This window comes from Apteryx mantelli, chromosome 1 (assembly GCF_036417845.1).
Source record: "Apteryx mantelli isolate bAptMan1 chromosome 1, bAptMan1.hap1, whole genome shotgun sequence".
Classification (NCBI taxonomy): domain Eukaryota; kingdom Metazoa; phylum Chordata; class Aves; order Apterygiformes; family Apterygidae; genus Apteryx; species Apteryx mantelli.
In genome coordinates, this window is record NC_089978.1 from 222,254,202 (window position 1) to 222,704,420 (window position 450,219).

The 450,219-nt window shown below is 50.7% G+C and overlaps 7 protein-coding genes across 18 annotated transcripts; 2 read left to right on the plus strand and 5 right to left on the minus strand.

Moving 5' to 3' along the window:
- Positions 1-4,216: 4,216 nt before the first annotated feature.
- On the minus strand, positions 4,217-5,918 carry LOC106487154 (struthiocalcin-2). The gene is made up of 5 exons (XM_013945852.2): positions 5,852-5,918; positions 5,652-5,746; positions 4,803-4,970; positions 4,564-4,669; positions 4,217-4,284 (listed from the first exon to the last, which is right to left on the minus strand). Exons 1-5 carry the CDS (start codon positions 5,916-5,918, stop codon positions 4,217-4,219), a joined length of 504 nt encoding a protein of 167 aa, XP_013801306.2.
- Positions 5,919-10,106: 4,188 nt separating this feature from the next.
- Positions 10,107-12,299, plus strand: LOC136992513 (C-type lectin Cal-like). Its single transcript, XM_067300485.1, has 5 exons — positions 10,107-10,173; positions 10,537-10,631; positions 10,859-10,996; positions 11,538-11,649; positions 12,232-12,299. Exons 1-5 carry the CDS (start codon positions 10,107-10,109, stop codon positions 12,297-12,299), a joined length of 480 nt encoding a protein of 159 aa, XP_067156586.1.
- Positions 12,300-14,577: 2,278 nt separating this feature from the next.
- On the minus strand, positions 14,578-16,232 carry LOC106487155 (rheacalcin-1-like). The gene is made up of 5 exons (XM_067317645.1): positions 16,166-16,232; positions 15,841-15,935; positions 15,527-15,673; positions 15,076-15,181; positions 14,578-14,645 (listed from the first exon to the last, which is right to left on the minus strand). The coding sequence occupies exons 1-5, from the start codon at positions 16,230-16,232 to the stop codon at positions 14,578-14,580; spliced, it is 483 nt and encodes a 160-aa protein (XP_067173746.1).
- A 4,030-nt stretch (positions 16,233-20,262) lies between these two features.
- On the minus strand, positions 20,263-32,397 carry CPT1B (carnitine palmitoyltransferase 1B). Its single transcript, XM_067317646.1, is given in 23 exon segments — positions 20,263-20,495; positions 20,740-20,832; positions 21,358-21,471; positions 21,911-22,063; positions 23,249-23,383; positions 23,472-23,636; positions 24,360-24,395; positions 24,397-24,477; positions 25,445-25,550; positions 25,646-25,683; positions 25,685-25,759; positions 25,761-25,833; positions 25,976-26,060; positions 26,063-26,170; positions 26,293-26,377; positions 27,248-27,355; positions 27,441-27,518; positions 28,367-28,504; positions 28,595-28,696; positions 28,815-28,986; positions 29,766-29,905; positions 30,007-30,166; positions 32,292-32,397. Coding segments are annotated over 22 exon segments (2,316 nt in total). The 5' UTR covers positions 30,148-30,166; positions 32,292-32,397; the 3' UTR covers positions 20,263-20,405.
- A 5,411-nt stretch (positions 32,398-37,808) lies between these two features.
- On the minus strand, positions 37,809-43,265 carry CHKB (choline kinase beta). The gene is made up of 11 exons (XM_067300578.1): positions 43,102-43,265; positions 42,272-42,380; positions 41,784-41,897; positions 41,403-41,536; positions 41,092-41,196; positions 40,599-40,657; positions 40,205-40,292; positions 39,965-40,073; positions 39,578-39,684; positions 39,278-39,359; positions 37,809-38,968 (listed from the first exon to the last, which is right to left on the minus strand). Exons 1-11 carry the CDS (start codon positions 43,263-43,265, stop codon positions 38,912-38,914), a joined length of 1,128 nt encoding a protein of 375 aa, XP_067156679.1. The 3' UTR covers positions 37,809-38,911.
- A 7,383-nt stretch (positions 43,266-50,648) lies between these two features.
- On the plus strand, positions 50,649-63,265 carry MAPK8IP2 (mitogen-activated protein kinase 8 interacting protein 2). Its single transcript, XM_067317637.1, has 12 exons — positions 50,649-50,773; positions 55,964-56,069; positions 56,326-56,583; positions 58,141-58,249; positions 58,336-60,753; positions 60,930-61,005; positions 61,110-61,282; positions 61,437-61,546; positions 61,689-61,808; positions 61,892-61,962; positions 62,264-62,362; positions 62,468-63,265. The coding sequence occupies exons 1-12, from the start codon at positions 50,709-50,711 to the stop codon at positions 62,538-62,540; spliced, it is 3,678 nt and encodes a 1,225-aa protein (XP_067173738.1). The 5' UTR covers positions 50,649-50,708; the 3' UTR covers positions 62,541-63,265.
- Positions 63,266-66,200: 2,935 nt separating this feature from the next.
- On the minus strand, positions 66,201-442,211 carry SHANK3 (SH3 and multiple ankyrin repeat domains 3). 12 transcript variants are annotated; one of them, XR_010887770.1, is made up of 23 exons: positions 441,963-442,211; positions 403,839-404,042; positions 400,598-400,669; positions 386,265-386,373; positions 371,147-371,298; positions 370,584-370,751; positions 370,176-370,292; positions 368,755-368,832; positions 345,623-345,689; positions 329,037-329,364; positions 281,986-282,179; positions 232,022-232,135; positions 198,941-199,016; positions 164,134-164,216; positions 152,250-152,374; positions 126,304-126,439; positions 122,456-122,536; positions 114,873-115,000; positions 113,751-113,856; positions 101,460-103,785; positions 97,597-97,948; positions 96,272-96,324; positions 66,336-66,380 (listed from the first exon to the last, which is right to left on the minus strand). XR_010887770.1 is itself a non-coding variant. In XM_067317631.1 (22 exons), the coding sequence occupies exons 1-22, from the start codon at positions 442,209-442,211 to the stop codon at positions 74,222-74,224; spliced, it is 4,965 nt and encodes a 1,654-aa protein (XP_067173732.1). In that variant the 3' UTR covers positions 74,139-74,221. The 12 variants fall into 12 exon arrangements, 9 of the variants coding, with proteins under 9 accessions (XP_067173729.1, XP_067173728.1, XP_067173732.1 ...); XR_010887771.1 differs by lacking the exon at positions 66,336-66,380 and adding an exon at positions 74,156-74,238; XR_010887772.1 differs by lacking the exon at positions 66,336-66,380 and adding an exon at positions 89,827-89,850.
- Positions 442,212-450,219: the final 8,008 nt, after the last annotated feature.

The window sequence follows — 450,219 nt, forward strand, 5'->3', positions numbered from 1 at the left end:
GGAGCGCTGATAACCAGAACGTACACCCCAAACCTGTCTCTAACAGCTTCTGCCTTTGCACAGTGCCCGCGGGACAACTCGGGCGTTGAAGATCGGTCACAACCCATCTTTGGAAGTACAGCTGCAGGGGGAATACCATCCGTAATAGCACGAGGTCAAGGACCGGTAGGAGGCAACACTGTCACGCCAACCCTAGCAGATAAACTATCGGTATTGGGAGAAACCGAAGCCGGTGTAACCAGAATGACCGCGAGCCGGCTGTCAACAGCTTTACCAACTTCAGTACGAACTCAGCAAGGTACCTGGTGCCTCTGGCGACACACTAACGTATCGCTGTGGTCCCGGTTACCAACCACCAAAGATACATCACGAGAAGTCGGCTCTGCTTTGTCTTGTGTTTCGGTTAACGAGTATGTACCAAATCGATCAGATTTGGGTAGCCTTTGGAAAGAGTCAAGGACAAACACTGGAACGATTGTTCCCTGAGCTACTGAAAGACAAATTCAGAGGAGGATGGCTTAAAACTATCGAAGGCCCTTATTATAATGCAGGTACAGAAGAACCAATATTCCTGGGATTGGACAGATTAGGCTCACTCATACGCAAATAATACCTTTGTGCTGATTTGCTGTCAATCCTAAAGTCTTTAATGAAAATATGCGGGTACCTACGGTGGCAGGAGATCGTTTGCATTGTAACACTAATGACACTTATGAAATTAGTAGACATGGCACCTACTGGGTCTGCAGTCGAGGCTGGCCCTGCCCTACCATGCCTAGAGTGCCAGAATTATGCAGCATGAAACGCTCCTCTGCTACCTGCGTCTTCCAGCGTACCTATGGGAATGAGAGACGAGCACACGACAGTGGTTTTGGACGTGTGTGTGTATCCACTGCCAATGCTGCTCACGTCGAAGATGACGTTAATTTTGGACCTGGCAACCTGTGCTGTTGTAATGTGACGTACGTTTTTGACCAAATCACTGAGCAGACTTAGTGGTTAATTGCTCATATGACTGAACAAAAGATGTCTTGTTTTGCACCATTTAATACATCAGCAACGCTCGGAGTAACCTTCCATGAGGCAGACGACTTTCTCAAACAAAACACCAAGGTTAGGCAACATCTGTCGGAAGCTGGAAAATGCTTAGAAGAAAGAGAAGTGAAAGTGATATATGTTAATAATGAACTGATTCAATTAGTAAAAACAGAAACCAGCCTTACAGAACATCATTGGTACGACATCTTTAAAGGATGGCTGCCAAAAGCCACCAATGTGCCGCAGCTGATGTTCCCCCTTATGCTCATACTGTTAATAGTCACTATTGTTATTCATTGTAACCCGGATTTTGATCTGTTATCTTAAAATCGAATAGTGCCCGTGAATGAAATGTTAACTCAAGTTAAATCACATACTAACCTATTGTAAATTACAGGTTTCATATATATATATATATATATATAAGGGCCTCAGCTCAACAGTGAGTATAAAACCGGAGCAACGAACAGACGGATTTTGAAGGGCTCAAGGGGCTTGAGCTGCCTGCAACCCACGTAGCCCTTCCCGGCCGCTGGGGATGGCGAGCGTGTTATAGAGCCCGGTGATGGGAACCGCGCTGGTTCCGCGATGGACCTGTATCTTGCCACTGCTGTGGTTTGCTAAGTGCAACTCACCCTTGGGCTGTGACTTCAGCATGTTGCTGTACCGCCCTGCTAAATCAGAAATCCCACGCACCATCACACACCTTCCAAGAAAACTTTTGTATTAAACATTAAACCCTCCGTGTGCGGAATATCTAGAAGAACGGGGTCAGAGAGCGCTGGACTGACACCAGGACGCTCCCCGGACATGTGCAGGGATGCACGTCCCATCCTGAGCCCTGCCTGCCCCCACACCACGGCCCTGACCCCCAGGCTGGGTCGTGCCGTGGGTGGTGCGGGCAGGGGACGGGGACACGCTGGGGACGCAGGCAGCAGCGGGCTTGGGGCTGCAGGGGCCAGCGGGGCTGCCCTGCTGCACAGACCCTGCCCCACGGGGCCTGAAGCAACCACAGGAGAGGTGGGTCCTCTGGGGGCCATGAGGTCCCACGGCAATATGCTGGGGCCATGGGGGTCCCCTGGGGGCTATGGGGTCTGCTGGGGCCATGGGGGTCCCCTGGGGGCTATGGGGTCTGCCGGGGCTATGGGGGTCTCCTGGGGGCTATGGGGTCTGCTGGGGTCATGGGGGTCCCATGGGGGCTATGGGGTCTGCTGGGGCTATGAGGGTCTCCTGGGGACTATGGGGTCTGCTGGGGCCATGGGGGTCCCCTGGGTGCTATGGGGTCTGCTGGGGCCATGGGGGTCCCATGGGGGCTATGGGGTCTGCTGGGGTCATGGAGGTCCCCTGGGTGCTATGGGGTCTGCTGGGGTCATGGGGGTCCCCTGGGTGCTATGGGGTCTGCTGGGGCTGTGGGGATCCATGGGATCCTGCTGGGACCACGGGGTTCCTGCTGGGACCATGGAGGTCCTGCTGGAGCCATGAGAGTCCTGCTGGGGCCAAGGGGGCACTTGCCCCTTGGGCCATGGAGGTTCCCATGTGTGCTATGGGGTCCCACTGGGACCATGAGGATCTTGATGGGGCAATGAGGGTCTGTTGGAGCCATGGGGGGGGGGTCCCCTGGGGCCATGCAGGTCTGTTGGGGCAATGGGGGTGCCATGGGAGCCACAGGGACTGTTGGGGCAATGGGCGTCTGTTGGAGCCATGGGGGTCCCACGGGGGCCATGGGATCCTGCTGGGGCAATGGGGGCCCACAGGGGCCATGGAGATTCCCTGGGGCCGTGGGGATGCCATGGGAGTCATGGGGTCTGCTGGGGCCATGGGGGTCTGGGGCAATGGGGGTGCCATGGGGTCTGCTGGGGCCATGGGGGTCAGCTGGGACCATGGGGGTCCCACAGGACATAGGGCAGGTCTCGCTCGGCTGCCCCCCGGCCACCCGCACTGCAGGATCTGGCCGGATTCCTGTGGCCCACGGCCAGGGATGTGCCGGCACAGCCGTGCCGCCTCGCTGCCCGTCCCTGCGCCCAGCAGCTCCCTTCCTTCGCTGCCGGCTGGGGTGAGGGGGGCAATAAGCACCCTGGCTGCACCCCCGGCACCTGGGGACTGGCCGAGACCTTGCAGCAGGAGCAGAGGAGAAAGCCTGCAAGAGGATGCCGGGAGCACCCGGCGAAGGGCAGGCGCCCTGCTCTGCACCTTGCTCTGCTCCTTGCTCTGTGCCCTGCTTTGTGCACAGCTCTGCACCTTGCTCTGTGCATGGCTCTGTGCCCTGCTTTGTGCATGGCTCTGCGCCTTGCTCTGTGCATGGCTCTGTGCCCTGCTTTGTGCCCTGCTCTGCACCTTGCTCTGCGCCCTGCTTTGCGCCCTGCTCTGCACCTTGCTCTGCGCCCTGCTTTGTGCACAGCTCTGCACCTTGCTCTGCACCCTGCTCTGTGCCCTGCTTTGTGCATGGCTCTGCACCTTGCTCTGTGCATGGCTCTGTGCCCTGCTTTGTGCCCTGCTCTGCACCTTGCTCTGTGCATGGCTCTGTGCCCTGCTTTGTGCCCTGCTCTGCACCTTGCTCTGCGCCCTGCTTTGTGCCCTGCTCTGCACCTTGCTCTGCGCCCTGCTTTGTGCACAGCTCTGCACCTTGCTCTGCACCCTGCTTTGTGCACAGCTCTGCACCTTGCTCTGCACCTTGCTCTGCACCTTGCTCTGTGCCCTGCTTTGTGCACGGCTCTGCACCTTGCTTTGTGCACGGCTCTGCACCCTGCTCTGCATTCCTGCATGGCTGTGCCGGGGCCACGGCTGCATTTCCTGGGGGTTCAGGGAGAGGGAAGTCCCTCTTTGGGAGAAGGGCTTGGTGCATGGAGCAGAGCCTGGAGCACCTCACGCACGTGAGCCCCTGCATGCAGGTCTGGCTCTTCCCCGTGCTGCCGCGTTAGCAGCTTCGCAGCGCTACGGGTTTGACAGGGACCAACACAGGTTTCCCTGGACCGGGGGGGACGAGGCCCCCGTGTCCCCAACAGGCCATGGGGAGGAACGACGGCGCTCGCGGGACAAGGGAGGAGCAGACGAGGCTGAGTACTGGGAGACGTTTACTGCCGGCCACCGGCCGCGAGGCTTTGCACGGGACGCAGAGAGGGCCGGCGGGCCGGGGGCGCGCGGGGCCGCAGCACGGGCCCGGGTGCCGGCGGCAGCTGCCCTAGATGCGGTACTCGCAGATGAAGGGCTTCCTGTCGCTGCAGAGCTCGATGTCCCAGGTGGCAAAGTCTGGAAAGGAGAAGGGCCCTGAGCCTCCAGCCGGCCAGGCGCGGACCCTCTGCCCAGCCGGGCTCCCGCGTGTGCACGGGGTGTGTGTGTGTGCAGGCGCACACATGTGTGCGTGCATATGTGCATGCATGTGTGTGCGTGTGCATGCATGCACGTGTATGTGTGCATGCACATGTGTGTGCATGCATGTGTGTGCACATGCACATGCATATATGTGTGTGCATGCACGTGTGCACGTGCATGTGTGTGTGCATGCACATGTGTGTGCCCTTCGCTCACCCGTGGTGTCCTCCAGCGCCGCACAGGCTCTCCGCCGCGAGAAGCCCTCCCTGTACCAGGAGCCGTAATCCATCTTGGTGCCGTCCGACCATTCCCAGTTTCGCCTCTGCGGGGGCAGGAGGGCATGAGGCGCTGGTGCCGAGGAGCTGGCCCGGCTCGGGGGCGCGGAGAGCCCAGGAAGGTGCCGCGGCAGCCTGGCTCTCCGTGTCTGGGGACGCGGGGCGCCGGCAGGCACTCACCCCCAGGGGACGGTGGAGGCCGATCCAGACCTCGTCGTCGGCCTCCTCCTCCTCCTCGCTGTCGCTGTAGGGCTGGGAGGAGGCCAGCATGCTGATGATGGCCTGGTGCTCCTCCTCGCTGTGGATGGAGGCCAGGTGGGTCCTGGCGCCCAGCCTCTGGCAGAAGCCCTGCGGCACGAAGGGCAGCGTGACACCGGTGTTGCATCCGCCGGGTGCGGGTGGCTTGGGAGTCCCCGGGGACCGGCACTGGCACTGGCTTCGGCCTCACCCTGCTCCTCCTCACAGCCCGGCACCATGCAGGGTACCCGGGACCCGCGGGACCAGGAGCATGCAGTGCAGTCCCCATCGTGGGGAACTCTATCCCGGAGCACTTGGGACCCGGGTGGAAGCCCAGGGGCCACCAGGAGACCCCAGCTCCTGGCCCTGCTGCCTCTCTGCAAAGTCTGGTGTCCCACCACGCTCCCGCAGGTGCTCGCTGCACCAAAGTCAGGCCTGGTTTTGCATGCACACACACACACGTGCATGCACATACATGCACACACATGCATGCAAATACATGCACACACACACATGTGCATGCACATACATGCAGACACGCACATGTGCATGCACACGCACATGCACATGCATGCACACGTATGGCATGGTTGGCCATGCATTTCCCCAGGGCACGCTGGGCTGTTCCAGGGTGCTGATCCAAGCCGGGGACACGCGGAGCCAAAGTCATCCCTCCCAAGGGGACACCGGGATGGGGGGAACGCCCAGAGGGGGCTGCCCACCTTGGCACCGCTCGGAGACGGTCCCGGCCCCGCGCCATGTCTGGCTTCCCGGGCCCCGCCAGCCCCTTACCTCGGCCCTCCTCCAGCTCAGCTCCTGGGGGAAGAAGCCGTAGCATCGGCCGTCGAAGGGGAACCAGCCCTTGGCGCAGCCGGCCCGCTCCTCTCCTGCAGGGGGGCAGCGCAGGGGACGCTGTGAGGCCAGCGGGCAGCGGCAGGGCTGCCCCGTCCCCGCCGAAACCCGGGGCTGGCGGCGCCGGGGCGGGCACTCACCTTGCAGCGAGGGCGCGAGCAGCAAGCCGCCGAGGAGGCAGAGCCCCCAGTACGACCTCCAATCCATTTCCCGCTTCCCTGGGGAGACAGCGCAGGCAGCGGCCGGCTAGGCGGCTGCTCCTTCCCGCATCCCGCGCCCGCCGGCGGGTGTTTCCCGGGGGGCTGCGGCCGCTGCCCGTGCAGACCCCAGGGCTTCCCCTCGTGCCGGGGCGGGAGCGGACTGTGTCCCCCCAGAGCCCAGCGGCACGAGCGATGGGCAGGAGGCTCGGGTGCATGGGGGCACCCAGCCCCGTAAGGGGGGTGTTGGGGCTGTGGCGCTGGGTGCAGGGAGGGCCCGGGGTGCTCTGACAACGTGCGCAGGAGCAGAGGTGAGATGCCGAGGCGAATCCCAGCCATCGGGTGGGAGGTGGCTGGAGGCGACAGCATCCTCGTGCAGGGGGAATGGGAAGCGCAGGTGTCCCTTTCTGGGGAGCAGGGTGCAGGGATGCAGGGTGCAGGGATGCAGTCTGAAGGGTGCAGGGGTGCAGTGCATGGGGTGCAGGACACAAGGTGCAGGGTGCATGGGTGCAGGGTGTGGGGTGCAGGGATGCATGATGCAAGGGTGCAAGGTGTATGAATACAGAATGAGGGATACAAGGTGCAGGGTGCATAGTGCAGGGGTGTGGGATGTGGGGTGCAGGATGCCGGGTACAGAATACTGGGATACAAGGATGTGGGATGCGAGGTACACAGTGCAGGGGTGCAGGATGTGGGATACAAGGGTATGAGGTGCACAGTGCAGGGGTCTAGGGTGCAGGGTTTGGGATACAAGGGTTTGGAGTGCAAGGTGCAAAGTGCAGGGTGAAAGATGCAGGGTGCAAAGGTGCAGGGTGCAGCGGTGCAGGGGGGCAGGATGCAGGGTGTAGGGTGCTGGGTGCACAGTGCAGGGGTGCAGGGTGCAGGGCATGAGGTGCACAGTGCAGGGGTGTAGGGTGTGGGGTGCAGGGTGTAAAAGTGTGGGGTGCAGGGTGCAAAGGTGCAGGGTGCAGGGTGCATGGTGCAGGGGGGCAGGTTGCAGGGTGTGGGGTGCAGGGTGCAAAGGTGCAGGGCACAGGGGTGCAGGGTGTGGGGTGCAGGGTGCAAAGGTGCAGGGCACAGGGGTGCAGGGTGTGGGGTGCAGGGTGCAGGGTGCATGGTGCAGGGGGGCAGGGTGTGGGGTGCATGGTGCAGGGGGCAGGGGGCAGGGTGCAGGGTGCACGGTGCAGGGGGGGGCAGGATGCATGGTGCAGGGGGCAGGGTGCAGGGTGCAGGGTGCAGGGTGCAGGGGGGCAGGATGCAGGGTGCAGGGGTGCAGGGGGCAGGGTGCGGGGTGCCGGGGGCAGGGGATCCCGGGCTGCTGCGGGTGCAGGGCCGGGGCAGGGAGGCCCTCGGGCAGGAGCCCTGGCGCAGCGGCGCGGCCCGCGTGTCCCGCGTGTCCCGCGTGTCCCGCGACGGCGCTCACCTGCGGTCCCTCGGCAGGCCGGCACAGCACGGGGCGCCGGGTGCGACGGTCCGGGGAGCTCGGCGCCACGCCGGGGGTTTTTATGGCGGCGCGGACGGGGAGGGGTGGGCAACGAGGCGCCGTCCGAAATGTCACCGCTTCCCCAAAGCAAACAGGGCTCGCGCACCCGCGCCCCGTCGACGCACTCGCGGGAGCCGCCGGCGCGGTTCCAGCCCCGCCGCCCTTTGATGGGGCGCCTCCGGCAGCCCGAGCCCTGGCTCCACCAGGCAGCCGCTCGGCGTGCCAAGGAGGCAGCCGGCTCCGGGAGCCGGGAAGAGCTTTCCCGGGAAGCGGCGGAGGCCTCCCCTGCGGCGGGGCCGGGCTGGCCGGCGGCTCGGTCCCGCGCCAGGCTCCGTGCGTCAGGCGCCTGCGAGCCCGGCCAAGCGCGTCCCGCTGATCCGCACCAGCGCCCGGAGCCGCCCCGTGTCACCCGCCTCCCTGGCGCCACCAGCACGGCCCTGGCGCTCCGGCTCCGTGTCCTGGGCGGCCGGAGTGGGGGCTGCACTGGGCGTCAGGCTTGGGGGGACCCATCCCGGCACCGACGAGGGTTTCCCGCGGTGCAAAGGGACCAGCGGGATCCTGCGCCGGAGCAGGGTGTGAGCATCCGCATCCCGCATCCTGCGTCCCCCGCAGCTCCTAGCTATCACCCACATGCCGGAGGGTTTTCCAGCTCCTGGCAGTGCTCGGTGCAGGGCTGAGACACATTCCCGGCACCGCTGCAGCTCCCAGCTATTATCCAAACGGCGGCAGGTTTCCCAGCTCCTGGCACCACTCGGTGCAGGGCCGAGACACATTCCCGACACTGCCGCGGCTCCCAGCTATTATCCACATGGCGGCACATTTCCCAGCTCCCGGCACCACTCAGTGCAGGGCCAAGACATGCTCCCGGCACCACCACGGCTCCCGGCTATCACCTGCGTGCTGGCAGGTTTCCCGGCTCCCGGCACCACTCGCTGCAGGGCCGAGACACGTTCCCAGCACCGCCACGGCTCCCAGCTGTTATCCGCATGGCAGCAGGTTTCCCGGCTCCTGGCACCACTTGGTGCAGGGCTGAGACACATTCCCAGCACTGCTGCAGCTCCCGGCTATTATCCGCATGCCGGTGGGTTTCCCGGCTCCTGGCACCACTTGGTGCAGGACTGAGACACATTCCCAGCACTGCTGCAGCTCCCAGCTGTTATCCGCATGCCGGTGGGTTTCCCGGCTCCCGGCACCACTTGGTGCAGGGCTGAGACACGTTCCCAGCACTGCTGCAGCTCCCAGCTGTTATCCGCATGCCGGTGGGTTTCCCGGCTCCTGGCACCGCTCAGCTCCCGGCAGAGCCACACTCCCAGCACCACCATGGGTCGCTGCGAGCCGGGACCGGGGCAGGGACAGCCGGGCTCGGTGGTGCCGCCGCTGCCCGTCCTCCCGGAGCGCTCGGCGTGGGACAGGAACACCGGCAGCGACGCCTGCCCCACGGTCCGCGGGTCCGCGGTGGCCGGGTCCGTCCCGTCCCTGCAGGACGGAGGGGAGCAGCCTTTCCCGCAAAGCGGCTTCCCGGCCGGTCCTTCCCGGCCTGCCTCTCCCGGCAAGCAGGGTCGGCTGATCATTCCAGCGTGGTGCAGGCCAGCAAGATGTTTGCTCGCTTCGCGGTGGCCGCACGTGGCCCCGCGGCGGGAGGCTGTTTCGGAGCGGGGGGGGGGGGGGGGGCAGCTCTGTTTGCCCCCAGCAGGAACTGCCGTAGTCATCGAAGAGGCGTGTGTTTGCTCAAGGAAGGATTTCCCAGGACGTGCCGCAACTGCTTTGCATCTTTTACGCCGTCTTATCTTCCTCTCGGCTCTGGCGGAGTTACAGAGAGGGGGGGAAAGTCTTTCGGGGGTCTGAAATCTCCAAAAACGAGCGGATGAATGGGATTAGCCTGGAAACGGGTGGCCGAAGTCAGAGGCTGGCGTGAATTTTGGGAGGGAAATGGCAAATGCAGGCGGCTCCCCGCACATCCCGCCTGCAGGGTGCCGGGGTCCCGCGCGGCCTCGGCTCCCGCGAGCGCCAGGCGATGCTGATCCCGGCCGGACGCTGCTCGGAGCAGGGGAATCCGTGCAAGGAGCAAACCCCTTCCCTCCTGCCTCTCACCCCGCCAGGGCTTTTGCCCCGCCAGAGCGCTGCCAGCAGGCAAAGGGGGGCTGATGATAGGGAGAGCGCCGGAAAAGGCTCCTCCGGCTGCTGCGGGCAGCAGGTGCGGAGCCGGGAGGCGACGCGCCGGGAAAGGGGATAGCGGGGAGGAGGGCAGCCGGCTGCCGCGACCGGGGCACCCGCAGCCCTCGGGGCGTCGGCGACGCTCTTGCCCGGCGCGTGTCCTGCGGCACGGCGTTGAGTAAACACCGCCCGGCTCACCCCTGCTTCCAGGGAACCCAGGATGCTTCCACCTTTATTTGCTTTTCCTATCGGGTTCAGACAGCGACGTTTACAATCTGGATTCCTTATCTGCCCAGCGGTCACCCCCCGAAACCCTGCCAGTCGCCTGGGCTATAAATGGACCCCAGGGAAGCCGACGCGATGCAATCGCCGACAGCCCGTTCCCGGCCTTCCCACCTGCCTGCGGAGCGGCCGCCCCAGGTGAGTCCTTCCCGGGGAGGCTCTCCCTCATCCTGCCGGGAGGAGCCCCGCACGCTGCTCCGTGCATCCTGCCGCCGCGCTCGGCATCCCCCCGTGTCCTCACAGCCCTCGCCGTCCTTTCTCCGCAGAGGATTCGGGACCATGAGCGCAGGCAGCACCTTCCTCCGCTGCCTCCTCGGCTGCCTGCTCTTCGCTGCCTTCGTGGGAGGTGATTCCCGGCCTGGGAGCTGCCGAACTCCGTGGGACTTGGGTGCATTTTCCACCCTCCCCCCCATGCCGGGGGCTGCACGTCCCGTCCCAGCCCGTGTCCCAGTGCCTGTCCCACGCTGTCCCCCGCGCCGGGCCATGGGGGGGGGGGGGCCTGCCCGGGGGTGTCGCGGGAGGGGGTCGGTCCCCATCCCAGCCCTGCAGCCTGGGAGCAGCCCGGCTCCTTTCCTTGCTCCCCGCGCGGGGGGGGACGGGAGCCCTGCCGGAGGCGGGAGCGCGGCCCCGCACCCCCATCCCGGGGAGCCCCGCTCCGTCTCGATTTTGAAAGGTGCCTTCCCCCCCCCCCCACCCCTTTTCCGAGCAGAGACGTGGGCCTCGTCCTGCCCCCCGCAGTGGCTCTACTACCGGGGATACTGCTACGGGTATTTCACCCACCGGAAGACCTGGGACGAGGCGGAGGTGAGCACGGAGAGGGGCGCGCGCCGGAGGGATGCAAAGCGGGTGCCGAGTCCCGGGGCATCGCCCGGCCCCCGGCAGCCCGGTCCCTCCTGCTCCGGTCCAAGCCTCCGGCATCGGTGGCCCCCGTGGAGCAACCGGTTCCCGGTCGATGGCCTCTCCGCCGGGGCCGGAGCGGAGCCGTGCCGGGCTGCCGCAGCCCCCTGAGCCGCCCTCGGCTCTCTCCGCAGCGGGAGTGCGAGAGATACGGACCCCGGGGCCGCCTTGCCTCCATCCACACCCTCCAGGAAAGGAAAGCGCTCTCCAAGTACATCTCCCAGCACATGGACCACGAGAACACCTGGATCGGGCTCCACGACGAGGATCACGTGTGTGCCCCCCCCTGCGCGCGCCCTGCTCCTCCGCTCCCCGACGGGCCCCTCCGAAAGGCCCCGTCGTCCCTCCGCCGGGCTCCCGTCTCCGGGTGGCTGGGGGGGAGCTGCAGGGAGCGCGTCGCCATCCCCTCGGCCCGCTCTCCTGTCCCATCCCGTCCTGTCCCATCCCATCCCGTCCCATCCTGTCCTGTCCCATCCCGTCCCGTCCCGTCCTGTCCCATCCCATCCCATCCCATCCCATCCCGTCCCGTCCCATCCCATCCCATCCCATCCCATCCCATCCCGTCCCAACCCGTCCCATTCCGTCCCATCCTGTCCCATCCCATCCCATCCTGTCCTGCCCTGTCCCATCCCGTCCCATCCTGTCCTGTCCCGTCCCATCCTGTCCTATCCCATCCCATCCCATCCCATCCTGTCCCGTCCCTGCCAGCCAGGGTTTCGGTGCCCGGGACGCGGCAGGCGTGCGCCTCCCAGGAGGCCCCGCACACCCCCCGCTCCGGGCGCCTCTCCCTGAGCCGCTGCGCTCTCCCCCCAGGACAGATCCTGGAAGTGGTCGGATAACTCGATCCTGAATGTCATGGTTTGGGCCCAAGGGCAGCCCGATGACGACAACAACGAGAACTGCGTGGTGATGGAGAGCTCCTCCGGTGCGCGCCGCGCCGAGCCCCGGGGGGGGGAGAAGGGCGCAATCCGGGTGGGGGGGATGGACACGGAGGGGCGTCATGGGTACGGAGGGGTGTGATGGATACGGAGGGGTGTGATGGGTACGGAGGGGTGTGATGGATACGGAGGGGTGTGATGGGTACGGAGGGGTGTGATGGGTACGGAGGGGTGTGATGGATACGGAGGGGTGTGATGGGTACGGAGGGGCGTGATGGATACGGAGGGGTGTGATGGATACGGAGGGGCGTGATGGATACGGAGGGGTGTGATGGATACGGAGGGGTGTGATGGATACGGAGGGGCGTGATGGATACGGAGGGGGTGTGATGGATACGGAGGGGCGTGATGGATACGGAGGGGGCGTGATGGATACGGAGGGGTGTGATGGATACGGAGGGGTGTGATGGATACGGAGGGGGCGTGATGGATACGGAGGGGTGTGATGGGATGTGATGGGGTGTGACAGGGGCTCCCTGCCGCAGGCACCGCCAGAGCGGGCCGAGGGGGTGGTGGGTCGCCCCAGGGGGACGCCCCGGCCCCCCGGTGCCTTACGCTCCCCTCCGCAGGTTTCCAGGAATGGCACAACTATCCCTGCGACTCCCCCTTCCCCTTCCTCTGCAAGTTCCGGTTGTAGGCGCGGGGCCCACGCGGCTGAGCCCATCCTGCCCCACGGCACCGCCGACACCGACCCCACGGCACCGCCGACACCGACCCCACCGGCCCCGCGAGCTCCCGCGCGCCCGGCCGGCAATAAACCTCAGCTAGTGCATGCAGCCCCCGCTGCCGTCCTTCCCCCCGCGCCGCCGGAGCCCGGCCCCACGGAGCCCCATCCCGGCCCCACGGAGCCCGGCCCCCACGGAGCTGGTGGCACCGGGCAGAACGGACAGTCCCGGGAGTACAAAATTCCCTCGCCTCCCTCCGTGCCTGCCCTTGAATCCGCCCCCGCGCTCCCTCTCCCGCGCTCCTTGGCCCCCTCTCGCTCCATCCACGCCCTCCGTGCTCCCGGGCGGGCGCAGCGGCCGGTGCCCGGCTCGTCCCGGCCGCGCTCCCCGCGCTATCGAGGCGGCCCGAGCAGGTCCCGCCGCCTCCCGGCGCCTTTGCACCTTGGTTTTGAAGGTTTTCCAGCGCGTGAGAATTCACCGCTGAGGACGAGCTTTGCGCCGGCGCTGCTTGTAGAGCGCTCGTCGCCCCTGCGCCCGCAGCTATTTCGGGCGTCGGGATCTCGACAGCCTCGGTCCGTATTTCCGACACGCTCCAAGCCCTCTTTCCGGGGCATTTCTGCTCCGTTCCCCGTTCGCCGCCAGCGCGGGACCCTCTGCCAGCAGCCGCGGTGCTGCGGCAGCTCCCGGCTCCCTTATCACCGGCGCCGAGCCGCGGGCAAATCCTGGAGCCGCTGACCGCGGCCGAGGCAAACACGGGAGCGCTTCAGCGGAGAGGCGGGATGGCTTCTCAGAGGGGGCCGCGATGGCCCGCGGCAGGCAGCAACCCCTGCCCGGCCCCACTGGTGTGGGGTGCCAGCAGTGCGAAGCGGATTCCCAGGCAAGGGGGACCCGCGGAGCACGGATGCACGGTGCACGGATCCATGGTGCATGGAATGGTGGCGCACGGACCCGTCGTGCGTGGACCCGTCATGCACGGAGCCCCGGTGCACAGACCCCCGGTGCATGGACCCGCAGTGCACGGACCTGCGGTGGAACCGGCCAATTTTTAGCAAGCCCTTTTCAGTCGCTGGCCCTGACGCCCGTTTAAACACCCCCACGGCTGCTGACGAGCCGGCTGCTGCATCATTTTTGCACGGAGCATGGAGGTTTTGCAGCAAGGGGGAGGGAGGTGGCGGTGGGACCCTGGGCACAGCAGTCCCCCGGGGGCAGAAACGTCCCGTCTCTGTTACGAGGGTGCAGCAGCAAACACGGCCGTCCCCAGCCCCACCGCTGGGTGCCAGCAGGTCACTGGGGCTGATGGGGCCGGCAGCGTGGGGGCAGAAGCGACTCCGGGATTTCTCCAGGGTCCCCTTTCCCAGCTCCCCATGCAAACGGCTGCAGCTCCTCCTTGTTTTGCCCCAGTTTCCCCGGCCAGGGCGCAGCGAGCTGCTGGGGTCTGCGCATCCCTGCCAGCCCGCTCCCCTCCCCGGGCTGCTGGGGCTGTTTGTCCAACGGGTTTTACAGTTGCACCTCTCCCCTGCCCACTACGTAAAATCCCACCTCTCTGCATCAATCACTGATCAAATCACTCCAATTTTCCCTTTCCTCTTCCAAGATTTGGTGCAAGTTCTCTTCCAAATGAACATCCTCATGCTGCATGCAAAATATGGTAAAATTTCCCTGTATGTATTTTTTTTCCAAGCTATCATAAATTCTCTTCAGCATTGGGAGTTTTCCGCCTCTTTTAGCCAAGACAAACTCTGCCTGGCCATAGAGACCCCTTGCTGTTTACCCCCAGCATTGCACATTACGGACCAAACGCGACCCCCCAGCACAACGCAGCCTTGCGGGATCCCTGCCGCCCGCTTCAGCGGGATGTGCTCCCGCGGGACCCCTCCAGCTCCCCCGCTGCCACCGGCGAGGCCGTGGGGACCCCCGTGCTGGGGCAGACCCCCATCGCTGGGGGGGCAGCGTCCTCGGGGGGAGGGGGGTCCTCCCATGCCCTGCCGCGGCCGGGCGAGGACGAGGAGAGATGGGGGCGGTGGGACACAGCCCGGAGGAAGACACGGGGCCACGGCGTGCTTCGGAGGAGTTTATTGCCAGTTCGCTGGGCCGCCGTCGGGGAGAGGCGGCAGGGGCTGCCCGCGGCGGCAGCGGTGCTGCCAGGGGTCCGGGAGCACACGGCACGGCGTGCGGGGACACGGGGGCAAGGCGGTGGGGTGCAGGGACACGACGTCCAGGCAGAGGGCAGCTCCCTGGGGGCCCCGCTCCCTAGGCCGCGTATTTGCAGATGAAAGCCTTCCTCTCGCCGCAGGAGTCGTTCTCCCAGGACAGGAAACCTGCAAAGAGAAAGGGGAGCGAGCGCTGCTGCGGGACCCTTCCCGGCGAGCGCGTCCCCGTGCGTGGCCGTGGCCGGGGACGAGGCCCGGGGGGTGCAGGGATGGGGTGTCCCGGCGGGGACAGTCGCGTGCTGGGGTTGGCTCCATCCTCGCAGGTTTTCAGGACCCGACTGGATAAAGCCCTCGGCAACCCACTCTGAGGCCGGAGCTGAGCCTGCCGGAGCAGGAGGCAGGACGAGACACCCCGCTGCTCCCGCACGTGGCCGTGGGAGCATCCCTGCCGCACGGGGACGGTCCTGCAGCAAACCACCCCCACGATCTGCCCTTTTCGCCCTGGCGAAGGCTGCCCGGGGGACGTGGAGGGGCAGGGAGTCCCCGAGGGCTGCCGACGTCCCTTCCCGGGGCGTGTGGCTCTGTGCCCCCCGCTCACCCGAGGAGTCCTCCAGCGCCGCACAGTATTTTCCCTTTGGGACATCATCGTCGTCCCAGGCAGAGTAGCGCATCTTGGATCCGTCTATCCATGCCCACGCTTTGGTCTGGAGGCAGCGGAGACAGGCAAGAAACGAGACGCGTGTTGGGCAGGAAACAAGAGGAAGCGGAGAAGGGCCCAGGGCCGGGATGGGGGCAGGGGGCCGGTGGGGAATCGGCAACCTGCAGACAGCGCAGGAGACGCGTGAGGCTACCGGCAGCAGGGCAGAGAGGAACCGAGGCAGGCAGGGCAGCAGAGGTGCAGCAGGTGGGTACGCACGGACGCGGCCAGGGTGGCAGGGCACGCGAGGGGGGGGGTCAATCCGAGCAGGGGCCGTGCACGGGGCTCCCGGCAGCGGGAGCGAGTGCAGCCGTGCTGCCAGGGCCGCCCTGGCTGGGATGGGACACGGGGCGCTCACCCGATGGTAGAGGCCCATCCAGACGTCGTCTTCCTCCTCGCCGCGCTGACACTGGGAGATGAACTTGGCCATCGCTTTGTGCTCCTCGGAGGTGTGGATGGAGGCGAGGTGGCAGCCGGCTCTGACGACCCTGCACCATGCCTGCGGCGGGAGAAGGGGCAGGCGCGTTCCTGCCTCGGTTACCCGGCCTTTCCCCGGTGCCGCGGGGAGCCCCGGGCTTGCGGCCACCCGGTCTCCCACGGTCTCCGGGCCGGCGGCACCGACGGCCGCTGTCATCCGCGGGACGGGGCGCAGTGGGGGGGCCTTACCTCCGCCTTCCTCCAGGGCAGCTCCTGGCGGAAATACCCGTAGCAATTCCCCCTGAAGTCCAGCCAGCCCTTGAGGCACTTGTTCGCTCGCACCCCTGTTCGGGGAGAGGCAGCAGGGCCGGGCGGGGGGGGGGGGAATGGGGGGTGTCTCAGCGGCGGGGTCCCCGCGCATCCCGGCCCCGCGGGGACAGCGCGGCCCTTCCCCGGCTCCCCGGGAAGCCGCTGCCATGCCCGGGGGTTAACGGGGGGTGCAGCCGGGGGGTGCACGGCGCTGCACGGCTGCCGGCGGCGGAGCGGGGGGCGAGGGGCCGCGGGCAGGGCTCACCTCGCAGCGAGGGGTGCAAGGCCAGGCAGCCGAGGAGGCAGAGGCTGAGCAAGGCGCGCGGTCTCATCCTCCGCCTGCGTGCGGGCAGCGAGCGGGCACCTCGCACCGCAGCCGCCCGCCGCCTTTATAGCCGCCGCGGCGCCGGGCCGGGGCGGAGGCTGCGCCGCTGCCGGCGGCATCAAAGCGGAGCGGCGGCCGCGGCGGGTCGGGCTCGGCAGCGGGAGCCCCGCGGTGCCCGCTCTGCCCTGGCTCCCTGCCCGGCCCGGCACCCTGCGCCCGCACGGGACGCGGGGCCGCATCCGGCCGCCAGCGCCTCTCGCACCGGCCGGCTGAAGCAGCTGCGCTCCCGGAGCCCCGAGCGCTGCGCTTGCCCCCCACAGCCCCCCCCCCCGCCACCCCCTCGATTTTACTCGGAGCAAATGGTTAAGCTCGGCTTTGGCTGCTGTGCGTCGTGCAAAGCTCTGCCAGCCGGGCGGGCAGACCGCAGCGAACCCCCCCCCCCCGCGGCTGGGAGCACTTGTAGCAGGCGGTGTCTCGGGGGGCTGCGAGGGGGTGCCTGCCCCAACCCCCCCCCCCCCGGCCAGCCTGAATTCCCAAGGGACCCGTGTTTGGCTTCACCTGGGAAGTTGGCCACCTCCCCGGCTCTTGGGAAACAACAGCCCTGCTCACACGCCAGCCCCCCCGTGCCATCGCGGAGGTTGCCTGCAGCAGCTCTCTGCCCTCCGTCAGCGCCCTTTGCGCAGCTTTTGATGTTCCCCCGCAAGGCGCTCGGCTCCCCGTCGTGACCCAGCCTGGCAGCGGCCGATCTGCATCACGCGCGCTTATCGTCTCGTCTCTCCACGGTGCATTTGTGCGGCCCCAGCCGCGCTGTCTCCTGCCGTGTTTACCGCTCGTGCGTGAACACCAGGCAGTCTGGAGGCTCGGGTCACTGCCCCAAGGAGCAGGGGGATGGCGGGAGCCGTCCCTGGTCCCACCACGCCGGCTCGAGCTGCACACCGGGACCACACTGAAAAACGGGCCAAATGACCAGCCCCGGGGGCAGCTCCGTCCCCAGCAGGTGCGATACCTCAGCAGCGATCAGCTTCTGAAGCTTTTAATGAAAAAATCGGAAAGGAAAATACTGGCTGATCGAGCCTAGAAGCAACACAAAGCGAAGAGGAATAGCAAATATTCCCCCGCTGCTCTGGGTCCCTGGGGAGACGTGGGCGACGGCTGGGGGCAGCGCAGGGTGCGGGAGCTCGGGGGGCGTCAGGAGCGAGGGCCGGGGAGCTGCGCTGCCGTGCCGGCCCCAGGCCCCGCGCAGCGCCGTCGCCCCGTGGGGTTCGCACCCGGCTGCCCCACCGGAGCCCCGGGCAGGTGAGGGCCTGCGCTGCACCCGATGCCCCGGGCCAGGTGCCACCAACTCATGCACAGACCCAGGGACAGACCTGGGGACAGACCTAGGGTAGACCAGGACAGACCTGGGGACAGACCTGGGCACAGACCCAGGACAGACCCAGGGACAGACCTGTGCACAGACCTGGAATAGACCTGACACAGACCTGGGACAGACCTGGGGATAGACATGGGCACAGACATGGGCACAGACCTGAGCACAGACCCAGGCACAGACCTGGGACAGACCCAGGACAGACCTGGTGATAGACCTGGACACAGACCTGGGACAGACCTAGGGACAGACCTGGGCACAGACCCAGGACAGACCCGAGCACAGACCTGGGCACAGATCTAGGGATAGACCTAGGGATAGACCTGGGCACAGACCTGGGACAGACCTAGGGATAGACCTGGGCACAGACCCAGGACAGACCCGAGCACAGACCTGGCACAGACCTGGGCACAGATCTAGGGACAGACCTGGGGATAGACTTGGGCACAGACCTGGGCACAGACCGGGGTGCTGGGGGTGGGGGGACCACCCCGTTGCTCTGGTGCAGGCACTTTGTGCATGCAGCTCCCCCTCCAAAAGCAGGGCTGCCGCTGGGGAGCGGAGGGTTAACGCTCCGCAACGCCCCCCCGGGGAAACCTGCCAGCGCTTGGGGCCTCATTGTTACGGGAATCAGATAAGGGAGCCGAGCTTGTGGGGCTAAGGACCATGAGGCTCCAGACATGGATCAGCAACTCCTTCTGCCTCGCCCAGGAGATGGGAGGCTCCACCCGCGGCGGCCCAGCCTGGCAGAGGCTCCAGACCCGACCAGGAGACCCTGCCGGGCCTTGGGGCTGAGCTGGCCTTTGGGGCTGGCCTTGCTGAGCCCTGCACCCCGCACAGCACCCAGGTCCCCAGGGAAGAGCTGGCTCCCCGCAGTCTCTGCTCCTGGGCTGGAAAGCCCCGAGCAGGGAAGGGTGGCCCAGGGCCGGAGATGCAGGACTCAGCTGAAATGCAGGGCCCCGTGGGGTGGGATGCAGCCAAATGTGGGTCCCTGTGGCGCAGGAGGCAGCCCAAGTGTGAGCCCCCTTGGTGTGGGATGCATCCCGAACATGGACCCATGGTGCAGGATGCAGCCCAAGTGCGAGCCCCCGTGGTGCAGGATGCATCCGAAACACGGACCCGTGGTGCAGGATACAGCCCAAGTGCGAGCCCCCATGGTGCACGATGCATCCCAAACATGGACCCATGGTGCAGGATGCAGCCCAAGTGTGAGACCCCGTGGTGCATGATGCATCCCGAACATGGACCCATGGTGCAGGATGCAGCCCAAGTGTGAGACCCCGTGGTGCAGGATGCATCCCAAACATGGACCCATGGTGCAGGATGCAGCCCAAGTGTGAGACCCCGTGGTGCATGATGCATCCCGAACATGGACCCATGGTGCAGGATGCAGCCCAAGTGCGAGCCCCCGTGGTGCACGATGCATCCCGAACATGGACCCATGGTGCAGGATGCAGCCCAAGTGCGAGCCCCCGTGGTGCTCCCGGGACGAGGGCCCGGGGTGACGGCCGCTGTGTCTGTGCCCGCTCGGTGCCTGCTCTGGGGGAACTCACTGCACGCTGCGGTGCCACCTCCAAGTCACCTGCCCACAAACCTCCCTCTTCATGGGGCAAACGATGCCCTCTCTGGAAGCGGAGGCAGGGAAGCAGAGAGGAGCGCTGGGATGGGGGGGGCTGCTCCTGCCCGGAGGGCGCAGCGGCTGGGACACACTCAGCCTCGCACCGGAGCCGGCTGAGCCTGGTGCTGCCCAGGCGCTGGGTGGGACGAGGTGGCAGCTGGGCTGGGGTCCCTTAATGCAGGGGCTTGCAGGTGATTTATTGGGGTTGCGGGGAAGGTGGCAAATTAACCTTGTTTTCAAAAGGTTGCTGCAGAGGCGAGAGCTTTCGCGGTGCCTGGGGTTAGACCCGCGTCCTGCAGGTGCCGATGCCTGGGCTGCGCCGGCGGCCTCTGCTCGCGCACACGCGGGACGGCGGCACCTGCACGAGGTGGCGGGCGCCCGGCTGCAGCCCGCTGGGCCGCTGCTGGATGTGTGCAAATCCGCCGGGAAATCCGCAGCCATGCGCCGGGCTGGCCGGAGCGTCCCCACGTCCCACCGAGACCCCCATCCCCTTGCTCGTCCCCCACGGCTCGCGACCGTCCTCGGTCCGTCCCAGCAATGCCGCAGGGTGCAAGCGCCCCCCGGAAGGGCCGTGATCCGCGAGGAGCGCGCTGGACGGACGCGCTGTGCTCGGGGGGGGGGGGGGCAGCTCCCCGCTCCGCGGCGCCCGCTGGACGAATTGCATTAAAGCAAGGTGCCGCTGAGCCTGCAAAGCTCCGTGTCCGGAGGAGACGAGGTGCCGGGCACCCGCCGCGCTGGACACGGCCGGCGGGCTCCGTGCGGCTCCGCTCCCGACCGCCGTGCCCCGGTGCACCGCTGCCCGTCACAGCGACGCACGCCGCGCGGCAAACACGGCCCGGCGCTCCCGGCGCTCCTTTCATCCCGGCCCTGGCAGCTTGCCGCCGCGCCTGGTGCCGCCGGAGCCGGGCGGGAGCCGGGGCTGTGCAGGGGGGCTTCCCGGGGAAAGAGCCAGGGCGGCGGGACAGGACGGCGCTGAGATGGGAAAACGCAAGCTGGAGCCTCGGCGCCTTTATGGGGAGCGTTTACAGGTACAGGCGGCCCCGGCCCCCCCCCCCCCGTGCCGGGCTCGCTGCAGGTGTCACCGCGCAGCGCGGGGTCCCCGCGGCGCCGTCCCCGTGCTGGTGGCCGGTGGCCGGTGACCAGCCCTGCCGCGCGGTGCCCGGGTGCCGCGGGGAGCCGGGACGCCCGCGGCCTCACTTGCCCGCTGCCCGGGGCGGCACGTCGAAGAGCTCGGCGATGTCCAGCATGGCCCGGCGGATGTTCCCGGCAAAGCGCCTGGAGTCCTGCGGAGCAGCGCCCGCCCGTGGAGCCCCGGCACGGACAACAACCCCTGGCAGCCCCACGGCAGCCCTGGCACGGACCCGGACCCTGACCCTGCCCCATGGCAGCCCCCAGCACAGCCCCCCGCCCCATGGCAGCCCCAGCACGGACCCTGCCCCACAGGGACCCCCTGGCATGGACGCCGCCCCCGTCCCTTCCCCACGGGAGCCCCCGCGCAGCCCCGTCCCCCTGCCTCGAGGTCCTCACCGTCTCGGCGCTGGAGAGCTTGCTGGACACGTGGAAGGTGATGAGGTTCTCGCCAGCAATGATGTAGGAGACGCCGTAGCCATCGTCGGCGACCTGCCGGCCGCGGAGCTCAGCGGGGACGGGGTGCCGGCCCATGCACACCCCCATGCCTGCCCCCCCATGCAGACCCCCATGCCTGCCCCCCCATGCACACCCCCATGCCTGCCCCCCGTGCACACCTGCATGCCCGCCCCCCCCATGCAGACCCCCATGCCTGCCCCCCCATGCACACCCCCATGCCTGCCCCCCGTGCACACCTGCATGCCCGCCCCCCCCGTGCAGACCCCCATGCCTGCCCCCCATGCACACCCCCATGCCTGCCCCCCCGTGCAGACCCCCATGCCTGCCCCCCCGTGCACACCCCCATGTCTGCCCCCCGTGCACACCTACCACCAACCCCTTGCGCTCCTGCACACTTGTCCTGTTTGCACACCCGCTTGCCTGCCCCTTGCACGCCTGCCCCCTGCACGCCTGCCCCCCACACCTGCCCTCCCTGCCCCACGGGCCCTGCCTGTCTCCCCCGTGGGGCCCCGTGGGCCCCTCCACCCCCACAGCAGCCCGGGGCCGGGCGACGCTCACCGGGCCGAAGCCGCCGCCGTTGGAGACGTGGTCGGGGTACTTGTCCAGGTCGAACATCTTGAGCTGCTGCTGGGGGGTCTGGCTGGTGGAGAGGCGCCAGGGCTCGGACAGCACCTGCGGCGCCGGGCCGTGAGCGCCCCGCTGCGCCCCGCTGCCCACGGGCGCCCGCGCGCCCGCGTCCCCCGCGCACACAGCACGGCCGCCGCGCGTGTTTTACTGCCCCAGGCGTCGGGCGCAGTCGGCACATCCGCGCGTGCCGGTGTCGCGCCGCTGCTGCGTGTGGGCACCCACGTCGTGGGTCCGCGCGCGCAGCGTATTGCACGTGCTGATGTCGCGTGAGCGCACGCTGGGGGCTGCAGGCGTCGGTGCCAGCGCGTGCTGCTGCACGTGGGCTGGTGTCACACGCACGTGCGCTGTGTCAGCGTGCAACGCGTGCCTCGGTGCCCGTGCGTGCTGCTGCCGGTGTCGCGGGTGGTGTGTGTCGCTGCGCCCCTGCACCGTCCACGCTCCGTGCGCACCGGGCGCCCGGAGGGGCCAGGCCCCGGGGGCTCACCTGCGCCAGGAAGGGCGACTGCACACCCAGGTAGCGGGACACCACGTAGAGGCAGAAGAGGTGCCGGTCGATGCCGGCCCCGGTCATGGCCATGCGGTACATGTGCTGGTGCTTGTCGGCCGCCAGCTTGAAGAGCCGCTGGCGCTCGGCCCGCTGCGGAGAGCCGCGCTCAGGGGCCGGCGGGAGGGCTGGGGCCGGCGCGGCCCAAACCAACCCCCCCCCCCCGGGATGCCCTGGGTGTGGAGAACCGCCCTGGTCCTGCCTGGGCAGGGCACCCGCTCCAGCGGGGGGGACTCCCCGAGGGATGGGGACCTCCCCAATGGATAGGGACCTCCTCCAGAAATGGGGACAACCCCAAGGGACAGGGATCTCCTCAAGGGATGGGGACTTCCCCAAGTGATAGGGACCTTCTCCAGAGACTGGGATGTCCCCAAGGGAATGGGACCACCCTGAGCAATGGAGACCTCCTCTAGAGACAGGGATCTCCTCAAGGAACAGGGACCTCCCCAAGGAATGGGGCACTCCTCCAGAGATGGGGACATCCCCAAGGGAAGGGGACTTCTCCCAGAGATGGAGCTGTCCAAGGTGACAGGGGCATCCCCAAGGGATGGGGACCTGTCCCAGATACAGGGATATCTCCAAGGGATGGGGACCTCCCCAAGCAACAGGGACCTCCTCCAGAGACCAGGATGTCCCCAAGGGACAGGGACCTCCCTGAGGGATGGGGGTGTCCTCCAATGAGGGGAATGTCCCCAAGGGATGGGCACCTCCCCGAGGGATGGGCACCTCCCCGAGGGGTGGGGACCTCCCCAATGGACAGGGACCTCCTCCAGAGACAGAGACATGCCCAAGCGATGGGGAGCTCCTCCAACGAGGGGGACTCCCCAAAGGATGAGGACCTCCCCAAGCGATAGGGACCTCCTCCAGAGACAGCGATGTCCCCGAGGGATGGGGACTACCCTGAGCAACGGAGACCTCCTCCAGAGATGAGAATCTCCCCAAAGAACAGGGGCATCCCCAAGGGGTGGGGACCTCTTCCACAGGTGGAGCTGTCCAAGGTGACAGGGGCATCCCCAAGGGGATGGGGACCTGTCCCAGATACAGGGACATCTCCAAGGAACGTCCCAAGGGACCACAGGAGATGGGGCCACTGGGGACCAGGAAGGTCCTGCATGAGGCCAGGCTGTGTGGGGACAGCCCAGACCCATCCGGGGCCAACAGGACACAGCCAGAGGGCTAGGAGGGAGGATGGACCACAGGGGCCAGGGAGCAGGGAGGGCTGGAGACCCATCTCGAGCACGTGAGGGACGGGATGGACCCCGGCGGCGCCTCGCTCACGCTCTGCGTGGTGTCCCCCATGCTCCGCACGAAGGCCGTCGACTCGGCGGTGCAGGACCTCACCGTCTCCGTGCGGCCCTCCCGGAAGAGCCGCGTCATGGACGCCTCGTAGGTGAGGCAGAAGCAGCCCTTGTCCTGGGGGGAAGAGGCTGGGATGAGGCTGGCGCACGGGGGGGGGGGGACGCGTCCCCGTGTCCCCGTGGCCGGCGCGGCGGGCTCTCACGCGGAAGTGGGCCAGCTGCAGGGAGATCTGGATGAAGGCGTCGGGGCTGGTCCGGCACCGCTTGATCAGGCCCTTCCCGAACTGGGAGAACTGGAAGCAGCAGAAGTCCACGTCGTCCGCCAGCGCCTTGGCCACGCGGTAGGACCTCTCGATGGCGTCCTGGCACTGCGGGGACAGGCGCAGCGTGGCGGCGAGCCGGCACGGCACCCGCCGAGGCCGTGCCGCGCGCGTGACACCGGTGGTCGCTCCGGCATGGATGCGCCGGCATCGCGCTGGCTCACTGGCAGGCTGGGAGCCCCTGCCCCTAGCCCAGCCTTGCAGCCCGGCTGCACCCGCGCAGCTCCCACCCGGCCCCAGGATGCACCGGCGGTGAGCCTGGATCGGGGTCGGGGGGGCTGGATGGGACATGGAGCCTGCACGGATGCCGTGGGGTCGGGGGCTGGATGGGACGTGGAGCCCACGCCGATGCCGTGGAGTTGGGGGCTGGATGGGACGTGGAGCCTGCACGGATGCCGTGGGGTCGGGGGCTGGATGGGACGTGGAGCCTGCACGGATGCCGTGGGGTCGGGGGCTGGATGGGACGTGGAGCCTGCACGGATGCCGTGGGGTCGGGGGGGCTGGATGGGACGTGGAGCCTGCACCGATGCTGTGGGGTCAGGGGCTGGATGGGACGTGGAGCCCACATGGATGCCGTGGGGTCAGGGGCTGGATGGGACGTGGAGCCGGCGCTGACGCCGTGGGGTTGGGGGGCTGGACGGGACATGGAGCCCGCGCTGGCACCGTGGGGTCGGGGGCTGGATGGGGCACGGAGACCCCCGGATGCGCAGACGTGGGGCCAGGGCTGGGGGCTTGGCGGGCTCAGCGGGGGGCCCGTGGGGCAGGACCCACCTCCGGGGGAAGGTCCCACTGGAGGCGCTGGGGGGGGCGCGAGCTGCGTGTTGGCCTCGCCGCGGCAGTGGCCCCCCTCGTCGTAACCCAGCTGGAATCGGTCCGTCCCCAGCATGAACTGGGAGCAGAGGCAGGGCCTGAGCAGGGGGGGGGGGGGGGGGGGGGGGGGGGGGGACGCCGGCCCCACGGCCCCCCCCCCCCCAGGCACCCTCTGGGGCAGCCCCATCCACCGCCCAACCTGCCCCCCCAGGGCAGCCCTGTCACCCCCCCCTCAGTCACCCCTAAAACAGCCCCATGCACCCCCCAGTGTGCCCCAATTCCCCCCCCCCCCCCCGGCAGCCCCATCTGCCCCCAGGGTTGGCCACAACCCCCCCCCCCAGCAGGGCAGGCCCCATCCAGGTGCTCCCAGGGTGGCCCAGGCACCTCCACAGCAGCCCCCTAGGGCCCCTCCTTGCCACCCAGCCGGGGATTGCACATCTGGGCAGGGGGGGCAGTCTGGAAATGCACATCTGGAAGAGCCCAGCCTGGGGTGCACACCTGGGGGCACTGTGCAGAGGTGCGACCCTGCACAGCTGGTGCACATCTGGGCCAGCTTGGGGCTGCCTAGCTTGGGGGTGCCCAGTCCGGGGAGGCACACCCGAGGGCACTGCACAAAGGCACAACCCCACACATCTGGTGCACATCTGGGCCACCTTGGGAGTGCCAGTCTGGGGATGCACATCTGGGGGCACTGCACAAAGGTGTGACCACACACAGCTGGTGCACATCTGGGCCAGCTCGGGAGTGCCCAGCCTGGGGATGCACACCTGGAGGCACTGTGCAGAGGTGCGACCCCACACAGCTGGTGCACATCTGGGTCAGCTTGGGGCTGCCTAGCTTGGGGGTGCCCAGTCCGGGGAGGCACACCTGGGGGCACTGTGCAGAGGCGTGACCCTGCACATCTGGTGCACATCTGGGCCAGCCTGGGGGAGTCCAGCCCGGGGATGCACACCTGGGGGCACTGCACAAAGGTGCAACCCCGCACATCTGGTGCACATCTGGGCCAGCCCCAGGAGCCCTGCCCGGCCAGGGCGCCCGCGCGTTACCTCCCAGAGGTGCCCGACGATGGGCGCGTCGGCCCACGAGTGCTCGGCGTTGGCGCCCAGCTTGCCGTTCTTGTAGACGACCAGGGTGAAGGACTTGTCGAACCAGCTGCGGGGAGGCGCGGGGGGGGGTGAGCGGCGCGGCGCGGGGCGGGCAGGGGTGTGTGGGGCCGCTGTGCGGCACCCGCCGCCGCCGCCGCTCACCGGTCGTAGCACTTCCCGTGCAGCAGGGACTTGGCGTAAGGCGTCCATGCAGTCGTCCCGGTCCGGCGTGTAGCCGTGCGCCTCCTCGTCCAGCGTCAGGAAGAAGGCCGCCCGCCTCGACGGCGTCTAGGGACGCCTTGTTCCTGCCGTAGCTGAAGAACCTGGCCCGAGCTTCGGCCCAGGGCGCCCTGCGCGGCACCGGCGAGGGGTGAGGGCCGGCGATGCCCCTCGCCCCTGCCCAGCCCCATGGGGCAGGGGGCACGCTCGGGTGCCCGTGCAGAGCATCTCCCAGCATCTGCCCGTCTCCCATCCCGGGGGGGGGGGGGGCACCTTTCGCCGGCGGTGAGGGCGGCCAGGCGCTGCTCGCCGGGCTGCGGGGGCGAGGGGTCGTCGAGGATGCGCTGGAACTGTCTCCAGGTCGCGGGGCCGCCAGCAGCGAGCCGCCGTGGAAGAGCCAGAGCTTGTAGAAGCGGCCCTTGTGGTACACGGCCAGGTGCTTGCTGCTCAGCAAGTGCAGCAGCGTGTCTGCAACCGGGGGGGGGGGGACGAACCGCGGTGCCCGTCACGGCCCCGTCGCGGGGGGGCGGCAGCAGGGCCCGAGCCCCGTTTGTGGTTGGTTTTTTGGGGGGGGGGGGGTGGGCGCGGACCTCTCTCCTTGCCCGGGATGCGGGTGGTGTTGAACATCCGCTCCATCTGGTAGGAGCACATGGGCACCATGCCCAGGGCCATCACCTGCATGTGGGGCAGGGCTGAGCGGGGCGGGCGGGCGGCCGGCGTGGGACACGCGCCCGCCCCCACCCCAGACTGCTGCCCCCCCCTGCCCCTCTGACACCCCCAGCGCTGACCCCCTGCCCCACTAACACCCCCAGCGCTGACCCCCTGCCCTGACCCCCAGCCCCACTCCCACCCCCAGCCATGACCCTCAGCCCTGACCCCTAGTCCTGACCCCCAGCCCTGACCCCCAGCCCCACTCCCACCCCCAGCCATGACCCTCAGCCCTGACCCCTAGTCCTGACCCCCAGCCCTGACCCCCAGCCCCACTCCCACCCCCAGCCATGACCCTCAGCCCTGACCCCTAGTCCTGACCCCCTGCCCTGACCCCCAGCCCCACTCCCACCCCCAGCCATGACCCTCAGCCCTGACCCCTAGCCCTGACCCCCAGCCCCACTGGCACCCCCAGCACTCACCCCCAGCCCTGATCCCCAGCCCCAGCCCTGACCTCCAGCACTGACCCCCTGCTCCACTCCCACCCCCGGTCTTGACCTTCAGCCCTGACCCCCAGCCCTGACCCTCCAGCCCTAGTCCTGACCCCCCGCCCTGATTCCCAGCCCCACTTCCACCCCCAGCCCTGACCCCAGCCCCCCTCCGACCCCCATCCCTGACCCCCAGCTCCACCCTGACCCTCATCCCTGACCCCCGCCCCATTGCCGCCTCCAGCCCCGCTCCAGCCCAGGGACCCCGTGCCTGCCCCACGGCGCCCTGCCCCCAGCCCTGCCCCTCCTCTCCCCCCACCCCTCCCAGCCCTTCCCCATGGCCACCGCCGCCCCGGAGCCCCCAGACCCCCCCCCGGAGCCCCTCGGCCCCGCGGCGCGGGCTGCTGACGGGGGGCAGCTCGCCGCGGTCCAGCTTGCGGCGGTACAGCAGCATCGCGTGCACCGCGTTGCCCGCCCGGGCGGCCTGCAGGCGGCTCGGCGTCACGTAGAGGAAGTCCTGGGGGCGAGGGGGGGCCGGTGAGCGCGCGGGGGTCAGCCGCGACGTCCCCGCACCCCGCGTGCCCCGCGTGCCCGGCCCTCACCATGGCGTAGTAGTTGCTGTTGACCATGAGCGGGCTGCGGCCCCGCAGGTAGATGTACTCCTCCCACCAGTCGCTCACCTGCGGAGACAGCGCTGGGCACTGCGCGGCCACGGCGAGGGGGACGGGGACGGGATGGGGACAGCAATGGGATGGGGACAGCGATGGGGCAGGGGACAGCGACGGGATGGGGACAGTGATGGGGCAGGGGATGGGGGATATGGGGTAGCGGAAAGGGATGGGACAGGAGATGGGAGACAGCGATGGTGCAGGGGACAGGGCATGGTGATGGGGCACAGGGGAGAAAGACATGGGGCAGTGGACAGGGATGGGGCAGGGGACAGGATGGCAATGGGCAGGGGACAGGGGATAGGGGACAGGGATGGGATGGGGAGAAGGACATGGGGCAACGGACAGGGATGGGGCAGAGGACAGGGGACAGGGATGGGGCAGAGGACACGGCAAGGGCTGGGACAGAGACAGGGGGCAGAGGCAGCGACAGGGGAGAGGGACAGAAGCAGGGTACAGGGGCAGGGGGCAGGGATGGTCACCGGCAGAGGGGGCAGGGGACAGGGCAAGGGATGGGGACAGGGACAGGGAATGCGACGGGGTAGGGATGGGGACAGGGACAGGGCACAGGGGCAGGGATGGTGACAGGGACAGGGGACAGGATGCTGATAGGAATAGGGGACAGGGACGGGGACGGGGCAGGGGACAGGGCAAGGGATGGTGACAATGACAGGGAACACGCTGGTGACAGGGCTAGGGGCAGGGATGGGGGCAGGGGCGGGGGGGAGCCCCCTGCTCTCCCCACGGCCAGGCTGAGGCAGCCGCCAGGGTGCCAAACCGCAGGGCGGCGGGGAGGGACGGTGCCGGATCACGCGAGCTCGGTGGCACGGGGGTGGCCGCAGCAGGGGCCGAGTGCTCACGTAGTTGGTCGTCCACCAGGACTTGAGGACCAGGTACTTCTGCAGCCGGGGCGCCGTCTTCTCCTTGAACTCCTCGGCCAGGGCCTCCATGCGGCGGTACTTCTCCTCGTCCATCAGCGGGCGCACGGACTCCAGGTACTGCGGGGACGGGCGGCGCGTGGCGTGACCGCCGGGCAGGACCGCGGCGGCGGCGGCGGCGGCGGTGGCAGCCCCTCGCCGCCCCCTTACCCTGGCGACGGTGGCCTCCACGGCGGGGACGGGGAGCTTGGGCAGGGAGGTCTGGAAGCTGTAGAGCAGGGGCTTGCGGCCGGAGAGCACCTTCACCAGCGCCTGCGGGGCCGGCAGAGAGGTTTGCAGGGGAGGACGAGCACGGCGTGACACCCCCCCCCCCCCCCCCGGAGCCCCCGGCTGCTGCCACCGCCGCCACCGGGACGCCCGCGCCGCTCACCGCCCAGATCCTGGTGCCGCGGCTCATCTTGCCGTGGGGCTCAAACATCCAGCCGTGGTAGGAGAGCAGCAGCTTCAGGGCGCGCCGGAAGAGCAGCACCGCCGAGAGCCAGACGCCGGTGGAGAAGAGCGCGGCGCTCACGACGGTGCGGCTCTGGAAGCTCAGGAAGCGGCTGCCGGCGACGGGACCGTGGGGAACGGGACCGTGGGAATGTGTCCCAGGAAGGGGGAGGCACCATGGGGGTCTGGGCACGGGGCTCGGCCAACCCGCCCAGGGCAGTGGAGGGGACGGGGAACACGCCGGGCGCCTGTTCCCTGCCAGCCCCAGCGGGAATGAGGGGACGTGTGGGGTGGGATCCCCTTGGGGATGTCCCCAGGCCAGGACCGTGCTGCATGGCTGGGGGATGTGTGGGGCAGGACATCCTCGGGGACGTCCCAGGCCAGGACTGTGCCATGGGTCTGGAGGACGTGTGGGGTGGGACCCCCTCGGGGACATCCCCATGCTGGGACCATGCTGCATGGCTGGGGGACATGTGGGGTGGGACCCCCTTGGGGACATCCCCAGGCTGGGACCATGCTGTGGGGCTGGGGACGTGTGGGGCAGGACCCCCTCGGGGATGTCCCTGGGCCAGGACTGTGCCATGGGGCTGGGGGACGTGTGGGGCAGGACCCCCCCAGGGACGTCCCCAGGCTGGGACCATGCTGTGGGGTTGGGGGACATGTGGGGTGGGATCCCCTTGGGGACGTCCCCAGGCCAGGACCGTGCTGTGGGGCTGGGGGATGTGTGGGGCAGGACCCCCTTGGGGACATCCCCAGGCCAGGACCATGCTGCATGGCTGGGGGACATGCAGGATGGGACCTCCTCGAGGATGTCCCCAGGCCAGGAGCGTGCCGTGGGGCTGGGGGACGTGTGGGGCAGGACCCCCCCCCCGGGGACGTGCCGGGCGCTCACCTGTCGGGCAGGCAGCAGCGGATGCGGGCGATCATCCCCATGGAGGGGTCGATCCGGCAGTAGAAGGAGCCGGCGGTGGCCATGACCACCAGCATCCAGCTGGAGGGCGACGCCGGGTAGACCCCGCTCAGGAAGCTGTTCTGTGGGCACAGCGCGGGGTGAGGGCGGCCCCCCGGCACCCCCCCGGCACCCCCCGGCACCCCCCAGCACCCGCCAGCCCGGGCAGCCCGGCCGGGCGCACCTTGGCGCAGACGAAGCGCTTCTTCCACGAGTAGACGCCCGAGAGGTAGAGCTGCTTGATGGCCTCGCGCCCGAGGTGGAAGTCGAAGCCCTCGGGGGTGACGGTGAACTGGAAGGCCACGGCTTGGTGAGCCTCCGCCATCCTGCGGGTCCGCCGGCGCCTGCGGGAGCGCGCGGGCACGGTGAGGCGGTGCACGGGAACGGCCCCAGGGTCCCGGGTGCTGCGTCCCGGCACCGGCCCCGCGGCTCACGCCGAGCACTGCGGTGGCCCCGGACGCCGCGTGCCAGCAGCCGCACCAGGACAGCCGGTTCCCCCGGCCCTGGGCGCGTGCCGCGTCCCCGCAGGCCGGGAAAGCTCCCAGGCCCTTCCCATCACGTGTCCCTGGCCGGGCGCCCAGTGAGGGAAGGGTGAGATGCCGTCGGCCTCCCCGGGCGGCCGAACGCCGCGGCGGGCGGACGGACGCGCAGCCCCCTGAGCCCAGGACGCCCGTCCCCGCGGCTCCCGGCGGACGGACGCGCAGACACGTCCCCGCTCACGGACGCCCGGGCCAGGCCCCGCACCGACCCGCCTGCATGGGGGGAGGCAGAGCGGCCAGCGCCTCCCCGCTCGGGCCGCGTCACCCCCCCGGTGGCACGCAAGCCATGCGCGGCACCTGCCCCTGCCAGCCCCGCCGCGGCACACAGCATCCCCGCGCCTGCTCCGGGAATGCCTCCAGCCGAGCCGGGAGCATGGAGCCGCTCCGGGGCCGCGGGGCGGGCAGGGACCCAGCGCTGCATCCCCTCTCCGGGCACAGCCGGGCTCCCTGGGGGGATCCCCAGGGCATCCCTTTCCTCAGGGATCCCCTCCCTGCCGGCTGCAGGCAAAGCAGGCGCTGCTCCGAGGAGTCGGGGCTCCCACTAGTGTCGGTGTAGCTGCTGCCCTGTCCGCGTTCAGATCCTGGGCTGCTCGGCACGCGGGAACGCTGCTCAGCCCAGCACCTTGGGGCTCGCCGGTAGCACGGAAGGGGATGGGGAGGCACCTGGAGATGCCCCCTGGCGTGGCTCTGCCAACGGTGCCCTTCCATAGGCAGCAGCTCAACGAGAGCCAAGAGTCACACCAGCTAGCACTGCACTGCACTGCACTGCATCATGCTGCACTGCACCAAACTGCGTTGTCACTACACTGCACTGGACTGCATTACACCACACTGCACAGCACCAAACGGCATTGCACAACACTGCACTGAACTGCATTACACTGCACCGCACTGCACAGCACCAAACGGCATTGCACAACACTGCACTGAACTGCATTACACTGCACCGCACTGCACAGCACCAAACAGCATTGCACAACACTGCACTGAACTGCATTACACTGCACCGCACTGCACAGCACCAAACAGCATTGCACTACACTGCACTGAACTGCATTACACCACATCGCACTGCACCACACTGCATGGCACCGAACTGCATTGCACTACACTGCACGGCACTGAGCTCCATCCCACCGCGCTGCGCAGCACCTCGGGCTCCAAGCAAGCCTGTGCGGCCCACGCCAGGAGCGGGATGGAGACCGCTCCTCGGGCCCCTGGCTCACATCCTGGCCACGTCTCCCCTCCTGCCGCTCCGCAGCCGGGGGCAGCCGGCCCGCGGGGGCAGACAAGCTTCGCAAGGTCACCGGGGTGGTGCAGCGCTGGGACAGGCCTCGATGGGACGCGGAGCACCGTCAAGGGACGTCTCCCCGAGGAGGGAGCCTATTGCCACGTCCACCGGTGTCTCTCCGCGAGGACTCAGCCCAGGAGGGTCTGCTCCCGGGGGGGCGGGCTGCGCGGCTCGAGGCTTGCCGTGGTGAGCCCGGGCGGAAAGCGGTGCTGCCGCAGCATCCCCGGACTCCGCGGGCAGCGACGCGGCGCTGAGACGGAGCAGAGCGCTCTGGGCACCCGCTGCCGGAGCCGAGGCGGGGACCCCGCCAGGATGGTTTGTGGGGAGCGGAAAGGGCAGCTCGACCCCTGCCAGAGCAGGTCCCGGGGATCCCTTGCGGGCACAGCCCTGGGATCACCCACGGTCCTGCGGGTGCCCGCTGCTGGGGCGCAGGCACCTGAGCGCTGGGGGATCTGCCGACCACGGGGGGGGGGACCCGGAGGAGCCGGGGGAGCACCGGGAGCGGGAGCGGGGCACACGGGCAGGCAGGGCGGTGCGGGCGGGCAGGGAGGGGAGGCTGCCGCGGGCAGAGCTCAGCAGCGGCTTTGCTCCCCCGGCTTTGCTACCCGAGCCGCCGCCCCCCCCCCCGCCGCCCGGTACCTGCTCGGGGGGTGCGAACGGCGGCGGGCAGCGGCCCGGGCCCGGCGGCTCCTGCAGCCCGGCGCGCCCCGAGCACGGAGGCGGCTGCTGCTGCTGCGCCCGGCGCGGCTCCCCCGCCGCTGTAACCGGACACCGGGCCCGGGCCGCCCCGCCGCATGGCCCGAAAAGGCCGCGGCGGCCGCGCCGCTCCGCCCCCGCCCCCGCGCCGCCCCCGCCCCTCCGAGCCGCGCATCGCCGGGGGGCTGCAACAACCGGGGGCTGCACCAGCCGGGACAAGGGTCCCGCATCACCCGGGGAAGAACCGCACTGCCCGGGGGGGGACCGCACACCGCCGGGACAGGGACCTTGCATTGCCCGGGGGGGACCCCGCACCGCCGGGACAGGGACCTTGCATTGCCCGGGGGAGACCGCGCACCGCCTGGGAAGGGACCGCGCTGCCGGGCGAGGACTGCACTGCCCGGGAAGGGACCTCGCACTGCCCGGGAAGGGACCTCGCACTGCCTGGAAAGGGAACTCGCACCGCCGGGCAGGCACTGCATCGCCCAGGGAGGGACCGCACCGCCGGGACAGGCGCCTTGCACCGGTGGGACAGGGACCACAACAGCAGGCAGGGACTCGGCACGACCCAGGCGCAGACCCTGCACCCCCGGGCACAACCTGCACCCCTGGGCAGGGACCCCGCACTGCCCGGGAAGGGACCGCGTCGCCCGGACGGGGTGGTTCGGCGGCGCACGTGCGCTGCTTGCACCGAGCCGCGTGAATCCCGGCACATCGCGGGCGTCTGTGCGTGGGACGGAGCCGAGCGCCGCCTGCCCTGCTCCCTGCGCCCCCTCTGCCGATGCCTCCGGACCGGCACCGGGAGCGGGGCACCAACCTGGCACAGGAGCTGGGCCGTGCCAGGCCCCGCCGGCGCGGGCCGGGACGAGGGCAGCAGAGGGGCCGTGCCGGAGCCAGGCAGGCAGAGGAGCCCTGGCTGCCGGGGCTGTGCCCAGGTGTCCTGGGTGCTCTCCTTTCCTGGCGCCCGGCCCTCCCTGCTCCCGCTGGGCCAGACCAGATCCAGCCACCCGCACCAGCCCGGCTGCATCCCAAAGGGCGCCTGGAGGAGACGCAGCCCTGGCACGTGGCACCGGCACGGCTTTCCCAGTGGATGTCGTGCCGGCACAGGAAGGGGGGCTCACCCCCCACCCCTGCTCCGTGGCCTGGCTGCGAGCTGGGATGCCTCCACCACATTCCCCAGTGCAGGGGGCTGCCAGGAAGAGCCGCGGCATTGGTGGGAGCCTCCCCGGGAGCCGGGCAGGTCTCCGCGCTCCCGGTGCCCACGGGCCAGCGGGGCAGGGGAGCGGGAGCCGGGGGACACGCGTGCGCCGTGCCCGTGCTGGCCCAGGCGCTGCAGTGGGGACGCTTGCAGCACGCGTGCGTGGCATGGGCCTGCCGCCTGCCCCGGCTCCCACCTGCAGAGCTGGTGCTTCCCTGCATCCGCCCTGCTCCACCGCAGGGATGGGGAGCTGGGGGCCTGGCGGCAGCAGCAGCAAAGGGCCGAGCCACGCGCAGCGGGAGGCGGGAGGACGCAGCGGGAAGGGGGGCCCGGGCGCAGCACGCGCTCCCGGCGGCGGGGTTATAAATAACCTGGTATGTGGGTGAAAGAGGAGCTGGGCGAGCGCCAAGGGCAGGCGACGGGCCTGCCCCGGCCCCCCGCGCCCCCCCGGGCTCCGCTGCGGGCGAGCAAAGCGGGAGCTGGGAAAGCCGGGGCAGGAGCCGGGGCGGCACAGCCCGGCTGCAGCGCTCCCCTCCAGCAGCGACGGGGCTGCCCCGGCATGGGGGCCCGGCACGGCCGCACGCCCCCGCGGACCCCTGGCGCCAGCACAGCATCCTCCGGGTCTCCTGCCCCTTGGACCATCCCCTTGGCACCGGTCCCGACGCTCCCCGGGGTTGTCCATCCTGCAGCCCCGGCTTGGGGTGGGGGCAGCCCTGGTGCCCTCCCGCCCGGGGAGCTCCCCAGCCCCCCGGGGGTCTCCGTCCTCCGGCTCCAGCACGGCGCCCCGGTTCGGGCTGCCCTCGGGCAGGCTCCGGGGGGGCTGAAGGAGGCCACCACGTTCCCCCGGCTGCTGCCCCCCAGCACGCAGAGGGGCTCGGAGCCCCCCAGGAGGTGCAGCCCGGGCAGGTCGGTGCGCGGCAGCAGCTCCTGCCACGTGTCTGCACGGAGAACGACGGGCAGGGCGACCGTCCCACGGTCCTCCACCCCCTGCACATTGCTCCTCGCCGCATGCCCACGGTGCCACCAGTGTCCCGGCAAAACCCTGGCCGGGGGCAGTGGGACCCGCGATGCCGAGCTGCCCTGAGCTGCCTGGAGCCACCCGCCACCGGAGCATGGGAGCACGGCCGCTCACCTGCGCGGGCATCCTAGCGGAGCAGCGGCTTCTCGCCAGCGTGCTGTGCGGTGCCCGGGGCACAGATGCTGCTGCCGTGGGCCGTGCAAAGTGGCACCTCGTGGGAGAGCGGGATGGCGAAGGTGAAGTCGGTGAGGGGCAGGGAGGAGACGAAGGCCCAGGAATCGCTCCAGGGGTCACAGCGCTCCACGGACGTGTGCAGCACCGTGCTGGCGTCCGGCGGCAGCAGCACATCCAGGTACCAGCCCCCGACTGCGTAGATGTGCTGCTCTGCCACCACCATGCTGAAGTGCCACCAGCACTGGGGAATGGGGCGCGGTGAGCCCGGGGCTCGGGGCTTCCCTTGCCCCCAGGCAGCGGCCACGGGAGCCCCTCACCATGGTGTCGAGCCAGGACGTGCCAACACAGCCCCATCCGCGGGTGCTCAGCCGTGGCCCCGGGCTGAGCTGTGCTGGGGAGGGCCCCAAGCCGAGGGCCGGGCGTCCCATGTCCTCTCTCTCCAAGGAGGTGCAGCCCCCATGTCCTCTCCCTCCGGGGAGGTGCAGCCTGGGAGCTGGGGCCATGCAGGTGATGGGGAGCCAGGGATCTCCAGGAGCTGGGGTGTCCTATGGGGGCCAGGGCCCTCTGAGACCTGGGGCATCCCATGGGAACCAGGGACCTCCAGGAGCAGGGCAGGGGGGTCCTATGGGGGCCAGGGCCCTGCAGGAGCTGGGTCATCCCATGGGAACCAGGGATCTCCAGGAGCCAGGGAGTCCTATGGGGTCCAGGGCCCTGCAGGAGCTGGGTCATCCCATGGGAACCAGGGATCTCCAGGAGCCGGGGAGTCCTATAGGGTCCAGGGCCCTGCAGGAGCTGGGTTATCCCATGGGAACCAGGGATCTCCAGGAGCCGGGGAATCCTATGGGGTCCAGGGCCCTGCAGGAGCTGGGTCATCCCATGGGAACCAGGGATCTCCAGGAGCCGGGGAGTCCTATAGGGTCCAGGGCCCTGCAGGAGCTGGGGCATCCCTTGGCCGGTGGGGTGGTGGAAAGCGGCGGCGCGGCAGGCAAGGCCGCAGCTCCACCGCTGCCAGCAGCCATTGAGGAAGAAGGAGGAGGAGGAGGAGGAGGAGGAGGAGGAGGAGGAGGAGGAGGGCACCGAGCCCCACGGCAGAGCTCGGCGGCCCCTTCATCCGCGGCGGTGAGGGCGGTGGGGCGGCTCAGCCGGCAGCAGCTCCGCGAGGCCGAGGGAGCGAGGGCCGGGCAGAGCAGGCGGCACGGGACGGGGGGGCCGGGCTGCAGCAAGGCCAGGCTATTTTAAGCCTGTTTATTGCTGAGAGCCGAGTCCCCAGCCCGGCTCCCCGGCGGAGAGCTGAGCCGCTGGCCTGGCTCCAGGACAGGGCGATCGGGAGCGGGGGCAGCGCTTGCACATGGGGGCTGGGGCAGCACCGGGGTTCCGGGGGCTGGGTGCGGGTCGGGACCAGCAGTGGGGCTGGGCAGCCGAGATGTGGGGTGGGCTCCTGTTCCCCCCCTCTTCCTGTGCCATCTGCTCTCCTCCATGGGGTCTGGATGCTCCTGAGCATCCGAGAGCAGGGACAGGGTGTGCGGAGGGCTGGATGCTGGAAAAGAGCACGGGCTGCATCCTTGGAGCCAGGCTCTGCTAACGGCACCACGACACACGGGAAAGGAGGCGCCAGGGCAGGCTGCCGGCAAGAAGAGAGAGAAAAGAGGCCCCAACAGGGGACTGGCGCTTCGGAGAAGCGAGTATCGAGCCGTGTCCATCACGTGCCCCCAGGAGGGCTGCGGGCCGGAGGTACGGGGTGGTCACGGCACAAGGCACGGGGAGAAACACAGCTGCGGGCGCGCAGCCTTCTGCTGACACACACACACAGTCATGCACACACACACAGTCATGCACACACCAACATGTGCACATGCACACACACATGCACATGTGTGTGTACAGTCATGCACACACCAATGCATATGCATGTGTGCGCACACGTGCACATGCATGTATATGCAGTCATGCACACACATGCACACACCAATGCACGTGCACATGTGCACATACAGGCATGGGCAGACACACACACAGAGGCAGTCAGGGCTGGGGCAGGCCCCAGCGGACATCGCGCCCCTGGGGTCCCCCCTGCTTGCAGAGCCCCGGGCTGGGTGGGGGGCAGAGCAGGCAGCCCCCCGACCGGGGGCCTTGCTGGGGGGAGTCGGAGCGGGAAGCCCTCGTGCCCATTCGCAGCCTCTGAGCCACCCCGGCCAAGCAGAGCCAAGCGCCCGCAGACACGGCCCAGTCTGCGGCCTGTCCTGCTGCTGGGCTGCAGCCCCCTTGCGCCGCTATCAGTGGGGCAGCCCCCCCCCCCCGGGCAGCCCACAGCCCACCTTGCCCCACCGAGACTCCCTCCGTCAGCCCGGCCCATCGCAAGGGGAGGCCGCAGCTGCAGCAGCCCTCAACACTGCAAATAGGAGCTGCCAAGGTGGGCAAGAGCCTCCTCTCCCTGTCCACCAGCAGCTGGCGAAGCACCAGCGGCTGCAGGATTTGGGCTGGATACGGGGAACGCAGCCACAGGCGCAAAGAGAGCGATGCCCTGGAAGGGACGGGGCAAGGGACAGCACGCACAGGAGCAGGGCTGAGCCCGTGCTGGGGAGCCGGAAGGTGGTGCTGCCTTGGCTCTTCCCAGCCTCTGCTCCCTGGCCTGGTTCGCGCTCCCTGTCGCTCCTCGGGCTTCCCTGGGCTCAAGAACTTTGGTAGTTGCATCTTCAACACCACGTGCCCTGGCCCCCCAGGCCTGAATAGAGAAGCCCTGCCTGCCCTGCCCTGCGCAGAGGCCACCTGGGGCACCCACCCCCTGCCCCAGACTCTCCCCGGGAAGGGACGCATGGCACCGGCTGCTCGTTTTGGGGAGGGGGCAACACGCACGCTGCTGCGAACGAGCCCTGCCGTGACGTGACAGCCCAGAAGCCCAGGGCCGCGTCAAGCGGAGTGGTGCCGTCATGCTGCTGCCCAGCTCCCGCAGCCCCCGCACGCTGCCATCGCCTCCCTCGCTGCGGCAGGCTCACGGGACAACACGGCATCCCTGGCACGGTGCACGAGCGCGCAGGGCCCGAGGGGCAGGACAGACTGCGAGCAGATGCCGTGGAGCGGCCGCAGCGTTTATTGGTCTGAGTACAGTTTACATTCTGCTGTCAGGGGGAGGGGAGGGCCCAGCCCCGGCCGGGAGAGCAGCGACACCGTGCAGCAAGCACGGCTAGCGCAGAGCGCAGGCAGCCCCAGCCCGGAGGCAGCGCAGGGGCCTGCAGTACAGCCGCCCGTCGTGCCTCAGCCCCAGCAGGGCTGCGGAGGGGGTGCGGGGTGGGGAATGAGACGCAGCCGTAGATCCCCCACCAGCTCCGCTCGGCTCCGCGCAGCGCTCCAAGCCACCGCAGCAGAAGGCAGCAGCAGGTCCAGGCAGGATCATGCAAGGGGCAGCCGGGAGAGGCACGGAGCCACCCACTCACCCCTCCTGGTCCAGGCTGCACCAGCCTCCCGGCTGCTGGGGGAGAGGAACAGAGGGATCCCTTCAGCAAAGGGGGGACCAAGGCGCCTGCCAGCAGCTCAGGACCCTCAGCTCAAACCCACACTTGGTGCCAGGAGCGGGGAGCTCTGGGCATGGGACCTGGCGCTGCAGGGAGAGCATGCCATAGGGTAACGGTGGGTTAGCCACAGGCAGTGCTGCCGGGACAGGCAGGGAAATAGGGCAGCCGCCCTCTGCCAGGGCCCTCCCTGCAGGAGCAGCTCCAAAGGAAACTGAACCCACGGGTGACGAGGCACCGCATGGGCCGTTCCCCCGCAGCACCTCTCCAGGGCAGGGTGCGTCTCCTCTTTTCATGAGGTAAATGCTTGGGCAGACCCACCTCTCTCCCAACGCAGTTGAGGACTGAGCCACCGCACCTCCTCGTCCCCCTTGCCCCTTCTACATACACAGTGGGGCAGCCGGGGCAAGTACTAGCCCCCTGCTTGCCCCCCGAACCGTTGCGGCATTGACCCCCCAGGCACCCAGAACGCGGGGCAGCCCCTCTCGCAGCAAGCAGGGAGCCGGCCCGCCCGCAGAACCGTGTACCCCGTCTCGGGCCTGCCCGCGGGGCCGTGGCTGGGCACAGACGTCGGCCAGCACACGTCTGCGCCAGGCCGGGCAGAGGCTGCAGAGCGGAAGGGCGGCGCGGGCAGGGCTGGGCAGGGCAGGCAGCGGCGCCAGGCCGCTCACAGGCACCGTGCCTTCTGCTGGAAGTAGGCCTCGAAGCGGCTCTGCGCGTAGTCCTGGGAGGGGAAAACAGCATCAGGAGAACTGCCCTCGCCCTCTCCCCACCCACATCCCCAGCTCAGGGCACAGGCGATGTAAGACCGCTTCTCCCCCTGGGAATTATCCTCAAAAGCCTGCCCCGTCCCTCCTGGCTGCCAGGTCTGGGGAGTCCAGCCTGTCCCCCAGCTGTCCAGGCAGGAGGATCCCTCCCCACCCCGACACCCTGTGTCAGGGTAAGGGTGACACGCAAGCGAGTTCCAGCACAGCTCCTACATCCAGGCTTGGCCCATTCCACCACCCCTTGCGGCACTGCAGGCAGCACTCACCAGGTACCCAAACTTGATGGTGGAGATCTTCGCCTGGAGAATGGACCACAGGCCCCAGAAGAAGTGAGAGGCCAAAGCAAACCTGAGGGAAGAGCACCCACCAGCAGTCAGCACCCCCTCCTACAGCCCCTCCGGGTCTCCCTTCTTTGCCCTACAATAACAGTGTGCAGCCAGGAGAGGAATAAAGAGGATTTGGGGGACGCTGCCTTGTCCGCGCACTGCGATCAGAGAGCGCACCCCCGGGTACTGCTCTCACATGGTCGCAGCGATGCCCCTTCCACCCACAGGCGTGCTCCTCACCGGTTGATCTCAGTGAGCATCTCCTCCTCAATGCGAGCCTGCTCTTCGTGCGTCGTGTCCCCGCGTCGCCCTGAGTCCTCTGAGAGGTAGTGTCGAATGAAATGCAGCTGCAAGAGCAACAGAGCAGGCAGGCTCGGACACCGCCAGCCACAGGGCAGGGAAGCAGCGGGTGGCCGGACCGTCCTCTGCAGCTAGGGCGCTTGCCCCAGCGCAAGTTCACCGGCCGCTGCGCCCAGCTGCGCTCCCCCAGCCCAGCAGGACACATCCTGCCGGCCTCCAGGAAGCCCCAACACCTTGTCTCGACCCCCGCGGACCCCCGTGCCGCAGCTCCACGCTCCAGCCTGGCAGCGTCCCCTCCCCACTGCTGAGGGGCGGGACGGCTCTTACCTGCTGCTGCCGATTTGGATAGTTCTCTGGGGAAGCCTTGTAGAAGGGCCAGGAATCGTGGGTGTAGTTGTAAACCCACTCGCAGAAATGGTTGCCGATGTCAAAGCCCCTGGGGAAAGGAGGGAATGAGCAAGGACCCGGCTTCTCGCGAGGAGGGGGCCTGCCCCCGCGGCGGCTGCAGCGCAGACCCCAGCGCAAGGCTGAGCCCAGCCCCAGCGCCCCGCGGCCCCTCGCACCCACCGGTAGTTGTAGCTGCTGTATTCAAAGTCGATGAGCATGAGCTTGTCGGAGGAGGAAGCTTCGTGCCCGGCCAGCAGAAGGATGTTCCCTGCGCAGAGATAGGGCTGCATCAGAGCGGCTCCGGAGAAGGGCAGGACGGGAGGACCCACAAGCTCTCCCCGGAGCTGGGGAGCAGCTGCTGCAAGCAGGGGCAGGAGGACAAGCCTGCGCCCGGGGGCAGGACACACCGGGGGGTAGCAGGCTCCAGCAGGGCAATTGAGGGAGAGAGACTGGCTGCAGGATGAGGCCTCCAGGAGGGGAAGCACTGGGGGAGGAAGCTCCGCCGCAGGGTAGCTCCAGCCCAGGCTGCAGAGCCACCTGCCATGAGGAAAACCACCCGCTCGCCCGCACTCACCTTCCTGGACGTCGTTGTGGCAGAAGACCACAGGCGAGGGTGTGGACTCCAGCAGCTCCCTGCCGTTCGGGGGAGAGAGACGCCTCAGCAGAGGCAGGGGCTGCCCTCGCCCATCCCCTCTGCTTCTGCTAGCGCCCCGGCAGGAAAAACCCGGCTCCGCAGACTGTGCCTGTGCTGCATCGTGCCCAGCAGCGCTCCCAGCCACCAGCAGCCAGCGGCAGCCAGAGCAACAGCAGACACAGGCACAACCCCCGAGCGCGAGCATCTCCCAGGGGTGCAGGGAGACCCTGCCAAGCGCCAGCCATCTGCCAGCAACAGCAGAGGCCTGTGCAGGACCCTCGGGTGGAGGATTCCCTCAGAGGAAGGAGGGACCTGTTTCCGGACAGACGGACGCCCACCAACCTCCCCGCAAGCTAGGCTGGCTCTGGGATGGGTGGGAGAAACAGCCCAAACCCCTGCCCCAAGTGGAGACCGCACGCAGGGCCAGGCTCACCTGAGGCTCTTCATCTCTTCCTGCAGGTTATAAGCCTTGAGGCGGTTGAACTTCTTCAGCTGGGCTTCCTCAGGGAAGGTGAGCTCTGAAATCTGCTTCAGGTACCTGGAACGCAGAAGACAGTCATCTCTGCGGAACAGACACGCCTGGAAGCTGCGACCGCTGCAACAACATCCCTTCTCTCCATCCCAGCGCAGGCCTGGAGGCTGCCAGGCCACCGACCTCTCTGTACCATAAACCCCACGGGATTTCAGAGGCTCAGGTGACAGTGTGGAAGCCTGCGCCCCTCGCAGAAATGGAGCTGGCCTTACCCTTCCATGGTCCCAAACAACCACTTGGGCTCCTTGTTGAAGGGCATCACCATGCCATGGAACCGAGACATCTTCACTGCAATCTCCTTGGAGATGTCGGGGTCCTGCAGGTCCTCAGTCCGGAGGCGCCGGCTCTGAGGACACAAAGCAACATGAGCCAACCCAACCACAGGGCAGATGTGACCACCCCTGCCCTGCCCTGCCCCAGGGGATCTGACTCTGCCCTCGATGGCACAAGAAGTCATCGCTAGGTGCCTCCAAAGGGAGGAGAGCACTTGCCAGCTGGAGCCGGGCAGAGGGCACGCAGCCAGGGAAGAGAAGCCCTCGGACACGTGGCCTCCAGCAGGACCCAGGCGGCCTGGGGGAGAGCTTGACCCCTACCGGAATGTACTGCTCCAGTCGTCCCTGGGGAAAGACCCCGTAGAGCCGGGGCCCCAGCGCCCGCTCCGCCAGGATGGCGAACATCACGCTCTCCAGGACCAGCGAGTCCACGCCCTGCAGGCACAGAGACAGTGAGCAGCAACGGCCGTCCTGCCCGGGCCACCCGGAGGAGGCCCCGGCCCCGGAGCACGCGTGGAGGTCCTGGGGGTGGCGGGGGAGACAGCACCTGCCCCCGGGGTAAAACCAGGCCTCGGCACTGATAGGTGCAGCCCCTCGGCTGGCCCCGCAGGGCTCAGCAGGGATGAGGACGTCACCGTTGGGTGCGCTGGGACGCGGGTGACAGGTCGGGCCCGCGAGGCAGCCGGGGCCAGGACGGCAGTCAGGCCGCAGGGCAGGACTGCGGGGGCCGGCGGAGCGGGACAGCCCCCATGGTGCCGGCGCCCGCGTGCGGAGCGGGGGGACGGGCGCGGGGCCGTGCCCGCACTCACCTGCAGGATGGCCCCGTAGACGCGCAGCAGCACCTGCCGGGGCTCGTCCCCCACGCTCAGGATGTGCTCCGGCAGCGCGCACTTGAACAGCAGGTTGCTGAGCCCCCCGCTGCGAGGAGAGGCCGGGTCAGGGCCAGCGCGGCTGGGTGCTGCTGGGGGCACCAGGGCTGGGCCGGCACCAGGGAGGGGGCCAGAGGGTGGAGGGCTGGGCGGCGCTGGGGCCACCCTGAGTGGGACCGGGGACACTGGGCAGGGGACACCGGGTAGGCACCAGGGACACCAGGCAGGGCTGTACCGGGGCCACCCCGAGCAGGACCGGGGACACGGGGCAGGGGACACTGGGCAGGGACCAGGGACACCGGCAGGGCTGTACCGGGGCTGCCCTGAGCAGGACCAGGGACCCCGGACAGGGGACCCCAGGCAGGAACCGGGAACACGGGGCAGGGACACCCTAGGGAGGCCCCGAGGGGGACTGGGGACACCAGGCAGGGCTGTGCTAGGGCCAGCCCAAGTGGGACCGGAGACATCAGGCAGGGATTGGGGACACCAGGCAGGGTGGCACTGGAATAGGACTGGGGACACTGGACAGGGCTGTGCCGGGGTGGCCCTGGGCAGGAACCGAGGACACCGGGCTGGGACACCCTAGGGCGGCCCCGAGGGGGACTGGGGACACTGGGCGGGGCTGTGCGGTGCCGGGACCGGGGACACCGGGCCGGGCTGTGCCGGGACGGCCCCGAGCGGGAGCGGGGAGAGCGGGGGGGGGGGCGGGAGATGGCGGCGCCGGGCGGCGCCGGCAGGCCGGAAGCGGGGCGGGGCGGGGCGGCGGGTACCTGACGGGCCCGATGCCGAACTCGTCGGGGCCGATGAGCTTCCAGGAGCCGGCGAGGAACTCGCGGCACCAGGCGTAGGCCTGCAGGCGGGTGGCGGCGGGCACGGCGCCGCGGGGAGCCCCGCGCCCCGGCCCCGGCCCGCACCCCGCCGCCGCCGCCGCCATGGCCGCCCAGACCGCCCCGCGCGCCGCCGCCCGGCGCCGGCCGGCCCCGCCCCCCGCACCGCTCATTGGGCCCCGCGCTAGACTGTCCCGCCCCCCGCCCCGCTCATTGGACTACACGCCGGACTCTCCCGCCCCCCCCGCCCCGCTCACTGGGCTACACGCCGGACTCTCCCGCCCCCCCCGCCCCGCTCATTGGGCTACACGCCGGACTCTCCCGCCCCCCCGCCCCGCTCAATGGACCCCGCGCTGGCCAACCGCCGCCGCGCTCGGGGAGGTGGGAGGGGGCTCTCCCGGGACGGCGGCGCTGATTGGCCGGCGGAGGGAGGGGGAGAGCCCCGCGGGAGCCAGTCGCTGCGGAGCGGGCGTGAGGCGGGGCCCAATGAGGAGGCGCACCTCGCGGCGGACACGTTGGCGGCGGTGACGTAGCAGTGACGCGGCGCGGGCGGCCAATGGGCGCGGGGCGGGCGGACGGGCGCGCGCGATGGGGCGCAACGTGGAGGTGAAGGCGCGGCTGCGCGCGGCGGCGGCGGTGGCGGCGGCGCGGCGCGCGGCGGAGCGGCTCAGCGGCGGCCCGGGCTGCGCGCGGCGGCAGCACGACACCTTCTTCGGGGCGCCGCGGGGCCGCCTCAAGCTGCGCCGGTGCTCGGTAGCGACGGGGGTGCGGGGCGCGGTGCATGGGGCTAGTGCAGCGCGTGATGGGGCTGGTGCAGTGCAATGCAATGCAGTGCAGTGCAGTGCGTGGGGTCGGTGCAGTGTCCCGGGTAGGGGTGCAGTCTCCGGGGGTGGAGGGCAGGTGCAGTGCATGGCGCGGGGAGTGCAGTGCGTGGGGTCGGTGCAGTGCCTAGGGGCAGGGGTGCTCTCTCTGGGGGCGGAGGGGAGGTGCAGTGCCCGAGGAGGCAGTGCGGTGTCTGCAGTGGGGGACGTAGTGCCCAGAGGCTTGCAGTGCCCGGAGGGGGGAGGAGAGGTGCAGTGCCCGGAGTTGGGGGGAGGGGGGAATTGCCCGGGGAATGGAGGGGAGGGTGTGCAGTGCCTACGGGGAGGGGTGGATGCAGTGCATGGGAGGAGATTGTGGTGCCCACGGGCAGGTGCGGGTGCAGTGCACGGGAGAGCACAGTTATCGCAGGGGGGAGGATGCAGTGCACGGGAGAGTACAGTGCATGTTGGGGGAGGATGCAGTGCACAGGAGAGTGCAATGCACATGGGGGGGATGCAGTGCACGGGAGAGCGCAGTGCATGCGGGGAGGGGGAGCATGCAGTGCATGGGAGAGCACAGCGGCCGCTCAGGGTGCTTGTGGGGCGCTGCAGCGTGGGGCAGAGGCCCCGGGGCAGCAGATGCCCTCTGCCAGGGCCGGTCCCTGCCGTGTGGGGGACTCGGGGTGCTGGGGATGCCCGGTGCCGCGGGGGGAGCCCCGTGCCCCATCCCAGGGGGGCTCCCCCTGCCTGACCCGGCGCCTTCGCAGGAGGGACCAGCCGAGCTCATCTTCTACGAGCGCCCGGATGCCACCGGCCCCAAGCTCTCCCAGTACAGCATCTCCCGCACGGATGATCCCGAGGGCCTGGAGGTGAGTGCCAGGGGCTGGGGCGCCGGGGGGGGCGCCGAGGTCCCGCGAGCCGGCGCTCTGTGTGCAGCGGGGCCGGGTGCTCCCCGCTGCCCGGAGCGGGGCCGCCGGCGGCGCTCGCCTCCCGCTCGCCCTTCTCCCGGGAGCTCGTTAGCAGGCGGCAGATGCCTCCCGGCTTAACGCCGCGCCGCCTCGCTCTCGGGTCCCGCCTGGCCCCTGCCGTGCCCTCCGGCTGCCTGGCGCCGCATCTGCACCCCCCCTGCTCCCCACGCTCCGGGCGGCTCGCGGTACCGAGGGGAAGGGGGTGCAAGGTGCCGCGCTTCCGGGGCCGGCACGGTTCCCGCGTGCCCCCAGGGCGGCCGGGGGGCTCCTGCCCCGTGCCAGGGCCGGGGCTGCCTGCTCCCCTCCCGGGGGTCCTGGCGGCAGGGCCGTGCGTGCCGTGCGCGGGGCCGTGAGCTGCTGCCGGCGTGCGCAGGCGGTGCTGGCGCGGGCGCTGGGCGTGCTGGGCGTGGTGAAGAAGGAGCGTCTCCTCTACCTGGTGGGGCAGACCCGCGTGCACCTGGACAGCGTGGAGGGGCTGGGCGACTTCCTGGAGCTGGAGGTGAGTGTGGCCGCGCTGTGCCGTGTCGTGCCGCGGTGCCGCCGGCGGTGCCGCCTGGCCTCACGCCGCCCCGGTGCCCGCAGGTGGTGCTGAGCGAGGACCAGAGCCCGGAGCAGGGAGAGCTCGTTGCCCACGAGCTGATGAAGGAGCTGGGCGTCGAGGACGGGGACCTGCTCACCGGGGCCTACCTGGACCTGCTGCTGGCCCGAGGGCAGCCCGGATCGTGAGGGGCGATGGAGCCGCCCTCGCCCCGGCAGCCACAAGGCGCGAGGATGAGGACGGCCCCGTGCCATGCCGAATAAAGCTCTGGATGGATGGATGGACTGGCTTCTCCGGTGCTGCCGTCGGGTGCCTGCTCCGCTGCGGCAGGGAGAGGGGGCACCCTGGGGTCCGTAACACCTTTCGCCACCGCTGCGGAGCAGCCCCGGGAGAGGACCGCGCTCCATCTCCGGAGTTCACTCCATGGTGCCTGGCACTGCGCTGGGAACAAAGAGGGGCGGCCGGCCGGTCCCTCGGCCCCGCTCGCGAGGGCGGCCAGGGCGCAGCACCGGTGCAGCTGGCTCCGCTTAGCTGGCAGCGGCATCGCCTGGGGCCCATCCGCAGAGCCGGCTGCGGCGTCCAAGAAGGAGGCTCTGGGCTGGGGCCGGAGCAGATGGGCAGCTGGGGTGGGCTGCGCCGGGATGGAGTGGGGAGATGCCGGGGACAGCTGTGCTGCGCTGCCATCTGTTTGCCCTGCTGCCCGTCGGCGGGGAGATCCCGTAATCCGGTGTCGTTGCTGCTGCCTGATCCCCCCTCGGGAAGAGGCAGGGCTGGGCGGCAGGGATGGATGGGATCTCCGGAGGGGTCCCCTCACCATGGCACAGCGGGAGCAGCCGAGCCGCGGTCCTGTGACGCATGGATAACGTGCAGTGGCTGCAGGATGCGGATCCGGGGCCAAGGGGCTGCGGCAGGCCCCGGTGCTCCCCTTTCCCTGCCATCCCAGCATCCGGCAGCGGAGCTGGGCAGTGGTGGGGGGCAGGCGGAGGCAGGCTGCGATCCCGGGGTGCCCGGTGGAGACGGGGCTTCAGCCCACCCACCCTGGCCCTGCAGCATGGCAGCAGCTGCTCGCGCCAAGACGGGGCGAGAGCCCGGTGCGAGGGGCTGCCGGGAGGGAAACGGCTCGCGGGGAGCTCGGGGGCAGCACGGACGCCCCACGCTGCTGCGCCCGCCAGCCCGGGGGAGCAGCCGGCGCCAGCCCGGCCCCTGGTGAGCCAGGGCCACCTCCGCGCTCCCGTCCCCTGCTAGCAGGGCGCCGCTGCACGTGCGGAGCTTGGAGCGTTTGCCACTGCCGCCTTTCCCAGGGGTGCGTGCGAGCCCTGGGGGAGAGCAGTCTCCTATAACAACCTGTTTCCCAGAAACCGGGAAACCCAGAAGCTCGGTGTGCTGGCAGGGCTCTTCCCCCGCCCGGCTGGGCGACAGGGGGGTGCCGGGGGCCAGCACGTTCCCTGTTCCCCGCGGGGGCCGGGCAGCCCGGCGGCTCTGCTGGTGGCCAGCCCTGCACCCGCCTGCCGTTGCCCCGTCCGCGTCCCGGGGGAGCCGCTTCCCTGCCTGGAGAACAGGGAAGCTGCAGGCCTGGCGCAGGGTCTCCGGGCTCCCAGCCTCCGTCTGCAGGACGCAGCTCTGGCGCTGTCTCTGGCATCCTGAAGCTTCCCTGCTCCTCGGCCCTGAGCCCTGGAGTGGGGAAGCAGAGCCGGCCCGTGGCCAGGGACCCGTGCGGAGCCAGGCGGCCAAAGAGCACGGATGCATGTGCCCAGCTAATGCTGCTGCCCTGCGGGAGGCTGGTGGGACGGGAGTCTGCAGGGTCCGACCGGGCCTGGGGGCAGCAGGCAGAGCAGGGTCCAAGCCCTCTGCCCTGGGCTCCGGAGCTGCCAGAGCCTGCAGTGAGCAGCCGGAGAGGGGAATCCGCACAACAGGTCCCTGGGGCCCAGCGCAGTGCCGCGGCCAGGCCGGCCCAGCTGTCCTTTGGGAGCACGGCCCAATCCTGCTGCGGGCTGGCTCCCAAGCACAGGCTGAGCCGCTGTGGAGAGGGGCTGGTGCACCCAGGCCCAGCACCCCTGGTCCCCGCTGCCTGAGGACCCCCAGTGCAACCTGCCCACCGGTGCACAGACTCCCACGCTGCCTCCTGAACCCCTCCTGCTTCCAGATCCCCCCCCACTGCATCCTGCTCCCCCACTGCCTCCGGATCCTGTGTGGCTCCTTGCAGCCCCCTTGGCCCCTCACTGCCTCCTGCTCCGCATCCCCGGACTCCCCCACCCGTCTTGGTCCCTGCAAGGCGGACTGACCCCCGGGCCCAGCTCGCCCAGACGCTCCCGCCTCGCGGTGGGTCCGCAGCTCTGGGCAGCCCCTGGGATCAGCCCTGGGATCAGCCCTGGTGTCAGCCCCGGGCCGGGCAGGGATCAGCCCTGGGATCAACCCCGGGATCAGCCCCGGGATCAGCCCCGGGCCGGGCGGCAGCGGCGGCGCCGGGACAGCTCCGGGCTTCAGCACCGGGGCCGGGACAGCTCCGCGCGGTCCCTCCGCCGCCTGCCGCCCCGCGCGGGCCGCGCAGCCCTGCGCCTCCCTATACGGCCCTGCACCTCCCTGTACGGCCCTGCGCCTCCCTATACGGCCCTGCACCTCCCTGTACGGCCCTGCGCCTCCCTATACGGCCCTGCACCTCCCTATACGGCCCCCTGCATGGCCCTGTGCAGCCCTGCGCCTCCCTATACGGCCCTGCACCTCCCTGTACGGCCCTGCGCCTCCCTATACGGCCCTGCACCTCCCTATACGGCCCTGCGCCTCCCTATACGGCCCTGCGCCTCCCTATACAGCCCCCTGCATGGCCCTGTGCAGCCCTGCACCTCCCTGTACGGCCCTGCACCTCCCTGTACGGCCCCCTGCATGGCCCTGTGCGGCCCTGCACCTCCCTGTACGGCCCTGTGCCTCCTTATACAGCCCTGCACCTCCCTGTACGGCCCCCGCATGGCCCTGTGCAGCCCTGTGCTTCCCTATACGGCCCTGCGCCTCCTTATACAGCCCCCTGCATGGCCCTGTGCAGCCCTGCGCCTCCCTATACGGCCCTGCACCTCCCTGTACGGCCCTGCGCCTCCCTATACGGCCCTGCACCTCCCTGTACGGCCCTGCGCCTCCCTATACGGCCCTGCACCTCCCTATACGGCCCCCTGCATGGCCCTGTGCAGCCCTGCGCCTCCCTATACGGCCCTGCACCTCCCTGTACGGCCCTGCGCCTCCCTATACGGCCCTGCACCTCCCTATACGGCCCTGCGCCTCCCTATACGGCCCTGCGCCTCCCTATACAGCCCCCTGCATGGCCCTGTGCAGCCCTGCACCTCCCTGTACGGCCCTGCACCTCCCTGTACGGCCCCCTGCATGGCCCTGTGCGGCCCTGCACCTCCCTGTACGGCCCTGTGCCTCCTTATACAGCCCTGCACCTCCCTGTACGGCCCCCGCATGGCCCTGTGCAGCCCTGTGCTTCCCTATACGGCCCTGCGCCTCCTTATACAGCCCCCTGCATGGCCCTGTGCATCCCTGCGCCTCCCTGTACAGCCCTGCGCCTCCCTATATGGCTCTGTGCCTCCCTATACAGCTCTGTGCCTCCCTGTACAGCTCTGTGCCTCCCTATACGGCCTCCTGCATGGCCCTGTGCAGCCCTGTGCTTCCCTGTACGGACCTGCACCTCCCTGTACAGTCCTGCACCTCCCTGTAAAGCCCTGCGCCTCCCTGTACAGCCCTGCGCCTCCCTATACGGCTCTGTGCCTCCCTGTAGAGCCCTGTGCCTCCCTATATGGCCCTGTGCCTCCCTATACAGCCCCCTGCATGGCCCTGTGCATCCCTGCACCTCCCTATACGGCCCTGTGTCTCCCTATACATCCCCCTGCATGGCTCTGTGCAGCCCTGCGCCTCCCTATATGGCTCTGCACCTCCCTATACAGCCCTGCGCCTCCCTGTATGGCCCTGCACCTCCCTGTATAGCCCTGCGCCTCCCTATACAGCCCTGCACCTCCCTGTATGGCCCTGCATGGCCCTATACAGCCCTATACAGCCCCCTGTATGGCTCTGTGCAGCCCTGCACCTCACTGTGCAGCCCTGCACCTCACCATACAGCCCTATACATGCCTCTGCATGGCCTTGTGCAGCCCTGCACCTTGCTGTACAGCCCTGCGCCTCCCTATAGAGCCCTGTAGAGCCCCCTGCATGGCCTTAAACAACCCTGCACCTCCCTATACAGCCCTATACAGCCCACTGTACAGACTTGCATGGTTCTGCACAGCCCTGCAACTCCCTATACAGCCCTGCACAGCTCCATGCAGCCCTGCACCCTCTTATACAGCTCTGCATTACCCTATACAGCCCCCCTGGCACAGCCCCTTCACAGCCCTACACTGCCCTATACAACCCTTCACCTCCTTATACAGTCCTGCACAATCCTGCACCTCCCTATGGGGCCAGCTCCATAGTCCCCTGTACAGCTCTGCACCTCCCCTATGCAGGCCCCTGCGGAGCCCTGCGCATCCCCTATGCAGCCCTGCACAGCCTCCTTATACAGCCCCTGCGCCCCTGAACACACCCTTATTTTCCTATACTGCCTCCTGCTCCCCTCCCTAGAGAGTGCCTAGCACCCCTGCTCCCCTCCCTATACATCCCCCTCTCCTCTCCCTATACATCCCCCTCTCCCTTCCCTACATATCTCTCTCCCCTCCCTATACATCCCCTTCTCCCCTAAACAGCCCCCTCTCCCCTCCCTATACAGGCCCCTTTTCCCTCCCTATACATCTCTCTCTCCCCTCTCCCTATACAGGCCCCTCTCCCCTTCCTATACATCTCTCTCCCCTCTCCCTATACAGGCCCCTTTTCCCTCCCTATACATCCCCCTCTGCCCTCCCTATACATCTCCCTCTCCCCTTCCTATACATCTCTCTCCCCTCTCCCTATACAGCCCCCTCTGCCCTCCCCATACCTCCCCCCTCTGCCCTCCCCATACGGCCCCGCTCCCCCCAGCAGCCCTCCCCCCCCCCGAGGCGGCCCCCGCCCCTCCCCGCACCGCCCCTGCTCCTCCCTCGCTATAAGGCTCCCGCGCGGCGCCCGGCCCCGGCCCCCCGCGCACCCCGCTCCGCGCCGCGGCCCCCGCCGCCTCCCGCCGCCGCCGCCGCCGCCGCCCCGGTGCCCGCGCGGCCCCGCCCGCCCGCGCGGCCCCGCGCAGCCCCGCGCAGCTCCGCAGTCCGGCGCAGCCCCGGCCGGGAGAAGATGGCGGATCGCGCCGAGATGTTCTCGCTCTCCACCTTCCACTCGCTCTCGCCGCCGGGATGCAGGTGAGCGCGGCGCCCCACCGCCACCGCCTCCGCCTCCGCCACCCGTTCCGGCCCGCTCCGCTCCGCTCCGGGGCGGCGGGGCCGGTGCTGCGGGCCGGTGCGGGTGCGGGTGCGGGTGCGGCCGGGCGCGGTGCGGTGCGGTGCGGTGCTGTGCGGTGCCGCCCGGGGCGCTGGGGCCCGCTGCGGGCGCGGCGCTGCGGGCTCGGCTCGGCTCGGCTCGGTGCTGCCCTGCCCGACGCGCCGCCCTTGGCGCCGGCTGCGGGCCGGGACCGGGCCGGGCCGCGGAGAGGAGAGGAGGGGAGGGGGCGGCCGGGCCCGGGGGGGCCGCAGCGAGGCGAGTCGGACCCCGCGGTCCCGCAGCGCGGAGCGGGGCCCCGCGTCCTGCGGGAAGTTTCGCCGCTCCGCGTCTCCCCGTTCACCTTGCGGCTCCCGGCTGCGCGGAGCCGCCGCCGCCGCCGCCCGGGCCCGGCGAGCCGCCCCGCGGATGCTGCTGCTGCCGCCGCCCCCCCGGGCCGGGCCGGGCCGGGCCACCCCCGCGCGGGCGCAGCTCCCGTTTGGGCGATCGGCGCTTGCACCAGCCTCCGCCGCATCGCCCGAGCCGCCGGGGCCTCGCGGGGGGCCGCAGCCTGCGCCCCGCCGCCCCCAGCCCGCCCGCTCCCCGCCGCGACGCCCGGCCGGGGGGCAGAGCCGCTGCGGGCGGGGGCCCGGCTGCGCCGTGGGGCCACGCCGGTCCCCGTGGGTCGGGGCGCGCGGTGCCGGCGGGTCTGACCCCTGCCCCGCGCGTCCCCGGGAGCCGCGGGGAAGCGGCACCGGCTGGCGTCTCTTTGTCTCTCCCGGCTCGCGCTGTGCCTCGATTCCTCCCGCAGCGCTGCCGCGGGCTCTGCGCGTTCCTCGCACCAGAAACCAGGCCCGACCAGGCCAGGCCGCTCTGTGGCGTCGGGGGGGGGAGTGGGGGCTGGCGGTTCAGCGCGCTCTGGCGCGAGAGGAGAAGGGATTTGCCGCCCAGGTTTGGCCTGCCGTGGAAAACCCTGTCGTTGGTGCGTGGAGAAGGAGCTTCCGCTCGGTTTGCTCTCGGCAAACGCCCCAGAGACCTGCCCGAGCTGCTCCATCCGAGCAGGCTCAGTGCTTCCGAGGTCGAGCTGGGGGGAAACGCGGTGCTTGCTGAAAGCAGTCGCTCCCAGGCCTCTCTCCGCCGCGGGAGGAGTGTCCGGGCCCGGGTGCAGCCTGACGCAGGTCACCTTTCCAGCAGGTCCCGTGGGAGCTGGAGGCGGCAGGGCCGAGCTGCCAACTGGCCTCGCATGGAGCGAGGAGGGCAGATGCTGCAGGGCTCTCACCCACCGGCCCCACTGGTGGCCTTGGCAGGGGCTGGGGTGCAGCCCAGGCTGGGGGCTGTGGGCCAGCATGTGGGGCTGGATGGGAGCTGTGCCCGTGGGGTGGAAAGGCCAGGAGGTGGCCAAGCCAGGCTGGCTCAGCGTGGATGGTGGGGTCTCGGCAGCTGGTTGGAAGGTGGGAGGTGGTGGTGGTGGTGGGCACCTGGAGAGGCCCCGGGGGGCCTGAGGACCAGGGGAGCTGAGGTGTAGTCCGGATGCTGGACATCTTTGTTGGCTGGTTCTGACCCACATTGGGCAGGTCTCGTGGCTGCTTCCCGGGTCATCCCTTTCCCCAGGTCATGGTGGGACCCCAGGAACGTCCCCGCTTGCGGTGGTGTTGCGGGGAGCGTGGTGGGGAGGACACAGCCTCTGTCTCTGGCTGTTCTGCTCGTTCCTGCCTCCTGCTTGGGATCTGGGCCCCGAGAGCAATTCCCTGGGGGAGTCTTGGCTGCGTTTTCCAGGCGGTCGTGTCCTCCTCGCAGGGCTCCCCTGCCCAGCTCTCCCCATGCAGCCCCCCGGAGCTCCAACCCTGCCGCGTGTTACGTGGGGGGTCAGAGCTGGCCCGCTAGCAGGTCACCGCAGAGGTCGCGGTGTCAGGCCTGGGCCGGGGACGCGTCCCCGCAGACTCCACAGCGGGGCCGCACGAGGCAGCGAGGCCGGAGCCCTCAGCTCCCAGCCAGCCCTCGGGGGCGTGGGGAAGCTCCGGGCCGAGGAAGGGGCTGGCTCCTGCCCCCCCGGGGAGTTCGAGCCCGCGGAGGGCGTTGCAAACCCCGCAACCGTGCTCTTGGCCGTAGCCACGTCGGATGCGCCTCCGCCTCCAAACGCTCCTGCTCCTGCGGCAGCGAGTTCCACGGGCTGGGCCCCCGCAGCGAAGCCCTCTCCTCCCGTCCCGTAGCGATACGCTGCTTTTCCGCATCTCCCTCTGTCCTTGTGCTCCAGAGGGACACGCAGCAGCAGCCTGGCTCCTGTTCTAGTCACATCCGTTATTCTCTTGGCCACAGACGATCCATCTTCCCCTTGGCTCGTGCAGGAGCGTTCGGCGTTTAAGGCCCCTGACACCGGCTTTGAGCAGAGCCGGAGGGCGGTGGGGAAGCCCGGAGGCAGGGGCGGAGGCCGAAGGAGCAGCGACTGCGTCGCGCTGGCTGCTGGGACCCGCTCCGCTCCTCGCCAGGAGGAGGGCGCAGCGTGCGGGGTGCGGGAGCTGCACCCCTGCGCCGGGAAACTGGGTCAAATCCCTGGGAGCTTGCACCAAAGGCTCCGGGTCCGCACCGTGCCGGGAAGCAGGGGGTCTGCGGGCTCCTCTCCGCTGAGCGGCGCCGCGGGGTGCCCTGCCGCTCCTGCCGGCGGGAGAGGGCCTGGAGCCCGGCGTGGCGGCAGCAGCACGGTGCTGCGCGCGCTGCGTCTTTGCTGGGCTTCTCGCACCCGCCTGCCGGAACGGGCTTGAGTCGGCGCCAGCCCCCGAGGCCTCGGCCGGAGCCGGAGGGCCCCGTGCACCCAGCGCCTTGCCGTGCCGTCCTGCAAGGCGCAGCGCCCGCCGCTGTGCTTGAGGTCTCCCTGCTTGCCAGCGAGACCCTCCCCGAGGCGCGCGAGTCGCCCCGTTGCCCGGAAGGGTCTCCGTCTGCGGAAGGATAAAGCCCATGGAGATGTTGCCACCACAAGGGGAGCAGTTTGTGATGCTCCTAACAGCAATATTTGTGATGCTCCTAATGGAGACAGGTGGATAATTCCTGGCTTCAGCCAGGCCTCGCAAGGCCTGAATCCAAACTGTGCCTCTTTCCAGCCAGGCCCTTGGGAAGGTCGTTCCCGTCCCGGGGCTTCGTGGGGTGGGTGTTGCTGTGATGGGTGGCAATGGCGAGAGATGCAAAAGGAGATGCGGCAGGGAGGAATCGCTGCGAAATGCCTGGGCTGCGCACGTGGCTGGTCCGAGACAGGTCCTTGGTCTTGGGGACCGGCTGCGGTGGGGACAGCCGCAGGGTGCTCCTGCGCTGCCGTGAGTGGCGGGCATAGAGCCGGGCTCGGCATTGGTGCTCCGGGGCTCCCCGGAGTGCTCCTTGCCGGCCTTGCCGCCCCCGCGGGCACGGAGCCGGGGGCACCCCGCCGCCTGCAGCGCTTGGTCGCCGTCCCCGGCCCTTTCCCATGCAAGCAGCCCTTGCAATGTGACCACTTCCAGGGGAGAACTGTCCAGGGAGCTGATCTGAAAATAATTAGGAGAATTCAATCTTCCCGTGGCCTCGTTGTCTGTCGCTCCCTGTCGGAAAGCCAGGCCCGCGGCAGCTCGCCGTGCGCACGCGCGCCGGGCTCCTCTCCCCCCGCAGCAAGGTGCGCGCGCGTGCGCCCGTCCCCGGCGTCGCCGTCGCAGCTCCTGCTCCGCGGCGCTCGTCACCCATCCGCCTGGGAACGGCGCGGAGGTGCCCCGCTCTCCCGGGGCTGCAGCGGGGCCACGGATGGCAGGTCGGGGCATCCCGGCTGGGCCGACGGAGCAGTTATCCCGCCCCGGGCTGGGAGCGCGGGAAGAAGAGTGCATCCAGGGACCGGCCTCGGGCACATCTCCGAGGATCCCGGCCCCTCCGAGCCCCTTTCTGCCAGGCCGCGGGACTCGGAGCGGCTGCACGGAGCGAAGCCCCAGCGTCCGCCGGCCCCACGCCGAGGCCCCAGCACCCGCCGCCCGCGCTGGGGGCTTCGCCGTGGATCGCAGTGTTTGACGCTGCCTTGATGGCCTACTTTCTGGAATTATGCGATTAGGGGAAAATCTGTAAAATCAGAGTGAGCTCCCGGCATCCGTATCTGCGCGAGGAGCTCGAAAATGGGAGTTAGGGGTAAAAATAGAAAGCAAAGGAAGGAGAAGCAACCCGGACTCGTTTCTAACCAAGGCGGGGTGCGATGCGGGGCGGCAGTGCCGGCCGCCGGCTCTCGACGGCTGAGCTCCCCGCTGCCGGCACGCGTCCCCATGCGGGGCCGGAGCCGGGAGCCAGGCGCATCCCGGCGGGAGCGCTGCCGGAGCGCTGCGGGCTCCGTGCCCTCTCCTCCTGCCGGGGCGGCGCAGGGTCCCCAGCCGCGGCCCCGGGCACGGCGGCGCCTCGCAGACTAGATATTGGCCAGAAACGTTTAGTTTCCGTTTTCCTGATGGAAAATTCTGCCAAGAGTAATCTTTTCCTTTTCTTCTTCTTCTTTTTTTTTTTTTCCCCTGCAGAAAATTTTGGTTTCCATGACACCCTCCTTCCTGACAGGGAAATGGCTTGTTTTAATTTTTTTGACCAGCTTTACCCCGGTATTTTTCTTAGGCAGTAGGGCAGCCCTGGGCTTGCTTGTCGGACCGCGAACGTCATGCCGGCAGGTAGGCGAACCGAAAAATGCCAGGGATCTCGGGGCAAAGCCCCCGCCGGAGCATCCCCGCCGCGGGGCCGTGGAGGCGAAGCCCGGGGAGGCGAGCGCGGTGCCGAGCTACGAGGAAACCTGCACAAAGGCGCGACGCTCCGGCCCAGGCTGAGCTCGAAATAAATCCCCAAAGCCGAGCGAGCGGCAAAGCACCGAAAACCCAGCGGCGCCAGTTCCCCCGTCCGTTCCCTGTGCCGGCTCTGCGGCGTGCGCCGGTCCTGGGTTGAGGGTTTTGCCGGCCGGCCGGGAGACGGGCAGCGCGCCGGCATCGGGCTTTCCCTGCCGCGGCGCACGGGCAGGCGGTGAATCCGGGTCGTTCCATGGAAATCTCGGCAAGGCGAGACGGAGTGAAGCCGGCGGCTGGGGCTGCTCCGCTGGAGCCGGCGGCGTTCCCCGCTCCGCTCCCGCTGCCCCCGTCCCTGACGCCGCCGGCCCCTCTCCCCAGGCCCCCCCAGGACATCAGCCTGGAGGAGTTCGACGACGAGGACCTGTCGGAGATCACGGACGACTGCGGCATCGGACTCAACTACGACTCGGACCACTACGAGAAGGTGAGGGCCGCGGTGCCGGGCGCCGTGCCGGGGCGAGCACCCTGTATCCCAAGCGGAGCCGCCGCGGCACGGCCGGGGGGTGCAGGTGGCTCCGCAGCTGGCGCGGTGCCCGTCCCGCCTGGCTCCAGCTTGCTCGGCTCTTCCCGGCACCGCCGGAGAGCGCAGCCAGGCCGGAGCGTGCCGCCCTCTGCTCGGAGACCCCCGGTGCCGGGGCGGCGTGTCCCTGCCCGCTAACCCGGTGCCGCGTCGCCTGCAGGACTGCCTGGTGCTGGAGCGCAGCGAGCAGCCGCACCCCGTGTGCACCTTCCAGGATGACTTCCAGGAGTTCGAGATGATCGACGACAACGAGGAAGAGGAGGAGGAAGAGGAGGAGGAGGAGGAGGAGGAGGAGGAGGAGGGCAACGAGCTGGAAGCTCCACCGTCGCCTTCGGCCTCGCCCATCCCCTCGCCCGCCGTGGAGGAGACGCAGAAGCACCGGCCCACCACCCTCAACCTGACAGCGCCGGGCACCCAGGTGAGCCGTGACTCGGCTCCGCTCGGCTCCGCTCGTCGGGGCGGCCGCCGGAGGTGTCCCCCTTGCACCCGGGGGTCTCTGCGCCCGGGGCTCCGTGCGGGCAGAGAGGGGTCGGGGGTCTCTGTGGGGAGGGCAGATGGGGCAGTGGGCCGAGGTCCGTGTGCCCGGCACCGCAGGGTTTCGGGGCCCTGGCACGCTCCCTGCCAGCCCGTGGCCAGAGGGTCCCTGCGGCGGGGGGGCCCTGTCCCCACGCGCGGGGCTCCGGGGTGCGCTCAGGGCCCGGGAGGTCTCTGCGTGGGGAGAGGTGCGAGGCGCTGAGCACTGCCCGCTCGATGCATGGCGCAGCAGGGCGTCGTGTGGAAGGAGCTTTGCACGGCATCGAGGGTCGCGTGTGCATGCGTGTGCATGTGCGTGCACCTGCTGCCGTGTTCCTCTTCCACCCCCAGCACGGGGGACCGGGGGCTCCCGTGGGCTCTCGCGCACGTGGTGCTGCAGGGCGTCCCCGGGCGCCGGCCGTGCCGTGGGCGATGTGCCAGCGGGGTCCGCACGCACGCGTGTCTCGGTGCGTGGCCCGGCGGGCGGCTGCGCGGCGGCGGTGGCGACGTGCGTGGGCAGCCGCGTGCGATGCTGCCAGCATCCGGTGCCGTTGCCATGGCGCCGGGGGTGTTTCGGGCTCCGCCGCCTCCGTCCGCGGGCGGCAGCGCCGTCCCGTCCCATCCCACGCCGCGCCGGGCTCGGGGTGCCCAGGCTGCCGGCGGCGCGGGGGCGGGCGAAGCCCGGGGCTCCCCCGTGCTGGCACGCCGGCGAGGGAGATGGCGGAGTCCCGCCGGGCGCGAGGAGGTGGCTGGCTCCGGCTCCAGCTCCCGCTGCCGCCCGGCTCGTGGGGATGCCCGGCCCTTTGCTCGCTCCCGTCCCCGTCCCCATCCCGCGCGGCTGGAGGCGCTGCCCGGCCACGCGTGCTCCGTGCCCTGCTGCACGTCGCGCCGGCCCCCGGCACTAATCCCCGCCGCCCCGCGGGATTATCACTGCCTGCCGCTTCCCACCCGGCCGCTCGCGGGACTAATCCGCTCGGCTGGACGGGCGGCTGTGGCCGAGGCCCCCGCTGGGCCAGGGCGCGGATGCGGGATGCACAGTGCTGCGGCGGTGCCAGACCCATCCTGAGCTTCCCCCCGCGGCCCCGTCGCTCCGTGTCCGCCGGCTGACGGGCAGGGGAGCTGGGGGCGTCTCGGCTTTAATCCGGATGAGCCCCTGGGCACGTGGCCCCGGTGCTGCCAAGCCGGCGGGGAACCCTGCGGAGGAGTCATGGGGCGGCCCCAGGTCGGGACGTGAACATGGGACGGTGCCGCGGTGGTGGCTGGTCCCAGGCGAGGTGGCACCGCGGTGGGGTGGCCCCGGGTCACGCTGCCCGTGTTGGCAACGCGTGGGCCAGTGCACAGCCATGCCGGTGCCTCCGCACGGTCTTCCTCCCCTCCCCTGGCACTTCCCAAACGCCGGCTGCCCCCGCCGGCTCCGTGCCCGAAGCGTGTCCCTGCAGCCCCCGGCTCTTCCCTTCCGCAGGACTCCCTGAACAACAACGGCAGCTACCCGCCTCCCGCTCCCGCGCATCGGACCACGTGGCAGGACGCCCTTCTCCACTGCTCCTCCTCCTCCTCTTCCTCGCACGCTGGTGAGCGCCGCCGGCCGTGCGGGACGGGGCAGCGCCGCGAGGGGACGGCTCCCCGGGGCTGACGGCGCTCCGCTCTTCCTCCGCAGGGCACGCGTCTCCGCACCCCTGCATCCAGGACGGACCCTGCCTGGAAAGCCGGAGGGGCCCGGGGCCGAGCCCAGGGGAGGCCGCGCCGACCCCGACCCCGACCCCGCGGCCGCCCTCCCGCTACGACGCGGAAGGCAACAGCCGCGGGCCGCCGGCGTGCGGGAACCCGCCGCCCGCCAGCGCCGCCGGGGAGGATTACAACATGAACATCATCGCCTCGGCGCCCCGGCCGCCGCTCTCCCCGCCGCGCCGCCGCCCGTCGCCCCCCGCGCCGCCTCTCTCGCCCGCCGCCTCGGAGCCCCGGAGCCCCGCGGCGCCCGACGCCCGCGGTGCCGAGCCGGAGCCGGAGCCGGCGGTGGCCGGCGGCGGGGGGAGCCCGGCGGCAGGCGTCGTCCCTCCGGCCCCCGCCGAGCGGTGCGGCACCCCGCTGTCCGAGGAGGAGCCGGGCGCCGGAGCCCCCGCCGGCCGGGGAGCGGGACGGGGGTCCCGGCCGCTGGGCGCCTACGCCTGCCTGGCGGGGCTGGCGGAGCCGCTGAGCTCCGACGGCGAGGGCCCCCACCGCAGCCGGGCGGCCAGCGTGCGCGGGCGCCCCTCGGGCTCCTCGGAGACCACCTCGCCCTCCTCGGACCCCGGCATCGAGGCCGACCTCACCAGCAGGAACTCCAAGCCCTTCCTGCCCTGCAGCCGGCACAGCGAAGACCTCAGCTCGCCCGGCTCCGACTCGGACGTGGAGGGGGAGATCGAGGCGGCTTTCGCCTCCGGGCGCCTGGTCAGCAACATGATCTCCTCCATCTCGGAGACGGAGCTCGACCTGAGCAGCGACAGCAGCAGCGGCAGGTCCTCCCACCTCACCAACTCCATCGAGGAGGCCAGCTCCCCCACCTCGGAGGCCGAGCTGGAGACGGAGCTGGAGGCGCCGGGCGTCATGGGCATCAAGGACTCCCTGCTGCTGGACAAGGGCAAGGAGGAGGAGGAGGAGACCCTGGAGACGGAGCTCCCGGAGAGCGGCGTGGTGAGGAGGGAGAGCCTGGCGGAGCTCAAGATGGAGGGTTACTATGACAGCCTGAACCCGGAGGACTCCTCCGTGCCCGTGGACCAGACGGAGGTGTCTGCGTCCAGCCCCCTGGACCTGAAGATTGACCCGGACCACAGCTTGGAGAGCATCCGGCGCTCCTTCTACCTGCCCGTGGGGCCCAAGCTCATGCCTGAGGCAGACGACGAGGACAACAGCGAGTACGACTCCGACTCGGAGTCGGAGCCCGACCTCAGCGAGGACTCGGACTCGCCTTGGCTGCTCAGCAACCTCGTCAACAAGATGATCTCGGAGGGCTCCTACCCCATCAAGTGCCCGGACGAGTGCTTCCAGCAGACCCACTCGCTCTGCGACACCATCTCGCCGGCCTCCGACCTGGAGCCCGAGCTGCTGAGCGAGGCGCTGGACGGGGAGCCCGGCTTGCGGGACTCCCCGGTGAGCGAGGCAGAGCCGGCCGCGCTCTCCTGCTCCCAGCGCAGCATCGAGCTGGTGGACATGGAGACGCTGCGCAGCTCCCTGCAGCGCGCCGAGGACGAGCGGTCCCTGAGCACCGGCACCGGGACGGAGCCGGCGCCGGAGCCGCCCGCGGACGACCCCGGTCCCTACCTCTTCCTGAGCAACCCGACCAACGACACCATCGCGCCCGTGTTCCCGGGGCGCCCCGTCACCATCGACCGGCTGGGCGGCTCCGAGGTCCTGGCCACCTTCGGCTGCTGCACGGGGCCACCCCGCGCCGTCCCGCGCGGCTCCCCCGGCGGCACGGCCGGGACGGACGCCGCCTCCGCCGAGGGAGAGCCCGCGGGCAGCCCGAAGGACTGGGCCATCGACAAGGACCTGGACTCGGGCATCCTGGAGGACAACGACATGATCGACGACGTCCGGTTAGAGCCCCTGGGGCAGGACCCCGACGCCTTCCCGCCTGCCCTGGACGTCTCCACGGCCAAGACCAACCGCTGCTTCACCATGGCCTACTCCACGGACGAGGACGAGGCGCCCTACCTCGGCAGCCTGAAGGGCTCCCCCTTCCCCGAGGACCCGCGGGGCTTCGCCGGCGACCTGCCGCCGTCGCCGGCCCCCGAGGCGCTGGAGCCGCGGGCGCTGGACGAGTCCCTGGCCTACGACTCGATGAAGTACACGCTGGTGGTGGACGAGCACACGCAGCTGGAGCTGGTGAGCCTGCGGCGCTGCACCTCGGTGCTGAGCGACGACAGCGACCTGCTGCGCGCCTGCGACCACTGCGACCTGGAGGACGAGGCGGCCTTTGGGGACGCGCTGGCGGCGCCCGACGCCCGCAGCTCCTCCGAGGACTCGTCCCCCGAGGCCGACCTCCAGTTCTCCAAGAAGTTCCTCAACGTCTTCGTCAACAGCACGTCCCGCTCCTCCAGTAAGTGCCCCGCGGCGCGGCGGTGAGGCTGGCTGTGCGCCGCCGTCCTGGGGACGGGGACGGGATGGCAGCGGGGACGGTCCTTCAGGGGGCCCAGCGTCTCGCAGCGTGGAGGGGCCGTGGGGGCCGCCAGCCCCCCCCCCCCCCACCCCGCCACAGCCGCCGTCTGCCCGCAGGCACCGAGTCCTTCGGGCTGTTCTCCTGCATGGTGAACGGGGAGGAACGGGAGCAAACCCACCGGGCCGTCTTCAGGTGAGCAACGCGCCCCGGCACCGGCCCGCGTGGCGTGGTGGTGGGGGGGGGGTGGGGGGCCGGCTGCCGGGCGAGCGCCCTCCTTCCGCCCTCCCTGCCCGCAGGTTCATCCCGCGCCACGAGGACGAGCTGGAGCTGGACGTGGACGACCCCATCCTGGTGGAGCTGGAGGAGGACGACTACTGGTACCGGGGCTACAACATGCGGACGGGCGAGAGGGGCATCTTCCCCGCCTTCTACGCCCACGAGGTCGTCGGCCAAGCCCGCGACGTTATAGGTAGGGGCAAGGTCCGGCCGGGACACGGAGGGCGGCGGGAGGCCACGGAGCAAAGGCAGGTCGGCCGAGGCGATGCACGTCTCCATGGCTCCTCCGTCCCGTCCCGGGTCTCTCGTGGGGCGGCCGTCCCCAGGGCTGGCTTCTCCCCTTGCAGGCCTCAAGAGGAACCCGTGCTGGGTGGAGCGCTTCAACGTGCAGTTCCTGGGCTCCGTGGAGGTGCCCTACCATCAGGGCAACGGCATCCTCTGCGCCGCCATGCAGAAGGTGGGTTTCCTTGGGCCGGCGCACGTCTTGCCGGGGGCGACCGGAGCCCTTGGCCGGCATCTGGGCCGGGGGGGGGGGACACCTCCGCAGACCTGCCCGGAGCTCCCCCCCCCCCGCCTGACGCCCCGTCCGGCATCCCCAGATTGCCACCACCAGGAAGCTGACGGTGCACTTGCGCCCGCCGGCCAGCTGCGACCTGGAGATCACGCTGCAAGGCATCAAGCTCATCCTGACGGTGAACGAGTACAGCCGGGACGAGGAGGTGAGGGGCGCCGGGGCGGGCGGCGGCGGCGGCGGGGTCTTCCCGCGGGCTCTGGCGCGCTCCAGCGGGGTTTTCTCTTCCAGTTTGAGCGGTGCAGCCACTTCTTCCAGATGAAGAACATCTCCTTCTGCGGGTGCCACCCCAGGAACAGCTGGTGAGACCCCGTCCTGCCCGCGCGGGGGCTGCCGCTCGGCGCTGGGGTGCTCCCGGCTCCGCGGCTGGGCCTGGGGTCTCAGCCCCGGGGACCCCCGCTCCATCCCTCGCCCCGGGGCCGGTCCTGCTGGCCGCGCTCCTCCTCCTCCGGTGCTGGTCTCCCCGGTGGGTCCCCGTCGCAGCGTGGGTCACCGGGGCTGCGGGCTCCCGGGGGGGGGGTTTCCCCGTGGCTGTGGGGCTGCCCATGGGGCAGGGCCGGGGGGGGGGCGGTCCGCGGCCCTCACCCTGCCCTCCCGCCGCAGCTACTTCGGGTTCATCACCAAGCACCCGGTGCTGAGCCGCTTCGCCTGCCACGTCTTCGTCTCCCAGGAATCCATGCGGCACGTCGCCGAGTGTGTCGGGTAAGCCGGGGCGGCCGGGATGGGGGGCCGTGCCGGGGTCGGCACCGGGAGCCGGCGCCGCGTTCCCGGCCCTGAGCTGCCTCTCGCCCGGCGCTTGCCTTGCAGACGAGCGTTTCAGGAATATTACCAGGAGCACCTGGAATACGCCTGCCCCACAGAGGACATTTACCTGGAGTAAGGGGGCGAGTCACTGTGGCTCCCGCTTCCGCGCCCCCCCCTCCAGCCCCGCAGCTGGCCAGAGACTCTGTCCGACCCCACGACCAGCCGGCTTGGCCCCTCCTGCACACGCTCCGGCCCCTGCCCCACGGACTCACCGCGCACCCTCGCCGCTTCTCCGGGGCCGGGGCACCGCGGGGCGCAGCCGCCCCCCCTGCATGAGCAAAGCCCGGCGGGGCCGGGGCGGCCCCCGGGGGCTGCAGCGGGGCCGGGGCCACGGCGGGCGCGCGGGGCCACGGGGCAGGGAAAAGCGGTGCCGGGGTTGAGCATCTCCGGCTGCACGCGGTCGTCGTCCCCCCCCCGCCCGCCCCGGCCCATCGCCGCCGGCGCCAGCCCCCCGCGCGGCTGAATGTATCTGCCCCACGCGAGGAAAGCCTGCCCCGGCCGGGGGCCGTGCCGGCGGGGGGCCGCGGTGGGAGCCGGCCCGCGGCACCGGGCCCGCGGCCGCCCCCGCTCCTCACTGCTGTGCCTGGTGGTTTCTTTTGCTTGCCGGCCCCCTATATCCGATCAGTGCTAGTTTAGTGACGATAACTCCACTCCGCTCTATGTACCAATATTTATCTCGTAACTCGAAACAACAAGAGGAGTCCTGAGCAACTGTAACTTGTACAAAACCCTGGTTAAAGGTTCTCCCCTCACTGCCTTGTCATCCAGTTGGTCTTTCAATAAAATATATGCTTGGTGTGACCGTGAGGGCTGGGCCGCTCTGTCGGAGCCTTGCCGGTGGCGGGCAGCTCCACGGGCCGTTGGTGTGCGGACACGTGTCCACGGGTTCCTGCTTCATGGGGGTGCAGGGTGGGTGCACAGCACGGAGGAGAGCAGGGTGCGCCGAGGAGAGCTGGGTGCACCAACATGGGAGCAGGAGGAGCAGGGTGTGCAAGGTGCAACGAGGCGTGCGGGGTGCACCGACACAGATGCAGAAGCAGCAGGGTGCAACGAGGCGTGCGGGATGCACTGACATGGATGCAGAAGCAGCAGGGTGCAGAGTGCGGGAGGCGCAGGTGGGCCGTGCAGGGCCGGGTGTGCCACACCGGGGTGCGAGGGTGCTGTGCTGAGCACCTCGCAGCTCTGTGAAATCCTGCTGCCTCCAGGCCTGCCCACCTCTGCCCAGCTGCGCCGCAGCGGAGCCGGGGCCCAGGCACTGCTCCCACTGCCCTGCTCACCTCCTCACCTGGCACCGGCACTGGCATGGGGGGGGCACCGTGCAAGAACAGGCCCACGGGGAGGCTCGGGGCTCTTCTGGGGATGTTGATGCACCACAAGGTCTGCACTACGGGGTCCCACTTCTGGGGATGCTGGAGCAACCTGAGGGGCAGCAGGCAAGTTACGCTAGCGGAGGAAAACCCCGGGGTGCACCGTGGCAGGCGAGCCACAGCCCTGCTCCCTCCCCGCACCCCAGGGCGCTGCAACGTGGGGTGCGGAGCACGGGCACCTGTGCCAGCGTGAGTGCTGGGCTGCACGGGCACGGCCAGACCCCGCGTGGAGCAGGGCTTCGCGGCTATTGCCATCACCTGCAGCACACGGGGCCACCGGCAACGCGGCACCAAGTCCCGTGGAAAGCAGGTTGGTTTGCGTTGGCACAGGCAGGTTGATTTACTTCTTTAGGCCTGGGGAAAGGAGCGTTGCTATAAAACACCCATCAGATGTTTGCGTTGGTCTGGAGAGGCTCCTGGCTCATGCCCAGGGCTACGAGGAGAGAAGCCATGAGGGGCGGCGTGATGGACGTGGATGACGGCGCAGGACAGGGATGGCTGGGCAAGTGGACGGGTGGGCATGGGGTTGGCTGGGCAAGGGAATGGCTGGACACGGGGACGACTAGGCAAGGGGACAAGCGGACATGGGGACGAGTGGGCATGGGGACAGGTGGGCTAGTGGACGGCTGGGCATGGGGACGGCTAGGCAGGGGGTGGCTGCACACTGGCGGGGGTGGCTGGACTCTGTTGGCAGGGCAGAGGGGAGGGTGGTGGTGGGACATGAGCCCCTGTGGTGGGACAGGCAGGACGGGTTGGGGGGGGGACACGTGCCAGTCCCTCTGATCCCTGAGGGTGAGAGCCAGACCTGCCCCAGGGCTGCCCAGGCCTCCCGCCCCCTCCATGGCCACCAGCTCCTGTGCCCTGCTGGCCCCGTGCCGGCACGAGCGGCAACCGTGGGGCCAGCTCTGGGGCTGCTGCCCAGGCCCAGCACCCTGTCCGTTGTGGCCCAGCTCTGCCATGGTGCTGGGCAAGGGCCATCGGGGCCGGGGTTTTGGGGGGGGGGGGGGGGGCGCCGGTCTTGCCAGCACCCATGTGCTGCTGCGTGGTCCAGACCCAGCTTGGGGCCAGTCCAGTGCAGAGGAGGAGGGAGGTGCATCGTTCTCCCCCAACACATCCCGGTGGAGCAGGAAGGCCCCGAGCAGAAGTCCTTCGCCAGCTCGGGGACGTCCTTGGGGACCACCTCGTCTCCTCGGATGGCGGTGCCGCGGCTCCCCGCCTGTGGCCGGCGGTGCTGTCAGACACAGCACAAGGACCCTGTGGATAAACCAGCCCCTGGTGAGTGCGGTTATTCTGGAAACGAGGGTGTTTCTCCTCCTGTGGCGGGAGAGCCTGGTGCAGCTGGTGCTTCCTCCTGCGTCCGTCCCACCGCCGACCAGGCTCAGCCTCTGGCCAGACCCGTCACGCTGCCGGATTGAGGTCCCAGGTCCCGGCCAGGTGCTGGGGGGCCAGAGCGGAGCTACAGCCCCAGGACACGAGCTCTGCTGGTCCTCAGCATGGTCGCGCCAGGGACCTGGCTGCGCCGCTGCCCTTGACCTCATCCGTGGTGCGGCTCTGCCTGTGTTGCACAAAGTGCTTTGACTCATGTATTGCTAAGGGTTTCACGTTTGCAGTTTTAACCTGCATTTTCATGCCTGAGCTTCACCTGCGCATGCTGAGGCTGCTGGGGTAGCGCTTCAGTGCTCGTATCCCTGTGGCATCGCACAGGCACAGTTTGAACCATTGCTGTGTGTTCCTAGGAGAAATGATCATTTTCAATATCTAAATTGCCCTCTTTCTTCTCCGTTTCCTCTCCTTGGTGCCTTGTAGTGACACTTGCAGCTCTGTACTAAGGGCCCCCTGTCCACCTACTAGCTCCTATGCTGTCAAGTCCATGTTAGGGTGGACAAGGTAGATAAGTGAATAATAGTCATTTTAATATCCAATAAATATTGCCCAGTAACAGGTGGGCAAAGTTCAGCAGCCAGTTAGTGTGCAATGCTTGTACCTCATTAAGTGCATTCCAGTGAGTACCACTGGTGCTGTCAAACTGGGACCACCACCATGGAGCTGGAGTACGTGTCCATGAAGGGTGTAGCTGTCCTGGGGAAAACCAGCCATAGTCATCGAGGCGACTGTGACTCCCTGTGGGTGGGAGAAGGTGCCCGGGGAGGATGGTCATCTGGGGACCTGTCTGGGGACCCCCCTGGGGACCCACCTAGGGACTTGCCTGGGGACCCCCTGGAGACCTGTCTGGGGACCCACCTAGGGACCCCAGCTGCGGTGCATCCCGTCCAGCCCCGCAGGGCCGTGCCGGTGGCAGCGGAAGCCCCTCGGTGGGACGGCTCGCAGGCGGCGCCGGAGCGGAGAGACAACATGGAACATAGCACGGCTTTCTTATAAATTTATTACATAATAATAATAATAATATAATATAAGAAACATAGATCTCTGTGGGGTATGTGTATCACAACGTCAAGGGCGGGAGGCGAATGGCCACACCTCCATGACTCTGGAGAAGGAGAAATCTCCTCAGAAAATCCATACAAAATAAGGGTGAAGTCAAACTGACCCTGTAAAATTAAAAACAGAACAAAAACCCACAGGTGAGTTCGTCTGGGTAAGAAACAAGAGTGCGGATGTCAGACACGTGTGCGTGCGTGTCTGTGTGTGTGTGTGCGTGTGTGTGTGTGTGCACGTGTGTTCACACACATGTGTGCGAGGGTGTGGGCCTGTATATGCACATGCAGAATCGGTGTGAGTGTGCACGTGCCCGGGGGCCGTGTGCGTGCGTGTGTGCATGCGTGTGCGTGTGTGTGCACATGTATACATGCATGCCGGTAACGAAGGGTTTGTGCACATGTGCCTGAAAAAGTAATCAAGCCGCACTTTGTTGCTGTTTTGAAATGGTTGTAGCTGGAAAAGCTTCTAACCATCAGGAACAAAGTGCTTTGGGTTTTGTTTTCTCTTCTTTTAAAGTCAGAATTACAGACAGAAGTTTATGAAGAACAAGAATTAATGAATTTAGTCTGGACAAAGGAAAATATCAACAACTTTTAAAAAAAAAAGATTTCAAAGCAAAAAAAAGTGTATCCTTTTTTTTTTACAGAAAATAACCAAAGTCATTGAGAAGCCATGAGAATCACAGTAACCTCAGCACGCAGCAGATCCTGACGCGATCAGGATTTCCTGACAGATGGGGTGTGGTTGTTCTCTAATGAACCTCGCAGCAAGGTCTTGTGGTTGGGTTCCTTTCCCTGTATTACTCTGCCTTCTCCTGAATGGCTTTTCAAAATGAAATGTCTCACTTTTTGTCTGGAGATGTTTGGAACGGAGATGCCAATGCAATTAGAATAGATATAAAGTCAGAAAAGAGCTATCTACATATGGGAAAAAAAAAGTCCCCTTTGCTTCAGCTGAGAAAAAAAAAAAAAAAGTTAAGTAGCAGCAGCTGCATTAGCTGGAAAGTTATATTTCTGTCAAGGTGAGACTAGAAATGATCATGGGACAAGACCACCGTTGGCCTTCAAGATGTTGTGCAATCTGATTGCTTCTGGTTACGCGACCACCTCGGAACTGAGCTTCTACGGGTGTGAACAATGCAGGAGACATTCTTCACAGCCAAGCGCGGATGGGATCGCAAGACCTAAGCCCTAGGCGTGCGCTGCTGAAGCGTGGGAGGTGACTCCCCCAGAAGTCGACGTGACCACAAAGCAGGGGCTCTGCGCAGAGCAGGGCCACCCGCGCCGCTTGCCAGCCAGACCAGACCAGACGCGGCGGCAGAGCCTTCCTTCGCTGTCTCACTCTTCCCCCCCCCCCCCCCCCAAAAATGAGTGGACGTGGGGGTGTCTCAAACGGACACGAAATGAAATTCTGTTGTCTGAAGCTAGGAAGAAACAAGCAGATCTGTTGCACTTGCCTTAGCCATTCATCTCCTTAGACTGGCATGACCAGCAGCGGTTTCCGCCGGATGGACGTGCAAGCACGTCCCCGGGGCACGGAGCGGCGGCTCAGGCTGCAGCCTCCCCTGCCCACGCCAACCTTCCCACCGCCTCCGAGCGCCCGGAGCGGGAACACGCCGCAGCGCCAGAGGAGCACCTTCGCCTGGTGAGCACCCGGTGCTGCCCGGGGCGGTGCTGTCTCCAAAGCTCCGAGCCAACGCTCATCCAGCTCTGCCGCACGCATGCATCCAGGAGGGACGCGGGCAGGGACACAGACCTGTCTCGGGAGGAGCAGGGTGGGAAGAAAGAGTCTCCCGGATGACCCTGTCACTGCTGCTCTGCATTTGGGAGGGGAAGGAAAGGGGAGCGAGGGTTTTCTGTCAGACCCGAGCAGCCACGGAGACTACAGGGCGTGATGGTATGACAGTGTGGTTGGAAGTCGCCTTCTTTCGTGTTATACCTGACTGGGACGAGCCGTGGTGTCCCTGGGGGCTGACGGCCCAGACGCCGCAGCCCAGTGCGGAGGGATCACGCAGTGTTTGCCAACACAGGTACGGCTGCAGCTGCTTATCGTCGTGGAAGCTGAGATGCACTCAAGGGCAGCGCGCGGCCGCCTGGCTCTGCTAGCAGCAGAGCTGGTGCACCTACCATTTCCAGCCCTCCCGAGGAGGAACAGTGCACCGGGGAGGGAAGGAAAGGGGAGAGGAGGGCTCTCGAGAAATGGCAAGAAGGCGTCCAGCTTTCCATGTCCCAGACTGAACTTTCTGCAGAAAAGTTATGATCTGCAGTCTTCTGGCCTCCTAAAGCAAGAGGCGGGTGCAGGCAGGGTCTCCATCAGTTGCCCCAGAAACAGCTGCAGAAGGGGCAGAGACCCGGAGTTCACATGGGAGGAACTCAGAGAGCAGCCTGCACTCAGGATAACACACCTAGTAATACCAACCAACACAGCCCACAGGCCTCCCCCTGCCCAGAGGGCCAGGAGGAGACCTGCGAGGAAGTGCTAGGGGAGAAACACTCCAGAGAGTAACCCTGGCTTTTCTGGAGCAGCATTCAGCAGAGCTGCACGTGGCTCCAAAACGGAGGAGAGGGGCAGCTCTGCAGGCCCCTTGGAAAAGCAGAGCTATTGTGGAGCATGAGGGGCTACGGGACCGTGTGGGCTGCTGGGGTCTGCATCATTTGCGGGTGAGATGGAGAACAAGCTAGGAGTGAAATGGAAATGTTGTGAAACTGGAAGAGATGAAATCCATGGTAGGTATGAAGTGCTGGCCAGAAAGACAGGCCAGAAGGTGGGAACATTGCTAGATGTTGGACTGTGGGAGAGTGCAGAGCATGGGGTGGCTGGAGACGGGAGCAGCGCAGGGTGTAGAGCAACAGTGACGGGGCAGGAAGGACCCGCAGCCTGACCATCGGCGCAGAGAGGGCTCGCACCGGAGGGCAGGGCTGGGGAGAGGAGGACACCAAGGGCGCTGGGGAGGGATTGCAGCATGCTGGTAGTGCCAAGCTGGGGGGGAGAGGGGCAGCCGGGCAGCGTGGGTGCCAAGACAACCCACCAGCGGCGCAGAGGTTTGGCAGAGGAGAAGAGCCACGGCGTGCAGAAACAAAGCATGCTCTCGCTGATGACGCCCCGAGGGGCCACGTCTGTCTGCCAGTGCCCACGGAGGCCAGGCACGATGCTGGGAACGGCCCGCGGGGGTGGTGCTAAAATGGAGAACTGGAGTCCAGGGATGGAGCATGAGAGACGGAGCAATGGGATGACCGGGAAAGCTCAGGTGCGCAGGCACAGCTCTACAAGCGCACAGGCCAGTAGCAGGTGTAAATGCCAGACAGACCCAGTGAAGGACATTACTGGCCTACAAACAAACGGGCACAGGATTCCCATGGCGCAATGTAGGCTGAAAAATGAGCATTTCTACATCAGTGTGAGGCTCTAGAGCAACTTCCTAAAAGAAGCATTAGGAACAAACAGCCAAACTAACTTTTAAGAGACCTTAATGCTTACAAGGTTTATGAAAGAGACTGTATGACATGAATCCTGGGACATGACCTGATGGTGCAGCGGGGCCCTTCCAGGCCCGCTCTCCTTGGTAGGCTGCAAGCTACATTGCAGGCATGGACTAAGCTGCAGCCGAATTAGTATATGGCATCGCAACAGAGAATCTGCATGCTCATGGGCTTCTGCAGGACATGGCAGTGCTACCTCGTCAGGCATGGAGCTGAAGAAGCAGACTCAGCCTGAAGAGAGACACGACGCACAAGCAGCGAGCCTGGGTTTGCGGCAGTGTGTGGCAGGGTTGTGCATCCAGGTGCTAGGAAGCACATGGGAGGTGAGAACGGGGGCAAGGCGAGGGGCCCACACGGAGCAGGTGGGTCTCTGGAGAGCGGATGAAGAAGCGCGCATGGTGCGCAGGGATACAAGCGCAGCAGAGGCAGCATTTGCGTGCATGCCCTCGCTGTGCTGGCAGGGCACTGCGACACTGCCGGGGCACAGGAGGTATCTCTGGCGCAGGACTGTCCTCTCTGTGGGTGATTAGCATGCCAGAAAGCTTTTGCAACCAGAGATCACCAATTCATGCCAGTGTGGGCGAAGGAGCTGGAACCTGGGCAATGGAGAATGAGGTGAGCTGTGAGAAAGGGAGCGTGGTGGAGCAGGGAATAGTTTGGCATGTGTCTTCCAATGCTGTTGGCTTTGGGAGACAGCACGTAGAAGCCGTAAGGGCAGATGTGTGGGGCTATGGCTGAGGTATGAAGGGTGCCTGGGGACAGGGATCAGTGGGGCAAATGCAGACGGAGCTGGGGTACAAGGCGGAGGGGTGAGGGGAATGACTGGTTACGGGTGTCGGGTCAGGCACAGGGACAGGGGCTAGGATATGGCTTGTGGTGTCCAGCTCCAGGTGTAGGGTCGTGCAATGACACAGCAATTGCGTTGGCACATACAGGAGGGGGTGTGGAGGAGCCTGCTGATGGGAAGGGATGGCAAACCTGGTGAATGAGGAGGTGGTTTCGGCAGATGCAATGGTTGCTATTACAATTAGGATGCCCCTTGGCTCACTGGGTTATTGGATGTGAGGCCTGGAGTACCCTAAGGTATCTACAGCAGGATTTTTGCTTGCAGAATAAGAAGGTACAGGTTGAAACCCCCTCTTACCTTCCCCATGCGACTGTCCCAGCTGCGAGCACTGGGGTGTAGCCTGGGGAGGGGAAGAAGTGCAGTGAATGCACAGAATTCAGCGGTTTCCAGAGAGCTCTGGATAGAGCTATTTTGGGCACAGGGCGGGATTGCCTCTCTGTGCCCAGCAAGAGAGCTCAGGGAAAAGGAGACAGCACCACAGCTTGTCAGGATCTGTCCCAAAGAGGGCCTGAGCCTGGTGCTCACGTGCAGGAGAAGGGGCTGCAGCCCCAACCCTTGGCCTGTGCCTTTTCACTGGCTGAAAGTTGTAAAGGTTCGGAGATGTGTGAGGGTCAGAAGGAACCTCCTTGTCCTTCCCTCTAGCACCAGAAGAGATAATGCCTTCACGGGGGACTCAGCTTTTTGGGAACACCAGTCACCAAGCCATCCCCTCCTGAGCTGGCCGGGGCTGCGCCCCTGGCCACCCCTGAGCCTGGGCACGGTGATGCTATGGGGACAACGCGGCAAGGAGAGGAGCACACGAGGGCACCGAGGGGGTGAAGGGACCACGCGGGGGGGGGGGGGGTGGTGGGGTGGGGAAGCTGCCTCCTGCAGCCACAGCCCTGCTGGGGCTGGCCTGGGGTGCTCCGACTTTTCCAAAGCTGTCGGGCAATCGTGTCGCATCTCCGCAAGCCTTGCTGCGCCCTGGTGGCCCCCGCGGCCAGCCTACTGCAGCAGCGCCTTCCCGGCCCTTGGCCGCCAGGGATCCTCAGAAAGGTGGATCAGGAAAACACCCCAGGCCAGGCCCAGGATCTGGAGCAAGGGCGCGATGCCACCTTCGCTGCCTCCTCCCCGGCTCCCCCACGCGCCGCTCCGCTGGGCGCAGGCCAAGCAGAGCCTTCGCGCCGGGCGGCTGGGTGCGAGCCCGGCCGTCCCGTGCTCAAGTCTGCACAGCACTTCGCCAGCCACAGCGCAGCGTAAGTGCTAAGTATGACGATGATTTATTACTCCCCAGGACCGGAGGCAGGAGAAAGACCTGATGCCATGGGAGCCCCACGCCTGCCAGAGGCGCGGGGTGTCTGCAGTGTAGTGGAAGCTCTCCAGCTCCATGAGTCTCTGCCTGGTGGGGATGGAAGACTTGGTGTGTCCCAAAAACCAAGTTTTATTTTGTGTTTCTAAATCTTTAAAATCCAGAGTGTCTGAAAGGAGCTGTTGGTTTTTAAAAAGACTTTAACATTCATTCAGTCAGTCACTAAAAACTCCCATGAGTCATGAGCGTCCCAGGGAAGCGGTGCAGGCACCACCTCATCAGCATCTCAACAAGTCTAGAGATATATAGATTTAGTAAAATTATAACAAAATCAGGTGGCTATAGCTATAGATATAGATATATAGATATTTGCTCTCTCTTTTCAAATATATAGCTGATTAAAAAGATGCAAAATAAGGATGACTAGGACGGAGTGGGAATCCTGTAGTTCAGTATCATCTCTTGTAGATCATCAGCTGCTCTCTATATAAATGCACGGAGATTATATATTATCCATCAATGTGTCCCCCTTGGAAACAAGACCCCAAACCAAGAGGAAATAAAACACCTCCCCCATCCCCCCCACCCCTTTGAACGTTGGCAAAGCATTTTCTGCTGGATTCCCCACCAGCCTCCCTCTGACATCCCCCAAACATGCTTCTATCCATGCGGTTTCAGTCCCTCTCTCATCAGGGCAAACCAAGGGCAACAGGGCAGAGGAGCACAGAGTCCAAAGGCTAGTCTCCTGCAAGGTCAGCACAGTCTTCTCGCTTTCATGGCAATGGCCTTGCTCCTCTCCGGGGCGGATCTGCCGGAGGAGCCTAAGGAGAAGGTCTGCCCGGGGACGAGCGGCTATTGCAGGAGGGAGCAGGTCTAGCGTCACTGCGGGTGTCACTCTCAGCCCCTTATCTGAGAACGGTCCTTGCAAGGAGACCTCCGAGCTGGAGCCCTTCCCTGTCTGAGTGCCCAGGGGAACCACCGGGCTCTCCGGTAGCCACCCCTGGTCCCAGCAGCGACAGCCCATGGGCTGGGCAGCCCGAGTGACGGCCCTGCTCTGCCTCCTGCAGCAGCCCTTGCCACCAGGTCCTGCCTCCGCTGCACCTCACCGCGCGCCTCTGCGGAGCTGCCTGAGCCGCTCGGGACTCCTCGCCGCGGCCACCCGGACCTGCCCGGGATGTGGCCTTGCAGCACACGCTCGGCCTGCTACGCTTCCTGCCTCGGCACGCAAACCAGCACGTCACTGCCTTTCGAACAAGCCCTCTTCGAGGACCTGCGAAACGTGATCAGTATCGGCTCACCGACAAACCAAAGCGGAGCCCCTGCGCTAAGAAACCCTTCCCTACACCGGGCTCGGTTCCTCGTCTGCACCAGCGACACTGCCCCGTTCCCCGCCCCAGTCTGAGCACAGGCAAACCGGGTGTTACCCTTCAACACAGGTCCTGCAATGGGGAGCACGGGCCCACCAGGACGTGGCTCCTTGGCCCCTCCTGCCGCCAGCGACGCCCCTAGGGAAGAGCACATCAAGCGATATACAGGCCAGACTCTCTGGGAGAAACAGAAAAGAGGATGTATTTCATGCAACATTCCTTTTCCCGAAGGCGTCGTCGGTCTGGTAGAGGCTGAGCGGGGTCTGCGTGTGCACGGCACACCGGGGCTGTGTGTCAAAGAGCGGGAGCCCCTCGGCTCCTCGCCCTTCAGTGCAGTGCTCAGAGTAGAAAGAGAATCAAATTGGGTTTTATTAGTCTAGTAGAAACGCCCCCCCCCTCCCCCATGTGGTGGCTCTGGAAGAGGCCAGCGCTGCCTAGGACGGTCAGCTGTCTACCAGCTGTTTGAGTGCCCGCTCAATGTTCATACGGTGCCCGACCCGTGTTACCCCCAACTCCACAAAGTCTTCCTTGGTGAGGGCAGGCAGGTGCGTGCCCTCTATTTCATGGTCCTCAAACTTGTCTCGGTGCTCCACCAAATTGATGCTTTCCAGCCAGTCCCCGACGTCATACTTGTTCCACAGGTGGAGGGGTTTCTGCATGAAGGGCCTTGGCGGATGGAGGGTGTGCAGGGGTGGCCCTGGAGAAGGGGAAGGGGATGGGGAGCGGCTCCGGGCACTCACACTCCTCACCACAAAGCGCACCTCCTTGGGCTCATGTGGGATGGAGAGACTGGAAGATTTGAGGATGGTGGGAGGGGTCAAACCATAGGGCCGCACGGTGCTGAGAGGCTCTGTCCGATCCAGAGCAGGCTTCACGGGACTGGGGGTACGCCGGGTTACAGGGTAGCGACTGCCAGGTCGAACTGTGTAGGTGGTTCCGGAGCTCCGCTGGGAAATGGTGCTGAGTTCTCCTAAACTACTGAAAAGTCTGCAGAAAGAACGATACAGCGAGAAAGAGAGAGAGAGAGAAAGAGAGAGAGAGAGAGAGAGCAAAGGGCAGGGGTGAGGTGGAGATCCCCAGACACGAGAACACACAGATACAATATACAACGGGGGGTGGCCGCTGGAGGGCCAGGCCAGCCTGAGACAGGAGGGGTGGCTCGATAGCAGTCGGGGGGGACACTGCCTTGGAGAACTTTAGCCAAGACTTCCTTGCAAGCCCTGCTCCAGAGGAGGTAGAAAAGGGTTGAGCAAGTATCTCCGGTATCTCCGCATCCTGGCCAAACCTGTCCTAGGTACAGCAGCTCTGAAGCCCATTGAGACCTACCAGGGAGGACTCTGGCCCTGAAGCCCTCTGCACACAAAGACTTGCTGCAGCTGAAGACCCTGCACCTCAGTCTGCCTTTTGGCTCTTTAGTAAGAAGCTGCAGCAGAACTGCACTAAGCCACACCAGCCCCACCTCCCACCAGGGCCCGCTCCAGTTTCCTCTTGCTAATGTCACTAACTTCGCTTTGCAATCAGGTCCCATGACAGACAGAACAAAACATAAAACTCCAGAGCACATCTGCCACTCAGGGGCAAAGCCCCTTTCCGGGACAAGAGGGAACTTTCTGGCATCTCTCCAAGTAATGGTGTGTAGATGGGAGGACCATTATGCCACTCCAAAGGTGGAGACAGAGGGTCTGACTGTCACCAGCGCGGTGGTGAGCTAGTTAGTGCAGGGTGCACAATGGGTCAAGGCACCAAAAAGGTGTCTGGACTGGTTTTCATCTTGCACTATGTGATGTCTACCTCTCTGGTAATTTCAAGCCTCGGTCTGCAGGCTTGTGAGTGTGTTTGGTGGGGACACAGACAGGGAAGGCTGAGCAGTGGCCAGTCCTTCCCAGAGCAGTGAGTTTTACTTATTGAAGAGGATTGTACTATATGCCTACGCACTGGTCAAAGTGTTCTCCACTGGAAGAGGATCTGATGGGAGACAAGACACATGCCAGGAATCCTGTCCTTCTGCGATCACCTGCTTTTCTTTATTCCCTCTCTTGTTATAAACAAGTATTCTTGGTACTCGAAAAGAAATGGACCTAAAAACTGATAGGACAAATTCACGGAGGATAAGTCTTTCGAGCATAATGATCTAAATGATTCCTTCAGCCTGAGAAGTCTCAAGAAGGCACACTGCTGGACTGGCCTCTCTGTTCATGCCCTGTTTTGAGTACTTTCTCCAGAAGCGCCCACTGTCAATTGCTGTTGGGGACAGGCTCCTGACCTAGAGAGACTTTGGGTCTGCCCCATGTGGTGTGTCTGTGTTCTGGCAGTGAAAGCTAACGTAGCACAGTGAACCCACCCCCAGGCTTTGATTGCTGCTCCGTGGTAATTTCCGATTACCTTGATTACTGCTCTTTGATTTGGCCGCACTTTGGTAACACGCACACAACAGAACTTGTTGGCCCTGGTGGGTGAACTATCCTGCCGTTACTGTGAACACAAGCACAGCTCATTACTGGAGAGCAGCTGGTGCGTGGTAACCTGTTATCCCTCAGTAACTTCTTTGCACGTCACAGTCTCACAGCTCTCAGGAGAGCAGCAAAGATCAGGTCTGAATAGGGGCCCATGTCCCACAGCAGGCTGGGGCCTGAACATCCCTATAGCACCAGTGCTGCAGGTTCAGTCAAGCGTGAGTACTCTTGAAGGCAAGCAAGGCTCTGCTGGTTTGGGTCTGCATATCCCTGTGCCAAGGGATAATGCCAAGAAGTATGGCATTATCAGTGTTGTTCTGGCTATTGTTTTGCTAAATAGTCTGTGTCCACTAATTTGGCTCAATATTGATTTGCTTCCTCTCTGAACTGATGAAATCCAAGAGAACTGCAGCTCTTTAATGCTTCTAGGCTGGAAAGCAAACATAGTGTGGCTTAGCAAACTACCTCTTTAACCCAGCTAGACCACCACCCAAAGAAGAGAAGACAGTTCAGGTTCCTGCTAATCCAGTGAAGTCAGAGCTTGAAGTTCAGTGCTCGAAGGTGTCAAACTTGGGGCTTCCTTGCCAGCGTGAGCAGATGGCCAGTCATGGTGCTCCTTCCAGGTCCACAGTAAGCAGGGCTCTCCCACTCCTGATGATACAGTTCTGAGTTAGGTTGTGAAAAGAAAGCACCTGTGTGTGTGTGTGTGTGTGTGTGGTCCTCAGGGCTGTCTCTACATGACACCTCCACAGAGAGCTCTGAATACTCAGTATGACACATGTGCTTCCCTACTACTCTCCAAGCACTGCCTTTGCCTCTCAGGTCATTCCACCTGGAACTTATACTCTGAAAAAGCTGTTGATGGCAACAGGAATCCAAGGTTAAAGTTAGCTGTATAAGCCTGCAGTTACTAATGCACACATGCCACACAAGATCCACACTCCTGGGAGGTTAATAAGTACTAATGATTTCTTGGAGTGATGGCTCTGAGAAGATTAGCTTAAAAAAACAGAGGCAGAATGATTCTCCCTGAGAATAAGGGAGGGGGAATAATGGGCAAAGCAAAAACGCTGTGCAAATATCTGCACTGAATTCCATCAGGCCAACAGTTTCAAAACATGCTGCAGAGACTGGGCATAAAGACATCACCGGGACCAAAACACCTACTGACTGCTAACATGTCTGAATATGAAGTTCTGTCCATGGTCTGTGGGCTTAGACACATTTCCTCTTGTTCTTATTTTCTTGGTACCTTGGCACAAAAAGCAAGAGAGTTATAAAGAAGTGTGATGATGAATCAAATTTGGGATGCTCCATCAATATAAAGGAGGAAGAACTGAATGACCTTGAGGACTGCAGTAAAAGAAACAGAATGAAAAGTGACAGTACAAAATACAAGGTCCTACTCGCAGGGCTGGCAAAGGATCTCTGCTCTCAGCTAGTGCTCATCTACTAGAGATGATGAAGGAAGAGAAAGTTCTGGGTCTACTGAAACACCCCAGAATGACTGGGAGGCACCAACGTAGCACGGCCATGAAAAAGACAAAAGAAACCCTACAGTATCTGAAGTGTGAATTTCTCACAAACACAAGAATACATTAATACCACCATAAAAGACACTGTTAAAAATCTCATTTGAAATTCTGAGTACAGTTCTGGTTATTCATGTTCAAGAAAGATAAATTCAAACAGGAATGGATGCAGACTGTGGCAGCTGGTGTGCCAATGTCTAGTCTAAGCTGGCAAAGGTGAGAAAGAGAGGGCAATTATTGTCAGGGTCTGTGAAAGGAGGAGAGATACTTGTACTAGAAGGTAATGAGGACTCCAGGTCACAAACGCATGCTCACTGGATAGTAAAAGATGACATCTAGTTGTCAAATTGATAGCTTTGTTCAGAGGAAGCTGGTAGTCCATGAGGCAGGCATTTTACATGAGACTGTAGAATCAGTACGGTTATGGCATATGTGCAGCAGTCTGAGACAAAGCCATGTGGCTGGCTTTTAAAGCATGCAATTAGCAACACAAAGTTACTGTTTGAAGATTCCTATTCTGCATGTTTTGGAAAACAAATCAAAGTCTGTGTCCAAGCATGAATTAATCCATGGTTCCTAGTAATGCAGGATGAATGAAGGCTGCTGCCTCCCCACTGACAATTTCAGAGGGCAGCAATGCACTATGTGTTCATGACTCTGGACATCTTCCCCACTGTCATATACTGGGCAGTCATTCAATTTCTGCTTGTATGGGGGGGGGTGATGAAAGCTTTCATGCAAGGCTCTGTGTGGTCTGTGAATGATATTTTATGTACCATGGAGCAACCAGGAGATTTAGGATGTGAACTCGGACAGTGGAGCTTTGCCCCTCTGTATTCCCACAAGTGCTGCAATTTGTCCTGAGTATTTTTGAATTTAGTCTGCAATAGAAAGGGTTCATGAAGTGAGGCATCCCTCAGGAAGATTTGGAAAGCTCCATAAATGGGTAAATTGGGCCGTTATTGTCTGGTTGTGTTATGGTGTTATTGCTGTCTCTTTTTCAACAGAGGGTGCTAAGACCAGCATGAAGATGTGCCAGACAATAGTAACCTCAGCACTGCTGTCACTACACTTGTACTAGTTTTGACCTGCATGTTGACAGGTGATCAGCCATTAGCTGCTGAGATGCTGGGGGCATCGTGGCTGTCTGGTCTCACAGATTACATTGCCCCAAACCTTTACCTGGACAAATCTATCAGCTGCTGGATTCTTCAGAAACTGATTGAGACCATGTAGGTATTCCAGGTTGTCCTCCCTCATCCACCAGTACCACAGAGGAGATGCACAGAGGCAGCAGGGCCAAACATAGAGCAGTCTTGTGTGCATTTCCCATGGGAAGTGGTGGCTACCTGATGGCTGTCCAGCAGCACAGGCCTTGCAAACAGTGAAGATGAAGGTCTCACATTAGACCCGCATCACGTGGCAGGCTGCGGTGCAAGGCCTCCACTGCTTTCAGCATGTGATTTCTTCTTTTGTTATGTGGCCTACAGGCTGTGAAAGGTTGGCTCTTCCTGCTCTCAGGGCAAGGGCTTGCTGGAACAGCATGTGAGAAATCAGCTGGATACCCAAGCTTCTATGGCTGGCATATCCTTGAAATAATGAGACAGTGGTGCCAAGACAGAGCCTTCTGGGCACGGCTGGTCAGCAGATGTAGTCTGCAGCTCTGCTCCCTCTGCTTTCTGCAGAGCACTGACTTAGCGCAATGCTCTGTCTGCGATACGCTGTTGGCTCTCAACGCTTCCAGGAGCACTGCTCTGCCAACCACGCATTATGTTGCAGACAGTGCGCAAGGGTCTCTGATGTCCTGTCCAGCACCAGTAGCTCACTTCATTGGGGGTTATTAGCACAATTATTTGCTCACAGGTACTTCATTCTGGTTTGAAGCCAGGTAAGTATCTGTGGATGTGTTCCTTTACAAGCGGCATCTCAGAGCAGTATCTTTTCGGAGGACTTGCACTTATGCATAGCAATAATACCAGCTGAGAGGGTTTTCCCTGGATCATTGTTTGTTCTTCTTCACTTCAGACTGGAGATGATTTTTGCATGTTGGCAGATCATGTCTTTTGCCAGAGGAATACACATTGACAAAGATGTGCACCAGCCAGCTGCAGCCAAGCTGAGCCCATGTTGTATTTTAGGAGGATGCTATCTAGGCCTTTAGCTTTGCGAAGTTTAATGAATACCTAGGTATTGTCCACTTCTCCTTTAGGCAGCATCAAGTCGATGCAACTCTGGAGCTCTGTAAGAAAAATGAATATCTTTCTTTCTTCGCTTTCCGTTTATGGTAGTGCTTCATCTGGGCCTCAGAGACCAGTAGCAAAAAAAGGATGACTTTGATGTGTCCTAGGCTTCACTGTGAGTTGGGGAGTGGTAGCCCTAACCACTGCTACAGGGCTGCCTTCAAGCTTTTCTTTTCTGAACAGGTGAAATGCAGGACCTGGCAGCTCTTTACTCATGTCTTGTGGAGTTCAGTGGCTGCAATGTGTTAGTAACAGTAGGATTGCTGGTTGTCTGGATTACTGCCGCTTTGGTGTAGACAAAAAAAATTAGTCCTTTGAGACATGGAATGGAAGGCCTGACTCTTACACCACAGCATATGAGTGGTGCTGACTGAATTCAGTAAAAAGAGGAGAACAGGTCTCATGGGAAGTAACCTCCTAATACATGCAAAGAAACATCAGCTTACTGAAAATTGAAGTTATATCCAAAGAAAGAGGAACTATGTATTTGTAGGACAGCTAATTAAGCCTTCTGGGAATATTTTTACTGAAGGTATTAAAAAGCAGATTTCTTGAATGAGTCACTAATGGATGAGTATTCTTTTGGTGATCTCTGTATCTCAGTCCAAATTTCTTCAAGAACAACAAAGGCGAGGACAGATTCAGCAGCTGAAGTAACGCATTTCTCATCATTCCAAAGAGAAATGTATCTCTTGCTTAGCAAGACTTTCTTGTTACTGTTTTGGGCTCCCTAGGTGTTTTCATACTGACCTTAAAAAAAAAAAATCCCCTGGCTTTTCATTAGCACTGCATTAACTGTGCTATGGGAAGAATTCACCTCCTGTGATGAACAAACTTCACCAACTGATCAGTGAGACACAAACCGCCCACGTGATTCTCCATCAGCGCATGGTGCACCGAAGGCTCCTGTGTAGATCTCTGTGTGATAAAGAGGTCAGTGCTGCCTGTGACCAGGACCAGCCTGTGCTTTAAGGTCAGGGTTAGAGACTATTCCTATCTTTCTGTGCTTGAAATACAGATGGACTCTTTGGGTCTTCCTGCCTAGAACGGTACATGTACAGATGACACCACACCTCTACAGCTCCCATTTCAAAAGGATCTTGATTTTGTCTTCCAGAATTTTCTCATAAAAATTGTCTCTGAAGAGGGAGGGCAAGAAGGAAGGGTATAGAAAGGAAAGAGAATCTCTGGATAACCTCCAAAACAAAAGTCAGAAGCACTTCTGCTTCATGCCACCATGAGGACAACACACCTGCCAAACAGGATATAAACTCACTGGCACTAGCTGGATGCTCTCTAATACACTGTTTTGTAAGTAAGTGGAAAGGATATAGAAGGGCAAGCAGTATTTTCCATCTTCCATCTGCAATTTAGATCCTGCTGACAGATACAGTTCAGAAAAAAATATTTTTTGGTGGACTGCTGGTGAAGGAGTATGGGACTGTTTCAAAAGCTAGAAAGAAATATGCTTCTTCACAAAGCCTTGATATAGTCCCTGAGATCGGAGGGCCAAGCAAAGCCTAATCATGAAGGAGCTATGAAAGCCCTTCTCTCTCAAAAGCTGTAAGCTTTATCTAGACAGCAAACCCACAAGAAAAAGATAATACCGCAGCCATACTGCTTTTCACATAGTAACTGCAGTGGTAGCACACAGAGCTGCATTAATGGAATATTTATGAACTGTTCTCAGGGACCATTTTCCCGCCCACTGCTCTTCCTTAACTGCTGAGTTGCAGCATGAAATTTGTTACTGGCTTTCAGCAAAAGAATCCAAAGAGAGGATAATCTTATTCCCATAAAGAAATGTTGCTCAGAAAGGGGTGCACAACAGTGCATGATGTTTATCTGAAAAACTGCTAAGAACAAGGTTCTAATTTTCTGGTATCCTTTTCTCAGGCCTCTACGACTACAGCCAGAACCTTCATTAGAAAAGATAAATCTGGTACTCCTAAATTATCCTCTTTCACTGTAGAAAAACAAAGGGATGCTGAGAGAGAACACCTACAAAACTGATACAAACAAGTGGGGTTAATTGTACTGTCCTCCAGAAGGCAACGAAGTAACTGCCAGGATCTGCAGGGACTGATGATGCTGAAGAAGCACTGGAAGAGGAGTTCCTTTTCAGACGAACAGAAGAATGAGCAAAGAAGGGAGCAGGAAAGCAGCTCTTCAATTTTGTAACTATAAGGGTTGCTATACTTAAGTTTGGAGTCTCCTGCACTGAAAGAAATGCAGAACCTATAGGCAGCGCTTGTGGAGGAAGTCCCATGAATCAGGGCAGCTTGGTCCTGTGGAGCAAGGTCTGCAAAGATAGACTAGTATGAGCACAAGATCTTGGGGTCTTGGCAGATGTCAGACTTAAAATGCATAGACAGATCAGCAGTGCTGAACATTTGCAACTGGTCTAATATTTCCAGAAAGCGTCAGACCCACGTGGTGTCTAGAGCTCAGCTGTGTACGCAGTATGTCCATATGAAGCTTTCAGAGGGGTCAAGCACTTTATGAAGAGGCACAACTGCATTGTGCATGCGAAATAAAGCTGATGCTTTTTGAAAGCAACTGATTTATTGCACAAGCACAGTATAATCAATTTGTGCAAATGCAGTGGCCATATACAGTATTTCCACAAATGCCAGGATGCCATCTGCCCAGAAATCTCAGGTAAACACGCAAAATCCTCAAATTTTGCTCAAACTTTCCAGTGGAAAGGCATGCTCTATACCCCTTTTCCAAGAACAATAACTTCTAGGAAAAAAAGCCTTGCACGCATGCTGTGGTGTGCTGGGGAAGCAAAGGGGGCTAACGGGGTATCCGCAGTGGGTTCACCTCATGCAGCATTGGCTGTCTAACAAAGCAGGCATCTCATCTATGCCGTGGTTTAGCTCCCTCAATAGTCAATGGAGAGGAAGTGCAGCCTCCAGACAGCAATCCATCTTCTTTTCCTTCCACTGGCTATAGAGTTGTCATGGCAACATGCTTAGCCTAAGTACCTAATGTTTAAACAGCTAATGTTTGGCAAGTGTCAGCCCACTCTTGCTGCCTACTCTTGGTTTACAGTCGTTGTCCAGGTACACAGCAGAGCAATCGCTGTAACATCACAGGAACTCCTATTGCTCCTATCTTCAAGAAAAGCACGAAGGAAGATCTGGAGAACTGCAGGCCAGTCAGCCTCACCTTGATCCCTGGGAAGGTGAGAGCACAAATAATCCTGGAAATCATTTCCAAACGTATTAAGGACAAGAAGGTGACTGGGAGTATTCAGCATGGCTTTGCAAAGAGGAAGTCCTGCCTGACCAACCTAATAGCCTTCTATGATGAAGTCAATAGCTTGGTGGATGAGGGGAGAGCAGTTGATACTGTTTATCTTGATTTTGGTAAGGCTTTCAGTCAACACCATCTCCCATAACATCCTCATTCACAAACTGATGAAGTATGGACTAGATAAGTGGACAGTGAGGTAGACTGGAAACTGGCTGAACTGCCAGGCTCAGAGGGTTGTGATCAGCAGCATGAAGTCCAGCTGGAGGTCAGTCACTAGTGGTGCCCTCAGGGATTGATCTGGTGCCAGTACTAGTTGAATATCTTCATTAATGACCTGATGATGAGACAGCATGTGCCCTCAGAAAGTTTGCAGACCATACAAAACTGGGAGGAATGGTTGATAAACCAGATGGTTGTGCTGTCATTCAAAGGGACCTTGCCAGGCTGGAGAAAAAGGCCAATGGAAATTTCATGAAGCTCAAAGAGAAATGCCAACTCCTGCACTAGGGGAGGAACAAACCCATGTGCCAATACATGCTGGGGGCCAATGGGCTGGAAAGCAACTTTGCAGAGAAGGACGTGGGGGTCCTGGTGGACAATAAGTTGACCATGAGCCAGCAATGTGCCCTTGTGGCAAAGAAGGCCAACAGCCTCCTGAACTGCATTAGGCAGAGCATTGCCAGCAGGTCGGGGGAGGTGATCCTTCCCCTTTACTCAGCACTGGTGAGGCCACATCTGGAGTTCTGGGTCCAGTGCTGGGCTTCCCAGTACAAGAGAGACATAGAGCTACGGGAGAGACTCCAGAGAAGGGCCACAAAGATGATTAAGGGACTGGAGCATCTCTTATATGAGGAGAGGCAGAGAAAGATGGGATTCTTTAGCCTGGAGAAGAGAAGGCTCAGGAGGTCTTAGCAATATGTATAAATACCTGTTTGGGAGGGAGTAAAGAAGATGGAGCCTGACTGTTCTCAGTGGTGCCCAGTGACAGGACGAGAGGCAACGGGCACAAACTGGAATACACAAAATTCCACTCAAACATAAGAAAAAGCTTCTTACTGTCAGGATGATCAAACACTGGAACAGGTTGCCCTGAGAGGTAGTCGAGTCTCTGTCCTTGGAGATATTCAAAACCTGACTGCGCATGGCCCTGAGCAACCTGCTCTATTTGACCCTGCTTTGAGCAGGAGGGTTGCTGGACGGGACAATCTCCAGGGGCGTCTGCCAACCTCAGCGATTCTGTGATTCTTTGATTCTGTAAACTCAGGCTGTGGGGGTCCAGCGCAGACCTGTAATCAGCCAGCAGTGCATGTCCAGATGAGAAAGCAATGTTTCACATTAGCCTGTTATTATGAGTCACTGCTTTTTGGCTGAAGCTACCCAGTGGCAGAGCCCTCTGCGAAGCTTTATGCAGAGAGTGCTTGTGCTGATATCATCTATACTGACCTTCCAGCCACTGTTCTCAACTTTCGCTGGCCCACGTGAAGCAAGTGAATAGCAACACATTCCTGCAGCACAATCAAAGCCTTGCCCTCCCTGCCAGCCTGCACCATTTCAGTATCAGCTTTAACTTCTCACCGCCTATGGCTGTGGAGAACACTGGAAGGCCTTGTGAGCATCAGGTGCCGACAATTCATGGTTGGGGAATATGCTTTTTGGCCTACAGGTTTTAGCTTTTGCCCTCTGCCGTCCATCTCTTCACATTTATTAACACTGACCTTTCTTTGTTGTCGTGCAGTTTATTCCTCTAGCTTGGCTAGTTTCCCCTCTAGTTCGCCACTGTTCTCTGTAAGTTCAATGACCCAAGTAACTTCATGTCTTCCGCAAATCATGATATCCCATTAATCACTGCGGTTTTCAGACAATTAATAAATCTACTAAATGAAATGGGACCCTAGTACAAAATAACTGAGTCTCTGCTATTAACCCTTTTCCACAATGAAAACTGACAACTGCTCTTACTCTTCATTTCTGCCATTTTTTCTCTGTAAAACATGTCAATATCAAAATCTTTTATTTCTTACTATGAAAGAATTCCTCCATATTAAGAACTCCTCTCCTATGCCTCAGATGCCCAGTTCTTGAACTACAGTCTGGAACAAGGACTGCTGTGCCTAGCTTTGCTCCTTACATACGGTGCAGCTCGCATGAGAACACAAGCTTGACTGCCCAAGAGAGTGGCCTTCCTTAGGAGCTACGTGTGCGGAACAAACATAATTCCCTTGAGCCACGCTTCTTTCCAGAGTCAAAGCATACTGCTTTTAGCTCATGTCTCATCATAGTATCTAGCAACTGATAAAACAACAAAACACAAACAATCCACAGTCTACAGTGAACAAACCTCCCTGCATCAAGGCATTTATACCACTGGCACTTCTCTGCATTGAGGCACTGTTTAGAGACACTGTCTCCTGGATCTATCATCAGTTGGGTGGATGTCACACAACTGTGCAGTACAAGGTTTTTCTTCTTGCAGAGAAGGGAGAGGAGAAACACTAGTTTTTAAATCTAAGAAATTTCTGAATTTAAGAAGTAAATTTCTTCTGGATTTCCTCAGTCTGCTCAGAATCCGATTTAATTCTGCTTATGTCAAGAGTGGACATGGAAAGAAGTCCTAGAACTAGCCTAGATTCAGCATCTTCCTTGAGACTGGGGATGAAGAAGAGATGAGAAAGCTGATTCTTACAGCCTAAGCAGCATGCAGTGAACATGCAGCAATCACCTGTTTGAATCAGGTGAGCTCTACACTGCTATTCGGATGATCAGAAAGAGACCCTCATTTGAACAATGAAAGTGTTTAATACACCCTAATGTAGGACCAGCAAAGCTTGTAGATCACACTTATGACTACAGGGCAGTAGTGCAGTGATGTGGACAGAAGCTCTGTGCTACATGAGCATAGGAGCTGGCAGGGGAGGAAAGGTTTACAGTATGCGGTTGTATACAACCACTTTCAAAAAGATGCAGTAACATATACAGAAAGTCACTTAACCTATGATTTCATACACGTTATAGCAGGGGGCAGCAATTCCTAAACTACTGCCATACTGAGCTGCTATGGCTACACAGCACGGCCAGTGCCAGGCAGAGACTCAAGCTGGGGCGCTGGAAGCAGCTTGCGTGTATTTAGCCCGCGGTCGGGGTAACACCCGCCACGCCACAACAGCACTAGACTGCGTGTTTCCAGCCCGGAGTCTGCGCTGCTGCATCCGCACAGCCAGCTCAACCAGGGTGGCACGTCAGGGAAAAAGATTAGGAAGTGACTTGCCTGTGGTCAGGAAATACCATCGTGTACAGAAAACACCTTGTATGAAACACTCTACTCAGTCTAACAGGGAAAAGAAAATGAATATATCAGTGGAAGCCAAAGGCAAGCAAACATGAATGGAAACTAAGGCACGTGTGTAAGGTTTGAAGATGAAGCAGCCCTGAATGAAGCAACAGGGGAAGACCTGTCCCTTACAACTCTGGGTGTCTTCAAAGCACAGCAGTCACGTCTGGGTGTATTTCTGGGGAGTAAGCATTAGTAAAAGAGAAAGCGTGGGAGCTTGAAGCTCTTATCACTGGAAGATAATCTAAGACTGATCTGGAGGAAGCTGCACTAGGTGTAAACAAATGATTTGTTGGCCTTGCTGTGGTAAGGATGGATTCTAATCACTGGCTGATCACTTTAAGAAGAGTATGAAAATGTACTCCAGAAAGCTATTGCCAGTGTCACTATTTTAGGCCATCACCTCATTAAGGGAGCACAAAGCAGAAAATGTAAGCAATGTGATGGTATCACTGATGAAGCAGTTACTTCTACTACTGTTCATTTGCTATTTTATAATGAATAAAAGGTTTTCTCTTCTTCAGTCTATGATGTAAATTGTTTCACATGGGAATAGGACACCACTGCAGGTGTACTACTGATGGAAAAGGAGCCGAGAACTTGCGATCTTTCCTTGAACTGATGCTGAGAAGCAATGGAAGGAGGAGGGAGGACATGGTGGGCCACCCCAATTGATGCCTGAATAACAGGAGAATGAAGTCACTGTACTGAGACTTTGGGCTTTGGGGCAGCGCGAAGTGCAACCTAAGACTGAGTCCTGAATGGACGCTCTGCTCAAAGGGCAATATGGATTTATGATGGTGGAGATGAATTGTCCACTGGCAGGTCCTTTTACAAATGCATCGCCTTTCTTTACAGATAGTTCCTGTATCAGCCTCGCGCATGGTCAGATGACAGCAAATTCCATTTTTGTTGTGTTTTGTTGTTGTTGTTGTTGTTGTTCTCCCAAACTGTTTATGAGACATTATCCCAGTAAAATACAGAGGCTGGATTTTGTGAAAAGCCAGCCAGCCATGAAAACCCTTGAGGTCTACTCCCTCTTATGGATTCTCAACGCAACGTCTCCTTTGTGTTTCAAAACTTTCTTTTTCTCTCTCACTCTCCATAATTTCCAGCATTTCCCTCTTCTTCTGCCTGATCAAACCTCTGCAGCCAGAACAATAATTATTCCTGCTGTTCGCTGTTAGCTAATGCATTTTCATGCGACCCCCAAAAGACTAACTAACTGACCTTCCTTTACTTGTTCCTCCTAGTTCATCACACTGTCCGACAAATTTCAGTAGGACTTGTCTTTGGCGTCAGAACAGTCTGTCCTATCTTTTCCTGTGTTCCTGGGTTACAGTCACAGTCATAAGAGTCTAACTTTGATCAGTGCATCCGTGGGCCCAGCAGCCCCTGCACACAGGCCACTGGCACAGCTGTGGCATTTGATGCACATCTGTAATTTAATGGGCCTCTTGTAGCACCTAGTGGCTCAGAAGGGAGGTTCTTGTCTAAAACGTGACTGGAAAAGAAGGACTCGGGAGTCTTCCTATTATCGTTCCTTGCTGGCTTCGGCTCAGCTGGGGGAGGGGATGTTTGTATTTGTTTTTCTCCTCCTAATTCCCAGAGAGGAGCTCTGAGAGCCAAGACAGATCATTCCTTTCTCCCATCATCACCAGCATTAAGTACTGCGCAGGTCAAATTAAACCCTCGAGACGCTGACATATTCCCCCGCTCTTTTCACACACGTGTCCAATGTGTTTGTCCTGTGGTCAGCAACTAGCCCCTAGTTACTAGTTCTGCTGGTAAGGCACAAAGAAAAAGCAGATCCAGTGCTCCCTTTCAGCGTGTGCCACTTCTGCAGGGATAGGATGAGTCAAAGATTATATCAGAGCTGCTAACAGCAGCTCCAGGTCTGATGTAAGAGGACGATCTGACCACGGGAAAAAAAATCCTCGTTTTAGTTCAGTCACTTTTCATTGCACATTACAGCAGCTCCTGTTCTCATCTTTCCCTCTGCTAAGAGCCTTCTGAGACATCTGTCCTTTGGGCTAGGAATGCCAATGTTTATTGTATGCCTGAGGGGGAATTTGTACAGGGAATGAGTAAAACCCCTCTGTGAGTGTTTGGTTATGAGCAGGAAGCGCCGTATGTTTGTTCCCTGAGACACTCCAGGCACACCTTGTGGCGTGCTGAAAGCCCCAGAGCTGCACCACGGGGCTCGGTCCCCGAGCAGCGCACGGGCACGTCAGCCGGCTGGAAACGAACGGTTTAAGCAGCAGCGTTTGGAAGGGGGTGCTGGCAAAGGGGCTCGCTACACAGGGAGGTGCACGCATGGCGCCAAGGCAGTGCAGAACACGGATGCAGCTCAAAATGGGAGGTACAGGAGCAACCGCTTTACCTGCTTCATGCCAGCAACAGCCGAGCTATTTAAGTCCTTTCATTCAGACTCAGCTTGTTTTGTAAATCTCGCTGACAAATAAAACCTAAGCCTGGGTTACACAATCTTTTTTCTGCCAGATACTGCAAATTGTCAGTGCCAGCTCCAGGCTCTGCGTGGGGCCAGACACCACTTCGAGGTGCCTTGCGCACTGATAGCGCTGTGTACGCCACAGACCCTCACCTAAGTCACGTATGAAGAAAAGCAGGTCTGAAATTTTAAATTTCAGGGGTCGAATTTTGTTATAGGGTAAAACAATTAAAGTTCGGAGAAAATGACTAAGGTCAAAGACCCATTATGTGACTAATGAGAAAGGAAGTTGGCCTATGAATGTTTTAACTTTGATGACACAGAAGGTTAACTTACAGGGTCATAAGACAGGTAGTTATGTACACAGAGCTAAACACAGGCCTCCAGCCAGCAGCAAGCACTCGTGAAACTTTACTGATCGGTGCCTGTTGGTTATAGAGTTGAGTCTCCTCACTTATGCACCCTAAAAATATCCTGGTTTTACACCACCTCTCCTTTCCAGGAAATTAAATGCAAAAATCTGTACTAAGATAATACTAAAAGTGCTCATCTAAGCAGATGCGAAGTGAAAATAAGTATGGACTGAAGATCCAGTTTGGTCACCGACACTTTTGGACACAGACGCTACCTAACTTTTTCACACTATGAACAGGAATTACTTGCCCTTAAGCGTTTTGTGCACAAGGAAGGGCTGCCTTCTACCTTTCCTGTTTGCGGTCAGGTCCCCTTTACACAGGCCCTGTTCACATGCTGCACAGAGCTGCCGGCAAAGGGTCCCTTGCTGGTGTCGGACAGTACAGAAATGGTGTGCGGTAAGGTGGATGGGAGAGTGGGACAGACGCAGCTGGTACGAAGCTCGAGAGCATTGATGCAGGGGCTGCAGCGCTGAGGAAAGCATCAGCCAAAGCTCCTGCTCGCCCTAACGGTGCTGAGCCAAAGCACTGTCTGCAGCTTCTGTCCCCTAGACAGGACGGTGGGGAACTGACGCTGTTCAGAGCTCAATGGGGCTGAGACAGGATCGCTGAAGCTTATGTTCACAGTCAGGCAGGGATGCTGGGCTCGGATGAAACAATGTCCAAAGCTTTCACACAAACAGGGCTGTGCACAGAGAGGCAACATCAGCTGACAATCACGTTCAGTCAAATGGTGCTGGGATGAGAGAAGGCACTGGCTGATTCCCCTGTACGGATGGATGCAGGCACAGTGACCATTGTCTGAAATTTCTATTCAGCTGAATGAGGATGGAATCAGCTCCCATTCATTTCAAACACGGATGATCATGTTGACGCTTTCTGATGAGCTGGTGCTGCCACTAGGACTGCTGGGCAGTGTCCTAGGAAAGTGAGGGGTCAGAAGAAAGGTCTAAGCAGACTCTGAATTCACATTACCCTGCTCTATGCAGCACGAAGCTGAGGCATTAACTTAAGTGCTTGTAGCACTAATACGGGAAGCAAATTTCCCCTGCGTACCAACACTCTAAATACTCAGACACTGTACGACATCAGCAACAGGACTGAATGCATGAAGACATGGGAATATGCAATGACATGAGAAGGACCCTCCCAACCCTGACCACAGGCAAATGAAACAAGATCTGCTGTGCCAAACCTGAGGCATGAATGCTCTTCACCTAGCTCTAGCCAGGACAGTGCTCCATCTCCAGGCAAACCTAAGGGCTCTACAACTTGGCTTTGTCTACCAGAAGGACTAAAGTGAGCCTGATGGTTTCCGAGTTTCCCACATTTAAACCAGCTGTGTGTTGCAGCCTGGGAATGGAGCAGACCTGGTCCTTGTGGAAGGCATCCATGTGGCTGTCTGGAAAGCTATACAGGAGAAACCAAATAGCCCAGTAGCACTGTGCGGCATCTGGCAAGAGGCGTTTCCTAGAGTGCTGCCATTCTGTTCTCCCTGGGGGTTGGCCCTGTCCAGCTGGTCACCGGAATAGGGATGCAGACTCGGAAATTCAGCAATTGGTAGAAAATGACAAGTAAAATTAAACATGAGACTGCCCAGAGCTCTCTGTATGCTCTGGATTTGCTTTCACACATGGAAGCAACATACATGTAGGTAGCTAGTTTCACACACACTACGGCTAAAAAAAACAAGTTGGACAGACAGACAAACACAGAAGCAGCACAACCAAGACCACACAGCTAGCCATGCACACTGGGGAAATTCATGTGGTGGGCACCCTGGATTAGGAGCACATGCCGCAGGTTCAAACCTGCCAGTGCCTTCTCAAGCCTGCGGATCACCTTCTGGGGGAGAAGGGAGGGAGAGGGGATTCCTGCCATTCAGGTTTAACATCGTTTAAAGCCTGTCTCAGGGTCCCACTGCCTAGTCCTGTCTGCTGAATGTACGCAGCCGCTGGTTTGCCAAGGAATTCCAGCAGCGCTCATAGCAGCCGAGACTCGCTGGGGATACGGGCCAAGGAGGTGTGCAAGCAAGGGTTTCTCTAGCGGTGGTCGTTAACCAGTTTGGTGTGTGTGTGTGGGGGGGAGTCAGGTGAAAGGAGGGGGTGGTTTTCTGAACTGTCCCGGCAGCTGTCTCAGGTAAACAGTTATCCAAGCTGAAGTATGCGTCAGACAGTCTGAGTCTTCTCTGGAGGCACAATAAGCCACCTGGAGTCAGTCACCAGGCTGGAGCTCCTGCAGCGCTAAGGGTGCCTCACAGAAGACAGCACTGTCCTGCGGGTCTCTTCCAGACATACCCTTCACGGCTGGTCATGTGAACCCAAGTCACAGACTGTTATATGATTTCAGATGTAGAAAGAACATAAAATGCTGCTTTCTCTGTCTCATAACACTTATACCCCAGGAGATGACCTATTGACATCCCATGACTGAGAAGACATGAACCCAAAGGGACTGTGGAGCTTTGTGCACCTCCAAGCAATTGCATGGTGGGCAGCTGCTGGGGGAGCTAGGAAAAGAAATGTTGTCTCCTGGGTGGGAGGTAGCTAACTCAGCCCCGCTTTTGCCAGAGGACCTACTTACATGGTCATGAGAGTTAAACTAAAGGTGGTCCTGGCCCTGCGCATGCCTTGCTGGATGTCCCCTGGGCAGCAGTGACTGGGGCACATGGTCTCCTTCAGGCCACGTTATGAATCACATCAAAGCCAGAGGGAATTTCCTCAGTTCTCGCCTACAAGGCAGCAGCACAAACCACCACAACACAGGGACACGGACATGCTACCGGGGCACAAGAGGACAGGCGGGGTTGACATTCACAGGCCACAGCAAGCTCCGCTCCCTCGCCTCACCCAGCCCAGGGCTGCAGGAGACCGGGGAGCGTGACTGGCACGTGGCACACGGAGCAGCACAGGGGAGACGACGTGAGTTTGCTATGAGATGAGAACATGCTCACTTACACAACTCGCCCACCCTCCTGAGGCCTGAGGCGGTTCTAGACAGAGCAGCGCGGACATGCAGATGTGAGAGCAAGAAGAGAGGCAATGAGAGAGAATGTTAGCATCAGTCCAGGGTGTAATAACAACACGGAGAATGAACAGACTTTATCACAAACCATTCTGGAACCACTGCAACTCCCAGAAATCAGCACAGGGCCAAAGGGCTGGCTCCTCATAACACCGTCCGTCCCCTGCTGGGGCCACAGCTGGATGGAGGAGGCTGAGGAGAAAGGCCGACCCAAAACCAGCCAGAGGGCTCGCGCAGTATTCCAAGGGCACGCAGGAAACTGCATACGAGGAGTCGTACTGCAGCAACCCCTGCCCGGCTGTGTACTACAGCAGGTCCTTACTGAACCTGTATCTGATCAGCGCTGCAGAACCTGGAGGGGCTCCCAACAGTCCTGCGCCCATGCAGCGACGTGCACTGCGCAGCGGCGTGCGTTTGCTCTCCTTTGCCTCGGCTGGTGGAACAGATTAAACCCTTCAGGGCCAAGCACAGTGCAGCACAGAAAGTCTTTGACATCTGGGAGTGGCGTGACTGAAATTCAGACAGCTCTAAGGTAGCTGTGATTCTTGGGAGACAGTAAAGGGACCCAGGAAATTGCCACCAAGGGGCTTTTGGGAGCCAGTTAAGTTCAGGTCAGTTCCACAGTCACTGAGTTTACATTCATGTGCTTACTACAGGAAATGGGACATTCATAACTGCATGAGTTCAACAGCCAAAGCCTGAACAATTCAACAGTGGTATTTATAATAGCTAAGAAAAGAAGAAGGGAGGAGGGGAAAGAGAAAGAAGGAAAGGGATATAATAGAAATTTGGGGAAGAGCAGAAGAGAGGGGAAAAGGAGAGGAGGGAAAGAACATATGCATGAGAAAAAATGCTCCACAGCAAGAACAAGAGAATGAGAGTGGCAAATACAGTTCAACATCTTTTCTGACTTTACCAAATATCTGTGTTAAGTGTTTTGTTTTTATGATTGTGAGACTAACAGCTACAGCTAAAGGTCAATGCAATATTATTAGGGGCTTGCAAGTGAGTTAATATTTCCCAAAGGGGATAATCACAGTTTCTCTGGTATGGAAGTTTACTTTAATCCTTTGCTTAGAGTCCATACTATGCCAAAGCACTTCCCCTGGGCTGAAAGCATTCAGGAAATGCTTTGGAGGAAAAAGCCCAACATTTGATATCCAGTAAGTAGATGCACCACATCATAGCATCTTATTGGTAGGGGAAAGAAAGACCTTGCACCCCCTGCCCGGGTGCTAAACTGCTATGCTGAACTTTCTAACCTTTTCTCTTGTGCATTGCAAAATCCCTCACCAGTGGCTATCAGAGGGATGGAGAGGCCTCATTTCAGATGACACTGCCCACCTCTTCCAAACAGAAACTCTTCATCTTCCTGAACTGCAATTCCAGGGCCCTTCCTAGTCCCTGAAATTCCTCGCTCTGTATCAGAGGCTTTCATCAGTGTTTCAGTTGGTATTGTGGCTACAAACCTAAAGGATCATCACTGGTTTCATTTAGAGTTTTGTTTTTTGTTTTTTTGGGGGTTTTTTTTGCAGGCAAGGAGGTTGCAATAAGAATGAAAACAAATTCACAGGAGCAGTGTACAAGAGCACTGCCACCTCTTGCCTGCACCAGACTCCGAAAGAAAAGCAAGAAGCAATATAATCAGTCAGTTACACTCTTTCAGTTTTCACTTTTTTTCATTCATTCGTTTGGCCAAACAAGGGACTGCAGGTGGAAAGTACTGGCTAGTAACTGGTACGGAACACAAATACCAGGATCAGGGGAAGACTGCACTGTTTCAGATAGAGGACCTAGCTTAACACTGAGCAACTCCAAGTGAACACACACAGCCACCCCCACAGAGGTATGGCCTGGCTTAGAAAGGAGCATGGTTATCCCCTGGGGAATGCCAGTGGCTCTCTAGGGAAGGCGCCGTCCCAGCTGTGTCATGGTAACAAATCTGCTAGGCTTGATGAGTGATGTAGAAGAGCAAGAGGACTTCTAAACTCACTTTGAATGGTGTCCCTCTCACGCTTTTCAATACAAGAGGGACTGGGCCTGTAGCCGCTTTTCTCCGTGAGCAATTTTGCAGATGGTGATATAAACGGAGCACAAGTCATTAAGACATATGTGCTTCTTGCCTGCCTGTGCTGCTTTTTGGAATAGGGAGAATCAGGAGCAAAAACCTGGGTGTCAATAAAGAACATTTACAACAATGGCAAGGCCAGAGCATTACGGACTTAAAATCTGCCTATGCCTTAAGTAAACATTAAACTCTTGTTGCAGTATGCTTCCTTTGCCCTCCTCTGATCTCCTCTTTTTGGGAAAAGGAAATTTAGGGCTAATATCTATTGACTGCTTTGATGTTGCAATTCTGCAACAACCCACTTCATGCTCTTTCAAAATTCCCATACGCTCCAGATGGGAAGAGGAACTTCCAGTCTCCGTGTGTTGCCTCTGGGCATCTTCAAGCCAATCTCTTAGTAAGCCTTCACTTGAGAGTTTGAATAAACATGACAGACTTACAGCAAAATTGCTCTAAGCTAGCATACAGGGATCTTTCGATATGGTTGCTTTGCTTGCTGTTCATTGACAAAATAATTACAATTTGCAATCGTCTCATTGGATTTCTGCATAAGAAAGGAAAAGTCCCTTCTCTGTGACCTCCACTTTTTGTCTGTTACAGCCCTGAAAGGAATACTCCCCCCACAACTGTTCTCCTGTGCTTGGGTGATAAAATAATTGCAACATGGGATTTTCCCAGGGCTATAATCAGCAATGAAGTGAAACTTTCAGGCTTTAATTCTTCGCTCTTTTGGGCCATTTCAGCAATGACATAATCTTGGTGGGACACAGAGTTCTTCTTACCAATGTCTAGGCAACACCTGCGCTGTTCTTCCTAAATCACAGTCTGGCAGGGAAGTATGAGCTGAAGTCAAGGTTTGCTCTTCTACTCACTCTGTGGAATAATGGGTGCATGAGCCGTGATTAGTACATGTTAGTGATCAGATGAGGTGAAGCCAGCTGTGCTTGCTGTGATATGGACACATGCTGAGACTTGTCACCCACAATGCCCCTGTCTCCTTGTAGGCAGCGCACATCAACATCAAAAACAAAGCCTACCCATCCACCAGTGGCAGGAAGCATTGAACTGGTTTCAGATTTTTGTGTGTCGCCTCTGAATCAAAGCACTAGTTTCCATGCAGTCGGTGCTGTCTGAATTATTAATCTTCCCAGCATCCCCTAGAAACTCCCACCATGTTTTCCAAATACTCAGCCTCCATCAGCTTGTCTCTAAAATGGTTTGTTCTTTCCCCTTCTATTACCGTCTGCGGTGCCATGTCTAAATGGAAAAGCCACAGAGGCAGACCGAGCTCAGGAACGCCACGTTCTCAGCTTCTCTGACATCCTGTAGCGAATGCGGGAAAAATGACATGGCAACCTCTCCCATCACCTGGGAGCGCTCTTAGCACTGCTGGTGGTCACACTGCAGCATGTCTGCATGAACAGAAGCTTCTTCACACTGCGTGTAGAAGGGGATTCCACGAAGTGAAGGATGCATTTTCATAGCTGTTTATAAAGATGCCTTAAGCATCTTTAAGTACAACTGCTGCAGGAAAAGAGAATTAGGGCTCACCCTGCTTCCATTACTCGACTGCAGTTTTGTCTTATTCTTCAATGGTTGCAGGTTCCAGCCTGATGTATCAGGAAAGGTGGGGTATTCTTTGCTGCTCATGTGCTCACAGAACAGCATACTGCTGTGAGCATGATCCGGGGACTCAATCTCTCTAGGAAATCACAGGCTTTGTGATCATTAACAGTGAGACTGTTTTAGAAAGGAATACAGATATTCCCTGTTTTACCTCATCAAAAGACACTGTTCTTAGTCCGGTGAGACCATCTCCCTGTGGTGTCAGAGGGGAGGAGTTCAGTCTACCAACACACCTATGCCTGGCATTGCTGCCTGTACACTTGCCCGGGATTCTGTTCCTCAGCTGAAAGGCTGCCATCTCTCAAAACATGAATACAGTGCAAATAACTTCCTGTATGCCACTGACTCCCTTTAGGAAAGGTGCTGAGAAGCACAGAACTCAGCTGGCTTGATAAATACCAATCTTCAGCTTTTCATCAGCTCTCCATGGACAATTCCCTTGACTGCGGAAAGAAAATTCAGATCTGTTTCATGCGTGAGTTTAGACACCATGAAGAGACAAAAAGCCTACAAGGAAACAGGGGGTTGTATCTGCAGTGGCTGAAAGCTTGCACCAGAAATGTTACACCATTTAACTGAAACAGAATTAATTGATGAGTTTATATAGAAAGAGGTAGCTTTACCCTAGGAGCTAAATGCCTAAAGGGCTTATTTTTCTTCTCTCTCTCTTTCAGATCTGTAGAAATACAAAGCAGTTGTGGGTTTCCAGAACAGCACCTGAAAAACTCAGTTTTGCATCTAAAATTCTGCTTCACATGATACATTTGGCATGTTCGTTTTTTGCTTTAAGATAAACAAACAAACAAACAAACAAACAAAAACCCTTTACAAAACACCCTCTAACCCACAGTCTTGGCTGAATTAGCTGGATCCCAAAATTGGAAATGTGTTGACACTTCAAATGCTTCTGGCTCGAGTCAACATCTGCTCACATTTAGCTTTAAGGTCTGGCTGAGCAGCATCATATCCAAGCTGATCAGCAGAGGTGGGAGGCTTAGGTCTGAGTTTGACTATGCACAATGAGAAATGACACAACCCTGATGAGGCTGGATGGCCATGCCAGTCACATGACACAACGACATTAAACAAGAATGCCATCTTAACATATGCTTTAATGCTGCACATTTAACATGTGAATCACCCTGAAGTGCATGATTTCAGCCTTTGGTACTAAGATGCAGTTTTTCAGCTGGCATTTTCATAGCTAGCTATGACTCACTAGGATCACCGATCAGAAATGTGCACCTCCCATTAGTTAACTTCAGAGTTTTATTGTGATAATGGATGTCACAAAATGAATACATTTCAGTGTTCAGCAGTAGCTCTGAGCTGCAAGTTCCTTGAACTGCTTCTGAACAGTGAAGGGTTATAACACCAGTGGTACAACTGTGGGGCACATATTGTTGCATTAGCTCTGTCCCAGGGTAGCTCAGTAGTTCATATCACAGGAAATACCATGACATCTGGTCATCTTCCTGCTGCTCATGTTAACAAAGAATATTGCATGTTGGGACACACAGTCTTCACAGATCACATTCATATTAAATACAAAGATAGCTGCTGCTGACTTCATATCATAACAGACATGCTAAGTTAAAATAATTGTCAGAGTAGCTCCCAGCTGAGCAAAGTTTGTGTCCCCCTGATTCAAAGGTCATCATATATTCCCATGAGACCGTATGACTGGAAGTTGTCACACCGCTCTGCTGTCATTGTCTCTGCCAAACGATGGCGTCCCTGCGAGCACTGTGCAGAAGGCAGTGTGCTGAATCAGAGCAAGTAGGCACACTACTGCTTCAGTAGCAAAACCTTCCTCTGAAAACACTCATGCAGTGCATCGGCCCAGCACAGCTTCCCTCACCAAGCTCAGCCCTGGCCATTCCCACAGGGCTTGAGGAACAGGGAGGATGGAATAAATAGTCTCTCTATTGATTGCCTTAACTCTGACCTTATGTTCTCATTCTCAGTATTTCTTGACCTCTTTTTCAGTCACTCTTGTCAAACATCCTCCTGTGGAAGACTGTCTTGGAAGGAGATATAGTCAGAGTTATTTTGGAGAAAGCAGTTTCTGTCTTCTGTTCCTGGAGGTCCCCAGCCAGGAACCTTACAGACCTCTGGAAGAGAAATGCACCAGGGCCTGTGCTACAGACAACACTTACAAACAGAAGTTACCTGCTCTTAGATGTAAGTACTGTAAATTCAGAATTTAATGTGCTTAGGAACAAATTTCAGTAAGGAAACCTGAAACTTTATGCAAGCTGTTGACCTGTTCTCAGCAGTTCTTGTAGCTGATGCAGCTCCTGTGAATGACAGTAATAGCGACAGCAGCAATTACTTGTGGATGGTTTCTGTAAGCAGCACCTCACTGTCCCTAAAAGTCCTGTGGAACTCCAGGAAATGTTCTGGCTTTAGAGAAGAGCTTCAGCTTTGGCTCATGACCTGTTCTGGAGCAGTGTTAAACATAAGAATGGCAGGAAGAGTTGCAGCACAAGTAAGGACACAGCCCTTTAGTTCTCCAAACGCCTCACCGAGGGGCTGCAACACAGGCTGTGGCTGCAGCATCGCCCGGGATTTCATGCTGCCTGACCAGAGGAATGCACCATCCTTCAGCCCCAGAAGACATGCTCAAGGGCCATCCCTTCTGGCAGCAGCAGTTAGTCCAGCATGGTCAAACCTCACTCCCTCCTTAGCAGCACTGCTGTATTTTGGGGTGTCTGTGGTAGGACCTTTTGGTAACAGTGCTACTCTTAGGACAGCCCCAGAATTGGAAAATGTGTCCTGAAATGGGTCATCTAAGCTTATCTAACTGCTCTTTACATTATTTTCTGAATTTACAGTAATTTCATAAAAGAGAGGAATTTTCACAATGAAAGAGAGTGACTGACATCATTAAATACTCTATTTACAGCTAACTTCCTGGGAAATACTTCTAGTCTTTGACACAACCAAGAGTATAAAAATTTCAGAGATGAAAGGCCATGACTTTCAGAAAAAGAAATGCGAAACATTTAACTTTACAGGACTCAGAAATGCCAAACACCCAGGGGCAGGGGGAATAAAGGAGGGGAGGATGAACTGCATTTCCCCGCAACAGTGCTAGGCAGCAGGGTGCTGGTAAGGAGGACAGGGTCTGTACACAGAAGAGCACAACGCTGCAGTTGTACGTCGCAGGGCAGGAGTTTAGGTGGAGGGTCTGCTGCCTCTGAGACAGATGGGGACCTGGGAAACATATTGCTTAGTGGGAACATGGGAATCAAAGGGAGGCGGTGGTAGTCCTCGAGGTGTGAAGGACAGGAAGGGTTAAAGAGAGAAAGAGGATGGAGAACTGGTGTCCCCTGGAAACTGTGGGGCATACTTGCACATATATGCTGGGAGGCTGCATGGGGAACAGAGGACCAGCGGACACAGGAGGCTAGGGGTCTCTGGCAGGAAGGAGAGGGTGTTTCTCAGAAACAAAAGATATATAAAGGGGTTACTGAGTTCTGACATCATGTGAGAGGCAGGGGGAGTCACAGATGCTTTTCACTGGTATCTCTAGGAGACCAAATGGGGTGGAAGACATATGACCCAGTAGCCCCTCTACCAACACCAGGTGAGGGAGAGCCAGCTGGGCCCCAAAAGAGGTCTCTGCAAAGGGCCAGTGCCTTGTACAAGTAAGCTGTTTAACATGCCATGCCTGGCCTCTATTAAAAGCTGAGAACATTCGAGTTTAGCTTCACAGAAGATATGTGCAGTCAGCACTTTTTAGAAATACGAGGCATAGCATGCCTGATTTCAGAAGGGTCCCAAAATGCAATTTAACTAACTGCACTCAGCATAGGACCCAATGGTTGCCAACTGAGCAGTGCAGGGAGGAGGGACCATGTGTGAGACACCGGTCTCTAGTGGAAGGTCATAATGTGCATTTAGGGGCTGAATACAGCAGAGAGATAAAAATGTGCAGTAGGGTGAGATCCAGAGACTTTATTCCCCACAGTGGTAATAACTACAAGTTTGGTACCCACTGAAGGTGGCTCATCGGTTCAGCTAGGCTGGCTCTGCCAACATAGGCATTAGTAGGGGGACAAGAGACAAGTTAAGGATGTAGCCACAGGAACACCCCTAGGGGTATGTCGGTTTGAGACGTTTGCTCCCCCATGCTACAGTTTGAAACACCATCAGCTGTGTTAGCACCACACGGAATTGTAACCCGTTGTTGCGATCATCTGGTTAGAAAAACCTTCTCCAGGAGAAGGGTTCCTTTTACCTCAGAGCACCCTGCTGAACTGGCGCCTTGCTGACCCCCACCAATGGTCCACATCATCGTGGATGGCCTGTAAATTGTAATGCCTGCTATGATCAGGAAGCTGCCAGTCAGATCAGCTTACCGTGGCTTCGCTACCCTCGAAAGTGTTTGCGTGGCTACCTCCTGAAACAGCAGCGTGAGCCTGGAGTTTTGGAGTTGCTTCCTGTGCAACTTTTCATATCAAAGTTCATATCAAACATTGCAAGTGTTCGCTCTCAAATCTCAGTCTCTAATTTAGAGGTGGTTTTGTTTTGTTTTGTTTTACAGTTAGATCTGTGGGCAAATAGGGGTGAAACCAAGGGCGAAAGGGGCCACTGTCTCCAAGAAAGCAACAGGTCGGAATAAAATTATGTGTGCAGGCACTCCAATGGGATTGGCACCTGCAGACATGCGGAGAGAACCTGGCAGGTGGCTGGGGCCATGCTGGATCCCGCCGAGGCCAAGAGGGCCACGGAGAGGATTATGGTGCTCAGAGAGCATGAAGGTCACAGCTACAGCGTGGGGGAAGGAAACTGGTGTCCCCTACATGTTTTGAGGGATGAAGGAATCCTAGCACAATTTTGTAAGAGAAAGAGCCTTCTGCATATCCTGGGGATTCATATCATAATCTTCTGGACTGTGATCTTTTCAGATCTCATAGGCTGACCAGGCTCTGAGCAGGTCTGCATTTGGAGAAGAGAACTAAAGCGGTGAGAGGATCTGGCATGATGGGGCAGCCAGTAGACACCTCTGAGGCAAGAGTGGACTCAAAGGCCCACTGGTGAGAGGAGGTGCTGCACGGGGATGTGTGTGTAATTCAGTGCTGGTGCTAAGAAGAATACAGTTGATGTGAGTGCCAAAAGGGGAGCAAATCTGAGGCCTGACTGCATGTCACTGTTAAGGGCTGCATGTAATTTCTCCTAATTACATGCTGCCAAAAAACCTCTTTGCAGTTCAGTCAGAACTGATTCATCCCAGAAATTGAATTGATTTGTATCTCAGCTAATAAAGGTCATGTGTAGTGTTGCTGTGGCCTTTTTAAAGACTATCACATTCCACCCTAGTGATGGCTCTCTTTCAGCTGTGACTGAGCAGAGTTCCAAATACATAGTCTGACAACATTTGGAGATCCTTTGAAATGAAAAGCACTAGAAAAACATACATTGTTATTAATTGTTCAGGAGAAAACATTTAGAAGTGAAACCCACAACTAAATACAGCAATTTAACAATAGAATCAAGACAGAGAAGGAACATGAAACAACAGGAAGGCAATTTAAAGGGAAAAAGCAACAGTGAAAAGGCTCTGTTTGTGGTGCATATTAGAGAGGAGCCATGACCAAACAATGCCAACTTCCAGAAAGTATGTCTCAGCATTTTCTCTGACCTGTGCAGCTCAGAAGTCCTGACATCTCTGAAATACCCCTCAAAATGCACCCTGAATTATGCAGCACATTTACAGGCCACTTTTGCTTATGCACGTCCCTGCCCTTTTGGGTACCTAAACTCTGCACAATCCCCTCCCCTGACCAGCGACCAGCATCTTACCGTGCTGCGACCACAGGTGACTTCTTCCCGGGATCTAACGTGGACCCGGCCGGTTCCTCCCCCAGTGATCGTGTATCTTTATTCAGCTGCTGTAGTCGGGAACTTAGCTCACTGATCACAGTTGGCTTGTCATCATCAGCCCCATGGATTGGCCTGCTCTCCATGGGGTCCCCCCATAGCTTGGACCTTCTCTGAAAGAGGTAGCGTGGCCGGCCAATGCTGGCTGATGCCAGAGTGGCCGCATGTTGCTGGGAGATGAGCTCGCTGTCCGAAGACTGCTTCAAAAGTGGGTCCCTGAAAGTAACTGGCCCCTTGCTGAGCTGGGACTTGAGTTTTGGCTTTGGAGGCACTGGTGGCTTCTCGAGTATAAAAGTTTGTCCATCCGCAAAGGAAGTGTATGTGTCAGTAGGCTCCCCGCTTTCTGAGGACAACGTAGACATGCTGGAGACTGTAGAGATGGTGCTTGTGGTCTCCAAGTGATGGTCACTTGAACTTCTGGTGTCCACCTCTTCCACTCCCGAGTCTGCAGCAGACTCTGGGGCTACGGGGGCATCAGAGGGCTTCCCTGAGGGTGTTCCGCCAGTGGTAGAAGGTGCTACTGCTGCCGCTGGTATGGATGGCGTGCTAGGCGTAGCCAGGTGGCTGACTGGTGTGCCAGGGGTGGTGACTAGTACCCCATTTGCAAACTCATCTGGTGGAGGCACCAGCCCTATCTTGGCCAGCTCCTCCCTAGTCTCTTCATCACTTGAAGACAACTGAGCTGGTGGGAGGGTAACTGTGTAGGGCTCCACTTCTTCCTCCGAACTCCCTTGTCCCAACGTCTTGTCAGAGGCTGGACTGACTGGAGGCTTTCCCACAGGACTGGGCTGAGTCTCTGCTTTGGGGGACTCTGCTGGCTCCGTGCGTGTTTCAGGGACAGCTGGTTTCTCCTCTGTCACCTCAAGTCCTATCTCGTCTTGGCCATTACTTGTGGCATGAACCATGATGAGGCCAGCGGTCTTCTGCTGTGATGTATCCACTATACTAATGATCATGGACTTCTTGTCTTCTTGTTTTTTCTCCTCTTTTCCAGGTGTTTCTGCTCTTGCTTCAGTTTCTTTTCTCAGTGTGGATGGAGTCCCCCACTGGCTCTTTGCAGGGGCCAAAGTCCCAGACTCTGTTCCAATTGCCCCTTTGCCTCCAGGTGAATACGCAGGTGACACTAAACTCTCCAACTCCCCCCTTTCTGGTTCTTTGGTTTGGATGTCCACAAACAGAGGTGCTGCTCTTTCTGAGTCTGGGCTGTGAATCGGGGTGGTCGACCGGGATGGGACTTGACTTGAGAGGGCCCGTTCCCTTGCGGCCAGCGCAAGCGCCAATGGTGAGTTCGGATCCAGGGGCTTTCCTGTTAGGGGGTGGATGAACGTTGATGATGAGCTGCTAATTAATGGCTTTAAAGCTGAGACAGGTGAAGGCAGTAGTACATCTCGGCTTCCTAACAACCGCTCATCAATAGACCTGGACTGCTGCAAGGATGGCATGTCGCTGCTGGGGGCGCCTCCTTCAACGGCCCCAACCGAGAGGAAGACAGTGGATTTCCGCCTCTCATCCAGACGACGATCTCTGTCCTTCATGACTCCAGCAATGGCAGTGGCGAAGGGGATGCTTGTGGCTTCAACCTGAGCAATGCCAGTGTGGTGTTGATACTCCACTCCACTCAGGCGATGGCTCCTGCGGGTGGGAGATGGCTCCCGTGTAAAGCCTCCAGTGATAGACAGTGCTGCTCTTTCCTGTGCATCCTCTACTTGCAGCTGCTTCACAAGAGGGCTCTTCTTTCTCTGTGGCTTGGTGGGAGCAAACAGGCTGACATTGAACTGACCCATGTTGGCATAAGGGTTGTCAATCACTCTCCCTTTCCTTTTCAGCTTCTCTGGAGGGGTTGCAGATGGGCCAGGCCGGGGGATCTCTGTTGGCTCCACGGGAAGATGAGAGGAATCCTGTAGGATTATCATGGATCGGGCCCTCTTCTGCCTTTCAGGATAAGGCATGGAAGTCCTCGCCTGATCATACATCTCAGCTGCGCTAATGACCTGTGGGAGTCCATGAAGTTTGGCCTCCAGGCTTGGCTTAAAGCTTGATCTTATGGTATCATAAGCTCTTCCTGGAGGTGGAGGTGGAGAGAAGGACGGAGGGGGGGCTGTGTCAAAGTAATATGGAGAAGGAGGTGGGGGTGGGGCTGTTTGAGGTGGTGGTGGAATCCCGTGTCCTTCCCTAACAGTGTCTTGCATCGATGTGCTCCGGGGAAACTTCCCATCTAGCAAAGAAGCAGCAAGTTTCTCGTCTTCACCTAGAAAACCAGAAGAACAGTGAAATCAGAGAGGATTTCTCCACAGCATCCAGAGTGGCAGTACCACAAATTGCATACAAGACATCCCTTTCTTCTCCCGATTCCACTTTCTTTCTGAAGTGACTTTCCAGTTCATCTTTTCTTTCTTTGGTGTGAGCAATTGTAGTCCGGCCCTTTGTTCACGTATTTAGACACTTGGCACAGAAGGGCAGTCACAGATTCTTACAATGTCTTATATTGTTTTAAATCCATCAGACAGTCCTGCCTAACACTCCCCAGACCAATGCAGTGACACAGTCGAACACTTGCTCTATCAAACCTCCTGACACCCAACTGCCAATGTGTGAGACAGTTGAGTGCAACCAGGTTGTGTAACTCACAGCAAGCACTGCCATCTTTCATGTGCAGATTCTCACACTCTCCAGCTAACCGTTCTCATGTTACGCTCCCCCCTTCTTCCCTGTGAGGGGTTACATATGTTTAAATGTGCTAGACTGAATTCAGAAGCAGGGTCTAGTAGAAATTTAAGTTATGTATTGTAAGAATTTGAAGTACCCAAGAAAGCCAAATTCTGCCATTCTTACTACTAACTTACCACCTGGGTACACAGTGAGAGCTTTCTCAGATACCAGTAATACTCAGTGAAAGAATATCAGAATCTTACTATGTAAAGCAGTATAAAGGAAAATACATTAATACAGCAAGTACAGTGACAGAGAGGACAGAGGATGCAAGTTAACCAGTTTTGCTCGCTCTAGCCTTCTCTAAGAGCCTGCCCTTCTTTATGTAGTCCTGCCTTGCTATTCTAATCACTTATTTGACATACCTAGTTCTTTTTAATCACAGTTCAGCTGTTTTCAAGGTTTAAAGCTGGTCTTTAGAGAGACTGCTCAAGACAGCTTAAAGCCACATCTTGGCACAGCAGTGCAATGACCACCTTTTTTTATCTCTAATGCTTTTTCTTTAATGCCCACAAGCATTCAAAGTGCTTTGGCAACTGTGTACTGCATTACATTAGCAATTTCACCAAATGCCTGTGCATATAGAGTCTGCTGGGAGGAAAAGGGAATATTTTTGCCAATGAGCATTGAATTTTACATCTCATCACATTTTTCTTCTTCAAAGCCATGCTATTTTTACTGCACACTTTATAGGGATTTTTAATACCAGGCAGCATAATGAGCTGGAAGCATGAAACCAGTTTAAAGAGACTGGACAAAGCCATGGAGGACAATTTTTTTGTGGGCTACTACGTGCATAGAAACCACTGTGCTGAAAATAGTAGCTGCCTGCGTAGGCATTCAGAAGAAATATCATATCCTTGCCCTGTTTTCACTCTTCCCTGGGCATCTGCTTATGGGCAATGCTTAAGACAGGATCTTGTGCTAGATAGAGCCATAGTTTGATTCAGTATAGACATTCTCATGTACTTAACAGCATGAGGATCCAAAAAGAAAGTCATGCCTTTATGCTTCGTTCTACTTCTCATTTGGGAATGGTCAGGTGTTGAAACAGGGTAACTTACACAGCGCTAAGCTCTGTGTTTGTTATCATGACCGGACTGTTACAGTACCTGGTCTAGCACCATTAAAGATTGTCTTTGCGATGTGCTGCCCATCTTGCAGACAGACACTGCTATGCCTCAAGTGCAGAGATATTTCAGGATATAAAATGGGAGAGCTGGTTCATCTATGTCTTTCCTAAATTTCCTGATCTGCAAAGAGCAGACTTGCAAAGTGGCTGCTGGGCCAACAGAGAGCCTTATGAACAGCCACTGGCTGCTGATGATGCAAATTCTTGGCTGTTGACTATGAACAGCTCTGGCTGAATTGCACCTTTAGCAAACACAAGTTCAAGCTCACAGTCCCTGCTGTGGATATCTTTTAGTACGTTAAAAACAAAGTTTTTCAAGTGAGGAAGGGTGAAGGGGACAGTAAGATAATCTAAGTGTATTCATTTCATTGGTATTAGTTTTGTTGTATTTTAAATAGCTGTTTTTCCACTTTTTCATTTTACTCTCTGCTTCCCACTTGTCATTTCTCTGTACTGTAAGCATTTCTCCTGCATTTTTTTTTTAAAATGAGGTGGTGAAGTGCTGCTCTGAACACTTCAGAAAATGATACCTGAAGGACTATTGAGTTCAATGACTAGCTAGACAGGCCAGGAGGACCTAGACAGGCTAGAGAAACAGGCCTGCAGGAACCTCATGAATTTCAACAAGGACAAATGCAAAGTCCTACACCTGGGAAGGAAGAGCACCTTGCAACAAGACAGGCTGGGGACTGACTGGCTGGGCAGCAACTCTGTGGAAAAGAACTTGGGGCTCTTGGTAGACAGCAAGCTGAACATGAGCCAGCTATGTGCCATGACAGCAAATGAGACCAAGAGCACCCAGGGCTATATGAACAGGACCAAAGACAGCAGGGAGAAGGAAGAGATTGTCCCCCTCACTAACCCCTCATGAGACCACACCTACAACACTGCATCCAGTTTTTGCCCCCCCAATACAAGGAAGACATCAACAAATTGGGGAAAGTTCAGTGGAGGGCCACCAAGATGGTCAGGTCTGGAGCACTTGCCCTGTTTGGAGAGGCTGAGGGAGCTGGACTTGTTCAGCCAGCAGAAGGAATGGCTTTGGGGGGACCTAATAGCAGGCTTCCCATGCCTATGGGGAGGCTATCAATGAGATGAAGCCAGGCTTTTCACAGTAGTGCATGGCGGGAGGACAAGAGGCAATGGGCGAAATTGAAATAAGAGGTTCAGAACAAATAAAAGGAGAAACTTCATGATGAGGACAGTCAAGTGGTGGAACAGGCTGCCCAAAGAGGTTGTGCAGTCTCCATCCTTGGAAGTTTTCAAGATCAGACTGGAAAAAGCCCTGAGCAATATAGTCTGATCCCATAGTTGACTCTGCTTTGAGCAGGAGGTTGGACTAGAGACCTCCTGAAGTCCCTTCCAACTTGAATTATTCTTTAATCCTATGATAGAAGAGAGGTTTCATTCCAGTTCTGGTTCCCAAGCTAACCATCTCTGCAACACTGCTCCTAGGAATACCAGGAATAATGTCTGTTTCCTGTAAAAAAGAACATCTCCTATTGCTCCTCAGCAAGAAAATCAACACTCAAGAGAGATCACTGATGGAAGAGGTAGGAGGAAAGCAGATTCTTGGCAGGCTCTTTCCTCACTACCTGCAACATTCACCATTCTGACACAGCTCCTCTGCTCACTTTATCTGTGTGCTTGCTATCCAAGTCCTGCATACACAACTATATCCATTTACTCATCTGCCTTTCCTCCTCTCTGCACAGTTTTCTCACTCTCTTATGTTCTGTTGATGATACTGCCTCAGTGCTCCACTTGTTCATCTCTCCTCCAGTCCTGCAGAGTGTAAGGGTAATGACTCTGAGTCGGATCAAAGGCACATCTAGCCCAGTATCCTGCCTGAGAGTGACCAATAATAATTGCATGAGGAAGAACAGAAGAACATGGCAAGCATACAGTGCTATTTTGCCCCTTTCAAATACTCTGCCAGCTACCAGCAATTTGCTGATCAAGAACTGCCTGAGTCAGAGTGCCTTTGTATTTAACCCTTGGTGGACTTTTTTCTTCTATATATTTGTCCAGTGGTCTTTGAATTCATGCAAATTTCTAGCATTCACAATACCCTGCAGCAAAGAGCTCTGCAGCTTGCCATCACTATGTACTGAATTACCTCCTTTTCCTTCTTTTGAACCTCCCTCTGTCGGTTTAATTTGATACCAGTCTGGTTTGTAAAGACCTTTTACAAGGCTTTCTTTGAATTGTGTTGCTGTGTTATTATGTTCTCTTAGTTTAATCTTTCATTACCCATTCCTACTGTGATAGCAAAATAAGGAAGTAAATCAAAAATTTTTTTTAATGCCTCCCACTTATATGTATATAGTATATTGCAAATACAGTTGTACTGAGTAAATTCCAGCTATCTCTCTAAAACCTGACTTACAGGATATTCACTCTATAGCTAGTATCATCCCATGCTATCTGGACTCCAATGTGTTTAATCTTGACCAAGAATTATTAATAAAGTACAAGCATTATTCTATCTATAATTTAATGTTGATTGAATTGTGATCACCAAATCACCTACTTATATTTTGCAAAATACAGTCTTCAGTGTGTAAAGAAACCACTCAATGATGTTTAAATGTGATCACACAGGTCAGACAAAACCTCTCCCTTAACATGAAGAATCACCTGTTTATAGTTAAGCATGGGGCTAATCGTTATTGAGTTTTATTTACTGTCTACACAGGATACGGTTCTGCTCAGAGTGTCTCTGAAGTTAAAACATGGGCAAACAAAAATCTCTTGGGAGCCGGCTTAAAACCTGATGTCTTGATTAAGTATTGAATTTATGAGTGCCATTTAATCCTTGGAGAGAAGGTGGGCTCTGCATAAACCCCTTCAGAGATAACAAGCACACAGCCATATAGAAATCCCTTCGGTGAAAGCAATGCTGAGGACAAGGGTTTTGATAAAAGGTTAGGTGCCAGCCACATGATTTGTGAAAGCAGCCTAGCTGTTTTTAACCTGATGAAATGGATTGAGAGTGATTCTATTAGAGTTTATTTAAAATACTGGTAGCTAAAAGCATGGCTTTCTTTTTCCTATCTCCACTCCTACTGACTGAAATGTTAACAGTTAACTATTTGTAGTAAATATGTTCATTTTTTTAACTTTAATCTTAACATTTGCCTGTTGCTAAATGCTGTTTCATGTTAATGGGGAAATCACAGCCCAAGGGAATGGCAGTCTGTATGACAAGGAATCTGACCGACCCTTGCAGCATTTGGAACCTTCCACAAGACTCAAAGGTACCGAAAAAACAGCAGAGCAGCTCTTTACTAATTTGAGCACTGATAAAACAGGGTATCAGCTGAGAAGAAATGTTTCCCAATGTTAAGTGTAAGTCAGAGTCTCACCAACACACAGCACAACAGTGGGGAAAGTTCCTGTAAGTTTTTAACTCCTGAACTAGATAATCTGTTCTGTCAGATCTCAACCCAGCAAATATCAGCGTGCCATCTGATATTCTCCTTGGGTCATAGGAACATACGTGACTGCTGAGCTCTTTGCTTCCAGGCACATTTCACTGCTAGAGACTGAGTGCTCCTACCTCCTCCAGACCTTGTCCCTATACCACAAACCAATGTTCTACCAGGTGAATACGAAATTTTGAAAGCTATTCCAAGTTCTCATGATGGATGGTGGAGGTGAGGCTGATCACCGAGAAAAGAAAATATTCGTCTATCACAAATGGCATGGCACTTTGCACTGCCAGTGACCTTCCTTTCTGCCTGGCTCAGATAGTTCATCCTCCATGTTCGTAACTGGAAGATTAAGTGTCAGTGAGAAATAAACAACTGTGTCCTTTTGCTAACTGCATTTGAGATTTTGTTACAGCTATCTTCAAACAGCCTACTCAGTATCTCCATAGTAGTGGTGTATATATGCTTCCCATAAAGAGCAGCAAGACATCATCAGGATCACCTATGAGTTACAGAGGCTGGGGTATGCAGGAATAAAGAGCTTGAGTCAAAACGGATAGCTCTCCAGCGACCAGGAGGGACCGGTGAAGAACACTGTCTTTGAACACCCCAGAATAACTGGTCTCAAATGAGAATCACGCTCCTGTGTGCATGCCCCAAACACAGCTCGGCATTACCACAAGCCTCACGGTAACCCTCTCCCTACATTTTACAATATGCTCAGTGCATCGTTAATTTCTAAAGCAAATGTAAAACCTCTCCATAATGCCTTCAGGACTGTTGCCCTAACAGCCTAAATCCCTGTGAGAATGTAACTGTGCATTAATTTGGGATGGCTAATGAGGTTACTCTCTCCAGATCACACCCCACCATTTCCAACTTTGCCTTCCCCATGCAGGGATGGCTGAGCAGGTCACAAAGCTGCCCCTGAGCTTTTCTGGTTTACAACTCAGAGTATTAGGGTGCTAAGCGCCAGGGCTCTGCTCATTTTCAAAAGTGGGAAGTGGGTGGGCATTACAGTTCTTGGGTTTGTTAGGCCGACATCAGTTCAAGGCACCAACGGCACACTGACAGGAGGAGGACAAGGAAAGTCAACAGCACTTCAGAGAAGTGAAAAATAACATACTGTGGTGGCCGATGCTGCACAAAGTTTAAATCACAACTCCTGTGAACCTGAAAACCTACTTAGAAAAGGGGAAGGCATTGGGAGTTCATCCAGTATCTTTACAGAGAAGGACGGTCCTGAAACGAATCCACTGAGAGGGGCGCCAGTACTGACGGCAAAGCCTGTTCCTCCTGTGCCAGATGCTTCGTACCAGTGCAGCCAGATAAGGAGGCACGCTCACCGAGCTCCCGAGCTGGCGGGCAGAGCAGGAGGAGCCTGGCACTCTCAACACCTTTTTTGAATACCAAGTCACCCCTTATTTCCTCAGCAGCACGTTAGTCAATAAGATACATCCGCCACCTACAGCCAGTCTTTTTAGCCCATGGTGTTTTTAATTGACAAGGGGACATGAACTATTGCAGTCCTTGCAAAAACACTATCTACATCATTTTGATGCTCAAAGGAGGGACTCAGCAGGTACCATGACCATTCTGCAGACTTTCAAGTGTTTTTAACGTCTGACGTTGGAGCAGATGGCATGGTAGTTATGTTGGAAGTCTGACAGAAATTCTCTTTTCTATCAGGCTCCACACTGCAATAAGTTCCTTTTTTTCAAATTTTTGTCATTGTATTTCTTCTGGTTTACTTTCTTTGTAACAAGTCAAGGGTTAATTACCTTTGTCTCAAGAAATTTCTAGATGCAAACATGAAATGTTTTGACCTCTTTGCCACAAGTCCCTGGGAATCTTAATCAGCCGTACTTGTGGGGGATGCTGCAATATTCAAATAATTTGGTGCATTTCTGCACCAAGAAAAAAAAAATCAAACCAAAACAACCAACCCCTGCTTATTTTTCATCAAGTTCTTTGCTGTTAGTAGTGGTTTTTATGATGAAGTCAACTGTGTATGAGCCTGTCATGGTGGGTGTAAAATGACAGCTCAAGAAGGACTACTAAAACAAGTCAATTGCAACCCAATTTCTACTCCTTGGCTGTTTTCTATTTTAGCTTATCTGGAATTCCAAACAAATTAACTGGTTTCTAAGATGCACTGCTTTTGGTGTGCACTGTAAAGGGAAATTGAGAAAAGAAGTTGCTGTCCCCTACTCACCAGGAATTGTTCTCATTCAGTTCAAACAGATGTGGGCCACTCTGGGACTGAGCATAATTAACAGTTACTTGTGATTTTTTCCTGTTCCTTGTATTTACTGTAGGGTCACGTTTGGATGCTGTATTTGTGACAGCTGCAACCATTCTTGCTCAGCACAGGGAATCTCCAGGTCTGTTTTTAATCTTCCCCGATAAGGTTAAATTTTGTGTTTCTAATCCCCTTGTTGAATGGTAGGTGTATAGCTGCAATGGCTGGGAATCCAGTGCAATGGTCAGGTCCCAGTGTCTTAGGTGCTGAACAAAAAAGACATCCCAGAGACATTATGCTCTATGCTCATGAAAGGGGCAGAACTGTATAAACCCTACAGACTTCAAATCCCTCTTCTCACAGTTCTCTACACAGAGCTATCCTTGAAAGTGTACCTGTGCAAAGAATGTTCGGTAGAGGCTCAGAGAGACTTCCAGAATCACTGACTCTGCTTTAGTTGACTCTGCTTTAGAGCTGACTCAGGCAAAAAGGAGCTCCTTACAGGCAAGTATTTCATATTTAATGCACACTTTTGCAGTTTTATGATCTCTTGTTGAGTTTAGATGCTAGTTCATTCAATAGCTCCCCTTTAATATGATTTCCAGCTGTATGTGGCTGGATTATACCTTGAATAACTTCTGCTTAGAAACGTTTTCACAAACATGGTATCTTATCTCACAGATAAAATAAACGTCTAGGATTTAGTAGGTACTTCAGCTATCACTGGCCATGGTATGCTTGTCTACTACCTCAGCAGTCATTAGATACTCCTTACAGTCAATGGGCACTCGTGCAAGATTCATCTCTTCCTAAGACTGAGTCTAAAACACATCAGGTAAATCACATGTTGAAAGTGTCTTTCTCTGTGTTCACTATAGAGAGATCCTGGGCACCTTGCTCAGATGAAGATTTCTGTAGTGTTGACATATAAAGCTGGATGAGATGAATCCCATCCCCCATGTACTACTGATAATTTTTACCTTAATGAGAAAATCCATTTGTTACTTTTATTCTAGCCAGACATAAGTCCGTGGGTAAGTGCTGTGGTGATCCCAGGTAACAAGGCAGTCAGCTCTTCTCCCTTTTAACCATGTACATTAACTGTATTGCAATATATGAACAACAAATTAATGCCCACATTTGCTTCCAATATTGCATCTTATCATCTGTCCAAGTTGAGCTTTTATCTCAGCTTTTCAGAGTTACATGGATTTTATGCCTGTGTATTTCAAAGTATGACAGAAGCTTTATCAATATGGTATATAAGTACACACTATGGCAGTCCATTAAACACCTGCTCCTTTTTTTTAAGACTATCTCTTAGTTTGTTTTTCAAACTAATCATACACATATTTGATTATCTCTAGCTTTCTAATACTCTTGGCCCAAGCTCACATGGGACTACAGGCAGCAGTTGATCTCATACAAATGTGAATGTGAGGGACGTATGCACAGTAATTCTGTGCACCAAAAAGTGCATTCTGAATACTAACGCTTGCCTTTTTCAACTTACTTTTTATATTCTTGCTGGGATTATGCTGCTCTCTGATGTGGTTCTAAGCAGAAGTTTACTTTATTCTGTGTGCTAAATACACAATCTGTTTTGGCATTACCATCGCTTTCAAATTACGCCTTGGGGTTAGTTAAAATCAATACTTGATCACACAACACACTACTTTCTTTTTTGCCCCCTTTCTTCTTGCCCCTTCTCTAGGGGCTTCTCTACTTAAATAATAACTTACTCTCCCCAGCTCCAAGCTACATAGCCCTCAAACATTGCTAAAGCTAGGGCTTTGTCATAAAAATGAATCAAATATATAAATAATTATGCGGAGCAGTGACTCCCAAGCTGTTCTTTGTGAAGAATACCCCAGCAAGGCTTAATGTGAGGGTGTGGTGCTGCAGTGTGGGGCGAGGGTCTGTCTCCTAGTGGCACCGTGTACGTGAATGCCCCAGTGAGATCTGAGGACTGCTCACTGTGGCCTTATGGACCACCAGTGGCCTGTGAACCTCTGGCTAAAACCCACTGATACAGAAAATCAAGAAGATGATTAAATGAGACCAACATACTGTCACTGTGCCACCACCCCTCATTCACTCTGTCCTCTCCTCAAATCTTCCTCCTCAAGCATATTTTTGGTTGTAGTTGTACTGTAAGTCTTTGGGGACAGGGTCTAAAGCTCCTGATACAGTCTGTAGATGAGTGCCTGTTACAAGCCCCTATCCTGTTTGTTCTTAGAAAATGTCAGTTGTTACCTGCTCCAGTGGCTCAGTCTGTTACAGTTCATGGTCTTAAGCTCAACCACCCATGTATTTAGCACACTGTGCTCCCAGCCCAGCTGCAACACGGGCAGACAGAAAATCATCCATCAATCTCAGTTTGCAAGAATGGAGAGTGGGAGAAATTTCCCTACCCCTGGCAGTCCCACAAACAGAATCACAGAAGAAGGGACCTCTGGAGGTCTCTAGTCCAACCTTCTGCTCAAAGCAGACCTAATGTCAATGTTAGATCAGGTTTTTCAGGACACATGCAACTTTCATTTAGAAATCACATTACACATCCACTCTTAATAGATTTCAGTTATAAGATAGTTAAGGAGGGCTGAGTCTTTTCTGTAGGCTCAGGCGCTGGCATGAACGCTTCACAAGGACTACCTCTCCTCTTTAGGAACTGATTTCCCCACAGTTTGTCTTACCTACAGATTTTGTTCGTGGAATTCCTTTGCGCAGTGAAACGTGGGGTTTCTCAGCTCCTGAAAGGACCCCTGAATGTGCTGCCATACCCTGGCGTTCAAAGAGTGACTGTGAAAGGAAAAAAAAGGAAATTTCCATTCTTGACATCTGTGAAAATCAGCTGAAAGGAAACAATACTTCATCTTAGTCCATCTGATTCTTCTAACTCTGGATGAAGTTGGAGCTATAACACCAAGTTAGTTTGCACATCAGACCCTGTCCCTGTAGTGCAGCACCTGCAAGCAGGCTCTCAGACAGCCTAACAGAGGGAAGGCTTCCTTGGAAACAAGTACTGACTCCACAGTTTACCATAATCCCCTTCCTCGCTCCTACCTTCAAAAATCTGTCTTCAATGTTTCTCCATCCAGAATGTCTCCAGAATTTGTGCCATTAGCCCTTTAAAGGATAAATCCTTCCTTCTTCTCTCCTACTTGCCTGCTTCCCCTTGCTGGTTCTTGAGCACTTTGTGACCATGGTGTGATAATACATAGGACCTCCCTGGATTTCAGACTGCTCCCTCAAGGATTGGTGGCAGTGAATCTAGACACAGCAGCCTTCTTTGTGTGTGAAGGTTTCAGACAGACCAATCTCTGTTCAGAATCATCTTGTCCCATTTTATCTCCTGTTCCAGAAGCTGCCTCCCACTGCCTGCAGTGTGCTTTCAGAACTCAGACTAACCTGGAGCTTGCATCCTCACTCCTACTCCATCCCTCTTTCCCCTCACAGACTACATTTTTCTCTTTTATGATGTTTCCTAATATCCAGGTTCACATCTTGAAAATCTCAGCCAGACTAAGCTCTCCGACTAAGCTCTCTACCTTTTCTTCAGATATATTCTTATATCCTTCCTGTCATCAACCTCATATTTGTGAAGAAGTGCTCAAAAGCCTGGGTCAGCTCTTCTACCACCTGTCTGGACCCCTGCTCTCTCTGCACCTCTATCTTCACCCAGACTCTGTTTTCCACTCCACCCTGTGAAACCACTTCCTAATCCAAGTCTGCTGCCCACATTCAGCACATGACCCAGTACTTTGTGCCCTTGCACCAGTCCCTTCCCTCTCCCACCATAAGCCCTCCTGTCTCACACTGATTTCTGCTGGCGTGATGCGCCGGCTTGTTGGTCGCTGCTTCACAGTGGCTGCCCTAGAATCTGCTTCGACAATGTCTGCTCTCAGCGAGGGCTCAGCTGCTGCCAAAATCTCATCCAGTTTCTCTGAAAATCCAAACATAAAGGCAAACCAGTTAGCAAGGGCCATTGTATCAAGACAGATCCCCTAGGACAAGCCCATCCTCTTTTGTGTGGTTGAGAGCAAATTTCCACTTTTGGAGAATGGTTCATAGGCCTGTTGAAAACAGAGTTTGAGAAAGCTGCCATTCAGTCTTCTCCTCCCCAACCAGCCCTGCAAACAAAGATTTCTTAAGCATCCATAGAACAGCCCACCCATCCACTATGAGAAACCAAGCACCGACCTCACACAGATGAGGGAACTCCAGCTGTCAGCACAGCACAGCATAAGCAGTGCTGTACGGCTGTACTACTGCACTCTCCCATCCCTACTGCATCTGTGCAGCTGAGGGAACTTTTAACGTTTTATCTAATGTTTGAGTATTGACTTGCCAACGCTCAAGTTTGGGAATCTGCTTCTAGCTGCAGGGTTTTGAGGAAGCCTATTTGTTTAGCTTAAAAGAGCAAATTTTTGCCCATATATATATTTTTTTGATATTCGGATTGAGATCAAATCCCCCCTAACTGGGTTAATAGGGGGAGGGGGGCCAGGGTGACTCCAGGTAATGGGAAAACCCAGATGTCACAGGGAACATAAGCTATGTAGAACATCGCAGAAAAGAATTGCCCAAGCAACTCCATGGGAGTCAGTCAGGGTTCAGCAGCAGTTAGCAGCAAACTGGGATGTTTTCTTCCTGATTGCATTAACAGGCCTTAATGGCCCTGACCAGACTCACTTGGGGCCTCCCTGCACATCCCCTGCCCAAGGGCCCAGGAGCTGCATTTACGCTCAGGGCTGGGGCTTTGGTCCCTGGCTGAGCTATGTTGCAGGAGTACCTGTCTGTGGCGCTATCACAGCTATGCCTGTGCCTGGCCATGGACCCCGCTGATCTGCACCCCAACCCATGGACCAACTTCCTAGCTTGACCTTGGCCTTGCCTTGTCGTTATGGACCTGCCTGGCAATCACTGGGCTGTATCTGACCCTGATTACCCTCACCAGACCAGGTCCTGACCTGATTTCACGGCCTGACCTCAGACCTCTTCAATACAAACTTGTCTGATGATCTCGACTCTTGGTTGAACCTGACTACCATCCCCAAGTCTGCCCTGCTCAACTTGCACAGACACTGTGGGGCTGGGCACCGACTGGTGCAGCCCCTGGCCTGTTGGCCGTATCATGCTTGGTCCTGGCTCCCCATCCTTTAAGAGCAGCTGGCTCTTGCTGCTCCCTAATACCTGCAGAGCAACTGTTCTGCATTTCTTTCATACCACTCAGCGCCAGGAGGGCTTACTCACTCGGACAGAGCTGCTGGCTGCTATGGGGATTTCCTGTCTGGGGTAGTAAATCTTCCTGAAACTCAGGACATTGGAAAGCGCAGTGCTGAGACACTGGCTACCATAACCACTGAGCCTTCTTGAGCTCCCTCTGCATGGAGCTAGACAGGGTCCAGCACAGAGCCAAGCTAATAGAGCTTGCTGGGGTGGTGCTCAGCTTATGTAGGGTCTGTTGGGGTATGGCTGCCCCTGCTCCTATGGGAGCCACGTGCAGCGTTAGTCTTGTAAGGCTGAAAAGCTCTGCCTGAGTTCAGGTAGAGCCTTCTAAACTTCTGGTCTCCATCCAGCCTGGCTGTTGAACTTGGGACTGTGAAATGTCACCAGTGTGGTGCGGTGAACTGCTGATCCTAGTGACCCAAGTGACCTGTAGAGCTCTGAGCATCAGATATGTAATCCTATGAAACCCTACTTGGGACTGATATAACTCATTGGTCAGCTTCTGCACCTGTGTGCATTCTGGTCACAGGAGCTGTCTACTTTTAGTATTTGTAAGACAGCATTTCTGAGTTATAAAAATTAAAGCCAAGTCCCAAACATTTCAAAACACCTCAAAAGTCCAGTCTGAGGAGGAGTGAGCCCAGTGCAAACAACAACTGGCAAATGGTCTTTGCCAAGGGGATTGTGCATGACCTCTGAAGCCAACACCATTGGTGAGACTAGGGACCTGTGCATATTCCAAGCAAACAGCTCAGGTCAGCTCCTGAATTTTATTGGCACAGAAACCTTCAGGCCTTCATAGCAGACCTCCTGATGCGGTCACGCACCACGTTTTCTCTGGGAGATTTCACAATTCTTTGCCCTCACCGCCAGGTGGGACTTGCACGGTGCAGTTACCACACCAGTCTCAGGATCGCTCAGCTTGCACAAATGGGAGCTGGCTCAGCCCTTATTGCTAAACACAGCTAAACAAGCCTGTGAACCTGTAACAGCAACTGGCCATAGGCTGATTTTTAAAAAGGAGCATTTACTGGAAATGTGCCTGACAAGTGTTCCTGAAAGTTGCTCTGGGCAGCGCTGTAGTTACATTCAGTTTCAGGACCCCTGTGCTGTGAGAGAAGTAACAGTAAAGTCTTAGCCCTCTCACTCTACCTCAGTTTCTGGTTTTATTCTACCTTCAATCTCCTAGTGCCACTAGAATGCAGGGAAACAAATCGTCACTAACTGTACTTTGAGTCTGTCATGCCTTTGCAGGAGACAGAAAAGCATTCTTGAGTGTATCCTGTCTGCCTTCAGGCTGCTGGCGGTGGGAGATGAGGCTGTGCTGGACGTGCCCTGAAAACCAGGGCCTCTCCAAGGACGGTCCATCCTAGTTCTGACTGTCCAAAGTCACAAGCGCTCTCCACCACACACTTGCAGTCAGCCATCTTCAATGTCAAGACATTCCTAGTGATCTTCTGCTGATCACTCTGATGCAGGTGGCTTCTGCATTACCTCTGTGTCTGAGAGTACTGAACGATCTGCTCTTTATAGAGGTGGTCTGGGGAGGTCATTCATAGACCTTCTGTTTCTAAGCCCTGCTGGGCTTCTTCACTACTTTATCATCCTTACGGTGAAAGAGTTAGTCCCTCATATTTCCTAAGGCAGAAATAGAGTTCTGCTTCTGAAAAGATGAGAGTTGGGGTCACAGCTCCAGGCTCCCTCCCCTCTACACTGTTTCCACGTTAGAGAAATGCAGTGCAATGTGTTGGGATGGGATGAGCCTTCCTGTTCTATTTAGGATTTTCCATTACTGGCTCTCAGCCCTGGCAAGAACATCCTGTCTTTGTAATGTCCCTTACTCACTGTCCCCACTGACCCTGCATGGTGCAGTTGTATACAGTCATACTCGATCCAGCTTTACCCCAGCTTGCTTGGGCACTGATAACGGGGCCTTCATGGTGGTTGGCCCTCTTCACCTGGAGCCAGAACAACTGGTAGTCAAACTAGCTCTTCTCCAGGTTACTCAGGTATGCCCTCGGAGCTGCTATCAAACCCTGACTGAAGAGCAGGTATGTCCTCAGGTTCTTCCTCAGTGTAGGACCGCTGGGAGAAGCAGGACATCCTGCACAAAGGCAGAAGCAGAGGCAGCGCTTGCATTTCTGAATACAGCAGAGCATGTGGCTGCTATTTTATCTGATGGAATTCCAAAGTCTTGATCCAGGGGCTGAAGGAGACTGTACTTTAAGATCCTATAGAACATTCCTGTACAAGGTATATATTCACTGAGGAGCAAACACAAAGCAAGCGTGGGGAAATCAGACCTTGAGCTTCATTGTGCCTGGGCTGACAAACAGAAATTCCTGTCGGTGCACAATGTGACCCCACAGTGTTTTGCCTTTTTGCTGGCCTCTACTAGAGATGTATATGGTGACTGCTCCCTGCTGTTGCTGCACTGGGAGGGGAGGTTAGCTCTGCAGACCTCTGCCATTACTCAGGACTTTCTTTAGACTAAGCTTGCTCATGACAGCCAGGGGATGGCAACCTGGGGCCAACTTCTTGTGATGCATCATGACCTTTCTACAGTGAGGACTGGGATGCTTTTCTGGGTGTTTGACAGGGAAAGGATGAGTCCCAGGATGTGCAGTTTCACTCACCCCCTTTTCTTCTCCGCATGGAGGCTTGGAATCAAGAAACAAAACACAAAACATGAATGGCATGCACAGTTCCTGCTTTCATTCCCAGCCTTATCCTTGCTATCTGCTTCTTTGCTTCTTCCCCACACTCTCTCCTGCCTCCCAGCATGCTGACATGATCAGGCTCTGACAGTATAGTGCATGTCTCTCCCTGCAGGTGCCTCACAGTGCAGCTCTCCAGATCAAGGTTCGGGCAGTGCTTGGTCCTGGCCTCAGGCCTACTTCTCAAATGTGACTGGGCAGCATCATGTGCAACCTCCTTAGCTTTACTGCCCTTCCGTGGGAATACAAACGCATGTTCTGGCGCTGTGCTCTGGCATGAAGTGACACAGGCCAGGCCGATTCCCCTCTGTGCCCTGCGATTAGGCTGCACGGTTGGAACTAGATCTGAGCTGACTCCAACACTTCTTTTTACTCCGACTAGCAAAAGAGAATGATGGTCAGGAAAGGTGTGACATCAGAAGGAAGTAAGATTGTGAAGAGGCCTGGATGGCATTTAATGCTTGAATTGTGGAGAAATCCTTTTAAAAGCTTTTAATCCCTCACTGCTCACTGAGAAGAGTCAGCAGTCTCGCATACAAGTCTCCCAAAGACAGTCTCCAGTCAAAAGTCAGGACTGGGGAACAGGAGTACTTTGTTAGCAACTTACTAGGAATCTGCTTTTCCAGGAGCACTGGTACAACACACAGCCTAGAAAATTTTAAGATAGTACCATGGGCACATGAGATGTACTACAAGCTGCAAGAGAGGGACAGGCTGACACCTCTCTTCAAGGAGAAAGAGGCAGGGATCAGCCAATAAAACCCCTTTTATGGTGTTGCAGGCAGAAATGCCCTTTCACTAATATCATCTTCCCCTCAGAAAAGCAGATGGGAGGCAGGCTGGGCTCTAAATTTGCATACCACTGAGCTGCAAGGATGCTGACCTGCACTAAAACCCTCCCTTTGCAGTAAAAGCAGGAAAGGATCAACCACTAAGAGACAAAGTGAAAGAAGAACAGTCCTCCATTTTCCCTACACCCTCTCCCTGGAGATGCGTGATGGGACTGGCTATAAAACACTCCCTGTTCCACAAGATATGAACTAGGTACTACTCTAAAACTTCCTGGAAAACATGGGGACTCAGAGCAATTACTATCTATAAATCCCCCTCCTGGGAGATATGGGGCAGATGCTTGCTCCTAGTCCCTCTCAAGGTAGAAGGGAGGCAGAATCTAGATACAAAATTCTCAGGGAGACCTGGAGGACTCATCTTTAATATATTCTCCGGCAGAGATATTTCTTTGCTTTTCGTGACTTCCCTTTCCACGAGTTTGCACCCTTCCCCGTCATGCCCAACAGCTGTGCTTGTCAAAACACATGCAAATTGTGCACCATTCCTGCACACCTGTGCAGGTTACAGTTTCCAAGGTGCAGCCTGTCCCGTGGTGATGTCCCATGTTCCACTTGCACATTTATGCACAGTTACTTGCAAGGCAAAGTGCCACGGTTTGTGCGTCTGTCTCTCTGCAAAGGCATGCATATGAAGTGTGCCAGTCTTTGACTTGGGCCTGGCATTCTGTGAAGATGGGCACATGCAGCTAAGGAAAATGTTCTCACAGAAAGCAACATGCTGCCTATCAATGCAAGCAGACACTTATCACACCGATTAGAAACTGCTTTCAGTACCAGTAACTGGGAGTAAAAATATGAACCGTGGTGCCTGCGCAGTATCTGCGCAAAGGGAAGAACAAGAAAGTGGAAGAAACTGGCTATTCTAAATCCTCTCCTAATGGCTACCACTAAACATAGTACTTTTTCAGGCTTAGCGACAAAGGGTCTGGAAAAATGGGGAACAGACTAGGGTGAAAAACAGGGCAGTGCACTTAGCATAAAATACATCACTTGATACAAACCCTTAAATACTGATTTCTTTCTTCAAGCCCATGTTTGAGAGCATGAGCCTTAAACCTCAAGGTCTATTTCTTTCAGGAGAACCTTGCAGGGTTGTTGTAAAGCCTGGACATGCATGTATTATGGTGATGGAAACACTGACTAAAAACAAAGAGCGCAAGGGTCAAGCCAAAGCCCAAGCAGGGCAGAGTGGAGTGAGAAAGGTCACGGACTTTATTTTAATGCCCTAAAAAAGAGGATAGTGGTGGGGTCAGCTGCCTAGACTTCTGTCTCTCAGGTGGTCTCCTCTCAGGCAGGACAGGAGTCTGCCACACACAGTGTTTCTGCCATGGCGAGCAAGCACATCTGTACGCATTACCACATTTTCACACAGCAAAGATATAAATACAAATAGTACAAGCAAGAGCCAGGACAGTAGGCAGTGCTGAGAAAGGTTCCTTCTTTAGCTCTACCGATGCTCTAATTCTAGTCTTCTGGCATATCTGATTCCAGCCATGTGTCAGCCCTGAACAACCCATCTCAGCAGAGCCAAATACATACGCATCAGAATTGCAAGCCAGAGTTTGACTGTCCTAAGAGGGTGCTCGAAAATCAAAGGGCAAGGAGGTTCCTCGTGCACCTTCCGGTGCCAGAACTTTAGATGACCACCACGCGGGCGTTCAGCTAAGCAGCCTCCCTGAACCACGCAGCTGAGCTGGCATGTTACGCCTCCGCAGAGGCACCTTGTCAGCTGCCCTATGGCCTTGGTAGCGCATAGGACACAACGTGCTTCAAAACGTGCCGTTAATTCGATGCGCAAGAAACAAACTGCAGTCAGAAGGCTGTGGGAACGCTGACACCCATATGGCCCTGAGCAGGTCTGAGGCTATCCAGGAGCTCTGCGGGGAGACCAGAGCACTGGGAAGTGTGTGGGCTCAACAAGGTTGCTAGAATACGTGGAAGAGTGAGGGGCTTCTTCATGGGATATCTGAAAGTGAGAACAGAGGGAGGGGGTGGAGAGGCTTTGAGAGAATACAGGAACATGTAGATGCAAGCTGGGATACCAAAGCATCTGGAAACGTGGGTAGGCTCTGTAGTGACAGCAGAATGTGTGAGCATGTGTGCATATGCATGTGTGTGTGTAAGGGGGGAGGGGAGGGGGTGTCCATGGGGATGCCAGCTTATCTGGCAGCATGTGGTATCTGCCTAAAGGTAGAGGAAAATAAAAACAACGGGCTGATAAGACTGTGAGAGGGGCAGGGCGCCTGGAAGAACACAGGCACGAGGGACACCAGCCTTTCCGCAAGCAGACGCAGAGGCACCCAATTTCCCTTTCCCCAGTCTGTCTCTCTGAGGAGGTGGCAACGAAAAGGTGGATTGACTCTACCATGAGCTGCTCCCCGAGTCTGTGCTGCTGACAGTGACTCTCAGTCCCCTGCACCCCACACACAGCTAAGCACAGCAGAAACTTCAGTGCGGAAGGTACAAACACCACCTGGAGCTCACATTCATGCACACCTTAGGAAAACGAACGCTGAGGGTGCTGCTTGCTCTCGCCACAGCCCACGCATGCTCATCATGCACCTCTGCATGCACGCACGTGCCCCCATGTTGCTTGCTTACCTAGTTCTTCCAGCTCAGCTGTCATGGACTTGGAACGCAGAGTCAGGGTGGTACTGGGAGCTCTCTTGGGAGGTGGCGGAGCTGAAAGGAAGAGAGACGGCATTTTGCATTTCTTGTCCAGGAACTTACGAGGAGTGGCCAGATGTAGATGCCACTTCTTCTCCACAGCCTGGATCTCCTCGTACTCGCGGGATGAGGAGTCGCACTGCTGCAGAATCTTATTGAGGCTGCGTGTAGAAGCGAACTTCTTCATCGTCTCGGTAGCTTAGTCCCGAAGGCATGGGGCAGGCCCCCGGCGCAGAAGGGCTGGTGGCTCCTACAAGGAAGTGAACACTGCCCAGGGTCCCACGGCCCTCAGCAAAGGAGAGTCCGAGTCATGTCCCTGCGCTGCTCATGCCCCCCTGCAGCTACAGTAGATGCTACGGCTATGAAAGCCGCTTTCTCAAATTAAATCTCTCAGGCAGCTGGCTGCCTGCCTGTGGGACTCAGCAAACAGCTCTGATGGCTGCTTCCCCTCCACACACGCCATGGGTGGAGGGTAGGAGGGAGAAACAAGTCCAGGAGGCCTGATTTTCAGTCTCTCATTCCCGCCTCATAGCGGAGCGCATCGCTCAGCGAAACAGCCACCCACCCTCGTCTCTCTCTCGATTCAGTCTGTATCCAGGACTGGATGAGGCTCCCCAGGCCCTAGCGAAGCTCTGGAGCTGGAAGTCTCTGAGGCAGGCGGATCAGACACATGGCTCACCACGCGGCAAGCCCCGCAAGACGGGGGCGCAGCGCTACGGGGCAGCGCTGGCCGGAGGAGCTCCCTCGCCAGGCCTGCCGCGGGCTCTGCCGGAGAGACAGAGACGGTCCATGCCATGAGCCCTCCGGAGCGGAGACGAGTTGAAGGCTTTTCCTCTTCACTTCGGGTGCCTCCTCCTCCTCCTCGCCCGCTCCGCTGTAACAATACGGGATTCAACGCTCTCGGGCGTTGCCATGGGAACCAGCGCTTCAGGCTTGTGCTGGAGCCGCCTGCATCAGAGACCCCAACAGGGGCGGATTTCAGGCAGAAAGCGCTAGTCCCACACAGGCCTCCATTACCGGCAGCGAAAAAAAGGCAAGCCCCGGGCTCGGGAAGGAAGGGGGCCCGGCGCCTGCCCGCAGCGCTGGTGTGCCCCGCGGCCGCCCCGCGGCAGCGGCAGCAGCGGTCCCGGCCGGCTCTCGGCTCGCTCTCTCGGCACCCAGGGCGGAGGGCTTGGCTCCGCGCTCGGCCTCCGCGCTGGGAAGAGCAGCCGTCCGGGTCCTCGGGCCGAGCGGCCGCGGCCAGAGGCAGGAGCTCCGCCGCGGGCAGCTGCTCGCCGCAGGGAGATCGAGGGCCGAAAGCACCGGGAGAAGCGGAGAGCGGCACCCACAGCGATCCCAGCAGCGCTTCCTGAGCCTCAGCCTTTCCCACGACTCGTGCTTTTGTGCAGCGACAATATAATTACAGCTCTTCGTGTCAGCACGCAGCGCTGCCTCCCTCCCCCACTCCTCGCGTGTTGCCTTTGGAGCGCCTCAACCTCCATCCCCGAGCGCCTGGCTCCCAGCCACGCTCCTCGGGAAAACGCTCCTGCCCCACCGGCTCCCTCCCGCCACAGCTGGAGCAGGCGCAGGCAGGGTGCCCCTGCCCCTGCCCTGCGCAGCCGGCTGCCCCCAGATGTGCCCCTGCTCTCCACAGCTGGATATGCTTGGGATGTCCCCTTACCCACCACAGCTGCTGCCCTCAGATGTGTCCCTGCCCTGCACAGCTAGCTATGCTTGGGATGTGCCTTTACCCTCCACAGCTGGCTGCACCCAGATGTGCCCTGGCCTGCACAGCTGGCTATGCTTGGGATGTGACCCTGCCCCGCACAGCTGGCTGCCCCCAGATTTGCCTCCACCCCGCACAGCTGGCTACCACTGAGATGTGCTCTTGCCCTCCACAGCTGGCTGCCCCCAGATGTGCCCCTGCCCTCCACAGCTGGCTTCCCTCAGGTGTGCCACCACCCCGCACAGCTGCCTACCCTTGGGATATGCCCTTCTGCTCCTCAGCTGGCTGCCCCCAGATGTGCCTCTACTGTGCTCAGCTGGCTGCCCTTGGATGTGTCCCTGCCGTGCACAGCTGGCTACTCCCCATGCCAAGGGCTGCCCTGTCCCCGCTGGCCACGAGCACAGCAGCCCATGACCAGACTGTCCCTCCGGCCCAGCCTCTAGCCGAGGTTCTCGGCTCTGCTCCAGGACGCAGGGAACCATGGGGCATAGGCCAAAAAGCCTTCTAGAGGCTCCACAGAACTTTCCGCATGAGCAGTCCCAGGTTGGGCCATGCCCCCAGGACCCCCCAGCCCATGGGGCAGCTCCCATCCATGGCAACACCCCAGGTAGGGACAGGCTCCACCCTGAAACCCCCCACGTCCCTATGAGGGCTGTTCTCCATCCTGACACCTCCCACAACACCTAACACCCCCACGGGGACTACTCTTCACCCCCAGAGTCCCCCTGGGGATCATTCACCACCCTGTCACCCCTACAGTCTCATGGAGCCAATTCTCCACTATGACACCCCCCCAAACCTCTGTGGGTGCCGTTCTCCACCATGACACTCCCCACATCCCCATGGGGGTAGTTTTCCACCACAATACCTCCTGCACCCCTGTGGGACAGCTCTCCATCATGACACCTCCTGCACCAGCAGGGACATTCTCCATCATGACATCCCCTGCATCCCTGCAGGGCAGTTCTCCACCATGACACCCCCCAGACTCCATCATAACCCTCCCCCTACCCCCAACAGGAGCAATTTTCCACCAATGACAACCCCCCCACCGCCAGCAGGAGCAGTTCTCCACCATGACACCCCCCATACATGCAGCAGGAGCAGTCCTCCATCATGACACTCCCCCTACTCCCAACAACAGCAATTTTCCACCAATGACAACCCCTCACCCCCAGCAGGGACAGTTCTCCACCATGACATCCCCCATATGTACAGCAGGAGCAGTTCTCCATCACGATGCCCCCCTACTCCCAACAATAGCAATTTTCCACCATGACAACTACTCAAGCCCAGCAGGGGCAGTTCTCCACTATGACACCCTGCAGACTCCCAGCAGAAGCAGTTCTCCATCATGACTCCTCTTACCCCCCCAAAACAGCAATTTTCACCAATGACAACCCCTCACCCCCAGCAGGGGCAGTTCTCCACCATGACATCCCCCAAAGCAGAGGGAGTCTCTGCTCCCTGAAGCCCATCTGCCCCCCAGGGCAGACTGCCTGCCGGCCGTATGGGTCACCACCTAGGCTGTAGGTGCCAGAAGCAACTCTGCTCCTGAGGAGGAGCCAACTCTGAGCTTCACTGAGAGCAAACAACACCAGAGTGAGAACAGAGCTGTCGGCGTCCTGTGGCCTGGTGCCGAAAGGGACTTTCAGGAGGCTTGGCAGGCAGCCCTTGACTGTGCCCAGCTTCCCCGGCAGCAGCTGCAATGCTCTGACTCAGCCTCCCCACCTAAAGACCATCCTGACTGCATCACTGCCTAGTTACATCCCCGCTACAACGCACATCCTGGTTTCAGCACAGTTCATCGGTGCTACGCGCTCAGGAGTTTTCATGGCCTCGGTAAAGGGTGGCTCCACTTTAAGGGGCGAGTGCCAGACTGGTGTGGGCAGGTATTCTGCACACAGTGTCCTCCTTTCTCAGCAGCCACAGCTCAGCAGCCTTGTCAGCTGTCCTCACTATACATCTTGCACGCTGCGCAGACTTATCCCGATAGGCCCCCATGCTTCTGCATGTCTGCTTACATTTAAGCCATGCAAACCCCACTATTCAGAATACCAGGAAACTCTACACCTACCCTTTTTCCGAACAACTTCTTCTGATTCTGGCTTGCGGCTGACGGAAACAACCTTCATCACCAGGTGATTCCCCCCTTGCCGGATCAATGAGACCACCTGCTTGTGCCCCACCTTCACCACGTTCACACCATTCACCTAGGACACAAACAGAAACAGACCAGTATAAAAACTGCCTATGACACAGAAAACAGGCAGAGAGCAATACTGCCCGATGACAAGACCCGAACCAGGTGATTTTGCATCTCTGCAAATCTGTTTATGCTCCATCATAGCACATTGTCATATTTAAACTATCCCTGTGGGATGTCACCTATTTGTGACCTCAACCTTCTGAAGAAGCTGCAGCTGGGAGAGCTGCAACAGGCCAGTAGAAACCAGCATGCACCAGGGCTACCGCCAGGTAGCAAGAATTGAACTTCCACCTTTCTACTGGGCTGTCAAGACAGATCACTAAAAATTGGGCATTTCCAAGTTCTGTCTGCGTATTTGGCAATTGTATCGAAGGTTCCTGGATTTGCAAGCCTTGGGCTGTGTTCCAGGCCTACGAGACACACTGGAAATGCACTTGCATCAGCGTAGAACAGGAGATGGAGTACAGGGCCTCTCACATGGAACAGTTCAGCTGCCCTGACTTCAACAGTAACAATCCACATTTCGCAGATGGAGAAACTTATCTGGGCAACCCAAAAATACAGCCCCTCTAGCTGTCAGCAAGTCGATCAAATCTTTCCAGCAGCCTACAGGAGACGTACTGGAAGCTCACTCATGTCACTGTTTTTAGTGCAAGTATAATATATCAGCTTCTTAGATAATAAGCACTTGGTTGTGACACGACACTAGGTAATAAGACTAAGACAGGAAAACAAGAAATAAATAAAAATGAAGTCTCACTACTTAGACATTTAACAAGCAGCAATGAACACAGGGTTCGCCACTGCATTAACAGAATGGAGCCTCACTCTGGAAACCGAGGCTTAGGTATAACGGGGATGAGAATGCCATGGTTTAGACTGTCCACAGCCGGAAAAACCGGCTTCAATTTTTGTGACTCAGTTACCCACTTTCTAAAAAAAAAAAAGACTGGCCTGCACACTTTGGCATTCGCTTTTTACATCCCTTGTATATTCCAGGGCTGCTGTTACTGTAGACATTAGATAATTAATGGTGGCAAATAAGAAATGTGATTATCTACGGGCAATACTACTAATGGGACTACTATGGGCAATATAAATGTTTATGCTAAGAGAACATATGCTTCCAGAAGTGAAGCACTCAAAAGCTAGGTAATGACAGATTTAGGTTGTCCATGCAACATTAATTTTGTCACCCTAAATTTAAAGACCAGAAGCATTCTGTTCTCTCTTGCATACCACAGGCTTTTGAATTTCACTCAGTTATGCCTCTCATCAGCCCCACGAAAACGTTTTCAAGTCTCTGCTCCAAGATACCAGGAGATGGAGAATCCAGCCCTTCCCTGAATGTTTGTTCCAAATGTGTAGCAATTCCCACTGCTTAAAAAAAGTCTCTTCCTATTTTAAACTAGCAAGAAATCGATTTTCTGTCACTGGTTCTTGTCATACCCTTCTTTACTGCACAGTCCCACCCTCCTTACTAATAGTATCATCCTCTGCATTATAGAGCACATATACTGTGATCAAATGCACAACAGATTAAAATGCAGAATGTCCAGGATGTTGGAAACTTTGACATTTCAAGAATGCTTTTTTTCTATTTGTTTCAAATACAGCTGGAGATGTTCTGTCTTAAAGTAAATAAAGTCTAAGGTGTATTAATTAATACTAATTCAGGGTAGATTGAACTGTTGTTGTTTAAATAATTAAAAATATGTAGGTTATTATAACATTTGCAATTTGTAAGCAGTAGTGCTGTTTCCTACGAAACAGCATAAAAATATAAAAATGAAAAAAGGCATTGAACTAAATTCTGAAATGGAACATCAACATTTTCTAAGATATAATGCTTTTAAAATTATTGTTTTATTTCAAATATTTCCCCCATTCAGTTTTCATGAAAACATACATTTTCCTCAGAACATTTGATTGTGATGAAATTACCAGTGTACTCTAGTTAAATGACCTCTTAATCTTCTTTTTGGATGAACTGGATTGAATGATTGAATTCTGGAGCAGCGTTATCCTGTATTTTCTCCTGATCCCAAAACACTTCAGTGGTTATTCTTTGCAAGCTCTTTAATTTTTTAAAATACATTTAAACAGCAGACATCAGGGCTGCATGGAGTATTCCAGTACTGATCCCACTTTTTTGTCTAGCTTCTTTCATCTAAGGATCTTATTTGTACTTTTGCCACAGCACTCAGTGAGTACTCGCAGCATTCATGATCCTACAGTCATTTCCAGAGTCACCATTTTCCTGGTTCCTGCCTCCCATCCTGTGGCTTTGCCTTGCAGTGCTTTTTCCTAGATGCAGAACTACATGTGGCTGTATCAATCTTGTTTTATGAAGTTCGCCTTTGCTAAGTGGTTCAGCTCACTCTGCAGATCTGCTCCACTCCCTTGTTACCAAACACTTTAGACCTTAGGTCATCTGTAAATTTAATTAGCAGTGATTTCAGGTTTACTTCAGAACATTTATGAAAATACTAAATAGTACCAGTTCTTGAACTAAATCCTAGACAGACCATCTAGAAACAGCTAGCAAGTGATGCTTCCTCACTGACAATTACTTATGAAGATCTGTCATTTAGCAAATTTGTGAACCATTTAACATGTGCTCCACTGATTCTGTTAACCACTAATTTTGTAATGAAAACGTTATACAGCAGTAAACAACGGCCTTACAAAAATCTATTACGTCTGAACAGTTACCTGTCACCTCAAAGAATGAAATTAATTTTGTTTTATGAGACTTTCTGGTCTACCCTTTAATTCTTTATCAGCTGACTACAGTACCTGCTTGTCCATTTTTTGCCAGCAACTGATACCAGCCTCACAGGTTTATAATTAACTGGATCATCCTTCTTGCCCCTTCTGAACATTAGCACTCTGCTAGTCTTTTGGCATTTCCCCAGCATTATAAAATTTAAAAAATGAAAAAACATAAAAAATTACCACCTGGAAGATGCTGACAGCTTCAGTTACTAATGGATTGAAAAGTATTTCATCATCTGCATGTGATACATGCACATCACCCTGCTCCTTTCCAAATAAAGAACAGAAATATTGATAGAACACGCCTATGCTTTCTGTTTCATTTTTAATCATCTGAACATGTCCACCCAAATGGGCAGCAGTTTGGATTTTTTAGGTTACTAGAATACAGACAGAAGCAAGAATGAGAAGTTTTGATCCTGAGGGCTGAAAAGGTGAGGTTTTCTCCCCCTTCTCCATCCTGTTGCAGCACTTCTGGCAAAAGCCAGAGTGTGTGGTCTCGAGGGGAGCATTAGCTGCTGGCATTGCTTGGCAGAAGCGGTTTGGTTTAGACCTGAGCATTCATATTCTATTAGTATTTTGGCAGGCTGTTGAAGTTTTTGCTGACAGCTCAAGTGACAGATGGAAAATGTTGATTTTCAATTGTTTATAACTTAGTAAGATCTGGGATGAAGAAAAGGTATCAATGTGGTTAGAGAGCTTTTTGCCCAATGTGTCTTGAATGTGACAATACGTGAACAACTCCTAGAAAAAGCCGTAAGAAACAAAATCATAGACAGCATTAGGCAATTTTATTCTGCTGTTGGGCATTCCTTGACTGTCCAAAGCATGAAAAAGCAGCAGCAGAAGAGATCAACACTAGCTTTATTAAGCATGCTAAGGAACCAGCTGTGAAAGACAAGGAAAAATATGACATTTGGCAATAAGTGCAGAGATTCTCAGTGCCAGGCTTACCTGGGGAAGCTGAAAACCTGACTTGACTGTGACTCTCCCAAACACCCTTGGCCAGAAGAATGTCAGCCCAAAGCTACAACCAAACTGGCCAGAAATGTGCCAGAGCTGGGTTAGGTTACAAGATCTGCAAAGAAAATCTTGATCATTGGGGTCTGGAATGTGACAACAACTTGGCCTATGGAAAAAAATAACATGACTGCTGCTGACCAAAACAGAGGGAACAGCACTCTAAAGGTCTTCCAGACGACAACCTTGAAGTATTTGTCACATTTTGCCAAGCCATATGTGAAAGATGGAATAAAAACAAGCAGGTGCTCAAAAATCAGGAAACTGCAACTCAGCCTGACGAGCAACAATCATGTCTTGCAGAAAGCAGGTGAGAAAGCAGTCAAGAAGCCAAAATAAAATAGAAGGTCAATGATGAATGTTATAGAGCAAAGCTAATCACAGAGGAAATTGGTCAGACAGTTGCATGTACGATGCAGTAACGTCTGAAAAGAAGAAAATATTCCTAAACAATATGAAGTCCTGATTCACACCTGATTGTTGGTGATACCCAAGAAGATGAACTACCAGACTCTGCAACTGTGAAGTTTTTTGGTTAAACACTCATCTGAAAAAAGTTCCTCTAATGGTTCATCTTGAAAATTTCAAAATACAAAGGGAAGAACATGTTGGAGAAACAGGTTAGCTCACAGTTGGACACAGCTGCTTGGTGAGGATGCCCAGGTGTTAGAGATCATGATTATGGCCTGGAGGAAGGCAACAGATCAAGAATCAAATCATGCAGAAAGCGGCTGCAAAGCATAAAAGAGCATACACAGGAATCTGAAGATACTATGTCAAAGTTTGTGGTTGATATAAACTCTTCTGAATAACCAAATGATGTATCAGTGCTGATGAAATCCAGGAGGACTCCTCAGACTGAGTTCATGGGCAAAGGTGGCAAATGAGCATCCATGTAAATAAATGCAAAGTAATGTTTCAAGGGAAAAGTCGTCTGAACCCTGCTACACGATACTGAATATGCAACTGGTGGTTACAATTCCAGAAAGGTCTTGGAGTCAGTACTGACAGCTCTCAAAATTATGGTCCCAGTGTGCAGCAGCGGTCAGAAAAGCCAACAAAATACATCACCAGCAAGGAGACGGAGAGCAAAGTGGACAATGTCATTTGGGATTATGTCAATCCTGTATGCACACACCTTCAGTGCTGTGTGCGGGTCTGGTCTCAGCATCTCAGGGAGGAAGCCACGGAGTTAGAGAAGGTCCAGAGAAGGACAACTAACATGATTGGGGGCATGGAGCATCTGCCCTACGAGGAGAGACTGAGAAGGCTGGGACTCTCCAGTTTGGAGAGAAGAAGGCTCAGGGAGAGACACAGTCAAGTACTAGGAGGAGGGGGCACTCGATGAACTACTAGTGGCAGGTCAGATCAAAACAGACAAAAGCAAGTACTTCTTTATGCAGCAGGCAGTGAACTTCTGCAGCCTGCTGTCATGGGAGGCTGTGGAGGCGGACAGTACTGGCAGATTCAAAAAGAGACTAGATGCATTCTTGGACAGTAGGTCCACACACAGATACTAACAGGACTCAGCAGGGTCATTCCTGCTAATGTCCCCAGCACTGTGACTCTGGATGCTGGAGGTTACAAGGAGAATGGACCACCCAGAGTGGCCAGGCACATGCACTCTCCTTAAATAACATCTCCTAATGCTGCTGTCAGAGACAGGGAACTGGGCGAATGGACCATCAGTCTGGCCCAGTGGGGCACTTTGTACGTGTCTGATCCCTCCCAGCAGCTGATAGGGATATGAGCCTTTAGCAGTCTGTCATAGGAGATAATGTCTCCATTCTCCTGACTGTCTCAGTAGCTTTTCTCTGCTCCTGTTCCTGCCTGAATTCATCTTCCTTGAACACAGGTGTCCCGGGTGGGATATCACTCCAGATGAACTCTTACGCGCCTAGTGTAATAGTACTAATCCCTCCTTGTGACCAACCAATGAACACCTACAATGGAAGAAGGCTCAGAAGAGACAGGCAAAGGCTATGCGCTCATGAAGCTCAGGGAAGAATCAACGGAGTGACTAACCACAGCTGTTGCAAAGAAAGCTGAACTTATATCTCAGTGCAAAGGGGACTGGAGGGTGGCCTTCGTTCTACATAAAAGACTATATCAGCTGAGTGGGTGAGCCGGCTGTATCAGTTGAGTGAATCAACTGACTGCATCAGTTGAGTGGATCAACCAGCTGTGTAACTGTGCATCCCGAAGTTAATGAAAAGAGTGCAAATGTCTTCCTGAGTGAGCCAGACCAGCATGGGTGGGGCAGAGTGTATGTGTCGATCAGAAAAACTGCACAGATTTCACAGTTATTTGCAGATGACCTCAGTGTTGCTGTGCTCCAGATTCCTTCCCTTCCTGAAAATTCTGAAGATCTGGAGATCAGATTATTTTTCTGCAGATGGAATTCATCATATATTTTAAAAGAAACTGTTCTTATTTGTCCATGTTTCCTGTCTTTCGCCATTTAGTTACTTCTCTGTTCTTTTATATATTAATTTTGCTGATGTCCTGAATGCTTATAACTCAGATAATGTATGGAACAGCTAAACTGATTTCTGCCTACCATGGTCTTCCACTCTGGCTCTCCCCTTGTGCTCCTTACACTGCTGTTGGCTGCCCAAGAACACACTTCTAACAGTGATCTCTTTTCCTTACTTTAGTTTTTGCTCCTAATCTAGATGCATGGAAGCCTTTTCCCTCTTTCAGCAAATTATCTCCTCTGATGAGGATAACAGGCTTGCTAATTCTGTAAACTTAGGTGTATCTATTTGTCAGCAGGAGGAGAGACTGGTACCTTTGCCACTACTACAAAGAAGGAATAAAAGAAAGGAAAAATTAAAAGGCCACATCTCCAGAAGTACTTTTGGGACCATAACAAAACCTGTACCCACCTTCCTTGAAAGCTACTGCCTGCTCATGTGGTGGTCTCAGTCCCCACAATTTCTTGAAATATAAATCCGGGTTCAGCACAGCTAGCTACTTTAAAGCATTTGAGGAATCTTCCGCTTCAAGGAAATGTCACCTATGTGGAGATCAACATTACATTCAGCAATCCCTAGCATGGTGCAAATACCGCTGGGACAAACTAAATGTTCCTAGTTAAGGTTAGACTATGGGAAAAAGATATAAAGAACAGCTTTCTCTATGCCCTTGCAATCAGTTAATGGCTACTGATATCCAAAGTTATGATAATGTAACATTTGATTGACGAAGGATGACAAAGATGCTATCCTTGTAGCCTCAGCAAGCATGCTGCAGTCCCATTCCAGGCACTTCATTACCCAAATGATGTTAACCAATGAGCAGTTTAGAGAAATGCACAGTATTATCAGAAAATTAGGACTGAGTTCTGAAGAAAGACAGAAAGAACCAAATTTATTCATTATGTGGTATCTGTCTGTACCTTCACAAAGCAGAACCTAAGAAGAAGCCTGACCTGACTGTGAATACCAACACTCAGCTGAACAATGCAAATTCCAAGGAGTAAGAAGAATTACTTAAAGGAGTGTGAACTCTGAAGCCAGAAGTAAGTTCGTTCTGTTCCAGAGCTTAGTTACAGCCATCTACCAGGACAACAATGAGTTCACGAACCAGGACATACCCAGACCAGCAGACAAAACCCAGGGTGTTTGGGGGGAAAATCTTCACCAACAGGAAAAAACTCATATATCACTCCAGAGAACAGAGTGCTCTGAACTTCTGACTGCCAATTTCAGCCTTTCAAAGAATTCAAATCTGAGAAAGGTTCCAAAATTCTTTAGATTGTGATTTATGTCACAAGCTGCTCCTTGTGAGATCTTGACTGTCTTTCCTACCTCTCCCACAATCTCATTCTCTGGACATAGCACGTATTGGTGCAGAAATACTTTGAAATGGGATTTCACTAAAATTCATGACTGCAGTATCCAGGGGAACTTCTGTAAATACATTGAGATCTGCTGTGATCTGTCTCCCTTCAAACCAGGCAATGGAATTAAACACCTACACACCAGAGTTATTGCCCCTCATCACCCTTTGTTCAATACACTGAACAAGCTGAATTCCTCAAGTCTCACAAGCCTTTTTTCATCTCCTGAAGCATTTTGAGGGCCTTTTTTGAACGCTACTCAGTAATTCCAGATTTATCCTGAGGTGTGAATATCTGACTTGCACAAAGTAATTTTTGGTGGTTTTCCAACACTGCAGCTAGATATGCAAGTTCACATCCCTCTTGAAGTTAATGTCCTTTACATATACAAACAAAGTATCTCTGTCATATCCTACACAAGCAGATAATTTTAACACAGTTATCTTGGAGATACTCATGTCCTTTGCTGAGTTATTTTTTCCAAGGTAATCTCACACCCTGTAATCTGTATTCTCTGCTTGCAGATATGTTACCTTGCATGGTCACTGTAACTCTGCTGGAATGTGACTATTTAAGGGGGAAAGCCAGATCACCCTGTAACAGAAACTTGTCTTTATTGTTAGCTATTCCACCAGTGTTTGTGGTACTTCCAATCCTTATAGATACAGGGTTTTTGTCATTATTTTGAACATGGATAGAAGTGTTCAGCTGCTGCAAACAAAAAATTTAAGGAAACCTTTTGAGGAATGGACCCACAGACTGGTACATTCTCCTTAGCAGAGGTGTTCTGAAATTTGTCATTGAATGACTTTCTAATGCATCTAAGACATACTCTCTCTGTTAACTCCATTTAATTTATTTATACATATCATATGGTTATTAAGGAGAAGTCAAAACACACTGTACAAACAGAGTCCTCATTTTAACCAGGCCTATAAAGCTGTCAAGAAATACAACAGGTCTACTTCCATCTTCCATGGAACCACACTGTATGATATTAACTGTATTTTCATTGTCTAATTCTTTGTTGATTGAGTTCCAAATTAAATTCTTCATTATTATATCCAGCACTGATGCTAATCTAAACAAACTATACTTTCCTGAATCACCTGGAATAGAAACAACGCTCTACCAATCCTTTGGAAATTCACAGATTATCAAGAGTTTTTAAGTATTAACATCAGTGGTTCAGGCAACTCCTCAGCTAGGCTCTTTTAGACACTTGGGTATATGTTATTCAAGTCTGTTAATTTGAGTATGTTTATTTTTAGCAAATACTATCTCACTTTCTCCTTGGTTACAGCTGGGAAACTTTCTGTTCCAAGCACATCATATGGGATGGATACATCCTCCTGATTTGTTTCAAAGTCAGAACAGAACATTTCTGCCTTTTTTTTTACACCAGAATATGCAATTTTATCATTTACATGTAGAAATGGATCTCTACCAGATTTTTTTTTGCTTCTAATGCTCTAAAATTTCTTATTATCTTTACATATTGGCCTTTGATATTTTCTTTGGCTTCCTTTATCAACCTCCTACACATTCTAGCTCAAATTAACTGCATTTCCTTCTCCTTTACTCACTAACCTTTCCAATAAGCAGGGGTATACATGTGTCAGTGAGTAATATTTAGCTGCTTCTTCATTATCTCACTAAAGTGGGTGATGTCTTGCCCAGCATTTTTTCCCTGACTTTTGGGCTGCATTTAGCAGTGTGTCCTCAAATAACACTTAGATTTTGTTAATTATGTAAAATTTATATTCCCAAACACCAAAAACTCTGAGGTTCATAAAAATGACACCCTTTCATCCTCAGGAGATACTTATGGGTTGATGACATACTCTGCACATGATAAGCATAGCCAAATCCTGACTATCAGAGTAAGAACTACACCTGTAAATTTTCATTTGAGCCATCCAATTTTTTTAATCTGTCAAATGAAATCAATATTAAATTACATTATCTGACAGCAACAATATTTAACTAGTAGCAAAAGAGATAACAAGAAAATGTTCTCCTGTTGAACTAACCTCTTACACAACAGGTTTTCTGCTTACCCATAAAGAAAGATAACTGATGAGGTCTCTTCAGTACCAACATAGACTATTAACAAAGAATCCTCTCCTACCGGCCTAAGAACATCCCTGTGATATCCTGGGTCAATTATTAATTTCAATCTTCTTTTCTTCTAATGATGCTTTTGTATGACTATATAATATATATCTAAATAATGAAGACATATAGGTATAAATTTATATCCATATTTGTATTTAATATCCATAAGTTCTGTGTGTACATATGCACATGTGCAATGCATGTATAAAATGAAAGTGTACTTAAGAAGGTGGTTTTCTACATCACTAGGTATACGATCTTCAAGGGAAAAATTCAAGTATCTAAAAACAGGCTCAGAGGAAGATACAAGGCTAGATTCTATAGACAGCGTTCTTGAATTCTGGTCAGATAAGGGAAGATTTTCAAATCCTACTAGGAAACACTAACTACTAGTCCTATAACTGTTGCACTTTCACAGATAGATGTTATTCCACTGACTCCAGCTAGCCAGGTGAACATAAATTGCATAATAAAGTAATTGTTTGCATGGATTTCATTCTGGTACTGGGCATAGAGAGGCAGTCATCTGGGTACTCTGTGCAGTAATTAGCAGATTCAAATTCCTCTTTATCCAAAGGTATTCCCCCCCCCCCCAAAAAAAAACAAAAAAACCCATTGCTCTGCATGACCATCTGAATCTTTGGAGTTTGAAACCTTCCTTCCAGAAACACAGCATCTTTGTGCAGAACTCCATTTCCTGTTGAATTTCATCCAGCTATATGATATAACAATCACATTCATTCCCTTAAAGATTTTAAAGATTATCTACTAGTAACTAGAGGTTCTTCAAGATGCATTGTCCACAAGCACTTTCACACCCTGGTTGGGTGTACTTCCAAAGACTCAAGCCCAGATACTTTTTGCCTTAGTAGTACCTGTAGGATTTACTGACCCAGGCTGTCTAAATATAGTATAAAAGAATAAAGCACATCCCACTCCTATTGTTCATCTCAATCTTTTAATTCCAAGTGAAAGAGCCTAGAAGGCATGTTGTGGCTGCACACTGGATACCATACTCTGAAAAACATGCAGTTCTAGTCAATAACCTTCCTTCTCCTTCAATCCTATGTTCATCTTTACTTAATGGTTAATGCTATGCAGTAACACCAAAGTGAAGAGGTCACAGTAGGAGACTGGGTTCCTGGACAAAGAGGTTACAGCACTGCTTTCCTCAATCCTGCATCTCACCTGAAGGTTCCACCACTGGTAATGATGTTAAATGCAGTATGCATCGAACTTCAAAATGGAGATGCTTCTCAAAGACAACCTGGAGGTCACAAGAGCCCTACTGAAATATGCCTGGAGAGTCGCTAGCATTTCCACCTTAGCTACCACACAAAGTCTTGCCCTATGCTGCTATCCACTAAGACAGTCTCTGCACCGAGATACAGCCTTTTCAGACCTCTCTGCTGTAGGATGTGAGATATGAAGGGGTCTTCCCAAAAGATTTTGTCAAATTAATAAAGAAAAATGCATTTCAAAAACAGAGTGAGAGCTCTACTTTAACTGGTCTCTTGAAAGAAAACAGCCAGATACAATTCAGAAGCCAACTTGGGTAAAAACTTTCAGCAGTTCTGCAGGGTCATCTTGTCCTGCAAAAATTGGGGAACCTTATTTAGGGCTTTTGCTCCTTACCCTACCAGAGGTTATTCTCATGGGGAAGACTGTCAGCCATGAGAGATACGTAGGACAGAGACACCATGTGCAAGTCACATCTATTGTCCTGGAAAGTTTGCTGCTTGCCCAAAGCCTGGATTGGTGGTGGTTTGGGAAGATTATGGGGCTCATCTGCCCTTCTGATTACTACCCCTTGCTGATCATCCAGGTTGGTACCAGTGACACAGCCAGAAAAATCATAAGCTGCTCAAAGGTGACTATATGGATTTGGGGTCAAAGGTGGTAGAGACATAGCAAGAGTGGTGTTCTCAATTCTTTTGGCTGAAGGAAAGGCCTAGTGAGGAGCACACACTTCTGGCAGATCGATGCCTGGCTGTGCAGATGGTGTTGCCAGCTATGATTCAGCTTCCTTGATCCTGGCATCTCACTGGAGGATGATGAAGGACTGCCAGGAAGAGCTTGACCCTATACAGCCAGGACAGGGAAGAACACCTTTGTGACCATGCTTGCTGACATGGAGAGAAGGACTTAAAACTGGGTTCATCAGAGAATGGGGACCTAAGCCCAGAGATAATAGAGGAAGAGCTACAGATGGAGGAGATATGCCAGTAAAGGGACCATAATAGGGACATTCATATTCCTGCTCAGAGGATGCAGTGTTCAGAGCCTTTCCTCAGGTGCACCAAGCTTGGGCAACAAACACGAAGAACTGCAAGTCCTGCAGTGGTCGCAGGGCTACGATGTGGTCAAAGACTTGAGATAGCATGCGCTGATCGGAACATGGCCACAGCTGTGAGCAAGCTGCTCAGGAAAGACAGGCAGGAATGGGAGTGCACTGCATGTTATGGAGCTCCTTCCTGCAAAGAGCTGCAGCATGAAATCAGAGACATGCCTTCAGAGAGTCTCTGGATCAAGTCTGGAAGGGGAAGGAACACTGGGTCTGTTACAGACACCTAAGACATTGGATGAGACTTTATACAAACAACCGGTGAAAATCTTGCAAGCCCTTACCCTCTCAGGGATTTCAGCTATCCAGATATCTGCTGGGAAGGCACCGTATCATTGGCCAGGGAATCCAGGAGGGTCCCAGGCTGCTGGTGACAATTTCCTAACACAAACAACAGAGGGGCCAGCTAGAACTAATGCTCTGCTTGACTTGCTGCTTACAAACAGGAAAGAATTGGTGGTGAATGCGATCACAGAGGGCAGCCTGGACTGCAGCAATCATGAGGTGACTGAGTTCAGCATCTTGAGTAAGGCTGGGAAGGTGACTAGGAGAGCTAGGACCCTGGGGTTTAGGACAGAAGGCTTCAGCTTATTTAGGGAACTTCTTGGAAGCAATTTCTGGGAAGCAGCCACAAAGGGAAGGAGGTGCTGATTTTTAAAGAAAACTTATTGAGTCAAGAAGAACTTGCCCTGTTGTGGGTGCATATACCCAGAAAGACTGTGTAATTTTGCAGGTTTCCTTAATAAGGTATCAAACTTCTCAATGGACTAAAATGCAAAGAGAGCATACAAGAAGTAGAAACAGTGATAGGCACCAAAACAATAAAAGCTTTTCCCAAGCACATAGGGACAGTATCAGGAAGGCCAAAGCCCAGCTGGAGCTAGGACTATCAAAGGGCATTAAGCATAACATGGACAGCTTCTACAGGTACACTAGAAGTAAAAGAAACTTCAGGGAAAATGTGAGTCTGTTGATGAAAGCTCAGTCATGGATGATGCAGATATAACTGATGTACCTGACTGTATTTCAGTGTTCGCAGGCAAAGCCTGCTTCTAGACATCTGTGTATACCTGGACGGGTGTAAGAAGACAGGCAGCCAGTAGCGGGGAAGCAACAGGTTAGGGGCTTCTTAGAAGAACTGCATTCAGTTCCACAAGGCTAGGTGGGATTCACTAGAGAGTGCTGAGGGAGTTGCTGAAGTGATTGGGAAGCCAGTGTCTATTCTCTGAGAAATCATGGTGATTTGGAAGGTCCCTGACAACTGGGAAAGGTTAACATGACACTTATCTTTGAGAAAGGTAGTCAGCCCCTCTTCAGCCTTGGAGAGGCCAAGAAGCACGTCCTCTTTGTGCCCAAGGAAGCGAAGGACAAGAAGGCAACCAGGAACAGTCAACATGGATTTACCAACAGCAAATTGTGCTTGACCAATATGGCTGTTTTCTGTGACAAAACAACTGGTTCTGTGGACAAGGGGAGAATGGTGGATGTGATATACCATGACTCTAGTAAGACTGCTAGCACCAACTCCCACAGCATTCTCATTTGAAGACTGGGGAACCATGGACGGGGTGAATGGACAGTTAGGTGAGCTGAGAACTGACTGGATTGCTAGGCAAAAAGGGCCCAAAAAGTGATCAATAGCTAGACAGCTGGCAATGAGCAGAGTACCAGTCCTGGGGCCCATCCTGGTCAACACCTTCATCAGCAACACAGACGGTGACATAGAGTTCACCCTCAGAAAAAGTGCAGATAATATTAAACTAGGGGGAGTCTCTAACATGGTGAAAGGCAGAGCTTCAAATCAGAGGGACCTTGAGAAATCAAGACTGGGCTAACAGAAACCTCATGAAGTTCAACAAGGGGAAGAGCAATGATGTGCATCTGGGGTGGAATAACCCAACGAGGCTCAGAGGAGACTGCCCAAGCAGCAGTTCTATTGTAGAGGCTGAAAAGGGATTTATGGTGACTGCCAGGCTGAGTATCAGCCAGCAGTGCACTCTCAAAGAGAATAAGGCAAGCTGCATATTAGGCTACATAAAGAGCAGCATGACCAGCAGACTGAAGGAAGTTACTACCCCTTTTGCTCATCACTGCTAAGGCTGCACCTGGAAAACTGTGTTCAGCTTTTGGCTACCAAGTTCAAGAGAACTGGGGAAAAGCTGAAGAAGGTCCAGGCCTAGATCACATGACCTATGAGGAGAAGCTGAAGGAGCTAGGCTGGTATAGTCTGAAGCAGAGGAGGCTAAGGGGTCATCTAAAAGCAGCCTATAACTGTTTGAAGGGCACTTACAAAGATGGCTGAGCCAAACTCTCCTTGGAAGTAGCAGATGGTGTAACAAAAGCTGGAATTGTGTATTCCTGTATTCCTCAGGTCGGACTTTAGGAAAACTTTTTTTCCAGGAGGGTGGTACAGCCCCAGAATAGATCACCCAGAAAGGCTGTGACAGCACCTTCACTGGAGGTTTCTAAGGCTTGGCTAGGCAAAGCCACAGCTGACCTAATGTAGTCCCCTCTAAGCACGATCTCCAGAGGCTACAGTTAGGTAGGCTGAGAATTCACTGTACTGCTCTGTAAAAAGGCAGTGACCAATGGTCCACTCAACGCTTCTGTGATTCTACGGAGAAGAGAATATACAGCTGTGCATTCAAAACCTGGTCAAGGAGGAAGATCAGCACAAAGTTATGTTTTTACTGTGAAACAAAGTAACTCGCTAATGAAAACAAACCCTTAAAAATCCCCTGAGAGCTCTGACAGGGAATGATGGGAGAATATTCTCTCCACTTTACTACTGAGAGATGTTTGGTGACCGTACTAAGATACACGCTCAAGGAACTAACAGAAATTCCCTCCACTTTAGGATGTCAGAAAGACTAACATGTAACTGGAGCACAAGTTTCTATAACAGATAAGGATTTGATCATATCTCAGGCTGAAGAGCCACAAAGGTGCATCTGCTAAATGTCTTTCTATTATTAAAAAGAATATTTCTCACTGGAAATGAACAGTCTTCAGAGCCACCTGACATGCAGGCCACTGAGTGAAAAGCTGTCCAGTTTCCAGAGATAGCTAAGAAAAATGTCAAAATGTCTGGGAGATTGGAGACCCTGTGGAAGTGCACTCAGCAGCCAAAGAGAACCAGTCGCAGTGCTAGGGAAAGTACAAAAAAAAAAAAAAAAAAAGGCATATCCCTGGCAGAAACTGGTCAAATCCTGCCACTACTTAAGAGAAAGTACAGTTGATGGGGGCATCTATCGCAACACAGTCACAGTGTGGCTTTCAGGGCTATACACAGAATGAAGTCAGGCCTGAATGCACAGCACAAGATGTCTGGGGTATGGTATAACATTCTTGCTTACTGCCATATGGCTCAACACACCTAGACATGCGGGTCTCTGCAGTGATGACCTTGAGGAAAGGGTTCTGCTACTAAAGTTCTTGGCCCACCATGAGCTGGAGATGACTTCTCTGAGACAGATGGACTGTGCTGAGAAAGTAAGCACCCTGGAGACCAGGAAAACGAACCAGCCTTCTTGAGACAATGAAATTATCGTGCTCAAAATCACCCTCCAAAGACTGAAACTCCAAATAAAAGCATTATGCCCTGGATGGGTTTCCTTTTTCCATTCCTTGCGGACTGCAGATAAGACAAACTCACAGCAATCTCAGTGTTACTTCTGAGTCTCCAGAGAAGTCAGTACTTCAAAGCATACGGACACCATAAAATTCTCTGCCTTCACATGGGAGAGGCACTGCCAACTCATTGTCAAAACTCTGCTGCCCATAAACCTGAGAAGTACCAGGGGCAATTGCACATACAGCTATACCCACAATACAGAGAACATTCAGATGCCAGCAGTCCCTCTGAGAGAGAACCCCAACCCCACGAGCGCAAAGAACAAAAACTAAATGCTCCAAGGAGTTGCTCTATGTTTAGTATTTCTCACCTGCAGTGCTACAGAATAATGTGCTTTTTGACGAGAGACTGCAGTGCAGGGACTTGCTGACAATGCACTGCCTACAAAATGGGCACCTATCTTGGAAAAAGTTGCCCTGGGATCCCTATCCAGTAAATACAGAGCTGGTCAGTGAAGCCACCAGATCCTGAGTACAATTTGTCACATCCTAAAGTAGACCCTTGGTTAGATCATATGAATTACTCCCTGAATTCTATCCCCAGATTTATTACCAAATAAATCTGGGGATAGAATTCAGGGAGTAATTCCTATGATCCACGGACTGTATTGGCAGCCTAGACGATGCACTCAGATGTAGGCACCCAGCTAACTGAAGCCTGAAGTGAGGTGAGATGAATTGCAGCATGCATGTCTACCAAAGGCAGTGTCTTGAGATCATTTCCCTCTCTGTGGTGGCACAGCAGCACTGCGGGATGTAGGACCACAGCTGTATTTAGGAAGTTATAGAGTGCCCCACGGAAAACTGGCACCTGGACTTTGAAAAGTGAACAAGAACATCGACAAGCCAATGTTAGCCAAACTAACCAGAAAAGTTAACCCCATGCTTTCATGTTACAGCTGCTTCCAACCACTCTACTTGGAGCATATGTGATGGAAGCACAGCTGAAATAGACCCTAAGTAAACACTGAGGTTACTTATTTAGGTATTTATATACCTAGAGAGATTGTGGGAGAGCTGGTGAGAGGTAGCACATCTCAGCACTGGAAGAACAAGGGCAGAGCTTAATGCCTCTGACTGGTCTGTCCTAAGAAAGCAGAAGCCCTGAGATTTTTCTTTTCCTTTGCGTTCCTGGAACACCTCATATTAACCAACACAAAAGGCAGGACTACCCATGGCTGATCTCAGTCACGCTCACCACAGATGGTGAAGGTCACTAAGAAGACAGGGCAGCCTTGTTATTTGTGGTGAACTGATGATCTTTCTTGAAAAGACTTGATGATAAAAAATACTTTGTTTTAGTGTAAGTATCTGCAAAATAGGATCCTTTGATTCTTGGATCAGCAGATAACAAAGGCGCGGAGCAGGCTCTGCTGGAGTTTCACCTGGACTGCTTTTCCTAAAACCTGGGCAGATGAACATTTTGGAGGTGTCTGGGCCTTTGCCAGGTAAATGAACAAAGCAGTGAGTACGTCCATCTGAAAGCACAACCAGAGGCACAGTTTTAAGCTCAACAGAGATGCCACGGCAGGATCAGGGAATGGAAAGGGAAAGACAGGGATTGTGAAGTAAATGAAAAACTAAAGCCAAGAGTGAGAAAAGGTTCATGAGGAAAACGCTGATAGATAGTAAGACAAATGAAACTCTGACTCAGCTGGATCACTTGGCAGACTTGGGGGGCAGGCAATGCTCTGCCCATTTTCTGCATTCAGACCGCTTGAAGTGTAGCAGTGAGGCAGGAAGTCTCTGGCCAGACTCATAATGTGGACGGGCACTCAAAGGAAAACAAAGCATGATGCATTTCTCTGTTCTACTTGTGTGATACACAAAATGATCTGCGCATCCAACCTGTCTTGCAAGCTTTATTTTTCTCAAGGCAGAATTTTCTCCCTTTGAGCATATCACTAAATAGGCCAATCACACACCAGGTATTTTACAGTTCCCTCGACAGCTTACAAAAATCTTAAATAATGCTAAAATTAGTGGGTAAAATCTTAAGTAATGGTAAAATTGGGATCAGAACCCCACACAAAACACACTGCAGAAAGCAGGGGCTGAGTCAACACAAGAAGGAAGAGATTTAGCACTTGTGATCACTCCACATGTTTTTGGTGGGATTTAAAAAAAATCTGCTCACTCCAACATGAAGAGAAGGCTTAGGTTTTTAGACCTCTTGAGAGATAGGATTTGACGCATGAAAAAGGAGAGCAGAAAAAGCAATAAGCCTAGAAAGCTAGGGAAAAAAAAGAGAGAGTGTCCCTCTGTGGAAGGAGAGTAAGAGTCATATGTTGAAGTCTATTAAGGTATTTTACAGCTGCAAATACTTCCTGTGTCTCCCTGCAGGGGACTCCGCCAGTTTAAGGGTCTCAGCATAAGCTGTGAGGGCAAAATTTTAAATACACTTCTGATGCTTGAATTTCTGTTGATAGTTGGCCTTGTAGGACTGAGGTTATTTCTTTCCACAGCTCCAGGTTCCCTCTACCAGAGCTCAGAGGTAGAAGAGAATCAGAGGTGAAGATTCATGAGAGCCATGCAGCCTAGCACAACAGACTCTTCTGTTAAAATTGTGGTATCAGCAGGAGTTAAATTCCAATGGAGATGAAAAAGCAGGTGAAGGACATGACTATGTAAAGGCTACAGACATGACGATGGGTAGTTACTGTTAGATTATGTGATTAAAGGCTAATTACCATAAACACAAAGGAGCAGAGGAACAATGACAGGTAGAGGAACCCCAATAACCTAATCAGTGTCAGCAGAGCACCCTGACTCCACAGGAGGATGGTCAGCCCATGGTCTGCATGTGACACTCATCAGACAAGTCACCGGGAGAGGCTCTCTGCAGATCACCTTGCAGACTGAGGGAACTACTGTCTTCAGGGGTAAAGGACTCATTACGAGATGCCAGGAAGAGCATTCTGGGATTGTGCAAGACTTATGAGCTGTTTAGAGGAAGGACGAAAGGCAGGGAAAGGAAGGGATCAAAATAGGTCAGTGAAGAACAAGCATGGAAAAGTAGAGGGAGAAGAGGATAGAAGGGGCCAGTTGAGTGTAAACAGATTGCTGGCCAGTATGCACACCTGGCCATGCCCTGCACTTGATCCACAGTCTGTCCTGTCTTATTATTACACTCTGTTTCTAACCATTTTCCTGGGTGAGGATATTCTCTGTTTTCTGAGTGTGTGTGTGTGAGAAGGCCTAAGTGCCAGCAGCTGGGGAATGGGCCATGGGTGGTAGGGGCCTGTAAGTCTGGGGTGCCAGCAACTCAAGAGACTGGATGGCATGCATATTGTATGTCAATGCATATGTAGGTGCATGCAATTTGCTAGCAGTTTCAAGCCAGACTAGCCAGCAAATAGAATAAGAGGCTTGGGGCCAGGTATCGAAGAGGCCATAGGTCTGGGCCAGATACTAGAGAGACCAGGGGGTCTGTGAGTCAGCTATTGGTAAGGCCATATGTCTGGATCAGCTAACAGGAAGACTGGTTTGTATGTATGTGTGTCTGTGCATGAGGCATCTGGGGAGACCAGGAGATCTGGGACCAGCTGCTGCACAGGCTAAGCGTCTAAGGCCAGTTACTGGGGATATCCAATGTGTGGGTCTGTGGGTGTGCGTGTGTGCACGTGAGGAGGTCTGAGTACCAGCAACTGGAGCAGGGCTGTAAGTCTCAGGGGTTCATGTGCCCAGATGCCAGCAACTGGGGAAACCAGGGGCCCTAGAGGCCAGCTACCGGAGACTGAATGTCTAAGGCCAGCTACTAGCAGGATCCATATTGTATATATGCATATATATGTATATATTCTCCACTAATGGGCTTTCATTCTGATCAGCCAGAGAGGGAAGGAGGATCAGGTCATTCGCGCTGTTTGTGTTTGCATGAGTGCTGTGTGTTCTCCATCGGTGCTGAACTGTGTGGCTGGCTGTGTATATATATATATATATATATATATAAAATGTGTATATGTGCTTGTGTTCCTACTGGGGATACGTGCTCAATCTTGCTATTGACCGGACATGGGAACTTGGACCTGCAGCAGGCCCACATCTATTGGGCAACTAGATTCAGAAGCTCCTGACAGTTACTATGGAGTTGTCGCTTTCTTCTTCAAGATTATCTTTGTTTATTCCTTGTGGAAGGGTCTGGTGAAATTTTCCACCTTCACAAAATTAGGCAGAGATGTTCTTAAACATGGACAAAGACCAGTCTTGCTAAAGAAAGCATGAGGTGAAGACACCAGTGCTCTCCAAATGCGTATACTGAACTCCATGCAGCCATCCCATGGATCTCACTCATAAAACTAGTATCAATGTACCCCAACCTGCTGACCAAACAGGCTTATGCCCTTGAAGGCTTAAGTCCTTCAAGACTGTCACTTTGGCACAGTCTAGTCAAGGCCTTCCATTCACATGGAAGGTGCTGGCGAGAAACAAAAGGCTAAAAGGACTGCGGAAGCAGTTGGCACATCAGGTTTGACCAAGGAGCTAGGACATTACAGTTTAAACATATTACAGGTAAGTCAGGTTTTGTATTACAGTTGCTATGAGATGGTTGCTATTAATCCATCCAACAGTCTCAGTACTAAACACTGAATTTGCTGGAACTTTTGCTCACATTTAAGCAGCAGTTTCCCCTCTGCAGGCCTCCTTCAGTAGGATGGTATTTGCTACCTTGTCTAATTCACCATCAGTTGGACCCCCAAGCATACTTTTAGAGGGCAGCTCTGCTGTCTTTGTTCAGTCGGAGCTCCTCATGCCAGCAACCCAAAGAAATACATTTCACTAGTTTCCCCAAAAGGGAACATGCAGACATACCTCATGGAGGAAAGAGAACTGCCTTACCAGCCACCAGAATTCTTCAAGCCTTTACCTTCAAACATTCATGCTCAGTCACCCTTCTCTCAGCTTCAGAGGCTTATTTAATTTCTGAATTAGAGTGAAGAAGACTACAATAGTCCAGGGCTTGCTTGGAGCTGTAAGCAGTGTCCCTGTCACCTGTTTCTCATATGAAAGAGCTGTTTTGTGCTTATCAGGGCAATTGTTTCCCACCACTGGGCAATCCCAGCTCTCATGTCAGGGAACACTTTGCAGCCCTTAAATGCATCTCAGGTCTTTCCACATGCACTTCTTTACTTGGATTTGCTAATTCTACCATGAAAGTATCTTACATGTGCCTGTTTATCTAGGACTAATCTCCAAAACTAAGAAAGGTTTAAAGCTAAAAGAGTAAGGATTAATTTCAGCAAGAGATGGGCTCAGGTTATGAGTTACAAGGCTGGAAACAAAGTCACAGATTTAAAATGCCCATGCAATTTTGATCTAAATTTAACTGCTAAACACACCTCTAATCTATAAACTTGGACAGAAGAATGAAGATGTGTCCCAGAGACCTATACAAAGCTTCAAGCAACATCTCCTTTTCTGAATGTTGCTCCCAGTATGTGGCTTTACATTACAGCAAAACCGATGTGCTCATTCTAAACCCAGTTCAAATTTCCCTTCCAAATGAAACCACACATTCTTATTGCTCCTCTTGCAATAGATCTAATGATCACATAGCCACAGTGGAAGTCAGTCCAGCCAGCTGATCCAATGGAAAATTAATCCTGCTGAGGGCAGGTTACCAGCTACCCACACTCCTTCTGCAGCTGAACATTCAAATTGGGAAGGAGTGGAGAGAAACTGCAAACCTCAGCCAGAGCAAGGCTGCTGTATTGCAGCTCTAACCTGCTCATTGCGCCCCATGTGGCTTTATTCATGTTTAAAATTCTGTCTTGCTTTACAATGCTTCTAATTCTACACATCAGAAAAAGTATCAGCTCTGTAATGATTCTGTCAGGTTTATGATAATTGGTACTTTAACAGCTTTCATTAGAGGCTATGGAAGACATATTAACAATGCAGATGACGGAATTGGAACCATGACATTTGGGTCAAGCAGACTTGCCAGCATCCTCTTGTTCATAGCTTTCAGGTGACTTTCAAGCTGTTACAATTCTGCCCATGCATAGGATGGAAAGAGCCAATGGCCCTACTGGGAGCTGCTCATTAGAAGGTTCAGCACAAATATGGGAGAGGAATAAGCAGATCTGAGGAGAACTGGCCTAACGCTAACTGTAACACTGCTCAGATATCCTCAAGCCTGGCTCCATTTGCCCCTTCTTGCTGCAGTCTACGAGCCGCCGCAGTGGAGCAAGCAGGATTCCATGCGTTCCAGAGGGCACGCAGCTCCACTTCTTGTCACTGAAACTTGTTTTTAGTGCTCCTGACTACACTACAGCAATCTCATAAACATGGGCATGGCATCAGCCATGGGAGTTTCCATTTTCCCCAGAAAGCTACAGCACATGTCTGTGGCACCTTGCCATAGACACAGAATCACAGAATGGTTGAAGTTGGAAGGGACCTCTGGAGAGTATCTAGTCCAACACCCCTGCTCAAGCAGGGTCACCCAGAGCACGTTGCACAGGACCCTGTCTGGATGGCTTTTGAAATATCTCCAAGGATGGAGACTCCACAACCTCTCTGGGCAACCTGTGCCAGGGCTCTGTCACCCTCACAGGGAAGACGTTTTTCCTCATGTTCAGACAGAACTTCCTGTGTTTCAGTTTGTGCCCATTGCCTCGCGTCCTATCGCTGGGCACCACTGAAAAGAGTCTGGCTCCATCCTCTTTACACCCTCCCTTCAGATACTTATACACATTGACAAGATTCCCCCATGAGCCTTCTCTTCTCCAGGCTGAACAGGCCCAGCTCTCTCAGCCTTTCCTCACATGAGAGATGCTCCAGTCCCTTCATCATCTTAGTAGCCCTTCACTGGACTTGCTCCAGTAGCTCCACATCTCTCTTGCACTGGGGAGCCCAGAACTGGACACAGTACTCCAGATGCGACCTCACCAGGGCTGAGGAGAGGGACAGGATCACCTCCCTCCACCTGCTGGCAACACTCTTCCTGATGCACCCCAGGATGCCACTGGCCTTCTTGGCCACAAGGGCACATTGCTGCCTCATGCTTAACTTGGTGTCCACCAGCACTCCCAGGTCCTTCTCCGCAGAGCTGTTTTCCAGCAGGTCAGCCCTGTCCTGGTGCATGGGGTTATTCCTCCCTAGGTGCAGGACTCTGCACTTCCCTGTGCTTAACTCCATGAGGTTCCCCTCTGCCCATCTCTCCAGCCTGTGAAGGTCCCTCCAGTTTGGTATCATCAGCAAACTTGCTGAGGGTGCACTCTGTCCCTTCATCCATGTCATTGATGGATAAGTTGAACAGTATTGGACCCAGTATTGACCCCTGGGGGACACCGCTAGCTACAGGCCTCCAACTAGACTTTGCGCCACTGATCACAAACCTCTGAGCTCTGCCTTTCAGCCAGTTCTCAGCCCACCTCACTGTCTGCTCATCTCACCTGCACTTCCTGAGGTTGTCTATGAGGATGTTATGGGAGACAGTGTCAAAAGCCTTCCTGAAGTCAAGGCAGACAACATCCACTGCTCTCCCCTCATCTATCCAGCCAGTCATTCCATCATAGAAGACTATCAGGTTGGTTAAACATGATTTCCCCTTGGTGAGTCCATGCTGACTACTCCTGATCACCTTATCCTTCATATGCTTGGAGAAGGCATCCAGGATGAGCTGCTCCATCGCCTTTCCAGGGATTCAGGTGAGGCTGACTGGCCTGTAGTTTCCTGGGTCCTCCTTCTTGACCTTTTTGAAGACTGCAGTCACATTTGCTTTCTTCCAGTCTTCAGGCACCTCTCCTGATCTCCATGACTTTTCAAAGATAATTGAGAGCGGCTTAGCAATGACATCCACCAGCTCCCTCAGCACTCCTGGGTGCATCCCATCAGGGCCCATGGACTTGGCCCATGGATGTCAAGTTTGCTTAAATGATCTCCACCCCGATCCTCCTCCACCAAGGGAAAGTGTTCTTTTCTCCAGACTTTCTCCCTGGTCTCCAGGGTGTGGGATTCCTGAGGGAATCTTAGGAGTAAAGACCGAGGTAAAGGAGGCATTCAGTACCTCAGCTCTTTCTGTATCATTTGTCACAGGGGCCCCGTCCCATTCAGCAGCAGCACAACCCATCCCCAGCTTTCTACACAGGCTTTCCATCAACTACTGATTCAAGTTCAAAGTCTCATCATTGTATCTCAGGCTCTTGGTCTGGAAAAAGCATTACTAAAAAGATCCCACAGAGTACTGAAAGGAGATCTGTGGTACATCATCATTACAGAAGTGATGGGCACATCTGGAAAGACAGTGTTTTCCCAGTGTAACCTTTAGGCTGTGGAATGAATCACACAGCAGCTGAGCTTGAGCAAAGCCTCACCCCCACCTTCTCCAGGCCCCAGAAGCACTTCCGCAACTAGTAAAATTTCACATTCATGTGCTTGAAACATGCAGTTCTGCTTACCTTACACCTCACACAACCGCAACTGACACCATCACCATCACCACATTGACCAACGTAAATATATACTGCATTACTGGTTTGAAAGCCTCATGATGAAAAACAAAAGCAAGCAAAATCACATGACATGCCTGTACACTGACATATCTGTTCAGTGAGCTTTACTCAGTATTTGCTGTGAGAAGACTCACAGTGCAACTTGACTACAATTCACCTTATAATCTTTCACATGAAGCTCCCTTTCCCAATCCCACTTAACACATGCAATCATTTCACAGACTCAGTATCAGTTAGGTATTACTCCACCTCTTCCACCACCGTTGCTCCCTTGGTAGAGGTAGGATTCATCTCACATCATTTCCTGCATCTACAGGGTAAACATCTCCATTTGAAATAAACTCCCTGGAATCCCTTTACAGTCAAGGCACAGAAACAGACACCTTGACTGGGTGATTCACAAACACTTTAATCTTTCGTCAACTGGCTTATTGTAACAGCCTTTTCTCTGGCTTCAAGAATGCAGACTTTGCCTATTCATACTATATCCATTTGGCACAAATTCTGAACATAATTTCAATTTCAACACCATAGTAATTTCTCCTACATTTTCCTCATATAGTGATGAAAATCTCTATAAATATTCACAAATTAATATTATTGTTCTCTTTTAAATCACTCCTTAAAAGTATCCTCTGTTGTGTTCGCTAGAAGATTAAGCAGCTGATATGCAAAGACTCTTCCCTGCCACGCTGGCCAATATTATCTCATTATCTCTGGCATTCCAGTGTGTACCGAAGCACAACCATGATCTCTTGTAACGCTCAGATGCAATGTACTCATAAAGCACCTAGCACAATATTGTCCTGATCTACCACTGAGGTTCTAGTCATACATTAATACAAACAACAACAAAATAATAATAATGCCAAACTACAGGAACAAGTAGGTGCTGTCATTGCTGGAGACTTGCCAGCCAACTTCAGAACCCTGTCCAAATTTTCAGTTATGTCTCTTTGTCTGTGTTCCAGGGAGAAAGCATACTAGAGTTTAATCTCTCTATACCTTGTTGAACCCTCTAGTTACTTTTTTTTACACAAAGTTGCCAATGACTCCAATCTTTGCTCTTTTTTGTTTTAAATATAACATGTAAAATCCAGACAGTTGTGACCTTAAAGAAGAGCAAAGACAGTACACAGCCTTTACCAAGACTTTCTCAAGAAAGGGAAAGCGCTAATAGAGAGATACAAGAACAGCAGAGCATTATGTATCTGCTAAATCTAGTTCTTCTCTATAGGCCCCAATTCTTATACCACAGACTACACTGGACAAAGCTCTCATTAATACCAGTATGAAATGATCCTGAATTGGCCTCCAGGAAAGGCATCTAATGAGTCTTTTCACTGACTTACAGTCTCCCTGTAATTCCAGTTAGCAGAAGGGGACATACCAGGTTGTCTTCTGGCATGGAAAGCATATATCTGCCTGAATCATTGTATCTGAAGAACATTTGTTCATGAAGACATCCAGGCAGCAGGTATTTTAATAAAAATTATTACCCAGCTCTTAAACCACCTTATGAAGGAAAATAATTTTGTGCAAGATGTAGGCCCCTGTACTGCAGAGGAAGATACTACTGGCAGTCATCAGTCATTCTCCTTGCCGTGTCTGGGCTTACCTCAATCAGAAAGTCTCCTGTGCGAAGTCCTGCCCTCCAAGCAACACCTTCCACATCCACTGATTCCAGATACTGCAGTGCAGGGAAGGCTGGGGTTGGGGTGAACTCCTCAATTGGGGTTTCAGCTGCAAAAGACAGAGAGAGACTGAGATATTCTACCTAAAACCAAGTAGGAGGTGGACAATAGTGTCCAGAAGCCTAGAAAAAACTCTATAAATTGGATTAGAAAGAACATGCATACAAGGCTCAGCTTGACTTTAGTGCAGGAACCAGAGCTAGTACTACATGTCTAGTGTTCATCAGCTTAGGACCTGAGATGGCCCCAGACCCATGCTTATCTACCGCAGAGCCTCCCAAAAGTCATGTACGTTCCCATAAGGTCCCTAAAGCCTCATTCATCTCCCAGTATCACAGACAAAATTAGAACAACATCTATAAATAATGCCAGAAGTGTTGGAACTCATCTATTCTGACTTGTGACTACAGAAGAGTTTTCTGTAGCTGAGTCAGGAGCTCTAGGTCTCTTTCATAATCAACAGAGAGAAATAGCTGCTAACCACAGAATCACAGAATAGTTGGGGTTGGTAGGGACCTCTGGAGAGCATCTAGTCCAACCTCCCTGCTCAAGCAGGGTCACCCAGAGCATGTTGCACAGGACCCTGTCTAGATGGCTTCTGAATATCTCCAAGGATGGAGACTCCACAACCTCTCTGGGCAATCTGCTCCAGTGTTCTGGCACCCTCACAATGAAGAAGGTTTTTCTTATATTCAGCTGGAATTTCCTGTGTTTCATTGCCTCTTGTCCACCACTGCTATTTTAGAAACCTGCTTTTGGTACCCTAGAGTGCTGCCTCTCTCACTACTGGTCCTACATGATTAGCTCAGGGACAGACAGCCTCTTGTTGATGGATGTCTACATTAGTCATATGAATCCCATTCTTTATCACTTAGGTTTTAAATGCATTCCTGATTGGAAAAGCTGCTCCTGCCCCCAACCTTTCCAGGGAAGGAAGTTTCTCAGACAGACCCAGGCAGTGCACGTATATTATCCAGCCCCATCCCATCTTGCTTCACTGCCCATCCACAATGAAGTAATTTTGCATGGGAGATGCCCAACTCACAGCAGAGGAGCATGGGGGACTCCTGCCTTGTGTGATGTGATGAAGAAACAAGCTTTCTTTGCCTGTTTTTCATGAAGACTGTTGCAGATGTTCAGAAACATCAGATCCAGGAAGGAAATGATGCAGATAGGCCACAGGTACTCTTTACATACCTGGCTAGATTTTGGTCACCTGAAACAGTAGCAGGGGTACCCAGATGGGTTGCTTTCCTTGACACTGGGTATACCAACTCTGTTTCGGGGGCTAGTTATAATTCTCAGAAAAGATTTTACTTTCCTCTTTGCATACTGTGAACAGAACTGCTGACTGTGTACCTGCTTTTGTGCAGAGGGGATTAATGTGTTACTACATAAGACCATATGATTGGATCAGTGAGGTCTTATATGGCTAGAAACATAAAAAGTGGATCCCGGAGAAGCTTGAGATGCCCCTTTTCTAACGGCATGCTGTCTCATTACTGGCTCTTATGTGTTACCAGAAACATGGGCTTTCTTGATAATCAACTCCACAGAAAAGGGAAAGATGATAGAGAAGTAACCTTTCCAAGGAAAGTACTTCCTCCTGGCACTATGACAACTGGCCACATGTTTCCACAACCTTCTAGAGAGCAGTATCTATAGGGTCATTCCCAATCCTATCTCCACTTAGTGATAGTGCCAAGATTAGAGAAGGGATTGTGCCACCTCCAGTGAACTGCACTGTAATGATTTTGGAGCTGTTCTCATCTGGTAGCAGTCTCAAAGATGAAGTTCAAGATGGGTTATGGGTTACAATGCTCAGCAAGTTTTTTTGAGGGGAGGGGGATGGATGACACAATCCTGAAATCAAATATGCCAATTATTCTTCTTTCTCTGCCTGCACAAACAAAAGAAAGTGCCAGGTCACCTGGCTCTGTCATGGTCAAATAAAATTACCAACATATTAGGAATAAGATGTGGCTAAAAAAAATAGACACGCTTTGACAGATCTGCACTCTCCTGAAAAAGAGTGATACATACTGGTGTGTCAGCTAGTGGGTTTCATTCATCTCTACCTACCTGGGTAGGTAGATTGTGCACTGGACTGGATAGTTTCCCTAACACTGGGATACTCACTTTGCTCAAGGTTAGTTGTCAAATAACAGATCACAGCTGTACAGCTAAGGTGCTTTCCTATAACAGCAGTATAGTAGTCCTTCTGCTGAGAAGCTCTTGAACATATATAAATCACCAGTAGGAGATGAAGCTAACAAGCCAATTGTTTTGCCTAATGACCCAGTATGTCATGCACTAAAAGATGTTAGTGCCTAAAAAATAAACATTTTAGATACTGACCAATGGCTGTTTGAGAGCATGACACTACAACTTGCACAGGCTAAGTTTCAAAGTGCATGATGTACAGCTTCTGGCAGTGATGACAAAATTTTGTTTTGATCACAAAATCACAGAATAGTTGGGGTTGGAAGGGACCTCTGGAGAGCATCTAGTCCAACACCCATGCTCAACCATGGTCACCCAGAGCGCGTTGCACAGGACCCTGTCTGGATGGCTTTGGAATATCTCCAAGGATGGAGATTCCACAACCTCTCTGGGCAACCTGTGCCAGGGCTCTGTCACCCTCACAGGGAAGACGTTTTTCCTCATGTTCAGACAGAACTTCCTGTGTTTCAGTTTGTGCCCATTGCCTCGCGTCCTATCGCTGGGCACCACTGAAAAGAGTCTGGCTCCATCCTCTTTACACCCTCCCTTCAGGTATTTATACACATTGACAAGATTCCCCCATGAGCCTTCTCTTCTCCAGGCTGAACAGGCCCAGCTCTCTCAGCCTTTCCTCACATGAGAGATGCTCCAGTCCCCTAATCATCTCTGTAGCCCTTCACTGGACTTGCTCCAGTAGCTCCACATCTCTCTTGCACTGGGGAGCCCAGAACTGGACACAGTACTCCAGATGCGACCTCACCAGGGCTGAGGAGAGGGACAGGACCACCTCCCTCCACCTGCTGGCAACACTCTTCCTGATGCACCCCAGGATGCCACTGGCTTTCTTGGCCACAAGGGCACATTGCTGCCTCATGCTTAACTTGGTGTCCACCAGCACTCCCAGGTCCTTCTCTGCAGAGCTGTTTTCCAGCAGGTCAGCCCTGTCCTGGTGCATGGGGTTATTCCTCCCTAGGTGCAGGACTCTGCACTTCCCTGTGCTTAACTCCATGAGGTTCCCCTCTGCCCATCTCTCCAGCCTGTGAAGGTCCCTCCAGTTTGGTATCATCAGCAGACTTGCTGAGGGTGCACTCTGTCCCTTCATCCACGTCATTGATGGATAAGTTGAACAGTATTGGACCTAGTATTGACCCCTGAGGGACACCGCTAGCTGCAGGCCTCCAACTAGACTTTGCGCCACTGATCACAACCCTGTAGGAGAGTGTCTCAGTTCACTGCTCTACACAAGCAGTAAGTTTGGAGCACAGGCAGATTCCTAGCATCTGCTGTATTTGACGTGGTAAGCATTACTTTGCATTACCTTCTTTGAAGGGCCAGGTAACACAGGAGTTTGCAAAGGGGCTTGCATCAGGTTCTCCAAATATCAAGTAAAGAATTTATATTATGATAATGAGACATATGGTCTCTGTGGAATATCAGCAATGTACTTCACAAGATGGAAGCATCAACATGACATATCAGTACTGCTTTCTTAATACATGCATCGTAATTAAGTCATGAAAAGGTTAAGTGCCAAGTCCTTCTCCCTGGGAAGAACAGAATTGGACAGATGAGAATTTAATTGGTTTCCTAGGCAGAAGAGGGAGCCTGATGTGAGAAAAGTGTCTCACAAAACCTCTAGATATGCCAGTCTGAAAAAAGATTATAGTCTTCCAGTTGCATTCTCACAAACATCCAGCACGATTCAGAAGTGCTAATACTGTATTTCACTAGGTTGACTAAGAGGAAGGAAAAGCATGTGCACATTGGCAAGGGAATGAGGAATGGCTTTTACAATTCAGTATTCTTCTATGTGCTCTTCTGCCCCACAAACATAAACACAGTAAAAGACCAGGACCAAAACCAGCACTGAGGGGAGCAACATCAGGTAGCATGTCGTGGAGCTTACCAACAGCCCACTGGCGTCAGAGAATAAACTATAATAAATATAAATAAATGAATATAAATATAAATAAATTATAATAAATTATAGCTTAGGGAAGAGTCTCTTGAGGTGCAGTTCAAGTCTGTGTTTTTCTTATCAATAATCAAATTGTAAACTGATAGGGAATACAGGTAAAATTCATCTAGCAAAAACAGTCTTAAAGCCAATTTTATCATCTGTATGACTTAGGTGTTATATTAGGACTCCATGCACACCATTTTCTGTGGGCTGAAAGCTATATCTGCAGTAACTGCATGTCATGATACATGATTTATAAAGTTTCACTAGAGCCTTAAAGATTCACTAAACAAGAAAATGCACCCTGAAGTCAGGAACGTATCTTGACAAAAGTAAACACTGGAAAACATAATTTAATAAAGGAAGGGAAAAGTGTAGAAGAAGGAAGTAACCAGCTCTCTCACGTTACTGCTTGTAGTCCTAGTGCTTAGTTACAGGGACCAAGAAAGAAGCTTTAATAAGGTACAAGCAAACAAGAATTAAACCATCCCATCTCCACACAGAGAATGAGAAGGTCTGTAAGAGTGACTGCTCCAGGTGTCTCCAGCAGCAACATCAGGCAGTAGATGGAGAGGAGTTGGAAGCTCCAGGAGCAGGTGCAAACCAGCACTGGATTTCCCAGCTGCATCAATTAACTCAGCCACTAAAGCAATGAAGGAGAAACCAACTGTTTAGTAGGATCTTGAACTGTGTTTTCTTGCTTCATACTTCTCCTTTGCAGTCGCTTTTAGCTATTCAATCAAATATATCAGTGCTGTGCTTGTACCTAGTCAGTACAGAGTCTACTCTATACTTTTCTGCAGAGGACTTGCTATAGCTGTACCTGTGGAGATAATTTTCCTGCAGCATACAGTAATTAAAAATTCTTGGGTAAGCATCAGAAAAACTATAAAACCAGGTTACCACCCGAAAACCCAGCACTGTCATACTTGCCAAGCTGATAGGTACCAGGCACATTGTTTTCTCAAAAGAAACAGAACTAAATAAAAAGTATGTTGCTAGCAACCCTATGGAACACCTATAAACCAAGTCGAGTTTAGGAAACCTTGGTGGCAGGCATATTTTCTTCCAAACCACAAGAGGTAGCCGAGAGGGAGAGAATACCTCCAGAGGATACTGGTCTGGCAAAGGGTAAATGGTGAACAGAAAATCCATTACTATGGAAGAAACCCGGACTGTCACACCTCTGCCCTAAGGCACTCTGTCCCGCTCAGGAGTCTGATGCCAGGAAAAACTGTGCTCCTCTGGGGCTATGGGAGATGGAGCCCCTGTATAAAACACGTTGCTCCAGACACTACCCTAAGCACTGTAATACACAAGCATCCAAGCAATGGCTGCACACAGTATACTTTTTAAGACACTCTGGAGTCAGCACCAGCCATGATTAAGTGACAAGAGCGCCAATGGCTCAGAGTAAAATCTCAGGAGCATGCTCTGCCGGATCTGTCCTAAATGCCGCTGCCGGGGAGCGGTGGGTAGATGTCAATGTTGTCGGGGCTGGGACAGACACCAGCACGGCACCGAGAGGCTCAGTCCGTCTGTACGGGTGTTCTGCTGTTAGCCGGGGAAGGCATTCTGCCTTCCCCCGTCTGACCGACCAAAGAGCAGATGTGACTCATGTCCATCACGGTTGGTTTATTGTCCTGTTTGGGCTGTGGTGATCAAGCACATGGCTGCTCAGCAGCTGCCCCTGCCAAACAGCCCCGATCACATGATATATATACCTTATTGTCCTTTTTCCCATTTCCTGATGCTCCTTTTCACTTTGCCCAGTTTCCTCTCAAATGTACAATTTGTTTATAGCTACTTTTTCCCCATTTGCCCCAGTTTTGATACATCCGTATCCAAATTCGGCATTTCCAATACCATTTCCTCAGTAACCTCGGCGTCATCTGGTATTACTGAAATGATTACCTACTCTGCTCTCCAAGAGGTCCCCAGTGTTCCCTTTCAGTTTTCTGAGGAGATTGGCCATTTTCCACATCACTCCCCCTCAAGCACTTATGAAATCCAGTTATACCTCACAGCGCTATCGGTAACTTTGTCACTTCTTACATTGTCATCCGTCATGTCCAGCAACTTCTCATGTCATGTGTGGTAGTTCTCCACCTCTTCTCCAATTAGCCTAACCTCAGGTCAGGGCCTAGTCAGCAGCCTAGTCATTCGCCTATAGCCCTAACACCAACAAAACAAGAAATATTAGCCAGAACAATGCACGATGCTCACAGCTGATTGCAGACTCGGTGATGAAGTATGCAGACTGTCATGTATACTGCCTAGGAAACCTGACCTCAGATGTCTTGTGAAGGTCCAAGTGAAGCCTTAGGGTGGCAATCCAGTCATTACAAAAGTCAGCTTGGAACTAGACTTTCCAAAATACCTTTTCCAGATTAGAGTCTGACAGAAAATCTTTAGGTCAGAAGTAGGTAATATGGCGACAATTTATCTGTAAGTACCTACGCAGGAAGAAAATATAATTTAAGGAGGTTCTTTTATCCAATTGACAAAGGTAAAACTAAATAATAAAGGTCTGGAATTAAATTATGAAAATTCATACTGGTAATAAGGTAAAATTTCCTAACAAGGAGAACCACTGTTCATTGCAAAAGCTCACAAGACTTTAAATCATAGAAAGGATAATTCTTACCACTAAGGAAATTATCATGTTAATACTACAGCTTTTATTGTGCCTGATGATCACTGTGGCCATTTCCTGATCTTAAAAATCTATTAATCTGGGCTCCCTTCCTTCAGAGACTTTAACTTCAGCTGCATCCAGAGAAGTCAGAAGTCCTGGAAGAGCCAAGTAAAGTCAGAAGAGGCTTTGAAACCCCCCTTCAACGCTACAGCCATCAGGTTACAGCCCCACAGCACCGAAGTCTAGCCCTTTCCAAAAGCAGCTCTGGCAGTACTCCAGAAGTAAAGGGAAAGGATCTCGGTGAGAGAGGTCGACTCTCTCTCCGCCGTATAGCCGGTGCCAGAGGAGAACTACTGCTAGCTTTCCAAGTCTGCTTGTGGCTCTCATCAGCCATCTAAGATTTAAACCAATATGTCACAAAGCTATTTCACTGGTATCTACCATGACTGGAAGATTGCCCAGACCTGAGAGCTGTCTATTCCTGTGGGCTGCGAAGTTTTGCTAGGAGTTGCTCCCTGGTACCGTGTATTGTAAATCCCAGACCTGATTTTGACTCTTGCAGCATCGCAGTCACACAAACTCATTTCAAGATACAGGCTTCTAAGGACTCTCTGCAAATACTGCTTTACTTGAACAAGTGACTTTTTATTAGACAAGCTTAAATGAATAATATTACAAGTTAATTCTAGCAGAGCAAATTGTTAAGATCTCAGTTACTTCATTGGAAACACATTTATAGGGTGAAAAATGAAACAATAAAATATGATTCTTTATTATATTTACTGCAATATATCTTCTTATCTGCCTTGGTACTTCTCACCTAAAATCCTGAAGGCACGTCTCAGTTTAGAGGCTAGGGTAACAACCCACACACCATTGTTTGTTTAACTTTCCTGAAAAGAAAATACGGCAAAAGACAAGTGGGAGTTTGTGAAGCGGAAAAAACCTAAAATGACATCCATCTACAGAACTTTCATAACCTGAGCACTGTATTCTCTGAACATCTTAGACAGCATTTACCTCCACAAAGTCCTGTGAGATCAGGAACTGGGTCATGACCTCAGAACTGAATCACTGGCAAATTATGAGTGCGTTTATACGACTGGAGAAGGACTCCTGAGATGGCTATGCACAGGCTGATCCGATGACTAGGAACAGGCACAGGGACGTTTGAGATAGCTGCACGAGCTTCCAAGCTCAGGACTGGAAGCCGTGCAGTTACAACGGCCAATTTTCCTGTGATACTAAACATAAAATGTTCGCAGGGAGCACTCCAGAGAGATTGCAGTGGCTGAAGACGACACCAGCTCCCATGGTGTCCTGCTGTGCCCTAGCAGGAGGGGACTGGGCTGAATTACAGACTGACCCTTCACACGGACCCTGCCTGGTATCTCACAGTTGGCACTGGATTATCTGGCAGCCCCCACACCAACAGGACCCAGCTGCCAGCCATGCGAGATAGATAGTCCCCGGCAGGAAATTCACGCTTGAACAGCTTGAGACCATACGTGGAGCAAGAGACCCTGTCCCCAAAGCACAGCTATACTCCCGTACTGCTGTGCCCAAGCTAATAAGCTTTGACAGCTTCATCATGTGACTTACTGGTTTACATGGTGACTTTACTGCCCCCCCAGGGGTTTTTGCATTAACCCCCCTGGACCTCGCAGTTCCCCCCAAGTGAACTTCCTAGGATCGCAGAGGTGGCCAGGGATGTGCACACAACTGCACGACAGGCAAGCACCTCCCAAGGCAGCACCCAGCCTCGGCAACGTCCTCCACCTCCAGAGGCTGCCTCAGGCGACGTGGCGAGTCCCACAGATAGGTACTGCTTTTTACGATCTGTGATCTACTGACTTTTCAAACCCTCCTTAATAGTCTAGCTCAAATGTGTGGACTGCCACTGAATATTAAACCGGGGGGGGATGGTTTATAAACCTGGAAAGGGGAGCTCTCCTGAGTCAGGGCAGGTATGCTTTGTGAAGCACGTGAAATGTCTGCTATACAGGGGAACTGGCAAAGAAATAAGAGTTTAGCAACGTTATGGAAAGAAGTAGGAGCAAAACAAGCCCCATACTGAATCAACGCAGCATCTTCTCTTCAGTAGCGTACAGGATCAGCTCCTTCAGAAAGTATGAAAATTACAGGAAGTAACAGTCTCAGGAAACCTCTTGAATAATCTGTCCAGCCTGGAAGTTTCTCCCCAAATTAAGTAGTCAATAGAAAGCTCATGCCCTGAAGCAAGGACTTAGAGCCACTTCCTGCTCTTTTTTAACAACTCAAATTATTAGTAATATTTTTGCCATTCAAAAAATTACATACTCCTTACTTAGAGTTAGGGATTTGGTGTCCTTCTTACACCTCTGCAGAACCCATCATAATCCGATGTCAAACAAATATTAACCAACTTAGTAATAACAGTCCTCTGTTTAAGGTACTGCTGGCATGGATTTGGTGGGACCTTATGTGAGATGCAGTCACTGTATCGACTGTGACAACCTCACTTTGTAGGGATGACCCTGGTGAATTCAGGATTTATAAGGCAAGAAATATCATTTCTCAGCATTTTGAGCACAGGTCTATCGTCTGTGCCTGTGAAAGGCAGGGATGGTCCCTCTGGACAAAGAAATGAGTAAGTAAATCCACCTGCTCATCACTTTCCTTCATGGGTGTTGAGTGAAGGGCTGCTACACTGCTTCCCATCTGCTCCATATAATTCTCTAAGGCTGCAAGCAAATCCCATGTCAGAAAGCTGCAGATCGTCTCCTGCAGGGATCAGAAAATCATCTTTGCCCAAATGCTCAGTTGATTTGACCGGGACATTACATCCTCTGAGGTACTGGACAGAGATGGGGATAGGACAGGGGCTAGAATGGACTGGCTCTCTGAAATGGTAGACAGCATCCTCTCTGCTAGCGGTGCAGCTGATGGAGCAGCATCATGTGAACAGGAAAATTTGAGGTTGGGAAGGAACCAACCCCCAGCAAGATCAGCAAAAATTGTACAAGGTTTTCACCATTCTCCGCAGCCCAAGGTGCTGTTTACTTTGAGGATCACCCAGGCATACCTCACTTAACCAACTCCTTCCCTCTGCAGAGACCCTGCTGACACTTTAGTTCCTCCTATTCCTAGACACTCTCTCCAGTTCACCTCAAGAGGACTAGAGGGTTTGGGTTTTGCTGATGTCCCTCGACTCAGCGCAAGAGTAACTAAATGAAGTGTGAGCAGTGGTGACACAGACCAGGCCAGGCCAGGGAATCCAAACACTCTTTCCAGCCTAAACCCCACGACAGCACTCAGCACCACGCAGGCTGGGAGCCATGGGGCTGCTTCAAAACAGCCGCCTCCACCTCTCAGTCCAAGGATGCTGCTTCCCCAAGGGGCCTCAGCCGACTCACCAATACCCCTGCCCCAGGAGGCAACACCGCTGACCGTGTCCACCCTCTGAGGGCTTTCAAGCCATCACCTCTGCAGCCAAACTCTTCTCAGTAACCCCCTGCAGCAGTGTCAGGCTGTGAATCTGTAAGCCATGCCTAAGTCCCACACAGCCTCACACCCACCGTTCAATCTGCTCAAGGTCCTCTCTTTCAGCCTCAGCAGACAAAGGAAAATGCAGAGCCTACAAACGTTGGGAGGGAAAATAGAGGACAAAAACCCTGAAATAGGACAAAATTTATCCCATTTTGTCCTAACGTAATATCTACAAGTCTGATCTTGCAAAAAAATGGATGCCATTTTGAGCCCTGAAGTTTCACTTCACAATATACAGACTGATGTGAGCAGTACACAGAAGAACATACATGTCACATATACAGGAAAGAGGAGGGAGAGGGAAGGAGAAAGACAGCAACCATATTCTGACAGAAACACAAACACACCCACTTGCACACAGAACCCTTTCGTGATACATGCAGAACAAAGACAATTCAGGAATCCTTACAGAAAATCACACCCAAGATTCAAGTCCAAATTAAAAAGATCTTCAAGCACACTGAGGTCTAGGAAAGGAGCAGCTCCACAAAAGGAGCTGGCAGCCACTCGTTTAAGCTTTCCCTCTTGCAGCCTGTATCCTACATGAAAGGAAGGGACAGAAGCATGCACCATTATGCCTTTGCTTTCGTTAGCTATATTTTTGAGAAGCCTATAGCCTCTCCCTAGCCTCCAGTCTGGAATTGCTGGAGAGATGACCCCCCTAGCCTCAGGTGGATCTGCCTCCAGATACACCCAAGCACAGGGGAGGAAGCTCATTTCCTATGTGAATATGAACACATTCATTACCGCTCCCGGAGAGACTCTCTTTTTGGCAGCATAAAGATCAGTTCCCAGGTAATAGGAGCCACGGTAACAACATGGTCAAATGTACCGGCTGCATGAGCACAGGTATTCCAGGGCGTGCAGGTAAAGTGCGCCCCAGACACAAGCAGAGGCTTTCTCACAGAACAGGGTCAAAGGTGTGGTGACAGCTGCAGAATAGGCGTCTACCAGCTTGCCCTCATGTTGGGGCTAAACCCCAGCACCGCTAGAGCTGGCAGAAGAAGGACCCCCAACTCTATATAGTCAAAGTATATGGAAAAACTGAAGCATATATATATATTAAAAAAAAAGACCCATAGAGGGGCTTGCATCTGTACCTAACACAGAGCAGATGCACTTTATGGGGCCAATAAATAGGTAGAAGTGGAAACTCTTACAAATGCAAGGCTAAGAATACCAGCACCTGTACCAGAAAAATACCCCAGAATGTGCAACAGATGCACCCTTACAGCGAACGGCATTTTCTTACAACACACACAATCAGAATTAAACTGTGCTCACACTGCCTAGCTGAGAGAGAAGGAGAGAAGGGAGTCCCTTAAGAGACCCTGAGGTACAGGGGCTCTAGGGCTGCTACGTGCAGCCAGAGCAAACAGGGTCCTGAGCACTAACAAAAAGTGAAGAGAAGGAGCTTCCCCTCCCAGCCCCAGGACCGAGTGAAAGAAGCAGCCCTTACCTTTGGCCCCTCGCAACACAAACCCGAATCCCTCATGCTCCCTCTTCTGCAGCACGGCCGTCTTCTCCTCAATGATGTAGTCACTGGGCAGGAAAGAGCACAAGAGAATGATGCTAGGGTTAGATTTCAGCACCATGCTGCCAGGCGGAGGTGGCCTTTGTGACTGTGACAAGGAGACCTCTTCTGAGCGACCATCTCATCTCAGCAAGGAGTTGGGCACAATCTGCTTCCCTCCCTCCCTCGCCCAAAGTCAGAGCAAAAAGACGAGAAAGCTACTTTCCCTCCATATGTAGGTGAGGGTAAGCCCTGGCTGCCTGGATCACCCGTCTGCCCACCGATCCCCTTCTCAGTCACCTGCATACGCATGCAGGGAGCTTACTGATCCCACTTTGGGCTTCCCTTTAAATGATGCCCTTAGCATATAACTGAAGAGTGAAGCGCCTGAGCAGAGGAGGTGCGGGGGGAGGCAGCCAGCCATCCATCAGGGAAGATTCTCTCTGAGACTTTCCAGTTGCCTCTTGTATGGAAAAATCAGAAGCCTGACAAAAGGAAAGGTGCCTCTTTGGTAAGTTCCCTGGGAGAGAGGAGAGCAGAGTTTATATCCTCATCCTGATGCTCTGATCTTCCGTTAAAATCCCCCCCCTCGTCGCTAGGTAACGGTCTGTCATTAGAAGAGGGGGGACGCGTTTCATTGTCCTATTTTAACAAAGCTGCTCTCCCTGCCCTCAACGGCAGCTAGATGAGGAGAAGGGGGAAAAAAAAAAAATCCCGTGGTAAAGGGAGAGACGAACGCGAAGCTCCGAGCAGACCCCAAGCGTTAGCGACCCTTTCAACAAAAAAACCCGTCTGCACATTTCAGAAGAGGCAGGGAGGGGGGCACGGGGAGGGGGAAGGGAGGGAGGGAAGAGACGGAGAAAGGGATTCTCTCAGCAAACGAGCGCTCAAATGCAGCCCTGCAAATCCCTCCCAGCAGAGCCGCATGTCTGACATCAGAGTGGAATTAATCAGAGACCTCGGTCCTTTTCGGCGGCACAGGGAAGGAGTTTTACACACCACGCCAAGGACGGGAGAGGCAGAGAGGGAGAGGGGAAGCGTGCCAGCCCCCAGAGACACACACACACACACACACACACCACACACACACGTGTGCAGCCGGTCGCAGCGGCGTGCCTGGAGCGCGGCAGCGCAACGAGGAGCCAAAGCGCCGCTGCACCGCACAGAAACACGCCGCCAGGGAACAGGTAGCAGCGGCACAGGCGCACGGGCGCGCACACGCGCGCCGGGAGGGGAGGAGACCGCCGTAGGCAGGCCGGAGGCAGAACAGGCTGAGCTGACACACTGCAGTATGAGGTGCCCCAACATGCGCCGCGCTGCTGCTGCTGCTGCTGCTGCTGCTGCTGCATGCAGACACACGCCCCGGCAGCACGCGCGCGCGTCCCAGCAGTGTCACGCGCTGCGCGCCGAGCCGGCCTGCCCTGCCCCGGCTGCAGGGAAAGGGGCTCGCCGCTGCACCCCCCGTTCGCCCGCGCCATCCCGCCTGCACCAGGCCCTGGCTGGGCTCCCTGCACCACAGGCACGCCATGCACCAGAGGCACGCGTTTCTGCATGAAGGATGATGGACTCAAAAAGTGCTGCGCTTTGCTGCTGCACCGACTTAGTCGGCAACCCACCTTCTTGCCTTCCTTTAAAAGCCAAGGACTGACACGGATTAGCATCCGAACAGGATGCAGCTCCTCGTATCCTGTGCTGCCTGTGGCTTTATCGGCCAGCGACTTGCGTTTAGAGGCATCAAATCCCTTTTTAGGTAATTACTTCTATGATTCTGCCATTAACACCACGCAATAATATCTGCCTCTCCTATCACGACAGACAGATTCCTTCGTTTTCCAAACCATAGAAGGTAATCACAAAAGACAACACACGCAATGTTATCCAAGCGCTCTAAGAGATTTAAGACAAATGTCTTCCACTGGAAGTTTTCCACTGAAATCAAAAGACACAACTCTAAATTTCTTGGACTTCCCTGATATTTCACTTTGACTTTGCACTGTAATTTTGGATATCCTTATGCACAATCCACAGAAAAACTAGGGTATCTATAAAACCAATAACTTCATGCAATAAAATACCCAGACGTGGAAAAATTTGAAAAAAGCTACATGACTGCTTTAAAGGAGGTGGCTGCTGTCATGCAGTCATCCGTTTGTGTGGTATTTTCAACACATTGCATATCTTTCCAAAGCAGAGCTGGCTACGCATATGTTCCTCAATATGCATAGAACTCTCCCCTCTACAGTGAAATCCTCTCGTACAAGTGTAGGATGCCCTACTGGAGACAGATTCGTAACTACTGCACCCAGAAGAGGTCATTACGATAACATAATCCTCCTTCCACACCACAAATCCAGGCAACCTCACACTGAGACTCCTGTATCAAGCTTTTATCTTGTATTTGAGCTATGACGTAACTATTTAGGAAGAGAGCTAGACCCGAGCAAGACATTCCAAGAGACAAAGAATACACCACATCCACAGGTATATCCCTTTTCCATACCACATTTCAATCGCTTGTAGATGATTTGTGTCAGATCTTAATCTTATTCCAACAGCAAATTCTGCCACCTGTACAAGCGTGCATGTGTGTGCGCATGTGTATGTGTAAGAGAAAGAGAGAGAAGGGGAAACAAACGTTACTTCAAAAAATTATGATTTTTATTTCACCTGATGGTGGGCTAAAGTGCCCAATTAGTCCTTCTGTGATTAGTTTGTCAATGAGAAAGTTAGGAATCCATGATAAAAGACTAACTGTAATTCTTCCCATAGGACCTATGGTGTTGTTTCATCCAGATGACAACCCGAAGAAACTCTTGACAAAACTGCTTATATTCTCGTTCTCTCTTTCTCTCTCTATATATAATTTCACCCACCAATCCTCACCTGCCAAGATTTCCTGCAATAATGTAGACCTTTAAATAAGTACAGCCTACTGCTGCTCTTACCAAAAATTATTCTGCAAAAAGAATACTTGATTCTTTCCATCACCACTGAATTATTCCTCCTACAAAATAAACTGGCAAGAAGTACTTCAATTCAAAATTCTAAGCTAGTCAGAAACAATAGGAAAATTCTCCAACGTACTTGTTTCTGTCTCTGGAAGCTCCAGAAGTAGATACATAGAGCCACACGTGGGATTTTTTGAAATAATGGATATATATTTGTTTTAGCTCCCTCCCTTCCTTTCTGAGATTTATGGAGTCAGATTTGCAAGAGGGATCTTGTAAGACCACTTCCAGTTTACGTTCCTCTGGAACCTGAAATTCCTTTTCTTATTGCCATCTAAATCTGTAGGCACCTAAAAATTTTCAGATTCGTAACTGGCCAAAGTTAAATTCATTGGACATCTTCACTTTTTTAATATGCAAAATCCCTGACTTGACACCAGCAAATCAGTCTCTTTCTCATGTGTAAGTACTAAAAGTGTTCCTCCTCTGTACCACCTGAAGGACTCTGGTAGGAGTGTTATTAATGTAATTAGCCTATACACATGACAGAGGAAACATGACTTCCGTATGCTTAATATCCCAGTTATGAGAGCGCTCACTGCAGAGGTTCAGATACTTCTCTGCCTGAGTGGAGGTCCAATTCTGGTAAACGTGTGCTAATCACTGGGCTCTCATCCAACCCCGGGCTCAATCCTTCAACCGAAGATGCACCACATTTTATAAAAATACTTGAGCACTGTTTGGAAAAGGCGACTTTTGTCTTCCAGGTGAGCGCCGTGAGCGTCAGGCTACAGAACCGAGCTGTGCCCTGCTAGCAGGTGCACAACCAGTATTTAACCTTTTAAGTAGAGTAAGGAGCAGCTTTGCAAGAGAGGATGAAACAGGCCCACTTTAGATTAACCCCGGGGGCCCAGAGTTTAATGCACTACCCCAGGGCTGGCACACGTGCAGGCTCATGGCCCTACTCTTAGCCAGGAACTGTCACAACCTACAGCAGCGCTTTATTGATACGGCATAAAGGCATCATCTCCCGGATGAGCGCTGTCCGGCTCAGATGCTACTCAGAAACAAGTCTGCAGCAATGACTTCTGAGCAAGGGGAAACATCTCCTCTAGTCCAGAAACAGAAGCCTAGCACTTTGAAGAAGAAGTCTTAAGCCTTGACTGTCTCCTTGGTGTACGCAACTCTTGGATCAGGCTGCTGGTTTCTGTATCACTCTTTGCAAACTGGCATATCCTGGGCTCACTTTCTGGGACTGACCTCCACAAGGCAGTAGGTGCAATGCAGAACAGACACAGGATCTAACCTACAGTAACCACCTTCATTTAGTTAGTTCTATAGGTAGATGCATATAAAAAGTGAAATAAAAAGTTCCCAAATTTTTGTGCAGTAGAAGTATGGGGAAGTAGAGTGACACCTGAGATGCTGCTGATTAACACTGCTGGAGCTCCAAGGGCTATAAAAGAAACAGTAAAAACCAGTCTGGGGAAAAAGATGGAGTGTAATCAAATAATAAATAACTCATTATTTTTGTCTAAATAAAAATAGGAACTTTCAAAAGACAAGAGGTAGTAAGGAGTTAGTTATTTTAGTTTTAAAATATCAGAGTAAGATTAAGCAAAATAATGACTTAATATTACTGTGATATGCTAATGAAGTTACGATGACCAATGGAAAATAGTACCTTAAATTCATTATCAGATTATTGTTCCATACATACAACTGGTAAATGAATATACAAATTACTTGACATAATGATACAGGTAATACAAAGGTAGAGAATGGCTTTTCAAACCTATTCTTCAAGATGATATAAGGCTACTGGTTCATCTTGTTTCTAATACACCAGGGTTGTGAGTGTCAGATCTCCTCCTTTTGTTTGTTTGTCTTTTGTTGGAACTAAATTAAAGATAGTAAACTCAAATTATGCTTCACTAGGGCAAATTATTATTTTAATAACTTTTTGATTGTTCAGAAGGCCAGACCTAATAAACCTATCAAATTAGCAATTAAAAAAACATGGTTAAAGACTGAACTAAATAGCTATAGTTAACTTTAATCATCCTGGTAACACCATAACAACAAAGATCAGCTCTGATTCTAGAGTAAAAAAACAGGTTTTCAGATTGTCTTGGCTTGATGAAATTCACCAAAAGTAATTAGGCAACCAGGTCAAAAAATCTGGGAGCCATGATGGATTGTCTTTGAGAACTTCCATAGGGTGTGTGACACTCCAGAAGATTTGGAAAAAAAAAAAAGCAAATATAATGCTCATCTTTAAAAAAAGGAGGGAAGAAAGATCCAAGGAATTATTAAATGAGGTAACTGACCTTTAATTCCCATGAAAATCCTGGAACTAACAAAACAACAGTTTATTAAAACATCCAGAAGAAAAGAAAGTGATAAATACTAGGCAGCATGGGTTAGAAAGAACTAACTGTGCTAAGTCAACCTAATTTCTATTTCAACATAATAAGTCTCATGGATATAGGAAAGGCAGTTCTGTGATATATATCCTGACATCAGTTAAATATTTTGAACGGTCTCACATGACATTCTTGTAAGAAGCAAGGGGAACATAAAGTACTGTAGGGTGAGTAAATAACTGGTTTGACATACTTTTCAGTGTCAGACTGGAAGGATGTATCAAGTGGGATTTCATAGGGGTCTGTTTTGGGACAAGCTGAATGTTTCACCAATGACTAGGTTGCAATAGGGAGTAAACAAATTTGCAGAAGATACCAACTGAGAGGACAACAGCATGTTGAAACGGTAGATGTGGATTCAGGTCGTACTGTCACTGAAGAAATGGTCTGAAAAATACTGGAGGAAAAGGGAAAATGCAAGGCACTACAGCTAGGAACTATGAAAAGCAAGAACAGAAGATGGAGAACGACTGGCTCAATAGACAGTTTGCAGAAAAGGTTATCGATATCACTGCAGATTCCTAAGCATCAGCAGCAGTGTCAGACTCCTGCGGAAAAAGGATGGACAAACCGATTTGGCATACATAAAGAAGAGGGCTGTCCCGAGACTCGAAACGATCCTTCTGTCCTACTCCGCGCTGCAGGAGCCTTGGAACTCATCTAGTTGAATTGGGGTGTGTACAAAACAAGCACCTACACCGAGCAAGCGGCTCTGGGCTCCTTTTAGACTCAATGGAGAGCTATGCAGTGAAGTCAATGGAGCTGTGATTCATCCCATGCTGAAATGAACGCCTACGCTTTGTCAAATGAATGGCACCCCTGGCTCCACTGACTGCACACATCTGCATTGACTCCAAGGGTAGGCCAGGGTGATTAGCTCAGACACCCACACGGGAGACACCTACAACAAAGTGGTATGAATCACATTCCTGAAGTTAGATAAAATGAATCCCACTCTAGTTGTCCAGTCCCTAGCGCCACACTTCAAGAAAGATGGGGGTCAAGAGGAGAGAGTCCAGAGAAAGAACTTGGAAGGTAAAAGACTCAGCAAATATGGTTCTGAGCAAAGCCTTGAGGAGTTGGTCTGACTGTTCCCGAGAGGAAATGTTTAAGGGGTGGCACACAACTTTTCTGAGGTAACGATACCGAAGGTCCGGAATGGGCATGGTGGTGAGGGTCAGTTCCTGGGAATTTTTAGTTAAATCTCTCTCAAGAATACTTCAAGTTTAGCTAAAGCTAATGTTGGTAGAGATATGAACCAAATGATCTATTTTAGGCCTCTTCTAATAAAAAGCACACTCACATATTGTAGCGCTCTAGATTCACAGCTAGACAGTGTGAGTAGAGTTGAATTCTGTTTAGGTATATTTTGCAGAAAACGTCTGATACAACAGAAGGATGATTTATAATAACAGCAAATATGTGGGCCACAGACTGTGCTCCCCAAAAGCAAGTGGCACAGTCCAGGTCTTTATGGATGCCCTTTTTCTTCTCTCTCCCTGGAAAAGTGAAAACAAAACACAGGGTAGTTCTATCCGAACTGCATTTTGGAAGCGGTCTCGGCTAGGACTGGCCTTGAACATTGCTGGGCTCGTCGGAGAGTGTGCAAGTAGGTCTGGATCAAGTTTATCCCACGGAGCAAGCTAACAACCAAGCAGCACAGATGGCTGTGAGATGGTGCCTACTCCCCAGCCCTGCTTCATTTACCAGTTTAGATCGAGCTTTAGGGAGAGAGATCACAGATCACACCCAGATTTATCCACCAAACACTTCAGCTTCTTGCAGGAATCAGCAGGGAACAGATGCGTGTCCTGCAGGCTTGGGCTCAAGTCGTTATTAAACCGTTTACACCATCTCACGCAGCAACGGTGCCTCCGATCTGCTCAGCGCTGAGTGCCATGCGGGGGCCTGTATCAGACAGTCCTGCTCATCCGCACCATGGACGCTAGCCAGAGCGTAGCGCGGCTGCATTCTTTGACTTTATCCAAACAGGTCGGAAAAAGAATGGCCGCAGCAGGTCAAAGTGTCTCGTCTCTAACGTTCACCAGCAGCAGAAGTCCAGAGAAGAACGAAGAAACAGATCTAAAGGGTACTAACGCTCCCCCAGAGCAGTCTCTCATCCTCCACATACGGGTAGCAAGGGGATCTCAGCAATCACTCAGGAGAAAACATAACATCAGAAGTGAAACTGGGAAAACAACTGTCCTGAATGAAAAAATAAACCAGTTAAAAAACCCTTGTAGAGCAGGAGAGCTCTGGAAGTGCAGGTGACGGGGGGGCTTCTGCAACGAAAGCAAAGGATACCAGGAAACGGAAAGGGAGCTAGAAAGGAGCTGTCTTTATGTTTGCAACCAATCCTGAAGCACTAGATATCATCAGTAACATTTTCTGTTTAATTCAGTCAGGAGGTAGGTAATCAAGACACTGATTATAAACCAGGTCAAAAGCAAACTGACATCAAAACGAACTCTTCCTCCTGAAGAAACCACCTTCCAGTCACAAAAGAAAGATCAAAAAGTGGAATAAAAAAATCCTAGGAAGGATATAATGTTTGAAATCACATTCCCTTCAACACTGGTTGAATGCGTTTCAGTCATCAGCTAAAAAACCCAAACCAACGCTGTTCAGCCTTAGAAGAAATATGGGTTGTGACTGCCAGAAAGTTCTGAAAATGAGATATTGCAGAAAGTGATGAAGATGATTAGCGCAAGGAATCAAAAAGCAATATCTTAGTTCCTACTATCAGCAGTTTTCACTGTTGGATATCCTCAGTACTGGATTTATTTTATTTAAACATACCACACTGATAACTTTTAAGGAGTTAACAAAAACATTAAAAAATAAGACAGCTCATTAAGGGAATGAGAAGTGTAAGAAAGTCTCAGATACCTTCTGCCTTGTCTTTAATCTAACAGTGATACTGAGAAAGCCATTAAGATTTTGCTGCATATCCCCAAATGTAGTAGAGTGAAGCAAAAGATCCCATCATAGAAATGAGGAAAGATAAGTCCCCAGGATAATCAGCCTTGTATTTTTACCGGCATAGGAAATATTTGTCCTGGATTTTTATCCTCACTTGCCAGAAAAGGCTTTGTAGCTCAATAGGTTTTGCTATCAAAGTCACTCTCACTAGACACGCTATTCACTTGACACGCTATACCTGACACACTGAAGAGCGACAACAGACCGCAGATTAGTGAACATGATTTCAGTCTGCAGAGAGATACAAGTTCAGATTCATCATCCACAGGCTTCCATTATCATTTGTTCAGCAAGCAGTGGAAGACGGTGTCTACCAAAAAAGGAGGCAAAGGCAGACTCTGATCCATGGTTAACACTGTTAAATTACAGAATGTCACCTGCGGGAATTTTGCTCAACAGAAACAGCATTGTTCAGAGCTGACGTCAGAGCCATTTGGTTGTGCAGATGCACTGGGAGACAGATGAAGTAAAACACAATGCCGTTTCAAATCTTAGGATATATCACTAACTCACAAAATTTACACTGTACATATTTAAGGGGAAAAATGGTCACAAACAGAGGAATGTTACAGAAGTTAGTCCCACCGTTGCCTTCAGTTGTCACATGTATTGGGAAAGAATAGATGATACCTGCTAAAATCTCCCTTTGCTTGAATGAAAGGAGATTAAAGAACATTATGTCTGTTTCTTGCCCAATATGCGCTCAGGAAAGAACAATGCATATTTCTATAAATAATAAAAACAAGACCTAGAAAATCTGAATTCTACAATGTGGATTTATTCCATCCTCACCAAGTGAGACAGATGGAGACCATTTAAGGACACTGTGCTGGAGACACAGTGCAAATACATGCCACATACTGAGAAAGAACATAAAGATGCTGGCATGGCTAAACAGCAGGGAAATGGAGGTTATTAAAACCAAGAAGACAACTTTCACAAAGCTGAAACCATGTCTAAATGAGGAACAGAAGAAGAATCATAATCTCTAGCAGGTTTAATGTAAAAGCACAATAAGACAGGCCAAAAATGAATCTGTGGAACAATATGCAACAGCCATCAAAAGTAATAATAAAGCAGTTTTCAAGCACATATGGAGAAGACAATCTTGGGGGTCAGATGATCACAGTATTAAAGTAGCACTCAGAGAAGGAAAGGCCATAACAGAAAAACTAAATACATTTTTTGCTTTCATATTGTAGAGATGTTTCCACGTCAGAACCCTTCTTTATAGAGACACATAGAAAAATACATCTGAAAATGAAGTGTCTTTAGAAGAGATTACGGAGCAAAAAAGGACAGGCACAAATCACCAGAACCAGATGGTATACAGTTAAGTTCTTAATGTATCTCGTAGGTGAAACAGTTGTACTACTAATGTTAGAAGCCCTTTGGCACCTGAGGCCTGCATTGTGGAAGCACACCACCAATTTTTATAAAGGATTCCAGGAGACAGTCAAGGAGCTGCAGGCCTATGGGCCTGATACTTTACTGGGAAAGTTTCTAGTAACTACAGTAAAGCACAGAACTAGAAAATACATGGACAAATATTACGCTTGGGAAAAGTCAGCATGGCATTTTAAGGGAAAGTATTGCCTCACACAGTTACCGGATTTCTCTGAAGAAGTACACATGAATATAACAGATAAGGGAGATTTGTAGATAATGATGATAAGCTGAATCTACAGGCTACAGTCAACCACTTCAGGAAGTGAGCCGTGGTCCCCAAAGCTAATCAAAGCAGAATGGCTGTATCTAATCGTTCAGGGCCGATCCGCTCTAGAGTACACTGCCTGTGCCCATGCTGCTTGGCCTGGGTTTCCTCTGGAACCTAACACACAGTCATATTTTTTAATACGTTTTGGTTCAAAAACGCTGAAGTAATCCGAAGACTGTGCAGCACCTGATAAAGCAGTGTTTTACAGCATGGTGCTAAGGGGGTGTATCACAGGGAGCAAGGCATGAGGACAGGCCATAGTGTTTGAGGGTACAAGGCCTGCGAGGATTATACTGGAGGACCACACAGGGTAGGGAGAGCCAAACTCAAGTCTCATCAATGGCATCTATAGGAGTGGTCACTGGAATTAAATGTCCCTAGAACCACGACTAGGTTTTGTTCCAGAGGTCCAATGAGCTCACATCAGAAAAGAGCATGGGGTGAACTGACACACATGCAGTGAGAATGACCAAAGACCAGGACCTGGGAAAAAAAAAGAGATCCGAGTTATCTGACAACAGAAACTTAAATGTAGTCTAGATTTCCAAAAGTATTTGGCAAGATCCTTCACCAGACTCTCCTGAGGAAACTAGGAAGCCATGCAATAAAAAGGAAGGTTCTTGCACACTGAACAGGTTAAAGGTAGAAAACAGAAATAAATGATTGGATTTCATAGCAGAGGAAAGGTCAGCAGTGGAGACTCACACGGATCGGTGACGGGGCTTAAACTACCCAGCTCCTACTCCTAGATCATTTATGAAAAAGGAATGAAAGTGAGGTAAACATACGATAATGCTAAATTTTTCAGGATAATAAAGATGAGGAAAACAGTGAGGAACTGTAGAAAGATCTTATAAGCCTGGGGTTAAGGGGTAAGATGAAAAGTAGCGTGGAGAAAAACTGATGCACATGGGAAAAAACAATTCTCTATTCATCCATAAAATGACAGGCCCTGAGCTGACCATTACCATTCAGGATTAAGAATTTAGGGATATGGTGGATAGTTTCATGAAAAAGTCAGCTCAATGTCCTGCAATGGCCACAAAAAGAAAATAAAGTTAGAAATTATTAGCAAAGAAAAATGCATCAGACAGAGAACCATTATTCCACTGGCATACACAAAGCAGCCACCCATCTTAAATACTTGGAGCAGTTCTGGTCCTCCCCTTTCAGAAAAGAATATAGTAGAACTGGAAGAAAAGAAAGGTGACAGACTATCGAAAGTATGGATGATTTTCTGTACGTGGAATGATGCAGCTTAGTATTCCTTAACCTGGAAAAAAGACAGCTCAGGGGAAATGGATCTACAAAATCATGAGTGCCATGGTGGGGACTAACAGTGGTGGCCCTCTTATTTTCTCCTCTAGCACAAGGACTAGAAGATAAGAGTTTCAAACCAAACAGTATCTTTCACGCAACGTGGAATAAAGCTTCTTCTTGCCACAAGATATTGTAGATGCCAAAAATGTACATAGAATCATGGAGAGACTGTACAAGTTCCTGGAAGAGAAATACATTAATGATTATTACATACAAGGCACCACTCTGGATGCAGAATCTCTGATCCACAAGCTGTTGGATGCTGGGAGAGTATGCTGAGGAAGCATCACTACATACATGCTCCATTCTTATACTCCTCCCTGGTCATCCAGGATTGGTCTGTGTCAGAAAAAGGACAGATAGACTTTTTGTCTGATCTGGTATGGCCATTCTTATGAAAGCCTTTCTCAGCTTGTAAACTACACACCCGTGCTGAAAAGGCCCAGGTCTGCAGTATGCACACATCATGCTTCTCAAAGTCTTTTCTTCTAGAAAACCAGCTTATGAGTTTGAAAAGAAATACGGCTCTGTGGAGTCCAAATTGTCACACCTAAGCCACTTCTGAAAGCTTGTTGGTAGAAAGTGCAAGAGCAGCAGGCTTGTATAGGGAAGATATATTTGAAGTCTTCATTCAGCTGGAGTCACACTCACTGTACTCTCTTGCGGCTGTGACGTTGGCATGTGAGTTTCTATACAACAGAGCAGAAGGAAACTCCACAACACATACAACACTCAAGACTGTCTTTCCATGATCCATTCAGGAACATGTATCAGTGACCCAGAATGACTAGCCTACTCAGTGTTCTGGAAGCACTAATGTTTTAAGTGATTCACATTGATAGCCCTGTTCGTGCAGATCCTGTCTGGGAACACTGGAAAAATCTTCCACATAAGACAAAAGATCCAACTTTATTTGATTTTTCTTAGTAAGTTGACTGTATTGACTCACATTCTCATATCCACATACTCAGGAGTGCCAAAACGTGAGTTACCAAGTAATCTGACTAAAATCACCTGTGTGACGCAGAGTACAAGAGACGCTAGCTGTTAAGTTCTCACTGTCTCCTGGTTTCCTCTTCTTTGGAAAAAGCAAACTGTATTTTGGACAGATATTTTAGACTCTTTAGGTGTCAATGGTTATGATGACATGATCCTTGTCCTGAATCTTTCTTACTTCATCCTCTGTACATCTTAGCAAGGTTGCCACCAACTATTTTTTCTTTCTTCACTTTGGGTGTGTGGTAACCTTGTCACCGTCCTCCTGTTATCAGAGTGCAGATCTGCTGATGAGTCACCTCTGCTGTGGCATTATCAGAGCACAGGCCTTCTATCTAACGTAGCATCAGCACTGCGGTCAGTGCAGGTCAGCAACGCAGCCCTCTGTGCTTACCAGTTTTATTGCTGCTGACTGTGGTTTTGTTTATCAATATAGGCTATTCCTTTACTCCTTGATCTACTGTTTCTCTTGGTGCTTTCTCATACAGACATTTCCATTGATGTTCCAATCATACCAGCCTTAGTATTTCTCTTACACAGCTAAGGACTCACCCAATATCCGATTCATCCAATATCTGGAAGTCCTGTCTTCCTGGCAGAGTGACTCTGGCAGGTGTCACTGTCCATTAGTGGTTATGCTGACCAACTCCATTTGTTGTTTGCAATAAATTCATAGCTCATACATGTGCTGACATTTCTTTAGGCTTTTCTTGGTTGCCAATCTCAGGCACTCAGCTTCTTGATAGTGCATCTGCTATGATACAGCTTCTACCAGAAGTAAGATCCTATGAATTTCTGCTCTTTGCAGGCAGAGAGAATGGACAAATCAAGATGTTTTAACATGGGCTGGGTTCTCAAGATTTGTGGTCATCTTCAAGAGACGCAGCAAGATTTGTGATGAAATCTTGAAAGCAATCATACACGCGGGCAAGAGAGCTTCCTCTTTTACTTATATGCACCTCTTCTCCACGCCAACCAGGCATGTGCTATCATTCTTCCCTCACTATTGATCTGTTTCTGACACAGAAGAACTCACAATCTGTAAGATGATGCATCAGTGGACATAATGGTTGGTCTCTTCAGACAGAAAATGGCCACATTGGAACTTAGCACAAGATTGGCAACATCTTGTCAAATGCTTTCACTGGTCCCCATGCTCGTTTTGATGAAATACACAGTGCTGGAATGGAGCAATTCATTCAAGGTCACCAGATACCAGGCTTTCTTGACAGAGACTCGTCTAATGAGCTGATCATGCTCAGGCAGTGCTTCGTCTCTGTACTGGAAGCTGCTGTACTCTGTGGATAGTCTCCAGCCTTGCCCTTTGAGTTATCTAATGGTGCTGATGGTTATGTGGCCCAAGACATGGCAACTGTTTCTTCCAAGTCACACCTGTTTGCATTAAAGATAAATCCAGCTCCTTAGTCATAGTCACAATACCTTCTGCAATGATCCTCATGAAGCTCAAAGGTAGAGCCCACAAATCACTAAGAACAACTGTCTTATCATCTTTTGAAAGATCTTAGACTCACAGGATATTCAAAACAGCAGGAACAGGAGCCTGCATCCCCTAAATGGAGTAATGAACGCAGTGAGAACATATTTTTGCTGGAACAATGCACTGGCATGCAGTTTGCTGACTGGTTCAGTACCTTACAGCCTGCAGAGGGAGTACCTGTGTTTCACACGCTTGCTGGCATGGAGTGGTATTCGAGTCTTCCATTCCTGCCGAAGTATCAGTGCATAAGCACACAACCTCAGAGGGCTTTGTAATGGGGTCCATGAGCGCACACCAAAAACTCGTTAACTGATGCATTAACTTGCTTGGGGGCCATATGTTGGAATTGATTTTCAACAGTCTCCATCAGTGGAGGTGGATCTCAGTGAGGCATTGTGAAAAAGAAGGATTGAGTAACCTTCTCAACAGGGCTCTTGTAGTATTGTTTCAGTTTTTCCAAGCTGCTTTACAGACAAAGGATTTTATGGTATCAGGTGTACTCCTGCAATTCGATATTTGACCAGTTTAGTCCTAATTCTCTGACAGCCCAAGAACAATTATTTGATTTCTCTAAGAATACAAGCGTCGCATATGCAAGCATCTAACACTACAGCTGCTCCCTTGCTGTTCTGGCAATCTGCAGGGATGACTTCTAGTGCAAGCAGATTCTCGTCATCAGGTGGTTCATGAGATGAGTCAGAAGAGACCTTTAAATTTCTTGGTGATATCATTAATTGCTGTGCCCACTTTGAAGCAGCCTGGTATGTGTCAGAATAGAAAAACCCCACAGCTCAGCTCCAGTCACCAGATCATGCACCTGGACAGCACTACCACCGTTATCATCAGCCGCTAGCTCTGAGGCAAGGCATTTCCCCTGACTGTACACATGCACATACTGATCCCTTGTATAACATCTGCAGCAAGAAATGCCCTTAGCATCTGGGCATGTCCAGACTGGGCGTACACTGAGATTCAGCTGTTTCAAACTCAGCATAAGCAGTGTAGTCACTAGTGATCAAGACATCCATTATGGACTTAACTGACAGTCTGACAGTACCTGTCTCTTTAATGAACGACTTATCACCTATAGAATGAGGAAAAAAAAACCTCGACTGTTGTTTTTTGGTTTTATGCTTTCAGTTGTCTAGATACCACAACTGCTTTCCCAGGAATCTAACCACGGAGGAGCTGCAATGTCTCTGACCCGTGATGATCTCTCTGCAGTAAACAGCATAACTTTGCTTCCATACTAGGGCTGCACATAGAGCTCTGATTAAATCTTCACCTGTCACTCTGCTTTGCTCTCGGAGACCACTGACACTGCATACAGTCCTCCCTTGGCTTCCTGGCTCATTTTAAGGCGCAACATCATGCAAAGATCATTCCACAGACTTACTCACAAGATGAAAAGAACTTAGCTCACAGTACTGGATGGGTCCACTTCTCAAAACTGCTTTGCAGTGTTAGGCGACAGGAAAAAGCCACGAGGAAAATCCTCCTGTGTGATCATCACACAGCAGCCTCCCTCACCGTACTCTCTATTTTCTTCCTGGACTCACATTTCCATGTCTTCTTCATGATATCCCATAATTTGCATGATGATTCTCCTTCTAATACAGCAGTTGTTTTCCATAGGTTTGACAAATTTCCTTTGTAATAATTATTATCATTAACTTTTTTAGGGTAATTAAGAATAACCTTGTGCTTACACCCTCTGGATCTCTCGATTATATTTTGTCATTTCTGTTTAGAACACAAACACCCAGAAACAACTCTTCTTTAATACCTTACATGCTGATTTCACATCCAGTGCTTATAGCAGGTTTCTGCCTAGAAATCATGTGAAAAACAACTACTTCACTAAGCTGCCTCCTGTGTTTATCAGTTATTTCTACTGACGTTAGTGACAGAGATATATATTTCACTACCTTTTTATTCCCTTAGCACTGCAAAGCTAAAACAGGCAAAAGAAGTGTTAGCTAAACTGTATTTGCATAATCCTAATGACAGCAATATCCAAAACAAAAAGTGCTCCTTTACTCTAAATCCAGATAGATGTAGAAAGTATCTTTTCAAACTTTCAAGCAGAGCAATTTAGACTTGAATCATCAAGAGATTGTCGCTGTCTGGCATGAGCCACTTTTCAGTATATTACCGAATTTTAGCAAACAATTAATCACCTTCCCTTTCCTTCCCCCTCCTCCGTTGCTACTGTCACATACACATAAAAAGGACTACAGACACAAAACAAATCTCTCTTACAGGAAGCTCTTCCAGAAATGTATTTATTTAATTTAATTTTGTATTGATAATAACACATGCTGGTTGTCCAGAGACTCAAGTATACTTTCATCCATGAAAAAGCACCTAGAAATGACACATACGACCATGAAAAATCATTCTAGATCCACCTCCGAACAGTAACATGACAACAGCAGAACAGCCCATCTGAAAAAGCAACCAAGGATCATTTCCCCACCGAAGGACTAGTTCCAAAGGACGAGTTCCTTGGAGCACCAGACCTCCACACACCACAAACGAGATCCAGGACCTGTCAGCCAAAAAGCCTCAGCTGATTTTTACTCCAGGAGAGTTCACACTAATTTTTAAGAGAGCCCAGTTCACAGCTGATGTTTTGAATTGGCAGTCAGTACTACACACATGTAATGTGCTCAGTCCAGCTTTCCTTGATGCTAAGCAAGCTGTCTGTCACAACATGAAACTTCCAAGTAGTCTTCAAAAGATGAGAGGAACAATATGACCATGACATAAGCAGATAATACCATGATAAGGACTGTTTGGGAGAGAGAAAGTAACAATCTGCTGAAAAAACAAATACGGAATATAGCTTTCAGCCATATTTGCTACTCGAGTAGGCAGAACATATGGATCTGAAATTCTGCATTTCTTCGACTGCCTGAAATAAAGGAAAGCATACCACCTACCTGGGCAGCAGATACAACATTAAACAGTCCACCAGAAGCTCTGCAAACACCAAACCATCACCTCTGTATTGGTGATTCTAAGTTTCACTTTACTCTCATTCAAACTCATAAGTCTGCACAACTCCACAGGCCACAGAAAAACAAGGGCAAAGTCAGGTATCACAAGCACAGAAGTAACATGCCAGAGGCTTCTCCTAACACCAGAGGATGATGAACCAGAAAAAATGACCATATTTATTATAGACAGCCTTACGATGCTTATGAGTTCATAATGAAGTTATACAAGGAATAAATTTGTCCACATCAGTTTAAACAAGGAAGTGAAAAAATATTCGTAAAGGCAGTCCTTTATAAAAACAACAAGAAAAAACCCAAGATAGTAACAGGAATGGAAATACTTTGATAATTGGTACTTGCACCATGTGGATAAGTGTATACATATCTTTCATGAGGCAGCAAATGTGTAGCAACCCTAACAACTATTCCTGAAAAGCCAGGAAAAAACTTAAATGTAGCAGAAACTTAAGGAATAGAATATTAGGGGGGGGTTTGTTTTTCTGTTTTTTTTTAAGATAAGTAATCCAGGTAAACACCAGCCTGAAAGAATAATTAGAATTCCTAACAAAACAAACATTAAAATAAAATCACCCTCACAAAACATTCACGAGCTGCAGTAGCATATCAGCAACCTTGATTGCTTTGAAGCTACCACTGCACAATCAGTGAATGAAGGAAAAGGGACAGATTTATGGTTTGATTTTCTTCTGCCCTGCAGCTTGAGTTGTAATTTACACCCCCACAAAATAATTATAAAACCTATCATGATTTGTTAGTATGTTATTCCTACTGTGCACATGACTTAGTATTCATACATGCAAATATATGCATCCAACATATGGGTAGCTCTACACAATCTTTTCTGGGCAGATGTGAGCGTTCTTTGTCCTAAAAGGCTGAGATCCAGCACTCAGCTGGAAGATGAGTAGCTGCATCAGCTCTAACAAGCATACTAAGTTATTATTCAGGCTTAGTGCCACACAAACGATATTTGGAGGCAACTCAGGTTCAGCCAGGAAGCTATGGGGAAAGCTTTCTCCCATATGCCTTAGAAGTGCCATGTAAAGATGCTCTTTACAAACATGGCAGGAGAGACTGCAGGGCAACTTGGCAAAGGCTTTTTGCCCCTGTAGCATCAGTTACAAATCTGGAGCTGGTAATTATACTAGGAGATGATTAGCATTCAGGCCTCCTGCTGACAGATTTAGCTCATTATTTATAGACGGGAACGTATGACACGGCAAGTGCAATCCTGGAGATGGAAAGGTGGGTGGAAAGGAAGTTTTATGACTGTTTGTTGATTTTTCTTGTTCAAACCACATTTATGTTGTATTAATACCATACATCAGGGCTTCTGTTGCTTTCTGCCATTACCTTTATGCCTAGATTGCATTCTGCAGTTCTTCTGTGCCTTTTTCCGAAGCACTGGAGGGCCACCCTTCCCAGAGATGGGCTGTTGGCTGAGCATGCTGTTGCTCCTAGTGGTATTGAAAAATGTCTCAAATAGGCGGTTGGTTAGTGCATCTCACTCACATGCTCAGAGCTAAACTAATTAATATGCAGTCAAGAAATTTTTCTTTAGACTGCTAAGTAGTGCGGGTTAGACTGTCATGCACTCTTTGTTTCTTTTGCCTTCCTCAGTAACATGAAGCTTTGTCCACCACCCAGGATTATTTCAGTAGTTCAACTTTATGTACAATTAGGAAACTGCTCAAGAGGCAGCACCTTCATTTCCCAACTGAGCTGCCTCCAAGCTTTTAGGTTCAACCTTCTTTTGCCACAAGTTCTATGAAAGTTGCTAGAGAAAGCATGATATTTAACCTCATGAGGATGAAACCAATTCTTCTAGAATACCAGTAGGACCCATTATTAAATAACGTCTCTGACTGAAGCTTCCAGTTTCCCATTTGGTGATTGAATTTTCCCTTATCCTCCTGAGGTCCTATTTGGCCTTCACTAGAGAAACCTTTACGTGGAACGCCATAACCAGCTATAATCATTACTCTGGAATGAATCTTCTCCTCCTCAGCATCTCCTAGAGAAGATGGGCCAAGAAGCTACTTTCAAATCCCTGCAGCTGATGTCAGCATATTAAATTTTGTATTAACTGGATTCAGTTCAATTCAAATCACAGAACAAAGATACCATTATTGCTGTTGTTTGAACTCCAAGAGTACCTACATACTGAGCAGGTCATGGCCTTTGGCAGAAGACCCCTGCCCAGGACACTCACGACTGTCTCGAAGCAGCTGGAGCTGAGGCATGTCTGGGAGTCAGGCCACTCCTCTGCCCAGCTCCAGCCCACTGGTAGCCTCCATAGGCTGCCTTTGCAACAGCTTCCTTCTCTGCTCTGCTCCATCAGCTGGGCATCGAGTCCAAGCTCTGCTCTGACCTGCTCCCTCCTTCCCAGCTGGGGCATGTTTCACTTGGATCTCCTCAGTGGGCTTTGCAGTGAACGATACATGTGGTAGTGCTAGGCTGAGTGGGGGTTTCTCTACAGGTAGGCTAGGGACTGGGGACCAGGTGGCCTGTTCTTGGTACTCCTCACGCTCTGGGAGATGATGATGGAGCTCAGGCACTGGGGAAGGAACCAGCCACCTGCTCAGCACACACCATGGTATCAGCTTCCAAGCTCCTTTGGAGCCTGTCCCCAGCCCCAGTGCTTGGTTGTCTCCAGGGCCTCATTTCAGGGGTCTAATCAGCTCCGAGCATAGAGCCAGTGTAGCAGGTGCTGGACAACCTCAGATACTGCTGCCCCAGCTAGCTTACAGTCTGAAAGAGCATACACATGGTGCGAGAGGACTGATGCACTGAAGCAATGACTTGAGGCTGGGTCACCTCAGCTGGGTCAGCTGAGGCTGGGTCACCTCAGGCCTCTGCACCTCACTTGCAAAGCCTTTGCACTGCTCACGCGTCATCCAATGTGCTCTCCATGGGAACCACAATGCCAACCACTGGAGATTAGCAGCAGTGATGAATTTGCCCTTGCTACCAATCAGAGGAGGGAAAAACATGTTTCCATCTTCAGCTGCTGCAGTATCTGAGACAACTAACAAAGAACGATCACTGCCAACTAAGGAAGCCCAAGGGATGGCATGCAAGAGATCTGAACTTCCCTGCTGGGATCTGCTCAAAGAACAGTGACGAGAATTTGCCTCTTTTTCGCCATGCTCTGCTGTTTGTGGTCCTCCTTCTGCTCTGTCCTCAGGGACCGAAATTTTTGAACTGTCCTTATTCAGTCAGGTATTACATCAACAACTGAGGCATGAGGTCTAGAGACCAGCATAGACACTTATTTTGACAGTCCGGGTGGCTAGTCTGTCACAGATTCCCGTGCGAAGGAAGGAGACTGTTTTCATCAGACAATACAATCTCCTGCACAAAAGAGGACACAGGTTTGCACCACCTGTGTCCTGCTCAGATGCACGTCTGCTCAATGCTGACTGATTATCTCAAAGAGGGGACTCTATCACATTCTTCCATCATTTAACAATAAATTACCCTCACTGATAAAAGTGTCTGTGTTATTGCCAACCTACCATGCATGCATGACCTACCATGTCACGATCAGACCAAACTTGCACAGGTAAGAAGGTCTTAGCAGTAAAACAGTGATCACAGTATTTTAGACTAGATGATCTGCAACAGACTTTTAGTCCTTTTTCTTATGATGTGTTTTTCTAACAGATGTACCAAAAGGATTTGAATTAACCCTCTCTGTAATCTCAGCATAAGTCATAAGTTACTTCCGCGGAAGAATTATAGTCAGCCAAATTCCAGGAATGCAGTCTGAATAGAAGTGACACCACAAACCAAAAGCATGTGTTACATTTAATTCCTTATGATGCTACCAGCACAAAAAAAATCTTGGCAAACATTTGCCAAAAGATAGTTTAAAACACAAAAAAACTAATCCATAGTAGAATTATCTCTTATCTTAATTGAGTACAAGGGATGCTATAGATCCTACTTTGGTTGGAAAGTTAAAATAAGTCCAGCTGAAGTGATCTGATTTCACAAAACTCTCTAGTGTTTGAAGCATCATAGGTTATGTGGGGCAAAAGATACTTTGTGCACTTGCTAAGTGTGTAAGATATATGACTCTTCTTGAAGTATCTGACTCCTTCAAGAGCATTTACAATGTGTATTATACACCAAACACTGTTTCAGCAGGTATTTTTAATAGTCTGTAAGTTAGACCTAGCTTGAGGATGAGATCAGCATTGTGGCAGACGGTAAAATATAAACTGTAATGTAGAAAAGAGAAATGACCACTTACTGTTCTGGTTCTGAATCTGGAACAAAGAAGGCCAGTGTAACCATCTACTAAAATGATGTGCATAGAATAGAAAATCTGTCACACCTAAGGAGAACACAAGGTAGCATCTGTTGAAATAAAGCATTTTAAAATCCAAAAGCCAGAATGCTTTACACTGAAGAGCCTTAGAGAAAACAGCTAAGGTGCTATCTCAGTAACAAATGCCTGTATTTAAGATATTCTGGAAATTTGGAAAATTCCAAAGCCTGGAAGGACTGCCAGAAATGAAACAAGAACTACAAACTAATCAGCCTGACACCAATCCCAAATAAATTAACAGAATGCTTTATTTGGAAGATAAAGTAAGAAAACTTTTTAGTGTGGTTAATGAAAGGTAGATCACATCAAACTTCTTGTCAAGATACTAAATATAATTAATAAAGGAAACAACAGAAAACCATTTACTGTAGTTTAGAGGTTTGGTATCATTACATACGAATTAATTGCACACAGTGCAACCTTTTAATAGGGCTTACTAGATTACATTTTGTGAACTGTTAGTGAGCCCACTTTTATTAACCATAAGCACACAGACATCAGTGTAGGGAGTTTTCTCTAGCTAGTCCCATAAGGATGAATCCTAATCTGCAATAAGTGAGCTATCTCAGCACTGTCCGATTTTTGCACCTTTATAGTTGTGTCACGCTTTCTGCAGACTCACACCTTAGAGCATGGCAGCAGTCCCAGGGCTGACTGCACAGATATCAGGAGGCATCCCCAATAATTCTGCAGATTAGATAGAATCCTACAATAAATCATATCCAGTTTGTGGATAACGATGAAAAACCATGATTTAGAAATATGGGACCTTTGTGTTTAAAGTTTGCAGAAGGCACATAGAATCCTGTCATAGCAGAAGAGGGGGAGCGATTGCTAGAGTGATCTGAATTGTGCCATTAAACAATCAGAACAACCAAAAAAAAGTTTGATACAGGTAAATGCAAGATATCAAAAATATAGGTTCTACTTTCAGTATAAGAGACATCCTTTGAAAGCAACAACTCAAGAAAGGGCACAACACGAGCTCTCACTGCAGTCAAGTGAAGAAAGGAAACCTCTGGACTTATAAAAACGATACAGTAGAAACAGAAAGAGCTCCTCCCTCTGAACACATGGGAATGGTCCAGCCACTGTCTTCAAGAATGATGTGAAAACATTTGAGAGTACAAAGCAATGAAAAAAGAGGCCCAGGAGCAGGAAAAGAAGTCTTACAATGTGAAACTTGATCTTGATTTATTCCTATCAAAGAGGAGGTCAAGAGGCATCTGCATCATTATACACGGGTACTTACAGAAGGAAAAAATACTTTCAATATTTTAGAATTTTCAAACAACGTTGAGGAAAAAAAAAAGTCAGATCTCAAGATGTGACTCAAGAGCCTTGAAATAAGATTTAAATTCCCACCAGAGAGAGCAATTAAGCATTGAACACTGTGTCAAGGATGCGGTGAACTCTTGCTTGGGGTTCTTCAGGACAGCTCAGAGATCGTTTTCATTAAACTTCTACAATTATGTATGAGAGAGGAGTAGGCTGTTTGGAAGCTGTGACTCCTTCTGATCTTGAAGTTTGTAATGCTGATAGTCCCTCCCATACACACACACTTTCCCCTTTCGCTCCCTCCCTTCATGGGTGCTGCTTCAGGGAAAGGTGAAACACAAGAAAGTAGTCAGAATAGGATACAACACACGGGGCAAGCCAGCTCTCTAAAATAGTAAAAGGATGCTTGCGTGCTCATAGTCAAACCAATTACCATATCTGAAGAGGGAAAGAAACAATCTCTCAAATTACACTGTTAAAAAAATCCAGGAGTTTTCACCTTCCTTTGCACTATATGATGCTAGTCATCTTCTGGAAATCTTTATCTATTAATTTCTCCCAAAAGTAGAAGGGTTTTGGAGGCAAACAGCCGTTTAGTCTTGTGAATATGCTAATGCCCTAGTCTAGCAAAAGTCTTTGTATTCAAACTTGATATCTAGGTAAAATTTAATGGGCTGTTATATACAGGAAGTCAAATTAAATGTAATTGCCCCTTCTCACTCACATCCTATCAAAACAGAAAACACTTTGGGGAAATTCTTACCTATTTAATTTAACTACTCTGAGCTGAAGAGGTGCTGGAGAAAAGAATATTTGATACTGCTTTTCAGTTTCAATTGTTTATAATGACCTGATTACCTTCTGTCTGGAAGAGCAAGAACCAGCAGTTTCTAATCAAAAGAAAAATCCACCAAAATACATTAAGAAGACACTGTAAGAATCTGCAGTCTTACTTGGATAACAGTATCTTTTATAATTCTAGTTTCTGCAGAGAAATATGATAAGCTCCTGTAATACCTGTGTTTAATGCCTTCCTGGAAATAATTACAAATAACTTAAAGTTCTTCCATGTTGAAGAAATATTTTTGCTTCCTTTTTCTCATGACGTGCAAAGAATAGCTACCAAAGGTTGCAGCCACATGTTACCCGAAGCCCTGTTGATCAGCAGTGGAATATCTGGTAAAGTTCTGTAGAGACTTAGTACATGCATGATCAGAAAAACCACAGAAACCAGTCCGTGATTTTGAGAGGGCCCACGACAGAATCAATTATTTGAAAACATTCCTAACAGATGTTTGTCTAAAATGCTCTTTGATTGTCCACTGAGAGACCTTTAAATAACTATCTAGACAATCTTTTCTAACACTAAGCTACCCTTATAATTAGAAATTTTCTCCTACTGTCTAGTCTAAATTTTGTTTGCTGTGATTGTTGCTGATTACTTGTCCTGTTCAAAGAGGACACCGTGCACCATTTATTCTGAAGTCTGCAGTTTAGCTTATGTATTTTAAGAATGCTACCAGGCATTCACTCAGAGCTCCTCCTCCAGACTAAAACTAGCCAGGCTTGTTCAAACCGTCCTCACACATAATGTTTTCCAGGCACCTTGTCACACTTGCCTTTCCCCCTATGGAATTTTCTCCGTTAGATGCATCTCTTGACATTTGGTGGCAACATGGGACACAGCACCTCAGTTCATACTTTACCAGTGCTAAGCTGGGGAAAACATTTATTTCCCATGTTTATTGGACTTCTGTTTGAATACCCCAATACCTTTGCTTTTTTACAGCAGTTTGATATTGCTTATTGATGTTCTGTTTAGGATTCACTATAACTTCTGAATCTTTTAGGTAGAACCATTACCTAACCAATCGTTCTCCATCCTGCATTTGTGCAGTTGATTATTTCATAAGTGTGATAATTTGTATTCCCCTTACTGAATTGCATCTAAGCATTTTTAGATGATATTTTCTATCTGCCAAGATCATTCTGAATTCTTATCCTGTCTACAAATAGATTTGCAGTGACTCACTGAGGGCTTTTACTATGTCTTCTGTCCCTCATCAAGTGAGCATTCTTGTGCAGGAAAGGGGAGGATGATGCTTGTCTCAATGCCCAACCCCTTGGGGGAGCTGAAGTTAATAGAGGTACTGTGGGTTTTTCTTCTGCTTCTTCAGGACTCCAAGTCAGCAAACAATACTGATGACACTGAATGCATTCGCAATATGTGGGAAAGAACCACAGCAGTAGCCAGTCTTAGTGCAAAAAGGGGGGGAAATGCACTGATTGTAGGGAATGCGCCATTTCATTTTAAGCAATGTATCTGAAGTCAGACAAATCTTGCTTGGAAGACCCTGTTTTTCTGCATCAACTCACTGGGCAGTTAAATGAGGAGTTGTACATTGCAGACACCTAGGGTAGGATGCATCTTGCCTACGTTTTGACACCTATAATGTACATTTCTCCACATGAACTAGACCCCCTGGGCTTCCCTCTTAACCTATGGAGGGAAAGATGTGCTACAAAGGCATGAATGCTTGGTTTAGATGAAAATGAACTGCACCCTGGAAGTCCCCTTTTCCCACTGCATATTATAAAGAGAACCTTGGTGATAAGGTCAGGTAGAGAGGTACTGAACTGTCTAAGACGAATTTAATCCCAAAAGTCAGATGATAAAAGTCTGTCTTCTCCCCCATTCAATAGATAGAAAACACCCACACCCTGCTCAAAGACACCAAATTGTTGATATGAAGATACGGTTTTCAAAAACCAATCGAAGAACTGCAGTGAGGAAAAAAACATAAAGGAGTTCCATAGCTGTGAAATGCTCGAAGAGACAAGTCCTTCATCTCTAAAGGTGGCTGAGAAAAAAAGGAAAAGTCTTCAACATGTTCCAACTTATTTCATTCTTCCACCTAGCACAAAGGAACAAGAACATAACCCCTATACAATCTGTGAACTTCTTTTTGTTAAAAATTAGTCTTGGGGGATAAAATGCATCCACAATGTTAATGTGCACAGAGATAGGCTGATTCCTTTCACCTAATGTCTTTCTGCAATCCAGAGTGTAAGAACAATGATACTGCATAAGACTCACTGACATGAGGTCCTTTCTCCAGTAACAGTCAGTAACAATCAGTAAAGGAAAGAGTATAAGAAACAGAATAAAAGTACAGTGATCCACTCACATTATACCTTCTCTGCTTCTAAAAGCCCATAATTGAATTCTTCATCTCAAGCCTGTAAACAGATCATTATGTTTCTTGGTCACAAACACATTTACTCTCCACTAATTTTGTATTCCCTTTTTGAATCCATTTATATTTTTGGCCTCCACAACATGCAGTGGGAATAAATTCTACAATTTAATCGCTTGCTGTGTGACAAAGTACTTTGTTTTATTTTAATCTTGCTGCTTGATAATTCCACAGAGTGCCACCTCATTCTTTTGTACTGAGAAATAACTATTGTTCCATATTCACATTCTCCTTGCCTACTCATGATTTTATAAAACTCTATCAAACCCTTCTCAGTTACCTCTTCTCCAAGTTGAAGAGTTCCAGCCTATTTAATCTCTCCTCATATAAGAGATGGTCCATACTTTGGATAAACCTTGTTATTTTCCTCTGAACCTTTTCTAGTTCATTTTTTTTCAGATGGCTAAACTACAACTGAAGTATTTTTCAAGAGATGGACAAGCCATGGAGTTATACAGAAGTACAACACTATTTTTAATGAACTTTCTATTTCTTTCCTACTTCCTAACATCCTATCTGTGTTATCAGCTGCTGCCCCAGCTGATATTTTCTGAAAACTACCCACGTGACTCAAAAATCTGAGTAAAGTATTTTACACAGAATCTTTCATTAAGTAGGTATATACTTTAAAGACTTTCAATCTGAAAAAATGCAGGAACCAATAGGACTTTAGTCTCATCTTTCACTTGTAGAAAGTTGAGTGATCAACAGCTCTACCAGTTGTCACCTCTTTCAAGTTTTATTCATATTACCTGACCAAAACCTATTGCAAATACACTACAGAAAAGAGGACTCCTTTAATCAGGTCTCTTGACAAAAAATGAGGTTGTTGTATGCCCCTTCTCCCCCCGCCACACACACACCATCAATCCTTTGCCCTTCAGCATTTGCCTATAGTGACATTCCCCACAGCGACATTAGGCATGGCATCCTTCACTCAGCTAAAAAAAAAAGGAAAGAAAAAGCTAGCGGAAATCCTTACTAACTCTTCTGCACCTGGCAGATTTCACTGTTGTTCAGACAGAATGTTTGTATATTTTCCCAGGACCTGCTTTTCAAACTCCTAACCTGTTTTCCTGAATATATTTTTAAAGAGAAAAAGAGAGAACAGGGTTTAGTAATGCTCCTTTAATCAGTAATGCTCCTTTAATCAGTAATGAACAGTTCTAAAAGCTGTAGCTGTTTAGCTTGGGTACCTTTCTTAACAGACCCCATTGACTGGCTGCAATCTCCTTTCATCATTTCATTATATTATTTATTATTCATCTGGTCCTACCTCTTGTATAAAACAGGCCACAAAACCTTATGCTTACCATCAATTCTGACTGTGCCAGAGCCTAAATTTCAGAGGCAGCTGACCAGTCTACTCTAGGATTCCAAGTACAAGGAATGATTAGGAAAAAGCAAGGGGTTGGGAATTCACCTTTTACCATTTCGTGTTCCTAAAACTCTCTGTGAAAGAGGCAAGTGGTCCCAAAAGATAATGTTCACCAAAAGATCTTAAAACACTATTCTGAAGGCACTTTAATATGACAAGTGGGATTATACAAAGCCTTTTCAAGAAGAGATTTAATTTTCTCCCTCTACTCTTTTGTTGCTATAGAAATAAAGGTTGCACTAGCCCAGTGCAAATTACCTTCTCCCAACTAGATGGGCTTGCCATTACAAAAATCCATTTCTTGTAATATACCAAAAGCGGGCATCCTTCCAGACCAGCCAAGGCTGACTGATCAGCACTTAGAGTCACAAAGTAGATTTGTCAAAGATTCACTTACCCTCTTAGTTTCTAAGCATTAAACTCCTTTTGCAGGGATATTTTCTATGAACTGTTCTGTAAAGCCATTACCTAGGCTTCTTTCAAATTCCTCATTGATTCCTGCTTGTAACACAGCTTCCCTCAGAACCTGATAATTAGTCACAACCAGACAGAGCACCAGAAAAGCTGATACAGCTTCCAATTCCCTGTCTGTTGCTTGCCTTCTAGATAAGCTTGCAGGAGCAGAAATCCAGGAGGGTTCCACTTGCACAACGCTCAGCACACTTTAATGACCATCCTATACAAACAGCGCACCAGGGACTGATGAGGCAGAAACAACCAATAAATAAGCTTCACAATGGAAAAGAATAAAGAAAGCTGTCTCAGAGCCACACACAGCCAAGAAATAGCTTGATGAAATTCAGAATGACTCCTTTTACTTAGACTGATCTGGAAACCAGCTCTTTGCTTAAACATTACTACCACCTTCAGGGTACTGGCCATGCTGGAGGAAGACTCTTTACAAAATGAGTGTGCAGAGGTAGTGCAAAGGAGATAGCAGGTTACAGTGACTGACGTAAGCAAAAGTGCTTAGTATCAACAGAGGAGTGAGAGCTGTGACCGTCATTGCCAAGAAAGATGAATCTTGAATAGGATCTAGAGAAAAGAAAGGAGTGGAAGCCATTAGACTGAATCTATATAGGGAAAACACTGGTACTATTCTTTTGCTTGACAGGGAAAAGAGAAATTGCAAGTTATTGGTGCAGTCCCAATGATTTCTAAGTGACTCTACCAATCACTTATATTACTGATCTCCTCATTCAATCCACCAAGATAGTCAGGGGCTGGAGCACATGATTAATAGGGGAGGCTGAGAGAACTGGGCTTGTTCAGCCTCGAGAAGAGAAGGTGAAGGGGAGGCCTTATTGCTGTCTGCAACTGCCTAATGGGAGACTGCAGAGAAGGGAGAGCAAGACTCTTCTTGGAGGTGCACAGCGATGGGACAAGAGGCAATGGACACAAACTGCAACACGAGAAATTGCAATCAGATATACAGAAAACTTTTTCACTCTGAGGGTGGTCTAACAGTGGAATATGGGCCCAGAGAGGCTGCGGACTCTCCAATTTTGGAGATATGCAAAACAACCTGATCTAAGTTGGCCCTGCTCTGAGCAGTACATTGAACTAGAAACCTCCAGACAACCCTTCTAACCTAAATTATTCTATGATCCTGTGTATCCACCTATTTGGCCAGTCACTGCAGTGGAAGGGCGCAGAAATTCCTGTGTGGAAAGGGACTGCTTTGTGCTTCCCCTCTCTTTTAAAGGGAGGCCCTTCCAGATGGCTTGTGAATACTCACCATTATAATCTCTCTCCCTGATCAACTAATCCCTGTGATTGAATAAAAAACAATCCTGAATTATCCATTGCTACCAATTCTTCTACTTCCCAGCTGTGCCATGTAGAATGTGGTTGCTTAATTTTATATTGAGTTAATTTCAAACCACTTTAATCTCTTTCCTTAACAGAGTTCATCAGATAAGTCAATTCCCTTTGTGGTTGCCTCTTTCTGACAGGAACAAGCTCAGATTCCTCTCCCAATTCGCTTATTCATTTGCCGAGTTCTGTCCTGCACTCCTCATTCTCAGAGGTCTGGGGGAAGGTTCTCACTGCAAGCTGGGCGACCTTGGATGCCCACTACACCTGCACTCTGGAGAGGACTTGTGCTTTCTTCTTTAACTGCAGTTATGCTTCAGAATGATTTCAAATGAGAGGTGGATAACTCACCCCAGAACAATCTCTTACTCTATGCCAAAGCAAACTGAATACCTACTTTTTGTAACTGGCAGTGTATTGGTGAAGTTTAAAACTCTGAAATAGTGCTTCCCCAGGAGGCTGATTCCACTAAAGAAAAGATTTTTATTCAAAATACAGTCTAGAATCTTCTCATATTCTCACATATATCCCTATATAGAGGCATAACTTTCTTTTCACCTTTTAAGGTAAAAAAAAAAAAAAAAAAAAGAAAGGAGTAAATCATTTACCCCACCCAAATCTGCTATTCAACCATGTGAATACTGTTCCCTGCTCCATTTCACAGGACATCTGTTCAAACCTGCAACTATTTCAAAGGCTTTCCCTGAAAGTTAAAGTCACTTGTGTGTAATTTTCTCAAGTACTTTTAAGTTATTCCTCAAACACTGTCATTATGTTAATCTCCTCCCACATTTGAGACCTCCAGTGAAGTGAGAGATAATGGAATAAGCGCTCTCCTGCAAATCATTTTAATTTAGCTGCTGTACTGATCTTACAGCACCTTAGTAACTTCTTCGTCTCTGCTCTAAAGGTATCTGTTAGCCCAAATGCTTATTTTTTTAAAGAATGGAAAGAAACATCCATGCAGTTCATGCTATTTATTAAGGCAATCCTAACACTACCAACTAAACACCCATACCATATTCCTGACTACCTCCTCATATTCACATTCTGCCTGTGTATCAACTCCAAACTCCATTTCCAGGCCCAGAACGCTGGCAGAACACGTCCTCATGTTGATGGTGCCACTCCTCTGTTCTCAGCATTCAGCTGCATGCTGGAACCCCAGTTACCCACGCAAGCTACCCGCTTTAGCAGTAATCACATTCTGAACTCCACGAAACAGAGCTGATAAGCTTCCACCGAAATGGAAAGACAGTGCTCCTGTCTCAGGGTGTCTACTGGTGAGAGGATGGCTGATAGTTACAGCAATGCTTTTCATGTCATTCACCTCCAGGCCTTTAGAGAAGGACAGCCAGCGCTGCCTGAGCTTTAGGACAGCCAACGTGTGGTCTCAAGAAAGAAGGGGAACAACTACAGTTCCTTGTTTTACCTTGAGCTGGTTTTACCTAACTGAATGGTGAGGCTCCGTTTCAGTTTTGCACTCAAAGCAACCTAGGAATGAATGACAAGTTTTTATGTTTTATGAAACTTCTGAGTATTTTGACACAACAGGAAAAGAAGATTACAAACATCGCACTATTCAGCACCATCACTGTCTCTCACTGTCTCCTCCAATGCCAATCCTAGCTCTTTCTCCATTTCAGGAGAGTGAAAGCACTTGAGTTACATGTCACTGGGCAAATTAATGGAACAAAGATCCATTAAAGGCTATTAAATACAAAGACATTGCCTCTGGCTCAGGAAGACTGAGCAGTGAATTGCTGTAGGCAGGAATAATATTTTGGGGAGGTACTGAAACATGCTTATTCTGTTCTCATAATTGTACTCAGTACCTGCCACTGGCCACTGTGTGACACACAACACTGGCCTAAAGGATCCTTAGCGTGCCCTAGAATGGCCATTCTTATGCTCTTACGCCGCATGCCTACACACCATGTTATGGACCTGTAGCTAATATCCTTTAGTTTGCTCAAATTCAACTCACCAAAATTTGTCAGAATGCACAGTGTTCACAGCCAGTGTTGGCACTGTTATTGTGATCCCAGGACATCCCAACCATACTTCTGCAAAGCAGTTCAGTTCATCAGGCACTGCTTTGCATGTATGGACTGCCTGGGAATGTCAAGACCATTTAAACTTAGCTTCCGTATCTGATGGGCCACTAATAAATGCTCCTGGAGAAGACGTAAAAAGCCATCTATGATCGTGGGGAGGTCCAGAAGAGGCTTTATATCCTCCTGACACATAGTCCTGTGGGACTTCAAGAAGGAAAGATCTCCCCTTCCTCTTTGGTAAGTGGTATGGTTAAAGACATGCATGTAAACATAGCTGCCTGACCTCTTCCCTCTCCTTTCCCAGCTGACTCTGCGGAAACGGGGCTGCTATGACCAAAACTGTCATCACTAGCACGATTTGTGTAGTTTGCTCCCAGCTGCCCTCTTTTATGAGGGCCCCTGGAGACCAAGTTATGGGACAGATGGGACAGCTACTTATTCACCTGTGGGAGACCACTCCTGCCTGCCATCCTTCCCAGGGACTCCACCACCCTCCTCCACTACACAGCCTCCTCATACAGAGGAATACGTATGTGGCATACATATGGCAGTGGAGGGGTCTCAGGTATGAGGGAGAACAGGAGCAAGCCACAGCCCAGATGGACTGGTCTGCAGCAACACACAACCCACAGACTGTATGAAGCGCACTCTTCTCTAAGGAGAGTTTTTGTTTTGCCTTACACAGCAAATATTCAGACCCTTACTTTAAGGCCAGTTTAAGAGGCCTGAGTTGGTAAGGCATTCTGAAAGCATGCCTCATGTAATGTGCAATTCTAGAAAATCTACTCAAACAACAGGTTTATGCCCATTTAGAAGGAGTTCAACAGGGCTTAAATGTTGCCTCAATCTACATCTGTCATTTGGGAAATTCAAGACAACCAGCTCAGATTCCCAGGTTTCCTCTGTCTTGGAGCGAAGAGTTCAGAGCCCAGGAACAGGACCAGGTAGCTGACCGCAGGGCCACCTTCAGCAGCCATATAGGATACCAAGGAAAAGGCCAGGCCTTGAAATCTGCTCTCTGTAGGGCTGGGGAACCTCACTTTAGGCTTCAGAGAAAAGCCTCGTTCACCCACAGTTCATAAGAAGAGCTGTACAGGGTCAGGCCAGTAGCCCTTCTGACTTCCTACCAACAGCTAATAGTGCAAAAATGACGGAGGAAGTAGGAACTGCCCAAGAATACAGTGGTGCTTCCCCACAACGCGCTCCTAACCTCCAGTGCGTTATGACTAAGCGAATTCCTGAGTCAGAGCTAGTCTCTTTGTGTTCAGAAGCCCACAATGGATTTTTCTTTCTTCAGTTTGTCCCGCTGCTTTCTGAACCCCTGTCAGTTTTTAGCACACAGAATGCTACTTAGCAAGGAGTTGCACAGTTTAATTGCACGTTACATGGAGAACTCCTCCTTCGTTCACTTTCAACATTCCACATGCTTGTTTCATTCAGAACCTGGTGGTTGTTGCACCGGAAGAGACAGAAACCAACTATTCTCTGTTCACCTTTTCATATCACTCATTTGTGGACTTCTACCAAACCCCTTAGCATTCAACATCATTTTCCAAGCTAGAGAGTTCCAGTCTGTTTAGTTTTACTTCTTACGGAAGATCTTTCATAATTTTGAGCACCTTTGTTGGTTTTCTCTGCAATTTTCCAAGTACTACTTTTTAAGTCTGAATGACCAAAACAGCATCCAGTTTTCAAGATGTGGGCACAGTATAGATTTATACAAAGAAAGACCTTAACGATGTTTTCTCTTTTGTTTTTTCCCTTCCTAATAATTCCCAAAATTCAATTTACTTTTGCAGCTTTGGGCTGGAAATTTGATGGAACTATCTGTCTACCCCCAGATCTTGTTCCGGAGCAGAAGAAATCAGTCCAATGCCTACACTGAACGTGAAATACTACTACGGCCTCTTCCCGTGTGCATTATTTTTTATTTGTCTGTGTTGGAGTTCAGCTGCTGTTTTATCATCCAGTACCCAGTGTCACAACATTCAGAACTGCATGGTTCTTTTGCAGCGTTCTGCAGTTGGCCTCCATTTTTCTACCCTGACAAACTTAGAACTGTTGACAAATTTTGTTACTCAGCGCTCATAAATGATTTGGAAAAGGGATTGAACGCATTCATCAGCACAGCTCTCCCTGGAACTCCAGTGGTGAGCTTCTTCCACTAATCCTGCTTCACAAAAGCTTTAGTTGTATTTTCAGTCATACTCTTGTTTGTTTTTGAAACACCTCAGTGCAAAACATGATATTTTCACTGTGATATCACAGTGACACAAGGTCTTTATTCCTAAGCAATTATGAAGAGTTTAAAACTCTTTAACGGGCAAGAGTACCTCAGAGTGTTCCTTCTGATGTGTGTTACCTCACGTTTACCAAAATAAATTTATTTTACTATCACACTGTTTATTTCCGCAGCTCGACGCAATCCCACCATCTACTCTTGACTTGCCTATGGAATGTAATTTTGAGTCATCTGCAAATTTTGACCTTTTTCCTGCCCTTTTCAAGATTAAGAACAACCAGTGACCCTAGCACAGGCCCTTTGTGAATTCCTTGTAGCATTCTGCCATGATGGAAATTGACTGTTTTTCCCCTTCGTTTTTCTTCTTTACTGTTTTCTGATTCATAGTAGCGTTTTCTCTTTCATCCCATAATCAGTTAAGAATATAAGCAGCCTTTGAAGAAGCACCTCACAGCTTTTTGAAAACTTAAATAAGTTATATCCATCAGTTTGAGTAAAAAGTGCTCAGACCCACCAAGACAGATTTGCAATAAGAAGCACAGTAAAAACAGAACGCGTTGATTATTTTGTCGATATGCTGAAAGAGTTCAGGATAACTAAGGAAATTTAGTTTTTGTAAAATGAGTTGTCACAGTTTGCTCCTGTCATGTCATAAGCAATAATGCCCCTTTAATTACTCGAATGATCAATAATTGTTACGAGTACTGAAGTCTGACAGCAAACAGAGATGATATTCCACAGAATAACCCTATATTTATCCCTCAAACATGCCACATAGAAACCCAGTTCCAAAAGTGCATCCCTGTATCCAAACGGTAGGCCTATTCCTGCAACCCGTTCTTCTATGAACATGTCCACCAGCCTGATGTGTTCATGACCCAGCACAAAATAGCAGCATCACCCCTGCTCCCATTAATGATTCCAAACTTAATACTGTATTGACTTTAATCATCTTCCAAAAGGTCAGTCTTCACGCTCAAGTGAGCACATTCAAATGTCATGCAGCAGAACACCAGTGGTGATCCCACAGTCAAGACAGCACATTCAGTACAACCGACAGGCTAGAGTGACAGCGGTTTTCACGCTGTCCCATGCACAGCAGAATCCTCTCTGCCCCTTCACAGCAAAGCTGCAACTCTACATCTGCATCCAACACAAGCTCTTCTACTCCCAGAGTACCCCAAAAAATCCCCGAGTCTTAACAAAACATCGTTTTCATGATCCCAGCCTCTCCCATGCCAAAATATTTATTCCTAAACTAAGACGTGAGCCAGACTGCCCTGTTCCGCTTCAACATTTTATTCAAGTAACTCTCACCTAGGACTTATAGTTCAGACTATAACTGAATTGACCAAAACAACCAGGAAAGTTTCCTTCCCACGAAATTAATGCAACATATACTGCGCAGCCAGGAAAAGGAGATATTACTCCATGGAACAAAAACATCTTGTAGTCACAAAGAAAACATGTGGATGCTTACCTGTGAGAGGTGAAATTGTCATAAGAGCCCACAGTATAATGTCTGAAGAGACGCTTTGTCCTGTCTTCTCTGGTTTCTGCAAGAAAAAAGAGACATCACAAAGCTGAGAGCTAAAAGAACATTTGACATTGTCTCTGCTTCCCCTACATGTAAGAAACAGAGTGAACCCTACTTTCACACAAGCATTATATAATAAACAAGTACTAATCCGTGTGCAGGCATGTATTGATATGATCATTCCCATGCATATTCGTATACAGACCCAAACGTGCACAAATCATTCTGTGAATATCTCTTCTCTAGAACTTTTAAACCCACAGAGCTTAACCTACAATGCAAAGGCCTCAAATTTCACCAACACATCAAAAAAAGCCAATGAGGAGAATCAATCCCAGGTAAGGCAAAAACACACTCCTTGTCCCAAGGCAGCAGTCTGATTCCTTTTCCTTATTCTCTTTGGCCTCACGAATCTTACATGTCTCAAGACACCACGATGCAGTTCCAACAGAAGAGACGGCAACAGTCCCAGTTAGATCTGCGTCTCTTCCGGCAGTCAGTGAGCTCCACAGGTGTATGGGAGTTACGAGGAAGGAAAGTCAAGAACCTAGACAGACTTCTGTTATCACTCACCTATTAATCACTGGCGGCATCCCCAACTCAGTGCACAGACCATACTCATTGGAGCAAATGTCCCCTTTTGGATGTAATAAGTCAAGCGTCTACTTGCCTGCCTTGGAACTGAAAAAGCATGAGAACCTATCAGCCTGATCCGACACACCAGCCTGATCCAACCAGCCTGATCCAACCAGCCTGAGCAAATGCAGGAGCCCACATTTCTGCACCCAGAGGAACTCTGAAGCTGACAACAAGAGACACGCTAGGTGCCTTCAGGTTGCTGGATGATGAAGAACGGCAGCTTGAATTATGGCTAAGGGGAGATAGGTGCTACTGTAGACAGCTGTAACAGGGTTTGCACCTAATGTGCTTAAGAAGAGGCATCTCAAGGAGATGTAAAGGAACTTAAGCCAGACATTCCTAGTTACCACTTTCCTAACACAGAAGGAATTTGCATGACATTACCAAAATGAATTTATTTGCGTGACCCAGGATTAATACCTGAGACTTACCCTGCAGAAAATAATTGAGGCCACGCACTACATAGGACTGAATGTGTTACATTGAGCAAACTCATCCATAGCTACAGTGGGGTGATAGGACTACTAGGGTTGGTAAGGTACCCCGCTCCAAACAACCACGTAAATCCACTTATCTACTCTGTCACCACTTCCTCACTTCCTTTTGAAACACTTGGCGCTGCTCACTGTATTCCTGGCTACAACATCAGACAGGTTGTTGCTTTGATTTAAGTTCAGCCATTCTTTAAGCGTGCTCAATAAGGCAGTCAGAAGGAAAGAACAAATGTGGAGAGAGAGGAAATGAAGAGTAAAAGCACAGATGAGACTCACGCTTTTCACTTCATAAGGGACACAAACTGTTTGCACCCGAAGCCAAAACAATCCAAAAGAAACATTTGCTTTTCTCTGTGCTGAAACTCAAAATAACCACAGCCAACACCACGGGGCTGTCGGCAATAGTACAGGGGACAGGAGTCTCTGCTGTTGTCTATGACAACGTGGTAATAGATTAGTTCCATTCTAAGGAACTTTTTTTAAAGTTCAGGATAGCACACGCTTTCAAACCTTTCACTCTGGTCTCACGATCACATGAAACCACCTCTGCTGTTACAAACAGGAACGCTAATACCATGGTCTGCTGCCTCGGGGACAGGCGGCAGCGCTGGACGTGCCACGGGGCGGCCGCGTCGCACAACCGGCACGTCGCTCCGCGTCCCTCGTCGCTCGCTAATGGCACCAGCTATCCTCTGCTACGGGTGCTGTTTCCAGAGGTTTGGCTGCAGCCGCTCTGCCCCAAAGGGGCCTTTGCCGTGCGTGCGAGGTCCGTGCTTCAACGAGGATCTCCTGCTCTTTGGGAACCAGGTCCCCAGCGAGCGCTTCCACTTCGCACATAGAACGCGCTTACTACGAGCAAGGTTAAAAGAGCAACGCTACCAAAATTTAGGAGTGAAATCAGCAGATATGGCATTTATTTGTACTATTGAAACCACAGCCCTGTGGTTTTTCTAGGTTTTTGCTCGTGGGCTCTCCCCGAAGCAGTGAGGAGAGGCCTCGTTTTGCTGCGCTTACTCTGCCGGGACGCTGTGGCTCCGCGTGCCCCTCCTGCCTCGCCAGATGGACGGACGGACGCCTCCGGGGCGGCGGGCCCTGCTGCTCGGAGGAGCGGGGGAGCCCCGGCAGGCGCTGGCCCCTCTCATTGCCTCAGCGCGCCAGGACGCCACGGGAGCCGCTTGCCCCGCGCGCTCGAGGAAAGGAGGCCGCAGAGAGGAACCTGCGTCTCAGGAGCCCCCTCGGGGAGAGCAGGGACGGGCTGCGGCCAGGCTGGACGGCTGCTGAAACCCCGGGGTCGCTCCCCAGTCCCGGTGGCGCCAGGCGAGGCCGAAGCTGCCCCGAACCCGGGCAGGAAGGCGGCGGCGGCGGCGGCGGCACCCGGCCCTGCCCGCCCCGGCCCCGGCCCCGGCCCCGGCCCCCGCGCACGGGCAGCCGCAGCCGCAGCGCCAGCCGCAGCCGCGCCGCGCTGCCAGCAGAGGGCGCCCGCGCTCCACGGCCGCCGGCGCCGCTCGGCGCGCGGAGCCGCCTCAGGCGGGCGCCCGTCAGCCCGGCCCCGTCAGCCCGGCCCGGCCCCACCGAGCCCCGTCAGCCCGGCCCACACACAGTGCTGGAGGCTCCCCGGGGAGGGAAGGCCGCCGGCCAGCCGGCGCAGAGGAAGGACGGACAACACCGACTTACAACCAGCGGCCTAAGACTACACCCGGAACACGTAATTTCCCGTTCCAGGCTGCCCTTCAGTTGAGACAGGGAAGAAAAAGGTGTTACGCGAACGCGTTCCCGCCTTCCTCGCCGCTCCCCTCGGGCTCTTCCGCTGCGCTCAGCGCTGTCAAGGCGTAATTTGTCAGAAATCTAGGCACCGACATCATTTTGATCGCGGTAATATTTAACCGCCCGTGCCGAGGCCCTCAGCGACGCCAGCTCGGTGGCCAGCGCTCCGCATCGCCAAAACGGGGCAAGGCAGGAGGAGCGAGGGGAGCACCCCACGTGCACCAGCAGCCCAGGCGCGCGTTCGGCCAGGACGCAGCCCCAGCCACAAGGATGAAGCGTAGGGCTGAGACCGCCGACAGGGCTGTGTGAATACTAGGTACAACCAGTGCCCAGCGGTCCCGTACGTTACGAGCGTTCACTGCACAACGTCACCACGCACAGGAAACTTGGGCACAGAACAGCCCCTTCATCCTTGCCAGCGTGATCCAGCTTGCCGTTCCGGCTTCCTTTGGGCCTTGCTGTTGTGCGTCACTGGCCCAGGTGCGTTAACGGAAGAAGTTTACCTAATCCAGAGTGAGATTTCTTGGAGATTGATATGGGAGCGATGGGGGTTGACGGCTCCCCACGAATCTTCCGATTAGCTGATCTTCCACTGAGTTCCATCCCTGTTGTCCTGGGAAAAACTGCCTCAAAGAACCAAGGAATTTATTTTACTGACAAGAAGTCGTATTATGCCAAGAAATGGAGATGTTAAGGACTGATCAGCACAGCAAAACCATGCAAAGCATTACCAGACAGCTACAAAAGGAGATAACCCCTTCACCTGAATTTTAAAATCATCTGCACCAGCTTCTCCTCTTGCTCATAGCCCTCCTTAGAAGCAGAAGATTCTCAACTCCTAATTCCAAATGGGGATGCCTGAATTCTACCACCAGTAGCACAATAAAAGCACATTGCAGCCATAAAAAAAAGGAAGTGTCACATGTTCTCAAAAGGGGGTTGATATGCTGTCAGAAAAGTATCTGCACCACGCACCAGCTCTTTCCCTGCTGCTGTGGAAGTGTTCAGACAACAACAGCAGGGAACAACTCCCAGCTTCAGCTGTGTCAGCACATTATAAGCACAGCTGGGCAGTGGGGATTCTGCAACACGTTTCATTGAGGGAATGGGGTAATTGCAGCAGAGGCCTAAAATAGGCCTGAAACATCCGGTCAAAACTTGTATTTCTAAGAAGCACTTAGGGCCAACAAGCCTGTGAAAAAGTTAGCACCCACAACTCTTTACAGCTTCACATGGACATGCTGAAAGTGGGAGGGGGGTAGCGAGAAGAAAAGGCAAAGAAGGTGGTGTCTCTTTTGGAGATACTCGAATGCATAAGCTAAGGAAGTCATGATAGTTAAGGTGAGCACATTCACCCTTTTCTGTCTCGTTACGTGAGGACGCTCTTCTGGTGAGAGATATCCGTAATCCCCTTCGATCCCTGCGAGGGAGGGAACACGTTGCTGCAGCAGGCACAATAAACCCTGTTCCAGACACGCACCTTTTCTCCTGCCATTCTCTTTTCCACTCATTCTTGCAGGCCTCTACAAAGTCCCAGCCCCCCCATCCCTTGCTTAATCCCTTCTCCTTCCCTTTTCTCTACCGTCCTGTCTCCTCTTTCTTCATCTCCTGCCTCCCTCCCACAGACATTTATACCTCATCTGCAAACACCTCTATCGATCTCATTCCAGACAAAAGGATGGTGATTTCATGAAGGGAGCTGGATTTATGGGCTGTCCGCAGCCCAAAGGCTCGTTCTCTTCCTGACTTCTAAATATAGCTGCTGCAGAGTGTGTGTTTAATGGAGCCGTCAAGGAGGCATCGGGGACTGAGGCTGATGGATGGAGAGGAGCGAATGATTTGGAGATAGGTGTGGAGAGGGAGGCTCTATATTTAGAGAAGACGGAGCAAGAGGACACTAAGGTGCCGGCTCGCGGATCAGCTCAGAGAAATGCCAGGGGCAGCCCTGTGGGAGGAGCTGTGCACACAGGGAGGCAGGAACTCGTTGATATGCATGCGGCAGCACACGGCAGCTTGCAAAGGACAAGCACAAACAGGGAAACAGGAACGGGGAATACAAAGAGCTGGAAAGCTGTGGCTGGAAACCAAAAAGAGCATGTGGATGGATGCAGGCTGTACTCGAGCAACTCTGCATACTACCTGTAAAGTACTTTTGTAAAGTTCTTAAAAGACAATTCTTTCCAGGTAAATCTGCCCAGCACATTAGATAAAAATATAGGAATATTAGCATCCCATGGCTGACCAAGAGAAGCCAGGACATGCCAAAGAAAATGTCATGGGAGATAAGCAACTTCCATGCAAACTGACTGGATATAGAGCCCTGCTGGGCCACGGCTGATTGACAAGAAGCTTGAATGCCATTCCCACGCATCCTCCAGTACCTAGATTATCCCAATCCCCTCTCATATCAGACAAGAGAAAATAGGTTGTAAATAGAGAAATAAATCTTTTGGAATGTGAAAATATTCCTTTTTATTTCTACAGAATGTTGAATTTACATTTCTAAATATTACGCTTAATCTTATCATATGCAAGATTTATGCATCTCTAATTATTCAACTGCTCAACTGCTCCTGTATCACAACAGACATTTTAACCTCTCAGAACGCCTGCTATTAATAGGCTAATAGTGCTGATAGGCAGAAATATACCATGCCAGTCAAACACGGGGTTGTACCTTGCAGCCAGCATGCCCCAGCATGTACTTTCCCTGACAGTTCAGAGGCTGAACGCACTTTGGGCCAGCGTGACATAGATACCGGCACAGGAACACTGGATGAAGCATGAAAAGTCAATTGGAAACAGATCTTTTTAATCATGTGATGCAGCAGCAGGGACATCACAGTTATCACCAAAGAGCTACATAAAACCACCTGAGAGGTCAAAGTCACAGCAAACCATACAGCCATCAAACAGATAAGGAGTTGAGGATGGGAAATAACATTAAACGCTGTCCTTTTCAAGAAAAAGGGTTTAAAATAGATACTGCCTGCTAAAGCTGAAGTTCTACAGTAAAAGCAGTAACATGCGAGTCAGAGGAGATGTGATCTCAGGAACAGGGAAGGCTGGGGTCCGTATCTGTACCTTCTCCAATACATGGACACTTCTTGTGCCAACAGAGCCCTGGCAGGCTTACACACACTCTGTTTCAGTTTCAGCAATCCCTCATGGGAATACTGATTCCTTGCTTTCTGAACCATCTCATCCACCCTGGTGGACGCTCCTTCCCTTGACCCTGGAAGAGATGCATATTCAGATGATGCTCCTGGTCAAGAGAAACGGTGGATGGTCTCACCTTCTTGCAGCATGCCAGACCATGAGTCTCTCAGATACTGTTCTCAGTACCAAGGGAGAGCTGCACGGTTCTGTCGGCACAGCTCGTGCTAACCAAAGAGACTGTTAGGGGCAGAACCCCAGAGGAGGATTTCAGAGCTGAGGAGGGGGATTTAGCAGGGGGGGAGCTTTGGTGCCACGGTAAGTTTGAGAAGCAGTCCTCAGCCCTGCTAGCGAGCGAAGCCCTGCAGCCTCTGTTGCAGCTAAGTGAGTTCCCAGTCTTGGCTTTCCAACCTCGTGCGCTTCATGTGCAGCGCTGACAGACTGAGCGCTGCAGCCCATTGTGCATTTCACCCACGCGTCCCAAACAGTGCACTCGAGCACCTGACTCAGAGTAGGTTGATGAGCAGATGCCACCACAATTAAAGCCTCTTCCAGGCTCTGTGCCAGTCAGCCAATCTGGCTGGGGCTGCCTTAGAGTTCTTGTGCTGAAGAGGAGAAAAAGGAATTATTTCAAAAGAAATGCTGAGCAACGCTGAGATGGGGGAAGGGCAGGCAGTATCTGAGATTGGGGAGGTTCCTAATGCTCCTCATTACCGAAGAGGAGCTTTTGAGGCAGGTAAAGCTCTGGAGCGCATCACCTCTGTCACCAGCTGTGGCTGTCACTGGGAAGTGGTCCTTTAGTAGTAGCGGGTTCAATTTAGACAGGGGCTTTGCACGCTGACATCAGGGAACCTGATTTCAAATGCATGAAAGCATGGAAGCCCTTGAAGGAAGACTCTTCCCTTTCTTACAAGACTGTCAGGAGAATAAATTAATTCATATCCCTAGGGCACCTTGGTCTGTTGACTGAAAACAGAGAAAAGCCCAAGAATGTATTTGCTTAGTGATTCATGGTGTTACTAAATCTTATGCAGAATGGTAACTAATTTACGTTTTCCCCATGACTGATCTTTACTCTGTGAAATTCAAATACAACTTTCCTCTGAAAGTGAATACTTTCAGAAGCATTGCTGTATCATTCTTAGTTTCATACAGGAATTTACGTGCAAGATAATGATACATTTGGTGAAACTTCGGCCTGTGTTACACAAATGGTATGAGAAGATAATTGTATTTGTCCCTCTGGCCCTTAAATTATGACTTCTACTTGCAATAAAATTATGCTTGTTAGAGTTTTCTGTTTACTTATAACTGAAAAAGGTGCAAAGAAAATGAAAGTCTGCTGTCAAGTGGCCATGAGTCGGTGAGCAGCATCTGTGCGTTACCTCTCACGATGACTTAAGCGATCCAGCTGTCAGTTTAAGAGGAATGGGAGATCAGAGAGCAAAACCGGTAACGCTGCACTGCCAAATGTAGCAGCAGGGTTCTAGAAAGTAATGCTCAGCAGAAGGTCTCTAGAGCTATTTGATCTAGTTTTATACAAATTTCTGCAACAGAAATATTTCCAGGAAGGGTCATCGAGGCAGCTGTAGTCTTATCTGAATGAGCCCTAAACCCTCTGAGAGAGAACTCTAAACTTTATCTTGCTTTAGTTTAAGGCTTAGGTACTTAGCTGGTGAATAAACAAGGCAGTCGGTCCTCTTGCACAGTCTCCTCAAAGGCTACGAAAAGTCCAGGAAAAGCACCCAGCTATAATCCCTGAGCCTATGGCTCATGCTGAAGAGACTATCCCCATGAACCCATCAGCAGGACATATCCTTCAGGAGAGGCCTGAAATTTCTCTGCAGCACAACAGAGGAGAAGAAAACCCTAATACTGACCTTCTCTTCTAGCTTTTCTTGACAAAACAAGCCTCTGAGGATCAGGAACTCCCATGAACTGCTAGCTACCTCCAGGAAAGACCAGCTGGGCTAATGGCTTCCACAGTCAAATTCTAGCTTAAATCCTGGCACTCTTACACCAGTCATTCTGCATTAGGACAAACAGGGAATCTGAGCAAAGGCTCCTCCTTGCTGTCCAACAACTCCAGCACCATGCAGGTCACACAGACATGATCTATCAGGAGTCAATTTGGTTCTCCAAACCCAAGACCTAGGACATGCACAGAAAATGGGGAACTCGGAAAGCCAGGAACTATAGAGAGTGAAGACTGGTACAAATACTTTCCGTATTGACAATCAAATTTGCTTTGCCATGTCTCCAGTTACTGCCTGGTATACATCACCTCTCTCTAGACAGCTCTCCTCCCCTCCGGGGAAGAAAAGCCCATCTTTGTTGCACAGGAATCCCCCTGAGCCAGACTTCCCCAATTTAAATGAACCACAGGGCAGGTCAGGAGCAGCTCTGCTGACACAACAGGGCACTGACTTCCGCAGCAAAGTACAAGACAGCTATTTTCACTCAGAGCTCTTGCACAACAAATTGCTATCCCACCATTATAGAGAACCCCAAACCTGCAACCAAGTGCTGAGAAAATACAGGGTAAGCCTATATTCACAGCTCCAGAGAAAAGAGGCAGTTCAGAAGTACGTCAGGTAGTGTGGGTGTCAATCAAAGGGGGGACGAAGACAGCAGGGGAGAACACAGCAAGAGAGAAATGGATCGGAGTTTCTCATGTCCACCTGTGAGGTACGTGGTTAGGTCAAGTACATCTCTGTGAAGCAGATGGTGTCCACATTGAGCATAGTTAAGAAATGCCAGAATGAGGTTACCTGAATGTTATTTAGACCCCTTTATGTTAGACTGACTCCCCACTTCCTATTTCTTTTCTTTGGAAAAGAATCTCCCCCTGCTTCTATTGTATCCCCCAATCTGCACTTACTTATCTACGCTTACAGGGGTATAAAAGCAGCAGGGAACATTAAAAACTTTCACCTTTCTCATCACGCTTTCAGAAAGTGCAGATGAGTCATGTACAAACATAACTGATCCCAAACATAGTATTCAGGTGTTATACAGATGAATCAGCAGTTTTGGTTTTGTAACTTAGGCTCCAAAGTACTGTTTCACAAGTGGTTTGAGCACCCAAGAATAAGATAGTTGTAGTGCAGGTAACACAAGAGACACAAAAGGGCAACACAGGTGAAATTTTTCCCACTCCCAGTCACTGTGCTGGTTTAACCGGTCCCAGTTCAGAGTCCTCATACCTACCTGGCTGCCCCCAAAACCTCAAACTCCTTCTAGAACTTCATGTTTCCTCGCTAGAGCTTCCCCAATCAATTTCCCCTCCAGCAATACCTACCTTCACTGATCCCAACCACTCTTTGACAGCTCTGCTCTCTCTTCCTTACTACCAGAGCCTTTTTCATCAAAGAACTCATCCTTCTATCCCACACGTTCTACCCACATTTCCCACCCTAGAACAGGGGCTTCTTCACAGAAAATGTTTAAACTAAACAACCCATTTCCATCATACTAGATTTATATGTACGCACATGCATCTCCTTGCTCCAAATTCTTTCCCCCTTGAATCCCCTATCCACGCTTGGCAGAACTGGGTGCAAAGGTGCCTAATTTGTGCATTGTTGCATTAACACAAACAGTTATCCCAACAGCTAGAACTCTAGATCTGTAAGTGTTTTTGTGGCAGAAATGCAGGCATCTACTTGGCTAGGCGGATTTTTCTGTTAGTGGTGGACACCTAAATCCCATTTGGAATGCAATGTAAATAATCAAGTCTCTTTCCAAATTAGGGCCAGAGTGCAGAGCTTAGCTGCTGCCAGCATGTTGACAGAGACTTGTTTCCCATCTTACCCAAGCTTTACCCAACCCAGCTCTAGTTAGGCTAAAACCTCCTACTCATTTATCTTCTCTATCATTTCTGTATGCCTTGCATCACTCACACACTTTCCTTCCCATCACTAACATTCCCTCCCTCCCAACCCTTTCTCTGAACTGCTCTTTTTTTCACTCCAAGTTTTGTTCCTTTAGTGCTCACTCTTCTCCCATATGTAACACACACCCTTTTGCAATTCCTTCTGTCTCTCTTCTCCCTGAACTTTCTGGGCCTTGTGGGAAGGACACAGCATGGATAAGCTTTAGCAGGAGAACAGGTAGAAGTGCGAGGCAGCCAGCTGACGGTGAGAAGATAAACGCAACCATTTCCAGTCTCTCCCTCAGCCTCTGCCATTACCATCAACTATGGTCCAATAAGGGGTACCAAAGCCTCTGCACTGAACAACTGTCTTATGACTCCTGAGGCCCAAAAAAGCAGGATACACAGCAAGGACCTACTCGGTGATGAGCCAGAAGGGTCTAAGCACAATGATGAAGAGAACGAAGCCAAAGCAGATGTGGTGCTCTTAAACAGGGCATAATACCAGCAGTACGCAGGTTATCTTCCAAACTCAAAGGCTCTTTAGGCCAATTTCCCCACTCTTTCTCATTTCAGCAGCAGACTCGAATCTCAGAGGTGCACAGACCACCACCTATACTCAATACTCCTCAAACTAGTACCTTTTATCCAGGCTGTCTCATCTCCAGACTTTTTCTGGAATTCTCCATTAAGAAATCCTACAGCTGCTCCCTTGCATATTCCTTACCCATCAAAGCCTCTTACATACATAAGCCCCAGAAGTTCTAACAGCTCATGGGAGGATTCATGACTGATTGGAGAGAGCTGTTTAATACCACCATCTTCTGACAGCAAAACCTGTCACGGATCCCCTTAAGTCTGTGAAATTTTCCAGGCTAGAAATTTCCCTCAGGTAACTCTTTCACATGCATCTGGGGTATCCAGTGAAAAGAATTTATGGCCAAGAGCTAGGAGATAGTTACCTGCTCTGCAGCTAGCTGTATTTTCGCTTGTATAGTCTAAGGTATCTAAGGTCTGCATGTCAAAAATACCCTTCCCTCCCCCCCACCAATACCCCAAAAGCCTAATGGAGCAGCAATGTATAAACATATATAATGTTTGTTGTATAATGTATAAGCATATATATATGAGAGAATGTATATTAAGACAACCTAACTGCAGGGTCCCCTTCACTTTCTCAGTAACTCTTCTGTCCATACTCCCTTACAACTTTCATCTTTTCTACTAGTCTTCTCTCCCTTCTCCTTCTGACTCTACACCTCAACGCTGATTTCATGGAGGTTATTTTCAAGTACCTTTAAAAAAGTCCAAGTTGTCTGAGGTGCCAGTTCTGCACAAGGAATGCTGATCCCACATCATTCTCCCATAGAACTTTTCAGCCTTTCCATGTAATGAAAGGCAAGAAAAAGCATTCTTTCCCATCAGACAACAAAGATGTGACATCATGTGCATCTGAACAGATGCACCAGTACATGCTGGGGCTGCAGAGAAGGACCTGGGAGTCCTGGTGGACAACAAGTTGACCATAAGCCAGCAATGCGCTCTCGTGACAAAGGTGACCGGTGGCTCCCGGGCTGCATTAGGCAGAGCGTTGCCAGCAGGTCGAGGGAGGTGATCCTTCCCCTCTGCTCAGCACTGGTGAGGCCACACCAGGAGTGCTAGGTCCAGTCCTGGGCTCCCCAGGACAAGAGAGACATGGACATACTGGAGCAAGTCCAGCAAAGGACTACTAAGATGTTTAAGGGGCATCTGTCAAATGAGGAAAGGCTGAGAGAGCTGGGAATGTTTAGCCTGGAGATGTCCTACCTGGAGAAGAGAAGGCTCAGGGGGACTTTATCAATGTGTATAAATATCTGAAGGGAGGGTGTAAAGAGGATGAGGCCAGACTCTTCTCAGTGGTGCCCAGAGACAGGACGAAAGGCAATGGGCACAAATGGAATCACAGGAAGTTCTGTCTGAACTTAAGGAAAAAATTCTTTACTGTGAGGGTGACTGAGCACTTCAACAGGTTGCCCAGAGAGGTAGTAGAGTCTCCATCCTTGGAGATATTCAAAAGCCATCCGGAGCCCTAATATAGGTTATTATCCTTGCTGTACAATTTGCTAAAAACTAACTGTTAAAATCTCATACATATTTGTCTTGGAAGTCTTTGGTCTTTTTTCTTCCAGTGGCATTTTTGGGTCCTTTTTAATATTCATGTTAGTTGTATAAAAATACAGATAGATTACATACACTTATCAAAAATTCTCATTCACTGTCTTTTGCAAGAAGTCTTTGTCATCTGTTACTTCCAATTTCAGATAAAATATGCAAAGTTTTTGTAACCATGAGAAGATTCTGAGAAAGATTCATTTTTCCATTCCTTTCCAGTTTAAAAATTGCTCTTAAGACAAAATATTGGTACTTTTCTAGCTAAACAGTATAGTAAGGTACAACTGGAGAATATGTGCAGTACATTGGTTTCATTAACTTTTGAAGTATTAGGTATGGACTTCTGCAGAACGCAGCCTATCAAGCTATGTAGAGAAAGAACTGGTTGCATACTCTGTCCAAATGGGACATTGACATAAATGGCTTTCTCTTTAGCTTGCGGAACACAGTCATATTCTTTGTTACAACACAGAACAAACTTATTTTATAGAACAACGTTGGCACGAGATCATGAATAGATGCAGACTGGAAAATCAGAAATATCACTGATCAACAGCACAGTGAGATCCTGGAGCAGACTTCTGGTCTGAGCAGAGGACACACACACACACACACACACACACACACAACAGTGTGAGAACAAAGCAGGACAAACGCTGAGGCTGTCTTCAGTAATAGAGCCCCTCCAGAGGAAGTAAGACCTCCGTTTTACAGCGCTGAATCTTCACTGAAACCTTTTATGCCAAATGTACATGGCCATCCCAATGCTTGCCAGCTGTTTCACTCTTATGGGTAATAGCACTTTGGTCATATTTATGCTTCTCAATCTTGCCCTCTGCAGATAGAGCCAATGTGCCCTTGCCTTCAAGGAAAGCTGCCTGCAGAAACCTTTCACGCAGATGATCCAGCTCCCCGAAGCACACCCAATGCTGACTTGAAACTCACTGGAAAGATTTCAGGGTCTCAAGTCAGCCCTGCAGTGCTTGGATGAATGCAGTTTTGCATCTATCCTTGGCATGAAGATGACACAACAGAGAGTAACCGTCCCACTGAAAATTGCATATGCTAGTAGGGTCAGAGCTCCGGAGTCAAAAGGATCCCACAGAAGATATGATAATGGCCAGGCCTGTGGCCTTAGTGGCCAAAATACTCAGGGCAGCCTGCACAAAAGTTCTGGCTGTGAACTGAACCTTAACCAAAGTCTGTAATGTCCTTTCTAGTGTTCACAGAATACGCAAATGCAGACATAGCTAGGCTATCTGGGGGTGGCATACATTATAAACGAAGAGTGTCTGGTCATCTGGCAGAATGAAAAACATCAGAACACATCAAAAGCATGTTCTTTTGCCCAAAGCATCTAATTTTCCTGGGTCCAGACCTCAGGGCCCAGCTTAACTAGGCCATGGTAGTCAGGACCATCTGAGATAGAAAGGAAGGTATGTGATGGAAAATTCAAGTCCTTTTTCAGAATCTGGTACTATGTCTATTTTTAGAGCTGCAGGTTTTAGCAGGGGTAGGAAAATAGCAGATGGCCTTAGCAGGGTCCATGATGACCTCACTGACAAACTGGGTCACTTTAACAGAAGCTATATAGCAACAGACATCCAATACCACATATGTTCCCACTGCTCAGAGTGTGCAAAAGATGCAGGAAATTTGATGTGCCACTGAAGAGGCCCCGAAATGATATTCAATAAAGCCCACAGAGAATGCTGGGCAGTCTTCCCATGAGGGTCATGCCTCAGTGAGAAGCCCTCTCTTCGATGAAGAGTGCTATACCAACACCCAGTCAAGAGATGAGATCAGGAAGAGTAAAGAGGGGAAGCTGACAAGTGAGATTTGTCCCTCCTGTAAAAGCTATTGCCAAGCTAAGACCCACTGTCAGCCCAATCAAGCTGGAACTTGGTACCAGCTATGGAGAATGGAGATTCTGGTGATGTGGGCACCCACTGGGCCATTGAGGATGGTGGCACTGCCAGTAGTGCAGGAATTAGAACTACAGCAAGTCTGGAGAGTCATTCACATTTCTGTCTGGTGATCCTCAAACATTATACTCCTTCCACCGCAGAAGGAGGATACCTGCATCACACTGACTCTGCAAGAGGAGCTGTGGAGAGCAATGGACAGAGACAGGTCCTTGAGTTATAAGTGTAAGCATGACAGCTGAGGATTCAAAAGGGTACTGTTATGGTCACTTCCAGCTCGGGCTTAGCAAAAGACCGGCCATTACTTTAAGATTCAGCAGCAAGAAGCAAAGTACTGATACGGCAGCCTCCAACTTGGCCAGTAACATGAAGAGTGGGCGGGGAAAGAGCCTCAAGCCTGATAATGATAAATAATGTGTTGCTGATTCATTGTGCGTTTGGTGCCAAAAACATGGTACACCTGCAGAGGGGAGTCCGTGGAGAGCTTTCATCAGGTCTCCTCACTCAGGGTGCTGATATGGACCTGAAATAGTTATGGCCCTTGTTCTTTGGCTTAGTTTGTGGTACCAAACCCACTGTATCAGGACTGGCATCAAAGAGTGGAGCTCTCTCACACCCCATGGTGACTTACAAGACTGCCCAGAGAGAGAGAAGCTGGCATCTGGGAGGCTTTGCATGTTGACAAACAGCAGTGGTCAGTGCAGAGGCCAGGGCAGATGGTCTGAACAGAGGGGAACAGTGTTCTAGCAAAGACTTCATTTTTTCCCCTCAGCAAAGAGAGAGAGTATCAAAGTCACTATTTTATTAAACCTAACAAACGCAGCCTCCATGAATTTATCTAACCTCCTTTTGGAGCCCTTAAACTCCACAACTTATTGTGGCAACGAGTTCCATAACTATGAGATGCGTGGAAGTAGTACTTCATTTTGTTGGGTTAAGCTTGCTGCCTCACTTCATTGACCATTCCTTAATGCTCATGTTAAGAGAAACAAGAAATGACCATTCAACTTCTGCATACCCCAGGTATTTCAGACTTCCATTATATTCTCCTGACAATCTCCCCACACTTTCCTCTGTTTATGCCGTCTCTCTTCATCTGGAAAACATCCTGTAGCCCACCACTGGCAATGTCCATCTGCTGTAGAACCTGCCTGTTTACTTCTATCCTCTTTCAGTTAATTAAAGGTAGCCTTTGAGAAAGCCTATTTAACAGCTTTTTGAAAGCCCAAGTACAATATATCAACCTTCATCCCAATGCTTATCGACTCCTTCAAAGACTTGTAGGCCATCTAGTGCACTTCCCTCACAAAGGTTTGAAAATGAGGAAAAGTCAATAAAATGATGCATCGTTCTTTTCTTAATTCTAGTGTCCACTAATCTGCATGATAAAAACAAATAAATCAGATTTGCTGGTCTTTATATCCTGGCAGTGGTACTGGTCTATTATACTAATGCAGAAATAATCCAGCTAAAGCCAAGCTTATTAAACAATATTTGTTCTTCTCCTTGTACATAGAAAAGATGATGCATACTGATTATGTAGCTTTTATTCTAGTAGTAATTACAGAAGATGCTAAACAACAACTACTGCAGGTGAGTACCTTAAAATTAGAGGTTCCGGGTAAGAGTTCTTAGCTACACTCTTAACTGATGTTCTCTCTAAACATACAATTTTCAGTAAGCCTTGGAACATTGAGGAAGTAACCGAAGACAGGAAGAAAGCTAAGTGAGTGCAAAGTTTTTAAAGCATGTACAGGGAAAAAATCTTGTAGTTAAGGCACGTAAGATTGACACTGAGCTTCAGGAACATGTAAAAGCCTATAAGAACTTGATTAATTAATAACTTAATTATACTTACTCAAATGGGTCAGCTGGAAAATAACAGCATTGCTGTATCACGTTTTACCTCCTGAGTACACGTCACAAACCAGTTACGAAGTTAGAGCACATCCAGATTGCCTAAAGAGACACCTAACTTTAATCAGTGCTCCACACTTAACAGCGAGATTCCTGGCCCCAGCAGAGCCATCGGTATCACCCAAGTTCTCCATGGGGTTAGTGGAGAGACAAGCCCTGCTGGAGGCCTCCAGAGGATGGCTCACACCCCTGAAAGGAGGGCTTGAGCTGCCCTGCATGAAAGAGCTTCCTGGAGCAAACTTCTAGGACATTTTCGCATACACCCATTTGGGATTCAGACTGTCCAGCCATCTCTGAGGATAGGCACCTAATTAAGAGCAAGGCCTCTACCCTCAAGTGTGTGAGCAACTCTGCACAGCGGGCAAGAGAAGCTGCCCATGAACTAGAAATGTTGTAGCTAGCCCCTCTTCGGCTGGAGAGAGAGAGATGGACAGACAGACAGATGGAAGGTGCAGCTCTGCCATCCTAAAAGCAAATCCCCACAGAACAGTCTTGTGGAGATATCGAGTAAAGGCCCCCGAAGCCCTGCTACTGAAGCTGAGCGCTGCGCTGCCAGGAGCGAGGGCCAAAGGGGATGCAGATAGCACATGCGGAGCCTGGCTCCACTGCAGCAACGGCGTCACTCGGCAGAGGCAGAAGCAGGAGTGCGATGCAACCTCCTACAGCCGATGCCACATCCTTATCCAAAGCCTAAGGTAAATGTAGTTAGATACTCTTGGAAATGGGGAAAAGAATCCTAAGAATTCCCCTCAGCCCTTCCCAGCTGAACGCTCCAGTCCTTACACTGGAAGTGCTGTCACACCCATGAGTCTTGTGGGACAGTGCTCGCACCTACCTAACCCAAGATTTATTTAAAAGTTGATTAGGACTCGATTCTGTTCTTAGTGCGACAGAGGCTGCTGTGAAAACCTAGGCCCAAAAGCTTGGTGCAATGATAATTATAAACTAGTTACAAACCTTCATTAAAAGGTGTTCTGTTGTACTTCTGGTATATAAAAATCTTATATTCATAAACTAGACAGACATTTGTTGCAAACTCTAAAAGATAAGAAAGTTAACTGAAAAAATAGAACTATACACAAAGGATTTCTATTAGTTTAAGATTGTTGAGATACAGATAGAAAATAGTACAGAATACAGATAGAAATAATGGGAAGTGCACAGTACAAAAGAAGTTGGAAGATATTAGCAACTAATAAAGATAGCTTCAAAATACTAAAGGAAATTGCTTAAAAAGGCAGAAATTCTAACATCATCTGAGCTAATATCAAATATAGTTCTTTAAATGAACAATACACAAAACAGCCTGAACCGAAAGTGAACAGAAGATGCTAACTACTATAACTTATATCGTATCAACAGACATAACAAAACTTACAAAGCTGAAAATCAATGAGATGGTGGTCAAGCTCCAAATGACAACAAAAAGGACTGACTTCTTTCAAAAATTCTAGAATAAGGAATAGATAAATCTAAGTCCACCATGTAGAAACTGGCACTTTGTTGAAACAAAATATGCAGAATTCAGAATTATTATTGCCCTTTGGACTGTCTATAGACAAAATTTCCTTTCCTCACAGGCTACAAGGCACAAGCCGTAACAGTGATAAAGTCTTCATTCCAGAGATTCTCTTGCTCTTTATGTTCTGTAATGTCAATGAAATAACACTGTTAAGTCCAAATTCTTTCTGTGGGAGGCCAAATAGCTATGTTTTAACTACGTAATGCTACAGAAATTTTTCTTTTATAAGCCTGAACAAATCAGCCCAAGAGAAGCCATTGCAAGAAGTTGCTTTTTTATATTTCAAATTCCTTTGCAGTCTGAACAATTCAAATACCAGCCCAAGAGTGCTTTAAGACATCTACATCCGCACTCCTTGGAGACATACTGCAAGTGCGATAAAGGGTGCTAAAGCATTGATAAGAAGCTTATAAGTAACTGTGAAAGGAAATCTTGGTACCAGATGTTCTCTAAAGGTCCCTTCCAACCTCAACCATTCTGTGATTCTGTGTATTGTTCCTTGGTATACCAGCTTGACCTCAATCCTGTCTATAACTATCACTTTAAGGAATATATTTGAATATTCAGTTCATGACTAGACCATTTGTTAGTACCTAAATGTTATTACTAAACTACTCATTATACATACACATTTTTGTTGGCGAGTGGTCAAATCAGTATGATGTCTACTGATTTGAGATGTGTTAAGGTAAAAGCGGATCTGAAAAAAATCTAGTGTCAAAATAGTAAGTTCCAACTCTGAGATGGAGGGAAACAGTAAAAATGGGTTATAACAATACTGGCAGATCTATCAGATCTTCCCTTTAAAAATCTAAGCTGCATGTCAGGATATTCATAACATTGACCTTTATTCTTGACTGCAAGAGGAGGCCCCCAGCAGAGTTGCAGACTAATTAAAGAGAAGAACAAAGTTCAGAGTAGCAAAGGGAATCAAGGTTAAAGGCAGCACAGCCAGATAGGAAGCTCAACCTAAGCAGCAAGACGGTGGAGGCAGGATCGGGCTTGGAAGAAAGTCAGAAAAGGGAAAAGGAAATTAAGAATTTTCAAGTGCTGGATGAAGCAGCCCAAGGTCTCATTCCCATGTTGTGTAACGCACGCAGCGCGTGCTGCGGGGGAGAACAGCCCTGCTTGGAATTCTGGATGGTGCATCGGGCCTGCAGGGAGATGGGAGGTTATCTGAGCTGTTAGAAGATGGTTTTAATTTGCACACTTTTCCAGCAGCAGCTGGCTGGCCTTGTCAATCAGCGCTCCACAATCTACAGCTCCTATTGTTAGCAGGTCTTCAGCCTTTTCTGCACATGCTCCTGCATGTTCATGTGCTGCATGCACAACGCCAGCCGAGACACCAGACAGCTACAAAAAGCTGAACACAAGCTTCCTAGCTATACACGAGGAAATTCTGATTTGCCATCCTATCAGGGAAATGGTTGGTCACCTTATGAACAGGCCAAATGAGAAGTCTCATCTCTCTCCAGCCTAGAGACCATGGTAAGAGCAGATATATTTCTTTTATCATTAACAAGGAAACAATTTCAAGGTGCAGATCTATTCCCACCACCACTCCTCCTGTAAAGTTTACCCAGGGCACCCCTGTTCTAGCCTCCACAACTTCTGCACTTCTAACAGTCTACAAGACAGCTGGATCACAGAATCACAGAATCACAGAATCACTGAGGTTGGAAGGGACCTCTGGAGATCATCTAGTCCAACCCCCCTGCTCAAGCAGGGTCACCTAGAGCACATTGCACAGGATTGCATCCAGGCGCATTTTGAATATCTCCAGAGAAGGAGACTCCACCACCTCTCGGGGCAACCTGTTCCAGTGCTCTGTCACCCTCACAGTGAAAAAGTTTTTCCTCATGTTAAGATGGAAGTGTCTGTGTTTCAGTTTGTGCCCATTGCCTCGCGTCCTGTCGCTCGTCACCACTGAAAAGAGTCTGGTCCCATCCTCTCGACACCCTCCCTTCAGATACTTGTACACATTGATAAGATCTCCTCTCAGCCTTCTCTTCTCCAGGCTGAACAGGCCCAGCTCTCTCAGCCTTTCCTCATAAGAGAGATGCTCCAGTCCCCTAATCATCTTTGTGGCCCTTCGCTGGACTTGCTCCAGTAGTGCCACATCCCTCTTGTACTGGGGAGCCCAGAACTGGACGCAGTACTCCAGATGTGGCCTCACCAGGGCTGAGTAGAGGGGGAGAATCACCTCCCTCGACCTGCTGGCAACACTCTTTCTGATGCAGCCCAGGATACCATTGGCCTTCTTGGCCACAAGGGCACATTGCTGCCTCATACTTAACTTGGTGTCCACCAGCACTCCCAGGTCCTTCTCAGCAGAGCTGCTTTCCAGCAGGTCAACCCCCAACCTGTACTGCTGCATGGGGTTATTCCTCCCCAGGTGCAGGACCCTGCACTTGCCCTTGTTGAACTTCATGAGGTTCCTCTCTGCCCACCTCTCCAGCCTGTCCAAGTCTCTCTGAATGGCAGCACAGCCCTCTGGCGTATCAGCCACTCCTCCCAGTTTTGTATCGTCAGCAAACTTGCTGAGGGTGCACTCTGTGCCTTCATCCAGGTCATTGATGAAGAAGTTGAACAAGACTGGACCCAGGACTGACCCCTGGGGGACACCGCTAGCTACAGGCCTCCAACTAGACTCTGTGCCACTGAGCACAACTCTCTGAGCTCTGCCATTCAGCCAGTTCTCAATCCACCTCACTGTCCACTCATCTAACCCACACTTCCTGAGCTTGTCTATGAGGATGCTATGGGAGACAGTGTCAAAAGCCTTGCTGAAGTCTAGGTAGACAACATCCACTGCTCTCCCCTCATCTACCCAGCCAGTCATTCCATCATAGAAGGATCCCGATGTCCCCTGCATCCTTGAAAACTACATTGGTCTGTGCACGTCTCACTATTGCAGTTCACCACTTCCTGCCACTTCTCCTGAGCAGAGATTAGAATTTAATTAAAAATGTGTTTTTATTCACTTGAGTGTGAAGTATCAGGTTATTAAACTTCTCTAACTTGTCACTGAGGAAAAAAAAAAAGAGAGAGAGAAAGAGAGAGAAAACTTTGACCTAAAGAACTGATGGTAGTCCCCTCTGCTTGAAAACGTTTTATCCTGAAGTAATTGAGTCTAAGCATTTTAAGTTACACCTAGTACTTTCCAAATCCCTTAAAAGACACATTCCTGGACCCAACAAGATCCCAGTTGCAGATGAGGGCGTTAGGGAAGGGTAAGACATGAGTGCAAAGCAGTCAATATGACTAGCAATAACGTTACTTTAATTGAAATAAATGAGCAGTCTGCACATAGAAACAAGTTTTGAAGGCAGCCAGATGAGAACACACATTTCCTATAAACATGCATCTTCTGTCCTACTAATTCCAGTCTTCCCATCCCATTACCTCATACCTCAACAATATTACCAGTTACCCCACGTGCATCTTCAAGCTCCTTCTCCTGCACTTTAGCCCTTGCTCCCAGGACCTTTCCATACAATCACAGGATGACACAGGTTGGAACGGACCTCTCTGGGGATTTCTAGTCCTACCGCTTGCTCAGAGTAGGGCCAATTAAATCAATTCAGAACAGGGCCAATTAAATGCTCAGGGTCATGTCCAGTCAACTGCTAAAACCTCAAAGGATGGAGATCCCACAGACTCTCTGGGACCATATTCCAATGTTTGACCATCCTCAGGGTAAAAAAGTTTTTCCTTATTTTGAGTCAGAATGTCCCTTGTTGCGCCTCGTGAGGGTTGCCTCTCGTCCCATTATATGCACCTCCAAGAAGAGTCTGGCTCCACCGTCTCTCCCCGCTCCCACGAGGTGGCTGTAGACAGCGTTAAGGTCTCCCCTTCACCGTCCCTCCTCCAGGCTGAACCAACCCCACTCTCGCAGCTTCTCCTCACTCTCACTCCAGCCTCAACAACCTTGGCAGCCTCCCGGGACCAGCCCCACGACTGCAATGCCCGTCGGGGCCTGAGGACCCCCAAACTGGACCAGTGTCCAGATGGGTCTCAGCAGTGCCAGACGGAGGGGAGCAGTCCCTGCCCTTGTTCTGCTGGCTGCACTTGTGCCATCGCAGCCCAGGATGTGGTCAGCCTTTGCTCCAAGGGCACGCTGCCGATGCCGGGGCTAACGGGGTCCCCCAGGACCCTCCAGCCTTTCCTGCAAAGCAGCTTTCTGGCTGGTCTTTCCCAGCCTGTCCTGCTGCACAGGGTTATTCCAGCCCAGGGACAGGACTTGGCATTTTCCTTTGCTGAACTCCATGAGGCTCCTGTTGGCCCATTTCTCCAGCTTGCGGAGGTCCCTCCGAATAGCAGCCCTGCCTTCCTGTATATCAAGAGCTCCCCGAGTTTGGTATCACCTGCAAACTTGCTGACAGTGAACTCCATTTCATCATTCAAATCATTAATAAAGACATTAAGTGGTACTGGTCCCAGTATCGATCCCTGAGGGACACCACTGGTGACTGGCTGCCAGTTGGACTCTGATCACCAGCCTTTGAGCCCAGCAGTCCAGACAATTTTCCACCCACCCTATCATCCACCTACCCAAACCAGGTCTTACTAATGTGGCTGTAAGAATACTATGGGAGGCTGTGTCAAAAGCCCCGATAAAAATCAAGGTATATGACATCCACTGGTCTCTCCTTGTTCACAGAGACGGCCACCTCAATGTAGAAGGCAATCAGGTATGTGAGGCATGATTTGCCCATGGTAAATCCACAAAGGTTGTTCCATGCTTCTGCTGCCCTGCTTCCCTCGCTTCTCCTACGTGAAGCCCTGCATTTTGTGTTGCCTATTTACCCTCTAGCAAGGACCGAGTCCTGAGCGCGTGCCGAGTGGCTGCTGGTGCCTGCACGACGCTGAGGCAGCCAGCGGGCCAAGCAGAAAAGGTTCACGCAGAAGTCTTCTCCCAGGCACCACTAACTGTACAGACTAAAGGAGAAGATGGCTTAACTCAAAGCCTGAAGGTGAAACACAGAAAAGTTGGAGCAGGGCAATTTACAGCTGTGCAACCTGTGTGCCAGCTGTCACGTGGTAACCCTCACGAGTAAGCCACCTTTCAGCTCCTCACCCAGCACACGCAGGCACTTGTCACGCAGTGCTGAGGCGAAAATTCACTCCCAGCTTGACTGCAGCAAAGCATTTGCATGCCCGTCTTTTCGGGAATCGTTATGCAACTTCACACCAAAGAGCTGGAAAAGTAAAACAAGCATCTTCCCACGGAGCCTCACGGATGGACTGCTCTCTAATTCTTGAGGCTGTGCTCGCACCACTTTGAGACTGCCAGCACATCGCTCCGAGGCAGGTACTTCTCTAGGAGTTCATTCCCTCAGACAGACACTCTCACCAAAAAACAAAACAAACAAACAAAGAACCCAAAACCCCACACCCAGAACCCAAAAAACCCACACTCAGAAAACACACCGTGCATAGACTAAGCACTCGATATTCATCCAGGGCTTTTCATTTTAAGCCTCAATGATGGAAGTTTAGCTAAGACAAACTTTTTCATTTCCCTTTCTGCTCTCCATACTTCCTCCCAGTGCGGCCCTTCTTAAAAAAGGTATCCGTTAAAAGTATGTGCCGCTATCCGCATGACTGATAAATCAGGCTGTCTGTTACAACGAGCCATGCGGGTGCTATCTGGGAATCACTACAACCAAATCCATGAGATCCAACCCATACAAATGGCCCCAGGCGACACCAATGGCAACAGCATCTCAGCTGCAGGACTACAAGTCGGTATCATTCACTCTAAACACTATCCACATTTTCACTGTGGGCGAGTTGTATCTCAGAGATAGGTTCGGTACTACCCCAACTTCACTTCAGCATAAAGATCTCCAGAAGAGGATGTCCATGAGTCAAGCCAGACTCCATAATGTACCAAAAAAGACCCCCAAACCCCCCAAAAAACAAAAAAACCCAAAACAAAAAAACAAAAAACAAAAAAACAAAAACAAAAAACAACAAAAAACAAACAAAAAAACCCAACCCCCTAAAACCAAAAACCAAAACAAAAAAACCAAAAACCTGAAAACTAAAAACCAAACCAAAACAAAAATAACTCCCCCCCCCAAAAAAAAACAGAGAAGGTGGAATAGATATCTTGTCCCTTCCCATGCAGGATGCACTGAAATAAAGTTATGAAATGGAAAGCAAAACAGAAAAGCAGACCTCCCCAAAGGCTGGTGCAGACATCCAGGAGGGAGCCAATCACTTCACCGAAGGAAATCAAAGAGCTGTATTTCATTAAGGTACCAAAATCCTCCACAGTCCTCCTCCTCCTCCTCCGAAACCTACGCATTGCATCACCTGAGGCTGATGTCAAACACGCAGTGAAGAACAACAGTGCCCTCTACCAAAAGAAACAGCCAACCACTCCTGCAACTTGCCATCCGGAGCCCAAACAGCACGGAAGAAACACCGGCGCTCTCCGATGCAACGCGGACTCGGACCGCGCTCTGGAGAACACGCAGCCCGGGTTCAGACCGAGTCACAGCACAGAACTGCTCTTTGCGCTGAGGGCCAAACGGGCGTACAAACGCTTCACGCTCTTTAGCGATGACTTGCTCTGCTGTCTTGGATGTACCAGGCTGAAAAATACTTCTGACTCTCTTAAAAAAACGCAGCAGGAACGGATGACTCAGGAGTACAGTGACTCTAACCGTTCTCTTAATCCCCTTATTATATCTTCTGCTCTTCTAATATCTGTCCTGACCACCAGGAGAGACAGTGAGGGGACAGGCTCAGCTGACAAGATATTCTCACCATCTAACTTGTAAATGATTTTTGAGGGATGCAACGATCATTATTACAATTTTAAAACATTTTCTACATAAGAAAAGAAAATCAATTCTTGACCAAAAAGTTGGTTGAAGTTCTTTCTTCAAAAAAGTCTTTCCACAATAGGAAGAAGCCATCACAGTTCTACCACCTCCACTGCTACCCCCAAATACCAAGTAAGTAACCAAAAACATTCCCCTCCATTCGAGGGGAACAAAAATCAAAACACCCTCTCCACCCTTAATTTTTTTTCTTTTCTTAGAAAAACAAGAAGTGTTAACGACTCTATTAACCGTACTAGGAACTTAGAAACACAGTTTCATGTAATAGTAGGTGAAATGCTATGATGATGGTAAACAACAGAAAATCTTACAAATAATCAGGCAAACAACCACCGGTAAGAATAAAGGTTTCCGTCATCCTAGGCCATGCATAACACAACTGGTTCACTGGACATTACTGGCTAGTCACATCCTTCTAAAGGAATCAGAGAGAGATAAAAACCGAACAATCTGATAATGGAGATACTCACGCTATGGTTATTGCATACCCAGGATTAGTCATAGCTCTTAGTCACTGCCCTGCTTAGCATGCGCTTCATTTGCGACCTAAACCACAGCCCCTGCTCAGCAGCAGAAGACTTCTGAGCTCTCCAGGTCTACATAGCCATGTCTCTGCTTCTCCCGACACTGAAGGCCTGCTCGTTCTTAGAGGACATCTATCCTGAAGAGCAGCGTATTCTGCAGCACACCCACCTCCTGTCCCCTAACTGTCCGAACCAAGGCATCCTCAGAGCACCTCAAGTCTCCCATCTGCTTTATCTCCCCTTTAATCCAAGGGCAACAGAGGGAGGAGACAGATATATGTCCACGAAGGGTCAGGAAGCTGCCACAGAGAAAAAAAAACAGATCCAGTAGGTTTGTAAGTGCCCTGCAGCCCACCAGTTCAGATACAGCCTAGTTAAGTGCGTGCAGGGAAGCGTACAGAAGGCTCTTTGCAAAGCCAGATTTGCGCACAGAAATTGATAATTAGTAGGGAATGTTTCCTAAAAGGGATGGAGGTTACAACCCCTCCCCCAAAACAAACAAAACCTGAGAGGCAAATAGTAGCAAGGTGATACCAAACAGCCTTGGATTTCTACCAAGGCCGGGTTCCAGGCTTGCAGGAGATGGGGAGCTTACGCTCAGCTATCACACCTTCTCTCAACCCGTGTACACGTTACTGTGATGACAGGCTGCTTGCACATACGCATCTCAAGTATTTGGCACATTCTGTTTCACAAAACCAAACTTGCCCTTCAATTTCTTGAGCATCGTTTCCTGAAAGATCAGTGAGCTCAATATAGTAGGTGAGTTACGTTTCACTGCTGAAATTAGGTGGAAAGGCAGAGTCAGGATTTACCACAAAAGGTGCAAGAATGTGTTCATTTTGAAAAATGCAAAGGGGTGGGTGGCAGGGGAGAGAGAGAGAGAGAGATGATAGCTCAGGGTCAAATGATCCCAAATCGGACACACGCTCCGATGGGCCTGGCACATTTCGAGGCAGTATCCGTAAATGCACATTTTACAGTGCCTGCAACCTGTCCCAAACAGACAGCTGTTTTGCCTTAACTACAGTTAGTAAATGTTCCTAAGCTATTTTATTCAGAACTGCAGGTCCTTCTTCCATCATTTCCCCAGACCACAGATTCAGGACTATTCTATAATTAACCCAAAGTGAAATGAGCTGTGTTCAAAGCTGAGGCAGGGACAGTCCAGTGTCAACTTCAGCAGAAAGCTTTCCAACATCTAACAAGTTACGTCCTGAAAAATTAACACTCATATTTAATTTCATATATTGTGAATAGCCCCTAAGGCTATTACTGTAAATTCAGCATGTACAGAGCCCAAGCCCTAAAAGCTGTTACTCAGTTCCCTTCCCACAAGGGATCCCGCGCTCAAGGCTTTGGTCCCTTTCTGATCCCACCAAGGTTGTCTAGATTCTCAGTTCCTCTCACCAGAACAGCACAATTCCAGCCAGCAAGTGTGTGTATGCGAGGCAGAACGAGACCAGTGTGAACTGAACTTCCTGAAGACAGTGATCAGAGCGACGCTGCGGTTCAGATTAAATATTAATAGTTCCTTGTGCAACAGCATTGCTGTTTTCCTACGTACAGGACATGTCTTGCATGATGCACCCTAGACTCATGTCTGTCTTGTTCACAGACATATTATACAAGTTACAGTCACCTTCCGAACCACTAATATACCTAACCATTTTTTGTTTCAGCATGTAAAATGCTAGCTTGCAGCAGAAAGTCTTCTCAGTAGTTAAGTGCAAGATGCTGCATTTTATCCTGCTGAATTTCTTCCCATTTCTATTACACCAGCTCACCTAGCTCTTCCAGTAAAATATTCTCATCTTATACTACCTCACAAGGAAACATCAGCAGCACACTTCGGTGTTCTCATTGTCACAGCTATTAGTGAAAACAACTAATAAGGGAAAATTTGGTTTTGAGATTCAATCACTCATCCAACTTCCTCCTTTTAATGTCAACCTGTGTCCCTCCAAACCCACCAATACTGTCTCTCATTTATCAACTAGTGACACATGACAAATTTCTAGTGCTCTCCCACGTTTCCTCCAACTTTACTAATAATTTCTCACCTGATACTCCATTAAGTACTGTCCTGAAATCCAAATAAGCTGTAATAATCACATTTCCTTAGTCAGTGCAATCCATCATCTTAGCACAAAAACACAGCAAGTCTGGCACAATCCATATCTGGATAAACAATGTTCTATTTTACCCCTTTTCCCATCTTCCTTCATATCTTTCTTCCCTTCCTTCAAAATCTGTTTTAAAGACTTTTGTACCAGTGAAGTCAGAGTGACATATCTTGTGGTTGCCCAGAGTGCTTTTCCTTGCCTTAGACATAAGATTTATTGTTACCTCATTTGAAATCTTTGCTAATGTATCAGTGGTTTCCCATATTTTTTGAGAATTTTGATATCATTTGTTCTTTTTAACTAAAGCACAAATTCCAGCGTTGATACTGCCTTTGCCTATCCCTCCAACATCACCCATTTTGACACTCAGGCAAGCGCTCAGGTAGATTTAAAGCTATAGCTAGTTAGCTTTGATCTTATCTCACTCTCACTGCTTAGCAGCCCTGCGCCTTCTTTCCGTATTCTTTTACTCACACAGCTGAAGAGTCTATTATTATTCCTTTTAAAACTCTCCAAGGTTTAACTCAGCTGAGTTTTGGGCAAATCTCATTTTATCTTTATGATTTCAGATCCCCCAACATAGATATCCTTGCAGATGAATCCTAGTCTCTGTTCTTTACAAGAACTTTGCTTATTCCCAGTAGCCTCTTTTGGATGATCACATCTGGATTCCCTACTGCAAGTTCTCTCTGCTGCCTGGAATTCAAGTTCGAGATAGCTTTTGTAGCTTTGATTTAAAATATTGACTTAAAATGCCAACCCTATTTTAACTCACTGAAGACAGTCAATTCCATTTACTTCACTACATTTTTCTTCTTAATCAAAAATAAAAACCTAGACTTTACTCATATTAACAAAATATCTTATACCATCCTTTTTCAAAGCAATTTAAAGGTGTGTGTTTTAGTGCTGTCTTTGTTTATTTACAGTCTGTGCATCACACCCAGTTCCAGCCCTCAGCTTTATCCTTTACTTCTATCCTTCCTTAGAGCACACATCTACTCTGCCATGTTCTCACTCGTAACAGCTACTACACTTACTGAATCACTTGGGTTAGCTTCTTCCCCTCTATGCTCGAGAGCCTCGCATTTGTATTCTGAATAGCTCAATTTTATCTTACTGCCCACCATCAACTTCACAGACAGAGAAGACACAGTCTCTTCTTAAAATATGCTGTCTATTTTACCGTTGCTTTCATCTGTCCACTTGCCTGCTTTCCTGTGTTCCTTCAGGCAAAGATATGCCAACATCTATCTGATTTTCCTCTTCCTATACTAAAACTAGCAACGAGGATTACTTAGCCTGTCCAAATCATCACCCCTCATTTCTTAGTTTAAAGCCACCTTGATCTGAGAAACCAGGCGTTTGGGTAGATCCCTTCGCACGGCACTCCTTCTCTGAGCGTTTTCAGCGACCGAATAAAAGGCTGCTTGCCAGAACCTATAACCCTCCGAGAACGACTGTACGGATGTGCCTGGGGCACTGCCTCCGCAGGCAAAGGGCTTGCTCGCGCTAGCAGGAACCGCAGGGACCACGTCTCCTTCCCTCGCTTCTGGGCACATCAGGCAGCTCACACTCAGCGACCCTTGTGCCCTCTAAATCCCAAACTACAGGGTCCTTGGGGATGCTCTGAGGACGAGAGAAGGAGAATAGGAGGTGGACATGTACATGGGCTGGACATGTTCAAAACCAGTCACTGACCAGCAACTTCTTTTTTTGTTTCAGTCGCAGGGCCACGCGCATTCACACTACGTCACCTGGCGATAACCTGCAGTCCCAGGTACTTGTACAGGTGCTGCCCACCTGCGGTGCAGGCCCCATCCTCAGGGACCCTCTGCAGCTTCTCTGAGAGCATGAGCGAAGCGCCAAGGGCCGTGCCACAAGCAGCAGTGGGAGCGCAGTCGCCCAGGCCCCAAGCTCTGCCAGCAGCTCTGCTACGGGAGACCAAGATGTGCCTCCGCAGAATCGTTGATGCAGCTTGGGATCTGAGGGAACCGACTGCCTAAGGCAGGTCTACCTGGTGGTCTCATAACAGGTCCAGGAACAGCCAGTCTTGAATGGGTAGTGCTTGCATGAAGACTCTTAAATCTATGGATCTCAAAGAGACTAACATAAACAGCTGTGCGGAACATCTGATGGGCTTGATCCTGCGCTGACAGAGAGACAAGGCCTGTTTCAACCACGCAGAAGGCACAAAAGAATCAATTCCCTGGATTCAATAGAAATGTCACACCACTTACAGGAAACTACAGCATATAATCTTCGAGGAGGTGCTGCTAAGGAATCAAAATGTATAATGAAGTGATGGGACTGTTCTCTAGCACCTGGATCTCTTCCTGGGATGTCAGGATGCCACAAGAAATGCCATCTTTATAGGAAGGTGGACAAAGGCAGAGATCTCTGACTGAGCAGGGCCAGAAGAAATAAATCCAGATACTACAGAAAAATGGTGTTTTTCACAGGGAAAGCTCTGTTCAGGCCCAAAGGAATTTCAGTTTCACAGGCTGGACATAGCTAAGGAGACTCCCCCCCACCTCCCACTGGGAAGTGAGAAGCTTAAATTTCTGCCATGGGGCCTCTGACAGAGGTGGGGGACAGTACATCCTCCTCCTGAATCAACAAGCATTGCAGTGTCTCTAGAATTGGGGTCTCAGAGGAAAGCTGTGACCTAGAGGCACCCTTAGAGAAGAAGTCGGCTCATTTAAGTAGGCCAATATGTAGGTACTCAAGCTCTTTGCATAGGCCTGTCCACGCAGCATCCAGGATGGAATCTAGGGAAGATCCTGTTACAGGTAGTCTAGGGAACAAACAGAGGTCAAGACCTGGGACGGCAATGTCCACATTGCTATTTAAACAAGTCAGGGACTGTTTTTTGGTTCTGTGGATGTAAGTCATGATGAGCCACTTGGCTTCATGGCTAAACTCATTTCCCCCTCAAAACCAGCTGCCAGGAGTGGCCCCAGACACATGCTCTCCTCCAATCCATACATGGGCATTGTTCGGAGAAGGCTAGTGACAGCCCAGAACTGTGCTGGAAAGCAGGCTAAGAATGCTGTGCAGATGGTCATGAGCCACTATGCATCACCAAGACGTCGTCCCATTTTATTTACTAGTATAGGAATGTATTAGTAACTGCTTGGAGTGCTCATCTTTGATCTCTGGACCAGATGACATTACAAGGACTCTTCCAACCTAAATTAACCCTACAAACACTCTACAAACATTAGTTCATTTGAATGTGAACTGGCTATTAAAGCCTTCTCAGCCAGACAGTGATCAGGATCAACATTTGTATTTGGCTTTACCCTGCAGAAGCCCTCCTGAAGACTGAAGTTAAGGGATAAGCATACACCATCCTCCCAGACTGGAAGCACTCTGCACACTAGATGAGGAGTTCAGACACAGGCCAGCCTAGGGCCAAGAACCTTGCATTTCTTATTAGGATCCGTGACAAAGAAACTGATCTACGGATGTAAAAGAGGTGGTCTTTGTGATGGATTACCTGGCAGATCTTTCAACCTATTCTCACAATCTATCAAAGTAAGATGAGGACACTGTGAATGAAAGAAAATTTTGAGCAACTTGCACAACCAAACATCTTCAAAACACTAACCCTGGAACTTGCTTTCTCTGAATTCCATCGAAGATCACATGAATTTCCTGATTTGCTCTCATACTTATCACAGTCATCTTCAACCTGTTCCAAGATGAGTCTAGTCAAGATAACTGCCATGCTACCCTACTACTCTCATGAATCTATAAATACAGTTGGAGGCGATTAGGAAGTCTGATATGGCTGACTTTGTTCCCCAGCAAAGCACAGTCAGGCCAAAACCTTTCCATCAGCACACAGCCCAGTCAGCTGCTAGGCTATACCTAAACTCATAAAATACATGCTTCCCATTCTCTGGCCTTGAGGGCAAGTGGCAGAGCAACATCATGTCCATACAGCTAAACTTTCATCTGTGCACAAACATCATGGACTTATCCAAACTACCTACTGGAAACAACCTCTAGCTCAAAACCGTGTCCAGGCTTTGTCTGGAAAAGTGAAATTTGGCACAAGTGAAAACCATGCCAGGGAATAAGCTAACAATTCAACAGTATGGACAACTGGATGAAAGCATTCACGCCTATGCTCCGGCTGTAGTGTCTAAGCACCATCTATTTTTCACTGAGGTTAACTACACATAGCTTCAGTTTAACTCAAATACATATCATCCTCCAAGGACAGCACACAGCAAGTATGAACGCCTAGATACAGGAAGGGCTGCTTAGTTCTTGATTTAGCATCACAAAAGGACAGAGCAAATGGCCACTGCATATTGAAAAGACTCCAGAATACAGCTCCAAAGCCAGCATGAGAGGGAAGAAGCTGGAATCTCCTCAATGAAAGTTCCAACTCATCAGCCCTAACCACCCCTCAAAAAGGACGAATATCCCATTCGCGTCTCCACTGACATCAACAGTTTCTCATCAGCACAGCAGAAGCACTTATGCTTCATTTCTCCAGGGCCCAGAGTACAGCCAGATACCCAAGTTCATAACACCAAGCTCAGTCAGGAGCCTTCTCTGGAAGGCAGAGGTGACCAGTGAAACCAGCTGAAGCATACAGAGAGACACTTTGGTCAAAGAGTATGAATGAGCATCGGGAACACAAGCTAGAAGTGCAGGTGGGCGAGCTAACAGCTGAACTAATTCAGAGACAGAGGGAAGAAAAGCTCTGCTGAATAGACCCTGCTATGTGCATGTTCCAGAGCGCTACCGATGGGGCAGCGCTCCTGCTACACCTTCCACAGCCACAAGACCAGGTCCCAAACACGCATACTACTTTATCCACAGTGACCGATGTGCAAGTGTCCTGGAGCATAACCTGCCACATACCCATCGCAGCACGCACAGACCTAGCAGCTCACTTATGGAATCCAAACATCCTGCGTAAGGAGATGCCTGATGGTGTATACATTTACATCTAAAACTCTCAGGAAGGACTAGAGCAAAGAAAAGGCTTTGTAAGTGCAGACAGGCTTCCAGAAACTAATTAAAACTCGCTGGAGAGTATAACTGAGAACTGCATTTTATTGATTTTGTTTCTTCTTCTACAACTTTTTTTCCAACTTTATAATCAAAGTCTAACTTTCACATACCAGAATTCACCTGTGTGAATATAATCTAATATGCAAATATTAGAATGCAAACATGCTCATTTATGCAAAGTGTACTCCACTAAATCTGTCAAATCAGGGCCACTTCTTCCCTCTCCTAAATCATAGATTAAAAAAAACAAAAAACAAAAAAACAACAAAAACAGCAAAAAAGATGTCCTCTTCAGTTGCTTTAGACCTGGACAAATCCAGGAATCCCAGAAGTGTGTTTCCCACCCAGTTCTTTCAGTCTGAGAGGGGAAATCTGCCCAGGCAGCTGTCATTGACAAGAGGCAAGCTGTGGTGACGCAACCCACAGCTGCAGGAATCCCCATGAAGTCATGGTGACTTCTGAGAACACCGCACGCTTGGCACTTGCCATCAGCGGCTCCTCCTGACACGGTTGTCTGAGGGCTGCTGTCCTTCAGGAACAGCAAATACTTGTTATGGTTTTGCTGGCACTGGAGATCGTGAGAGTCAGGGCTGCCAGGGCTGAATCACAGTCATTTTTAATATTTTATGTTGAACTAGAACAAATACAGGCAAATTACTCAGGATCCAGCTCCTATTCTCTTTTGAAGGCTCCTATAATGTTTGATTAAGATCAACAGTCACACTCTCTTGCCCCACCACCCATTGCCACCTGCTAAAGACCCATGCCACCGCAACAACATCTCAAGAGGGTCTAATGATCACTCTTCTCGTGACAAGACCACACACTTACCATGTCTACTGCTGGACATTAATGCACACAGTAAAATAAACATATTGAGCAAACATCAGATGTACCCACCACTCAATGCAAAAAATGGGCAAACTCAGAGACTGCTATAAATTTAAAATCAGTACTTCTGAATTTCTGGGGATGGACGCAGCTGTTCAGTGCATCTGCTGAGAGACACTTGGATCCAAGAAAAAAAAAGAAACTTACCTTGCCGTGGATCGTACTGTCGCATCTGCACCTCCTCAACACATTCTGCCGGGAACCAGCCAGTCCTGCCTTTCACAGTTCCTTCCCAAAAGCCACCTTCGCCAATACTCAGCACTGTGGAAAGAAAGAAACAGGTATTTTAGAATGAAGAGGACTCCTAGAAAAAGGGAAGGCCAGAATGCCCATCACAAAGTGTTAAGTCAGTGGAAACACGAAAGAGCGGAGTACAGAAATTCTGTCTGGGATCAGGCATGGTCTGAAGGAAGAAAATACCTCAAGAAGCCTTTGAAGGATTCTTTCCTTTCACCCATGTCACGGAGGGAGAAAGTACAGTGGCCTTCATGTGCTTTCAGTGGGCCTTCCAGTGGCCTTCAGGCCACCACATGTTGGGAACACAAAACAGTGAATCGATAGCATTCGGAAAGAATGGAAAGGAAGAATTTGGCCAAGGCCTCAAAACAAGTCACTGTGAGAACGGCCCATGTTCAAACAGAAAGAAAGAGCTGTTTCACTCTAAATGACACACCAAACATGAAGGTATTTCAACGTCATAGCAAAGTTCTCCCAACCCATTAAGCCTTGCTTTTACTTGCTCACAGCTTGGAAAAACAGACAGGAAGGTTTGAAAAGTGTTCTGAAAATAAAACGAATTCAGAGTCGAGGAAATTTTAGCTGAGAATCACATCATGAGTATCTTCATTAAACCAGGGAACTATCAGCTTGAACTCTTCACCAACTGCTGACTGAAAAAGGACACCTTTCAGGTAGCCAGGATCCAAACCGTTGAAGAGCTGCAGACAAAAATCAGCACCTCTTATTACACCTGAACATGAATATGGGGTCCAATGCAGATTAGCAACACACGAAATCTGCTATAAGAACCATCACCAGCCAATACATGTTTGGTGTCAGCTGCCATTTCCTACTTCCCTGCAACTGGATCCCACACACCTTATGCTAGCAGGCTCGGTAAGAAAGATCTGGACCGTTTGGGAACATTTAAAAATGCATCAGACATGACCACTACATTGCCAATAACCACCGACAAAAGGGCCATCATTCCCAGAGCATCCAAGTGAACAAAAGCATGTGCAACGCAAGAGGTGAACAAAGCGAGCTGAGAATCACCACCAACTTTTGTGGATGCCCCCCATTCATATATTGTATCCAGAGTATGCAGATATTACCCCTATTCTGTGCAGAAACTGGCTGATGTGCACCTTTCACTTGAATTCAAACAGTTACAAGGACAATTATCTGCACCATCCTCTTCCAAGGAAATGGAGAAGGAGAGCAACTACATATGTTTTCAGGTTATCCTGGCTCACAACACTTTCCTAACTCTTTGTAACACAGTGGTCTCTGGAACAGATTGCGAATTAATGTGTTATATGTAGTCTATAAAATGCTATTAGATCAAGAGAAACTGCTGCACATCACCCAAAAGTGATAAGCTTTTGATACATCGTTTGGAAAACATTACAGTGTAACGTTCAGAATTGCAATTCGCTTGACATCCAGACAGAAGAAAATAAACAGAAGAGTCAGCATCCCGGGGTCCCTGCTGTCAGAGCGAAAGCCCAGATGATATCAGAAGTATTCCCTTAGCATTATCTAGACAGCAAGTTCTTAAAAACAAGTCCATCACATAAAGAGATCCCCTTAATTAGGGGAGAGACGCGGGGTTTCTTGGGACTTGCTTTGAAATTTCAAGAGCAGCTATAAAACCCTCTAGTACAAATAGGAGACATATACCCAGGGATAACCTCCCACTCAGCAAGACATACCTTACTGGCAAGGTTCCACCGAACTGAATTCTTAATCTCCTTAACAAATCCCTGAATAACAGCTAAAGTAAAAGGTTGATGTCAGGTCTATTTTAAATTTGCATTAGCTTATGCTTTTCCTTTATAGCTGTGTTTCCAGCTTTGTAATCATAACTTAACCTCGTGGCTTTGATAGAATAAAATTCATCTTCATTTGAAGCTTGTCCATGATCTGAAATGTACTCAAATGAATTTGACAGATAAAAAGAGAGCAGCTTCTCCCAGAGGTAGAGACTGCAGGTTTGCAGACAAGTCTTGGGATCTGTCCCAGGACAAATGCGGCAAACTTGGAGGCTGCTGCATATTCTGTCCAACCATCAGGCAGGCCCCAACGAAAAGATGAGGAAACTCCTTTGGCAGGTTACCAAAAAGGTCTTTTGGCAATGGGATGACAGTGATGCGGCAACCAGCAATCGCAGGGGAAATCCTTATTGTCTCACTTTCCTAACACTGCATTGCAAACAGGCAGAATGAAGAGAGATGATCAATAGAGTTACTCAGGTCTAACCGCAAGAGGAAACCAAGCAAACAAGACCATTGGTAGAACACAATGCCCAATAAACAGATCTTTAGCCCTCAGTAGGAATAGCTCTTGAGATAAAGTCCATGACAATAAAAAAATTTGTATTACAAAGCTATGCAAGTATCCTAGGAATGTGTGCGCTGTCAGAGCCACACCGACAGCAACTATTGCTCGTCTTCTCCATAACACAAGAACTCCGCACAATGATTTGGTATTTTGAGTATCCTATTACTCCTTACTTTTTTACTTAAGGCTTAAGAACAGGCAGGGCACTCTGTAGAACACACAAAAATGCTCTGTTTGAAAGAGTCCCAAAAGTCAAAAAGAGGTCCTTTCAGTTCATCTTAAGCACACTAAGCCCCTACGAGGAGACTTCCACCCCTAGCTAGAGTAACGTGAGGCATTTTACTCTCGACCTCACAAGGGGGAGAGGGAGTTAGCGCGCTTGACTCAGCTCGCCTGCATGTCCTTGCTTCACGGTGGCACTGGGTGGCAGGGCTGAGGCAGGAGCACTGTGCTTAAAGGATGGCATCGCTGCCTGTCGCCTCTGAATCATCCCGCTGGCCTCCTCCCTCCCCGGGGTCTCTCCTTGCACACCTTATCTTCAGCATTTAGGCTTCACGTGACTTAGCCGCACTGTTTTCTGCCTTTGCTGTCAACCTCTACACGAGTCGCTGCATAACTATCTCTTGTCGTTAGTGCAATGGTGCCTCCCTAGCCAAAGGCCTCCGAGAAAAACAGTTCCCCTTCTGTTTTCCTGTCCTGACCCAAAACAGCAGCCTGGACAGACAGCTCAGGTGCCACATGTGTCCGTACTCTCAGTCCGTCGGAGCCATTACCTCCAGGAACTCACTATTGCTACTCCCGGGTATTCATCGTCCTCCCTGAGGAGCTGGTCGGACCGAGGACAACCAGCGCTGCTAGGTACGGAAACAGGTGCTGGTGATGTCAACCCAACATGAGGCTCAGCTCCCTGTCGGCAGAGTTAAGATACTTTCGGCTCAGGAAAAAGTGTGCAATTACACACAGAGCAGCACACCTTACGGGGGGACCCGATCTCCCAGCACGGGCTGGAGTACCACTGCCAGATTGGGACTTCTGCTGCTGGCAACCAAGTGCCAGAGGACCATCTCCGCCCCTCTCTCTCTCTCTTTTTTTTTAAATAAGGTAGCAAATAAGCACCATTCTGAAAACTCACACCTGAATTACTACGGTACTTGGCATCCTGACTGGCAGACGGCACAGACCCACCCACACTCTACCGAGTGCTGCTACCTTTCTAACTCAGCTCCTTTCCAACGCTTCACAAACAACACTATCAATCATAATTATTTCTGCAGCTATCACCGTAGTGCATACGTGTCATTCACAAATAAATGCAAATACCAAAGTTATTTATAAATTAACAACACACCACAGAAAATAAACTTCATAGTTTCCCATATCTAGGCATTAGTCTTATAGGAAGCAGGAGGGGGGGGAAAAAAAAAAACAAACCTGATTTACAAGCCAAAAAGGAGATTCACTTTAGTCCCTTCTCTAGACCCTTTCCTGAGATGCAAGTGCTCCTGCTCTCCAAAGGTTATGATGTTGTCACAGTTTGGAAGAGACCCAAATCCCAGACCTGATTTCCCATTGCTCCTGTCCATGCTATAAAAGCTCTGCTAACACTTGCCAAAGGAAAATTTCCCTTGGCTAGTACTTTGTATTTCCAGCTTCCAAACCAGGCCTTGGTGGAGGAGAGCTCCTCCAGTTCTTCAGAGCCTCCTGTTCTTGTATTGTTAGGTTTGGCACTTTAATCACAAAACAGTTCTCCTGCTTTAAAATTTGCTACTTCTTGAGAACTGGAATGACTGAGATTTCAGCCTGTCTGGCATCATGTTGAACACAGATTTTAATGTAAGAGCAAACTGAGTCTATTTAATGAGATGCAAATCTTAAAGAATCAGATTTAATACTCAGAGACAAAAAGAAATGAAATTAACTTGAAATGTCTTCAATCTATTTTTTCTGTTTTGACTTGAAGATGGGTTCTCTGTTCCATTCAGCCAGCACACTTGAGCTGAGCTAACTCAAGACAGATCCAAACAGTGCTAAGATTTGGTTCTGGAAGGAAAGCCATTTCTCTACACACTGATGCATCGAAAATGGATACTGAAACAGGACAGAAATCCCCTTCACATATCTCCTCTCCCTTCTCCATGTGCACGTTTGCACGAAGGGCTTCTTATCACTCTTGCTATGCCAATTAGTTGACTTCACTTCGCTCATTTGAGTTGGACTCAGACCACGGAGACTAACAGAAACAGCCTCTGGGGGGGTTTCACTGTGAACTTACTGCCAAAAAATGCTTTGAAGTGATGAAAGCTTCACAACAGCACTGGACCACAACTTTGCTACTGAGGCAGCATCTAAAATGACTGAGGACCCAGTCTGAGTTTTTATAGAGTCTAAGCATTTAATACGTGCATTTTTAAACTTTTCAGCCATAGCGAATAGCCCCAGAACCTGAGCAAATACCCCAAAAATTGTTTCTAATCCTCAAATAAACATAGGAGAAGATGACCTCCAAGTGAACAGATCTACAATTTAATGGAGCGCAAGTGCAACCTGAAGTTGTAGCTTCAAAAGTTGTTCATCTTAATGTGTTAGTTCTGAAGTCTAGAAACTATAGTGCAAAAACAATTACCTAAGTCAGCAGCTACAATATCAACATTTTTAACAGAAACTGCTAGATAACATGCTTATTGCTTGATCACCAAAATGTCCCAAGCTTCCACAGGAACCAGCCAGTTCAGGTGCTCTCCATGGTGCAGTCAAATACCCCCATTACTCAAGCCAACAACATAGTTTAACATCTGAGAACACAAAGTACAAGACAAACCGCATCCTAAGACTCAGCTGCAGTCAGGTGAAAAGACGGGATGTTTATACAGAGCTTTTCCCTCATATTTAATCACATAAATCTCATGTTTTAAAGGCACCTGAGGTCATGACAAGATTTCTCAGCAGTCTCCAAGTAGCTAGGACCACAAAATTGTTTAGCTTTTTTTCCTACTATCTCTGTTCCTTCCTGAAGCTCCTATTTTCCATTGTTTCAGAGGGTTCCAAGACAAAAGAAAAAAAAGAAAACAAAAAAGAAAACAAACAACCCACAAATTGTGGCTGTAGGTGTTCCCTTTTCTGATTCCCCTACAGACTGATCTGTGACTCCTCTCCAGGGTAATCCCAAAAGTTGCTTTCTTAAAGAGTCTCTCAGATACAAATTTGTCTTGCTTTGATTTGTTACTGTTTCTTCTTTACTAGAAAGGTCACTTCTAGCATCCAAATTGCTCATTTACTCAAGGCTGCGCTCAGGCCAACCCTAATCTCATTCACTGCTCAAACAGAATCCTCTTTTTTGTTCCATCTCCCAAGACGATGCTTTTCCGACATTTCCATCTCCTGCTATATTAGCTCAGGGATCCCTCTGGAATGCGCTAGGGATGCAGCAGTTACTAGCCCAGTTCCCATACTGTTTCCTTATGAGACATGTTCCCTACCCCGCTCAGAGAAACATGGGATCATCCTTCAGCAGAGATTTTCTTTTTTTTTTTTTTTTTTTTTTAAATAAGAAGGATGCACTGCTATATTCCTTCTCCTAACTTCTCCTTGGTGTGTCCTGAGGATGGTACCATGCCTGGCAGCACAGCCCGCAAAGCGCTCTAATTCCAGGTCTTGCTTGAGAAGCAGCACAACCCAGCCAGGCTACTTCTCTACGGACTCAGCTTGAACGTGGACTGCCTACAGACTCCTCTGGCCTTTGCAGCAAGTAGCAGCAGGGATCTTTCAGGAAATGCTTTAGCTGTCATTCTCGCCTAAAGCCATTACTGCAGGGAGAGATGAGAGCATGAAGACTAAGATCCACCCACACTGCAGAGAACATGCCCTGGCAAAGTTTCCCCCAAGGAATACCTGTGGAGTCACCCATGAGCCATACCTGAAGGACTCCTCCTGGCAAGCAGCGTAGAGCGGCAGCTGTTTGAGACTCAAGTCCACCCTGGGGGCCTCGCTACACTTACAACACTGGTGCCATAGCGGTTGCTCCAACGCACTCGATCTGTTACCTCTATTCCTAGGCAGGACGTAAGACGGGTGGGTAGCAGAGCTTCTAACCAGCTCGGTGCACCTGCCAGCTCTCATGTTGGGAGGTCCCATTTGCATCCTTCCCGCTTGCCACTCCCATGGCTAATGGCACTGAATCAGTTCATAATACACCTTGTCCATCATCTAGTCCAGCACACACACACACACACACAAAAAAAATAATCCATCAAACACCGATTTCACTGCTAACTGCAACTCAACACTGCCCTCACACACAAAGTCCCTGAAGGGGGAAGAAGCTGAAGGAACACCTGCTACAACAGGACAGTTGTTGCAGTATGCAAACACGACCTTCAGCTCAGGTTCTGCTGTGCTATGGACAAGTTAATGCATGAATAAATACGGAGCAACTCAGAGGCCAAGGAAACAGCTCTACAAGCCCCGCTTCCTAATCTGCAACACCCTTAACTTCATTTTTGATAGATTTACTCATATCAACAACTCCAACCCATAAGTCTGCTAATCTACCCTTTGGACTCCCATATTCAGCTCTGCTGAGGTCCCTCATTCGTAACTCAGCACCAGGGCTTCCCACACCTTGCTTTAAGGATGTCTTCAAATCCTGATTCCTCACCAATTCTGAGAGGGGTCTTGCTCTTCCCAGCACTTAACTGCAAAGTGGCACAGGCTGCATTTGAGGACAGTCCTCTGGTCTTCTCTAATGCTCTGATACTAACCTTCTCATTACAAGTTTCCCTAGGCCATTCCAGTACAGCTTAGACTTGCCATTTCCTTTGCTGATCCTGGAATTGCAAGACACAGGACCCTGGTGAATTCCCTTTGATCCTCATGCCCCTACAGCTTCCTGTCAGCTTCTCACAGACATTGCAGCTGGGATATTACCCACTGCATTATTTGTTTGTGGGTTTTTTTGTGTCCTTCGCAGCTGTCATGGACAAATTCTTAGATAACAGGTTAATTTAGTCTCAGATCCGGGCAGGGGGAGACATCAGTATTCACATCTCATATACTGAGTTACAAACAAAGGAGAAAAGTATTCTGTTTGTTTTATCTACTAAATGACTGTCTAGAAGCCATCTGGGGGAGAGACATAGAATCTGAGTCCGGAGACTTTCAAGAACTGTGATAAGGCATGCTTCAAAAACCCAGAGGCATCCTACTGGGCCTTTGCAACAGGCAACACAGAGACGTGGGCTGAGGCCCAGAGAGGAAAGACTTTTTGCTCTAATAAGGCATGACTTTGAGACCTTCCCTGACCACCGTGGTGCAAAGGCCATTCAGAAATAAAGGTTCATTCTCGAAGCCATCTTGTCCAGATGAGATGCACTCAATGGTGAGGCAGAAGAGTTGACACAATGCTCAAGCTGTTTCAAACCAGATACCTGACTTCAAGCGGCATGCCTGCAGCGCTAGTTAATTCATGAAGATAACTACTGGGGACCCTAGTGGTATCAGCACTAGTGCCGTCAATGTGCCACAGGGCTTCCTACAGTCCCTGACCTGCAGGTATATTTGCAGTTCCAGATTAACTGCTTTACACAGCTGTCCCATGCGCTCACTTTGGATGAAGCCCTAAACTTGACTGCATTGCTAATATATTGTTCCAGTCCAGGCCCAATGCAACCCTAGCACAGCTGGTCCCTGAAAGACACATTACAAGCCAAAGCAAACTCCAGAAAGCACCAAAAAGAAGAAAAAGTGGAACAGGTACCCTGATCTCTCTCCAAGCCTAGATGCATATCGTACCACTAAACACCACCATTACATTACATTCTTATAATCCAAGATAAAGTCTAGAGGAAATCGGTGCTTCTGCAGTACACAGGTCTCTAGACAGTTTTAGTCCAAAATAATTTCTCAGTGAACAGGCAAACACTGCCTCAAATTACACAAGTACTCCATGCCCAGGACAATCTCCCAGCTAACCTGGATATTATACAAAGCACCCAAATCTCTTTGAGGGACTAACAGGGAGACTGCATGGCCTGCCTCTCTCCCACACTCTTCCCCCTTACATTTTCACACTCCTGAGCTTCTGCTGTACGAGGGACCCAGAAAAATGGAAGCTGCCAGAACCATGCCGACAGCACAGTTTTGCTCAATGTCAGCTGTAAATTACTGATGCTAAGCTTTGAAAAATCATCAGCAACTGACCCATTTTTGGTCCAGTCCCTCATCTGAACAGCAGTATTATGCTCTGACCTTCAGTTAGTTCCAGAGCTTACCAAGCTCCGAGTTTTTTGCTGTTACTGCTTTCGCACACTAGCAAAGTTTCTCCTTTCCATTTAATTTGCCTATGACTATACTGAGACACAGTCAAAACTGGAAGTCAAGCAACTTACACGGCAAGTTTCATGTTGCTTTAGATCCTTTGCCCTGAGCCCTGTTAACTCCCAGCTCAGCTTGAACACTCAAGCACCTTGCTCAAGGGTACGCACCCAGTCAGATGAGCCTGAATACACTCACGTGCATAGACTACATATTCTTAAGTGCACAGTTACTTGCACTCTTGATACCCAAAACCCAGGATCTGTGTTTGTGAACTGCTGTTAGCCGTATCCTCTTTCAGAGGAAGCCCAGAGACTGTACCAGATATGCAGGTCTTGGGAGCGATAGTCCAGGGAAGATGCAGTCTCTAGCGCCTGCACACCTAAGCTATAGTCTTCCTAAATCCCAGAACCTGGGAACTCTCAAAACTTGCTCTCTGAAGGAGGAAGTTCACAGATCACTGATGAGTCAAACTGTAAAATCCAAGATGTTTTTAGAGTCAGTGAGTCCCCATCATGTGACACAACAGCCCAAGTTTTTACTCTGCACAGCTGCTTTACTTGTTATAAAATTAAAATGTAGTTGTAAAAGCTAATTTTAAAACTCCCCATCAAATTGACAAGCTGCCTGCATACAATCCCTCTGGCAGGTCTTGCAGGGTCCTTTCATCACAATAACAGAAACAAGGGAGAGAACTTGGCAGTTAAAAAGATCATGGAAAGCAGGAAAGATTCGCATGGGAACCACCCAGATAGAGAGGAAGAACAGCATGTCACCTGCCTCATAACCCTCCAGTGAAAAGCCCCAGGGAGGCTCTTCGACCTGGCTACGCTGAGCAGCCTTCATTAGATACCACTCACTCCTATACTGGTGACAACGGCTGAGAAGCCAGAGGCCGCACACAACATGAAAATGGAGTTCTCCTGTTGTTCAGGCATGGATATAGACATCTTCCACTTCAGCGATGCATCCGCCATCCCACTGAACACATCTGTGTTCATGCAGACTCCAAAACACAACAACAGCTACGCGCGGACAATGAGCCATTCCCACGTGACCCATGAACAGAAGTATATCCAACTGCAATTTGGGCTCATCAAAATCAAAATTACAATCAAAATTGCAATTTTGGTTCATCAAGGAAAGCATTGTGCATCTCTCCAGTGGGAAGTTCTACAGATACTTTGAGGCTGGACTCTCTCTCAGTCTTCCGTACGTGCACAATTCTCTCTAACAAAGGCATCCACATGTCTCCCTGCAGTCTAGCAAGCAGAAGAACTTCTCCCTAGCAAGTCTGCAGCAGAAGAGTTGTGCCTTAGGGGTTGTATACCACAAGGGCAAGAACTTTTACAAAGATATTTGCCTCAGTATAACATGCTTTTTAAGCATGACTCATCCTCAGCACATCCCTTCAGGTTAATCCCACACTCAGCATTCAGTGCTGTTTACCACATCGGCAACTTAGTTTAAATGCAGAAGTGCCATGTACCTGGTTAGCTGTGCCACTGTTAGGTTATGCCAGGACATAAGTGTGCATGAAGCTTCCTACATCAGTCTCCAGTCATTCCGGTCCAAACTTCACATGACTGCCCCTCCATAAGGGCCCTCTGACACCTTTCAAGCACAACTATTTCCTAGCTATATTACTTCATGACAAAAAAAAGTCTCAGAGCAAAATAAGTGGATTTTCCTCACTCAAAGATCACACATTTTCTTTAAAATATTAGAAAAAAAATTACTGTGGAAAGAATTCCAACACAGAAAGTGTTATCTCAAGAGAAAGGCAGACATTCTGCCACCAAAATGGCAGTCTCCAACATTGGCAGCTAATAAAAGGTAAAAAGATTAGGGTAATAAAGGTAAAAAGAAAGCTCATGGAATCTCTAGTCACTTGCTCATCTCAGCTGAGTTAGCAGACACTCTCTGCAATCAGAGACTGATTAATCTTGGCGGTTGTTGGAGATCTTGACCCAAAATCCATCCATGAAAAAGAGCAGAGTGAAAGGAAAGCTTCAGAGTCCACTGCAAAAAACTTACTCTTGCAGAAGAATAATGTTTCTGCCCAAATAAAGAAGAAAGAGCTGGAAACTACCCTCATACCAGAGCAGGTTTTAAGATCCTTTAGTTCTCAGCGCAGAAAGTCTCTCAAGCAACATAGTTTATTAGACGTGTAACAGCTTAGGGCCTTTGCCTTGGGTTGCTTGAACTGGAACCTCCAGTGACCCCATGAAATTGTTGGTATGATTTATAGTCATCCGATGGAGAAACAAAACGAATACTGCAGCTGCACGTGCTGGCGTGAGTCCGGGGTGAGACATGCCATGCAGACCCGAACAAGCAGAGAAAACTGCCTGGTTTCCTAATAGTGTTCGATGCACGACTCCTGAGGAGAAAGTGAGCTCTTGATGCATCCGCAGAATAACAAAGCCAGCAGAACTGGTGTTAAAGGCAAGCAATTTGGTCAACAGCTCAGCGTGTCAGACCATAGACTTCCAACTTAGGCATAAAATACAAATCATTCGAAGAGATCAGGGGAGAAGAAGGAACCCCAAACTAAAGCTAGCTCTAAGGACCTGGTTCTTTGATCTGCTTCCTATACAGAAGGAATCCAAGATGATGGACACAGCATTTGGTGTCCTACTAATTTGTAGTCGTAATACTTCATGTCTAAATGAGTTCTAAAACAGAGGAAGGGGAGCAGGAAGGAAAACCCTCATTGCTATACTAGAGATAACAGAAGGCAGGGCGGAGCGTGTTTCTTCACTGGTACTGAGGAAATCCTGGAAAAAATTCAAATTTACAGAGGTGCACACGTGCTGGTTCCCTGAACTCTCACATCAGGCAGGCACCATGGGCACAGGTCTGTGCTGGCAGCTCTGCACCTCCCCTGCCGCGGAGACCACGCAAGGGACATGCCTAAGCCGACCAACTGTGCAGTCTTGTGGTCTCCCCCGAGCAGCGGGGAAGCACAGCAGCAGCACTGCTGAGACTGACTCAGTGAGGTGGTCCAGCCTCTCCTCTCCACTCTTCCCAACAGGCACAACCTGTCCTTAAAGGCTTCCAACCACGGAGACTCGGTGCGTCTCCTCTATAGCCGCTAGAGCATCGTTTGCTACTAACACACAACTTACATTTGTGGTGCATGTAATCTATTTGCAGAGATGCATAGTTTTATACCTTCAAAACAAAACAATTTCTCTCAACGTGAATTCCTATCATTCCTTCAGCACTGTACGTTAAAATAGCTTGCAACGTTTTCAAAACCGCCCTTTAAAATCACATGCAGTGTTTATGCTTTATTAAGCTTATAAATTCCAGCTCTTCACAGGCACAGCACAAATAAAAGTCTGAGGCAAAAGGCACTTTCTAAATTGCCTCTTCCATCTCTGGTTAAATTTGGGGCCCCAGCTACCTCAGAGAACAGAGGCACTGCTGGGTCCAAACAAGATCTGAGGTAACACAGAACTCATACAACAACGAAGGAAATTAGATCATTATGGGATGAATGGGGACATGACCTAAAAAATGGGAACAAAGAGGGAATTGGCATGGGAAGAGAGAAAGCAGAGACCCCCCTCTCCCACACCATCTGCCACTGACTCTATTGCAACTTTCCTGGCACCTTCAGATGCAGGCAGGTAAAAGCAATTAAGCTCAAGGTCTGGGTATCTGAAAAGCCTCCAGGAGCAGATGGAAACCACCTGAGAGTCACTGGAGGGGCTAGGGCAGAAATCTGTACATACAAGTGGTAGGAACCAGAAAACACAGTCTTTGGCCCTGCACGTCCTGCCACACAACACATTTGGTCCAACAGAACACACGCCGCAAGCTCTGCAGGGGGCCGTCAGGCTTCCTCTCCTGGGTCATTTCTGCGCTATTCGCGTTTCATATCAAGCTCATCAATGCTTTAAGGACACACCTGAGAAAGGTTGGCCACTGCCTCACCAACGTTTCGTGCCCACCACTCCTTCTGAGGGACTGGATCTGCACGAGCAGCGAGCGAGAGGGGCTGGTGGCCAGAGAAAGACCTGTTTTTCGTTATTCTTTAACTACATGTGCATACTAGCAAAGGTGGCTCAGAGAGGAGCAGCAGCGCCTGGAGCAGGAGGCAGCAAGGCCAGGAAGTGAGTCTGGGAGCTCTCAGAAAGCTCTGTCCCTGCGCTGACACGTTTTGCCCTTGCAGGGGACAGTGCTGCGGTGCCTTGGGAGCTCAGCTGCCCACCACTGCCTCCGCCCAGAGCCTCGGGCTCTCCGCGCTGGGCAAAGGACCAAGACCTCGACCTTGACTCGGTAGTCTGTGGGACTTGGAGGCTGTTGCCGATGCAGAAATACATTACGTTTTGTAGCTTTCTTCATGCCACAGCTCTATTCCTCGTTTGCAGTAATCCAAGTTGTAAGCAACAATGACGCATCTGCTGTTAGGGACACTGCCTTTCCCCCACCTATTGCCTGTTTAGGCAGAAATTCCTTAAGACAGAAGTTATTTCTTCAATGAATCTCTGTGCAGCACTCAGCACAACAGGGTCCTGGACTCAGGGTCTGAGAGTGCAACGGTAGCAGAAATACTGAATATAATCAACTTCCGAGCACAGATTCCACAGCACTGCTGCGGATTTCTACGCTGAGCTATTCTAGCCCCTCAGCCTCCAGCTGCTAAGCTGATTTTTATAATCATCTTGCTTTTAATACAATCATTATACAGTCATTATGCCTTTAATTAAGCATTTATTGTAAAAAATAGTGCCAATCAAAGTCAGCAGGTTGGAATAGAGAAGGGAAGGAATTAATGTATTCCCAAAATGTTAATGAGGACTTTTCAGCCTAAGCGAGCTTCAGGATCTGGTATCCAATGAGCACATTCAAAACATGATGTATGTGAAGCTTGAGCAGGGTGGCCCTGACCCAGAAGACCAGAGCTGAAAGGAGACTAATGCAGTTTCTTCCTGCTGTCTATGCTCATCCTCCTCCTCTCCCAGCACTGGCTGATCTTTCTCCTTTCCCTTCCCTACTGCCCAGAGACATTAATTCCTTCCAGGGCCACTTACAGCAGAAGTACTTCCATAGAGAGATTTCATTCCCCAGGCAACCAGACCCTGAACACACCTTTCTCCTTCTGGGGTCAGCTACAGACAAAACAGAGCACGCATTAAGTCCATTGGACTTCAACACTGAAGAGCCCCGACGCCAGAAACTCGCCCAGACGTTAACTGTCTGCCTGATGAGTCGTCTTTAGGGAGACATCCCAGGACACTGGGCCAGTCAAACCTTTCCTAAAGCCAAGCCTACACTGGAAAATTCAGATGAACTATTGCACAAGTTACCATGCCTGATACCCGAGTGTAGACATCAACAGCATCTTCTCTTACAACAGTTTTCTCCATCTCAGGGAAATGAAGTCTCCTTATACCTGCGGCACCTCGACTGCCCAGAGAGCCCCAGGGGCCAGCCCTGCAGGGCAGCATGCCATGAGAGCTGTGGGCGAGGACCCTTCCCGAAGGCCTCGGCACATTCCTGCCGGCCAGCACACGCACACCACCAGGACTCCGGCTGCTCTCCTGCTTCAGAAAACCAGCAACGTAGCTCAGTGCCCGAATCATCCGTTCACAGTTATCAGGATAAACCCAAGGTTTTCCCCCCCGTTCCAACTCCTTCTGCAGATATGATGTAGAAAAAATCTCAGGCAAGACATATGCCCATGCCCTTTCCTCCTAGGCCTCACAAAAGCAGGTATGGGAGGAACAAAGTGGCGTGAAGGCAGAACAAAGCCAACCTGCAGCCACCCTTCAGCCCAGCGATGACGACAGGAGCGTTAGCAGGCGTTCCGAGATGTCCTTTCCACGTGCGGGTTCACACAGTGAATACTCACAACCCCCCACCGGCTGCGCTACCAGTGCTGAAGCTAGAGCCAAGGGGTATTAATAAACATTTCTCATGTCTGCAGTAATGCAGGTTGACACCTCCAGCCCCTACATGGTCCTTGTAGGGGCACCTGTAGCAGAACCCCCTGCACTTTCAGATTTCCCCCTCAGGCTCAGAAAGCCTCCCTATAGGCACCCAGTGCTTGGTGTTAATGCTACGTGCTGTTATGAAAAAGCAACAGCTTTCACAAAAGCTGCTATAAGACCTAGCTGGGCCCACAACCCTCTTACGGATGCTGGCAGCCACTTCCAGGATGCCAGCTGATGTGAAACATCCGGGAGCACCAGGAGGATCCCATTTGCTCCTGCAATAGGACACATGTGATGGGCTCCAGCCTCTCAAAAAGGTCTGGAAACATTTGTGCTCATCGTCCTGTCTGGCAGGGCTCCAGCCCTGGTAGGGAGATGGAAGAAGGAGCCCCAGGGAAAGCATGACAGAGAAGCAGGAAAGTGAGACCACTGAAATTATTCCTAACACATTGTGCAACACCAAGCAACTGGATGATAAAGTGGCAGATTAAATTCAATACAGGTAAACGCGCAGCGGATATATATGAGAAAAAATAACTAACATTACATATATGATACTGAGCTCTGGCCTATTGCCTCTCAGGAATGAGATCTGATTTAGATTTTTCTGTGAAAACAGTTCAATGATTGATATCAGTAAAAAACTAACCAAATGTTAGGAATGGTTAGGAAAAGTATACCGAATGCTACACGCAGTTCAGTTCCCTCAGCTCAAAGAGGACATAACACAACTGGAAAAGAAACAGAGAAGGGTAACGGGGATGATGAAAGGTCTGGAACGGCTCCCATAGAACAAGCAGCCTCTAGTCTGGAAAAGAAAAAGGGGCTATGATAAAAATGTATAAAGTCATGAGTAGCACAGATAGGGCGAAGAGGGAACCACTGTCCACTGCTTCTTTCAGCAAACAAATTAGGTGTCATCAAGCAAAACTAGCAGGCAGTAGACCAAAAAAAAAAAAATCCAAAAGAAAAGGCTTTTCACACAATGCACAGATAAGCTGTCGTGGGTACTAAGAATTTGAATGGGTTAAAACAGCAAATAGACAAGTTCACTATAAAAAAAACACTCTACTATTAGTGGCTCTAAACACAGCGATGCTGCTCACAGGTCAAGAATTCCCCGAGTTTCATATGCTCACTCTCTTCCCCAGGCACCTAGCACTGGTCACTGCTGAAGACGGGCTAATGGGACCTTTAATCTGTCCCAGTATGGCCATTCTCATGCCTGCTCCCAGCAAGAAGGTCACACCACCAGGAGTCAAAGGAGTAACAAGCTTCTACAGATATTCTGCAGCTTCTAGCCCCTGACTTTGTGCATCTGTGTCTTGTAGCTATAGTATAGTATAATATCAAATATTCATTCAGAATAGGCACTTTCCCCGGCACCAAAGGAACCGACTGTGAGCACTGGTGAATGGAAACAGCACAAGCCAAATTGAGCGTTGATTGTCCGTCTCTCCAAAAACCACAGACAGCAGCCCAGCTGAGGGGACATTTTAGAAAGTATTCCAAGTTGCCAACGAAGTAAGAGAATACTGAGCTGCCAGAAGAGCGGTCGTGAAACAGTGCTTCTCCTCTCCGCAGCTGGGAGGAACCGCAACAGCACCGGGCCTACAGCGCCTTGCAGGCACAGGCGGGGAATGAGCAATCCTCCATCCACACTTCATCAAGGCATCCTGATATGCATGCTCACGGGAGAACACAGTAACCCCACAGAAGAAGACGGCAAACTTCGGATAAAAGCACGTCGGAGAGGATCGGTGTTAGGAAGCACTGCCAGCAACAACAAACTCCCTCACAATCTCCACTCTCGCTAGTGCCAACTCGCTCCGCTCCTCTCTCCAAAGAGCACCGACACATCCAGCCTTTCCAGTTTGTCCATACCCATCCTTTCCTTTCCTAGGTCTTCAGAGGAATTCCTCCAAGCTTCCACCTCCTTGAGAGGAGCCATCAGGACAGACCTAAGACTCCCACAGAGCTGCTGCTGCTCCTTGAATGCTGCTGGCCCCCTCACCACAAGCCTGAAAGCTTCTTGTTTGTACGTGTTCAGCCTCCTTTCATTTTAACTTGGCATAGCAGACTGATGGGAAATCCTTTGGGAGTTCTCCTGGTGTTGCATACTTTAATCATATTCATCACAGCTCCTCATCCGTTCTCTGCATGACTAATCTCAGCCAGGCAGAGAAAGGAGGGGAGAAGCCCAGACTCTACTCCTTGTGGCATTCTGAAAATGTCACGGAGAAACTCTGCTCCGAACTGCAAACCAGCTCCCTCCACGCTCTTCACCTCACGCACGAGAAATATTCACAGTTTTGCCAAAGCAAGCAACACTTCCACTGAATCTGCTCCTCCCCTTTGCTCATCAATATCTGCCTCACGAAACAGAAAGATTTTGGGGAAAGCATGTGCGGACACCTCAGATGCATTTAATCCCAGGTGCAGGTCACGGGTACAGTGGGACTATCCTGTGCAAACAAGCGTGGCGGTGAGTAGTGAGCACAGCTGGGCAGCTCTGGTGTAGTAGAGAGCTGTTGGACATGGGCAGGGGGCTCACACGTACAGGCAAACGAAGGTACAGGCAAACAACAGGCTAACTGGCACTTTCTGTACCCAAAAGGGTAGGTACGAGCACAAGGTACTAAAGAGATCGACTTTAAGGGGCCCTGATTAGAACACAAAGTTGGTAATTAGGCAGCCATAGATCCATTCCCATAATGACTAACTGTCCACCAGCCAGAGAGCAGCTGAGATAGCGGCCTGCAAGTAGGTGGGCTCGGAGATCAGGAAGGAGGGAAAAAAACGGCATCTGGGGATTTCCCGAGTCACAGCGAGGACAACGCCGGGAGTGATGCTGCAGCAGGGAGACAGTTCTGCTTGTAACGCTTCTCCTTCTTTTCCCCTCTCCCTCCCCTCCCTTTTTTTTTTTTAATTACAGGGGAATGACTACTGTGGCATTCCAGGTAAATAAAAGGGGGGGGAAAGGGCACAGTTCTGTGCACTTTACATAACATGCATACACAGAGGTATATAAAACACATCACTCACTCATTTCCTGTTCTTCCCATCTGACAGCAACATATGATAACCCAACAGCAGTCATACCTGACAGTCTCTGGATCTGGAACAGCCCAACCAAAAAAAGCTGAGGCCTGAGGATGAGCTGAAAGCTAAAGAAATATCAATCTCAGAAAGATGAAATGGAAACTACTCAGTAATCACAGGTCAGAACACTAAAAGCAGCAAACATAAAACACAGAAAACAGTCTATTTTCACCTCTGCTGGTGATTAGGTATGAATGTGGCAACCTGCAGTTCCTAAGCCTCAGAAATTCCTGCTGCTGTGAACATAACCTCACCAAGAGTATAGGGCAGTACTGGCCCTATAACAATTCACCTTGTTCCAAATTCTCAATTTTCTGCCCATCATGTAGGTCACAAAAAGGCCAGCTCAACCAGCTTAAAGCCTTTTAGCTAACTCAGGTAGCTAACCAAAGCATCCACTGGAGGAGGCATTAGGTGATGAGTCTAAGAGGGAGCCCCAGGTGCCAGGGCAGCCCATGGAGGGAGACAGAGGGCAGCTTAACCCCCATGAGATCAAACGCTTCGGCAGCTGCCGTCTCCCCCCAGCTTCTGGGAGCCTGGTCAGCTTGAGGCAATTCAGCCGGTGCCCGAAGTAATGCAAGGTGCGCCCGATCCCCAGTCCTGACCAGTGCCATCGCAGGCAGTCCGCGCGGAGGGCCACGGTACACCTCCAGCAGCCCACAGCTCCCAGCGGCAAACAGACACGCCAACGGCAGGAGGGAACAGGCAGAGGAGCAGATGAAGCGTCCCCAGGAGCGAGCCAGAACTTTCATGGTCCAAATCCTTCATGCAAAAGTAGGGCCACCTGCAAGCAGAGGTCACCGCTCACAGTTGTTATAGCAGCACAACACACACTGCACAGGAGACTGGCAAATAAGGAGCAACACAGAAGGTGTCACGTAGCTACCTGAGCAAGGTTTCATCTAACCCATTCTCCTGTCTGCGAAAGGAGAAAGAGCCAGATGTTTCAGAGGAAAGAGCGAGAAGCTTTATGATGGATAAGAACAGAATCACTTGCCTTTGCAGGGGGAGTGTGTGGGGGGGTGTCCTTCCCAAATTTGTCAGAAAAGCTGGTTTGTATCTGAAGCAGAAGGTTTTATATGCATCTGACTTCTGCCATATACGTGTGGTTGCAGGTATGCCCTCGTTCACACACATGCCCAGGAGATGGCTCGGGTATCTTGGGGCAGCACCCGTCTCAGACAGATTTCTCACCCACAACTTTTGATAGAGGGGACAGTTTACCCCCAGGAGCGCAAACACGTTCCACATCATCGCTGGTAGCTCACTCAGAGAGAAACAAGAAGAGATGCAACACTAAGGACCATGGAAGCTTCTCCACTTCAAAACCATCCCCTTTCCACAAACCAGAAGCAACCCCTAAACAGCCAGTACTGTCCACTGCAGATGGACAGGCAGAGTCCGTGGCTTCATTATCCACGAAGTCTCTGACGACTTCTGAAGGGGGATCAGCAGTATAACTCCTGCTATCGCATCCTGGTTGCCTTTGCTCACCACGGTATACAGTCCCTCCCTGACCCACAAACGAGGCAGAAACACAGATCAACTATTTCAACATCTACACCAACCTCAATCCGGACAAGACAAGCCCCTTGTCAGCAACAAATCAGAGCCAAGACTTGATATCATTTTGCGCTTTCCAAAACTTTCACAGCTCAGAGAGGGTTTGCGAGAAGCTCTCTCATAGCTGCTGTGGCACTCCAGGCTCGTTGTCCTGGGACGTCACCATTTGGATCACAGAAATGTCAGCTGCAAAATCCAAACGCTTGCCACTTCTTTCATCTCCCTCAGATGTCTGCTGATGGCTTCAGGACACGTGCAGGCCTGGTTTTCAAGGTGCATGTCCAACTAGGGACTTTATAACCAGCTACTGCCTTGAAGAGTCTCATGTTTCATCCAGGCAACTCTCCCCCAAAAATTCCCATAGCCACAGGCACTCTGCTCACACAGATCATGGAGCAAGTCAAATTCCAACACGCTCAAGGATACAGGGCTTTGTGAGTTCACATTTTTCAAGGATGAAGGAAACTGCTGTGTTAATCTTACTTTTCCAGTTGCTAGGATCTCTGCATCCTGCCCATTATTCTGTCTGAATTAGAACAACTGTTTTAGAATGAAACAAACACACAAAAAAAATCTTCATTTAACTTCAGGAGATTATGAATCTACCACATCCCGGGTTCAGTGTCCTAACGATTCACTGACTCTAAGACCTGAGTGGGTCCCTAAGGTGGGGAATCCACTTCAGCCCTTGATAAGTTACTCCAGTGGTTAAATAACATCAACATTAAAAAACAAAACTAGTCTTAAGTTCTCATTGCAGCTTCTACCATTATGTTTCATTCTGTGTTTGTCCCTACACTAAAGGGCCCCTTCTGTAAACTGTCTCCTGTGTAGGTGCCATGTAAATTTTCCAGTTATTGGATCATTTTCCTAGGTTGTCCTCTACATTTTTCCTAATTTGCAGATGGCAGGACACCAGAGAACTTGTAAAAACAGAAGAAAATTTTTAAAAGACATACCCAAAGAGAGCAACAGGCAACTATATTCCTGCTGCCTGATCCCTCACATGTCGAGCTTTTTAAGGATCACATTTTTCTGGTACTATTAACACCTGCAGGCAACCAGAAGGTGAAAACACTGAATGACAGAAATGGAACTAAGAACTACGTGCAACTAACAGCAGCTCTACTCATCTTCCACCGTGTCCATCCACATAGCCCACCACTTGGCAAAACACTCATGGAGAGCAGTTAGGCAAAGCTAAACATGAGAAAGACAGGATTTTGAAGACCTGGTGCTGACCTTTTTGGATAGAATTACATAGACAAAACTAACTCAAGGTTTGAGAGGTTCCTGAATTCCTCATGATCTTGAGCACTGCAGAGCAGTATATATGAAAAACACCTGCAGGATGCCTCGTCACCTACAGACTCTATATCATCTGAAGGACAATAACCTGGTCTTTATTTCACATGCTATATTATTAGATACAGGAGAAAACAAACCTAGCAATATCATCATGAAAATTGAAGAACTCCAGTCACCCCGAGCATACATGCCTCTCCAGCCACACACAAGAGAACAGCTTCTGCCCTCTGCTTTCTACATCAGTTTCTCGCAGAACACTTAAAAGGACCAAAAGGTCAGTGAGGAAGACCGCAGAATAAAGTATTCTCTGCTCCTCAGATGTCAAAACATTTCTCACTGCAAGAAAGGCAATGGAAAAGCCTGGTTTCTTTTCTATCCGTTAGCCTTTTTTTAATCACTAATATACACACAGAGCACAGAACAAGTGTAATATATTCAATAAAAATGATATACAATCCCTGCTTGATTTCCCAGTGCAGAGAACGAAGGAGAACTGAACGCATCTAGTGCTAGTCATAGCACAGAAGGCATTCAGCTGTTCTAGAGAGAAAGATCTGAAGAACAAGATAAACAGAAATCAGCACTTTCCTTCTCCAGTAGAGAGAGCAGAGGGAAAAGAATAAGCTGCCCAGCACAGAGCACCCCAATCAGCAGGTATTGTTGGCATTTATTGCCTTCCCTGGCCAGGTGATACCCATTAACTCATTCGGCTAGGCCAGAGCATGCCCTTGGGGAGGGCACGCTCCGCTCCCAACACAACGCAACCTACTCGAGAACCAGCCTGTGCTCTGTGTTTCTTCCACACTGGCTGGCAGGTTTGATCCCAATAGCCCCACTACAAGGTGGCTTTGTGGAAACAGAGATCACAGCTCAGAAGCCCTTGAATGGGGGTTTCTGTAGTTATCACCCATGTCCTCTACACAAAGGAGTGATGCACAGAGAGATCTCGCGCCTTCGCCCACTCTCCTAGTGGCCCGTCTCAGTTTTCTCCCCTCAGCACAAGACATTTCATTTCGTTTGTCTCATTACCATTTCACATGCCCTTGCCCATCTCATTTCCAACCCTCTGGTGGGCAATCAAAGAGAAGAGTGGGGCTGTAGCAGCACTTACCGCAGAGCCCAGCACTGCCACTGTCCTGCTGTGCATATCAGTGTCTTGCCACGCCAGCTATGTTCATTAGTACCGCACAGCGGGATGTGCGCAGCTTTGGTTTGCAGGGGTCACAGGCTTTCAGTGGCACTAGCAGCTTTGCTGGTGCAAAAGAAGCAGCAGAGCACGCTTCCTTAGCTCTTGCAGAGGGAAAAGCAGCCAGAGACTGAACTCTCAGTAGAAGACTCATACTGATAACTATTGCCCACAGAGAACAAACTTATAGCCACAAACTAGCCCCAGGTTGCCTGGAAGAAGAGAAACGTAGGAGACATTCAAATACTTTGCTAATCTGCATCCTACTACTCATTCATTTTTCCCCCTGCTCCCAGCCGACAAGCTGTTTTCCTGGAAGAGGAGCCCAGTCAAAGTCCTACAGTTCAAGAAATCCCTTTGTCTGTTGCCTGAATCCTCTTTCCGTTTAAGTGCTGTGACATGCTTTGCTGTATTAACTCCACTCAAGCAGCTAAAATGCCTCGTCACAGAAAGGCAAGAAAGCATCTTGGAGGTTATTACAGGCTGATGCGATTTTCTAAACCCTTGCTGAATGAGCCTTGCTAAGGAGCATTTCCGGATCATACGCTTACAAGGCGACTGGCAATTGCAATTCTAATTTACAGCTGCAGCTGAGAAAGCTTGTCCTTAAAGAGAGAAGGATTAGGAATCCCCCCCAGAACCACTAAAAAGCAATATAGAGAGTAAATCCAGAACCATAGGGGAGTCAGTGGCCTCTTGGGAAGGAAACCCAACTATGACACACTGCTCTCTCAAAAAGCAGATGGAAAAGCAGACAGATTCCACCTCTGACTAGTACAGGCTTGCCATTGATGCTTTAATAGCTGTCCATCAGCTCTGAGAACTCTGGAGCAAAAGCTGCTATCCAAAATGCTCTTTACAGGACCACCAGAGCCAAATGAAATTCAGCAGTTCAGGAGCCCAGACAACACAGACAAGGTTTGCGAACACACACGAGCTCTACTTTTTCCTGCACGATGCTAATTCTCTCTCTCTTCCCGTTGTACATCAAGTGCAGCACAAAGGACAGAACTGTTCTTGTTCCTCTCACGTTCCGGTCTCGGATCGAAAACAAGTCATACAAGTCATGCAAATTCAAGCGGCCGGCAACCTCCAAGAGAAACAGAAAACCTGGCTCCACATCCAAAAGAGGAGATGGGGGCATGGTCAGATCAGCCATACTGAATCCAACCAAAGGCTTATGTATCCGCTACCCTGTCTCCAGCACTCTTGTACAAGAGCGGCTGCTTAGAGAAAGGCCATAAGAAACACAGGACATACTGAACGATCCTCCTTTTGGTATCTCTCAGCTTCCGGGAGGTGGCAGTTCACGGGATTTTCCTGAGCTGGAGACTGCAGGAGTCATAACATCTAACAGACATTGACGAATGTCTTCCATAAATTTATCTACTCCGTTTTTAAAATCCATGCACATTTTTGGCCTCCACAGTGTCCTGCGGCAATAAATTCTGCAGTTTAATAACACATTGCACAAAAAGAGTACTATCCTCTATCTTAAGATTGGAGCCAATAATTTCCTCAGTCACCTTGGGGCTCCTGTATTACAAGGATTAGTAGGTAGCCTTTTTCCAAACTATCCATGAAACTACAGACTGCTGCTGCACCATCCTCAACCATTTCTTTTCCAAACTGGTAAGTCCCAAACTGGATGAGGGCATCTTCCTGTGCAGAGGCCTCTGAACACTTCTGATCACCCTCCTTACCCTCTCCGTACTTTGCTGATACGGCACTATGCCTTAGTGAGGAGGATTTAAGCCATCTGTCATACAGATGAGGGCACATCATGGATTTACACCATGCATATTAATGTTCTCTGTTTTGGTATTAAGAGCCTTTCTAATAATTCCTAACTTTCTGTTAGCTGGGGGAGTTGACCAGCTACTGACCACTGTACTGATTTTACTGACTGTGTTTCCGGTTGTCTTTTTATTTTTAAGTATTATTGACAATACTGCTGAGAAACTGCTACTCCAAGATCTACTATCTGAATGATAATAACTACTTTACTCCCGTTGCTGTGCATGTATCATCTGGGCTACCCTTACCTATACGCATTATTTTATTTACTAATCCTGAACTTTAACATTTTATTGCTCAGTCATTCTGTATCATATTATCCCTCTTCAGCTCTCAGTAGTCAGCTTTAGAGTCAGCCATCCTAGGTGAAGATAGATGCTGTACTGTCTGTGGACTAGTTAGAGAAAGGGAGCGAGATAGATCATTCTCTACCAGAACCTGCAGACAGCTTGGAGCAGGTATTAAGTAGTATGCAAGACTCATTTTCCTTTAACACTGGTAGCCACATCACTACTGCCTCCCCTCCCCAAATTGCCGGATCACGTACTTCTGAAGAGCCAGCCCATCGAAACCTCCGCAATCGCAAGTGCCGGGAGCCTCGCTGTTCTCTAATCAGCAACACAGACCTCTCCTTCTGTCCAAGGCATTTTGCAGCATGACTTTGCACTTCTTAGAAAGAGAAGCGAAGCACTTTGAAAATCAAACATCTTCTGTGATATTAAACAAACTGTTTTTGATACAAATGTACAAAGCACAAAACTGGAGCACCGTCAGGGCTGCTCAGCTCATCACTTCAACCGCGGCAGGGATATGGCCCTGGCTTTTCCGTTTCTCGTGTCGGCTGAGCACAAATTGACCAGGAGGACAAACGACCCACCGGGATATGGTACCACAAGGCCCTGAGAAGCCCGAACACTAGCCAGATCCCAGGAAAGGGACAGGGAAAGTTACCATGTTTTCCCGAGTTTATGCCTTGTGCCACTCGGTTTTTACAGTCCAACTAAAGGAAACGTTTAGGGTCATCTCCTATGGAGGTACTATCAAAAGACTTTACCGTTGACCTCGACACCTTAAAGCTATGTAGGAAATAACCACAGCCAGGCGAGAGGTGAAAAGATGGGGAAGTTCTTTACTTGGAACCAGCACGGGGAGGAAGGAACCACGTGCCTACAGGCCGAGGTCCAATTTACCATGGAAACGAGAACAATTACACACAGTCATCAGTAAAATTTCTTGCGAAAAATACAGCTCAGTCCTTGCGGAAACTTCAAATTCATTAATGCTGCATTTAATGCCCTCTTCCAAACTCCATTATGGAAAAACAGGCAAACAAACGACACTACCAGAACGGCTACAGGGCTGGATTTGGACAAGTCGCAGGGAGGTCCGGCGCTGGAAGGCTCCCCGAGGCCAGCGATTGCCCTGCAACACCCGACTGCTGCACCAGCCCCCTTCCTGCGGTCCGGGCTCCTCCGGGCAACACGGCTCCCGGAGCAGGAGCTGCCGCAAGCATCCGTGCTCCTGGCCAAGCACAGCTCCGCTTGCTAGACACCTGCCTGAGCACTCGCCATATTTCCCGCAGGCTCTGCTTCATCAGCCCGCAGTCCAGCTTCCCCAAGACAGAAACACCCACGCAAAAGCGAATGAGGGAACGGAGCAGATGAAAGGAAGGATTCGTTTCTGATCAGCAGCCGCCCCCGCAGACTTTCCTGCGGAGGCCACGGAGGGACGGAGAGACCCCGGCCGGGGCAGAGAGAAACGCGCTCCTGCGGCAGCGGCAACGTTCGGGGCTGGTGCGCGGCGCTCCGACAGCGCCGAGCCGAGCGGAGCGACCCGACGGCTGCGGCCTCGCAGCTCGCCCATCTGCAATGCAACTGCACGGATTTTCTTGCTCATCCACACCTTTTCCTTTCCTGCTTTCTTTTCCTAGCATTTACCACTTTATCCCCCCATTACTACTTTATTCCTTCTCTTTATTTTTTTTGTCCAAAGCTTGGGTCAGCTTATGAGGAATATAATGCCACTTTGAACATACGACTGAAAGCTGCTGAAAACAATACCCTGACAAACTCATATCATATTGAGGCTCATCAGGTCTTTGAGCAGCTGATATTTCACACTTTTCTAGTGTTTTTAGAGCAGCAGATCTGAAAATGAGAATATATTTATGATGCACAAGGCAGTTCAATGCATGGACACCCAAGGTAGCGTTAGCAATGGAAGCTATGTTTATTTTGTCTTAAAAGGACCAGATTTCACCCAGCAGCTCTAGACCGCCACAGTTAACTTTCACTTTTCCTCCCCAAAAAGCAGATACTATAATAAAAATAAATTTAAAAAAAAGGGGGGGGGGGGTCAAGCACAGGGCTTTCAAATAGAGCTCCCTTCTGGTACTTTGAGAAGAAGTGTTAAAATGAAAGTCTTATTTACTCCTTTAACTTTTAATGTTTTATTTTTTTAAATTTCCATATTTAATACAAGGCTAAATGGCTTTTAAAGACAGCTTCTGTAAGAAGAATAAGCTGGTAATAACCTGATGTAAACCATTCTTTAGCCATGCTATTAAACAGTGAAAAATAGCATCTTTTTTCTTGCTAGACCTGAGATAGTTCCCTGGCACTACCTCTCTTCAGGTTAGGAGAGGCTCTAATATTTTTGTTCTGCCACTTCACCAGGTTAAGTAAAACCAGGCACGAGCAAAACTATCGCTAAGCCACTATATAGCCCCAAACGTGCCCACCTATTTAAGACCACACACATTTCCAGTCTCCTCGTTTCAAAAATGACACTGGAGAACGGGAAGAAGTTCCAGAGAAGGGCAACAAGAACGACCAAAGGTCTGGAATAGCTTCTGTACAAGAGTACGCAGACCAGGACTCTTCAGCTTGTAAGACATCAGGGGAGCGGGACGGTCAAAGGATTATAAGGACCATGCACGTCCTGGAGAGGATCAGCATGCACCCACTGTTCGCTGCTTCTCACAACACAAGTGCGATGCATCAACTGAAACTCTGGACAGCAGGTCAAAGACAAAATGAAGGGGATAATTCTTCATACAACACTTACTCAGCTACGGAACGTTTCGCCACAGGATGTTATTGGCACTACAAGCCATTATGGGTTCAAAACGCCACTAGAGAAATGAATGAATGAAAAAAAAAAAATCCACCAATAGCTATAAATTAAGCCTTGAGTCATTATGAGGATAACTTCCCAGCCTCCGGCAAAGTATCACTATGCACCTTCCTCTCTTTATATTCCCTAGCCCTCTGCTTTGGGCCACTATCCAAGATAGGAAGCGGAACCTGATGGTCCTTTTTCTGCTCAGACACGACCATTTTTACATTCTTGCACTGAGCTGACATCACACAAAATTACAGTTGCTAATTGGAACAAAGTGATTATGTGAAGAATATAAAAAATACATATAGCCTAGCTGGGCAAATGGGTCATACAATCACAGACAGCATTTAGTATTTCCATCCGAACATGAGGAAAAACTTCTTCACTGTGAGGGTGACAGAGCACTGGAGCAGGTTGCTCAGAGAGGTTGTGAAGTCTCCATCCTTGGAGATATTCAAAACCTGCCAGGACGTGATCCTGTGCAACGTGCTCTTGGTGACCCTGCTCAAGCAGGGGGTTGGACTAGCTGATCTCCAGAGGTCCCTGCCAACCTTGACCACGCTGTGATTCTGTGATTAGTATGATGTGCACTATGCAGTGCACTTTGGAAGAGAAGTCTGAGGAGCTCACACTTCACTGCATTCAAAACTAAGCACATTCCCAGACCAAGGAGACCCCAGGAATCACTACGAGCAGGTGGTAAGACGTCTGGGTAGGAGCCATTGCTACACAAAAAAAAAAAAAAAAAAAAAAAAAAAAAAAAAAAAAAAAAAAAAAAATCAGAAGGAAAAAATGAATTGTGTTACACAATAAATGGGACACCTCATTGTGACCGACCAATAAACCCCTAAAGGGGAAGGCGGCGTTGGACTTTTGACACTCATCTATGTACCAAACAATACTGGTCACTTCATCGAGAGTATTTCACAGCTACAGAAAAGTTCGAGTCCAACAGCTAGATCAGAAGGGTGAAAGGCCTTTTGTGATCAAACACTGAAAATCCTGGGATCTTCTGACACAGAACCAAATTAAGAGGGCTCACGATGAAGAAATAAAATAATGAAACAATATCAAAACTAACAAGCATGTGTAGGACAGTACTTAAGAAAGAAGAGTTTATTGCTAAGTCTGTCATTGGTAATCCTGATGTTACAGGGGATCTAGGGAGAGACTAGAAGTTAGTGGCCCAGTAAGACGTATGTGCAATAAATACTTGGTATGGTGTGTGATTTATAACATATGCTATCCATAAGTGTTACAAAGTGAAGAAAAACCTTTAAAGGGAGAAGAAATATGCTAATTAATGAAGCTGCTAGGGAAACAAGAAACACGCATCTAGAAAATAGAGATGGGAAGGAATTATGAATCCTTCACAGCCACAGTCCATGCAACTGCTAAAGCAGCATCCCTGGCATGAAACAACCAGAGAGGAGAGAAAGAAAAAAAAAAAAAATCAAAGAAAATGATGAGGAAGGAAGAAAAAAATATTCCATCTTTGAGAGAATTCATCAAGGAGTGGTTATGAAGTAGCCCAAGGAAGGCAAGGGTAAAGAGCAAGTAGCTAGTAGACAGTTAAAGGAGTTGCTCCGTTTCTTAACTGAGAGCCAAGGGCTTCTGAAAGTTACCAGTTCCAGAAATGAATACTCAAAGGATGGAGTGTTGTTGGAACCTTCCCAGTAAGAACGGCTGGAGAGAGACCTGAGCAGCAGCTGAAACACTGCTAAATTTGAAGCAGATCTTGATAACACTTTTTCCTTAGCAGTGCTTCCACTCTCCAGCAGAGTACCTCTTTTTATACTTTACCAGGCTAATCTGGTATTTTTTACCTTCATCGTGTCTGGCAACGAGAGCAGCTTCAAGGTACACTGGCAAGCACTGCCATACCCCAAAGAACAGCGAATCCCTTTACAGTAAAGCTCAAATTCACTGTTGCACTTCCCATACAAGGCCAGGCTTGGGGTGCTAAAGAACTGGGGTATGCCTCACCGAGCAACCCGCAAGGCACGATTTATAGACCGATGACATCAGCTTTCTGTTGTCACGTATCTGCATTTACGCTGGGCTTGGCTGGCACAGTGGTATTGATTGGAGAGAGTGATTTCGCTTCACGATCCCGGCCAAGAAGGCTAAGCAGACAGCTCCAACACAGATTTGGGCTTGTGAGTCAGCAGAACCCCAGGAAACGTTCCCAAGCAGAATCAGCACTTGCAAATCTAATAGCGTTTCAGGGAAACATTGGCAACGCTTTACAACAGGATAAATTACAGTGGAGCTGCCATTACATTATGATGACTGAAAGTTTTTTCCACTAAGACATCCTGGTTTCAGTGGCCTTTAATGTGCCAGAATTTATCTGTTTAGGATGTTTTCCCAAACCAAGTATTTGTCTCAGAATAGTCTTAAAAAGAAAAAAAATATATATATATACAGCTAAAATTCAGACTGAACTGGAGTTCAGTTGCTGTTCATAACTAAAATTGAAAGAAAATATTTTCACAATGCCTAAAACAAACAAAAACTCTTACAAATATTCTGACAAGAAGCTGTGACTTGTACGCTCTGGATGAGGGATTTAAATTTGGCAGAAAAGATTGTGTCAGGTGTTTTTTGCCACCCACACAAGAAAAAAAAAAAAATCACATTTGGGAACAGTTTAAGTTTCAGAAAAATCACAACTCAACACATGCTTGGTATACTTTTTTCAAGTCCACAGGTAAGTTTTTGGATTCTACTCACGCTGAGAATGCTGCATTCCTCATTTGTCTGAAAGGCCAACAGGACCAATTTCATTCCAGGAATGAGAAACACTTCCAAACCTGCTGCTGGACTTCTGCCCTCTCTCATTTTCTGTGTTTGCTGGTGCATCCTACCCTGAAGGTATTTCCCTACCTGTCCACAGCATTCCAGTGAAATTGCACCCTCCTCTTCCTGGTTTCCGGTGTGGGAGGCTGGCTTCCCACGCCTGAGGCCACAGTAGATACTGTGGATGGGAGAAGCAAGCCTGGGAAAGCACAGGAAGCGCACGGCAATTTCAACTGCCAGCTGTGCCTGTAATTATAAATTACAACAATGTTTAAGGGCAGAAGTCAGCCATTACTCAATGTGAATTAGGAAGACAATTTCATTTTTCATACAGAGCTTCCTCTATCAGTCCTGCATCAACTACAGGTTAGCATTACCAGGAGCAGCAGCCCAGAGAAGGCAGAGTCCCAGGTTTCAAGCAGTCTGCTCATTCCTTGTTGAAACAAGGGGTGAAACTGTTTGCCAGTCTGTGGACATCCATCCAGGTTTAGCTGGGCTTCCTCAGCAGACACAGGAGAGAGATGGGTGTTTTGAGTGTGACTCAGCTTAGCCTCTCCCCACAGAACAGTGAGACAGGAGCAGACGGGGATGCTGGTGGTGCACACACCCTGCCCAGAGTGCCTCCTGGAGCCAGTTCTGCTTGATCAGATGCCCCCAGCTCACATCCTCACAGATCTCAGGATCAAGTCTCCAGCCTGGGGAGAACAGCATCGCAAAGGACGGTATCCATGCCCCCTTACAAAGTTCATAAACACTTACACCCTAGCATCAAAAATCCAAGCAACCTACCCCAAGACCACCTGAATTGGGTGCAAACTTCCACATTCTTTTTCTTAGACAACATAGTAAGAAGCAGGGTCTGGTACTGTCCTTTCCCCGCTGTCGTGCACGTCCTCAGCAGCAAGTAGCGGGAAGATAGCTAGCATTTTTTGCAGAGACTTTCCTGGGATCTCCCAGGTCATTCATTTCCACAGACACCATAGGAGCATCTTCTTGGGAAGCATGAGCACCTCCCCGGCTGGTATTTCTGAGTACTTCACAAGAGACATTCAAGAAAAGAGAAACTTCAGGGACTGTAGGAAAAACAGGTGGATGGGAAAGGGAAGCCCCGCTCCTTGTGCTTTGCCACCTAACCCAACCCAGACTAGACAGCAGGAATCAAGGAAAGACCACAAAAGGCCAGTCTCTGAAAGTCCTGATAAGCTCCCACACATGAAGGACAAGCAAGGAGAAAAGTGGAAAAAAAGAAGTGGAAAAGGATGAGTGGAGGGAAAAAAAAGCAAAAAAAAAATATCATAGTTACCTAGTCCACGAGGCTGCTCATCTATTGTGAAGCATGAATGAAAGTGAAAAAGAAAAGCAATGGGACACATGCACCAGTTGAGGACAAAGCAGAAGACAAAAACAGAAGCGGAGCACAAGGGCTGTCCCCAGCTCAGTCACTGGGGCACACTGAGGCCATGGTGTAGTGACAGGGCGCTGACAACGTGGCTTCCTACAGCCCCACAGCTTCTCTCAATACCCAGATTACCAAAGCCCAAAGGCCTACGTGCTTTCTAAAAAGACGGGCTTTAGTAGGCAATGCTTCTTGACTCCTCTACCCCATGGCCTCCCATCCATGACAGAAACCCATTCTGCAAGGCCTTTCAGTTCAAACATAATAGAAAATGGAATTTAGTTTATAAAGTAGTCTATAAAAAAATCCTTTTGCCCTCCTGCCTAAGACCAAAAAAAAAAAATCAACAAAAACTCATTTTACTCTACATCATTTCCTGTTCAAATCTGGACAGCTTGCTGTGTTCTTCCTCTATACAGCCTGGCCACCTACAGATCCACCTCTCTCTCATACCTGATGTACTGTGTACAACAGCAATTGTGCATAAATTGACATGCTGTTTATACAGCCAGAAGCTCTAAGAAACACAACATATGTCTTGCTTAAGTTGTGCTAGAAGCCAATGAGATTCTGGGTTCCTGAAAACTCTACCCAGACAGTTGTCTATCTCTGGCTCATCCAATAAAGTCCTCAAGAAGATCCAAGTGATTCCAGATCTGAACGAGTGGTCCCACTACCAAGGAACATACCAACATCTTTTTTTCCAACCACTGTTTCCTAAATTATCTTTTTTTGCTGGTTTCCCCCACTGCTGAGTCCTTGCCCTTCCTCTTGTCTACATTCAGATGTTGACCAATACCTAATGAATCCCCACATACTGCTAAATAAAGACACACCTTACTCCTCTCAAACGAACACTGAACCCCTTTCACTTCACCACCATAATTTTAGTGCTGAAATGCCAATTCCTGTATCACCCAGTCTGGGATGTGGTGGTGAACCGTGTAGAGAGAGCATATTCCCTTCCAACCCAGCAACAGGATGCCCACGCCATGCTGCACTATGTAGAAGCTGGCAGGTGTTCCAGCAGTTCACAGACCGCTAATGTCAGACTGGCTCCACACTCTTCAGGCTCAACCCCTCCCAGGCTGATTCTTCACTCAGTCTTGGGCTTAGGGCACTGTCAGAGAGGCACTTACAGGGAAAATTGCTACTATAATGCTGTAAAAGACGGTCAGGGAACGTTACTCTAGACGAACATAAGTAAGCAAGAGGAGAAGAAAGGAGCGGGTGTGTAGTCTAGCAGCTTCTTGAACAAAAGGTCCTAAAGAAGACATGGGCACACACAAAATGCCCTGCAATGGCAGGGGAAGACAGCCTTGCATGCTTTTCTACTTCTTGATGCTGTGCAGAGGAGATGCGAATAGTTCTATGCTTTCAACCAACACAATCCTCAGGACAGTCCCTGTGTAAACTCTGAGGAGGCAAAACATGCACTCATCTCATGAGTGTGGATTTGGAAGCAGCCGACCAGCAAAGTCCACCAAGACTGCACACACTTCTTCTGACTGTCCCAACAGCCCCTGCCCTCAAGGTGTTTCGGGCTCACTCATTCCCAGGTTCAGTCCCGAGCCCTCAGACTCGGCCGCAGGAAGGATGCTGGGTCTGCTCAAACACCATGCTGCATGCAGACAGTCAGCATCCTCAGCACAGCTCCCCAGGCAGAACGATGAATAAACAATACCCTGTTTCTGGAACAGCTTGAATACCAACAAAGTGAGACTTGCACAGCCTTTTCAAACCTGCTGCCACCGTCAGATTGACAGGCGCAGAGAATACAGAGCAGTAGAGAGAGAAGCCAGGGGTTCGTGGGGCAGCTTTCTGGATGTCTAAGACCTTGGCTACATAAGCAGGATCTTGAAGAATACAGAAGCATGCAAATATCCAGCTAGTGCTTCAGCTACTCTGCAAAGCCGCCCATATACGCAAACCTACCTTCCTGTGAACACAGCACACGCAAGGTAGTTTATCCCTCCTCCAGTGATGAAAAAAAGCTAAGTTATCCTAGTGCACATCAATCCAATAAAGCTGTGATGGTGCAACTGATGCCAGACAAGTTCATACCCAAGTTTTCCCTGTAGTAATATGTCTGTGTGCCCCAATAGTCCAAAACTGGGACACTACTAAGGTCAAGCTGAGGCACGCAGAAGATGCTGACTTGAATTAATGAAGCATTTTCTAATTCTGGAAGGTAAATAGGGACAGCTGCCAGCTCAGTGCACACCTGAATATATTTGACTTGAATGGCTTACTAATTTAAGTAGCCTCCAAAGAAAGACTATGTATTGCTGAAATGGCATCCCCCAATTCCAAAAGGTCATGTTTAGAGGTCATTTACAAAACATTTTATCCTCAGACTTGTTTGCCACTGCGCCCGGCAGGAAGACACATCTGTGCTGTGTTATCAGGTCTGTCTGCAGACGCGACAAGAGGCAAGTCTATCTTGTATTCCTAAGACAGTCTGACCTAACAATTACCCCCCCCCCCCAAAAAAAAGCCCCCAAACCCCAGACAGCGTTCCATTACCAAGGAAGAATAAAGGTACTACCTTGTTCACATGCACGTGTGGGAATGCCCCACAGCTCTCTGTGACAACTTATTTATAGCCTACAGGAATCTCAGTGAGGAAAGCGGACTATGAGGAAAATCTTTTCCCAGGGACAGAGTTCCCTTTAAGGAAAAACAATGCCCAAGAATCATGAATCAGACCAGGAGGTTATAGATATAGTAAGCAGCAAGTGCCAGGAAACACAAAAAGATCCTAAGTAAACCTTAAAGGAAAGAGAGGGGGCTTGCTTGTTTAATTTTTAAATACACAGTTAGTTCGCTACTGGGCAGGTTTGAAAGTTTGTAAATACCAGCGCTGACAAAAGTTGTGTCTACATCTTGACCCCGCAGGCCAAAGGCATGCCACCAGGTGCGCTCCCTTCCTTGTCTGCCACCGATTCAGAATCTATTACCGCGTCAAGGCTGTGATGTGCGAAAAGATTAGTTAATTTATATCAATGATCTGAACGGAAATGGATTAGTCACAGCAGATTGTATTTATAAGTGGATTCTCTTATTCAGAATTAAAGTGAATAAATTTCTTTTATCATAATTATCACTTTGGGAGTGAACTGAACTCAACCAAATTAACTATTTTAGTCCCAGATCAGAGGCCTCAACTGTTTTAAGCACATGAACCGGTCTATTGCAAAGGCTAGCACAGATTGGCTCTTCTGGGTACCCTATATAGTTAAGCCCTAAATGAAAAAAAAAGAATTGTGGGGGTCCAGCAACTAAAATCTAAGGACCCTATTGCTGACAAACAGGTGTTCATCATTCAGCACTCTCTGCGCAGATCCTCACTACAGCCAGCCAATTAGCATGCAATCCCTGGGTTCAAGAACGATGATGAACTAAAGTTTTAGCTAAACAGTTACCAAAAAATCCAGCAACAGGTCTAGAGGTTAGGGCCATAGAATAAAGCTGAATATAAGTGCAAAGAGAACCGCAGATTAAGTTAAAGACCAGCAGGAACAATTACAGCTAGTCTGATTTCTTTTGCCATACACACTAGAGTCTCACCCAGCAACTTCTGAAGCAGTAATTTCTGGCAGACTAGAACAGGGCTGGGAACTGTCCTGACAACCAAAAGCCACCTATGAAAAATCTTTATATGATTAAGCACACATCTTCTGGTTCCACGTCAGGCTGAAGTCCCTCCCCACAGACCTTCTGTATCCTGGCTAAGAACTGCCAGTGAAGGATTCTTCTTCCTCTGCCTCCAAAAGACCCCATGAAGTTCACTGGAAGAGATCCTTGCTACCTTCCAGGTGCATATGAAATTTGTACAGGAGCAGTGGACATCAAAAGTTACCCACTACATCTGCCTTAAGCAACTAACTGCTGTAAGCATCCTATCATACTTGCCCTTCTAATTAACTGCAATTATTCTTACAATTAAATTCAACTAAACAGTATCTAGAGGTAATATACAGAAATAACAGCAAATCACACTTATTACCTGTATTTTAGACATAGGTAGCGTAGATTCTCTCTTTGTCAGTCTGCTAAAATCTGCTGGGACATCTATGCTGCCCATGGATGGGAATTTGAGGTCTGTGCCCTGGGTTTAGCTTTTACAGAGGGGAATCCGAATCTGAGGACATGCATATCATCATATACCCAAGCTCCTCCCAAGGTTCAGTTCAGAGTCTAGCTTTCCTCCCCTAAGGTTTCCCAGCACTGACGTGCTGGATAAGTTACAGCACCGATCCTAAGGAATTACTAATTCCTCACACATCGCTTCAGAAAAGCTGATGCTCTCAGGCACACAGTGGTAGCATCATCCTTTGCCCAGTCTATAAGACGACCACGTTAACAACTGTCCCAAAATTTTTCTCAACTACATCAGTCACGAGCCCACTGAGAAGGAAACGCTTCTTCTGACAGGCAGCAGGGGATCAAATGAAAATGATAATACGCCCAAATGATTTGACAGCAAGCTCTACACAAAGAGCAGAGTATGTGCATCATTACTAACTCTTGATCAAGACAAGAAACACACACTCTGAGGATGATGCTTCTTGCCCATCAGCTATTCCCAGGTGGTGCGAGAGCAAAGCCCCTAATTCTAAGAGGCTGTGACGCATAATTTGGCAAGCTGTAGAGAGGCAGTCCCTGCTGTGTCTTACAGGTGTTAGACCCAAGGCCCATATTTAATCCACAAATATGCGGCTGGATCCAAAGCAAGCTGTTACTGTCAGACACGGAGATTTCTGCTGGCATGCTTCTTCCCAAAGCTGAAGATGCAGATTATCTAGCAAGTGTCTGTGCCAGCAGAGTCCCAGGCAGTCACACAACAGAACTCTACCTTGGGAGGGAGCTGCTAAAGTGTCAGTCTCGCCTCTCCTGAGCTGGAGAGCCTCAAATAGAAACACATCTGATCTCTATGCAAAAGACACCCACTGGTAGGTTTGTGCAGTGGTTAATTAACTCCACCATTAAAACATTAAGGATATGAACTCATTTTTTTTAATGAAGCAGCGTAAGCTGAGACAGCCATGAACATCTGTGTCTCGCTGCCTTGGCAAAGCAACGCTTCGGCCACATGGAAAGCAGCCTTTTTACTATGAAAGTATGAGGATTCATTAGGGAACGTTTCGCTGGTTCCCAGAGAAGACCAGTAACTTTGGTTGATACCCACTTGGTACAGGTGAAGGCCATCAGACTGATGACTGCCCTTCTCATTAACTGCAATAATAGGATGCTAAAGAAAACAGCAGAGCACACTTGCTGGACAGAAAGTAGATGCTGAAGTCAAGCAAACCCTTGCTAAGGCTTGCAAGAGCCACTGCTAATGGTCAAGACAGATGAAAGACAGTTAAAAGGTCGTCTATATCTGAGCTAGTCAACAGAGAAATAGGCTATTTCAGAGTGTGATTCATCAGACTTATTTTAAATGTCAAACTCAGGATAAACTAAATTGCACTTTGGAAGAGCTATTTCTTAACACTGACTACAGGGAGTCTAGACAACTATCTCAGGTGTAGCTGTGTGCATTACACATCCACATACAGACAGATGAATCACACCCTCTCGTCTCCGACAGCCTTTAAAACTCCCTTCCGGACTCGCCGAGTGGGAGCTTCACGCAGTGACAGCTTTGCTGGTGGTGGGGTTACCCCAATCCCATGGAAGAGCCTCTGAATGAGAGCTGCTGTAGCCAAGGACATTGGCAGTGCACACCTGCACCCCTAGGGACTCTCCAGGAACAGCCTAGCTGTAGCCACCAACTTTTTCTGTATTTTAATGTTACCTACTTCTTGCCTGTAAGGATATGCTTCAGTCAAAGGTGTCTTGGCTATGACAGTCTCTAAATAGGAGCTTTTAAAAAGCTCAGACTGTGTAAGAATACATCTTTTACTTCTGCTGCTCCTTTCTAAGGCTACCAGACCAGCCAGAGAAATCCTACAAAAAGCCGTCTGGAAAAAAAAAGAAAGGAAAAAAAAAAAGGAAAAAAAAAAACCAGACTTTTTGCCCTTCACAGAAACAGCTCGGGACAATGGACAAAAACACTTCAGAAGAAAAACTTCCAGGGGTGGGAAAGTAGCTGGGGGACAAGGGTGAAATCATCTTGCATCAGGAAACTGCTCAGCAAACAGCAATCCCAGAAACTACCTATCTGGTTGCGACCACCCTAGCTTTTGCTGGAAGGGTATGCGGACTGTGAAAACATCTGATTCATTAAGTTATCTGGTTAAGAACCATTCAGTATAAAAGTAGCAGCAAATAACAAAGAAGTGATCAATTAAACACACAGGCACACAAACATTAATTAGCAGGCAACAACGGAGAAAAGGAGACCGAAACTCTGTGGGTCACTGACCGACGGGCCATTAAAGGACTGCTCAGGCACAGCCTGGAAGAGGGTCAGCCCAAACTCTGCAGCTGGTAAGAAGGGGAAACAGGGTAATCACAAGTATTAGGGGGTATAGGCGGGGGGCTGTGAAACTTATTATGGGATCTCTGAAGGGGTTTGTAGCATCGGGTAAAACTTATTACGGGATGTTTAGGGGAAGGGCCAAAGATGGAGAAGGGGAAGGATCGGGGTGGATCAGGGAGAAACAAACATGGGAAAATGGATGGGAGGAAGGTTAAAAGGGGCCGGTCACCTGTAAGCAGCTGTTGGTCAGCACGCTTCTCTGAGCCCTGCGCCTGACCACCGCAGTCGATCCTATCTTCTAATTAAATCTTTCTCGTAACGATTTTTTCCTGGGTAATCTCACTCTGTCCTTCATGTGAGCACTGCAAGGTCTGTGTGTCAGCAACTGGAGGAGAGACCACAGGTCCCAGGGCCCATAGGTCTACGCATCAGCGACTGGAGAGGCCACGGTGTAGGTGCTTGTGCGAAAGGTCTCAACGCCAGCATCTGGAAAGACCTAGGTGCCTTTATACGATCTATATGAAACTAGTTCTTATGTCAAAATTGTATCTGTTACGTAAGACAGGTAAAAGCACAAGTCCAGGAGCTTGAGAGAGAGAGAGAGAGAGAGTGTCTCGAGATCTCCAGGAAAAGAAAAATTATGAACTGGCCAAAGAACATCAAAGGTTGGACAGGTTACTGGAAGCTTCTGAAACCACATATATACATATAGTTATACACACACACACATATATATCCATATATATGAATATGACACTGTCATAACCTTACTCATATCAAAATATTACTTGGCTAAAAGAAAAAAAAAAGTCACAGGCAAGTTATAGCAAAGAACAGGACTGTTCAGCTAGGGAGTGACAGTGGCTCAGAAATTATCAGGGGAGCGTAACTTGGTTAAAGCAATTGAAGTTAGTGTCTCAGGATTGCACCTAGAAAAGGCGTAAGTCAGGACTGCATTAAAAGAAAGAACTGCTTAATTTATCAGCAGCGGTCCAAGACTGGAATGGGTTGTGCTCACAAGAAGATGGCTTGGTACTATCAAATACCATCTGTCAGGAATTTGACTAAAGACATTTGGCAGATAAAGCAAACCTCACTATAATTTGATTTAAGGCAGAAAGGCAATGCTAGCTGTCAGTACCTGATTGTCCTGAAAGCGCATCTGACAGATGCGAGAAGTAGAGGAGCATGTGGTGGATGAGATGAGACATTTGTATTTGTCCTGCACTTGCTATGTCAACAAGCAGAAAATGTCATTGAGTTAAGGAGAACTCTACCTTGCTAGAAGAAACTTTGAGAAGCAAACAACCATGAATATCATTTTGGTAAGTAGCTTGGTTCAGAAGCCACTCAGGAGAATGCTTTTTAAATTCTGTAAACTTTCAAACATACCATTTAGCAGTGCATGGTTAAGAAACAAGTTGCTCTTTGCTATAGAATTCAGATGTAGCCAAAGTGTAAGACATTCAGAAAGGCCTTCAGAAGGAGTTCAGGAGCATAAATCCCTAAAAAACACCTTTTGGAAATCTCCCTCAATGTTATTTTAAGATGATTGATTTTACATTTTTCCCCACGAATTTGCATTTGTAAGCACTGCAATCCTAGAAGAGCAGCCAGTGGATGAAGGACAGATTGGATCATAGGTTTGATTAGAACAAATTAAAAAAAAAAAAAAGTCTTCAGGATAATTTTTTTTTTTTCCTAAGAAGGAAAAAGTCCAGCCAAAAGCAAGGTGCTGTAAGGAAGAGATGCAGACATAAAACAATGCTGAATAACCTGTTGGGAATAAGACTAATAAAATAAAGCACATCTTCTGTGCTAGTCAAGCGTATACGTTCTCTCTGTCCTCTGAAAAGAGCATAGATTTCGGTTCAGCTATTGAACTGGCATATACGAGCCAACAGCCCCAGTAAAATTTGCAAGGAATGTTCTATTTCTCCACTATGCAATAGGGCTTAAGAAACAGCTGTACGTACTAGGCATCTGAAGAGAACAAAGTAAGGGATGGAGAATTTCTCTTAGGGAAGTAAGAGTTTTAATGGAATCTTGTTCTTTTGACTTGAACAAAGTTTCCTCTCCTACAGTGACAAGTTGATAAGAATTCTCAATGTGTTATCTCGGATGCCAAATAAAAATACTATCAATTTTATGGCAAAATGTAATGATACAACCTCATCCTGGGTACCTATATGACTTTCAAGTAGCACTCGATCTACACACTGAAGAATTTCATTTTAATGCATCTCAGAGACACGCTGAGGCAATATCACTCATTGCAGATTATACAAACACAAAGTTGTTGACGTAGGAAATGCTTAGTGCCATTCTCTTTTAATAAAAGGAGAGAAGAAATTCCATTACAAAAAAAGCAGGTCGAGAAAAAGCGTAAAATTCGGGACACAGCAGAAAAGAATCATCTCGACCCACAGGTTTTTAAGGGCACCTTAAAGTTTCAGTGTAAACGCACAAAGGCGGCAGAGCTGAGACCTGGGTGGGAAACAGGCACAATAGGACAGACTGTATAATTGTGCGATTTCCATCAATACAAACTCTGTATGTGATACGGTTATCCTCTTTCAGTATCTAGTTCTCTCATCAGTATGGTGTTACGTCTGTGATGAACAGCATCTTTGTAGAAAGCTGGTACTGAAAATATCTGAAAAGTTCATGTAAGTTCTGATGAAAGATTAGAATTCCCTGACAGAGGAATTTAAGTTGAAGGGAAATAAAAAAGTACAAAAAAGTTTGAGATTTGTTTATCAATGAGCAAAATCTCTTCACCCTTGTATCTGAACAGAAAGTAAAGTTGGGGCAAGTGGACTACAACAGTTCAGGCCAGTTTTGTGTCCCCCAGGTGCAGCAGAGAAACGAAGATCCCTAGATTCTGTTCTTCTGTCTGACATTCTCAATATGAAGGAAGAATTTAGGGACAGTTTTCCCCTCCAAATTGTTAAGCAGAGAATTTCTAGTCAACAACACCTTGATTTCCAGATTGATTATTTGGCCTCGACAGAACATCTTCAATTTAGTAGTCCCAACAAGCCAAAAGCCACGCTGTTGAACTGCAAAACTTAATATCTCAGTGGAAAAATCCTGCTCTAACCTCAGGTAAAGAAATTTATCAGAGAAGGAAGCAGGACTTATGACCGAGAGCAATCCCAAGAGGTTGTATAATTCTGATACCGGGCTACAGCAACCAGCCGCATCTTGGCTTCTTCCCATCTCTTTCAAAATGACCTTCCCAGTAGACAAAACAGGAAGGAGCAGAGATTTTCCTGACCCCAGTACGAGGAAAAGCTTCACCAGCAATTCTAGTTCCCTTACGGTCCTGAGGTAGATATGGAGACACTCGGTAATATACTCATGCACAGAAATATTGCTGGAAAAGGGAAAGCAGGATCAATTTTGATAACTTTTGTTGCTAATGATCATAAAAACTCAGCTTAAGCATCTACCAAGACACTATCTTCTACATGCAAAAAACAACCACTAGAGTCTGATCCAAACAACTAAAGAGCCGTCAGCAGTGATACAGACGTTGATATCCCACACCGTCTTCAAATACGACAACTCTGGAGCTTAACCACTGATACCAGGATGCAGAGTTTATCTATTTTTCTATGTGTATATTACTTATTTCATGCAGGGGTGGGTTGGTATTGCCTTTTCTAGCATCAGTTCTGTGCCCTCCCAAAGCACGTCATGTTCTGAATCCCAAGGTGTTACCACAATACACAGAAGTATTTCCTTTAGCAGGAAACACACTTATTTCTTCAGATCACACTGAAAAAGCTTGAATGTGTGCAGCCTGATCTGTGGCAAAAATTAAAGTTTAAACAGAGTGAGAAAATTTTAGGCCAGACCAATTTTTCTAGCCATAGTTTAGGAATACTAAAAATAGAGTTTATAATGCCAACTGGTGGCAGCTTTAATAACCGTAGAGGGATTACTTGTTCTGCATGTCCTCGGGGAATTGCCATTTCTTCTTTGCACTGAAGTAGATTTTGACACTTCTTCCCATCGCACTGTGCTTGTTAGATCCTCCCCCCCAGCCTTTTTTCTTAATTGATATTAGACCATAAACAGCATTTAGGAAATCTCACAGAAATCTAAGAAGCTGCTTGCCTCTCCTTCTCGCTGGTCGACGTGCCTCCCCGGCTGATGGGATTTGCTTGTCATTTGTTGCCAACGCTCAGAGCACAAACATCTGGATATATCCCTGTTTGCTGGAGGCCGTCCAGGTAGCAGCAAGTAACAAGCATATTTCTTATCGCCTGCATTTATCAGGAAGGCCAGGTCCTCGGAGCTGAAACCCCCTCACACTCCTACCCATGCTTTTTTAAATGTTTGTTTCTAGATTGTACTGCTGTGGTGGGAATAACTCAAAATCGTTCCAAACCTGCAGCCAGCTCTGAGCAGAACAGACTGCTTATTAAATACCACTTCCCTCCAAAAAGCACATTCCTCCCCGTAGTCTAGATCTGTTCCAAACACCAAAAAACTAGCAAGTAATACTGCAGGTATCGGGGCCCAAATCAATGCTAGCTGCCCCAAACCAGCCTCCTGCTCTCGCAGAGAAAACCAGCACAACTGCGCTGCCTGTAAGGGAGCAACACCACTTCCTAACAGGGGCTCTGGGCAGTCCGACGCTGTGACTTCCCAGCGTACTCCAGTTAACCAGCCCCCCCTCTGCAATAAATGGGAGGACACAGATATAGGATGATATTGGAACAACTGGAGCAATTGCATAAACTACAATCCAAGATGTAAAATTCTGGAGAAACGCCAAAGATAAAGCACAATCATCTTTACTTGTACCTTAAATGTTGATAGCATGCTCAATTCATGCAACCAGTGAATGAACACGTAAAAACAAGAGGAAAGGCAGGCATGATTCATAGCGTAAAGCTTAAAAAAAAAAAGCCTTAATTTGATATTCCTGAACTCTGGAAGGTTGATGTTCTTAGAAGGGTAAAACAGTGAATGTAAATTCTATGTTCTCTTTACTTTAAATCATTTAACCGTAGCAATGCAAGATCCATCAGGTTACCACCTAAGATTGCAATCACCAGAAACCCAAGTGGTTCAGAGAAGAGCAACGCAGTTGATCAGAGGCATAAAAAATTAACTGCAGGAAAAGATTAAAAGGATGGGGCACACTAATTGCAAAGCAATCTGTATTCAAGCAGACGCAAAACAGGCATACAAAATGGTGAGTGGGCTCTCAAAAAAACAGAACTTCCAGGGAACATCTGAACAAGAGAATACCTAACTAAACTGAAGAGTAACGTATTTATAAACCAATAAAACTACGTAGTTTTCTACATCAGGTATTATTAGCCTGTCTTATGACACAACCGGCATAAAAAGCACAGCAGGGATCAGAAAGAGGTCAGATATTTATATAGGAAACAAGAGCAGCCAGCGTTATGCTAGGCGAGATATAACAGAGTTTTATGACTTTGCAGCCCGTAGTTGAGCCGCAAAACCATTTCCTATAAAACCCTTCGGCACTATATTCACAGCTCCCCAAGCAATGGCAGCTGCCCGCAGCGGTTCTCCCCGATGCGACACCATCTGCTTCCCACGCAGCCCCAGCACCTCTCGCCACCGCAGTACTCCCAGCTCTGCCCTCGCTCTCGTCTGGCCGCAGAACAGGTCGCGTGTGCTCGGCGGCCAGTCGCACCCGACACCACGGTAAGCGCTTCACAGCCCCACGCTTCCCACACTCGCTTTTATCCACGGGTGAGGAGGAAAAAAGAAAAAAAAAAAAGAAGAAAGCGGGGGGCGGCAGACAGTCCCCAGTGACGACCCCGACCTATTGTAGGAACTTGGCCTTGAAACCTCCGCACATTTGACGAGTTTGGTTGAAACCGTTTAAGCGGCTTGAAAGTTAATAGGAAGCATAAACAGAAGAAAACGGAAACGACAATTGTTTACGTCCAACTGCCTTAAAAGAACAACCTAAAAACAGGGCCCACAGGCCGTCCTGCTTTGGGTCAGACAAGGACCAGCAGGCCCTCCCGAGGGCTGGTTCTCCTGCAGGTCGGCGCGTGTCAGCACCCTTTCCAGGAGCCCCCGGCGTCAACTGACGGAGACAAGCTTCCACACAGATCTGAGCAGCATCCTGTGCCTCTCAGAGCGATTACACAAGTTTACGGTGGAAAAGTGTTGCCCGTACATCCCGCTGCCCTGAGAGAGAACGGGATTACACTCCGTCACCTAGTCGCTGCAGGCTGGCCACTAGTTTTACATATCATAAGCAATAAAATTCCTACTTCTTCAACTTTTTTTTTCCCCCCTTCAGATCTCACTCTTAAGATATTTTCTTGTTTAATTCATTTTATTTCATCTTTTACATGCAATTCTTACTTTCTTTTCTCCTGCATGACTCATTTTTCAAAATTTCTATCAACCACAAAAGGGAATAATTTATCTCGGTCTCAAGAAGCCCTCATTATTCCTGAGAAATCTTTTTATTTCCAAACACTGACCACTGGCCAAACAGCACAGGAGCAGAAGCCTCCAAGCTTCCACAACACAACAGTCCCTCAGCCCCCGCTCAGGATGTCTCATACTCGGCTCCAAAGCAAGGTATCATCGCTCTGTTCCTACCACAAGGTGCGTTCAAGATTGCCACAACCGTAGCAGAGCCACGGCGCGGGAGACGCGCTGGAAGGTAAGGCAGAGGTTGGGGAGAGCTCGGCGCTGCAGTGGCTGCAGTCGTTCCTCTCCAGTGCGCAGAGCAAAAGTTGAAAGATAACTACCGCTGCTCTCCAAAGGCCTGATGGGATCCACACTGGTGCCCAGTTATCTCCACAGCACTTAGAGCCGGAAAGGTCCTGAAGAGCATTCATCCATTTTCCTAGTCCAATTCTCAACAGTTTTCCAGCGTTAAACTCAAAGGCCTAGTTTCTAAACGCATTTCAGTCCGCAGGACAGCAAACGGTTCCTCAGACAGAAAGCAAGGATGGTCAACGTCCAAGGGCTACCACCAGGCAGCAGAGCGAAGCGCTCCGAGCTCGGACAGCAAGAAGGTCTCAATGACACGCAGCTTTGCTTCTGCGAAGAACACGCTGCGAGTCAGGGCGCTGACAGGACGGAGGGATGGCTCGGGCTGGAGACGCAACCAGCACAAGGAAACGCTCTGCAGAGCGAGGTGGGATACTGCTTTCATATGCCACCGAGGCCACACACAAACCCTGGGAGTCCTATTCGGTTGCTCACTAAACTAGGGTAAGCCAGTAATACTCATGACTAAAAGTCATTCCATCTGCTAAGAAAAGAAAAAAAAAAAAATCAGCCTCCTTTTTCCAGAAAAGGACTTGGTCTTAGTGCCTTTGACGGCTGGATTACAGCAGTTTGTTGTGTCTGGAGCACACCAAATGGCTCTAAAATGGCCACGAATGCTTTTATTCCAGAAATTAGAAGAGACTGAAGTATGAAACCTGGAAGGTTCTAGAGCAGCCTCCCAACCAAAATAGCAGGAGGAAAACTTCAGTAGTTTTAAAGGTGGAACATGAGCAGTTTACCAGCAATTGCATAGTAAAGCCATAGGGCCAAGGACTCGGCTCACCGCCCCACAAGATCCCTTCTCCATCTATGTTCATCCAACACCAAGAGCAAGAAAAATGCAGAAGCAGCAGTCTGGTACGGAAACAGCTGCTTGTCACCCCTCTGATGTGGATCACCATGGACACAAGTTGTTTAAGGGAGCAGTTTAAAGCTTTGGCTTAATCTTCCAAGTTATTAATGGTTCATTCTCTAACCGCTTGCATCCAAATGCCAGAACAGCTGCCTTCCTGCAGGGTAGCGCAGATCCTACAGCCCAGAATGAAACGTGCATGAGCAACCTCTCCTCAACGTTCTGGCTGAATAAAGAAAGGCCAGAAGAAACCTGCTGGCTGACCATCAGAGAAAAACTGCATAACCTTCATAACAAAATCATCTTCGCTGTGCAACAACTTCATTCACAACTAAACTAATCCTCTCTATCTAAAAAACGTCAAGCACAACTAGGAACTACCACCACAATAATAATTCAACAGAGCCGTAACGCACAACCAACAGAACTTTGAATTGCCATTTATTTCACAGAGTGTTAGCTTAGATACTCCAGGAGCAAATGTCCATAAGGAACCACACCGCAGAGAAAAACTTACTGTTAGAAGCATACAGCAACAATTTCTCAAGAATAACTCCTTCTAATCAAAAAGTATAAAGAAATGAGATTCCAAAACCAACAGGTTCATAATGTTCCTAAATTTTCCCTAGTTTCTAGGCTGGAGATTGAATACCCTTGTTCTGCCCCATCTGTGAACTGTTTCTCCCTGTGACCTTGCGATGCTAAATTTCAGTGCTGGTGACTACTGGTTCTCCCTTTGCTTGGGACTCTCACATCTCATTTCATTTCTCATTATCAGTAACAAGCCGATCAAGGACAGAGTCTCCTCTGCTTGCATTCTCTAGCTATCTTACAAATGGCATATCTATATTGATTATTGTCTTTTGTCATCCAATAGCTACCAGAACAGTTACAGTACACAGCCAGGATATATACCCTAACTCTCAAAAACCCCTTGAAACCAAACTGCCCCTTACCCCCTACTGGAAGCCCCTGAGGAAATCCATTACACAATGCAAGATCCAATGAGACCTCTTGCACCATCAAATCTAGCACATAAGATCCTTGCTTAGCATCAACTTTCAGCAGAAACTTTGCAGGAATCCATTTGCTTTTAATAAGGAACGTGACCTCCGAACGTAACCCTGGGTGAATGTTCCAGGATCCTCAGTTTTCTCTCAAGACAGGACAGCCACCAGCAGCATTTCCTTTGTAAGAGAGTCATGCCTCAAACAGGGAAATTTAGAAACCGTCATACGGCTCACACAAGACAGAGGTACTCACGTTACTCCACCGTGAACTTTCCTCCAGCATCTCTGCAATTCTCAGAACAAAAACTGTCGGATATTTTGCCCTTCTCTTCCTCTTTGATACTAATTCCTTGCAGCTCTAGCCATACGACACATGAAATCACTGAACTTCCTCACTTCAAACTGACGGTTGTCAAGTCTCCTCACTAACGCAGGGTAAGAAAAGACACGGGTCCTATCACAGCTTCCAAGCCAGCACTCTCGTGTCCCCAGCCGCCCCTCGCTCAGCACTGCCCTCCCTGAAGAGCCCCCTCCACGCAGCACACGCGCCTTCGGACAGCTCCTTCACTCAGACTTGCACGTTTGGGCATTTTCGTCTCGCAGCATCGCACTCTCAAAGAGCTCCCTCCACTCAGGGCTCTCACCCTTGCACATCTCACCAAACACAGCTCCTTTCTCATCAGATAACTGTCTCTCACAATCGTCCTGGTTCTTTGACAACACTCCCCATCCTTCTCCGAACCGCTCTTCTTCTCCTACCCAACACACTTAAACACTTCCTCCAATTGCCCTCCAGAACCTTCTCCCAGCACCCCAGCACTCAAATTCCTAGACGGATCAGTTAGTCCCTACCTTGCTGGTACACAGTACATCCTTTTCAGGACCCCGATCTGAATTCCCGCCGCCTGATAAAACAGCTGACCACCTTCTTCTTGGAAAGGCATTATCCTGAATTGCACTTTCCCGGTGCCTCTCATGACTACTGCCCGTTTGCGGACATCCTGGCATCCTTGTTGCTTCAAGCAGAACCACAGCATCAACTCAGTCAGGAATCTTGATTTCTACCAGCTTCTACTTCCTGCAAATCAGGTGCAAGAGAATCATTTCCGCCAACCGAAAAATCACCCCCTATTTCCAAAAGGAGTCAGAAGTTCACCAAACATGACAAAGCACCAGCCACAGCAGTTCTGTTCATTCTGTTAGTTTCCATTTATCCCTATCACTTTACCCGTCTGCAGAGCCAGGGCATCCTATCTAATAACTGTCAATATTCCTATTCTCACAAAAATAAATAAGCACCACAAAAGCAGTAAATAACTAAGAGCTGCCATCTATGCTGCCTCAAGATCTTTCATAAGTAAGTCACTAAAGTGATTTTCTTTTTTAACTCTTATTAAGCCTTCTCAGTTACACATTAAGAAAGCAAGCCAAGAACGCCTCCAGCTCAGAGGGATCACAGCCTTTTCTTCCTCACCACAGCACTTCCACAAGTGGCTTTCTCTTCGGAGACCACATGAAGAAGATACGGAAACAGTTACAGGTGAACACAGGAATTAAAGATTCTGGTGCAATTAGAAAGGACTGGAATACGGACTACCTACCTAATGTAAGGGCATTAGGAGATAAAGAATCGTATGACTAAAACACTGAATAGTGGGTGAGGGCAAAAGAAAAGATGGGAAAAGCACTTTGACCCCAAAGTCCTGTCCATCTGGTGACTCCTTTCAGCCTCCTGGAAACAAACAGCTTAATCCCATGACCACCACACGAGTAGCTTCACAAACCAAACAACAGTAAACTCCAACAACTCTGCCGCACGAAGCCTTACTGTCTGGCACAACAGCCAAGGCACAGACACTCCATGTCTACCTCCTCCACTCAAGGTAAAAAAAACATATTGGTGGGGCAGCAGGAAAGTCTGCTCAGATTGTCAACTCCAAAGCTGGGGGTTTTGGTATGATAAAGAGCATGGAACAGCAAGAACTATTTCCCATTCCCAAACTCAGATTCACATTACAGCTAACTAACTAGTCAGATTAGTGATTCTTCCGGCCTGTACTATAAGAGACACCAGCAAAAAAGTGGAGGCAGAAAGATGAAAAGAAGACCCTAAAACTTTCTGTGAAAAACTATGGAATTAGCCTGCTTGCAAAGGAAGTCTTTTCTTATTCCTACCTGATGGAAGCTGACTTATGACCTACCACAGGGGTTTGCATGTCTTTCAAGAAGCCTTCCCAAAATAATGGGCAATCCCATTATCCCTCCGAGTCTCTAATCTCCCCGCGAGTTCTGCATGACTTGTGGCTCCATGGTGTGTGTGGTAAGGAGTTTTGTTTAGGAAGCGTTTCTCACCCGTTTCATGTTCGCCGCTCTCTGCTCACGCCGCCTGTGCCCAGAAAGTTGTGGGCTACAAAGCCGGGAGACGCTCTACCCCTCTGCCAACACTCGTAGACGGCCCCACAGCCCGGCACGACGCCGAGTGGACGCCCCGGGCGTAAAACCGGCCCCAGCCGGGGGAGGAAGCATTTCAGCGGAGGAGCAGAGAGGCAGTCACAGGGGCACCGACTTCTCCGGGGGGGTCCCAGCTGGGCAGGGAGCCCCAGGGCTGGGCCGAAGACCCGGGACCCAGTGGCCCGACCAAGGACTCCCCGGTCGCACCAGGGTGCTGCAGCCCCCCAGCACGACCAAGAGCCCCCCGGGCCTTGGGACAGAGCGGAGGTTTAAGCCCCGCAGCCCCAGGCCTGGGGTCCTGCACCCTCTGGGGCCTCAACGGGGAGCCCCCGGCCCCAGGGCTGGACCCGGGGCTGACTGGGGACCCTGCGGCCTCAGGGCCAAACTGGGGATGACCGGGGAACCCCGGCCCCACTCCTTAGGACCCCCAGCCCCAGGGCCAAACCCAGGGCCGACTGGGGACCGCCAGCCCCACTCCCCAGGGCCCAGCCGGGACCCCCAGCCCCAGGGCCGGACCTGGGGCCAACCAGGGACCCCCCAGCCCCAGAGCTGGACCCAGGGCTAGGCACGGGGCAGACAGGGAACCCCCGGCCCCACTCCCTGAGACCTGGCCGGGACCCCCAGCCCCAGAGCTGGACCCAGGGCTGGACCCAGGGCTGACCAGGGACCCCGCGGCCTCAGGGCCAAACCAGGGCCGACCGGAGACCCCCAGCCTGACTCCCTGGGACCTGGCCGGGACTCCCAGCCCCAGGGCTGGACCCAGGGCTGGACCCAGGCCTGACCGGGGACCCCCAGCCCCACTCCCCAGGACCCAGCCGGGACCCCCGGCCCCACTCCCCAGCCCCGGCCGGGACCCCCAGCCCCAGGGCTGGAACCAGGGCTGGACCCAGGGCTGACCGGGGACCCCCGGCCCCACTCCCCAGACCCGGCCGGGACCCCCAGCCCCAGGGCTGGACCCAGGGCTGAACCCGGGGCTGGCTGGGGACCCCCGGCCCCACTCCCCAGGCCCAGCCAGGACCCCCGGCCCCAGGGCTGGAACCAGGGCTGGACCCGGGGCTGACCGGGGACCCCCAGCCCGACTCCCTGGGACCTGGCTGAGACCCCCGGCCCCAGGGTCGGACCCAGGGCTGGGCCTGGCGCTGACAGGGGACCCCTGGCCCCACTCCCCAGGACCCAGCCGGGACCCCGAGCCCAAGGGCCGGACCCAGGGCAGAAGCCAGGGCTAGCCGGGGACCCCCGGCCCGACTCCCCGGGACCTGGCTGAGACCCCCGGCCCCAGAGCTGGACCCAGGGCCAGCCAGGGACCCCCGGCCCCACTCCCCGGGACCTGGCTGAGACCCCCGGCCCCAGGGCTGGACCCAGGGCCAGCCAGGGACCCCCGGCCCCACTCCCCGGCCGGGACCCGCAGCCCCAGGGCTGGACCCAGGGCCGGAGCCGGGGCCGGCCGGGCCCCCGGCGCAGCGAGCGCGGCGCACTCACCCTTGACGGCTTCGCCGCGGTTGAGCTGGATCTCGCCCTCGCCCTGCGGCGCGTAGCTCTTCACCACGATGAACTTGCGGCCGGGCACGGCGCTGTACAGCTTCCGCTTGGGCCCGCGCAGCGGGGCGGGCGCGGCGTGCGGCGCGGGCTCGGCGCCGGGGCCGGGGCCGGGGGGCGCCGCCGGGCCGCCGGGGCTGTAAACGAAGACATAGGTTACGGTGCTGATGCCCGGCAGCTCGTAGCCGGGGCCGGCGCGGCCCGCGGGCTGCGCCATGGCGGGGACGCCGCGGGGCTCAGCGCAGCCCCGGCCGCCGCGGCGCCGCCCGGGCGCGGGCACGGGCACCGGCTGCGGCGGGGGGGCCGCCGCCCGCCGCCGGCTCCATGGCGCGGCGCCGCCCGCCCCGCGCGGCGCTCCGCTGCCTCCGGCGCCGCGCCGCCGCCGCGCGCACCATGGCCCGGGGCAGGTGCCGCCGCCGCCGCCAGCGGCTCCTCCCCCTGCGGGCGGGCGGGCGCGGGGACGGCGACGGCGACGGGGCCCGAGACGGGGCCGGCACCGCCCTCGCCGCCTCCCCGCCCCCGGCCGCCGCCCCCGCCGCGCCGCCGCCGCCCGCGCCGGGGCCGAGCACCGCGGCGCCCCCTGGCGGCCGCCGCGCTGCCCCGCGCCACTGCGGGCGGGGGGGGGGGTGTGCCGGGAGGGGGGGGCGTGACCGGGGGGCAGCGCCGGGGGGGCGATGTGCCGGAGGGGGGGGCAGTGCGGGGGGGGGAGGCAGTGCCCGGGGGGGCGTGCCCGGGGGGGGCAGTGCGGGGGGGGGCGATGTGCCGGGGGGGGGGCGTGCCGGAGGGGGGGGCAGTGCGGGGGGGAGGCAGTGCCCGGGGGGTGATGTGCCGGGGGCAGCGCCGGGGGGGGTGCGTGCTAGGGGAGCGGTGCGGGGGGGGGGGGGGTGATGTGCCGGGGGGGGCGGCGTGCGGGGGGGGCAGCGCGCCGCCCCAGCTCTCCGCGATGGGGAGCACTGCTCTGTGCACCGCGGGGCGGGAGCATAGCGGTGCCTGTGCTTGGGGGGGGGGGGGGGGGCAGCGCCCCGTGCAAGGGGGGGCAATAGCAGTGCTTATGCATGGCGGGGGGGGGGGGTGATAGCAGTGCCCTATGTATCAGGAGGGGTCAGAGCCCTATGCATGCGGGGGGGGGTGGGGGGGTGATAGCAGTGCCTGTGCGTGGCGGGGGACACTGCCCTATGCACGGGGAGGGCAATAACGCCATATGCATGGGGGGGGGTGTGACAGCAGTGCCCTATGCATTGGGGGGGGCGACAGCGGTGCCTACATGCGGGTGCAGGAACCGTGCCCTACGCATGGGGGAGGTAGGTGTACGGCCTGTGCCAGCCCCCCATGCTCCCTGCACCCCCCCCAGTCCTGCACCCCCATGTCCCCCACCCCGCAGCTCTGCACCCCCCCCACAGCCCTGCACCCCCACAGCCCTGCAGCAGCACCCCGGCTCCCGCAGCCTGCCGAGGGGATTTGCACCCTCCTGCTGCCCGCGCCGGCACCAGGGCGAGCTGCGAGCGCTGCAACGCGCCCTTCGCCCAGGCTGCCGTCCGGCCTGCGGGCAGCTCTGCCCCGGGCCCTGCCCCTGCCCCTGCCCGCGGCCCCTGCACGGGCAGCTCTGCCGCCGCCGGCTCCCCAACGCGTCGCGGGGACGGCGCGACTCCAGCCGGTGTCGCGGAGCGGAGCGCAGCCGCGCAGACAGCGCTGGGCTCCTGCCTCAGCTGCTTCCCCGCTCCGCCGCGCGCTCAGCATCACGCCGGCGCTGCCTCCTGGCTCTGCGCCTGCAGCCCCCGGATCCGCACCTGCAGCCCCTGCCCCACGCCTGCAGCCTGCCTGCCCCACGCCTGCAGCCCTGATGCTCTGCACTTGCAGCTCGCCTGCCCCACTGGCAGCCTGCCTGCTCCGTGCTTGCAGCCCCACTGCTCCGTGCTTGCAGCCCCACTGCTCCGTGCTTGCAGCCCCACTGCTCCACGCTTGCAGCCCCACTGCTCCATGTTTGCAGCCCAACTGCTCCGCACTTGCAGCCCCTTGCTCTGCACTTGCAGCCCCTTGCTCCGCACTTGCAGCCCTCTGCTCCGCGCTTGCAGCCCCTTGCTCTGCACTTGCAGCCTTCTGCTCCGCGCTTGCAGCCCCTTGCTCTGCGCTTGCAGCCCCTTGCTCTGCACTTGCAGCCCTCTGCTCCGCACTTGCAGCCTTCTGCTCCGCGCTTGCAGCCCCTTGCTCCGCGCTTGCAGCCCCTTGCTCTGCACTTGCAGCCCTCTGCTCCGCACTTGCAGCCCTCTGCTCCGCGCTTGCAGCCCCTTGCTCCGCGCTTGCAGCCTTCTGCTCCGCGCTTGCAGCCCCTTGCTCCGCACTTGCAGCCTTCTGCTCCGCGCTTGCAGCCCCTTGCTCCGCACTTGCAGCCCCTTGCTCTGCACTTGCAGCCCCTTCCTCTGCACTTGCAGCCCCTTGTTCTGCACTTGCAGCCCCTTGCTCTGCACTTGCAGCCCCTTGTTCTGCACTTGCAGCCCCTTGCTCTGCACTTGCAGCCCCTTGTTCTGCACTTGCAGCCCCTTGCTCTGCACTTGCAGCCCCTTGCTCTGCACTTGCAGCCCTCTGCTCCACGCTTGCAGCCCCTTGCTCTGCACTTGCAGCCCCTTGCTCTGCACTTGCAGCCCTCTGCTTCACGCTTGCAGCCCTCTGCTCCGCGCTTGCAGCCCCTTGCTCTGCACTTGCAGCCCTCTGCTCCACGCTTGCAGCCCCCAGCCCCGTTGCCCACATGCCCATGGAGCTGTGCTTCCAGGAGCAGCTGTGGGACCTTCCTCATCCAGGGCCTGCCAGTAATGGCTTGTGGAGCAGGCTTGTGGAGCAGGCTCTCAGAGCGTGCAGACCGCGGCTCTCCCCCCTCCCCCGGGGAGGGGAAGGGACGACAGCCGGCGCAGAAGGGTCTCCCTCCCACCCTCCCTCCCGCCGGGCCCTCTTGCGCTCGGAGGGATGGCCTGGATGCGCCGGATGGGAGCAGCAGCCGCCGCAGGGGAAGCTGGCCCCCGTGCACACCCCCAGAAATGGACCTTATCCAAACGCAGCATCCATAGCAGGGTGCAGCCAGGAAAGGGAACAGCTCCAGTCCGCCGGGACGGTTGTGAGCTCCCGCAGCGAGCGCCACCAGCACCGCGGAGCCGGGCTGCCGCCAGACACCCACCCCACGGGGACGGTTACCCGATACGTAAGCGAACACGGCTCGGCGAGAGGGGCCCCGCTTCCCGAACCGCTCATCAGCCCGAGCCCTTCACCAAGCCGCCCGCGCGCAGGCCGGAGCTGCGGCAGAAGGCGCCGTCCCACCGGGGCGCGCGGGGGGCGACCCGCCAGCTCCGCCGCCGAAGCCGGCCGGCCTCGGAGCCGCACCACACCGCAGCCCCTCCGAGGGAAAAGCGCTTTTAGCGACGAAATAAATTGCTACCCTTTTCGCTACAGCACCCCCGAACGGCGCTTCAGCAGCGTGTTTAGTCACCGCAGAGGTATCGGTGACCAGCCCGGGTCTCTAAAAGGCCCCTCGGCGGTTTTAGAAGCCGTCACAAGAAGCGTGCAGAAATACGGGCGTTACGGGCAGTTCGCAGACGCATCTGCTCCCCGCGCTCAGCTGCCGCAGCTCTGCCTCTCGCCGCGGGACCCGGGAGGACGCGCAGCTGCGGGAGAGGACGTTTCCCCCTCGGTCGCTGCCGCAGGCGCCCCAACGCGAGCGGGACCCGGCCCGGGGGCAGCAGCGGGGTCCCTGCGGCCCCCCGGCACCTGCGCGGACACCTGCACGTCTGCACCTGCGACCACAGTCCCGCTCCTCCCCTTCCACTTCTCCGAACGACCCCTTGCAGGTTTTTCCCTCCTATCGGCACGGCGCGAATGCTCTTCTTTGCTAAACAACCACCTTGCCTACGAGCACTCAGCTACCAAGAAACCCGTATTTCCATCACCACCACTCATCACCCTCCCAGCAGGTTTTCTGCAGTTTTATGTAGCATCATCTGTGCGTTTTATCAACAATAACTTCGTATCGTCTTTTGCATGATTTTTGCAAATACTATCACTGAACTAAGAACCAAGCTTTGCAGAAGAGACATGAAAATCAAAAGAAGAGCCACAAAGAATATGACCGTTTTTGTTTGTTTGTTTTTTTCATAGGCTCAATTTCAATTAAATGATGTTAATTAGCTTAGTCATATTTCATGTTAATGCCTTGCTGATAAGAGACCTGTGTCAGCTGCACGGCTGCTCCGGGTTTAGACTCTGCTCTAGGAGCATTTCTACCTATATTCCCAGCTGGGAAATGTCAGAAAAACAGCCTGGAATTGGCTTTATGTTTTCTATCAGTCAAGAGCAGAGTATCTCTGGGCATGTTTCCACGTGAACTGACAATGTGTTTCTTCACCTGCTTTATCACCTTATGCCATAAGGCACCTTGAGGCCTGAAAGAGCAGGTTTCATCCTTTGTATCGCCTAGTTAAGCTTTAGCTAATCACTGCTGGGTCCGTAACTTATTTCTGAGTAGGAGCCAGCGTGCCTCGTATATTATTAATAAAATAAACACTAAAGCGGCAGTGTTTATTAAGAAGCTAAGGAGCTTCTTAACGTCCCAAGTGTATAATTTGATTTCACTGAGCGCAGCGCCGACATCTCGCTCCTCTCCGAGACACGGAGGACGACGGCACGGCCAAAACTGCAGCCCTGCTCCGACCTCCGTGCCAGCACGAAGACTGCTCCCGGCTGGGTGTGCGAAGGGGGGGCAGCAGAAATAAAACCCAGCTGCTGTGAAAGAGAAGTAGCCCTTTTTTTTCCCGTCTTGAGACCATCCACACAGACATCCTGCCCTCGGTGATTGCAGGACTTTGCTCTTTACAGCGGCAGGAACCAGAGGTTTAGCAGAAGCTTGTCCACCTGAACCGCACATCGCATTCCGCAGTGGTCACCGAGAACAACATAAAGTAAATAAGTTAAGTGAGCAATATGTACCTTTCAGCTTACAGGAGACGACAAAAACAAGCAGACAAGAGGGACAGTTCTGGTTTGAGCGAGCTTCAGTAGCAGATGGAGGAGTCGTCATACCAACATCATGTGCTGCCTCTGCAATCAGCAACCTATTTTCAAAGCTGGCACGCTGACTTTGGATTTCCTTTCGCTGCTTCACCAGGACCACAAAGAGTCTGAGCAATCTGCACGTGACTTTCCTCCTAGTAAGGGAACGCAGAAGCGCTGCTAGCAATCAAGGTGCTCAGTTTTGATTCTCCTGCGGACAAATGAGCGCTCAGGAAGCACTGGTGAAAACCTATGCATCACCCTGAAAATCTGATGACCCACCTTTGTATAAAATTTATGAGTTCTCACATTTCTTCTGCCTGATAAAAAGAATTATTTGAGATGAATCTGATGCGTGACTCTACGTCTCGCACATCTCACAGAGATTTAGCCCCCAGAAGAACTGAGGCTTGATCATGCCTTGACACAGTGAGTGGGATCTGAACATCTGACAGGTGCCTCCATCGGAAGCCTCTATCGGATGCTGGTATGGAAGGGCTTCCTCATGGGAGAGGACACAACAATAATCCCCCAAAAGAGCCACAGGGGGTTTTGAGGGAAAACACAGGCTTCCCTTCCACAGGCTGGTGGTACGTTCTTACCACAAGTGAATTACCGAAACATAACCATCGTTTCAAACGCAGTAGTCCCAAATAGCCAGGACAACTGCTTTAATTTTAATGCACTCTCAAGAGGCTGATCGGAAAAGAATCACTTTTTTGTAACTTCATGGAAGTTCTGGCTGAAGGACTCTCATTTTGGATTAAAACAGTGCTCCCTACCTCAGGGATTTCCTGTCCACCAACACCATCTGCAGAGCGTGCATGACGCGACATGACGGCACCTGGTTCTCAGGGTGCGTAGCCTGTGATTTATGTTAGCTACAGCCTCGGTGGTCACATTAAGAGCCGTGAAACTACGACCAGAGGGACGTGGCTGATCCAAGCCAACGAAGCCATGTCGGAGCTGTGAGAACAACTTAAGCTTTGTCTTGGCACGTTTCTGCAAATCTCAGGAAGGCAGCGAGAATGGCAAGGTGTCTTGCACACTATTATGAAAGTATCAATTACAGATCCTGAATATCTTCCCCCTTGAGAGCAGAATATCAGGTTTTTTTGTTGCTTTAGGATATAGAAAAGTTTTTGCACGGGGGAATTTCCTACTGTTGCAAAATGTACTATAACTGAGTCCTTCAGGGATGAAATGTATTTGGCTGCTTTGCAGCGAATATGTTAGCCTCTCCTAGAAACTGTATGACTGCTAAATTGTTCTTGTTTACACAGTACCAATCCCAATAGCACGCTTTTATTATTTTTTTTTAATGAATCGCCTCTGATATTGGAGTTGCCTTTCACTTCAGACACGGAAGAAAGGATTTGTAAACTGCTCCTATTGCTCTGAGGATATTTATGTGCTCTTGCACATACAGCTCTGCACAGACTGAGCACTTGAAGACGATTTCTCTGCGTGAACCTTTCTGGAGGCATCTACAGCCAAAGCCATGGTCGGCACAAGCACACAAATGTTATGTCCTGCCACAGGTCTTTTGGCTTTGCCCAGCCAGTGAGAGCTGTAATGAACTCGTCTGTAACTTGTACACTTCACTGTTTGGGTAAAAGACTGATTTCACCACCTGAAATACTCCGAAATGACATCATACAAGCAGCGTTATAAAGTCCAACAAGGCCTTATAACCTGGTAGTTTTAGACACAATTTGACTGACAACCGAACGGTGTTTCTCAATTATGTCACCATTTGTCCTTTGGAGGAAATGCTTTTGCTGCTCTGGAGTTTCAAACTGTTACTATGAGCGTGGCTGACGGCTACAGAAATAGATTGGTTTTGTTCGGAAAGGTTTCCAGCCACAGCAAAAAAAATAGCTACTTCACCGCTTTCAGCGTTTTGAGCTGAACCTTCTGAACCAGCCATCGATGGAGGGCAGGGCACATGTGTGGTCTGCTAACAAGCACGGATTTCACCCCACTGCCACTTCCAAATACGCCGAGAGCAGCTCCCAGGGTGTAAATGAGCACTCTGAGCCCACACCAGCTTCCCAGCGCCGTGTCCCGCACCCTGGCTGTCTGCACGCGGGAGGTACGTAGCCCATAAACCCAGGTAGGGTTGTGAATCAGTCTAAGGAACCCGAGCTAGCCAGGACCCAAGCTAGCAGAGCAATGTGCTAGGAATCAGAACTTGTTATCTTGGTCTCCCATTACGCCATTCAGTGCCAATCTTCCCCAAATAGGGCTCTGAGAAAGAAGCTAACTTCAAAGAATGATGTTTTTTAGCTTTTGTGTATCAAAAATGCAATCACCAGTGTGGGACCCAAAGCTGCTTTTGCCTTCCTTGGCCTTTCTAGAAAACAAACAGCTCTTTGGATGGGATATTGATGTTGGTCATGACCAATTCTGGAGACAGTTCCAACTCCAAGGACCGTCCTACAAAACCTCACAGGTTACCATAAACTGAAATCAAGAATCGTCGGAGCAGATGCACAAATGCGACTTTGCTGCTTCGGAGCTGCCGGGGGAAATGCTGAGCCTGAGCTGGGGACCCACCTTTTCCGACACAACACATGGGGAGATCCAGGCACTTTGGAGGGTATTTCTGGAAGCTCCACGATGAGTGGATGCCCACTCACACCAGCTAGTAGGAAAGTCTGAGAGGACAGGGTGAAGCCACCCCTCCCACCTTTAAGGGAGGGAGATGTTTTACTCTAAACTGCAAGGTCCTGTTTCAGATGCTGAGCTTCTCTCCTGGAGTATTTCTTTAAAAAACCACTGGTGATTCAGTGCTTTCCTTGAAGAACAGACAGCGCAAGAAGGGCTGGCTGCTTCCAGCTGTGAGCACCGGTGGGAGCACCCATCGGGGACAGGGACACCCAGTTTGGAGATGCCGGTTTGGAATCGCTTCTCTGCCTCCAGAAACGTGAACTCAGCTTCTCCCCCAAGAGAGCTGAGCGAGCAGACAGCTATCGCACGTCGTGGGCTGCGCTGTGCTGTGCGTAAGTCTCCTGCACACCCAGGGAGGCGCAGGCTGGTCCCAGCCCTCTCGCTCTGGGGAAGGTGCCTGATCCCACAGGCATCATTATCACCTGCTCACACACTCTCTGGCTCTAATGATATTTAAGTAATCTTTGCAAAAAACAAGAGCTTCAGGACAAGGCAACAACATGGCACCGTGCCATGTCCTACCCAGCACAGCGCTGTGGCAGGCACAGTGCTCTCTGGGGGAACGAGAGACAAGTCTTCAAAGCGATTTGGAGGCAGCGAACATGCAAATATTGCTCCACCATACCACATGCAAGGGTTCTAGCCAAGGGACCGCAGGAGGGCACCAGCGTTTCTCCCTCTCTCGGGGCAGGCTAAGACATTTTCAGAGCTTGTCTGTCCTTGAAGGAGTGGGAAAGGTTTTGAGGGACTGCCTTGCACTGGGAGACGTAAAGAGCTCAATTTGTATGGATCTCACTAAAAAAAAAAAAAAAGGAGAGGTGACAATTACTATGTCTATGGCAATGGCTATGAACCTTCCTGGCAGGATATGCTGCTACTATACGGACCACTAATCAGGCCAAATAGCATACAGTGGGAATTAGTAGTGGAAGGAGATTCCAGATGCACTGAAATTAGAAATAAAACTGTATTTTGCAGGTAAGGTTAGTTAACCTTTGGAGCCAACAACCTCAGACCGAGCTGGAGTTGCCACCCACTGATGTCACCATTGCAAGACCGGATACCTTTCTGGAGGATGCTTTTGCCTTGCCCATGTTATCAGCATGAAAGAATAGGTCTCAGGAAGCTTAATTGCAGGCCACAACTAATGGTCAGTCTGCCGCTTTCTTCAGCCCTCAAACAGTGCGGAACTTCAATCCGAACAACTAATCCATCCGGACTAGAAGCGATTGTTGCTATGGAATCAAGGCTACTTAAACCTTAGTATCTTGCTGTCTTTTAGGAGAAAATAAGACTTTTGAACAACCTGTGTATCTTAGTAATTAGATCCAGCCAATTAACTCCCCTCTAGGAAAAGGAAGAAAATTCTTGAACGAGGAAACTCGAAGGATTTTGGGGAGGCGGGACTCTGTGCCCTGGTGCTGCAAAGACCTGAGAAGCCAGGGGTTACCGTCCACTATATGACCTCTGCTAAAATGGGCCATGCCAAGCCTGGTCTGAGGCATTGATAGCTTCACCAGAGGGTCCCAAAAGTGGAAATCTGTCCTGGCAGTATTAAAAGAAGGAACACATCTGAAAACAGGGACGTTTCACAAGTGTGTCTACCGGCAACCCATCCTCGGTTCCACCAGATGCCGAGAGCGGAAGAGCCTGGGACGAGGAGACCCCCCAGAGCTGCGCTGCGGGTTGGGATGCTGCCCGGAGGCACAGCTGGGAGGAGGCGCTCAGCCACGCTGCTCCGCTCCCACGCCTCTCAACCAATTCCCTAAATCTCTGCTCATCAGCTGGGAGCCAGGCTGGTTGCTTGTCACATGTGGCTTCCTACCTGCACACCCACACCTTCCTTGTGAAAGAACCGGCACAAACTCTGCAATAAACGTCCTGAGTGATGTGCAGCAACCTGCCCTCAGGGTGACCGACGTGAATGACATTGGAAAGGGCCTTGACCCAAAAGAAAAGGACACAAACCTGTTCTTTAACGTCCAAAATAATAAGCACTGCAGGCACGCTGGACTACAAACCGCATGATCATCAGGGTGCAAATGGCAGAGGGACGTTTCTCACTCTGGAAACACAAGCTGTGTTGGAAAGGTAAATACTAGGCTTGAAGGCAGTTAATCACGGAAGCTGACCAGCCTTGGGATCCTGTTTGTTTCATATTTTCACTGATGCTTAGGACACAAAGTAAAATTGATATACGGTCAGGTGATAGCACAGAGGAGGAACAGCCTATCCTTGGGATATTGCACAGAAAGAACCGGATGACCCTTAGGATTCAAGTTATTGAAGTGAGAGCACCTTCAGGAGGTGCAAATGATTCACTCAGAGACTAATCACAGCTATTTCTGCTATATATTAGAAGATTTCTTGTTAGTAAGGACTAAAGAAGAGAAAGACTTCCAAAAGAGTTGATCATAGGAGACTATCATCATCTAATGTGATTTGACAAAAAGTACAGGAACACCTTCCCTGGGATGTGTCAGGAGAGGCATTTGCAGGCAAAGTCAGACAGTACTGATGATTTTGCAAAGGAATGAGGAACCCTCCTCTGAAGCTCTGTTTGCAATTCCAGTCACTCATGTTCCAAAAAAAATGATCCAAATTGGGGCAGATGCAAAGAGGAGCTGCTGGAGCAGCAAGGGAATGGAGAGGAAAAGAGGCTGACAGAGTATATGATTGTGCTTTACACGTGTTGTATATTAGATGGGAGAGAAAGAGCTTGAGTTACAGAAGACGCTTCCATTAGAAGATCCAGTTCAAAGCTTTGCAGCAGTCAACACGGTACACTGAATTTTAGTATTTATTAGGAAAGAGAGAGAGAGATCAGCATAGAGAACACCATCACACCACTGTGTAAATCCATAGCGCACCGCATCTTGAATGCACAATGCACTGCTATTGTTCAAAAACGTTTTGTAGAACTGGGAAAAATGCAGACAGGGAAACAGGTCTGGAACGGCTTCCCCACAAGAAACAACTAACTAGGCCAACTCACCAGCCTGTGAAAGAGACGATTGAGGGAGAAGAGAATATCGGTGGATAAAATCACTACTGACCTGACGAGGACAGAGAGAGAGTAACTGTTCACTGCCTCTTCCAGTGCAAGAACAAGGAGACAGCAAACGAATCCAGCAGGCTACAGTTTCAGAGCAAGCAAAAGGAGGTAGTTCCTCAGGCGATGCAGAGTTAAGCTGAGGAACCCCCTGCTGAAGGAGGTTATGAAAGCCAGGAGAGAGCAGAAACATGTATGGAAGAGAACCCGCTGAGATTAACTAAATACACAGAAAATGCATCTGGCTCAAAAAGTCCCTGAGCCACAAGAAACCGGGAGGGTACTTGGGGAAGTATCATATATGCTTTCTCCGTTGGACATGCCTCGGGCATCTCCATTCAGCCACTGGCAGAGGCAGCACACTGGCCTACATGGCCTTTGGTCTGACCCAAGACACCTATGCTATCTCCTTGTATTTTGTTTTTTCCCAACATTGCTTTTTCCTAGGCTTTCTGTGGTACATGGAGTTGTTACATCAATTAAAGGGTGCAAGATTTCCCCAGAAGACATCAATATCTGGACAGGACCTCAAAGTCTGGGAGACCATCTCAAAGAAAGCTATTATATTTATATATGGTGGTAAGATTCACATTTGGGCTCAAAGGGAATTTCCCTTGGCTGTCAATTAGCTATTTCAGGCATGATCTTGAATTCAGAAATGGGAGAAATCTTCAGGGTCACACTGTCTAGGGAATTACCTGGGTCAGAACTGATATAATGACCAAAAAACATAGGTTCTGTCAAAATTCAGGATGCAGTTTCTTACACCGAGGGCTTTATGCCTCACCACTGGGGCTTCCTCCAGCTACAAACACAGAGCAGGACCCACATCCTCTCTTTCCCCACTCTTCTCCCCTGAGGTCGGTAACAGGGCCAACTTCTTGTTGATATTCTGGGGCCGACTGCTAATGCTCTTGCACCAGCTGCTTTTATTCCTTTCAATTCCTAGGCCATTGTTCATTTAGCTTATGTTCAATCTCCTAAGAAACTTCTAGTTTTAGATCACCTCTGTACCGCTACATGAGAATAACACGATCACCTGCTAACCAGAGCCAATTAGTGGCAGATTCACACTGTTCAGGAAGAGGGAGGCCATGGGAGAACGGGAGCCATTCGCATTCCCTCTTCTCCGCAGACAGCCACGAGACCAGCACTACAGTTAATTAGTACAGCAGCCTGGGTAACTATTTAAAACAGGCACCGAGGAGCCCTCAGGTCAGATCATAACATCTGCTCGGAGCAGCAGGAATTCGGCAGGCTTGTTCCTCATGCAGAAATGGAATTATAACGGTGCACAGTACAGTAGGGCACGTGAGAAACGCAAAGCAGGACAATGCAGTGCGATATGAGCGTCAGCCGCCAGCAGCCAAAGACCAAACGTGAAAACCCTCAGAGGAAGAGCATGAGGCCAAGGAGAACCGTGGTCTACCAGAAACTCCAGAAACCTGGAGCGGTGATATTCTGCTGCCAAGAACACACAGATAACAGCCGAGAGCACTCGCCAAAGCAACAGCTGGAAGAGATCCTGCCGGCAACCTCCTCTCTGGACAGTAACTTACGCTTTATTGCAGTTATTAGTCTGGACCTTGAACTATGCTCCTTGAAGTATATATACACACACCTCTGCCTGACTGTGATTACAGCCCTACAAACAGTTCTGGAGAAGATGGAGTAGTACTGGAAACCCTAGAGAGACAATTAATTAAAAGGTTCTGTCTCCCTTTATATAATTACTGATATTGACTCACTCTTTAAAATACTCTGCATGCATCTCAGCCGGTAAAACATCCCTGGTGGTAGCTGGATTTGTGCCTCTCCACCCTGAGAGTCAGAAGTGTTTTATACTGCCTGATAGCTCCATCAGGTCTTAAAAAGTCCTATTGAAAAGACAAGGTATCATTTTATCGGTTAACAAAGAGGATAACAGGAGCTCTGAAAATTGCATCTCTAATCCTGCCTATCCTGCAAGATCACAGTCCTTAAGGATTGGGCGACTTGTCTGATAAGTCTAGCAAATGCAGTAACAGACAACTATATTGAATTAACATGCACCTCACTCTCCGGCAGATGCTGTTCAGACAGGTGAGAGAAAGCCTAGTTTTGCTAAAGGCGCATGAGAAGTTTATGGAAGAGAGTAACTGACTAGCTGCAAGGAGGTCAAGCAAGGAGCTGCAAAACGATTACCAAATTCCACACCTCATTGGAGTACGGAGATAAAGGTTTGGGTGGACCTTGCAAACTGCTGCTAATCAAGACAAGACATTTCAAAAACTACGCTTTATTTAAAAAAGAAAAATCTTATCAGCAATATCTCCTGCTCAGTTCTCCCAGGGTCAAAGATGATGATTAATCAGTCTTTCCCTACTGTCCCTGGACACCTCAGTCCGCAACTAGATCCCATTTATCAACCATGCACTTGAAAATTTGCTACAACAATGATGGTTGTTTCAGTGCCTACATGCTGCCTCAGCACTTTCTCTCCAAACGTGGCAAGCATTGTGGACACAATAAACAGACTGTGCAGAGAGTACTTTTCCAAAGCCATTCCAGTGCATCATCAGAGAACATGATAGTAAGTGCATGCATATACCATCAGAGACCAGATTTACAACTTAGCAATGCAAACACCTATTTTTGCAGATTCTTTATTTGCTTAACACACTACTCTTGTTGTTATTTTATTAATCAGAAGCCTGCAGCTAATTTCTTCAATTATATTAGCATTTTCCCCCTTAGGAAAATGATGCCACCTCCTGGCCAACTCACCAAAGAATAGACAACAGCCCACTTTTAAGTTCTGCTTAGTGCATTTACCAGCTTCTACAACCTAAGACACCCTTCTTGCACCCCTTCCAGTCAGAGATGCATAGCTCACTACACCTCTGGGAAACCAGCAAGGATGATCTTGAAACCACCTTTGTCAAGCTAAATATTCCGACTCTTTTAGATTTGTTTCAAGAGTCAGCACAAAGACACCAGTACTTCTGTTCTAAACAGAACCACCATTACTATGAACTCCATCAGGCTGATGCCATGGCTTGCCTGGACTAATGCCCATAGATCATTATCCTCTTTTGTCCTTGCTGTTGGAAATCCAGAGCTTCTTAGTGGCTCCTTCTCTCACAGATCCCGTGGACTCTGACAGTCTTTTTCTGTCTTTGTGACTATAGCTGTAAGCTGCTTTCCAACTCTCTCTCAAGGCTGAATTTAAATAATTTGACCAAATCATATTCACTCACTCTGCCCACATAGTCCCTTAATCATAGAAGCAAAGAGACCAGTACTTCTGAAATACTGGCTACAGGCTGTTTACCTGCAGCTTGTTGCACTCCACACAGACTCTCCTACTTCCTTCACACCCTTCTCCACAACCACCCTGAAGGAGCCCTGCTCAGTTGCTCTTGCGGGGGACTCAAGCTCTTTCCAGCCGACGTTTGCATGCTGAGACTTGTGCTTCACACTCCAAATGATAACTTGTGTGGCCCTATCTCACATTTCTGAGCATATATCATTTCTAGATGTTAATTTAAATGATGACACTGGTGACAGGACGTAACAAGTGGGAAATCTGAAACCTCACTGAGTAGACTACAGACTGGTTGAACTGGGATGTCCATTTCATTATCTGCTCGTGCAATAGGAAGGCACAAGTAACTGGAACTGCCGCCCATATCCAGACAGAGCACAGCACCAGGGAACCAGAAGTGCAGCCTAAGAACTGCTGACATTCTCAGCGAGGAAGCTGCTCCTGGAGACCAGTAGTCTTCCAAATAAGAAAAATGATCTTGTTTTTCTCCTGGATCTCCAGAACAACATTCATGTTTGTCCCAGGAGACAGCTGCCACTGAGTCCAGAAGTTACTGGAACTGCTTGGAACTGTTCAAGGATTAAAACAAGGCCAAATAAATGGAGCTTGCACAGAAGCATATCCCACACTGCCAAAGTATATTTCACAATAACACCAGAGGGTGGAAAAGCAGCTGTCACGTGGTGCAGAGTGCAAGGTCAGAAGCGCAGCGACCGCGCTGTCTCCCGACACAAGCTTCACAAGAAGCCTTCAGCGTAAGGGACGCAGGACATGTTTCAGGTGCAAAGGCAGCAGGAACTCGGCACAAAACTCCCACCACATTTGCAGAAAGAGTGTGAAGTCTTACTTCTTGGCTCATCCACGGCACTTATTTTCCTCTCCTGCTTTTGTACAGTTGGGAGAGGAGCCACTGCCATTGTTATGACACCAGGGAAGCACAAAGTGCTGGAGAGAGCGTCTGCAACAGCGAGCAGTGCTGCGGCACGAGAGACGAGAGCAGAGGTGCCAACAAGCTGATCAGTGCGCAGCTGAGTACATCCCCAAAACATCACGGGCACTGACCTCAAAAGTGGTCTGCAAAGTCCTTGCTCAGTCTTTGGCTCTGTTTAGAAAAGAGCAGCTTCTGAAAATTGGACTGTAAAGCACTTAAGCAGGAATGATAGGGCCAAACCTGCCTGTTTCACCTGACATGAGACCAAGCACCTGGAGCTCCAGCCTGGGATGTGGCCATCTCCCTTTGACTTGCATATCACTCAGATCCAGAGCTTTTGTCAGAAATTGCTCTTCCACTAGAGCTGTCATGGCCCAAAGATGGATCAAAGACAACGGCTGATCTGCGTGGCACAAGGAGAAGAGATTTCTTTCTGAAGGACGAGAAGTTTGGGAATAGCTCTGTTTTCCTCTCCATAATGTTATAAGATATTCAAACATGAAGCCTTCTTTACTTGAAGTCACAGTGCCATGAATGTTTTCTCCAGGGCACAGTGCACCTCCAGTGAAGAGGACTGGACCTCTCGGAGACGCATAGCCCAAGCCAGCAGAGGTGATGAAGATGCAGCAGTGAGCGTGCCAGGCCCACTGAGACTAAAGTTGCTGGGAGCAGTCAGTATGCTTCTCTTGAAAGATAAAAGAGGTCTGGAAACAACTGTTGCCTTGCTTGTGATACAGAAATCTTTTTTTTTTTTTTGCCTTTTTCTTGTTCTATCTTCCTTATTGTTGTTTGGAAAATACAGAGCGAAAGCAAAACAAGGAGAAACACAGAGGAGACATATTTCTCAGCAGGCCTGGCAGGTCAACACCTTGTCCGAGAGAGAGAACAACGGGGTAACACTTGTGACGAACGCCCCGGCCCCTTGTGTCCCAGGTCTTTGTACACAGCAGTTAAATCAGCCCTTCCGATTTGTTCATGGATGTGTAAACCCAGATGCACTGTTGTACTGCACATAATATTTGACTGCCTTGTCTAACCACTAACAAAGGAAAGCCACGCTCTTTGGTCTACTCTTCAGACAAGCTGCTCGTTTCATTGTGGTTCCAGTGGCTCAAAGGCACCAGGGGCTGACGGAGCACTTTGCCCGCAGCAGTAGCTCTCTCAGCCGGGGACCGAACGCTGCTCACCTTAGAGCACCCTGAACACTGCATGGTCCTGCCGGGGGCCTGGGAACTTCCCTGGAAGAACCTCGTCCAGAAACAAGCCGTCCGGCACTGGCAGAGATGTCGGTACCGCTGCTGCAGGGCTCCAGTCCTGGGCTGAACCTAAAGAATTTCATGTGGGCGATATGGACCAGGAGATTCACTGTTGAGGAACAATACTGGAATTTCCCTGGGACTCAAATTAATATTCAATTTTATTCCCTTGGAAGGAAGGATGTGTCTGTGTCAGATGCCAAATCAAGGGGATTCTTTGTGTAGGAAGTGTAATTGATTCCCATTTATTCTGAGTCTGTATTTCTTAAAAGGAGCACGTGTGAGTCATACACTTGGGCAGACTTTCTTGCTATGACACCTTTAGCAGACAGGTACCTAGGAAGGGGTATTTTGTCTGCCCTGGTGCCGGAAATATTTTGCCACCACCAAATCTAACTCGGGATCCAAGTAGCACAAGCGGATAGACACGATTCTTGCGGATGCGATGGCGTCGATGAGGAGACAGAGGCAGCTTGCTCGCTGCAGCAGGGACATGACCTTCATAAAGGATCTGCCTTCAGCCGTGGCTGTCACGTTTTCCCAGGGTGCTCAAAATGATTTCAGAATCAGGAGCTGTGTCTCAAGCTGTGCCCTTCTGGCAAAATGCTGCAAGGACAAGGTCTGCTGACACAGACAGCTGCAGCAGGTGGAAATGGGACCCACGGCAGGGGCAGCGAGAGGGACTATCAAATCCCTGGCTTTGTTTTCACTCCAGGAGCAGACAAAGGTATTTTTAAGACTTTTCTATTTCCTAAGACCTCAGGGTTTTCACTTGTCTCTCAGTGCTCACAGAAGCCATGGCTACACAGAAAATAACAAAGTGGAAGTTTCTACCATTAATCCTAACTCGCTGAGGTTTAACAAAGGTGCTGACGAGATGCATCTGAGAGGGATCAACTTGATAGGTCCCCGAATCACGTGCTTGTAGGAAAGGTGGTGCCAGGCCCTATTTCTTAGTGCCTCTGCTCTAAGACAAAATTAGGACTGAACAGCAGTGTTCGAGGCATCAGTGCAGACTGTACAACACATTTCACCCTCAGAGTAATGCAACATCACAGCCTGTGAGTGTGCACATGCAAGTGTCACCCCAAGAGAAAGAGGTGAATGACTGCTTGGGAGCGTGCAGCAAACACAGGAATGTCCCCTTTTGTTCAAAACGATACACTTTGGATCTAGGACATCGAACCTGCAGAATAAACTATATAAGATAAAGCCCCCAAAGGGTAGTTTTTTCACTCTGCAACAGTCCTTTTGGTCTACAAAGGACTGTGATTCTTTTACTAATAACTCCTAATATTCATAGAAAATCTTTTTCCTTAATATTTAATCTCTATATATATCAGAGAATAATATATAAGGGAATAATAAAGCCAGATCTACTTTATTTTATGCTATTGATGCTTTAATTTTACTCAAAGTTAAAACAACTTTGCATAAAGCATGCAGTGCATGTGACAGTTCTTAGCACTGGAACAGTAAAGAATAGGTATGGCATGTTCAAAGCACTTAAGTCTGACTCTACCACACTTAACTCATCTAAGTAACTTCACGGTCCTTAGAGGGCCTGGTCCTTTGAATAGAAACTATACTTCACGTAGGTTGGCAGGTTTCTCCCATAACCTTCAAGTACTCTACTAAAACCTGGAAGACTAACTGGGATAGGTATCCCAGAACAGTTGTACAGGTGCTACTGAAGCTTCTTCCAAGCAGTGCAAGGCCCAGCACAGGGTGGGAGCAGCCCAGGCCAGCGGTAGTGACCACCACCACCAGCTCTGCTGCACTGCTCCACGCCGCGGCTCGGCAGTGCCCGCACCAACGGGACAATCTGGGAACCTCCGAACACACGGCCAAGATCACGTCTCGCAGCCTTTCTGGCATTGAGCCCTCTGACAACGCCCACTGACAAGAAAATATATTACTTTGAAATTGCGTAGACGTTAAAATAATAGCAAAAATAGTTCCAACAAGCTAAAATCAAGCCTTCAGCATTTCAATTACTATATTTTGTCAATGTCCAGATGCTCTGCAGGACAGCTGTTAGCACACAGACAACTTGTGGGTGAGCTCAGGAGAGAGAAGAACGGGATGTTTTAAGAAGCCAAGGCACAAGGTCCCACTTCGAGAAGGTGCTTGAACATGCAACACAAGCTGAGAATTGAAATGGCAGAATAAAGACTATCATCTCATGCATTTCCTCACCTCAGACAGCTCCAGGCTTGCACCTTTAGAAACAGCACAAAGCACTAACGTGGGAGACCAAGTTCTTTCTTCACAGTCTAGATGCACTCAGACAGGTCTCAAGGGCACAGACCAAGAAAAGATGAAATAACATATTCAGAAAAGACCTAAGCTGAATTCAGAATGGGTTTTCCTTGCCGGAAGGTATCAATAGACATAGCAGCCACCACACCAGCATATGAGGATCAGTACAACTAGCCTGATAATATCCTTCAGAAAGATATGTCTGTAACAGTACTTGGTGGACACATGATTCTTTCCTTTCATTCATTTCCTCCCATCTCCGTGGTCTTCTCCCGCACTCTTTCCTCTGTAACTGAGTGCAAGTTCCTAGTATCAGGGTTTGCAGTCCCTATTTGTCTGGCAGGTTGCCTCACACACCTGGCCAGCACCTGCGTAGATTAAAGCAGGCAAAGATGTGCAGGTCCATTGCTGCAGCTCTGCTTAAGCAGAACCTTTCCTAAAGCTGAGGCACGTTCCTCTGGACGGGAGTTAACAAACTCTCAAGAGTCTCTAAGAAAATGCACGTTTGAGCTAACATGTTAATCTGCTTCCCAGATACATACGTGAACTCTCTGACTACCTTGTACTGTTTTCCTCTGCTTTGAGAGCGGAGACAGCAGACATGCTCTGTGGGTGATATCTGATCTCCTTGCGAACAGAAAGCCGTGAACTTCTTGACCAGGTCACGGAGTGTGCGACAGACTCCATCCATCCTCTCTGATGGGCCCTGCCGTGCGTGTTCAGGCCTTCCAGCCACACTCATGGGAACAGCGAGGGCTGCACAGCTTCCGAGCCGGGGAACGCTGGAGCTCCCACACACCCACTGCTCAGCCATCAGCCACATTTCTCTTTCTAACTTGTCCCATCTTCATCTCCCCTGTCAGGAGCTGGGAATGTTAGATGCAAGATGTCATGTGTACAAATTGAAAACAAATAAGTTATGTTTCCCAAAATAGCTACAAAAACGTTACGTGTGAACAAAAGACTAAGTAATTCTCGTATCTTATATCTTACCAGCACTTGCATGCAGACTCCTAACACCTCTCCACAGTCAGGAGTCACCTCGTAAGCAACAGAAGGCAAATGTCTCCAAGGCAGAGCAAAGCAAACCAAGGACAACCATTCCCACAGCCAAGGGGTTATTATGACATCTCTTGCTTCAGACGGAGGGGCTGCCTTTTCAAAATAAAAAAATCAGTACACTTTGATATTTCATAGTTGAGGGACAAGAGATGGTTGAACAGAAGAACACTACAAAAATCATGAGCTGGACCCATAATACTAATAAAACAGGCAAGAGCTGTTCTCTGATCCTGGAGCCAAGTGGTACGACCTGGCTCACATCTACATGTCCTCCCCTCACAACAGGGTGACTGCAGGCAAACGGCCACTGCGGACGGTCCCGGGCCACCAGCAGCCCCACGTGATGGCTGGCACTGCCGGGCATGGCCACAGACATGCTGATCAAGCCTGTGCTCTGACCCTGCTTTACTTACTAGAAGAAATGTAGCTGCTTCCAGCTCAGCAGCAGCCTAAAAGGACTCCAGGAGTTTTACCTGCACAGAATTACAGCAAGCGTAACCATGAATCGTGGCGTCCTAGGTCATGAATGCTCGCTCCCCATGTGTACGGCAGCTGCACACACTCCATGTGCGGCACCCTCTCAGCTTCCGAGGAGGAGCATCCACCCAGGGGGTGCGAACTAGTTTGTGTGCTGCAAATTCACTTCTCAGCTTATTTAACGGCAGCTCCATCTTGCAGACAAGCCGCTTGATTAGAGCTGTTCTGGTAACACAGAATGAGCTTATCATGGGACACTGTACAGCTGCTCTGAATATCTCTGAACCTGGAAATTCTAACCCTAAAACGTATGCCGTAAGGATGATTAAAGACAAGCAGCGCGCATGATTTGTAGTGTTGCATGAAGGTCTGAAGGGCACAGGCTACAAGGACGCAAGTTTGCAAAAACAGGGACAACGTGACAGCTGAAAAAAACGAAACCCTACACAGATCTAAGACACCGAGGAAGCAGTTAAGGACAATCACCCAGTCAGTAAACAGATGTGGCTAAGGAGAAGGCCCAGCCATGACTATAAGGTTAGGATCACGAAAAAAACCCTGCTTGAGTGGGGAAAAGAGCGTTCAATAATCCAGCAAATGTAAAAGGGTTTGAATGCAGACGGAAGGGTTCAGCAAGCTCTGTCCCTACCTCCAGGGAGTAACTACTAAAAGAGAAGCCAAACAGATCAAGCAGGTAAGAAGAAAAAACTACAGCTATACACCCCACAAGCAGAACAGAAGACCAGCCGGAGGGAGGGGACTTCCCAGTTCACTGCCCTGGGCACCCCAGATGCAATTGCCTGTGCTGCAGGAGGACAGCGTTTGCGGGCATCTCTGCAAGGAACCGCTGGTCCTCAGAAGCTAGAGGCTGTTTTGTCATGGCAGGGTGGCTGAACTGCTGGCACGCAGAGCGCCAGGGAGTTCATCGCTGGTCCCGTCGGCAGCCCGAGTGCTGCTGCGGCCAGGGGAAGAGCTGGGGAGTCCCACTGCGTGGAGCAGCCTCACCTCCGTCTTCAGTCTTGATGCTGCTGAAGAGGAGGGAAGTCTCATGGTAGGAAAGCGTAAAGCTAGAGAAGGGGGAAACGCTGCCAGACGAGGCAAGGTACAGAGTGGGTGATCTGATTATTGAGCACAGAGATAACCAGGTGTGTGATATGCAAGTAGACTTCGTGGTGACTAACGTCCCATTTGGTAAGATGGGAGACCTCATGGGATGTCTACACAGGCCCTTCAAAATGCTGGGGAGGATCTTGTGTGTGTCAGGATCAGTGAAATGAGGAGTAAAGGAGACCAGCACCGGCATGTTAGCATTTTCTGATACACCCCCAGCACCACGCAGAAGTCAGAGGTATGGGGAGGTAAAATCCCACTGCATGGCTGCGAAAATCTTGTAACAGAGAAGGATGTATATTCATTAGGAGCTGGGAAAATCCTCTTAGAAAATAGAATACCTACACAGGCAAGGCAAACTACTTTTCAACCACAGTGCAATCCAAGCTGCTGGGATTTAACATTAACAATTTTATAGGAGAGCTTTTAACTAAAGGAAGGAGGAAAGCTGGCATATGCAGAAAAACACCTGCTTTGGGATGACTCATGCTGGAGGGGTGAAGCCATAGAGCGATAGGACAGAAGCTGGCAAAAGTCAGATATAAAACCTTGAAGAGCAGTTGCACAAACAGAGCGAAAAAATAGAAACTCCAAACTAATGCAAATGTTCTTCTGTACAGGAGCTCAAGGTCTAAGAAATAAGATAAGCGAACCAGAATGCCTAGTTTTAATAAAAATACTGATACAACGGATGCACTGGAAACTCAGTGGAAGAAAGACACAGTAGGAGAGTGTAACACAAAGCATTTGGGAAAGGCAGAGCAGGCGCTGCCAGGGGAGGATGTGCTGCATTGCAAAGACAGCTTAGAGCTAAATCACATTTACAAGTTAACTGTGCCAACAAGGAATACAGACTCGCCATGGGCTGACGCTCCAGGCTTGCAGAGCAGACCTACGTTATCAGGACTGCATTACCAGCCACCCTGGCAGCATGGTGACACTGCCGAAGGAGACCCGAGGGGACAGGGAACACCAGGGAAACGGGTTATGTCAGTTAATTCCAGACAGACTGAGCAAAAAATCATGTTGGGGCATGATGGCAAGATTAAATTTTTAGACAAGGCCAATAGACCAGCCAGGCAGGGAATCCACCAGGGCAAAAACGGATTCCTGACTTAGCACCGACCAGTGGATGTCCTGCAGTCCACAGTCTATTATGAATTAAGTGTCATTATTTAACAGTGACCCTAGTATAACTATGTTCATATTCTTGCAGAAGCAATGGAAACCAATAAATTAACTATCATTGTGCTCAGTTTAAAAAAATGGGGACTTCATAAAAATGAATTTTGGTAATGAGAGCCTGAAAGGGACAGTTAAAAGAGTAAAGCCTTTGCCAGTGTCTTGGAGACTATTTCAAGACACCGTTTTGGCTGCTCTGATGATACACGCTGCCTATCAGGAAGGACTGCAGAAATACCAAAAGGAAGCCAGCAAGACTGAAGAACAGCAGGGTAGGTAAGGTTAAAAGAAGGAAGAAATACCAGTCAGAAAGCTGAAGCTGTATTTAAAAGAGAAAACAAGAACAGATCACACACACACTTTCCAGTTAAATGGAAAACAAAACAAAACAAAAACGGGCCAAAATGGAGTTGGAGGAGCAAACGTGAAGAAAACCTAAAAACTAGTAAGACATTTTTCAGAACCGTTCAGAACATAAAGCCTGTCCAGGACTTAAAAGACCAATATATAACTGAGATATAAAAGAATTGCTCAGAGAATAAAGCCATAGTAGGAAAAAAGAAGTAAATTGTCATCTACGTTTTCTGGAGATTGGACTGAGATTGAAGAAGTCCCCACACTGGGTCCCTTCCTGACTGATGGCAAACCAGAAACCGTCTCAGTGTGGATAGGAGTTGACAGAAAAACAAATCAGCGAAGGGGCAGTAGGAGACCCCCAGGAACAGAAGTTTGAAACAGCTGAACTAGTGATGGCGGGGTGTAATCTTCTGCTCAAACCTGGTTTTAGTGCTGGAAGGTGGCAAATGAGCCCACATTTTTTTTTAAAAGGTTCTAGTGGAGAATTACACACCTTTAAGCTTGCTATCTCTGCTTGCCAAATTGAGAGACTATTTAAAGATTAATATTACTGTACACACAGACAAACACGAATTCCTGGGACGAGACAGCCTGGCTCTGTGAATACCCCGCGCCGTTCTGGCCTCTGCTCCAAAAGGCAGCTGCAGAGCTGGACGAGCGTCAGCTCTTAGCCAGAGGATTTGGGGCTAAATGGACTTTTAATCTGGCCCTGTTCAGCCAGCTTTACGTTGTTAAATTAACTAATGGTAATGCTAGAATGCGCACTGCTTCATCTTCTTTCAAGTGCTGCTCAGCACTCTAAAATCCAGTTTCACTGAATTGCCTGTTCCTGGCAAGCACTGTTTTATCCAGTGCAACATTTTATCTTGAAAAAAATTTTTTTGAGTTACTACAAAAATTTCAGTTGTTTTGACTTGCAAAACAAAAACTGGAATATGTCAAGGGTCTGGAGTATCTCCCCCCAAATATATTGCTCTTGAAAAAAAAAATACAGGAACACTGGGCTGGAAGGTACCACCAGTGAAATCAACCTCATCCTGTGCAGATGACTACATCGTATAAGGTCAATGGTGAACTTATTACTCTCTATTTTAAAAGTAATTAGATTGTTTGCCCTTGGTGCTCTTACCGGAAAATCATGCCCCTTACAGCTCCTGAAGTCAATGACTTCTTACTTTCCAGATTCACATTTATGTATGGAATAATTATACCTATTTGTACTTGTGCAAACATTGCCTTGCGTTTGTGTTGATTTTGGCCTTTCCTGACACTTTATGCCATCTCTGTCTCCACTTCTGTAGGATAAATAAGCCAATTTTCCAGTGCCTTCACATTAGATACATTGGTGTCAGGGACATGGAGCATTTAACAGCAGAGGAAGGAAATGCCTTTCCATTCGGTGCAGAATTTAGCAATGGGACTAAGCGCCGCAGGACGTCATGAAAGCCGATAGCAGAGAGGACTTCAAAGAGAACTAGAGACATTCGCGGAAGACACTCCACGGCTGGTTAATAACGACAATAATCCACCTGCAGCCCTTGTCTGCAGGAGCCCACGGACTCCGGTCACCAGCTCCAGGTAGATATGCCACGGAGCAGCTGCTGGGCGCTTGCACGTTCCTGCGTTTTCCCTGCGCACGCACTGCGTGCTGCGGTGGGAGACAGGACCTGGGGCGAGGGACGCCTGGTCCCACACGGCCCTCCGCCCTCATGACCCTGCCAACACCCCTCCTCTGCTTGGGCTTCATCTTTTCCTGAACGTTTGTAACTGTGAACAGCACATAGTGCTTTAATTTAAGGCCTTACAGGATGCTGTAGAGCTCTGTCAATACTTTCCTTCGCACCACAACAGACGCTGGTTGTCCTCTTCTGATTAATATTCCCAGACATTCTTCCTCCATCATTTCCAACAGATAAGACAATTATGAACTTGCACTGGTAACTTTTTCGTTAGCTTCTAAGTATATCCTGCTTACTGTTTTATCCTACTTATATTATTCCAGCCCTTCAAATTCTTACTAATACGCCAGTCCTCCTAAGCACTGACTTTACATCATCAGTGAAGTTCAAGAGCATGCCTCTCATGTCAAAAACACTAGAGAAAACACGAAAGACTATTCAAACACTTGATGATTTTTCCTACCAACCTCCCTCCGGTCTGACAGTTCCCTTTCCAGCAGCTGGCTGCTCTTGCACATTCGGACCAATGCTTATTTCCCATACGAGCTCTGGCCTCGGTGCATCCCCTCCTCTTCCACACCAAACGGGAGCCCTCACGCCAGCCCCACTCTGCTCAGAAACCTTTCGTCCTGAACAAAATGGCCAAGCAGTCCCCTCATTTCGGCGGTGCTCCTGCAGCGCTCAACAGCAGCGCGGTGCTGCCAGGGCGCCGGCACGGCCGAACCATGCCGTCTTCGCACCCTCCGCTTGCCTGCATGCCTTGGGAGTTCTTCTTCCACTTTTACATCTTCTCTTCAACCACTGTCTCTCCCCTGCCTTTCACACATGCCGCTGCAGGTCCCTCGCAAACACGAGCACCGCTAATCGCCATCCCCTGCCCTGCCCTGTCCTGCAGTGCCTTCTGGGGAGAGGCATGGCGTGCCAGCTTCTGTGCAAAACGTACTTGCATGATATCGCATTTTCCACTCTTCCCTTAGAAGAGTGACCCATGGCCGTCTAACATGCACCTCCCTCTACCCTGGGTCTCCACCGTCCTCCACATCAGCATCTCCAGCCAACTCTGCAATTGCAGAGACAGAAGGCAAAACAGAAACCCCAGATCTGCCCGGCACCCTGGCCACTCCTGGGTGACAGGCCACTCCGGGACCACCTCTCGGGTGTCCACCTGCCAGCCTGGCCAGCCAAGGCCTTGGGGAAGACATGGGACCTGCCTGGCCTGATTCCTGAACCCACCAGCGCCAGGCACCAGCTCCAGGTGCCCTGGTACACAGGCAGAGCCCTCTGCACCCAGCGATGCAAACTGAGGTGCCACCACTCAAAGACCTCAAAGACTTCAGGAGGAGACTGGAAGCCGTGGCTCCCAGACCGATGCAGTCCCTGTCAGCATGCTGATACGACGCGCTAGTTACGCTCCTGACGTGGCCAGCACCATTTCGAGGAGCTGCCCAGGGCCAGATCTTCACCTGCAGCCAGACCACGCCACCACGGCGAGCTCTGCTGGTTCGGTAATCTCCACGATTACGCACCTGATGGCAATCTGCACTTGCACTGAAACCTCCAGGCAGAGCTTCCACATCCTCGGCAACAGTAATTAAGCTTCCTGGTCCCTTCTCAGGTAAAGGCAGAAGGACAATAATTTCACCGATTGGGGAAATTCCACCATGTCTGGGGTGAACTGCCAGAGCTGGTCAGCTGTACGCAGCAAGGCTGCAGACCACTTTAATATAGGAAGTGGAGCAGAATGCTATATTCAATTCAAAGTACGCAGGGAATTTAGATAAGCAGATTATAAATATACAAACAGGAATTTAACCAAAGGGGAAAATGTTGCTTATCAGTAACTGCAATTCTTCAAGTAGATTGTCGCCATAGCATCTATTCTTTGTCTTTGCCTTCAGATTTTGACGCTGATAAAACCCTCCTGCAGCAGTGACTGCCAAGGCCATTTCCTCAGCTGAACACTATGGACGACGAGCATATAAAAGACTTCAGTCCCAACCATCCTCCAGGCCCTTTCCCTCCACCAGAGCCCCCTAGAAAGGGAAACTGAGGTTTAGACAGGACCTGCATCTAAAATGCAAGCCTGGAATGGAACAGATAGATAGCAGCCAAATTATCTGCCAGCATGTTTGATATTGTCTGTATTAAAGGCTGCATCCTAGCAGACAAATTAGCCAGTAGCAAAATAATTGGATTTAAGGATGTCACAAAACAACACTTTGCTGAACTGCATTCACTGAAAAGGATGTCAGACCTTAGGTCTACAGGGACGCTGAATGAAAAAATACACTGAGCTCCATTTGCTGCAGTCCTGTGTACACAGTGAGCCCAGCCAGCCTGTTTTGCAGAATATAAAGTTCTTCATTTCTGAGAAAAGGGAAAATAGAACTGCACCTTTAAGAAATGCTAAGGGAACAACATAATTTAATATACTACAATAATAAAAACTCTGCTGGAGTATATTAGGCAACTGGAAAGGGGATCTGATTGAATTTTAGAAACAGGTCTTGAATATGTGAATTATATTAAGAGGAAGCTGAGTAGAGCTAATGGAAAGAGTGGGATATGGCTAGTACTCAGTGTGCAAAAGGATCTCCAGAGCATGTAAATGCCATAAGAAGGAAAATATTGGTTACCTTAGATGAAACTCTAGGACGTGAACAAATGGGACTTCTGACTTCTGCATTTCATCTTCCTCTTTTTGAGGCAACCCAAAACAATTCCCAGAAGACCATAAGCTGCTGAAGATGTTTCCCCCAGAAGAGAAGCTTAGTCGAGCCGTGCCTGGGCACATACCAGAGCAGCACAAGAGCAGACCCTGGTCACAGGGATGGCAGAGAGGACAACGCAGCAGAGGACATCAGGAGTTGTTTCCACGGTGTTGCAACGGGTGCTCTGCACAGAACTGGACTTGGTCTGGAGACAGCACTGGAGCAGGGGCTGAGGGCAAGGGTCACACAGCAGTGCTCACAGAGACAGTCTTCAGGTTGCACGCTTAACACCATAACGCATGCCATTCTCAGGCCCTTGATAAAATCTGAACAGCTTTATGCAAGCACTCTGCAGGATAAACTAACTTCTTCATTGATGCTATTAGCTAAAGCTGCAAGCTATGGGACAGACAGGGCTTTACCAGGAAAGGTAACTGCCTTCTCTGAGAGTCTCCCCACTGCATGCATGCATGGAGAGACATGCCCTCACTGCTCTTGAGCTTCAGGACACCTCCAGGGTGCACAGCCTGTTGGAAGTGGATTAGAGAAGGGCTGTCCAGTGCCAAGCCACCCTCTCTCCTTGGCAGGCTTCAGCTGCTGGAGAAACAGGATTTGGTGGGAACCAGGGGACAAGCAGGCTGGGGGACATGGCACTGCACGGACTCTCACCAAGACCAGCTTCAACCTCCAGCTTGCCCAAAGACCTCTGAGACTTGCAGCTCCTCAGATCTCAGACCCGAGCCAGTCTCCTGTGACAGATGTTTCATTCCCACCTCACAGAGAGATATGAGCTAATGTGACAGAAGTGGTCAAGCGCTGCAGGGATGAGGTCCATGTCAGGACCTGGGCAGCCTAACCAGAGCTATTCTCCTTCCTCTTTAAGGCATCCTCTGAACTGCCACAACTGATACTGACACTAGGGAAAGAAAACTTCGGGGATATGGGCTGAGAAGTTCCACTTAACCAAAGATGCCCCAACAAAGCAAGCAGCAGTCCTGCCAGGACATCTGAAATATCAGTGGGCGCATTGCCTCAGGCAGGGTTCCCACATGCAGAAACACTACAGCAACACTGAAGCAAAGCTCTAACACCAAGGGAGGTAAGGCCTGAGGATGGAAACTGTATCTAACCTAAACAGGTCTTTAAAATGACATATCTAAGGCAGTCAGATAATTGTGTTGTTTGCAACCCTCAGCAGATACTAAAAGCCAAAAGATTGCCGTCACACTTTCAACATGGGAATTGAAACACTCTCTACAAACTTCAGGTCAAAGAAACAAAACACAACAACAACAACAAGTCTCACTCTAAGGTAATTAACCAATAAAAACATATGAAATACTCTACTGGACCAGGTTAATGGTCCATTAGCCCAGTTCCCTGTCTCTGACAGCAGCATTAGGAGATGTTATTTAAGGAGAGTGCATGTGCCTGGCCACTTTGGGTGGTTCATTCTCCTTGTAACCTCCAGCATCCAGAATCAGTGCTGGGGACGTTAGCAGGAATGACCCTGCTGAGTCCTGTTAATAGCTGTGTTTGGACCTGCTGTCCAAGAATGCATCTAGTCTCTTTTTGAATCTGCCAGTACTGTCCGCCTCCACAGCCTCCCGTGGCAGCAAGCTCCAGAAGTTCACTGCCTGTTCTGCGTTCACTGTATCCACTGCCTTGGTGATTTTGGAAGCCTTGGCTGTGTCTCTCCCTGAGCCTTCTCCTCTCCAAACTGGAGAGACCAGCCTCCTCAGTCTCTCCTCGTAGGGCAGATGCTCCATGCCCACGATCATGTTAGTTGTCCTTCTCTGGACCTTCTCTAACTCCATGGCTTCCTCCCTGAGATGCTGAGACCAGACCCGCACACAGCACTGAAGGTGTGCGCGTACAGGATCAACATAATCCCAAATGACATTGTCCACTTTGCTCTCTGTCTCCTTGCTGGTGATATATTTTGTTGGCTTTTCTGACCACTGCTGCACACTGGGACCATGATTTTGAGAGCTCTCAGTACTGACTCCAAGACCTTTCTGGAATTGTAATTGCCAGTCGCATGTTCAGTATCGTGTAGCAGGGTTCAGATGATTTTTCCCTAGAGGCATTACTTTGCAGTTATCTACACAGAGGCTCATCTGCCATCTTTTGCCCACGAACTCAGTCTCAGCATTGACACATCATTTGGCTACTTGAAAGAGTTTCACTCTTAGACTTGCAAGTTTCACTGCACGCTTCCCTCTCCAGTCCATTGATGAAGACAGAGGGTGAAACAGGTCCCAGGACCAAACCCTGGGAACCCCACTGCTGACTGCTTCATCCTGAAAAGTGACATTTAAATCCCACCCTTTGTTTCCTCCCTTTAACAAGCTTTCAAGTAATAAAGAAATCTTTCATCCAATTCTTAGTTTCATTAATAGGCTTGATGTGAAACCTTGTCTAAAGCTTTTTGGAAAATCCAGATATATTTTGTCCACCAGATCTCTCCCCTCCAGAGGTTTGTTAACACTTTGTACAGCTCTCTCAGATCAGCAAAGCAAGTTTCTCTTTGCAAAAGCCTTGCTGATTCTTTCCCAACAGACTGTGCTTATCTTCATGCTCAGTGACCTTATCCTTTATTAATTACAGATATTGCCATCATATGAAGGGTGTCTGTAGCTTCTTGGATCCCTTCTGCAACCCTTCTGGTGGATGGGCCTCACGTTGGCAATCCCCGGTCCTCTGGCACAGTGGCAGCTTGCAACGGCAGGCTTCACACCTCAGCCAGAAATTCTGCAATTTCACATCTAAACTCACCCAGGCTTTCCTGCAAGTCCTAGTTTAAACACTCCTCCATGACCTGTCAGTTCTCAGAACCAGCAGCCTGGCTCTGTTTGAATCAGCTGCAGCTGGTCTCTCTTGTCCAGATTCCTCCTGCCCCCAAAGTTCCCCCCATTCCTCACATGTCTGAACCCCCCTCTCTGCACCACCATGATCCGTGCACCCAGGTGCCAGGCCCTTGGCCCCGCGCGTGCAATGGGCAATGTTGCAAGGATGCCACCACAGAGGTCCTGGGCTCCATCCTTTCGCCCTGAGTAACGCTTGCATGAAGCTCTTGGACAACATTGTCCCTTTAGAACATTATAAAAATAGCACAAGCCAGGCAACACCATGCCCCTGCACACTCCCGTCGGTGCGCATATCCTTCAGCTGCTTTTAGTGCGGACGCCTGCCACCTCCTGCCTCTCCCGAGCTAGAGCATTGCACCCTGTCATCCCTGCTTGAGCCCTCTAGCACACAGCTGAAGGAGGGCAGGTCCTTTAGGAGGCATCCAATCTCAGTGACTATAGTTCTGCTACGTGCAGAAGCCATGCTTGCCGTTCCCTTGCAATGCACACTCAGATTTTGCAGGCCCTCTATGCCATACTATCATCATAACATTTTTTTGGATGAGTTAAGTGTAATCACATCAAAGTCCTTTTTGCAGGCAATATATTCCAGAACACTAGGTTCCTCACTGCATGGCAACCCTATATTCTTTTTCTGCAGGAACACCTATGCATTTAGTTGTATCTAATGCACAGACAAATCTGTATCCCAAGGCAAAGGGGTCTGATTACACCAAGAAAAATTCAGGATGCTTCCAAGCGTAGGCCAGCATCTCACAAGGAGCAGCCACCGCAGGCACGGCAAGCAGGAGGGCTGAACTGCAGCTTGGCTTAATCTGACTGCCCCGGCACGCTGTGGCAAGCACAAAGTCATGAAGCTCCAGGGCTGTATCTGGGTGTGTTTCCCTCTTTATTCAGCCTGGATCATATTCAAGAGGGTCGATGTTGGGTTTTGCTCTCAAGAATGCCGTGAATAACGACGGCTCCTGGTCTGAGTGCCTGAGTGACTTAATGGGCCCAAGTACGTAATTCGCTGCTGGGAAGGGAGTTTAGGTGCCTTTCTCTCAATAGATAGAACAAGTTAGAGTTGGCAGAGTTCAGAAATAAGCAACTAAAATTCTGGAAAGACTTCTATATGAGAATAAAGTAGAAAGACTAGACTGTGTAACTGCAAAAGTCAATCAGAGGTAAACCTTGGAAAGGAAATTAAAACAAATAAGGAAAAGCTCTTCAGCCGTACAGAAAAAAAAAGAACACAGACAAAAGAAGTGAGGTGCTATGTGGTGAGAATGGTGTAAAGATAGTCTAAAAATTAAATTAATACTTTGCCTTGGTTCGTGATAAGAATGCAATACAAAGGTTGAATGGCTAATGGAGATGAGACTATGGAAATCAACACACACAAAGCGCAAGCAAACCTTGGAGCGCTTATTGTACTCAGGCAGGGTACTGGACAATCTTCAGCTCAGATTTCTAAAAGAGCCGACACGTGACAGCACTGGACCAGTAGGCAAGTATTTTAAATGAATTTATCAAGTCAGGGAAGGGTACTCTGTTACTCGGAGCCTGGTAAGTACACTGCATCTGTTTTAAGGAGGGGAAAATTGATACAGGCAACAAAAAAACTTCAGTAGCAGCCAAAGCACTAAAGCAGCCAGTGCGGGACCTAAAATTGTCCGCGGACACAAATGACGCAGGGAACATTTTCCCAACAGGTACAAGGGTAATTTAACAACTATGGGAACGCCAAAAACAAGTCTGAGAAGGTGACGGCTCGCAACGAGGAGGGCAGACATCACGGCGTCTGCAATATTCAATGAGCAAAGGGCTTTGTACAGAAAACTGACGCCGTGCCAGGGATTCCAGATTGAAGACGAACTATATTGCTCCAGTGAGCCTGGAGTACAGAATTAAAGAAGCGAAAGTGTGAAAAACTACACAGAAGAAGGCAGGAGGAGAGAATCACGCATAAGGCACATATGCCTGATCACAGTTTTGGGCAAACCTCAGCTCAAGAAGCAATGCTGCCCACCAACACCTAAGCTTACCTGTTCATCATCAGCGGCAGGCAATAACTGAAGCCCTTCCGAATGAAGTTCAGTGGTGGTGTGGGGAAAACGAGAAATGATCGCAATCCCAGGCTCCGGAGGAGCAGCGCACAACCCAAGCCTTGTCGACCTGCCGCTTCTCCTGGCACGTCGGCCACGGCGCGGGGCTCGGCAGTGCTGCCGGGAGAGGCCGTTCCTCGACCGAGGGATGCCCGAGCCCCCGAGCATCCCTGGGGTGGCCTGGTCCCGTGCTGGCCGAACTTGCTCGGCTCTGCTTGGCCGCTCGCCCATCACGTATAAACAAACGCGCTTGCTTGCGTTTACAGAAACAGCCACGGTATAAGATGGGTAAATGAATCACTGCAGAAAAAGCCTCCCCAAACCCGCTCTGAGGCAGATATTTATGCGGACTATGAATTTTAGGGTCTGTTTCAGGATTCTGACTGAGAAGAGTCATCACCAGCTCGGTGCAGTGAAATGCAGGAACGTGCATCACCTCCTGACGACACGTTTGGGAAACAAGGGCCTGTACTCGGTTTCGAATACACACGTGGTGCCATGCAGACGGCTTCCAGGTAATCCCGTGGGGGCAAGGATCGGTGAGCGACTGAAGGAGAAGGGGAACGAAGCCAAAGTAAAGCTCTCCATACAGTTAAGACCTAGACTATGACAGAATTTATGGCAGCCGGATTTAGTAGCCTGTCATTTATAAACAAATATACAAGTACAAAACCCTTATTTTTCTGATCCCTACTACCAAGCAAAATGAGAATTCATTTCCTCTGAAGCACTAACTTCCACCTCTTTGTTTCACTGCTAACACCAATATAAAATATTAGCTTTCTATCACACGGGTTTTTAAAAGCATTATGTCTACTCAAAGAATATATTGCTATTGCATTTTTCCTTCACCTTGCCTCATTTCAAAAATTCTGGTCCATTTTAACTGAAATGGAGGTAGAAGCAATGAAAAGACTTGGAAATTTCAGACTGGGAGACATTTCAACAGAAAGATTAAAAAATAGCTAAAAAATTCTTCACTACAAGCAGTCTAGCTCAGTAAATGCCACTGGCGAGACTGCTACCCACTGAAAAGTAATAGCTCTATAAAAAGGAAACAAAACCACTTTACAACAGCTGAGATTGCTACCCAGTGTCAGCAATGCTGAATTCATGGCAATATTAGCAATTTCTTGCCAAGCTATAAAGTTTGGTCCTATGTGGGGTGCAGATAACGCAGCTAGGGAGCCCTATAAAGACGTGCAATAAATACCACATCATTAAAACGGCAATAATAGCATGCTAATTGCTTCAGCCCAGGGTCACTCCATATGGCTTATGCCAGAAAGCCCGGGGGTCCCGGATGCCTTTGGCGGTATCGCAGGGAGGCTTCTGTATCCTGACTGTGAGCCGCGTAAGCATGAAACCAAGACATAAAAGTCTCAAAACATGAGATATTCGGGGCCGAAGCCCAGCTTGATGAGCGAGGAGTAACCAGACTGCCCTGCCAAGGGTCCCCGGCGAGGGCCGGCGCTTCCCCAGCGCGCCTGCAGCTGGTTTTCTGCCGTGAGACTTTGGTGATGTGGATGGTGGTGCTGCCGGTGAGCATCGCCCCTGCTGCATGGGGTGGAGTGAAGCCCCACCAGCACCTCCGTGCTAACCATGCGAGCGGTTTACGAACCTGGCTGCGTGCAGGGATGGGAAGTGCTGAAAAGCTTTGAAGAAAGGTTGGTGTCTGGGACGGCGCAGGGTGCTCGATGCTCTCTAGTCCCTGCTTGGCCAAGACTTGAGCATGCTGGACCCACCTCTTCGACTGGAGCATGTTATGGCCACGGCTGGCCGTGCTCTTACCCAACCAGATTAGCGCTCGCTGGAGGACACCAAGACTGGACATCTCATGATGCTCATGATGGATAATGTGGCGAAACAACAGCAGGTCCCTAGAAATGGCAATTCGAAGTCCGCTCTGCACAGTTTTCATCACCAGTGAGTGGCAGGACTAACCAGAAGGCAGAAGAAGAAGTTTTGATAAACCAAAAAAGAATCTGAGGAATATTCAAGAGAGATTACCCAGCGCTGGTACCCCAGCCGCGGCTGCCCTGCTCTGCGTTTCACGGGTACCCGACCCGCACAGCCCGTGGCCGGGATCACCGCAGCCGAATCGCCTGCTGTGCAAACAGTTCCTTCCTCGCGCAGCTTGTTGTTTTGCTGCTCGGTCCCTGCTTCTTTTTGCTGTGAGTCAGCCCTGCAGCCAGGGTCACAGCTTTTCATACTCCGGACCGGCCAAGCCGAAATCACCGACTGAGTCGCCCGCCCTTGCTGCACCGCGGCGTCCCCGTGCCTCGCCAGGGCGCTGGGCGCAGCGGCGTCTCCGGAGGGAGAGCAGCCCCGAGGAGCGCATCCTTCAACGCTGGTCGGACACCTCACCGCTCGGCCGCTTGTCTACCATCAATAAATAAACGCGTACCTGTTCGCGTTTACAGAAACAGCTACGCTATGAGAAATGAGTGAATCACGCTGGGAGAGGGCATTTCCAGGAACGGGTTCCTCCACCTTGCTCCGGAACAGACTATATCAGTTTTATGGCTTCTCCAAACCAACATCGCGTTAAATCACGTTGTCCTCGTTCAATCCTGTTTCTGCAGTAACAGCCCCGTTGCTTCCGATGTCGCAGCGTTCACCCCTGCCCGCAGCCCCGCGCCCTGCGCAGCCCCCGTCAAAGCAGGCTGCCCGGGAACGCTCACGACGTTCAGGCAAGACTCTGCTGCTGGCTGGCGCAAAGGCAGCGGATTTCTTCACGGCTGCTCGCTGTCCTCGCTCTTGCATCGCCAAAGAGCCTGTTTAATTTGGGGCTGAAGCCGCAGAGAGGCAAAGCCTCCCCTGAGCTGCCTGCAACAACATCGAGGCTCCTTCCCTGCATTAACACAAAGTCAGGCAGCGGCTGCAGAGGAGCGGCGAGGAACACGGTGCTGAAACAGCAGAGATGGTGCTAGGGATCGCAGGCAACACCACAGGTTGAGATACACACGAGGCCAAAGACGAAGGAGGAAAAGTTACCGCAACGGGGCCAAGGACATCACCTACCCTCTGAGACAGCCGGGGGACTCTGCAAAGTATATCGGGGACTGGAGTGAAAAACAGCGATTCTGCCATCTCCTGTAATTCAGGAGTGCAGTCAGGAGGAAGCGTTAACACGCTTCCCAATGCGAAGCAGCCGGAAATCACAGGTGGAGGACGCTGGAGACGAGCAAAGAATTATTTTACTGAGATATCTGGGAGAAGCAGCTGGATGGACAGAGAACATTTCGGTAGGACTCCGCAGGGCTCGCGCATACACGCTGCTCCGCCAGGAGCCCAGGACACCCCGGAGCCACCTCCGGGACACGCGGCTCCCGGAGACAGCATCCTCCTCGCCCGACAGCTGACAGCACAAACCACAGGAAATAAAGCCAAGGGAGTCTCATAGCCTAATTGGGCGTGAAGGAAAAAGCTTTTCCTTCTAGTAGTCTTAAACATCACCGTCCAATTTCACTGACTGTTCTACTGCCTCTGTTGACAAACCCTGCCATCCTCCTCCTCCTCCTCCGAGCTGCCCAGGCCATCGCCGCTCTGCTCACACAGACCTGCCCTCAGCAGCTCTGCTGCCTGTTTCGAAGCTCCGGTATGTGTCTTTTATTAAGTTAGGGCTACCAGTATTGCACACTCCAGCCAGATAAAAATGTCGCATTGAGTGACAGAATAGCATTGTCATAGTATTGGCATTATTTTCTATCTCATTTTCTACATTCTGATGCTTTGTTCTGTATTTTAACGAGTGACTCCTCATAAAAGAGCAGAGATTTTTCATGGCAGTGCTGACAAGGAAGCCTGTGGGACTGCAGTTAATTTAAAATCCAGTAGAACGTAGAAGCTGTCTGAATTTCTTCCTTGCAGTATGCATTGCCCTTATTTATCAACAACATTTTTCATCAGCCTTTGAAGTCTTCCAGTTTACTCTAGTATAAAACAACTAAATCAGGGATCAGTAATGAAGAGGAGTCATGCCAGGGAGGCACAAAGACCAGCCCTGAATGCTTTGCAATTGCTCCCGAATCCCAGGCTGTCCTGAATTACAAACTTGGAGGAAGTTGGGAGCTGCTGCCTGGCAGAGAGGCAATGTGCTACCAATTGCGTGTTCCTTGCTAGCAGGCATCCCCGCAAGGAAGCGGCGCTGCCTCCCACCGAGCCCAGGGCTAAGCGGGAGTCAGGAGACATGCCAATGCCAAGATTAAAAATACAGACTGGCATGCTTCATTGAAAGGCTGTCAACCTGACCTAAATAACAATGTGATTTTTTTTTGCTATATTGTTGTCATTTCACTATTCATTTTTATTGCAGATAATTTCTTCTCTCTTAGACAATTTAAAGTTCATGACATTTCTCTGCATTATACCCGTAACTGCTTATTTTCTATATTAACCTCATATGAGTGGAAACCTACTGAAAGCTCTCAAAAACCCTTGAATGTTAGCTCTGGCCAGTGGCCCGCTTTACTTTGCTATTATGCTGATATGTTTTCTCACTCCCTTCTCCTGTCTGGCCTTTGCTCCTCATCTGCCATTCATCTTGCTGTTCCCAGCCTTGTACTATCATAAAGATCAAAAAGTTGTACGGGAAAAAACTCTCTAATGCACTATTTGTATATCGTTGTAACAGTTATAATGTCATATTTCAATGTTTTGGACTGGTGAAACTGAAATCCCCTTCTAATAAAATCCCACTAGAGTTTAAGACCCTTCTCCCCCATACTTAGCCACTACCACCTAAAAGCAAATATGTTGTGTAACCACTTTGACGCTTGCTATCACATTATTCACTCTGCTCAGCAGGATACATTTTCTCTTCCCAAACCTGTATTTGTCCTGCCAGTTTAGCGTAAGATGTCAGTAAAGGAATTTTCCTTCAGGCTGCTTTTTATTGTGCCTATTGTGCTTGGACGTTCACCATGGCTGAAGACTTCAGATACTGCAAGAACACAAATTCTTTTGATAAGATAAGATGATGTCAGATAAGACAGCTTTACTTTGCTCGTAGCGGCTCATGTTGTCTTCCCTAAATCCAGATTCCCATTTCCAGTGGTTCCTTCACTCTCAGGTAGCTTCCTAGACCTGCTCATGTAGCTACACTATCTTATTGATGATCTCCTCTTCTTCCAAAGGTCCTGTCTTGTGCAGGTCTGGTAGGATTGTTGAACAGATCCCATATTGTCCCTAAGGATCTCATTGCCTTTTTGATGAAGTTCAGTTATCTTTTTGAAATTCCTCTTCTAAAGTTGGCACTGCAAGTGTTTTCAGTGTCTCTCCTTCCTCAAGATGCTGAGCCTAGTAAAACTGTTGTCATTCACTATTCCATGTTTTCTGAAACGCAGTTATTTCTGGAACTCTGTATATAGCATATGCAACATGAACATAACGTGCAAACAAACCCAGTGCAGCCTTTCCTCTCATGTACGCTGGAGGCAGGTATTCCCTGGGATGGTCATTTAAGGCACCACGAGCCAGTCTCCGCAGAACTTGTGGACCAGGACATTCAACCATTGGGCACACACCATAAATCTCATTAAAGAGAAGTAGCTGTCCTCGTGGCCAGTCTCCTCTGTCCCCCAGAGCTGGGCTCCACCAGCATCCTGTATCTGTGCCCTCAGGCTTTGGGATTTGTCACTGCTCCAGCTCTTCTGTATTGCTTTATCCGTTCAAACTTCATCTCCTCAGACTCCACAAAACCTTCCTGAATACTGCTCCACCCATCCTGGATCTAATCTCCTCTTCTACATCTCAAATCAGACTTCAAGCTAGCCTGTTGTTTCTCCTTGTTCTACCAAGTTTCAGTAATGCCCACCATGTCAAGGCCTTCCTCCACTGCCAGATGCTGCAGTTCACCCAGAACAAACTAGTTCTCCACGAAGGTCCTATAAACTCTGCGGCACTTCAGAAATTCTGTAGTATAGTTTGAAGATATGAAATTCAATATTTTAAACAATAGAATATGTAAAAGCCTATCAAAATGTTTTGTTATTTATTCTGATGGTGACTTCTGTTTATTTTACAATCTACATGCATTGCTTGCTCTCATTGTACTGCTGCAGATTTTTGTATTTGTCTTGTAAAAATCTCTAGGAAGAAAGCTGGAGCTATTGTCACGTGGAATGGCCTTTCAATCCTGGAGGCAGGACAGGTATTTGTACCCTAGTAGAGGTAAGTGCTCTGCTGGGTGTCTCAGCTCATTTGACCTAGTCCCATTTTAATTTTGCCCAACTAAAATAAATATTCCTGAAGCTTCACTGGTATCATAAATTGACAGCATATATTTTTATGGGAACTTTGAAGCAAACAGAATAAGCTATTTGAGAGACAAACATGCCTAGCATGGAGGTAATCTCTCTTGAATATTCCTCAGATTCTTTTTTGGTTTATTGAAACTTAAAAGGCATTTGGCCTAGTTACTTCAAATGTGTTTTGTTTTGCATGGCGGACAGCAGCACGTCTTTGAGCAGTTTTGTGGCATGAGTGGTTATCTACATGTTTAAGGTGAGATTCTGTCCTGAAAAAAAAAAGACCGCAGGAACAGGAGTTCCTCCACTGGCAGCACTTCTTCTACGAAGCGTGGGTGGTGGGAAGCGGCTCTGCTCCGCAGCCCAGATGTTCAGCGCCTGCAGAGTCTGCACTGGGTCATGGTGGGAGCAGAAGAGCTGCTGTGCCACCAGGGCCGGCGAGCCAGGACCGGGACGAGAGCCCGGCGGCCAGGGCAGCAGCCCATGGACAAAGCACAGTCCCACGGACCCAAACAAGAAGCAGAGCGGTCCATGACCCAGGGATCACCCGACAAGTCCATAGCCACGAGGCAGGTCCCAGGACAAGCCCCTACAACGTAGCTCAGCCAGGACCAAGGGTGAGGTCCTTTGCTTAAAAGCAGCTCCGGAGCAAAGGGGGGAAGCCCCCGGCGAGGCTCCCCACAACTCTCCTGTCTCACCCTTTCCCAGAGCCCCGTCCCAGGCTGCAGCCGCACCACATCAGGGTTGGCCTCGCACAGAGGAGCCACACCTTTGGCAAGGGGCAGATCCTGCAGCCACGCGGAGGGGTAAGAGATGAGGGCTTCCACCTGCTTTACTGACAAGTTTTTGGAGCCTGCTCTTCTCTTTTAAGAAGGACAGTTGGACCAGATGATCTCCAGACATCCCTTCCACCTTAAGTTATTTTACAATTCTGTAATTCCTTTGCAAAGACCCATTATTCCCTGCATAAGGTGTCCAATCTGACAACTGGCAACTCATGGTCCTCCTCACCTCACATTTCCCCAAGGAGCACTGTCATTCTGACTCTTTATTGGTCTTTGATCCCAGAACAAGGAGTTATCCTGTAGCAAAAGATCCCTTACTTATTTCTCCACTGTCTCACCCCAAAATCAAACATCATATCAGAAATGTCAGGCTTGACACTGGTGTTGCTGTACTACTCTCAGTGCCATCAGCTATGCTGCAAACAGTGCAAAAGCCACTTTAAACACACTGGTGACCCTAAAAGCACCCAGAGAAGTGGGTGGCCTTTGCACCATCTACCATCAGGTCCACCCCCCATACCCCAGAGAATTATTTCTGAGATGCTCCGATAAGGGGACCTAGGCTACAGCTGAGAAGCAGAGGGGAATCAAAATTAACAGCTGGTGCCAATCTGAAAAACTAGGCACAGAGGGTAGAATGAAACAAATTGTAGTAATTTCTTCTCAAATCCCTAGTGCAAGTAGAACAAATCAAATGAATCTAACTCTTTCAAAAGTCAGGAAGCTAAAACAAAACATCTGAGGCTTTAAATAAATAAATAAACCAGTAAGTTAGCTTTTAGGGCAAAGATCTCATTCACATTGCTGAGGGAAAAAAAGGCTTTGGGAATAGTGAATCAGTTCATATTGTTAAAAGCAATAATAAGAAAAAAAAAAGATTGGGACAAGGCATTTATTTTGTTAAACCCCCCAAGGAAAGGTCAAGAATATTAAAAATAAAATCCCCAGGTTCTGGTTGATGGAATAACTGCACTTTTAGCAATTTTAGAAGGATATTTGCTCAAGGCAGCAAGTGCCAAGAATCTTCAGGAGAGGTGCTAGAAAAGGATGCTCTCTTCATTTATTTGCAGCTGAAGAACATTGAGCTCAATACAGTTTTTATGAAGAGCTCTGAACAGTATTCTGCACTAGGCTCTCCGTCAGTGCACCAGCCAATTATACATTAGTAACTCACACTTCCTTTTGCAGAGATCCTCACGGACAGGACCAAAGGAGAAGACATTTCAGAAAGCGGGGAGGATAACCAATGCCTTCCTCTGCACGCATCCTCCTCTTCAAGAACATGCTATGGGCAGCTATCAGACAAAATACAGGGCTAGGTAGAGTTCTGTTTTGACCCAGTACAGTGGGTCTTATGTTACGTCTCCCCCTGCCCCGATGCCAGCTTATAGGACTTAGGGATAATAACAGACTGTATTTATCCAGAGAGCTAACGGGAAAGGATCAGGACGACTGTCCACAGTCATGACAACCTCTTTCTATAGAGAAGGTGCTGAAAATAGCCACAGAAGCTCTTTTAGCACTTTGATTCCAAGTGGCTGAAAATGTGAAGGCAGAGCTAACTTTTGCAGGAACGATCATGAAAAGATAAGCGTTCACATTTCTTAGGAGGAAAAAGAGAAAGACCAACAAAATACAAGCAATGGACTTTGAGGTCGACTTCTATACATTCTTGAACACTGGAGGCAAGATTTCACCAAAAGTCAGCACAGGGGTGGACCAGATGACCTCCAGTGGTCCCTTTCGATCCAAATTACATGGTTCCATGACAGGGAAGGCTAAGGAAAACAGCAGCTTTTCAGAGAGAACGCACTAATGACACAAGCACGACCTATCCTGACATGGAGGACGTATAATTAGTGAAGTAAGAAACCAGCTAAGTCATAAGGTCATCACTGACTTCAAACACAGCACAGAAACTGGAAAAAAAGGAGTGATTGCTATGGGCAGATATAAAGGAATAGCATAAGCATACAGGAACAAAAACCCAAAAGGCACAGGCACAAGAGGAGATGCTACTATGGGAAGAAGCGAGTAAAGCAAGAAATCATTCTGTAAATACACTGAGAGCAAGAAAATGATCACAGAAATTGCTGGTACTTGGTGCTCTTTTGGCTTCTCACACTGTCATGTTCCCGCAGCCAGCTTGGGAAATATGACTGTGCTCAAACTACAGCAGAGTGGGAGAACGACTGGTTGGATAAACCATCCGACGCCTTGCTGTCAAAATGGATGGAAGCGTTGAGGGGTTATGGGAAAGTCTGTCCTGGATCAGCGTTTCCATAAGCAAAACAAATGATGGACTGGAGAAGACCCTCACCAAATCTACAGGCAATACAAAGAGACTGCAAAAAACTCCAAAGAACAGGGATAGAATTTAAATGAATCTTGATAAGCTGAAGGTACTAAATCTACGCAGGAATCATCAATTGCACAAGAATTCAGACAGAGAAATACTGGTTACGTAGTTGGTTTTGAGGGAAGAAAGTGGAGGCTATCACAAGCTGAATGTGAGTCACACATCACACCGTTTCATAAAATGTAACATCGTGAACTATCAGAACTACAGCCTGAAAAACACACGGCGTAATTCTGCTGCTGTGCTCGGCGGCTCCGCTCTGTTTTGTTCTGTGCGCAACGCTGCCGGAAAGCAGGGGGCTGGCTGGAGAGAAGTAATGGAGTGAGGGCTCAGAAACCAGACCTTTGCGGAAAGACGGCGGAATGGAGGTTAATAGCCTAAAGAGGAGATGACGCTGAGGAAAGCACGATAAGCAATCTTCGGTATGCACAAGACTGCTGCAGGGGGGAAGGGAATAAGCTGTTCACCATAACCGTACCGAATAAAACACAGCAAACAAACTGCAGAAAAAAATCTTCAGATCAGAGGCAGGAAAACTTTGTAGGGATACAGACAGAGGGACCCAGAACGAGGGAAACGCTGCAGCGCCTCCGTCATGGGGCTTCCGCAGAACGATCCCTGTGCGGGTGTTAGACCCTTTGCACGGGTCCTCTCTGGACCCCCGATCGATCCGGCTCGGGACCGTCTTCCTCGAGCAGACCAGGCTCCCTACAACACTACTGCAGGACCGATGTGCTAAAATGCCGAAAGCAGATGCTGCAGTTCTGGCCAAAGACATGTTGGTCTCCTGCTTTGGTGATTATTGCAAAATAAAAACTGAAAATAGGGCTTGGCCTCTCCTGCTCTTGGGACATGAAAACGTTTCTAGTAATACCTGCCTGTCTGACCCATAAGTACTCACACCTATTCGAGCCAAAAGGATGACCAGACAGTCATTCCCAGTATCAGGCTCACTCACGCAGTATTCAGCAGAAAAAAATCCCTCTTCTTTTCCTTTGTTTATGTATGTCAGAATCCCAGCAGCTCTCCTAGTTATTTGCATTAATTCTTACCATATGGCTAACATTTACGTTCTAACACGGGGCTGGCCGCTCTGCAGCAGACGTCTTTGCAGACATACAGAGCCACCAAAATTATGAGTACGGCTGAAGTCTCGAGAGCGACAAGAGCAAATAACCAGTCCTACTTCTAGCGCCGCTGAACACCAGCGCGCAGGTTACCCGCTGGTTAGCCCATGGGCCCCCAGGGTGCTTGTACACGGCATTACTGGGAAAATGAGACGTTAATGACAGGCTAACTTTCATCCAAATTTTGCTTGCCATCCTGAATATACGCAAAAAAGATTAGAATTTTGCTGGCAGTTTTCTTCCTCAGAACGGAGAATTTTGGGGTGTGCATTACAGACACTAAACTTTTTTTTGGTATTTACCCTGGTAAAAATCTGATCCAGAAACAATTTTTTGCAAAATTTTTCAAGGAAGATGTGAGAGAAGTTCACATGTTTATGGACGTTTTGACAAGCATCGCAAAGGGAAGGCTTGCTCATTTAAAAAGAAAACGTCGCTCGGACCTGAGCATTCAGGTGAGACGGGGATCATCACCACACCGCTGCTCCTCAGCCCTGGGGCAAACAAAAGCTCTTATCGAACTTAGTGCGAACGCACTGGGAACCAACCGGGGAGGCGATAAGGCCAAACGAGGGAAAGAAATACCGGATCAAACAAAATACCTCTGTTAATTAGCTGCTCTAAGCACGTGCTAGTGCACAGATCCATGCTGAAAGACAACGCCGCGGAGAGGGCTGGCCACGGGCGGGCGCTGCCTGCGGGCCTGCGCCATCGCGGTACTGGGAAGCACTGGGAAACGGAAACACTGCCAAAGGCTGCTCCGGTGGGACCCGCTCGTGGGAACGTGGAGGTTGGCAATGCGGCCGGCAGCGCTCCGGAGGCAAACGCGGGGCTCCTGGCCCACCGAGCAGAGCCGGGCATCCCTGCCCTGCCCTGCATCGCGGGGATGCCCACGCAGGACGTGGCACTGTGGGGACACCCATGTGGGACATGGCACTGCTGGGGACACCCACGTGGGATGCAGCATTGCTGGGGACGCCCTTGCAGGATGCAGCACTGCTGGGGACGCCCACGCGGGACACGGCACTGCTGGGGACGCCCATGCAGGACGCGGCACTGCTGGGGACGCCCTTGCGGGATGCAGCACTGCTGGGGACACCCACGCGGAACGTGGCACCGTGGGGACGCCCACGTGGGACGCGACATTGCTGGGGACGCCCTTGTGGGAGGCGGCACTGCTGGGGATGCCCATGTGGAACGTGGCACCATAGGGTCACCCACATGGGATGTGGCACTGCTGGGGACACCCATGCAGGACACTGCATTGCTGGGGACACCCACATGGGACGTGGCACTGCTGGGGACGCCCACGCAGGACGCGGCACTGCTGGGGACACCCTGGCCGAGGCATTGCGGGAGCCCTTCGGAGCGAGGATAGGGGAGCCTGCGTGCAGGAGGTGCTTCTGACCTCGCTCACGGGCCGGTCCGCGGGCTGTGACTCCACCACCTCTCTCCAGGCTGCTCCCGAGGCCACGCTGCACGGCACAGCACGGCACTGCCCTGCAGCACAGCGGCAGCGTGCAACACGCACCACCGCAGCGGTCAGTCCTGTGCGGGAATGTCGCTTTTACGCGAGCACTACTCACCCCTCCTGGCAGCTGAATCTCCTGTCCACCACACAGGCGGCCTGCGGGGACATGGGACTGCGGTTACAGGGCTCCAACCCCACCACCTGGTTCAACAGCCATTGCTTCTTCCTTCCTTTGACTTATCAGGGGTCACATTTGTTTTTCTCGCATCACTGAGACCACCTCCCTGTGATCCTGACAGCTCCAAACTTGCCAGGGTGTAGAAGACATCGAGCATGTAGGTAGCACGTACGTGAATTTCATTTCCCCCAATCTCAATGCAAAGAATTTCATAACCTTCCTATCCCTACAAAAATATACAAGTATCTCAAAATAGCTGAATAAAATGAACTACGTAAAACTATAAAAGCATATGGCTAGGAATAACAAAGTCGCTTCCAGCAATCCTGTCCAACCTCGCACAAGGAGGAGACAGACAGAACAAAATGGGGGCAGACGCTCACCCCAAAAGCACTTGGCAATAGGACCAAAGAAGCAACTGCCTTCCTGGTGCTCTTTCCAGGTATTTGCAATGCTTGTAAGACAGCGCACCTGAGCCGAGATGGACGGCACGGCGAGCAGCCTTCACACCCGGGTTCAGCACAAAACAGGTCAACCCGTGCTCAAATACTAGCTAAGGCAGCCACCGAGGAGGTCTGTACGCCAAGTCAAAGAGGAGCCCAGAGCCTGCAGCAGCATCAGACCTCTCTGCCACTTGATAGGCTTCCCCAGGCCTGCCCTCCGCCCCGCCTGGCCACTGGGTGCCCCAAGCAACTCCGAGAATACTTCCAGAAGTTGGCTGATGACAACCCCTCCGCCCCAGTATCGTTTTACTCGTGCCAACCTCCTGATGCTTTTACAATCATACTGTGTTTCTGGTTTTAACAAGTTCCTGAGGCAGCAAATTCCAGAACTAAATACAGACTGGAGAAAAAACATTGTTTCTTACTGGTTTTGACTTTGCCTGCCATTAATTTCACTGCATGTTCCTTTCTTTTTGTGCCATGAAACAGGCAGAGGTTCCCTATTTCCCTCTTCTCAGCCATTCAGTATTTTCAATATTTTTAACGTATTTCCTCTTATTCATCTTGTTTCTAAGGTAACAATCCTGTTCTTCTAAGTCTCTCTTCAAAGCAAAGATTTTTTTCATTCCTGATTGTTTTCATTGCATCTTTCTGAAACCCTTTAACTCACACCATTCTCGCTGACCTGTAGTGCCCAGTCCGGTATGCAGCACTCAGAGGTGTCACCATTGATTTGGACCAAGGTATTAGACTATTTTCCGTATTATCATCCATCACACTCTTTAGGCAACCTAATATCATTGCAATTTGTACTGAAGCTGCACATTGAACAGAGGTCTCCACTGAGCTGTTTAGAAAACATCCTGCAACTTACCCTGAGTTAAACTGTTAATTAAGAACCCTACCAGGTGCTTGAGCAGTTCAAGTTTCTCCCCTCTAGTAGCTATTTTGCATTTATTTTCATTATTTTTTATTCACTATCATGTTTCTTTCTCCCAAAACTCTTTAGATTGCCCCAAAGGGCCTCAAAGCTGTTTCTGGTATGGAGTTAATGTAAATAGCTGTCATCTGCAGACTGGTTCTTCACTGCTCAAATCCATTTCATAGCCATTAGTAAACACAGCAATAACCCCAAACCTGGTACCCGCTCTTCAAGCTCCTGCTCTAACCTTATGGTATTACAGGGCTTCTCTTCAGCCCTTTCTGAGTAGATGTTTATTTTTCACCAGTCTAGACTATGGTTAGTCTCACCTCTCTACTAGCAGAGCAATTAAAAAAGCAAAACCTGAATCTGGTTGTTACCAAAGGGACCCTCCAAAATGAACGCTCTCAAGCAACGCTTCTCCAGGGACGGTCTTTGTTCGGAGATTAGTAGCAGTCATCCTTCTCAATCAGAAAGGGCGTTTATGCCTTTGCTTCTCCGCAAACCTTCCCCTTTGCAAAGATAGCCGCTAGCTGTGACGAGTGGGCGTCAGCTCTGCAGTTTGCATTTCACAAGGCACCGCTCATTGCAACTCTGCGAAACGCAACGAAAACTTTCCCATACTACCAAAAGCAGCAGCAGGAGCTATCTGCCTGGACACTGCACATCTGCGATGGAGTCTCCACGCTCCTTGACGGGTACAATGACAGTTTCCATCAAATATTTCCAGACCCAAAGGATTTCTGGGGTCTACACAACAACGCAGCTACACATACGCGTACACGTAGAGAGAAGGTGGTGACTGCCACCCACACGTCAGTTCGGACATATTAGGTGTTGGCTGATCTGCAATATGCCACCTCAGAGTATTAGTTTTCAAGATGCATTCATTGTCATAGCAACAACAAACGCAACATGGAACTGATGCACTTACCAGTTTTCAGCTGCACAAAATGAGACCGAGGTTAGGGAGAAGGTAAAGGAAAACAACCCCTGCTGTGCTTGCTCTGAGAGCCAGAGGGTAGCGGTGCCCCCGGTTCTCCAGACAGCCCCTGCTTAGGGAGATGCACTGTGTTGGACCCCACCAGCCTTCCCAGTTGCCACCCGAGGCCCTGTGGTCCCCAGGAGCTGCCCACGGCAGCCCGGAGACCCGGGGGCTCCTGGGGATGCCAACGCACAGGTGACGGCCGTGCTGCCACCCGCTGGGCCCGCCCCAACGCTGGGTGCCAGGAGCAGCAGCAAGTCCCGCTGAAGAGGAGAGGGGTCTGGCAGAGCAGCCCGGCACCCCCTGACCCCCGCGGGAGCCCCACGGACCCTCCCCGCTCGCAGGAGCTGCTGCCCGCACCGCCGCTCCGGGGAGCCGCAGGGCAGCGCGGCAGCGTCGCTCCCGCTTCCCCGGCGCGCCGCTTACCTGGCCTTGCTGCGGCTGCTCCTGCGGAGCGTGGGCAGGTCAGCCTCTTCTTCCTGCACGCGCTGCAGAGACGGGGAGCGGCTGTGGGCGCTGCGGACGCTCGCCAGGCTGCCGTCCCCCGCTCCCACCCCCACGGCCGCTTCCTGCATCTGCACCAGCAGCTGTGGGGGCAGGCTGCGGAGCGAGGGCACCGGCGAGTAGGACGCCCGGCTCTCCGCCTTCAAGTTGTTGTCGCTGGCCGAACGCTGCAGCATGCGCGGGGAGGAGAGGCCGCCTGCACCGAGGATCCGTCGCCGCTTCGTGTAGCTGGGAGTTTCTCTGAAAGGCACTGCAAAAGAACCAGAGAGAGTCGCATTAGCCACTGGATGCACAGCACAGCGTCAGCGTTGGCCAGTCCTGTCTGGGAAGGAAAATGGGCAACAAAGCCCGGGAAAACACGCAGGGCTGGGAAGGGAGAGCAAACGCTTCCTGGAGAGAACAGGACCGCCAGAATGGACAAGGAAGCAGCTCCATCCGCTGCCAGCTCCTGTCCCGGCAGCTGGGACACTGGAGCCACACTGTTCTCCTTCCGTGAAAGAGCTGCCTTGCACCTTCTGAGCGGCACACGGGTAAGGGAAGAGCATGGTTCGGCCAGCCACACGGTTTGGGGCTGCCACCACCCCAACAACACAGGTTATGAACAGGAGGTAGGTGAAGTCCAAGTTGCAGAGCATCAGGGTTGGGAGAACTCGGAAGCTGTGGCGTGGGAAGCGCCAAGACTCCTGCGGGAGGAGGACGGCAATCGCTGCGAAGGGAGGGCAGCCAGAGGACCGAGGGGAGGGCGCGTGGAGCCACCAGCGGGACCCCTTCCAGCTGGGCATCTCTAATCGCCACCACGGCTCAGAAGTGGCGACAGATACGCTGACACTGCCGCTGGCAGCTACTCTGGCCTCTTCTTACTCTTCCGTTTTGAAAGCACAGCAGGCCTAAATCTGTAGCTTTAGGCATGTGCCAAGTGCAAGCCTCAAAAATGTAATGCACAGAATAAAACAACAGCTACTCCCTGCCCTACCTGACCCTTTACTTAACCCTTAGAAGTGCCCAGAAGAAATGGACCTCACAAAGTCCTCTAAAGATGGAAATTCCTGTCTCTGCCAACCATCCTGCAGATGGAGAAAGAGTGGGAATTGTGACCCTCGCTTAGTCACAGAGAGGAACGCTCTGCTGCAGTGAGGACACAGGCACGCCGCGGAGCCGAGCATGCAGACAGCAGAGGCACTGCAGACCCTAGGTGAGGAAAGATGTCTTCTCCTATATGGTGTTTAATGAATTCATTTCCAACCTGAAGCTTAACGTGCCTAAAGATTGTCCGCTGTTTGTGGCAACCTCCACCGGGGAACCCAGAGCGGACGACATCCAGCCCGTTCCTAGCACAAACGGTGGCGAAAGCAACAGGACAGTTAAAACACGCCATGCAGCGCGGTGCAAAGCTCTCCCGCGCTCTCGCTGGAGGGCACGCTCGAGCAGCGCGTGGTCCTGCTCCGAGGGACCCTCGGCCCCGTCAGCGCCCGCGTGCCTCCCGGCTGCGGTTCCTCGCACAGGAGCTTGCCCCGATGCGCCAGGACACGAGCAAACCCCGAGCGCTGTCCGACTAGCGCACCAGCAGGTTTCGGAGGAGGGGACCAGCCAGGCACCTGGGCAGGACATTGCCTGGCGTTGAGTGAGATCTCTTGAAACTTTCCAGCTGTGCCACACGATCAAACTCAGAATACTTTCCAGAGGCATATTTTAGGTTCAAAGTACAAGAATTTCAGGCTCCTGTAAATCTCCTTGTTGCCATAGCAACTCAATGCATTTGTTCTCTGGTGACTTTTAACCACGCGGTGCTGGAATTTCTCTCGGCAGTGTCAGCACTCCCTGCGGCGACTCAGCCCAGCTCCGCAGCCTCTGGTGACCGGCGCCAGGACCGGAGCAGGGCTCCTCCCTGTCCACCTGCCCAGAGCTCAGTGCTCTCCTCCTCCAAGCCACCCCAACATGAAAAACTGGCCGAAATGGTAACCCAGAGACCACAAGAGAGATGGCAGATGGAGAGGAGCAAGGCCAGGGCCAGGGACGCGGCACAGTCCCCCGGGCGAGACATGCTGCAGACTCAGATGTGTGGGAGTTTGCAGGACTGCAGCACGCAGGACTTTAATTTATTGTCGGTTCTATTAGCGCAGTACACTCGAGGGGAAGCCAAAGTCAGGGCTAATTACTGCCATTTCTAAGGCAACTCTGAATATGCTCGGCTGACAAGGATTGCCTGCCTGAGTTCCTGTGCCATCCAGATATATGCTAGACCTCCATGAGATATTTAGCTTTCTACTGTACCGCTTCTCACAGAAAACCATTTTAAAAAAATCAGAGAAGCAAATATTAAGTGGATACACGTCTTAGCAACTGACAGGTTTAAAAATTATTAGAAATTGTAAGTAAGCACTGGAAACACAAGGATGTTTCTCACAAGTCTCAAAGATCTGTTTTCAAACTAAGACAATTCACTAACATTAAGCATGGTTCTTGAAAAAATATAGAATTACTTTTAGTAAAAGCAGCGCTGAATGCTGAATAGTGCTGAAAGCAAAACAGTCAGTGGCCTGAATTCCTCTCCAGTCTGAAGCCCAAAGCTTCAGACGTATTGTCCAAATGAGCACATCCACCGTGCGCTTCTAGTGACCAAAACCAAAGATTAAGCAGAGCACTCGCAGGACTGCAACCCGAGGAGCGCTGTGCGCTTGCGGTGGCAGTCAACTGAACGCGAGCTCAGCGCAGTTCTGCAGGGAACAGACACAACCGGATCCCGTTACGTATAAGCTGGCAAATAACGAAGAGCCAGAGAGACGTAGCCTCAACAGCGCTCTACCAAGCGGCAACCTCACAGCTGAAGAACGTGCCAAGTTTGGATCCGCACCTTGTTAGAATTTTGACAGACGGGAAATATTCAGCAAGAAAACATTCAAGATCTAGAAAAATCTGCCGGGCTTGTTCTTCCCTCCAGCGCTGGAAGAAGCCAGATGCAGCAGTCGGCCCTTTCCGGAGAGCCGGTGCCACCGGTGCTCAGCACCGACAGCTCGGGCACAGTCCGCACTGCGCTCCCCCCTAGGCGCATGTGACCCTGCTCGTTACTCCGAGGAGGCACGAACGACTGTTCAAAGCGTAAGAAGTATCCGTAGGCGCAGCCAGACCTCAGCCGGTACTGGTCGGGCTCATCCCTCTTCTGGTCTTGACTGGGCTTACCACCATTGCTCTTGGCGCCAAACCGAGAAACAAGGAAGGACAAAAACAAGAGTACAGTGATGAAAAGGTCAGAGAGCAGGAATTTGGCTGGAGCCGGCTTTTATTGTGTTTTATAAATTCATCCTTAGTTTCTTGATGTTAATTACTTAGGGAAAAAAATCATATTTTGAACTGATCACACACAAACTTACTGTAAAATAATCCTGTTGGAGAGTTACTTTTACCAATCTGATTTCAACTGAACTGGACCTGGCAGGACTTGGCCAGAGCCATGTGATGGGCATAGTCCTTCAAGAAATAATTCCACAAACATTTCGGGGATAATTTGGAACAACCTGGAGAACAATGTTAGCGTTGAAGACAAGAAAAAAAACAAAGAAGAAAAAAAAAAAGTGGTGATTTATCTTGCAAGGGAAGGAAGACGCGCACGTAACAGGAGATGCTTTCGGTCTGTGCTAGATGTCCTCTGCCCCTAGTTGTCTTAGCTTGACCGAAAGGCAGGAAGCCTGTCTCAGTCCCTGCTCTCCCCAGCGCAACGAGCATGGAGAGCAAACCGGGGAAGCGTCGAACGTGTACAGGGTCAGGTTCAGAGAGGGAGGATACGGCCTGGTGCGCGGCGAGACATTTACGGCAAGCGCCAGTTATTAGGCAATACGACACAAACTGGTTGCTCAAGGGCTCCCTGGTAAAAGGGAAGTTACTTTATAATTCTAGACACAGGTCAGGGTAAGCGCTTTAATTAGCCTGCCAAATGAATCACTTGGTCACCTGTTTTCACATACTGCACAAGAGTAATCGTTACCTTACACACTCAAAGTTCACCTCCGCAATGAAATTATAGCATCCACTTTAAAAACAAAGAAAAACATTCCCTCTGTCTCAGATTCACACCAGAGAAGACGAGCAAAGGAGCTTGAGAAAGGAGCCCAGGACCCCTCTGCTACTCACTAACCCAGTTATAATATCATCAAGTTTAAGGGTCCCTGAGGCACAACATAACGTAACATTTACAAGAGTAAATGAGAAGGTATCCTGGTCACATAGTAGGTTGTAAAGCCAAAGTTTCCTGAGTATTAAACTCCAGGAGCATACTGAGATATTAGTATTACAGTTGCAAAGACAGACTCTTGAAAGACAGGAAACACCTTCACTATCTGTACAATTTTAATTTGGCCTCCGGTGCATAACAACCGCATAGAAGTTGAGACTAAACCGGCCTATTTCCTTTGCCAAAATGGGATTTAGGGGCAAGAGGGTCACATGGGTCCAGCGAATGAATCAAAAAGCCTACTTTCCCGTGCTCGTACAGGGCACAGACTTTCAGCTGACATATTTAGAGCGAGAAGTTCCCTAGGCACTCAGGTGTCCAAACGCACTGCTGTGTGCTGACCGAAGCGGCCAGCACCTAGGACCTGGGCGCCTACTTTGGCACGGAGAGAGGAGTTCAGAAAGCGTCAGGAAAGGGCCGAGGAGCCTCAGTTCAAAAGCACAGTCTGTGGAAATCTTGCCTGCCCTGACTTCAGCTCTCAGCATCCAGGGCGCTTTTGGAGCCTGGACCACCCCGGGGCCCCGGGACGTGCTCGGGAGGCCCATTTCAGGGGCTACACTGCACAGCCAGGAGGGCAACTGGACCAAGATCAGACACTTCTACACAGAGGTTAGAGATCTAAAAATGACAATAAGTGTCCTGGAAAGCCTGGCTTTAAGTGAGAACACTGACACAGCAGACATCCTGGCGGCTTCCCAGGAGGAGGACAGTTACAGCTTGTATGAGTGATATAGGACTTCTCTCCCCAGATGGCCCAGAGCTTTTCCAAAGCCTTCATCTAAGCACAGCCTTATGTCCAGCTCATCTGGAAGCTCTGCCCCTTGGATACAGCACAAGCCTGGGTCTGCTCTCAAGGCAGAATTTAGATATAGCCAGAGAGATACAACCACGTTCTCAGCTGGGACCTGCAACGAGATGGAGACAGCAAGGGACACAAAAGTTGCTGCAGGAGAAGATTCTCTTTGCCATAGCCAGATGGCAGAGGACAGAACAGATATCCATGTGATGTCGGAGGTCGGCTGGGCAAGTCTGTAAAACGGACCCTGAAGTGAATAAGGAACCAGTGGAGGCAGTCCGGTGTTGATGGGCACACCTACACGCATGAGAAAGTCCAGCAGGAAACCAGCATTTGACACAGGCAACGGTCACAAGGACAGCAAAGGCACCCGGCACGTGCCCGGGGGCTGCAGCCGACAGAAAATCAAGGCCACCTTGCACGCAGGGCGATGGTGCGGGCAGGCTCTCCAAAGGAAAACGCACCCGCTGCACTGACAGCAGGGACCGGCGCCGCGCTGGGAACTCTCCAGGCATCGGTTTTATTGCCTTTTTAATGTTGCCTCTGAGCCCTTTCCTAGGAGAAGTAAACAAGGGACCAACAACCCTCCCATGGGATTTCCTCTTTATTTCTCTCCCCAAGGCACCACCATGTGTTCAAAAGCAAGAATCTTGGAGAAACCCCGTGCTGTCTGTGGGAGACCAAGAGAAGACAAGAGCTTCCCAGGGGGGCTGAACACGCTGAGCTGACTGAGATCCCTTGCTCTGAGCAGCCCGTCAGAGGTCTCGGCTCCCTCCCAGGGAGACCCGCATGAACGAGCCACGTCCTCACGACAGGCCGACCACATCCGTGCAGCTGCGGCCAGGTCTCCGGGACGTGCAGCCATCCTAGGCCCACCCGATGCTCTGGACACACAGGAGGACCCTCTCTTCCCATGCCACTTCGCGGGGCGCCAGCGAGAGGGCTGCGATCCTGCCTCCATCGCCGGCTGTAACCGAGGGCCACCACCGCAAGCGCAGCAGCGTGGCCTCATTCCATTAAATAAGTAGGTCACTGTCAGCTTTAGGGAGCTAAGTCCTCTCCTGCCTTACAGTTCAAACGCACATTGAGCAAGGTGGCCTTGTCCCGCTCCCTGTAGGTCCCCTGAGCGGGTGCTCCCCAGCACAGACCTCAGGACCCTGCCTCCTCCCTGCCCTCCACCACCGCAGCAGGAGCCGGGAGGGTGAAATCACACGCTTCACCAGAAAGAGGATAGTTAAAAGAAACGCCAGGAGCAGGAACCAGGGTCCCAGCCGAAAGCCTTGGCTCAGGGCGACTCCAGCCTTCCTGCCGGGGCCACATCGGAGCCACCCGGGGACGGTGGTGGCTCCTCCTGCCCCAAGGGTCAGGCTCAGCACGGACGAGCACCGCGTCCCACCCCAGGCGGCCGCTCTGCTGCCCGGGGGTCGGGGCGGCCCTGATTCCTGCAGCAGCCTGTGCCGACAGGCAGCTCCGGAGGGGTCCTGCGGCCCTGGCACGGGACAGGGAGCGAGCAAGGCAGGAATCAGCACGGGAAGAGAGCTCACACGGATGGACATGCAAGGAAAGCCCCCTGAAAGCTAAAAGGAGACATGGCCTATGTACCCGTGTCCTCAGACACCTCATGGAAGGTAGTCAAGGAAGTCCTCGCCAGGAGACTCAGAGGTGCTCGCGCAAGGCCACAGAGCGCGGTCGGTGTGCCGCGATGTCCAAGACCACCGCACGCGTCCCCGGGGAGCCGGGGGCGCACAAGAGCCGCCGCAGCTCGAGCAGCGCTGCGGGCCGCCAGGCCGGATTCTTACTTAAAACTAGTAACAATAATACGCCGTTGAGCCCGAACTCCGGCCGCTGGCTGCCAAAAGCAGGATCGTTTCAGGCTGCTGCCAGATAACCGCTTCTGGTGAAGGTTTCCTCTCCCCATCCCCCCAAATCCTCTGTCCCCAAAGGGGGAAGGGAGGAAGGCGAGAGCAATAAAGGAAAAACTTTGTTCAGGTCACACAATCAGCTTTGAACATTCCTTTCTATACCTTCTCAAGAGTTTAATCAAAGTGTGTTTACTGGGTTTCTCACAGCGGAATGAATCACTTCAGTTACCATGACAGCGCTGCTCAAAGAAGTACGACTGCGCTCCAGCCGGCCCGGCTAATCTGATGCTCCCTTGTTTGCTTTTTCGCCCTCCAGAAGGAGGAACGCGTTTTGCTCTCGACTCCAAAATGCCTCTCGTCGCTCAGCTGGGGTGGGAGCAGGATGCAGCCGCGGCTCCCCGGGGAATTCCCGGCACGGAAACGCGGCGCCGTCACCCTGCGCGGCATCTGGACCACGCTCCGAACAACCCCGCGCTGCCGCCTAATGAACCGAAATGTAATCAATGCTCTGAGGTTATTTAGAGATTTACTGGCTCGATGTTAAATATTCATGAAAAAGAGCAAAAAGCGTGCGAAGAGCAAATGCCTCCACAGCTCCAAGCTGAGAGGCCGCATTTACATTTTAATAGTGGAAAATTACAAAGCAAAATGCGGAGAAGGCACGCAGCATCCCCCCGCACGCAGCGCACGCCACACGGCAAGCTTGTGCCCGGGCTTCTGCTCCATGCGGGAAAGGGAGGCTGCTACGGGGGACCTTCCAGGTGTTTTTTCTAGGAATGAAAACTAAAGGAAAAGAAAAGAGAAGAAAAAGCGATCAGGCAGACCAGACAGCCTTGTCAGCTCCAAAGAGGTAGATGCTAATTCACCCCTGTACTGAGAAGTAGTCCACTGAAAGGAATTATAGCCTCATTATTTTTTTTTTAATTTAAAAAAAAAAAAAATTATCCTCCAATCATTTTTCCAGTCATCTCCATTTGCTTCTCAATTACTGATTTTCATATCTGGTGCTTCATCCCTTGACATAGTCCCTCAGAGCCACCTCCTTCCTCTCGCACCATTTTCCAACTCTCTCACCCGTCGCGCCTCAGTCCTTCACCTTAATGTAGGTCTCCTGCCTCATCTTGCTCAGAGAGCACCGGCCCTTCGTAGGTGGAGATGGATTTTACTCTACGTTTGTAAAACTTAAATTGAAATTGCTAAAAATATGGGTTAATTAAACCTGCTAGTTTTCCCCTACAAGCTATTCTCAAATGTGCTGTCAAATCACCCGCGAGTAGTGCATGACGTGCGTTTTTCAGCCCTTCTCTTCAGACAAAATCCATCAGCTTGATACGTCTCAACACTGGAAATATTTTCAGTCTAGTGTCTAGCGTATTTTTCTTTCCTCTATTTCACCTTGTTATATTCAGCTCATCAAGAATCCCGCTTGGACTATTAGGCCATTGCTAAAATCGCCGCAGAGGAAATCCTAACATCCACAAATCTGTCGCAGGAAGGACACAGAGAAATTAACAAACATGATAACAGAAAATCAGAAAAAAATAGGAAGCATTTTTGATCTGTATCTGAAAATAACTCCTGTACATAATTCTACACTAGGAAAAATACACACGAAACAAAATGAAGAGTTTAAAACTTTTCCCCCATCAATTCCAAGGACAGCATATCCAACAGTTATTCAGTTATGTGCATTCAAATTAGCAGATCAGAAACTTCTACGCCAAAGTTCAAAAGAATTTGCAAAACACCTCATTGGCCTATATTTAGAAGACTCCTTTAAAAGACCCAGAGGACTGGAAGACAGCTTTGAAAGGGTCAACGGGATGATTCAGATAACTCTACAGAGCTTAGTCTTATATAATTTGTAGGAAAAACCTGGAAAAGATGAAACAAGACACTTACCAATAAAAAAAAAGGAATGCAAATTTAATTTATATCAGTCAACAGGCCTTAAGAGCCTGACAAAAATAACTGCTGACATAATAAGCTTGGATGAAGCTTTCGACTTTTGACACCCCAATGATATTCTGATTATATGTTACCACTGTGCAAAATTACCAGGGCCCATTTCAACAGATCCAGACAATAAGACACACAATAATGAATTGCTAACGGAGAACAACAACTGGGGACATTTCCAATACAATTATTTAATAAGTCATTTTTTAGTACAATAATATTTATATTTTTCTCTTGATCAATGACCTAGAAAAAACACAGACCATTGGCGACAAACGTGCAGGTGATGCAAAGACTTGTGGAACGACATACGAGGGCAGGCTATCGGCACAGTGAATTCTCAGGCATTTGTTAAGATGCAACCATTTGAACATGTTTCATCAAATCCTGCTGCAAGATCAAGTGTCTGGTAAACACAAGCATAGGTTATGCAATACAGGACTGTTACCTGAAAAGCAACAAGACTGAAACAGGTCTATGAGTCCTGACACCAAGCACCTAAAGATGAGCTCCAAAACCAATGCTGCGAACGGAAGAGCTAACACAATCAATGGATATATCAACCCCCGAAAAGGGTAGCACTGTCTCTTTATCCATAAGGTTATTATGGAAAAATGAATCAAAATTCAGTCCGCATTTCTAGAAAGAATGTCAAAAACTGGAAAGAGTTCAAAAGAAAGCCAAACAATGGTTCAGAAGCTGGCAAATCTATATTAGGAAAATAAAGAAACAGAAGCTATTTATGATTTGCCAAGGAGAAAGTTAAAAAGTCACAATCATAATCAAATTTATAAACTGGGAAAGAGTTCTTATGCAAAAGTTTGCACAGACTTTTGCAAGCATTACTGTTTTCACCACAAGATGATAATACTGGGTCATTCTGGTCTTAAAATTCCTTGTTCCATCAGTAGCCTTTTGAGGAATTTTTCAAAATCACAATGAAAAAAAGGCGGCTCTCCTATGACCTCATCCTTGATCAGGCATACGGTCACCAGAGTGGTGACAGCATCCTCTCAACTGCAGAAGGCTCTGCGGGAGGGATGGCTAAGAGCTCTCTCAAAGAGATGGACATAAGACCATCCTGGCAGCAGGCTCACAAAGCATCCAGCACAGTCCCTGTGAACACTGAATTTAAGTTAAAATTTTCTGTGGACTTCTTTTAGTCTTTCCACAGGCTCAGGCTGCTGAATCAATGGTAACTTAAGGTGACTCAGCTCTCACCCAACCAGGAAAAGATGCAATTGAACCAGTTTCTTAAATTTGCAATGAGCTCCATCAGACAACTTTGAAAAAGGTACAGGAAGATTCAAGAAAGGATTCTACACCAAATGTGTGACACACAAATGTGGGTCCTCATGACAGAACCTGATACGAAAAATGGCTTTCCTCAATTCAAGATCCCCTAACCAGCCTTGGGTGAAAATGAAGGATCAATAACTGCCAATATTTACCATGGAGAAGCAAGTCTCCCAGTGATGTGCGCATGCCTGAGCAAGACCACAAGATGCAGGCATCTTCTCTTTTAATGAAAAATCAAAAGTCAGGTACTGACACCAAACACAACTCAGCTCAGTTTTCTCAGCTAGGAGTGATTTCCTGTAAAAGATTTATGTTCTATAACCGTCCTATGGCTTTTGCTGCGGAACATCTCTAGCCCAGGTCACTGAATTTGCTGTGCCAAGAAGAGCACGAAATCCATGCCTACCCCATGGTAATCAAACAAAACCAACTTCTGGCAGGCCCTGGGAGCTGTTCCAGTTGTTCCACCATATTTCACTGCATTTTTGTAGAGAATCATACCTTCCTGTAGGAATGGCTGGACTGGTCGGACTAAAGCTTCCCGTAGCTTAATATTATGTCTGACAACAGTGAGCAAAAACTGTTCGTAGAAGGCACATAAGAAATAAGGGAACACAGAAAGTTATCCTTCTCTGACTATTCTCTTATCTCTTGGCCATCGCCAGATTTCAGATTTCCTATTATCCTTATAAATAGAATAAGACCAGCAAGAACATCTACATCCGTTATACATTCCAGGAAATATGACACAATTAGAAGAAAAGAAATAAAGCTTTCCATCACACAAGAACTTATTTATGGCTTCCATACAAAACTTTTCCACACCTACGTACTTTCTAAAAATTTCTCTGAAAAGGGGTCAAGGAAAAAGGCTAGAAATGAAGAAGGAATGTATACCATAACCTCTACTTCTGCTTTTCATATGTGTTTATCTATCTCAGTCATTCTATTCCATTCTACTATGTAGCTCCAAGAAAAAGTTACCTCAGAGCTTGGCAGTAGTTGGAAACACTATTCAAACACAAGAAATCATTATAAAAAAATGGAAAACAAAGCAGACATTTTTATGCCACTGTAGAAATCCTCCATCTCAAAAAATACATAGTAGAGGCCGAAGAGGTTCAGACAAGGGCAACAGGGATGGTCAAAGAGCTGAAATGGCATCACATTTCCCTCATAAAAGGAAAACTTCTCTTCATCTTGGAAGGGAAACAACGTAAATGAGAGCTGATGGAAGGCACAGAGATGGGTGAACATGAATCAGCTGTTTATGTCTCTCTTCCAAGCAAAGGTGGCAGCTGATGGGACGAAAACAAAACAAAAGCAAAATAAAAATTGAGGAGGTGAATCTTAACACAAAAGTAGTTGAGTTGTGGACTCTGCTACAGGCACCTGTGGATGCCAGAAGGTTACATAGGTTCAAGGGGAAACTGGATATGTTTATGGAACAGAAACACATTGAGAACAAGCACGGAAAAGAGAATGAGCCTTTGAAACATACAGGCCCTGATCCTCACATAATGCCAGCACGAAAGCACAGCATTTCTCATCATGTCCACAGGAGAGCAAGTGTGCGCTGCTGAACGAGAACGGGCCCAGGCTCCAGGTTAGAGGCTTAACGTCTACGCTCTTCAGGAATGTTTCAGCAAAGGTGAATATCATGAACAAGCTATTGGATTTTAGCAGCAAGTGATATGAATTCACAGTGCCCTAGGGAAGTGAAATGCATATGTTTTAAATGGATCTTTCAAATCCTTATCTCCTCGAGGAGGAGGAGAAGAAGAATCAGTAGAATTGGAAGATTTTACTTTTTTCACATCTAGTGTAATCCCAGACTGAGCTCCCACAGACAGCTCCTGAGGGAGAGCTTCATAGTGCAGTGGTGATACCTGGGACAGCTTTCCAACATGGAGGGCACCCAAAGGACAAGGAGAATGAAAAGTCTTGGGTTAGCTCCAGGACACCCTCATTAACGAGAAATAACTTATTCTTTTGGTTTGAGCTATAAAACGTCACAAAGCTGGGATTTCTCAGCAACAACTGACAATAAAACACCCAAAGCCTCATATAATCTTCCTAACATGTCATGGTCTAAATTAATATCCTGGTGTCAGTGCACACAGAGAATGGCGTGACTAAGGAACTGGGTCACATGCATCAGGACACGCACTACTGATCGTCTCCACCAGGGAAGGAAGACTGGATTGATAATGATAAGTGGACACCTAATGAGGAGTGAGATGACTGGGTGATTTTCTGAACCTCACTAGGTCCAATCTCCATCTGCATATTTCCAAATACATCGAAAAAATCTACCCAAAGTAGCAGGAGAGAGGAAGGATCTGCCCACAGTGCTCAACCATTTAGAGCTAACAGTACCCAAGAACTGTAAGATCTTGAACATATATGGGCCAAGATACTAACTCAGCCCAGGAGCACGAACTGTTGTGGGGCCACTAAGACTGCGGAATCAGACCAAAGTGGATGTTACTCCCCCAGCATTGCCTGTAATCGCATAAGGAAAAAAGGTGTTGCTATGGGGTACTACAGTTTGGCAAACAAATGCTGGTGATCTCATACAAGGTTGTAGATCATCATTCTCTAACAAAAAAGGTATTCCACCTAATATAGGGTAACTATTTTGGGCCTCATTATGACTGATAATGAATTAATTCCTTTGACTTGAAGTTGGTGGTTGCTTAGTGACCAGAATCATGACCTGATTATATTTAGCATAAGAAAAGGGAAGATAGCTTCAACCAGTCTTATGTATGTGTAACACTTAAGGTTCATTTCTCAACGTTGAACTGAAGTCATATTATTTCCTCCATATCTATTTTCATGTGGGGAGAAAGAAATATGAATGAAAATCAGGAGTTTTAAAAAATTAGCAAACCAAAAAAGTTATAAAACCACAGTTATGAAATAAAGCAACTATAGTTAGATGTGTATTTGGACAAAAGTGACAAAATGAAGACAGCCATTGGAATTGCAGAGTACATTTACTTTGTAATTACGGAAAATAATTGAAATCAATATGAAGTTACAATCTGAAAATTGATAAAGGGAGCTAAAAACATGAAAGAAAAACAAATGGTTTGCAGGATGGAAGAAGCTTGAAAAAAACTGTTTGGTTGCTTTGGAGATACAGAAATATATTCTAAAAGAAGCAGGAAGAGGCACTTTCATCACCTCATGATGACAAAGTATAAACAGCTACTAACTGGCTGAAACAAATACTTCAAAACTTGCGGGCTAATAAAACTCCCCAAAAAGATGTATCAGGAAAAATTATAAAGAAACTGGCATGGGATTCAAAAAACGACGTACAGTTAATACTACTGTATACATTTTTATGGAAAACAGGTAATGTGGCACACACCTGAGTTTATTAACAGGAGTTATACATTTGAGTGATAACGCAGATGTGACTTTAAGACTTGAATCCCAAGGGGACAACCAAATAGACAAGCCATGAGACTGGCACCAGCGCTCCAGAGAGGCACCGAGGTTCTGATGCAATCCTGCTTGCATCCACCAGCTCTAGGCGTTCCTATTAAATATGCAGCCTTTCTGCATTGGCATCCCCAAGGGCTGTGGTGGGAACTAGACACATGGCTCAGGATCACTTTGGAGGTGAGCTGCCCCATTCATAGCTAAACTGAGCAATTAATTCAAGGTTGCTAGAGTAGGCAGCCTAAGCATTTCCCAAAGTCATTACCAGTAATAGCGCTTAAGTGAGAACTTTCCCAAATCTGCCTGGGGCAGCCAGAGGCAATGCTCTCCAGCCTCACCCAAGGAGACCTTCTGCTAAGGAAGGCGGCTAGGGCTGCCCTCGCCACTCTGAAGACACAGTTCCCATGCGGGCAACAGCAGAGGCTGCACCGACTCAGAGGCACTCCAATACACTGCTTCAAGCACATAAAGGGTCTGTCATGACACTGGCAAGTCCTCGTGACCCAACCTCTCAGGTCCAACTGAGAAGAGAAAGGGCAGTGTTTGCTATATGTGTCATTCTTTGTCTACACACCCATAACACATGAGAATTGGAAAAAAACAGAAACAATGGAACAGTCCAACTTCCATAGTACCCGCAAAGCATTTTCTATTTCTGAAAGCATGGTCTCACTTCCTAGGTTTGAAGCCTTCCAGTCCGACTTCCTCTGAGCTCAGTGCTGGTGGCTGTGATAAAATAAGCAGCTCTCTCACTGCCTGCACTGACCGAAGGAACTGAAACCCGAACACAGAAAACCACGGCTAAGCCTGCACAAGAAGGTCCTGCAGCCCAATGAGGATCTGTAAAGAGAAACAGCTGGCACTGACAACCCAGCATCCACACTGTGCACGTTTTGGGGCATTTTACTTCAAACGGTATCTACCCTAGACCCATGGGCTGAATGCCTGTTATCTTAGGGAGCACATCAGGTGTGTTTCTGCACCACATTTTCTGGGTTATTTTCACCTGAAAGAAATTCAGTTCATGCCCTCCAGCCTTGATCTGCAGCATGAGAAAAAACACAGCAAGTGGAGACAAGTGGCTCCAGTTCAGAAGCGCACCCCGATCCAAAATGAAACACTGATGTATGCCCTAAGAGCCAAAAAGTACAGCTACATGCTATGGCATGTCACAGAGAAAGGAGCAAAAGCTATTGCTAACCATCTTCCCTTCCACAGCCTCAACACAGCAAGTCTTCTCTGAGTATTTCTCATGGCTGGGGCCACTAATGCTTCTCTCACAACCAGACCAGTTCAGCTTAACACTGGCAACTTAGAGAAGATTTCTCCAAGAACTATCATCCAAAAACTATCATCTGCAATGCTGCATAATGCCGCCCTTTTCTACTAGATTCTCAGTTTCAGTATTTTTTTCACTGCTTTGATAGTACTATCAAAGAAAAGGAACAACAGCAGGTTCTGACCCCTTCTTCATACCGAGTAATGCCAATCTGCTTTCTTCTAGTCAGCCATTTTTACTTCTGGATTCTTAATAAACTTCAAAAAATAATTTCTCTCTGCTTGGAAAGTTCATTTGCTAGTTCCATTGACCCCAGGTGGATACCATCTGGACCTGCTGGTTTGTGTATGATTAGTTTTGCAACTGTTATCTGACCTATTTTATATAAACAGCTATATCTAAAACATGAACAATTTATTCTTACCTGACATGTTTTCATGCTCTTTCTCCTTACACTTTTTCAATAAAAAAATTAAGCCATTCAATCACAGATACAGATTCAATCATAGAATAATTTAGGTCGAAAGGGACCTTTGGAGGTCATCTAGTCCAAACCCCCTCTCAAAGCCAAGCCAACCTCTTTCACCTTGAATTAATGGGTTGGCTTTCTTGCAAGCACTGTTCATTAATGTAGTTATAAGGAATTTTTAGGCTTTTTCTGTGCCCTGAATTTTATATCTTCTCACAAATTTTCAGCAGCTGTTTATAACAATCAGTGATAGCTAGCTAAGAATAGAAGTGATACAAGGATATCTTAAGGCCCAGCTTTCTAGATTCATGGCCGCTTCCAAGAACCAAACCCATTACTTGCTGGCTGTTTCAAACTCCAGAAGTCTTTTTTCACTTGCTGTCCTGATGACTCCTGTGGAGGTGCATACAGAGAACTAACTCTTCTACAGAGGGAATCACTTTGGCACTTACATTGCTCTAGAGAGCTCTGGACCAGTAAACTTCTTAGAAGAATTCAAGAAGGCTCAAGTGATAGTATGACTTTATACCTGACCTGAAACTCAGTTTTTCATGGCATATAACACATAGCATGATAATGTCTGCACTACAGAGGGATAGAAGGGATGTGTCAAGGAAAGAGACTGATCCAGAGAATACAAAAACATTCCTCTGTGAGAAAACAAGTGCAACTAGAATGGATGCTACTCCACTTATTTTACCTATAGAACATTGGAGGGGGGGGGAGCTCCACAAGCATTACCACTGCTAAAACAGAGGACATGTCTCCTTCCTGCACCAAGCCCAATTATTAGTCTTAGCAGGAGAGAATCTCCAGTAAGAAATGGCATCAAGGATGCAAAGGCAGAGAAATAGATAAGGAATTTTAAAGAAGAGCTTTCCAGACTTACTCCATACTAATGGTTTGACTAATTCTTTAGCCTGGCTGCCTCAGCCGTCACAAGCAAACACTGCACTGAAAAAACAAACTCAATACCGATGGCCCCAGGAGGAAAGCAGATCTGTATTGCCACTCCCAACACCCAAAACTAGCTGCAAGCTGCAGCTTTTCCTGATCATGGTAGGCAGCACCGGCACATCACCATCTGCGTTAAAATAGCCCTGGGCTCTAGAGTAAGATTAAAAAGGGGGAAAATGGGGGGAAGAAAGAAAGGTAAAACTCACCAACATCGGACTCTTTGTGGGTTTTGATGATTTCAGCCAATTCAAAATTTCCTGCAATGATGGCCACCTGAAAAGAGAGGAAAGGAGGACAGTTGAGTGGTTCTGAACAGCACTAATCCTGTGCCTGCTTGCACAGATTATGCCATATGGACTAATAACAGCTGCTTTCCATGGGAGATGCAGAGCCAACAATTGTTCTGCCTCAGCTAACCCAGTCAGTAACCCCAAGGTCGAAATATGCTGTCAGCATTGCAGGAAGAATGTATGTCGACGGCTTGTGCAATGGGAGGGTGGTGAATAGCTCAGGGATAACCATTCCCATCCTCTTAAGAGCTTGGTGATGATATTCCTAACACCAGCTAGGAATTTATTTCAGGTCTTCTACGTACTGACAAGATGTTCTCGAGCCTGAAGTTTTGCAGTGAATCATAGTTAGCTGACAAAAGAAGGCAACTTACCAGTAACCGAGCCCTCTGCACACCTTACCTGAATGGATCCACGGGACTAATTCACGAACGCTCCAAGCTGCGCAGGCTGAAGAACCACTTCCATTCAGAAAGCTGCTGCAGCAGCTTGCCCCAGAAAAGTCATAGCATTTTAAACCAACATTTGATATTGCTTTTCCCACCACCCATCCTGTAGTTTCTCTCCACATGAAGAATCTTAAAAAACTCAAAGGAGCAAGGAAAGAGGGGAAGCCAAATGTGGAATCTGCCAAGGAAACACACAGACAAAACTGTTGTGTCTGATTCCAGGAGTTGCTTCTGCAGATGCTCACATCCTGGGAAATTGCACAACGCTATCAGTCTTCAAGAAGGTAGGTTAACACACAAGTAAGAGGAGAGAGACTGAAGTACTACTCTCCTGAAGCAAGTATTCAGTGGATAGATTAATGACAATGCTTGAACTCTTTGTTGATTTTTTACATATTTGGATAAAACGGCAGCATTGCATCATAGCTAGTAAGGCAGAACAATCCAATTTTTTCAGAATAAAGTCCAAAAATATTCTTTTAAAATGTCAAAGAAACACAGTAAGATGGATAGGAGTACATGAAATCCATCATTAGTCCACAGGAAATTAAACTGAGAGAACTATGCAGGACTGCACTGGTTGAGTCTGCACCTGCCCCTCCAAAACGCAGCCACCTCTACCTTTCCCCTACCACTCACAGCAAACCCGTCCCTCCCAACCACTGTTTCCCTCCGTAGGACCGTGTCTTCACTCAACAGCACCTACAAGTAGTTTGGGAACGAAAAGCAGCTAGATCAGGTTGATTCCAGGTAAAAACAAAGAGTTGTTGGTTGGAGACTGAAAATGCTTTTAAGAATAGGCTGAGATACTGCTGCTGATTTTGCACGGACACTGCACATGGCGTGACATGGCCATGGTGCAGGACCTCTATCCAGGAGCGGTGGGCAGCCTGGACAGGAATTCATCCCATCCTCCCTGTGCCCAGCACTGCTATGTTACTGACTCACATCTTTATCTGGCCTTTCCCAGAAGCTTTTATAGAAATACTACACTAGTAGCAAGCTCCCTCCCTCAGTCCTTACGCATCCTGCTTTCCCTTTGCACGTCCAACACCCCAGCTCAGATCATTAGAAGTCCTCAGCTAAAGCACAAGCACCTTAACCCAGCAGAAGTGCAGCTGGTCTGTAACTGCCTGCCTCAGACCTGCTTCTGTCTCCGACCCTGCAGATGTGCTCTCCGGCAGCGGATGTACGTCCTTTTTGTACATCTCCAAAATGCCTCTCAGAGGCCTCCCGAAAGCCAAATGCAAGTCACTGGGAGAAGGGAGCTGAGATGCAGAAGGCACTTCTTTTTCCAAGATAAATCCAGTGCCACTGGTTATATACAAATAAACTCCTTTGTTAACAAGATATGATGGCCAAACTTGTCCATCCTAGGACTGTCCCCCCCCCCCTTTTCTTTTTATTTAAACTTCAGGGTTTGGGCACAAACTGAAGAAAAAGAAATTCCATTTGAACACGAGAAAACAGTTTTTTACTATGAGGGTGCCAGAGCACTGGAGCAGGTTGTCCAGAGAGGTTGTGGAGTCTCCGTCCTTGGAGACATTCAAAAGCCGTCTGGACACGGTCCTGGGCAGCCTGCTCTAGGTGACCCTGCTCGAGCAGGGGGGTTGGACTAGCTGATCCCCAGAGGTCCCTTCCAACCCCAACCGTTCTGTGATTCTGTGATATTTGAGACAAACATATTTGATCAGGCAGTCAGCAGAAAACAAACTCTTCCAGACACTGACAAAGTCAACAGCAACACTGGCAACTCCAGCTGTCTGTTAAAACATTTTCCTGCCCTCCTACAAGAGCAGCTTTTAGAAATACGAGTTCATTTGCATTTTACCACTAACTTGTGATGAAGGGATATATTTAACTTAGTGACTCAGTATACCACGCACACCTCTCTACTATGATCCTTTATCAGCAGAAATAGTCTTACTATCCTCAGCTCAACAATGTTTATATGAATTTTTTCCTCTTCTGCGGCCTAGAAATCATGTTCTAACTTCTCAGCCAAAACTGGGAGAGATCAGTTATGGCTGGAAGAAAGGAAATTTTCCTTTTTGCATTCTGAAAATTAGGCCACAGGAGCAGAGAAAGTCAAATAACAATCATTATTTTCCCCCAAGCTTTCTTCAAATTGCAATCTCTCGCACTCCCTCTCTCTCTATACATACATATACTCATATAAGGTCTACTCTCCCAAAAGTCACATTCTTTAAACAGGCTAAGAGGAAAATGCCTGTACGGAAGGACAAATGACTTGAATTTGGGGAAAATCTGATGGCAAAAATACCCAAACTGACAAAAGACTGGAAAGGGGTTTTTAGAAAAAGCATCTGAACTTCAGTGTTCCTCAAACGTACAATTAACATATGGCCCACAGTCTGTGCGAAAAGCCAGATTCAATGTACAAATTATGAGTCTCATTAGATGCACGTGTAGGGAATAATTCCTAAAACGTACAGTTTTGTGCTGGATTTATTTGCCGCAATGTAAGCGGCCAATGCCATTACCCATACCCTGGGGCATCCCGCCCGGCCCCCAGCTGCCGCTGCAGGAGCTGGAGCTCTCCCGCAGGTCCCCGCCGCGCCTGACACCGGACCCCCGCGTTCAGGCAGCAGAAGCTCTCCCTTTCATAGCCGAGCCAGTGTTACGACTTCCAGGAAAGGCGAGAAGAAACACGCTGAATAAGAAGTCGGCTAAGAATATAATCTCATGTAAATCCCTAGAAGGGAGAAGAGCCCTGCTGGTTATATTTTTCAGTCCAACTAGGAAAAAGCAAAGGAGTTGAAAGGCTTTCACTTATTGCATTGGATTCCACATCTCAGCTGGGGCTTCACAGCACACTGACTTCCCCGGCTATGAAACCACTTGAGAGGTTTCCGTGCCCGTCTGCTCATTCCCGCCCCGGTGCCAGCTCGCTCGATGCAATTGCACTGATGAAATGGTTTGAGAGACTGCACGACAGACCGTGTCAATGAAGTGTTCCAAGTGAAAAGGCAATTCGTTTTGGGGTACAGGTAAACATGAAAAGGGAGTTTCATAGATGGAAACTGGTGAAAATAGATTTTTGTTTGTTTACACTTTAAAGCTAAAATTTATAGCGCTTGTAAAACAAAGTGGGAGGAATTGGTGACTGCACCAGAAAAATGTTCCAACTACCCCACAGAAGATAAATGATTTTATTTCAAAAAAAAGCCAGATATCCAACACAGGAATGCCCTCTTAACATCACAGCCAGGCTACTTATCCTATTGATAGTATGGAGATAACAAATACTACGCAAAGGGAATTTCTCACCATGCTTTGTCCTCATGCTACAATATAGAAGAATCTGTCCTCCCGCATGCCACAGAATGAGCAATGAAAATGCATATTCAGATGGGAAAAGACACATCCGTATTATGGCCACAGCACATGATTATTTTCTTAAATGCTTTTACGCCTTGACTCATTCAATAGCATGATATCAAAGTGACTATGCTTTTTAATCTAACAGCAATTTGTTTATTTTTACCTTTTTAGGCAAATGCAGTGATTTCTAAAAGGAAAAAGAAGGGAGGAGGGGTATCTGAACAGGCTGTGCTGTACGTAGTATCAGTGGGCTTATAAGGACTTAGAAGTTAAGAGCAGAAAATAGAAAGTTCATTCAAATATTCCCGGAAAGAGTCACAGCCGTGAGATCTAAGCCAGACTCTGTGGATAACAGGACTGTGAAAACATCTCTGCACGTATGTCTAGCTGCAGCGGAACGGGTCTGCTGCACCGCTGCTGCCTCTACGCACTCCACAGCCCCCTAGCACCAGTCTGCACACTCCCCACGCTTGCTCGTACGTGCACCCGGCTGCTGCTCCACAACACAGACAGGACATCCACTTTTCTATTCCCCTTTACCCAGTTCAGCAGATACATCCACTCCCGATCCAACAGCAAGCGGATGCCTTGCGCGGCAGCAGCAAGAGGAGCTGCAAGTCAGGACTTTGCTCCGTCACCAAAGCTAAGTTGCCCACAGGAGAGGTCAGAGGGATGAAACTGCTGCTTTTTCTGTGTGCTAGGCACTTGCCTTCTCCAGCCAGGGGAGGACAAGGAAGAAACCTGTGTTGCCATGCCCTCTGCTCTGTAAAACCTTCTACAGAGTGGCTTTTCTTCAGAGAAAACTCAAAGGTGGTCAAGCGGGATATGCACACGTCAAAGTAGTTTCATGTATACCCACTATGCTGCATAAAACCAAGGGAAGATTCCTCAGCCCCTACAACCCTCTTCACAACATGGAATTAGGGTAATAGATGATGATTTACCACGAACACAGTAACAGCGTGCCAAGGCGTAACAGTATGGAGGGTCCGTCTGCAAACTATTGATGCACTTCATGTCAGTGGGAGCGGTCACATCTCAGCTGTCTACTAACCCACCTCTCACAGCTCACTGGGGGTGTCCAGTACTACAAAAGAGAAACCAGTGAAACTCATCTTCGCGATGCCTGGGGCTTCAGCACAGCTGGCACCTCCATCCCCAGCGCCAGGCCACTGTAGCCAGGCCCAAAGACTGCTGCCTCCTTGCTCCACTTAGCACAGGTTTCTAACAGAGGTGTGCAGTCTCCTTTCTACCAACAAACATAAATCAAAGCCACACAGACACTGGTTACACAACTTTAAACTACAGCACTTAACCAGGTTTTCATTCCAGGCCTGCCTTTATAATAATAAATATTCTTGTTCTGTTTTGTCACTGTATATTCATACTGTAGACCGTGTTATCTCCTTGCGCTGAATCATGAAGCAGGATGGAGCACCAAGATGGATCTCAGATGGATGTATTGAGCTTTGGGAAGATATTGCATCCTTCAGCTCCAAGAAGTATCCCAGAACAGCAGGGTCAAAGAGCTTGGCAAAGGAAGAGAGCATGCATACATTATATGAAAAATGGATCCAGTGAGAGTAGGAGCACCGAGCAGGAGCCCTCCTGCTATTGGCAGGTGGGAAAAAAGCCCTGGAGACCAAACTCCACTGAGGCAGCTGCAGCCTGCGTCCTTCGCCCATTGCAGAGCCTGCGGACGCAGAACTGCACGAAGGCACATAGCAGGCATGGGCAGGCAGGGAGCACATCTGGGAGGGACCCTCAGTTTGCATCCACTCTCGAGCGAGCACCAGTCTATGGAAGGGATAACAAATCTGCCTGTACCTGTCTCCGTTCAACAGGCGTGTGCGAGTCCCCACCAGCGCACACGCTCAAACTGCCCCACAAGTCATTACAGGATGCAACTTCAGCTCTGAGTCTCGCAATTTTTCGAGGGAGAAAGAACCACAACACAATGGGACACCAGTTCAATTTTGATGAATTTCCTAAGGATCAGGGGAGAGCTTTTCTGTAGCAACCTGATGCCCATCTAGCTAGCAATGCTGTTGAAAGACAGCTCATCACTGGACTCACTGAGTTGCCCGTTAAAGGGTACGAGATTACCCAGTCCCAACTGAAGGTGACTGCCACCATGGCCAGGATCTCAGCAGTCCCGTGGAGAGCTCAGAGAGGAAGACCTCCAGGGATAACAGTCCTGGCCAACCTGCAACGCAGGTATTTTGCACGAGAAGTGTGAAGAATAACCATCCTGAATGTAAAAAAAGTGATGCAGCTTTCCTTATGCAATGACAGTACAATAGTGGGTAGAAACCCCTTGAACTTCTGCACACAAACATGGACCTTCCTAAGTCCAAGGTGGATTTCCACCCTTATCTGCTCTTTGCCCCCTAAAAATATCCGTGGTAAAGCACCGTTCTCCTGTACTGAGGAAGGGACTGATCCTGTGGCGCTTGAAGCTAACGGACAGGCTGCCACCTTTGATAATATCATCTTCTCAAAGAGAAGGGGAGTAGGGAGCTTGGAGACAGAGTACCAAAACACATCAACTAGCCATGGGTCACAGAGTCCTAGCAGTATGTGCCTGAGGTGAGGGAAGTCCCCAGTTGACAAAGACGTTGGCTAGGAAGTGAGAAGGAAAAGGAAGAGAGGGAGGCAAAGAGATAAAGTTCCATGGTAGGAGTTTAGCTTTCTTGATGATACCTTCAAAATGAAATTGCCTGGATGAAGCACAGAGGAATACTGAGTAGATGCCAGAGTGCATGGCTCTGAAAATGCTGGTATTTTCACACAATTTCATACCTCAGCTATCCCCAAAGCCCTGAGAAGCATCCTGTAAACATGCCAGACTGTGTTATCAGTCATTTCTGTATTACTTTCCCCAGGACTTTGCCAGCTATAGAGGTTTTCACTGCTGATGGTGTTCTACCTCTCCATTATCCAAGATAACAGAAATTCTTTTAATCATCACAATTTGTTTATTCAGGTAGTGCTACTGTATGTCTGGATTTTTTCCAAAGTTGTCTACCTTTACTTGGCCAGGCAGACTTCAAGCATTTTCTATATTTGTTCTAGATTTCCAGAAATCTGGCAATCCTACTAGGTCATTCCTACTGCTTACATATGGTAGCTCCATCTGGGCTGCCATATGAGCAGAAATTCTAGATACGTTCACAGCAATGTATACTGTGATTATATTGCACAGATGCAGCTAGTCTGATGCTTTCAGAAAGTGTCTTTGGGGTCAGTCATTGTATGACTACACTGTAGACCCAACATTTCCTGAAAGCAATAGACAGACCTCCTGTGCATGAGCTACACAGCTGATCTGGAACAAATGCATCTCAAATGTCTTTTGTGTCTGCAAACCAACCACACTATATATGTGCAGTAGAACCAATATCTCCTGGAAACACCCAGATTACTGCCCATCATCTATACAGGAAAAGAGTATTTAGATTTTCTATGGACCATACACACAGCCCTTGATTTAGAAGAGGAACTTTAGCCAGGCAGCTAGACTAACATACTGCCACTAAGCCTACAAGAAGTATCTGCTAATGATCTGCACCAGACAACAGGTGCAGATAAACATGTAGAAGAAACAGAACAACCTTCTGAAGCTACAACCATTTAGCTCTAGGCCAAGAGAGACATATTTTATCAGTATTTTCAGATGAGGCTTATGAAACTGTTGGAAAAAAAGGATGATTCTCTTAATGAGATGCATAAAAACTGTCCTAAAGAGAAGCAGATGATGCTGTGATCTCCTCCAACAAGGGGGAGCAGAACGTCCTTAACTCTGAATGCTCTTGTGAAGCTAACAAAGCATAAGAAGCCATTGTGGAGGCATCATGTTCAGGAAGGCTTCAAGATGGAAGAGAAGGAGAAACTTGAGTTGCAGACTCTGAGGAGTGAATCTCATCTCTTTCAGGACTGTCATTTCCAGCAGGGCTGATAACCATCAGCACAGGCTGCAAGGGGAGCAGCAGTGAGTTGACCAGGGAGTACCGGTGTGACCACCAACAGTAGCCTTGGTGTGAGGTTGTTACCTCCCCTACACCCTGCTATCAAAGACTCTTGCAGGCCACATCAGCAGGGGGCCGGGCAGCCATGTGGGCCTATGAGTGGGATGTCCTGGAGGTCACAAGTCCCATGAATTTGCCATGCTGTAGAAAGGCTCTGGAAGTGAGCTTTGGCTTCCTACAGAGACCAAAGGTGGGTTGGTTGCACCTCCTGAAAATCCAGAGAAAGATTCTGCAAGGAAACAGCAACATATTTGGCCAGAGCCATGATGGCAACTGCACAGAAACCTCCCAGTGTCATGAAGCACACTTTAAGAGATCAAATCATGGTTATTTGTCATAGAGAGCTGAGTGCAAGGTACATGGACAATCAGTGCCTGGGGAAAGAGTACCCCAGACACAGCAGAGAGAGTAGACAGAGCAGTGAGGATATTTCTCGGGTCTACTTGTTCAAATAGAGCCATGATGGACAGTGCAATACAGAGCAGGCAGCACAGGATAAAGAGGCCAGGTACATCAACTTGGAGAAGAGCTGGTGAGAGTCTGGCCTCTGGTCTGTCCAGCACTGAAGGATGCTCTGGAGGCCCTGGAGAGCATGTAGATCTGTGCCCAGAACGGTCCTCACCACCAGAACCAGAGACAAGTCTGCCAGACCTCCCAAGAGCTGCCAGATTCTCGTCATGAAGGAGAGGGAAATGCTGGGCTTCCCATGCAAAGCAGACGCTTTTGTGTAACATCTGTAACCGAAGCACGGCTGCTGCCGGTCAGGGAAGATTTCAAGTTGGCAACATCATCCGGATAACTGAAGCTGAGATGGCATCTGACTCAGAATTAGATCAGGCTCACACCGAAGAGCGGAGGAGGAGTGGGAGGGAGCCAGGAGGCCAGAAACCTGATCAATTTTTACAAGGCAAACTTCAAATGAAAATGGAGAGAAAGCAAATCAAATAAAATGAGGATAAGAAGAAAGCCTTGAGAGAGTAGGTAAATAAAAAAGTTTGTCAGACAAATGAAAACTGCTCCTTGGCAAGCGGACTGCTGCATGTCTGGAGCAGGGCACAGGTAGGCACCTCTCCGGGCACCCGCACGGGCAGCGTGTGGGAGAGGGGGACGCGCAAAGGCGGGACGTCTGGGGCGCACATACGGCACGTGCACTCGCTCTGTGAGCAAGCCCACGCTCAACCTCTCAGAAAAAAAACAACTTACAGCCTGTTAACACCAAGACAGAAAACCATTCAGGGCCAGACACAGTCTTCCCATGCTCTACAAACTTATAACTCTAGCAATGGGAAGCCCAGAGTTCAACTATATCATGATGATAAGAGCAGCTAAATAAGCCAGTGATCTACCAGGAGAAAACATTTTAAACCTAGCATAAAGAAGAAAAAAAACATAGGTCAATCATTGGTTCATCATTAGATGCAGATGATACAATCATAAACAACAACGCAGAAAAGGCAAGAAAGCAGGTATTTAGTAGAAACAAGGGAATGTATTCTTCCCTAACGATGGCAGGTATAGAATGGAAATGTACCTGCTATGATGAAGGAAGATGAGAGACAGCATTTGCTAAATGTAATTAATATTCAGATAAAAAGGCCTGATAACTTACAAAAAAAAATCTTCAAAAGAACTAGTGGAGGAACTCTTCACACCATTAAAAGGGCAGGTCTTAGAAAATTAGAGACATTCCAGGGAATTGGAGGATCATCAGTGTTCTTCAACATTTAATATTATGGAAAGCATTGACCTCCAAAACTCCAGTTCCCAGTCCCAGGGAACGGAGACAGAAGGAACCGGTCCCTCCATCGTCAGCTGCCCGGCTGCTGCCCGCCCCCATGGACAGCCCATCCGCAGACCCGTCCCGCCGAGCCCTGGGGCTGCAGGTCACCAGCTTCCGCAGAGTTTGGCGAACACGCTTCAGCCTCCTCAACTTCAGCCTCTCCTCGCACGTTCTTCTGGCACCCGCGTGGTTTGAGAGCCCCAGCGACGAGGGCAGCCCGCCGCTCTGCGCACGACACCATCTGAAGCGGCTGCTCACACCAAAGGGATTTTCTGTGGGTATCAGGTTCACCTGAGCACACTAAGCAATCCGCAATTTTAAAATAAATAAAAGTTTTGTTCTAACCACAGAAAGGCTCAATTCTAGATTACAGAGTAGAAATACTGCTAGGGGAGAGAGGAAAAAAAAAAGTTCTCTCTTTTCATGTTTTTCATTCTGTTCCTCCCTTACCGGTTTCCCTCTCTAACATTCTTCCCAGTTCTTTTGCTACTACGAAGCTGGAAGTTATCTTCATATTTTCATCTACGGTGATTCACACCTTCTCCCTTCTGCTTTGCTTTGCAATTGCCCCTACCTGGGCTTATATTCCTACCACATTCATTCATTACTGCACCTTTTTCTGGTTTACTGCCTTGCTGTTTGAAACATTTTCAAAACTGCCGCAATAATATTGCATAAAAAGTATTAACTATACTCACAATATCTAGTTTGTTTTTTAACATCTTCGCAGAAGCCACATACAGTACATTAATAATAGATGTAGATTTAGCATTTAGAATGTTTTTCTGAATTATTTTCTCCTGCAGACTTTATGCCAGTTTTGACACCCCAGAATCTAATTATCTTTTATTCCTGTTTTGCTGATAATTTCCCTAGTTTTAGGAAAATAAATCTTGTTTAAAAAAAATAAATAAAGAAAGAAGAATAAAGTTTGATTGACAAGTTTATGAGTCTGGCTGACTTCTGTAATCAGTAAGATGAAACTCAGTAAGGACTAGGACAAAGTGTTACACTTAGAATGGAGAAATCAAATGCACAAATACAAAATGGAGAATAAGTGGCTAGGCATCATAAAGCAGAAAACAATGTATAGTACCAGTGGAACGCAAACTAAACATAAATCAACAAAATGGTGATGTTGCATAAAGACAAATTTTAATTCCAGGATGTGTAACAAGATGGTAAGGCCCCATCTGGAAAGATATGTTCAGGTTTGGGGCACAATTCTTTAAGGATGGAAACAAATGCAAAGCAATAAGGTGAAAAAGAGACTTTGAAAACACAGTGACTTAGGAAAGAGTGAAAGAACTGGGCTTGTTCAGCCTAAATGACAGAAAACTAAGAGAAGATACGGTGACAGTCTTCCAAATCTTAAAAGAACATTACAAAAAGAATGGTGAGCAATTATCCTACTACTACACTGTTGGACAAATACATATGCTTACTTTGCCAAAAAATAGGTTAAAAACTAAGAACAAATTTCTGATTTTCCAAGCAGAGAGGAGCACTAAGACAAGCTACTTTGACCGGTTGTAGAGTCTCCTTAGCAGATTGTCAAACGTGCTTCAAAACTAACACCTGCAGGGCTGATTACCTACACAGGACAGCTAGAAAAAATTGCATCTTGACCTCTATTGAAGCCATTCATGCCCAGGAATGTATGATACAATACATTTACCTTTTTTCACAACAGCATATTCAGATTGGGACCAGGATATGTTGATTATGTATGTGTTATGTGTTATGTGTTACGTACAATTTAACTAGCTCAAAATGTATTTGTTAGCACAGAGATATCATCAAGCAGGACATTACTAGGCGGCATCGCTCAGGTTCTTGGTCCAAATCTACTCTATGCTTATAATGACCATTTAGCCAAAGATATTGACTCTCAGAAGGTAAAACTGATGACAGCACAAAGTCTGGTGGGATAATAAATAAGTTCTTGTTACAGCAGAATCTGAGCCTCGTGATGTTGGTCTGAGTGCAGCCAGGCTATGAAAAAGGGCCACAGTACATAGCTGCAAGAGATAAAACTCTTCTCAGAAAGCAGGAACATAAAGGCAGAGGAAAAAAAAAAAAAAAAGGACACCAGCATAAACTCTCAGGGTAATACTGTACCTATAAAGACTAATTGAAAGTATCAATTAGAAATAACATCAAGTCATTGAAAAGCTCTGTATGTCACAGTAGCAAGACCTGTATTAGTATACTGGGGTCATTCCTAGCAACCCTGTTTCAAGAAGAGTGTGGGAAGAGTGAGAAAAATTCAACTGATGGGCATAAAAATGATCTGTTAGATATAAAAGCCTTAAAATGTGAGTGTTAAAGGAGCTCAGACTATTCTATTCATCAATGGAGAAAACTGATGGATGACCAGATCACGATGCATCGGTGCTAATACATAGGAAAGAAATCCAATTGCAAGGCTTTCCAATTACTGCCACACACACAAAATCCAATAACGGGAGGATTAAATTAGGTAGAATAACGCTGAAATAAAACAGAATTTCCTAGCAGTGAGGGTAATTAAACAGCTTACTAGGAGAGCTAACAGACTCAGCCCCCCTTTAATCTGCGTCCTGCCTGCCTGTGAGAGGAGCATGAACTTAGCAGTCACAGCAGTAACCTTGGGCCTTTGCAACTGCGAAGCCATATGTCCCGCTCTTCTCTGCCTCTCTCCTGGCCGGGGGAGAGCAGGTTTGCCTGCCCTGCCCTTGGTATTTTCATTCCTCAGTTAAGGCAGAGACTGCACTCCAGAGAGGCGATGTTATTTTCAGACAGAAGGGGAGGAGGTTGCTTTACCCTACAGTTCCCAATAGGCCTAAAGAGGCACCAGGGCTGAAAAATGAAGAGAAGTTGTCCACACACAAGCAAAGCTTGTTACGCCTTCAGCGCATCAAAAAAAGCCCGAGCGCCGCACAGGCAACTCCTCCTCTGTGGCTGGAGAAGCAAAACGAGATGGTGGGAACAGATGCTGAGCACCCCGAAAGGCGTCGAGCCCCGCTTACGGCACACTCAAGACCAAGAGGTGCCAGTCTCACCCATGGAAATTGTTGCCACTCAAAAAGGAGCAATTAGACTTTGCAATCATTAGTAGTTTATTTGCATTGCAAACTACTCTTTCAAAATCTGATTTATGAGCAAGTTTTTAATTAATTTCAAGTATAAGAAAGGTTAGAATAGGCTGGGATATTATGTTAGCTGATCATTAAGGATAACAAAGAACTTAAGCACAGATAATAAATTTCTCATAGGTCCCAAATTTCATCAATTTTATGTTAACATTTAATGAATGTACTTTTGAAAGCTGAAGAAATCCTGTTTTTCCACTCAGATAGCAAATGCAGCAAGTTTGAGGAAGGTGTGTTGCATTTTTGGTACACAACAGGTTGAGTAACCTTTCCAGGCGCCAACTGGAACTCCACACCTCCATAAATTATTTTAATTTCTACAATAGTAGAGTTAGAGAGCGAAATCAGTAGGCTCTGCACACACTTACAAAAACCCACCTCCCCTTGAAATCCAAATGTTTGACAAGAGAGAACAGATGGAGGAGTACAAGGTTACCGTTGTAGTGACGACAAGAAAAATATGGAGCTTATTAATAAAAACAATGTTATAGACATTCTCACATCAGCTAAAATTTTTGGCATAAGTTAGGCCCAAGTCTTTAAAGCACGTCAAACAGCAGATGCTGTTTCTGTTTTACACATGTTGAGGAACAACGGCAGCTAGCTAGCAAGAGTTTACAGTTAAGGTAACTAAAATGTAAAATAACTACTAGCTTTATCTTCTCCTTCGACATATGCTTAACACTGAACACTTATAATCTACATAAGTAGAATTGAATGTATTATGCTCTATGACATCATAAGATATGATGTCACTAATAAGTAAGAAATCCAAGCACTGTAAGCTAAAGTTTAAGTTAAATTAGAAAAACCACAGTTAACTGAAGATATTCTTTAACAAAACCCCTCTGCTTGAGCAAATTCTGTTTCCTGGGCAACACGACTGCAAATTGTAGAGATCAGACCAGGATGTCTATTTTACAGCAACAAAATATAAATTTTTAAGGAAAATACATCTCACAATGTGCTTGTGTTGTACTAAAAAGCTAATACAAATGATATGTTAAGATAACATCGAAGTGTAAATCTTTAAGGAGAACCATTCAAAGTGTTACCAGGTTATAAGGCCCAATTATGTGTGTGACAGATGCAAAAAAGATTGAGAAAGGTCAAGATACAAAATAAGAAACAACAAGCAAAGAATAGCTGGAAAACAGGAAAACATATTATAATACAGGAGCTGCAAGAGCAGATCCACAGAAAAGCGCACCTGCAACTCAACAGGGGAGGAAAGCTTTGGTACGAAGATTGCTGAAGGGTTTTTGCTTCTGTTTTTACTCCAGAATTGGCTGTGATCATGCAGCAAATACCACCAAATCAGCAAATCAGTTGGGCCTGATAAAATTGGCACAGTATTTGGGGGAGTATTTGCCTTTGTGCCTGTTTCTGCAATCAGTGTATGAATCACCTTTGCTTTTCTGCAAATCACTGGAGATTTGCAGACCATAAGCTGAATTACACTGCCAAAATCTGTTAGAAGAAATCACAGACATTAGTAGTTAAATTTGATAATCTTTGAAAGCTCTCAGAAAACTGGAAGAGCCTGACATTACAACTAGCTTTAAAAGGGTGTGGGACAGGAAAGAGAGGAGCATAGATCAGGCAACTTAATTTTAATGTCCAGAAAAATGCTGGGTGAAGCAGATAATTTGTAAGTAGAGGTGACAGACGACAAGAACTTATAAAGAGCAAACCAATTTTAAGTGATCTAAGTTACTTCTATGACAAGGTAACAGACCAAGCTTTGTGAAGAGTAAAGAGACAGAAGATACTGTATAGCTGTATTCTGTAAAACTTTCAACAGTCTCACATGACACTCTCAGAAGCTACAGAAATTAAATCTAGGTGAAACTACTACCAATTGGATGAAAAACTGATCAGAAAGCTCATCTGTGACTCACTGTCAGACTAAAAAGGTAGGCTAATTGGGTTTCACAGGACTCTATCCCTGTTTCACAGGACAGGTTCAGTAGTATTCAATTATTTTTCTTAGCAACCTGGATGATGGCATACAGAATACGCTTATTAGATTCATAGGTGAGATTACTTATTTAGGAGGGGTGACAGAAGAAGCAGCCAGATTCTTCTCCAAGGTGCTCAGAGAAAGAGTAAGAGGCAATGGTCACAAGTTGCAACAGTGGAAATTTTGCTTGGGCATAACAAAAAGACTCTTCACCAGGAGAACAGGTAACGAGGTCCAGAGAGGTGGTAGCACTCCAGCCTCAGGAACATCCCAACCTTGCCTGGGTAAGGCCCTGGACACCCTCATACAGCTCTGGAGATGGCCCCTCTCTGAGCAGCAGGGTTGGACTAGACATCTAGAGGTCTGTTCAATCCAAATTATTCTATGAGTCTATGATACTAAGCACAAATACAGGCTGGAAGACAGCAGGCAACAGTTCTTCTGAAAAAAGATCTGAGGCTTACAGGATCACAAGTTGAACATGAGTCAACAAAGTCATGCTGTGGTTGAAAAGGAAAAAAAACATATCAGGATTTACAATTAGCAGTCTCACCAATAAGATGCAACGTAATCCCTCTGCTCTGTACAGAACAGGCAGGGTTTCAGCTGAAGGTTACTTTTAGGAACTGAGTTAAATAAATGATATGGGGAGAATCCAGAGTAAATCAACAGTAATGATCAGATTATGTTTTCAAGGTCTCTGTCAGGAAAACCTGAATGTTCTGGCATATTTAGTCCAGAGAATAGATTAGGTGGAGAAGGGGTGATGAGGCTGTAAAAACACAAAAAAAGCAGCTGCAACGAGGACAAAAATAATCTGTTCTCAATAACCATGGAAAAGTAATGGGCTTAAAATTCAAAAAGAAAGATTCAGGTTAGATGTCAGAAAAAGCTTTCTGACAGTAAAGAGAGTTAAGCACAAAAACAGACTACCCAGGGAGGCTGCAGCCATCCTCCAGCATGGAAGGGGCTCACAAGTAGGTTAGGCAACACCGGTCATAAAGCATATAGATAGAGCTAATCTGGGGGGGTGGCAGGAGAACAGACAAAATGACCTCTCAGGTTCCCTTTCAGTCCTAATTTTCTATTGCCTTCTTTGATGAGATGGTTGGCTTTGTGGACAAGAAGAGAGCAGGGAATGAGGCAATGAATTTAGGAAGGTTTTTGATGCGGCCTCCACAGCATCCTTATAGCAAAATTGGACAGAGATGGTTTGGATAAGGTGAACAATAAGAAATGTGGAAGTCAGTCAACCATTTCTCATCAGCTGGATGTCAAACCCCAGTGTGAGTCAGGAAGGCCATTTCACATGGCCCATCTACAACATGGATGTGAATCATCCATAAAATCTGAGCAACAGAACTTCTGATGAGCATCTCAATCCAGGAAGTCACATCCAGCATCCTATCAGAAAGGCAGAAGGAATTTTAGGAGCTCTCTTCTGGGGATATCAGTCTGATCCTGCCACATGTAAATGGAAACTTTCTGAGTCCTGAGGATCAATGGAGAACACACAAAGCAAACATGTTTGGAAATAGCTGCGGTGTCAAGAAGATGACAAAGGCCACACACTCTAGAAGACAAGACAGTTTCTCTTTGGTAGCCCAGGCGGTGCCAAATCAAGGTTAGGAGAGACTGTCTGCACAGAAGAACATGCTCATCTGGGAATCAGCAACTATTCTGATAAAGTTCAGCTTGCAAAGGTAAATGGTTTCATTTCCAAGTCAAATCATATCATTCGCATGCTCAAAAAGAGACAAAGTCATTCACAGAATTTGAAAGGTCGTGTCTCTTGGGATTATTCTGTCAACCTGTCAGTAAAGTAAGGGAAAAGAAACCCAAAATACTGCAATTGAACAGCAGCTAGCACTTAATGCTTTGGTAAAAAAAAAAAAAAAACAAAAAAAACCAAAAAAAAACAAGAACTGTAGACAGGCTGACCTGAAGGACTTTGAGCTATCACAAGTCCCATGCAAGAACAAAACTGAAGTAGCGACACTGGATCAATCTCATCACAATATAATGCACTGCTTGAAGATCAAGACTTTCAGACAAGTCTTCTTCCTCCTAAAACACAGAACACTGCCTAGTATTGCCTTCTTGAACCACCCAAAGAAGGGAGTCAGGTTCAACCAAGAGTCAAGATTACCAAGGAAGTCCATGATGACAAGGCAGGTCCAAGGTCAAGCCAGGAAGTCAATCCACACATCAGAGTCAGGATCAGGTCTGACGAGGGTAACCAGAGTCAAATACAGCCCAGTGATCACCATGAAGGCCCATAGTGACAAGGTAGGTCCAAGGTCAGGTCAGAAGTCAGTCTGCAGGTCCAGATCAGCTACGTCCATGGCCAAGCACAGACATGGCTGTGGCTGAGCTGGAGACCAGTATTCCTACAACACAGCTCGTGCAAGGACTGAGGCCTGAGCTTAAACCGGCTCTTGGGCCCATAGGCAGGGGCGAGTGGGGGGCCCAGGTGAGGCTGGTCAGGGCCAGTAAGGCCTATTAGTGTCCGCAGGACCCTGACAACATGGCCCTGAAGTAGATCCAGTTCTTTTTCTAGTGACAACACAGCATTCACCCCCAGGCAAGACAGACTCATGAAAAACATCCCTGAAAAGGGAGAGAGAAGAGAGGATTGTGAGGTAGAAGTAAGGGGAAGTGGAGCATGCAGCTGTTGGTGATTGTTCAGTACCCACGTGTCCAATGTTGTACGACATCAAGACAATAAAACCCTAGCAGAAATGAGAAAAGACCCAAAAAGGGAGTCCAGAGGACAAAGGGGCACGCGGCATCTTCAGAGCTCCTGCCTAGTACCCTTAGCAGACTAGAAAGACTGGAGCAGACCTATGACACGCAATGTGAAGTCTTTGATAAGCCTATTTGAAATGCCTAGCTTTCAGAGGTCATTGGGTCATGGGGAAATCTGGAGGCCTCTGACCTTGAAAGAATATATGACAGGTATGTTTCTTTCTCAGAACAGAGGAAAAGATGCCCAGTGATTTTTGGATAAACCCGAGTCATTGAAGGGGGTGGGGGGCACAGCAGAACTTCATCAGAAGAGAGAATAATTATCAGGTGGAAAGTTATGAAGGCCTTCTTACAGAAGAGGCAGTATCCAGTGCATCCAAAGCGGCCTGAAGGGATATTCTGGAGAATACACAAGCTTCAGAAAGGAAGTATCATCTAGTATCAGGGGAAAGGAAATCGTAGAGGACGGGAAACTTCGGTGAGAGCTTCAGCTCATAGCGAGGAAATAGCACTTCAGCTATTGCACAATGAAACTGCAACAAGACAGGTCAAAGGTGGAGTATGAGTCAAGCAAGACGATATGGGGTGAGCCTTTGGCCTTCAGTGCATGAATCAGAGCCAAGATGTAGTCATGGCAATGGTGGCCCATTTGGCAACTCCTGAGCTACTTTGATGAGTCAGGCAGGACCAGACCTTTGCAAACTGAGGAAGCAAAAACAAGAGGAAGTGGCACCTTCCTGTGACAAGCTTCTGAGAAGAGCATCTATGGCTGGAGGTCCCTAATGTCTGCCTTGGCAGACGTGGTCAGATGGGGTTTTCATGGCCTTCTCATGCAGAAGATTTTGCTGATCTCACTCCCAGTCCCTTTTGTGCCAAGCAAAACAGAACGGTAAAAGAAACTCTTTCCAGGAATGAGATTTTCCCCAAGTGAGTGATGGTGCGGAGGATGATACTCAGCCATCATAAGTCACAGAAACTTAGAAGAACAAGCTGACACACAAAAGAAAGAGACAGAAAATGACTTGTTACACAGCTGCAAGCCTGCAGCAGCAGAGCATACAATTTCAACAAGACACTGAAGAGAAAATGAAATGGTCCTATGTATCTTCTGCTTTACACAAGCAATCAGTGAGAACGGGGGACAGCAGGGCATGCACATTCCCATGGGCTTGGCAAAGGGAAAGTGCTCATCAGTCTGACACGAGAGGGCACACACGCCCACAACAGATCACACGTGGATGTTCGGGCAGAGGAAGGACTAGACACTGGATCTGCGTTCCCACAATGGGAAAGCCACACTGGTGTGTTACAACAGCATTGGCTCTGATCTGTCAAATGTTCCTTGTGACTTCAGGGATCAGAGAACTGCAAGGGGAGAGGCAGAGGAGAGAAAAGCATGAATGAGCCTGGAGAAAACTTCTGCCCCTGCGAGCCCTAGAGCCATGCTGACAGTTTGGCATTTGACCCAAATCATAACCCTCATGCCTGACCCTGCCAGGGGATGAGGAAGGATGTCACTGAGTGATTCAGCAAGCATTCACTGTTTTTGTATGATTGCCCACCCCATGCATCTGTCTGCTTGTTCCAGCCCTCTGCTGGGTATCTTTGTATTGTTTAAATATGATGATGGTACATCACATACACAACTGCAGCTGCCCATTTTCATAGCCCAGGCTTGAGATGAGAGCCTGTCCTTCCCCGCTGGTTGGTACAGTGGACCCTTCGTGCTGTTTCTGAGCCATGAACACTGTACAGGAAGACAGAAGGCCTTTAAGACTCATCTCACCCTTCGAAGTGCTACGCTGCTGATGTGGCTCCTGACCCACAGCGTGCTCCAGCAGTCAGTACATCTAGTTGGGTCAGTGAGCACCCTAGGATGGATGAGAGGTTAGAGATTTGCGAGAAAGCTAGTGCCCAGGCAGCACTTTGCTTCTGACCCTCCACTACAGATACTGCTAAAGCAGCTGGAAGGCAAAAAAAAAGGGGGGGGGCAGGGGGAGGAAGAGGCTTTCTTTTCATCCAGTATATTTCAGGTATGCAATATCCTACCTGAAACATGATGTCTCCATCCTTCAGGGAGAAGAAAGTATTTGGATGAAGCTGTGGCGCTTTGGGAAGGACTGCATCTACACAAGGGACTCTCTTAGTTTATAGAAGAAAAGCAAGCTAAGAGCAATTAAAGACAGAGATGTAAGTACAAACGCTGGCTCAGGAAAATAGTAAATTGCAGACTGCCAGAAGCTGGGAAGATACGCTGGGTAAACTCTAATCCTAAACCTACCCTGTTCTGGCACTCTTTCCTGAAACCAACTATCAGCCACATAGAGGCGATAATACACTCAGCACTCCCGTACCACCACGCAGATCAAGCACTATATTCCACAAGCGTTGCATTGGGTCAGCTAGCAGCTGGAACAGCTTAACAAACCACACACAGAGAGGTGGCATGCCACCCCAGGCTAATTTGCCTCAAGGAAGATAACCAAGCAGATTACAACTTCTAAACTCTCTAAATTACTCAATGCTATCTTGAGTCATCTCAGGCCACTGACACCAAGCTATCTGATTAACAGTAACAATCAAATTAACAACAGCTATGTGCAGTAATCTGACTAAATAGCCATGAAAAAAGAGAGGTATTTATAGGATCTCTCAGCCGCAGGAGAACTGCTCTGGGTAGCACACATGCACCCTCATACAGACTCAGGTCTCCTCTGCCATGCTGAAACTCCGTCGTAGAAATGTAGCATCCCATTACCACAATTACATGAAGACGATACATGAGGAAGTGCCAGACTTCACAGCAGTCAGTGACTTAATGACATGCTGAAATACTGAGCAAACAGTCTAAGCAGGGAGTCATAGAACTTCTATTTGCAAGTCGGGAACTGATAGGAGCACATAACACCAATATCAAATTCTGGTTTGGATCAGGTTCTACTTATGTCAATAAAAAACCTGACTGGATTACTGCACACAGTTTTCATTTTCTGGAACAGAAACTTCCAATTAGTCACACTACTTCAAAAAGGAAAAAACAAACACTGTTTTTTTTCCTCATTAGCACTCACTAGGACTCTGCAGGACAGGAGCAAAATCAGAGCAGAAGCCATTTCTGCACCACCTGCTATACTACCTCTCCTTCACCAGCCACCCCATGTCCTACAAATGCCAAAACAAGAAGTTGCCCTTTCTCCATCTCTGGATTCCCAAAGCTCAACTCATTTGTAAAGCAAGCAGCTGTTTCCTAGAAGATGCCCCTTTCTGGAAATAATATTTTTAGGTTAAATCAGAGAAGTCAGATGGGAATACGCTCATTTCCCAGAGCAAAGTTCCCCAAAGAACAGCAGTATCTCCGAGCATGGCAAACCTTCCTGCCTCCATCCGCACAAGCCCTTTCACGACCCATCTCCCAGGGTAGTAGATAACATGGAGCAGGCAGAGAAAGGTCTAAGCGAAGGTGGATTTCACAGAGAAGAGCCTCCCATGGGATGATGCCCCTCGTGAAGGGCTGTCAGGGCTGAGCTGAGGCACCTCCTAGCACTTGCCGTGCATTAGTAAGGAACAGCAATGACACTGGTCATTAAGAGCAAAGCTGTCTGGAGTGGCATTCCTCTGGTCCTGTGCATGTAGCACCCACCGGAGCCAGGCACCCCGGGCTGCCAGTGGAGGTGCAGCGAGATTCTCCTCCTCCAGAAACACCTGCATTTCCATCACATAAATGACACTCCCGGCTCTCTCCGCTATTACAGGGCGCCAGACAACTAAATACAGTGCAGGGATCTGCACTGGAGACACTTAAACTGAGATGAATTCATTCTATTATTGGTGTAGCACCATGGTGCAAATCTAGGTTCATGTTCCCAGATGTGACGAAATACCGGACTGCTTATAAGAAACACTTGATTTGACCTTCAGGACCCTTTTTTCTCTCAGCATCCAAACCAAAACGTGACACAGCTTCTAAGCAACATGGTCTCAGTTTTACTAAAGAAATCAGTTCTCAACAGATTAAGAAAATGAGCTATATATTCATTTCCTGAAACTACATAAACATTTTTAGTTCCTTACACCTGACCACAGAAATATTTAATTAACTGATATCTCCACACAGATGCATAATTTGTACATACAGTCATGGTAATTACACATGCAAGTTGTATGTACAGTTTTTATGACTGTAGGCTTAATTCATATTAAAAGATATGCTTATTTAAAATTTAAATGAAATACCTTATGCAGAATGTAACACCACTCCAGCAGCTTGCAGCAGAGGTTTTCAAGGACAACCACATCAAATTCATCATGGTTGCCAAAAAACAGTCAGATCAGAGAAGAGCTTCCCTCTTCCCTACGCACTCCTGGTACACATGCTGCACAGGTATTTGGTGCATTTTCAGGAAATGCCAGTATCTCAGGACACACAAGACTCACTACACATGTGAATTTCTTCCTTGTGAGACACAAAGCAGGCCCAGCACAACCAGAATGTGGCAGATTTCCAGCATGTGCAGAATATCTGCTCAGCAATTCCCTACCAATTTGCATTCAGGACAAACAGCTGTTGTAATGACAAGCGCAGATGCCCATGTTTAACAAGCCTGATTGCATGTGTAATAAGGCTTCTCACAGGGATCATCATGATGTTTGTAGGGATTGTATGACTTCATTGTGGTCATACTTGAGACTCTATGGCCTAGAGCATCTATAAACAACATGGAAAAAGAAGCAAAAAAAAGACTTTCTTGAAGGCAAATGGTTTGGGAGCTCATCTGCAGGCACCTAAGCTGGTATTTGAGTAAGACACTGGCAGGCACACTCTGCTCTCAAGGGATACCTGAAGACTAGTATTAGCTGGGCATTGAGTCAAAACATTTCTGAAGGGTCCTCAGGCAAGTGACTGTGTTTCAACAGGAGCACAGACACTGGCTATTTCAAGTTCAAAAACTTTCACAAAGAAGGGCAAAGCAGGCTGTGGATGGGAAGCAACCTCCTGCATCACGGACTGCAGCCTATGGTATTTGCAGACAGTCACTTCCTGTAACTTGATGAATTTATGGAAGGAGTCGCACTGTAAAATGACTGAGCTTCTCCTTCTCTGCCTATGTTCCCCAGAGCATTTCCTGGAAAGCTATTGCAGAGTTTCACTCCTCTTGTGGCTACAGGTCTCCTAACTTTATTAACGGCAAGTTTAGATGCATTCATTTTTGTGGCAAAACTTATTTCTAATGATTCTGTTCCCTCTCTGACATTTATCCCAAAATGTTTATAGACATTAATAGTTTCTCCTTTCAAGCTCTGTTACACATTACAAGACAAGCCAAGCTCTCTTAGCCTCTCTTCATAAGATATCATTGTCACAGTCCCTTCCATGTGTACAACATGTCCTCTTTCCTCCCTCCTGCTCCAGCAATTAAGGCAACGTCAGAATAGACATCCTGAATCAATGTTTTTGTTCCAATTAGTTTTATCACATATGTGCCTAGGACACGCTGCAGATGCTGCCCTGATTTGGGGGCACGTGCTGTACAACCTATGCACGAAGTGCTCTGTGAGAGGAGCCAAGCACAAGGGGAAGGAGCCGGGAGCTCCCTGCCTCACCTGGAACGCAGTCTGGCTGTTGTAGTTGCGAATCTCTTTGCTCGCCCCACGGAAGAGGAGAACCCGAGCACAGCTCTCCTAGGAAAGCAAGCAAGAGGGGAAAAAAGAAGAAACCAATTAGCATTGCTGACTGGTGACAACAAAGTAAACCATGTGGTTTCACTGTGCTCAGAAACTTTGTTTGGCAAGAGAAAGGAACGTGTAAGGGTGTTCAACCCCTTTTAACTGGTGATCCCCCGCTCACCAAGCTGACCAGGTCCATCTGCCTGGGTGCTGCTCTGTGGCTCCTGCACCCTGGCCATGCCCTAACCTCACCCCAGGAGCACAGCTGCAGGGCCCAGTGGCCACCGCGCACTCCTGTGTGGTTTTATTGCTATTTATTAAAGCCTTCTATTGCTTTTGTTTTGAATGCTCTGTGCTCCTAAATGCCAGTCTTTCCACACGCTTACAGGCCGCTGCAGTATTTAATGCCTCTCTGCCAACCCACCCCACAAAAAGAAGTTGTCCTTTCCATATAAGAGTCCTTGGTGTGCAGAAAAACACACCTATCGTATAAGCCACAAATCAGCCTACATGCATCAACGCCTATTGCAAAGCATAACAGTATTCAGTTTTTCATTTCAGGAACAGAAACTGCAAATTCCATTTACAATCAAAACACATAATACAGCTTATAAAGTCTCTAGGAAGAAACACAACCTCTGAGAGAAATCCTTAGATAGCGACCTCTGCACCCTGGGCACAGGGCCTGAGATAAGATCAGAGATGGCTCTTCCACCACCCTTGATTTCTCCTGAACTGAGCTCAGTGACCACATAGAAAATAAAACAGATACAGTGCCCTGTGTTGCCTAAAACAATTTTCTTTAAAATTCAGAGATTGGTAGTAAGATATTAGGGAGGCTTGTGAGAAGGAAGGTACCCCTGCCCACACGCCTGCCCTGGAGCTGTGCAAACCACAGGATGTGCTCAACAGGCCCCACCTGGGCCACATGCCCCCCTTGTAGAGTTAAACCCAAACACCTGGACCAAATTATCACTCTGCACCCAGGCAAAGTGCTCCCTCCCGACCAGTGATGGGGGCTTGCTGCACCTGGTATGTAGTAGTAACAGAAACCAGAGGAAAAATTACAGAATGAGTTAGGCAGAAAATCAGCAAAAACATCCTGGGAATAGGAATACATTGACCAATCGTCCCTCTGGCCACCCGCCTCTTGAGAAATCTGAAATGAGACTGGTGCTCCAAACAAAATCACCCTCACCCTAGGAGGGAGGATAGATACAATTCAGAAGAACTTTTCTAGGTCTAGAATTGGAAATAGCAATAAGAAGGTGCCCTAGGCCAATGTGTGTCCTCTCTCCCTCACGTAGTCTGGTGCCCTATGTTTTCTTGTTCTCATGCCCCAAATCACACAGGTGTACCTGGTTATAGAGAGCACAAACATGCAGAGCAGTGTTTCCTGAGGCATTCTGCGCAGTCATATCAGCTCCATAGAAGAGAAGATGCTCCAGGTGTTGAACATGGCCATAGCGACATGCCTGCTCAGGACACAAAAGGGGGAAAAAAGAAATAGAAAATCAGGGAGGACCAGGAAGGACACAAACCAACAGAACTCAGGTAAACCCTGAAACATTCCCCCGCCTCTGCCGGGTTCACCCATGCTAGGAAAGTCATGTCAGGCTACAGCCGTACCCTGAAGAGTCCTGTTAACACACAGGCACACGCACACTGTTGCTCCTTACAGTAATATACAAACGAATACATCTCGAATAAATCACTTCCGTGAAAAAGTCATAATCTGGGAAAGAGCCCAGGCACAACCGGCTCACCTGGTGGATCTCCTGCCAGCCGTTCTCGTCGACGCAGCCCAGCCTGGCGTAGTCGTGCAGCAGGAGCTCGCAGCAGTAGGGATCCCCCCCCACCATGGCGCTGTGGTACAGAGGCGTCAGTCCTCGGCTGTCCTTGTAGTCGGGGGAGGCACCCAGGTCTAACAGCGTCTGCAAGGGAAGCGCGGGGCTCACTCCGGGGCGGCTGCTGCTTCAGGCGGCCACGCTTGGGGACGAAGCGATGGGAGACCGGCAGAGGGGACGGAGACGCTCCCGGCCCTGGCGGAGGCGGTACTCGCCGCCTCGTTTGCCAAGGCGCCCGTTATCGTCACCGAGCTTTTCTAGCGACCCGTGCTCTCCATAGAGCACTGCGAAGGGAGAGGCCCCGGCGGAGAGGCGCGTGCTGCGCGGACAACGGAAGGGGGGAAGCTGAGGCGAGGCAGGACGCGGGAAGGCTGGAAACGGCGGGCAGCGACCCGCAGCTCGGGACGCAGGGGCTCAGGAAGGAGAGCTCCTTCTCCCAGCAGGGCCGCCGCCGGCATCGGCCGTTTCCCCCGGGGACTCACCAGCAGGGCAGCGTGGTTGCGGCACCGGACGGCCTTGTGAAGAGCTGTCATTCCCTCCCGCGTCCTGAAGTCCAGGTGAGCTCCGCCGTTGCGCAGCGCTTTGATCATCTCCGCGCTGCGCTCCAGCTGCGCTGCCGCCGTCAGGGGACATTCTGCAGCGCGCGCGGGGAGAGAGCAGGGGGTGAGAACCGCCGAGCGCCCGCACGCGGGCATCGTCCAGAGCGGCGTTGGCCGCGGTGACAGCGCCGGCCTTCGAGCTTGGCTGCGTCTCCTGGCCTGGGCTCCAGCCGCACTGCGCGCTCCCCGCTTTCCTCGGGACGGCGGCACCCAGCTCGGCTGCAGCGGACACCGGCTGGTCTTTCCGAATACCCTGTATGCAGCGAGTCCGAGAGCTGCTGGGAAACCTCCCCATCAACGTCTGTTGTGAGAGGCCCTTTTTGGTGCGCGATGAGAGCCCAGGACAGGAGAGGGGGAAGAAAAGGGCCGGCAGCTTAACAAACAGCAAAAACGCCCTTGTTCGTTCTTGCACAGCGGAAACGAAACATCCGGACGCAGCAGTTGTACAAAGGGGAAAAGGAGGAGGAGAAAATGGGTATCCTCCCTCCGTTTCCCTCTGCAGCGGGGCTGCTGTTTCGGGAGGAGATTCGCAGCCGTGCGCCCTGGCGCAGCAGTCAGCACCTGCGAGTCCTGCTGAGCCTACACGAACTCGCCCGGCGGACCGGACCGCCGTCCCATCTCTCACCAGGAATCAGCCCTGACTCCCAGGACTGCTCCATGGGTCGGGACAGGCTCCATGTCGGGATATAATTCGAGCAGGCAGCAGCAGAACCACAGGAATTCCCTTCCACAGGCCTCCCTCACCTCTCCACCCCACCGGTGCCCACGGCCATGTGCTGGTTCTGCAGGCAGAAGCAGGAGCCCCACGCACACCTCTTGCTCTCTCTTAGTGCAGAGCAGCTCAGAAAATCCAGGAGGCCCCTCTGCGCCGGATGGCCAAAGCCACCTCCGCCAGGAACCAACCTTACACCTTTCAAATACACAACTTTTTCAACATGCGTGCGTTGGCCAAGTTCAACCCTCATGAGTCCACCAGCTCCGAGTACGGCTTGCCCTTCTCTGCTGGGAGTCGAACGGACGCGGCTGCACCTGCAGACGCCCCACCTTGGTCCCTAGCGTGGGCAGGCATGAGACAGCCCTCCTTGGGGGGAGGCCAGCGGTGCCAGCGCCGAGGGATGGTGGTTCCCGTCCCACCCTGCAGGTTTTCAGAAGAGCTTTGCTACAAAAGGACCACAGTCCCCCTATGCATGGGCTGGTTTTGATCCTCCTCATAGCACCCAGAAGGAAGAAAAATGTTCTTGGATATAAAATGAGGAAAGTTTCCTTAAGAGACAGAATGTTTTCCTGAACACTTTGATTACAATCAAATAAATCTGTTTTCTTCAAAGTGCAATGTTATTAAAAAAAAAAAAAGATAAGCGTAGCTTCTTTTTTCAGTGTTTGAGAATGGTCTAACAAGTCTTTAGGTCTTTCTGTCCAAATCCTTCATACCATACATGGAGCAGCGTGCACACTAGCTAAAATAAGTTTTCATCAGCCAGAAATAAATACAGCTATGTATTTTTTAGAAAGGTACCTAACTTGCACATAAATTAAAATCTCCTGATTTAGTAGAAATAATTATTAAAATGAGAAAAATAAAATGGTTTGAGATATAAAGAAAAAGCATATGAATATTAATTTTAGAGCATTACCATTAACCAAATTTTTAAACGAAATAGGTAGAGGCCAGACAGGTCCTGTGGCTTTGCTAAAACTCTATGGCTTTTGCGTTACAAGACACTGATATTAAAAATGAAGATTACTGAAGACTGCATTCAAAAGGACTAAAGACTGGTTCACCAATAAGAGAAATCATTAGTAAATGAGGATGTTTACTGCTCGGTCTTCTAAGGACCTTTCCTCAGCTCAAAACTGTCACTCATTTTTAACAATAATCTGGAAGAAAATATAAAGTAATTTCTGAGAAAGTTAACACACACACAAATGTGTATTTATAGCACAATCAATGGTATGATGAGTAAAATGGATTCATATATATATATATTGCTTAATGACAAACTTTTTAGCAGAGCACACATGGATCACTGTATACCTAGAAAGTAAGGGATGCATTTTAAATAGCAGAATAGAAGGTAATTACCATTGTAACGACATATGCATTACACGGGAATGCAATAGTGTTCACAGGACTAGCAATGACACTTGAAAAAAAAAAAAAAAGTAGTGGAAATATTTCCTTAGCTCAGCAGCTGCTGTGAAAATGAGGGAGTTTGGTGGTGGGTTATTGGTAACGGTCCAGGTCTCTTCTCACCCCACATGCAACCACCAGGCGAGAGCAGCGCCAGACGCAGCGCAGGAAAACGCGGGGAAACGGCGCTGCCTGCGAACACCGGCGCACCAGAGCGCTGCCGGCATTGCAAACTGCCGACCGCAGCGGGAAGAGGGATCTCCCAGCGACATCCCTGTTGTTCCTGCAGCTCGGGGAAGCTGGGCGACGCGGTGGAAGCAGGCACGGCCCGCTCTGCCCCGAGGTGGGGTGGCGGTGGGGTCCCCGCTGGATCCCGAGGGAGATGACGAGAAGGTGACCCGGGGGCACCTTTTAAAGACCATCGCTTGCTCTCTGTGCCAAGTGCTATTGTTTGCATTTCCACTGCTATTGCTGCAGCTTTCAGCGACTGCTTTTCACCATAATAATTTCTATAAAATCTTCTTCCTTTATGGTTATTTTAAAAGACTTTGAGATAATTTGTCCCTGGCAGTGTTATAAGGACTCATAGGCTCCCACAAACTTCAGACTGTGGCACGGAAAATGAAGCCTCCTCATCAGCTCCTGCTCCAGGCATCTACTCCTATTTCCACATGCAGTAAAATCAGCAGTCTTTTTTCGATACCCCAGTTTTAACAACCCGAGCTCCTCAAAGAGGCAAAAGACACAGAAAAAAAGGCTCCAAATGTCCTTCTACTCTCTATGCCAAACTCTATTGAAAATCTATCAAATTATCTTGAATACTGAAGACTGAGAAAGGTCCACATGGGGCATTTCAAGATGCACTGAATGAACCGCAGCTAGTAATTCGTTCACAGTTTAACAGACCACAGGCACCCCTGCTATCTAGGATTTTAGTGATTACACTCTGCTAATTCTTAGCACCATGTATATCAAAATATACGTTTAAAGTAATTAACCAATAAGTGAAGATCCATAACAGAAAGTGAAAACTAGCAAGGCAATGCGTTGCACGTTGCACAGCATAAGAAACCAGCTAATGCACATAGGAAGGGGCTGCAGCTTAGGTTCCTTGCCTTTGGCCTGTCGGACCGCTGAACTCCACGGTGCGAGTTTGATACTGGAAGACTGTGTTACGCTCACTGGCCTCGTGAAAAGCACCTGCATGACAAGCTCAGCACCCATCCGAGCACCGTGGCTGCTCCGACGAGTCTGCTCCTTGGAAGAGGGGAAATGAGATTCTGCAACCAAAATCTTCAACGGCAAACTGCGGCCAGCAGATGAGAGCTGCACTTCGGAGCACCACCGGCGGTCGGAGGAACGGGAGGCTGCGGAAGGAGCAGGCGACACCATCCGGGCCTCAAAAGCTGCTAGCGGAACTTTTCCTTTAGTCAGTGGGTTAAAGGGAAGAAGAGCTGGGGACTGCAACAGCTGCTTTGAGGAATTCTTTGTGCACATGGCACCTTGTAATCCACAAGTCTAACTGGCGAGCGAAACACAGAAGTGAACCATCTCTGGAGGTCAGGTGCTGCTGAGCTGGCACCGAGCTGTGGCAGCCAGAACGTGGATCAGATAAAATTCCAAAAGACCTTGCAGAAGTTCATTTCTACTATATTCAAAGTAATGTTTTCTCTGTATTTTTCTCTTGTAAATATGTTCTCTGTTTGTTTTGCTAAAAGAAGCTTAGGATGAAAAGCATCTCTAATGTTTTAATTATATACAAGGTATTCTGCCAATCATTAAGCTGGTTGTTTCTGTGAAAGCAATGAATCACATTAAAGCTGTGTTGTGGAACAAAACTTCTTAGGTCCTGTACCCAAGACCAGAATGAGATTCCTGGCGCTGGGGCATGCTTCCACCGATCACAAGCGTCTTAACACTACATCAGGTGTTATCCAGCCCCCGCAGAAGCTGGCAGCAAAGAGACAACTTGAGAGGTTTGCAGTGTCACAGCAATATGGATGCTATTCTGGAGCCTCGCAGAAGAAAGAAACTGTGAAAGTTCGTCACATTTGGTACGTGTTATGAGGACTGGAATTCATGAGGAGAGAGAGGCAAAGGCAGCAAGGGAAGCTGAGAAACTCCAGAGACTGTTCCAACATGATCAGAAATAATCTCTTCATTCCGCTATCAGAACTTTTTTTAAAAAAATCCTTATAACTCCAGGATTTAACTTCAGCATTTGGGAAACAGGTGGATCTGTCTTCAAGTTGCAGGACAGACGATACCAGCCTTGATATGAAAGTTTTAATGCAAGCTGCTAGAGAGGCGCGTTACTGTCTACACTCTGCCCCTGTACAGACATACAGTACGTAGTGACAGAAAGCATCTGCCTACGATAAATAACACCTATATGTAGAACCTCAGGGTAGTCTTGTCAGCTGTAGATGAAAGCATTACATAATGCCATTTCAACTCCAACTTCACTGAATCCAGGCATAACATTTTTCATTAATCTGCATTGCACATTGCAGTGAACTGAAAGAGATGCCACCAGTTTGCTGAAAAAAGGTTTGAAGTAACTGGATTAACAGATTTTAAACTGAGAAGTACCATAATCCTATAAATCACAAGGCACTGGAGTTTCATCCAGTGTTTTTCCCATCTAGGCCAAACAACTGCTAGCTGAATCAAAGCTTAACTTTTAGCTTCTAAAAAACCAAAGTAACAGAATATACACTGCATGTTAAAGGTGAGTCATTCTTGTTGTTAATTAACTGATTGCACATTTGTACCCTGAATGCATTATGCCATAGCTGGCAAAGACTCTGGAGTGTAGCATAGCCAAAACAGACAAGGAGCCATCTCCAAACGCCTTGGGCAGAGGGTTTTTTCCCATAACAGTAAGCAGAAGGTAAAGAAAGCACTGTCATGCACAATAAGTATTTCTTGTCCTCACATCGTACTTGGGTCACAGGCCATAGTGCTGCACACAGTTCAAGAAAATTTCTCCATACCTGCAATGACTTCCTCTCATTCTCCCCCCGGTCCCCAGTTGCCACACTCTAGGTTAAACGTGGGAACTGGCTTTCTCATTTCTCCATCCTAAACTATTACTCAGGCTTGAATCTAATCTTAGCATAACGGTAGCTTCTTAAGTGTGTTTTTCATCCTTAAAATTTACCTACAGGAAACAAGTCTGAAAATTTAGTCTATTTTAAAGACTACTAATCTGTCCTAGAGTATCTTCCCAGAAATCCTTGAGATGGTGCAGTGAGGGACAGCTTCTGAACAGAGAACATTTTAGAAGTTTAGTGGCATCATCCTTTCAGAAAGTGGAGAGCCAGAAGAGGATTTGTTGCTGGTAACTGCTTCCACTTTGGTTGTTGTGCTGAAATCTTGTTATGGGCTAAACGGATTACTCCGTATATGTGAAGTAAAGTACTGTTAGTCCAGTATTTAACACTGGCCACATCAACATCTGACCTGCCAGCCAGAAAGGCAGAAAAACTCCCTCCTTCTTTGGCTTTGGGCCTAAACGACCGCTCTGCACTTTGACGAGCCCTCCCCATCCCGGAGCGGCGTGTTACGAGCTCTTCTGCCTCTGCCTTCCAGGTAGCACAGCCAAAGCCTTGGTCCCTAAACGTCTTGCTGACCAGCTTCTGAGCGTCTGCTGAATTCACTGCCGATGAGATGAGCACCACCGTTGCTAGCTGGCCAGGAGACGAGTACATCGAGCAGTGATTTCATCTCAGCTACACAGTGCCTGTCCAGCTGTCCACTCACCGTGTCTCAGGGCTGTCTTCCCGCAGACAGACAACCGTTAGCGACCACCCACCAGCAACCATGTCTGCAACCTGGCTGCACAGCGGGTAGAGTCTGCCTCCTTCCTCTGCCTCCCCAGAGAAAAATAACCACATGCACAACGTTGTTCCTTGTCTCAGAGACCAGACTATCTTTAAAACCTCACCTGCATCTCCAGACCATGGCATACAGGCAATCTCTCTTCGGTCACAAGAGTGAAGCCTTTTGTGCAGGAATCACAGCTTTCCCAGGTTTAACCTCAAAATACAGCAAAAGCTGTGCACAAAAGAAGCCACCCCAGATCTCCCCACCTTCTGCTCTACCGACGCAGCTTCGCTGGCCACCATGCCATGGGAGCTTTGCCACAAGAAGCTTGGCTGCATTTTCAGATCTCCCTGGCAGCTGGAAGAATTGCGAGGTCCCACAAGTGGAGGGGAGTAATTCCCAGGCCCCGCAGATTCATAGATGGATTTGCTTGCAACAATTGTATTGAAGGCTCTGTGCTTCAACAGCAAGGCTTCCCCTCGGACTAAAACTAGGCTTTAAGAGAAACGAAATAAAAAAGCCAGCTCCTATAAAACTAGTCAGGTTCTGTCCTGTAACTGTAGATACAGGAGCCAATTCTTAAATCAGCTTAGGCTTGCTATAATCAAAGTTCAAACCACCAAGGTTTCAGTTCTAAGGTCTTCTGCATTCTGGAAGAGAATATTAAATATTAAATATTTAATGCTGTCCTTTCTCTCCACATGCTCTCTCTGCTTCCTCAGAAACCAACGAGAAGATGGTATCCTGCAACCAGGCTTCTCTGACCTTATCCCCAGCAGTTCTCTGTTCTCTGGTCTCCTGCGTCCTGCAAGTGCCACATATCTTTCGCAGCTTGGCAGCCCGACAGCTTAATCCTCTTCTTAACCCTGGGCACTGCACACACTCATTTTAATAGATATCCTAGTAGACATCCTATGTTGCAGACTGACACTCAGGTAACACCTTTTAATACAAAGCTACAAGATAAAATATTCTTCTACCCATTACCCTCGGCTTATCTAACATAAAGGCAGAGCAAGAAGGACACAGAACAATAATATTTTTATTTTATCGTTACAGAATAAAAACACTATCTATCTTGCACATATATCTATTACTTTCTCCAAGGACAAGATGGCACAAAAAGGAACCACAACTGACACATGTCAATCATATCATTTAACATACTCCTGTAAAGTCCTCAGACCTGATGGTAAAAATGCCAGTTTGAAAACTTGTAGAGGAAAATAAATAATCTGAAAAAAATAATTCTTTCTCACCAGCCATGCCCAACACTAACATTCAGCTAAAAATGCCCAGAGCTCATAAGAACACCACCAAAAAACACTGATAGGAAAGAGAAAGAGAGGCCTCCAGTTACAGAAGTCAGAACACATAATGATGCAGTACTTGTACATCATGTACCACTGTTGGGTTTTTAAAACCGAATATATCATTGTTAACTTACTTCTTGTAATGATCAGCGCTACAAAACAAGCATCATTAATAATCCTAAATTCTTTACCAGGAGGAAGAGAGGCAGGCGTCCTTTCTAATCTTGTTTTCTCACAAAGCTTTGTAGACAGAATTATAATCTAAAGCTCTGTCCATATGTGTTGTCATGGTATGGATGTTCACTTTCTTTGACTAAAATTGTTAAATTAAATAAAAATAGCCCAAAGATATTTATTTTGATTTAAAAAAAATTTTTATCTGATTTTGTTAACCTTCTTCCAAATCAGCTTGAGCTCAACTAGCTTAAGCTATTCATATTAAAATAATAACTGGCTATGCAGTTTTGTGCAGCCTTTAAAATTCACACTATAAATTATATCAATGCAATTTTACATGGGAATTCTCTCAAGGCTTGCTAAAAAACCCTCTTCCAGCTGCAATTGTGCTGGTTGAAGAGGTTACCTCCCCCAGCCTTCCTCCAACTGGTTGTCGCTGCCCTACACTTGAAGGACCTCCATCCCAGTGTGCCAGCTTAGCTGCTAGGCTAGGAGACCAGCCTAACCTATTTCAGAAAAAAATGGAGCTACTTATTTTTCTAAATCTTGTGTTAATTGCATAATTAGGTACTTGAGAAAACCAATTTATCTTCTTGCAGAAAAACGGAAGAAAGGCACATTTGAACCAAAAGTACATAATAAACTCCAGAAACTTTTCTTTGGTGGGAGTTGCCACATACCTTTCCTGCCTTAATTCCAACTCATCAGAAAAGCAGTACAACAACATATAATGCCTCCAGATTCAGTGCCTCAACTGTACATCCAAAGAAGCCCTACAGGTGATGAAACAATAAAATCAGTGAGCAGAGCTACAGACGACCATATTATAGCAGACCCCCTCTCCTTCAGGGAGCGTGTAACTGGAGCTGTCCTGCTTTAAGGAGTCTGAGGTCCCACCCCAGGTATCAGCAGGGTCACTTGCTTGACTTCTCCCCCAAGCACATCAAAAGTGGCAAGTGACAACGTTAGCAAGACCCATCAGGCTATGGATCCATCAAGAGGCCAGACAGAACAGATCTGCTTGCATTTCAGTCGGGGATGGGCAGTGCACTGGTAATACAGCGGTATCATGACTCTAAATATATGCAGTACCAAACTATACCACAACGACTGCTGATACTGTCATGAGATTGCTCTTCTCGTACCCTGCTGTGCAGGGTCTCTGCCTCCTCCTCAACTGTCATGCAGCAATTCAGGAAATCCCAGGTTAGTAAAGAGGTCCATCGCCAAGTAGACTCGGCAGGGCTAGCAGGAAAATAAGACTGACAAATAGGAGTTTCATAGGGAATATGGTTCCTTATTTTCAGGCATGGATCCACTCCAGCTGCACAAATGGAACACCTATGTTGAGGTGGATGCGCTATGCTTTCCCTTCCACAGGGAGGAAAAAATAGTCCTGTGTATGAAGTGCGATCTGGTGATGAATGAAAGATATGGTTCAGAAGTGCACATCACACCATCGTGCAACATCTGAAAAATGAACACTTACTGGACAGCTAGACTAGGGAGTTAGTTAGCCCTAAAAGTAGCCCAAAGAGAAAGATCTGCAGGGAAGGAACTGGGAGACAGAAATGGAGAAAACAGCCTCGCAGTATGTCAAGATGGGCAACAGAACAAGAGTACCAACTGCTATCGATGCCTCTGCAAGGAACCTGCCTTCTCAAAAAGAAAGCAAAACAGATATTTCAGAGGGAGCTGCAGAAGGGAATTTCAGATTATTTCTTTCCAAATCTACTTCTCTATTCATTACTGTTACAGTCAGTATTGAAGTAGTTAGAAAAATTCTGTGACAAATGTACTATATTTTCTTGCCTATGACTTTTATTTCCTTTCAGCAAGGCCATCAGCTCATATTTTATGCAAGGATTCATGAGAAGCTCAAATCCTGAACAGAAAGCCTGTTTTAAGTATGAGAGGTAGATGGCCAAACAATGTACTGTCTTCCTCAAGTCATAGCAAGAGGCATGGGATTCAGCCTGCAAATTAAGGCGCCTAAATGTGGATGTGTAAGTTCCCATCATAGTTAATGGGGAAGTAGTGGATAAACCAGCGGAGCGCAGCTTGGCTCGCCGTGCAGTAGCCCCACGGGGTAGGACGTAGCTGTCTGAGCATGGGCACCCGTACCAGACTGGGGTGGATGGTAGATGGTACCAGACTGGGGTCAGGCAGGGTGTCCTACCTGACCTCCCATGGCCACGGCAGGGAGAGCGGTGCAGCTCTCCCGTGAGCCCTGTGTCGCCACGGCCAGACCTGTGCAGGTGTCTCGGACACCCCCAGGCACTGCGGACAGAACGAGGCGTCCTGTCAAGGCAACCGAGTCCGGCCTCAGGGCTGGCAGCTGAAGCACCATCTGGACTCCCCTCATCATAACCTGGAAGTTTAGTCACTTACCTTTAGGTGTTTTAGCGGGAAAGCTGAATCCCACCCATGATTTTCTTTTAATATCGGATGAGCTTGTGAAATCAAAGGGCAAGAATTCACTAGGAACAGGGCATGAGAACGCTAAAGGACAGCTGAAGAACAGAGAAGTCCACGTGCTTATCCCAGAGATCCTTTCAGTCTTACAAGCAGGAGAAGGCATTGCGCAGAAAATACTCAAAGGGAATCACTAGCCACATGAAGGGAGCAAAACTCAGAATTTTTGGTTTAGTGAGCAGTGGACCATTCTAGAAGATTTTCTCAGTGAATGACCTGCATTTCACAGAGAGGTGAGATAATGATCTTGGCTGAGAAATAGGTAGAACAATTAGAAAGGCATTAAACTAAGAACACAAGTGAAATGATTCTGAAGAGGGAAATGCAGCACAAATGCACCATGTCAAAAGTAATTAAACCTATTTAATAAAGAATGTGAGGAAGAGTTTTCTTCCTCTTTGTTCACTTCAAAATGCTAGGGGACTGGATAACAAGAAAAAGGATGCAGACCACTTTTACTGGTAATAGGAATTTTGATATAACTGTCATTACTGAAACCTACAGACAATTATACCATTTTAGAATATTAAAAACACCTGATTGTTATTAGAATGAGAAAGTAATGAGTGGGCAATGAGGACTAGAAAAACAGTTTACATTAAAATCCCATCATCTATTACATGTCTACTGATGATTCAGAACAGTATCTTGAATGCATATACATCAGCGTCCTAAGTAACAAGTGAAAAGGTCCTTTGTAAGATTTTGTTACAGACCACTAAAGAAGAAATGCATTAACCTTGTAGTGTTCATCTCCAAGTCATACAAATTAAACCTTGTACTATCATGGCAACTTTAACTTGAAAGAAATGCTGGATGTCCAACACGGCCAGCAATAAAACACCATTTCATTTTCTGAAAAAGGAAAACTGATCACTTTTCTACAGATATTGCTTTGTTCCAATGTAAAAGAATGCTATTTTGTAGCAAAATACTTGACTATTGTCTAGTCAACTAAGGACTACACAGAAAGAGGAAAATTCCAACCAGACATTTCAATCTTTGACACTTCCGAAGGGAATCAACCAAGGAAAATTAGATTAGGAAACTGATTATGGGAAAACAGGGAAATTTAAAATAGAAAGAAAGAAGTAAAAGATGACTGGATGTTCTTGAAAAATAATGTGTGCAACCCAAACTACATTTCCATAAATCAAGAGGAGAACTATTACTTCCTGCTCAGTCCAGTTCAGCAGTGAAGTAAAGACGGCGGTTACAAACAAAGAAAACTGTAATAACAGGACATGATGAAAAAGATAGCGATCAATATAAAGTGAAAATTAGGAAATGAGGGGCAATAACAAGAACTAATGACACAGGAGTAAAGAAATCCATGCTTGGCATGGCAAAGGACTATCAGAGAGGAGTTTTGTCGCTGTTGTGTAAAACACATAAGACAGAAAAGATTTCTTAGCACGAGTACAAGCCAGTCACTAGGCAGATAGTGTATAATTGCTAATAAACACAGACAGCAAAATGACCAATAATTTATTTTTAATCTTGCTGCCTTGGAAATAAAATATTTTCCATTTCATTAACAAATAAAATGGATGATATACAACATCTACTAGACATAATCAATTTATTCAAACTCGGGTAACTCATGCCAAAAATCCTTAACTTCTCCCTGGAGATCTTCCTGGTACAATGATGTTCAGTTTTAATACATTTTGAAGTACTGGAACATTCCAAAAGACTAGAAGAATACCAGTGTTGGGCCAGTGTTCAAAAAGGGGTAGTAGGATGATCCATGAATCCACCAGCCAGAAAAATAATACTCACCCTGGAAAAATGCTGGGAACATTTGTTTGGAATTTAATTGACACAGCATTAAAGAATAGCTGTATCATTAATATCAGGCAATCAGGTTTTACCAAAAATAGGTCTTGCTACTCACTCCTAATTCTTTCCCTTGATAAGTTACAAGTTTGATTGATGCAGATAGCTGTATTGATGTAAGACTCGTGTTCAGCTGAGTCCTACATGACATTACAAACTAGCAGTATAAAATGTCAGTTAAGCGTGTTCTAAATGAATTAAAATCCAGCTAAAGAGTAGGAATCAGTGGTCATTGGGGAATGTGGTCAAACGTGTGGGTACTTCCAATTCTTTGAGGTGTTGGATTTGACTCTACATTTTCATCAGTTATCTTGAAATAAACATATTGATCATTTGATGAGATTTGCAGGCGATACAAAGCTGGGAAGATTGCCAAAGACCAGTCAGGAAAGGGCAATCCCAGAACCAGAAGACATTTGGGTCACATTGTAATCCCACAGGATGCATCTTCAGAGGAGCCCAGGGTGAATACTACCTTTTGGGGAAGAGAAGGTGGACTGTCCTGCACTGCCAGTGGTGGCTGTGCTCTAGGAAGTCACAGCTTTGCAAAGTTCTCCTGTCTCCACAGGTGAAACCTGACCCTCGCCATAAGCGCTGCTGTGGCCAGCAGCCCTGGAAGGAGCAGATTGGTTCCCACTTTGCTGTTTCCATGTTCCAGCTCAAGCTGTGCAGGGAAGTCAAACGGGCACAAAACAACCTTTCCAAAACAAGCAAACAAACCCCCCAAACAAGGCACTTTCTAGTGGTTTAGCTATGATCCAGCTCACACGAGCCAAACAAACCCCAGCAGAAGGCAGAGGACAGGACTGTGATGCAGGAGCAGGAACAGGAGGGGTGAACACCTTGGGCCCCTTCTCTGTGAGGCAGGCAGCACACCCCAATGCTCCCCACAAGGTTGCAGCCTTGCAAGCGCTAATGTGGCCCCGGGATGCTGGACAGCAAGGACCAGAAGGAATAACTGCATCTCTGTTCATGATGAGAGTGGTACTGGGATACGCAGGCTGCCCTGGTACCTGCGTTCTTAAAAACCTTTTAAAAATGGAGTAGTGATACATGAACCACAAAAACGATAGGAAAACTGGAGAAAATACCTTCAGATGAAAAGCTGAAGGAGTTCAGCCTCCCTTTAATTTAGCAAAAGGAAGACTGAATGTTGACTTGATTACCATGTATAAATACCTTCATATGAAGGCATACCAGGTACTAATGTGCTCTTTAATCTTGAAGATAAAGTATAACGAAAGCCGGAAGCTGAAGCATACAAATTTAAATGATATACGAATTTTAAACAGTGTAGATGATTAACCAAATAATGAAGGAAAGGCATGGATCCTCTGTTCCTTGAAGTCTTTGAATCAAGATTGATGACTTTCTGGAAAATATGTTTAAGCTTTGCTTAAAACACACACACACACACTTGGACGCCACACAGGGTGACAAGGATCCAGCAATATACAGGAGGTCAAATTAGATGGCATAATAGTCCCATGTGGTCTTAAATTCTAAGATTCCATGAATTCTGAAAGGCAGTTTTATGTCATTCTTTGAAGCACAGGAAACGTTGTAAAGCAAGTAGTAATAAAGTGGTTTTGCACAAGAATTAGGACTCTGAAAGTGAGGTGTCCCAAGACCCATTCTGTTCCAGTGCTCTATTTTCACATCTCATAACATCCCCTGTGATTTTGCCTTCAGTTCTGAACCAGATCCACTTGACTAGTTGGATCCGTTTTTTTCTTCTTCCCCCTCTATATTTGGAAGTCTTTTCAGTACTCAAGAGCCTGCTCCCATAATCATATACTCTTCTGTGAAATAACATCCAGGTTGAAACCATATCAGATCCAAAACTTTCCCAAGACCCTTTCAAGCAACACACTGCACTCCACAATATAATATACTTTGGAAAGCTGAATCAACTTCAGAAGCATGAAGGACTTCCTTTAGAAAGAAAGATCCTACAAAACATTTGTAAGGTCTCAGACAAAAAACAAAACCAACCAGAATTGAGCAGTTTGGCTGTGCTCCAGGACAGATAGTGAACACACTCGCATGTATTAACAGTTTATTTTTCATACAAGCAGCAATTTGTCACAATAGTCCAGCAGGCTCAGACACAGCAGCTACACCAGTGAATTAAACAATATAAACATTCCTGGGCACTATTTGAATGGTCCTTGCCAGGGTTTGGCTGAACCACTTTACACTTTCCCAGTTCGGGAGCTGGCACAGGCCAAGGACTGTTCCCAAAAGGCAGTCTGGACACAGCCACCTTATCTGAGAGGACAAGAGAGGTTAACAGTAGGAAAGCCACCATACTGTGCCAGCTGATCTCGGTGCCAAAGAGTGGCCTGCACACATTCAATTACTAGTGCAGAGGTAGCCAGCATTTCAGAACCGACCTGAAAAAGCATCCAACTCAACCAGAAGCACAGAGCAAATTAATCAGACTGGAGACTGCTCATGGGTTGGAAACGTGCCCATGATTAACACACGCACGAGTCCAACTCGCTACACTAAACACTAATAAACTGCATTATTATAAAACAGAAACAATAGAAGTAGTAACTCGTCTTTCAGAACAGCCCTACGAGGCTCCACAAACACAGGAATGGGGAGAGGTTCTCTCACATTACAAAGTCAGTAAAGAAAAACACACTGGAGTCATTCCCACTTCTTACATCCAGGAGCACACGTACAACTCAACAGCAAGCGTTCTAGAGATCTGGCCTCTTTAGGGTGAATTTTATTCTCATTTAGACTGAAAAATTTTGAGGAACACAGAAGCCAAGATTTCATTTTCCTTTCCCCAAAATATTTCTTAAATCTTCTCACTGCTTCATGAACAGTTCCTCAGGCTGCAATATATATTCATCCAGCTTGCCAATCCCAGAGACAGCCTCATCCTCCCCAGAATCCCAGATCAACAGATGCACAGTCCCACAATTCTTTTATCTTATCCCACATTCCCGGACTATGCACCTTTTCCCCCACACTACCTTCTGCCAAGAACCTTTTGTAATTTCATATCCCAAGGCCTCCAAGACCCAAGAATCATATGAAGACACATTCCTGAGAAATTCAACTTCCTACCCCTCTGTCCCAAACCTTACATTTCAGACAATAACATTTGCTACAGCCCCTCCGAAACAACCATTCCCTCAAAATCCCACTGCATCCCCTAGACACTTTCTCCCCTAACCACGTTCTGTCATCCTCCCCTCTCTGGAGAAGCTAATCTCACCTCCAGTATCCGGATCATGAAAGTTGGGGTCCAGGCCCTTCTCCAGGAGTCTGCAGACCTTCTCCGCATTTAGCATTTGCACGTACTCCATGAACTTCTTCAGATTTGCCTGCAGTCATGACATCCCAGGAAAACACACAATACACAGTGTTAACACCCCCATAAGGGGAAAGGAGCCACGAGAGGAACATGCCCATTCAGGAGACTCAAGGCAACCAGCAAGAACAATGGGACAGCACCCACCAGAAACCAGGGCACATATTTATTCCCAGACCCCTGAACCTATTAGAGGGCATGCTGCAAATCTGCACAGGACATGCTCTTTCCCTCCCACCCCTCAGGGCTGGAGATCGCTGGATCATTTCATGCAAACCGTCAGGGCTGACGGCCACCACCCTTCGCCCCCCAGATGCCCACGGACAACCACCCACCCTCCCTGCTAACGCACATTTTTGGTTCGTGCACAGCTGTGACGCTCATCGTCAGCCATGTAAATTTAACACATTCTTCAGCGAGACGGTGCAGTGCTTGCTATGGAGGGTGGTGTGTCAACTGCCTGCTAAGCAGCAAGCTAACAAAGGTAAAACGTACCGCCCAGGGTTTTACATGTCTACTGTGTTTTGTGGCCCAACCTCATTGCAAAGGGATATAACCTATCTGCCTGTTGGACTTGAAACAATCAGGAAGGAAGACCAAGCTCCTCGAACACTGACTGTTGTTGTACGGGGCAATGAGTGTGGCCGTCATACTGTCTGCTGTGAAACTGTTTTATGGTTGATATAATTTTCTATCTTGGGCCAGAGACTAAATCTGCTCTCCTGAGGGGAATGAATAATCAAAAGTCTCTCTTTTAAGTCTACCAGGTTGTTTCTGGGGATTTCCCCCCCCCCCTTTCTTTTTCTCTTTTGGGTAGCTATACATGACAAACATATTATTTTAACAAATTTCACAATAATGAATAGACCTAGAAATTACAACTCTACCCCAGGCAGGCAGCACTTGGATGAACTACAGTGCGAACACACCCATTTCACACATTTCCAATCCAGTTTTTCAGAGCTTCATGAGCAGGCTTATATTTTTTTTTTCTTTGAGCTCATTTCATCAAACCTTGCAGCAGTCGGCTTAGGGAAGTGACTCTAGAAAGTGCTTGACACAGCAGAAATACTGCGCAATTAATGGAGGCAGCTCTTCAGGAAAAGCTTTTACCAACCAGTCAGGCTGCCATCACTGGTCGAGGAACCGTTCTAGAACCAATCCATAGTTGGCTGAACACTTCTGAGCAAAGCAGATTTCCCACCCTATGAAAAAGCTCAAGTTTTAACATTTCCCCCTAACTGGACATAGAAAAGTGAACTCTTCCATGAGACAAAATGAATTCCATCAAAGTGGTTCACTTCAAATTTCATTGTAAGATTTTCCAGTTGAAAAATAGGAAAAAAAAAATCCAAGAATACCAAACAGGATGCTGAAACATTTCTGAGTCTTCTCAAAGACTTCTTAAAAAACAACAACAAAAAAAATCACATATTATTTTGTGCAATATTTTGATTTTTTTCAAATTTTAATTTTCAAAAGGGAAAAACTTAATAGCACTTTTAGAACCAACTCTACAGAGCAGTCTGCAAATCCCAAAAGTTGGGACCCACAAAGTTCATCTCTGCTGTTTCTCTAGCATGTTGAGGAGACAGTGGTGGGAAATTAGACAGAAAACACTACCAAAATGAGACTTTCTAAGCATGAGACAAATTAGTGTTGGGCTGTGAACCTGATTTAAACCAAATTCATTCTCTGTATGGTTAGTCTACATAACCAAACCCAAAATATAAAGCACTTTTTTCTAAAATCAGCACCGTGGATTGATATCATGAACAAGCCATACCATGTATTCAAAATTATCTAGCCATTTTAGTGCACTACCCCCTGCAATGTTATGCCATCTCGGCAGGGTTAATTAACTCAGGCAAAGCATTACGGTGATGCAGATCTGCTGTGCTTCAGCTAGCGCCAAAAACGCTTGCTCTGAACGTCTGCAGAGTCATACGCAGACCTGGGCAGAGATGTCAATGCTGCAAAAATGCACAGTCGGAAGCACAAAGCCACAAAGTGCAATTCAGCCACAAAGTTCACCGCTCCTAACGTCCCCGGGGACGGCAGCGCGGCCAGGGAATCGTCGAGAGCAAAGAGGTAAAGCCAGGCATTAGCTGGAGGCGGCTGATGCCGCGGCCTCATCCCCTCAGTGCGGAGGCGCAGTCCTGCTCCCCCTTCCCCACGGCCTCGCTCCTCACCGGATGCGCCCCACCGCGTCCCTTCGACCGCTGCCGGTGGAGAAACCAGCCAGCCGCCGATGGGGCGGCCAAAACAAACCCAGCAGCACAGCAGGACAGCGCCGACGCACTCGCAACGAGGAGTCGCTTGAAGAGCGAAAAAAGGTCAGGTCTCCGGCATTGGGAGGGGGTGGAGATGTTTGCCGGAAGGGTAAGTGATTCTCACAGCATGAACGCTTGCGTTGCGAGCGTGGCGAAAGGGGAACAAGCATCAGTTGCTGCAGGGCACAAACTTTGCCTTTTCCGACGGCGAGACGTTCCCTTGGACCTCACCGTCACGTGTTACCCCTCCCCAAAAATCTCCCCTCGCTCCTTAAGTAACTAAAGCAAAATCCACCTCCCAGTGCCCATTTCAACATCTCTTCAGCTATTTCCATAAATACTGCAACACTCAAAGAAGTCACAGCTGCATACCAGCACCAGCAAGGAGCGGACTTGACAACTCCAGCAGCCACTTCTAGGATGTGACCACAAAAACGTTCCTCTTTCCAAGCACGACTCAGCTGTGCAGAGTTAACCCCGTTCTTCCCACTCGTGTTTGTCCATATGTCCTTTCCCCTCCCCTCTTAATGGCGGCTTATTGGCAGCAAAGCGCCCAAACCTAACTCAATGAACGATGCTCCACGAATGACCCTGCTGAAGCCACGCGAGTGCTGCCTGCAAGGCCATTATCCCCCCCCGAAGTCTCTCGCCTCCGTCCAAACAGCACAGGATTTCTGGAGGAGCACTGACCTAGCCACCGCGAAGGGCTGGCATGCCCAGGGCAGGGCAGGGTTGTCCTTCTGCGTTGACCGCCTTCTCCCCGCACACCCTGCTGCTGCGGCGACTGGCTTTCCTGCAACGTGGAATTAATGCCACGGAGCGTTTAGGTGATGTCAGGTGCGTCCAGGTGATGCCAACGGCAGCGTCAGTCCCCATAACAACCGCGTTGGTGGAGACAAACCAACGTCGGTGGACACAGGACGTTTGGGGATGGAAGCCAGCAAGGGAAGCGATCCCGTGCGGCACGGCGTCCTGCCAGGCGCCACCCCACGCGCTGCTGCTCTCCAGTCGGCCCGCCGCCGTCCACCCTCTCTCCGCAAGCACCTCCTGCCCACCGCGGCACCTGCCGCAGGGCTCCCCACGGCGCTGCGCATCCCGCTCCCGCTCCCCGACGACGCCTCGCTCCACAGGATGGCAGCACACGCTCGCGGAGGACAACCTCGTCTCCCTCATCACCGCTGCCCTGGGGCCGCTGAGCCAAAATCCTCCCTGGGGCCTCCCGCAACGCAGACGCGTCTTCTGCAGGCTCTCCTCTCCACCCAGCAGCAGCTGGGACCTCAGCTGGCTTCCCGTCCACGTCCCACTAGGATCTCCAATGCTAATCAAAGCACACATGTGCCCACTGACCGACATACAACGCGATACAGAAAACCCTCACTTAGCTGAGCAAACCCCTCCCCGCCAGCTTCCTTCTTTCCCACCCTCTGTCAACGTCCCATCCACCCGGAAAGGCTTTCTCCAAGCACCAGGGCAAAATCCTACTGCAGAGAAGTCTATGGCAAAACTCCGAGTGCCCCCAAAGGCGAACCCTGCACCTCCGCATACGCAACAGTGGTTCGTGACAATTTCACTTTCATGTTGTTATTAAACACGTTTCAGATAGTAATTCAAAGTTCTGCAGTTCCAGGAACACGGCTTACCCAGACCATCAGTGCCCACTAGCAGTGTGCTGGAACGTACTTCTATTATTCGAGGTGCTCAGGAATTTAAAACATAAGTTTTGATACCAGGAAGTTGATGCAGTATGTCAACTTTAACGGAAGCTTTTATATTTAAAAAGGAAACTGAAGAAAAAATGTATGAGTAAAAGGAGTATGCAGAGGCAGGCATCCCTGATTCTGGGATTTGCCTTCTTTCTCTGTAGATGCCTGCTTCTCATCACAGTTCCCACATACCATGCAAGCATTAACGGGCTCACGCATGGAATTTACCTTGGGGGTAATCAATTACTATCTTGACTTTCCAAATGAAGAACAAAGAATAAAGTTCACCTATCCGAGTTTTCACACCAAATCTATAGCAAAGCTTCAAAAATAATTTGTCAAGTCCACAGACTTAACCAGTTAAATTTTACATAGAAGAATGTTCTCTCTTTCCATCAGTTTATAGCTGCTGCTTTGCACGGCAGTGTGCCCAAGATGTGCAGTTCAGTGCCTGAGTTAGGAGTTCACTGCCATTCACAAACTTAAAAACCAACGGAGAAGGACAAGGTGAAGGCAAAGTGACTTCTGATCATTGCTTGTCCAGTTTTGTTCCTTTGAGTTTGGTCCTAGGCCTCAGTGAACAACCAAAATGCCTAACAAAACCAAGAACAAACAACGAAAAAGACCATTTACCAGAACTGCAATGTTATGACGTTACAGGAATTCCATACCCAGAATTTAGACGACACGACAGCCTTGCTCCACTTACAAATGAATCTGAAACAAGGCATTGCAAGGAAAGGCACAAAAAAGAAAAAGTCTTTTGTAACCTAGATCATGTCACCGATCAGGTTATAGCATGGACTTACTAAGAGCTGTGCTTGTGCAACTGAAGCAATGAAGCGTGGCAGGAGACAGGAACTAGCAGCCAGGAGCAGGGTCACCTTAAGCCAGCTTCACTGCCAAAAGAAAGAGGGTTTGGACCTGCCTTCTGAGCAACCAAGCAGTCGCTTGAGGGGCTAGAGTAGTTTGACTTCAGGCACAGAGAGCAGTAGTACTTACAAAAGCTTCCCTATGTTTCCCATTATAAAACAGTTTTTGGTTTCTTATCCTTTGCCAATGGAGAAGTGGACAACTAAATCAATTAAGCTGTTTTCCAGAATCAAGTTAGATAAAAATACATTGTTCCAGTTGAGTTAAATATTTCTATGACCACAGAGAGAGCCATTTCTATATGCAAATCCTTGGGAGGCACTCCGCTACTTCCCAAATAGGTATACAGGGCTATACCAACAGTCAGGTCTGGGAAATAACAGAAATGGGATTATGCAAAAGAACATGAAATTGCCAGTTAAGATATCTTAGTCACTACACCCTTCAAACCAATGCATCAAGATCCAGGAACTCTCGCCCTTGAAGGCCCCTCATGCATCTTGCCTTCGCAGGCTAACAACCAGAGAGTTAAGACACCAAGTTAAAGTTCCTGCTCATTCCCAGCACATCCTGGCTTTGTTTTAGGACCTCTGGAAAAGGACTGGCAAGCAGACCTGGGGAACCTCTGTGAAATAACCCCTGCTCTGCGACGCGTGTCCAAAACAGGAGAGAGGCGCCGTCTCCTCTCACCGGTTGTCCGCAGCGTAAAGCTACGGTTCCTGCTGGGTTTAGTCAAACGGGCCCGTTCCCAGCGATTCGGTGCAGGCAAATCTAATGCAAGCAAGGCTGGACCGATACCAAGGTCAAAAACATTGCACAGGCCCGACCAAACAATTTAACCAAAATCAAACCTGCACTTCTTGGCATAGCCAGAGGCACGCTGTGATCACCACCCGCGGCCGGCCGTCCCCACCAGCTCCCTCCTCGCGCAGGGGACAAGGCAGGGAGCCCACACGCACCCCGATCATCACAGCAAACCTGGGCAGCGGCCTCATGGGTGTCCACGAAGGCTCATGACACACCACGGCTTCACGTCAGCTTCAATTTTTTCGTTTAAATAATATTTCGGTTACACTAAAGGCATCTCTCAGCTTAAAAATACACGTTTAAAACTGAGTTTGCAGCATGACAACTTATGGTAAGGTCCGTACTTACAGGCATTTTACAAAAGGTATTGATTAAATGGTCTTTATGCCAATAGTCATGACTTAAAGGCTGCTTTTTCTGAATAATGTTTAGAATCAGAAACAAAACGTATTTAGCTTTTGAAATCAACTTAAATGACTATATGTCACAACAGTGTCCCATGACTGGGGACATTATATCCAGTTCGCCCAATGAAGCAAATGGTGGTATTTACGTTTTTCCATGTTGGTTTTTCAGTTTATGCAGCACAGAAAGCTTTTCCATGTGATTGTTTTTCATTTCATTTTAGCTAGAAACACAGAGAGTATATTTTCCTTGTTATTTGCACTGATTCACTCACAGCCGAAAGAAGATTTGAGAGCTGAGAAAGTTAGGAAGCTTGCTTTTCTCACCCAATCTATGAATAAAACCCTGGTGGGAAAGGAATGAGATCTCATTATTCTAAGAACTTCAAGGATTTGGAGCCAGGTTTCCAAATGTATTAAGGTGACTAGACATGAAGAGAAGAGAGCAAATGTCAGACTCCCACTGAAATCAAGGGGAGCTAAACAGATGCCTAAACCGCTCAGGCAATTTTAAAACTTCACTAGATACTTTCTTATTTTCTGGCATCTAAATACCTCTGAGAATTTGTGATGAGAACCACTAACGCAGACCAAATCTTCCTTTGTTTAAAAGATCAGTCAGCTTTAAATACAAAAGATATATACTGATAAATTACTTTTCCTCTTCTGTATCCAGTATATTTAAGGAACATTTATTTAAGTGATAAAGACACAATTTAAAAATGTTATTTTGCTTTAATTTTAATTGAATTTCAGCTCCCATCCAAATGCAGTTTGATACAAATCAAAATAATATAAAATAATCATATGTTCATAAAAATATCACATCCCTTTTCCTACATGCAAAAACTAAAACTTGAATGTATTTATATGAAGCTATCCAACTGCTTAAATAAACATTCATAACGTATCTTCCCATGAGCAGAAGCACCATAGTTAGTGTAAAGATTAGGGTGATTTGCAAATCAATATGTTCGAACGGCTATACTAACCAGAGAGAAGCCAGCTTTCTCTGGGGAGGAAAACCAAGACACAGCAACAACTCACGCAAATAAAATTAAGGACTAGAATAAGACTCGCCTTGCTGCTTTACACTGGCGTTTCAAGCCTCTTATTTCTCACGCGCCTTCCTCGCCACCACTTTCCACAGGCCCAGTCCACCTCCATCACGCCACCGGCGGAGGCGGCTGGGCTGGGGGACCGGAGCGCCGGGTTGGGGGTCGGAGCGCCGGGACGCAGCAGCCCAGGCTCCGGCTGCCCCGGGAGCAGGGCCGACACCGGCTCAGCGAGCTCTCCGACGCAGCCGAGCGCACCACCTGCTACGTTCCCTACCGTGTCATCTGGAAACCTACCGAGAAGGAACTCCTTCACAGTGTTGCCATTCCCAGAAAACGAGATGGAGGAGTCTAGTGAGAACAGGCAGGAACTGAATACCTGGCTCTACCCTTGTCCAACAGCCTGGGACGTCCAAACCCCAGCAACCTCTTGCTCCAGCTCCTCTCATGCAATTACGAAGTCTCCGGTGCTTCAGCTCAATTTGCTTATCATTACCCGAAACGCTCCGTGTCAGCAGATGACTGCTAAGCGAGTTTGAGGCATGTTTGCAAAAGTGAGAATGAGGTTAATCGTCAGGAATGTTCTTGGGGAAGGAGCGGAGCGCAGCTCCCAGCTGTCCAGCTGGCAGCCATTGTGTCGAGTCCATTATCCTCCATTAGCAAGAAATTGCAAGAAAAATCAACAGCCTCCAGAAAAAAGAAAAAAAAAAAAAAAAGCTCATTGAGAGGAAACTGGTTCGAGGGAACAAGCTTCTCTCTCTTGAATCGAAATGAATGAAAATAAATGAGATATTCTTCTTGCAGAGAAATTATTCTAACTGTCACTTACTATTCATCGCAGGCTGGGTGCAGAGGGAAGCCAACCGCAGAGGCCCAGCTCTGCTGTATCAAAGAAAGACTAATCTTTTCTCAGGGTCTGGTTCGCTCCAAGCACCAGCCAGAATTAAGACAAACCACTCGACTTTCAGGGCATGGCAGATGCTGCCGGGACACAGTCGCTAGGAAGAGGCTTGCTGGAAAAAACCCTCGGCACCAGCAGCCTGACAAGCTCTCGCAGAGGCTATTAGGCAGCAGCACATAGACGTGTCATTGATTCCCACAAAAGCGTCAAATAATCGATTTCATTACGCACAAGAAGGTTCAAATGAGGCTGCCTCAGTGCTTCTCCGAGCACCGTTTGAAGCGCTCCAGACAGGAAGACGACTGAAGACCTGCAGCGAGATGTTCTGGTCCGTGGTACAAGCCCTGGAGGAGGGAGAGGACGGGGCACGGGACCTCCAGTCGTTCCTGCCACCCCGCAGACAGCGACTCCCCGGAAAGCCCCCCTCTCCCAGCAACAGCGTCAGGCGCTCTGCTCCAAGCGCTGCACTGGGGCGGCGCAGACACCGCAGTCGCTACCGGGTTATTCTCAGTTTGCACCACCGCGCTGGCTGAAGACAGCGTGCACGTGGTGATGCCCCAGGAGTTGGTGCTGCTGCACAGCACCTGCACAGCCGCACGTCCATTCGTGATACTTTCCTGCAAACCCGCTTCACCCTACAGCATTTACTCCTGGCATTAACAGGTTCCTTCTTCTCTTCAATCTAATATTCAGGGAAACAACCGCATTTAAAATAGGATTGCAGATCGGACTGACAGCAGGGCACTGCAGCTTCAACGGGAGCTCCCAAGCTGCGTTTGGATGGCCTGCTCCCTCACGAGCTGCCAGCCCGTCTCTCCTGGGGAACATCGCACAAGACAGGGCGCTGATATTCCCTAAGAAACGGCTGAGGGAACAGCTGGGGCAGGAGGAGAGACGCTGCTTTGACCCTGAAACTGACCCTGGGAGGAGCAAGTCCCTGGAGCGGTCCCTGGGACTCCTTTGGGACTCTTTTAAGAATAAAGTTTCCCACAAGACATATGAAATCTGGGTCCTAAGACTTTGGAAAAAAAAATTCTTGAAAGGAAAAGTTAAAAGAAAGTCATAGAAAAACGCTACGTAGGCCAGTTTTAAAACATAAGCCCTTTAGTACAGGTAGCAACAGCAGCACCAAAACGTCACCCGTCTGCAACCGCGCGCGGGGAGGCCTCGTGCACCAGGCAGCAGTCCGAGCAGCCGCGGTGACGCCGGGCGACATCGGCAGCCCCTGCCTCTGCAGACAGCCCGACTGCCGCGGCTGTGCACAGCGCAGAGCTCCTCCGCCGCCGCAAAGGAGGGAGGGAGGGAGGGAGGGTGCGACGAGGCTCTGCGCCCCTTCCTCCCGCTGCGGCCTCGGCTCTGGCAGCCCGGGCAGCCCACGGGCTCGCGGCCATTGACGAAGGAACGGGGCGTACGGGGCTCGGAGCGACCACGCAGCCTGTCCCCAGGGACACGGGGACGCGGTCCCGTCCCTCCCGGGCTCCCTCTGCACCCTGCCGTTGCAGCCGGGCAGCACCGCCAGGGACCTCCTGCACCAGCCTGCCCCGCTCCAAAACGCTCCCCAGTCGCCTGCCCCAGCCGTTATCGGAAGAGGACGCCCGGTCAGACGGACTGCAGCCACCCGGGCCAGCCTGCTTTGCTCTTAACCATGAAACCTGCCGCCGTGCCCCCTGTTTGTTAATTTGACTGGGTACGGAAAGAGGAGTGCAGAGACGGGTGACGTCTCCTGCAGCAGAGCAGCAGGACAGGCCTTGTTCGTACCTGGGTTTTCAAACGCTGGTTAATTAACTTGCTGTGGAGGGAGGTCCAGGGATGCAGACGGAGCTGATGGCAATGAAAAACAGCCTGCAATATGTCACTGTTGCTGTCCATCCACAGGTTTCAAATTCTTGCCCAGGCTTTGATCACCTTTAACCGCTGTTAATGCAGCATGTTTTTATCTGCAATGCAACCTCGTCTGTCTAGAAAGGAGCTGCAGACCCTCCTCGCACACCACTCCCTCCTCGGGCTGCATGCAGCCACGTCAACACGCTCTCTCCCCCAACTCGCTCTCAAAAGCTAGTGAAGTGCCCTTGGTCGAGGTCCTCCACAGCTTGTCCCTACCCGTCCTCCACCACCCTCCCCAGCATCACCGCAGCCACAACGCCAGCTCCCATCGCCCAGGTGCGTCTCCAGGCGAGCACGGCCTCGGCGCCTCCGCAGCTCCTCGCGCAGCGCCGCGCCAGCATCCTCCCTCCCGTTCGTCGCAGACCCCTCTCTTGCTCTAACGCCTACGGAGAAGTTGACGACAGCTTCGCTGCTAACGCGCTACAAGTGTTGTCTACCAAACTGGCTGCCGCTCGCATTGTTTCTTCATCCTCCTCAGTCTGTCTGCATCCGTCTGCCCGCGCTCACCTCATCCCTAGGTTAGGTCTGTCCTACGCTTCCGTAATTGCGCAGTATAACAGGATCTCTATCCACGGTTATCGCTTCTGGGGTCTATACTAATATCGGTCATCTACAACAGCCGTGGAACATGTGCTGCTAATAATTGCTGGGTTTAAGTGTGCTGCTTCTCTCCCCTTCAAGGTGGCAACATCCCAAGGCTTTTGGCAGCACAGTGTCCTTTCTGGACATTTTGGTAAACGCCAAGATTTTTCTGTCCATTCTGAAGTAAAAGGGAATTGTGTTTTCTAACAAGCATTTTTGCGTACTCCCATTTCAAAACGGTCTACTGCAATTCAGTGGGAAAGATCTATAAGGAACGCCACTGCCTGCGGGTCCCCAAAGGTACAAGGGAGCGAAGCCGACTGACTGGTTTTACCTAGTCACTCTGTTATCCCCGGCAACCTAAGAAATCCGTTTCCTCGCTTCATAGAACAAGTCCACTGGCACTAAAAAGAGGGAGTTGATTTTGATTTTTTTCTTAAATTCTTAAATGTCAGGTACGAATCATGTTTCAACATCGTTACCCTGACAAAAGATTAAAGCAGGTTATACTGCTGCTAAAAGCCACACGCCAAAGACTGACTAGTTTTGTACTCTCCTCTCATCCCAACCAGCCCATCGGCCCCAGGCCTAAAGATTTCACGTACACCACAGCCCCAGGAGGGGTCCCACGATCCCGCGCCCTAAAGCTATTCCCTCACAGCACCTGCAGATGCTGCATCTAGGAGCAAACAATATTTCACTGCCCAAGAGCTTAAGCATCACTACAAAAAACGCATAATCCATCCCGTTCCCATGACCTGAGACATGCACAGCCTGCGCCGTACCGCAGAGGAATCCGCTCCGTGCATCTGTTTTCCTGCAGGAAAACACCAGCACCCTCAATGCACAAGAAGCAGCAGAAACCCAGGCCATGGTCGACCTAGACAAGCAAGCCCGTGCAAGCGAGCAGCCGTGCAGGAGGGAACCGAGCAGCATTCCCTGAGCTGTCTCAGGGACACCTCGCAGCACGCTCAAAGCGGAGCCAGGGCTCCCCTTGCCCTGCCCTCGCGCGCGCTTCACCGCAGCATCCCTCCGCGGGGTTGCGGCTCGGCCCTGGAGCCCCCGCCGCCCCCAGGGCCCTGCTCCCGGCAGCGCCGGCCACACCGACAGCGGAGGTGACAAAGCAGAAGCAGGCGGTACCTGGGTCTTGGCTCGGGGTCTGCCGTCCCCAGAGGTTTGCCTTTTGTCCTTCTGCTCGGCCAGCTTCCTTCCCAGAGAGGATCCCATGTCCCGCCACTGCGCCCCGCGCTTGCCGCGCGCCCGGCTCTCTGTGCCCCCGTCATCCTCAGGCAGGCTGCAGCGACGGGCGTTGAGCACGCACACGCACACGCGCGCGTCCCAGCCTCACCCTCTCCAAGCAAAACAGCGGCAATCTGTGCCGGGTGGGTACGTCGCACCGCCACCAGCCTTCGGAGCCGTCATCTCTCCAAACAGGCAGCCGGCGTGAGTCTCTCACAGGCGCACACACACACACACACACACACACACATCCTCGCGCTCTCCCTCTGCGACTGCCTCCTCTTCTTCCCTTCCACTGCATTGCTACGGGGAGCAGCCTCAGAGGCGGGCTGAGGTCTCCTCTCCCGCGGGCTGATCTTCAAAGAGCACGAGTGTCACAGACAGCGGTGCCACACGGAGGCAGGACAAGGGTCGGCCAAAGGAAATGCACATCAGCATCCTCTTGGCAGGAGTCGATGGGGAGCAGCAGCGCAGTATCTCACCAAGATGCCATATCTTAGTGGCAAGGGACATGTTAAAAATTTTAAAAAAAGAAAAAGAAAAAAGAAATCCTCCACGCTATTTCTAAGTGAAGCTTCAAGCACAGAGATTAAGTAAATATCAATTAAAGTGCATTTATGGTTACCACACATTCTTAAGGGAAGTCCTCAGATGCTACCACTTGGATCTCCCCGTCACAGGCATCTTCAGCCCTGCCTTTAGGAAATCCAGTCCCTACACGGCAAGGCTCACAAGTACTGTGATTCATATCTCCTGGTGTTGGGAAGATGCCGAGAGCTTTCCAGATTTGCTGCCTGGATATTCTTATGCCACTAGACAAAATCTTCATGAGTCAAATCTGAACCCTAACAACAATTTGTTTCTTGTTTCTGCAGCTCTGCAAAAGGAAGACGGGGGACCTGCTTCTTCCCATGAAGAAGAATTTCACCTGGGACAAGCCCTTTGGGAGAACATTTCCTTCCCTTCTGTTTCACATCTGTGGCTCCATCTAGCTCATCTGTTGCTGTTTTATGTGTTAACTGAAAACTTACAACCCTTTCCTGCCTCTCTGTTGAGGAGCATATGTGACCAGAAGCAAAGACAGCTCCGCAGCACCCTGCAGACCTGCATTCACGTAATACAGTAACAAGGAGTCTAGCAGGGAGCCCTGGAAATCTCCTGCAATCCTGCATTCTTCTTAAATAAGAAATGCCCAAAGCATCTCTGCACTTTCTTCCACAGCTCAGGGCCTTCTAAGCATGGGCCACCCCACACGAGGTGGAGCCTCTCCGCATCACCACTCTCCGACCTCGGAGCCCCAGTTCTCCACTGACTCTCCTCGGAAATGAGTCAAGCTCAGCGTGGGGGCTGAGGACGCCTTCACACTGCCTAGCTGTTTGAACGCTGCTCAGCACATTAGAGCCATCAAGCTGCGCACACAGCTCCTGGCAATGGCCAGCCCTGCTGCTGGTGCCCCTCCTTGTTCCTCCTTCCACCCACGGTTCCCTGTATGCTGCTGGCCCTGGCCTCGGAGGAACCAGCGCCAGGGGGCCGCATGCTGTCTCAAGGCACAATTATTAGTAGTAGCGGAAATCCTCTGGTGGTTCCAGGCCACCCTACAATTATTGCTCTTAGTTTCTTAGATGAGAAACGAAGTCGGGGGGTCACCACAGCTGTCCGGGGAAGAGCAATGCGAGAGGGTGTCCAGCCAACGTGCGCCCAGGGACTGGTCACTGTCAGCATCCCTGACCCTGCAGCAGTGACCAGCTGTGCCTGGGCAGGGTGTCCCCAGCCGCAGAGCCTGGGAGCTTTGGCGAGCGCCTCTCCTCCCAGGGAGCACCACGGTGTGGAAATCACGGGCATGCAGCTCACCTTCTCGTGACGCTCCCTGCCTTCTAAACACACAGAAGTCCTTTCCAACACCTGCACAGTTAATCTTTACAAACGCCTTGATCACTGCCCATGATGTGTGGGGGATGCAGGGTACCAAGGGCACTCTGCACACGTGAATCCTGCCAGCAAAATCCTCATCCGCCCGCAGGGGTTAAAGCCGGGGACGAGGCAACGAGCTTGTGTGCAAAGCGAAGGCACGCCGCAGTCGCTCGCTGGGGGAGGGGAAGGCGCGCTCCTCAATGCGCACCATTGTGCTCGCCGAATAAAGCGTCTCTTCAGCCGTCCCATCATGTGTTGCTCCTGCCCCAGCACCCCAGGGAAAGCTAGCCCCGAGCTCCCCCGCAGAGCCCAGTCCAACTGCGCGCCCAGCCGCCAAGCACACACAAGCAGTGCGACTCTATTCCCACGCTGGCACCCGGCAGCAGCTCGGTGGGGACCTTCAGCTGCCCCCAGCCGAACTACCTCAGGCTTTGGCAAGCACCGTGCACTTCTCAGGGGTGATGCGTGGCCTGGCAAGCGGGGAAGGCTGAAACGTACCAAGACCTGGTATTCTCTCTGTGATAGACCACGTGCCATTGGGACAGACTGTCTGTGCTAAACATGCTACCAGGGCTTCGAGCTCTTGGGCTTGACTCCAGCCTTACCTTTGTATGGAGCTTGGCAAACTGCTTGTCATCCAGCAAACTCTGGGTGTACACACGCCTTTTGTACCGGAACTGCAAGAGGGAAGAACGTCAGATATATGAGAAGAACAAAACCCACCATCATCATCATCCACCTCTTGAGCAATTCCAGTAAAGGATGCCTTTCATGAAGACATTCAGTCTAGATCTGAAAACAACCACAGATAGAAAATCCACTCTTGTCTTTCGTAATTTCTTCTAATAGTTAATTGCTTTCCTCACTAAAGAATTCTGACCAATTTTTCATATGAATCTGTCTGGTTTCATCTTTCAAAAGGTGTGGAGTTTGTTCCATTTGTTCTGCTTCTCCCCAGTAAATTAGGGATCTCTCTAATAGCAGATTTTTTTTTCTCCCCAGAAAAGTTTTTACACAAGTAATCTAGACCTTCCTTTAAGCAGATTGAGCTCTAAACCCCTCACTGAAGAATCTTCTTTTCTATTCGCAGATCATTTCTGTTATACTTTTCTATGCCATTCCTCTTTTCAATGTCAAGTGCGTTGACTTTCCCCCCAACACTGCTCCAGTAACAACCTCTTCCATCCCAACCACTCCTAAAACCAACTCACCACTTGTCAGGGTTTGCATTGAAGGGTTACAGGATTGTTTTTTGCCACAGCATCACACTGGGAATTCACTGGAATTCATTTTGGCTTGCTTGACCAACAGACTCATAAAATTTTCTTCAGAAACTTTGTTTTCCAAAAATGAGAGCCCCTCCTTTGCAAACAATCCTTGTCCCCATATGTTTGTCATTTGGCTGACTTAAAGTATACTTCAAGGGTCTCTTTTACCAAATGATCTAGACAACACCATCTGCATCATTATATTCTCTGCCAAACTTTGTTTCATCAGACTATCAGCAGTGATTTCACACTTACACCCAGATCCCTGGTGTAACCACATCAAGCTTGATGTTGGTCCCTAAGAAACTGCACTAGAATTACCTCTATGCAGTGATGATCCCAATGACAACTGCTTTTTATCATTGGTTAGTTAGCCAGTAATACGTTCTAATGACATATTATAGTGCTAAGCCTGAATTTGAATATCACATAGAACAAAATCAAGCACCTCCAAAAGTCTAACTATGTTACCTTTGTATAGCTATCTTTATCGAGCAGAAATATGATTTCCTTAAAGAATGAAACTGTATTTGTTTGAGGAGATGTTTTTTCCATGCATTAGTTGTATTCCTAGATTTTTAATTTGCTGTGAACTTAATCCTCCATCAACATTTCATTATTTTGACTTGAACTGGTCAAAGTTATCTTTGGCCTAAAGTAACCAAGCTCATCCCATTTACTTTTCAATACTGGCAAAACATTAGCACATTTTCAGTCTTCTGCAGTTTCCTCTGTATTCCAAAACTTATTACAAACTTGTATTACTGGGCAGATGTTTCTTCACACGCTTTTTTGTAGCATTCCAAGGTTAAAATTGTCAGGCCTGCTGATTTGCAAATGTTCATCTCTTGCAGGCACTGCCAGGTGTCAGGGTTCACTTGTGCATCCCCGCGCAATGTCACGCTGCGTCATGCAAGCACGCTCTCAGCGGCTCCTCTTCGTCCTCTGACACCAAGTTACAAGAGGTGGCAAATGAACTCCACTCCAGGCCTCTGAGCCCTCTGCAGTGCTTTAGCCCAGGAGAGGCAACACTTCCCTGCTGACCGTTCGCTTTCAGCCTCCTGCACGAACACCCCAGCTCAAGAGGGACTATAACAACCCCCTGCTGCTCTCCCAACTCTCATCCTTGGGGAAACTCCCGCAGCTCCCCCAGATCCCAGCTGCAAATTGCTCCCCACTGCGCGATCACGGCCAAGGCTGTTGCATCAGCAGCTGTGGGGCAATGGCAATTCACAGCTGTTACCCAGGGGCAAGGCAAAGTCACCCTCAGAAAAGAGTTAAGTTCTAGAACACAGTTCACTGCTCCCAACCAAGCAGCAAAACTTTTGAAGAAGTGACTGAAGCAGGCAGCTGGCTCTAAGCTAGTCACAGCCAGATGGTTTTGCTCTGACAGATCGCAAATGGAATGGATTTGCACTGGGAGGACGTACAGACCTGTAAATTTTGAAAATCTCATTCAAAGTTACAAGGTGCGTGAACTGAACACACAATGTTTAATAATGGCTAGAATACAACTGTGTGCTCGGCATACGAATGAGGTAACTACCTCATCAGGAAGGACACGATAAGCTTCTGACGGTAGATAACAACCAGTAGGCTACTGTGGGATACGGTAATACAATCAACCGCCAGGAGAGCAACTGGACCTCATCACTTGGCAGGTAGACCCCACTGCATGTTGCCTGATCACCAGTCTGCTTCACTGTCATTGCTGTTTCATCCCAGTGAAGGAATCGGGAGTATCTACAGTGATCCGCAACAGAGTGAAGCCAGCATCTCGCCTCTCCAGGGAACTCCCGCAGATACCTTCTTTTTAACTCCATATTTCTTCTGTCATTATACACAAAAACTCATTTATCTGATGACTTTCACAGGCAGCCCTGAGGGCTAATGCATCTCTGGGGCTCAAGAAACCTCAATGGTATCAGCATAGGATTAATGTCCTGTAAATAGGTTCTGGACTTTTTGTTTTCCAACATGATTCTCAAGTGGTCAGCTGCTATTCTTATCAAGTTATGAAGAATCAATGTGACACACAACAAATATCCATGTCAAGCCTGCATTTAGATTGCATGCTAAGATATTATGTATGGACATCGTACGAAATCCTACAAAAACAAAGCATTAACGCCTATATGAGGAACGTTAGGGAATTTACTACCTCATAAGTTTACTTGCAAGCATTCTTAATGTTCCAAATGTTTCTGTGTATATTAAATGTTTGTTTGCTAAGAAATTGTGTAGTACTCTCTTTCCAAATTAGCCAGGATTGGTTATAATAACTGCATTCATGTTTGCATTTATAAGAACATGCGTGGTTTAACTGTTTAATGCTTTCTAAATAGACTCTGTGGGTAGAATATAGCAATGAGATTCCTCAATGCAGAGGTCCACATGCAGGTAGCTGAAGTCCCATTAGAGCCAATGGGGATCTCTGCAGCAACAGCCAACAGAGCCTAAAAAAATGCTTCAGCTCACCCTAAAATAGACACCTACACTTGACCGACTGAATCCTTGCCCAAGACAAAACCATATATGTGTGTGTACATATATTAAAAAAAAAAAAAAAAATAGCTACCTCCAAGTAGGGGACAGGAGTATCTGGATTCAGGGGGTACTCCCTCAGCAGGCGCTCCTCATCCAGAAACTTTCCAGCCCTGCCATTGAAGGCTGGCTGGAATAGTCCATAATTCAGAACATCCTTCAGGCTGTGGTTCAAAATGCAGAGAATGCGCTGTTTGGAAACCCATACAGGAACGTCTGGATTTAACCGTAGACACTTCTATGGAGAGAAATAGAGGGCAATTAGAGGTGAGCATCATCAGGGCCCTGTAATCCATAACCATACCCAGGAACAATACTAGTGATAACAAGGAGAAGGATAAAATGGGAAAAATCACAATCTTTTCCATATCAGTTGATTAGTAGAGGGAAAAAAATAAGATTTCTACAATTAGAGAAGGGTAGGACTTAGCATATTCCCCTCTAACCCATTTTCTGGGGCTCAGGGCAGACTCAAGCCCTGTATTGTATGAAATCCCATAAGATATGAGAAGTCCCGAAGAGCATTGCATGGCAATACTAGCAATACTGACAATTAATAACAATACAATAGTAACACTCCATTTAAATATCCTTCTGATAGAGTGTAAGGAGTCTATCGAATACTGCGGAAAGTTTTCATAGGTGTGCAAATAAAGAAGTTGTAAAACAAAGTCATTGTAAACGCTGTCGGGAACCCAACAAGCTCTTCAGTCATTTGGAGAAGAGACCCTGACGAGGGAAACAGCATTCAAGCACTAAAAATCATATTCCTAAATTTCATCCCATAACACACAGGAAGTTTCCCTCGTACGGTAAACAGCTTCCCTCCGTCCTCAAGGCTCAGGCCATCATTTTAAGGCTGTATTTCCTACAGCTGTGGCGTTTGCTGCAGCGCTCCCCCACCGCCCCCGAGCCCGCTGCGACGCCGGCTGGGCAGACAGGCGCGGGAACCTGCCTCCACCCGGAGCCTGCCACGGTTTTGCAGCACGGACGCAGGTGCTTCGGTACTGTTGCTGCTTCCTTTCCCTTGTTCCAGCGGTTTCAGAGCAACAGCAGGCTCTGCACAGCATCCACTCTTGCAGGCAAAGAGCAGAAAAGCAAAGGAACCCCGCAGTGGTAATACCAGCGGTCTGTCTCGGCAACAGCCCGTTCCCATCAGTAACCGCGGCTTCCCCTTCCAGGCCCCTATTTTTATATTTCGGCCTTTAACCTTCTCTCATTCCAGTCACTTTATTCCCTTCCTTGTTCATTTTCTTCCCCCCTCCACACTTTCTGGGGGAGGAGGGAACAACATCTAGTCGTGCTTCGGCGTTCCATTTAAGTCACTGCCTGTCAGTCTCGTTTAAGATTCCCGATTTTTGTTGGAAGACAAAGTGAACAACCACCCCCTGTTCACTTCCTTCCTGCCTCTGCAGCGCTCCCCCAACACTCACTGCTTTCCCAGGCTAAGAGCCTTTGCCCATTCCCACAGAGGACACCACACTTCTGCCCATCCTTGTTATTCTTTCCAAGACCACTATCTCATTCCCGGAACAGGAGACCAGAAGTGCTCGCAGCAGTCAAGGGGTAGGTGCAGCACGGATTTATACTGTGGCATAACCATATTTTGCTCATGAACGTGTTGAACAGTTGAGGCCTGAACACAGGTGTCTACTTGGATTCCGAAACAGAAGCTAACAGACAGATTTGGTCTCCACCTTCTCCACGGGCACCGCAGCTCTTCCAAAGAGCTCTAGCGGATCCGCAGCGCCTGAACTCCTTCTGCCACCAGTACGTTGACTTCTCCCAAAGAGACTGAGAGAAGACGAGCATTCACCCTAGGACCTCAGAAGTAGCTGCACATCCTTGCTCACTCTTTCCAGTAGTCCTATCTTCTACTGTAACATTTAACCTAAGAGGCTGTTTTGGCCCTCTCTCCCCTTAATAGCATCTGTTTGGTTCTGTGAATTAAACAGGCACCGTTTTGAAAAATTAAACAGCTTCGCCCGGAGAAAAGTAAACGATCCTGCTGAGGCACATGGTGGGAGACAGCAGAGCATCTGTGTTGGATTGCGCTGTGCCAGTCCTGGTCGTCTCCGCACCGCCATCCTGCAAAGCAATCATGTAACACAGAGAGCCACCGCGCTGATGCGATGTCTCATTTTTCTCAGGCAATGACAACTCGCGCTTGGCAGCGTGTGTTCGTACTGCAAACAGAGGTCAACGTTATCTATTTCATCGCTGACCATCAGCAAGCCAGCATGCTTATCCACTGCTGCGTTGTCCTATAGCAGGTACTAAGGAAGAGGAGGCAGCTTGCTGGTGCAAGAAATCAGGGGTTCAAAACCTTTGAGAAATGTCAGCTTAGTTCTGTTCCAGCCTGCAAAGAGAAGTGGAATATGAATCATTTTTTCAGGGACCCTTCAATAAAAAGCCAAACACTGCCTATGCCTTGCTACATGCTTATTCAGCCTCTAGGGCTCTTCCTCACTGTCAAATTATGCTTTTCAGCACTAAAATACGTGGCTAACAGAAAGACCACGGACCGACAAACACATGCAAATGCGCACAAGTATAAGCACCAGTGGAAGGAAGGTTCCAGCATAAAAATTTTCGAGTTTTATAACAAGCTTTACATTGCAGAGATACAGACTGTAGAGTATTAACATTTCACATTTAAGAGCGCAAGCAACTTCCATCTTCTAATGTGTCTCTTCCGTTCTCTAACTTGTGTCGGAAATCAGAAGGAAGATGCTTACTTTAGCTGTTAGGTCAAAATGCTACACAGTCCTTTGTGGGCATAATCCAGCTATTTAAACGTCTACTTATGACACCGCAGACACCGTCAGCCCGTCCTGGCTGCACAGCACCCACAACGGCCGCTGCACCCCGGCGGGAGGCGGAAGGAGGGCGAGAGGGAAACAGGGCCAGAAGATGGTAGGAATAGCAGCAGCATTGAGAACAAGTTGCTAACTTTTGTTCATAATCACAAGCGATAATTTTTTCTATACAATTATAAGTTGTGATCACAACAATCAAAGCCTTAGAAACAACTCCTGAAAGAAAATGATACAGATTCTCAACTTTTAGAGAGCGTGGATGACTCTTTCCTGAAGAAAGAGCTCACAGCTTTAGATTCAATCCTGCGCAATGCGCAGGATGATAGACAAGATCTATTCAAGAGCCACCCTGCAATAATGACAATAAAGAACTCAAACTCAACAAATCCGTAAGAGCAAAAAAGCCAAAAATTATTCACCGAAGAGCACAAAAATGAGAAAGAGTTGAAAGGAAATTAAAAGAAGCAGCTGAAAAGGTAATGTGCTTGCAGGCAGTAGGGAGTATATTTCATTATAGCACATTAGAAGCGCAGAGCAAATGTACGGCAAAAATGAAAAAACAGCCACTAAGAGGTCCCCACAAAAAGATGGAACAGTCAAATCAACAGAGCAAAGCAATCTATTGAAAGCAGAAAGATTTCCTTTACTAGAAGGAAGAAAGTAGAAGTTGCTTCCGAATGAGAACAGAAAAGAGCATAACTGACAAGCTACATGCAAAATGACAACAATATTAAAGACACAAAAATTAACAAACGCACAGGAAGAAGGAAGCCTGAGGGAAAGTAGGTGAGGCCAGCAAGCGATCAAGAGGCAAGAGTCACTCAGGGAAGAGTCCCTGAGGGCCCCCCCGTAAGGATCCTCGCTGATCACCACCGCAACGGATGCCGTTGCAGAAGGACTCACGGACAGGGAATAAAAACTCTCTCCCGTGGAAGTGTGAATAGCGCAGATTTGAGAGCACACCTGCAAGCAGCACCGGATCAGCCAGGCCGACGGTGTTCGGCCGGGAGGTCTGAACGCGCTCCAGCGTGAGCCCAGCGAGGCGCTCGCTGTGCTCGGCAGTGCGTCGCGCACACCAGCCGTGCCGAGGGAGCGCGGGACGGGCGACAGCGATCCGTAGGCATGTGTAAAACTAGTATAGGTGTGGGGCTCAACATTTATGTTGCTGAGAGATCCACTTGTTTTCTATGAAGTCCTACCTCCAAAATCTACCAAGAGAGCTTGGAGGAAACCTACAGGTGCGAGAATAAGACCAGCTTGCTTAGCAATTTGCACTCTCATTTTCAAACCATTTTCAGCAAGGTCCTTTGCCAAAGGCTCCTGAGAAACTAAACTGCCACAAACAAGATTTCACTGGCAAAGTCGCATAAGGACCTGTGCTGGGATTTGAACCAAAATGACGTAGAAACGGCCATTATGATGCTCGTAAATTGGCAGCACATCAGGATCTTCTGTATCGCGTGCGGCTCTGGTTACCCCATCTTTTCAGGAGACAGCAGAAACAGGAAAAGTAAAAGGAAAGATGACAAGGGTGACCAGAGGCACAGGGCAATCTCTAGGGGACAAACAGTGCGCACTAAGTCAGAGCTCTCAGCCTGAACGAGAAATGGCCTGGAAAGGATACGCAGAGCTCCACACCTCTCAAACGAAGCAATCACGATGGGAGAACATCAGTTCCTCATAACCCAGGGACTGGGGTACCAGCTACGGGATCAGACAGTATGTGTAAAACGAACAAGCCCAGGCAAGTTTTTTGCCTCTCCGTAAATGACTTTGCTTGGTTTTCTCCAATTACACTTTTTTTTCCTCCAATTATTTACTAAAAGCCTATCTCCTGAAGGAGCAGTTTCAGCAGCTACCTCTTCCTGTGATCTGGGAGGAGATTACTAGTCCCCTGCCTGTTCTTGCTCCACTAGAGTGTGTTAAATCCTCCAGGACCCTCCTCCAGCCGTGCTCCGTGCACCCACGCCCCAAAGCCTCCGGGCTTGCCTTGCACATCCCATCAAAATGCTGCACGACAGTTCGTTTCTCGCAGAGTTTTCATCTCAGGACACTGCAGCACACTTCAGACACCTTTGCATCTAACAACTTCCACTCATATTTTCAAATTCATCTGAGAAAACATAAGGGCTTCAAACACTTTTCTTCAGGAAAAGATGCAACTCTACATGGGCTTATCCTACCCCTGCGGAGACAGACACAGGGCCCACAGAAGCAGGAAATAAAAAAGTGAATTCTAACATGCATGCAGTTTTATAGACATGCAATTTTTCTGCTTGTTTTTTTCTTCCTTTAAATGTAGCCCTAATTTGGAGATTTCTTGAGAAGACCAGAGAAAGTGAAGCCCGAGAGGGATCTAAATAATAAGACAGTAGCAGCCTTGCATTCATAAGAAAAGGAGCTACTGCAGTACCAGAATTCAGTAGAGTTCCTATGAACATCCAGCATTGTGCCGGAGACAGATAGGAATTGTTCGAGTTCATGAGGAAATCCAGAAAAGATAATAGAGGCTGCGTAATCCTCCGGGGCAGCTCTGTTGCCGGCTTGGGCTGGGTCTTGGCCGCCAGCCGTCCCGGCGGAGACGGGGCAGAGGAGCCAACGGCCGGAGCGCCAGCAGGCCGGCAGCAGCGGACAGTGCCCACACTGGGAGGAGAAGACTGGTGCTGTAAAACAGCCCAGCGTGGGAATCGTCTGGAGTGTTCCCACCGGTGATATCGTCAGCCCTACCACCAGCCCTGCGGGGACATGGGACAGGCGGCACCCCACGCATGGAGCAAGATATGTGGAGCCAGCCCTGCTGCAAGGGGACCCGAGACTGCGTGGGCACCTCCTGCACAGCTTTTCTCCACTCGGACACGCAGGCTCAGAGAGGGAGCTGGGTTTGGAAGGGACGGGCAGAAGCGAGAACCACTCCGCGTTGGAGTGGAGAAGGTGAGGGGAAATAAGCACAAGCTTCCTGGGAGCTGGAAGCTGGCAACGGGGAACTGGGACCGTCTTAGAGAGCAAGTTGTGTATGAGGACAATATGGGAGCATCTCGAGAGCTTAATTTGCCTCCTGAGGAACGCTTCGGCCCTGCCATCGGATGTGCCGCAAGGCTACGCTGGGAGAAGTGACCTCCACCAAAAGGGAATATGATAAAGACCAGGAGGGAGGTTCTGAGCTCACAGAGGAAGGGAGGTCTGGTCACAAGCCCTTCTTGCAGAGTCACATGCTGGAGATAACAGAGTATCCCGGCTCTCCAGGTTTTCCAGAAAGATGGTCACTACTTCCAAGCTGATCTCGAAAGATGTTGCTGACTGTTATACACAAAAGTTGCATCACTTTCTGCAATCTGCAGCCTGAGACAGGAAGCCGTCCATAGTGGCAGCAGACCTTTTAAAAATAAGAGTCCAAAAGCCACCTTATTACAACTCTTCACTGGTACTAACCATCCACATCTTACAGTCCCACCAGTCAGTGCTACCAGAGGAGCAGCTGCCTCTGATATAAACGCAGCTTGAAATGAATGTTTAAAGAGATCCAGCTTCTGATTAACTGTAAATGACTGGTTCAGGCCAAAGCTCCCTCTTACACAGAGCTACAACAGCTTAATTATTAGCCACCTGCATGGAAGGGGCTGCTGAAGAGCAAAATTGCCAGCCTGTTTCATCCAACTGCTGAACTATTCATAAAGAAAAGACAGTGCAGAGGAAACGCAAAGGAGTTTTGGACCTGTAAATCAAGCTGATTCCATTAAACAATCTGAGACAGGTTCAAAATATGACTATTATTTTCAGAGACCTGGAACTGTTTATCTATCTGCCTCACTGTGCCATCACAACCAGAGCCACAAACAAATCAATGTCTAACTTTTGATTAGACGGAAAATGAGGACCTGGGAAATACAGAGCAAATCAAGTTTGCTAGAGAATGGAAAAGGGCATACTGTAGTGGGCTTCACAGCACATATTCAACATGTCCTCTGATTCACCAAATTTAAAGCCAAAAAGGCCCATTAGGTCATCTAGTCTGAGCAATAGATCACTGCCCCATAAGTTTCAATCAGTAACTCCCATAATGAGCCAAATTACTTGAATTTGGATAACGTAGTTTCCTGAAAAGCATCCAGCTTGAGCCTAAAAACATCACATGATGGAAAACGCACTCCCTCCTCAGACAGATTAATAAGCCAAATGCTCATCCTCACTTTTAAAAGATGTGTCTTAATTCTTACTTGATTTCTTTTGTTTAAACTTCTGACTATTATTTTTTGTTACATCTTTTTCCACAATACTGAATAGCTCTTTAGTATTCAGTTTCTTTTCACAGTGGTGCCCCCCATTTAATGCAGTCACCTCTCAATCCTTTTTAGGGTGAGCTAATGAGACATCAGTCTCTTTCAGTTCATAAATTATAGTGCATTTTCCTCAGATCTCAAATCAGTTTTGTTGCTCTTTTCAGAAACCTCTTTAATTTTAAATACACTTTTTAATGTGGGAAATTCAGAGCCAGAGGCAATATTCTAGCATCTGTCTCTCAGCCATCATATACAGCTGTAAAATATTGTCCTTACCTCTTCTCACTATTCCCTTGCTTCTATCTCCAGGCATCACATTAGCACTTTTCAAAGCACATGGCAGTGTGGGTTCAGTTTACTTTTGACCACTCCATCCCCTTCAGATGGCCAAATCCTACATCCTTCCCAGAACAGTTCCCTGTTTTGTAGATCTGGCATTAGTCCTTATTGCTAGCTGTAAAACCTTGCTTTTGAATGAACTAAAACATAATTTTAGTTCTAAAAGCTCTAAATTACTGTACGTGTAAATGCAAATGAGAAGATAGGGATGCAGCATCTAACAACCCTAACACAGCAATTGCGGAAACTGGAGGAGCATGTGAGAAACGGACTGCAGAAAGTGGCCAGACCTCGTGCATTCCCTAAATAGCGTGCCCTTTAGCCACTGCTAGAGACTGATACTGGGTCAGACAGACCACTGGTTTGGCCCAGCAGGGCTTTTTTACACTTTTATATATGGCAGGTACGCCCACATCTTTATTCATAACTCCACTGCTGCTTTTAGTCCTACGAAAAGTTTGTCAACAGAGATATTTACTTCTGCTTCCTTGCTTCAAGCTTAACATATTGCAAAACAGTCATTTCTAAGGCATCCTAATAACTTGATCCATCAGGATCATATGGATCATAAAGATCCATAAGGAACTAAACTACTACATTAACCTCCAAGTCCTTTTCCAATGCTGATGCATTCAGTTTAGACTACTGCACAAGCATAAGTCTTTTATGTTTCTCTCTTCACATCATCAACAATGATCTTTATCTACCCTTCTATTATGCTTGTATTAACCTGATTAGGTCGCCCTGAATATCCTCTCTAGGTTCGATCTCCTGAAGATAGCTTTGTATAGCTGAATAGCTCTACAGACCAGGGACAAAAGGGAAGGTTCTCACCTGCATAAATAACAGATTAAAAGATGTGCAACAAGGGGAATGAAGGCACAAATAGACAGTTTTCACAACAGAGGCCAGCGGGAGGCCAGAGCAGATTCCCACAGGATTTGTGCCAGTGCCCGTGCTGCTCGCAGGTCTGGGATGATCTGGGAAGGGGAGGTACGCTCTGAGACAACCGTGAAGTGACCAAGTGAGAGCCAACTACAAAACCCTGCGGAAGGGCCTCACAGAGCCAGACCAACCCAATGTAGGTAAACACAAAGTAAAGCATATGGGAAGAAAAAAATTCTAATGGCAGGCTCCGAGCTGACTATTGCCTGGCTGTGACCGGCTGGCCTGCAACCCTATCAGGGCAACGCTCAGCAGGCAAGCAGAATACCAAGAACCGCTACCGAAGGACCAGAAAACATGGTTGCATCGCCGCGTACACCCTTGTCACGCCTGTATCCTGAATGCTCTGTGCAGTCCTGACTCCCCATTTCAGAAGGGCTATAACAGAAGCGGAAAAGTTACAGAGAAGGATGATCAAGGGCTTAGAGCAGCTTCCATGTGAAGTTCAACTACACAGACAAGACTCTTCAGTCTGGGAAAGTGAAGACTGGGAAGGAACATGACAAAAACAGAAGTGGCACAGAGAAGATAAACAGGTATTATCTCCTTGGGAATTGAAGCAAACACCACAAGACGAGGTGACAGATATGGTATCTTCATTAGATGCACTGACACTGATCAGTTCAACAGCATGCCCCAGGGTTCTGGCAGTCTACTCCAAATTGGTCCCCCAGGTACCTTTTCACTTATACAGTCATGATCACAAATCAGCATTGTGTGCATCATTTGTTATTTGGCTTAACCCAGTCAGAACACCCGGTCCAGATCTGACTCTAATTACAATAACTCTTAGTTTACAGTTTACTACCACTCATTTCTTCAAAGTTACAACTTCTCTTATTTTACCGTAACCTACAGCCCTTCTGCCTCAAGGTCTCAACAACCAGTCTAATTCTGTGGCTGGCTCCTTTTTCTTCGTACTAAAGAACTCCCCAAGACTTTTGCACGTGCACCGTGTTTGTTACAACCTGCATCGCTTCTGTTAACATACGCTAGCTCCTACCCACTAACAACAAAGTCGCTTCCAAAACAAAACTCAGGAGGGCAGTAAATGTAACTAGCAGATTCAAAGCAGGACAAAAAGCAGTATTTCTTCACCACCCAGCATGTGTTCACCCATGGAGCTCTACACCACCAAATCATAGACTCACGTCAGGGGAAGGGGTCCCCTGGAGGTCTCTGGTCCTGGTCAGAGCAAGTGGTTCCTTAGAGCTATGGCCAAGTGAGTGCTGAATACCTCCAAGGTCAGAGATCCTATGGTCTCTCTGGGCCCTTGTCCCCTGTCTGACCACCCTCTCGTCCATGTCTGACCTGCCTCTCATCCTGTCACGTGCACCTCCAAGAACAGTCTTGCTCCCTCATTTGTCCCCACTCCCATCAGGCTGTCGTGGACAGCGTTAACATCTCCCCTTTGCCTCTCTTCTGCAGGCTGAATCAACCCCACTCTCTCAGCCTTTCCTCATATGTCCTGCACTCCAGCCTCCGACCACCTTGGTGGCCTCCACACGACCAGCCTCAGTATTGCAACGCCTGTCTGGGCCTGGGGACCCCCAAACTGGACCAGTGTCCAGATGGGTCTCAGCAGTGCCAGACGGAGGGGAGCAGTCCCTGCCCTTGTTCTGCTGGCTGCACTTGTGCCATCGCAGCCCAAGATGTGGTTGGCCTTTGCTCCAAGGGCACGCTGCCGATGCCGGGGCTAACGGGGTCCCCCAGGACCCTCTGGGCCTTTCCTGCAAAGCAGCTTTCTGGTCAGTCTTTCCCAGCCTGTCTTGATGCACAGGGTTATTCCAGCACAGGGTTATTCCAGCCCAGGGACAGGACTTGGCATTTTCCTTTCCTGAACTCCATGAGGCTCCTGTTGGCCCATTTCTCCAGCTTGTGGAGGTCCCTCCAAATAGCAGCCCTGCCCTCCTGCATATCAAGAGCTCCCTGAGTTTGGTATCACCTGCAAACTTGCTGACAGTGAACTCCATCCCACCATCCAGCTTGTTAAAAACGGTATTACATGTTATGGGCCCAGAATCCATCCTTGAGGAATTAGCCAGTAACTAGCTACTAGCTGGACTTTGTATCTATGATCACCGCCCTTTAAGCCTGACCTGCCAGACAACTTTCCACCTACATTATCATCCACTTATCCATACCATCTCTGTCCAGTTTCGCTGTAAAGATACTACGGGAGACCGCATCAAAAATCTTCCTAAATTCAAGGTAAACAACATTCCCTGCTCTCTCCTTGTCCACAGAGCCATCTGTCTCATTGGAAAGGCAATCAGGTTGGTCAGGCATGATTTACCCTTGGTAAATCCACACTGACTGTTCCCAATCACCTTCTGTCCTTCATGTGCCTGGACAGGGCTTCCAGGGGGCTTTGCTCCATCACCTTCCTAGTGACAAGCATGAGGCTGACTGACCACTAGTTCCCCACATCGTCCTTTTTGCCATTCTTGATGCAAGGGCTAAGAGCAGACAAGCATTCAAAATACAATTCTACAAGTTTCCAAAAAAGACATCAGCTGGAGATTATTAAATATACCCACCTCTGGCCCAGGGAGCCCCTGAACTGTTAGAGGCTGGGACAGTTTTCTGGGGAGGTGTCACTGTGTGTTTGTCCTACACGTATACCCTTCTGGACAGCTTTGGTCCACTGCTCCAGCTAGGACACTGGTCCAGACACACCTGTGATCTGACCTAATGTGACCGCACTCAGGTACGGCCTGCTTACTTTGCTACACTCCTCTTCCAATTATTCATACTCTGAACACAGTCACAAACTTTGAGGTGTTTTCCCACCTGCCCCTTAACACGCTGCCAAACGCTTCTGAAGACAACTGAGCATTTGTTCATGCTTTTCCATGGCAGTCTCTTTGCCTAGCGTTTGCTGCATTACAACTCTTCAGCTCTCCGCATATAACTTCTAAAGAAATTTCTTAGAGGCTTTTCACTGGGCTACCTTTGAAGTCTCGATAAATTCTGGCAATCAGCTCTCTTTTATCCATCTTCTATTGTTAAAGAATTAAAACAGATTAGGGAGACGTGGTTTTCTTCTGAAAATACAATGGTTACATCTTATCAGAAATGATTTTCCAGCTGTTTAATTATCCTGTTTTGATTAACAGTATAACTACTATAGCACATATAAGTTTATTGGTCTTTAGCTCTCCACATTGACACTAAAGCTTTCACTAAAGACAACTTCAACAGCTCCTCTTTGCTAATCTCTTTTCCCTGATATAATAACTGTTTTGAATGAAAAGAAAATGCACATTTTTACTACCTGCTCCTCTGCTCCATACTTGAAAATCCTTCAATAACTACTTACTGTTTTGCCTTTTTTTTTTTTTTTTTTTTTTTTTTTTTTTAAATCATCAGTTTGCTTCAGCACTCACCCGTTGATCCACTCTTTTGTGGAACTTCCCCAACATTTTATGCTGTTAATTCAGCTTGTTCCTTCTTCTTCATTGCCGACGCCTTGCATGGCACTACTCTGGACACCAGATGTTCGAAAGGGACTTTATTTTGTGGGCTGAAGTACGTCCTGTTCAGGCTCGCCTGTCCCTGCCCGCCACCATCAATGCGACGTCAAACACGGCGCCGTCGCACCTCGGGGTCCCCGTGCGGACACCCTGCCGACAACTCCGCAGGTTCCTTCGTGCAACCCTTCCGGCCGAGCTGCGCTCGTTTAGGGACCGCCGCCTCCAACCGCCTGCCCACCCCTTTCCACGGAAATCTCCCAAATGCCAGGAGAGTAACAACAAACGCACCAGTCAGCTGACAAGCCAAAAGCGAAGCTGGAAGAGGCACGCTCCTCCACTCAGTGGCTTTTAACTGAAAAAGAATAATGACAATGTTGATAAATTTATTAACCGCTCCTCTGATGATCAGTTCAGCCAGTATTTGTCCAACACACTCAGCCTTGGCAGCCTCTCAACAGCAACCCAAAAGCTTGACTGTTCCCAGGCAACCAAAGCCTTGAGGCTCACACATGACAACTTCTACAGTATTACCATGTTTTCAGTAGAAATTCTGCAATACAAAGGAATTTCAAGTTGTCAATAAACTAAAGTTAATAGCAAGTTAAATATTATTAGGAGGGCCTATATTGACTACCTTACTTCCATATTTTCCTCATTTTAAAAAAATAGCTTTTTTTTTTTTTTTTTCTATTAGCAACTGCAGAGTCTGCAGGCTGCTGCTTTCAAATACCGCAAATTCCTTTAGGTCTAAAAGGGAACTGATATCATACTTCCCACATAAAACAAAGATGCTGAGGCACGCTACAATTTCTTTTCTCACAATGTCACACAAAGCACTACAAACTCTAAACCAACCCATCAAGGAAAAGGCAAGGATTGAACTCGTCTTTGAAGAAAGAATCTCGGGAAACACAGTGCCTATTAATGGTCTAACTACTAGATAAAAATGACAACTCCTTGGTGTTCAATGGGGGCTTCTGGGCAAGAACAAAAATGGTCACTAACCACAGAAAAGCTTACCCATACATTAGTTTTGGTCTAATGCAAACTAAAACAAGGACATCAATTAAAAGAGCCCTGCTGAAACTCTAAGGAGAGTACAGAGAGCTTTTATCAACAACACTACGAAGGAAAAGGAAGAAGTCAACACAAGCAAGAAGTATGAACGTTAACAAACAGAGATAAAATATTAAAAGGATTAGTTACTTTATTTTTAAGATTTTTCCTTAACAAATAAAACATTTTAACAATCACGTTACATTGCTTCAGGATGTACTCAGTTCGCGCCTTACCTTATCATTATAAATCATGGATGTCTGTAGCACGTGCCTTAATACCACCTAACTAGTTTATGTTAGTATTTTGCTCAAAAGACTTAGAAATACAGGTATCTGCAGATAAGTTAGCTCAGAAGACAACAATTTACTGAAAAATCCTACATAACTAGGCATTCTCAGAGGTAAACGTGATACATGTCCTCCAAAGGGAGGTGATCTCAGCCGTTACCAGTAAGTTTAGCATCTACGCCTCACTTCAGAGATCCGCAGACTCCGCGAGCTTTGGGAGACCCTGCCACCGGCTGCCTGCGCGGCGTTCAGAGCCTCAGCTCTCGGGCCGAAATCCCCCCGGGGACACCTCGCTGCACAACCTTGACTCCACTTTCCCCGCAGCAACTATAACACCTTGCTACATGGAAAATTAATGTTTGGACACTACTAAGGGAACAGAATGAAAATGCCTTTGCTTTATTGAAGCAGGCACTGCTGCTCTAACGACCTCCCATTTTGCATTTGGGCTACGACCTCTTCCCATCTATTAGCTGATGCTGCTCTGTCTCCCATCCGATTCTCCTCGCCAACGCATTTCCTTACATTTCCTAGCCCAGTAACCTTTACACGGACCAGTCCTAGACACCCGCTGCTGACGCTCATTCAGTGCTTTCTGCCTCCGGACACTCCTTGCTGCCTTCGCCAGACAGAGGCTACTACCAACTTGGTTCCACTGCCTCAACTTTCTGCCTGTTTGCTCCTGAAGTCCATTTTGTAAAATGACGGGCATAAAAAAAGTATGAGTTTCCATGGATAAACCAGTAACAAGGAACGGCCAACCAGAAGTAGGGAGAAGGATTTTGCTAGGTTAGCTGGTTGTTTAAGTAATTAGCCAAGCCTTTAATGACACCAAGGACCGGCGAATGTCAGGCCACATTTAGAGAATCGGTGGTCTACAGAAACACAGAGCTATAAGCCAAAAGCAGTTATGGACAGTTTTATTAAAACTAGTATCACCAGGAAAAGCATGATTTTTAACAGACTGACAGAAGTTTTCTTTATATAGACAACTGTAAAATTACTCCACCAGAGGAATGGAGTAGATGCCATATTTAAGAGGCATAGTTTAATTAATCAAAATTGTCTTGGATATGCCACCATGATACAGGCTGAGGGCTGAAGAACTGTACAGTAATGATAATAAATAGTGTCAAGGACCTGACTGGAGAAATGAGGTTGGATGGTAGCTGGGGACAATCAGACAAAGATATTAAAAGGAAATAAGATGACACTAATAAAGTTTGCATCCTAAATAAGCAGAACATATACACAAGGTGTAACATGTTTCTAGTCAATAACATGAGACTCAAAGATTTATTCAAGTTAATCCTGTTTTGTAAAACTTCCCACACACACATACTCAGCAGAGGAGACAAAATATGCAAGTTGCAATGCCTGATAATGACCTACACATGAGACAGCAAATTAGAAATACATTTGCCAGCAAAAACGGGAGGAGGGGAGAGAAAAAGAAACGTTGTGGAAATATGCACTCTGTCAGATCACAGAAACATAGAAAAGGGAGGAGAGATCATCCCCATCCAGCTCCAGTTCAGCTTAATTTGGAAAAGCACTCACTAAATTAATCCGTGCCTTGATAAACAAGCACTAGCAGGGGGGAGAAACACCATTTAGTTTTAGTAGCTGGTAAACGTCCTCACTGCTCTCAGAGGAAAACCTAGCAATCACAGTCGGTTAGCTCAAGGCTGGGCAAGGCTAACACTAACACAGGAGGCTTGAAGATAAAGAGCTGTCAAAACTCCAGGTTTATGATCCCGTGGGAAACAACATCCACAGGGGAAGGACACAGTTTCTTCATCCATTCCACTCATACAACACTTGTTTCTCGCCCAAGTCCAGCTACAGGTCCTATCTTGATGATTGCAGCAGTTCAGGACCACATGACTGCAAAAGGTCCATGGGGAGCATCCTTACACAGCTTCATTACACTCTACACTGCCCCATGGGACTGCCAAGGTCCCCAGGGAAATTCTCCCAGCAAAGAGGCAACGTAGGCTGTGATGTCTTACCCAGCGCAAAGAGAAGGGACGTTTCCAAACGCCACGCTCCCTTTTTGTTCAAGGGCAAGAGAACAGGGCATGCTCCCTGCTCTGCCTGAGCGGCATGAGGTGCTCAGAGCCGGAGCGCAGAAGAGGGAGGGAAGGGATGGAGACATGCCTTGGACATGCAGACCAATATTTATTGTCAGGCAGCACCACTGTGCTCACAGAAACCGTAAGCGGCTCTAAGACTGGGATCCAGTCCTTACAGCTACTGAGATCAGCTATCCTGCTCCATGCTGGTTTTCTGCTCTGCGCAAACAGAAAGGGCTCACTCAGCGCTGCTCCAATTTGTCTTGGAGGACGATCTGGATGCCAAAGCAGCCTATGGAGCAGGAAGGTAGTGCGGAGCCCTGCTGCTCCTCATTTCCCAGCTCTGCCTGCCTCGCTGTGCTTTTCTAAAAAGCACAGCAACACAGCCCTGCATCCCTTCTTCACACGCGCAAGGATAGAAACAGCCTGCCCACAGGAAAACTACAAGTGTCCAGAGGAAATACCTGGACCAAGATGTCTCACTTGTACAGCGGCAAGTTCGCGGGCACAGCAGCAGCCACACGAGCAGAAGGCAGTGATCTCTCCTGGAGAGCGGTGAGCACAGCGTTGATGCTACCCTCCCACGGGTGGTGGCAGGAAAACCACTCGCAGCTCAAGCAGCTGGCCTGCTGAGGCCACCTGGAGCTGTGCAAGACACCAGAGACGGTCAGTGGGACATAAGACCCTATCCGCTAGCAAAGGCGGCTCAATGCCCACGGTGCTATTAGCCTTTGCGATAACGGGGCTGACAGGGCTTTCCCACACCATCCTAGGAAAGAGTGCAAGCTGGAAAGGAGATCCACACAGAGTTCCATTATGCTCATTTCCCTCTGGTGTGAATTAAGCCCATTTCTGTGCAGCTTATTGTGCCGGAACCAGAGCACCCCAGATCCCGGTCCTATTCCTCAGCCAGTCCTTGGATGGAGAAGTGCAATATACTCTTTGCTCTATAAATTTCCCTTACTAACATAGCATAGTGACTGGCACTAAAGTCTCGTACAGCCAGATAATGGATGATGAGAAAAAGTCAGTATCAGAGAATAAGTCTTCCCAGCAGCGGGGGATATTTGAGCTAGACTGGATGAAGAATAAGCATCAATGGGATGAGTTAGGTTGGGAAAATGCTTACCGGATCTTTTAATTGTTATGGTTCTTGGATTTGGAGCTGTATTATATAGGCATTACACTAGAGAACAGGGAAGTAAATGCTTGCCCAGCTTTGGTGCCTTTAAGATGATGCATTAGGCTTAGGACGCTTAAATATCAAAAAATACCGAATGAATGAAAGGATTTCGGAAAAAAAAGTTGACACTTATTTGTTAGTCTGAGGTGACTGATGGAAAATTTAACAAAGCAAACATTAAATGCAAAAATTACTTTAATATTGCACAGTTACAAAGAGAAATAAATAATTTATGGTTCTATTAGCAAAACTAAATCAATGCTCCTGCACACCCCATTTATTTTATGCAATGTACTAACTGGAAAAAAAGCACTATTCTGAAATGTAACTTTAACCAGGAAAACAGAAGTAAAAATAAGAATAAGATTTTCAGGCTGGAAAATTTGTCTTTATGTGTTTATACAACACCTAGCACACTGATACTCTAATCACAAATGAGACCCTGGGTATTACCATAAATATGTATCACTGTCTCAAGCAATTATGAAGTCCATAAGCCAGCATGACCAATTAAGGTTGCTGCAAAGCTACAGGAAGAATTAGTGAGGTCCCCTGGACTCAATTACCAACAGCAAGTGAGCACTCCTTGGTTCTATGTTTTATTCGCTATTGGGGTAGCCATTAGCTCTGCTTCCGCGTCGGAACACCCCCTGGGATCACAGCCAGCTCGTGATGAATCCAGACAAGACCAGAGCGATGTCTGCCAGCGGGGGAAAACACTTTCAAGCATGAGAAAGGGGCCATTTCTCCACTTATGATGAAAATGCACAGGTCCCATCCCAAAGCAACGTGAAATCTCCAATCTTGTTTGACTAAAAAGTAATTATCTTCTTTCATTTAACCCCTTTACTGAGCCTTGCAGCGACCCATCCTGTTTTCTCTCCTGACAGAATTTCTTTAATTCGTTGCACCCAGTGCTGAATATAACACAATACAGGCAGTGTAATGTGACACAGATGAGCTGCTACCTCCTCCAGGGCCTAAACCATCACACATGCTTATCAGCCCCACGATCAAGTTCCACCTCTGATTCTCAGTCACTTTCACAGGGTAGTTGAAGGCCTTGTTCCTAATCCTACAAGTAATTAATTGACCAAGCCCCAGTTAAATGAAAGATAAAATTTCAATTTGTGAACTGCTGAGAAAGGAATACTTCTCTGAGGCAAGGCGAACCGCACACATTACGCCTGGAACTAACAGCGTATAAAACTGCGTTATGCTAAGTCTTCATAAACTGCGAGTAAACCATAAGACAACTTAAAAACAATGCCAAAAACATTTTTACTATGTAGTATGCAAAACGTAAGATTATGGGATGGAATTACATTCCATATTAAAAAAAAAATGGAATTATATCAATTCCATTGACTTTCTGGAAGAAGAAATGAGCAGGCTGCAGATTACGTAGGAGAGTCTCTGGTGTTCAGAGATGCTTTTACTCAAACATAGCTATATGTTGAGATCCTCTTCAAAAAAAGCAAGCAGTTAAATGCAAAGTCACAATACTGAGATGTCCTTTGGTCACTTTAGAGTGGGGGCTAGGAGGTGGGACAAGCTTTGAGTTTTGTGTAAACATAAGCTAATCAGGGAGAAAAAAGTACAAATAGGAGATCAAGATTTCTGCATCGGCAAGTGCTCTGAAAGAGTAACGTAGAGGCAGAGCACTGCCAGACAGGATACTTGGCTTCCCGTAGCTGAAAAAGGCCTTAGGAAAAAAATGTAAATGCAAGATATGCTCTAAATCTGTGCTCTGTTACTTCTTTTGTAACTGCACTGCTGACTTTGTAATCTAGGATTTAACTTTTTCTTTTGCTAGAGTAAACCTCATGTTTTCACTCTGAGCTTGTCTGCCATAAAAACTGGATTTGGGTGAACCAGAACCATGACATTCTTTCATGACTGATGAATCCCCATAAACCTGTGTTGAGAACAAGTCTTTTCAGGTATCTGCAGATTTAGGAATGCACAAATTGGGGAGTGCTTCTTGTTATGGCGACCACCCAGTTTCAAGCTAGCCCATTGTCTCAAGCCAGCCCATTGTTTCGTCTGTGCCCAGACCATCCGAGGATTTAACGGCTCGAGTGCGCTGGGTGTGCGCACAGACACAGCCCCAACACCCAGCTACACCACAATTATAACTAAATTAAAACTGAAGAACAGACTGGATTTTCATACTCAAAACTCACTTATAGTTCCCATAGCTCTTCCCACACCTTGGGAAGGTGCCATAGGCCACGGTGAGGAAAGACATCTCCCCAAAGGCCTGCTATCCCATACTTTTCCAGAAAAAGACAACACTGTTACTGCCATCTAAGACTACAGATACCCAAGTAAAAAGGAAGAGGTCATATTTTTTGTTAACTCAGCTGATGCAGCTGAAGAAAATGGACAAGCTTTCAGGCCCACCAGTCATTCTTCAGGTTTGGAAAGTTGTGTCCACTTTTTCCAGATATATTGATATATCAAGTGAAGGATACTGCCTCTCTACAACCCTCTCCTGATTCTGACAAGAAGCAAACAGTAGAGAAGTGACCCAAATTTCTGGAAAAAAGCCCGTATTGCCATAAAAATATCTGGGACAAGACATAATTAGAGATGGAAAAAAACAGATACTCCACCGTATAACAAGCTTCCATGGGAGATTTGGTGAATCTAAGTTGGAACATCTACAGTCCATTGCCAAACGCTCTTTGACATAATCCATAGCAAGAACGACCTTCACCCAGTTGACTTGCGCAGCCCGCCCGTCCATGCACCCATGCACAAAACCACAAGTTTTGAAACGTATAATCTGTAACTAAAGGCATAAAGACTTCTCGAAACCCATAGAGGTGGGAGCTCCGCGAGACCGTCACCGTGGTGTTGGGTGACGAGCTCATCTCCGGAGCTGTCCATGACATGAACGCCTAGAACCTCTCCCCTAAAGCCATTTTCCGTTATCCTCGTGTGTCATGTTTGGTCCCTGCACGACGCTAAGAAAGAATTAATTTCAATTATGTTCCTATAGCATCTGCGCAGACGTTCACTTTTAAGGCGCATGATCCACAAACCCTTACCGCAACCTGAGAAACGCTGGGGACAGCAATAAAGTGATTTAAACCCGGCGGAAGGTGCCGAAAGCAGCACAGCGGGACAGCAAGGGCTGGTCCGCCTGCGGTCAGCCCCCCCTCGGCGCCTGCACGTCCCCGCCGTCCTCCACGGACCGGGCGAGAGCAGCACAAGCCGCCTCAGCCACGCCGAAAACGCGCCACCCTCAACGCGGGCCGCGCGCTCCGGTGTGTTACGCCGAGTCTCTGAAATGGGGGCAGCAAGGACCTCCAACAGCACGCACTTTATGACGGGTTACCTTGCAAAAATATTAATAAAACCCAATTAACTTACCAAGAGAGGGAATAAACAGGAGGGAGGGAGCAGGGGCAGCGGCGGCACGGTGACGCTAAGCCGGCGTGCGGGTACGCGGGAGCCAGGATGCGGGCCGGCAACGGTGAGCTGCGGAGGGCCCGGACACTCAAGACGCGCGCTCAGGAGCGGCCCACGAGATCTTCACACCGCAACCGCAGTCATCCGCGGCCACGGCAAGGCATTAACGAGGAAAAACCCCCAAGGACTCTGCCCCCTCGCCGGGCGCGAGGAGCCACAGGCTCTCAGGCGAGGACTTTCCGGGCAGCACGCCGGCCTGTCCGTCCCCGCGGGGCACCCGGAGGTCGCGAAGCCACCCGTGTTGCTGCGGCGGCCCACGGGCTCCTGCGACACGACAGCACGTCCCTACCAACCCCTCGAGCGGCTGCCCCGCGCCCTCCCCGCGGCGGCGGGACGCCCTCTCCGGACAAGTGCTGCCTGCCAGGGGACTACGCCGACTTCGGCCCCTGTCTGGGCTTCGATTCACGCCGATTTCGCTAAAAGAGTGCTTCTTCAGCCAAAGGCTCGAACCGGAGGACGCGCGCAGGCCTTAGGAGCGCAGGCGCTTGCGCCTGCCCCGACGTGGCGCCGGCCGGCGGCCTCTCACACCGAGCGCCCGGCCCGGCGGGCAGCAGCCCCACACGACGGGCCGGCAGCAGCCGCCGCGGCGCTGCCCCCTGGGGCCGTCCCTGGCCAGCGGCGTCCTGATGAACACCTGAGGGCAAAGAAGCTCCTTCCCCGAAACAGAGCTCCCCTTTCCGCAGCCGCCTCTCACACAGTTTCTTTGTATGCTAACAGAGGCGGCAGAGGTGTCGCGAAGAAGCAGGTCTGCAGCACTTTTTACTGTAAATTTCCAACCGTTTGCACTTTTTTTTTTTTAAACTTAAGTCTTCATATTCACTTCTCTCTTTTTTGGGGGGGGGGGAACGGGATGATGATAAATAACTTCAGGCATTCATTTAGATCTGGGCTTCGTCGGTACACGGGGTGTCGTGTCACGGAGCTGCCGGGCACATGAATGCCAACATCTCGGCAGCTGGAAACAGCAAGAAGCCTCTTTCTGGGTTGCTCCACAGAGAACCGTACATTAAAAAATGAAGTTAACCTCAGAATTTTCCATCAACCCAGATTTTATTAAAAATAATCTCCCCTGGAGGTGGCTGTAATATAAAGCCGCAATACTGCTTCTCAGACTGTGGCCCATGCTTTCTTTCCAGTAACTGTGAATTATGGCTCAATTATTTTCACTTTGTCCTCTAAGCACAGGCAAGAAAAGAGAGGAAGGGCTGCCCTCATGTCTTCTTTCAAAAAGAAAAAGAAAAAAAAAAAGAATTCCATAATTCCATAGCACAAGCTTGTGCCCATTTCTGAGCTCCTAAGCACACGCACCAGTAAGACCTCCTGCACACAGCGCAATATATCCTGCAAACGTTTTCCCCCAAGGAACCGTGAAATCCACCCTGCGCTGCCTTTCAGTTCCTGCAGCTCAGTAACCTTTGAGGGTCAGATGTTCTGCCAAAACAGGTAAACTACAGGCCTACCACTGTTCAGGACACAGAGCACAGAAAGATGAGAGAAAAGCCCATTTTGACAATTTAACCCAAGAAAAACGTGCCCGTTATACCCTTTATCCCTTGCTTACTCTGAAGTTTTCCCCCATCCCTTCCACTAGAAGCTACGTGCTCCCCCTCATGCAAGGCTGTTCAGGCTCCTGCCCTCAAACCCCCGCAATTTGCCCTCCCTCCAGCCAACTCTGCTCTTGGGGGTTATCGACCAGTCCACCTGGTCTCCGACTGGGATACATCTCACACCCTCAGTCAGCTCAAGAGGCAACACAAAAACTAGTGTTCTCTACCAAAAAGCCAGCTCTCAGCCTGGCATCAAGCAGGGATGGAGAGGAGACCTGTCAGAGCATCAGCAGTTTTATCCAAGGATGCTGGAGGGCCCCAAGCAAACCTGGCTGACATGAACAAAATAGGGTTCTCATTTATATACCAAATGCACTTATTAGCATGACCAGTTGGGAGTCAGGGAAGCAAAAGCATAACCTGAGTCAATGAGGGAAAAATTCTAGCTCAGATGTGTGGTCATTATAGGTGAAAACCCTTTGGTCTCGTTTGCAAAACTGCAGCTTTTACAAGGCTTGTGCCAGAGGTCTCCAGAGAGGAGACATTGCGTACCACCAGTCTGCCTCTCCAATTCCGAAATAAATGTTATCTGGTGAGCAATGCCAGGAAGTACAACGTGCCCCTCGTTGCACCGGCCACCTCTGGCAGCGTGCGCCGCTTCCTCCTAGTTGTCATGTAGCCAGGCACCGCAGGCAACGCCAGACTCGGGAAACACAGATTTTACTGCCAGTTCTGCTACAGGCTGGAGTGAGTTTGATGAGACTTCAAAAGGAGGCGAGTACAGCTACGGCACTGCCGTTACTACACTTGTACCACGCAGCTCTCCATCACGCGTGCTCATGCCCTGCAGCAAGGCTGAGCTCTCAAACAGCGTCTGTCCCTGTCTTTCGAGGATCTACCTTACTAAGCAAACACAGAGATTTGGCCACCTCAGTTGAAATTCTGGATTTATCTTATAATGCATCTCAGAAGGAAGTTTAGCGCTGTTTTCAGGTAAGGCTAGTGATGCACTGGAACAGACTGCTGGGAGCTGTGGAGTCTGCATCACTGAAGGGCTTTGACAACAGGCTAAACAAACGTGTTAGCAGCAACACAGGTGATGTTGACCCTACCGTGGTGCAGGGCAGCTGGCCAGGCACACCTCATCACTGTGGTCATGCATTTCAGCTGAACTCGGGCACTTTGCTAGTCAGGCACTCCTGCACAGCTGACAGCATTTCACATACTTCCGCAAGCAGAGATATTCTGTCATGCAATGCTTATACCATCGTTGTTCTCCGAGTTTTGGAGGATGAGCCACGATTCTTTGCCTCAGGTCTTGTACTGATGATGCTTAACGCTGTTTTTGGCACCTGCCCTCCTACCAGTCAAGGACACATCCTAAACATTAGAGTGAGGTGACTATTATTGACCCATTGTACAGAAAAGCTGTAAAAGGCTGAACTCCATCGCTGCAGACAGAAATGAGACATGAACGCCCAGCTCTAATAACACGGTTGCGGGGTGCTCTCACAATTTCTCCCAGTAAAGCAGGTCAAATACAGTGCCATAACAACCCAAAAACCAAGGCGCTGATCTAACAGCAAGGCTACAGAGCTTCAGCCGCCTGCCTCCACCCTCCTCGCCCTGTGCCGTACTGCACTCACATCTCCGCACCAGGACTGCAAATGCACAAGCGCAACATGTTCACGACAGCGGTGCTGGGGACCCACCAGAGCCATTCCCGTGTGCAAGGCACTGCAGATTCAGAGCAGGTCTAGTCTCTGTCCCAAAGAGGTCACACTCAGTCTGAAATAAAGGATTCAAACTCAAAACAAATGTACAAGGTGATGGAGGCACATGTCTTATTAGTCAATTTAATGTTTAAATCTTTTCAGAGCAATTCTACAAGGACACAATTAACAAGACAGAAGGGCTAGGTTAGAGCACACAGCCAGCCAACACGGGGAAAGGACGGTTGGAGAGGGTCAGGGAAGCAGCCTGAGCCAATTCTTAGGATCTGCAGGTTCCTGCTGACCCATCTTTGCACCCACCATGACAAATTATGCCTCAGGATGGGATCCTCACCTCATGACTGCCCCCACGACTACAAAGACCCATGTTTCCAGGGAGAATTTGTTCTTTTTTTAAGCTGCTAAATCATATAAAGATTTAGAAACCTGCTACTGCACTCACAGCTCAAGCAGGTACACATGCCTGTTTTAGGGACCAGCCCAGTCACTGCAGCATCCCACCAGCCCTCGCCATACTGTGAGCAATCACAGAAACCACCCCTGCGACCAGGGACAAAACGCAAAAAAACCCTGCCTCACATTACCAATTGCAGTCCTCCTTCCCATGGGACAGGACCCGGCAGCAGGATCCAGCCTTTGCATCGCAGTCGCTATGCCTCACACTAATTAGGGGCCAGCAAATAAGCAGCCACAGAGGGTGAAACACCCTTTCTGCTCTTAAGAGTGATGCCCCTTTCTTCACCTGTTCTCCATCAGGGCGATGAAATGCCTGCAGAGCAGGATATAGGGAAGGCTGACTGCTTTGCCCTGCTGAGAAGCAGAGGGCTGGGTTCACTGTGCCAGCACACACGTGCATGTTTACATGGCTTTCTTTAAATCAGGTTTGAACAGTTTTATGCAAATAAACTGCAGTTATTCAAAGCATCTCATTAAATAATTCACAATGTCCCAAAGGGCATTGCACAACACTTGGCAGCTAAACTTCCCAGTCCCCAAAATAGTCAACTACAGCCAAAGATCCAATGCTGTGACCAAAAGTCCTCCTGCTTCAGGCAAAAGGCTCCCTCCACACACATTATAAAGCAAAGTGGATTGATTTAACTCAGTGATCATCGACTTAACCATGATAAATCAGCTGGCAGAAAATCTGAACATAAATAATCAAGTCTAATGTTGTTTTGCGTTTGTATGCTTAGCTATTTTCCTAAGGAAAGGCTGAGTCTGATCAATTCATAACCATTACATTAGATTAATTTGCAATTCAATATAGACTTTGCAACCAAAAGTGGTTTTTGCTAAGTAGATTCACTGTAACTGTATACGTCTATTTAAGCAATTATAATGTAACTATAAATTCAATTTTTTAATTTTACACTAATATTTTATAAAAGAGTGAGTAGCATATTTCTTTCTTAAATAGATGATGAGTAGTTTTTTTACTTGTGATTTAAGTCAAACTGGACTAAGTTAAGAACTGGCATTAAAATATGTTCATTCAGCATTTTAAAGTCCTTTTTAGAAATAGCTAATTAAATAAAACTACCTTAAACGTGCTGGATACATAAGAAAAATGTAAGTAACCAAAACATGCCTTGCATTTTCCATCAATGGCCATAAAAAAGGACTTTTATCCATAGTCACTTAAATAAACTGTACCTTCAAGTTCATCAAGATTTTAGAAGTGGCAGATCTCGCCCTCTTACAATTAACTTTTACAGCTGGATTAGAAGAAGAAAGCAAGTTCTACTTTTCTCAACCTCCACCTGGTTCTTCAATTTTGGCTCTACTAATCCGTGAATTGAACTGGCTGAGTAAGCCGAAAGGAGTAAAATATTTTCACTTCTTTCTGGCTAAAATTTGGTTTAGCATTTAAACTAGCTTCACACGCTTAACCAGGCTTCCTTCCGATCACTGGTGCCATCTACCCTGACCGACCACCCGGGAGGCGCATCCCAGCCCTCGCCCGCCCCGGCCTCGCCGGAGCGAGGACCAGGCGCCGCGGGCCGGGGCCGCCGTCGAAGCCCCCCGCGCAGCTGCAGCCGTTGCTTCTCCCGTCTCGCCCTCCGTGGCGCGGGGGCGGCTTCGCTCCAGCTTCTCCCGCCGCCGGGCTGGCCTGCTCCCGCCACGGCTTCAAGGGCAAACTTCGGCAACCTGAGCCAACAGGTTTGGTATTAATTATTAAATTGCAGCCTGAACCGCAGGCTTTTGTCTGAAGTATGCGACCCGTGTTAGCAACCGCTGCGCAAATGTTGCTCTTCGTCTCTCCGCTCCCCGTTTCCCATTGTGCAAGGAGGCAAAACGATACGCCTCTGTGGACGTTTTTCCAGGGGAACTGGTGGGCTCCTTGTCTCGTATCCGGACTACCTGCCTCTCAGATGCTGTGCAGTAGCTCACCCCAAACTCCTCAGCTTGGTATAAGGGACGCTGGATGAAATTTAATGGTTTGTTATACTCAGAAAATCTGATGATCCTGCTTTCTGGACGCTGGGAGAAGGCTTTAATTTGTGTGTTAAATCAGGAAGATGAACACAATAAAAAAAGCCACAAAGGCTCTTTAAAATACGTCGTGTCTGGTGCAGCATTCAACAGCATAAGTAAACGAAGCATGGGGCTACACAGTGAATAAGAGAGATAAAAAAATACCGAACAGCTGCCTCATTCATTGAACACTATTAATCTGATCTGAAAGAGGCAGGGTTCCTATGGAAAAACAACATGCAAGCTTGTAATCAAAAAGCATCTCAAAGTATGTGCATAAGTGGTTTGATTCTCCCTTAAAAGAGGTGAAAATCAGACACAACAATTGATGCCTGGAGATTCTACACCAGCAGAAGGCACATGTTTTGGCCAAGGATCAAAGTTTTGAGTTCATGTTTGGGTCATTTGGGAGGTTTAGCAGGTCATTTCCTGCCTTCCAGATCTTCCCTTTGCAACGTCGCTGCTTTTCTAATTCTTTTGCTTGTTTCTTTGCACTATTCACAGAGCTGAGACAAAACAGAACATGGAAAAATGAATTTTAGGATCTATGTGGTCCTGGGAAACCGGTGAGAGGCAAAGCACGGAACAACGAGGAGATGAGCCCGCAAGCCTAGCAGCCGAGGGCTGGTACGTCACACCGCACGGCCACGCTGCCGTCCCACGGCAAGGCCATCGCGGCGGCGATGCGAGTCCTGCTTTCCTCGCCTTCTCCTTCTCGTCGGGCTCCCACTCCCTCTCCGGGGGCACAGCGCTGCTTTATTTGAACACGGCTGTCAGCAAAACAGTCAGCTGCACAGACCAGCTCCCAGTCCTCCCTCAACATCAAGGAGACCACAGGCAGCGGCTTTCCTGCGAGGCCGCAGGACGGAGCAAAATGTGCTCCCCTGCCCTGCAGGGGAAAGGGTGATGTCCTTTTTGGTGAAGAAAGGCCTCTTTATTCTTTGACTTAAAAATGACCTGGAAGAAGATACAACACCACAAGAACCTGAATTTTGTGCTCTTTATTCCTGCTTTGTGATAGCAAATAAGGACCTAAATAGAGTACGGTGTGGGTGGGTGTATATTTAAATAGCTAATTAGCACATGGCTAGGTTTTATCCACTCTGTCAGGAGCTCAAAATACGTATCTCTGGTGCTGGTAGCTTCAAGGTCCACTTAGACATCTGGACTAACACTAACCATTTTTTTGGCTGTGTCAGCTTCACCCTGGATCTGTCCCATATCATTGGGGCAGCACAAATGTTAACTCTGCACAGGGCAGGAACGAGCAGCCGCAGTTTCTGCTAGTGGCAATGCCTGTTAACACCGTTTTAAACGAGATCCATCTGGAACATGATCCAGAAGACACAGAAAGCCTTTCCCCACTCTGGATGCAGTCTGCAGACACGTCAAGCTAGCGCAGCTGCTGAAAAGGGCACGTCCTCCCTCAGCTCCACTGGTGCACACCAAACAGTGACCTGGCACAGGGAGCTGCTGCAAGCTAAAGCTAATGGGGGGAAAAACGTTATTTTAACCTGCAGTCACTCCTTAGTCTGGTTTTAACATGATTTAAAAGGGAAAAGAAAATCAGTTGTCAGCACACAATGGAGAAGAAAAGCCCTTGGAAATCTCCAGGAGGAAGTCTCATCAACTGAACATTTCTGCTCCTCTAGATCTTTCTGAGCTGTTTCAATGAGCTCCAGCTCTCTGATAGCAGCTTCCTAAGTACCACTCATCTGCAAGAGGCTCTTATCGCTCTGTATACATTTTTTATGCAACGTGCTGAGCTGTGATTCCTTGGAACAAGTTTTCCCTTCTTTCAGTGAAAAAAGTAAATAGCAAATTTGTGTCTCGTTGCTCACTAAATTATAACCATGGTGGCCTTGGCCATGCAGAAGGAAGCCAGTACTGCCCACCACCTACAGCAGAAAGTGTTTCCCATGGGATACATCCCAGGTTTGGTCAGAAATTGGTCAGAAAAAGCCAGGATTTCAATGCCTTACAGTCCCCTGCACACACGACAGACTGATGGGATTTAGATGACTGCTGGAGGCACTTTTGCTCTCTCCTAGTTTATTTCTATATTACTCCTTTTTCCCACCAGTGGGGCCCAAGGAGAAACTGAGACCTGATTCCAAAGCACTCCAGCTGCAAGACTTTGGAAACCCAATTTTCAAATGTGCTTTAACAATATGGGGCTGCGATTCAAAGCCATTTCAGGGAAACAAACCTTGGCTTGTCCATGTCTCCGTCACCTTAAAAGATGGGTTATAACCTCCTAAATCTTGTTTTGGATAACTTCATCCCGGACCTCCACCACGCTCTCCCACAGAGCAACGCAGAGGGCCAAAGCCGAGCTGAAACGGCTCTGCCGGGAGGACGAGCAGCCACAGGCTGAACGCAGGAGCGGGCAGAGGCGAAGCAGACGTTGCCCCAGCGTTAGGGAGCATCCTGGTGGCCTTGCGCATCGTCTCCCTTTGCTTCTGCCCACTCTTCAACACCCTCCCAGTGCGAGGGCCAAGACCAGCGCTCACCAGCGACTCGCGCAGACTGGCGTTAAAAGAGGAAGCTGTTTCTAGGTTATCGAACTCCAAGTAAATTACTATTTTAGGAGCGACTACGGAGCACAGCAGCCCAAACTGCCAGAACAAATCAACCCCCTGCCCTACAGCTACCGTATGAAACGGGTCAGCGGAGCGAAACGCTCACCCCACGCCGGCAGCGGTGCAGTGGGTCTCCGCGCCGGACACGGCCGCTCCGCTGGCGGAGCCGCAGCTCTCACCGGCATGGCCCGAGGGGAGCAGCCGGAGCCCGCGGAGCTGCTGGCGACCGACCCCGCGGCTCAGGCTCCCGGCGCCCCACCGCCGGCACGCACCGGTCCCCGGCAGGGCGCCCCGCTCTCCCGGCGGGACGGCAGCGGGGCCCAAACCCCCGGGGCCAGAGCGGGCGTTTGCCAGCCTCGCCTGCCTGCAGGCGTTCGCCGAGCGCGGAGCGCGATCGCTCTGCCCCCTCGTGAGCACGGCACCGTGCAGCCTTTAATTACACAACCACACATCGTTGCTCAAAGACTATGCCGCCGACCAGGCGGTTTTTCTTCCTCCCGTGATCCAACAGCAGCGTCTCCTATTTTGCTGTTACGCTTTTCGAGCAGGGATTTGGCGAGCAGGAATTCTGCGCAGCTGAGTTAATTCATATCACAGTGCGCACCGGGCAGATCTTCCCAAAGTCTGCATTTAACCGTTTCTGCACCAGTGGTAGGAGAGCCTGGTGAGGAGCCGGGAGTCCCCGGGGAGCGCAGTACTGCCCCAGGCCTCCGCCACCCCTCATCCAGGGACCCTTTCGTTTTCTGCCAACACCTGAACCCACCCGGGGAGCAAAATGGGTTTGGGACAGCAACTTACACGGCTCATACATGCCAGCAGATTTTCACTATGATTTCTACTTTTGGAATTTTATCCCACAACAATTTTTAAGTATAGCTTCAGTCATGCTTTTCATATCAATTCCTTCCATGATCCCAGCGTTTCTGTCCATTGGGGTATCCACCGTCGGCACCATGTTACTTAGCCCACGGCACGTGCACAGCTGTGCAGAACGCAGCTCCCCATAGCTGCGGGAAAGCAACCAGGGTGAGGGACTGCACCTTGTCCAGGAGGCCCCTTGTCGCAGGCTGCGGGCAGGTTTGCTGCGGTGCCTGCCGGCGCCGTGCCGCAGCAGTCCCCCGGAGCTAGCTTTCAGGGAACTCCTCCGAGTGTCTGCAGCTACCAAGCCAGCGCAGGCTAAACCAGCTGCACCTTTTCACACGCTTTTTCCATCATTCAAGTCGATCCTGTGTCATGGGCTTTCATGAGGGGACAGATTCTGGCTCAGAAGAAATGGGCCCAGTGGCATTTCCTACACCCCGCTGTCTTTTCTCTGCTTTCATCTTAAGGAGACATAACACAGCAGCAGGTAGCAAATTTTACAGAAAGGGCATTTTATTTACAGACACAACAACTCTCCTTTTGCAAAACCCCCAGTCAGTAGGAGGGTCCCTCATTGCATGGCTCCTCCCCAGCGCCCAGAGCCGTGCCGGCATGGACGCCTGCAGCCCACGCACCCTGCACGCACTGCACCATGCAGCCTGCACAGGTGCCTGCAGCCCACGCACCCTGCACACACTGCACCACGCAGCCTGCACAGGTGCCTGCAGCCCACGCACCCTGCACGCACTGCACCACGCAGCCTGCACAGGTGCCTGCAGCCCACACACCCTGCACACACTGCACCACGCAGCCTGCACAGACGCCTGCAGCCCACGCGCCCTGCACGCACTGCACCACGCAGCCTGCACGGGTGCCTGCAGCCCACGCGCCCTGCACGCACTGCACCACGCAGCCTGCACGGGTGCCTGCAGCCCACGCGCCCTGCACGCACTGCACCACGCAGCCTGCACAGGCGCCTGCAGCCCACGCGCCCTGCACGCACTGCACCACGCAGCCTGCACAGGCGCCTGCAGCCCACGCGCCCTGCACGCACTGCACCACGCAGCCTGCACAGGCGCCTGCAGCCCACGCGCCCTGCACGCACTGCACCACGCAGCCTGCACAGGCGCCTGCAGCCCACGCGCCCTGCACGCACTGCACCACGCAGCCTGCACAGGCGCCTGCAGCCCACGCGCCCTGCACGCACTGCACCACGCCATCTGCACGGGCGCCTGCAGCCCACGCGCCCTGCACGCACTGCACCACGCCATCTGCACGGGCAGAACCATGCTGCCGCCAGCAGCAGCTCCCTGAGCCGCTGCTCACAGCCCGCCCAGCACCGCCCAGCGCACCTCGCCGGGCTGCAGCGACGCATCCTCGGTGCCATTTGCTGGGTGGACTGTTGCTGCTCTCACAGGCTCACCGCACGGTGAATCTGAACCAAATCCCGACCGAACGGCCCACAACACCATTTCTTGGCAGCCTTCCTTCCCACCATCAGTTCTGGCTAAGCAGAAGTTCAGGAAAACTTTGCCTCTCTCTCTTTCATAATAAGAAAGTTTATTTCTCAGTTTCCTTTGGCTAAAAAAAAAAAAAGAATCAAAGCTTTGTGCACTGGTTTTCAGGCTTCGTTCATTTGCGTTAAGGAGGTAACAAGCCAGGAAATATTATCCTGAAGTATCAGGTGACAGAAAAGAGGGACCAGGGCAGAACCTCTTCTGTAGCCGCAGAGGGAAATGAGCAACTGACAGCGAAGGGAAGCCCTGGCCTCAGCAGACACCTCAACCAGCCTCTTATAAACGGAGCTGGGCAATCCAGTGCCTCCAAGACCACTGTCCGTCCCGAACGTGGGACGTTTTCCCCTGCAGGTCCCAGACACGTCATCAAAACCCTGAGAGAGGGAGGAACCTTCCCACTGGACAAAGGCAGGTCCAGGAAAGACATCTCGAAACCTGCAGCCCAGACACCCACAGGACATCCTTCCACGGGATGAGGCTGCTTGAGCAGCTCCCAAGCTTTCCCGGCTGCAATGCCAGCTACGGGACCATGCTTCAGCCTGATCCCCATCACAGGCGAAACTGAATTCTCCTCAGGTTTGCAAATCCATCCTACCTACCACAACACTGGTAGTTTGGAAACTGATGATCTAGCCTGAAACGGCCAAGGTCTGTCGCCACCAGGACGGCATCCAAACAGTCCTGCCCAGAGGGACCGAGAGTCCCCGCTCGGCACTGGCCGAGCTGCCCCGGTGCCGCCCCGTGTCCGCAGGCGCTGGCGAGGAGGAGCAGAGGCCACGTTCCCGGCAAGGCTCCTCAGAGCTGCAGCACAGCCACGCTCGCACGCTGCCCCGGAGCCGGACCGGGACAGTCCCTGTCCCTGCAACGGGGAAGGTCCTTCCCGCAAGCCCTACGGCGGCGGTCCAGCGCCCCGCTTCCTTGGCGCGGCCCAGACAGCCGCAGCTCCCGAGAGGCAGCATCAGAAGAAACACAGCCGTGGTTCAGCGTCTCTCCCACACAAACGGCTTTTTGTCTCTCGTCCCAAATTAGCATCCGCCCCTCAAAGGGACTGTTTGCTCTCGATATCGCTCTCTTCCCCTTCACCGGAGCATTAATCATCCTCGCTACCTGCTCCCCAGCATGATGTTTCTTGCCGACTGGGGTTTGGAGACCTGGCTCGTGAGCCATCTCCTTCTGCCTGTGGCTCTCGCTGCCCTTTCAGCGACTTCAGCCACCCGGACAGACGGCCTCGCGTCTGCCAGCCACACAGCCGATTTGCTCCCCAACTCGCGCAGCTCCACACCGAGCCCGGTGGTGCCACCCTCCACGCTGAGCATGCACCGTCCCTGCTCACAGCCTTGGTGGCACCCCCAGCCCCACCGGCCTTCCTCCCCCGGGCGCAGGGGGACAGATGCAGCCTCCCGCCATGGCACCAGCCATTGACGCCACCTGCCTTGTCTTCACGCCACCGGCGAGGGGCATCTCGGAGACCAGCCACCCCATTTGCAGCCACCATCCCCCAAACCCCATGTCCAGGTGCATGGCAGACCGGCAACGTCTGCAGTGCAAGGAGGAGGAGCAGCAGGAGCCCGGAGTCCCATCACAGCAGACCCTGTGTGCTGGTGCGAGGGAAGACCACCCCCTGCAAAGCCTCCGCAAGAGCGAACCCCTCGGTACGGCAAACAGGGCGACCGCGGGAGCCGGCATCAAAACGCTTGCTTCTTCCAGGCGCTCCGATGCTCCTTGGAGGCCTCTTGTCAACACAAACCAGCACAACGCTTTCAAGCCATCAGCACAGCCCTCCCAACCCCAGCCGCTCTCAGGACGAGGAGAGGGGAGTGGGACAAGACGGAGCCGCAGCAAGCAGCAAGCAGAAGGAAAGTGAGTCTCTCGTAGCACTGCTGTTGGCTCAGCATTTCCCGGGCGCGCTCAGGAGGCAAAGCCTCCCCGTCCCAGCAGTGAAACAAACTCAGAAATCGTAAGGGAACACCAGAAAGCGGCAGAGCTGGGAAAGCCTTTTCCACGGCACCGTCCTGGGGAGGGAGACAAGCTTTCCGCAGCCCCTCAGTGCAGCCCCCCAGCAGCCCAGCTGCGCTGCAAGCTTTTGGCCGTGCTTTGCATCCCCTCTGCCTGCAACGGGGCAGGCACTAGGCAGAGGCAAAGGATGTTAACAGCTCGTGAGCCCACAGCCCAGAGTGGGGAATACCGGAATAATCCTCCTCATCCTTCATCCTCACGGTCTGGGCGACAGCAGGGATCTGGTAGGGATGCTGCAGCTCCTGACCATGGTCCCCCCAGCACGGAAGCGGCTTGTCCCGCACGTGCCAAGCGCTGCTGCCTCCCACACCGCCAGCCCCTGCCCCTGCCCGGGGCCACCCGCTCCCCCGTCACCCCTCTCCCCGCCACGCTGCCTTCGGGAACGGTGCCACTCCCCGGGGCAACTCTGCCCTTCGGAAAGGAGGGCCGCCTGCATCCCCGTCAGTCAGGTCGCCGAGGGGAACTGAGCCTGCTTGCGGCCCCTGCAGAGCTCTTCGCCTACATGGCGGCAAATGCCACCAGCCACTTCTGCGCTGCGAGAAGGGGAATTTCCTTTGGTTAGACTAAAATGTGCTTCCTTCCCATCCCAGCACACCCCTCCCCGGTTTCTGTGTTGCAGGAGAGCCTGTCCCTCTGCCACCTCTCCACCTACCTCTCCACATTAGCATGTGTCTGTACAGAGGAGGAGAACACTTTGCAAAAATGTCATGTTCTTTGTGTGCTGCAGGTTCCATTTTTCATGCTGTTTATATGGGGGTAGGGCAGCTTAATCCCTTTTTCGTGAGCTCAGAGTTGGTGCAGGCTGCTCGACTACTTAAGCTGAAGTGCTGGCCCATCATTAGGATGTAAACAGGGAACTGTCTGAAGAGACTGCCTTTTCAGAGACAAGGTCACAACCCCAGGTGCAGATTTGCCCCTAACAATGGAAATCACTAAGGGCGAATTCAAAGGCTTTCAGCCGAACAAAGGTAGTAAAACAGGGTGGCAAAGGAACCTAAAAGAGGCTCGGAGACGACTCCAAGCGTGCTGGGAGGCTTGACTTGAAGAGTCAGCTACTTCACAAAGTCTAAAAACCCACCTGGGGGCTCTAAATCTGACAGGAGACATAAATTTAAATAAACTGAACTCTGGCCAGCTGAAGACCTGATCTCTGAAACACTGATAACTAATAAAATCCAACCTGTTCTTGAAAAGCTACTTGTTCACCCTGTGCCTGAAGACGCCACAGGGAGACGAATCCCCATCTTAAAGCAGAGCTTGCTGGAGCAAAGCCCGTCGCCCATCAGCAGGGTGACGCGGCTGCCACACCAGGTGCCCGGCACTGCAGAGACTTAGTGAGGTTCCAAGCGCAGGAGCTGAAGCACGTGGCAATGTCTTCTCGTGATCAGAAAACACCAGGAGAGCCACGGACGCCAGCACCCCCGAGGACACCGTGCAGGAGGAGGTGGGCAGGTGGGGACTGGCCTGACCCTGGGGCACCAGCCGGGCTCTCCGCCGGTGACGCGGGCTCGGGGGAACAACAGCCCGACAGCAGCTCTGAAATGCAAAGGCTCGGCCCGGCCCGGGGAAAAGGGTCTGAGCAGCAAGAGACCCTGCCAGGACACGGGTGCCTCCTGGCCCAAGAGACCGTGTGCTGCAGCTCTCCTGCGTCCCGTGCTCTGCTGAGCCACCCCCAGGTCAGCGACTCCGGGAAGGACAGCCAGGCTCTGGCCTGCCAGGTGCCGGCACAACGCCAAGGAACTGCAGGGAGCAGCAGGACCCATGCAGGCCAGGAGCTGGGGCGGTGACGAGGGTCTAGGAGCCCTGTGGCCCTCCAGCAGAGTAAGGCCGAGGAGCCCAGCGCCCTGTAAGAGGGGAGGAGGGGGCAGAGAATGCACACAGCTCTGGAGCACCTTCCCACGAGCTTCTCCAAGACACAGCAAACATCCTCGGACACGTCCCAGAGCCCAGAGCGCCCCACGGAGGAGATGGGAGCGTGAGGGCAAGCACAGCAGTGGCAGATGGGACAGGCTTGATCTCTTGTTCTCCCTTTGCCCCCTTTCGCCCTGGATAAGCCCTCGTCTGCTTGGACGGCGCTCTGCAGACAGGGACCAAGCCTGGGTGCCCAGAGCGCAGAGGACGAGCACCGCGAGCACCCAGAGCAGAGAGCTAACGCACAGGGGTGATCTGCAGGGAGCCCAGGGAAGTGCCGGGACGCTTACAGGACGCTACGCAGCTTTTAGGGATGCATACTGTTAAGCCAGCCAGGGCTTCCCTGCCTCTTTTCCTTCAAGTGAAGGTGTCTCAGGTAGCACACAAGAGGAGCCTGCAAAACAGGCAGCTGCTATTTGGGAAGTCAGCCTTACCCGAGCCGCAAATACAACAGCCCTCTGCAGGCACTGCCTTGGTCTGCAGGAAAGGGACGCTCCCGAAACTGGGAGCCTGCAGGCTCCCGGCCCAAATCTCCTCTCCCCTGCCCTCACAGCAAGTGCCACCGCTGCTCTGCCTGCCAGGGCAGTGTGGGTGCCCCAGCACAGCCTCTGCCACGTGTATCCCGTGAAATCCAGTGCTCGCCACCCCGGGAAGTGCAGCCCTGCGGCTGGCAGGTGCAGCAGCCCCCACGCCGCCAGGCCCGGGCTGGTCCCGGCAGCCCCGTGCTTGCTCGAGCGCTGCGTGCGTGACCGAGCTCCCGCTGCTCCCGCTGCAAAGCCAGAGCCCTGAGCTGAGACTGCAGCGGACTCCTTCGCGCGTTCACCAGGCGCGCGGCGCGCAGGCTGAGCCTGCCAGCGTGCCAGCGCCGCGGTGCTCTTATCAGCACCCAGCAGCCCTGCCCCGCGTTCCCAGTGCTCCGCAGCGCGTTTCTCCGAGTGCATGAGACCCTGCCTGCCCGTAACGGCTCGGCCTCCCCCGCGGGGAGCGACGCCACCGGCCTGAGGTCCCAACGAGCCAGGCAGCTCGCAGGCCTCCCGGCACGCCTGGGGTTTACACATACCACAGGGCGGTTTACAGCATACCATCGCATTTACCACAGGCTTCCTCCGACGGCCACGCACATTCCCAGAACAAGCTAAGACAGACATGGGAGACGTGGAGCAGGGCCCAGGGAGCAGCAGAGAGGGAGGTGGATACCATGGCAATGCGCAGAGCAGCTGCACTCCCTGACGGTCCTCAGGCCCTGCACCGAACCGCATCGCACGACGGGATCTGGGGTAAGGACTAGCAGCGGGCCACGACCCAGACCTGCGCATCGGCTCGGGCATGGGTGGGCACAGAGATGGCAGAGGAGGAGCTGATGCTCTGGCGCTAACACCGAAGGGAAAAAGCAGACACCCTGTACAAGAGCCCGGCTCGCAACCGCGGCACAGGCTGCAGCAGGCCTGGCTGGGCAAGAGCAAGTGGGTCCAAAGCCCTTCCCGCAGCGCAAGGTCAGTCCTCATTAGTGCAGCGCATCTGCCGGTTCGATTCTTCGACAGCAACGGCAGCGCTGCCTCTGCTGCTCCTCGCAGCGCTTGCCAGCTGAGCCTGCAGAGCCAGCGCCTCCGAGCGTGCCAGCGCCTCCTTCCCGAGCTCTGCCCAACGCCTCCGTCCTCTAGCAAGCTCTCCGGCCCCAGCAGCCGCCCCTCAGTCGCTGAGCCAGGACCCTCACGCCGCTTTCCCAAAAGAGCCCTCTTTCCCCAGCGGCCAGGAGGGCTCACCCCGAGCTCCTCCACCCCTCATGCCCAAGGGGCACCTGCTCCTCCTGCCTGCGGAGCCGCGTCCCCGGGCACAGGCGCTCCCCGCGCCCCGCAGCCCGCGCTTCCCCACGCAAGCCGTCGCTCCCGACGCCCCACTCCTGGTGAGCGCTCTCTTCACTAGGGCCGCAGCTACCTCACCCTTAACCAAACTTTTTCCCCCCATCTTGCCTCAAAAACACCTATCTCCAAACCGCCCCGTGAGCCTCATCCCCAGCTCGGTCACCAGACAGCCTTCCCACGCTGACCACCTCGGTCCCCAGGCTCTCGCTCCCCACCCCAAGCACAGCTACCCGGGCGAGCACTTCCCCTGCGCTGAGCACGTCGGTCCCGCGTCTCGTGGGGCCTTGTTGCGTCACGCAAAAGCCACTTGCACCTTATGGCCTGTCCCAGCTAGCCCCGTGCAGATAACGGGTCCCAGCGTAACAGCCCACGCCACAGGGACACCGCGTCCTGGCACAACCTGCCACCTCTGAAACACCGTGAGGTCCCGCAGCCCCCTAGGATAACCATCCCACCGCTCCCGGCACACCCTGCGGAGCTACAACACCCCGCTACAGCACATGGCTGCACCATGCAGCCACACCGTACCCCCCGGGGGTACACCGTGCCCTGCCGCAACACCCGCTGTCTCAGAGCCCGACAGACCCACCGTGCCACCCTGGTTTCACTGACACCCGCTGCCCCTCCGTGCCACGCACATGCGCAGCCCCCATGTCACAGCCGCCGGGCCGACACGCCACGACGCACGGTGCCAGCTGCGTCACACCTCGACTCCCCGCCGGCGACACCTGCGTCTCGTGCCTCTGTGGCTGTGGCACCGTGGCCCCGGGCGCGCTGTGCCTCCGCTCGGCACGGCTGCCTGCCCAGCGCACGCTGCAACCCGCCGCGCGCCACCGCGGCCCGACGCTGCAAAGCCGCAGGTGTCACATCTGCACCGCGCACACCCCTGCCTGCACCCCTGCCTGCACCCCTGCCTGCACCCCTGCCCGCACCCCTGCCCGGTCCCGCTTGTCCGCTCCACCGTCACCGGCTCTGCCGCCGCGCTGCGGCCCCGCTCCCGCCGCCCTGCCCAGCCGGTGCCGGAGCCCCCGGGCCGCTCCCAGGCGCGGTGCCGCCGCGCTCGGGGCAGGCGCTGCCGGTCCCGGTCCCGGGCCGGCGCCCGGCGGGAGGAGCGGCGGGAGCGGAGCGCTCGGCGGGGCTGCCCGGGCCGCTCCACCCGCCTCCTCCCCGGCTCTGCGGGGCGCCGGGAACGGCGGCGCCGGGGCGGCCGGGAACCGGGAGCGGGAGCCGGGAACCGGGTAGCGGGGGGCCGGAGACCGGGAGCCGGGAACCGGGGAGCGGGGGACCGGGAACCGGGGAGCCGGGAACCGGGGGGCCGGGGAGCCGGGAGCTGGGAGCGGGAACCGGGGGGCCAGGAGCGGGAACCGGGGAGCGGGGGGCCGGGAACCGGGGAGCGGGGGGCCGGGAACCGGGGAGTGGGAGCTGGGAGCCGGGAGCGGGGGGCCGGGGAGCCGGGAGCGGGAACCGGGAGCGGGAACCGGGAGCCGTCCTGTCGGTCCGGCCGCTCCCGCCCGCCGGCGGTGCGAAGTTTGCCCGGGCGGTGGCAGCCCGGCGGCGGCCCCGGGGACGAGGAGGGAGCTGCTCCGGGAGCCGGGCCGGGCCGGGGGACGAGGCGGGGGGCGGCCGGGGCCGGGGCCGGGGTGCGGGTCGGGGGCCCGGGTGCGGGTCGGGGCCGGGGCCGGGGGCCGGGGGCCGGGGCGCGGGCGCTCACCGTCTGCTGGAGGTCGGGGATGCCGATGCGGACGACGATGGCGCCGGGCGCGGGCTCCTCCATGCGCGCCGGGGCCGCCAGCTTGGGCGAGCGGGGCCCGCCGGGGGCCCGGGCCGGGTCGCGCCGCGTCTCTTCGCGCAGGCCGGTGCCCGGCTCCCCGGCGGCGGCGGCGGCGCGGGGCTGACGCTCGGGCGGCGGCTCGGGCGGCTCGGGGCTCTCATGCTTGCTGCCGGCGGGGCTCAGAGGCATGCTCCGTGCGGCGCGGCGGGGCGGCCCGGCGCCGGCACCGCCACCGCCACCGCCACCGCCACCGGGGGCCGCGCTCACAGCCCGCGCGGGGGCCCTGCGGGAGACACGCCGTGAGCGCGGCCGCCGGCACCTCGGGCACCCCGGGCACCGCCGCCCCCTCCCCCCCCCCCCCCGCGGGGCTCCCCCTCTCCCCGGGGACCGCCCCCCCTCCCCCCCCCCCGCGGGGCTCCCCCTCTCCCCGGGCACCGCCCCCCCTCCCCCCCCCCCGCGGGGCTCCCCCTCTCCCCGGGGACCGCCCCCCCTCCCCCCGCGGGGTTCCCCATCTTCCCGGGAGCCCCTACCCCACGCAGGGACCTCGCAGGGACACCCCCCCCACGCAGGGACACCCCCCACCCCACCCCCCACACGCTCCTTACGGGCACCCCACGGCAGGGACCGTGTAGGGGACCCACAGAGGCACCCACCCCACATGGGACCTCCCAGAAAAACCCCTGCCCCATGCAGGAATCTCGTGGGGACACTCCCCGCACAGTGATCCCCACGGCAGGGACCTTGCAGAGGATCCCCACGCTCCTTACAGGCACCCCACGGCAGGGACCTTGTAGGGGACCCCCACGCTCCTTACAGGCACCCCACTCCAAGGACCTTGTAGAGGACCCCCACACGCTCCTTACAGGCACCCCACGGCAGGGACCGTGTAGGGGACCCACACAGGCACCCACCCCACACAGGGACCTCCCAGGAAAGCCCCCGCCCCATGCAGGAGTCTCGTGGGGACACTCCCCGCACAGCGACCCCCACGGCAGGGACCTTGCAGAGGATCCCCGTGCTCCACGCAGGCAGCTGTGGCAGGGACCCCGCAGGGGAACCCGCTCCCCACGCTGGGGCTTCACCAGCAACTCCTGCCTCGGCAGGAATCTCCCGGGGCCCCCCCCCCCCCCATGGGGTTCCCCGTGGCAGCCACCTTGCAGGGACACCCCCACACACACGCAGGGACTTTGCAGAGGACCGCTCCCCCCCCCACGTGGGAATCCCCATGCCAGAGACCACACTCCCCCACCCCCACGCAGGGAGCTCCTGCTCGCCCGGGGAGGGTTTAGGGAGCACTGCCTGCACCTGAGCTGGCGCAGAGGCTCTTGCACAGCGCCCCAGGGCAAAGGGTGGGTTGATCCCAGCTTCTGGGGCTTGCTCCGCTCCTTAGCTCCAGAGGTGTCAACCACCTCCTCTCCACACCACCGCCAGCACCCACAGTCTGTCCCAGTGACCCTGTCACGCTTCTGCAGCCATCATCCTCCACCCCCACACCTGCACCAGCGTATCTGGAGGGCCTGCCTGGCTCCTTCCCCGGAGTCACGAGCCAGGCTGGACGTGAGCAGCATGGGCAGGTGTGACCTGGGGAGGCCTCACCCCCTGCTTGTCCCTGGGCTTTGCAGGGAGAGGTTTCAGTTCTGGCCCTGCAAACTGTTCGTCCTGCAGGTGTTGGAGTCCCGTGAGGTCCCAGCCGTGGAGAGCCCTGCTCAGATGCTGGCGCTGCCCAGGACTCTGCTGTGCATGTCAGCAAAGAGCCGGGCTGGACCCTGGGCCGCCGGCTCCAGCAGCACCTCCACCGACTCATCAGGCCAGGGGCAGGGGCAATCTGCTGGATGCTTCCCCAACTGGCCCATACTAGGACTACAGGGTGCAGCGACGTCCTTGTGCCAAGGCTTTGGGAGTGGGTGAGCGGGTGATCCACCCCCAGAGACCCGTCTCAGGCAAAGCAGCCAGGTGCTCACACCGTAGTAGCGACAGTCGCAGCTACCGTCAGCTCCAGCACACGGTCAAGCAGCCAGCACCAGTGGCTGCTATTTCTGCCAGTCCCCGTGCCGGTGAGGACTAATTAAAGACAGGAGGACCCTGCCTGCCCAGCAGGTCAAGTCCTTGCTCCCAGGCAGGGACCGGCTGGTGACTGCCCTGCCAAGAGCAGATGGGATGCTGGGCTGAGCCCTGCAGGACTGTGCTTGGGATTGTGTCCTGTCCCTCGCTGGCTGGGATTCAAGGCTTTAATCCTCAAACAGAAATAGCCCCCAAACCCCTGAGAGCTGGAAAGATTTACGGTATGGCCTGGATCTGTCCAGGAAATGACTAATGGATCTTCCTTCAGCCCTCCCACCCTGAGGCCGAGGGACTGCACGAGGCAGGCATCGGCAAGAGCCTGACTCTGCCAGGGCGGCCCAGCCCCAAGCAACTCTCCCAGCTGGAGCAGCATCTGCTGCAAATGTCCTGCACAGGCAGAACAGATGAGAGAGATAGATGCATCCTCAGACCTGGAAGTCCAGGGTCTCAGGGGGAGGAACCCTGAAGGATCAGCACCACAACTCCACAACACTAGCCTCAAAACTCAAAAATTGTGGGCTGATGATGACAAAACCAGTGAGATCAGCTCAGAAGCAACTCGTTCCTCCTTTCCTTCTACCCACACTTGCACCCTGTCTCTGGAGAGCTGCAGCCCCTGGTCTGTCTGCTGCTGCTTTCACAGCTGCAAGGCAACACAGAGTCTCCAGCTTTTCAGGTGCTCCCTTCATCCCTGGACTCGCAGCACAAAACGTATCTGCAGAACAGAGGGCCAGAAAGGGAAACAGGGAAAAACTGCACTTGAAAGCCAGCAGCCGTGGACTGCACACGGCAAAGTCAGAGCTGTCCTGAGCAGAGGGACGGCTCAAGGCTGAGAGCGCCCCGATGAAACACGTAACCACAAGCTCGCGTCCACGGTGCCTCTCACGGTGCATGCCACCAGCAGAGCCAGCTCTTGCGCAGAGAGCGCCGTTCAGTCTGGCGGGACAGGCGGGGGTGGCACAACATTCAGAGAGGCAGGCAGGTCCTTAGGCACATGCCGCCCACGTCAGGAGATGCAGCAGGACCGGGAGGTACAGCACGCGGCTGGCCCCGGGCAGAACAGCCCGGAGCCTGCCACAGCGAGTGCTCAGTGTCCCGCAGCAAGGAGCTCGCGCAGGCACGGGCACCAAGAAGCCTCAGAGATGGGGACAACACAGACCGACACGTGCTGGTTTGAGCCAGCACAACCAGCTAACAACCCCAAGAGCCAGCTGTCAAAAATCTCAGTGGCTGCTTTTTGTCAGCAAAGGGCTGAAGCTGTTTGTTGGGGAAATGCTCTGGACCAAGGGGATGCTGAAGGTGGAGGAAGGGGGGGCTGAGGGGTGGCGGGTCTGTACGAAGGGCGTTGTGCTGCATGGCAAGGCCAGGAGATGGGCTGGCGAAGGGGACCACGTTGGAAGTCCCAGACTGGGATTCCTCCTTGAGGCTGGCTGCTGGGCTGGCAGCGACCTGGGTCGCAGCTGCCTTGGGATGGGCAGAGCCTCTCTAGACATCCCACATGTGATGCTCTGCCGCCTCATCTCCTGGCCTGGAAGTGGCTGGAAGGTTGGATGCAAATCACCACTGCTGTCCAGCTCCGGAGATGGTGACTGGCACAAAAAGTGAAGCTAGGACTGGGCCTGGGCCTGACTTTTGTTCGTGACTGGCTAGAAGGGAACAAACAGCACATTAACGAAGTACAATATGAAATTGGGAGGAGCTCTAAGAGAAGAAAGGCAAGAGAATTAATATAAAAGGCCCTGAAGAGATTAGAAACAAGAGCGGGAGGAACATGAAATTCTGCTTGGAAAAATGCACATAACCATAGGAGATAAGTAATCTGAGAAGCAAATCACTCATGATCTGACCGCACCCCATGGGCGTACATCCACCTCTCCTGGATAGACCTGGAACAAACAAGGACAAACCGCAGCGCACACTTGTGTGCACACTCACACGCATGCAACGGAGCAGGAAGGACCTCTTGCAGCTGGCGCACATGCCTGCACATGCGTCTTCATGGAGCAGGCGAGGATCTGTGGCACGCACACAAGTCCGCATGCTCACATATTGCACAAATGCAAGCACCCACCCACCCCATGGGACGGAGAGTGACCTCGTGCACACAGATGTGTAGAGCGGACAGGACCCTTCTGCTGCAGATGTGCACACGCACACGCACACATGCACACACACACTCACACACACACACACACACACTCACACAAAGAAGGCAGGACAGGCCCTGGCACGAGGCAGCTCCGAATGCCTGTCTTGGGACACACACTTCGCACTGGACACCGCATTCCCATGAGGAGATTCAGAAGCCAAAGGAGGGCCGGAGGCCAATACGGAGGAACACCTTGGAGAGGGACCCGTGTGCCCAAAGGTGCTGGGGAAGGATCCTGAGCTCAATGCACCACCTCTCTGGGGCCATGCCCGTGCCATGCAGGCAAGGGCAGACCTTGCTGGCAGCAGGCACCGTTCTGCACAAGACCTTCCCAGGACGATCGCTTTCTCTAAACGTGCACTGCAGCACTGGGGCCCGGTTCCCACCTGCTCTTTTCCTCCTTCTGCCCCATCGCTGCAGAAGAATTTAAGCGAGGGCAAAGTCACAACTGCCCCTTCGTGCCGCCTCAGCGCAGCGCAGCTTCAGCCACCCTCGGTTCCCAGCCTGCAGCGTCGAGCCAAACAGGCCAGGATTTAGCCTGTAAATCAGTCCTGCAGCCACAGTGTCCCGGGCATCACGGGCGGCTCTGGCTCACGGCTGCTCTGGGGCAAACTTCCCCCCGCGCGGCCTGGCGGCAGCGCTCATCCGAGCACACCGGCAGGGCAGAGCCTGCACTTCACTGCCTGCAGTTCCGCTTGACTATTGCTGTTCAATGATTTTATTCCTTTTTTTGTTATTTCACTAGGGGGAGAAATTAAATGCTCCAGATGGTAATTGTCAGGATTATTCTTGCTTTTTTTCCAATCTTCTGGTACCTCATTAGCTCCCGATAATGTCTAAGATACAACTGTCAGTGGTTGGAAAAATGCATTGGCCACCCCCACCCCCAAAATCCAATACAGACTTGCAGAGTCATTCACATTCATTTTCTCTTATTAAATCAACTGCTCTGCTGAAGAAAAAAAAAAATCACTTATCTTGGAAAAAAAAAAAAAACAAGTTGGGTATCTTAGAAATTATAATCCAATGTGTCTTATTCTAATACCAGGGAAAAAAATGGATGAAAAATCATCAAAGAGAGTTATAAAAATCCTTCAAGAAGATTTTATAGTGACAGGAACAAATGAGTAATGCTTCTATCAAAAAAAGTCACGCCTCAGTAGTCTAGTAGAGCTCCCTGCATGTGCCAGCAGGAGCACGGATAAATGAAACGCAGGGTGGAGCAGTTTATTCGGATCCCCAAATGCTCCTCGCAGCAACCCTCCCAGGAGGCCGTGAAGCGCAGCGACCTTCAGCTCTCGCGCGGCGTTCCCTGATCACGGCCCCGCGAGGGGGAAGGCAGCCCCTGCCCGGCGTCGGCGCTGCCGCTGGTGGTCCCGGCGAGCGCGGGGCCGTGCCGGGGCGGGAGCTCACCCTTCGCATCCTCAAGGAAGGTCCCGCCGGCGCAGCAAGCCCCGGTGCCGGCTCTGAAACCCTCTAACCGAACTCCTTCCTCCGGGTCTCCTCGTTGCCCTCTCCTCTTCCTGGAAAGCTGCCTCAGACCTCTCTTTTTGCTGCGATAGTCAGAAATGACCCAATTTCTAGCCCACACATTCACGGCTAGTTTACCCCAGCTATTCCTGCGTCAGCATTGTCTGTTAGCCCCTACAGCTCTTCTCACCTCCCTTCTTTATGTAAGTATTTATATACATATCGCAGGCAGCAACGAGATCCACGCTCAGCCTTCACTTCTCAGGCTAAACAAGCGCAGCCGGTGCAGCCTCCTCTTGCAAGCAGAGCCCCTTCCCCAGAGCCGCAGCGATGCCGCAAGCCGGCACGTTCGGGGAGCTGAGCCAGGCTCGCGAGGGGACCCCGGAGAAGCAGGGTCCCGGCCACAGCGAGTGCACCACGCTCGCGGCTGGGGTTCGCGTTCAGGGACACAAAATAAGGCGCTTCCCGAAGAGTCCCCTGCGCAGCTTGTGCCCGTCTGGGCTTCAAAACCCTTGTCGCCCGGAGCCAGCCCGGCTCCCGCCCAAGCAGCAGTCCCACCGATGCGAGCAGCCTGCTCGGGAGCGCTGGGAGCGGGACAAGGATGACAACGGCTACCACGGCCTTGCGGCAGCAGTGATGATCTCCCCAGAATGAAGAGAGAGATTCCAGGTCTCAGCACGGGGTCAAAGCAGAGCTGCACCGTTTGCATTTCCCCACTGCAGGGGCTGCTGGATACCCAGGTATCGTGGCCACAGACACCTGGGTGGGTTTTACCTTGCACCCAGCCGCGTCGTCCCCTCGTGCAAACCTGCAAACACCAGTGTACTACAACAAGCAGTGCAGCCTGTCCGGGCCTGGCAAGTTCTCCCTGGCTGAACGAGGGTTAAATTTCTTCCCCTTTGCAATGCCTGCTTTTCCACGCACAGCAGGCCTGTTGGCGCGCGGATGCTACGGTGTGATTTGCTCCGGGTTCTTGCCTCAAGCTTCACCTCTCCATTCACGTGCTCAGCGACTCTGCCGCTCCTGTAAGGCATGGCCCCTCGAGGAACAGGGTCTCACCAGACGTGGCCTGCTGCACAGGAGCAGCTGGCTCCACCGCAGCCTCAGGCGCGCCAGCACAGCAAGCGCTGGAGCTCGGCCCGCGCTACGGGCGGCTGCGGGCGGCTGCTCGCCGGCACAACTGCTGCTGCCCTGAGAGACAGCAGGGCGCGAGAGACATCGCAGCAGGGACCCGGTACTTGAGCGCGCTGTTCTGGGGGAGAAGCACGTGCACCAGCTGCCGCCCGCAGCCGCTTGCTGGCGGGGGACAAGCCGCACCAGGTCCCTGCACTCCGGGGCTCCTCGCGCTGCAGCGGGGGGGGGGGTTGTGGGTCCAGCGCTGCCACGGGCGGGAGCTAAGGGGAGACTTGGCCTCCTGCCACGGTGTCGCTGCTGGGGCGGGCACGGAGAGGTGCACGCAGGACCGGCCCTGCCGGCAGCGCTGGGAATGGGATCCCTGCTTGGAGGCTGTTGCTGTCGCGAGGAGAGAGCTGTCGGGGCACCACCACTCCCCTGCCGCTGCTGCGGAAGGCATCGACTTGCACAGACCTCGCCTGGCTCCCTCCAGAGCCGAGACCTGCCGGGGGGAGAGGGCAGCACGTCTCCCCGCCTGCACCGCCGTCGAGCCGGCCCTGCCAGACCCCCGCGGACGCAGCCGCGGAGCCGCAGGCAACGCTCGCCCCCCTAGAGACCGGAGCCACCTCCTGCAACAGCTCAAGGTCCGCAGGTCTCCTGCACCATCCCGGACTCCTGTTCCTGCAGCAGCACCAAGGCTGGCCCAGCTCTTGGCGCGGGTGCTCCGCAAGCCCCTCGTCCCCCCTGGGGGACTGCGGAGCCCCCCGGAGCCGCCCGAGGTGGAGGAGCCCAGCCGAGCCGCGGCCCTCCCACGCCGCTGCGGGGAGGCAAGCCCTCACCTCGAAGGAGCGTCCGCTCTTGCTCGGCTCGCGGTGCCCAGGGGACGGGCGCAGAGCCGGTCCCCTCGCCCGGGCCGGGTGTTACCGATTTACCGGAGGAGGCTGCAGCGGCCGCAGGAACGAAAGCACCGCCTGGGGGGAGGCCGCAGGGCCGTGCCTGCTCTGCCCCGCCGCCGGGCACGTCGGCGGTCTGCGGCGCTCACAGCCCTCCTCCCGCTCGCCCGCGGCTGCTCCTCGGTGTCCTGCCAGCTCCGCGCCCGGGGCAGCCCGAGGACGGTGCCGTGCAGGGCCCTGCCCGGCGCCAGCGCTCCGCGATGCCGGAGCCGTCCCCAGGCGCTTATCTGGGTGCACGCGGGTCTGTCGGCCCGGCTGTTTGCCGTGGCTCCGTCCCAGCCCCACGTGACAGGCAGCGCGAAGCTGTTTGCACCGGCCCGGCCTTGTCCTTTGCCTCCGCCGCCCACGTCCTCCAGAACCGACGCGCGCACCAGCGCCGCTGCCCCACGCAGGGGCCGAACGCAGCGCTGCCCCGGGGCCACCCGCTGCGCCTAGGCCAGGCTGTGTCCGC

Coding starts and splice junctions, on each gene's coding strand:
- LOC106487154 (XM_013945852.2), bottom strand. CDS start 5,918: ATGGATTGGAGGTCGTACTGGGGGCTCTGCCTCCTCGGCGGCTTGCTG. Junction 4,670..4,802: donor GCCTCCACCGTCCCCTGGGG/GTGAGTGCCTGC, acceptor CTGCCCCCGCAG/AGGCGAAACTGGGAATGGTC. Junction 4,285..4,563: donor GGCGCTGGAGGACACCACGG/GTGAGCGAAGGG, acceptor TCTCCTTTCCAG/ACTTTGCCACCTGGGACATC.
- LOC136992513 (XM_067300485.1), top strand. CDS start 10,107: ATGAGCGCAGGCAGCACCTTCCTCCGCTGCCTCCTCGGCTGCCTGCTC. Junction 10,997..11,537: donor GGCTCCACGACGAGGATCAC/GTGTGTGCCCCC, acceptor CTCTCCCCCCAG/GACAGATCCTGGAAGTGGTC. Junction 11,650..12,231: donor GGTGATGGAGAGCTCCTCCG/GTGCGCGCCGCG, acceptor TCCCCTCCGCAG/GTTTCCAGGAATGGCACAAC.
- LOC106487155 (XM_067317645.1), bottom strand. CDS start 16,232: ATGAGACCGCGCGCCTTGCTCAGCCTCTGCCTCCTCGGCTGCCTGGCC. Junction 15,182..15,526: donor GCCTCTACCATCGGGTGAGC/GCCCCGTGTCCC, acceptor CGCTGCCTCCAG/ACCAAAGCGTGGGCATGGAT. Junction 14,646..15,075: donor GGCGCTGGAGGACTCCTCGG/GTGAGCGGGGGG, acceptor TTCTCTTTGCAG/GTTTCCTGTCCTGGGAGAAC.
- CHKB (XM_067300578.1), bottom strand. CDS start 43,265: ATGGCGGCGGCGGCGGCGGGGTGCGGGCCGGGGCCGGGGCGCGGGGCT. Junction 42,381..43,101: donor TTCGGCATCGGGCCCGTCAG/GTACCCGCCGCC, acceptor CTCTCCTCGCAG/CGGGGGGCTCAGCAACCTGC. Junction 40,074..40,204: donor TACAGCAGCTACAACTACCG/GTGGGTGCGAGG, acceptor TCCTTTCCCCAG/GGGCTTTGACATCGGCAACC.
- MAPK8IP2 (XM_067317637.1), top strand. CDS start 50,709: ATGGCGGATCGCGCCGAGATGTTCTCGCTCTCCACCTTCCACTCGCTC. Junction 61,006..61,109: donor ACCCACCGGGCCGTCTTCAG/GTGAGCAACGCG, acceptor CCCTGCCCGCAG/GTTCATCCCGCGCCACGAGG. Junction 61,809..61,891: donor AGTACAGCCGGGACGAGGAG/GTGAGGGGCGCC, acceptor TTTCTCTTCCAG/TTTGAGCGGTGCAGCCACTT.
- SHANK3 (XM_067317627.1), bottom strand. CDS start 442,211: ATGCCTCTGAGCCCCGCCGGCAGCAAGCATGAGAGCCCCGAGCCGCCC. Junction 152,375..164,133: donor TGTGTTGCGAGGGGCCAAAG/GTAAGGGCTGCT, acceptor TGTCTTTTGCAG/CTGAAACCCCAATTGAGGAG. Junction 103,786..113,750: donor TCCACGAACAAAATCTGTAG/GTAAGACAAACT, acceptor CTGGTTTTCTAG/GTGAAGACGAGAAACTTGCT.